Below are 576,716 nucleotides of genomic sequence, written 5' to 3'. Positions count from 1 at the left end.
TTAGCAGCCCCGGACTCGCACGCACTCAACTACAATGTACAAGTCCCAAGCCCTCCAACCACTCAGATTCCCACGCCGTCTCTGATCCATCCCGCATCGGTGCCCTTGAGGCCACCCTTGTCTGAGCTCTTCCACACCTGGCTCGCTCCCTTCCCCCAGGGTCATCACCTTCCAACACTCATCTTCCAGAAATGACTCTGTCTCCCATTTATTCTCTTTCCATCCTCTGACCTCAGTCCTCTTCTGTGTAAACCTCTCTTTCCATTTCCCTTTGAGTCTCAAAGGCTGAAAAGTACTCCCCCTTTATGGAGGCCATGGCTTTACGCAAAAGTTTTTCAGTAAATGGAATCCTTTTTTTTTTTTTTAAGCAGAATGTTCCACAGAGTCCAATTTGTGAAGCAGATTAAAGGAGACCTTCCTTGGCTTGGCCCCACCTTACATGGGCACCTCTTCTTTTTCCAAAATCTTGGGTCTCTTCCATGCCATTGCCTCTTTTCCATTATTTTTCAGCTTTTTTTTAACCTAAGTAAGAAAAAAATAGGTTCATCTTTGGCCCTACTGAGCATTGTAACTCCCATTCAATTTCTACCATTTCTTTCAATACATTTCTCAGGGAGGTCATTTGCACAGCCGGGCACCCTTTCCTCATGTGTACGCTACAGTGGCACAACTCAATGGCCTGTGGGTGGGGAAATATGGCCACAAGTTCCTCCCACCCTTATCTAAGTGCCTCTTTGCAGTGTGACTTTGCCATTCTTCCCATCAAGAGATGATCCCTTTTTTCACCCTTAAATCTAGGTGTGGCAATGTGGCTTTAGCCAATGGGATGCAAGCAAATGTGATGTGATACAAGCAGAAGCTTGGAAAGTGCTTGTGCACTGGGGCTTTTCCTGTCTTTTTGATAGAAACCCTCTCTCTCCACATGAAGAAGCTCAAGGAGACCTGAAGAATGATGAAAGGCATGGAGCCCAGTCACCCCAGTGACCTCAACTCGTACCAATGGACAGCCAGCCGCAATGGCCAGACATTCAAGTCAATAATCTTGGACGAAGCACCCAGTCAACCCCAGGGCTGACTGCAGACCTGCTCAGGGAACCCGCAGACTTGGGAGTAATAGTAAGAATGTTAAGTCCTTACATTTGGAAGTGACATGTTACACAGCAAAAACTAATTGATATAACATCCAATGACAGTTTATATCAATCTAGGGACATTTATCAGTCCTTATTTGCCTCACTGTCTCTGTCCCATTTGAGGTCACCTGGTTTGCTGAAAGTCTTTGAAATGGACGCATGTGGGTTGTTCAGGTATCATCTTGCTTCAAGCAAGATTTATGGGAAGGGCTTCCCTGGTGGCACAGTTGTTGAGAATCTGCCTGCCAATGCAGGGGACATTGGTTCGAGCCCTGGTCTGGGAAGATCCCACACGCCGTGGAGCAACTAGGCCCGTGAGCCGCAACTACTGAGCCTGCGCGTCTGGAGCCCGTGCTCCGCAACAAGAGAGGCTGCGATAGTGAGAGGCCCGCGCACCGCGATGAAGAGCGGCCCCTGCTTGTTGCAATTAGAGAAAGCCCTCGCGGAGAAACGAAGAACCAACACAGCAAAAATAAAATACATAAATTAATTAATTTTAAAAAAGAGTTATGGTAAGTCTCTCCTGGGAGATCTTAATTTACCTACGCATCTCTGTTGATATGGCAGTAAAGGAACTGTGTCTGTAATTCAGGAAAATGGTCTTAGAATAGGATTTCAGCTATCTAGCCAAACCTTGAAATCAGCAGTGACCCAGTAGTGGGCAATAAGCCCAGCCCAATTAATGGTTTATAAATGTGAAGTACACCCTACCTATGTGTACTAGTCAGGGTTCTACAGAGAAACAGAACCAATAAGGAGTGTGTGTGTGTGTGTGTGTGTGTGTGTGTGTGTGTGTGTGTGTGTAGAAAGAGCATTGCTTATTTTAAGGGAACGTCTCATACAATTGTGAGGACTGATGTGTCCAAAATCTGCAGGGCAGGTGGGCAGGCTAGAGACCCAGGGAAGAGATGACGTTGCAGTTCATGTCCAAAGGCCATCTGGAGGCACGATTCCTTGTCTTCACTGCACCTCAGTCCTTTTTCTATCAAGGCTTCAACTGATTGGGTGAGGCTCACCACATTGTGGAAGGCAATCTGCTCTACTCAGAGTCTACTGATTTAAATGTTCATCTCATCTAAAAAAGATACCTTCACAGAAACATCTTCAATAGTGTTTGACCAAATATCTGGTTACTGTGGTGCAGCCAGGTTCACACATAAAATTAGCCACCACGTTACCCCAGACAAAGTCATTATTCCTGAGAAAGTCACTGTTGTTCTTCACCACATAGAATTGCCTAGACAAACAGGCTGGATATAGAAGATTTCCAAATGGTTATGTGTACATTGCTTCTGACTAATAGGTCATGCCAAAAAGTTCCTCTGTTTGCTTCCCTCCTTAATTCTCACTGATGAACCTTGTGGGTGGGAGAAGTTTGACTCTCAGAGAAGTCATCTAAATCAATAGAAATTTAGGGAAATCAAAATATATAGAATTCCATTTTGATAGAATAGCGTTATGATTGGCAGGGATGGGGACTCCAGTTCTTTTATTAAATATGGTTGGAATTAGAGTGATGTGACGAAGCAGGAGTAAATGTGTCAGAGATAGAAAATGTGATTTCACAGTCCTTTGTTTACAGGCTTTAAAAGTCTTTGTCCGTTATGCCAAAAGCTTCTAAAAGTAGAAGGATTAAAGACATGGGATATAAAGGCTGGAGCAAAACAAACGGATGTGGTGAATAACGGATACGTGGGCTCTCAAGGATATTAACATAATTAAAAATTCATCATGAGGAATAATTACATCCCCCATTGTGGCCCACCCTCTAATTCTCTTGGGCAGTGAAAAATAATGGGAAGGCTAACCGATTTCTCACATTTCTAAGCATGTTATTATTTCTTGCTTACACAAAAATTACATAAAAGCAATCGTTTGGAATCTGAGAGTAGATGACATCTACTAGACTCAGATAAAAGCTTAACCAAAATAGAAAAGCAATCTGGTATTGCTGACAATATTGTCACAAAAAGATTACATTTTATGAGGGGAATTTCTCAGAATTCAATAACAACATGTTTAGCAGCTAAATTGAGTCATTTGCATATAGTAGCAAAGCAAAAATACAATAATCTCATTTTTGCTGCCTAATAGGATTTCCAATGCGGGGGCTGCATTGCTGGGGACATACTCATCTCCTTGCTTTCTGCCCAACATTTCCTTCCCTTGATGTTTTTTTCTTCTCTGTCAAGCCTTTTCTCATCAAGCCTTTTCTCCCCTTTTGCTCCTTCTCCCCTTTTGCTCTATTTTTGCTCTATTTTCATTATGCTTCCCCACCCCACTCTCTCTTTGTTTCTCCTTTTTCTATCAGTTTCTTATTCTAAAAGTGACTCCCACTGACTGCTATTAACCCATTCCTGGGTATGAGCAGAGAAAATGAACCATCATTTCTCATCTTTTTTCTTATTTGACCTTCTTTTCCCGCCAAGTTTGGCATTATTATTATTGTTGTTGTTATTGTTTCTATCCTGGCTACTTTTTCTAGGTCAGGTCAAAGGAATTGTTGGACTTCGCTGTTCACTAGGAGGTACAGATAAAATCCCACCAAATCCAGAAAAAGAGAATTATACTGAAGGTGTGCCTGTGTTCACATGTGTGTGTGTGTGCATGTACACACATTCACATGTGTCTTGGTTATTTCTTTCTGTTCTGTCTAAATTATTTGGATAATCACTTTAAATCATCAGGACCAGAAGGGCCTGGTGATTAAGAGGGAGGGCTCTGACATTAAATTCAGACTCACATATGTGGGGTTTTGCACTTCAGGTGACCCCTGGTCATTGTCATCTGCTCACCCAAGTTCCTGCTGGGGTGTCCTTTGTCCCTCCCATCATAGGCTCTTCCAATCAAGTGCCTCTTTGGACATGGAACTTAGGGAGAACCTGGGAGCTACTGTGCCTGTGACCTCATGTTTGCCCCTTCCTTCTGAGAGTTTGTCATGTCCCTCCCACACCACTGGGAGGCAGTGTGGCCGCCCATTGCTCCATCATGCACCCACTTCTCCTCTCCAAGTCCTGGGAAATGTCCCTCTCTCTCTCTTTTCTTTTACATCAAGTGCCTCTTTGCCAGTGACTTCTTCCAAGCCCCTCTGCTTCTTTCAACCAAGCCCTGGCTCTCTTCTACTGCCTCTGTTAATCCTCTTTCTCCTCTGAGCCCAGACTATTGGAAACAAACCCAAGACATCTTTCAGGCACATCTCCCCTGAAGCAATGAAGAACGGGCCTTTCTACTGCTTGAATGGCTTGGGGAGGGGAGCAGTCACGTTACAATGGGGAGAAAAAGAGAAAATATAGGGGAAGGAACCTACGAATTAATTTCAAAATGTTATCCAGCTATGTAAACATTAACCAAACATTAGTATTTATTTTTGCTGAAACTGAAACACTTCTTGCTGAAAACTGAACACTTCTTAATACCTTTTCCTGGCCCTATGTTACGTGCTTTCATTCTTGAGACGCCTCACCTGTGACTCGGCCGTCTCCTAGTTTCCTCATACTTCTCTTTTAAGACCTTTCTCACTTACCTTAGTCCATTTGAGCTGCTAAAACAGAACACCGTAGACCAGGTGGCTTATAAGCAACAGAAATGTATTTCTCACAGTTCTGGAAGCTGAGAAGTCCAAGGTCAAAGTGCTGGCAGACCCAGTGTCTGGTGAGAAAGCACTTCCTTGTTCATGGACAGCCAGCTTCTCGCTGTGCCCTCACATGGCCAAGAGCAGAGAGAGCTACCTCTCGTGTCTCTTCTGATAAGGGCACTAATCCCATTTCTGAGGGCTCTGCCCTTACGACCTAATCATTTCCAGAGGGCCCACCTCCTAAGTTTATCATATGGGGGGTTAGGATTATTTTTTTATTGCAGTGTAGTTGTTTTACTATGTTGTGTTAATTTCTGCTCTACAGCAAAGCTATTCAGTTATACATATACATATATATACATTCTTTTTTATATTCTTTTCCACTGTGGTTTATCATAGGGTATTGAATATAGTTCCCTGGGGGTTAGGATTTAATATATGAATTTTGAGGGGTCCAAAAGTTTCAGCCAAGAGCATCACTTTTTATCTCTTTGGTTACTTTTTATGTAATAAATATTGATTGTGTGATTACCATGTGTCAGCACTGGGTCTACAGTGGTAAAATGAAGCTATCCCTACAGCCTCCTGGATCACCCCCCTCTCTAAATGTCGTTCACCACAGACTGCCCTGTGTTATAATAATTTCTACAGCCAATAATTGTAGATTCAAATTACAAGCTTAGCAAACTCTCCCAGTACACTGGGTCTGAAGCTGATCTTTGTATTTCCCAGAGCACACAGAAGGTATACAATAAATATTTGATGAATTAATAAATAGTAATAGTAATGCTAGAAAACATTCAAATAGATTTGAAGTGATAGAATTTTATTACAATGATTACTAAAAACACTATTTTCGCTGTGAAGACTTAGGGATAAAATAGAACTCAAGGTCTCTACAGTTAATTGGCAAGTGAACTAGTCCAAATTTCATTAGAGGAAGGAGACAGGTATGGATGACACACAGCACAGACCTTGCCCTAATTTTCCTCCTGAAAATTCATTTTGTTTATAGTGATTTGTTTTGGTGGAAGTTTTAACCCTCCTGCCCTAAAGTTCTATGTGGTGTGCTTTGAGGGGTGCACACTGATGTCCGTCAACTCCTTATCTACCCACGGGCTGATGTTTGAAATTTCATTGTCAGAAAGGACTTCATCCTCTAAGGCTTTGATCTCTGTGAAATGACCATACACATGGGGTGGGCACAAGGTGAGAATGAGGGCTTAGGAGGGAGAAGGCTTTGAAGAGAACATTCAAGTTTATAGTTAAATACTTTGGGGGTTTAAGTGAGTCTTCCTCAGATGGCTGAGATGTTTGGAGGAGAGATGGTTTACCAAAAAAGCCATTTCTAACTGAACTTAACTGGACTTTAAAATGCTCAGTTTTCAATTTGTGTCTGTGGATATCGTTCTAAAAAAACATGTTCTAAAAATTGGAGAGCTCGGAAAAGTTACAACGGCCAGCTTCTGTTTTTAGAATTGAATTTTACTGCAGGTCTCCTCTTTCTGGCATAATACGCTTTGGCTTATTAAACTCAAGTTGCTCTGCATCTCCCTCCATGAGATTCTCCCTTCCTGGCATTCTGTGTGATGAGGAGACTTTCAGGGCTGCTGTTCCTTTGACATGTATGGATAGGAGGGCAATTAAAAGAAAACTGATGGGCTTTTCTTACACCTCATCTTTGACTTGCTTGCTCCTGTTTCCCATTCCATTTATTATGGATAAGAGTGCTTATTTTCAGAGCTTCTGTGCATTTTATAAAACCGATCCACAGTTCTTGCTCCTGGAAGGGAGGAGGGCGGAAGTTGCTATTAAACCAGTGGCCCCTGACTTTTCAGCTGCTGCCGCAGCCCGCATACCCTTGGTATCTCTGGGATACGGGGTGGGGGTGGTCTCCTGGGGGAGCAGGTTAGTGGGTGGTCTCCAGTCATTCAAGGTGACACGCCAACCACAAGAGTAGTGCTATTTCCAGGGTCACAACTCACCCTGGTTGACTTGGGGGGGATTCAGTCACATCTCCTGGGAACCCTCGCTTTGCAAGCTTTTTTGTTTCCTAGCAGAAAGGTCTGGCAGCTCGCCCTCTCTAGGCACAGGAAAACTGGAAATAAGTTTCTATTTTCCTCTAAGTGGGTAATGAATAAAGAGGAACAAAGTCACTCACTGGGAACAGCCAGACATCCCAAACCATCCACGTCTACACACTTTCAGTCAAGCCTGCTGTCTCCACCCGCATGGCTGCCTTCCCAACAATTAGTGAGGGTGACAGCCCGAGAGGCCAAAGGCACAAGGGTGCCACTTTGCCCCTGGCTCTGTGTCCCCAGTTATCTGGAGCGACCACGGGCTCAGGCCCACTTCCTCATGGACGGGATATCCAGGGGTCTCCCTGGGAGCCTCAGCGGCCGGGAACCTCCCACCTCCCTCTGGTCAGAGGTCAAAGCCACTCCCGCCCCATTCCCCCAGCTGCCTCGCCCTCGGGACCCCGACGTCCACACAGATCGTCCTCCCTCTGGCAGGCTCTCCCAGCGGTAGGAGACTGCTTTCCTCAGGCTGGCCGCCAAATGGCCCACTGGACCCGCCTGGCCGCCAAGTGGGAGCAAACACAGCCTGTTGTTTTTGTTCTCAGAAGACCAAGTTCACAGCCACAGCCAACAGTGTGGGAGGGGAAGGAGGGGGCCCTTCTCTGGGCATCAAAAGTCTGCCCCGTGGGAGTACCATTTCCCTAGTAGGAGTCAGTGGATTGGGCCTGGGCCCTGGGGTCCTACTGGGTCCTGTAAAGGAGAGGACCTGCCCTGGGAGGGTGGCAGACGTTAGGCAAGCGCGTGTTTGGTTCAGGGAGATGCTGAGGCCCTACAGCTCAGGCCTGGGCCCCTCAGTGTGAGGTGGGTGACACCCCAGTGCCCCAAGGCTGGCAAATCCCCAGCAACATACACGTGCACACGGTAAATAAAGTTCCCATCGGCAGCCAGCTCGATTAGAGACGCAACGCTCCTGGGGGTGATTTTTCAAGGCAACTGCTGAAAGAGAAGGTCAAGGAAGCTTCTAGAACTTTAAGGGGTCAGAGGGAGAATCAGTCCAGCTGAAGACTTTTACTCAATATTCTAGGATTTATTTTTGAGCCTATTTGACTTCTTCTGGAAGCAGCCAGCAAGTTGGGGAGGTGGGTACAGGCCTTGGGGGCTGCCAGCCTCCCCGCCCTCTCCAGCTGCGGGACTGTGAGAAAGTCAGCTTCATCCTGCATTCAACAAGTATGTGTTGAGCACCTCTGTGTGCTGGGCTCACAGAGAGAATGAAAAGATGAAAGGGGGTAGGATCCCAAGTCCACAGGGCTTACACTCTGGGGGAGGGCAGGCAATAAATAGGTAATAAATAAACAAGAAAAGCAAGGAGCGTCCTGAGGAGCTTAAAGAGAGCAGGTCGTGGGGCAGAGCCATCTGGAGGCGGCCTCTGAGCACACCCAGGCGATGACATGAAGTTGCCAGGTACACACGGGGCTGAGGAAGAATGCCAGGAAAAGGGAGTAACAAGTTCAAAGGCCCAGGTGGGCACTGAGGGGTCTCAGACCAAGCCCCCTCTCCTCGCCTGCATGGTGGCCTCACAGAGCATCAAAGAAAGAGCCATGCACATTGTGAGCTGTCAGGACTGAGTCCACAAACCTGGCCGACAGCACAGCCGCTGCATGGACCTAAACTCTGGTGGCCCTCGACTTCCATAACACCGACCCCCATTCCAGTCCAGTTCCCCAGGAGCCACTCCTGCACAGGTCCTCCTGTGCCGTCTTCTCACCCCCTCATTAGCTTAAGAGACCCCATCAGGACCTGCCTTCATGAAGCTCCCTGAACACAGCAAGTGAAGGGAAGGGGTGTGTGTGTGTGTGTGTGTGTGTGTGTGTGTGTGTGTGTGTGTGTGTTCACCCAGGTTTACTTTCTGTTCTGAGCATATATTAATGCACAGAACATCTTTGGGATTCTGACCTCTACAAAGCCATGGAATCATGAACTGAAGAAATCCTCAGAAGTCCTTTGGCCCCGGCCCCTGTTTTGTAGCAGATCACCCCCTAAGCATGAGTGTCATCCCTGCATTTAAATGTCTCCGTGGACGGCATCCCAGGACCCCCGGATTGCTGTCCTTCTAGTATCCATTCACCTTCCAGGCAGGAAACTCTTCCTTTCATTGATGCCCCCTCCTCCTGCAACTCATCCCCACATCCCTATTTTGGTCCCTGTGGAGGTGGAGGACGGCTGGGGATGACCATAGCTAGGCTGCCCTGAGATGCTGAACTACCCCAACGTCCTGCCTCTTCCCTGGGGGGAGGTGTCCGCAGCACCAGCAGGCAGAGCTGCAGAGCCGGCCCACGTCCCACCGGCATCTCCTTGGGCCACGCGGGCTCAGCCCCTATAAACAACCCCAGTCAGAACAGCAGGTGATGCCTGTCCAACTGTGGCTCTGGGCTGGGCTCTTGACAAGTGTTATTTCATGTCCATTGTCACAGCTTATGTGCAGTGGGCACTGCGGTTCCCACTCAGCTGATGAGGGAGCTGACACTGGGAGAGGCTTAAATGACTTTCCCAGGACACATCGTGGAGCTGAAATTTGAACTCAGCTTGGATGCCAAAGTCAGTCGCTACCACTGAACATTTTAAAGCAATGACGAGCTATTCAGAAACAGCTTCGCCACCACTGCTCCCCCTTACCCCAGATCCTGCATATTGAGCAACCTTTGATAAGGAAGAAAGTATCAATACTAGAAACTTAAGTGTAAAAAGAAAGAGCTCCAGGATAAGGATATTGCTGCCATTGATGGAGAATCTCTTTAGGGTCAAGAACTTGACATTCTCTCACTTATACTCATAATGTCCCTGCAAGGTAGACATTGCTGTCCCCATTGTAACGACAAGGAAACCAAGGATCCTGCTGGTTTAGTAACTTGCCAAGTTGAAGAAGGGTGGCCGTGCCAACTCTGGAGGGTCTGCCTTCAAAGCTCTTCGTCTCGACACGTACTGACTCTGAAGGTCCATTCAGGTGGAAATGCGGGGTCCGGTCCCATTTCGTCATCACAGACCAAATGTCACGCGCCCAGTTGATGAAGGCTTGCTCGCCATGTATCATGTACATAAAGGGGAAAAAGGTCAGGAACTGACAGAGCTATAGCTACAAAGAAAAGGAACAAGAGTGCCCACCTTCTTCAACCTCCACCCCCTCCTTGCTAGTTAAGATACAAGGTTTGTAGTCAAGCCAGGAAACTTGTTATCTGACCTTGGCGTCATGCACTGCAGCAAAACCTACCAGACAGGGAGCCGAAGACCTGGCTTGAATCCTGGTTCTGACATTGACTGTGTGAACAAGGGCAAGTCGTGTCACTTCACTGAACTCTGGTTTCCTCTTGGATAAGATCGACGTCATATTAATATTCTGCCACCCTGTTAAGTGTGTCATATTGTTGCATAATGATAACATATAAAGGTGTCTGCCTTGGCTGTTTCACAGGTTATTATGAAGATCGGGTGAAGTCATGTATGTGAAAGCATGTTAAGAGCAGAGGTAAGACGTATGACCACGAGGATGCTGATGGCAGCCGTTTGGAGACTTGTCACAGCTGTTGTCCCAACATCGTCACTCCCAGCTGACGGCTCTGAAAGAAAGCCCCAGACAGCAACCATCTTCAAGAGTGGGGCCTCTGGGGCTTCCCTGGTGGCGCAGAGGTTAAGAATCCACCTGCCGATGCAGGGGACACGGGTTCGAGCCCTGGTCCGGGAAGATCCCACATGCTGCGGAGCAACTAAGCCTGTGCGCCACAACTACTGAGCCTGTGCTCTGGAGCCCGTGAGCCACAACTACTGAACCTGCGTGCCACAACTACTGAAGCCTGCGCACCACAACTACGGAAGTCTGCGCACCTAGAGCCTGTGCTCCGCAACAAGAGAAGCCACCGCAATGAGAAGCCCGAGCACCGCAACGAAGAGTAGCCCCCGCTCGCCGCAACTAGAGAAAGCCTGTGCACAGCAACAAAGACCCAACGCAGACAAAAATTTAAAATAAAATAAGATTAAAAAAAAAAAAAACAGTAGGGCTTCAAACAGGCCCCGTGGGTTGCATGACACGGAGCAGTTCTAAATCGACGGCCCTTTGAAGTTAAGTGCATCTTCTTGTCGTATATTTACTGTGTGGGCATTTTGGATGGTCTCTAATGCATCTGCCCTCAGTCAAAATCAAAAGCTAATAAAATAGTTTGCCTCACTGCGGCGTGGCCTTCCTGTTGCTTCTCCTGTGCCCGCCTTCCCGCCTCCACCGCGCTTTTCCTTCCACGTTGGTCCGTGTGTTCAGGCAGGCTGTGCCTGGCCGGCGGGGGTGTGTTCATGTCAGCTGTCTGGCACACGCGCCTGGAGCCATGAGAGAAGGTGAAAGCAATCGGGCCCAGGATATACTGCAGGGATCGCCAGTGACACCACAGCCATATCTTACATCGTTAGCCAGTCGTATGCGATGTCGCGCTTTGCAGACTGGGCGTAGATGGGCGTCTGAGTGTGTACACGCACATTCCTGCTACCGGGAGCATTCATAGTCTTAGAGCTGCAGAGACCGGGGTACGGTCCTGTCCATTACAAACCAGATGTGTGGGTTACTTATTGGACTTCCTTCTCTCTGGATGAGGAAACCAGGCTCGTCCCATTGAGCAGGGAAGGGAGTGAGATCTGAAATGCACAGAGCCTGGTAGCTGTTGGTCCGCATGGACACTTGTCACCTCTAAACCCAACCAAGAACGCTGTCCTTGGACTGTCTGGGTGGACGGTCTGCTGTTCTACTCTTCTGAGGAGGTCGGGCATGACTGGTCACCCTCCTGGGTCTCAGCGTATCCGCCACCATGAGGACACGTGGCAGGGCCTGGAGGGAGGCATCAGCGGAGACGTGCGTGGCAGGCGTTAGCTTGGAGGGAGATCTGAAGAGGTTTTCCCGTTTTCCCACAAACCTCCTCCGTGACTAATGTGGAGGAGTACACCTTGTGGCCAGGGCTTGGCAGCCGTGCAAGGACAGCTCTCGGAGGGCGCGCGAGGCTGGCTGGGAACCAGGGTGTGGGTGGAGCGTGAGCAGTGGTGCGCCTGGCAGAGATCACCACATCAAACGTGGGAGGAGGGGTGGGTCCCGTGCTCCCAGCTCTAGTTACCAGCAAGGGCTTTGCAGAATGCGTGGGTCAGATCATCATCGCCGCTAGTTTTTACTTAATCCACGCTTACTGATGCAATAACTCAAGCTTGTTGGGAGGGCAGTTTGAGGTTTTCTTTTTCTTTTTAAGAAGAGAACTTTTGCTTTGATCCCTCTTAGGCACATTCCTGCCTTACTCCCTGGATGCCCCAGCCCCAGGGGAGTAATTTAATCCCAGGCATTAGCACCAGCCAGTCTGGGTGGTGGGCACCTTCCCTGCCTGACACTTTGATCTGGGGATTGCAGGAGGGCAACCTGCTGCAGCTTCATTTTCTTCCTTGATTCTTTTCCAGGGCAAGGTTTTCTGTCCACCCCCGGTTTAATCTCGCCCCGTGGTGCCTCATGGCCACCAATCCCTGCATTCAGGGCATCCTCCCTGGGGGAAGCACAGAGCTAGGAAGCGGACAGTCCTGGAAGGACTCGGTTCCCTCTCCTTGATCACCAGTGTCTTCTTTCTGAAACTCAGCCACAGCCAGCACTGTGTGACCGTCCTACGAGCTGCGGTTCTGCTCTGCTTGACCCCTGAGGATATCACCCCCACTGCCAAGGATGGCAGAAGAAAAACACCCGTGAGAGTACAGAGATCACTCAATCGTCTCTAATATGATCATTTTCCCTCATTACTGAGTCAGCCAAATTATCCTTTTGGCTAAAAGAAAAAAAGTGTCGCTGTGTTTTGTTGACTGATTTACACTGACCTAAGGGACTAGTCTGAGGAAGAGACAGACGGTATTTTGTAGTCTCTCTGGGAAGACGGTGGCCGGACTTTCATTTTAGAATGGTAATTCTGGCTGCACAGCAGAGAGTGAGATGGAAAGGGACAAGACAAGGGACATCAAGACCCTTTAGAGACTGTGGCAGTAACTCAGGCTAGAAATCATGGTGCCTGAACTAAAGAACCCAGAGTGAGGAAAGGGATAAATGGCTGGATCAGAGAGATATTTAGGAGGTAGGACCACATAGTTCTGTGGCTGAAAGGCAGTGGGAGGTGAAAGCTATGTGTAAGGGCGGTGATGCCTTTTTGAGATATAGAACATTCAAGAGAGATGGTTCGTTTGGGGATCTGTTTCGTCTGAGATGGCTATGAGACACCTAAGTGGAGATGTGAAGTACATGGTTGGTAGACAGTCTTGAAAACCCCAGAGAAGTTTGAGCTAAAGATTTGGGAGACCTTCTCACAAAGATAGTGAGTAAGTGGTAGTAGTTAAAACCACCCGGAGGAATGTGCAATCTGCGAGTTGGGAGGAGAGGAGAGGGAGATGAGATGAAGAAAGAGGAGCACTGAGACCAGAAATAGAAGCAATAAGTGATGAAATAACTATTGATAGATATACAGCAGAAAAAGATGGAAGTAAATTCAGAGTTTTGGTAAGTAATAATTTGTGCCTAGGAAGAGTTTGCGAAGTAAACATAGTTTCTCTATAACCAGCTTTACGATGATCTCTTATATTCATATTGGTAACAATCATCGGAGTTTTCTTTATTTCATGTGGATATTTTAATAGGGTGACATTTGAGAAATTCACATGATGCTGGGTGAATGGCTTCTACGTCAGATATGCAGACTCTAAGTCTGCAACAATGCAGATGCTCTCACCCTCCCTGGAGGCCACAGGTGTCCCGGGAAGAGCCTAGGTAGGCTTGGGAAACGTGTCTAGAAAAATCTGCCTTCTCTCAGGGACTCCGCAACAAAAGAAGCCACCTCCCTGCCTCTCTCCTCTCTCACTACCTCCACTCCTGTGTCTCTGGGTCTGTAAATGCTTGACCTCTGTGGACAACACCTGACACATACAGGTGTACTGGAAGAGCTTACAAGTGATCAGGCTTGGCAGGAGCACAGGTGTGTGTGGGAAAGTGACTCAGTGAGGATGAAATGGTATCGGAAGCTGGGACTTAATAGGTTACCAACAAAGTGCTTTATGTACTAGAGACACATGACTTAGATTTGCGCTTCGAAAGATCTCTCAGGTCGTAGAGTGGAGGATGAATTGACGGGATGTGAGACGGAGGGAGGGACGCTAAGCAGAAAGATGTTTAGCAATCCAGTACGAGACAATGACAGCCCATGTGAGAGCGGGGACAGCAGTAAGGATACGGGAGTGTGGGTTCCAGACACAGAGGAGGTTGAGTGACGGAACTGGTGCCTGACTGACTTGAGTGATGAGGATAACAGAATTGACGGAGACTGTTTCTGCTCAAGCCATTCATTGAGTGTAACACCCTTACCTAAAACATGGAAGAGTCATAACTATAATTTCTAACATTCATGCATACTCTTAGAAAGGATTTTCCTCTGTTATGTGGCCTTGCTTTACTCCGACCCTCTATGGAAGTTGCCATCACCGTAGGCTACTTTTGCAGCTGCAGCCCAGCCACGGCACAGCTCCCATTCCATCCCAGGTAGCCCCAGCCATGGGTCTTAGACTCCTGATTTTGAGAAGATTCACGCATACTTTATTGGAGGTAATGAGGCCAATATGACAGAAAGCCAACAGAGTGCTTCCCAGTTTCTACAATTCTTTTTTAAAAAAAAGTCCAGTGAGTTCCTGCTGCTTGAATGCAACAGTGAGATACTTCTTGACCGATAGCCTCATCAAACCCCCTGCCACAGGTGCTCCGGATGACATTCTGGTCTTAACACCCAAAGGCCATTCCAAAATTCATGTTTTATTGCCTCTTCTTTGTCTAGGGTAACATTCAAATAGATGCACACATATCATTTTCTTTTCTCTTCCAAACAATCCTCAAGGTTAGGTAGGGCAAGTTATTACGATTCTTCCCATTATCCCTCTGAATGAAAACTGAGGCCCAAGGTCAAACAAATGCACTAGTACTAGGAATAGATTGGGGGTTGGGCAGAAAAGTTTGGTCCTTGACATACGGAGTTTGAGGTGCCTTTCCAGACGAAGACAACAGGTAGGCAACTAAATGTTGGTGCTAAAGCTCAGGACAGAGACTGGGATTGAGGATACAGATTCAGGAACTATCAGTTTATGAGGGTAGTTAAGCAGAAAGACAACAGCAAGCAACTTTGAAATGAGGTGATGTACCAAACTTGGGTTTTCCTCTAAAGTAGAGGGAGAAAACAGGTGGCCTATGGGCTCAATTCACCGTATAGACATGGTTTTAGGGATGGAATTAGAACAATGTTGTAAAAATTGAGAATCAGCACATAGACACTGGATTTCCAGCATTTCCTTTAAAAGCAGAAGCTATGGCATCCCAGGGTCCAGGGTCTCACAATTCGTTGATTTTGAGGAGTTGAGTTTCCTTCACTCCCTTTAGACAGAACATTCTTTCCTGTTTTGCCACAGGCCTCACTACTCCTAATTGTACTCCTGGCTTGCATCATCTATTTACCTTTCTCCCCTGCAAGGTTTCGCGTTTGTGACCATCACCTAGGGCCCCATTTGGTCAGATTGGCCCACTTCTGGCTCTTTAAGTTCCTTCTTAAGATACATGCCAAGACCAGGCAGCTCCAGAGACCCCTCTCCAGCGGTAGAACCTTCAGAAATGATGCCGACCCTTCAGTATTTTCATCTGGTCATTAGGAATACTGCCTTAGTAACTCAATGATCTTATTTGTGAAGCCTGTCTCTCTGACTGGGCTCAAAGCTCTCTGAGAGTAGCACCACACTGATTGCTTGTTGGTGTGTCCAGTATAAGCATCGTGCCCCACATAGAATGGACACACAAAAAATGCTGATTTGGTGTATAGTCAAAGTGTCTGCAATTCACAATTGACAAACTCACCTACGCTCATTTCACCTCAAAGAGCCCTAGATGACCCAACGCCTAATCATAAAACCAGCACTCCAGCCAAGTGTGTGAAGTCCCATGGGAGTCCTTGCAACCTTCAGGCTTGCTCTGTGGAGCCCCCAGAAGTGTGACAGTCACTCATGGGCCACAGCAGACTTGAAGGTAGAAGACTCTGCCTGCTGGGTACCAGGATAACCTCAGGATAAATTGATTGAAGGTGTCAGAGATCACTTCTGATTCCTCTGAGAAAGGAGACAATTCAATTCAACAAACATTTACTGGCTGCAGACCAGGTGCTGGAGACTATAGCCCTACGGTTATGACAGTGCAGAAACAGAATACAGAGTCCCGGGAAAAAGTAACTTCAGTATCAGGAATGTTGCCAAGCAAACACATGGAGAAAGGACATTTGTTGTAGTGGTAAGACCCCTCCCCACCCCACCCCAGGAAGTCCCCTTAGAAGAACTGATGCTTAATTTAAAGGTGAATAGAAGTTGGCTAGTGAAGGGTATGGAGGATGTGGAAGAAAAGTATTCCTGGCAGAGGGAGCAGCACGTGCAAATGCCTCACATCAGGGACATATTATTGGAGGAACTGAAAGAATCTGATGATGATGACAGTAAAAAAATGTGAGAACGAGAGGGAGGCAGAAGCCATGTCACGTGATTGTGCAAACTATGGTGAACTTCCTGGATTTCATTATGAGAACGCTGGATTCTGAAAGGGTATTAAGCAAAGGCGGAGGAGGGCACAGTCAGATTTTAATCTTTGAAATAGCACTTTGATTGCTGTGAGAAAAATAGAGTGGGGAATCATGGGCTCCCAGGTTGTCCAGATCAACCCTCCCACTTAAAGCACTCAAAAATGTTAGCTAAACATAAACAGATCTCCTTGAAAGGGATCAAAGATTTGACAAGATAATAAGGACATATCAAGCCAGACTTTGAGAGAAAGCAAGATAAACAGGGCGCTAAACCACTTTTGCTCTGAGGCAATTTACCAACCCAGGGGAGCTTGATTTGATGCCCTCATAGGGCAGAGTAGATAGAATTTAAAACCCAGAACTTCACAGTATAGGAGGTTGTCTCAGACAGGCTTCTCTAGAAGGCAGAGCCAGAGGCAGCACTAAGGCGATTTGAGAGATGCAGGCCCAGGGCAGTGAAAGTGAAGGAAGTGAGAAAAGAAAAAATGCCATACGTGTAATGCCATACATTCCATGCTGGCTACTGCCTCATGACCAGCTAGAACTAGACATAGCTGGTTACTCAGAGGATGTATTTAGGTAGCATGTGGGACTCCAAGGAAAGGAATATAAAAACGGCCCACACCTTGGCATTGTCCAAGTAAGAGAGGAACTTACCTGTGTGGCTTCCTCCCATTTCCATTTCCCATGGGTCAGGTTTCATCCCACCAGGAGTTAACATCCTACATGTCTGTGTTGCATCATCTGGACCCTCAGAGACCAACGAGGAAACAGATCCTACACCTTTCCATGTGGTGGTCATCTAAATTCAATAGAGAGGACAGCCCAGCCTGGACAGAGTGCCAACCAAGAGAGAAGGGAAAGGAGGTGAGATTATAAGACAGTGCATTAAGTTGCTGTCCAGTGCTGGAGTCTAATAGAAGATCCTCTTCCCATAAAACCAAGAATGCAAAATGCTACATAATTAAGATCAGAGTGAGCCAGCATTTCCCATTCTACTCCAGCCTGCCCATCCCCAAAGGCTGAAGGAAAGGATCCTTGGCACTGAGCAAAGCAGGGCTCAAAAAAATAAGTCCCTGAGAAGTTGCAGCTACAAGCAGTCCTTCTCATGTATTCTCAAGCCCAAATCTTATCATATGTGTTATCTCCAAACCCTTGGGCTATGATTTTAATTTAAAATATTTTTAGACTAATAAAGCCTCTTGGTATCTGGCAAAGAAAATGCAAATCCCTCTTGAAGAAGGTGCCTTTATTCTAAGTCACCAAGGATTTCCAACATAATTTTCCATAAAACCAAGCAGCTTACAATAACGAGTGACCATTATCTTGAGAGAGAATCAGCAGAAACAGATGCATGAAGATTTCATATATTGGAATTATTACATACAAACTACAGAAACTCTAAAACGACCACATTTAACACAATGAAAGATATGCTTTAAAATATATGTAAGGGGGGCTTCCCTGATGGTGCAGTGGTTAAGAATCCGCCTACCAATGCAGGGGACACAGGTTCGAGCCCTGGTCCAGGAAGACCCCACATGCCGCAGAGCAACTAAGCCTGTGCACCACAACTACTGAGCCTACGCTCTAGAGCACACAAGCCACAACTACTGAACCCACATGCCACAACTACTGAAGCCTGTGCACCTAGAGCCCATGCTCCACAACAGAGAAGCCACCACAATGAGAAGCCTGCGCACAGCAACAAAGAGTAGCGCCCGCTCTCCACAACTAGAGAAAACCCACACAGCAACGAAGACCCAACGCAGCCAAAAATAAATAAATTAAATAAATAAATTAAAATATATGTAGGGAATAGGGAAAATTTTTTAAAGACTTAGCAGGACTAAAAAGATAGAACTTTCAGAAAAATCTTAATACTTGAAAGTTTAAAAATAATGGATGTGTATAAAAACATATTAAACCCAGATAAAGAGATGACTGATATACTGAAAGACAGCTAGAATAAATTAATTAAAATGCAGCACACATACAAAAAACATAAGATATTTTAAAAATGAGAAACTAAGAGATATGGAGAAAAGAATGAGAACGTCTAATATACATCAAATCAGACTACCAGAAGGAGAGGTGAGAGAAAATGGGACAAAAAGCAATATTTATGAAAATTATGTCTTAGGATTTCTCAGAACTGATTAAAGACACCAGTCCACAGATTCAAGTACCCCAATTAATTCCCAGAATAACAAATAAAAAGAAAGACAATCTTAGACACATTTTCATGAACGTGCAGAATCCCCAAATATAGAGGATCTTAAAATGAGCCAGAAAAATGTATTTTCAAAGGAATGATAATAAATCATATTTATACCTGATTCATTAATGACTTCTCAACAATTATAATGAAAGCCAGAAAACTATGGAATTATATCTTCAACGTGCTGAGAGAAGCCCCTCGTAATTCTATACGATAATATATTTTGTTAAACACAAGAGCAAAGTAAAGACAGATAAGCAGAAATTGAGTTTGCCACCTATGGACACTCACTAAAGAAAATTCTAAAAGATTCATCCCAGTTAGAAGGTCTGAAATAGAAGAGAGAATGATAAGCAAATAAAATGGTAAATATGTAGGTAACCACAAAAGGTTGAGGAGGGGAGAAGGCAGGAAGGGAAAGAGTCACTGGGGAACCAATGGTGATTCTTAGAATAGGAAGATGGCAGAGTCTTTTTATTTGGTTATAGGTCATGGAGGCGGGCTTTACAGGTGGCAATTGGTAAACTGACCTAAGCAAACCCTAAGGAAGAAGGAAGGTAACCAATCAACTGAAAAGAGGAAGTTATCTTTCAAGTGAGTTTTTTTTTTTTTTTAGATAGATTCCTGCCCACATTTTTTTTCAATAATTTTGTCACACTTTATAGACTCTGTCTAGCCATTCTACTTTGGAGATGATGGGTCAACATCTTGGATGTGGGATGTGAGAGGAAAATTTGGCTGAAATATCTGCAAAATTGGCTTAGGTTCCTCCTTCCTTTTACCAGAGGAAAAAAAAAATCATGTGTTTCTTAGGTGCCACAGCCCACAGCTGGAGGCCCGGTGACCGAGGACTGGCCGAAACTCACAAGCAGTCTGTACCCCAACGAGGAGGGCGGGAGGAAGACATTAGGAGCGCTGGCCTTATGTTGCAGTGGTTTTTGTTGGCAGCATCCCAGCGCTGTACCCAAATTTCATGTGTTTCAGCTCATACTTGGGAGGTCACTGAAGAGCAAAAGGAAGGTGAAGGATTTGTATCTACTGAACAAACCTTCAGCTTGTGTTTGGATCAACTGCTAGCTATTTCTCTCTGGGTGAAGTTGAATTATTAGAAGACATTCAGCTCTGCTCCAGTGGGTCCTCCAGAAACCCTGAGAGGGGATGGCTCTATTCCAGACTTCTGTGGTGCTTTGGTTTTAATGATGCTGTCTCCAATTCACGGATCTCTTAAATATGCTAGAAAAAGTGGCTCCTTGTAAATTTTTTTTTTTTTTTCAGTGACAGGGAAGATAAAGAGTGATGAAGCACAGAAGGGAGGGGTTAGGGAGTAGACATGTGAATAACTACGGGAGAACAGAGCTGAGGCTGCCTTCAAGAGAAGCTTAGGTTAAATAGGAACGCCAGAGGGGAGCATTGGAGGGTGCAGGAAATAACTCTGTTTGGGAAGCGAGAAGAAGAAAGGGCAGCAAGCTTGGGGAGGTAAAGGAGTTAGTTCCTCCCAAACTGGGTATTTGCCAGTAGCCTTAAGCCGACTGTCAGACAGAGGCAGCTTTGGGTAGGAGATGGGCAAACTGGGTGAAGGGGGACAAAAGGCATAAACGTCCAGTTATAAAATGAGTAGGTCCTGGCAGTGTAATGTACAGCACAGCAACTGTATTTAATAATACTATATTGCACATTTGAGAGTTACTAAGAGGAAAGATCTGAAAAGTTATCATCACAAGAAAAAAATGCTTTGAAACTGTTGTGTGGTGATGGCTGTTAACCAGACACTGTGAAAATTTCACAATATATACAAATATAAATCATTCTGTTGTACATCTGAAACTAATACAATGTCACATGTCAATTATATCTCAATAAGAAAAGAAAAAAAATAAGAATACAGTTCTTTTTAAAATTAACATGTGGGCTTCCCTGGTGGCGCAGTGGTTGAGAGTCCGCCTGCCGATGCAGGTGACACGGGTTCGTGCCCCGGTCCGGGAGGCTCCCACATGCCGCGGAGCTGCTGGGCCCGTGAGCCATGGCCGCTGAGCCTGCGCGTCCGGAGCCTGTGCTCCGCCACGGGAGAGGCCACAGCAGTGAGAGGCCCGCGTACCGCCAAAAAAAAACCCCAAACATTAACATGCATGGGCAAAATTTATCAAAATAATTTTGTCTATAACCATTTTGCCCACCGAAGGGATTATCTCTTAACACACACACACGGAACAATAAACATTTGTGTTACATATTCTACATACTAGGGCTGCAATATAAATTATGTATATAAATTTACAAAAACCGTGATGAAGTTCAATTTTGGGGGCAGAAAGTATCCCCAAAGTGAGTAAAGAAGGTACAGCAGTGATTCAGTAGGATTTCATAAAACATACCATTTCTTAATTAAGTGATCAAAAATTAAGTGACTCACAAAGATGCAAATGCAAACCAAAATTATTTGTGCACATAAACTGCAACTGTAACCAAAGTTTGGAAATAAACTTAAAAGAGAGACAACCTCTCACCTTCCCCTTAGAGCCGAAGAGTGCTTTGCTTTAGTGGCAGGGGCACTTGTAAGTTCATTTAATTTGTCTTCTTCCACCAGCTGCCTCAGCTCATATATTGCAACCTCCATAAAGTCTTCCAGAAGCTCTTAAAGTACTTGAGCTCCCGACCATGGGACGTGCTCATACATTCAAATTTGTTTTAAGACACTTTCCTAAGGCATCCTGAAGGAAGAGCTTTAAGGTAAGAGAAAGCAATGAACCAAAATCTGTTTTTATTTATTTATTTATTTTGTATGGTTGAGGAGGACTTATTTATTTTAGAAGCAAAAGCATTTGGGTACCTTAAAGAAAAATGGTGGATAGGATAAGATTGACCTTTCTCTGAAAGCCTGGTTGATGGAATTTGAGCTAACAGATTTACCCTAAAACCAAACTTCTCCAAATTTTGAAGACTACCTGTGAGCTTGACTATCGGGACCATAATGTAAGTTAAAAGAAAATGAGTTCATATTTCTTTGGCTTTTCTCCAATAAAACTACCCTCACTTTGAAGGAGAAGGCTGTAAGGGGAAAAGGTGTTGGTTGAGTTGGCAGTGCACCAGGATACATGGCCAGGGTGCACTGAACATTGATGTTAAGACACAAAGAACAGCAGAAAGACAATGGGCTGAATTTAAACTGAGAGTAAATCATTCTCTAATTTGCTTCTCTTGGAACAATGTTAGATGTTATTATGCCTGTTCACCTTGTGGTTAGGTCAAATGAGTTCCGAACTCAATAAAAAGGACAAGACTCCGAGCTTCCTTGAGATATTTCTTGAGTCTTTTTTTTCTTTCAGTTTTATCGAGATAGAATCCACATACAGCATTACGTAAGTTTAAGGTGTACAGCAGAATGACCTGACTCGCCTATATAGTGAAATGATCGCCACAATGAGTTTAGTTAACATCCATTTCTCATGTACATACAAAAAAAAGAGAGAAAAGAATAAGGACTTTATAGTGTATCTTAAAATCAGGAGGTGTGATGTCTCCTGCTTTTTCCTTCTTCCTCAGGACTGCTTTGACTTTTCAAAGCTTTTTTTTTGGTTCAGTACAAATTTTAAGATTGTTTTTCTACTTCTGTAAAAAATGTCACTGGAACCTTGATAGGGATTGTATTGAATCTATAGATGGCTTTGGGTCGTATGGCCATTCTAACAATATTAACCCTTCCAACCCATAAACGCGGTAGGTATATCGTTCCATTTATTTGTGTCTTCTATTCTTTTCATTAATGTCTTGTAGTTTTCAGTATGAAGATCTTTCCCCTCCTTGTTTAAGTTTGTTCCTAAATATTTTATTGTTTCTGATACTCTTGTAAATGGGATCGTTTATTTCTACTTCAGATAATTCATTATTGGTGTACAGAAATGCTACTAAGTTTTATATGCTAATTTTGTGTCATGCAACTTTACTGAATTTGTTGATTAGATCTGACAGTTAGTTAATGGAGTCTTTCAGGATTTTCTATATATATAAAATCATGTCATTGGCAAATAGAGACAATTTTATTTCTTCCTTTCTAATTTTGATGCCTTTTATTTCTTTTTCTTGACTGATTGCTCTGGCTAGAACTTCCAGTACTATGTTGAATAATAGTGGTGAGCCTGGGCAGCCTTGTCTTATTCCTGATCTTAGAGGAAATGTTTCAACCTTTCACCTTTGAGTATGATGTTAGCTGTGGTCTTGTCATATATGGCCTTTATTATTTTGACATACATTCTTTCTATACCTAATTTGCTGTAAGTTTTTATGATGAATGGATGTGAAATTTTGTTAAGTGCATTTTCTTCATCTATTGAGATAATCCTATGATTTTTACTTTCATTCTATTAATGTTATATATCACATTTATTGACTTGTTTATGTTGAACCATCCTTGCATCCCAGGGATAAATTCCACTTGATCATGGTGAATGATCCTTTTAATGTGCTGTTGAATTTGGTTTGCTAGTATTTTATTGAGATTTTTTGCATCTATGTTCCTCAGGAATATTGGTCTGTAGGTTCCTTCTCCTTTAGTGTCCTTACTTGGCTTTGGTATCAGGGTAATGCTGGCTTTGTAAAATGAGTTTGGGAGTGTTTCTTGAGTCATTTTGAAGTCCATATGTGAGATAGGAGTGAGTTTTGCATCCTCAGATCTCAGATCTCTGAACTTAGCGGCAGTGGTCGTGCATGATTCCTGCCTAAGTGTGTAAACTTCTGTGAGCTCCCAGCCCTTCTACATCTGCTTTCTTCTCTGCTCTGCTTTGCTCCCAGAAGAGCCCATGGCCCACAAATGCCACTGGCAACATGAGGATGCTGAGTGACACTGACCAGTGACAACTCTGCCATCTTTGTTGGCAGGTGACGTGTCCCCAGGCTTTGTTTCACTCCAACACAGCTTTGGTTACTGGCTTCCGACTTTGTTAATGACCACTAAATAGCCATTGAAAACCAGATCAAATTGGGCAAGCTCTTATATACCATCAATTATATCAGATAGGAAATAGAATTCAGATTTCAAGTCATATCTATTTAAAAAATTTTTATACACGTTTGTTTTTATTTCTTACTAGGCACTGTATTGGGTACTGGAACTCCTATCTAGACTATTGTTTATTTATTAATTCAATCAACATTTATTAAACACCTACTATGTGCAGATATTATTTTAGACACTGGAGATAGAGAACAAATGTTTAAAAACCTCAGCAGATGTCCTTGTCCTCAAGGAGCATATATTTGAGAGGATAAGATAAACAACAAATGAATATTTAATATGCTAGGTGGAAATGAATGATATGAAGAAAAATACAGATATTTCTCAACTTATGATGAGGTTATGTCCTGATAAACCCATCATAAGTTGAGAACACTGGAAGCTGAAAATGCATTTAATACACCTAACCCACCAAACATCATAGCTTAGTCTCACCTACCTTAAATGTGCTTATAACACATTAGCCTACGGTTGGGCAAAATCATTAACACAAAGTCAACTTTATAATAATGTGTTGAATATCTCATGTAATTGAATAGTGTACTGAAAGTGAAAAACAGAGTGGTTGTCTGGGTAGAGAGTGGTTGTCATTGTATCAGTAGTTTCTGCTTGTGATGGCGGGGCTGACTGGGAGCTGCAACTCACTGCCCAGCATGACGAGACAGGATAGGAATACATATAGCTCCCTGGGAGAGATCTGAGTTCAAAATATAACTTACAGTTTCTACTGAATGTGGATGGCTTTTGCACCGTCGTAAAGTCGAAATATCGTTAAGTCGAACCCTTGTAAGTTGTGGTCCGTCTGTAATGGATGAGGGGACAGAGAGTCATGACAGTTTAAGAGAGGCCTCTCGGAGAGAGAAAAACTTGAGAAAGGACAGCTGAGCAGAGACCTGAAGGAGGTGAAGGGATAGGTGGCACAGACATTTGTGGGAGGAGCATTCGAGGCAGAGCAGCAGGAAGTGAAAACTGAAGAAGGTGGGATCTAGATTGCCAGGTCTGATGATGCCCAGGGAAGTGGGCGTGGCTGGGGCAGAGGGAGCTGAAGCTAAACCCAGGGAGGGGCCTGTGTCGGGTTTGGGAGGCCTGGCAGGGCCCAGTGGGGATGCTGGCTGTGTGCAGAGGGTCAGAGGGGCTGCTGTGTGCAGGACGGAGCCCAGATGGCATTGCTTGCCTGTTGCAAGGCCACTGCCTCATCTGCTTGTCCCATATGAAAAATGCGACAGCAATCAGGTAGGAAGCGTGGGACTAACAGAGCACAAGGCGGGACGCCTGAGTCTGCCTTCTGCTTTCTCCCACTTACCTGGGGAGTGACTTACACTTCTCTGAGCCTAGTTTTCACACACAGACAGAACAACCTAGTGATTAGGGACACAGGCTTTGGGTCTAACGGAGCTGGTTTCAGTTCCAGTTACAATACCCAGTAGCCAAGTGACCTGGGATGAGTTTTTAGACCAAGTCTCAGTTTCCAGTTCTGTAAAATGGGGGTTAGGGTAGTGTGTAGGGGCTGTTGTCGGGGATCAAATGCCGTCACACACGAGCAGAGCTTTACCAGAACGGCTGGCGCTGCAGAGTGGAGAATAACGAAAAGCAGAGCACAGGAGCTCACTCTGCAAAATGGAGTCATAGTGCAAAGGTTAGTGTTTGTTCTACAGAATTTGCACATGCGTGTGCTAAACTTGACAACACGTGCTATGAGAGGCGTGGGAGTCCATTCTGAAGAGGGGGTTTGGGAGAAACCTTCGTGCATATCGTGGAGCCAGGGCCCACGTGGCACAGTCCTTTTCAACTAGACAACTGGCCAGGGGCCAATCAACTGGGTGTGACATTTGGCCTTGACCTTTAAAGGATGGACCTGGCCACTGACCTTGCCCAGAGCTTGGGTGGGGCCGGGGTCTGTGGACACATTCCACCCTCCTTTGGAAGAAGAGGGCTTGTTTTCCCAACAGAAGGTGTGCGCTCCCTGCACCCACTCGTGTGCCCTTCCCAGTCTGGATGGGGCCAGCCTTATGCGATTGGAATTCCAAAGACTGAAGCCTTTAAAGGTTGCATCTTATGATTTAAAAGTCTGTGGCACTGAGAGCATTCTCTCACTCAATCATTCTCACACCGCAGAGATGCCGAATAAGATGATTATAGAAATGTTTTCCCAGTTGAATTGGATTTGAGGCTCCATGGGACTCTTTCACCAAGTGCGGACCGCCCTCTTTTTCAACGCCCACAGTCTCTAGCCATTCTCAGCAATTTAAGTAAACACCAAAGTGTCATCCTAAAGAGACTGTGCTCAAAAAGTTTTATTAGGTTGGATGAATTCTTCCTTTCTTACTTTTTTTGGTTTTGGTTTAGTTGTTAAAACTTTAACACATATTTTCTGTCCTCGTTTCGTCTTTTTATTTTCCACTGGGCAACAAAAGAGAACAGCTTGCAATGTATACTTTGTTTGAAAGATCTAGTTTCCAATGATTTAAACACTAGATTGTCAGAAGTCTGAGGTCCATTGACTCTGCAGTTAGTTTATCAGGCCAGCTGGATCAGTCACCTTGGGTCTCTGGGCCTCAGTTTCTGGATCTATAAGATGGAATCAGAATTATATCCTCCTGCTTTCACTTCTACAGCAAGTGTAAAACAGGGATTTAAAAATTCTCTTTCATGAGGTGTTTGGATGCCTTGGGACTGCAGAAGTGCAATCGATTATTATTATTTCTTCTGAGGAATTCAGTTTTGAAGACCTTCTTGACCAATGCCTACAAGGCATATAAACAAGAGTGTTGCCCAGGGACAGAACACCGGCTTGATCTTTATTTTGCGATATAGGAAGAGGCTCATGCCACACGAGAAAGAGGTAGGCATTTGTGACTGCAACGTCCTGTAGCTCCTCCTGAAACTTGAGGAAAGCTAGGTGGAGACAGCGCTGTGCTAATGCTGGAATGACCCTGATTGTTCCATGACTGTTTATCCTGGGGACTCAGTTTTCTTTCTTGTCAATCTCCTGTTGGTTCTTTTCTTCCTCCATGGACTAGCTTTTCAGTCTCCTTCCTGGGATTGCCTTCCTCACAGTTCTGACTCTTTAGATATTCACTTAGCTGGTACCTCAAGGGTTAATGAAACCTTGTCTTGTACAAAGATGAAGGGAAATTGAATATGGTGTTAAAACACACAATTGAGATAGATTCATAGACTATTAGAGATGAAGGGGCCAGCAGACCAATTTAAGACGCTGGGTCACACAAATAGTTAGAGGTAGCTCTCAGGCCAGACTGTGGTTTGGGGGGTCCAACTTGCTTCTCTTGCTTCCATCTGCTTTGATCAGAAGTGACATCCACGTTGCTGATTATGTGGTCCCAAATCTGACATCCGGAGGGGTGCTGGGATGGAGTTGCTCGTTGGGTGTTGAGAACTGAAAGAGTGACAAGGGAAGAGCAGGGTACGTTCCAGTACGAGTGACAGCGACACCTGAACCAGGCAGGTCGTGAGTGCCTGACGGGGGTCCACACCACCTTAACCAGCTGGGGTGGGGTGTTGGCCCTGGGCTCGCCACCCCAGCAAAGTGCAGACACTTCAGAATGATGTCCAAGGGGCAACATTCACTAATCGGTGGTCATATCCTTCAACCGTGTTAGCAAGAGGAAATTCCTGCAAAGTTGAAGATGGATGGAACACATCCTCACTTTCGTCCTTCACACACAGAGATCCTCTCCCTCCTGGCTTTCATCTCCATTAGTTACACTACATGCACACTTCAAAGCTCGCTCAATTCCATCCCTTTACGCAGCTCTGCCATTTACCTGGTCCAATTCCTTGCCCTTGTCATCTGTACTTGGATTTGTATCTTTTTTTTTAATTATTATTATTTTATTTATTTTTGGCTGTGTTGGGTCTTCGTTTCTGTGCGAGGGCTCTCTCTAGTTGTGGCAAGCGGGGGCCACTCTTCATCGTGGTGCGTGGGCCTCTCACTATTGCGGCCTCTCTTGTTGCGGAGCACAGGCTCCAGACACGCAGGCTCAGTAGTTGTGGCTCACGGGCCCAGTTGCTCCGCGGCATGTGGGATCTTCCCAGACCAGGGCTCGAACCCATGTCCCCTGCACTAGCAGGCAGATTCTCAACCACCGCACCACCAGGGAAGCCCTGGATTTGTATCTTTTAAAACTTTTCGGTATTTGGAACACTTCTATTATATATACTCCTGGTATAAGCTATGTCCCCTTGAACTTGCATGATAGTTTTTTACGTACGTGTCTGCCTGCTGCTCTGGACTGTGAGAGCTGACTGAGGGTAGACACCCTGTAGAAAAATACAGGTTTGGGGTCAGTTTGAATTGGGGCACTGCCACCCTCTCCCCGAGTGAGCTTGTACAAGGCGCTTCCCTCTCTGAGCAGTTTCCTTATCCATAAAGTGAGGATAATAATACGTACGGCGGAGGATGGAGAAGGGGCCTGGCACAGGCTGGGCTCCTCCGGGGGAAGCTCTGGTGGGTCATGCTGGTCCCCCTATAGCACCCCTCCTGGGGCCCCTCACGCGGGAAGAGCTCAGGCCGTGCTGTCCGGTTGCGTAGACGCACCCTGGGAATCGCGTCTGCACCCCATGGGCAGCACGGGGATGGTGACGCCTTGCGGGGTGTAGACAACCAAGTCCCAGACCAACAAAGCAGGGCTTCCTCCTGATCCAAGTTCCTGGAGCTGCCTGTGTGACACCAAGCAGCTGTGGCCATGCAGGGGGCAGTTCCCGCTCGCAGACCAGTGGAGCTGAACTCCTAACAGTGGCATGAAGGAAGGGGGGTGGCTCAGAGTGACAGAGAAATGAGACCCACTAGAAACAGGGTTCTTCTCTGGGACCTTCTGATAGAGCGATGCCTGGAGAAGGGGCAGGGACCCCTTTGGCCCAACGAGAGGCTGGTGGTTCGTCTGACAGTGTCTGTGGGCGAAGACTGGACGAAGCCTTTGGCAGTATGACGCGTCCCAGCACAAAACCCAGCCTCGTGACCTACCAGCCATCAGAGGGCCAGGCCGAGGCCCATCAGATAGTCTAGTAACTCAGGTTCCTTCAGACCAAAAGTCTTAAATCTAAATACAGACTCAGATATACAGTCACCACTCAGTATCTGCAGGGGATCGCTTCCAGGGCCTCCGCAGATACCAAAACAACAGATGCTCTAGTCCCTTATATAAAATGGTATAGTATTTGCATATAACCTACATACATCCTCCATATACTTTAAATCTTCTCTAGATTACTTATACTACCCAATACAATGTGTTATGTAAATAGTTGCAAATGTAATGTAAATGCAATGTAAATAGTGGCCGGCATACAGCAAATCGGAGTTTCGCTGTATGGAAATTTCTGGAATTTTTTTCCTAAGACTTTCAATCCATGGTTGGTTGAATCTGGGATGTAGGACCCGCGGACGTGGAGGACCCACAGTATGTGCAGCGTCTGTATCCTCCTATCATGCTTTGCTTGGTCTAATGAGAACATCACTTCGAGTCCCTGCACCAGCTGAGCAGCGGTAGGGGAAACGGCCAGTTGTGTTTGGGACAATGGTCCAGAAATAAAAAATCCAAAATGGGCAACGTGAAGAGTGGGGGATTTATGTGAAACTAATTAAAGTGATCAGCTTATGTTCTGAATGCAGGTTCTGTAAAATTCTTGGGGGAAATGAAAGCCGTCTAAGCCACCCTTAAGGCAGAGAGAAACATAGGCTCATAAGAAACATAAGAAACATAGGCTTTCTAGAGGTTTCCAAGTGATCCTTTGACGTTTGTGTGTGGCTCCGAGGGTTTACATAAGCGTGAAGATGATAAAGGTGGCGTCCATCTCCACCCTCACTCGCGCCTCAATGTTTCCATGGATGAGGTATGACCGAGGAGCACAGCAGCAAGGGAAGCCACGTGCAAGTATGAAGAGGTTTTGTAAATTCCTGGTGTCTGGTCCTTGGCCACGTGTACGATCACCCATTCCTGTCTTGGAAGGCTATAAAGTGCCTTGCACAGAGCTCAGACTAACAAAATTAAGGCAGATCTGATGGAAAACAAAACAGGTTGAAACTAGGGAGGCAAAGTGACCTTGGGGAAATTTTACTTGACTCCTGCCCCACATCTGTTTGGGACCCTCTCTTCCAGATGCAGCCCCGTCTGATGCCGCCATAGTGCAGGGGGCATCCCTCCGGGCCACAGGTGAAGCCGTTAGCAAAGGCCAAGCAAGGACCCTATCTATCCATTCAGGTTGGATTGGGAGTTAGTGCCACGCCTTTTTAATAATCCTGGTGTTCACCCCCTTGGGTCCAATCTGGTCCCCACTCAGGCTCCGTCGTCCCCCTCATACTGGGGCAGCTCACACCCCACAGAGCACATGCTTATGGTGTTAACGCCACGCGTGTCCGCCTCCCTCCCCGAAAACCCCCCCAGGTGATGACACGGGTTCATTTTGGGCATGATATCGGCTACCTTCCCGTACGGTGCAGTGATTGCTAACAAGGAGACTCACCAGGATCTGATTAGGGAGATGCTTTCATGGGAAACCAAGATGTCCACCTTGCTCGTCCTGAAGTAACTGGTCCTTCCAGTGGCCAGTTTGCCCCTCCTTTCTACCCAGGGAGATGTATTGATATTTACAGAAACCTTTGTTGGTCTTTCTTCTGACGAGTGGCATTGTGTTAACAATCTTCTCTTTTGCTTCCATTTCACAAACGTGCTCTGGGACTGGAGAGAGAAGTAGGTGAGGGAAGGTGTAAGAGGGAAAATGACATGAGATAGTACTTCTGCAGGGGAACTAGACTCTCAACATTAGTGACACAGGACATCAGAACTCCAGGATCTGTATCTGTTCAACATCTATTCTCAGCATCTAAAATAGTGCCTGGGACAGAGAATGCCTTCAGTATAGACCTACTGACTGAACAAATGATTACCCAGTTACTACGGATTCAGTCAAACCAACCCAGCATGGAGCAAATCCTGTTGCCCGAGACGGTTCATCCGTGGTCATCAAGCCTGGTGAACCACCGGCATCCCCGGGAGCCTTACGAAAATACAGATTTGCCATCACGCCCCTACCCATCTAACCAGAGTCCAGGTTGGTGCCCAGGAATCTGCATTCTTATAAAGCCCCACTCAGGATTCTTAGGCCAGTAGGGCATGGACTAGCTTTTAGGAACCACCAATGTAAGTCCTAACATTAAACAATAGCCCCTGGGCTCTTCCTTCTTCCCACTATCAAGGATACACATACACGTGTGCCTACACTGAAGAACCCAAGAGACCAACAGATGGCTGTACAGACAGAGTTCTGCACTGTAGTAAGTATGTTACAGTGTGGGGTGGAACAAATCCGAATGTGTTTGTGACCAGACTCACAGGGGCACAAGCTGACTTGCTGGTTTGAGAAGAAATGATATCTCAAGGTAGTCATTTAAAAAAGCACGAACTACACTGAATAATTGAGAGGAAGCCATCTTAGCAAAAGGGACTAAAGGATTCCACCAACCCACGCCTTCATGTGGAGCCCAGGATCTGCTGTCTGGGCGGTCACCCACATGAAAGATGCTCCGTCCTCACACAGGACATTGGGACCCCCGCTGAAACAAACATGCCAGGGGCTGGTGTGCCCACCGAGGAGGTTACACAACCAGGAGGAAGCATCCCTGCCCTATCACAGCAGGCAGAGTGAATCTGTGAACGAATCATAGAAACGATTCCAATTCCGGGAGAACCGGCCAGACGGTGTGGCCTGGAGCAGACCGAGGGCACGAGGCAGTCTCTCAGCAGCTCTGACTGTAACTACTGCAGAGACTGGGGTAAACCCCAGGCTGACAAAGCACCTGGGCGTCTCGAATTCTCGACATAGCTCCGTCTCAGGGCTGAGCGTTTCCAAGAGCCGTAAACCACCCTGGAAATTAAAAGTACCCAGATCTTTCCCCAAAACAAAAATGAAAGCCTGGCTCTTAATCATTCTCCCCTTGCAGGAAAATGTTTCTTTTCAAGATTTCCTTTTATTTCTGATTTCTCATCATCATGACAGAACGAAGGGGCTCTCCTCCAGCCAACAGAGACAAATTCACTTTCCTTCCCTCTTTCCATCACGTCCTCTGTTCACTCCAATACCTTTGGTCCTACTTCTCAGGCCTTGGTTCATTTTTCCATTTTTAAAATGGTCTCCCCCAAGGAGGTTCCTTTTATTTCTTCCCTTAGATGGGAACTGGGGAATCCTTAGAGGGTCACTGCGGTGTAGATGGCAGGAAGTGGCCCCCATCGCGCTTGGTGACTGTCACCTCCCTTTTGTCCTGCTTTTCTCGTAAAACCAAGTGATGAATAATGGATGCAGTGGCTGAGCCTGCATTTCAGGCTCATTAGCAGGTACCTTGTCAGAAATTGCTTTTCCCGCTTTGCCCGCTCTGCTCTCCCAGGTGTGCTAGGGTGGGGTGACGTCTCTTTGTGTCCCCTTGTCACCTCCCATTGTTGCTGCCGGGCCTCATTCTGGTGTCACTTCCTCTGGGGAACCTTTCCTTTTGTCTACGTTCCCCTCCTCCCCCCTGCTGTTCTCGTTGTTGTCTTTCTTTTTAAATTAATTAATTAATTAGTTAATTATTTTTGGCTGCGTTGGGTCTTCGTGGCTGCGCTCGGGCTTTCTCTACTTGCGGTGAGCGGGGGCTTCTCTTCGTTGCGGTGCACAGGCTTCTCATTGCGGTGGCTTCTCTTGTTGCGGAGCCGGGCTCTGGGCACACGGGCTTCAGTAGTTGTGGCGCGTAGGCTCAGTAGTTGTGGCTCACGGGCTCTAGAGCACAGGCTCAGTAGTTGTGGCAAATGGGTTTCGTTGCTCCGCAGCATGTGGGATCTTCCCGGACCAGGGCTCGAACCCGTGTCCCCTGTAGTGTCAGGCAGATTCTTAACCACTGTGCCACCAGGGAAGTCCGTCATTGTTATCTTTTGAGGGATTTGAATCCGCCCTGGTGATGTAGAACCTTTTTTTTCCTTCAGAAAATATTTAATGATGCAAATTCCTAAGACCTTTCCTGTCCTGTTTTTTGTTTGGTTGTTTTCTTTCTTCCGAATTCTTTTTTCTTTCTTTGTGAACTTTTCCTGCTGGGGTTTTGGAGACACCTAGAGTCACCTTTCTGTTCACAGTGGTTTTCATTAGTCACCTGGTTTCTATCAATAAATCCTCTTTTGCCAGAAGACATTATGCCTTATCCAGACTTGAAGGAAATGTCCAAATCTGAGTGTAAAGTACAATCTTGCAATTTAATGTAACTAAGACGTTTCACAGGCTGCCGTCTAAACAGGCTGCCATCTAACCTCCAGTGTTTAGAAGAACTGGCTTCTAATTAGCTATGTCACCAGGTGAAAAGAAATCAGACCTTCCAAGTCTCAGTTTTCTTATCTGTGAAATGACAGGGGCTGGATAAAATAATTGCTAAGCTCCCTTACTATTTAAAACTGCTAAAATTCTTTTTTTTTCTTTTTTTACTTCTTGGTATTATACTACTTTTTTAAAAAAATTATTTTTTATTGAAGTATAGTTGATTTACAATGTTGTGTTAATTTCTGCTGAACAGCACAGTGATTCTATTATACATAGATGTACATTGTTTTTCAAACTCTTTTCCATTATGGTTTATCACAGGATATTGAATATAGTTCCCTGTGCTCTACAGTAGGACCTTGTTGTTTATCATTTTATATATAGTAAAAAATGTGGAAATTCTTACGTTTCATTCTTGCTGTAAGAATATCAGCATTTTTCTGGATAACCCTCTGGTGTTAGATGCATTCTTTCCTTTCCATCTGTAGGCAGCTCAAAAACTCATCCTGTGATCCCATGCCTGTATGGGATTCCAGTTCTGCCTTTGTCTCTGTTGCATTACCAGCACGATCTTTCTTCTCATACATACGTTAACAGGTAACACACATGCACACGTGTACACACAGTGTTTATGTTCATGCTGACTCCGATGAGGAAGAACAAACACGCAGAAGCCACTAAAAGGTGCCTTACGGGATGCGCAGGCTTTGAGGAGTTGCTGAGATGGCCTTCCCAAGTAAAGTTTTGTAGAATTCTTGCTTGTGTAGGCATTTGTTTACTCAACTCTGCTCAAACCAAACAGGGAAATATTTGCAGTGCTCTCAGCAAATTGTGTGGGGCAACAGCCCTAAAGAGTACCTTAAGCCAGATTAATCAAAAATGAACCACTCCAGCAACCAGTCTGATGATTCCCGTACTCATTTCACAAATAGGGACACTTGAAATATCCCACTTACCATGTTTCCTGGGATTTAGTCATCATGATGGTCGTATGGGGGAACTTGGGCAAGGATGTTCCTCCCCACTTGACAGAGGAAGAAACGAGAGCTCAGAGAGGGTCCGGGACCTGCACAAGTGCCCCTCTACAGTAGGATGGAGAAGCTCCTGGCTAACGGGGAGCTGCCGCTGAACACGGCAGCCTTTGGGTTTTCTAACCTGCCCAAGTAAACCCAGGCCCTGCCTCTCCTCCCCTCACAGAATATAAACATGCAGCTCACTACCTGATGTGGCAGGGAAGACACCTCGTCTTCCCTCGGCTCTGAAGCCTGCAGAGGCATCGTCACAGCGGGCCTCCTGTCAGCAGGCTCTGAGGACAGTGCGCTAGAGACAGTAGGTCACACCTATTCCCAGCCTCTGCTGTCCCGGCCACGAAGGGCCAGGCGCAGGGTAGGGGCGAGGCCAGGGGCGTGCAGGGACCCTGAGCTGGGTGCCTCACTCCTCCACCCCTGTCCCCTCTTCCCCTACCCCCAGCTCCTTCCACTGAGAGATAGTAGAGCTCATACAGGAGAACACATGACTTTCTCATTATCCTAACTTTTCTTTGCTGAGTATGAGCCTCCACCCACCAGGTTTTACCCCAGGAACATGGACCCTCTGATCTGTTTCCCTTAACCTCCTTTCGCAGTTGTAGACCTCTCAGAACCTTGTAACAGACAGGGTCCTGGCTAACCTTTATTCGATCCAAAAATATATGGGCCTAGACACAAGTCTTTGGAGGTACTTTATACATAATAATCCCAAACTAGAAATTACCCAAATGTCCATCAAAAGGAGAATGGATGGATGAACTGTAACCTATTCATCCAATGGAGTACCTTAGAATTAGAAAGCAAGAAACTGTGGATACAAACAATGACATGAACAGATCTCAAAAACATCCTGAGTTGAAACAATGAGCCCCTACTATGTGATTCCTCTTGGCTGCATCCCATTTATAGGAAGTTTCAGGACAGGCAAAATGAACCTGTGGTGATAGCAATGAGAACTGGGGTGGGGAAGGGGGGTGGGGTGAAGGGAGGGGAGCAGATTGGTTAGGACAGAAGCATGGGGGTCTTTCCAAGGGTCATGAAAATGTTCTCTGTCTTGACTGGGGTGGTAGTCACACGGCCATATGTAATTATTGAAACTCACCGATCTAGCCAATTCAGATCTGTGTGTAAATTATATTTATTGTGTTTAAATTATCCTTCAATTTGAAGTACAGATAGTCTTTTAAAGAATGAGTATCTGCTCAAACCTTTGCATAAATACCACAAATGTCTCTTCAACCAGGCCTCTGTCACCCTGACGTAGCTAAACGCCCCCCTCTTCTGGGCTCCCATTTATATCATTACTATATTTGCAGGCAGTGTTGAAATTTGTCTCCCTGCAAATCTGAGCTTTTTGTGAGCATAGGGTCTAGGCCTGGCATAGTGTCTGGCCAGGCTGGCATCTGTCAGATCCAAAAAGCCCCAGGAATTCTCATCTCACCTGAGGGACACGTGGAAGAAGTAGCCACCGAGGATTCCGTGGAGAAGCTGATGTCCATGTGGCTGAAAAGTAAGGTGAGGCTCTTACTGTGGGTGTGAGGCTTCCCCAGAGGGGGAGGGGGAGGGGCTTTTCCACCCTGGGGGACATTTAAAGGGATTGAGGACTGTGTTCAGCGTTTGCTACCCCTGCAGAGTATGAAACCAGAGCAGGCGGCCTCAGGAGGGACGGAGTGAGGAGAACATCACTCCTTAGATCAGCAAAATGAGGAAGAACTGCTGAAAACTCTGCCTCACTCCCCAGAAAAAGAAAAAGAGAAGGAACAAAAATGTTCAGAAGAATTTGGGGGCTGAAGGAATGTACTTCTGCGTGTACACTGGTCTGAATGAGCTGCTGAATAAGTCAAGGTGTGTGCCTATTATCTACTCAAATGGAAGGCACTGGGCCAGGTCTGGGTCGGGCCAGGGGTCAGGTGGGCTCCAGCACAGCAGGACATGGTACCAAAGTCCAGCTTTGATGTGGCCAGCAGTGCTGGTTTTTTGGAGCCGTTGGAGGAAGAACAAAAGGCAGGCAGTCCACTCGGGAGACCCAGAGTTTCTAAGCTGGAGGAGAAGGCGAATCAAGAGGAAACCGTAGACCAGATACTAAAAAGGGGGCGGGCGCTCAGGCAGCAGGTGGCCCAGGTGAATTTCCCCAGCAGGAGTGGGCGTGGCTAGTTCTGCCCTGGCTTCCACTGGGCAGGGCAGCGCAGGGCTTGGGGGGAAAGGGAATGGATGGCAAGAAAAGTTCCTTCCTTCGTGGAACTTACAATCTGGTTGTAAAGACAAGACAAATAAGATGAGATTGAAATTGATTCAAGAGAGGAACAGAAGTCGTAAAGGGATGTAGGATTCATTGGTAAGTGATGGACGAGCCTATGAGGGCGAGAGTCAAGTCAGTGCAGCCCATAATCACGAGCTGGAATGCCTGCAGGGAGTGGACAGATAACGTAAACGAGGGGCTCAAGCCGAGCTGCGTTCCTTCATCACAGCAGAGTGCGTACAGACTAAGTAGCCAGGAGGACTCAGCACTTCCCCAAAAAACTATGCCTTCTCCCAGCTTCTCAGTCAATCTGTTTTCTTACTTGTGATGGAGACACGGATCCCGAGGAAGTATCCCTCACAACAAAGAAAACTACAGCTGCGCTCATCCTCCTGCAGGGGAGACCACAGGGATGGGCGGGGGGGGGGGGGTGCCACCTGCAAGGGGCGTGCCCAGGGGAAGGGGCGGCCCCTGGGGAGCACCCGCTAATTTTGGCACCGTGGCCATGTGTTCCCACTTTTCAAGAGATGCCGAATAGAGAACAGACTTGTGGTTGCCAAGGCAGAGAGGGAGTTGGGAGGGATGGACTGGGAGTTTGGGATTAGCAGATGCAAACTTTACCTAGAGAATGGATAGACAACAAGGTCTTACTGCATAGCACAAGGAACTACATTCAATATCCTGTGATAAACCATAATGAAAAAGAATACAAAGAAGAATGTATATGTACGTATAACTGAGTCACTTTGCTGTACAGCAGAGACTAACACAACATAGTAAACCGACTATACTTCAATAAAATAAATTTTCTTAAAAAAGAGATGTCTAAAATCCAGATTCCAGGGGAAACCTCTGAATTTTTTAATGTGGGCCTTCATTATTTTTTACACCGTAAGCCGAATAGAACATGTTATTAGCCACCACCTTGACCTCTTTTTGAGAGAGTCAATCTAATTTGAGGTAAGAGATAAAATCTCTATTCCAATCACAGTGTTGGCTTGGGAAGATGGAATGGATAATGTGGCTGAGTACCAGCCAGGCTGTCCTGCTCTTTGGAGTCTAAGTGTAGAGACACAGACTCTACAATTCGGTGTCCCGGAGAATTCCAGCACCTCCCTAAGATGTCTGCATATTCCTGGCGTAGGAAGGAGGAGGTGTCTTCTCCACATGATCAATAAATACTGGACAAATGAATGAACACATCAACCCAAAGGGAAGCCCAGTCTCCACAGCAACAACAGCAAATGCGTCACGTCCTCCAGGGATTCAAACTCAGTAGAATTTCTAGAATGTTTTGAGGGAATAGGAACATCATTCTGATTCACGCCAAGTCCTCCACTGTTCTTTCTCCCCCATCCTCATGGTCCTTAGCACCTCTCCCACCTGTGTAGCCTGGGGACTCTAAAATCTTCACCATTTTTCATGCAAAGCAACTCAACTCTCCTGACGGCAGGCTTGGTACCTACCAGCATGCAGCCCCAAAGGAATCTAAGAAGGCTTACCAAGGAATTTTCTCAGGGAAAGACAGTTTCCTTCCCAAGAGGAATTCCGGGGCCAACTATTTAGATAGTAATATGTTGCCAACTCATTACATGACAGTAGCCACTAACGTTGTTTGCAGCTCTTGTTTTTTCCCAATTTGATCCTTTTCTCAGTGAAGTAGGTTGATAAAACAAATGAGAAGAGCTCCAGACAGAAGACCTCAGTAATCAGACAACTTATGGGAATTCTAACCTAATTTGTAGGTTAGAGAGCTGAGCCTCAGGCACAGGTCTCTGTTTCTGTACTGCAGTTAAAGCAAGACCATCAAAGCAATTGCTGTAAATGATCTCCTCTGGCTTCATCCTGATTCTCTCTAAGTTAGACTCTGACTTTTTGTGTAGGTCAAGAGTTGGCAAGCTTTCAAGGGGAAGGCTTTAGGCAACGATCACAAGTAAAGCTGATCTGGACCCCAGAAGTCTGTGTTGGGGAGCCCGCAATGAGAGTTGACCCTGGGTCATCAGATAGTTGTCTCCAAGGTGCAAGAGAGCTTGACAATGGCCCTTTGCTAAAGAGATTCTTTGCCTTCCTTGGCATTGGAGGTTGGATGTTAATCATAGATATTAATCTTTTGCATGGGCTCTATGTCTACTTATCCCGCCAGTGTATAATTTTCCTAGGGCTGCCGTAACAAAAAACCACACATGAGGGATTTCAACACATTAGAAGTTTATTCTCTCATAATTCTAGAGACTAGAACTCTGAAATCAAGGTGTCGGCAGGGCCGCGCCCCTTCTGAAGGCTCTAGGGGAGAATCCTTCCTTGCCTTTCCCTCGTTTCTGATGGTTGCTAGCATCCTTGCTATTCCTTGGCATTGGTGATCACTGTCTCCATCATCTCATGGCCTTCTTCCTTCTGTCTCTCTGTGTCTCCAAATCTCCCTCTCTTTATAAGGACACCAGCCATTGGATTTAGAGCCCACCTTAATCCAGAATGACCTCTTCTTAGACGATTACAACTGCAAAGACTGTATTCCCAAACAAGGTCACCTTCTGAGGTTCCCTGGTGGACATTTTGAGGACACTGTCCAACCCAGTAGAGTGGGTATTTATCTGCTTAGGTATATCTGCTAACAATATCAAAAGCAAATTCAGAAGTCTCTGGATTCTGAGTTTTAGTGAGGAACTCTTGTCTTGGGACTGGTTTTCCTAAATAGCATGTAAGGACCCAAGTCTACTGACTCTCTGGGCATCAAGCCAGACTTATCTTGTTAGGGCTTGATTTTGGCTTGAATTATTAGCTCCAAACATTTACATTTGGCTTAGGAAAGAAATATTTCTTACTCAGCAATACCGAGACAAGGTTACTAACCTCAGCATTAGATTTACATTTTACCCGGCTTCCAAAGTACTTCTGGAGGGCTGGAAGGCAACCCTCCATCTTTCTCCGATCAAATACCCACAAGGACTCTGCTTACATTTAATTTTTATTCTAAAGGCAGAAACAGTGAAACAATGTATGCTAACCACATGTTACTAGCCACAGTCAATAAAAAGCTTTTATTCCGTGAGACTTAAGCTCTGTGAACATATGTCATGTCATGAAGTGATCGCGAGAAAAATGTTTACAAATAAGCAATAGCCAAACCTCCTTCCTCCGAGTGTATAAACCAAAATCATGATTGAAATCTGAAAGGCAGAGAGACTTGACCGGAGAACTTACCATCCTCAGTGGCTCCCATGCACTGCCTCTCCTTAGCCTTCCATGGGTGACTCTGCTTTCCCTTTTCCCCTTTACTCTTGCATTTCTTCTCCCTCCATTGCTACCCCTGTGAGAGTTTAAAGACATGAGGAGGAGAAGCTGTCTTTAACGAACCTCGAGTGTTCCGTCCTCTCCTGAGAAACTTGTAGCCAGATAGAAGGTTCCAGATGTTGGGCTAAGCACAGGCTGTAACTTCCATTCCTCCCCAACACATATAAAAAATATTTTAAAATATATTTATGAGCACATGCACAGAAACAAGAAAAGACAAGAAACAGAGCAGTCACCCCAAACGAGAGAGGCAGAAGGAAGCCCACGACTGTAAGTGTGGGCTGCCCCATATTCCTACAAGGGACCAGGTCTAGAGAAAGGCAAACACTCAGGGAAGGGGATGGGGTCTCCGTCTCTCCGTTGGTGGGGGGTGGGGCCTGGGGGTGAGAACTACACTGCCCACCCCGCACTGGGCCTGGCAGCAAAACTCTCACATGTGTCTGGGCTGAAGCCTGGCTGCCACATGGTGTGGGAGCCCAAACTCCCATCCCTGCCAGCGCCCAGGCTGAAGTCACAATGAGATCATCTCTCCAGAAACCCTCAGACCCCGCATAAGTAAGGGAGAGGCCCCCAGTGAAAGTCCAGCAGCGTTAAGGACAGGCGGCCCACACCAACGAGGACCAGCTTACAACTGAGGGAAGTACATATCCTCAGGGAACAGAGGAGGAAACAGCTCCATCAGGAATGGGTGACTGTAGAAAAAATAAGTTAGAAAGTCTGGAAATGAGGAACAGAGTTACTGAAACAAAAACTCAAGAGATGAGTAGAATCTGAGTACAGTTTGAGAGTGAATTCATGAAATAAAGATGAAACTGAAGGAATCTTCCCGAATGGATCACACAGAAACAAAGAACAAGAAAATATGGAAGAAAAGCTAAGGAATGTGGAGGGTTAATCTAGAAGTTCCAAAATTTATCTGCTGAGTTCTAGGATCCTTGAGGGACGGTGTTTGAAAAGTGATGCCTGAGAGTTTTCCAGAAGAAAAGACAGAGGCCTGAGGCCTTAGAGAAAATGCCTCACAGCGTGCCAAGCAGAATACATGTTTTTAAAAAGCCACACTTGGATACGTTTTGATAAAAGTTTGAGACATAAAAGGGTAAAGAGAAAAATCTTAAAATCTATGAGAGCAAGAGGGAGACAGGGACGCGCACACACACACACACACACAGACCTCATAAAATTTCCTCTAGATGTGCAAATTTAGAGAGTAAAAAATTCCTTTGTCTCAAAGTCGGATCTTCCAGGGAAACATTTTGCAGTGTTAACTACCATCTCTCTTAGTTTCTGGATCTCAGTGGGAACAAGGGGCCAGCAGCCATTCTAGGACTCAGCTTCTCTGTGAATCGCCCGCTTGTGTGTTAAAACTCCTGCGGCCCTTTTCCCACCAGCCTCAGGAGACAGCACGTTGCTCTCCTCACTAAGTCCTAGAAGACACCTTTTGAAACTGGGCAAATAAATAAATCAATATTCCTTGAGTTGCTACTTTATTAAAAACAACTTTTTCCTCCCCAAATTCCCAAGACATTTCTCTTCACTTTTCTACCTTCTGCAGACCCTTGAGCATATTTCTAAAGAAAATCTTCCCCCAAGTAATATTTTTAGAAAGGTTTCCTCTTATTTTCTCTTGCTGTTTTTTTTTCTATAGCAGAGTGTAGCACAGGTTCTCTAAACAGCTCAAGCAAATGTAAATTTAAGTAGAGATTTAAAATCGTTTTCTTCTTTGATTCTATGAACTTTTGTCCTAATCATTTATATCTAAAATGATGTATCATTAGTGAAATAAAGAAAGTTTTCAAAGAGTGAAACAGACCTAAGATTTTACGTACAGTACTGAGGGGTGTTGTACAATATTTAGAGAAATTTTCAAGGAGATGAGCTTTGTAATGAGACCGCTGGGTATATTTTGTTTCATCTTCCAACGATGGAGTAGGCAGAAAGAAGGTTCAGGAAGGCGGTATTATAGTGAGTCAGCAAAAGCAATGACTTCCTAAGTTCAGCTCTCCAGAGATTCCCCTCCTTATCTGTATCACCCTTTTTGGAATCTACTGGATGGCTCATCGTGGTTGAGTGATCGTGGTCTGGGGGAGGTCACTCTGGGGGGAACCAGGACCCAGCATTCACAAAATCCATCCCCAACCTCCATGCACTCCTCCTGGCTGATGTCCAGGTGACACTCGTCGTCCCCGCAGCTTGCAGGCAGGTCTGGCAGACTTGCTGGGCAGCCCTGCAGAACATTTGCATGGTGACTGGAGGGACTCATTCATGCCCAGCGGGGCGTCCTTCAGCAGGAAGAGAGCCTCCGGACACAAACTTGACAAGGTGACAATTGTCATTTGTCAGAATAAGCAGATGGTTTTAGGTGTAGCCTCACACCCGCCCTACGTTAGGTGCCTTACATAGACTTGTGGAATCGGTTCTTTAATTAGTGAATTTGGGGCAAGTACCGAGGAGTGGAACCTCCAAGCTGTCAACTGAAAAGAAGTGCACAACTTGAGAGTTGTGAGTTAAGTTTTATTTGGGGCAAAATGGGGACCGTAGCCCGGGAGACAGCATCTCAGATAGTTCTGAGGAACTGCTCCAAAGAGATGGGGGAAGGTCAGTATTTTATATGATTTTAGTGAAGGGGGGACGTGCAGTCAAGCACACATTTTGGCAGAAGCTTGCCTGCTAGCCCTGAGGAGCAGATGTCATTGTTAACGATTTGGTGCTTTTCTAGATATGAGGAGATGCAAGAATTGGGCTCATGAAATCTGCTACTGAAAATATCTAACTGTCTAAGGACCTGTTCTGCCAGTTTTCCCCAGAGCACAGAGTGCCTCATTCCTGACCTCCACCCTGAACTCCTTTCCAGGGTTGTTGAAGGTCAGCACCTTAGCAGCTCAGGATTTCATCCTTGTAGAGGTGGATGGCAAGTACCAGTTTGTAGCTGGCAAAGTCAAACTGAAGGGCATATTTGTGCAATTGTCTCTGAGTCATTGGAGGAATACAACAGGTATAGCAAAGCGATACCGGGGTGGGGAAGAGATTCTCCTTCTTTTGCCAGAAGTTACCACCGTGCCACCATATTGAAGTACCAAAGGATGGACGGTCCCTGCAGAGGAGTTTCAGCCAAGCATCCATTAGTGGTGGACCTGCGGTGGCCTTCAGCTACCAACAGCAGCGGAAGCGGCAAAAGGTCTTCATGGGCATCAGATGTCTTACCAGTAGGGGTCATTACAAACATCAGGAGGAGGAGAAAGTTTGGCAACTATGACCACCGTCACCTGGGAGGTGGGATGGCTGGGACTACAGGCAGACATGACGTACTGAGAGGGACTCCCATATCTGGATGGCGCTGGGGGGAAGGGTGTATGTCAGTCGGTGTTCAGGTGCATGAAACTGAACATACCCTAAGCTGTTTTCAACAAAAAGAGGACTCAGGACCAGGAATTAGGAATGTACAGAATCCTTGGGAGATCTGGGAAGCAGAATAGAGCCCTGAACAACACCAAACTGGCCCACTGGAAAGAATCACTACCTCTGCTAGGGAGGTGGTGGTCAAGAGACCGCCACCAAAGCGGCAGAGTTCAAAAACACATCACCGAGTGCTGTCCATCGGTCGGGAAACACAGTGGCTTCTCTGCACCCCTGCAAGTGGTGGCGGTACCCTGATGCTGAGTCAGGCAGCCCAGCATCACCAGCACTGTAGCTCCCAGGGGCTGCAGCCAAGACCACAGGCTCAGCTTTCTTGCTGTTTTGGGGTTCGTTATGCCTCTAGACGGTGTGGGCTATGAAATGTGGACACTACCTGCTTTACAAGATTGTCTTGAAGATTTATTAAAATAAATTAAGATGAAGTAAGTGAAAAGTTCAGCTGTTATGCAAGGACAGTCATTCTAGGTGAAAAAAAACCTTCTTTCCTCCAATGAGTCAGAAATAAATCCTTTGAGCAAACTTTAGACGGGACCCTCTTAGAGAAAGTTTAGTAACAGTGAGTACTTGGCGTTTATGATGATAAACATACCTAGTGAAATGTGAGTCCTTTCCTCCAACGGCCACCATCCCGGGGAGATTTAATTAACTTTTAGCAATATCTCTGACTTACAGCCCCAATGTGCTCTTTCGTCTGAGAGCTGGCATCGTCCCCTGCCATGACCTGGAGAAAGGAATCATGTACCCCTAGATCACCCCCCAGTGGAGAGTCTGTTCCGGGCGTGTCCCCTGAGAACCAGCCCTCCTCCAAATCCATCCCCATCCAAACAACTCCCACTTCTGAGGGTGCTGCCCGTCCCACCCCCATCCTCAACCCAAAGCAGCTTCCAGGTGTTGAATTAGTCTCACAGTTTCTGCCGAAAGAAGTGCTTAATTATGTTAATATACGAATATAATGACTTACTCTCTCGGCTTTAGGAAACCTATTAGAACAGACCTGAAAACCGACCTTAGAATTCATCTCTAACAGGATTTTATATATTAACCAGTGTGGTTAAAGAAAGGGAGAAAGGGAGGAAGAGGGGAGAGAAGGAGAGAGGAAGGAAGACAAAAGAGGAAAGAGCTCTATGCAGATCTGTGCTTTCTATTTAAAGACATGTCAGCCCAGAGTGAGAAACAGAGCAAACCTGTCTGGACAGATTTAGTCTAGATTTACCACAGGGAGCTGGCTCTCCCTGACACGTCTTGGCTCAAAGCCAGCTTCTCTGCCATCAGTCACAGCTCGGGCTCCCCTCAGCTTCCTCGGATGAACCTGGAGAACCGTCCACTGCTCTGATCACACGGGATCAGTAAGAACAACAGAGTGAAGATACGTCCCCGCTGAGCCCAGGACTGGGGCTGCTGGGGTCTCCACCCCAAGCAGTTCTCATTATACAACGCAGTCCCCCGCAGTCCTATTTCTTAAACTATCCCAGGGCGTTTATACAAACAATCTGATTGGCTAGTGGGGGAGAACATCCCAGAGGCTGATCTGTGTGTGGAAGAGGCTCTGGAGGGATGTGACGGCCACCTCCTCCCACAAACACTGGAGATAGGACTGGGTTTAGCGCTGCGTGCAGCGGGGCTGAGGCTCTGCCCTGGGTAAGTTTGAAGGCACTTTCCCGGGTGTGGAACAGTCGGGCTGACCTGACCACTTCCCTAACGACAGCATTAGGCACTTCAGTGGCGCTTTGTGGTGCAGTGTTTTCCCCTACTTCCATTGTACTCTCCAGCGCGCGGATCTGGAGAGACGGTAAGCCGTTGGACAGAAGTCCTGCCACCAGTCGGCGGCTGAGTGCAGTTCTTCTGTCCAGTGACTCAATCATGCAACAAACCCGGAGAAGCGGGATGAGCTGAGAGCGCGAGGCCGGGGAAAGAGTCAAACCCAAGGCAGGTGCTCCTCAGGAGGAAGAAAAACGCTTTCTCGTCTGTTTTGCCAGACGTGGCAGACTTTAGCACTTTTGAATGCTTTCCGTTATCCTCCACGGAAGGTTTTCCAGGTCTTTACTATAGCAGAGACGAAACTGTGCTTAATCCCATCACAAAACCGAGGCTGGCGTGATGGTCTGCAGAGTCAACATCATTTAGGACCTCACAGGGGCTGGTCACACGCAAACGCCAGCTGCAACCCATCTTTTTCCTGCAAGATGTGGAGAGGTAGTTTCCCCTCCCCGAGCCCCGGTTTCCTCATCTGCAAAGTAAGAAAGTTAGCACTACTCTCACACAGGGTTATAAAGCAGTGGAATAACATTTAGGAAGTATCTTAAACAGTAAAGCTCTATCCATAGTTATTATTCTTAAACTGGTTCAGAAAAAGAGCAGAAGTCCCCCAAATAGACATTTCAGTGACTGCGAAAATGCAAGACCAACTCATTAAATTTTCTCCTAATAATACCACTGAACTTTAAGGAAATTGTAAAGGTAACATCGTGGCATTAAAAGGAGCATGTTACAGACTCAGACAACAGGCCCTTCCCCCCACTTCACTGTTTAACTCTGAGCACATCCTGCCTGTGAAACGCCCATAGTTGTCACACAGTTTTATTCTGCAGGGATCTGCACTTTGTGTTGTAGGTGCGTTCAAGAAACCTCGTTCTAAAGGTCAGCGATGCCATTGGGAAGCTCCACTTGCTTGTTTCCTGGTTCCTCTTTGCTTTGACACCTAAGCCCTGCATTCAGTTTCCTTGGTGTTTCCCTCCCTGGGACTGGCTGGTGTGTTCGGCTGCTTCCAGTTTGAGGCTCTCATCCCCTGGGTCCCATCTGCCAGGATCAATGCGACCCTAGTTATCTTGATAAAAGCATCCAGGGGCTCTTCCTCTGCAGCCTGCAAACTCAACCCCTGGCTTTGCCAACATCGCGGTCACGGAGATTCTTCTAGTTCTCTGCAACTTCTCTCCAAGCAGAGCAAAGGAGTATCCGATAAGAAGCAGGGAAGGCAGGCCTCTGATGGATGAGGCTGGAAAACTTGCACTCACGTGCAAGCTGCCCAGCCCATCCGAGTGCCCCGACCACAGCTTTCCTGGAGGTGGTGAGTGTTACCCAAGCTCAGAGGTCATCGCCTGGCCAGCTAAGCGAATACGATTTATAATATGAGCATCTCCTGCCTCAGCTCTGCGGGAGACTTTTCTGTTTTATTTTATTTTCTTCTGGAGATAAACTGCAAAACGCACAAGTCGTTCAGGCAAATAAAGGACCCGGTTTCAGCATCCATCGTGCTAAATTCTTTCCCTAATTCCTGTAGTCGGATCAAATGTTAGAGACCACTTCCACTTCTATGGGAGCGATTCTGTCTCCCCGCATCCTGAGCCATGCTCAGTCTGGAACAGTGCCCCTTCCAGGAGCCCATGCATTTCACTGACAGGTACTTACCGGACAGTGCTTCTAGCCTCTGCCTCGAAGACAGAGAAGGACTACTTACCCTAAAGGATACCCGACTTAGGCAAGAGCTGTGAGCACCACTGAACATTCGTCTGAATTGCACCAAATCTAGTTTTAAAACCAGAGAATAAGAAGACTCTCAATCAGACTGTATGGTCATCATTACCTATGAAATGTCTCTCTATATATAGGCTAGGTCCTGCAGGGGCTGTCGAGAAGATGAAATAGTGTCCTTCAAGGATTTACCAGCTTGTTAAAGAATCAGCACGGTCATGCTCATCAAATCCTCTTGTATTAATCAGGGTTGCAAGAATGGAACCCATTCTAGGTAGGTTAAGCAAAAAAGGAACTGATGAACAGATATCAAAGCACTCACAGAACCTCCCAAGATTCGACCTTGGAGTTTTCACAGCCAGGAAGAGCACATAGGCACTCTTCCCAGCAGATTACTCCAACAGAGACCCTGGGTAGCCTCCTCTGGACGCAGATCACGATCACCCTGTGGACCCACTAGGACCTCTGCCCTACAGCCTCTGAAATCATGGGACCACTCTGCTACTGTCTGCACCCTTGCCAGCAAATGACATGCTTCTTCTCTTTTAAATGGGTGCCCGATTCGCTGAGTGTAAGTCAGGTGGCTGGACCTCAGGTGCCAGGGAGACGGGAAAGATTTCACTATCATTAAAGATTTGGGAGTTTGGGGTTAGCAGATGCCAACTATTATCTATAGGATGGTTAATCAACAAGGTCCTACCGTAGAGCACAGGGAACTATATTCAATATCCTGTGATAAACCATAATGGAAAAGAATATGAAAAAGAATATATATACGTATAACTGAGTCACTTTGCTGTACAGCAGAAATTAACACAACATTGTAAATGAACTATGCTTCAACAACAGAGAAAGGATTTGGCTTCTACCAAGGGAAGGCTGGATTCATGCCTAAGTTCCCCCATAAAGATTCTAACATCCACAGAGACAAGTCTTCACCAGTGGAATCATGCTAGCTGGTACCTCCTCATTTCATGGCTAGTTTGTGTGTAGCCTTCTAATGTGCTTCCCTTCCTTCCTGGCTCTTCTTTCCCCACTCCTGACTCTATGCAATTTCTAGGTTCATTTTTCTAAAATGGAGCTCCAGTTCATCAATGACCCCTCCCCACTAAAATGTCAGTATTATCGGCAGGGGCTCAGCGTTAAGCAATTAATACCAGTTTAGTCTGTGATTAATCAGGAGAACAGGCACCACTCCGAGAAGATGGAACACAGCATCAAGTCAATTTCACGAGGGATGGAAAAAGCCCCAGAGGACGGTGGAAGCCCTGAAGCAGGGGACCAAGGTGACAGAGAGGGTGGAATGGGAGAAGACAGCTCTAAGCTAGCAGGTATTTGTCATTCTGCATGTCATTCTGCAGATGAATGAGACACAGTCTAGCCAGGAACCAAGAGCCTGGAGGGGTCAATCCCAGTGCAGGGCAAGCCTCCACCACTGAGTGGTTGACCTAGAACTTAGCCATGTGCTTCTGCCACTGTCCCTCAGCCCCCAGACCATAGCTGTGCTTGACTTGAACTGGTCCATTCTCAGCACAGCAGAGTCCAGGAAGGAAAATCCTACTTACCATCCAGAAGAAGAAGGGCCTGGGTATAAAGAGGGAGCTTCGTCTTGCGGGGAGGCCATGCACTGTTACTTTCTTAGTCCAATTTTCAACTGTTTAGGTCAAACACATTTTTTTCAAAGACGGAGGGAAAATGGGCAGAGAGACACAGCACGGGCTGTCCCTGAGTGAGGCAGTTCTGTGCTTCCTTTGTTTTGTTTGCGGTACGCGGGCCTCTCACTGTTGTGGCCCCTCCCGCCGCGGAGCACAGGCTCCGGATGCGCAGGCTCAGTGGCCATGGCTCACGGGCCCCGCCGCTCCGCAGCATGTGGGATCTTCCCGGACCGGGGCACGAACCCGCGTCCCCCGCATCGGCAGGCGGACTCTCAACCACTGAGCCACCAGGGAAGCCCCTGCCCTTCCTTTGAATGACCATTCAAGAGCTCAGGAATAACCTGAAAGCCTCTTCAATTGATTTCATTCATCTTTTTTTCTGACATTTGCCAGCACAGGAGCGGTAGCTTATAATCACTCAGCCTTTACGTGGCTTCATTTCTTCTGTCTGACATTGAGGCCAGAGTATGTTTTTTACTTCCCATCCACTTTCCTGGCCCTTCCAGTTCTGCTCTCTGAGGCCGGAAAGCCCAACTCTCTGAGGGGCACAAGAATATTCATGCTGTGCTTCTCCCATAAGACCAGGAAAGAGCAAACCCGGTGATTCTATAAGAAGCAGAGCTGGACTAATGGCCAGGCCCTGAGCCTCTAGGGCACCTCTCGGCCTTGGCAGTCAGCACAGCTGCTCTCCTGCAAAGGCAAGTGAGAAGATGCCTCTTCATCCTGGGCTGGTCAGCCATGTCCTGCTCGGCTGCTTCTTCGCTAGGAGCAGGCTGGGATGAGAAGAATGTTCTGGAAGCTCATGCTCTCATCCTCATTTGGGGATTCATCCATTCATCTATTCCCTACATGCCAGGTGCTGCGATAAGTAAGGGACATGCCAGGATGCTGGAGCTCATGGAAGGAGGAGAGGAGGTCGACCCGTGGGCACGGTGCTTGGTGGTGCTCAAAGGGCCAAGTTATCCCAGACTTCCAGGTAAAAAAACAAAATAGAGAAGAACAGAAGAACCCCGGACAGAAACCTCTTCCCTTCCTCCAAACAATTCCCATCATTCTCCTTCAGATGCCCACCCCTCACTAATACACACACTCTCCCAGTCTCTTGCACGTACCTCCTGTCTGCCATCGGGCTCAGGATTTGGGAGGGGCACGGATGGGGGAAGGGAAGGGGGAAGAAGAAGAGGAGAAGGAGACAAAGGCCCTCCTCAGCTTAGTTTGGGCTCAAAATCCAGAAGGAGGGGAAACACCACTGCATGCCTCCCACCCCACCCCCCTTCTGGTTTCTCCTTTCTCACGCTCAGAAGTTGCTTCCGACCTGGACAGAGCCGCAGACCTCCCGCCTTCTCCTCAGGCTACATGAGACCCTGTCACACGCCCCACTGCAGGCTGCTGGCAGGTAAGTGTGTTGATCTTCTCCTGCTGCCCTACAGCTGGAGCTTCCTTGGCGTGTGTGAGTGGCTATGGGAGAGTGACTCATATATTCGACGTGCTGTCCTTGCCTCTTCATAACTCCCCTTTGGGGACGTGCTAGCCCATCTGAGATTAAATTAAAAGAACAAGCCAGGAGAGAACATGGACAGGGACGTCTTCAGTCACACAGGAAGGCTCGCCAGTGTCCCCTCAAATTGTCCTCAGTTCAGCGCACATGAATTCAGGGATCTCCACCGAGGTTTGTAATGCAGGCCTGCCCCAAACCCTGGAGTCCACAGGGGCGCTCCTGAGGGAACCCGAGCAGGCCTTTCAGCTGCCGTGTGCCTGATTCTCACGGGCACGCAGCCTGGCCATGAGGGAGAAATGAAGATTGGGCACGTCTAGTTAGTATACAGTGCCCCCATTTCCTGATTCTAGACCTTTCCCACTCTTGCCCCTTTTACAGTCAAGAAGTCAACTTCTTTCCTGTCTCATCCTGACTGCTAGAGATCATCTGAGATCATCTACCTGCTGGGTCTTTTCTCCCAGACCTTGGTCTCTGGGCAGGTGAAGCTGGTGTGCTCTGTCTCAGCTCTAAGCCCCTTTGGAGCAGACAAGAGGCAGAGGTTCTTTGGGGTAGACAAGAGGTATGGGTTGTTGTTTGGTGTAGACAAGAAGTACAGGTGTTTGGGGGAAGTAGGCGGGGAGAAGGAAGGGAGCAGAGGTGCACTCTACATGTGGGCTACAGTCCAATCCAAGAAAGAAGCCCCTTGCCTTATGTGTCAGGGTGAAATTGCAACAAAATTGTTGTGCATCTAATGTACTCAGTTCTCCTTCACACCTCTCCTGGACACATGTCCCTGCGATTTCCAATATGTCATTTTGTGGATTTGAAAGAGATACTTTTTATAGTTCAAAATCCTAATTACGCATAGATTTCATCTTATATTTTCCCTCCCAGACTTGAAGTAAAATTTCATAGCATTAATTTCTGTATTATGTAGAAAAAAATCTGTCCCATAAAAGCAATATCAGGCTACCATTTTAAAAATAAACATGTATCGGGCTTCCCTGGTGGCGCAGTGGTTGAGAGTCCGCCTGCCGATGCAGGGGACACCGGTTCGTGCCCCGGTCCGGGAAGATCCCACGTGCCGCGGGGCGGCTGGGCCCGTGAGCCACGGCCGCTGAGCCTGCGCGTCCGGAGCCTGTGCTCCGCAACGGGAGAGGCCACAACAGTGAGAGAGGCCCGCGTACCGCAAAATAAATAAATAAATAAATAAAAATAAACATGTATCCCTTACTCCAAAATCAATACACATTTTTTGGAAGCACTTAAATTTAGGAGATATCTTAAGCTTTCCTTCATTGTCTTAAACATCTGTTTGGTTGTCTCCCTGCAGACATCCGCTAAATAAGATGATTTGTTTTGGGTAACCGATTTTAGGAAACTTTATCATATATCCACCAAAAGGCATTTTTAATCACATCTTCTTTTCAACTTTAAAAAACCAAATGATTTCCTTATCTTGACATGATTTATCATTTGAGCGTGAACCAGAGACCTTGGAGGAGATTATCTATGGCTCCTTCACATGAAGGGCTCTTATCAAGCAAGCAAAGTTTACAATCACAGCAAGAGCATAGAAGGAAACCAAATGGTATGGTCAATAGTTCTCCATGTGAGACTGTTTCAAGGGATCTTATCTAGTAAACCTCTCCCCAAAAAGTTCACAGAGGATGTAATTTTTCATGAACTGCACAGCTGTGGTAAGTGTGGTGAGTGAGGGCTGTAACGTTTTCAATGTTTTTCTCTTTTCACTGGATCATCAGCTAAGTCTATTTTATTTCTTTTTGGACATCAGTTGAATTTTTCTCCCATGACCTCAAAGCCTTTGTTGCTAAAGATTTTCTCTCATTACTGATGGTTTTGATCAGAAACTTAAAAACTACGATGCAAAGGTCACCTCTCTATCTTTTTTTTCTGCTGCCCTGGAATTTGGTGACCGGCCAAAGGGGTGTCCCAGGGCAACTACCATCCCACCCTCACTTCACTCCCAAATCCCCAGTGCCTCCTGCCCCAATCTAATTGCCAGTTGACCTTGTTTCCTACTTTCCTGAGGGTGAAAACTGTCTTGGTTTGCCCAGGACTAAGTGTTTCCTGGGACACAGGACTCATATTGCTGGGAAAGTCCCAGGTATACCAAGATGGTGAGTCACTCTAAAATTCCATGCCTTCTTAACCTTTCAAGGATATGATTCTAGCAAAACTCCTCCCTCTATGCTAAATCATCCATCTTCCCCTTGGTAGCACATCCTTATTTTTAGCATATACCTCATATTTCTCAACTCCAAAAGCAATAATAAAACAACAAATCTCAGTTCTCTGATCAGCCACTCCCCAGTCCTATACTCCCCTTTGAGCAGAACAGCCCGACAGAGCTGAGTGTTTTCACTGTCCACAGTTCCTCTCCTGTTACTGTATCTTTCTTTTTTTAATTTGAATTTCTTTTTAAAAATTAATTTATTTATTTTTGGCTGCCTTGGATTTTCGTTGCTGCATGCGGGCTTTCTCTAGTTGCGGCGAGCGGGGGCTATTCTTTGTTGCAGTGCGCGGGCTTCTCATTGTGGTGGCTTCTCTTGTTGCGGACCGCGGACTCTAGGTGCACGGGTTTCAGTAGTTGTGGCACGCGGGCTCAGTAGTTGTGGCACATGGGCTTAGTTGCTCTGCAGTATGTGGGATCTTCCCAGACCAGGGCTTGAACCCGTGTTCCCTGAATTGGCAGGCAGATTCTTAACCACTGCACCACCAGAGAAGTCCCTGTTACTGTGTCTTAAACCCACTCTAGTCAACCCTCACCCTGACCGTGTCCCCTGGCCGTCAAACACCACATGCAACTAAATCCAGCGTTCTCAGTCTTCCTCCTGCTTGGCCAGCAGCAGTTTTGACCAGGTTGGCCACCGGATCCTTGGTATGCTACCTCAGTTGGCTTTCAAGACACCACGCTCTAGTTCCTTGGCCGTGCCTTGGTCGTACCTTCTCAGTGTGCTTCCTTATCCCTCTTCATCTCCTTGATGCATAATATTGGAGGGTCTCAGGGCTCCACCCTGGGTCTCCACCAACAATATCAACGCCGTGGCCCGGGCCACCATCGTGTCTGAATTATCATAATAATGATCCTCCCTGGTCGCCCTGCTCTCAGCCTTCCCCCTGCCTACACTGCCGGCGCTCTGCTCAGGTCAGCTCATGTTGATGGCTCAGGTAAGATCCCTGAGAACAGAAACAGTCACAGCCTCTGGTTTAAATGAGCTCACAGTTTAGATGAGTGATGAGTAACGCTCTTATGAAAAGGGTAAATAACAATTCAAGGCGATATATGATTAAATGCCAAAGTGTGTGGTAAGAACAATTTGTGCTATGTTCTTCACAGCTTATACCTGTGTCACATGTGGGTTTTCTACCTGTCCGTGTACAAGTCACTCTAAAGTGATAAAGGATAGCTCACGGATAGGCCAAGGCTGAATTACAGAATATTTTCAAAGGAATGTCATTGCATTATTTTCAACGTATGAATTCTGACACTGCAGAAAGCTAAGCGGTGGGCTCCGTGGAAGAAACATGACCCCGTCTGCAATAGCTCTGATAGAGGGCGTTATAAATCACCTCAGGTGGGTGCATTTAACAAAGCCAAGGCAGAGATGGGCTTGAAGTAGGCAATTGTGACATATCTGTGAATTCTCAGGCTGCTAGGAAAAGAAAGAGTGAAGCCTCCTCTCTTGCCATTTCCCAAGCTTCTTCTCACTGTGATGTATGCTTTATAACAAGAGAGTTGTCAAGGAACCCGTCTTCACACTGTTGATATTTCCCTAGTTTAAGCCATTTCCCTACCTCTCCACATTGATGTTGGAGCCCAGGTCTACCTATGTACGTACTTCAAATGGCAGTTTTGTTTTTTCAAAAATTTATTTACTCATTCAACAAATGTTTGCTGAGCACCTTATTTGTTCTAGAAATTGGTATGAGTACTAGATACACAATAATGAACTAAGCAGACACAATCTTTTCCCCATGGAGCTGACATGGTCGCATTATGTAAAGATTCCCTTTAGCGGAGGCATATCATTGCCCAGAAGAAAGGCTGGCAGTACATAGCTCAGAATACGTTGCCCAGAATTAAAGGGAGCTTTAGAAAATCTACAGCCTCTTCCCAGGAACTGTATTAAAACACAAAAACCCACCTGCACTGTTTGTAAGAGACACAATTTAAATATAAAGATACTGAAAGTTTAAAAATAAAAGGACGAAAAAAGGTATATAATTCAAACACTAATCCAAAGAAAGCTGGGTTTTGAATATTGAATTAGTCTGGAAACCCAGAGGTAAAATCCAAGTTGTCATGATGCATTTTCGTTTTACAAATTGATGTATTCAATTCACTAAAATTTTGTTAAAGTTTTTTTGCCTCTGTGTTTATGAGGGATATTTGTCTCTAGTTTTCTTTTCTAGTAATTAGTTTGTTAGGTTTTAGTATCAGGACAACACTGACCTTATAGAATAACATAGAAAGTGTTTTTTCCTCTTTAATTTTTGGAAGATTTTGTGATAAATTAGTATTATTACTTCCTTAAATATTTGGTAAAAGACATGAAAGCAATCTAAATGTTCATGGATGGATGAATGGATAAAGACAATGTGGTGTGTATATATATATATATATATATATATATATATATATATATATATATATATATATAAAATGGAATACTACTCAGCCATAACAGAGAATGAAATCTTGCCACTTGTGACATGGATGGACTTTGAGGTCATTATGCTAGGTGAAATAAGTCAGACAGAGAAACACCGTATGATCTCATATATATGTGGAATCTTAAAACAAAACAAAACAGAACAGAAAAACTGAGCTCACAGATACAGAGAACAGATTGGTGGTTGCCACAGGTGGGGAATAAGGGGTGGGGGAAATGGGTGAAGGTGGTCAAAAGATACAAACTTCCAGTTATAAAATAAATACCTTGAAGATGTAATGGACAGGATGGTGACTATAGTTAATAATACTGTGTTGTATATTTGAAAGTTGCTAAGAGGGTACAGGCATATCTTGTTTTATTGCAGTTCCCTTTATTGTGCTTCACAGATATTGCGTTTTTTACACATTAAAATTTTGTGGCAACCTTGCGTCAAGTAAGTCTATCAGTGCCATTTTCCCAACAGTATTTTCTCACTGTGTGTCTGTGTCACATTTTGGTGATAACTCTTTAAAAGATAACATTCCTTCTTGATCTTGTAAGGGGCCACATGACCCACCAACTTTGTACTTGCAGATCTGCATGGTGTAAACTGTCAATAATACATCATTTAATGTGCAGCCCTCTGTCTTGAAAACTTACATAACTGTGCTTTGACCCCTAACTGGCAGAACAGTTCTCGGAGCTTTCTGAGAGGCTGTTCCCAGGTTATACTCCTCAATTTGGCTTGAACAATATTTTCCATTTCTCTCTTAGATTGACTGGTTAATTTTCCATCAACAATAGCTAGAGAGGAGAAGTCAACACTTGGCTTCAAAGCTTCAAAGGACAGGCGGACTCTCTTGCTAGGGACTAATGCAGCTGGTTCCTTTAAGTAGAAGCCAATGCTCATTTACCAGTCTAAAAATCCTAGGGCCCTTAAGAATTATGCTAAGTCTACTCTGCCTGTGCACTATACATGGAACAACAAAGCCTGGATGACAGCACATCTGTTTACAACATGGTTTACTGAATATTTTAAGCCCCGTGCTGAGACCTACTGCTCAGATAAAAAGATTCCTTTCAAAATATTTCTGCTCATTGACAATGCACCTGGTCACCCAAGAGCTTTAATGGAGGTGTACAATGAGATTCATGTGTTCGGCCCCGGGCGTCCCCGGGAGTCCCGACCAGCAGGACAAATCCTTGTGAGTCCGAGGAGGAACCTGTGGGGGTTGAAAAAAGGGGGAAGGGCAGGAGACGCGAAAGAATGGAGGCAAGACAGAATCCTGATCAAGCCTCAAACTTTTATTGCTGCGGTAGCTGTATTTATACACTGCAGAGAAAGGGGGGCGGGATTCAGAATGAGGGAAGTACTTGGCTAATCATCATTGGTGCTGCGTGCGCGGGCTTTCATTTTAGGCGCGAACTTCTATCTCATAAATCAGGAAGAGAAGCAGGGTGTCGGCCATCTTCTAATGGCGAAAACTTCTTGGCTCCCAACAGATTCATGTCGTTTTCATGCCTGCTAACACAACATCCATGCTGCAACCCATGGATCAAGGACTAATTTCGACTTTCAAATCTTTTATTTAAGAAATATGTTTCATGAGGCTAAACCTGCCATAGGTAGTGATTCTTCTGATGGATCTGGGCAAAGTAAATCGAAAATCTTCTGGAAAGGATTTGCCATTCTATATGTCATTGAGAACATTCTCGATTCATAGGAAGAGGTCAAAATGTCAACTCTAACTGGAGTCTGGCAGAAGTTGATTCCAACCCTCATGGATGACTTTGAGGGGTTCAAGACCTCAGTGGAGGAAGTAACCGCAGATGTGGTGGAAATAGCAAGAGAAATTAGAAGAGGAGCCTGAAGATGGGACTGAAGTGTTGCAATCTCAGGATACAACTCGAATGGATGAGGACTTAGTTCTTATGAGTGAGCCAAGAAAGAGGTTTCTTGAGATGGAATCTACTCCTGGTGAAGATGCTATGAAGATTGTTGAAATGACAGCAAAGGGTTTAGAATATGATATAAACTTGGTTGATAAAGCAGTGGCAGGGTTTGAGAGGATTGACTCCAGTTTTGAAAGAAGTTCTGTGGGTAAAATGCTATCAAAAAGCATTGCCTGCTACAGAGAAATTGTTTGTGAAAAGGAGGTCAATAGATGTAGCAAGCTTTACTGTTGTCTTATTATAAGAAATTGTCATGGCCACCCCGATCTTCAGCAAACACCACCCTGATTAGTCAGCAGCCATCAACACTGAGGCAAGACCTTCCATCAGCAAAAAGACTACAACTCACTGAAGGCTCAGTTGATGGTTAGCTTTTCTGTTGTTAGCAATAAAGTATTTTTTAAATTAAGGTATGTACATTGTTTTTGGACATAATGCCATCGCACACTTAATAGACTACAGTATAGTGTAAGCACAACTTTTACATGCACTGGGAAACCCAAAAAATCCATGTGACTCATTTTATAACAATGTTCACTTTCTTTCCATGGTCTGGAACCAAACCCACAACATCTCCAAGAGATGCTTGCAGACCTGAAAAGTTTCATCACAAGAAAAAAAATTGTAACTGTGTGTGGCAATGGGTGTTAACTAGACTTGCGGTGATCACTTCCCAGTACATGCAAATATCGAACCATGATGTACACCTGCAACTAATATTATGTTGTATGACAACTATACCTCAATTTAGAAAATAGTTCTTCTTCTCTCTTCTATAAACATATCAGTCTTTCCCCTTCTCTCAGAGATATCACTGCTTTTTCTTTTTTATTCTTCACCTGCTAACCACCAGATGCTATTTCTGGATAAAGTATCTTGGCATGTCTTCTTTTTCAAACTGTGTAAAAATAATCCTCAAATCAATTTTAACAAATTGTTGAAAATCTGTAAATATAAATCTACAAATAAAATAGTACATTTTCTATTCTCCAACTTTCTCCATGGGCTGTAATATAGATATTATATATATAGTATTATATGTAATATAATATGTATTATCTTGTATGTATGTATATATATAATCAACTTTGGAATACGTATTTTTGGTAAATAAGAATATAGCTACAGTCTTTAATTTGTTTGTTTTTCAGTTTCCAAGTATTAGTGGGTCCAGGACAGAAGATGGAAGATATCTTAGTTATTTATTGTAATTTTACCTACTGTTTGTTATCTTATATTTTCTTTATACCTGGACGAATATGTGGCCTGAAAATCTTAAGTTGAAGAGGATAGTCTGATTTCTATGCATTTGGGGGATTTAAAATGCCTATCCCCACATGAACATTTGGAAGAGTCCTCTCGATTGTTTTTCTTTGTTGAATATTTATGATAGATGGTCTTTCCCTGTGTCAAGACTTGCCTGGGGAAATGGGACTTAGAGGGAGGAAGAGGAAGAGCGTCTCCTAGGAATGTAGAAGCAGCATGAAATCCAGGGATTTCATCTCTTAAGCTACCAAATACATTCTCAGTTCCTAAGACAATTCCGTAAGCCTTTTAGCTCTCAACACAGCCTGATGTTGCCTTGTCTGGGCTCTGGTCTATACTAACCCCTGTCATCACCGCTCTCCCATAGGCAATTCTGTTAAGGGCCCTGGGCCATCTTCGCCTCTTGGCCACAAGAAGGACACTGTCCTAAGCCTCTGAGGCTGGCTGGTCAAACCCGAGAACCACAGAGATTCAGTCTCTCCTCCAGAGAAGAGGTTTCTCATTATGTCAGGCGCAATTTCCTCCCAGAAGCCCTTGTAAACAGTCAAACCATTTTGTAATATCAGTTCTGCCACAGTGCTTAAGACGTGCTGTGGGTACAATCACACCTGACAGAATATAGCTGCTAGAACACTTGGTCTGACAGTTTTAAGAGGGGACTTTTCTGATTAAAACATTCCTTCTCCAGACAGCATCTGAGGTACCACCTACATGCTTTGCCTGAGGGAGTCCCTGAGGGTCTATTCATCCTCCTTTTCCCTTCCTTTGTTAACTCTGTGAAGAAAGGGCTAAGAGGAGTGAGTCAGACGTAGAGAGACATGACCACAGATATCAGCATGTGTTCCCTTCTGAGAATAAACGTAAGAAAAATTAACCTGTTGTTTGGCTATGCAAGTTATATTATTAATCATCTCCCTACAATGTGTTTTTGCTAAAAAGTAATAACTCATCATCAGGGCACTACCCGAGGGTATTAAGCTACCATGGAAACAGCCTGTAATAAGAGACAATCTTTCATTTTCCCTCCGAGGTAGCACTACATCAGATGTCTTAACAGAACATTCAACGTTTGGACACAAAAAGAAATATGTCTTTGCATCTATACTTACATGTATGGGTCTGTATATATACTGTCGGGGGGATACCTGTATCTATATATCTATATGTCTATATATCTATATCTGTATCTATATGGCATAGTTAACAAGCTGTCTCTAATAAAGCATTTGCCCATCAGACGCCGTTCTCCAGACAAGCTCCTCTGGCTCTTGTCTCACAGCTGCAAAAGGACCATCCTCAAAGGCCTCGCCAAACACTCTAGTAAAATGATTAAGACTGGCTCCACACCCAGGAAGCCAACAGATGGAGGCTCTCTCTCACTTAAAGTGGAAGGGAATGCAGGAGATGTGGGTCCCTCCAGTCTCTGATGCCCTGACATCCAGCAGCAGGAACCCCAGATGGCGCCTGCGGGCGAGGTGTGCGCAGTGCGGTATGAGCCGTGCAGCCTCTCGCTCAGAGTCAGAGAAAGGAGAGCAGGACAGGGAGGTGGGGCCGATGGAAGCCCCATGATTCCCCGCGGGGATTCCTTACACGAATTCGGGCTCTCCTTCAAGATGTTACCTTCTTGATCCTTTCCCGGTCAAGAGAACAAAAATTGGATTTGCTAACCTATTTCGCAAAAGCCAGCCCCGAGAAATTCTAGGCATGGTAACAGTAAAACCAAAATTGTCAGACTTCCAATAGCTAGCTGGCAGAGTAGGAAAAAGTTTGCCCTTCTCTCTAACAGTGCTTTCATCTATCAAACCTTGAGCTTGAAACAGACGAATTTAAAATCTTCAGTCAAACAATCATAAATGGTTCTTTATGTGTGTGATGATACCCCGAGGGGTTGATGTGACCACCCTCATCACAGTAGCTGAAGTGACCCCATTTGTCAGGCGGGGACCTCAGAACAAAATGTCTGGAGATTTCATTCCAACGCAATTAATTTTCCACGGAAGAAGGACAGATGCGTGTTCATGTCTCAAGGTTTTAGCTTTCATGTAGCTCAGTGAAGGTGTTTTTTAAGCTGTCCAAGCCCAGAGCCCTTTTTCCCTTTCTTTGAAGCCCCATGGTATTTCTGGTCACTAGTATTCACTGGGCATTTATCAGATGTGGCATCATTGATTACCTTTTCCTCTGTGTGTTCTGTTTTTCCTTCCTAGACAGCAAATTCCTTAAGGGCAGGCATAGTAGATAGCACAGCACTTTGTGCCGGGTACTGTTCTACTCTGTTCTAAGTGCTTACATTCATTCACTTACTCTTTTCTTTTTAAACTTTTTATTTTATATTGGAGTATAATTGATTAACAATGTTGTGTTAGTTTCAGATGTACAGCAAAGTGATGCAGTTATACATATACATGTATCTATTCTTTTTCAAATTCTTTTCCCATTTAGGTTGTTACATAATGTTGAGCAGAGTTCCCTGTGCTATAACATTCACTTACTGTTTGTTTTTTTTTTAACATCTTTATTGGAGTATAACTGCTTTACAATGTTGTGTTAGTTTCTGCTGTATAACAAAGTGAATCAGCCATATGTATATGTATAGTCCCATATCCCCTCCCTCTTGTGTCTCCCTGCCTCCCTCCCTATCCCACCCCTCTAGGTGGTCACAAAGCACCGAGCTTTTCTCCCTGTGCCATGTGGCTGCTTCCCACTAGCTATCTATTTTACATTTGGTAGTGTATATATGTCCATGCCACTCTCTCACTTGGTCCCAGCTTCCCCTTCCCCTTCCCCATGTCCTCAATTCCATTCTCTACGCTTGTGTCTTTATTCCTGTCCTGCCCCTATGTTCATCAGAACCTTTTTTTTTTTTTAGATTCCATATATATGTGTTAGCATAAGGTATTTGTTTCTCTCTTTCTGACTTACTTCACTCTGTATGAAAGGCTCTAGGTCCATCCACCTCACTACAAATAACTCAATTTCGTTTCCTTTTATGGCTGAGTAATATTCCATTGTACATATGTGCCACATCTTCCTTATCCACTCATCTGTCGATGGACACTTAGGTTGCTTCCATGTCCTGGTTATTGTAAATAGTGCTGCAGTGAACATTGTGGTACATGTGGTACATGACTCTTTTTGAATTATGGTTTCCTCAGGGTACACGCCCAGTAAGGAGATTGCTGGGTCATATACAACACCCTTCAGAGGCTAGGTGCTATTATTAATTTACATCTTATAGATGAGGATACTAAGGCAGAGGACGGCTTGGGAGCATGCCCAAAGTCACAGCTTATGAGTGGAGGAGTCATGACTCAACCCAGGTCATCTGCAACAGGAGTCTTTGCTCTTTCCCACTGCACTATCTTGCCTCCCAGGGGTCAAGGAGCACACAGCCATACCATAACTAGTAAGGGTCCCACCTGCCAATCAGTCACTGGCCACCGGTCAGAAGGAGAAATGAGACTGAGGGAACTAGTAAAGATAAGCTCAGACTAGTCACCACAGCAGGAAACTATTCAAAGCACATGCTTCATTGTTGGTGAGTACGTAGCATCATTTGAATACCTGAATATTAAACATTGATTTCTATTATTTTCAGTCACTTTAAGAACCATTCTTAGAATATTTTCTCAGGGGCTCTCAAAGGGGAATGTTATCATTATTTAATAATTCTATTATTCTAATAGAATTCTAACAATTCTACTATTATCTAAGAATTATCATTTAAAATCACATGGTACTGGGATACAGTTGGCCAGATGGGTGGACTTAGCAAGGCCTAAGTTTCCAGAGGCTTGGACGAAAAACACTTAGTAAGACCAGCACACTCTTTGGTGGCATCATGAGGGCAAGGCTGGTTTAACTCCATGCTTGTGTTGCTATTTGCAGATGTCCCAGTTCAACAGGTATCTACTGAGTATGTGCTTTGTGTAGGCACTGTTTCACGTTCTGGGGCTTCAAGGTGAGCAAAACAAATGAAGTCCTTGCCCTCCATGATCTTATATTTCAATTGAGAGAAACAGGTATTAAATCAGTAAATGATTGTTTAAAAAGATAATTTCTGAAGGCATTATGCGTGATGAAGGAATGAAAGAGGTAAAGAGAGTGTCGTGACAGAGAGCTGGAGGTGGGGGTGGTGAGATTGGGCGGTCAGAGAAAATCACTCTAAAGATATGCTTTTTCCGAGCAGAGCCTGAAGGAAGAGAGTCAGCAACTCAAAAATTATATCAGGAAGATGTTCTCAGTGGAGTGAGCAGAAAGGGCAAAGGTTTTGAGGGGGGAATAATCTCAGTTTCCCAGGAAACAAAGACAGTCAATATGGCTAAAGGGAGGTAAGTGAGGGAAAGAGAGAAGTCATGGGGTCTGCTTATAGGGCCCTGGCATCTACCATCAATGGCTTGCGTTTGTTCTAAATGGAAACAATTGGAGAATATTAAGAAAGAGAAAGACTGATCTGATTTACTTTTCCAAAAGGCCTCATTGCATGCCGGAAGTGACCTGTGCTCGGGACTCAGTACCATCCTCTCTTGGCATCCTTACACGTTTCCTCTGCTCCTTAACTCCTGGCCATGCCAAGTGGTCAGCACATCCTAGGAACCAAATACAGAAACCAAAGTCAATTTTAGAATTAAAAAGTGCCCCTTCTATCCATGGTTTGTTAGGTTGCCAAAATAACGAAGCAGCAATACATAAATATGTATCTTACAAAAGAATCCTACCTCAGCCTTTCTTTTTTTAACTTTGTTTTCTTTATTTTACACTTAAGAAACATTTATGTTACAATTACCCATGCTTTTTTTTTTTTATCATTGTGCACTTTTTAATTAAGAAAGTATATCAAACATAAAAAGACGTTGGGTCAGAACATGCAAGCCATCTGAGCTTACTTGGAATGGAAACAATTTTGATTGATGCTATTTGCAGCCATTTAAACATTTCACATTTGGTTATTAACACTGCAGGGAGAGAGCGGGTCATCCCTCTGATAGACCAACAGAAAGGGAAATGCTCCTTTTGTAATTTTCACTTGCTCAAGTGTAATTGGCTTGGAGTTCACTGGGGGTTGTCTAGGTCAGTGAACACTGCATCTTCCAAGGACAGAAGAAAAAAAAAGTGATATTTCATATTTAAGCCCAGCTGTTAACATCAGGAAGGAGGTAGAGCTTTGTTAAGGTAAGGCTGCTTCTCCCTTAATACTGTATGAAAAATCTTTCCAAAAGAGTCCTGAAGTCTAGTGCTTGGTTTTCATGATGCCCACTGTAGGAGATGCGTGTGAACACACTCAATCAGCTGTTTAATTAGAGGACCCCAGCCAGCACAGAGAGGGCTTGTTGAGCTAAGCATTTTCTGATTTCATTTTCTTGTTTCCAGCTCACAGTGGACTCTGTGGTGCCTTCTGATTTGCATCTATCTAAATTCTGCCTTTGGGGAATGAAAGAGAAAGGTAGAAGAGGAATAAAGGAGGAAGGATAAAAATGAATTGCTTTTTCACCTGTTGACATCCACCATGGCTGATTTTCTTTTTTAATATTTCAGACAAGAAGAGGAGAGATTCTGGTTCAATATTGGGAAGAACTTCCCGAGAGCTAAGGTTATCTGTCTGCCACGAACAGTCCAGAGGGATGTGGGGTTTTCCTGGGTAATCCTGGCAATGCCTCTGTCCCCCTCTCTCTGCATGGAAAAGTCAAAGATCATGAAGGTGGACAGAAGACCATTCACACTCTTTCTATAGGAATTTTTTTAAAAAAAAACATCTCGTAGAAAAAAAATCTGCCAGGCTTGCAAAAGTTGCTTGAGCCCCATGTCCATTTACCTTTTCTAACAGCCCCTTTCTCACTAGGAGAAAACATATGCAGGTGCCTGGAGCAGAAGCAGACAGAGCTTCCCTACAAACACAGATCCTCAGCAAAGCAGGAATGAAACGGAGGACACAGTGGGTGATGCTGCATTTTTCATTAGAACCGGTGAAGATAAGTGCTTTTGTTTCATGGTTGTCCTGGTCGTTGGATCCTCAGAGATCTAACATCTAGTTAGTTTTAGCCCCATCTGGTCAGGACAGAGAGAAGCTCCCAGCACAACGGGGACAGGAGGGGATATGAAATAATAGAAGGCATGCTGAGTATGTATTTTCTTATTTTATCCTCATGCATTGCCTGCGACATTGCCTCCACCTCCTACAGACGAGGAGAAGCAGGAGCAGAGGGTTTAACCCTCCCAAGGTCATATGGTTTTGATGTATCAGAGGTGATGCAAACCTGGGTCTACCTGATCATCACTCAAGTTCATAACCACTGCTGCCTTTGAGTCATTGAGCTACACACCTGATGGGTCGGAATAGAGGAAGGTGACCTCTGAGGGAGTCCACGGTCAGGCCAGAGCTATGGCTGGAGGGTTCTGCAAGCTTGCATCAGTCAGGACAGGTTATGATATTCCTTGGTAACAAAGTCTCAACAGCTAAGGTTTATTTTTGGTTCGTGCAAAGTTAGATGCAAGCCAGGTGACTCTCCAGGGTATCCGTCCGTGGTGATCTATCTGGTAGCTGTGCCCTCAGCCTGCAGCCTCCTACGTCACTGAGATGGGAAAGAGAAGGGACATAGGAAACTCACACCCACTCTCAACTCTCGCCAACTGGAAGTGACTTGCTTCACTTCTCAGAGTCCACGGGCCTGACTAATCACATGGGCCCAACGCAGCCTTCCGATGTGCCCAGGAAGGTGAGGAGAGCAGGGCAGGGCGAGCACTAGCGAGCCTGTTTCCTTCCTGCTCAGCCCGGAGTGACCTGCGGGCTGGGAGACACTGGGGCTGCTTCCTTTCTTCCCTTTTCTGGGTCACGGCTACACTCAGTTACTGTTGCCAGAAAGTACGCTTGCTCTCTGCGTCTGATGGATACCAGCCAAGTGAAATTGGGAGTTGACCTAATAATCTAAATAATAAAGACCAAGGATTTTATTTATTTTGTTTGTTTGTGTTTTATAAATTTATTTATTTATTTTTGGCTGTGTTTGGTCTTCGTTGCTGCACGCAGGCTTTCTCTAGTTGTGGCGAGCGTGGGCTACTCTTCGTTGCGGTGCGCGGGCTTCTCATTGCGGTGGCTTCTCTTGTTGTGGAGCACGGGCTCTGGGCACACGGGCTTCAGTAGTTGTGGCGCGTGGGCTCAGCAGTTGTGACTTGCGGTCTCTAGAGCTCAGGCTCGGTCGTTGTGGCACACGGGCTTAGTTGCTCCGCGGCATGTGGGATCTTCCCAGACCAGGGCTCGAACCCATGTCCCCTGCATTGGCAGGCGGATTCTTACCACTGCGCCACCAGGGAAGTCCCAAGACCAATAATTTTATACTTTCTGAAACAGTCAGAGAATCGAGGCAAAGTAGCAAGCATTCAGTTCCCTGGACTACTATTTAAATTAGACACTTCTCTTTACTAGTGTAGTCTGACCTCCCCATCAGCCAGATGATAAGTCACCTCTTCAGTCAGCCCTCCTGGACCACCGGCTCCTGTGCTAGATGCTGGGACAAAAAGCCGGATCGGATGTGGATGCTGTGCTCCTGGCCCCTGCTGTCCAGCGGAGAAGATACGAGGAATACACAAAGAGCTACCAACGAGGAGACCGTGAGAGGTGCCAGGAGGCCAAACTGTAACAAGACTACTGTCCTGGACATGCTGGTCTAGACGGCAGGCCCACAGCTGATTGGACCAGGAGTGGAGGCCGGTCCCAAAGACTGCAAGTGCCGTGAGTGAGTTACAGCCTGGCTAGAAGAGAGGAGCAGGGCCAGGGAAAAGGTGACCTTGGCAGTTCGGAACTCAAAAACTCAGGGGTGAGCTGACAGGAGGGTGCGCCTGGTGGAGCTGGAGTCGCCACTGCGGTCTGCAGGCCAGTGGAAGTTAGAAGCCTGGAGCAAAGGGCAGAGGCTGAGAGAGAAGCAGATACTACAAGAGAGACCTGCTTCCCCCTGCAATCCAGCAAACACCCCCTGGCTTCTGTTCCCAAGGGGCCAGACATCCTGCTGTTCGCATTCCTAGAAGAACATGACACGCAAGTCATGAGCCCAGGTCATGACAGACCCAAGTTCATATCTTAGCCTGGTGCAGTGCTGGCTGTGATTTTGCACGCACCTGACCTGTCTATGCCTCTGGCTTCTCATCTGTACAGTGGAGGCGAGAATTTGCAGGTCGTGTGAAGATTAAGCAAAGTAATATATGGCATATAGAGCACGATACTGGGCTGTTACCAGCATCACTGTCATTTGCATGAACTTTCCCATCATCCCACTTGTGTCTTTGTAATAACCTCCCCTATTTCTCTTCCAGAGGGAACTGAATGAGTCTTTGTTTCTCGTGGCCCAGAGATCCCAGAGCAGCCCTTCGGTTTGGGTTTAAAGGATTTCTGAGGTGGGATTGGAGGCAGATCTGGGTTTCACATTCAGGTCCTTGCTCTTACTGGTTGTGAGAATTTTTTAAGTTCCTTAAACTTTGCATAAGTTAGAGCGCGGGGTGAATAGATGATCTGAAAGATTTCTTCCAGGCTTTGCATTCTATGATACTAAACAAACTTTCGTTAGTGTTATCTCTGTTACGTACTAAGAAAAGACCTCTTCCAGGGACATTGTGAAGATCCAGCAATGTGCGGAGTGACAAGGCCATTACAGAGCCCTTGATAGTTTACAAATTCTGTTCTTAGATATGTTTTACTGCCTTGAACTGAGGTTCAACCACTCTACAAAGTGAGCGTTACGGAGTCCAAGCTCACTCTGCTCGCCGCACGACAGGCCGATAGATCGGAGACGAGGTGCTGAGGCAGGGAATACGACCTTATTCGGAAAGCCAGCAGACCGAGAAGATGGTGGACTAGTGTCTCTGAAAAACCATCTTATCGGGGTCTGGATGCCAGTTTCTTTTAGAGCACAGAGAGGGGGAGGGGGTGAGGAAGTAAAGTAAAAAGGCCGTAAGTTTTGCCAGTATCCCCTGGAATGGCCAGCCTCGGGCAGGGGGTGTGTTAATTTCTTCTTTCTTGCAGCCATGCACAGGTGGACAGGGGCCGGAGGTTGCCCTGAACAAAGGCACTTTGGTTTAACCTTCAGGCAGAGGGGCAGGGTTCCCTGAGGCGGGCCATTGTGTACAGACAGGATCCTTTCAGTGAACCAAAGCAGCGGAAAGCAAAGGTTAAAGTAACAGAATCAGATCCAACATGGAGTCCGATTTAGCTCTTCTCAGTTACATAAGGAACAGAAGGAAGGAAGATACTCTTCTCACCCCTATTCTTCTGATGAAAAAAATAAGGGTTCACACAATGTCTGTGACTTTTCAAGAGCTGCAGGCTAAAAAGTGACAAACGATTGGCTCAAAATCCCAGTTTTCTGATTCTGAGCACAGGTCACACGGCTCACCACCCAGATGCCACCGACCCACAGGGCAGGGACAACAGCGAAATGAGGAAAAGAAGAATTTTGAGCATTTCACTTTACCTTTCAATATATTTGATTAATTATAAGTTTGCGGGATTCCATCTTTAATCATGGCCGTGCTGGACCACAGGCTCACAAAATCCCTGAAAATTTAAGGATCACCTCTCGTGATCCTTAAAGCTGGTGGTGAAAGCCATCCCCAGCCCAGCAGCGGGGTGGAGTAGTGTGTCTCCATCCCCACGGTGACAGGCACACAGTCAGTCCACGCCTCTTCCTGTCCAGCCAGGGGGGTGAGATCAATGAAGCAGCAGTGACAGAGAGGTGACCACCACCCGCCCATCGCCCCTCCACCCTCCTGAGTTGTCACAGAAAGGGGAGGGCAGTTTTCCACTGAACTTTGCCTTAGCCAGGGCAGCCTCCAAGACCCTGCGTGGAGTTCAGCTTCCCTAACCACTGATACTGTGTTTATTCTGATACCTGGAATAGAAGGCAGCTTCTAATAGGTGCTGGATGCTGGGAATACACTTTCAGTCTTGCCTGGTTGGAACAGTGCAGACCTCGTGAATATAGGCTTATAAATTTTACAACACCCATGAAATATTGTTCTTGGAATAGGAACATTACAGAGATGGTTAAACCAGACCCTTAATTCCCTCGAGCACTATTTGTATAGCTATGACTCTCTGTATCAGGCACAATTTATAGCCGTAATAGCTATCTCTTTGCCGCTATATGCATCCTTAAACAAAACCAGCATAAAAGAGAAGGTATTTAGACACAATTAAAGCGACCGATTCCTATACACACTTATGATACAAAACATAGATGACTCACTTCTCTCAAAAATTATTATCTTTTGTATAGTTTTTACTTCACTAAATTTTGGAAAGAGTATTTTGAAAGGAGCAATCACAAATTCCCTGAAGGGAAAAGCATCAGGATGGAGAAGATGAGTATTCTGAGAAGCCCTTTTAAATGCCAGAAGGTACAGCCCACCAGAATCGTCCGCGGAGCCTTGGGGAGTTTATGTAGGCTGCTAAATAAAACATAAAATGTTACAGTGTGTATGTTCTACTTTCTACATTGTTTCCTCCATATAAAAGTTTATTGGTACTTTCAGGGAGTCAGACACATGTTTCAAAAGCTCACATTCCACTGTCTGTGCTGGAAATCAGCTATATTTGAAAGTTCCTAATGTTTGCAGTGTTTGTTTATTGGGTCATAAGTTCTTCTATTTCTATTTGGGGACGTATGAATAATTTCACAAGCTTATATTTGAGTCAGGTTATAGTGACACCATCATTTTAAAAAAAACTGAGATGCAGCGGTGCCTAGCACTGGCCTTTCAAATAGCAATTCTCCAATAAGTGTTAGCAAGAGGGGGCGGGGGAGGGAGGGAGGAGGGGCAGAGGGACCACAGGAGCCCTAGAGAAGACTGGTTTGTTGGGGTTCTTGGCTTCCCCTCTACTCATCGCTCAGAGTCTGAGCCCCGAGGTCGTTTTCTGTCCAATCTGATTTCCAATGTGACAGTCAAGGTCGCAGCCCACAGAAGCTGAGTCTGTGCATGGATTCCTTCTGGAACCATATGTCACTCCCAGAAGAAAACCAGACTTTCCATTGTGGCCATGCTTGGGCTGTCTTATATTTTGATTTGGAACCAGTGAGCTGAGCAGGAGAAAGCTTCCATCTCCAGGCCATCTGTTTGTCCCGTGGCAATACAAACTGGAGGGTAGGTATTTATTATAGAAGCCGCAGCCCCTTCTTTCAAAACAGCACGGGTCTCCCCTCCTGCTCGTCTCTGAGACTTCTCTCTCTCTGAAACCCCACAAGGCTCTGTCATTAAGATGCCCTAACTAGTGATTGATTTCACAAAGCTGTGTATCATTCTATTGTCTGTTAGTGGCAGCTCTGCCGCTCACCAGCTGTGTGATTTTGAACTAGTTTCTTAACCTCTCTGAGCCTTGTTTTCACTATAAAATAGGGCTCAGAAGCCACCTTCAAGGAGTTTTGTGAGGAGTAAAGGAGACAATGTGTATAAAGTGCTTAACACAGTGCCTGGTACATGGTTGCCTTTTTTGTTTTGTTTTGCTTCTGTGTTTTATTTGTTTGTTTTGTTTTTGCTTTTTGTTTGTTTTTAAATCTTGATGCTTTTATTCATTTATTTTACTATTTATTTATTTATTTGGCTGTGCTGGGTCTTAGCTGCAGCCTGCGGGATCATTAGTTGTGGCATGCAAACTCTTACTTGTGGCATGCTGGATCTAGTTCCCTGACTAGGGATGGAACCCAGGCCCCCTGCACTGGGAGCATGGAGTCTTAGCCACTGGACCACCAGGGAAGTCCCCATGGTTGCCTTTTAATAAAAGTCAGCTGTTATTATGACTGCTGTAATTTAAAAAAAAAAATTAAATATACTCACAGAAAAGTGAGTGTAGCTATGAAATCAGTGCCCAGATTAAGAAACATATTACTAACACCCCAGGCCCCCCTTCCCTTCCCAGTCACCACCTACCCGTCTCCCAAGGGAAATCATTATTTTTCCATTCAATATCATGGATTAATTTTTGAACTTTATGAAAATGGAATCAAACCATATGTTCTCTTTTTTTTACTCAGCACTGTTTGTAAGACCCACCCACATGGATACATGCAGTTGTAGTTTGTTCATTCTTGTTACCATGTACTATTTTATGGTATGATCTACAATGATTTATTTATCCTTCCTACTCTGTGGACACATGGATTGCTTTCAGTTTGGGAATATTCCTTTGTTCTGCCATGAATATTCTTGTACATGCATCTTAGTGAACACATGTAGAGCATGTAATGAGAGGAGGAATTCCTGGGCCACTGGGCCATTAAACGCTGTGAACGGCCATCATTAAGAAGTCTACAAAAAACAAATGCTGGAGAGGGTGGAGAAGAGGGAACCCTCCTACACTGTTGGTGGGAATGTAAATTGGTACAGCCACTATGGAGAACAGTATGGAGGTTCCTCAAAAAACTAAAAATAGAGTTACCTTATGACCCAGCAATTCCACTCCTGGGCATATACCTAGATAAAACTATAATTCCAAAAGATACATGCACCCCAATGTTCACAGCAGCACTATTTACAAGAGCTAAGACATGGAAGCAACCTAAATGTCCATTGACAGATGAATGGATAAAGAAGATGTGGTACATATGTACAATGGAATATTACTCAGCCGTAAAAAGGAACGACATAATGCCATTTGCAGCAACATGACGGACCTAGAGATTATCTTACTGAGTGAAGTAAGTCAGAAAGAGAAAGACAAACACCATATGATATCACTTATATGTGGAATCTAAAAAAATGATACAAATGAACTTGTTTACAAAGCAGAAACAGACTCACAGGAAACAAATTTATGGCTACCAAAGGGGAAAGGGTGGGGGAGGGATGGATTGGGAGTTTGGGATTAACAGATACAAACGACTACATATAGAATAAATAACAGCAAGGTCCTGTTGTGTAGCACAGGGAACTATATTCAGTATCCTGTAATAAACCATAATGGAAGAGAATATGTATATATGTATAAAACATACATATATATATATATATATATATATATAACTGAATCACTTTGCTGTACACCAGAAACTAACATAACATTGTAAATCAACTGCACTTCAATAAAAAATATAAAATAAAAATAAATTCACTGTTAATATTTGCAGGCAGAAAACATGTTCCATTTCTCATGCAGCCATCGCTCCCACCAAGGACATTGAACAATTATTTATAAATTGATCCAGATACCAGACAAAATGTCTATTTCAGGAGTAAGGGGAGAAGCATTTCAAAACGGTTTGACTAGAAAATAAACCTTGTTCTTAATCATAAAATCCATGTTTTGCTCTGAAGCCACGTCAGATGATGTCGTAGGGAAGGGCAAACTAAGACCCCTGAGCCCCATGCAACATGCTGGTTTCTTTGTAAATAAAGTTTACTGGAACACAGCCACACCCCGTTCTTCTGAGTCTACAGCCGCTTTTGTGATGCAGCCATGAGCTGAGTATTGTAATGGAGATCATGCAACCCTCAAAGCCTAAATTATTTACTATCCGGTTATTTAAAGAAAAAGTTTGCTGAAGCCTGAAGGAAAGAATAGTTAAAGGTAGGAGGAAGATAATCTCGAGCTCTTCCGATGCCCTGGGCAACGTCCTCAATTCTATCCACACTCATTTTTCCTCGCTGCAAGGCACGTACTCCCTGCTGCCATCGCTCAGAGGTGATCTCTAGACGGTGGAGAGCCTTTGCTTTGTCCGAAGGTCTCATCATGACCGTATGTCTCTGACAGAAAAAAAAAGTTACACAGGATCAAAATATTGTTCTAGAAAAGAATGCATAAAATATGGCAGTTAGAATAAAGGGAGCTGGCCAGTCAAGGAAGTGCAGGGAAACAAGATTGAGACATCCCCACTGGCGAGGAGAGGGTGGCCGGATCCAGGAACACAGGTGGGCCCTCTGCAGGCGGCCTGCCCATGGGGGAGAGGGTCTGGCGGCCCCAGGTCTGTGACCTCAGCATTTCAAGTAGTCCAAAACCCCCCTGCTCTTCAGAGTCTACACTCACAAAGAAAAATTCTGATTTTAATTTGATTTCCCGGTTAGTTTGCCTAGAGGGATAGAATAAACCAAACAGCGAACAGGAGTCTCCAATCTGCTTGACGCTTTTATTTGTCATTACGCATGAGTAAATGGATGCTATGTTTTCTACAAAGTTATTGCATATTTTAATGAGTGCTTTTGTCCTGTTTAAGTTCAGTGGGACCCAAGCAACACACACTCGCTTTTTTCTGGCCTAACCTAACGTCATTTATTTATATGTATGTGTGTATGTTTTTTGTTTTTGCTGTATGCAGGCCTCTCACTGTCGTGGCCTCTCCCGTTGCGGAGCACAGGCTCCGGACGCGCAGGTTCAGCGGCCATGGCTCACGGGCCCAGCCGCTCCGCGGCATGTGGGATCTTCCCGGACCGGGGCACGAACCCGTGTCCCCTGCATCGGCAGGCGGACTCTCAACCACTGCGCCACCAGGGAAGCCCAATGTGTGGATGATTGTATGCACGCTTAAGAAATGAGGCTCCGTTATTGTTATCATAACCTTATATTGAAACCGCTTCTACGCCATCACGCTCTTTTTCCTCTAGTGAATTTAAATCTTAAACAATCACGTTATAAAAAAATGTACATTTCTAAATTGTATTGTAGCCAGAATAGATGCTCACTGCCTTGACCACTGCCATTTCGACTAACTCAGCGGAAGGACAGCCTCTATTTTGTAATTAGGTTTGTGTTCCAGATCTAGGCTGCGGTGATATTGTTACTGAATTGATGGACTGGACCCACGCCGAGGTCCTAAGCCCAGGCCGAAACCCCTTGTCTCCACCAGAAAGGTTCTTTTTCTGATCAGATTCCTGCAGCCAATAATGAAACCAATGCTGAGACAGGTGCAGCACAAGATTTATTCAACGGCCAAAGAATAGAGAAGTGGGAACCTAGTTCGCAAATCAACTTCTCAACCCAATTCGGGCAGAGATATAAAATATATAGGAGGGTCAAGGTAAAATGGAGGGAATTAGAAAGAGTGGGAGGAATATTCATGACGTATCTGAGAACAGGGGTGTGGTTTGGGCCCGGAACTGATTCAGTTCGTCTATTCAGTCCTTGTATGGGTTTTCCCGGTTGTTGTCATGGCAACTGTCAACTGTCCTGGCACTGGTGGCTGTGTTATTTAGCATGCTAATGTATTACAATGAATATATAATGAGGCTCAAAGGTCTACCGGAAGTCTCTCTTCCGCCATCTTGGACCTAGTTGGATCTGGCCAGTTCTTGTTTCTTTTTCTTCACAGCTTCTTCCTGAGACTTAGACAAGAGTAATTGGTTTCCATTCGAGGGAGGGGCAGCAGTATGATTCCGCAGCGACAGCCTTGGGAACAATGTCACATAGCACTTTTTATGTTTGGAATATATCTTGGATATCAATTATGCACAGGAAAGAAAAAAACAAAACGTATTGTTTCTGAAAGCTTTTTAGGTGAAAATACCTTGTATACTTTTCTAAGGAGGGTCACCTGAGTCTAGGTGTTGGCATATAACCCCTTGTTCATGCAAATAATTCAGGCCCTTCAGCCTGAGCAGGGATTCAGGCGCCTGTGACTTACTGAGTCTGTGCTGTCTGGGGACCATGGAGGAAGCACCATAGGCAAAGGACGACGCTAAGCAAGGACTTGGTCTCAGCTGGAGTCTGTCACCAGCCTGATCCCATGAGGAGCTCTGGAGCAGGAATTGCACCATAAAACTGGTCCCACCATGAGCAAGGGGCTTGGCCTTCTGTGCCCAGCACCTCCATTGGCCCATCATCACCTGTGGGATGGGAGCAGGGTGTCATTTCCTGGGCTGGGGCTCCCTTTTGTCCGAGGGCCATTTTTTGGAGAAGGGGCAGTTTTGAGCTCTTAGCAGGCAACGGTCAGAGTGGATGTGGGATGAACGCAGCCAACAAAGTGATCCGGCTGCGGCAGAAAGAGCCTCGCCTGCAGAGGGCAGCCGTAATCTACCCGAGCGAATGTGGGCCAGAGCTTCTCTGATAATATTTTGGAGGTCATACTTTTACACACTATCCTGGACTACAAAATAAAGAACACCACCAACAAAAGCACATTATCTGTGAGAGGCTTTGCTTTCTTTGTTTGTTTGTTGTTTTTGATTGAAGTATAGTTGATTTACAATGTTACATTAATTTCTGCTGTACAGCAAAGTGATTCAGTTATACACACACACACATATATATATATACATTCTTTTTTAAAATATTCTTTTCCATTATGGTTTATAATAGGATATTGAGTATAGTTTTCTGTGCTATAGAGTAGGACCTTGTTGTTTATCCACTCTATATGTAAAAGCTTGTTTTGAGAAAAACTGAGAACTAATCGGCCACAGTCTGGATTGTATGTTCCAGAATGGAAGGAGATGTCTTTCAGGAAAGCAACATATATGTACGTATATATACGTGTGTGTGTGCAAAGCAAAATCAAAAACAGAAAAAAAATCTCTCCTCTGCTATATTTAAATTTGCCAAAATAAATGTCCCTCTTTTTTCATAAAATGTGCCCCTTGTAGATGTGAGAATTGTAGACAGCTAAAATACTGTACTGAAAAGGAATTAGGCAAAATTAAACTAAACTTTGATTTTAGTATTCCATATCAGGAGACATTATTAAAAGCACGGAACAGTTATAAACCTGGTTCAAAGCCTACCCTTATTATAGTCAAGGGACTAATTTCTCTCTGCAAAGGTCCTTGAGAATCATTTATAGAAGAGGCTTTTGAGATGCTTTAAAAAATCAGAAGAAAACTTATCCAAAAATGAGTCAGCTCAGGAGTGCCAGTTAGTCCTGCATGGAATCTGTATCAAATGACAAGGATTTCCTCCTACAGAATTGCACAGCCCACCACCCCTCCGCACAAGGTGAGCAACCTCCCAGCCTCCAGCCTCCCAGCCTCCCACCCTCCAGCCTCCTAGCCTCCCAGCCTCCCAGCCTCCCAGCCTCCAGCCTGAAGGCTGTCTCCACCTCCCCAGGAAGGGCTTAGGTTCCACGCCTGGGTTCTGCCTCCTTTGACTGAAAACTCATTAAGGGCCATTTCCTTCACTCTGAAAGGCCCTGCGGTGTAAACTCAATAGGAGAAGAGAAAAAGGCAAGTTCCCCAGTGCTACCTTTCTGAAGGTTGGCCAGGAATTGAAAAGCTGAGATTAAAAGAAGCGAGCAAACTTCTCTTGGGATACCGGTAAAGCTCAGGAAATATCCTTTCTTAGCAAAATGGCAAACACAGAACGTACTCCTTGTGGGGCAATTCCAGTAATCTTCTTGTTTTATTTCTTTTTAGTATATTAATCTGGGTTTGCCCAGACAGCTGCCTTGGCCCCCAATTCTAAATGAAGAAATTCACCCATGGAGTCCACCAACCCACACCTACCCCATCCCACCCAGGACACCTCAAAGAGAAAAGACAGTTACAGTCATCAAATTCTGATCGTTTATCTTAAAAATGTATACAGTACCGGAGGATAAGATGACAAATTTGAATATGTATATATATTTAAATTTGGTCAGTGGGTGGAGCTGTTTTTAGCTCTCATGGGCAGTGATTTCCTTTGAGAGGCAGAAAACCCACATTTGGGGTTTCTGGTAGAGACAGCAGTCACTCCCTCTCCAAAGTGGGTCCCTAAAGGAGGAGGACCCAGCATCACCCCGATTCCTACCCCCCAGCCCCCCTACCAAAGCTAAGCCTGACCAGCAGGTACACAGAGGTTCCCAGGCTGCCGCTGCTGTGGCTGCTTGAAAGCACAAAACAGCATCAGTCACAGATGTGTGACAGCTTTGCAGAGGAGAGTGGTTTCTGCCCACCTGCTGTGCTTCATTTCAGACCCGGGCCTTTCACTGAAAAGACAAAGCCTGATTAGCTTTTCATCTGTGAACCTTACTGCATCAAATGCCGCCCAGATTGCAAGTGTTTCCGCTGAGCCGGGTGCGGAACCAGGGAAGGATACTCCTGTCCCCTTCCCCATCCCGAGGGGAGGGAGGTCACCGGCTGGGGCCGTTCAGAATGTCAGGGTGGCCAGGTCAGGAGGGCAGGTTCCTGAAGTGGCTGCAGACCCCAGGCTCCCAGCAAAACCTCTGCTCAAGGGCCCCAGAGCCATCATCCCGCTTCAGCCCTGGGACAAATGACTCAATAAGGAATTCAACCTCTTAGGAGATCAGTTGGGCTTCAATGAAAATTCAAATGAGAGAAATGGAGGCAGGGATGTTAAAAACGTTTTTTAATGTGAAAAAGCTAACAGGAACCCAGCCACTGAAATGACGGGCACCAGGCTCACGGAGAAGCCGCCTCCAGCTGAGCGTGTGGGAATGTGGAATTGCAGGACTGGGAACGTGGGGTTTATAGGGATCTACTGGTTGATGGAATTGGCTGCAGAGAGTCAAAAGAAAAGGACCGGACACTCGGAGCAACTGTAGCCCTTGCTTTCTCACTTCACTGTGGCCACCTGAGTTGCCAACACTCTCTCTCATATTAATTATTAAAATTGCCTATAGATGGATTTCCCTGCCTTTAATCTGCCTCACTTCCTCCTTTCCTTCTCCGTCCTTCCTTCTGTCTACTCACTCATGAGTCATTCAACATGTATTATTGAGCTACTACGTATCAGGCATTACATCTACTCAACATCAGGCATTATATCTACCGTATATCAGGCATTATTCTAGGTCCTGGGAAATAACTTTGATTGAAACTCATGGGACCAACATTTTAGTCAGGGAGAGAGATTATAAATAAGGTAAAGAAAAAAGATATAGACCATGTAGGATGATGATAAGTAAAAAAAACAAGGGGGGTATAGTGCAGGATGAAGTCAAATTAATTATGCAGATTAGTAGAGGTACAGTGTCTAGATCCTGGACAGATGTCCTTTGTGTGAGGACACAGCTCAGCCTGTGTGCCCATCTCAGCTCCCTCCGTCTGGGGATGCGACCCACGGCCTGGGGCCTGGCAATGGGGGTAGGCACTGGGTTTCAAAAACTGCCTGCCCCTCCCTCTCCACCATAGGCAGCGCAGTTACGAGATGGGGGTGCATGAGGGCACGGGTGTGTGCACAGGCTTGTGTGAGGCTGTGCAGCAAGGTGGGCAGGTGACACTTGAGTGGTGACCTGAAGGAGTGAGGAGATGGGAAGAGCAGGAAGCGGGGGTACAGGACCTGAGTGGGGAGCCTGCTGGGAGGGGTCCAGCTTCCCGTTCAGTGTCACAGCCTGGGCCCTTCCCTCCCACCTCAGCTCCATCCTGGACCCCAACTCTCCCCAAGCTCTAGCTCAAAGTTCTCAGATGGATGGCCTAAAGGCCACCTCTGGACTGCAGACCTGTCTGCCTGACGTCTCAGGTGACAGGTCAGGTTCAACAGATGTAGTGCCTGGGACCCAGCTTGGATGGTTTCAGGAAACACTTGTGATGGAGAAAGAAAGGCAGGTTGCAAAGGGGGGAAGGCAGGATGCAGGGGTGACGGGGAGAGGCGGGTTGGGGACAGAGAGAGCGGGCCAACATTGAGAGTAGCTGAGGGGTATGAGGCTGTAGGCGGGCACGCAGCATCCAGTACAGTTGGCCCGAATAGTTTTTTTTTAATTGGTTACCAACAATTAAAATTCAGGAAATTTGTTAAAAATCTGCCTCCCTGACATCTTTCGGAAGCTCAGAGACGAGCTCACTGGGGGCCTGCTTTCCTGTACGGTGACACTTAGCTGTCCCCTCCTCACAGGCCTTTCCTTGGAAGTTTCCTCTCTGGCCTGTTTCGCTCCCTCACACCTGCCAGACGCACATACACCCACCATCGCCCAGTCCTGTGTGTTCATTCCTGTCTTGCGCCTTTGCAACCTCTGCCCCAGCCTTCGTGGAATGCACCTGGGGCTCCCCACCCGGCGCTGTGGTCTGACTGTGTGTCCCCCATCCCCACGCCCCAAGTTCCTATTCCTATGCATGAAATCTTCATGCCGGTGCTGAGGTCCTGAGGGTGGAGCCCTCGTGAATGGGATTAGTGTCTTATAAAAGAGGCCCCCAGAGCTCCCAGCCCCTTCTGCCATGTGAGGATGCAGAGAGGATGAAGTGGCTGGGCCTTGGAAGAGGGCCCCCATGCAGCCATGCTGGGGCCTTGATCTTGGACTTCCAGCCTCCAGAGCTGTGAGGCATAAATTTCTGTAGTTTATAAGCCACGAAGTCTGCGGTACAGTAGTTATAACTGTTGGAAGGGACTAAGATACCTGGCAAAGTATATATCCTTTAAGACCCTGCTCCAAAACCTCCTCCCTGGCGGGGCCCCCTGGGACACCTCCAGGGAACGGACTCTTCCCCTTGAAGCCCTTCTGCAGGGCTGTGAGCGCTCAGGGGCACAGCTGTGTCTTATCTCCATTTGTGTGTCCAGGTCCTAGCACAGCATGTGACTATTCGTTTACATGAAATTGACATAAATTAGGTGAATAAAAACCTTCCAGACTTACAAAATCTGGACTGTCTCATTGGAAAGAGACTCAAATTGCTAGACAGTTTCAAGGTTTAGAAATAACAGAATTCAGCCTGCATCCATCGTCCTGGTTTTCCCCCCAAGGTGAGATGGTGGCCCCTGTCATGCAGCAGATGTGGAAGCAGAGGAATTCAGCCAGCACGTGGCACACACAGGTGACTTGCAAACATTCCCGGATTTGAACAGTTTTGATCAATGTGTGCACTTGTTTTTGCTACAACTCAGTACACGCACCATTTCTATAAATTCTGTCCCGGGAGCTTTGAGGAAACCGACGTAGAGTGGAGAGATGGACTGGACAGGAGGTGACCTAGCGGGAGAGAAGTAAAGAGTCACCCACCTCAGCCAGGGACACAACCAGACGACGCTTCTGCTTCGGGGAGTGACTGCATGGCCTCGAGGCTGTAGATGAGGGTGCTCAGAGCGGCAAAAGGTGCAACTCAGAGAGGAAAGGGGAGGCTGACCCAGCTAACAGCCAGACCATTCATGCCTTACAGACTGTGAGATGCTGTCAGCTGTACAGTGACTGATCTGGGATCACCACTGATTGCTTCAGTATTGTTTTAGCCTTTAATCCCTTAAGTGGGTCCACATTTTTCATATTCAAAGGCGAACTACAAACAGGGAGCAGTTGAAAACGAATGTATTGGAGGATCTCAGCACTACTGTGATCACCACGTACTGTAGTATGCATTTATAGTTTGCCATTTGCAAATGCTCTCTGTGTACATTAATTTGTCACCACGACAGCCCCCTGCTTAGAGCAGGAGAGGTAATGTAATTTGCTCAGGGTCCCATGAGTAAGATGTTGCTGGTTTCAACTCCTGTCTTATGACCCCAGGACTGGCTCTCCTTTGGTGGTGTTCACCAAGCTGACCAGGGCACGTCTGAGGCGGTCAGGCAGGGCATCCGGAGTTGCTGAGGCAGTCACCATCCTTCCTGTCTGCTCTGTGCTCCTTGGCACATGGCTAGAGCCAGCTGGTGGGCCCTTCGTCCAGCTCCGCCATCTGGCATGATGCCCTTCCTGCTCACCAGCCTCTCTTCTGCCTGGGTGACTCTGCCTGCTGCTCCTGTCTGGCAGGACCTGAGTGGCAGAGGGTTGGCTGCGAGGTCCTGGGCATTGGCTTCCGGTGAGGCTGCGGTGATTCAGTCCTCCTGGAAGTCTGTCCTCCTCAGCCTTTGGCCCAAGGCTCCCAACAGGCTCCCTCCTGTTGCCGACTCCTGCCACCATTGATGAAATGAGCTCCTGCTACCCAGAGAGGAAAAGTCGGGGACTCCAGGCCCCGCTGGGTCAGCATCCTGCCCTGGAAACACTGATTGGTCCATACCCTGTGCTATTCTGCAGTTCATTCTTTAAAGCGGGGCTGTGCTAGCAGAGAGGTCTTTCCTGGGCATGCACACAGCACTACACGTGTACATGGCCTTCTAGATCCCAAGGACTCTGCCTGAACTCTCCAAAACCCCTGTGAACATCTCATTCCCCAGATTTTCTTTTTAGCTTTTTGGTTAACCAATTGTTTGCCCCGACTGTTATCCACTGCCTCAGGCAGCCAAGATACTAAAAAATTGCCTCTGATGGTTTTCAACAAATGCTCCCACCCTCATTCCCACCCTGGGAAAAAGTTTGCACTAGGCCAACTGTGAGTCAGGTCAAATAAAAACAGCCTTCCAGGGAACTACAAGACAGGTCAAATAATGACAATTATCTGGGAATGAAGCTTTAAGCTTTGCAGGATTCTTCATTACTTTCAGGATAAAATGCAAATTCAATAATAGGGTATGTAAATCCTTTTAGAATTTGGTCTCTGCCCAGATCTCCAGCCACAACCGCTAACAAGCTGCTTAATCTCTAAACTTCTCTCCCCAGTGGCTGTCAGTTTGCTGGTTTTCACCTAGTTGTGGCTTTTGATTTCAAGACTATTGTGGAGCTGGGCAGGGGAGATGGGATTAGGGCAAGTTAAAGTGTCACAAAGCTCTCTGTTCTTACTGAGATCCCTCAGTTTTCCCTGAAAAAATGCTCCCTGGATTGTTGCACGTGTTTGGGTAAGTTCCAGACTTCTGAAAATGGTCATTCTTAACATTTTTGCAAGTTTTCTCATTATCTTTATGAAGAAGAGAATTTTCAGAGGACCCTACTCTGCCATTTTCACTGATATCTAAACTAAGTTTGTACGAGTGAACAGAGGAGGTAGGTATTATTGAGATGACAGCTTGGGCAAAGAAAAAAGATGGGAGTAGCAGTTGACACATTGCAGGGGAATTGCAAGTGGAACATAAAGTTGCAAGGAAAGAGTGGAAGGAAAAAGGCTGAGGAAGTAGGCAGTGGCTTGTGTGCAACATTAAAAGATATTTAAACTCTTCCTCCCCCACCCCACCCCGTCAGCCACCTTCCTCCCAGGGCCAACTTCAAATCTCAGCTATTTCAGGAACACTGACGTAGCCACTCAGGCCCACAAGTTCTGAATTCGCCCCCACCAACCAAACATTGCTTTCCTGCTGTCAATACTTCTATTTAATTATCTTTTATATTTTCCAAGTGCCTTCTTAGCTGATCCTAGCTAGCAATCTTCATTGCAGTTCTTCTTCACCTTGTAATTGCAAGAGTTTATACAGTATCTGGAACATAACAGGAGCTCAGTACATAGTGGATAAAGGAATAAAGAGAATGAACTTTTTAAGAGGAAGCAATCCTGTCCTGAGAGATTTTTGCTTGTTTTAAACTGGGTGCCTTGGAAAAACAAACTCTGACTAGGTATTTGCATAAAGGAAGTTTACTAGGGAGTGCCCTTCACTTGAGTGGATATGGGGGAATGAAGCAAACAAAATTTTGGAGAGGGGGGAGTTGATCCCCAATGCAGTCACGACAAAGGCCCCAGCCGATCCTTGGAGAGCCTTTCAGAGTTGTCCTGCCTTAGGGTCCAGTCCTGTTTCCCCTCCTGATCAAGCAGTGCCTTGGGAGAAGGCATGACCTTGACAAAGCGTCCAACCGTCCAGCAGCTCAGGAAGTGAATGGGTATGAAGCCGAATCTGGCCTCTGTACCCCGACACCAAGTTAAATCTTACACACAGAGTTTTGGGTGAAGCAGAAAAGAACAGCTTTATTCCTTTGCCAGGCAAAGGGGGCCACAGCGGGCTAATGCCCTCAGAACTGTGTGTCCCTCCTTGGAGGGGGTAGTGAGGAGTTATATAGCAATGGTTCAAAGTGGAGGGCATGATCAGCTCGTGGACCTTCTTCTGATTGGTTGGTGGTGAGGTAATCGGGAGTCGGCATCATCAACCTTGGGTTCCAACTGGTCTGGGCTCTGTGTGCTTGTGGGCCGCATACCCTCATTCATCTTAACTTCTCCCCCCTGGAGGGGGTTTCAGCATCTGCAAAACAGCTCAAAGATATTGTTGTGTGTATCCCTTGATGGGGAACCAGGACCCTGCCCCAAGGCTGCGCTATTGTTTCTCTTGACTGTTTCTCCCTGGTCTCGCGTCCCCTCCCTTCCCTAATTAACAACTTACTGAATCTGCCGCTGGAACTCAAGGAAAGTTATGGGGGCTGAATGAAGCCTATTTCCTGTACTCAGAGAAATAGGGGACACAGAAAGTCTTTGTGCCCAGGAGCCCCCATAGGGCCCTGCTCAGTATCAGGTGCCTCAGTCCTGAAGAGAGAGCTGGGCACCATAGCACTTACTACACTGCTCGGTTCCGACATGGTTTGGCCCATTGTGCTGACTCGGTGCTGGCTCCCCTGAGGGAGGTGTGATGCGACACAAAGCGTGGGGTCAGACCATCTGATTTCCACCCTGAGGTTTCTTCCTGCTAACTGCATTGCTTGGATCAGAGTTTATCTTCCCCTAACCTATTTATCCTTCATTGGCAAGTGGGTGTTCCTACTTCAACACTGGACAAGTGACAGCGTGGGAATGGGGTCAGAATTGAATGCACTACGGCCGGAAGGAAATCCGTACCTATGACTGCCTGGAAGTCCAGCTACGCTGCACTCCCTCCACCTGACCCACCCAGGATCTCCCACATTTCTGCTGGAAAAGTACAAAAGAGGTCTAGTTGCCTCTCTGGGGTACTGAGAAATTGATCAACTATGTTTTGAGATAGTTGGATGCTGATAAGGATTTTGCACGAGGTAGACATTTTTGTTCTTCTTCCTGACAGTGATCAATGAGAAATCATAGTGGAAGGAGATGATGTCATTCCTCATCCTATATCAACTCATATATGGGTTAGTGACTTGTTGGAAAGAAAAAGATGAGTCCATAATGTAGTAAATTACTATGAGCGCCACAGAGAAATCTGATAGAGTTGTAAAGGAGCTTGAGTGATAGGATTCCAACCTCGACATTCAAGCAAATGGCTTCTCAGAGAGGGGCCTGGAGGGGGAAACGTCTCAGAATCATGGGGGAAACGTGAGGCTTAGGTAGTCTGAAAAAAGCATACTGTGCTTTGTTCCCATAAGAAGGTTTTGTACAAAATTCTTGTCTGTTGCACATACGCAGAAAATAGCTTGAGGGAGTGCTTTAGGGGGGCAAACGTTGAAAAAAAACAGATGAGAAGTAGCTTTGGGAACAAAATGGCGGCCTGATGTCAAAATTACTTATCAGAAGTTTTTATCTCTAGCAACTATATTTGGCTTAAAATTACATCCTTTTTTCTTTTCTTTTCTTTCTTTTTTTTTTTTTTTACAAAGCCTTAAGTTAAAGAATGCAGTTACCTCCTGCTAGAAATGAGCATTCCAACCACTGATAAGGAGCCTTTCAAAACTAAGGATGACAAAATGACAACAGGCTCTGAAAAATGTTTGAAGTTTGCCCTCAAGTTAGAATCACCTGGATTTTTTTGAGAACTCTCATTGGATATGGACCTGTCACTGAAGGAGATGAATACTTGTCATGTCTGGGACTCCAGCGATGCCCAAGCTTTTCTTTCAAGCCTGGAGTAAGGAACTGAACAAACAACTCCTTTCAGAAGGACAGGTTCCCCCCCAGGTAGGTAAAGAGATAGCATCAGCATCCTTTCTAAAACCATTATCAGATGTTTCTGTGCCTCCGTTTTTTCACCCAGAATATCAGTTGCTGTGACTGACAGCCCTCAACATGCCTGTGAGCTGCGCGGTGAAAGGAATCTGCAGATGAAAGCAAATTTACTCAAGTTTCCATCAGCAGCATTTCTCAAGGCTTGTCAGCTTAGAATATGAATACAGTCTATTTCCGTGGGGTCAGCAGCAGAAAGGAGTGTAGATTTCAGGAGGCATTAATGGACTACAGGTTAACTCTTTACTTACAGAAAAGGAACACTAAAATAACTTCCAATATTGTCTATTTATTCAATGTATATGAATATAATATACATATAATATATATAAATTACATATATTAAATGTATATAAATTTTATACATATATGTAAAATCTCTTAGTGAAATATTTCTCCACGTACGAAATGTTTCTTGTTAATTTTTGGAAAAACTACCCAAGTGGATTTCATGCTACCAAATGCACATTAAGATATTTATAACCAAGTTTAATATCTTAGTTTTTCTTTCCAAAAGCTGAGCTAATATTTACCAGGCTCGTGTCATGGGCTAGAACAGGGGTCAGCATTTATAGCCTGCAGCCCCTCACCTGTTCTTGCATAGCCTATGAACATTGTGAAATGGTTGAAGAAAAATCAAAGAAGAATAATAGCTCATGACATGTGACAATTGTATGAAATGCAAATTTCAGCTTCCATACATACAGTTTTATTGGACACAGTTACACCATTCCTTTACAGATTATCTATGGCTGCTTTCCTGTTAAAAGGACAGAGCTGAGTAGCTGTAACACAGACCATATAGCCCATAGAGCCAAAATAATTAACTCTTTGACTCTTTACAGAAAAAGTTTGTCAACCCCTGGCCTAGAACACTTCTCTATTTGTTGCTAATTGTTTTAGGGACTGGTTAGGCTACTGCTCTGCTAAAGATTAGAGCACTGCAAGGACTTCCCTGGTGGCACAGTGGTTAAGAATACTCCTGCCAATGCAGGGGACACAGTTTCGATCCCTGGCCCGGGAAGATCCCACATGCCGCGGAACAACTAAGCCCGTGCGCCACAACTACTGAGCCTGTGAGCCACAACTACTGAAGTCCCCGTGTCTAGAGCCCGTGCTCTGCAGCAAGGGAAGCCACTGCAGTGAGAAGCCCACGTACCCCAAAGAAGAGTAGCCCCCGCTCACCGCACTAGAGGAAGCCCGTGCGCAGCAACGAAGACCCAAAGCAGCCAAAAATAAATAAATACATTAATTAATTAATTTTAAAGAAAAGATTAGAGCATTGCAGTTGTAGAGACCTTACAGAGCGGTCCCTGGAGTATACCTCTCTTAATATAACCCAGGTCTACTTAACTTCCCATAACACTCATCTATGGGTAAATAGCACTTTGTTAATCACATTTGACCACACTCTTTACAACAAAAACTGTTGAATTCTATTGGGAAGAATCCTCACCACCTAATTTCTTTTTTAGGACAATCAGATTTGTATATAACAGGTTTGTTTAAGATAAGATTATAACTAAAAGCCCACCCTGCAGATCCCACTCCAGGGAAATGTAGGAGGGTAGAGAAGGCTGCTTCGGTGATCAGAGGACCTCTCACTGCATAGCCAACCTCCACCCGGGAAAAGAACTTTGACGCCAGTTGTGTTGCAGTCGTGAGAAGAGCAGCTCCATCCGTGGCAGGGTCGCTGGCATGGACCATGATGGGGGCGCGATTCCTCCAGGACTGGATCCTCTTACTGGGTTTCTGGGAAAGCCTGCATTCTGGGGAATCACTCCTGATGGTAGAGACACCAGTGAGAATAAAGGGTGTGGGCTGAGATCGTGTGTTGGGATGGCCTGGAATGCTGAGATGCTAGGAAAGAAAGTCAGTTGTGTGTAACATTGACTCGGAAGCACAGAGGAAAGGTGGTGAAAGAAATGAGATTTGGGTCAACAGGGCTGGCAGCTGACAGCTCCCTCCACTGCTTCCCTGGGATCTCTCGTAACTTTCTCTCTATGGGATTCTAATTACTGCGGGGACCAGTAGCTGGAGGAGTGGTTACGACAAAGCTTACCAGGACAGGAAGAGTCCCGAGGAGACCAAGGTTTGAAATGATGTTAATACATCGGCTAAAGTGTAAGGAGCTCTAAATGCCAATCCCAATTCTAAGGGCTTTACCTGTGTTACCGCTTCAAGCTTCACATATGCTACAAGGCATGGTACCATGATTAAGTCCCTTTTACAGATGGGGACATGAGGTAAAAAGAGGTTAAGAACTCACTGATGTTTACAAGGTAAGTAAATAGCAGAATCCGTCTGTCTGTCGGTCCGCCTGTCTGTCTCCAGAAACTGTGCTATTTTCTTATACTGCTGGGGGAAGAGGTGGGTGGCACAGAAGGATGGAGACGTGGAGAAACCTAAGCTGCCTTAGGACAGGCTTGTTCCGATACCGCCTTTGGGCAGTATCTTGGTGTGGCGTCCTCCAAAAAGGCTTTTCAGGACCTTTTATTGACAAAAGGAGCACCTTACCTGCTTGAGGTTCAAACACCCACAGCCCGACCTGGCCCAGATGTAGGCGCATCCCTTCAGGGCAGGGAGCTACCCTGTAGCTAGCTGGGTGGGTGGTCCAGGGTCCTGGGGTGCCAGGGCAGGCATCGTACCAGGGCCCATTCACTTGTCTTGCTGACTCAAAACATACCCGTACTGTTTGCTTTGAGCTACCTCGGCAGCTTGCCCCGTGGCTTTTGTGCCCTTAAAACTTCTTTATTGGTAATATCAGGATTGACTGCAAGAATAATACTGTTTATTTCTGCCACGTCTCAGGCCATCCAAGGAGGTACCTGGATGGTCAAAGGGCTTCTTATGAGCTCTCTCCTTTGCCCTTTTAAAATCACTGAATTTTGTTTTCTTTTTTTCTTTTTTTTTTTTTTTTGCGGTACGCGGGCCTCTCACTGTTGTGGCCTCTCCCGTTGCGGAGCACAGGCTCCGGACGCGCAGGCTCAGCGGCCATGGCTCACGGGCCCAGCCGCTCCGCGGCACGTGGGATCTTCCCGGACCGGGGCACGAACCCACGTCCCCTGCATCGGCAGGCGGACTCTCAACCACTGCGCCACCAGGGAAGCCCAAAATCACTGAATATTCTTGATTGTTTAATGCAAAAGGAAACAATATCAGACCCTTTGGGCCCAGGCAGTTTGGGAGGAGGGCTGGTGACAGCCTGGACCACAAATCTGAGGCCTCATAACTGTGGGATCGTATTCCCAGCTCACCCTCACCCCGCCCATCCTTACCTGCCCGCCACCACCCAGCTACAGGGTCCCACTTTCTCCGGGGCCACTCCACCTGCACACCTCCACCCCCATCTTCTCTCTGTGTCTCTGTCTGAAAACTGAGTGTCCTCATTCCTCTGTGTGCGGATCAGACACGGCTGCCCCAGCCTCAGTGTTTAATCACTTCATATTTCAAGACCCCAGAAGGAATTCTGAAAGTCCTCTGGTCCTGATCCCAAATCCTAAGAAAGAAGATGCAGGGTTTCCCTGGTGGCACAGTGGTTAAGAATCCGCCTGCCAATGCAAGGGACACGGTTTTGAACCCTGGTGCGGGAAGATCCCACATGCCGCAGAGCAACTAAGCCCATGCGCCACAACTACTGAGCCTGCGCTCTAGAGCCCGCAAGCCACAACTACTGAGCCTGCGTGCCACAACTACTGAAGCCCGCGTGCCGAGAGCCCGTGCTCTGCAACAAGAGAAGGCACCACAATGAGAAGCCCGTGCACCACAACCAAGAGTAGCCCCTGCTTGCCGCAACTAGAGAAAGCCCGCGCACAGCAATGAAGACCCAACACAGGCAAAAATGAAAACAAATAAATTAATTAATTAAAAAAGAGAAAAAAAAGAAGATGCAATAGGCTGATTTTAGCGGGGGTGAGGGAGTGCAACGTCCACCCCGGGTCCGACCAGCAGGCTAGAGGCGGATTCCCTTTTTCCTCTGTCCACCCAGCTGGGGTGCAAAAGGCTCCCTGAACAGGGCTGCAGGGGTTTCTGTAGGAAGGAGCGCATCAGTCAGAGGTGGCCGCCTGCCTGAGAAAGGGGGCACTGTCTCTCCACCACGCCCGTAAGGAAGTGACTCTCAATGGAGCCTGCTCTGGCCCTGGCCGTCCCCGCACACTCCACAGCGGAGAGGGACTGGGGTCTTCTCTGCAGGCCTCACAGATGTTGGGACGTGTGTCGCCCGTGCAACGCAATGTCTTATCCCATCCCTCTTTCCTACATCCTGGCCCTCCCCCGTAGGACTGATCTGCTACCCTGAAGTCCTGGGCGTGGTCAGAAGGAAGGTCTGCACCTTTTTTTTTTGTGCCCAGTGCTTTTTCAGAGTTCATAGAAAACAGCTCTAGGCCAAAGAACAACTCTAGGAAAAGGAAATTCTATCCTTGGCCGAGATCTCATGTTCTATATATACTGTTTCCTTATTTTTTTTTTTTTTGCGGTACGTGGGCCTCTCACTGCTGTGGCCTCTCCCGTTGCGGAGCACAGGCTCCGGACGCGCAGGCTCAGCGGCCATGGCTCACGGGCCCAGCCGCTCCGCGGCATGTGGGATCCTCCTAGACCGGGGCACGAACCCGCGTCCCCTGCATCGGCAGGCGGACTCTCAACCACCGCGCCACCAGGGAAGCCCCTTTTTCCTTTTTTTAAAACAAAAAACTGGAACGTTTTAAAAACACATGTGGTACCCTTACAAAGTGACCATCCACAGCCCGTGAGTGCTTGCTTCTGCTCATTCCAGAACCTTCGGGCCGGCTCTCCTGGCCTGAGTCCACACCACGAGACCCCAGGAGGTGCCGCGGGGCCTGAGCCAGGCACGAGTCAGGAATGAATGGGCGCCGGGGTCACACTCCCCTACACGTAACCTGCCACCGCCATTTGGCCTGTGCCCTGCACCCTTGGTGTCTCGATATTTTATGAATGACACCGGCCAAGATTGGCTGGTCCAGGCTGGGACGCCTGCCACGCGGGCATCCTGACACGTCCTTGGGAAGAGGCGGTGCCGGCCAAGAAGGTCCAGAGGGCACAGGCTGTCATGCACCAGCACCCGCTCCTTGCCAGGCTAGGCAAGTGCAGGTTCTTGACCTCACGGAAGTGGGGTGATGGGGGAATTTTTTCTCCCTGTGGAGTATTTACCTGCCCCCCAGCTGGGTCAGCAGCACACCCAGCTGACAGAGCGCTCACCAGAGCTCCTGGGGTCCCCAGGCCTTTATCGCGCCCTCCACCTCTCAGCCCGGTCTGGACCTTGCTGCAGAAAAAGCGTGCCTTCTAGTGGTCTGAATCCCACAGAGCTTTTGAAACCACAGACCTCGCAGTCCCTCGTGATGAAGACGGACGAAGTCTGCATCAGAGCTTCCCCACCTTCCCCTTTGCCCCCGAGGTCACTCCTGGAGCCCATCAGGGAAAAGGACCCTGTCACTGAATCACGTCTGGCCCAGCATCTGCACGCAATCTACAGCGTGATCCAGACCATGTCTCCACAAGGCGCGTGCCCACCCTCGGGGGGACCCGGCAGTCCGTCGAGGGAGGGAAGAAATAGAGAAATCATTCATTTTTCCCATCTCAAGAGATAGAAAATAAATCATGCTTTACTGATACTGATGTACACAGTGACCATAGTGGACATACATACACCACCAAATGTAAAACAGATAGCTAGTGGGAAGCAGCCGCATAGCACAGGGAGATCAGCTCAGTGCTTTGTGACCACCTAGAGGGGTGGGATAGGGAGGGTGGGAGGGAGGGAGACGCAAGAGGGAAGAGATATGGGAACATATGTATATGTATAACTGATTCACTTTGTTATACAGCAGCAACTAACACACCATTGTAAAGCAATTATACTCCAATAAAGATGTTAAAAAAATGTATTTAAAAACTGACTTTTTTTTTTCTTCTGATGGCGTACCCAATCCAAAACACCTGGACACCAGTGATTCAGAGCAGGGATCTGGGTCGGAGAGGTACTGGGAGTACTGGGAGTACTGTCTCTGCTGTTTTTGGCTTGTGTGACGCTGGGCGGTGCTCGAGCCTCTCAACACCCCCGTTTCCTCATTTACGGAATGAACTTGACAGAAGACTCGTAAGACTGAGGATGAAATTAGACCACGCAGCGCAAGCACTGTGCCTGGAACACAGGGATCCCTGGATAAGCATCATTTATCGTTATCACTCACTGTTCACGTCTGTCCTCAGCCAACGGCAAAAGCGGAAGCCCCCAGATGGCTCAAGTACAGCTGAGCCTGCAGCCCCAGGGGGGACCGCACAGACTCAGGAGTTAACCTGCATCCATTCAGCCACATCTGCCCTGTCATGAATATAAGCACTTGATGTGGAGACAGACGCAGAGCCTGGGTGGGCAGAGGGAGCTAGAGCCATAGATGGGACCTATGTCGAAAGGAAGTACGCCTGAGTGGTCCAGGCGTTCCTGTATCGCCAGTCTCCCCACTCCCTGGCTGTGTGACCTTGGCTAAGTTACTCCCCTTCTCTGTTCTAGTTGGAATGATGCTAGCTGCCGTGTAACATACAAGCCTCGAAATTGTAGGAGCTCGGCGTGGTAGAAGTTCACTCTTCACTGCCATCTGCACCCCACTGCGGGTGATCTTGGCTGGAGCACAGCTTCCCTCCACAGCCTGATTTGGGGACCCCTTATCACTCTGTCTTGCAGCCCCATGGTCCCCTCAGAGTTGTCAGCGTCCAGCAAACATGGGGCGAGAGAGTGGAGAAGGTGCCTTTTGATGCAAGGAGGGCTGGGAAATGTCATCCCTGGCTGGGCAGACACTTCTCAGAAACCACTGAGAAGGTGACAATGGAAGGTGGGGAAAAGCTTGGGTGGGCAGTTCCCTGTCTGCCACACGCTCTGGGCCACCGTTTCCTTCTCTGTGAATGGGGATGAGAATAGTAATACCTGGCTTGTGTGGTTGGCGGGAAGGTTAAATGTTAATCACGCAATAATCATCAGTTGTTCTCATTACTGCTAGGAACTAGACCTTGCTATCATTTACCAAAGATGAAAAGCTGCACCTTGAAAATGAATCCAGATACCTGTGAGGTCTGAGCTCCGGGGGTTTAAGAAGCTATTCAGGCACAAAGCCCCATGCAGAGAAGTTATATCTGAATGTAGGTCCTTCACCTGGCTGTCCTGCGCCTCTGCCGTTTTTCACCCGCGTGTGCCTTGTGTGTTTGGCATGTCCGCTGTCCCCGTGGCCGCCCCCTCCCCATGCAACCCCTTGCCTCGCCTCACCTCTGTCCGCTCTGTCTTTCCAGCCCGCAGGTCTGCCCTCTGGTTTCTGGCTGTGTGTCTGCTGCTCTGGGCTCCCAGCCTTCCCAGCTTTACCTCTAATTCCACCCAGACAGAGAGAGCATTACCCACCCCCAGGGCTAGACCCTCCGTGACATGGGTAGCTGATTTATTGAATTGTCTGAATCCAGTATGAATTCAAATAGGAAGTGATTTTTATGTTGTTGTTGTTGTTGTTTTAAATCACTCCCTGCAACTACACCCTTTCCCATCCCTTAATGACATTGGGGGCAGATTCCATAACATTCCAGGCACTTTCAGTAACCAAAACAGTGCGGCCCGGTTTCACATGTCAATTTCACAGACAGTTTAATGATGAATTCCTTCCTCCTGTCCAGTCCACAGCCACACTCCATCTGGGGACCTGGACTGGGGAGGGAACCCGTCTGCTCGCCCTTCCTCCTCTGTCTCCCCTGCAGAATTCATTCATTCAGGAAGGACTGGGAAAAGGACCAGGGTCCCTTAGCTGTCGGGCAGGTGCTGGCTGTCTTGTGGAGCCTGGGGAGTGGACCAAACCAGTGACCTTCTGCAGCCTCGGGGCCCAAGGGGCCCTCACACTCTCTGCCATGCCCGTCTGTGCGGGCACTGACTGCCCCATCCTCTCTGCCCCGCCCTCTGGGCCCCGTCTCCTCTACACCTGCTCACCTAGCAAATCTGCTGCCTACGCAGATACTCGCCTGGCTGAGGAAACGTCGGTCTCCGCTTCTGCCATCCCCACCTCCCCTGTGTGCCCCTCCCTTGCTGGGGACTCAGCTTCACAAAGGACAAGTTTAGATTAGCTCCCTGGCGCTGGGCTACCTGGGGACACCTGGAGCTGTCCTGAAAAAGCGACAGAGCTGATGAAAGTGCGTCTTGGCACCCAGGCCTTCTTGGAATAGGCTTAGCTGTTGCCCGGCCCCCAGCTTGGCCCTACGCTGACTTTTTCTGACCTTCCCTCTGCCCTCCCAGCCAGATCTGCCATGCTAGCTCCAGTTCCTATCTGAAACTAGGGCCAGACAGGCATGTGGACACCCTAGGCAGCCTCGTAACTTGGCCCACTTTCAAGATAAAGCACTTTAACTATTTGTTCAATAAAAATTTAGTAGGGCCAAGGAGAAACCGATTTTCTGATGATGATTATAGAAAAACAGATTTCCTTTATCATTTGTTTCTCCTGGCCAAAGAATTGATGTTCTGAAAACTAAAAAGCCAAATATCTGGTGAAACATGTCTCACTGTTTTCCGTTCATTCTCCTCTCTCCAGTCTTTCCAGTAGTTTCTGAAAGGAGGTAGCTTCTTAGGAGGCATAAACAAGAGCTTGAAATTTAAATAACAGAATGGAACTCATTCTTAATACACAGCACTACACTATGCTTCATTCATTCTCACAGTTCAAACTGACTGTCAGCTTCTAGCTGCCATGAATACACAAGAATATGATGAACCCACAGAGGACGGGCATCTGCCTGGGTGAGAAATGTGTTTACTTCCTTCTTTCTCTTTCTTGCATCTTTCATCTTTTTCTGGTTGTTGCTTTGCTTGTTTATTTTCAAGGTCCACTCCAGCTTCACCCACTATGTCAGAGTGGGAACCGTTTATGCCCACGGTTAGGTGCAGCCGGCGTGGGGACCAGGGTCAGCCAGTTTGATTCTGGGGATGGTTTTGTGCCCTCGGGTGCTACCCAGCGGGGGCATCTCTGCTCTGGATCCTTTACAGGGACGCCCCACCTCTGCTCCAACGAGCACCTCCACCTCTCACTCTCCCAGGCCACCCTGCACCTAGGTCTCTGCTTCCTCCCTCCAGTTCTTGGGCAACTGTGTGGTCTTCGCATGTTTCCTATGGTCAGTTCTGAAGAGCTGAATCCTGCCACTTTAATAGCTAAAGCAGGCGGGAAAATGTTGTTCACCTCTTCAGACTTGCCTGGCTCGAATCCAGGCCCAGTCCCTTACTAGCTGTGTGGCTTTGGCAAGAAATTCAGCCTCTCTGAACCTAAGCTTAGTCAGCTGTAGGATGGGGTGATGGTCCCGGCCTAGCCAAACAATCGAGAGGATTCCAGTTAGCATATGCAGTGAAGCCCTGGGAGGCCCACGGCACGGGCATAATACCCCTGTTAGGGTTACTAGCTCGGGGGCTGATTTGCTTGAAAGTGAGATCAGAGTTCCCCAGTTTTCACGTAAAGATCTCAAGCTGGTAACTTATGTCTATGATTAGAAGGCCACCCAGACATCAGTTCTCATCTCCCCTTTTGAGGTCTCGATCCCTTTAGGTGGAATTGGTACTAAATGGCTTCTAGTCAGTGTGGAATTGTTGATGGGGACCCAATCCTATGTACACCAGCCAGACCCCCATCTCCTGCCCACGGTGACATCACACCAAAACGCGCCAAAGGAGAGAGACCATAGATGATCACCGTGCCAAATCTTGGACACATGCATTCCTGAGTCCTAAGCGAGCAATGGCTTAACGACTCTCACCAGCTGGTCGATTTGGGCAAACCAGAAGAGTGCATCTTCATCACGGGGTTTTTTGAGGACTGAGTCAGGTGATGGGTCTGGAGTTCTCAGCACGTGTCCAGCAGGAATAATTACTCTCCTTTGTTTTCTCCCGCCCAATCTGGCCTGTTGCTGATGCCTGATTTGTTTCTTTGAACTTACTCTGCTAAGTAAATGAAGAGTCCGCTATCTGACTACAGTATTCCAGGGAGGGGGGCTCAGTACACCATGGTTCCCCCAAGAAGCATTTAAGGAGGCTGAGGGCCATCAGGCAGCATCACCGTGGGCTTGTCAATCTCTCCTGAGAGGCCGCTCAGCTCATCTCCCTCTGCCACCTCCAAGCAGTGATGGTGACAGAGCAGAGACGGCGTCTGAGGGTATGCACTCCTGGGAGGGCAGACCTGGGCATGATGTGCTCATGGAAAGTCGCAAGGCACTAGGGGACCAGACTGAGATGCTGGACCCCTGTGAACGGGAGATGATCCAAGAGGAAAAGAGAGTCTGGCGGTCGAGTCTGTCTACCCCTCTCTCAGTTTTGCCTTAAGGACACTCAAAGTGAAATTGGATCCTCTTAACCAGTCGTGGGTCAGAGGACACAGCAGACAAGTCTCCCACTTCCCAGGCCTTGTCTATCCTAGAGTTGGAAGGAAGAGTTTCCGTAATGACCTTCAGGTCAATGTTGCCCCCTCACCAATACTAAGCAGGGCTGGCTGCCCGAGCACGGGGGGCCCGGGGCAGACCTGCAGGCTCAGCTCCCTCCCGACAGACACCGATCAGAAGCGGGCACGTATGCAGCACATTTCAAACAAGCAAAGAAACAACCCACGCCTGTCAGAGAAGACCAAACTGTCTATTAGAATAATGAAGTGTCAAAAAAAGCACAATTCCACCAAGGAGAGAAAACATAAAGAACCTTGAAAGACCTGCTGTGATTTGGAGAATGATTCTGTACAGATTTCCTGGTCGGGGAAAGCCATGCTGAGAATTAGAGGGAGAGAAAAGAAAGATGATCAGAATAATATCATGTGTGACTTGCAAGGAAGTTGTAAAGATAATGCTAGTAGAAAGGGTTAAAGGAATAGGAGGGCTTTTTTTTTTTTTTTCCCAATGCATCAGGGGAAAAGAGATACTGAAGTTAAAATAGGTCTGCTAATAAATCAGGCTGGGCATGAAATTAATGTTGGGTCTGAAATGGCCAAGATATTGAACTCATTCTTCAAAACTGTCTTTAGCAATAGAAATAAAAAGGAAAATACAGACAATGATGGGGTAACAGAAATCTTTTGAAAATAACTACCGGCAGAAGCAGATATGGGACTCTTGGAACATCTGAGGACCACACTGAAAAAGAGTAAATATGCTTCTTGGGGATTGTGGGAAATTGATCAGTATGTACTGGATCATGCAAAACGGTGCCTTAAAATGGCTTTGTAGGGCTTCCCTGGTGGCGCAGTGGTTGAGAGTCTGCCTGCCGATGCAGGAGACATGGGTTTGTGCCCCGATCCGGGAGGATCCCACATGCCTCTGGGCCCGTGAGCCACGGCCGCTGAGCCTGCGCGTCCGGAGCCTGTGCTCAGCAACGGGAGAGGCCACAACAGTGAGAGGTCCGCGTACCGCAAAAAAAAAAAAAAAAAAAAAAAAAGTCATTGTCATAATATTGTTATTCAAAATAAATAAAGTTAGAGGAGATTCTGAAAGAAGATGTCCAACATTCTGGGTAAAAACATTAAAAGGAGGGAGTCCAAAGGACCTGTGATCCTGTTTGGCAAATCTGATGGTAATTACCGGGAAAATTGACACCATGTTGAGGACCAGCTAAAAGCTCAAAAGGCTAAATAACCCTAACATTTATTTGAATCAAGTTGTGTTTAAAAAAGTGGTTTCATGCCCCTCTTTCCCAGCCCACAGGCCAAACTGGCGAAGAAAAGGCTGCTAACTGGGTCTATTTGTATCAATATTTTCAGTGTCTCTGTATCGGCACAGTTCACAGGACGACAGCAGTAGGAGAATATACCAGAAGGGCCCGTGCACAGGAAATCCAGGAGAGGACCGCCCCCCCCGCCCCCCCCCCCCCCCCCCCCCCCCCCCGTCGACGGCCCTACCATTGCGACGGCCACTCCCAGGTCCTGGAAGGCAGGGCTGTACAGAGCTTTTTGTCACCTCCTCGTGGCCCCCTCCCTCCCTCTCCGCCATGTGCGGGCACATCATTGCTCCCCGCTGCGCCCCCTGCAGGTTCCCACACCATTGACATTCTCAGGGCTCTCTTCACACCGCTGCCTGACACTGCAGGCTGGGCCTTTCCCCGGCCTTATCCTCTTAGGGCCTCACTTGCTATGGGGTGACAAACTAAATTACGCTAAATACTGAGGGGGACAATGTGCCATTGTTTTCAGGCCCTTTAATTGCTAAAGTGTTGCTCCAGAGAAATAGCTCATGGCGGTGATTCAGGCTCTGTGGTGAGGCTGTTAGTGGTCTTTTGACTCATTTTCGAGACAGGTGCACCTGAGTAGGGTTGACCCTACTCTGATGACAGGTGTTACTTATGATGGACCCAGGGCCAGGGATGTGGCCCCTTAGTCAGGGGCCACACATAGGTATGCTGGGGACACAAAGAGGAGGCTAACTCAAGGTCTATTAAGTCCTACCTAGTATCTCAATTAACTCGCTACTGATCTTTCAGAGAAAGAAGCGGCAATGAAATAATCTCATTTGTGTGAATCCCTACATATCACCACCAAAAAGGATTATGTTAGATAATACATTTATTTGGCCGAAACTTATGGAATTAATTGAGCTAAAACATAATGAGGTGTGCACGTAAAATCTATACACACCCTAGAGCTACGTACTGATGAAAATTATTATAGGTAACAGATGTAGTCTTGAAAAGTCGTATGTAAATATAAATGTGCACCATTTTCAAATGCGCTAAGGGAAGGGATCCTGCTACTTAAAGAAAGCCTGTAAGGATACCTATTTAAAAAACAGTCCTTTATAAAATGATCCATCACCTCTAAACTTAGAATCTTTAGGCTGCTATTTATAGTACATTCTACTTGAACGTGCACTTATATACCACAACTGTATACATATGTGTGCATATGTGGGCGTATGCAATATGTATTAGGGGCATATATTTAAACCAGTGGTAAATTTCTTGCCCAGGTCTTGCATTTCTTTTTTTGGTTTCTGCCCTAATCTGCAGCCATGAACAATTCAGATCCTACTAAAAGCCAGTGGAGTTGTCCCTGCAACTTCCATAGGAAAGATGCCCCCTGGGGGCCCAGCCACGCAAACACATCCACATTGCTCCCCATGGTGGGTAATTATTAAAAAAAAAAAAATAGGACCTTCTATTTCCAAGAAAGACTCAGCAAACTCTTTTTGTTATAGCGTTTCCTTTCCTGCAAACTGTTTTTCTTATTTTGCTTCTGATTTTGCCTGGGACCGGGGAGACCTGAGTGGACCATTTCAGATGGAAATGTTGCTGGTTCAGCTTGGTTGGGAAAAGGGAGACCGTAACCTTATAGATTTGACTGCAATTTTCTGAACAGGGGCTTTCCTTTAGCCCTGTTATTTATTATCTGGGCTTACTGGTTTTGTAGGTCACTGACTGTTAACTTTATTCTATTGCTGTTTTAATGAACAAGTCCAAAAGCTTCCAGTCTTAAAAATGTGAAACGATTACATTTGTGATTTCTGGGCTCGCTGTAACTGCCATATAAGAATATGTTTTAGGAACATGCTTCACATAGAATTATGATGTTTAATTCACAGCAAATACTATGTGACACTGAAGCGGTCAGCAGAGGAAGGGAGAGAAATGGCTGGTTCCTTTCTTAGACACTTCATTTTATTTCTTTTTTGACTTCATAGTAACATCACGGGTAGGGGGTCTCCAGGCCGTTGAAAGATAATCTCTTCCCACTAAATTAAGTAACTTCTCTGCATGTTATTTCTCATTGAATACCCCAAAAGGTCATCCTCGATGGTCAGCCATCTCCCCAAATGTCTTCTAGCTCTTTCTCCGCCCATCTACATATGCCCCCATATTGGTCATCACAGCTTCTAACAGCCCACTTCTCATGCCAATGGTGTAAAACCTAGGAAGCTCTTGTACTGTATACCCTGATTCAAGGTTTGGAAAATACAATCACAGTATTTATCAGCTAAGAAGCTCAGAGTTACAAGGGGAGTGGGAGAGGCAGAGGCCCAGGCAGGGAAGAGATGAGTAGCTACACGGAATGATGTGGAAGGGTGTCGACTTGCTCTGCACCTTTATCTGTGCAGGATAGAGAAGGGCCAGCACTGGCCAGCTCCAACTGACCCTCTGAAACCATCACGAGGAACAGCCTGGGGTCCTATAGTCTCCAGAGCAGGAAGGGACACATTTCACCTTATCCCTCGCGCATCCAGAAAGATTCCCCGAGGGCTTCTACTGTAATGTTCTGAATATGAGGGTAGAAAAGCTAATCAGATTTTTGTTCATAAATTGCTGAGTTGGTGCCTTTATTTGTAGAATAGAGTTAAAATGTTAATGGTATTCAAAATGGATGGCATGTAATTAATTTATAAATCACCTCATCTATATTTCATAGGCATTGAATTTGGTCCTTCCTTGCCAACTGTCTCTCCTCGATCTAAAAGAGCTAAGATGTAATAACAGTGGAGAATCCTACCACCACCGTCGCAGCTTCCTTTTTTAGGTACGTGTATTGATTAGACTCTAATGCGTGTTGCCTCCTTTATAATATGGGTGATTCTAATGAAGTACGGGCACTGGGCCATAACAGTGGCACTCAGATGTTAGCATAGCATCTCCTGCTGGATCAGCTAGGTTTTTGTACCAGAAACGACAGAGACTCAGAAAGAAAACTGAATTAAGGGGCCAGAGTCCCAGGTTTAAATCCTGGCCCTACCGTTAAGTTGCTGTGTGATTCTGGACAAAGTCATCTCAGTTTCCTCGTTTGGCAAATGAGGGGATAGCACCCTATTGGGTCTCCAAGACCCTTTACAGCTCTACCATTTTATGGGCCTGTGACGTGGAAGTTCTAATAGTCAGGGAAATGGAGAAATCAGTGGTGGCCAATGGCACTGAATTCCTTGTGTGCGATCAGGAGAGCTAAGTAAGAGAGCCATCTAGCCACAGCGGGAGCATCTTGGGGACACGCTAAATCAGGAAGACTCACAAATAGGGGAAAACTAGAATATTTTCAAGGGGAGCCAAGGTTCTGATGAGGAAATTGGCACTCAGCAGCAAACAAAAACTTGTGGTTCAAGGGCAAACAAGGGCAAACAAGGGCCATCGGTCAGTAGGTGGGAGACTCCGAGCAGATGACTTCAGGCTTGAGAAATGACCCAGGAGTACAGATCAGAACCGAGACCACAGGGGGTAGGTGTCTCCTGGGCCCCCCTTTAAGCCATTCCAGGCATTGCTTTTTATTAGAATTGCAGATGCTGTACAGTAATATCTTATTTTTTGAAATCCAAATGACAAAGCCAACCAGAGATTTTGAGGACTATTTTCAGAGCGGTATTTCAGCATCAGTGGCTCACGGAATCAGCCTCTTCATGTCACCCTGTTCTCCGTGAGGAAGGACACACACAACAGCTAGTCTTTTGAGGGAAAGATGGATTTTTCACTAAATGACGTTAAGATTTGGGAGAGAAAAAGCCAAGCATTTAGATAAAAGATTAGATTCCCTACTTTATATCCCATGCCAAAATAAATTCCAAAAGCATTAAATACTTCAGTGAAAAAAATGGCAAACTGGAAAAAAAACTTTTGAGTTATTTCTGGAGGCAAAGTTGAACATCTTTAATATACAAATCCTGCTTATAAATAAATTAATAAAAGAAGAATTTCTAATGAAAAAAAAGAAATGAAGAACAGAAGACAACTCATAAATTGAGACATAAAATTGACCAGTAACCTGATGAAAACATGTTCAACCTCATAAAGAAATCAAAGAAAATGAACGTTAAGACATTTGAAATACAAGTTTAGCCCATCAAAGACTTTACTTTAAATGGTATTCGGTGTCAGTGTAGATTTGAGGGAAGCGTGAACCCGCTCTCTATGGGTTGCAGATTTCCTGCTGGGTGTCAGGGCCCCTGGGTTGAGTTCACGTGGATTATACTGGTACCCTGACATGGCGACTAGCCAACGGCTTGCCAAACCCATTTTTCTTTCTTCTGGGCTTACAGCTGGACTACATTTCCCAGCCTACCTTGAAGAGAGGTGAGGCCACGCAACAACATTTTGGCCAAAGGCATGTGAGCGGCAGTGAGGTCCACAACTTCTGGGCCTGCATAGATGCCAGGCAGGTAACCCTTTTTGCTGCCTTCCCCTGTCTGCTGACCAGAGGCAGAGGACTCAGGAGAGGACCCCAAGGCCCTAGGAAGCCACCAGTTAGAAAAAGCCAGAGCAGAGCAAGCCCCTGCTCATCAACCAGCCGCCATTTTGTTCTTCATGGACAAGGAATAAACTTCTTTTGTGTTAAACCACTGAGGATAGAGGTCCATTGTAATATCAGCTAATGAGCATTGCTGTCAGAGACTTTTTAACAATGATGACTCAAAGTCAGCTGCTATAATGAAAAACTTTAATGTGTGACAATGGCTTAGTGATTGAGTGACAGGTGGAGAAGGAAATTGATGGAGTAGGCTGGATGGTTAGCAAGTCATGTAACTATGGCAACCCTTTGGTAAATCTGTTGCCTATCATGTCTTGGAAGGGCAACCTCAGGTCTAACGAGCCACAGCTCTGGGCAGAGTAGTGATAGGAGTTAAGGTGACCTGCTAAATCTGTCACTGGATGCCTTAGTTAAGGTGCTACAAGAAAGAGATGACCTATAGCAATAACTGATTGGTTTTCCAGCAGAGATCAAAGGAATGAAAGTCCACAAATAAAAGACCCTAAAGGTAGAAAGGTCAATTGCTTCGGGACCCCAAATAATAAGAGATAAGACTGGAAAGTCTAGTCAACGTTCTCAGTCAAACAGAAAATTGGCTGGTGGCAATGATCCAATTACCCAAGGCTGTTTTAAAAAATTACATCCAGGCAATCACCCTGAACTTGAGAGGGGGAGGCTTGGTGAGGATGAACCGAGCAAAGGCTGAATTGAGGATGCTTCTGGGAAAGTCCCTCAGTGAGGCTGCCAGCCCAGGGCACTGACTGAAAGAGACAAGAAGCTACTGAATATTGAATACCATCCTGCCATGAAAACCAGAAGAACAGACCATAAAAGTCTTTCATTTGTTGAGACTAAATCACTTAGGTCTTGAGCAGGAAGGGGATTATAATATTGATAGATGGAAAGTCTCCTGTATTAACTACATCTGTGATTGGCTGTATTCTGAGGCTTTGACACATGCAGACTAGCTGGCTCCGGAAGGACTTCCCCTCCCAGGATCTGTCAGTTCCTAGAGATAGCAAACAGTGCTGAAGCCCCAAGGATTGCAAATGCAAACTGACCAATCCAGATCCCCCATCCCCACAACCTCTTCAGTCAGGTTTTAACTCTCTAGGCCATTACCCCCAGGGCCAGGTACCAGACAACTAGGGAAGCCCCTAAGCCCCAGAGCCCTGAAATGATTCAAACCAGCCAATCCTAGCCTGCTGACCCTGCCTCACTGGTTCCTTCCCCCAGAAATCACAGTAAAGGCTCCTGCCCACGTTTACCCTCTCCCTCTGCCCTCTGCTGACCCTGGTGCTTTCCTGTGTGGCCCCAATACAGCACAGTGTGCCCTCTCCTCTTGGAAGCTGTAAGTAACAACCTTTTCAATGGCAGTCATCTTCTGATCTGTTAGCCTTACTATATTTCACATTTTCTATTAATACACTCTATTTTAAAATAGCCCCAGGTAAGGCAAACTCCTTAATCCCATTTTACATGTTACGATGAAGAAAACTTGATGAATAAATTCCTTCCAGTGAACAGAATCACATCTAATTGAAGAACCTCTCTATCCCTAGGGTAGGGAGCCTTTATTATGCCTGCCTGGCAGGATTTCAAAATTGCTATGGACAAGTGGCTGCTCTGTGTTTTCTGTTCTTCCCTCCTCTAAATGGGAGTTTTACTGTGTTATCCTGTCCCTGGTTCACAATCTTGTATTGGGTATAAGGAGGGGTAAATGAGTCTTTTGAATTTATAGGTTGCTGGGTCCTTAGGAGCTGCCTAGGGTCCTGAGAGAGAGGAGGGCTCATTACCCAGAGATCCTGGAATTCGGGGATGGGTGGGTCTTTGGGTTGTTCTCCATGGGGAGGTTAAGTTTGTTCCATGTGGAAAAGAAAAAGGAAAGGGAAAATAAACCATTGGTGATCAGAAAGGTAGACCATGGCCTAGATGACTAAGTTCCTCACAAGATTCTTCCTGTTTCCTGGGTTCACGGCTGATGTACATTTCTCAATCTCCACTGGCAACAAACATGACGACATGTCTGATTTTAAGCAAGGGGATGGGGTTGAAAAGATGAATACAATTTCCAGCCCTAGCTTGGCCTCCTTACTCTCTTTTCCCAAAGAAGTAAGAACATGTAAAGAATCCAGTATGGGAATCTAAGGCCCTGGAGACATAGATCCGGGATAGAAGGAGCCTGGGTCCCTGAATGACTGCCTGGAGCAGACCCTCCTGGCTGCCAGGTGGACTTTATGTGAATGAAAACATTGTCTGCCTGGAGAGTTGTGTCACCTGGCAGTCCTGGCAGGGACAACCTGGAAATACACCGCAAGCCTTACCGCCTGTTATACCCTCTGATCCACTGTGGAGTAGTTAAGAGCATGAGACCCAAAGCCACATGTCCTGCCACATACCAGCTGTGTGACCTTGAGCAAGGTACTCTATTACTTTGTGCCTCTGTTTTCTCACCCATGCACTAGGTATTCTAATAGCATCTAATTCAAAGGTTGTGGGGAAGATTAAGTGAATTGATATTTGTATAGATTTTAGAATATCTAAGCTTCAGGGTACTCTAGAAGTTAACTTTTATTTGAATTTGCAATTTCACTTCTAGTGTTACTCTAAGGTCGAAATCATAGCTTTCATTTACTTATTCAGCAAACACTTAGGGACCTCTGACCATCTGCCGGACACTCTGATAGGCACTAAGTAAAACAGTAGTGAAAAACTGATGTGACCAAGGATTTGTAAACAAGCCTTTCATTGCTATATTGTTTGTGCCAAGAAAAATCTGAGAACAACTTGGATGTCCCCAAATAAGAGATTATTAAATAAATGATGCTATATCCATGCAGGGGAACAAAATGTTGACACTCATGGATCAAGTAGAAAAGCTTCTAAATACATAAAAATATTAAAAGATATCCACAATGTAAGTGCCTGCCCCAGGGCCTTTGTACATGCTCTTCTTTCTGCTTAGAAAACCTGAAACATAGAAATTGCTCAGTAAATAATTGTGAATGAATGAATAAAGTGAAAAAGACAAATTGTAAGCAATGCATACTATATAGTTGTATTTTCTAAATACATACTTTAGAAAGACTTCAGAGTTTATACGAGAATATGATGACTGTTGTAGATTGATGGGACTGTGGGTGATTTTGACTATTCTTTTTGCCTATCTATATTTTCATAATTTTCTCCAAACAACCATGTATTTTTTTAATTTAAAAGGACAATTTATTTTTAAAAAGGAGTCTAAGTATGAAGGATCAAATGCAGTTCACTTTCTGAGTAAAAATAATAATAGTAATAATACAAACCCCAGGGACTTCCCTGGTTACGCAGTGGTTAAAAGTCCGCCTGCCAATTCAGGGGACATGGGTTCGAGCCCTCGTCCGGGAAGATCCCACATGCCGCAGAGCAACTAAGCCCGTGCGTCATAGCTACTGAGTCTGCGCTCTAGAGCCCGCGAGCCACCAGTACTGAGTCCACGCGCCGCAACTACTGAAGCCCACGCGCCTAGAGCCCATGCTCTGCAACAAGAGAAGCCACCGCAAAGAGAAGCCCGTGCACTGCAGCAAAGAGTAACCCCCGCTCGCCGCAACTAGAGAAAGCCCGCGTGCAGCAACGAAGACCCAACGCAGCCATAAATAAATAAATAAATAAATAAAATAATAATAATACAAACCCCAGAACACTAATAGGAGCTAATTTTATCAAATACTGACAACGTACCAACCAGTGTGCTGTTGCCTCACATGCATCGTCCCCTTTGTGCATCACCACAGTTTCACGGGGTGGGTACGACTATTATCCATCAGTGTCTGACAGCAACCGTCCAAAGATTCCTATGCCTGGAACAACCTATTCTCCCCAGAACTGCACTGATTTGTTCCTAGTTCACGACCCAGCAATATTTTGACATTTCTTTTTTTACTGTGGCAAAACATATATAACATGAAATCTACCGTTTAACCATTTTGAAGTTTAAGGTTCAGTGGTGTTAAGTACGTTCATATTTTTGTCCAAGCATCACCACCATCCATCCCCAGAACTTTTTTATCTTCCAGTCAGAAACTCTGTCCCGCAATAAACCCTAACTCCCCATTTCCCCCTCCCCTGTCCCTGGCACCCATCATTCTACTTTGTCTCCATGAATCTGTCTACTGTAGGTACCTCATATAAGTGGAATCGTCCTTTTGCGTCTGGCTTATTTAACTTAGCACAACGTCTTCAAGTTTCATTCATGTGTCAGAATTTCTTTCCTTTTTAGAGAGGAATAATAGTTCACGGTGCGTCTATACCGCATTATGTGTGTCCATCCATCTGTCGATGGACACTTGGGTTGTTTTCACCTCTTGGCTATTGTGAATAATGCTGCTGTGGACACGGATGTGACGCGTAAGTTTGAGTCCCTGCTTTCAATTCTTTTGAGAATATATGCAGAAGTGGAATTGCTGCGTTATTGGTAATGCTATGCTTAACTTTCTGAGGAACAGCCATACTGTTTTCCATAGCGGTTGCACCGAAGTCCCGGAACCCAGAGGAAGCCAGTCTGGTGCCACGTTCCTCGGTGTTTCTTCTTTCTTCCTTGGTCTCTCAGTACTCCTTGTCTTACTCTTTAGCAGCCCACTGCTCTCCTTTGCCCTTCGAGAGGACCACAGAGGAGAAAACATTAAGTAGTTGCAACAACTCAATGCCAAATTCAAGGTGAGATGCTTTTGCCATCACCTGCTTCCTGCACAGGAGGGTAAGACTCCGTGGGTCCTTGAGTTGTGTGAAGATGGCAGTTAGGATTCTAGCCCTGACTTCACAGATTACTAGCTGGATAGCACCCCTGGGAAAAGTCAGGAGCTCAGTTTTCTTATCTATAAAATGCCTTTTCGGGGCTTCCCTGGTGGTGCAGTGGTTAAAAATCTGCCTGCCAATGCAGGGGACACGGGTTTGAGCCCTGGTCCAGGAAGATCCCACACGTCACAGAGCAACTAAGCCCGTGAGCCACAACTACTGAGTCTGTGCGCCACAACTACAGAGCCCGAGTGCCACAACTACTGAAGCCTGCACGCCTAGGGCCTGTGCTCCACAACAGAGAGAAGCCACCACAATGAGAAGCCGTGCACCACAACGAAGAGTAGCCCCCGCTCGCCGCAACTAGGGAAAGCCCGCGTGCAGCAACAAAGACCCAACACAGCCAAAAATAAAAATAAATAAATAAAATAAATTTATTTAAAAAAAAAAAAGCCTTTTCTTTCTGGTTCTCAGAACCGGGCTCCAGGTTGATGACTCTAGACATATGCATGCTTAGACAAGAACAAAATGTTATGCAAAAATATTTCAGTTTTGAGGAAACACTATTCTGAGCAAGGAATATCGTCTCACTGTTGGGAGAATAGTCCTGACCACAGATTGTATCCATCAGGGAACAACTCAGGTAATGCCACACCTGGCCCTTCCATCCTGCCCCATGCACAAGGGATACAGTGCACCACGAATGCCTTCTCTTCCTGCTGCAGATGGCTGTCTCTCTCTACTGCACATCACCAGAGTTTTTATGTTCAAAAGATTAAATCTTAGAGGTGACACTTGCAAAATAGCTGAATCAGAAAAACAGCAACAGCAACAATAGCAAAGGCCCTGGGAACCAGAAGGAAAACGCTGTCGCTTTTGCATCTGATGGGAAGCAGGGTTCTTTGATGGTCCCTGTATCTCTTCTCTTTCCCTCGCTTCTCCTAAGAGATGAGGTTCCACTCCATCACCCAGGGACTCACCATATCAGTCACGTGAGCATCCAGGCAGCCTTTCTGGCACCTTCCATCGCAGGGGATTGATGAATTTGCATGAGGTTAGGGGAGGGGCACCCCAAATAACCTCAAAAGATGGACCCAGGGGCTTCCCTGGTGGCGCAGTGGTTGAGAGTCCGCCTGCCGATGCAGGGGACGCGGGTTCATGCCCCGGTCCGGGAAGATCCCACATGCCGCGGAGCGGCTGGGCCCGTGAGCCATGGCCACTGAGCCTGCGCGTCCAGAGCCTGTGCTCCGCAACGGGAGAGGCCACAGCAGTGAGAGGCCCGCGTACCGCAAAAAAAAAAAAAAAAAAAGATGGACCCAGGAGATTTCCCACAGACCACCCCAAGTCCGATCCTGAAGGGATACAGCTTGGTTTATGATTTCTCGCACAGATGTTTATTTTTCAGATTTACTCAAATTGACCTTTGGAATGTGCAGCTGCCTGAGCTGTGCACACCTTCAAAGCTGGATGTAAACCAGACAACCTGCCCAATCCATCACCTCAGATCTACACTAACAAACAGACAAGCCCAGAAGCAGAAGCAGCGACTCTGTCCCACAACCTTCTGTGTCATTGTTATGATTTTACGCCTTTGCAATAAATTACAGGGCCACGCTTCCCCACCCCCAAGCAGCCTTCTGTCTGCTCCAGGAACAGAGAAAGAGAGAATCTTGCGGTAGATGGAAGCTGGTGACCTATAAACCAGGCATTTCTTGTTACCTGCCTTTAAAACTTGACTCCGTTTCGAAAAATGCTCACTGAGTCCCGATTTTCATAGGTGATAATGTCCTAATGACTGAGCTTGGTCTTGAGGCATTGTTGCATCTTGATCTTCATTTACATTTTTAGCATCTCCTTACCCTGCCCTGGTGTTACTTGACCGTGATGCTCTCCAGTGGAGGGAAGTCCTCTTCCTCATCTTTGCAGCATATAATAGATGCCAGGCAAATGGTTGTTGAGAAGAGAAACGAAGCCCCCCATAACCTCAAATTCAGTGCACAGTGGCTTTTGGAAAGGGCATGGCAGTCCACCGTCCTTGGAATGGCGAGCGGGCACTTAAGAATTCTGAGGATCCACCCTGCTGACCTGGAGTTCCCCCCAGTCCTAGTGTCTGGAAGGGAAGCCCATGCTCTCAGGCAGGGTATCCTCACGTTAGCCGAGGAGAGGAGAGGGTCTGGCTTACGCCTGTTGGTGCGTTCTCCCACAAGTTCAGAAGACCTTGCCAATCTTTTTTTAACATCTTTATTGGAGTATAATTGCTTTACAGTATTTTGTCAGTTTCTGCTTTATAACAAAGTGAATCAGCTATACGTATACATATATCTCCATATCCCCTCCCTCTTGCGTCTCCCTCCCACCCTCCCTATCCCACCCCTCTAGGTGGTCACAAAGCACCGAGCTGATCTCCCTGTGCTCTGCATTGACATCCATACACTGCCCTTGCCAATCTTACCAAAGTCAGCCTCGAGCCTCACAGTAAGGAGGGTTCCCAGTTTGGGCAGGTGGTCTTGCGGCAGACAAGCCTGTGCACTGAAATCCCATCTCGCTGTCTCTACCTCCCAAGCTCAAGAAAATGCCACTAACATCCTTGCTTTCTGTGCTTTCTAATGCTAATGCCACCGTGTGTCATACACCTCGTAAAACAAATGCGCTTACCTGTGATAATGCATGCGGTTAATTTAGATGTTAAATACAAAATGAGTAACGTGATAAACATAGTGCTGACTGATTAAAATGAACCCTACATTTCTTGCAATTGTTCAAGAAGGAAATTGCAGGAAGGTGTTAATGCTTTTTATAATGATAACTTCACTAGGGGCAAGCAGAAAGCCACTATTTTCTCCTGGGATCTCATTTGTCCCAATTCAATACAATGAATTCAATTAGAGGCCCTAGTGCCATTTTAAAAGGCATTCTTCTACCCAATTTTAGCACACAGACAGTATCTTTAAGCTTTCACGTGGATTCATGGAATTTTAGATCTAGAATTAACCATTGAAGCCATATAGTCCAATATTTATTACAGACAGGGAAACAGAAGCCCCATCCGTTAATGACCTTGTCCGTGGTCTCATAGGTAACAATGGCAGAGCAACATAATGGCACATTTTAGGGAAAAATATTTGGAGAATAGATTTTCTCCACCGAAGCCTATGTCATTGCAAGGTCTTGGCCATCATAAAAGCTATGTTTTCTCTAGGTTAATTCATTTTTAGCCAAATGAATTCCTTCAATATGGTGCTACGTGCAGTGCTTCTTTCTTACTTGCCTCTCCCAGGCTCACTTCTCCACACAAGGCTACAAGATCTTTGACACCAACCAAGAGTGGAGAACTAAGTGTGGGCTTGCAGACTTCAAGGAGAGGGTCCATCAGGGGAGGAGATCAGCAGGTCCCTGGGGGAGTGCTTCCCGGCTGCTTTCATGTCACGTGCCGCGCAGACTGCGTTCTATGAGGCTGATGAGAATGCTTCTGGCTGGGGCAGCTGATTCTGGGGATCCAGCTGCCCCAGGGTCCACCTGGCAGCCCCGAGGGCTCAGAGATCGATCCCTCAGCTCACCCGCACCCGTCCCTGAAACACAATTTGGAGAGCTGTGGTCTATGGGAGGTCCAGCCAATAACTGCATCCCAACTCCTGAGGCCCGGTTCTGAGGGGTCACCAAGCCCCAGCTCCTGGAGGCTTACGTGGTAGGAACTTATTTCCTGTTCCCTCTGCGTTCACCTTGAGCGATCAGAAATTGGATTCAGGCTTCGGTGCGATCTTTACTTAACCAGAGCCAAGCAGCTGAACGCCCCGTCACGTCATGTACAGGACACCATTCTGAGGCTGAGTGGACCTAAATATTTTATTATTCACAGTGACCTTGGGCACCTCGAAATGATAGCTAGATGGGAGCACAGAAAATTAACCCTGCTGGAGAGGACCTGGACGAGGGGCTACCTTTCGGCGGTAGCTCCTCCAACTCTCTCTGTTGCTCTCCTGGCTCCTTTGGTGAGATATATCTTTAAGCACTTTCATAGCTGAGTCTAACCAAAAAAAGGCCAGTGAAGTATTGGGGATTTCGTCTGCCCTGTCCTAAGAGAGACAGCATATGTGAAACAGCCAGCATGACGCATGGCCCCTAACCGGCACTCTCTAAATGGAGCCTTCCCACCTTCCTTTCTGTCTGCCTCTTTAGATAGTTTTTGGTTTTTTCAGAAAAATGCAACTTTTGTCTTAATGTCCTTGGTGATATGAGAAAGTGAGTCGCAGTGAAACAGGTCAGGTCAGCCAAGTAGGAAAAAAAAAATACATTAAAAAATCTTAGAAAAAATTAAAAAAATTAATGAGAAAGAAAAAAAGGGCTTCCCTGGTGGCGCAGTGGTTGAGAGTCCGCCTGCCGATGCAGGGGACGCGGGTTCGTGCCCTGGTCCGGGAAGATCCCACATGCTGTGGAGCGGCTGGGCCCGTGAGCCATGGCCGCTGAGCCTGCGCGTCCGGAGCCTGTGCTCCGCAACGGGAGAGGCCACAATGGTAAGAGGCCCGCGTACTGCAAAAAAAGAAAAAAAAAAAAAAAAAAGACCAAAAAATGGAAAAAATATCTTAGAACTTCTAGAGGACTTGCTACATGCTAGCTACCCTTCTAGGTACTGAACATATTGCTGCAAACATTGAAAATATGTATACTCAATCCCTTCCAGCTTTGCTCTGTATGATAGAGGCTGGGAGATAAACTCTGTATTTGCCAGATTCCTTGCAGGTAGGGTGCTACGTGTGACCTGGGTTCTAATTAGCAGATGCACCATCTCCCAGGCTTACCAGGTGCATACTAATTAGACGGGTGGCTGTGAGTCTCTTTTCCCAGCCACTCTCATGCTAGCTCCATGGGTTCACAAACAAAGGAGCCAACAGTGGCAGGGGCAGGGGACTACACAGGCTCTAAAACTAAACTTAGCTTCACCAAGGCTTTGCTAGCTACTATCCAACTGCAACAAAATTCAGCCCCCAGTACAACACCATACCTCATGGGAACCTAGCTGACCCAGAGGCAGGTCTTTATTTTTAGCCCCTCCTATCACTGAGGGAGAAGCGATTCGTTCTCATGAAAAGGACAAACATTCTAGATTTAAATTCATGCTGTCTGTCTGCCATGCTTCTGCAAGGAAAACAATCCCTGAAGTTATCATTTACCATGACAGTATCTTACACAATATTGCTTCTGTTCAAGGAACTGACATTACAGTGAGCAAATTAAGGCAATGAACTGCTATGGGAGGTGTTTTAAAATATAGGCATGGTGAGGCCAATAGATCAGGAGACAATTGCCATTGAAAAGACAGCTTATTACTCACAGCTCCAAGGAGGAGGGGGTATGCCTCATACCAGGAGGGTATGCCCCCTCCTGGGGGGCACAGGAGGAAGCACCAGAGTCAGTCAGGGAGCAAAGGGAGAGAGGAAACATGGCTGAGAGCCTTTACTATGACTTCTGCAGGGGGATAAGAAAGGTGGGTAAACAGGCTGGTCTAAGTAATTGCAGGGCTCTGAGGCATAGGGGCTGCCCCTAGCTGTCAGGAACCTGGTTCTGTGGTGATTAGGACAGGGAGATAGTGGCCTGGAGTATAAAAGCCAGATAGCAGAGAGGGTGGGAGTGTGGCTTTGGATTGGTTCATTTGCATATGAAATGTATACTCACACGCCAGTCTCTTACTATCTCCAGGGACTGGTTATGCTCGGAGGATACCTTTAGGGTCAGCAAGGCCTCAGATATCCAAGCACCAGCATACAGAAAATAAAAAGGTATGATTGATACAGGTAGGGTTCTCTGCTTTAGCATGTATCCCTTCACCCAGGAAGCCGTAGAGAACATGAAAATCAATGTATTAAAGACTTGGGAGTTACACTACCTCAGAGACATCTCATGAAGTTGGAGTGGTGTCATGATGCAGTAGAGGCTCTTCGTTGCTATTTCTTTCACAGTCAGAATTCAAGAGCTGGGAAACCAAGAGGTGGAAGCGGGAATGTCTTTTGGCACTATTACAATTAGTGACCCACTTGCAAAATATTCACTTCCTACCCCCAGGACTGTAGGCACTCCTGGATTAGAGTAAGACTCATAATCTAGGGTCATAATGTTGGTTCTGCTCGTCTGGGGCTTGAGAATCCCTAGACCTTTCTCGTGCCGTGGAATGAAAAGCAATAAAGGATAGGCTGATGGACCCTTATGATCAAAAGAAAATGAGGTTGCTGCTATGACAGCAGCAACTGGTCTAGAGCATAGCCTTACCTTCAATAAGCTCTTAATTTCAGATGAGTACAACTAATCATTTAAACGTGGTGTTGTGAAAAGTATATAGGGTTTGAATCCATACATTTGTGTTTGAACCTAGTATCTATCGCTTACAGGTTTGGCTATGGAAAAATTATTTAAACTCTCCAAGCATCTGTTTTTTCATCTGTTTCTCCTACCCCCCTCTTCTTCTCTTTCATCCTCTTCTCCTGGTCTGCTAGATTCATGGGGGTAACATAATATAAAGGACAATAGTATGGGCTTTGGAATTAAACTACCTAAATTCAAATCCTGCCTTCCTGCTTACTAGCTTGGGGTTCCTGAGCCACTCTTCGTTTCCATTTCTTCATCTGTAAAATAACATCAATGATAATAGAATCTTCCTCATAGAATCACTATGTAGATCAGTTTGAGTGTAATGGGACTCTTAGTTGCAGAAAAATACATATTCTAACTAGTTTTAGCATAAAATGGTTTATTAAAAGCTATTACTTTTCCTCTAGAATTTCTCAGAGAGCCCTTCAGGGAACCAGGCTTAGAGAGATCTTTCTTACTTTCCAGGAAGGAAGACGTTCCAGGCTTCTCTGGTACTTTGCCTCGCCCTGACCTGGAATCAGAATGGGATAGAAGTTTTAGATACCAGATGAGTTTATTGGTATCAGATGCCATTGCTTCTAGCCCCTCTCAGTGAATGGAACTGGGAACATATCCACAATTCCATACTGATAGAAATATGTAATTGAAAAAAGAAATCAAGGGAGAAGGGGGAGCTCTTTGCTCAGTAGGAGATATGAAGAAATAGAAAATCACCATTTGGCAAATACCACAGATGTAATTATCCCAAACAAGGATCATGAATGGAAGCTAAAATTAAGGGGCAAAAGTATGATGGGAAACAGGGCACTTACATCATCTCGAGGTACCCCACCCACAAGACACTTATTACTTACAAAGAGAAAAGTAATCAATTTACAGACACACAAAGTACAGACAAAGTACAGACACACAACTTAGCCAAGAGATCAGAGTTACCATCACCAGCAGTGGGACAGGCAAGTTGAGACTGTGTGATCCTTTGTGAGAGGCACTGAGAAGCACACAAGACTTCCATGCCCAAGGTTCATAATCTGAATCTAATCACGAGGACACAGCAGGCAAACCCAAATTGAGGAACGTTATCCAAATTAATTGGCCAGTATTCTTGAAAAGTGTCAAGATCATAAAGGGCAAAAGAAAGACTAAAAGATGATTCCAGAGTAACGGTGACAGGAAACATGATGACTAAAGGCAACACGTGATCCTGAATTGGATCCTGAATTAGAAAAATCTCATAGGAAAACTGGTGAAATTTGAATAAGATCTGTAGACTAGGTACCTGCCCTTCCAGAAGACCAGGTAGGGGAAGATTCTTACCTACCCCATGGGTACCCTAGGGGATATTTATGTGAGAAAAGACAATACTTTTTTGTTTGAAATGTATTTTTTAGTTTCATACTTAAAAATTTTAATATGATCTCCAGCTCCCAGAAGCCCACTCTTGACATTATATATTTTGAGGTTATATTGAAATGCACAATCAATGCAGCTATTTTGATGAGCTATCAGTTGTTCATTTTTATATTTTGCAACTTGACTACTATGGTCCAAAGAGTTGGTAATATCCAGAGTAAGGGATATTTAGAAATCTGCCATAGCTTAGATTTACATTATGAAGAATAAGCACTTTTTTTTGCAGCATGAGAAAATGTTTTCTGACTTCAAGCACTTGTAATAAAATGCAAAATTAGTGAAGTGGTAATATTTTTATCCTCTCCCTGAGGGAAGAGACTTTAATGGCATACTTTGTCCACGATATCTTGTATAGCACTCAACTCAAAATAGGTTCTCAAACAGATTTTGAAATGATTTAATATTTGTTGACCCTCACACCTCATCTGTTTTGGAATATTTGCCTACACATTGACTTTTTAAATTTGTTTTGTCTTACATCTGCCCTGGTTTGTATTGTCCCTATTGGAACAAATGTCTGATCATCAGTAGAAGTTCGTCTTCTTTGAAAACTAGCTTCTTCTTGAATTTAAGAGTCCAACGGTCTTGTTTTTCTCTTTTGGTAGTTTTCAGTTCCTGCAGCCTCCAGGGCGGGGTGGGTACCTCTGAGGAGCTCTTGCCTCCCTGGCCTTTCCCTGAACTTTCCTGACGGGGCCAGTGCTGTAGACCCTCTTCTTTCTCCAGTATGTCTAAACATCCTTACACTATCATTTTTTACCTTGTAAAAAGGAGCCCTCTACCACACTGAGTACACTTAACAAGGCCTGCAAGCCAACTGTTAATCTGTAGGCTATACACAGGAAGTTTAAGATATTTAAGTATATTATAAACCATATAGTTGACACACCACATGCATTGACTCACGTATATGTATACTGTGTACACAATTCTGGGTGTTTATACACATGCAACCAGGAATAAAGTGGCTGAAGCTTGCATAGATGAACCAGACACTTTGCTGAAATCATAGTGTCTTGGATAATAATATGAGTAGGAAAATCCCCAACGCTCACAAAAGCTTCAATGAGAACAAATATGTATAATATATTTAAGTGACTGATACATTTTAAGTGTTGGAGATTAGTGCTGTGGAACAGTGGAGGGAATATTGGACTTGAATTAAAATATACACATTCTAATCCTAACTCTACTGCTTTTTAAAGCACCATCTGACTTGTCTGAGTCTCAGCTTGCTTTATTTATCAAATGTTGTAACTATGCCCATCTTCCAAGTTTGAGTGGTTTAAATAGGAAATGAATGTAGTCACTCTTTGTAAATATTAAGCAGCTTTGTTCAGGCATTCCTCAGATAAGTCCTGAATGCCTCTGCCTTACATTCTAGGGACACAGCCCTGAATAGGTGGAAGTTATCCTGCCCGGATGGACTATACCTTTGGTGGAAATGAACATTAATAATAATAATAAGCTTTTGACAAGAGGACTTAAACAGACCGGGTCTGGGGAGTCAGAGAAAGCTTTCTTGGGTGGGTACGTGCTGAGCTGACTGGGAATTAAAGCTGGAAGTGGGAGGAGGGAAGAGAGCATTCCAGGCAAAGGAAGTAGCATGTCCAAGGCCCAGAGCCTCGCCCTCCTTGGTAATGACGATGATGCATTTATCCCCAATGCAGTGGGAGGACATCCAGAGTTGTTGTCATTGTCATTGTCTTAATAGATTTATTTTTTAGGGCAGTTTTAGGTTCACAGCAAATTTGGGCAGAAAGTACAGAGTTTCATATACCCTCCACGACATACATGCTCAGACTCTCCCACTATTGACATCTCCCACCAGAGGGGTCCGTTTGTTACAAAGGATGAACTTACAGTGATACATCGTCATCACCCAGAGTCCAGAGTTTACACTGGGGCTCACTCTTGGGCTTGAACATTCTATGAATTTTGACAAAGGTAGGACACGTGTCCATCATTATAGTATCACGCAAAGTATTGTCACTGTCCTAAGAGGTTTTTTTAATTTTTAAGAGTGTACAATTTAATGGTTTGTAGTTTATTCATAAAGGTGTGCAACCAACACTACAATCAATCTTATTTTATTTTTTGGCTGCATTGGGTCTTCGTTGCTGCACGAGGGCTTTCTCTAGCTGCAGTGAGCAGGGGCTACTCTTCGTTGCGGTGCACGGGCTTCTCATTGCGGTGGCTTCTTTTGTTGCAGAGCACGGGCTCTCAGTAGTTGTGGCTCACGGGCTCCAGAGCGCAGGCTCAGTAGTTGTGGCGCATGGGCTTAGTTGCTCCGCGGCATGTGGGATCTTCCCAAACCAGGGATCTAACCCCTGTCCCCTGCGTTGGCAGGTGGATTCTCAACCACTGCGCCAACAGGGAGGTTACTGAAATCAATTTTAGAACATTTTCATCTCCCTGAAAAGAAATCTTGTAACCCCATTTCTTGTTATTCCCCATTTCTCCCAACCTCCTCTCCCAGTCCTACACAGCCACGACAGCTGCTTTCTGTCTCTGTAGATTTGTTTATTCTGGACATTTCATATAAATGGAATCATACAATATGTGGTTTTTGTGATCGATTTCACTCGTTTAGTACAGGGTTTTCAAGGTTCATCCATGTTGTAGCCTGTATCCGTGTGTTGTTCCTTTTCATGGCTGAATACTATTCCACTGTGTGGATAAACCCTTTTTGTTTATCCATTCATCCATCAGTAGACATTCAGGTTGTTTCCACTTTTCAGCTCTTGTGAATAATACTGCTGTGAACATTTGTGTGTAAGTTTTTGTGTAGATGTATATTTTCATTTCTCTTAGGAATGTATCTAGGAGCGGATTTCCTGGGTCACATGGTCATTGTATGCTTAACATTTTTAAGAACTGCTAAACTGTTTTTCAAAGTGGATGCATCATTTTACATTTCCACCAGCAATGTACAAGATTTCCAATTTTTCCACATCTGTGCTAACACTTGTTATGGTCTTTTTGATTATAGCTGTCCTACTGGATGTGAATTGGTACTTCACTGTGGTTTTATTTGCATTTCCCTGATAGCTGATGATGTTAAACGTCTTTTCATGCACTTGTTGTATATCATCTTTGGAGAGATGTTTATTCAGATCCCTGGCTCTTTTTTAAAGGTGGTTCCGTGGAGCAATGGATAGCACAGAGTGGTTTTGGTAAGCGGAGACACATGTTCAAAACTGCATTTAACAAGATCTCTGATGGCAGTGTGGAGAATGGATTGAAGATAGCCAAGAGTCGGTGTAGGAAGACAAATGAGAGAGAGTAAGACAGGGATAGAGCCCAGTATAGGGTAGCAGGAAGTGAGCCAGAGCAGGGAGGCAAGCAGGGGCTCCCCGAGGAGACCCTGTGTTAGATTCACCGCAGGCAGACTAAACAAGGTTTGTACCAAATCAGAGACACCAAAAAAAGCGAGTCAATATTTTTGGAATAAAATTTGATATAGGATATTGGAAAAAAAACCCTCAAAGTCTTCAAGTACTCAGCACTGTGTTCTTACACTGTGTTTTAATTACACCTTGAGGGATAGGGTGGGTTCCACCTTATTTTCTGTGTGTGGAACCTACAGAGACTTAACTTGGCTCTAAGGAGAGTGAAAAGAATGCCAGACAGAGCAAATGATGGCCAAGTTGGATCCTCTAAAGGCTTGACATCTAGACAAGATGACCCCATCCTTCCCTCGTAGGCCCCAGGAAGCTGCTCTTCCACCCAGAGGTGTATGACAGGTGGGCCGTTCCTTCCTTTCCCTGCCCTCACCCAGGGGTGAGTGTATTTCAAGGCACACAGTCTAAAGCAACGGACTCCTGACTTTTCTGATTGTGAAGCCCTATTAGTGAAAACTGTTTGACCATGGGCTTCCTAGGTATTATCACAAATATAAACAAATATATTCCATTATGTACACTTGCTCAAATGTAGAAAATATAACAGAATGGGAAAAGATAAAATGAACCATTGTAACTTCCTTGCCTTCTAGGTTATGTTCCCCGGGTACAGGCAGAGACTATGGAGGCCGTAGGTTTGGGGAGAGCCATTGGGCTGGACTTGGGCTCTGCTGGGGCTCCCAAGTGCTGGGTGAGGCTGTCTGAAGCCTGTCACTTGGCCCCTGGGGTAGGAGGGACAGCAGGCAGGTTGGGAACGAGGGCAGGTAGCTGCCAGGGCCCTCCACAGAGCTGGGCCAAGATGAAGGGCTGAGGCATTGAACTGGGTCTGGTGTCAACACAGATAATGAGGTTTTGGAGGTAAAGAAACATAAGTTTTGGAAAAATAAATAACAGTATCATTGGAAATATTTGCAAACTGCTCTCTCCACACCATGAGATGCTCCTGAGAAGCCTTCCCCTTCTCATTGGCAACTTGTCGCCTCTGTGCTGTGTGTGGTTTTGTGCTCCGCCTGGACGTGCACGTTCTGTCTGGTCTTCAAAAACATCCTACTCACAACGATGTCATCACCAAGTAGTCTCCAAATTCGGAACATTTGTTTTTTTGTAACTGAAAAACGTCTGATTCGTCTTTAAACTTTACAACTCAGATTTATTTGCCCTGAGATTCTCTATGAACCTCTAAGAGGTATAAATTATTTTCGTGGTCGTTCCCTCATATTATTACAAAATATCACAATGACTCCCTCTTCTGAGATACCATCTGTAGGACTATCGACAAAATTTCCCTCCTTGCCTAAGCGCTAGCCAGGCTCTCCTGAGCTCGATTCTCAATCAGACCTACAGAGACTTGAAGAAACACTAACACACTTTCTAACAGCTCAGGCCACATCCATAGGATGACCCTTGCTGCCCTTAAAGGGCTTGTCTGAGAAAACTCAAGGCTGCAAAAGAATTTACTGTTTGTTCCAGCCCAAACCTGAAGACAGGGCTCCTGTCTTCCAGCTCTGTGGGAGGGTAGGAGCATAACTTGCTAAGTGCCATTTAGCAAACCCAGATTTCATACCGACCTACCCTCTCCTTCCGATGCTTTGTAACTTTCCCTTCCCTGACTACAGCCGTTCCCTCATTTTCCCTTTAGCATGCCCAGTCACATCTGTGCAAATCAAAGTTGAATTCCATTTCCTATTACAATAGTATATTACTGATTAAAATCTCTCCTTACCACTTTAGTGTCCAGCTTTGTTCATATTTGACACGATTTAAGCCCAAAATAGGTTAACTGCAGTAGATCACAGCATAGCGAAAATAAACGGACACGGGACATTGCTGCCACAAACCCCAAGGCCATGTGGAATTTCCAGGGAAGGGCAATTGCTTGATACAGACTTCATCAAGATGCCAGTGTCAATCTACATATTAAATATCAATAGAGCTGAAATTTTTTCTTATTTTCATTAGACCAAAAAGCAAATGTCAGTTGACCTGCTAGTATCTTCCTTCTGCATTCCAGTGAACCATCTTGTCCACGCCCCGATGCACACACCATACTTTCAGGACTCCTGATCTGTGGAGCAAACTTCTGTGCAGGGAAGCCGAGTTAAAGTTCACACCCCACAGTCCTTACCCCATAGGAGATGGATTCTGGACGGGGTGACTCAGGCTTTCCCCCAGTTACTCCAGCCCAGAAATGCCAGGCTCTCTCCCGGCCTTGGCAACCCGGGCACACATGGTATTCCCATCTGACAAGGAGGGCTTTCTTGGACCCACTGGCACTACGCCCAGGAGATGAAAAATGCAAGCAGGACAGATTTGAGCCACTCTTGTCTTCTTAAAATAAGCAATTCAGTTTGTAGGGAGTGAGAGTTATTTTTAATAGCATGAGTTACTTGGTAACTGTTCCCAAAAGGGCTTCCACAATTCTGTGGCCTGGCAGGGTCCTGGGTGCATGGAGATTCCAGGGGGAGCTGTAAATGTCACCTTTCGTGCTCAGAGTTCACAAAGCCCTCTGTAAGGCCAAGGGCCAGGGTCGGCAAATTCCCGGACAATGGCAAACAAGAGCCAGTATTCAGTTGTTTGTTGCTCAGACACTCTTGTGTTTCCCAGAATCCTGTCGGAATCACAGACACTAGCGACAGGAAACCACTGAGGTCTTTGAGTCTGTTCCCTGGGTGCCTGGAAGGAATCACTTCCTCACGGGCTGTTTTCTGGTACCTGCTTGTCCTCACGTTTGCTTGTATTACTTTCTGCTTTCAGTTCTATTATGTAAATACGTTTCAGAAAATAAAAAAAGGCTGTGTAAATTTATTTTGGTTTTTGAATGTTTCAATTGGTTTTATTTGCTCTTCGTACTTGGTATAAAAAATTTTAAGCAAGACGAAAGCATGGAAAATGAAAAGTAAAAGTCTCCCAGCCAACAACCCTTTCCTCACTCACATTTTTCAGAGTTAATCACTGTTTGAGTTTGTCTTATTTCCCTTTTTACATATTTTATGTAAATTAAAAATTATGAGTTTATTATGCAATATTTAAGACAGATGAGGTAACCACTATTACCATTTGGTTAGATATGCTTTGAGAGAGTTTCCAAGCATACACATACCTACACATATGTTTACATATTTATTATATTTATTTTTGTTTTTCTGTTTTTAATGGGGTCACACTATGTTCACTGATCTGCATTCTCTATTTTGCCGTTTAACTTTGCATTTCTTTCCACACGGACACAATTGCCCTTATAATGGTTGCACAACATTTCTTTTATAGAAGCACTATAATTTATTTAATTGCCTTGTATTAATGGAAATTCGAGTTGCTGCAGGTTTTTACTATGACAATGTGCTGCAGTAGACATCCACACACTTAGCAGTCTTAGCAAATTGGTAAATTTCTAACCGTGGGATCATTAATATGCAAATTGTAAATTGACTAAACATCTCCCAAATGCATTTGGAGAAAATTTCACCTTAAGAGACCCACCAATCTTCATCCCTGTCAGCACTGAAAATTATGTTTAATGTACTTCAAAGTTTTCTGAATTGTGGTTAAATAAACATAAAATTTACCACCTTAATCGTTTTTATATGTACTGTTCAGTGGCATTAAGTACATTCATATTGTTGAGCTACCATCACCACCATCCATCCACAGAACTCTTTGCATCTTGTAAAACTCAAACCGTACCTATTAAATAATAACTCCCCATTCCCCCTTCCCACAGCCCCTAGCATCGACCATTCTACTTGCTGTCTCTATGAATTTAATTCCTCTAGGTACATCATATGAGTGGAATCATACAGTATTTGTTCTTTTGCGACTGGCTTATTTCACTTAGCATCATGTCCTCAAGGTTCATCCATGCTGGAGCAGGTGTCAGAGTTTACTTCCTTTTGAAGGCTGAGTAATATTCCACTGTATGACTATGCCACATTTTGTGTATCCATTCATCCACCCATGGACACTTGTTTAAGGTATTTTAATACCCACTCCATTGCAAATTCCCTGATACTTCAATAGTCTAATTTCAAATGGAGAAATTTAAGAAAACATATATAATGTAATCGTAGGTCTACAGCCCCCTGACTCCCCTCATAGATGAGAGGGTAGCTATGCTTTGCCCTTTTTCTATACAAGCATCTTTGGAAAATTCCTTCAGAGGGGAGATGCCATCACCACCCTTCTCACTGAACCAGGGGACTCTGCCTTCACCCAGGGCCCCCGTGGCGGGCACAGCCCCTGTCACCCAGTCAGAGGAATGCATGGGGGGAATTGCTAACACTCAGAAGAGATCACTGAATGGCACGATTCTTCTGGTATTGTATTTTTGTACATTTCTTTCTCATTTTCCATGAAACTTGGCAGAGAAATTTAAGAACTGTAGTCAAAGTATCTGCAATTGAATTTTGAGCCCACTGCCTGTATTCAGAGAGATGCTGTGGGCTTAACCTACCCCATGAGTTTGTCAGGTTAGATTTTGGGAACTCATTTTGCCAGAATTCCAATAGGATTTTTATCTGAATAACTTGTATTGATTTTTAAAAAATAAAAGTCTCCCTCCCAACTCATTATAGAACACAAAATCTTGATTCCTTCCTACTTACTGCCCCCAAACTCCCAACTCCACCTCATGGTCAGACTAATAAATGGCAAAAATGAGATGGAAAACAAATTGCATATGCACTCCAGCTGCTGCTTGATGGAAAGCAATAAATCTAATTTTCAAATAAAGCAAAGAAAAATATTTTTAGCAATAACTGAATAGAACTAGTGTACTATTGACGTTATTATTGTTGTCCTTAAATCTCAAGCTTTTCTACAGGTATTGCCTTGTAAGTCTTTTTAAAGGCACCCGGAAATAGAGAAGGTACATTAGGCTGAGTGAACAATTGAGGCTTTGAGCCGCACCTGGCGTAGAGCGTGCACCAGATAACCCTCTGCTGAAGAAAAGGATGAAAAGTGTAACAAGTCATGTTACAAACCACAAAGTTATTTATTCTGACACTGGGTAAGAATCTCCATGTTTAAAGCCACCGGCTTCCCTGCATACACCTTCTGCCAAAACAGAACACTTCGAAGGAGTTACACTATTTTATTAAAACCAATCTATAAAGGATGTTTAGAGAAAAGAGCCTCCCAGCACATTACTTGTAGTTCACATACAACATTTTTCTGAGAAACGTATCTAGTGCCAAACACGTATACAATTACACCGCATTTCCTCACAGATGGTTTCCTGTTCTTTAGAAAAATTTTTTCCTAGTTATTATTTTAATCTCTTATTATAAAGCTTTCTTAGAAGAGATGATGGCCATTCTTCCAGGGAAATGAACAAACTATAACTTTTTTTTTTTTTTTTTTTTGTGGTACGTGGGCCTCTCACCATTGTGGCCTCTCCCGTTGCAGAGCACAGGCTCCGGACGCACAGGCTCAGCGGCCATGGCTCATGGGCCCAGCCGCTCCACGGCATGTGGGATCTGCCCAGACTGGGGCACGAACCCGTGTCCCCTGCATCGGCAGGTGGACTCAACCACTGCGCCACCAGGGAAGCCCTATAACTTTTTTTAAGGGCATAGTTTAAAGGAAATTAAGAACTTCCTGGGTGAAATTAGATTTTTTTCCTTAGAAATATGATTTTTTAAAATTTATTTATTTTATTTATTTATTTTTGGCTGCATTGGGTCTTCGTTGCTGCTCGGGCTTTCTCTAGTTGCGGCGAGTGGGGGCTACTCTTCGTTACAGTGCGCGGGCTTCTCATTGCGGTGGCTTCTCTTGTTGTGGAGCATGGGCTCTAGGTGCACGGGCTTCAGTAGCTGTGGCACGGGGGCTCAGTAGTTGTGGCTCGCGGGCTCTAGAGCTCAGGCTCAGTAGTTGTGGCACACGGGCTTAGTTGCTCCGCGCCATGTGGGATCTTCCCAGACCAGGGCTCAAACCCATGTCCCCTGCATTGGCAGGCGGATTCTTAACCGCTGTGCCACTAGGGAAGTCCTAGAAGTTTTTATTTAGAACATCGACAGAAAAAATATCTAGGAAATATGAAGAAAGTGGTTTTCAAGGTCCACGGGCATTCTGAGGTTGCCAAACTTGTGTTAGGCAAAAAGCAGACAAAACTGCTGGCTGTGAATTGGCCAAATGCCACAAATAAAAAGACATCAGCAGACCCCCCCTCCCCCTCAGCCAGGTCTGTGCAGGTGCACACACTCCCTCTGTGACTTCGATACTGGGGAAGATCTCGCAAAGTAGTCAAGACAGTGGCCCTTGCATCACCGAACAGAGGCAGGAGAAGAAGCAGGCTGGGATGCAGGGAGCGGCGCCCAGGATTCTGTGGAATTGCGCCTGCAAGCTGGGTGCCGTAAACCGAACTTGGAGGGCAACCCACTCTGTAGACTGTCCACCCAGCTGACTTTGGATGGCAGCCAGCTCGTCCCCACAGCAGTGACACGAAAGAGAAATAGGAAAGGCGCTGGCAACTTCTGTACCCATCTCTCTTTGCTCCATTTTAGAGCAACTAACGTTTTCCCAAGTAAGAGTTAAAGGCAATTAGGAAAAGTTGACTTGTAGGTTATTTCTTTAGTACATCACAGACAGATCACGGCATTATTTAAGACAAAAAGGAAGAAGAAATTAAATGAAATGTAATGAAAAAGAAATTAATTTAAAGAAATTAATGCAATGTAATTAATGCAATTACATGAAATGAAACAGGCAGGTCTTCTTTCATCTCTATAGCGGCAATTTAGGGAAGCCATAATCCACAAAGAAACATGTAATATCTACTGAAAGCCTGGGCAGAAGGGCTGTGAGTGGTCACCCGTGTCCACTGCAGGTCAAACAGTGCGTGTTAAATTTCTCTTGTCCCACTTTATGGACCCTTCACGGTCGTAGTTTGAACCTTACACTCTCTCTCCCGCTCTTCCAATGGGAGGACTTCCGCTACATCGCAGCAAGAAGGAAGAAGTGTTTGTTTTCTCAGACCCTCCTGCGTCCTGCCCCTGCTTATGCTTGGACGTGGGTTCTGCCTCCCTTTTTTCATCACTGGACTTTGCTTAGGATTTATACCCACCAGGAGACGGAGGGACAACGGAACCGAACAAAAGGCCTCTCCACTTCAGGTCGGCGTGAGGAAAAATAAACAGGGCGGCGCTTCTGTGCAGCCCGCGATCCAAGCACAATGATTATGCTTTGCTCTCAATGGCAATAGCCGAAAATAGCAGGTTTGGGAGGCAAGAGCCCAACGAGAGGGAGAGAGGTGGGCCTGAGTGTGCAGCTCGGCCCCCCAGGGACAGTAATTACGGAGGGGGTCCTTGGAGGGAGAGTGTGACTAATGAAGGTTGCGGGCACAGCAAGCCATCCGCCGGCCTTCCCATCCTCCACTTTCTCCCAAGATAATGGAAAGTGACTTCGTTCCATGCTGGTAACGTAGCCTAGCGCTGGGCCTCCACATACACACAGACGCTTGCCAGCCACTGGGACTCGGGTTTGGCTGACTTGGCCGTGGTGGGCATTTCATCTCCCGAGAGGTCACCTCCCACTGCAGGACTGCAGCCTGCAGGCCCTCCTGGGCTGACGGACACTGTGGGCGATGGGACCCCGGGTCCCAGAACGTGGCTCCACGTGGAGATGCCAAGCCAGGTAACAGAGACCTTCTTGACGGTGCTTGTGTTTCCTTAAGCTGTCCTTGCAGGATTTTATTTGCATCTTGGAAAAATATTGTATTAGCCATTTTTAATTTTTTTTTATGATTTTTTTTTGATGGGAACCATTTTAAAAGTCTTTATTGAATTTGTTACAATATTGCTTCTCTTTTATGTTTTGGTTTTTTGGCCGCAAGGCATGTGGGATCTTAGCTCCCCGACCAGGGATCGAACCTGCACCCCCTGCATCGGAAGGCAAAGCCTTAACCACTGGACCACCAGGGAAGTCCCACCATGTTTTACATTCTGATGATTTGACACCTGGGGCCTTATTGACCCTGTCGGGACTGCCCGTCCCAGGGTTAGTCAGTTCCTGGAGAAGGTAAGCAACTGGCTTGGGAGTGCACCATCCCACAGTCCATACCCTGACCACCTCCTCCATGGGGGGGCCTCTCACACTCTGGGCCACTCTTCCCCCCACCCTAGTCACCCCAGGGCAAGTACCAGACAACCAAGGACAGCCCTTACACCCAGAGTCCACTGAAATGATTCAAATGGGCCAATCCTGAGGCTGCCGACCCTGCCTCACCAGTTCCTTCTCATGGAAAGCACAGTAAAGGTCCTATAGTCCACATTTCCCCCTCCCTCTGCCTCCTGACAGACCCTGGTGCTTCCCCCTGTGGCTCTGCATAGCATGGTGCCCCCCCCTTGGAAGCTGTGAGTAACAGACTCTCTTTTCAATGGCAGTCATCTTTTGATCTGTTGGCCTCACCATACCTCAAATTTTTTATCAATAAACTCTAGTTTATTTGGTTTTTTTGTTGTTGTTGTTTTTCTTTGCAGTATGTGGGCCTCTCACTGCTGTGGCCTCTCCCCTTGCGGAGCACAGGCTCCAGACGCGCAGGCTCAGCGGCCATGGCTCACGGGCGCAGCCGCTCTGCGGCATGTGGGATCTTCCCGGACTGGGGCACGAACCTATGTCCCCGGCATCGGCAGGCGGACTCTCAACCACCGCGCCACCAGGGAAGCCCTGCAGCCTGTTCTTGATGGCCCTGGGCTCCCAAGCAAAATGACCCCAGGCTTCCAAGTGAAATATTCTAAAAGGCTTTTATGGTTATTAATAAAAAGGCTTGTTATTTTTATTTTTAAATTTATTTATGTGAATTTGTTGTTTGGTCCATTACTGTTGATTTGAGTGTTTCTAAGTAAAGTTGGTCACCCCTGTGATGTTTGCCATGGCCTCCTTCATTTGACCTTCAGATTTACAAAAACAGCTCTATAGAGGTTATCTTCTTTCCTCCCTCCTTCCTTTACCTTTTCTTCTTTCTAATGTTTTTTAATTTTGAAAACTTTAAAAATTTTTAGAAAAGTAGTGAAAATCCTGAAATAAACATACGTGTGTCTCCTTCCCAGACTAGCAATCATTATTTATAATGTTTGTTTTGTCTTTTTTTTTAAGTAAATGAAATGAAACATTTACAAGTAAAACTACAGATTCCTTTGTCTTCTATTCCAGGCCTGTCACCTCCCTTCTTCCTAAAACTAACTACTGTTATCAATTTGGTGTATGTTTTTCTACCTGCTTTTTATAACGTTACATTGCATATACATGAGTCCCTGAGCAAGAAAAACATTGTGCTTTAAACTTTTGCATAAGTGGTTTCATGCTGTAAGCAGTATTCTGCAACTTGTTGAGTTTTTAAAGCCTTACCTGTCTATATCATCTCTTTCAGTAGTTTTTTAATGATTGTATTGTATTCCATCATATGAATTGCCACATTTATTCAGACAATCCCCAACTGATTCTGCAATGAAAATTCTTCTGTGTGTCTCTCAGGCAGACATGCCAGGCTTCTCTTGGTAGAGTCATAAAACAAGAGCTTGCTGGGTCTGAAATTATGCACATTTAAAATTTACAGGGACTTCCCTGGCGGTCCAGTGGTTAAGACTCCACGCTTCCAGTGCAAGGGGCGAAGGTTTGATCCCTGGTCAGGGAACTAAGATCCCACAAGCTGCATGCAGAGTGCGGCCGAAAAAAAAAAAATTATGTAGGTACTGTTAAATTTCTCTCCAGAGGAGTGGTGCTGGTCACTTCTTTCTCTATGAAATTGCTGCAAGGTCAATGCTAGGCCTCCAAAATATTTGGAAAAGTAAGAGAGAAATGCAAATGAGTTTGTGAAACTCCAAAGTTCTACTAAATAATGACAGGAAACATGAACAAGCTATTACTACTACCTTTTATTATATAAACTTATGTCCAGATGCATACCCATACATTTGAAAGTGAATAAACACTTGGGGCCCTTGCTGTTGCCTCTAACTCTTACCCACAACCGTGTCATGAATGCTTGTCTTTCCATTCTCTCTGCTTTAAGGACAAATTCTTACCTTTCCATTCTCTCTGTCACATTGAGCACTTGCAGGACCTAGGTCTTATAACTATGCACAGCTCTTCAGAGAATCACTTCTGGAACTTCTGCCAACACCTCATTCCATAGCTGTAGCCATGCTGTCCCCTGGGGTTTGAGACACTGCGTCTTCACAAGCTCTCAAACTTGCATGGCTTCTTTCATGCCTCATCCTTGCCCCTAAATTGCCCTTTGAGACATTCTAGTTTATTCTTATCCTCATGGTTAAGGCTAATTTGAAGGAAAAGTATCTTTAGCTTTTTTAAAAAAAAAATTATATTAATCCCTAAGATACTCTCTTTTCAATGAGAAAAACAAACAAACAAAACACTTAATGGGACTCTTAACTGCTGATCACTCACTCACCTCTAACTGTAACAAGAAGATAAGGATATTAGAAAATAATAAATATGCATGGCTTACTTTTTTTTACATGTATTCACCATATACATGGTAAATATACATGGTAAACATTTTAAAATTTTAACTGCTTTTTTTACATAGCTTTTCTCACTCTTAAGTTGGATGTTCCTCATTATAGTTGAAAATTTTTTAATTTATTTGAATTAAAATATATACATTTTAAAAACAGTTTTTAGGGACTTCCCTGGTAGTGCAGTGGTTAAGAATCACCTGCCAGGCTTCCCTGGTGGCGCAGTGGTTGAGAGTCTGCCTGCCGATTCAGGCGACACGGGTTCGTGCCCCGGTCCGGGAGGATCCCACATGCCACGGAGTGGCTAGGCCCGTGAGACATGGCCGCTGAGCCTGCATGTCCGGAGCCTGTGCTCTGCAATGGGAGAGGCCACAACAGTGAGAGGCCCGCGTCCCAAAAAAAAAAAAAAAAAAGAATCACCTGCCAATGCAGGGGACACGTGTTCGATCCCTCTTCTGGGAAGATCCCACATGCCGCAGAACAACTAAGCCCATGAGGCACAATTACAGAGCCTGTGCTCTAGAGCCCGCGAGCCACAACTAGAGAAAGCCCACGTGCAGCAACAAAGACCCAACACAGCCAAAAATAAATAAATAAATAAATTTATTAAAGATAAGTAAATAAATAAATTGATCTTTAAAAAAATGTTTTTAAGATTTTTCTTAAATTTTCTTAGCACATCATAATTGACACAGTTTTAAGCTTAATTTGTAGTTTTTTCATTAAAAGATCAATGAGGATCTTAGAAAAAAAGAAAGCCTGAGAAAAAACGAATTGGTTTGAAATTCTTCAAGTCCTTACATGTATTATATAGAAAATCCACTAAGCATTCTAACATGTATACTTTGCACAGCAGGCTCAAATGTGTGTTGAAAAATGCTGCAGTTATAATACACCATGACCGAGAAAGGGCATCCCCAAGGCAATAGTATTGGTTATTTTAGTTCCTGGCCACTCAAGAAAATAAGTATAATATTTGGAGTGACTCAGACTCCAACTGATATGTCTACATTAATTAGATCCAGCCAGAAAGCTTTTATTAAAAAGCAGGAACTTCATAGGTAGGGTCAGAAGTCTTTGATCTATAGATCTCTATCTCTCTTTTTAATATTTTTCTTTTAATATCTTGACAAACAGGGTGACCAGCTTTCCTGGCTTGCCTGGAACTGAAGAGGTCCCCAGGACACAGGATTTCCAGTTTTAAAACTGTGAAACTTCCAGGGAAATCAGAATGAGTTGCTTACTCTATATTTATGATTACAAATACAATTGTTTGACTGCTGCCAAGATCAGAGAAAGCTCAAACAGGTGAAGGTGGAAGAGAGTAGCTGGTTTGGGGGATCTCATGGGTACACTTAGCTGATGAGTGATGTCAGTAGTCTGGCTATACGGTCTAAAGCAAGATCAGAAAGTTTGGGACATGATTAGTCAAGATGGAGAGGGAATGAGAGTCAAGATCAGCCATGAGCCAGGTGTGCCCAAGATGTCAGAGTCCCAGCAGTCAAAGACAGCATCAAACACTTCCACATCAAGGCTTCTCATTTGCTTTTCCTTCTTTCTTTCTTCCCTTGCTTATGGACATGCTATCGAACAGCCTGAATGGGTAAGCCAGGTGGGCTTACATGGCAAAGAAGGTTGCTGGGCCATTCTGTACTAGAACTAGGTTGATATGGTACATTATATAGATTCATTCTTGGAAAATGAGAACTTATTTCTTGTTGTTTTTTATAAGACTCTCCCCAGTCTTTCAAGATCTCAGACTTACTGTGGTTGGGATAGTCAAGGGTTTTCACAAAAGTTGGTAGTATCTTACCTTTGCTTAATAGTTTTAACTTCTCAAGGTACTTTACATCTCTTTTCTTTTATTATTTGTTCTATAGATCCAGGAAGTACATAGAGAATTATTATTACCTCCTTTATGTAAGTGAAGAAAATTAAAATTCCAGGGCTATAAACAGAAGAGCCAGCCTAGAATCTATGTATTTGAATTTCTAATCCTCTCCTAAATTAGTCTATGCACTTGATAGAGTACAGAAAAGGTTTTTTATCTGAAAAAATCCTAGAGATTATCTAATTCAGTGGTTTCAAATTTTTAATGTTGAAGAATCATATTGTCAGATAAAATCTTACATGGAACTCAAATAAATAAAACATAAGTGGAGCATCTCAGATTGGCATAAGGAGCCTGGAAATCCTCCAATCCCACCTTTTTACTCTGTGAACTTCTTCCAACCTCCTTGGAACTCAGTTTGGAAACAAATGGTGAGGTCCATCCCATTCATTTGCCAGGAGGGGACAAGCCAGAGAGAGCCCAAATTCAAAACTATTCATCATTGCTTGAGTTTTTCATAGTTTTCCACACCCAAACCACTATCATAAGCTGTGTTCTTGTATAAATTCTTTTGCTCTCATGACTTCATTTGTGATCGCTAATTTATTTATTTATTTATTTGTAAAGCAAAGTTGAAATTGTAAATAAGCAAATTGCTTCACACTTGACTCCTTTAGTTTGTTTTTAATTCAGTGGAATTTTTTTCAAGCATTTAAGCAATCACATGGTTAAGTTACCATAGACAATACAAAATATTATACTTGGCAATCTCAGCCTATCAGTGTCAACACATAGAGCAGAGAGAAAAATTTATCAAGAAAAAATTACAGTGATATCAGCAAAACGGGAGAGTAGGGAGCTCCAAGCTTGCATCCCTGACATCAGCAACATGGAGAGTAATTAGCTCCGAGCTTGCATCCCTCCACAGAAACATTAAGAAACAAGCTGAACTGCCAGAACCAACATTGACAGAACTCTGGAAGACAGTCAAAGATTTACAGAATCAAGTAAATGCTGACTCAAGAAAAGTCAAGTTAAAAATGGTAGGAAAGCTTTGTGGTATTTTTATTTGCCCTTGCTCCACCAGTTCAGTAGAGGTCTTGAGAATGGCAGCCTGCATTCCCAGTGTGGGAACCTAGTTTCTGGCTCTGGAGATAACAGAGCAGACTTTTTTTTTTTTAATCATTGTGTTTGTCTCTTCTACTCTGTCTGGAGGCTACCTGAAGAACTGATACAAGCTGTACATGTCCTATTTGCCTGTCTCTGTTTTGGAACTCACTCAGGGCTGAAAAGCAGCAGGCATTGCTCAAAGATAGTGTAAAGTGAATGAAAAACTTGTAGCTGCAAAAGATTATAATTGAGACAAAAAATAGAACACCTAAATTTTGGAAGGAAAAGCTGGGGATAGCGTTTCTTTTAGGATATAGGCCATTCAAAAACACCTATGTACACTGAGAAATCTAGAAAGCCATATGCATGCCCAAGGAAGAACATATGTTCAGAAAAGACTTGAGACGATCCTAAACTTTCAACTTCAGTTTATTTTTAGGCTCATTGGAGCCAGGAAATGAAGGCTGAGGCAGAGTTATAAGAGCCTGGCTAAGTGTTGAAGAAGTGGATCAGCACAGAGCCATCTACAAGACAAGGAGAGGTGGGCTTGAGGGTTTTGTCTTGGTTTTTGTTTTGTTTAGTTGTTTTTTGTTTTTAGCTCTTAGTATTCAAGAAAGTTTTTGCCAAAACCTTAGCTGGACTCAAGCTAGAGGAAAAGAAATTTCAGTGACCACACACAACATAGAATATAGTTGGTAAAAACAGCTTGCATGAGTCACTAAAGAAACAAATGTCTGTAGCCTCCAATAATCAAAAAGAGTAAGTCTTGGAGAAGAGAAAGAATCTGATTTTAAGGGTTACAATATTATAGTATTCAAATGTTCAGGTTTTCAACAAAAAATTACAAAGCATACAAAGAAACAGGAAAGTCTGGCTCATTTAGAAAAAAATATGGACAGAAACAATCCCTGAGGAAGAGGAAGCTCAGTCATTGGACTTAGTACACAAAGACTTTAAGTCTTTGTGTCTTGATTATTTTCAAAGAGCTATAGGAAATCATGGACTGAGAATTAAAGGAGACCAGGAAAACTGAGAAGTCCCACAACCTGCTGTATACAGGCTGGAGACTTAGAAAAATTGGTGATATAGTTTGAAATCCTGAGAGCTAAAGAGTTGATGGCATAGATTCCAGTCTGAAGGCCTAAGAATTAGGAGCACAATGGGCAGGAGAAGATTGATGTCTCAGCTCAACAGTAAGATAGAGAGGAAATTCAACTTTTTCTCCTTCTTGTTCTACCCAGGCTTTTAATAGATTGGTTGATGCCCATCCACATTGAGGAGAACCATCTGCTTTATTCAGTTCACCAATTCAAATGCTAATCTCTTCCAGACACACTCTCACAGATATATCCAGAAATAATGTCTGACTGAATATCTGGGCATATCTTGGCCCGGTCAAGTTGAGATATGAAATTAACCATCACAGATATCAAGAGCAAATTAGAGCAGGCAGAAGAAAGACTCAGCAAACTTGAAGATGGGGCAATCAAAATTATCCAGTGCAGTGGCAGAAAGAATAAAGAGTGAAGAAAAGAGAGCAGAACATAAGACCTGTGAGACACCATCAAGTGAATCCACTATGTATTATGGGAGTCCCAGAAAGAGAAAAAGAAAGAAAGGGGCAGAAAGAACACTTGAGAAAAAAATGATTGAAATATTGCCCAATTTGATGAAACACATGGATTTACCTACAGATACAAGAAACACAAGAAATTCTAAATAATAAAAACTTAATGAGAACTTCACCAAGATACATTATAATCAGAATAATTGAATCTAAACACAAGAGAGAATTTTGAAGCAAGAGAGAAGTGATTCATCGTGTACAGGGCTCATCAGTAAGATTGACAGGTGATTTCTCATCAGTAGTCCAGGAGACCAGAAGGCAGTGGAATGACTTACTTAAAGTGCTGAAAGGGAAAAAAAAATCTGCCAATTAAGAATTTTACATGCAGCAAAACTACGTTTCAAAAAATGAAGGAGAAATTAAGGTATATGCAGATAAACAAAACCTGAGGGAGTTTGTTGCCGGTAGATGTCCTACAAGAAATGCTAAGGGGGGTTCCTTCAGGTTGAAACAGAAGGACACCAGACAGTATCTCAAACCCATATAAAGAAATAAGTATCTACTGTAGTAGTTACTACATAGGTAAACATAAAAACCAGTAGTATTACATTTTTTTTTCAGCTCTACTTTTGATTTCCTAAATGATTTAAAAGACAATTACATAAATACAATTATAAATCTATGTTGTTTGGCATGCTATATATAAAGGTGTAATCTGTGGCAACAACATAAGGGGAGATGGAGGTGCATGGGAATAGTTTTTGTTTGATACTGAAGCTCAGTATCAATTTAAACTAGATTGCCATAAATTTAGGATGTGAAATGTAATCCATGGTGAACACTAGGTACAACTTTTTAAAAAATACACAAAAGGAAATGAGAAAGGAATCAAAGCAGTATACTGCAAAAAAAATCAGATAAACACTAAAAGGGCAATAATGGAAAAAATGAGGGACATACAAACTATAAGACATACAGAAAACAAATATCAAAATGACACAAATAATTTATGTCTTATTAGTAATTACCTAAAATGTAAATGGATCAAACTCCTCAATCAAAAGTCAGAAATTGAAAGAATGGATTTTTTTTTTAAATCATGATCCAACTATATGTTCTGTCTACAAGAGACTCATTTTAGATCCAAGGACACAAATAAGTTGAAATTGAAAGGGTGGGAAAATAAATTCCATGAAAATAGTAACCAAAAGTGATGTGAGGTAGCTATTCAGATATCAGATAAAATAGACTTTAGTCAAAACCTGTCACAAAAGACAAAAAAAGGACATTATATATCAATAAAAGACTTAATTCACAAAAATATTTTAACATTTATAAACACGTATGCACCAGTAGAATCCTAAAACATATGAAGAAAATACTGACAAGATTGAAGGGAGGAATACAGAGTTTTACAATAATTGCTGGAGACTTCAGTATACCATTTCAATAATGGGTAGAGCATCTAGACAGAAGATAATAAGGAAAAAAGGCACTTTTAAAACACTCTAAGCCAACTACAGCTAACAGATACATATAGAACACTATATCCAACAGCAGCAGAGGACACATTCTTCTAAAGTAGAAATGGGAAATTATCCAAGATAGAACATTTATTATGCACAAAACAATTCTCAAGAAATTAATATAACTGAAATTATGCAAAGTATCTTCTCTGACCACAATAAAATGAAGCTAGAAATCAATAACAGAAAGTAAACTAGAAAATTTATAAATATATATCAATTAAATAACACATTTTTAAACAAGTAAATAGTAGAAGAAATCACAAGGAAAATTAGAAAATACTTAGAAACAAATGAAAAGGAAAACAGTGCACCAAAACTTATGAGATGTAGTAAAGGTAGTGTTCAGAGAGAAATTTAAAGTAAGTAAACATTAAAAAAGATAGAATATGTCAACTCAATAAACTAAATTTATAACTTAAGGAACTAGAAAAAGAAGAATAAACTAAACATAAGGTGAGAAGAAGGAAGAAAATAATAAGAATTAAAGTGAGAATAGAAAATCAATAGAGCAAATCAATGAAACTAATAGTTCATCTTTGAAAAGATCTACACAATTGATTTAGCTAGACTGACAGATTAAAAGAGAAAAGATGCAAATAACTAAAATCAGAAACGAAAGTGGGGATATTACTACTGAACTTACAGAAATAAAAAGGATTTAAATGAATGCTATGGAAAGTTATATCCCAGTAAATTAGATGAAGTGGACAAATTTTTAGAAACACACAATACATCAAAACTGACTCAAGAAAAAAATTATCAGGTCAATAATAAATAAAGATATTGAATCAGTAAAACAAAAAAAAACCTCCCAGCAAAGATAAGTCCAGGACCAGATGGCTTCACTGGTAAATTTTGCCAAATATTCAAAGAAGAATTAACACCAAACCTTCTCAAACTCTTCCAAAAAGTAGAAGATGAGGGAACATTTCCTGGCTCATTCTATGAGGCCAGCATTAACCTGACACCACAGCCAGACAAACAAATCACAAAAAAAATCACAGACCATTGTCCGTTGTGAATAAAGAAACAAAAATCCTCAACAGAATACTAACAAAGCAGATACAACAGTATATTTAAAGGATGATTCACCATGACCAAATGGAATTTATTCCAGAAATGTAAGGGCAGTTCAACATAAGAAAACTAATCAATGTTATACATCATATTAGTAGAATGAAGGGGAGAAAAAGCACATGATCCTCTCAACTGATACAGAAAAAAGCATTTGATAAATCTAACCCATTTCATCATAAAAACACTTAGAAAAATAAGAATAGAAGGAAACTTTCTCTACATGATAAATGACATTTATGACAAACCTACAACTAACATCATGCTCAATGGTTTCCCCCTAAGATCAGGAATAAGACATGTATGTCTGCTTTCACCACTTCAATTCAACTTTGTACTGGAAGCTCTAGCCAGAGTAATTAGGCAAGAAAAAATAAATAAAGGGCATCCAAATTGGAAATAAAAAAAATAAAACTACCTCTATTTACAAACGACATGATGCTTTATATAGACATTCTCAAAGAATCCACAAAAAAATGACTGGGACTAATAAATGAAACAAAGTTAACAAAGTTTCAGGGCAAAACATCAACACAATAATCAACTGCATTTCTGTATAACTGCAATAAATAATCTAAGAGGGAAATTAAGGAAAAATTCTATTTATAATAACATCAAAAAGAATATATACTAGGAATAATTTAAATCAAATAGTTGAAATATATATACTAAAAACTACAAAATATTGTTGAAACTTAAGAAAACATAAATAAAAGGAAAGACATCCTGTGTTCACAGAAAACTTAATATTCTTAAAAAGCCATTATTACCTAAAGCAATCTATGCAGTCAATGCAATCCTATCAAAACTACAACTGCATTTTTCACAGAAATGGAAAGATGATCTTCAATTTCATATGGAAATGCAAGAGACTTGGAATAATCAAAACAATCTTCAAAAAGAAAGACAAAATTGAAGGATTTACATTTGCTGGTTCCCAAACTTACTGAAAATCTACAGTAATCAAAAGAGTGTGGCAATAGTGTAAGGATAGAAATATAGACCAATTAAATAGAATTGAGAGCCAGAAATAACCCATGCATCTATGACCATTTGATTTTCAACCAGTGTGGCAAAACCATTCAATGGGGAAAGGATAGTCTCTTTAACAAATGATGCTTGGACAACTTCTTATCCACGCGTAAGGGAGTGAATTTGAACTTCTGCCTCTGGCCATATACAAATTTTAACTCAAAATGGGTCAATGACCTAAACACAAGAGCTCTTAGGATAAAACATAAGGTTAAGTATTCATGATCTTGGATTTGGCAATGGAGTCTTAAGTATGACACCCAAAGCACAAGCTATGAAAGAAAAACTAGATACATTGGACTTCGTCAAAATAAAAATCTTCTGTAACATCAAGAAAGTGAAAAGACAACTTACAAAAGAGGACAAAATACTTGCAGATCACATATCTGGTGTGTTTAATATCCAGAACGTCTAAAGAACTACAACTCAACAGCAAAAAGACAACCTCATTGAAAGATGGGCAATAGATTTCTCCATAGAAGATATACAAATGGAAAATAAGTGCACACAAAAGATGCTCAACATCCTTAGTTGGATATGCAACTCAAAACCCCAGTGAGGTACCACTTCACACCAACTAGGATGGTTATAATAAATCTAAAGAGAGAGAGAGAGAGAAAGAGAGGGAAAGTGTTGGCAAGGACGTGGAGAAATGGAACGCTAATACATTGCTGATGGGAACGTAAAGTAAGTGCAGCTACTGTGGAAAACAGTCTATAAAAATAAATCAATGATTTCACATTAAGCTGGCTAATGTCAACTGTTTTGTGGTTCCTCAAAAAGTTAAACATAGAGTTATCGTATGATTCCAGTCTTCCACTCCTATGTATATACTCCAAAGAATTGAAAATGAGCCAGTGAGGACATTATCTGGTTATTTGGGGAATGTATTTTTCCTGATGTTATTTGAAACCCTAGTTAATAATTTTGATTAACCAGTTAACCCTAGCATTAGCCAAATCTTACCATTAATCAAGCATTCCCATATGTAATGGGTTTTGCTGAATCTTACAGTGGTTTCACAATGTTATTTAGACAGGAGCTACCCCATCATGTCCTTTGTTTATTTCATAATCCAGTAGGTTTGGGTCAGGCACAGAATAAGCATAATCTGTAACTCAAAATAATTATCCAAAACTAAGCAAATGCACTAACCACGTGCCCTTTCATTTCTGCTGAAGTCTTTTGTGAATTCAGCTATTGTCTCCATCTTCCTGTATGTCGTCTCTAGACTTTATGGTATTAACATACATGTTTGTTACGTATTATCAACAGAGAGAGGTATGAACTTTACTGTAACTGGTATGACACAAAGTAGAATAACCTATGAGGGGAGACCTTGACATACTCAAATGGATACTCAAATCTCTGGCATCTTGCCATCTCATCCTGAACCTACTCTGCTGTGTATTGAGGGCTGAATTAACACTGTTACCAAGCAAGGCATGCATTCGATCTTTATAAGGGATAACTTTTTAATCTCTTTATAAAACTAATCTCCTCTAATTGTTTCCCTATTAAATGTCATAATCAAATTCAAGATGCTGGAAAAAAGAATTGACTTGGTAGCCAAGATGCTAAGTCCAAACTGTGTTATTTATGGACTGCAAGTATTACATCAAGAGTCAAAAGAGGGGCTTCCTTGGCGGCGCAGTGGTTGAGAGTCCGCCTGCCGATGCAGGGGATGTGGGTTCGTGCCCCGGTCCGGGAGGATCCCACATGCCGCGGAGCGGCTGGGCCCGTGAGCCATGACCGCTGAGCCTGCGCGTCCGGAGCCTGTGCTCCGCAACGGGAGAGGCCACAACAGTGAGAGGCCCGTGTAATGCAAAAAAAAAAAAAGAGTCAAAAGAGATTACTCAGAAGATGGTGATGAATAAAAGTGCTTAGCAAATTGCCTGGTCTCATCACCTTGGGTTAGAATACCTACTGGTAGATAATAATAACAATAATGACCACTTATTAAAATCTTACTATGTGCTAGACCCTGGGCTAAATGATTTATTCTACATAATTCCATCTTACAAAGAAAGAAACAGAACGGTTAAATATTTTACTTTTATGTGGCAGATCCAGGATCTAAACCCAGGTTGGCGTGACTCCATAGTCTGACTGCTTAACTCTCACCATTTTATAGAGCCTTTCACGCCGTGATGTTTCTCTTAACCCCGGAGAAGACACGCACAAAATCATGTGAGATTTTCTCCTTGGCCAATTTCAATTTGATTTAATGAAAGATTGTTAGGAACTAAAAGGGTACTTTGTGCAACTGGGTAGAACTTTTAAAATATCTCTAAGATTCCTCACCAAGATCCTGACAAGGTGTGTATAAAGGGAAAAACAACGTCTTTAACATATACTATTGATTGAGTCTCACATTTATCAAGGGTTTGGATTTGAAATGTCCACGGGCTTTATTTGCAGTCACTTTTGAACCACCACCTGCCAGTTTGGGATCTATGGCCTTATGTTGGTCAAAAGGAGAGAGAGGTTCACTTGAGTTTGAGGTTTCAGGTACAGCCTGAAGGAATCTCACTCCCTGGCCTAACTCAGGCCAGGTAAAGAACAATTTCATCATCAACATATCACGCTAGCATTTCTTTTATGGAAGCCACTGAAAAGGGGGATCTAATCCTCAATTCAATTCAACTCCATTCTAATCCAATCCAATTCAGTAAACATTCACTGTGTGCCTTTGACACCACGTGGGACACAGACATAAGGAAAAGGTCCCTGCACCCAAAGAACTCATAGGCCTGTCCAAGACAGGGAGTTAATTCCACTCTGGGAGACAGTCTGAGGCTGTTGATTCAACCAGGACAAAAAGAGGGATTCCCAGAGAAGGCCCTCACCGAACTGAGTTTTGTGGGATAAATCAGACTTCATGGATGGACGAGGAAACAACGGTCATCAGAGGGAATGGAAGGGCATAGTGCAAAAACAGAGCAGGGCTGTTCAGGAGACTGTAAGTCGTGCTGGCAAGGGTGGTCCTATCCACTTGTTCCTCACCCATCGATTTTCATCTACCCTCTGCCGCATCTGTGTCTCCGCCTATCCACAGTCCCTCCTTGGCAACTTAACCACGGCCAGTCGTACCCACTCATGGTTTAGGAGTAGACTAGTAAACACCCAGGGCTCCCAACATGGGGCTGGAGAGACTGGGAAAAGCTTTACGTTCTATTTTTTCTGACTAAGCTAAGATAAAAAGTCTTTCCCAGCAAGATACTATTATTATTCTTGAATACTTCTCTATTTTTGAAATTTGGGCCAGATCATGCCTATCGTTTTGGAGTTGGGTCAACTGAGATCATTCCACTTCCCAGCCCACTTTATTTTTAAAATTACCGTCTGTATTGAATTTGAACTTGAGCAGGATCTGTTTCTGAGATTATCTTGTCACAGCTGACAGTGCTCTGGTGCCCTCTTGCTTTATATGGGTTGGCTTATAGGGCTTACTGGCTGGTCTAAAGTCAACTTTCGGGACTTTTCATCTTCCCATGTTCTTGTAAGAGAAACTCAGAGCAAAGAGGAGGTTGAAGAAGGCGGGAGTCCTGGAGAGGAAAAAAAAAAATGAATAGGATATTCTTTCAATATGCTTAGCCTCATATACATAATTTGGGGGAAGGGGAAGAATTGCACTGTAAACAGAAATATCTCAGCCATCTGTACAAAGCTCTTCCAGCATAATTACATCACACTGCAGCTGATGGCTGGTTGTTAATCCAAATATTTGGCAGAGAGGGTGATACCCTCCTGGGATGTCACAGCCATCACAGCTTCCTGGCTCATTACCATTTAACCAGTTTTATATTGACGATTAGGATTAATAGAGAGTCCAAAGATTTTACTGCGATAAAAAGTCTCCGACTTGGTAAGTTAAATTAGCAACTGAGGATGTCTGAGATTAACAGCCTGCATGGTTTCAAGATTTCTTTCTTAAGGTAATGAGAAACAAATTCAACCTGAAAAAAAAATGCCCAGGAAAAATTCAGAAACATCTTTCATGATCATCAGTCTTCAGACTCAAGTGTTTGCACGCGGCAGCCTCAGTCAGCCTCCTTATTTTGTTAACAATTAAAGGTCCTTTCTGATTCTTTTCCATTATAGGTTATTACAAGATACTGAATATCGTTCCCGGTGCTATACAGTAGGTCCTTGTTGTTTATCTATTTTATATATAGTGGTTTGTATCTGTGAATCCCATACTCCTAATTTATCCCTCCCCCAACTTTCCCCTTCGGCAACCAGAAGTTTGTCTTCTATGTCTGAGAGTCTGTTTCTGTTGTGTAAATAAGATCATTTGTACGATTTTTTAGATATAAGTGATATCATATGATATTTGCCTTTTTCTGTCTGACTTCATTTAGAGGTACTGTATATAAAATACAGATACACATACATATACATAACAGAATTGCTTTGCTGTATACCTGAAACTAACACAATATTGTAAACAAACTATTATTAAAAATAAAAAATATATATATTTTAGAGTTCTTTCCCTCCAGTCTGCCTGGAAGAAGGAGTTTGAGTTTTTTGTTTGTTTTGTTTGTTTTTTCTTGTTTGTTTGTTTGTTTGTTTTTTTGTGGTACGCGGGCCTCTCACTGTTGTGGCCTCTCCCGTTGCGGAGCACAGGCTCCGGACGCGCAGGCTCAGCGGCCATGGCTCACGGGCCCAGCCGCTCCGCGGCATGTGGGATCCTCCCGGACCGGGGCACAAACCCGCGTCCCCTGCATTGGCAGGCGGACTCTCAACCACTGCGCCACCAGGGAAGCCCTGAGTTTGAGTTTTTTTTTTTTTTTTTTTTTTTTTTCAGTACGCGGGCCTCTCACCGTTGTGGCCTCTACCGCTGCGGAGCACAGGCTCCGGACGCGCAGGCCCAGCGGCCATGGCTCACGGGCCCAGCCGCTCCGCGTCATGCGGCATCCTCCCGGACCGGGGCACGAACCCGTGTCCCCTGCATCGGCAGGCGGACTCTCAACCACTGCGCCACCAGGAAAGCCCTGAGTTTCAGTTTTAATTGTGTGAATTTAAATCAAAGTTAAGACAGGAAGAGGGCCCTCCTTTTATCATGTTCCCCTTGGAAGTGAAGTCCACCTTTTCTAATCACCATCCAGAATCTGATGATTCTTACTACCTCTGGATAGTCTACTTGGCTAAACGTCCCCCCAGAAACGTGACAACAAGCAAGTCAGACCTTAAGACCCGCCCCCCCCCCCCCCCCCCCGATTCCTTTGCCTCCATAATTATCACTCAATCTGGCCTGACCTAGCAGGACAGTTGAGTTTACTTATTTGATCATCTTCACCTCACAATTGCTAGCTGAACCTATCCGAAGTGTTTCTCCTTGGTCAAATTTCTTGCACTGGGTCAACAAAAGGCGTGGGGTGGAATTTCATCCCCTTCGAAAGCCCTACAGCTCAAATCATTAGGTCACCCTGGGCACTGTTGCTTATTTCACCCCCTTTTATAAACACAGACACAGCGTGGTGTGCAGTTGATGACAGTATCTTTCCGTTTTCACCGCTCTGCCAGGTTTCTGGCTTTGTATCCACAGCATTCCAGAGCAGACGGGAGTGATTCACAGATGGGGGCTGCAGTTACAAATTGCTCAGCTGGCCAGGAGGTGAAAGGTCATGGCAGCGTCTGGGCGGGGTTCCCAGAGGTCCACTTCCCATGCCCCTCCCCCTGCTCCACCTCTCTGAGGTCTCGTGTCAACACTGGACCCCCCTGGTGATTGTGGGAGACCAGAGGCAACGCTCACGGCAGATGGGTGACCACACTGACCGCCTGGTCGGAGGTTCAGTTGTAAGAGGGTGGCTGGTTGTTGGTGGTAAAGCGTATTGGCATTCTCACCTTTGGAGGGGAGAGGGGATGGCCTTGACACCCGAGGGAAGATGTCACAGCTGTGGGTCCGATTCCACTACTCAAGCTAAGTTGATGGTTTGGGGGCTTATTCAGTCCTGGGGCCAAGTTCTTTCCTTTTTAGTTGCATTTCATGCTGCTAGACCTGCACTGTGGGTGCCATTATTTCATCCCATACGGGGTCCAGATGTATATGGCAGAAGGGAATTTCTTTTTTTCTAGAGACTTTGGGTGTATAGAAAAATGCCTTCAGATTCCAGTGTGTTATTTACATGCATTCTATAGCACTCTGTGCTCACGTGAAAGGTGCTCTGGGAGTTGGGAATAGAGTTCATAAAGGTGTTGAGGTTACTCAAGTCAAACAGCGAAGAAAAAAGAAAAAGGTTGAAGGAAATTCCAAGGGCTTGACACAGGGTAGACAAAGAGAAGTAGGGAAGAACTGAGGGCTGGATTTGCTAAGACCCTTGGGTTGGTCGATTGCTTGTATGATCAACTCAATAAGAAGTTGGGAAGAAAAATAATTTTAATTGACTTGAGAGAAATCAATCCCTCTGTACGCATGACCATCAAATCAGTCATCTTCTTTCCTCTTTGGACAATGGCAACACAGTAACCTAAGAGTTACAGTAATAATTTTAATTTTCTTAGAACTCCTACTTTCAAGGCCTTTTCTCCTTGATTCTATAGACTTTCGTATACACTATCTCATTTATCATCTTCAGTCCTCCATTCCACCCCAGGGCTCAGAAATATCCTGGGCTCATAGGAAAGGCACAGAAGGCAAGGGCTGAGAATCAGACAGACCTTGCTCCAGATCTCCAGTTTGTCACTTGCTACCCATGTGATTTAGGGCAGATTGCTTAATCCTGACTATCCTCAGTCATCTCATCTGTGAAATGGGGGAAAACAATGTGCACCCCACATTTTTGTTTGAGGGCTTAAAAGAGGCATGAGTTAACACTAAACCAATGGTACCTATTAGTTTCTAACCCTATTTTATGCACAAGGAAGTTTATCTAACATCACTTACAACCCTGTGCTCCAAGCTGAACTTTTTTATTGAGATCTGTGGTCCCCAAGCCTGCAAATTAAAACAACATGTGCTCAAAGAAACATTGAAATACAGTAGAATGCATGATGGCATGGAATGAAGAGACCCTGGTTTGTCCTAGCTCTTCAAGGGTTTAAAGAATTGAGAGAATTCACATAAAGTACTAAAAACCGTGTCTACCACATCAAATACAGTCTCTAAGTGTTCTTTCCTCTTGCTCCACACTCAGCTGGATAGAAATCCTGTTGGCTCTAATACACACACACACACACACACACACACACACACACACACACACACACACACACACACACACACACACACTAACTCCTTCTCACCACTTCCACTGCTACTGACTGATCTGAGATGCACCATCTCTGGCCTGGATTGCTGACCGTAGCCTCCTAACCAGGCTTCCTGTTTTGTTCCCTGACCTCCTACTGTCTATACGTAACATAGCAGCCAGCATAACACTTAATTCAAACCATGCCATGCCTCTGCCTAGAGCACTCCAAAGGCTCCCAACTTCATGCAGAGGAAAAACAAATATCCTTGAGATGGTCTAAGAGGTCCAGCCTAATCCACCCCCTGCCTTCCCCTTCCTCCCCAACCCCTTCCCTTCCTTCCCCACCCTCCCTACCTCTCTGATCTCTGACTGCACCTCTCACTACCCTCTCTCTACTCACTCTGCCAGGGACCCTGGGATTCCGGGCTATTCCCCAGGCCTGTCCCACAGCAAGACTCAGCACTGGCTGGCCCCTCTCCCTGGATCACCTCCCACCATACCTGCATGACTCACTTCCATACCCCCTTCACACCCTTGTTCAAATATAACTTTGTCAGGAGACCTACCAGGCCACCTTCTATAAACCTGGACCGGCCCCAGCTTGCAGCTCTCCTGACTGCCCTTACCCTACTCCCCTTTCCCTGCAGTGCTCACCACTAACTTACCATGTAAGTGACTTATTGATTCACATAGTCTGTCTCCCTCGATAAAATGTCAGCTCTATGAGAGCAGAGACTTTTGTTGTCTGTTGTGTTCACCACTATATCTTAAGCAACTAAAATGGTGTCACCATACTGTAGGGACTCAATAAATACCTGCTGGATAAATTGATAAGTGGTCGTCTTTTGAAAGTCTCAACCTTTCAGAGTTTGTAGTTCTCCTTTTTTACAAATGTGATTGGCTGTAGGGGTAAAATAGATGGCCTTAAAAATGTCTTTTAGCTCTGGAAGTCAATTAGAATTCATTCATGCATTCATTCATTCATTTGTTAAAGAAACATTTATTGAGCATTTACTAAATGCTGGGAATGCAAAAAAAATGTAAGTGCCATAGATTCTCTAATTTCAAGAAATTCCTAGTTGAACGAATGAAACACATTTGTAAACCAGTAAGTGAAGGACACTGGGGTGGGTGTTATAGAGAGAGGTGTATGTGGATTCAGAGAAATGCATCATTAACTCTTTTGGAGCGAGGTGAGGGAGCTGGAAGGTTGGGAATGGGTGTAGAGAGAAGATCAATCTGAGAAGACTTCATGGAGGAAATTTGCCAGCTGAGATGGAAAGATGGATACAAATCCATAAGTTGACAAAGAAGGATGACCTTCTAGGCAAAGGCATAGAACTCAGTGGGGGATGGGAAAGGGCAGGCACGAGGCAGAGAAGGAGCTAAGGCCACTCATGGGAGCCCCAATCTGATTTTTAAGCTGTGCAGTAATGTGATCATACTTAAACTTCCAATAGACTGCTATGTCAAGAGAAGTTGGAGGTGGGAGAATGAAGATGGAAGCTATTGCAATGGTATTGCCCTTGTATGTAAGGGTCGAGAACCTAGTGGTCAAGAATCAAATGTTTCGTAGAGGTCACATTCAAATGCATTATTTTGTAACCTGCTTTTATTTCAGTTAGTATATTATAAACCTTTTTTTGTCGATCAATATAGATAAACCCCATCCTCACCCTTAATGACTGCATTATTCCATTCTCTGGTGTACCTAATATATTTAACAGGTCTCCTAAATCATATTAAGATATCATAATTCTTTTTAATAAACTTATTTATTTAATTTATTTATTTTTGGCTGCATTGGGTCTTTGTTGCTGCACACGGGCTTTCTCTAGTTGTGGCGAGTGGGGGCTACTCTTCGTTGAGGTGCGTGGGCTTCTCAGCACGGTGGCTTCTCTTGTTGCAGAGCACGGGCTCTAGGCACGCGGGCTTCAGTAGTTGTGGCACGCAGGCTCAGTAGTTGTGGCATGTGGGCTCTAGAGCACAGGCTCAGTAGTTGTGGCGCATGGGCTCAGTTGCTCTGCAGAATGTGGGATCTTCCCGGACCAGGGATCGAACCTGTGTCCCCTGCATTGGCAGGTAGATTCTTAACCACTGCACCACCAGGGAAGTCCCAAGGTATCATGATTTTTTAAAGCATTTATACCTATATTTATCATTTTGACTATAATTGTATTAGATCGCAGTCTGAGATAGCCTTAACTAATTTTAACATATAGCAACTTGACAATAACTCCTGGTGGTAGATACCCTTATTTTATTTAATAGATGTGGAGACTAAGGTTTCGTGGAATAATCCCCTTGCTTAAAGCCACAGAGCTACAAATGACCAAACAGATTCCAATCCAACCTATGTATGACCTTTCATACTCAGCCCATTGCATTAATAATTTGCATAAATACTCATGGAATCCTATAGCTGGAAAATAATTTACACTCATATAATTCATTCTCACCCCAAAGTTCTATCAGGTGGTCAAGGCTCTTTATAAGTAAGGATTCAAACTTCTTGTATCTTGCCCTCCTTTTAGAGCAATTTTACCCTAAATTAATCAGCTGGTGACCAGCCGAGAGCCCAGCCTCTCCTCTATCAGTTGGAGCTCCAACCTGCAAAGGCTTTGTAAACCTCACAAATTCCCTCCAGAGTTTTGGGGTTTTTTTTGCGGTACGCGGGCCTCTCACTGTTGTGGCCTCTCCCGTTGCAGAGCACAGGCTCCGGACGCGCAGGCTCAGTGGCCATGGCTCACGGGCCCAGCCGCTCCGCGGCATGTGGGATCTTCCCGGACCGGGGCACGAACCCGCGTCCCCTGCATCGGCAGGCGGACTCTCAACCACTGCGCCACCAGGGAAACCCCCCTCCAGAGTTTTTCCCATGGTTTTGCCTGCTACACAGATATGTGCCTAAAAGTAGTTCAGACTAGCTGTCTGGAGCAGAAACCAAAAACTGGAAGCTATATTTAGAAGGAAACATGCTTTATTAGCAGCTGGACCTCTGAGACCATGATCCTCTGGCTTTGGATGATGTGTACAGGGTGGGCTCTTAGCAAGCACACTTGCTCAGCTGGACCATTTCCTCAGAGCATCTTCTCCATGGCGCCTGGTACACAGGACTATACGCTCTGCTTGTCCCACCTCCCTTACGACCCAGAACGTGCCCTCAGATGAGTTACTCCGTCTGATCTTAACCAAAATCATGGATTTGAAAACTGTAGCTAGATGACATCATCACTTGAAATAGGGGAGGGAAAAGGACAAATTTCATCTACTCAGTGTCAAGCAACCAGCTTGACTGATCGTTTTTAGCGACTAGACCAGATCAGTAGGTTGTTCAGTCAACACGTTGACATTGATTAAATCAATGCAGTTTGATTTGGAGGGAAGAAGGCATATCTTTGCAGCCAACACTTAAGCAGAGAGCATCTGGGCGCCTGTTGTGTGTCCTGGGGTCCTTGTGTGCCCTCAGATCCCTCCAGTGCTCATCCTAACCCTGTGAGGTCAGCACTCTGATTATCCCCATCTTACACGTGAGGAAACTGAGCTTGCCCAAGGTCATCCAGGTGGTGACAGGGCCAGAATCTGAGCCTAGTGTGTGACTGCTTTACCTTCTATCGCGAATTGCTTGACCAATGCTGCAGCACGTAGATCTTGCTGGAGGTTCATGGCTCCATCGCCCTACCTGCCCTCCAGGTGAAGGGCGGAGAAGGGGCCAGAGCCCTTCCCCGGACCCCTGTCAACAGTCAGCACATCCTTCCTTAGTCCGCCTTTGCTGTGCTATCACAGTGCTTTCCTCTGTTACCTAGTGACAAAAGCGTGCTCTGGAAGTCACACACAAAGCTAGAGTGAGTGTATTTATTTGGGTTTTCATGGTTCAATGCCTTGAGGTTGGAGGTGAGGAATAGAAAACTTAGGCCTCGGAAAACTCGCGCTGCTGGGCACCTCACGTGCCCAGCTCTGCCCAACATGTGTGTTTGTAGATATTTACTTCCCTGCCTGTGTCAGCATCACTTGAGCCCCTGTGCTTTCTACTTGAAAGGATCTTCAAAGGGCGCCATCCTCTCAGATGTCTGGACTTCAAGCTTCTCTTCGCCTGCTTTTTCTGTGGTTATTTAAGATCACAGAGGGTTTAGGTGGGTTATCTTTTCTCTCCCTGATTGTGGCCTAACTGTTCTTGCAGCCCCAGAGAGACTTGGTATTCAGCACCTGCCCCAGGCCAAACTGTCCCTGTGGCCAGTGGACTTCAGCAGAAGGAAAGAAAAACAGTGCTCAAAATTTCCAGCCATTTAAAAACTTGTGTTTACCCCTTTTTTGTTCATTGTTTTTATTTCGACTGGCAGAGGTATAATAATACTGTCAAGAAGCAGGTTCCTCAGGGTTTCTGATGCCCCCACGATACTTGTCTCTCTTCCATACCCCACAAAGTTATATTTCAGGAGGAGAGAGAGGGAACAAGCATAAAGAAAAATTTTTCCAATAAAAATGGAGTTCTAATGCTCTTTCTGCTGATTAGGATGTTCAGTGACAGAGGCCCACAACATTTTACAAAAGGAGAGTCATCTGAAGCCTGGGGGACTGCCTGGAGGAAGCCTGCTTTGCATTATCGTGATGGAGGAAGGAAAGGCAACCCAGCCATCTTTGCAGGAAACTTCACAATAGGTTACAAAGAACCTCGACCATAAATACTGAAGGGTATTATTATTATTATATTTGCTATGGTAATCTGTGATCAACGACCTTGGATGTTACTGTTGTGATTGTTTTGACAATTTTTAGCTATAAAATATTTTCTTTCTTGAAACATTTTTTAATTACTTTTTATTGGAGTATAGCTGCTTTACAATGTTGTGTTAGAGACACAACGTGAGCAAATGCAGTTGGAAAACGGTGCTGATAGATTTGCTTGACGCTGGGTTGCCACAAAACTTCAATTTGTATAAAATTGTATAAATTTGTGAATTGTATAAAATTGTGAACTGCAGTAAAGCTAAGCAAAATAAAATGAGGTATGCCTTAAAAAAATAATGAAGGGTATGCCAGTCGCGGAGGGCGGGAGGTGGTGGATTGCAATAGGACCAACAGGCAAAAGAACTGGATTTGAATTGACTTCAGCAGTCCCTGGGTTGGCTAAATACATCTGCAGAGCTAGATCGCTCAAAGGATGTTAAGAGTCTGACAGCTGAAATCTCAAAAAATAAAAGAAAGTTAACACCAGGGAAAACATATAAAAATCGCATTGCACTTCTTCATACTCATTTTATGGTTGTGCATTGCATTGGCATTTATCTGTGCTCTGGGGAGTAGAGTGCTGGGAAGTGACACTCAAACTTTTTGATGCCCGGGACATCTAAAGGTCCATCTTTCTCAGACTTTCTCCTGGTATCTGCCACCATCTGTGTGACTCTGGGCAAGTCCATCCATCTCTTTGAGTCTCGGTTTTCTTCTTTGCTGTTGGGCAAGGTTTGCTGGGGTCAGGGGGATGAGGTAAGGGCGGATAAGCTTTAGACTTAAAAAGTCTGGGATTCCAATTAATGTTGATGCTATCTGCTTCCTCCAAGAAAAAATGGTTTCTTTTACTTAGTTTTTAAATTTCATATTGGAGTATGGTTGCTTTACAATGTTGTGTTAGTTTCGGGTGTACAGCAAAGTGATTCAGTTATACATATACAGATATCCATTCTTTTTCAGATTCTTTCCCATAGAGGTTATTACAGAATAGTGAGTAGAGTTCCATGTGCTATACAGCAGGTCCTTCTTGTTTATCTATGTTATATATAGTAGTGTGTATATGTTAATCCCAAACTCCTAATTTATCTCCCCCTCTCCCCCTTTGGTAACTATAAATTTGTTTTCAAAGTCTGTGAGTCTGTTTCTGTTTTGTATATAAGTTCATCCGTAACATTTTTTTTAAAGAAAGATTGTTGATACAAACTATAGACTGGTTGAAAGAAGAGCCACATTCCAGGGCACCTGCTGATTGAAAACGTTTTCTTCTGAAAGCAGTGAACCATCATAGCTTTGGATGAAGGGCTCTGTTGGAATTTGGAGTCTACCAAGGCACCAAAGGGAGCAGAGTGGCTCTAACTCCCAGAAATCTCTTAACATGTGTTAGAGATGTGAGAATGATACTTAAACATTTCCAGTGGCGACTTCATTGTAATTTCAGGTCTAGAAAACAAAAGAACACTTGAAAAGAAAACACAGACCCACGGTTGATTTTCGCAAGCATCGCCGTCTTGGACAAGCGATGACTCAGAGGGGCCGGCTCTCCTGCTTCAACCACCAGACAGGAGGGCCTCCCAGTTACACATCGGACAACCGGTCCACAGCCACGTCCCAGAAGAGCGCTCTCCTCCTCATATAACTTATGTTGAAGACTTAACTCTGCATTCCTTTAATATATAATTTCCAGTATTTTACACACAAGAGAAAGAAGTTTATGCCAACCCATTTCTGCCGGGATATTTAACCTTCGGGAAAAGTCACCTCACCTACCCGCATCTCTCAAACTAGCCAACAACAGTCAAGAACTCACCAAAGACGCGGTGGTAAATGTTGGCTTTCCTTTTATTAATATTTAAAAAGCTAACTGAAAGCAAGCAAAGTGATAACAGTTGCCACCACTTGACATAAAATACCCTTTACTGAACTCACACCACGCCTTTCTAGACGTCCTGTCTTTACTTACTATCTTTCTCCAAACTGAATGCCCCACCTTGAACCGTTTGTTTACCTACTTCGTAAGAGTAAATGTCAAAGTCCCAAAGGCATGATTACTTTCTGATTGCAGGAAGCGAGTCTTGTGTTTGTTTAGATGGCCTCAAAAAAACGTGTAGGATGTTTGGTGCATAACAAATACCAGCTGAGACGAAGACATCATTTAGAGCTGGTGATAAAAGACAGTCTTTTTTTTAAATTTTTATTTTATATTGGACTATAGTTGATTTACAATGTTGTGTTAGTTTCAGGTGTACAGCAAAGTGATTCTTTTTTTTTTTTTTTTTTAGCGGTACGCGGGCCTCTCACTGCTGTGGCCTCTCCCGTTGCGGAGCACAGGCTCCGGACGCGCAGGCTCAGCGGCCATGGCTCACGGGCCCAGCCGCTCCGCGGCATGTGGGATCCTCCCGGACTGGGGCACGAACCCGTGTCCCCGCATCGGCAGGCGGACTCTCAACCACTGTGCCACCAGGGAAGCCCCGCAAAGCGATTCTTAACGGAGCTCATGGTGAATAATTCTGGCAAATGCCACCAAAGCTAATTAGCCCTTAGATGCAGTACCACATTATTTAAAAATCGTGTCATGCATTTGATCTCATCTTCCTTACTGGTTTGTAAGTTCCATGACGGTAGACAGTCTTCCTACTGTTTTAGGTCTACTTTTCTAGGTCTCTTCTACATATACATAAGTACCTAATAAATACTTAAGAAGAAAGTCCTTTATCCCAATATCCTAGACTTACCATGGAAATGGTAAATTATGTCCTGGTAACTTAGAAAAGAGCTCTGTGAATTTACCAGCTCATTGAAAATGCAACTGGCCTCTTCTTTCAAATACAGATCAAAAGTCTGCCACTAACCCATCACCACTCGGCGTCTCTGTACCTCGACAGCTGCGTTTCCCTTTGGGCCCTACTTTAGTCACAGCTCTGTTTGGAGTAATTGTGGGTGTACATGGCACATATCCAGCGAAGGAAGTGATAAGTGAGAGAAATCAGAATTTGAGGACGTAAACACATGCCACTGTCCTCTTTGCAACGCGCTTGGCTTTATAGCTACAGTCTGAACAGAAGACCAGGGGACCAGTTCTCTTCTACAGTGAAACCTTCATTCCCAGGTCCCAGGCAAGAGGCTGACGTCCACTCTGGGACTCTCCCCTGCCTGAACAATACTGTGTAGAAGAGTTGGTGTCTCTGCATTTCCAGAATATTTACTACTGTGCCACTCCATTCTTAAGCAGTGTGTTTTGATCGTTTCATGTGCCACAAAGTAGGTATTATTTGTCCATTCTCTAGTTCACACGGAAGTGTAGGATGCTGCTTAACTTACTCGAGGTCACAGGGCTTGTACGTGGAGGAAGCTTTGTCTCTGCACTTCCAGTGCTCTTTCCAAAATCCTTTCTGCCTGCTTCTGGGTTACCCTCTCTCACTGATCAGGCATCCACCAGGGAGCTTTATAAAGGGAGGTAGAAGGAGGCACAGCCCAATGTACAATCCGATATCACACAGTAGGGAACGCAGACACTGACTTAAACACACAGCAACACATGACTTGGGATAACGGCAGGGTTGTAATTTATAGGTGAGGGACAAAATTTTCAGTAAAGGTGCTGTGTCAATTGATTATCCATGTGGACTGAAATAAATTTAGATTTCCTATCTCACACCATGCAATTCTAGATATATTAAAGACCAAATATGAAACATGGAACTTGAAACTTTTGAAGAAAAGAGATTGGATTACAAAAGGGAGATGTTTTGTTCTTTTCCAGGTGTGGTGGTACAGATTCTGGAAAGGCCAACACCACCGAGAATGCCGCCAGGGGGCCTGAGCAGACACCTCAAGGAAGGCAGGAGACACCTCTGTTAGGGACCCTTCTTGACCTTGTTCTGTTGAAGTTTGGCGGGATCGATGACGGGGGGGTTGGCTCCCTCGCAGTCACTCCTCCGGGATGTAGAAGGACGGAGGGCGCTGAGCTCTCAAGATCACTGCCACATGGCCAAGCTCCTAATCCAGAGCTGTCTTCTTGATGCCCCTGCAGGCTTACAATGTATTCTCGGGTCTTCAATATAAAAGTCAACGGGGGGCGGCTTCCCTGGTGGCGCAGCGGTTTAGAGTCCGCCTGCTGATGCAGGGGACGCGGGTTCGTGCCCCGGTCCGGGAAGATCCCACATGCCGCGGAGCCTGCGCGTCCGGAGCCTGTGCTCCGCAACGGGAGAGGCCACGACAGTGAGAGGCCCGAGTACCGCAAAATAAATAAATAAATAAAATTTTAAAAAAGATAAAAAAAATAGGGTCATCTCACTGTCACCTAATCGGATCCCAGTACTCCTGCTCGTATCTTATCTCCAAGTATCAGCAGGAGACCAGCTGCAGCTGCGCAGCCTGGGGCTTATCTCCTACCTCACGTCCGCTAGGCATCTTTGCAGCTCAGACTTGGAACCTCAGCTCCTGCGCCATTGCCACAAGCAAGGCTTTTCCCCAACACGCCCAGGTGTGGGTGGAGCCGCTGAGGTTTGGGAGGAAGAGAGGTTGACAGCCCAGCAATGACCTTTCGGGGGAAATAGTTCTCTGCGCCATGGACCATCCATCACTGGGCAGCTTCACCCGTTCTCATGCAGTCTCCATCTCCACCTGTCTTGCAAGCTTCTCTCTTCCCATCCCCCCTTCTCTCCTCCATTCAGTTTGTTTATTTATTTACTTATTTTAAAAGGAGGTTTTTTTTTTAAGCAGATTTAGATTCACAGCAAAATTGAGCAGCAAGTCCTGAGATTTCCCACGTACCTTCTACCCTGCCACACGCAAAGCCTCCCCCTGGTTCAACACCTCCCCACTGCAGAGGTACACCTTTTACAATTGATGAATCTTCACTGAGGCACCAGCATTATTATCACCCAACGTGCATAGTTCATCTTAGGGGTCCCTTTGGGGGTTGTACATCCTATGGGTTTGGACAAATGTATAATGACGTGTATCTAACATCATAGTCTCCAACAGAATAGTTTCACTGCCCTAGAAATCCTCTGTGCTCGCTTCTTCATCCCTCCTTCCCCTCTAACCCCTGGAAACCACTGATCTCAAGACAGTCTCCACTGTCTTGCCTTTTCCAAAGTATTATAAAGTTGCAGTCATAACAGTATGCAGCCTTTTCAGATAGGCTGCTTTCACTTAGCAATATGCATTTAAGCTTCCTCCGTGACTTTTCATGGCTTGACAGCTCATGTCTTTTTAGCACTGAATAAGATCCCATTGTCTGGATGTACCACAATTTATTTACCCATTCACCTGCTAACAGACATCTTGGTTGCTTCCAGGTTCCAGCGATTATGAATAAAAGCTGCTATAAACATCCTTGCTATTCTGTTCCTCTGCAGTAGAAAAATAGCCAGTAATGCCCCTTTCCCATGCAGAGCCCTCTAGTGGTTCGGAGCCCCCGCTGTCCTCAGGGTCTAATCCCTCCCCTCCCACTTGGACTCCTCAGCAAGTGCTCTCAAACATGCTCTCCCCCAAAGAGGATGCTAAAGCCAACTGTTCAGATAATTCTCTCGTCTCACTATGAGACACAAGTGAATGAAACTAACCTTTATAATAGCATCCTCATGCCTGACTTAGCCGCGAGTGAACGGACACTCAGGGAGCTTGAGAAGAGACCATCACAGCATCCTCAAAAGAAAAGTCTGGGCAGGGACACTCTGGGTGCTTTCTCTGCCAGGTGCCCTCAGACCCTTCTCACAGCTGTGTGCCCCCAAACCCCAACTTCTGCCTGTAACTTCATAGGGTCCTGTCAGGCACGGGGGGCAGCCTTGCCCTTCAGAGGCCTGGAAGTGCCTGGGATATCTCCCCTCCCTTCCCCAGGGAACTCCATCCATGGTGACGGTATGGGGAGCACCTTGATGAGGGACAAACTCAGGTGGCATCTTCTCACTGGGGCTCCCCAGGGGCTCATGCAGAGCTTGGGGCTTCACCTGAAAACCACCTCTGCTTGGCCTCTCCCTCCTCTCCATACCCTGCTCCCCCCGCTCCCCTGCAGGTTCCCCCTGGGAGTACTTTCTTTATAAAGTGTTGCATCATCACAAGTTCTTCCCTTGAGTCTGCATCCAGGAAGGATCCAGTCTAAGAGGGAAGGAAAGGAAGGAAGGCCTGACTGCGGTCCCCTCTCCAAGGCCCTGCCGAGGGAGCAGCCCTGGGCATTCAGGCATTCGGTCTCTGAGCTTGTGGTACACTGACCGGGCTGCCACGTTCGCAGAGCCCCTAGTCATCATGTCTCTTCCTAAACCCTAACCCTGAAGTCTTGAGAAGGACAGAAATACCAGATGACTTAGGATCACAAGGTAGTCAAGGAAAGCCTGGATGACAAGAGGATCAAAAGAACCAAATAAACAAACAATAACAACAAAAACCTGACCTTGGAAGAAATGAGCTAATGTAGAGAACAAAAAATAACTTCAAAATAAATGTAATTCCTGGAGATTCAATAAGTTACTGCATCCATAAAATGAGGGGGAAAAAGGGAACCAGAGAATTAGAAAGAGGTCTTAACATTTAACAAAAATTGATTGCTGGGCTTCCCTGGTGGCGCAGTGCTTGAGAGTCCGCCTGCCGATGCGGGGGACACGGGTTCGTGCCCCGGTCCGGGAAGATCCCACACGCCGCGGAGCGGCTGGGCCCGTGAGCCATGGCCGCTGAGCCTGCGCGTCCAGAGCCTGTGCTCCGCAACGGGAGAGGCCACAACAGTGAGAGGCCCGCGTACCGCAAAAAAAAAAAAAAAAAAAAATTGATTGCTAAAATAAGAGAAGGTCAGTACACAGTTTGGAAGATAAAGTCAAAGTAATCTCCCAGGATGCAGACCCAAATATCAAGAGATAAGACAAATAAGAGAAAAGATTAAGAGATTTGGAGATTGTCCAACATCCACTACTAATAACAGTTCCAGGAGGAGATAACAAAGAAAACAGATACATTATCAGGAAAATAACACAAGAAAAGTCCCTAGGCAGAAGAGAGACAAATATTTCCCAAATGAAAGTCATATAAGCAAAAAAGACCCACGTCTAGAAACATCATTGTGAAATCCCAGGGCACAAAGGATAAAGATAAGATCATAAAAGCCTTGAGAAAGAGAGGAGAAAAAAATAGATCTGCACTTACAGAGAAACGAGAATCAAGTTGACATTTGCTAAAAGAAATTGGACAGAATCAGCTTGGCATCAAAAACTACAGGAAAACAATGATAACCAACTGTATAAGAAAGATATGGCCCAAACATGGCATAATTTTCAGCAAATCGTGAATAGTAGCGAAGGAAGCTTCTTTTAAACATTGTTGACATTGGAAAGGAGGAGATGTGCATGTAAAACTGTGCAAACTATTTCACAAAGCAAGTGCCACTCAGAAGCCCAGACCAAGGTTCCAGGGGAAAGTCTTCTGTCACGAGAGGACTCAAGGAGGAGGGAGAGTTGCGGGCTGTCACTGCAAGTCACTCCTTACACTACGGTTCCCTTCTACAGGCACCAGGTAAGGGTTAAACTCTACTGGTAGCCGTACTGGAGGGAATTAAGTGTCGTATGTATCTCACCCTAGCGCTAAGTGCTAACACAGGGGCAGCTTTCTCCTCCTCTGGGTTCAGCTACTTGGGAAGATGTTAACGTTGGAGTCCTGTCCTCCCTGAGACCATCAGGATGGTGAAAGGGGTAATAAGTGAGAGGTCAGAAGGGGAAAGTGCATCTCAGGCTAGAAAGAACGGCATAATCCACCTGCCCCTCCCCACACGGACATTCTCTCTCCATTGTCCATCACGAGAGTATAGGTTTTCACGGTTTTTAATTCATTGATCCAACCAACATTTATTGAGGAGCTACCAGGTACCAGCACTGTTAACAAGCGCCGGATGGTGAACAAGACCGAATCCCTACTCTAGTGGATTGAAGGAGACAAACAATATCATTATCTCAAGAATATGAGATAAAATTCAAAATTCATTCATCATAAAATTTCTTTGTAAGCTAAAAGTGGAAGAGACCTGTCTTACTATGATAAATTATTTCTATCAGAAATCTATATAAACATCATGTGGACTGTTGGGCTTTAGAGACCGAGAAGACAAAGACCGCTTCTAACTCTCCGTGGAGTTCCGATGGATACAATTAGAAAAATAAAAGAAATAGGAAGCAATCATTGGAAAGAAAAACAAAGATACCATTTTTATTTCCAGCTACAATGTCCTCATACATAACCTAATAAGAGTCCAGTAACATAGTGAGATACAGATACTCCAGTGTTACACAGTACGGGACCCAGAAACTGATCTAAATATATGTTGAAACATGTTGTAAGATAAAAGTAACATTATAATCTACAGGTAAAAAGTGAGTTTTTCAGGAAAGGTGCTGTGACAATTGATTATGTGGACTAAAATAAATTTAGATTTCCTATCTCACAACATGCAATTCTAAATATATTGAAGACCAAGTATGAAACATATAACTTTAAACTTTTGAGGAAAACATAGGGGAATGTTTTTGCCACTTCTGAGTAGGGAAATGTTTCTTAAATCAAAATTTTAGAAGATATTTGATTCCTTTAAGGAGTTTAAATTTATTGACATTAAAAAGCTTCATAATTAAAGGGAAAAGATAGCCAAAGTCTGTAAAAAGATACTGCAAGTCATCCAACTGGCAAAGGATTAGTATTTAAGTACATACACATACATATACAGGTATATACGTACATATATAACAAGATAGATAGAAATCAAGATATATAAAGTACAGAAGTAAAGAATTTGAGACATGTATGAAATTAGCTTAAGATACATGTAGGTATGTGTATGTATAATAAGATATAAACAAACTTATTTTTTTAAAAAGGATAAAACAAATATTTCACAGAGATGGAGGCCTAAATGCCAGCGAGGATGTAGAAAGATAAGAATTCTAGTACAGATAGACCTGAAAATTTGTAGAATCTTACTTCGGAGAGTAATTTGGCAATATCTAGTGCATTAGTCTGGGATCTCCAGAGAAACAGAACCAATAAGATACATATACATGGAGAGAGACAGAGACTTACTATAAGCAACTGGTTCATGTGATTGTGGAGAAGAGAAATCCAAGAACTGCAATTGACTTGTGCTTCAGATAAACACAATAACAAGGTCATAATTCCCCCTCATGTGATACAAGTATCCTAGTACAACTGGAAACACACTAACTTCCTTCCCCAGAGAGGAGGTAAAGTCCTTGAGTGACGTTTACTTTTCTCCTAGAAATTCCTTAACTTGAATACTATGATATAAAGTGAATTTTTCTTGTGTTACATGATAAGGAAATAAGAGAAGGAAGAAAACAAAAATTATATATGTAACACATAATACATACACACAAACATATTCATAACAAAATAACCCTACAGTTCCATTTCTGTTAATGACTAAAGTAAATGTTTGCACACATATGCAAGGAGACATGCACAAAACTGTTTACTGCAGCATTGTTTCTAGTAGAAAAACAACCTAAATATCTGCCTTCTATAGATTGCATAAATAACTTATCATATATGCAGATGATGGCATACTACCCAGCAATGAAAATTAATAAACAGGAGCTAAAGATGTAAACATGGGTTAACTCCAAAAAGATGATGTTGAGTGTTAAAAGCTAGTAACAAAATGTCAAACACTGTATGATACCATTTAGATAAAGTTTAAAATAAAGCAAAATTTTCAAAAGCAAATTATTTTTGACAATTTTGTATGTAATAATAATATAAAAACTGAATGGAAATGACAAATATAAAATTCTATCCCCTCTGAGGATAAAGATAGGACATGGGATCTGTAACTATGTTTATAATATTTTATTACTGAAAAAAAACCCTAAAGTAAATATGGCAGATAAAGTTGGATGCTGGGTATAGGGTTTTCATTACATTATTTTCTATAGATTTCTATAGCTTTTAACTTTTTGCAATAAGACCAATTCTCTACACTCTCACACAATAATGTCAGTGTCCCTGTTACTATTGCTGCTCCAAAAATCATTTTATTATGATCACAGATTTTGTGGGTCAAAAATACAGACAAGGCACAGCAAAGATGTCTTGTCTCGGCACCGTGATGTCTGGGATCTCAATATGGAAGACTGGAAGGCTAGGGTTGCCCCAGTGCCTGGGGCTGGAATCCATAGGAGGTATCTTTACTCACATGTCTGTGGCTTGGGCTTCTGCACAGCGTGATGTTCTCAGGTTAGTCAGACTCCTTGCATGGTGGCTCAAGGTTCCAAAAGTGTGTGTCTAAAGAGAAGCACACAGAAGCGTCATGGCTTCTTCAAACCTAGTCTCGGTTTTGTAGAATCACTTAACATGGTGTCCCCTTGGTGCCAACTAGTTCAGCCCAGATTTAAGGAAAAGGGACATAGATCCCTCCTCAGTTGCAGGGGGGCAGTGGCAAAAAATTTGGAAATATGCAAACCAGCAAAGTCCACTCTCTGGACAGTAATTATATACATTCCTCCCATGTGCAAAAGACACGTCCTCTTTCCAAAACCTTCCAGAAGGCCTCATCTATTTGGCGCCAGGTTGAGGTCCTGTTCCTTTCACAAACGAGATTCCCCTAGGTGCATTTCCTTCAGTTGAACTGCCTGAGTCGGGTTTCCCTCAATTTGAAGACCTGTGATCTAGAGACAAGCCGTCGGTCTGCACACACCTGACGTAAAATGACTGGACAGACAGAGGATAACCATTTGATACCCTTGTTCAAAAACATGGGAAAAGGGAAGGACACAGGGGTCACTGGCCCATAGCAATTCTGAAACCTGCTGGATTCAGTTGCCAGTTCCTTGATTAAAATTCAGTCTTTCTCCCCGGACCTAGTCTCTGTGGCTCTTCCCTCTAGTCTCTGAGCTCTTGGTTCAGCCCCTCTGATTATCTTCTTTCTCCATAAGAAGAGTGAGTATGTAGCCAAGTGGCCTTCTCAGCCTGTTTCATGCCTTTTGGACTTTGTGTCCCTTTTAGCTCAAGCTGGCACTGTTTCTGTGAGAAAAATTCTCTTAAATTGTCTTCAAAGACTTTGGAGGCTCACTCATTAGACAAATTTTATCAGCATAAGCTCTTCACTATCTTGGGCTACCTGTGAGGCTTCCCTTGAGACAACTCCCTTAAGCTTCTTCAGAGCCCAATTGTTTAATGGAGAAGCTTTGCAATGTACACCATGATGGTCCTAGAAGGCCTTTTGATTGACTGAAAAGGTCTATGTTTCTTTTCCTTTATACTTCCTGTGGTGCTTACGAAGTATCATATATCAATAGTACCGTTCTGGATTTGGTCTTTCACCTGGAGACTTTTCTTAATTTGCAAATTCTGCTGGCTTAAAAGACTGATCTGGGCTTTTATATAGTCTCTCAAAATTTCATTAAAAAACGGATTGATTCCTCCTTTAGTTCATCTCTCTCATCTCTCATTTTATTATAGGCAGCTAGAAGAAGCTGGCTGTTGGCAGTGTTGGTTCCTTTTGAGGGCTGTGAGGAGGAATCTATTCCACGTCTCTGCCCTAGCTTCTGGTGGTTTGCTGGTAATCTCTGATGTTCCTTAGATTGTAGACATACCACCCCCAGCTCTGTCATCATGTTCACATAGCATGCCTGTGTCCAACTGTCCCTTTTTTATAAGAACACGAGTCACATTGGATTAGGGGCATGCTCCACTCATATGACCTCATCTTAATGAATTACTTCTGCAACAACCTTAGTTCCAAAAGGTCACATTCTGAGGTATTGGGGGTTAGAACATCAGTAAATGAATTGCGGGGGAGAGTGCAGGGGTGCAGGGGGAGTAACTTAACTCCTAGCAGATCCCTAGGTGAAATTATCAGAGGTGTGTGGATAGGGAACACAACTGGATGGAGTTTGTCTCTTTAGTCCCAGCTCACTCACTCAGTGTGCAGCCAGACATGAAAAGAGTCAGCATCCGGCCTCAAGGATTCCTCCAAAGCACCTTCCATGCTCTCAATCTGGTCGACTCTGATGTTGTCTCAACCTACCTTGCTCTCTGAGTCTTGTGGCTAAATCCATATCCCAGACTCCCACACACACTTTGCTCTGGAGATCCTTTTTTGACATGTGTCTCTGGTTGTGATCCTGAACATTGCCCCTTGGACCTGATTTAGTGGTTTGCTGCTGTTCCCAACTCAGCCATTTGAGAATAGAGATGCTCTTCTCTTCGACCTGGACCCTGGGACTCATGCCAGCCAGCACAGACCCAGCAGGCAACAACAAGCAGACTCAGGACTCTGTCTACCCCTGCCATCTTCAACAGGTAGTGTAGACTAAACCGTGGAATGTGATGGCTTGATGAGTCATCCCGAGTGAACCAGAGAGCATCCGGGTTAGAAAAGGTAGCAAGGCAGGCCAAATCCACGCGACCACTGACCCCATGCAAGAGGAGCAGAGAATGCACACAAAGCTGCTGCAATGCTAGTTTACTTTCAAATTTCCAGAAATATAAATCTGTAATTGCACTCGGCATCCACCTCCAGTCAGGAAAGCCCTCGTAGCCAGGAAAGCCATGGAATACTTCAACCCTGGACAAACAGCTCTTGGTCATCCTCCTGTCATCTCCGGCTCTGGCTCCAACTCCCACTTCAGAAGTGTTCTAGGGCTGCCATCACAAAGCTCCACAGACAGAGGGGGCTTAAACAGCAGACATTTATGTACTCAAAGTTCTGGAGGCTGGGAGTCCAAGATCAAGGTGTCAGCAGAGTTAGTTCCTTCTGTGGCTTCTCTCCTTGGCTTATAGATGACAGTCTTCTCCCTATGTCCTCACATGGGCCTCCCCTGTGTGTGTCTGTTTCCTAATCTCCTCTTCTCATAAGGAGATCAGTCAGATTGGAGTAGGGCCCTCCTGATGACCTCATTTTTACTTACCCCTTTAAAAATACTGTCTCCAAATATGGTCGCATCCTAGAATGCTGGGGGTTAGGACACCAACATGAATTCAGAGGGACACAATTCAGACCATTCTCCCTCGGCTGTGAACTCCTCAAAGATGAATAATGAATCTAATTCACTGGCCTTGCACAGACTGAACTCATGGTAGATGCTCAGTAAATATTTGTTGAATTGAAACCCATCATTAAGATATTTCAAATGCTTTCTCTTTGGACAAAGTGACACTACTTCTTTTATTCTTTTCTACTGAGTTTACCTTTAACCATTTGGTTTCTCTGATCAAAATCTTACTAGTCATTACTTTGAGGGATTAGATGGCAAAGCAGCAAACTAACACAGCAAAAATCCAAAAATGTGTACTACTTTAAAGGAATATTACATAGCTAAAACACTAAATTGTAAAGAATTTTGCATAGTTTAACTTATATCTTTTTTCAATAATAATTATAACTCAGCTATAAATTGCTGTAAGACCTTTGAGAACTTTGCTCTAATGAAAATAAGAATACAAGATAATTAGCCCATCTCTGGTTCGTACAGGGTTTTTTAAAATTTTGATCTCCTAATGGTTAGGTATTTTTCTTACACTTGTAAATACTATGGGCTTAACAAAGCTTTGCTTTTGTTATCCTTACAGTTATAACTAGGATTTTGCTAGAACTATTTCCTTTCTAGACATAACAACTAGTGTGGAACCACTGCAATGCAATGTCCTACAATAGAAATAAAGTTGACTATTAAAATGTGACACTATTCCATTATTTCAAATCTACTTGCTCTGAGATCAAGCAATGCTAGATACTTACTGGAAGTCTAAGGTTTGTATAGAGGATGAAAACAAAAGGAGGGATGGCAAATATGAAGGGAATTGGAAATAGGATTAAATGCAAGAATGGAGGAAAAGAGAATTAGAGAGGAGAAATAGAATAAAAGGAAAGAATGGTGAGAGGAGAGAAGAAAGAGGGAGGCAGAAGCAGATAATTGAAAAATTATGATAAAGGTGTCAAACTGTCTCTGGCGTTAGGGTCTTGATCTGTCTCCATGTGACAAAATTCACTTTACAGAATGTCCTTTGTATTAAAATTAAAACATGACACATGTCGCTGTGATGCCCCATCAAAAATATTCTTTGGAGATAACAGTTTATTGGACTAGAGAATTCCACTAATCCCCTCACATCCACAAAGCATCTGGTGGAAAATAGCCTCCAAAGACAGTCCACATCTGATATTTCTATATTAGCTCCATGAAAAGAGAGTCTTTCAATTAGTGACAGGAATTACACGTGTGTTACCGCGGGTCGTGTTCACAGGATGGAAGTGATTACAATGCAGTTTACGTCCCTTAAAGCTAAATGATCTGCTCTTTCTAGTTGCTGGTATCAGAAAAAATAGCAAAACGGTCCAACAGATAACCCCCGAATCATGACAAGTAATACATCTGCCTGCTGAAACATCTTTAAGAAAACTTCCTCTGAGGAAAGGGAAGACGTAGGAGGTAAAACCACATGTGCAGAGTTGCTGATATCAAAATTGCAATATTGCTCCCAGATCAAATTTCCTATTTTATCCTGTTACAATACGAGACAGGACAATGCTGTGAAGCCCTCTTTGTGGAACCTGAATTTTTAATGCAGTGTGGCCTGTGAACCAGACTGAAAGAAAACAGCTGGAAACCAGTACATTTCTGGCAACTGTTATTTTTGAAAACTAGTGGAAGGAATAAGACATCAAAATGGTCTTTTAAATTTTGTCTTCAGCATGAAGCTTCTACCCTGGAGTGGGGAAATGTAAAACTCCAACTGACTTTGTTGATTAATGGAAATTTACAATCATACAATGTCACCCCGAGGAAGAATGGGCACCATTTTGCAGATGGCGAAAATGGAAGCTCAGGAACCAGACAGAGGCGGCGTCCTGGTACTTACCTCTGGGGAGGTCACATGATGGGGGGGCCGGGGGGTGCTGGTTTATGGATACAAAACATGAATGCCCACCCTTCTGTGATTCCACCTCCTGACACACGTTTGTGGATAGGGAAAATGGAAGAAGGCACTGGAGTTTATTTGATCTTTCTAGATCTACTCATGAAGCAGTGTGTACTGTGAGATCCTACAGGTAATTATTATGTTTCCCCTTCTTAAATAGTGCTTACTTTCCTAAATGTACTTAGAATGAGTCTACAATTCAAGCCACAAAATCGGCAAATCTCAGACTTCAAAGAAAAAAACCTCAAACTATATTGTCTGTCATTTAAACCCTAACCGTAACGCTCACCATCACCACCAACCCCACAACCTCTCTTTTTTTTTAAAACATAGTTCTTTTTTTTAAAAAATTTATTTTATTTATTTATTTTTGGCTGCATTGGGTCTTCATTGCTGCACACGGGCTTTTCTCTAGTTGCAGCAAGCGGGGGCTACTCTTTGTTGCGGTGCGCGGGCTTCTCATTGCTGTGGCTTCTCTTGTTGCAGAGCATGGGCTCTAGGCACGCGAACTTCAGTAGTTGTGGCGTGCAGGCTCAGTAGTTGTGGCTCGCGGGCTCAGTAGCTGTGGCTCACAGGCTCTAGAGCGCAGGCTCAGTAGCTGTGGCGCACGGGCTTAGTTGCTCCGCGGCATGTGGGATCTTCCCGGACCAGGGCTCAAACCCGTGTCCCCTGCATTGGCAGGCAGATTCTTAACCACTGAGCCACCAGGGAAGTCCTCCCCACAACCTCTCTTAAATGCCAAAAACCTGGAGGTTCTCTTTAAGCCTTCTCCTCAACTTTTATACCATAAACCTCCTCACTGGTGGTGGCCTGAAAAGGCACCTGCCACATCTTTGCTATGTTTTGTGTTTGCACAAAATTAAAACCATCCCTTCATTCTTTAAGCAAAATGGAACCCCCAGAAGGATGTTAACTGTATCCAACCTGCTAATTTGATTTACCCAGACACACCATCAAGTCTCCATACTACAGTTTGAAAAATGCTGCTAAAAGAGAACTAGACCAAGATCCTTAACTATCAAAATTTCTCTGAATCTTCTGTAAAATTCAGGTAAATAGACATTCCTTAAGAGAGTTACATGAGACTCTGCAGAGTTTATAAATATTTCCAAGAATGGCAGTGGGTCCAGACTCATCCTGGCAAACTCTCACTGTGAACCCCAGACATACAGGTCTCAGGGGTGAGGCATACTCCTCACTGCAGGAAAACAGGAGGAAGGAATTGCTTTTATTTTTATTTTATAATGTTCACTCACTCAGTAATATCTATTGAACCTCTATTATTTGCCAGGCAAAAAGGTTTCTGTTTTTCCAAGAAATATTACAAGCATTTTCTTATTTACTGAGAAGAAATTCTTGCAAATGTATATGAATTTGCCGATTATTTTTATACACAACGTGAAGGCGGTGTGGAAATTAAATCCATGCAGATGCACTGACGTACCCCACTTCCCCTGCACACACTCACATACACACACACATCCATTCTCTTGTATTATTCTTTTTTATGGGAAAAAACAGGGAGGATCAGATCCTTAACAACAGCATGTAGATGTCAGAGATCCAGAGATATGAAAGTGGTCTCTGTTAGGAAACGGCCATGGAGCACTTGCCCTGGGGAGAGAGGGAAAGGCGTGCCCACACCAGGGAGGTGGCAGGAAGCCCCACACCTTCCATTCCTTTGCTCTCAGAACGTGTCCCATGTGGTCTGGCATGCTGACCCTGAGTCAGTGTGGGCACTGCAGGGCTTGCTTGGGTGGGAGAGTTGGTGACACTGAGAGTCTTTGGTGCCCAGCTAAGCAAAGCAGGATAGGCCCTCTCGGAAGCCACAGCCTGCTGTGTCCAGCATTCGGGTTCAGGGAGAAATGAAGAAGCTCTGGTCACCCAGTGCCACTGTGGCTCTACTGCTTTGGCACAGTACTTGCCTCCCTACAGGATTCCCCGTGGGGCTGGGCATGCTCACCAGAGCTTGCCTAAAGATGGGTCAGCTGAAGCTGAAGGATCTGAGTTAGGAATTGAAAAGAGCTTCCTGGTTGAAAAGGTGAAAAGACATTAAAAGTTCCGGAGTAAAGGGACTCTTCCTGCACCGTTGGTGGGAATGTAAATTGGTGTAGCCACTATAGAGAACAGTATGGAGGTTCCTTAAAAAGCTAAAAACAGAGCTACCATATGATCCAGCAATCCCACTCCTGGGCATATATCTGGAGATAACCCTAATTCGAAAAGGTACATGCACCCCAGTGTTCACTGCAGCACTATTTACAATAGCCAGGACATGGAAGCAACCTTAATGTCCACTGACAGATGAATGGATAAAGAAGATGTGGCACATATATACAATGGAATATTACTCAGCCACAAAAAAAGAATGAAGTAATGCCATTTGCAGCAATGTGGATGGACCTAGAGATTATCATACTAAGTGAACTCAGTCAGAAAGACAAATACCATATGATATCGCTTATACATGGAATCTAAAGTATGATACAAATGAACTTATTTACAAAACAGAAACAGAATCACAGACTTAGGGAACAGACTTATGGTTACCAGAGGGGAAGGGGGGAGGGGTAAATTAGGAATTTGGGAGTAACATATAAATACTACTGTATATAAAATAGATAAACAACAAAGACCTACTGTATAGCACAGGGAACTATGCTCAATATTTTGTAATAACCTATATGGGAAAAGAATCTGAAAAAGAGATATATATATACATATATATATACATATATGTGTGTGTGTGTGTGTGTGTGTGTGTGTATAAAACAAAGAGGGCCGTCAGGAGATACAAGTCCAGGGGGTTATGATTGGTTTGGACCAGCATGGCCACCAGGAGATGGAGAGAAGAGGCTGGATTTGAGATGAGCATTTATGAGCAGCTGATGGACCAGGTATGGGAAGTGAGGGGAAAAAGGAATCAGGGGTGGCCCTGGGGTCTTGATAAAGCATCAGTGTGGCTGTCAGGCCATTTATTACGACAGGGAAGACAGAGGGAAGAATAGGCTTGCTCTGCGCACGTGTGCGCATGTGTATCGTGGTTGGATTGACAAATCCAAGGAGATGTCAAGTCTGAACTGTATTTTCTGACCTGAAGCTAAGGGAGAAATTTGGATTAGAGCCAAAGATGAGGGTACCTTCGGCTTATTTTCATAGCTGAAACCTAAGGAGTTGATGAAGTTGTCCAAACAGAGGCTGAGGAGTGAGAAAAGAATTGATGGGGTGGGGGGAGTTGATCAGAATAGTAAGGGAACCATATAAAGGATGGCAGAAGAATGGAAGACCCCATGTGATGCTAAGCAGAGGCCAGAGTAGGAGGAAGAAAACCAAGAGAATAGGGTATCCTGTGGGCAAGGCAGGAGAGAGTTGAGAAGGAGAAATGATCGGGTGTGAGGACGTTGGGAAGAGGTAAGCAGGATAAGCCCAGAGGAGTGATCATGAACTTGGTGAGAGCAGCTTCAGAGAAATATGGCGGGGAAGCTGGGCTGCACGGGGAGGGTAGGTCAAGGCCACTTGGAAAGGGCGTTGGTTATGAAAGGGCAGAGACGGGGCCCGCTGGGGGCGGGGGTTAGAAGTGTCACCTGCACACCTGCACACAGTCAAGGAGAAAAAAGTGTGAGCCGAGGCATTGGATAAGTTTCCCTCTAAGAAGCACAGCCAGAGCTGGGCCTTGAGCGATGGCTAGGATTAAACCAGCTGGAGGAGGGGGAGAGATTTTTTCCCATGAGGAATGAGCCTGAACAAAGGCCCAGACCTACGCTGCACAATGTGGTAGCTACAAGCCATATGGCAGTTACAGAAGGCTATTGGGCTCTTGATATGTGCCTAGTTCAAACGGAGATGCACCCAAAGTGCAAAATACACGCTGAGTTTCAAAGCAAGAAGAATGTGAAAAATCTAATAATTTTATATGATTACATCTTGAAAAGATAATATATTGGATATAACAGGCTAAATAAAATAGATTCTTACGATTACTTTCACCCATATCTTTTTTTGTCCAGTTTCATCGATACAATTGACTTACAATATTGTATACATTTAAGGTGTACAGCATAACCATTTGACTTACATACGTCATCCTTTTTTTTTACTTTCTTTAAATGTGGCTTTGAACATTTTTAAATTACGGCTTGCTGCCTGTTCTATCAGCAGTGCTGGCCTAGAGATGAGACGAGAATGCAGGATGCAGGGACCGCTAGGGGACAGGGGGGTGTTCCAGTGGGAAAAGAGGTGAGTTTGGATAACTTCAGTGGCGTCTAAGTGAAAGGAACTTCCACATGCAAACAGAGATGTGCCGGTACAGAGCTATGGAATTTCCTGAGCAGGAGAAGAACGCTGGTCTATAAGGAAATTCAAACACGGGGCAGTTTGTGTCTTCAACTTGATAGAAAACTAACCCCTTAATCACTAACCAAAGAAGGGCAAGTCATTTGTGAAGGGTGACAGGATGGGAGAGGAAAAGCCAGTGGTCCCACGAAACCTCCTTCCTCTGTTTCCTGTCCCTCCAAGCACCTCAATCAGCAGACAATCCATCCAAAGCATATGGTCCCGACGTCAGAAGCCAGAGCTTGGCTTTGAACGGTGAGTGCACTGGAAGGGAAAGGGGTGCTCAGTCTGTTGGTCCCTCCTGTGCATGTGCCTTGCCCTGTGTGAGGTGTCTTATCTCCCTGAGAGCATGGACTTGGGAGGCAAGCAGCCTGGGGGGAAACCCCATCTGCCCCTCTTACCTGCTGTGGCTTCTCTGGGCTCAGTTTTCTCTTTTGTTCAAGGGCTTGGATATAGTACCTGCTGCATGTAGGGTTGTAGCGAATTCTAATAAGGTCATGTACGTATGTAAAGCACAAAGCAGGAGCCGGGAACACTATGAATTCTGGTTAATACTGGTTATCGTTGACGTTTAATCCCTTTAACAGCTCCGCACCGTGGGGATTAGGACTCCCCATTTCATAGATGAAGGTGCTGGACAAGAGCTATAGCCAGAGAATCTGGGTTGAAGTCTTCTCTCCACACCACCTTGGACAGATCACAGGTTAATGGGAAACTTAGCCAGTGCTAACAAACTTGCCATCCACATTTCCTGGAAGCTATTAGAATTTGCACAAGTTGGAAGACACTCAAGACTTCATTGAGTACTCTGAACTTTCAGCAGAGACCCCGTGGCAAGCAAGACCATGCCATAAGAGTAGGATAATCTAACCCCAGAGAAAAATTATTTTAGGCCCATCCAAACAAAACTTTAAAAATACTCCTTAATAGCATGAAGCTTGTTTGAGAATAAATTAACCTTTCAGAACAAAAATTGACCTGCAATTAAGGAAGAAAAAAACCCCAAACAACTAAACACCAAGCAACACAGCATTGATGATGCCCAGAACATAACAACAACAACAAAATACAGATAAATGTTCAAAATAACCAGGAAAAAAATCTGATAATGAAAATTATCTTGAAATGACAGAGATGATGTAATTAATAGACACACACTTTAAAAATGTTATCAAAAATATGGTAAGGAATTTAGATAAAAACATGAATATAATGAAGAAACAAATAAGGACTTTCAATAGAGAAATAGGACCTATAAAACTCGAAATTTTAGGAGTAAATAATGTGTTATTTAAAATAAAAAAATTACTTCATGGGCCTAACAGCTGAGTAGACACAGAAAGGAAGAGTGAATCTGAATTCAGGGCTAAGGAAATTATCCAAACTAAAGCACAGAGTGGGAAAAAAATGCTGGAGAAAAAAATAACGAGTGCCTCACTAATCTGTAAGGTAATGGCAATCAGGTTAAAATATACATAATTACAGGGCTACCCTGGTGGCGCAGTGGTTGAGAGTCCGCCTGCCAATGCAGGGGACACAGGTTCGTGCCCCGGTCCGGGAAGATCCCACACGCCGCGGAGCGGCTGGGCCCGTGAGCCATGGCCGCTGAGCCTACGCGTCCAGAGCCTGTGCTCCGCAACGGGAGAGGCCACAACAGTGAGAGGTCCGCGTACCGCAAAAAAAAAAAAAAATATATGTATATATATATATATATATATATATATATACATAATTACAGTACAGAAGTAGAGGAGAGAGATGTGGGAGAGAAAAACTATTTGAAAACATAATAATTCTATATTTTCCAATTTTGATGAAATATTCAAGATCAAAAAAACTCAAGTAAAATAAGCTTAAATAAAACCACACTAAAGTACATCATAACCAAACTACTGAAAACCAATAATAAAAATAAAGTATTAAAAGCAACCAGAAGACAAAAAGGCACATTACATATATTTGAGAAACAGTAAGAATGATTCCTGACTTTTCCTCAGAAACAGGACAATTCAGGAAACAATGGAATGAGATATTTCCATTGTAAGAAAAGGTGTTTGCATTGCCAACCTAGAAGTCCAGCAAAAACATTCTTCAAAAATGAAGGTAGGGACTTCCCTGGTGGTCCAGTGGCTGGGACCCTGAGTTCCCAATGCAGGGGGCCTGGGTTTGATTCCTGGTGGGGGAACTAGATCCCACATACATGTTGCAACTAAGACCTGGTGCAGCCAAATAAATAAATAGACAAAATATTTTTTAAAAATGAAGGTAACTAGACAAAAATGTAATAGGTGCACTTCTTCCTACTCCTCCTCCTAAGGTATGGTAAAAAAAAAACCCTGAATATTATACATAAAACAAATATAAAAAGACTATGGAAGATGGAGAGAAGAAAACAGATCCAAAGAATTACATGTGGTGAGTTCTTGGATTTTCTTTTAGCCTTTTATATACCAGTCTGGGTGCTGCAGAAATAGGTAATGGGGAAGTAGGAAGTAAAAAACACTAAACAAGAAAAGACAAAAAGAGCCCAAAGAAAAGATTCTCTCTCTAGTCAAAGGACCAAGAAAGGGAGAAACATGCAAGAAAGAAAACTTTTAGACAAAATTCCTTAGACTAGTCTCCTACCCCTGCTCGTGTGGTCTCAGAGCTGGTAGTGTGGGGAGCTGGTAGTTTCACTCCTACCTGGCAGTAATGATACATCACATGGTATCAGTAGAGATAATGTGAGGATACTGGACCCTCATTTAGTAGCTCCATCCTCACCATCCCTACCTGGACTAGTGTCAGAGGAGGCCAGATGGGAAACCAGGCCTTTCACAACCATCCAGAACAATTACTGAACAACCAACTGTACCTGATTGATACTTAAGAAACACTACATCCAGCAACTGTAGAAAACACATTCTTTTCAAGTGCACATGGACCAAACACCAAGACAGACCATATGTTGGGCCATAAAACCAGTCTGAACAAACCTAAAAGGATTGAAACTAGGCAGAATATATTTTTGAACCAGAAGGAAATTAAATAAAAAGTCATTAATAATAAGCAGCCCAGAAAATCCTCAGATGTTAGAAAATTAAACAACACACTTCTAAATAACTAATGTCAAAGAAAAAAATTACAAGGGAATTAGAAAGTATTTCCAACTTAACAAAGGTATCACATATCAAAACTTGCAGGGTGCAGCTAGAGGGAAATTTATAGCTCTAAATGCTTGTATTAGAAAGAGGAAAGACTTAAAATAAAAGCTTTAAAAATCTATCTTTAGAGGCAAGGAGAAGAGCAAATTAAACCAAGCTAAGGGAAAAAAGGAAATTTGAAACAGAAGAAATCAATGAAATAGAAAACACAGATAAAAAAGTAACAAGTTTGTTCTCTGAAATTATTAATAAAGTGACTGATAACTTCTTAGCTAGAATGGACAAGAAAAAAAGAAATAAAAGAATATCAGAATGAAGGAGGGGAAATCACTACAGATCCCACAGATATTGTAAACAACTCTGTGATATAAATTTTAAAAAGTAAAAAATAGAAAATCTGAGTAGCCCTATACCTATTCAAGAAATTAAATTTATAGTTTAAAGTCTTCCCACAAAGAAGATTCTAGGTCCAGATGAACTCACTAAGGAATTCCATCCATCATTTTTTTTTTTTTTTTTTTGCGGCACGCGGGCCTCTCACTGTTGTGCCCTCTCCCGTTGCAGAGCACAGGCTCCGGACGCACAGGCTCAGAGGCCACGGCTCACGGGCCCAGCCGCTCTGCGGCATGAGGAATCCTCCCGGACCAGGGCACAAACCCGCGTTCCCCGCATCGGCAGGCGGACTCCCAACCACTGCACCACCAGGGAAGCCCCCATCAATCCTTTTTTAATTCTATTAATCATTTAAGGAAGAAATAATAATACCAAAATAATTTCCCAAATAAATCTATGTATCAAATCATTTTAAGTCAAATTCCAGCAGTCTGTTTTGCAGAAACTGACAAGCCTCTTTTAAAATTTATGTACATGAAAAGGGCTTCAAATAGAATAAACAATCTTGAAAAAGAAGAAGAAAATTGAAGTACTTATACTACCTGTTTTGAAGACATAAATTTATGTTAATGAGGTAAATGTTTTAATGGCATGAAATTGGGTAAATGGTATCTATCTGAAATAGATACACATTTATACAGTCAATTGATTTTAGGGCAAGCTACCAAAACAGTTCCATGGGGAAAGGATTTTCAGCAAATGATTCTGAAACAACTGGTCATCTCTTTGAAAGAAAAAAATCTCAACTCACACCTCACTCCATATAGATGTTAATTTATAATGGATCACTGACTTAAACATAAAAGCTAAAACTATAAAGCTTTAGAAAATACATATTAGAATATCTTCACAACATGAGGATAAGAAAAGATTTCTTAGATTTCAGAAAGAAGAAACTACTGAAAATGAGTTTATCAAATTAAATAATTTTACTCATGAACGTTTACTAAAAAATGAATAAGCAAGCCATAGATCAGGAGATAATGTTCGCAATACATTTATCTGATAAAGGGCTTGCATCCAGAATACATTAATTACTCCTGTGACTCAATCATAAAAAGACAAATACTCAATTTAAAATTTTTTTCAAAAGCCTTTAAAAATCAATTCACAAAGACAGATATACCGATGGCTACTATAAATATGAAAAAACTGCTCAACATCATCTTTCAACAGGAAAATGCAAATTAAAACCATCGTAAAATATCACTGGACACCCCTTAGATTTGCTAAACAACCACTAAATGTTGGCCGAGGCATGCAACTGCTAGAAGTTTCATAATTTGTTGGTGGAGAAGTGAAGCACTTTGACCACTATGGAAACTGTTGTGCAATTTCGCCAAAGTTGTGTATACTTACCTTGTGATTCATCTGTTCCACTTCTAGGTATCTACCTAAGATAAATGAAAACACGTATTCATGTGTTTCATACCTATAATTTTCGTAATGTATATGTATTCATACCATAGTCAGTTCTTGTTACTTATGGTAGTTCTGTTCTATAAAGCCACTATGAACACTGAATTAGCAAATACTGAACTGTTACTCCCAGGGAGAATAAAGGGTTAGGTCCCTGAGAGCCTCTGGTTACAACATTTTCATCAATCTATCAATACATAACCTTGTTTTACGTGTGTTTCTGTCTAAAGGCACCTTTGTTAATATATATGGTTGATCTGTTAGCATTGAACTCATGGCCAACAGCACTGTAATCCATGAAACAAGCTCATCTAACACACGTACTTTCTCCATAGGGCACATCACAGCCTTTTCGCACTGCGAAACACTAGACAGCACTTCAGCACTATGCTTGGGGGTTATTTTAAACAACAAAATCACAAATGCAAAGCACAAAGGGAAAAATTACACGTAGGACACTTGCAGTGTGAGAGCTGAAGCAAGAAGGTGAGCATTGCTTTGTTCTGTCCCAGCTGTGAACATGCACATTAGCTCAACTCACATTTTTGGCTGCTCTGCCCATGTCGATGAAGGACCACAAAAACACCACAAGAACTGCAGTATTTGGGGGGTTACAAATAAATTTTGTACAGTAGACAAATTCACAAATACAGAATCCATGGAAAAGGAGGAGCAGGTATAGTGATTCTATATATGTAGTGTTCTAGGACAGGCAAAGCTAATCGACAGTGAAATAACTGGAACAGAGGTTGCTTCTGGAGGGATGGGGACCAGAGATTGCTAGGAAGTGTCATGAAGGATTTTTTTGGTATGATGTAAATGTTTTATATCTTGACGGGCTGTGTGATACAGGGGAGGGTGTGGTTTGTCAGAAATCATTAACCATTACATATATGTCATCATGTGTAATTAAACCCCAGTAAAATAATAAAACTACACAAAAGGAAATTCAACACTCTCTACACTAAAAGCAAACAACAAAATAATGATGTATCAAAATTAAACAGCGAAAGCAAACCCAAAGAAAAAATGATTAAAAGATATGAGAAATCAGTTCACAAAAGGAGAAATACAATATTTCTACGGTGAAGTGACTGTCTCGAAGCATTTAGTGGCAGAACAAGGGCTTAAGTTTAGATCTCCTGATTTCTTTTCTATTATATCAAGGGAGTGGTGACTGATGTCAGCAAATGTGGAAACCATTTAAGGGCAGGAGACATAATAGTAACAACTGTCTCCAAATGAATCACACGGTTACGTAATATCAGTAGAATTCTCTTCTTGCATCACAAACAGGTTAATTCTGAATTTTATCAGAACAATCAATATGAACGAATATAGAGACGATTCCGGGAGAAAATTTTTAAAACTGACAAAATGACAGCGAGTTACAAATTATTACCGTGTAGCTATAATTAAAATGTATTGGAGTAAGAAAATAGAAGTAAGTTATTGGAACATTATATACACCTCCTTTGTATACAGAATTATTAAAAGGAGGGAGACTATTAGTATATTGCACTGGGATAACAAGTAAGTCATCTGGGGGAAAGGTATTAGTAGGTTCTCACTACACCATACTATTCCTATACTACAGAACAAGAGGCGGTTTCTGCCAGGTAAAAGATTATTTTTAAATAAGATTTTAATCTTAATTGAAGTGTAATATTTAAACAGAGAGGTGCACAAGTCATCAGTGTGCAGTCATTAACCTCTACTTAAAGGTAACCTACATTCCAACTTCTAATACCGTAGATTAGGTTCGACTACTTTTGAACTCTACATACATGGAATCATATGGTGTATGTTATTTTGTGAATGACTTATTTCAGTCAACATTATGTTTGTGAAATTCCTCCACGTTCTTGGCTATAGCAGTAGTTCATTCATTTCCATGGCTGTAGAGTATTCATTCTACTATTTGCAATTTTGATGTATTAAAATAATGCTGCTATAAACATTGTCAGACATGCCTTTTGGTGCAGGTATGCGTTCATTTCTGCTGGCATATATCTAAGGTAGAATTGCTGGTTTATAGGAATATATACGATCTTAGGTATATTCACCAAACAGGAGATCAGAGTCTCCATTGTTACATATTGTGTACTTGGTATTTCTGTCACCTTTTTTAGCTCTTCAAGGATGGGAGGTGGGGAGGGAATCAGGGGTGTTGTAATACCTTGTGTTTTTATTTTCTATTTCCTCAGTTAATAATGATGTTGAGGTACTTGATATCATCTTTTATGAAATATCCATTGAACTTTTTGGCCCATTTTTTAATTGTTTGTCTCTCTTTTTCTTAATGATTCTTAGGAGCTTTAAAAAATATTCTGGATTGAGTCCTTTGTCACTTACTTATATTGTAAATATCTTCTTTCAGTAGATTTCCCTTTTCACTCTCTTATTCGTATCTTTTGATCAACAAATGTTCTAAATTTTAATGAGGTCCAAGTTATCAGTCTTTCATGCTGTTTTTGTATGTGTGTCCTTTTAAGAAAGTCTTTGCTTTTCAGGGTCATGAAGCTATTCTCCTATGTTGTCTTCTAGAAATGTACTGTTTTACCTTCCACATTTAGATGTACAGTCCACCTGGAATTTCATTTTGTGTGTGGTGTGAGGTTGGATTTGTTTGTTTGTTTTTTTAATGCAGATATTCATTTAACATTCCCCCGACACACACACACATATACACATTTATTGAAAACATCATCCTTTCCCCTTACGTTGCAGGCGCATCTTTGTCGTAAATCAAGTGTCCAGGTTTGCTGCGGTTGACTCAGTCTATCTGTTTAGAGTTGAAGATTTAACCAACAAGCTGGGTTTGTTGTTGTTGTTGTTGTTTCTTATTTTTTAGAAAATTGCAAATAAAAAGTTTAATTTCAGAAACTGAGTTCACCATTTATAAATACACTAAAACATAGTCAATGCAAATTCAGATTAATAATAGGTACAGTATTTTAACAAAACGACAACTTTTCTAAAAGGTCATAGGCAAATCAGTGACATGTTTCACCCAGAATATTTAAATGAGTTTAGGGGACTATTATTAGATGCCATTTGCTCAGGTTCTATTTATGTTTACATTTGAATGAAAATTTTTTTTTTAATTTTATTTATTTATTTATTTTTTTACATCTTTATTGGGGTATAATTGCTTTACAATGGTGTGTTAGTTTCTGCTTTATAACAAAGTGAATCAGTCATACATAAACATATGTTCCCATATGTTGAATGAAAATTTTGTCAAAGGTTGAAAGTTCCAAAGTCCTAGCGTCGTCCATTATTTCTGTTTCCCTGAAATATAAATTAATCACCTGGTTGGAAAAAAGGATCACTAAAGAAGGACTACTTTTGTTGATGGGGGTAATAAAATGAGGGGTGGGGGAGAGGAGAATAATTTGGAATTTAAGAATTGTAAGCGTCTAGATACAGTTAGAATAATAACTTGATAAAAATGTAACTTTGAATTTTCAAGTTATTTAGAATTGGAAGTGACTTTTTGTGCCGGCTATATATGGTCAATAAATGTTTCATTCCCAGAGAGTTAAAAAGTATTTTGAAATCCCTATTTATACCACGCACTTGAGATCCAGCCATTGGTACTTATTTAGCATCTAACATGATCACTTTTATTTCTTTCCTTCCCAACTGATCATGCTGTTGACTTCCTTAATTCCAATAACTATCTTGCTAAGGCTGAAGATTTGATACTTCGGACCCATCTAAATGGTCTTTGTATCAATTCAATTAATCTTCTTATCATTGGAACACCACTACTTTTTTGTGTTCATTTCCTCCTCATTTTATAAATAAAAAAATGCAAAATAAATAAATAAATAATTGCATGAGCCAAGACCGAGGAACAAAGACGGCAAAGTTGCCCAAATGGAGCCATGGATGGGCAGATACCACGCTCACAACACCACACCTGGAGAGGTCCCGTTTCCTGCCGATGTGACCTGGGACAGAGGGGGAGATTGTTGAGAAGTTGACTGTGCAATATTTGAAGTCCCTGTGTAATTACAAGCTGCTCCTGAAACATTTCCATCTTCATTTGGAGTACATACAAATAGGAGAGGCATGGGAAGCCAAAACATCACGCCCAGGTTAAAAAAGAAATAATCAGTAGGAAGGAATATCTTGAGATGAAGAGGTAGGGCAAAGAATGGGCTGGTAAACTGATCTTAAGGTTGCCTGGAGGAAGGAGGCTTTTAGCTCTAATTTAAAAGTTGGGAAGATTTTGGTTTTAGCAAACCGTGTCTATATAGTTGTACATAGATATATGTACATATGAATAAAAGTTTGTGTATATGTTTATGTGTGTGTGTATATATGACAGAGAGAGAAAGAGAAACTATTTAGTTTCTCCATAGCTTCTTTTTTTGGACTATACTTGCTAGTATGTAAATAATAGTAAGATTGTACCTGTATGGTACCATCTTTTTTATTTTTAATTGAAGTATAGTTGATTTACAATGCTGTGTTAGTTTCAGGTCTACAGCAAAGTGATTCCGTTTTTTATATATATATATATGTATATATATATATATTCTTTTTCAAATTCTTTCCCATTATAGGTTATTACAAGATATGAATATAGTTTCCTGTGCTATACAGCAGGTCCCTGTTGTTTATCTATTTTATATATAGTAATGTGTGTGTGTTAATCTCAAACTTCTAATTTATCCCTCTGCCCCCTTTCCCCTTTGGTAACCATAAGTTTGCTTTCAATGTCTGTGACTCTATTTCTGTTTTGTAAATAAGGTCCTTTGTATCATTTTTTTAGATCCCACATGTAAGTAATATATAATATTTGTCTTTCTTTGCCTGATTTACCTAGTATGATAATCTCTAGGCCCATCCATGTTGCTGCAAATGGCATCATTTCATTCTTTTTTCTCCATAGCTTCTTTATATGTCTGTGTATCAAAACATTAACAATATCCCTGAATAATAGGAATTCAGGAATGGAGTCTTTTTTCTGAATTTTCTAACTTATGTACAATGAACACCTATTACTTTAATAAGAAGAATATATATATTGAATTTAAAACTATTGAATGGAAAAATACATCCTCAGGGGGTGTTGTATTTTCCAGTAGGAAGACTGTGTTAGGAGTGAAAAGACTTTCTCTTTGCTGGTAGAGACCCCAGAGGGATGTCTCTGGGGAAAAGAGATCTCTACAGGGAAAAGGCTCTCCAAGGAAAAGCTTGGCTATCACAAAGTCCCAAGAGCCCCGTGTCAGCACATCATTTAATTTTTTTCATTTCGAATCAGATTATATCTGGCTCTAAGCCTTCGATGTGTCAACATTGGTAAAAAACTCATTCTCGGCCATTTTCAGGGACCCCCCCTTCTTTCACCTTCTTGGGGTTTTATAAAAGTCTCATGGCTAATGCAGCCCACGACATTGGAGAAGGCCTTCTGGGTTTCAGTCTTTGGAGACTGCACCCCAGGACTCTGGCTACTGGCCAACGTGGGGCTGGAAGGGAGATGCCTGTTAGTCCCCTCTTCCTGCCATCAGACCCTCCCATGGGGACCTTTGCTGTCTCCTGCTATCTACAGCGACCATCCACTCACCTGGAAGATCTCCAACTTGGGAGATCTCCCAGTGTTTCCAAGAGAAGCCAGAAATCTATGGGAAATTTATGGGAAAATCTCCTCAATATTCTAAGGTTGGCAACAAAGTAAACTTTTTATGTTCATTAGAGCTGTCCACTTGCCCAAGGGGTGGATTGGCCAGAACCCAGATCCCAGTGGCCTAGCAATCTCTCCTATGAGGGTGCAGTAAGCAATTCAATGTTCTCTCTGTCTCTTTTTTTTTTTTTTTTTTTTTTTTTGCGGTACGCGGGTCTCTCACTGCTGTGGCCTCTCCTGTTGCGGAGCACAGGCTCCGGACGCGCAGGCTCAGCGGCCATGGCTCACAGGCCCAGCCGCTCCGCGGCATGTGGGATCCTCCCGGACTGGGGCACGAACCCGCGTCCCCTGCATCGGCAGGCGGACTCTCAACCACTGCGCCAACAGGGAAGCCCCAATGTTCTCTCTTTTTTGCTGGTAAGTCAAAAGATCAAAAATGACAGCCCTAAAAAGGAACGAAACTGAGTTATTTGTAGTGAGGTGGATGGACCTAGAGACTGTCATACAGAGTGAAGTAATTCAGAAAGAGAAAAGCAAATACTGTATGCTAACACATATATATGGAATCGAAAAAAAAGAAAAAAAAGAAAATTGTCAGAAGCACCTGGGGCAAGACGGGAATAAAGATGCAGACCTACTAGAGAAGGGACTTGAGGACACAGGGAGGGGGAAGGGTAAGCTGGGACAAAGTGAGAGAGAGGCATGGACATATATACACTACCAAACGTAAGGTAGATAGGTAGTGGGAAGCAGCCGCATAGCACAGGGAGATCAGTTCGGTGCTTTGTGACCACCTAGAGGGGTGGGATAGGGAGGGTGGGAGGGAGGGAGACGCAAGAGGGAAGAGATATGGAAACATATGTATATGTATAACTGATTCTCTTTGTTATAAAGCAGAAACTAACACACCATTGTAAAGCAATTATACTCCAATAAAGATGTTAAAAAAAAGAAAAATGACAGCCCTACTATTAATTTTTCCGTAACTCACCCTGCCATAAAAGGGAGTGTAAGAGCTGGTCGTTATGTTTGAGGTGCCAGGGAACACCAATATTATTGTCTCTAAGACGGGACTCATAAAGCCCTTGCCTGCCAGACTTTAGAAGGTTGCTGTGAAGATCAAATGAGTTAAGAGATGCTAAAGAGCTCTCCATACGTAAACACAGTGCACACGTTGGGGCAGTGCCTGGTGGAAGAAGAGAACAGACAGGGGCTGGAAACAGCTGGTGGGTGCTTTCCTGGCCGGGCTGCAAGCGCTGTCGTGGTCAGAGTCTCTCTTATTGTCTTCATATTTAAAATAACTGCTTGTGACAGTGCACATCAGCAGCCCACATACTGGGCAGGAAAAGGACAGTCCCCCTACCATGTCAAGTAGCTCTGGAAGAGTTGAAAGAATTTCGAAGGATTGCACATTAATGGACGTAGAGCACAGGTTGCGTTACGCAGAAAGAACAAAACAGCGATACCCAGCAGCGTCGTTCTTTACGGATGAGGACATGATCATAGCTAATATCCTTGTCTCCCTATTGGAAGGTCAGCCAGCCAGGGTGTGTCTGTTCTAGGGCATGGAGAGGGGTGACCTCATATCCATCACCTAACCCTCTGGTCCTTGGAGGGGTAAATGGAATGGAACTGTAGCAACTAGGAAAAGAGGTTCTGAGTATCATAAACACAGACACTTTGTGTTTTCCAACTCTTCCTTCTTGCTCTGCTAGTATTATTTATTCGTGATAACACGTAATTAGATGGTGTCTTTCAGGGCCGGATCAACAGATGAGGAAAATGTGACTGGGTATGTGTGTGTGAGTGTGTGTGTGAGTGTGTGTGTAAATGTACACGAAATATGAATGGGGGTCTGTAAAGGCTTCACAAATCACACCACGTATATTTTATATGTTTTACAAAGCTTTAAAATTTTCAAAGCACTTTCTTCTGGGTTCTTGCATAAATGATACATCTTGATGAACATCAAAAGTCTGTGAGAATGGACTGGGGGACACAGGTATCTGAGGTCTAGGTCACAACCACTGGCAAAAGGAGTCAAGTCTCTCCTGAAATGGCCATCAGACCTGAGGGCTCTGTCCTCCTCATGCTGCACCTTCCACCAATTCATCACAACCTATACCTTCCCGCTCTCTGGGAAGGGCTGCTAGGGACAGGACAGCATTTCATAGGGTGCAGGGGGAGCAGGGCCATCCAGAAGAGGCCGCTGACATCAGAAGAGGCACAAAGAGGGATGCATGGAACAAGTGCCCAGGCGGTGCCGGCAGCAGGGCCCTCCCCGGCCTCCTGCAAGAAATGATGTGAATGGTAGTGGTTGGAAATGTACCAATTGTGTACAAACATGCTTCATGCAAACAAGGTCAGCTGGAGTCCACTTACACCCTCCTCTTCGCCTCATCCCCTTCCACAAACATGCCCAGACTCACTCACAGATACACACATGCAAACACTTTCAGGCCCTGTGTCCTCCCAAAGATTCACCTGGTGTGGACAGCTGGCTAGCTCTCAGGAGGGAGAGTTAGAATAGAACCGAGCAGATGCCAGCCACAGGAAAACGCTGAAGGAGAAACACAGAAGGGCATGCTGAGCCGGAGATGGAGGACGAAGATGCTTTAGAAACCGCGGTAGCAATCATGAGGTGGTACCTGAATCCGGGTTACACACCAGCTCCTAGCCAGAGACCTGAGGGCTTGGCTAGCATCCCTGGAGAGGGGCTGTCACTTCCATTTTGGCCGAGGAAATGCATAAGGGAGAAGAACCAGATGCACCTGACCAAGGGCAATGAGTCATTCTGATGGGGAAAGCGCCCAGGGTCCTTGCTTTGCACCCTCTCCATTAGATTGGTTCAAATAGCTGGGAGTCCAGCCTGCGCGGTAACGCCAAGCGTCCCTACCCTGGACACCCCCAGTGACTGAAGATTGTAAGCCTTTCTCTCCCATTTATCATGAATCCCATGCCACAGGAAGGGAGGTCTCTAGTCAAGGGCTCTATCTTCAGCCCCACCCTGCTAAACATTTCTAACAAGTTTTGTAAAACCAAAGACCAACCTGATTACTAAATTTGCAGCTGCCCAAAGCTTGGGGAGACGGCTCTTTTCTTGGATGACAGAATTGCACTGTGAAAAAGTTTTTTTTTTTTAAGCTGGAATGATGGACCCTAAAACTAACATCATAAAATTTAAAAGGAATCAATGTGAAGTTCTTAAGTCAGGTTCAGAATGTCAACCTCACTGGTACATGACAGAAGACACTAATGATAGCAATCTCTATGACAAAAGCCTTGAGCGGAAATTAACACAACATTGTAAATCAACTATACAGCAGTAAAAAAAAAAAAAAAAGGACGTTGAGTGTTTAGTTGGCTCCAGTGTTTATAGAAAAACTTCCAAGAAAGCTAATTCAACCAGTCAAGTTCATGGGTGTATATGGTGACGTAGTCACAGAAAAGCATTACCGTAGGTGACATTAGAGGTCATTGACCCACCTTCTTCATTACATGAAGTCTTTAGAAGTTACATAGACTGGTAGGTAGAAGGGACATGAGATGGGTTCCACCTTGGGTACCAACTCTAATTGATGGGGAGTCACTGCTAGGAGAGCTGATTTTGAGAAGGATGCTGACTCCTTGCCTGATGGTGCCCCGCACTGCACCCCTACCCCCAAGCCCCATGGAGCTCACCACTCCAGCGTGCACTGCAGCGTGTCCTGCTGCAAGCACCTGCAGTCTCTGCCCAGGCACTTCCTGCCAGCCTGCCCCTGGAGCCCATGGATTAAATCCCTCTGATGGACGAGAGCTGGAGGATAAGTATCCTTAACTTCCACACCCTTGGAGGGCAATATTCAGAAGTGTGCTCGATGCTCTCCCAGAATTGGCTCAATAACCTGCCCAGAGTGTATCCTTGACTGGCGTTCTTCCTTGTCTGTCTCACTTCCACACAACGTACAGGGGCTTCCTGGAATCAGCTCCCCAGTAAACCACGTGTACTCAAATCCTCTCTCAGGATCTGCTTCCGAGGGGGCTGACCTAAGTCAGCTACATAGTTGCCATCCCAGCAGAACAAAGGAAATGGTAATCACCCAGAGCTAGCCAGGTGACTCAGCAGTGTGTTGAGCACCAGATCATCGTAGGACCAGGATAAACCTAAGGACAAAGAGTAGGACCGCGAAGGGGTCAGTGGCTCTCAGGCAACAGGGCAGGGCTCAGATGCAAAAGGGCATTGTGTCTGGAAAATGGAGAGGGTGGATTTTCAATGAGATAGTTTAGCCCCGGCTTTGGTTCCACCCTCCTTAGTATACAGGTCAGATCTGCCACCTACTAGATGTGTGGTCTTGGATAAGTTTTTTAATTTTTTTAAACTTCTCTAAACCTCTATTCATGATAGAGGAATTAATAACATCTACGTCTTCAGGTGACTTTGTGAATTAAATATGATAAATGCATGACCCAAAGTAAGCACAAAATTAGCACTAGTTATATATCAGAGAAATAAGACATCTCTTCCTGGCTCTTGAATATGCTACCAGAGCAGTGTTTTCATATGACGGGCAGTCAGAAGCAGGTGTGATCATCGTATTTAAATGATACTAGTAGTGTTGTGTCGTCTGGTGACGAGACTGGCTTCCTTATGATTGTCCAGGATGGATGACCTCTATTGGCCAAGATCTATCTGCTCCTCTGCCTGTCTCCAGCCCCTTCTGCCAGCTTTCTTCCTATGTCCCATCCAAGGCCCCTGACTGTTTAAAACCCCCAGGGCCTCCTTTGTTTTCTCTCTTTCTAAGCATGTCCCCTGCCAGGCCGATCTCAAGAGGCTATTTGGTACCATATGGAAACAGCACATCCAGCCTCCCGGCACTGCACTTCAGAGACGCGCTTGCAAGGAACCTCAAGGCAAGTCGTCGGCAGCACGCTTTCAGGGGAACATATGGAAAAGGGAAGCCACCCACAGGGATGCTGGAGCTGGAAGGGGACCTCCTTTCTGCACTGACCTGGGCCGTGAACAAAAGTTTCGTGCGGGGCCCTGAACAAAACCAGTGTCAGTCCCCAGCCGGGAGCGGAATCCAGCCCTCCGGGACTGAGCCCCTCCGACTGGCTGGACCATAATAGCAACAAGAGGTTGCTTCCCTTCCTTACCCTCCGTGAAGCCTACCTTCCTTGCCTCTCCACATCCCACACTGTATCCTTAGACTCTTCAGAGGGAATACACACACACAGAACTGGTACACTATTAAAATACCTGAAACATGAGAAAAAGTTGGCTCCAGGTCACACACAAACACTCCCAATCATATCAGAATTAACAAAGGATTATTCATATGTTCATTATTCATATGTCCACCCATTACATATTTAAGTCACTACTCATAAAAATATACCGTATTTGAAAATGATTTGAGTTAGAATTAGAATTCTAATAATTAGCATTTCCAGTTCACAGGTTTCTGCGCAAGCTCACGGTACCGGATAAAACACAGCCAACTGTAAACTAAAGGCCCTACCTACAATCATCATTTTATTCTGCAAGGATTGATTGATCGTCTTCATGCTGTTTGAGGTGCTGGAGATCCAACCGTGAATGAGAAAGATAAAGTCCTTGCCCCTAGGGAGAGAGTCTTTCGAACATGAAATACCGCCCGGGGTGGGGTGCAATTACCTAATGATGTGGGGTGGAGCTTTCAAAGTTGGAGCGCCCGGGTCCACAGAAGTCTAGACCCGCCAACGCCCACTGCTGCCTTGACCACCTTGTACATTGTTAATTCACAGCTACAGAATATAATGAAGCAGGAAGGGAGTGTCTCGTGGTGTGGAGATGTGTTTCTTTTCACACGAGGCCACCTAGAGAAAAGAGTATAGACCATCAAGCCACAATTCCATGGGCCCCCAAAATTTTTAATAATTTTTATATCTCTAGCACTTAGCACATCATAAGAGCTCAATAAATGGTTGTTAAACTGAAAAACCTAAAAGATAAGGCTGGTATTACAGCTACTCTTTTTTATCCTTAGGACTTTACGGTTGAATGTGGTTTAATTTACTGGTCCGCACACATTCCGTGATTGTGATTACACAGGAGCTATTCCCACACACAGTGAGGCATTTCTCACTTCTGTAGCTTAATCAGTCCTCATTTTACCTTTTTAAAACTCAGGTTTAATTGCAAGAGAAGCAGAATCTACTGTGAAAAATACCAACAAAAAAAGAAAAGAAAAAATGTTATTTTTCCTGCCACCCAGTAATAACCAGTATAAACATTTTGGCGAATCTACTTCTATATCTTTTGTGATGTGTAACTCGAGGATCAAAAAGTCCCTGACTCAGGCTAAAGGGGCTAAAGATATATAGAGACATATAGATATAGATGAGATGGATAGAGATATATAGAGATATCTCCCTTACCAGGAATAAGGGACTCTGTATCTGTATGCTGGTTATTCAAGCATTAATCCAGCCCAAGGTCATTGCAAAGTTTAGCCCTATCTTTGTGTGGCCCCAGCATTAACCACTGGAGGGAGATGGCTCTGTTGTTAGAAAAGGCATCACATTGGATGCTGTTGCTTGTGCACCAGGAGAGCTCCGGCAGAGTCAGTGCAGGAGGCTGAACAAGGTAGAACTACATTCCTCTGAGGAACATTATCTCCGGTGCGGGCAAGGCAACTTTTGGAGATTTTGTTGCATTGAAGAAATCGTGTCTCTTCCTTTCTTTGGATTTAAATCGTGGACTCTGAGATGCAAGCCTGTACGTTTCATCCAGCAGGTGATCCCTGGAGGGTCCCAGGAAGAATGTGGTGTGTGTCTACCTCACAGCAGATGACAGACCTCATTGGGAGGCAGTGCTGGACTTGAGGTAACAAAACCCAAGTGTTTTCTCAAAAGTCTTGCCATCTCTACTCACTTCCCAGGGTAGTAGCTTCCCTGACTAGTTCAGAATTTGGGAGTAGAGTCTGTTATTGCCCCGATGGTAGAAGACAGTAGGATTCTAATCCTGTGAGAAGGTAGTGGGATTTTTCCAAAAGAAGGACGTAGCATGCATCACTTAAGATAGAGGTCAGTGGATCTCCTTCCAAGAAGAGAGAGGGCAGATTTCAATACAGGGGGCAACCCCATAAAAATGTTATTTAGCATCCAGGATCACTTTTAGCTCTCAGCCCCATCCGTTATGCCTAACCCTACACTTACACCTGTGCAGACTTGCACAGGTGAAGTCATAGGACCTGGTGAAGGGCGGTAAAGGAAAATGTGTCCACCCTCATCTCCACTCCCAGAACGCTGGTGATGTTGAGTCTTTCTATCCAAGAACATGGGATGCCTTTCCATTTGTTCAATTCTACCTTCCTGTCTTTCAGGAGTGTTTCCAAGTTTTCTTCACATTTTAAGATATACCTAAGCATTTTATATGCCTCATCATTATTGTAGATGAAATCTTTGATGTCATCTTCTAATTGGTGACCTACTCTTTTCAGCTCTATTCTATTCTATGTCTCTGTGTAGAGACTATTAGATGTATGTACGTTAAATTTTTGGCTAATATTTCAAAACCAATGCAAAATAGTAGTGACTTTACTGCTCCTGGCTTGAGCAGGAATGTCAGTGTTTCCTCATCAAATAAGATGCTAGGCTGGGGGCTGAGATAGATATTGAGATACTTGTATAGTTTTTATGTTTAGGAAATATATATTTTTTCATGGTTCTTATTCATAAATGGGTGTAATTATCCTTGTGTTCCTGGAATTAATCCCACTTGCTCATAATGCACTACTACATATTCTTGGAACTATTCTATCATTATATGTTTTCTGGGAACAAACATTAAGTAAGGTTTTGCTATGTGAATTTATCCATAATACTAAAATAAATAAAAGGAAAAATTAATTAACTGATAATGCACGATATTTTTCTCTCTTTATGTGATAGTCCTTTATAATTTTCTAAAGATTACTCCTAGTGGCCGTCAAATAACTTCAGCCAGCCCCTGAGCAACTTAGGATATAAATTATAGGGTTTTTCAGATTTGGACATATTCCATTAATCTGAGTAATGTTAACTATATTTTCTCTTATTCAGTGTGTATGGTAGCAACACAGTTGTTTTTGACACAGATTAGGTCCAAATTATATGATATTCCAGGAGGTCTTTGGAAACATCTGTATTTTCAGTCACAAAATTATTTCTTTCCTTTTTAGTTAAGAGAAGCCTTTCCTTTTAATCTTGTCATGAGTCTCGTACATGGACCAATATATTTCTATTTCCTCGTATGACTCTTGAAAAATGCACGTTACTTTTCAATTTTGTTGTTATTTTTTTTTTACATCTTTATTGGAGTATAATTGCTTTACAATGGTGTGTTAGTTTCTGCTTTATAACAAAGTGAATCAGTTATACATATACATATGTTCCCATATCTCTTCCCTCTTGCATCTCCCTCCCTCCCACCCTCCCTATCCCACCCCTCCAGGCGGTCACAAAGCACCGAGCTGATCTCCCTGTGCTAATTTTGTTGTTATTATGTTGGTTCTTTGGCTAGTTTGTTTCCTTCCCCGCTTCTTCCTTTTTCATAAGCTGTTATGGTAGATTATTCTCTTTTTCCCGACATTTACTTCCCCCTGTGCTGCATTGCCCACAGCTATGGGACTTGCATGCCTCCAGTGAGAGGAATCTCCATCCCACCCCACTTGAACTGTGATGTCGGACTTGGCCCTGCAATGTGCTTTGATCAATAGAAAGTAAGTAGAGGTGACACATGCCATGTTTGAGCAGAAACTTTGAGAGTCTTTGCAAGTTTCATAATTTATACAACCACCAAAATGCTGTTGACTCTTTGGGAAGCTTTGTATTTTTTCTTGTGCTACTGTTAGAATGCAAAACATCTTTGAAACTTCTCTTTTGGAATTGGCTTGAGAGTCATTTTTGGAAATCTTTAAGGGTGTCAGATCTTCATTTTTGGAGGCATGTTTACTCATTGTAAAGAACTAAAGTCAATCACAGCCAAGTACATTGTAACGGTTAACAGCATGAGCTTAGATTGGGGTAAACCTATATTCAAATGCCCTTTAGTTTACTCAGGGTAACCATCTACAAATGGGAGCAGTCATCGTGCTGGATGGTTTTGGTAACCAGCATCCTTTCTCACTCGCTTCTCATCTCTTCACTCTGTCCCAGGAAAGATTCCCAGGCTATCTTGCCTCTGACCACCTGAATGGAATGAGATCATCCCATGTGGAATTGGGACGTGGAGGCCGAATGCACATCACTTCTCTGGCCAAGGGTGATCGTGCACAGACGTGTGTACCCGGGTGTGGTGGGGTTCTGCAGTGGCCTCCAGACGTTCCCTCTGCATTCACTCACCTTTGCGCTGTAGGTTGACTAAGACATTGGCGGAGGTTTCTTGTAGTATACCATAACCGAAACCATAACCATAAACAAACATTAGTGGTGACCTTGCATAACTTGTTCTCCTTTAGTTCTCCTAATGACTGATTCCTTACCTTAAATCCCAAACTGCTTAGAACACTTAGCAAGGTTCTGGTTCTTTTCTAAGAAACTGTATTTAAAATGCTTAAGATGTTGCCCCCAAATATGCCATAGGTGTTATTACTATTAGGAAGGTGATCAAAATGGGTAATATGCCCTTAAGTCAAAAAAGAGGTGTGACTATCTAGGTGAGATTGGTATTCACAAATGGTGTAGAAGCTGGACCTGAAGACAATCCCAGAAGAGGAATCAGACTCACTAAAGTAAGACTCTCATCTCCTGGAAACCTTACCTTTTAAACAACAGTCACTTGCATCGATAAACTTTGATCTATTGGCTGTTAAATACTTCGTTAATTTTTAATTGTGCTTTGGAGTATTCTGCTCCGATCTCTCTTCTATGTTAGGGAACATTAGGGCTGTGAATCAGAGGAAGAAAAAATATCTCCTACCACCACCATTTCTACTTTTTCTCCTCCTTCTCAAACCCCAAGAATAGGGAAGAATTGAATTGACCAGCATCTTCTTATATTTTCCATGACTGTTGCCCTGAGACTCAGTAATACCAGACAAAAATCCAACCATCACTTGCACCTTGGGAAGGGATTTACCTTCTTCACATTTGATGTGGGTGTCCAGGTTTCCCAGACAACAAGGAAAGGAGGGGGGGCAGAGATGGCCTCATGAAGGGCAGATTACTCTGTCATGTATCTATAAATCTGGAACACCAGAGAAGTCCCGTTGTAGCGAAGGGCCGAGTACCTGGGCTGAGGCACTGAAGTTCCTGAAAGGAGAGAAAATGATGTAGGAAGAAGAAGTAGGACCCTAAATATAAACTTTAAGTTGTAATCTTATTGAAAACGGGCTCTGCTGCTGAGTACCAATTAAACAATTTACCAATTAACAGTGAGTGCTCATCAGCTCCCACTGCTTCAAGAGTTGCCTAAGATAAACTGGTCACGTACATCACAAGCTGCTGATGTATTAGTTCTGTGTCTACCTAGATACTGTATAATATGCAGTAAGAAGAGAAACAGATTTGCGTGTGCATTAGCTAAAGACCCTCTATTTTCATCATAAAATACCATGAAAATGGAAGCAAGGTGTTTTTATTTCCTGGTAACATGGCTTTTTTTGGATATCCGGACGGATGGAATCCAATATACATCCTCCTTATAGGTAGTGGTCCATAAGTTTAAGTTTCCTTATCCGTAGAAGAGGGATAATAGCAACTACCTTGCGGGGTTGTTGTTAGGATTAAGATTATTTATGCAAATCTCTTGGAAGTTCCCTGCTGTCTACAGCACCACATCTCTGCTGTTCTTCACATCACAACTCCTCCCGAGCGTTTTGTTAATTCTTATAATCCCCCGTGACTCTGTCTCCTTTTCTGCTCTTGGACTTCTCTCTCTCTCTTCAATATTCCTCTCTCCCTACTTGTTCTTACAGGGTTCTATGGCTTTAACTACCATCTATGTGACATGACGCTCCCATCCAAATTAAACACATACTGCCTATTCCACATCCCTTCTGGCAAGTCTAATAAACACTTCAACTCAACATGGCAAAACTACTGATACCTTTTCCCCTTCCCTGCACCCTTCCCCCAACGCGCGTGCTCTCACACACACACACACACACATCCTCTCTTCCTCAAGGCCCTCTCTGCCTCCGTAATCGATACTGCCATTTACCCACTTGCTCACACCCCAAACCCGGGGCTTGTATTCGATTGCTCTTCTTCCCTCACACTCTGAACAAACGAGCGTGAGATACCTGAAGACCAGGATTCAAGGCTGAGAGCACAGCCATGAGAAAGGCCCACGTGGAGGTACATGAGGAGCTGAGGAACGGTGAGTAACCCAGAGCAACTGGAAGGATAGTTTGGTTACAGACAATGATCGGCCTTGAATAAAAACTTTGTTCTTTGGGCAATAGGAAATCATTAAAAGATTCTGAGCTTGGGGCTTCCCTGGTGACGCAGTGGTTGAGAGTCCGCCTGTCGATGCAGGGGACACGGGTTCGTGCCCCGGTCCGGGAAGATCCCACATGCCGCGGAGTGGCTGGGCCCGTGAGCCATGGCCGCTGAGCCTGCGCGTCCGGAGCCTGTGCTCCGCAGCGGGAGAGGCCACAGCAGTGAGAGGCCCGTGTAACGCAAAAAAAAAAAAAAAAAAAAAAAAATTCTGAGCTTGATCTGACCATTGGTTTAGGTAGGTAACTTTGACCAAGAATTTAAATTATGAAAAATGAGACACAGAGGAACAAATTAGAAACCTATAGCAATAGTTCAAGGAAGTATGATGAGAATCTGGACTAGACAGTAAATAGAGGGAACGTGAGACATATAAAAACTTGAAATGACAAAAGCATTAAGACTTGCCTGCTTGGATGTGGGACAGGAAAGAGAAGGAGCATAAAGTAATTGTGAGGGCTCCTGTCAGTTTTTCCCGGAAGATGGACGCTTCAGGAACTGCAGTCAAAGACAGCTGAAGGGTAGGCAGATTTTTAGAAGGAAAAACAAAATGAGGTTGGCTTTAGACACGTTGAATTTGAGATTCCTGTCATGTAGCGATGGGAATGTCCAACAGAATCTAAAACTCAGAAAAGAGGACAAAATCCGAGAATGACTGGAGGGTCTCGAACCATACACAACTTTCAGTTAGGTACCCAGTACCTAACGTATGGTGGACACTCAATAAATACTGTCAATTGAATCTTATACCTTTGGGAATAATCACTATGAAGGTGATGTTAAAATTGTTGAAGCAGATGAAATTGCCCAGTAAGAAAAGAGATCTGAGGATAGAGCTTTGGGGTATCCACCTTTTAAGCACAAGAAAGAGCAATCCTGCAGGAACACTGATGTAGGATGAGACCTCGGGTAATGTAGTATCCTGGAACCCCCTAGAGGAGGGAGACTCAAGAAGGAAGAGGTTTGTTTCAATACTGGACATTGCTCCCAAAATGTAGAGTAGAATGAGGGCAGAGAAAATGCTGTGGGATTTGGCAGGTCACGTGCAAGAAGAGTTAATGAAGTGGGGGAATAGGAGCCACATCCCAGGGGCTGCAGAGTGGATGTGCGCTATGAGAGAGAGCACAGTGACGCAGAAGTAACTCCTAGGGCTGAATCTTTATCCCAGATGTTTCCATGGTCAAGTTTCACAGTTCTCTGGTAGTTGTGTGGGCATAAATGAATTTTTTAGCCCTTCCATCCATACGTGTAACCATTTCTTTGAGCATAGGAAGTATGCCCATTTTGACAGTTCTATTCAACTTTCCATCATGGTTCAAAACCAAAGTACAAGTCTGATCACAACAACACCATCTGGCTGACATGTGGGAATCATGTGTCTGTCCCCGGAAATATCTGGGGAATAAAAGCTTTCATTCTGTGTGCCTTTATAAATGTTTTCTTCCTAATTGGGGAAGTCTTTCAGTAGTTCAAGAAAATCCTTCACTTCCTCTACCGGAGAAAGGCATCTCTTTATGATTGAGTAATAACAGTACAGCAGAGTGAGTCATAGTCTCTTTTCTTTTTCTTTTTTTCTTCTTAGCTATCCATTTTATACACATCAGTGTATACATGTCAATCCCAATCTCCCAATTCATCCCACCACCACCCCTCCCCCTGCCGCTTCCCCCCCCCACTTGGTGTCCATAGTCTCTTGATAGCATAACAAAGGGAAAAATAAGAACTAGGCGATTTGAGAGAGATTATTGCAATCTTCTTAGCGCTTATGAGTTCAGATTTGCTGTAACTACCACAAATGAATAGATGATTTAACGAGAAAGAGGTTTAACGAGAGAAAGGGAGAAGGGGGCAGGCTGGGGTGGGGAGAGCAAGGAAGTGATTCAGTGTTGGTCCCCAACCTCCCCACCTGAGTCACTCTCAGTTCCTCACGTGGCTGCACTGGTGTCGCCCCCGAGGACACTTGTTCTGGGTGAATCTTCCACTGGCCTGTGCCCTGACTGCCTTTGAAATTCCACCCTGGGCTCCTGACAGAGCACAGACTCCCAGGGCAAGGACCAGATCTGATGCCCATACACCACGCTGCCCCTCAAGTACTGCTTGCTCATGGGACAGAAACACGGAACCGAAGAAACCCTTTCACTGTGACTTTGCAGCCGAGAATCTTCCTCACAGCCGAGACCTACCGTGGTGCATCTGTCTCACGATGGGAAAGGACTCGGGATCTTCCCAGCACAAAATACCCAGACGCCTTTGCTTACTTCAGCACCGCTCAAGGTTAAGCATCTCCCTGGTGACTGCCAGCTCCTCAGGCCTGGAAGAGATGCTTTTCTGCACTTGTCCTTAAAAGTCAAAACCCCACTTAGCAAGATTCTGCTTGGCCCGTGCCTTCTGCGTGTCTGATTTTCCTTGTGTGGAAAAGTAATGAATCAGAGATTGTTTTCTGTGCTTTGTGTGGGACCTGCCATTGCACAAAAGTCTTTTACTTCCCCCCTCCCCACCCCCTGTAGGCTACGACACATCATTTTCCTCCCTCTGGCCTCATGACTATTTTCTTATCTTCTCCCATCTTTTGTAAGAGTGCATTGTTTTATTGTCATCTTCATTTTTCTCCCACATTATAGATCTTTATTCCCTATATAAACATCTTTTTTATTATTATTATTTTTGTCTGCATTGGGTCTTTGTTGCTGTGCATGGGCTTTCTCTAGTTGCGGCGAGCGGGGGCTACTCTTTTTTTTTAACATCTTTATTGGAGTATAATTGCTTTACAATGGTGTGTTAGTTTCTGCTGTATAACAAAGTGAACCCGCTATACGTATACATGCATCCCCATATCTCCTCCCTCTTGTGTCTCCCTCCCACCCTCCCTATCCCACCCTCTAGGTGGTCACAAAGCAGGAGCTGGTCTCCCTGTGCTATGCGGCTGCTTCCCACTAGCCATGCGACCCAGCAATCCCACTACTGGGCATCTTCATTTTTTAAAACAACCTCCAGCAGCGTCTTTGCACACAGCGTGTATTATCAAGGTCTCTCCGGGTCCCCTCGTGTTCCTGTCAAGAAGGACTTACTCATTCTACTTGTAAAGGAAGGAACTCTGGGCAGACACAAAGCATCAGACACTTCCATCCCGGTGAAGAAAGACTTGGCGCGGGGTTTGTATTTACAGAGGCTCCTGGGGAAGCAGTCTCCATTCCCAGCGTCTGTGGCTGTGTGGTTTTTACAGATGTTGTTGTCCTGCTGAGAGCAGAAGTACCCTCTGAAGACGAGATAAATGCCACAGCCCCAGCCAGAGTCCCTTCAAGGTTAGCAAATGAGGAGGGTGCTTTCGAATCACTGAGTTCGCCCTGGAGCTCTCAAGTCATCAGGAACTGCCGCTTTTTCTTTCCCCTCTAAAGAGGAAATGCAAATAAAGTAGGTAAGAAAAAGACATCTAAATCCTCAAAGCCCCAAGGGGGGAAGTATTAGTAAAAGTTAGGGAAATGTGTGGTTGAGGTGGGGTGGAGATAAAAAGCATGGCAAATCAAGGGGACAGGTATGGAAATGCATCTTTGGAAGGAGACTGAGAGCTGGGGTATCTCACAGGTGCCTGGAATCTGCATTCCCACATGGCTCTGGGGCCGAGGATGTGAAATGGGTGGGCGTCAGGCAGGGAGAGTGCTCTGGCTCTGGGCATGCAAAGCCAAGGTCAGGTTCGTGTACAAATCTGCACTGGGGAGGATGATTTAGAAAGACCCTTGGGTGTTTATGAGAATTTACCCCTCAGCTAGGCTGGGCCGCGTAGATTAAATAGAAGTTCTCCAAAGCACTTTCTATTTCAACCTTTCACGTTCTCCTGAGCGTCTGAGACCACCTTGGGAGTTGGAGCAGGACGCGGCACACGAAGCCACCAACTTGAAACACCACTTTTTATACTAACAACAAGAGTCACCTGAGTGGCCACGTACACCTCAGGAGTTATCCCTTTTGCGGGGGACACAGTAATCTTGACTGGGTTGCCTTCCCACTTAGATTGATTTTGTCCACTCCCTACACTAGAAATTTTCCTCATTTTAAAATGCCTGTGTATGTTGCCTTATTTTTAAAGTCCTTCATATACATTGACTTCTTTGCGTTTTTTTTCCCACAACCCTGAACGGCAGGATTTACTATTATCAACTTCATTTTGCAGATGTTCAAACAAAGGATCAAGAAGACCACTGGCAAGTAGGAAAGGACTTCAGTTCAGACCTTTGGTCTTTAAATCCTGGGTTTTTGCAGGACCCTACTTACTATATCTGGAGACAGAAGAGCGTGGGCACAGACCAACGAGAGCAGCATCGGAGATCAGTGAAATGCAGCTGCGGAGTCGATGCTGTTCATTTTCGTGGTAGAAACGGCCCAACTGTGATTTGCCTGATGTGGCGATTGTGGATATATTCACGACAAGAGGAAACACCATGAAATCAATGAAACCAATCAATACCTGGTTGGGGATCCCCCCAGCAGAGGAGGGGCTGCTTGCAGGGCTGGCTGTTATCTTCCATTTGTTCACTAATGCAAGTTTCATTTTAAATGTGGCACTTTTTCTTACCTTTTATTCCAGTATTCTCACTCCTGGGAATTTCTCCTAGGGACATAACTCAAAGGAAAGAAAAAGCTATATGCATGAAGATGTCATTGCAGCTTTATCTATAACAGCAAAGTACTGGAGAGATTTAATGCCCAATGACATAGGAATATCTAAGTTATAGCAGATCAATTTGATAGAATATTATGCACCAACAAATACAATGAGTATAACGATTATGTAGCAAAATGGAAAATACCATCATCTTAAACGTAAAAAGCAGAATAAAAAACAGACCAGCTACAGTTCGGTGAAAATATGTTTTTGTGTAAAGACTGGAAAAATGAACATATTGGTTTATACATGAACCTTTTTAAACAAGTTCTTTTAAATGCTGTTCCTAACAAATAAAAATAATATAAGAAAAATAAAATAATATAGGAAAAATAAAATAATGAGTAACTGTTGCTTAATACTAACGAACTGCTATTGGGTGTCTGTGTGTGTGTGTTTCTGTGTGTGGGCATAATCTAATTAAATTTTTCATGTAGATTTAAAATGAAGGGCTTCCCTGGTGGTGCAGTGGTTGAAAGTCTGCCTGCCGATGCAGGGGACACGGGGTCGTGCCCCGGTCCGGGAAGATCCCACATGCCGCGGAGCGGCTGGGCCCGTGAGCCATGGCCGCTGAGCCTGCGCGTCCGGAGCCTGTGCTCCGCAACGGGAGAGCCCACAACAGTGAGGGGCCCGCGTACCGCAAAAAATAAATAAATAAAATGAAGAGTCCTGAGAAACAACACACAACATTTTCATTACTGGCTGCATGATTTTCACTAAGCTTTTAACCTCTGTAGTCATAAATTCATTCATCATAGAAGAACAATTTTTATAAAAAGAGTTCAATAAATGTTTCTGGAGCAAATGAATAGACAATGGGAAGAGATCAAATTCCTCTGATGAGACTGAGCTTAGTTTCTAGTAGATGCTTTTCCAACTCTTGAGAAGGAAAGGACAAAATCAAGAAGTTCTTTTGTGTTATTGTAATAATGAGGAGAGGTAAACATATTTTCTAGACTGTCCTTCACTCTAACGTCTGTCATAACCTCCTTTCTCTAGTGTGAAAGTGTGTGTGCTAGGTATATTTAAAAGCATACCTATTTGAATAAAACACTGACTGCACAAGTAGCTCTTGAGGAGCGATGGGGGACAGATGTAACTCCATTCCCCCAGCCCTCATCTGCCCTCACACCCAACCCACAGCCCTCTTTCGTCTTGTGTTTGAAGGAATGAGGCTTTGCCCAGCTCCCTAAGCCAGCACCAGAACTGAGATTACAGAAGGGACTGACTTTCTGGTACTTTACCACTGGACATCCTTGTTCAAGTGTCTAAAGAAAATTCATTCCTTGTCTTTAAAATGGTAATATTTATAATATTAATTACTTCCTTTAGATTTTTTGATCATAATATGTCACAGTTGTCTTTTTATCACCAGTACGTGGCACTCTCCCCAGTGTGGTGCTGGGCACATAGGGCGTGCTGATCAGGTGGTGAACCCTGCAGCAGCGTGGTGGGGGCATGCCTGGGCTGGTGTGCCTGCCCTACCCAAGGGCCCACTCCCAGGCTCCAAGATCACGTTTTTTTTTTTTTTTTAAGTTTTATTCTTTATTAAGCAAATAAGAATTTGGTGATCACTGTTACTGATGTATTTATCTCTTTACTGGATTAAAAGTTGTGAAATAGTAGTCCCATTTCCCACCCACTCTTTTTTTTTTTAGTTTATTTTTTACACAGCAGGTTCTTATTAGTTATCCACTTTATACATATTAGTGTATATATGTCAATCCCAATCTCCCAATTCATCCCACCACCACCCCATGCCCCACGCACTTCCCCCTTTTGGTGTGCCCATACGTTTGTTCTCTACATCGGTGTCTCTATTTCTGCCTTGCAGACCAGTTCATCTGTACCATTTTTCTAGATTCCACATACATGCATTAATATACGGTATTTGTTTTTCTCTTTCTGACTTACTTCACTCTGTTTGACAGCCTCTAGATCCATCCACATCTCTACAAATGACCCAGTTTCGTTTCTTTTTATGGCTGAGTAATATTCCATTGTATATATGTACCACATCTTCTTTATCCATTCGTCTGTCGATGGGCATTTAGGTTGCTTCTATGTCCTGGCTATTGTAAACAGTACTGCAATGAACACTGGGGTGCATGTGTCTTTTTAAATTATGGTTTTCTCAGGATATATGCCTAGTAGTGGGATTGCTGGGTCATATGGTAGTTCTATTTTTAGTTTTCTAAGGAACCTCCATACTGTTCTCCATAGTGGCTGTATCAATTTACATTCCCACCAACAATGCAAGAGGGTTCACTTTTCTCCACACCCTCTCCAGCATTTGTTGTTTGTAGATTTTCTGCTGATGCCCATTCTAACTGGTGTGAGGTGATACCTCACTGTAGTTTTGATTTGCATTTCTCTAATAATTAGTGATGTGGAGTAGCTTTTCATGTGCTTCTTGGTCATCTGTATGTCTTCTTTGGAGAAATGTCTATTTAGGTCTTCTGCCCATTTTTTGATTGGGTTGTTTTTTTAATATTGACCTGCATGAGCTATTTATATATTTTGGAGATTAATCCTTTGTCCATTGATTTGTTTGCAAATATTTTCTCCTATTCTGAGGGTTATCTTTTCATTTTGTTTATAGTTTCCTTTGTTGTGCAAAAGCTTTTGTTTCATTAGGTCCCATTTTTTGTTTGTTTGTTTGTTTTGCGGTACGCGGGCCTCTCCCGCTGCGGAGCACAGGCTCCGGACGCACAGGCTCAGCGGCCATGGCTCACGGGCCTAGCAGCTCCGCGGCATGTGGGATCTTCCCAGACCGGGGCACGAGCCCGTGTCCCCTGCATCGGCAGGTGGACTCTCAACCAGTGCACCACCAGGGAAGCCCTATTTCTGTTTTTATTTCCATTACTCTAGGTGGTGGGTCAAAAATGATCTTGCTGTGATTTATGTCAAAATGTGTTCTTCCTATGTTTTCCTCTAAGAGTTTTATAGTGTCTGGCCTTACATTTAGGTCTTTAATCCATTTTAAGTTTATTTTTGTGTATGGTGTTAGGGAGTGTTCTAATTTCATTCTTTTACATGTAGCTGTTCAGTTTTCCCAGAACCACTTATTGAAGAGACTGTCTTTTCTCCATTGTGTATCCTTGCCTCCTTTGTCATATGTGCGTGGGTTTATCTCTGGGCTTTCTATCCTGTCCCATTGATCTATATCTGTTTTTGTGCCAGTACCATACTGTCTTGATTACTGTAGCTTTGTAGCATAGTCTGAAGTCAGGGAGTCTAATTTCTCCAGCTCTGTTTTTTTCCCTCAAGGCTGCTTTGGCTATTCAGGGTCCTTTTTGTCTCCATACAAACTTTAAGGTTTTTTGTTCTAGTTCTGTAAAAAATGCCACTGGTAATTTGATAGGGATTGCATTGAATCTGTAGATTGCTTTGGGTAGTATAGTCATTTTCACAATATTGATTCTTCCAATCCAAGAACATGGTATATCTCTCCATCTGTTTGTGTCATCTTTGATTTCTTTCATCAGTGTCTTATAGTTTTCTGAGTACAGGTCTTTTACCTCCTGAGGTAGGTTTATTCCTAGGTATTTTATTCTTTTTGTTGCAGTGGTGAATGGGATTGTTTCCTTAATTTCTCTTTCTGATCTTTTATTGTTAGTGTATAGGAATGCAAGAGATTTCTGTGCATTAATTTTGTATCCTGCAACTTTACCAAATTCATTGATTAGCTCTAGCCGTTTTCTGGTGGCATCTTTAGGATTCTCTATGTATAGTATCATGTCATCTGCAAATAGTGAGAGATTTACTTCTTTGTTTCCAATTTGGATGTCTTTTATTTCTTTTTCTTCTCTGATTGCCGTGGCTAAGACTTCTAAAACTATGTTGAATAACAGTGGTGAGAGTGGACATCCTTGTCTTGTTCCTGATCTTAGAGGAAATGCTTTCAGTTTTTCACCATTGAGAATGATGTTTGCTGTGGGTTTGTCATATATGGCCTTTATTATGTTGAGGTTGGTTCCCTTTATGTCCAGTTTCTGGAGAGTTTTTATCATAAATGGGTGTTGAGTTTTGGCAAAAGCTTTTTCTGCATCTGTTGAGATGATCATATGGTTTTTATTCTTTAATTTGTTAATATGGTGTATCACATTGATTGATTTGCGTATACTGAAGAATCCTTGCCTCCCTGGGATAAATCCCACTTGATCATGGTGTATGATCCTTTTAATGTGTTGTTGGATTCTGTTTGCTAGTAGTTTGTTGAGGATTTTTGCATCTATATTCATCAGTGATATTGGTCTGTAATTTCCTTTTTTGTAGTGTCTCTGTCTGGTTTTGGTATCAGGGTGATGGTGGCCTCGTAGAATGAGTTTGGGAGTGTTCCTTCCTCTGAAGTTTTTTGGAAGAGTTTGAGAAGGATGGGTATTAGCTCTTCTCTAAATGTTTGATAGAATTCATCTGTGAAGCCATCTGGTCCTGGACTTTCGTTTGTTGGAAGATTCTTAATCACAGTTTTAATTTCATTACTTGTGATTGGTCTGTTCATATTTTCTATTTCTTCCTGGGTCAGTCTTGGAAGGCTATACCTTTCTAAGAATTTGTCCATTTCTTCCAGGTTGTCCATTTTATTAGAATAGAGTTGCTTGTAGTAGTCTCTTAGAATGCTTTGTATTTCTGCAGTGTCTGTTGTAACTTCTTTGTCATTTCTAATTTTATTGATTTGACTCCTCTCCCTCTTTTTCTTGATGAGTCTGGCTAAAGGTTTATCAATTTTGTTTATCTTCCCAAAGAACCAGCTTTTAGTTTTATTGATCTTTGCTATTGTTTTCTTTGTTTCTATTTCATTTATTTCTGCTCTGATCTTTATGATTTCTCTCCTTCTACTAACTTTGGGTTTTGTTTGTTCTTTCTCTAGTTCCTTTAGGTGTAAGGTTAGATTGTTTATTTGAGATTTTTCTTGTTTCTTGAGGTAGGCTTGTATTGCTATAAACTTCCCTCTGAGAACTGCTTTTACTGCATCCCATAGGTTTTGGATCATAGTGTTTTCGTTGTCATTTGTCTCTAGGTATTTTTTGATTTCCTCAGTGATCTCTTGGTTATTTAGCAACATATTCTTTAGCCTCCATGTGTTTGTGTTTTTTATGGGTTTTTTCCCTGTAATTTATTTCTAATCTCATAACATTGTGTTCAGAAAAGAGGCTTGATATGATTTCAATTTTCTTAAATTTACCAAGGCTTGATTTGTGACCCAAGGTGTGATCTATCCTGGAGAATGTTCCATGTGCACTTGAGAGGAGAGTGTAATCTGCTGTTTTTGGACAGAATGTCTTATAAATATCAACTAAATGTACCTGCTCTGTTGTGTCATTTAAAGCTTGTGTTTCCTTATTAATTTTCTGTCTGGATGATCTGTCCATTGGTGTAAGTGAGGTGTTAAAGTTCCCCACTATTACTGTGTTATTGTCGATTTCCTCTTTTATAGCTGTTAGCATTTACATTATGTATTGAGGTGTTCCTATATATATATTTATAATTGTTATATCTTCTTCTTGGATTGATCCCTCGATCATTATGTAGTGTCCTTCCTTGTCTCTTGTAACATTCTTTATTTTAAAGTCTATTTTATCTGATATGAGTATTGCTATTCCAGCTTTCTTTTGATTTCCATTTGCATGGAATATCTTTTTCCATCCCCTCACTTTCAGTCTGTATGTGTCCCTAGGTCTGAAGTGGGTCTCTTGTAGACAGCATATATATGGGTCTTGTTGTATCCATTCAGCGAGCCTGTGTCTTTTGGTTGGAGCATTTAATCCATTCACATTTAAGGTAATTATCAATATGTATGTTCCTATTATCATTTTCTTAATTTTGGGGGGTTTGTTTGTGTAGGTCCTTTTCTTCTCTTGTGTTTCCCACTTAGAGAAGTTCCTTTAGCATTTGTTGTAGAGCTGGTTTTTTGGTGCTGATTGCTCTTAGCTTTTGCTTGTCTGTAAAGCTTTTGATTTCTCTGTCGAACCTGAATGAGATCCTTGCCAGGTAGAGTAATCTTGGTTGTAGGTTCTTCCCTTTCATCACTTTAAATATATCGTGTCACTACCTTCTTGCTTGTAGAGTTTCGGCTGAGAAATCAGCTGTTAACCTTATGGGAGTTCCCTTGTATGTTATTTGTCCTTTTTCCCTTGTTGCTTTCAATGATTTTTGTCTTTAATTTTTGTCAATTTGAGTACTATGTGTCTCAGCGTGTTTCCCCTTGGGTTTATCTTGTATGGGACTCTCTGCACTTCCTGGACTTGAGTGGCTATTTCCTTTCCCACGTTGGGGAAGTTTTTGACTATAATCTCTTCAAATATTGTCTCGGGTCCTTCCTCTCTCTCTTCTCCTTCTCGGACCCCTATAATGCAAATGTTGTTGTGTTTAATGTTGTCCCAGAGGTCTCTTAGGCTGTCTTCATTTCTTTTCATTCTTTCTCTTTATTCTGTTCTGTGGCAGTGAATTCCACCATTCTGTCTTCCAGGTCACTTATCCATTCTTCTGACTCAGTTATTCTGCTATTGATTCCCTCTAGCGTATTTTTTATTTCACTTATTGTATTGTTCATACCTGTTTGTTTGTTCTTTAATTCTTCTAGGTGTTTTTTCTTTAATTCTTCTAGGTCTTTATTAAACATTTCTTGCATTTTCTTGATCTTTGCCTCCATTCTTTTTCCGACGTCCTGCATCATCTTCACTATCTTTATTCTGAATTATTTTTCTGGAAGGTTGCCTATCTCCACTTCATTTCATTGTTTTTCTGGGGTTTTATCTTGTTCCTTCATCTGGTACGTAGTCCTCTGCCTTTTCATTTTGTCTATCTTTATGTGACCGTGGTTTTCATTCCACAGCCTGCAGAATTGTACTTCTTCTTCACAGTTTTTTTTTAAAGAACTTATTTTTTGTGGGAGTAAACATAAGCACTTGGTACAAATTTTTAAAAGAAGAACAGGATACAGGAAGAGTAAGTCTCCTTCCATCCCTCTTCCCTAAGTCACATGGGCCCATTTGGAGTGATATTTCTGCAAATGCAAACAGACGTGTGTAGGAAGATCTTTTAGCAACTCCAAAGCATTCCATAGCGTCACTGTACCATGATTTATTCAAAAATAGTTTACCACTGATGAAAATTTAGGTCGTTTCCCATTTTTGCTCTTACCAACAATGGTGTTGTTACAAAATATACTGAGGCACGTTATACATTTTAAGAGGTTTTTTTAGCAAAAATCCATCTGAATCAGGAAGTGCCACACCGGAAGTGGTTGGGAGGCACCACCGACAGGAGCAGGAAAAACTTTTACAGAGAAAAGCTGGAAGCAAAGAAAAGGGAGTATTGACTGGCTACAGTTCAAGGCCTAATTGTCCGTTTATGATCAGTCATCCTCAGGTTTCAATTTCATAACCTTGAGGCATTTACAGGCTTAGCTGTGGGTTTGCTGGTGTAGGCTCCAGGGCTTTAGAGCCCCCTCGGGCTAATGGCCTCCTTGTTTAACTGCTTTAACAGTATAAATGCACGTGGCAACTCTGCAAGTGTGTAAGTACATCTGTAGTTCAAGTACGTGGATGAAGAATTGCTTGAAAGGATGAAGCAGAGAATGGATACTGGGAATAGCTAGACATTTGTGACTCAGGATCAGGTAATATTTATGAATTAATTTACAGATTTGACAATTTATGATGACTTCTTACTCAAAAGTTTCACGTGTCTTCCTCTTTATTCTTTTCTTGTGTTCGTCATCTTAAAATTTCCTTCATCTAAGACTTAGACGTTTCTTATTTAAATTTGTTCCTAGCTGTTTTTTCTTTTTTGCTGCTATTGAAAGTCAGATCTTTCCTTATACTTTATTTTCTGATTATTGTTTGGATATGTAAAGCCTATTGATTTTGGTAAGTTGATTGTGCTGTTATTTGTATAAATAAATTTTGTGTTTGTGTTTTTGTTAATTTTCTTTGGTTGTCTGTCTTACAGCAACATCATCTGTCATTGTTAATGTTGTATCTCCTCCTTTCCAGATTGTAACTCTCATTTATTTTTCTTGCATAACTGAATTAGCCAGTATCTCCAGTAAAATATTTCCACTAGTGTTAGTGGGCACCCTGTCCTGTTCCCCACTTAGTGGTGATGTTATTTTCAATTTCCTCAAAGGGTCTGGAATAGAAAATTCCATCGTTTTCTGACTGGTTAATATCTGAAAGTAAACACATACACAACTTCAAAGCATTGATTTATTAGAAACATTTGGTGCAATGTAAGTAACCATACAATGAATCATCCTGTAACAGAAAGATGAGATGAGGAAAACAGATACATTTTTCTGTCATCCACACTCCAGAAGATAAAAAAATGTTAAAGGTGCACCATGGCTTGGATAACAGTTTTAATTTCACATATGAAAAGTACGTTTCATGAAGTAATAAATTACTGACAAAATTCAAAGATTAAGTAAGGTGAGGGTATTCAAAATAAGAGCATCGAATCATTTCTCAAGAAGGCATTGAACAATGAGTGCAATGTTGCTATCTTGACTGTTTTCTGAAAAATACCGATTAGATGGGGGTTTTCCAGAAAATCTGCCTGCTGTCAGGCAGTAAGTGGTTGTTCCTGGCATGGCTTTTGAGGTGGATGGGGAATGAATGGCTGGTTAGGACAGTGGTGGGTGGTAGGTCTGTTGAAGGCTGTCTGAGCCTAGACTTCATGGTCACAGAGCAGCGGGGCTCACCTGGGGGTGTGGGAAGCCAGGGTTTCCCCAGGCTCAGTTTCTCTGATTCTCCAGTCAGGACTCCCACGGTGACCATGAGTTCTTAAGGGAACAAATAAGTTCCTTGGGTCACAGTCCCAGAAAGACATTAAAGGCACTTTAGGAAGAGCACAGTTAAGAGCAGTCTACCTGTCTCTAATGGCTGCGGCTGGCCCCCCGCTCAGCAGCTCTGTGCCATGGGGAAAGTTCATTGGTCTCCTAAGGCTCGAGTTCATCACGTGCAAACACCTACCCTATAAGGTCGGAATAAGAAGTCAGATGATAATGATTATAAAGGTCTTGGGACAGTCCCAGCACACACGTGTGAGCCCTTCTGTGCTCCTGGGGTGGGGAAACCAGCCTTACTGCACAGAAAGCTAAGTGTCCAATACGATACCCATCAGAGATCCCCAACCCCTGGGCAGTGGACCGGGACTGGTCCATGGCCTGTTAGGAGCTGGGCCGCACAGCAGGAGGGGAGCAGCAGGTGAGTGAGCGAGGCTTCATCTGCTGCGCCCCAGCCCTCACATCGCCACCCGAACCATTCCCCCACCTCCAGGCTGTGGAAAAATTGTCTTCCACAAAGCCCGTCCCTGGTGCCCGAAAGGTTGGGGACCACTGATATACATGCTCACCTGATTTGAGGAAGATCATTTTGATGTTGAAATTTCAGGAAGTTGCAAGGAACCGGGAGTGTCACTGACCGAGAACATGCTCGGGCTGGTGGAAGATAAGTGGGTGGCATTTGGATGCTAGCATCTCAGCGTGGAGGACCGTGTAATCTATCGTGGATTCTCTCGCATGGTGCCACAGTGAAATCAGACCCAAAGGCAGCATTTTCCACCTGCACTTGTGCTTGTGGTCTTCACTGTCTCCATAAAAGCTTGGATTTTTATTGCTATTGCTTTGTGGCTTTTATGTTCAAGCCCTGATCTCTTCTTATGTTGCCCTGATAGAAACTGCCCTATATAATGATCTGGGATACACAGTCCTGGGTCTTCTGGGGTCACAGTGGCAGAAGAGGGGCTTGTCCTGAGAAGGTCATGTGGCCAGAGGAATCACCCTGGCCTTGTACAGGCTTCCTGGTTGCCTCTGACACCAGCACAGACCACAGATGAGCTGTAGCGTCATTCACCTGCCTTGATCTGGCATCTCAACAAGGAGATGGACATGTTGCCCACTGGGGCCACCAGAGAACCCTTATTTGGGGCACACTCAGACAGTCATTAGCTTCCAGAGTTTTCAAATACATCATAACCTCACAGAATTATTCATGATGGTGTCTGAGTAAATACAAAACACTTGGGTTAGTGACTGTTAAGATGCCTTGTGGGGCTTTTTAAAATGACACTTCTCAAAGTAGGGATTCATTAGAGACAATCCTGACTCTTTCCAAGTTTTGCTTCACTGGAATTAATTCAAGGATTCAAGAATTCCATGTGCCATGTGACTAGTACATAATTATTTTTTAGACATGACAAATAATTCAGGAATTTGCTCCAGCATTGCAAAACCAAGCATTCCTGGAACAAACTAATTATACCTATTATTAAAATATGTATAGTATATATTTTTAAATGCTCAACAGAAAATTGCAGGAAATACAATCAGAAAATTCACAGTGTTGTGCTTCTGCTTTGTTCTCTGGACTATGGCCACTTGCTGGCTTAAGCAGGGCCATCTCCTGATGGAAGCACAGCACAGCACGGAAGGCTGAGCAAAGCACCAGCTGCCTTCCGGAAACGGCAGCATGACTTCAGGAAATGACAAAGACTGTCTAGTGTCCATGGATCCTGATGGAGGCAGGAGCATCTCACTCCTGTATCAATGAGACAGAAGCACAAAAAGACCAGTTAGTCAATTACACTTACAAACTGCGGCAAGTCATTATTAACTCAACACTGCAAAAGTTTTGAGTTTCATCTCTAATGCATACATAAGTGATGTAAATCAGCGTTCGGATCACGACACTCCTGGAGAATGCAGTGCTGCACAGCACTAGACTGATGGAATATTAATAGAATTTAAATTTAAAAAACCCTATGATCCATTAAACGTGGGAGTTCGGAGTTAGACAAAAACAAGAGGGTTTCCTCATTCCAAGCATTATCACAGGCTGATATGCTCATTGCACCGTGGTCTCCAAGCGGGTGATGGCATGGCACACTTCTCAAATGGACTCACGCCAAAGGAGAGCCGTACGACTGTGGAGCATCTCTCCAGGCTGCCTTCCTCAGCGCACCTTGAGGAGCGCTGCCTGCTGAGCTCAGCCTGTTTTACAGCTGCCTCAGCAGGGAAGGGCCTGCAGTGCCCCACGTTGCTGAGTACAACACTGATGAACTGAGTATAGCACCGCCTCACTGAGTACAGCACTGATTCACTGAGTACAGTACTGATTCACTGAGTACAGCACTGATTAACTGAGTACAGCACTGCCTCACTGAGTACAGTACTGATGAACTGAGTTCAGCACTGCCTCACTGAGTACTGCACTGCCTCACTGAGTACAGCACTGATGAACTGAGTACGGCACTGCCTCACTGAGTACAGCCCTGATGAACTGAGTACTGCACTGCCTCACTGAATACTCTTCTGCATTGAAGGTTTCTACATCCATGTCCTGCCTGACACTAAGTGAAACAGGTTCAAGGGAAAATAGGAGAGGATTAAACGTTTAAACACATCCCCTGACCAATTCATGCCCCTCACTCCCTTCCAGCTCTCGTTTTGGGTGAATTTCAGAATGTCCTGATGAAACATCAGGGACACATCCTGGAGAGACAGGCAGTGCCAGACAGGACAACCAGAGGGCTACACGTGATAGTCTGTCTCTTTAAAAAATATATATCGTTTGGAATTTTTCATCTTAATTCTTGTGAGATCATAGAGAATCACAGGGGAAATTAAGGTGAAAAGCTGTTAATTCCAGATTCTGGGGTTAATTAGCTCCCTTATATCACGTGCCTGTAGGAAGGTGTAATGGGTATGATAAGAGAGACATGTATGGTTTCTTTTTTATAAGTTCTTAAATCAGGAGATATTTTAATTGCATCAGGAAGCAAGATGGTACAGGAAAAGAGACGTCTTTCTAGCAGAAATCACCCCAACTTCTGTCTAATGGGGGCTGAAATGGAAAGATTTTTCAAGTCCTGTGCAAGATGTTCCTGTTAATGACAGTAAAGGTGCCTCGGACCAACATTTATAAGGAAATCGGCAGTTCACTCCCCCTGCCTATTCCAATCTGCAGACCCCCTGATCTCAGGATCGGGAGAGCGGACCACTCTTCTGCTGGGCGACATCCATCTCCGTAATTGTTTTGGGCACATTGGTTATGCAGAGGAGGTGGGAGAGGCCCCGGAGCACCCACGGTGATGACGCAGTCACTCACCCTCCTTCCCCCATCCTGTGACGCCTCAGGCCGGTGCTTCCCGGACACCAGCTGTCCCACAGGAAGCTGCAGCCTCCCTCTCTCCCGCCTCCTTTGCTGGCTGGAGCTGCAGGATCATGGCCTGCAGAGTTTCCTTCACCATCTGGAGCTCCCTCTTGAGAGACTGTGCGCACGTTGTTAAGGAACACAGGCGAAGGTGACAGGCGGCCCTCTGCAGCCTCTCGGGGATCTGGTAAGAGCCACATGCCTGCTGGAAGCAGATGGGCACTCCCCTCTAACTGCGGTTTCAAGTTCCTCCAAAGTGTAGGCATTAAATATTAATACCAATGCTACGCTTCTTTTAAGAGCAATTGCAATTTCTATGAGGCCTGAGGTCATTCACTATCTCAAGTAAGGTTTCCAAAAGGAAAAGGAAGAGTCAGCTCTTAGACGGAGACAGATGGCAAACTGGGACGCTCCACGGAATATGGTCAGTGTGACTGTATCCCTGCTCAGCCCCAGGCTGGGGGAGGGCAACTGTCACATCCAAATGCTCTGACAGTGGAAAGGGCAGAAGGCTGGAACTCAGAGCTCCAGGGTTGGGGGCCACCATACAACCAGACTCCGCGCGATGAGCTACAGTCCCTATTGGTCATCCGCCAGCCTTGTCACCTTGTGCAAATCACTTTGAACCTCAGTTTTCACATGAAACAGTGACTTCTAAACCCCGTTAGGGTCTAATCTGCTGTCACGTGTTATTATACTCCCAGGTGCTTGTAAAATAGCCATTCGGGGCCTTGGAGATTTGACGGAGTGCAGGGAGCTTGCCTTTTCTGGGTTGGTTGGTTGGTTTTTCTTTAAATGGTTGGGTTTTTAGTTTCATAACCTGTAAAGTTGTTTCTCATATAAATAAAACAATCATAGAGAACTCAGTGAATAATTATATGGAATAAATAATATGCCCGCCATTCTCTTAAAAGATGAGCTCTCTTCTAGGGGCTTAAGCTGGGGAACATTTAACCAGCAGTGATTTTCCTGTCTGTCCACAGTCAGGCCCCTCTGTTCTTTCCCTTTTGTACCAGAACAATCCTAAGATAAATACAGGATGAGTGATGGACTGAATTCTTTTAACTTAATAAGCAAACTAATTTAACTTCATCTAACAGGAACTAAGAGGAAACACAGAAATATGTTCACACCGCTTAGATGCTGTTAAATCGTCACAAGAGGTCCGACCACTTAAATATTACTAGATCAGATGTGGAGCAAACAGAAAGCTTCGGGAAAAGTAGTTTGCAGAAATCTTCCCACTCGCAGACTGTCCACACCTACTACAATGTGGTTTTACTTAAGTACAATGTCAATGCAATGTCAAGAGAAAGAGATACCTTTAGGTTATGACTATGGAAAGCTTTCTTTTTTCCTGTTTAAATAAGGAACTCCAAAGGATCCTGGGAATTATGCAAATGAACCTCACCTAAGCAAAAATGCTGAGCCATCCCGACAAGCCTCTGGCAGCTTTTCATCCTCTTGAATCCCCACCAGACTTCATCATTCATGTAATTTACATACACCTCCTGTGATGATTCACTCCTTGCACTTGAACTTGAGGGGAATGAGGATGGGGTTGAGGAGATGGGCAAGAGGTGGGGCAAGAACCCAATACTTGTGTTTTCTTTTTTCTTTTTTAAAAGACTTCATTTTCCTGCATTTCTCTGAACAGCTCTACTCATCTTTAGTGAAAACACATATGACTTTATACAAGCGAGAGCGTAAGTGGTCCCAGACAGAACAAGCTGCAAAGGAATCACAAAGTTATGCTACATTTATAAAGAATAAGCGTGGAGCTTAAGCAGTTTATGAATCTCGACAAACTCCCGAGACTTCATTACCTTTGATATGCAGCCTGGGACTACAGGCCCCGCTTTGTAATATGCTGAATGACGACCAAGGTTTTTAGAGAGAGAAACTGAACCAGACTGAACTGCTTCTTAAAGAACTCGTAAAATTTCTAGCACTGGCAGAACACACTGAAAACGTTTTTAAAAAGAGAGTGAGAGAAGCCACAAAAGAAAAAGACTAAGTTATATAACACATCAGCCCCTCAGACAACAGACAACAGTCTCCAGGGACACAGGGAGGAGTGACAAGCAGAGGGATCTGAGGATGTGACCACCAGCTCTGGAACCTGGCAAACCATAGAATGCTTTCATTGTCTCACTCATAAAATGCAGATTCCCGTACCGTCTTCACAGGGCTAGGGTTAAAAGAAATATTTTTTTCTTGTGAGAGTATAGCGCCTTTTGTGAGATGAGATTTAAGGTTTATTTACTAAAATAGCAGAGGTTGTTCTGTCTAAGTAGGGCCAGACCTCAGAAATCCTGGGAACCTCCTTTAGAACCTATGGGGTAATAATCATCAAAATGATTAAAATCATGTTTTATTTACGAAATACTTCCCTCTAACCAACCTGCTTGTATGATTCCATACTACATGTGAGTTCCAAAACATTTTGAATGTGCTTATATGAAAGAGAGTCCAGGATAAAATGTGGAGTGAGGGGGGGAAAAGCAAGTTGTAGAACAATGTGTATGGAATGATCCTAATTTTGCAAAAACAAAGAGGACAATAGGGATAAGCCATGTCTAGCTGGAAAAGCACCTTAGGAGGACACAGGGGTGGACTTCTCCTAGACATTGGTACTGGGAGGGGGATGGAGCCTTTTTTTTTTCATACTTCTGTAATACTCACAATGGACATGCATCCTTTCATAGTTCAATCAATGTGTTTGTTCAAAAAGATACATGCATCCCAATGTTCATAGCAGCACCTTTCACAATAGCCAAGACATGAAAGCAACCTAAATGTCCATCCACAGAGGAATGGATAAAGAAGATGTGGTGCATATATACAATGGAATATTACTCAGCCATAAAAAAGAACGAAGTAATGCCATTTGCAGCAACGTGGATGGCCCTAGAGATGATCATACTAAGTGAAGTAAGTCAGACAGAGAAACAGTGATATCATATGATATCACTTACATGTTGAATCTAAAAAAAATGATACAGATGAACTTCTTTATAAACCAGAAACAGACTCACAGACATAGAAAACAAACTTATGGTTACCAAAGGGGAAGGGGGTGGGGGAGAGATAAATTAGGAATTTGGGAGTAATGTATACACACTACTATATATAAAATAGATTATCAGCAAGGACCTACTGTATAGCACAGGGAACTCTACTCAATATCTTGTAATAACCTACATGGGAAAAGAATCTGAAAAAGAATGTATATATATATATATCTATATCTGAATATATATACCTATGAATATATATCTGAATATATATATACGAATATATATCTGACTATATATATGAATCACTTTGCTGTACACCTGAAACTAACACATTGTAAATAAACTATACTTCATAAAAAGATAAATTAAAATTTTAAAAATAAAAAAGCAGAATAAGCATTTAGTGAAAATAATTTAGAAATATCTTAAGAGAAGTATCTTTTTATCACAACTCTTAAATATTAGGATAGGCTTAATTTAATCTATTATTCTGATTCAGCAATTTTAAAAAGTTAAAAAAAAAAAGAAAAGAAAAAACACTGGAAACATTTTCCCATCTAGCAGTTGGGAAAACAATCACGTAGATAGAGATCCTCACTCTTTCCTTCATTCGATCAAATACTCAAACATTTCACAGCTCCTACTGTGTGCTAAGAAATGTTCTAGACATGGGAAGTAGGGGAGTGAACAAAGCCACTGCCATCATGGGGCTTATGTGCCACTGAGTGAGAAGAAAATAAACACACAAGGGCATGCAGATAGATCGTGAGATGGAGTCATGGCAGGGTTTGGAGCCGGGGAGAGACATGATCTCCCTGGCTGCTTTAATCGTTAGTAGATTAAAGGATGCGAGGGCAGAAGCCTGGAGACAAGAGGAGGATTTTGCAATAATTCGGGCCATAACCAGGTGGTGGCAGTGGAGGTGGTGAGAGATGGTCAGATTCTGGATGTTTTAAAGATGGCGCCAATGGCATATGTGACGGACTGGAGGTGAGATGTAAAGGAAGGAAAAGGCAGCAAGAATGACTCCCAGATTTTTTATCTAAGCAACGAACTGGAAAAATAGACTTGCAACCGATCAAGAAGGAGAAGACTGGGAATGAGTCAGGGTTTTGGGGGTGGGAGTGGGGAGGAACTGGAGTTTGGACGTGAAGTTGGAAAAGGCTATTTGTCAGCCAAGTGGAGATGCTGAGGAGGAAACAGACGTGAGTCTGAGGTTCAGAGAGAGGTCCAGGCTGCAGATGTGCACTTGGAGGTTATACTGAAAAAGATATCCTTACAAACATTTTTGCAACATTTTCTCATGATTTATAGAAAGATAAACTAACCCACTGGATACATCTAACCAAAATCTTTTTTTTTTTTTTTTTTTTTTTTTTTTGTGGTACGCGGGCCTCTCACTGTTGTGGCCTCTCCCGTTGTGGAGCACAGGCTGCGGACACTCAGGCTCAGCGGCCATGGCTCACGGGCCCAGCCGCTCCGCGGCATGTGGGATCTTCCCGGACCGGGGCACGAACCCGCGTCGCCCGCATCGGCAGGCGGACTCTCAACCACTGCAGCACCAGGGAAGCCCCCAACCAAAATCTTAAGACTACTAGAGTTGGATTTTCTGATTGCTCCTCCAATAAGCTCATTGATTTTTGTCCAAGTGCTGAGGAAATAAAGTAAAACTCCAGTACTGGAAGTTATGGGTATAAGAGGTGCTCACTCCATCTAAGTGCGAGAATAGGTCTCAAAAGAGTTAAATGATTCTTCGAACGCCTGCGCCCTAGAAACCTCTCTAGCTAAGTATGTGTATCATTCCTCTGTAACAGATATGCCACCAAACATCTGTGGCACCTAAGAAAATTGCACATTAATTACAACAGTGGCACAAGGATTAACATGCCAACATCTTTAAAAACACCTTTGAACCCAAGACCACCTTGGGATAGACTACACCTGAATTAGGCAAGAACATTACTTCTTTTTTTTATCTCTTTTTTAAAAAAATTAATTTTTATTGGAGTATAGTTGCTTTACAATGTTGTGTTAGTTTCTGCTGTACAGCAAAGTGCATCAGCCATAAATATATCCCCACTTTCTTGGGTTTCCTTCCCATTTAGGTCACCACAGAGCCTTGAGTTCCCTGTGCTATACAATAGGTTCTTACTAGTTATCTATCTGATACATAGTGTCTATGGTGTATATATGTCAATCCCAATCTCCCAGTTCATCCCACCCCTCGTCCCTTTGCCACCTTGGTAGCCATACGTTTGTTCTCTACGTCTGTGTCTCTATTTCTGCTTTGCAAATAAGATCATACTCTTGATAGTAAAATTGTGCAGACCGTGTTTGCAACGAGCAAGGAATAAGACAGCAAGGCATATTTCACAGATGTCTTGCAGTGGTTACACAATACTGTCTTTTAGGGCAGCCATGTGCAAAGATCCTCAAATTCTCTAAAAGGGGTCTTTTGTTTATATATAGAAACAACTGAGTGATTTACTGCCAGTTGAGATGCCAAGCGATCATTTTAGTAGCTGGGTCAAAAGTAGGTTCTTCAGTTCACCTGCCCTGAACTAGTTTGCTTCCAAAAGAAACAACAGTATGTCCTTTGCAACAGCTACTCATTTGCTGAATTATTTCTTCATATCAGCAGTGATTCCTCAGTCCTGGGAATTTTCTTTCCTTCCCAAAGCCAAAGGTGAGGGACACAGTTGTTGAAGAGCAAAGAGGAAAGCCCTGCCTACATGCGACCTGCTTCAGTGGATGTGATGCTTGGACAGGGGCCCTCCCTGTGGTGCCCACCTAGGGCTAAGCCAGCAGCGCCAGCCCGGTGCCCACACCCTCTCCTGGGCTCCCTCCTCTCCCCCCTGTGAGGCTCCAAGTCCTGCTCTTGCCATCCCACTCCCTTTGGTGGGAGCCAAAGGGAAGAGCACCGCCCGCCATAGGCATATCAGCCCAGGGTACGCAGTGTTCAAACAGCAGCCTCTGAGGGTCTCAGTTTTCTCATCTGTGAAACTGTGGAGCTCCACGATGGTCACAATCCCTCTCGCAGCTCTTTAGCCCTAGAAGCAGACAGCATTTCCAAGGAGGCAGAGCAAGCCCCTCAAACTCCCCTTCCCTTTGTCTGTTGCAGCTGCACATTTGAAAGCTGAACCAGGCAAGGGCTCCTAAGGGGATGTGGTGTTTGTGCAAGTGCCTGGATGCATTTAGAGTATTTGCACGCCATCAAGCGCCACCAAAACTAATCGATTAGGTACCACGTGTTCCAAATAAACAGAAAGAAGGGAATTCCAGGAGAGCTTCCTGGATGTGAATGCAAATAGAAACACAAACAGAATAAGTCTGTCCCTGTCTTATCTACGACTCAGAGGCGAGCAGCGCTGCCCTGGGGGCTCCGAAAGTTGCCCAGAGTCCAGATCCCAGGTGTCCTTCTTTCCTTTTGAAAGTATGTAGTAGAAGCTGAAAGAGAAAGGAAAAACTCCCTGCTAAAAAAATCCACTTAACCTAGATGGTTTTCAGTTCAAGCATTATAAACAGGGAGGAACCATTCCATACACTCAAAATGTTTTTCAACACCCAACTGCTAATTAGGATCCCAAATGACTGAAATTATACTAGAGAGTCAGACTAATGCCCCTGAAAATGCCGGCTTGAGTGGCAGTGAAGTCACACCTCCCATCCTCGCCTCAGACACCAGGCGTGAGTCACCTCTGCGACGCCAGCTCTTCCAATTAATGGTGCAGACGCTTCTCACATGCTCGCCCCCAGGTGGCTGACGGGCTGGGGGTGTTATTTGGCTACTTGTAATTCAGTGAGCCTGTCAGGATGATGAAGAGACACGGCCTGTCTTCTCCCCCTCCTCCGATCTGTCAATCCAGTGTCTTCTTCATAAAAGCGAGAGACTCCCAGCCAGTTGCCCGTGGCCTTGATGTTAAGTCAGGATACCCAGAGGATCTGTTGGGAAACTCGACCCCACTGCTGGCGACTGGTCCACCCTCTGCTGATGCCACACCACCAGGGCCTTATCACACGAAACGGTTTCTGCAAAGCTCTGTGCCTTCCACTCGGCGAATGAACATCTGGAGTGTCCAAGGCTTGAATCTTCTGGACACAGACACTGACGTGGACGCACAGGAATCATGTTCACTCCGCAGCTTTTGAACAGGAGGCTCTGGCGGAGCCCTTAATGGAATCAGACAAAAATATTACACTTGCTGGGAAATTCTTTCCTGTTGCTGACGGCAAGCTGTTTCTTTCAACTGCACTCAGCTTTGTCTCTTTGATCAAGAATGAAAACACAAACCAGTCGGAGTTTGGCCAGAGGATTTCAGCAGCCTCTTGGAATCTCTAGATAAGTTCTCATTGGAAACAAGGGCTTTGGTTTGTGTAAGAAGCCTCCGCAGAACCTTGTAAATATGTCTTTCTAACTTAGGGCACCGAGTTCCACTTGAAACTAAGTGCTGCTTTGTCAGAATTCAAAGATACCTTCTGTGTATTTACTGTCAATCCGTGACACAGAACGAAGCCACGGTTTCAGAGGAAAGTCTGGGTCGAAATCCGTATTGTGGTGTAGAGGTTATTTTTGCTGGGGGAATGATTTCAGTACCTAAAGCAGTGCTTCCCAGCCCTGGTTTGACATGTCCCCTCTATATCCTCACTTATCTCAGCAAGGATCAGCAAAATTCTCAATAAACGTAACTTCACTAAACAACTTTTGTTATAGCTTAATATTTTTATAGTAACTGTATGTTCCACAGAACAGGCCTGTCCAGCTACTTACAGGCATAGCTGCCTCCTGATTGGCCGTGAAGGACCATGGGGCTTGTGGCCGGATGCTTCTGCCCCCTCATCAGAAACGACCTTGGACCAGCCACGCAATTTCCAAGACTCAGTTTTCTCAACTATCAAGTAGGAAGAATAATCCCTGTCTACGGCAGTTTTATTAGAATTAAATGACCATATAAGTCACTGTGTAGTTACCAATTAATTCTTTCAAGGATTTATTACAAAATGATTGAATCAACTTACCTTGAAACCTCATCTATAAACGGGATGTCTGAGCTTGTGACAGACACTGAGAATGGTTTTCTACCTAAAACCAAACACTTTACCATGTGTAAGAACTATATTAAACATATTTTCTGCATATAACCTCATTTAGCCCAAATGAAAACCTAGAGGTACATGTTATTATCTGACTTTACAGATGCTTCAAGAGGCTTTATCCACTCTCTGTGATTCCCACCGCTCCTGAATCTGGCTTGGACTGGCTGTGGGAAAACCAAAAGCATTTTTTTTTAAACATCTTTATTGGAGTATAATTGCTTTACAATGGTGTGTTAGTTTCTGCTTTATAACAAAGTGAATCATTTATACATATACATATATCCCCATAACTCTTCCCTCTTGCGTCTCCCTCCCTCCCTATCCCACCCCTCTAGGTGGTCACAAAGCACCGAGCTGAGCACCCTGTGCTAAAAGTATCTTATTTATACACAGCTCTGTCTCTTCTCAGCCTCTTCCCTACCACCCAACCCTGTTCAGGAGAAAACCCCATTCCCTAGAATCAAACTAACCTTCTGGAAAATTTCTAAACAAGAGACTAACACAGACCCTGATTGCAGCTCTCAGAACTGCTACCTGAGCCCACCACAAGCTGGAGGGATTTCCCACTGAGGAACAAGCCCACCTGCTAGACTGCAGCCAGGAACCCCTCTGTATGCACTGGCCGTCCGCAGGGCTTTGCTCCCAGGTACTCACAGCCGGTTACTTGCCCATCTGCTGGAGGCCGTGCCACCTTACAACTGCTCAATTCTGCGTGATCCATGGACGTGGAATAAACAAAAGTGCAGAACAAAAATGCTTCTACTGTTTCTTTGGCCAACTTTTTAATAAGAGCTTACACACCAGTTTGTAAGGGGCAGGGAGTTACCAAAAACAGAATGTCTGCTTTTAAAAATCCACCTTGAGCCATGTGAAAATAATCACGGATTAAGTTGAAAAAATCTCCTGCTAAGTTTAACAAGCAAGGCAAAAGATTGAAGTTTGTAAGGAGGAAGGAAACGCAACATTGAATCTGTCACTAAACCGTGGATCTGAATACTTGTGATTAAGATTAATCCTTGACCATCCAAAGCTCCTTAAACGTACACATACATTCACACACACACACACACACACAGACTCCCGATAAAGCATGGTAAGAACGAGGATTCTGAAGAGTAAGACAGCGACGAGAAGCAAAGTCCAAAATAGCTACATTTCTCACAAATACATCTAATAAAAGTCACACTACTGAACAGAAAGGATGAATGAATAGAGAAGTACTTTCATCTAGAGGAGTGTCAGCTTACGATTAAGTAACCGAAAAGATACAGAATGGGGCTGTATATGCCTTCATACGTCTTGCACCCACCCATCTACCCTCGAAAGAACTAGGCAGGGACACACGGAACGCACGCACATATCTACATGTGATTCAGTGCTCCACCGGCTTGCACACCTAAGCCAGGAGATTCTGGTGCATCTCGGTCACTGGCAACTGGTTTTGATGAAGGTTATTTGCAGATGTGACAGGAAATGCACTGAATCTTGTACAAAGGAGTGATCCAAAGTCCTGTTACTTGTGACACTCTCCTGCCCGTTATACGGCAGAATTGTATGGAAGAGAAAACCAAAGATGGATTTGGGTTTCTCGGTATTCAGAAGGCCCCTGGAACACTGAGGCAGGCAGACCCATAACCATCTGAGCCCCACAAACCCAGCTTCACAGCCCCTGAAACTCCATTTTTCTTTGGCCTCGTCATGTGCTTGTCTGAACTGCACTGCTAATTTTTAGCCGTCAGGTTTAATAATCAGAAATGCTGACTTACCAAAAACTAGAGAGAAACATCGCATACTGAATAATCTCAGGGATCTGAGGTGTGTTGAACTCTGAATACCAGGAGTATCTATTTGTTTGCATCTGCTGAGGCATGGGGAAACGGTATAATTTTTAAGACTTTCTCTTACAAAGTAACCTAACAGGTGCTTAATCTGCAGGAAAAAAAAAAGGATATGAATGAGATCTTCATCGTGACTGTGGATCGCAGTGTGAAGTTGATCTTCTAAGTATAATAATTTCTTGCCAATGGCTTCACATTTTTCTCCAAGTTCTGCCGAAAGGACGTAAGATTCCTGGCCAGAGAAAAAGAAAAAGATCACTCATAAACTACAGAGTTTTTCAGGGCTGCGAACACATCTGTGATTTATCCAATGGTCCACAAAGGGAAGACTCCCCTACAGAGCTGCACCAGCTCCTGCAGCCCATTAGAAACATGCCGGAACCTCTGTCTCCCCTGGAGGTCATTCTTGAGAATGACAATTTCAGGTTATTACCGAATGATCAGCTGTGTCTACATAGCTCCACCGTTGACCTCCCTCATCCGGTCATTTCAAAGACCTATTTCCAGTACATCAACCCCTAAAGTGGATTTATCAAAGGGGAAGCCTGGGTCTTCAAGCCGCATCCATGGGCAAACTCACACTAAAATAGGAATGCTAACCAAAGAGGGACTGGGCAAGTCACGAGAGCAACTGAGCTGACCTGTGAGAACAAAGAGACGTTCCTCTAGGGGTACAGGAATCTAATAGGACACTGAACGTTGTTCGCATGCTGTCACAGTCCCTGAAAGCTAGAATATTGAGGAGACTTTAAATGCCACGAGGCGTGTGTTATATGTACAGCTGCTGCCATTGCCAGCGCAGGTATTGATTTTCCCTCTCCCTCACCAGAGCGTAAGCCCCATAAAAGCAGGAAGAATGAATGTCAAGCCCCGTAAGAGCCCAGGCAATGATGTCTTGCTAGCTGCTGGGTCCAGAGCTCCTGGCACGGTGTCAGACACATGGTAGGCACATGGCATTCATTTGTTCCATGAATGAGTAGCCAAGTCTGGGAGCTCCCTCCTTCTCAAGTGTTTCCCCTTCATACTTGTATTCTACACATGAACCAGCAGAGAGCCCTCTTTATGTCACTTTCCTGTACAAAACCACCACATGGAGAACAGTAGAGAGGTTCCTTTAAAAACTAAAAATAGAGTTACTGTATGATCCAGCAATCCCACTCCCGGGTACATATCGAAAACTCTAATTCGAAAAGAAACACACACCCCAATGTTCACAGCAGCACCTTTCACAATAGCCAAGACATGGAAGCAACCTAAATGTCCATCCACAGAGGAATGGATAAAGATGTGGTACATATATACAATAGAACCTTACTCAGCCATAAAAAAAGAATGAAATAATGCCGTTTGCAGCTACATGGATGGACCTAGAGATGATCACACGAAGTGAAGCAAGTCAGACAGAGAAAGATAAATATCACAAGATATCACTTATATGTGGAATCTAAAATATGACATGAACTTATCTATGAAACAGAAACAGACTCATAGACATAGAAAACAAACATGGTTCCCAAAGGGGAAAGGGAGGGGGAGATAAATTAGGAGTGTGCGATTAACATATACACACTACTATGTATAAAATACACAACAAGGACCTACTGTATAGCACAGGGAACTATATTCAATGTCTTATAATAACCTATAATGGAAAATAATCTGAAAAAGAATATATATATGTGTGTGTGTATATATATATATATCTGAATCACTTTGCTGCACACCTGAAACTAACACAACATTGTAAATTAACTATATTTCAATTTAGAAAAGCCACCACAGAGCAGAGTCGGAACCCTGCCCTCCTACAACCTGGCGCTAGGCCCACACTTCATTCCGTGCCCTCTGTTCTCTTATGTACCACCAAACCTGTGCCACCTGGAACTGACCCCACTGCCTTCCGTCACATGAGTCTTCCTGCCTGTGCCCGCTCCTCCAACTGTGTCTGAACCCCAGCGGTTCCTTCAAGGCCCCAAACAGTGCTTCCACCTATAGCACAGATTCTGACATGCGTCAGTTTCTCACAAGTGATTGTAAACTCCCTGTGGGCAGGGCCTCAGGGTAATGCCTGGCATCTAGAGGGCCATGGATTTTTAAAAGAAAAGAATAAACAATGTCAAGAGAATAAGGAAAGAAAAGAGAGAATCGTAGAATAAAGGCAAAGGAAAAAAGCAGCACTGTGCTTGGCGAGATAAGCCAGACAGAGAAAGACAAATATTGTATGATGTCACTTTTATGTGGAATCTAAAAAAACTGAACTTGTAGAAACAGAGAGTAGAGCAGTGGTCGCCAGGGCCTGGGGGTAGGGGAGTTGGAGAAAGGATGTTAAGAGTATGAACTTGCAGTTAGAAGATGAATAAATTCTGGAGATCTAACGCACAGCAGAGTGATTATAGTCAACAATACTGAATTACATACTTAAAAAATGCTAAGAGGGCTTCCCTGGTGGCGCAGTGGTTGAGAGTCCACCTGCCGATGCAGGGGACACGGGTTCGTGCCCCGGTCCGGGAAGATCCCACATGCCGCGGAGCGGCTGGGCCCGTGAGCCATGGCTGCTGAGCCTGCGCGTCCGGAGCCTGTGCTCCACAACGGGAGAGGCCACAACAGTGAGAGGCCCGCGTACCGCAAAAAAAAAAAAAAAAAAAAAAAAAAAAGCTAAGAGACTAGATTTTTTTTTAATTGGAGTATAATTGCTTTACAGTGTTGTGTTAGTTTCTGCCACACAGTGAAGTGAATCAGCCATACGCATACACACATCCCCTCCCTCTTGGACCTCCTTCCCCCCACCATCCCACCCAACTAGGTCATCACAGAGCACCAAGCTGAGCTCCCTGTGCTACACAGCAGGTTCCTACTAGCTATCTATTTTCCACATGGTAGCGTATTTATGTCAAACCTAATGTTCTCACCACAAAAAAGAAATGATAAGTATGTGTCGTGACAGAGGTGTTAGCTAAAGCTACAGTGGTCATCAATTGCAATATATAAATGTATCAAATCAACACGATGTACACCTTAACTTACACAGTGTTATATGTCAATTATATCTCAATAAAAATATAATAAATAAACATGCAGCAAAAAGTGAGCTCAGAATTGAAAAGTAACCAAATGTAAAAGTAATATTTTCCCATCTAATGGTGAAAGTCTTAGAAGGCATACTAAAAAGAATTTTGCATAGGAAAAACAATTAAGATAGATATTCAGATTAAACTGCAGAGTTACTACAAAAACTGCAATTAATGCCCAGCAAAAGCAACAAAATCCCCAGGTGTGGTGATATTTAAAAAGTCCTTAGAGGCCGTGAGTTATATAATATTATAATTGGAGTCCAAGAATAACCATTTAACCCAGATATGTGATTTAACATTCACTATACCAACTCCAGAATGCCCTAAAGTTTATATCCCAAATGGTCAACTACATCAGAAGAAAACAGCGCTGATTGGAACTACCCATAACTACCGTAAATATTCAAGAAGTCTAATAAGCTACAAAAAAATGTATGTACAAAAGAATTCTAGTGACAACAACATAAGATTTTGCAGACAAATGGACACAATTACACAAGAAGGCATGTGAAGCATACTTGAAGGTTTGTTCAGAACTGACCATAGCAGTGATGATGAGAAAACAGCAAATACATAAAAATCACATATACATATATATTTTACTGATCCTAAAAGTAGTAACATTATCATTCAAAGATGCAGAATTATGGAGTAGACAAATTACATGGAAGTTAAGACAATGGGCAATGAGTAACGCCACAGTCACGCATGAACTAAATGAGACATGAAGAAAGAGAACATCTGGAGAAAAATGATTGACAGCAGTGAAACCACAAGTCATACACGAAGGAAAAAAATACAGTGTTCGTGGGAAAATATATATGACTGAGAATACACTTAAAAGAGACAAAAAAGCATAGAAACAGAACGTGGAACCGAGGAATGTAAAACACTCTTCGATGGAATCAAATGATTCAATCCTGCTCTTAAGTCTAAAACAAATAGAAATCTAAGCTGAATTAAATCCATTTAAAATATGTCTTTACATCTTCCTCCAAACACATAATTCCCACCTATTTTCCTTTTAAAATTATGTACAAATTGATAGTGATTGTATGAATTCGGGAAAGTAATTTAAGACCATGTAGCAAAACTTTAACTTTATACTCTATGATCCAATATTCCCCTTTCTGGAATCTATCAAAAAGAAAATTTATATATTTAAATTTAAATAATTTTTATTAATCATTTTAAATAAATATAGAAAAATGTCTATCGTATATGTTAAATAATAATTTATTATTTTAGTAATGCAAAAGTAACTGCATTGAGTACAAGAAAGAGGAAATAACATAAATGTCCAACGATAAAGGGGACAGTTAAAATAGGTCCTGGTATATTCAATTTGTATTTAGCCATTAAAACCATTTTAATACAAGAATATTTAATGATGAGGAAATACTCAAACAGGCAAAGCACTAAAATATTCACAATTATTTGAAGGGGCAGCATTATAGCACATTTTTCTTTTCTTTTCTATACGTTGTTGTATTTTCCACATCTCTGAAAAATAATAAAGAAAAAATTACTAAGAACACTAACTCAAGCCATAATGGAAAAGTATGGAAGAAATACAACTGAATATTTTTAAAAAACAATTTTGAAGATTAAAAAGCACAAGACATAGAAAACAAACCTATGGTTACCAAAGGAGAAGGGGGGATAAATTAGGAGTATGCAATTAACAGATACAAACTACTCTACATAAAACAGATAACCAACAAGGACCTATTGTAGAGCACAGGGAACTCTGCTGAATATCTTATAATAACCTATAATGGAAAATGTTTTATATATAACTGAATCATTTTGCTGTATACCTGAAACTAACACAACACTGTAAATCAACTATACCTCAACAAAAAAATAAAGACTAAAAAGCGCAAAGAGGCATAAGGAAACAAACTCGGCGAGATCAAGGTTCTCTGACAGTAACAGAAGATCTGCTTGGCATTCTCTCGTAGGGCTGCTCCTCCAGGTTGCAGAATCCCCATCAAGTTCCTGCACAAACCACTACGGACAGATCCTGATGCTGTATTGAAAGGACACCGAGTGTGACCTGGGTGAGTATTATTTGAGTGGTTTATGGCTTTACCATAATGCTCTCACAGGGAATCTTGGGAATGACATTAGTTTAAGACCTAAACTGAGAAGTGACAGCCGATGAGAGGGCAGATTTACATATTTTATCAATCTGATGAAAAATTCCACTCCATCCAAAGAAATCCCATCTGTCCACAGAGGGCAGGACTGGACCAGAGTCACGAGCATCAGGCAGACAAAGTTGTAGAGGTCCTGCCTGTGAACCCTACCCTGGAGCGGCCGGGCAGAGCTTCATTGTCCTTTCCATGCTGTGCCCAGGCATGACGGAGTGTGTGTCCAGCCACAGCAGTATGGCCTTCAGAACCTTTCCTCTCTGCTGTCAAGAGACAGTTTATTACTTCTCCCCCTTGAACATGGCTGGGCCTTTAAGGATCCTCCGATGAAAAGAACACGGTAGAGGTGACATGCCTGACTTCCAAGGCTAGATCATAATAGTTGATATGTCTCTCAGATCACTTGCCCTGGAACCCAGTCTCCATGTTGTGAGGAAGCCCAAGGAAGCCCAAGCCACCTGGACAGGCCAGGTGTAGGCATCTGGTTGAGAGCTCCAACTAAGGACCCAGCCAACAGCCACGTACGGGAGGAACTGAGCCTTCAGACAATTCCAGGCTCCACCTTCAAGCTATCCAGCGAACACTCAGACATTACGGGGCAGACAGCCCTCCCCACGGATTCATGCCTATAATAAATGTTTTTTTTAAGTCACTGAGTTGGGGGTGATTTGTTATGCAGCCATAGTAGCTAAAACAGCAGGATACATGGGTATACCCCACACAGGAGCCTGCCTGGATGGACAGGACCTTTGCAAACGCTAGCAGGAAGTACTCCCTCACCAGTCCCTAGACCAACCGGATCTTGAAGTTCACTAAAGTGCTAATGCTCTGACTTGTCTCGGGGTGGGCAGCCAGCTGAGAACTGTGGCTATGAGGCCGAGAAGTGCGAGAAAGAGATTTCAATGAGTGGCCAGCGCTGTTGGTCACTGGTCCCCAGATCCCTGGCTCCTGGTCCAATGTGCAGGAGCAGATTCTGAACACCATATTTGCTTACCATGTAACCAAGGGGACCTTGCTTCCTTCTAGCTCTGGGGAAAATGACTCTTTAGTGGACACGGCACAGCAAAATGCTTCCATCACAAGAGGCAGAAGGGTAAGAAACGAGTGAATTCCTGTCTCGGGATCTCACACCCCCCTTGGGGGCACACTCACTGCCTGGGATGAAGGACGAAATCACCGCCCTATTTAAATGATTGCATCCTCCTGGGAATATGAGTGTGTGTGTGTGTGTGTGTGTGTGTGTGTGTGTGTGTGTGTGTGTGCGCGCGCTACAGTCACCCGGGATGGCAGGTCTCTTCAGGAAGCATAAAGCCTGTTACCACTGGTTTCTCTCTTGCTGTGAGAACACTTTTCTCAAGTGTGTCCTTTTAAGCCAGTGGGTTTTAGGCTCACTCTGCAGAGAACCCCCTGGCAGGAAAGCAGGGGCTTTACTGTCAATTCTACCCCAGTCTCTCATTTTATCCATATTATTTGTCTAAGCCAGAGTGGAAAGTTAAAAATAAAAAGGGAAATAGGAGCTATTGAAGGGCTTTTGTTTGCTTGTTTAACAGAAAGGAAACTTCTTTTCAAAAAACTTGTCCTTCAATAGATCTTCAGAAACAGTGGCATTTCTCTTTAAGCCAAAACAGTGACCTGTAAGTCAGGTGCACTGCTCTGGAGGCCCCAGCTTGGGATGTAACTGCAAGAAAGTGGAGCCCCTCATTTTCGCTCCCATCTGTTTCCCAGGACGTCAAATGCCAGCATTTACAAAGGGCCACCTCAGTCAGGGCTGCTAAGAATGTCACGAGCCCACCCCTGAACACCTTCACACCTAGAAGCAGAGGGAATTGGAGCTGGCGGGGGGCTAGGAACCTCAGCCCCATCTAGTTGAGTTCCCCCTTATACACACATTGAAGGCGTCTCCAAGAGTCCTGTGACTTGCTGAAGGTCACACAAGGGGACAGTGGTGGGCTGGGGTCCAAGATGCAGGTCTCCCCACATCTAGCCAGCTCTTTCTTCTGGATCTGACTTAGGGGGGAAACACAGAAAGGGATCTGCGTTGGGCTGGCCCAGGGTGGGAATGAGGGGGCTACAAAGTGATGACAGAAAGAAATCAGAGAAGCAAACGGCGCCTGAAGATGTCTCTTCTCCTCCCTTTCCTCCCTCAGAACTCTGCAAAGTCTGCTCTGATTCCCAGAAGGCTCACCCTCACCCAGTTAGGTGGTCCCTCCACGACTTGGATACACATCACCTAGAAGTGGCGATTATGGTAACCAGGACAACGCGGGATGCAGTGATGAGCGAGGGACCTTTGGTCCCCATGCCCATGAAACACAAGGCTGGAAGCAGAAGACAGCAGGGGAGTGTCACTTGGGAAGGACGTGAGTTTCTTCTTTCTGAATAAGAATATGACAGCTTTGACTGCCCCTCGTTCGCATTGCCTTGCTAGATTCCCAATGAACATTCTCTGAACCACATCCAGTAGCTCTTCATGCACGCGGCTCTTCTCAGTGTGAAATTGGTAACGTTTGCTTTCACTTTATTACTTAATTAAATGTGGCAAAAAAAAAAAAAACAACCCTACATCACTACATGACGGATACTCGAAAATTAAAATATCACCCACTACAAAGTCATTGGTATTCATAGCTGAAATGGAGTTTTGTAGGATTTGCAAGACTGAATGGACAAAGTACAGGTTGTTCGGCATTTCAAAGTGGCTTTGAAAACCCTCCAGTCATTTGTCCCATCAGGCAGTCTTTGCAGCCATTCAAATTATTATTTTTTCTTTCTATACATCCATTCCATCGTTTAGCCCTAGGAGTAACTATTTTCCCCGTGCCCCAGAATGAAAGAAGCAGTACCGGGAAAAAGGCCTCTTAAGGAGCCTTTCTTCCCTCCTCGGCCTGGCTAAGCTCCCTCTCTCTTCCCTCCAGGCAGGCTCCTGGATCCCTGAATCTCCTACCACCTCAACTCTGCTAGGAGTGTTCCTCCAGCACCACGAACAGAACTTCTTCCGCACGTATATACCTGCCTGTCTCCCCAGCTACACGGTAGCAGAATGCGGTCCTGCCATCCCTGGAGCTCCAGTGCCACCTGCCTAGTTCTCAAAAGATGCTCAGGACACATTTGTCAAAGCAAGGAACGGAGAATTCTTTTTCGCCACGTCTCGAGGAAGCGATGCTGTTTCTCAGCCTGCCTTAGCCAAGGCCGCCTCTCACCAAGTGTGAAGAGCCTGGCAGAGACAGTAAGACCTCTCTGAACAGTTCCTTTCTCTGGATGCAGCCAAGAGCAGCCTCGCCTGGGATAATTCCTTGCCTCTAGGGCAGCCGGCAGGTCCCAGGCGCCTGCCCCAGCCCTTCCGCACAAACACGCCTTTTATCGGCCTCAGGAAGAGCCCTAAATCTTCCATACCGTCCCTTCACACATGTCTGATTTGGTAGCCCTAACTCGGTCAGACAATATTTCAAAGAGAATTTGCTTAACTCACCTCATGTTCAGAACCCGTAGACTTTTGAGCGTTTGGGCAGAAATTTTCAGCTGTGTTGAATTAGACCTGATGTCAAATTTCTGTCCTGCTCACCAAACTCGGGAAGCGTGATTTAAAAGAGAAAATAGGATTTCCTTTGTTGGGCAGGATTTTCTCATTAAAATGACTTTCTAAAAACATTTATCTAGAAAAGTCTATACTCAGATCCAAAAATGCATTCAGTTGCTACCCTGAGCAGATGCCTGCACACACTGGTGAAAACCACAGTCACAGACTCTGGGGCCAGGCTCAGCAAGGAGTTTTTTACTTAGTGATTTTCCCATAAACAAGACTAGGCCCTTGCCTATGAAATTTGGAAAATATCAACATTGAAAGTTTTAAAACTGGAGGACATATTGAAGCTCCCTACCAAGGGTAGGGAATATATTATATTATAATAATAATTGTTTTGATAAGAACGAGTATCTGGTGAAAACATCTCACCTAGTTACATCCAGAGTGATAAGGAAATTATATATATATATAATTTTTTTTTCCCAAATAGAAAATGTATTTGGAATAGAAACTGTTTGGGTTAAACTGCTAGTCAGGCAGGTACTGCTGTAGCTACCAACTTTACTTATGAAAGGCTACCACACCTAACAAAGCAACACTTTCAGAAATGTTATTCGTCAGCGGTGACCTGCCACACATTTGAGCAGACTGGCTCCACCTTGGGTTAAGTCATTGGATCAAGAACACTGAAGTGGCTCGTGTTTTAAAATGTTGTCAAAAGTAGTTCTAAAGGCAGAGGCAGTACGATGTCTGGAATGACATCAAGTAGTAGAATGAGAAAAGCCTGATAACTGAAGTAAGAAGTCTTGCTATGATTTAAAAATTAATCTGAGGAAATCAACAAGTACCCTTCAGGTCTATATATCATGTGGGAAATGCACTGTGCTGGGTGCTGTGCTTAAGGAACCCGTCAGTACAGACGAATGGATAAACAAGATGTGGTACATACATACAATGGAGTATTACTCAGCCATGAAAAAGAATGAAATAAGGCCATTTGCAGCAACATGGATGGACCTAGAGACTGTCACACTAAGTAAAGTCAGATAGAGAAAGACAAATACCATGTGATATCACTTATATGTGGAATCTAAAAAAATGATACAAATGAACTTATTTACAAGACAGAAACAGACTCACAGACATAGAGAAAAAACTTATAGTTATCAAAGGGGAAGGAGGGGAGGACGGATAAATTATGAGTTTGGGATTAACATATATACACTACTATATAAAGCGAGAGAGAGGCATGGACATATATACACTACCAAACATAAGGTAGATAGCTAGTGGGAAGCAGCCGCATAGCACAGGGAGATCAGCTTGGTGCTTTGTGACTGCCTGGAGGGGTGGGATAGGGAGGGTGGGAGGGAGGGAGACGCAAGAGGGAAGAGATACGGGAACATATGTATATGTATAACTGATTCTCTTTGTTATAAACTAACACACCATTGTAAAGCAATTATACCCCAATAAAGATGTTAAAAAAATAAATAAAATAAAATAAAATAGATAAACAACAAGGACCTACTGTATAGCACAGGGAACTCTACTCAATATCTTATAATAACCTATAATGGAAAAGAATCTGAAAAAATATATATATATATATAACTGAATCACTGTGTTGTATACCTGAAACATTGTAAATCACCTATTCTTCAATTTAAAAAAAAAGAAAAAAAGAACTTGTCAATAGTTCCCATGCTTGCCAGGACCTGTGGTGTAAGGGAAGGTCCCCACCTTGGACATCCCACTCTGTGTCCAACTACCCTGCTCGGATCCTTATTTTCCTTGGTCATGTAATAAGGAATCAGCAATAGTTGCCTATCCCTAAAAATGTCTAATTCCTGCAATGAAATTCACAGGCTACGTCATAAAGAAAGGACAGGTGACAGAGCAGTCTGCATTTACAGACTGCTGAGCCACAGAAATACTTAAGTTTAAAAGTCAATTAAAATCCCTGCATGCGCACATACATCCTTACCCACCAAAGACGCGGCTTGAGCCTCGAGATGTTTGTTCTGTTGTTAAGGTTCATTCCCTCTCCTATAGCTTGAGGTAAACCAGATGTGATTACCACCATCCGTGAGCTTAGCTGATGCATTAAAGCATTTCCTTAGCTCGGTATTAAAATCATAGCCTTAAATATGTTTCTCTGGGCTGTTTTCCAAAATATTTGCTTGGCAAATACATTCCAGAAATGTTATATGGTTTTCCCTTTTTTTAATTGCCCACATAAAGAATATTTACCTCAAACTCCTGTCCAATACCACAAAGAATATCTTTCACATCTATTTGAAATAGCTTTTGTAAGTATGTGTGTTTTCACATAAATGCTGAGTTCTGCAGTCATAATGTAATGCCAATAAGACACTAACGGTACATCATTACTACTCCATATAATACAAGTATTCATCCAACTATTCAAATTATATGGTTACACCCTCAGTAAGTGGGTATTTTTTTTAAAGGCATCCAGATGTTGTCAGTGGTAAGGAAAGCATCTGAAATATTTAGATGTCTTTAGATCAGAACGAGCAATGAATTATCTTCAAGTATCTGCACGCTTATTACAAAGAAAAGTTCTGAAGCATTAACAGAACCAAGGATATGGATGAAAGAAGAAATGGCCTGATAATTCATGTATGCTCATTGGCCTGTGGTTTCTAGTTCACGTGAAGGGCGAGCTTCAGAAAGCTGTATTTCCTATTCCATGATCACGTGAGAGAATTTGGTCTGCTTCCGTTTTACACTAATGTTGTGTAAGGCCAAACTCTGTTAGAATCTTCGGAGGAAAAATCTATTTGTAAATGAGATTCACAGCATCAGCAAATACCTAAACAGTCTCTATTTAGCACAAGGGTTCGGATTCTGGGGATAGTGACATCAAACCCTAAGACCTTTTTGTATGAGGAAATGAAGACAGAACACCTTTGGGGGCACTGCATTTCAGGGGATGTGCCCTGCCAACGGCCTGTTGCTCAGAAATACTGAACTACAAGGAGGACAGAATCAAATACCAACTTTCATCTGTGTTCATCTTAGATTAAAATTTTTTTGAATTTCTAAATGCTTTTTGTGAACTATGCAACTATGAGATGACTAGAATGACTGCTTTTAACAGACTGTTAGTTCACTTTCCAGAAAAGCCTGGATTAAACATCTCTCAGCTACTCAAAGGAAAACACTGCATATTCGTTAGACCAGCCGCCTGTGCTGTAAGTACCATAACTCAATCCTCACCAGCCAGCCGGTGACCAGCCTCTATCCACCCCTCAGTGTTCATCAATGAGTGACAAGGAATTTCCAAGGTGAAGGAGGCTCCGAGGGCCCCGAGGCTGTCTTCTTCAGAAGCACAGAACTATTTTTAATTAGTGGAAGAAGTCACAGTTAGGCCCTGGAGCAAAGAAAGTGGTTTCGTAATTTTCCAAAAGCAGGGAAAGCAGCGGATCCGAGGCACCCATTTAGTCTCCTTGGGCAGGAGGCTGGCAAGCTAACATTAATTAACTGAGAGAACCGGCATGAACCAGTTAACTGAAGGCCCAGAAGCCTCTTCTTCCCACCTGCCAGGTGTCCTGGGCTCTGCTCCGCCGCCCCCCCCATCAAAGGCAGGGGCCAAGGCCAGGGCCGGGACGTAGCCTGTGAGCCTGCCAACTTCCGATCCTATTGGTGGAGCTGTTTCTAAACCTATTGATGCCCAGTCGCACTTAAATAAATTACATAATTAAAATAAATACTATGTAAAGCAATGAAATGTTAGTGGGAAAAGAAGGGGAGTTCTAGTCTCTATATAAACCAAGTTGAAAACCTTGGGAAAACTCAACAATATTTAAGAGAGGGAGAGAGAGGGGGAAACTGAGGACTGTTCTGCAAGTGTTCTTGAAATTTCCAGTCCTCTTTAAAGAAATGCAAACTGGTAGTTGTAGATGGTGCATTATTGGTGAGGGTTCTGCAAGAATGGCCACGGGAAAAGCCATTCAGGAAGACCTATACAAACAAAAAGCCTTGGTCTTACAGCAAACTTAAAAAAAAAAAGTTTAAAATGCACATGTATCATTTTTTATGATTCTCTGGCTTTTTCATTAATCAACCAATTACCAATCCTGATGGCAGCCTGATTGCTTCTACTGCTCTACTCTTGGGCTAAGGAGGATGGGTTTGCAACACGAAATACTAAATTGTAGAGAAGGTGGAATTTCTCTTCACACCCATGCTTTTTGCTTTCTCCCAGAGACAAAAAGAGTAAAAGCAGCTGATGAGCGAGTGAGCAGTCCTCCCCACCCCCGGGCGTTGTCTCATAAGTTCCAAGGTGTAAGAACGATCAAGACGTGTAGTTCAGGACCTGCTCTTTCAACCCCGCTTCGCTGGGGAGGCTGCTGCCCCTCTGAGAGCTCAAGGGAGCCGGGAAGTGAGAGCAAAGAGAGAGAATCAGGTCTGCATCTGTCAGGACCAAAGATGAAGCCCTTTGACCACTTCAGGTGTTTCTAGAATTAGAAACCAGTTTAAGATGGTGAGGACACACATCTTCACCCCAGATCCATTTTCCCAGCTTTCTTTTTTTGTGAAATGGAGTAAAAAGGAATTGGGAGACATCAACAATCATTTCTGGAGACCCATGTAATAAATAAAACTGGAAATCAACTAGACTTCCATAAAAAAATAAAAATGAAAAACATAAAGCTACCCTGTGTCTTATTGCTAAATCCTTTCACCGCAGACATCTTAACCCTGGCTACTCAAATCCTGCACGAGATGGCTCAAAGCTGCTGGATCTTTTTTTGGCCTCTTTGAGCCTCTTTGGTGGCAGCTACTGGCTGGGAAAGGAAGCAGCTGGAGGCTGGGAGGGTGACGCTGTCCGGGGGAACTCTGCGGGAGGGGAGCCCACTCTGTAGTAAAAACAGAAAGCACCCCAGCAGCGCAGGCTGCAGACAGGAAAGAGACAATTACGCAGGTATAATGGCCAGTACAGCGAGTACAAAAGAGCAACTTCAGAGCAGAGGAAGCTAGCTCACTGATTTCCCCAGCTCCTGTCTGGCCCCCATGCAATTTCTGTAATGTCTATAAAGCAGAGGCAAGGGCACCTGATCACGTTTCCAGGGTCCGAGAAAAGGCTTGCAGGAGAGCTGTAATGAAACTGAAAAAGAAGAGGGCTCTCACCATTGGGGAAGCGCAAGAGAAAACTGGCCCTTCGCCCTGTGGCTGACTTCCTCGGTAACAAAGCTCACAGCAAATTACTATGCCTTAATGGGCCCAGCTGTAAAATGGGGAAAATGGTGCTGAGAAGCCCGGTGGGACCCTAAACACAGCAAAATCTTTCATTAATGACAAAGCACTTGTTATAACCAGCGCAATCAAAATGCACGCACCCACGTGGGGCAGACGCGCACAGGGAAGGCTTTGAAAATCCATCTCCCTGTGGACCTTCCTAAGAAGTAAGCAATTTTTCATGGAAGATTCGGGTTAAAAAGAAATTGACTGCCTTCGGGGCATCATATGCTTCAGTAGAGAAACCCGGGCAGGGTGGCCAGACCCAGCAGGGAGTTCCACAGCCAAACCAGCTCACAGCTGCAAAGCAAACAGACACTGTAGCCAGGGGATAAATACACAAGGACCCAGCCTTCAATGACTCCCTAGAAACCGAGGCAGGAAAACAAAAACACCTTCCAAATGAGACCCTTGGTTACAGTTTGCTCCTTCAGTAGCCTGAGATCGGCCATCCAAATACAAACACGACTTTTCCTTTATTAAGCCTTTCTTTTCTTGAATATCTTCCACTGATTCATTGCTCAGCTCTGCTTCTTAATAAAGGAAGCAAGGTATATTATTTTTAAAAGGTCTTAGAGATTCTTGTGACTGCCGGAAAGAGTGATAAACACACACACAAAACACTATTTAAGCCTCTACTATGTATGTATCGCTCACTTTTTTTTCAAATTGGGATATAGTTGCTTTACAATGTTGTGTTAGTTTCTGCTGTACAATGAAGCGAATCAGCTGTACTGATACATATATCCCCTCCCTCTTGGACCTCCCTCCCTCCCACCCCACGCCCACCATCTCGGTCATCACAGAGCACCGAGCTGAACTCCCCGAGCTATACAGCAGGTTCCCACTAGCTATCTGTTTTACACATGGTGGTGTATTTATGTCAATCTCAATCTCCCAATTCGTCCCACCATCCCCTTCCCCGCCGTGTCCACATGTCCGTTCTCAACGTCTGTGTCTCTATTCCTGCCCTGCAAGTAAGCTCATCTGTACCATTTTTCTAGGTTCTATATATATGCGTTCATATCCCTTTAGATGCTATTTTATTTAAATCTTCACAGCCGCCTCATGAGATAGTTTTCATTATCCTCATTTTTTGCTTTGTTTGTTTTTTTTAGCAGATAAGGGAATGCAGCTTGTACACAGCCCGGCAGCCTCAGCTCTGCTCATTCTGCTGTACCGTCTTCCTATAGCCCTAAGACAAGGGCAGCCAATTCAAACATCTGTAGCCTCACTTTTAAATAGGGAGATGTTATTTTTTAAAATTATAGTCACTTTTGTAACATTACATGCAGTAGAGTTTGGGGTGTAAAGTTACAGATTTAGACATACGCACACAGTTATGCAGCCGTTACCACATTCAAGATACAGAACAGTGCTGTTACATACTGCCCCCCACCCCAGTTCCTTCATGCAGCCCTTTGTGATCGGTCCCTTCCCCCCAATCCCAATTCCTGGCAACAACTGATCTGTTTTCTGTTTCCACCATTTTGCCCTTTCCAGAAAATACCTACCATCTTAACATTCCTGCCACTCCCGAGTTCAGAAGATGCCCGCCTCCCTCTGTGAATATAAACCCAGAAAAGCAATGCAGGGACAGCACATGGGACGGGAAAGACACAGGATGGGAGATGGCACTGAGCTGGCAGGAGCTTTCAAGTCCCCTCATCTCTCTCCCACCACCAAAACTACAGAACATCCTCAGCGCTTCAGCTGGTGGAGCAGAGCTGGGGGCTCAGTCCTGGAGCTTGAAGAGGCAGCCACTGTGCTCTTCTGCTCTCTCAGTCACAGCCCGCACCTCCTTCCCACAGAAACTTGAAGAATCATTCTGTGATAAAGCTCTACGCCATTCATCCTTGACTCTGATTTTCCTACTTTTAAGCAAACAAGCTGTTTTCCTATAGCCAGATGGGCAGGTGCTTACAATCTTATAGAGGAGGAATAATCCTCCTATACTTAGGAGAGTCATCCCCCAGAGAGCCTGGAGGGACACATGGGCACAGCGATGAGGGAAGGAGGGAAGGAAGGGAGGGAGGGAAAGAAAGAAGGAAGGAAGGAGGAGGGAGGGAGGGAGTGAGAGAGGGAGGGAGAGAGGGAGAGAGGGAGGGAGGGAGGGAAGGAGGGAGGGAGGGAGGGAGGGAGGGAGGGAGAGAGGGAGGGAGGAGACTCCGCCTACAAGGTCCGATCTGCTGAAACAGGCATGACCTCCAGAGGTGTTCACTGCCCCAGCAAACCCCACCATGTACCTGGCTTGGCTCCTGTCCTGGCACTGAGCTCCCGGGAGCCCCCTTTGGAGAGCCAGCCCTACCTTCAAAGACTCAGCCCCAGGGTCTGCAGTTTCTTCCACCCAGGGCTCCCTTCCACTCACTCAGGCAGTGTGTCCCTCGCACCAGAATATTCTTTGAAGCTGGCCAACTGCAACTGGCCACAAGTTTTCAACAACTGTAAGCATGAGCTCGGGCAACCAGGCTTTGTAGAGGATTCCACCTGAAGGGCCTCAGCTAACAAAGGAGTTGAGATCATTGACAGCTCAGTGTAGAGCCTAATTTTATGAGGGCAGCAGGATTCCAGAGAGTGACAACCGCCTGCTTTCTCATCAGGTTGTTCAATTCAAATATACGATCAAGTACCCATTTTCCCAGCAGTCCAGAAGACGGTGACTGTAGGCACACATTGTCAGCAAGTGTGTGCTCTGTAAAGACCATGGTCCTGCACACAGGACGGTGGGGAGGCACCCAAATGGGGTGCGTTCCCTGGTGAGTCGTGGCAGAGACCCAGGGAGGGGGCACAACTAATGGCAAATGTGAGATGTGAACGTGAAATGACACGTTCCTCCAGTTTCGCCAAGGTTTTACTTTCTTTTAATATTCAGAACACCCAGGAATCTGGCCAGAAAAGCTCTCTAAAACCTCCTGTCATAGCATTAAAACTGGAAAAAAATTCCTGGAGCCCTTTCATGAAAGAATCTTATTAGGGTTAGAGGGGAAAGTGGGAGAGGGGAGGGGAGAGAGGAGAGATGAACCAGGGAGAGGAGGGGTGGGGAACTCTTCTCTGTTGATCTAGGTCAGCCTTGGGGTAAAATGCTGAATAAATCTACACTTTAATTTTTAATGCACATATCACAGGCCAAGTATTAGGTTGTTTTAAATGAAAAGAGCAAATTCTAACATCCATTATGATCTTGCTTTGGCAAAAACAGTTACTGGAATATATACGTATATTTGTTTGATTCTAATGAATCGATATTGTAAGATATGGATTCTAAATACAAAATTAAATATCATACATGACATATATAATATATAGGACATACAGTAGCTATATCTTATATATGACATACACAGTGTGGGCCATATATATGGTAATTATATATTAGATTGTATATTCTAACTATAGCCATGAAATTAGAATAAAAATAGAACTAATTCTTTCCCTTCTCCTATATTTTAAACAACTTCTATAAAAATTCTACATCATTTTGTAATCATATTCAGGAGTTGTTAAATCTTTAAAGAGGCTGGGTGGTTCAGTGGGAAGCCTGCCCAGTATTTACTGCTCTCACTTGAAGTGCGGTCCCAAATCATCCCTCAGAGTAAGGCCCCTATTGAGGCTATGAGGATGGACAGACCTCTTTCTGTTCGCTGCCAGCACAGGGAGGAGAAGGGGTCAGGTGCACCTTCCACTCTTCAAATGCTTGCAAAGGGGTCTTCCTCTCATCTTCAGAGTGGGGCCTCGGGGGGATGGCCAGAGCTGTTATACAAGCACTTCCCCCTAAGTCATCCATCTGTCTCTCATCTTCTGCCAACAGGCTGCCCCTGGCCTCCTGGAGCTGCAGGCTCTGGATAAGCAACCGACAAGCTTCCAAGTCAGCTTCCCACACTTTTCCAAGCAGTGGACACTTGCAGCTAAGGCGGAGAAGAAACAAAGGCATAAAAATTAATTCAGTGATGTTTCATCATACCAAACCAATAGCTTGTCTACCTGGCTAAAAGTTAGAGTTAACAAGTTAAGTTTACATAGCGATGGATTATTTCAACCAGAAGATTCAGAGGGGCCAAATCTGTTTACCGTGAAATAAGTATAGTCCTTCTTAGCTACTTGGTCTGTAAGGCTATCCAAGATCCTAAATATTTTTCCAGACTCAGTGGCCCAATACAACATCCCCACTCATGTCTGTGCTCTAGTCCTGCTGCCTTAATTTGAGTCCCCAGACCTGCCCAACTCCCCCAGGGTAAGTACTTTTCCATGTGCTATTTCATCTGCCTAGATTGTCCCTTCTCCACCATTTTCCCTTACTAAACTCACCCAGGTAACACCAATGAGTGAAGCAGTGCAGAGGTAATATAAACCATAACAACTGATATTCAGCCTCAGTGGCAGAAAGCAATAGAGAGAAGTGAACTCTTGCTAGTAGAAAGGACATATCCCTGCACAGAGAGTCCTTCCTCAGCTCAGGGCAACTAAAGCTATGAGGAATGTAGACTCAATGTTCACAAACAATTCTGACTTTCATGGAAAGCCAAAAACCTGAAATTTTAAATGAAAGTATGTATTTTTCATCCATTCATTCAGCTTCAGGCTGGATATTTTCTATACACCTATCTTCCATTTAATAATCCTTCCTTCTACTGTGTCTAATCTGCTATTCAATTTATCTCTGTGTTCTAAATTTTAGTTGATGTATTTTTCAGTTCTATAATTTCTATTTGATTTTTAAAATATATTTCAGTTCTCTGCTGAAATTATCTATCATGTCCTCTATCTTCCTCAACATATGAATCATCATTATTTTAAAGCCTGTATCTATAAATGATGAAGCCAGAAGTAAAAAAGAAAGAATGAGACAGAAGCAATATTAAAAGAGCTAGTGTTGAGAATTTTCAAATAATTGACAAGAGACATCAAATTACACATTCGGGTAGCACTACAATCTCAAAGCAGGGAAAATCAAACTAAAAAATACACCTAGGTTCATCTTAGTGAAACTGCTGGACAACAAAGACAGATCGCAACTCTTGAAAACAGCTAGTGGGAAAAAAAGACATTCACTTCAAGGAAGTATATCGGTGACAGAAATGGTGGATGCCAGGAGGTAACAAAGCAACATCTTAAAAATCGTGGGAAAAAACCTAACAATCTATAAATTACACAATTATTTTTAATTTCCTTCAAAAATAAAAGTAAAAGAAAGATACCTTCAAATAAATAAAACTGAAAGAATTCCTTGGCAGTATATCCATAATAAAGGAAATGATTCCAGCTGGAAGCAAGGACATGCATAAAGGAATGAAAAACAATGGGAAGAGTAAATGTGTGGGTAAATTTAAGTGGCTGTTGATATAAAAAACAGTAATAATAATTTCTTTTGTGATCTAAAATATATGAAGAATTAAAATACATGATAGCCAGCACAAAGAGAAGGAGGGAGTGAAAGGAATTAAAATAGTTTCAGTTCCTTGTGTTGTCCAGAAAGTAGTAAAGTGCTCATTTGTATTACACTTTAAAAAGTCATGGATTCGGGCTTCTCTGGTGGTGCAGTGGTTGAGAGTCCGCCTGCTGATGCAGGGGATACGGGTTCGTGCCCTGGTCCGGGAAGATCCGACATGCCGCGGAGCGGCTGGGCCCGTGAGCCATGGCCACTGAGCCTGCGCGTCTGGAGCCTGTGCTCCGCAACGGGAGGGGCCACAACAGTGAGAGGCCTGCGTACTCCCCCCCCCAAAAAAGTCATGGATTCATATTGAACCCCTTATGGTAGTCATAAAACAGAGAAATTAAAAGAATGTATAACTAACAAGCTTGGGAGAAATGTTTTTAAATTAAAAAATACTTAAGTATTGGTTTAGTGAAAGCAATAAAGAAGACAGGAATGAATGTGGTACAGATAGGGAAAATGGCAAAATAGAACTATTTCTTCCCTAATATATTAGGAATTACATTAAATATAAATAGATAAATACTGTATTTAAAAGTCAAAGATTTTAGACTAGAATAAAAAATTCAAAATCTAATTACATGTTGCTTACAAGAGACATACATAAATATAAGGATACAAACAGGCTGCAGACCAAAGGATGGAGATATGTCATGAAAGCATTAGTGATAAAGTGTACTGGGGAAAGGACAGTCTTCTAAACATATGCACTACGTCAGCTGGATATCACTATAGGAAAAAGAATCAAATTCATGATTACTGGCTTATACCATGCAAACATCAATTTCAGGTGGATTGTAGATCAAAGTGTGAAAAATAAAGGAATAAAACTTCTAGAAAATAATTCAGGCATATCTTGCTTCATTTTATTGCACTTCACAAATAGTGAATTTTTCTCTTTGCAATTGGAAGGTTTGTGGCAACCCTGCATCGAGTAAGTCTATCAGCACCATTATTTTAACAGCACTTTCTTATTCCATGTCTCTGTGTCACATTTTAGTAATTCTTGCAATATTTCAAACCCTCCACCAGCAAAAAGAGTTTCAGCAAACTCGCTGAAGTCTCAGGTGATGGTTAGCATTTTTAGCAATAAAGTATTTTTTAATGAAGGTATGTATATACATTGTTTTTTAGACATAATGCTATTGTGCACTTAATAGACTACAGTATAGTGTAAAAACTGAGAAAACAAAATATTCATGTGACTTGCCTATTGCAATATTTGCTTTATTGTCATGGTCTGGAACCAAACCTGCAATATCTCTGAGGTATGCCTGTGTAGGATAATATCTTTATGACTTTATAGTAAACAAAGATCTCTCAAACAGGATATAAAAGTACTAACTATAAAGAAAACAAATGATAAATTTGACTATTAATATGAAGAACTTATATTCATCAAAAAAAACCCACTGAGAAAATGAAATGGTAAGCCACAAAGTGGGAGAAGCTATTTGTAATACATATAACCAGTGAAGGACTGCTTCTGGAATATAAACAGGAGTCCTACAGAACAATAAGAAAGAGACAGACAACCCAATTTTTTAAAGGGCAAAGACCTGAACAGACACTTCACAAAAGAGGGCATCTAAATGGTCAATAAATACCTTATGAAAAGATGCACCATGCCATCAACTGTCAGGAAAATGCACATTAAACTACAGTGTGATGTATTGCACATCATCAAGATGGCTAAAATCTAAAAGCCTGACAATACCAAGTGTCAGAGAAGGTAAAGAATGATTAGTCCTCTCCTATACTGCTGATGGGACTGTACATGAACACAGTGTCTTTGAAATCTCTTTGACAGATGTACTAATGTTAAAAATGTCGATCACATGACCCGGCACCACGACTCCTAGGTTTATACTCATGAAACGCACATATTCTCAATGTTCGCAGTAGTCACGGTCTGTAGTCACCATGAGCACTGAATGAGCAGACACTGAACCACTGCTCTCAGGGGAAATGGAGGGTTAGCTTCCCGTGAGCCTTTGATTACAACATTATCATTAACTGATCCGTATATAACCTTGTTTTATGTGCGTTCCTGTTTAAAAACACCTTATTTAATATATATTGTTGATTCACTGACACTGGACTCATGGTCAGAGCACTGTAACTCAGGCCTGAACAAAGCTTACGAAACACACAGGTTCTCCATACGACACATCACAGCCTTCCTGCCCTCAGGAACACCAGACAGCACTTCAGCACTGTGCTGGGGAGGGGGCCATTTGAACAGCAAAATCACCAAGAAAAAAGCACAAAGATGTGAAAAACACGGCATTAACCAGACAGCAAAAAGGGCACTTGTCTACAGTATGGAAACTATAATGAGGAAACAAAGCACTGCCTTGTTCGACCTCAGCTGGGATCGTGCACATCAGGTGACTCAAATTTTTGGCCACTCTGGGCACGTCCATGAATGACAGGGAAAGCTCTGCAGGTACTGATTTGGGAGTTACAAATAAATCTTAGTAAGTAGACAAACTCGCAAACACAAAATCCACAAATAATGAAGTTCAACTGCATATATGTATGACTGGACAACATTATGTGTAACAGCCAAAACCTGGGAGGGAAAACAAATGGCCATAAATAGAAGAGTGGATAAATTGTGGAATGTCCATTCATTGGAATTTTTGCAAAGAAGGTGAACAAATTAGTACAATCTGCAACAATATGGCTGAATCTCAAAAACAAAACATAAGGTTAGACAAAGAGGAGGCACGATGATTCCATTTATTTTATGTTTTTAAATATGCAAAACTAATATATGTATGACTGGACAACATTATGTGTAACAGCCAAAACCTGGGAGGGAAAACAAATGGCCATAAATAGAAGAGTGGATAAATTGTGGAATGTCCATTCATTGGAATTTTTGCAAAGAAGATGAACAAATTAGTACAATCTGCAACAATATGGCTGAATCTCAAAAACATAAGGTTAGACAAAGAGGAGGCACGATGATTCCATTTATTTTATGTTTTTAAATATGCAAAACTAATTCATGGTGTTAGATATCAGGATAGTGGCTTCCCTGGGGAGAAGAGGGGTAATGACAGGAAGAGGGGGCTGCTGGCGTAACTAGAAGTGCTTTATTTTTCTATGGTGGTAGTGATGAGTATGGTCATTTTGTGAAAATTCACCAAGCAGTATATTCACAACGTGTGCACTTTCTGATCGTGTTATATGCCAATCTAAAATTTAAAAAAGAGGGGAATTCCCTGGAGGTCCAGTGGTTAGGGATCCGCACTTCCACTTAGGGGGCACGGGTTCAATCCCTGGTCGGGGAACTAAGATCCTACATGCCACGCAGCGCAGCCAAAAACAAACAAACAAAAAACCCAACAACAATAACAGCAAAAAAACTCCTAAAGTAATAAAAAGAGAGAAAGAGAACACAGATATCTGAGCCATGTCCTGGAGCAAGAGAGCAGGAATGGGGTCTGGTACACATGAGAAGAGACCATCCTTATTAGAAAAACTGGACTCTATCGTCCAGTTTCCTAATTGTAGCCAATCTGATACGTGACAAGTGGCATCTTGTTTGAAGTTGTGTTTCTCCACTGCAATCGCTTCACAGCCACTCAGATCTCGTCCTGTGAATTGTCTTTACCTCTCCATTGCCAGTTTATTCCTTGGGTTCCCCATCCTTTTCCTAAGGCTTTTGCTGAAGAAAGCATTTTATTGCCAGTTCAATATCTTTAATTTTTAGTCTACTGATTTTCTGTTTCTTCTTGTATCCAGTTTAACAATTTATATCTGTTATAGAAATCAATCCATTTTCTCACGGGTTTCATATGTATTGTAATGTTTGTTCATAAATTAAAAAATTTTTTTAATTAATTAATTAATTACTTTTTGGCTGTGTTGGGTCTTCGTTGCTGCGCGCGGGCTTTCTCTAGTTGCGGCGAGCGGGGGCTACTCTTCGTTGCGGTGCACGGACTTCACATTGCGGTGGCTTCTCTTGTTGCAGAGCACGGGCTCTAGGTGCACGGGCTTCAGTAGTTGTGGCAGGTGGGCTCAATAGTTGTGGCTCGTGGGCTCTAGAGCACAGGCTCAGTAGTTGTGGTGCACGGGCTTAGCTGCTACGCGGCATGCGGGATCTTCCCAGACCAGGGCTCGAACCCGTGTCCCCTGCACTGGCTGGCAGATTCTTAACCACTGCACCACCAGGGAAGCCCTAAAAATTATTCTTAAAATCACTTGTCTCCATAGACATTTCTCCTTTTCATTCTGTACTTTATTTAAATATTTATTTACCTCTTTTCTGATTTATCTTGTTCAGTCTTATCAGAGGCTTGCTAGCTTATTAATCTTTTCAAAGAACAACCTTTTGCCTTGTTAATCTGTTATTGATTTTTGTTCTCTCTTTCCTTGATTTCTGATCTTATCTTTATATTTACTTTTTTGTCATTCTTCAGATTTATTATCTTTTTATTAGCTTCTGCTGTTAAATGCTTGTTAGTTTTCTTTCTTTGATTTTCCTCTCTTACTACTTAATTTTTAGCTAATGTATTTAAAGCTCTAAATTTTCATCTGAGTAATACTTTAATCATCTCCAATATTTTTGTCTCTTATTACAAAATTTTTTTTAGTTTTAAAAGTATTAAAATATTTTAAATATACAGAAAAATATGGAAAACAATTTAACAAACACTTGTATACCTACCATCAAACTTATTCATTTTCATATTTTTCTGTAATTGAATTCCAGAATTGGCAACATTATTGTCCCCCAAATTTTACACATAGTGCTAGCTTGTCTGACATTATAATTGTTACCCCAATATTCTTTTAGTTCCACTTTTCCTGGCTTATATTTTTACCACACTTTATGTTCAACTTTATTTTTACTTTTTTTTTTTCAGAAATGAATGCAATACAAAACATTTGGCTGAGTTTTATAAAAATCCATTCTGGAATTTAACCTTTGGGATTACTGGCTTTAACAAGGGTGTTGTAATTACTGTTTAATTGTTGCTGTTTTTGTGATATATTACAACTAAGATTTCTAATTTTAAAAAGTTGTATATGTCTTTGTTTCTTTTTTCCTACCTTCCTTTTTCTTTTTATTAATTCACATAAAATTGTGAGAAAGAATACAGAGAGATCCATGTATCCTTTACCCAGTTTCCCACAATGGTAACATCTTGTAAAAATATAGTACAATATCACAACCAGGGAATTGGCATTGGTGCAATCCACTGATCTTATTCAGTTGTCCTCTCTTGTGTGTGTGTGCATGTGTATGTCTATAGTCCTGTATGATTTTATCCCTTGTATAACCTCCTGTATCCACCACCACATTCAAGGTACAGAACAACTCCACCACCACGAGCATCCCCATATGCCGTGTTATAACCACATCACTGCTTCCCACCCTGACCCCCATCCCAAGTGTCTGGAAACCACTACAACTGTTCTCCATTTCTAAAATTTTGCCATTTCAAAAATGTTACATAAATAGAATCATAAATAATGCACCTTTTGGAATTGGCTTTTTTCATTCTACACATTTCCCTGGAGATTCACATACCAATAGTTTGTTCATTTCTATTACTGAGTAGTGTGCCATGCTCTGTCTGGACCACAGTTTATTCAACCATTCACCCACTGAAGGACATCTGTGATGTTCCCAGCTTGGGAATATTATACATAAAGTTGCTATGAACATTTGTGTACAGGCTTTTACGTGAAATTAAATTTTCATTTGTCCTCTGAGGGACTTGCAGTAGATCAGGGGAGGAATGAGGCTACCTGGGCTGCACCTTAGCAAACGTTCACCACCCCCTCATTCTATCCCCATCCCATCTGCAAGGTGATACATTTGTATGTATCTCGAGGCCATATTTTAGTTCTAAATTTTTACTAAGATACATTTTTGTTTTATTGTAAGCTCTCTATTTCCTCAACAGTAAAATTTATAAAGTTTTTTTTATGTACTCTCTCACATACTCACACTGCCCTCCTGAACTTATTTTTCATTTAAAACGTTTATGTTTTTTAGTGGTTTGAGAGACGGCCTATTTATTTATTTATGGCCAGGTTGGGTCTTCGTTGCTGTGCACAGGCTTTCTCTAGTTGCAGCGAGCGGGGGCTACTCTTCGTTGTGGCGCACAGGCTTCTCCTTGAGGTGGCTTCTCTTCTTGTGGAGCACGGTCTCTAGGTGCATGGGCTTCAGTAGTTGTGGCATGCCGGCTCAGAAGTTGTGGCGCACGGGCTTAGCTGCTCCGCGGCATGTGGGATCTTCCCCGACCAGGGCTCGAACCCGTGTCCCCTGCACTGGCAGGCGGATTCTTAACCACTGTACCACCAGGGAAGCCCTGTAAATCTTAAGAACTTACAGGTCAGAGAACATCTTTATTTCACACTCCAACTCTAAATAATGCTTTGGCTTAATATTCTGCCTTCTCGCCTTCTATGTTGTTATTGAAAAGTCTGAGATCTAATTCTTATCCCTTTCTAGATGATCTGCCCTTAGAAACTTCTTTTATCTTTGTTATATATAAAGTTTAATTACAACCTATTGACCACCCCACCCTTTTCTATTCTGTTAGAGTTATTAAGCCCATCGGTAAAAGGTCTTATAGCTTTTCCTTTTTTCTGGGCAACTTTCAGTCATTAGTCCTTCAAATATTTCCTCTCTTGCCTCTATTAATTGTTTTCTTTTCTTCTGGCATTTTTTTCATATGAACTTTGATCAAATAACCCTATTCTGTACGTTACTTTTGTTTTTTTTTCCTTCTCTCTGTTTCTCAGGCCCTCAGAGTTTTTGAATGTTCGTCTGGCTCACTAGTTAGTTCTTCAACAAAATCCACCTAGCTGTTCAACCCATTTACTGAGACTTTTTTCAATTTTTACATTCTGCCTTCTCTGAATTTCCATTTGGGTTTCTTTGTGACTTCCTGTCTTACTTCCTGTCTCCAATATCCTCCCTTATTTTATTTATTTATTTATTTTTTGCGGTACGCGGGCCTCTCACTGCTGTGGCCTCTCCCGTTGCGGAGCACAGGCTCCGGACGCGCAGGCTCAGCGGCCATGGCTCACGGGCCCAGCCGCTCCACGGCATGTGGGATCTTCCCAGACCGGGGCACGAACCCGTGTCCCCTGCATCGGCAGGCGGACTCCCAACCACTGCGCTACCAGGGAAACCCTATCCTCCCTTATCTTTGGGAAATACGTGATACATCTATTGAACACCTTGTGTCTAATTACACTTCATCAGGTAACGGTCCTTCCATTGTTGTTGTTCCTTTACAGCAGTTGCCCTCCTAAGAAGTCTTGTGTATTTTCCATGTGAGTTCATGTTTCCCTGCATATTAACCACTTTGGCTGGGGATGGGTCTTTGGAGAAGGGGATGATGCCAAGGCCCTAACTTGTGCCCAACCTAGTAGGTTTATGTGGTGGGAGGGTGGGACATCGTCTCAGGGAAAAGAACCTCTGATGGAATAATCTGTACGTCTGTGCTTGAAGAAAAACACAGATTCCCTCAGTTGTAATTATCTACCCCTCATGGAACTGGGAGGGCTGGAGGAACGCTCGAGATTCAAGCCCTCCCATGGTGGCTCCTCTGAGGCTGGTCTTCTGGTCCTACCTCCCCTGATTCACCGGCCAGCAGGCGCTTGTGTCTTTCCAGAAGCAACGCAGTGGGCACTGGCCTTCCCAGGCAACGTGGGAGAAAGAAAGGGGCGTGCCGATAAGCCTCTCTTCCACTTTATCATCTGTTTCTTCCCCACTTGGAGACCAAATCATTTTCAGTTGCCCTGGGGGTTCTCGGATAGTTTTTATTATTAACTTGTCAGATCCATCAGCATCTCTCTGATTTCTCATGGCGTGTGCAGGGCTGGATTGAAGGGAAAGAGCCAGCAGCCGACCTCTCATAAATTTCCTAAGGGAAAAGAGTTTGCTCATTTTGTAAATAATTTTCTACATTACAGTGATTTGAATACTAGAACTCTGTGTTCATTTTCTTTTTGATGAGATATAGTATGTGTGGTCTTTGAGTGAAAGTGAAAGCTATTTATCCTGAAATATCTCTTAGAATGCATATGTCAAAGTTTGGAAACCAATTTTAGAGACACATACTGAATGGTGAGTAAATCACTGTAGATATAAAATTGCAGTGCTTCGTTATAGCCCATGTAATAATTTCATGAAGCTTTAGATTTTTAAAATATCTTCTTACTGAATCCATTTGTAATAAAGAGAGTAGTGGCTCATTTCAGAGTCTTGCAATGTTTTGCTATTCCTGTACAGAAGAAGAATTAGGTCTTTAGTAATAATCCCTTAAATGAATGACTTACAGCTATTTGAGCTATGTGAGATCTTTGGTGATGTTTTCACAACTAATAATGAGGCAATCTGAAGATACAATTTCAGTGTTTGAGAGAAAGTTCTTGAATAGAGAATTGAGATTCATCATTTCTGTTATTCCTCCCAGTTAAAAGTTAAATGTGGTCCAAGAGAGATCATCTGATTGTGGCTTGAATCCTCATGGAACTGAGGCATGAGTGTGTTATTTACAGAGAATGATGTTAATAGAGGGGGTAGGCAGGAAATTTGTGGGCAAGCTTCTACCCATTTTAGAAATGGAAATACTGAATTCTAACACAGACACCTACAATTTCAGTTCTTCTTACCAAACTCTCTTTCCTGACTTATTAATATTTTCACTTAAAGAGTATTAGCATTTGGGGACTTCCCTGGTGGTGCAGTGGTTAAGAATCTGCCTGCCAATGCAGGGGACAAGGGTTCGAGCCCTGGTCCGGGAAGATCCCACATGCCGCGGAGCAACTAAGCCCACGAGCCACAACTACTGAGCCCGCGTGCCACAACTACTGAAGCCCACGCGCCTAGAGCCCGTGCTCCGTAACAAGAGAAGCCACCACAATAAGAAGCCCACGCACCGCAACGAAGAGTAGCCCTTGCTCGCCATAGCTAGAGAAAGCCCATGCGCAGCAACGAAGACCCAATGCAGCCAAATTAATTAATTAATTACTTAATTAAAAAAAGAGTATTAGCATTTTACCTCATTCTTTAGAAACTTTGAAAATAACCAGGTCTTTTTCTATAACTACGATGGAGGAAACTATCAAACCGATATGTGAATGCCCAATGGTACTGAACTTTCAACTGCAAATTGCTTAAACACTACTAGTCCTCATGTGTCTAAAATCTTTCCATTCCTTGGGCAACAAAGATTTAATCTCCAATTTTTAAAAACTGTTTTTCTTAGAAATATTTAAATTTTATTCCTTTGTCTTTTATTTTCCAAGAAAGAAGATTAACACAATTCTCCCCTGAACAAAGACTTTTGGGTATTTTAGCCCACTTCCCAGAATGCCATCTGATAGTATGACAAGAGGAAATGTAGTATATGAAAAAGTGTTTGTCTAGGAAACTGTAGTGGGCACTGTTGTTTTCTGAGCCAATGCCCCTTCTTCTTTTTACCCTTCCTAACAGAACTAGGGGAGTATTCAGGTAACCAATCCTCCCTCCTTGGGACTTACTGGATAGTAACCCCACCCTAGCTCCTCAGCTAGACTGTGATTTGATGAAAATAGTTGACCTATGATATTCTACTGGACAAGCCTTTATGGTCCAGGGGTTGGCAATCCCAGATAGCTGAACTTAGCTCAATCAGACCACGTTCTGTGGCCCATGCTGGGGTGCTGGTGGGTGGGGAATAGTTTTTACGGTCTCTCCCCAAACAGCAATGAACAAAGAAACCACTGTATCTATCTTGTGACCCTAATGGAAGCAGCCTACAAGCAAAGCTGACGCATTGTGAATGGAAATGGCTGAAAAAAAGAAATGGAAAGAATCTGGGTGTTTGAGGACAAGTCTTAGTTGCTGAAGCAACCAATGCAGGTGTCCATTCCTGCTTTTGTTTAAGCCATTTAGAGCTGGTGTGCCTATTATTTGTGGCTGAACAGAGCTGATTCAGCCAAAATCAGATGACTTTGATGGGAGTTTAGCCTCTGCTACAAAGTTGGTGACCTTTGAGAAGTACTTTCTCTCCGTTTGAGTTTCTATATTTGTAAAATAATATCTCATGTCTATCTCAGAGGATGGAGTATAAAAAGGAAGATATGAAATGATATATACAATATATAAAAGAGCTACAGTAGTAGAAAAAGTATATAAGTTCTCAAATCTTAAACAGTAGTAGGCACTAATAAAATGAAAATCAGTCTTAAATGTGCATGTATGGTGGCCAAGGTTTGACCACTGTGGTCCATATTTATTTATTATTCTATTATTATGTAAGAAATATAGATTGGGTGAGACCAGCAATTAATTCCATCCAAGAGTAAACGTTCCAACAATGATAAAATATATTTTGCAGAAGGGTAGTGCAGTCCCTCACCCCCATCACCCCCATCATCTCCACCACCCCCATCATCCCCATCACTACCATCATCATCACTACTGTTAATTAACAGTGATGGGTCAGGAGCTGTTCTTAAAGTTGTTAATCCTCAAAATAACCTTATGAAGCAGATAGTATTGCAACACTGTGGCAGCTTAAAATCACAATTGAAATTCTTTGACATTCCTACAATCGAGAGGTGGAGTCTCAGTCCTCTCCTCTCGATTCTGAGCTGCCCTTAGTGACTTTCTTGTAAGCAACGGATTCTAGAAAAGGTCACGCATCTTCCACCAACTCTTCTGGGACACCTGCCCTGAGGGAAGCCAGCTGCCGGGCAAGAATTCCATCTATCCTGAGATCCATGCTGAGGAGACTACATGCAGTTGCTCGGTCAATGGCACCAGCTACAATCTCAGCTGCCAGTCCTGTGAGTGAGGCATCTTCCTGTCCAGCTGAGCTGACATGACTGCAACCTCAGTTTCAGGACCACAACCCCTAGTGAGAACTGCCCAGCCATGCCTTTCCCAAGTGATGACCTACAAAATTGTAAGCAAAGTAAAACGACTGTACTGGGACAGACCTCCATTTTACAGGGGAGAAAATTAAGGCATCCTCAAAAGCCAAAGATATATTCTGACCATGGGTCTGCTCAGTTCCCTTTCCTTTGTGGATAAGCCAATCAGCCACGAATTTTAGAAGGCTTTTCCAACTTTGCAGCCTGTTTAAAACTCTAAGCAACAAGTTACCTTTCTTCCCCCCTACATCACTCAGTTGTAAACACCCAGATAAAGAAGGAAAGAGGGCTTCCCTGGTGGCGCAGTGGTTGAGAATCCGCCTGCCAATGCAGGGGACACAGGTTCGAGCCCTGGTCTGGGAAGACCCCACATGCCGCAGAGCAACTAGGCCCGTGAGCCACAACTACTGAGCCTGCGCGTCCGGAGCCTGTGCTCCGCAACAAGAGAGGCCGCAATAGTGAGAGGCCCACGCACCGCGATGAAGAGTGGCCCCCGCTTGCCACAACTGGAGAAAGCCCTCGCACAGAAACGAAGACCCAACACGGCCATAAATAATAAAAAAATATTTAAACGAAAAAAAAAGAAGGAAAGAGAATACTATTAGAAACAACTAGGTATATAATTATCTGGAACAATTGAACACTCAGTTTTAGAACATGAAGTCAAAGTCATCAGGTATCGCCATCAACCCAGCTCCTCCCCTTAATTTCTCTATTTATATTCATGGTCTCTTATTCCTGCCTTATCCTGGCTTATGTGCTGCTCTTGCACCATTAGAATTCAATCCTTTGAGAGCAGCAGTCTTGTCTACCGTGCTGACTGCTCTGTTCCCAGCGCCCAGCACATTGACAGGTACTAGGACTCAACACGTGCTAAGAGTAAGTTGACTGTGTACATGTCAATCTCAATTGACATGTACACAGTGCTATATTTAAAATGGATAACCAACAAGGACCTACTGCATAGCACAGGGAACTCTGCTCAATGTTATGTAACAACTTAAATGGGAAAAGAATTTGAAAAAGAATAGATTCATGTGTATGTATAACTGAACCACTTTGCTGTGCACCTGAGACTATCACAACATTGTTAATCAACTATACTCCATTATAAAATACAAAGTTAAAAAAAGTAAATCAATTAATACAACACTGTAAATCAATTATGCTTCAATTTTTTTTAAAAAAAAGAGTGAATTGAATGAAGGTCAGAAATCATGGTCATTTTCAACATTTTTCTTTCCCTCCATCAAACTGTAGATCATAAATGGAGAACATTGTTCAGGTCTGTTCTTCCCCTTGTTGACTCTACCCCAAATTAAGCAATTCATTTCTTCACCCCTGCAGTTAACGATGAGGCGTTCTGCCTTCAGACATTTCACGCTTCCAATCTATCCCGTCCATTATTGCTCTAAAAACGTTAGTGGCTTTCACCGCTTGCCAGATGGAAAGCCAAGTCCCTCAAGGTCTTTCACCAGTCGACCTCAGCTCTGCTCCGGATGCCTCCCCACGGCTCTCCTGTGTGGTGCTAGATGACACCCAAGCGGACCACTTGCTCTTCCCAGGACAAATGGACAAGTTTCTAATTTCAGACTACTACTTCCCTGACTTTTCTTTTCCAAAATCCCCACCCATTAAAAAGCCAACCAATTCATCAAGGCCCATCTCAAACGTCACTTTAGTAAAGAACTCTTCCCTGATCCCCACACCCTATATAGTCTCCATTCTCTGAACTCCTATGACATTTTATAGTACTTTTAAGACAGTTATTATATTCCTCCTTGATGTCTGGGCTTTATGTACGTATACCTTCTACTGTAGGTACTTAATGAGGTTTGAGAATAGGTCATACTCATTTTTTTTAGTCCTAAGAATCATATGGTCTAGCAAGGTATTAAGCATGATAGAACTCAGTAAGTATTTAATTAACTGAATGAACTTTCAGGGAAGTTACACTTAAAGGACTCCTCCAATTTGAAGCAGATAAAACAATTAAGTTAAAAAAAAATCCATCCTAATAAAGGTTAATAGGGGAAAAGCTTTCCTGATAAGTGATCCCAGTAGACTGACTACATGAAAAATTAAAGTCAGAGTAAAATCTCAACACGCCACTCAACTGTGCCTCTGCTGCATTGTTTTCTAAGCTGTGCAACGACTCAATGGAAATTTTAAATCATTTGACTACAGTTTTAAAGTGGGGAAGACACAAAAACCTGGAAGTCAAAAAGGAAAAAAATGGACAGATCTGGATACATATAAATTGCAACTTCTACACAGTAAAAAATGCCATAAATGAAAATCAAAATACAAATGACCTATTAGGAAAAACTATTTCTAATATATAGCATAGTCCAAGGGTCAAATTCCTTAACTTTCAAGGAAAATCATTAAGAAGAAAAACAAACATCCCAAGAGAAAATAGGCAGAAGAAGCAGCAGAAGAAATACAAATGGCCAAAACATATATAAAAACATGATCAGCCACCTCCAAGGTAAAGATGCACAAATAAATCATTACCCTTTTTTAGGAAAGTCATTTGGCAATGCTTGTTAACGTTAAAAAAGCACATGGTCTTTGAGCTAGCTATTCCACTTTGAAGCATGTACCCTACAGATATATTCAGACAAGAAAAAAGAGCTGTGTGAAAACGTACAGTAATTGCATCGCAAGAAACAACTGGAAACAACCAAAGGGAGAAAACAAATCAACCAAAGGTATGGTTACACACCGTGCAACCATTCACAATAGAAGGCTAAGCTAAGCCCCTTAAAATGGAAAGGCTTCCAAGAAAAAGTAAACGAAAATAGGTGAAGCACAGAACAAACAATATTCTGTTAAGATCTCATTTGAGTTTTTTTTTTTTAATATAAATTTATTATTTATTTATTTTTGGCTGTGTTGGGTCTTTGTTGCTGCGCGCGGGCTTTCTCTAGTTGCGGTGAGCGGGAGCTACGCTTCGTGGTGGTGCGCAGGCTTCTCATTGCGGTGGCTTCTCTCGTTGTGGACCATGGGCTCTAGGCGCTCAGGCTTCGGTAGTTGTGGCTCGCGGGCTCTAGAGTGTAGCCTCAGTAGTTGTGGCGCACGGGCTTAGTTGCTCCGCGGCATGTGGGATCTTCCCAGACCAGGGCTCGAACCCGTGTTCCCTGCATTGGCAGGCGGATTCTTAACCACCGCGCCACCAGGGAAGCCCTCATTTGAGTTTTTAAAAATAACAAAAGGGCAGGCATGTACATCCATATATGCCTATGAATGAGTGAAATATTTCTGGAAGGATATACTCAAAACTGTTCCCTCAGCTGGGGGAGGAACAGGGGATTTTCTTTATATTTTACCTTTCTTTTTCTTTCTTTCTTCCTTCCTTCCTTCCTTTCTTTCCTTTCTTTTCTTTCTTTCTTTCCTTCCTTCTTTCTTTCTTTCTCTTTCTCTTTCTTCCTTCCTTTCTTTTTCTTTCTTTCCTTCCTTTCTCTCTTTCTTTCTTTCCTTCCTTCCTTCCTTCTTTCTTTCTTTCTTTTTCTTTCTTCTTTCCTTTCAAATAAACCACATGCATACTTTACTTTTATAACAAGAAAGAAATTTAAACTATTTTTGAATTTGTCCACTTCTTTTCCTTTGGCCTTTTTGCCAAAATCTGTAGCCTTACCTTTGGCGCTAAACGTCCTGCTTTGCAGAGTCCCTGTCATGGTTTGTGGGGACATGTTTGATCAGTGGCAGTTGTGGAAAGGGCTTCTAAATCAGAGCTCTTCAGAAGTAGGAGAGCTACACTGAGTCCTGAGAGCCACAGGATACATGTAAACACATGCCCACACCGAGGGCAGACAAGGAATTTTAAAGGGAAGCAGGAGCCAGACGGGGAGAGAGAGTGTCTGGTACATCGCATCCCAGCTTATCTCCTGGGCACTTCCAGTAGCTCCACTTGAAAAGAGAAGGAGCCAGACCGCACCCTGTAGGTGAAAGCTATTATTCTTCCCGCCTCTCAGAAGAGGCGCCTTTCCAAAGACAGCTCAGGGGTGGGATGGAAGAGGGACCTGCCAAAGAGCTCCCACCTGAACATTTTATGGGACAAATGTGCAGCCAGACAGTCAAGGAGGCAGGGCACCCACGCAGCTCTGCAGACACGTGCAACTGGCCGTGCAGAAAAGAAAACAGAGAAATGTCCCCAAACTGTGTTCTATCAAGAACAGTAAAAGCTCCTTGGGAATGAGCGACGCCGTGATGCCGCGAGGACCAGCCTGGTGATGCTGTCGGCTCAGCGTGAGAACCGTGGGGACACAGCAGGGCTGCAGCCGCAGAAGCTGTCAGCTCATCCTGTCATCGTGAATGCCTTAGGTGGGCTTTCCCTGGTGTCGGTATTCTCTGTCCACAAACCACAGGAGGTGTAACGTGAGCTCCAGACAGACAATGGTCACGGCTCCTGAGACAGCGAGCAGCACACTTGCCAGGGACGGAGGCTTTGTATCTAACTTTGAAAAGGGAGCCCAGCCGGCCAGCTGCAGCCTCATCAGGGTGGCCACAGGCTGAGCCGCAGTCCCCAAAACAAAAGGCGTGATCAGTGTCTACCTCCAGCCAAAGGAGCTCAAACGAGACTTCTTCACAGATGACAGGCCACACGGGCGAGAAGGAAAGGGCAGAGGGAGACACCTGCACGGTCCGACAGCACCGGGGAGGTGATGCACGGAGGGGACGGGACGACAGTACTGGGAACGGCCGGTATACGCCACGCTCATCCTCCATGCGTGGTCCCGCAGCATTTTGCCCACACCTCTGTTTCGACGTATATCCTAGATTGTAATCATCCACATACATTTGCTCCCTCCCAAAGCGAGGACGCCTTCAAGGTCAGAGCGTGCCCTTGATAAGTCAGTGAGTGAACAGACTTCTCCCAGGGTGAGCTGCAATCCGCCTTGTGCTTTCCTCAGGCCACCATCGAGGCTGGAAGAAATCAAAGCCCAGAGCTCCCAGCGGGGCCTGCAGAACGGACGCCGCCAGCAGAAAGAGTAAGAAGACCTAAGAAGCCTTCCTCTCCTCTCAGGAGCCCACGCGCGTGCGCAGGGGCCCTGGTACCGATACCTCTCAGCCGCTCCCACCGCAGGTTATTCTGAACCCGCTGACACCCTGGCCCTACACTGAGGAAGGAGAAAGCCAGAGAGCAGAGCGGTCCCACGAGGAGCAGGACAGCAAGGGCTGGTAAACGAGAGCTGCAGGGGTGAAGGGGCTGGAGAGATGACAAGTGTCTACCTTAGATGTACGAGATCAGGCATCAGAGTGAAGGCTAGTCCATAGGACGACCAAGCAGCAACACGGGTCAGCAAGGCGGGGGGGCCCATGGCCTCAGGGATCCACCAGGCACACCCCCAGATCCCCAGAGAGGGGTCTTACTGAAGTTCAGGGAACTGCACTCACTGAAATGCCCTGCACAATCTTGTGTGTGGGTGCATTTGCATGGAAATAGGGTCCACAGATTTCATGAGATTCTAAAAAAGCCTTGTGATTTTAAAAAAGAAAAAAAGGGATTAATGTGCATATGAATCACTTGGAGATCCTGTTAAAATGAAGTTGTGGTTCGCACGCCGGGGTGGGCCTGAGACTCTGCCCTCCAAGCAAATCTGGATGACTCTGATGTTACCGGTTCACAGCCCGCACCTTGAGTAGCAGGCACCTGACTGGGGGCCCTACCTGCTGAAACCTAAAGCCTCCGGATGGCCACGCCGCCGGCACCCACAGGATTCAGTGTGACACTGACGGATCTGGATTTTAGCACATGCGACAAGAAACACCCGACACGAGACAAGCGCAGACAGGTATTCCTGGCGCGTCCTAAATGCCTCTGGAGTTTAGGACCAGCTCATCGTTAATCTGGAAGACCTAGAAGACTGCCTTCCATCACTGCTGAAAAAAGATAGCCTGGAGTCCCAGGTGTCTAGGCCCTTCTTGTTAGTTCAGAAGGAAATCCAGCAAAGAGAGAGTTTTCCCTCATTCTGGCTCTCACCAACCACCTCCGGGAAGCTGACAAGAAAAGCAAGGATGGTCAAGTGACCTCGTTTTGTTTATAGAGAACGTGCTGAATATCTATGCCTATGAAAGATCAGATTAAACCTTCCCAGGCAAACTGAAGCCCGGCGGGCAGCAAGTTCCACTGGCAAACACTGGCTGTACAGAGCGCGTCTTAGCCCTCTCGGCCTGGCTGGGCTTTCGGCCACCAAGCAGGGCACTGACGGCTGAGCCGTGCTGAGACCCCGTCCTGAGACAGGAAGTCTGCCGGGGCAAGTAGAAAGCCCGGGATCTGACAGCCAAATTGGGCATCAGCAGCTCCATCCCCAGTACACAAAGTATCCTAAAGGCTGAAATCCAAATTGGTCTAAAACTAGCACAATGAGAATATTTCCTTCCTTCCCTCCGCCGGAGAGCAAAGCAGCTGACATCAATATCCTCCGGGCACGACTGACTTCTCCGAGTTTACATGGAAAGAACGATTACACAACTGCCCTTTCTCACCATCAGACCTACCGTCCCAGGAAAGAAGGAAGGGGAAGCAATTACACTGTTGCTGAAAACCCATAATGGATATGTGATTCCGATTATTAATGTGGAAAGAAAGAGACAGACTGCTGAGCTGCGAGCAACCACTAAGTGAATCTGCACGAGATTCCAAGAGGGGGATTAAGTTTTTGTTTTCTTTTCATCTCTCAGCCAGTCATTGGAATGTGACCCCAAACTTTAAGCATGGCCTGTCACATCCTTATCAGTATTCACTGCCACTGCACTGTGGTCACATTATCTCCCCTGGATTCCCAAGTGACAGGTTCCTTGCCGTAGGGGATTGTTTTCTCTTTGCCTCCAAAGGGGAGGCGGTGTGGCAGGGAACTGACTTGTCAGGTGCAGGAAATTAACTAATTTTCAAGACAACAGAAAGACATTTTGTAGCAAATATTTACTTCTCTGTTTCTTTCCTACTGATATCGAAGGTACATTATCTAATCTGAAGGATGCCGGATTTACAATCCCTCTGAACAAAGGGATGTTATGGCTCATTCTAAAGAAATAATGCGGTCAATTCCTTCAGCCCCTGGTGAGAACACTACTGCCGCAGGAAGTACATTTGTCATAAAAGAATAGAATGGACACTGAGAGGTGCCGCAGGAAGTACATTTGTCATAAAAGAATAGAATGGACACTGAGAGGTGCAGGTAGAGAGGAGAGTGTGAGATTCCTCTGACTTTATATGACACCCTGAAAGCCCGTTCCCCTATACCACTTACCTATCCATCGAATTTCCAATTACTATCTGGCTCAAGGTCCGTATAAACATGGCAGCTTCATCCAAAGTGGGCCATTAGAACTGGAGATCCCCAAGGGGGAAGGCTGGGAACAGGGATGCTGCGTGAGGAGGAGACCTGTCTGTATCACCCTCTCTGTGCCTGGTGGGGCTCTAGGCAGTTTTCACGCATTATTTCATTCTGTTGTACAATTTCACCATGAGGTGAGTATTACTACGATGATGCTCTCAACTTTACAGATCGGCACAGAGACTCGAGCTTCTGCTGTTTGCTCAGTCGCCCGGCTAGCTAGTTGGAGGAGCAGAGACTGAATGTCATCCCGAGGACAAAACCCACGACCTGATGGCGCAGAGTCTCACTCATTTTATGAGAAATATTTAGTCTCCCTCCTCCACCTGGGAAACGCGATTTCCTATCCTATACCGAAACCAAACAAAACACACGGGGACTCATTTGACTACTCTCAAGTACACTGCCTAAGACCCACAAAGCCACTCTTACTCTTAGGTCATTTTTTGGTGGTAGATCTTTGCCCATTTTTTGCGCAGATCTAGGAACATTATCCTTGAGATGACAAGAATAATCGTAGTTGTTGTAAATGGTGACAACATGGGCATTCATTATCATGGGCAAAACTGAGCATTTCCCTAGGCTGCCTGTCACAAAAACAAAGGTTTCAACTGAAAACTAGTTAAAAATTCTATATACATACACACACATGCACATATGTGTCATGAAACACTTTTTTATCGAATCCTTATTATTCTTTCCCGGACTCTAATATCCAGCCTTTTTCAATAATAATAGCAATGATAATTATAATTATTATTATGTTATAAATAATATTATTATTGCAAATAGTAATAATAATGGCAACAAGCATTTACTGAGCACGTGCCATCACCGGTGAAAACAGGCTTCACGTATCTCATTTAATCTGTGCAACAGCTCTGTGAGGAACATTTCTATTATATTTCTTTGTAGAAACAAGAAAACTGAAACTTAGATTAAATAATTTCCCAAGGTCACTAAAGTAGAAAGGATAGAGGAGGCCTGGATTAGATATGTGACCCAGAACCATCTTCTTGGCCGCGTATCGTCCTTCTTCCCAAACCCCCATCGGTCCGGGTCCTGGCCAGACACTGGCCCTGAACCGACAGCGTCTTCCAGCTCTTCATCCAGCTCACGTGCTACCTTTTCTTGCCACCTTCCCTTGACCCCCTCCACGTGCAGAACCAGCGGGCACTACCACGCTGCCTTAGACCTCAAGAAGCAGCCGTGTCTCAGCCACAAGACAGGGCAGGTCTCCCTTCCCTGCCCACCCAGCCCGGTGTCGGGTGCCCCGTGAATGCTACACATTCCCATCCCACAAGCCCATCCACGGGGACCATGGCTCTGTCCCCTCCCCACCCAACAGTGATGAGAGAAACATTGTCAAGATCTTCTGAGTGACATTTCTTCACACCCATAACAGTAATTTTGCACTTTCCCCGTTTTCTCTGGTTTTGTTATGCTCAAGGAGCCCCCAATCCATCAAACCACACTCAAAATGCTATTTTCTAGTATTTTAATCACATCACCCGATTTCTTCACCTTCCCCGCACATCCTGTTCTATGTGCCCTGGTACATGTGTAACTTACTTTAGAAGTAATTAAAATGACAGCATTTATACAATATATAAAATAGAGGTGGCTGGTTTAATCACAGAAGGGTTGACTGCAAAGTTCTTTTAAGTACTTATCTCTCCTGACAGATTTATCTGTTTGTTCAAAGATCAGTAATGACTCGAGTCTGTCAGGCAGACTCGGGGTCAGGCTGCTCAGGTTTGAATCCTGGCCCCGCCCCTCACGAGCATGTGACTGTGGGCAAGTGACTTCACCTCTCTATGCCTCAGTCACCCCGTCTGTAAAGCGGGGATAATGACAGCATCTGCCTCACTGGATTGTGAAGATAAAATGAGTTAAAATACATAAAGCGCTAAGAACAATGCCTGGGCGTGATGGGTACAACTACCAATACTTCTGCTGTCATCACCGCCGTCACCTGCATTACAAGGCCCTCCGGGATCAGGGCTCTGTGTGCCAGGTATGAGTTCACTGCCTCTCAGCTCCAAATCCATGCCTCACTGCCTGCTTGGCAAACATTTAGCTGGGCCCTTTAAAAAATTCTCCTTTGTCGGCAGAGGGAGGGGGGGAGACTTTCTAAGAGGAGGCAGTTTCCTTCCTTGTTCCAGTGTGCTCTCAGCAGGCTCCTAAGGGGATGGCTTGCCTAGACCCTGCCCCCAGCGCACACACAGCTGCTGCAGTGCCCAGCTCCCGGAGCACCTGTGGTTTCCCAATTCCCAGCTCTTGCCGTGGGGCTGGTGTCCCCAGCGCTCGGCTTCCGTGGCTTCTGCTGAACCAGGATGCTTCACACACAGCTTCCCCCGCGTCTGGCTCCTGCCGTGTGGACGGCTTCTCCTGCACAAGCCTCTGCCGCACGCACAGCTGCTCCGGCACCTGCGTGTCAGCGGCTCCCAGGAGCCAACCGTTTCCCTGCAAATTCCTTCAAGCCCTTCGTTAGCAGATTGCCTCTGGTGAGACAACTCCCCATGAATAATCTTCTTTGGAACCCTGGAAGGTGGGTCCCAGAAAGTTCCAGGTAGACGCCTGCCGGCAGGTGCACTGGTGCAGGACTCGGCACTCCAGACAGCATCGTCACGCCCTCTTTAAGGAGGTCTGCATCTTAGCCTGGGGGCAGGGGGTTTCCGATCTTAGCCCTGTGGGGGGTGGCTAAGTTCTCTTTACTTCTTCCTGGTGGATCCTCCATTACTCCAATCGTTTGTTGTAATGAATAATTCTTTGCATTATGCTATCCGTGTTCAAGTTACTTGTTTGGGTTCTGTCTCCTGATTAGACCCTGACTGAAACATTCTCTGTCCTCATCTCCTTGCCCTTACTGGGAACCATCTGGTACCCTCAGCCTTCTTTTTGTTTCATGCTCTCCAAGTCGGTTCTTGTCTTAAGATTTTTTTTCATTTTCCAGAATGTCCTGAAATGCCACCAAGCCTTCACATGGCTGCTTCCTCTGAGTCACTTTCCAGAGTTTGCAACCTGCAGTTTTCCAACTCAGGCCCTACAAACCTCAGTCACCATCCAGCACATGGGCCTGTTTCACTTTCTTCACAGCACTTATCACTGCATGAATTATCTTATTCTTTCTTCCGCCTCCTTCCCTAATTAAATGCAAGTTCTGTGACAGCAAAGACTGTGCTTGTATTGTTTACTACTAGAGCCCCAGGGAACAGTTGTCAGATATGAAAGCACTTGATAGAGAGTTGTATTAAAAAGATGAGAAGGAAGAATAAGAAAGGTTTAAAAAAAAAAAAGGAGGAACCTGGTTCCCAGCCATAATGAATTGCCCCTGATCTAATGAATTGCTTCCATCACCCATTCTCCCAGTCACTGCTGCCTCAAGTCCTGGAAGCACCACTGTCTGTTACTTCCCACACTCACAGATTATTTTCTTTAAATTTGTCCTTCCTTCTACTCTCTCTTCTCCCGTAGTTTCATCATTCTCCGTACATCAGTCCTGTCTCTATGAACTCAGGACTTTATTAGCTCCATCGCCTCTTTACTGGCCTCTCTAATTCCAAGTTCCTTCTCTTTTTCAATCTATTCTGAATAGCGTTGACAGCCAGTTTTTCTAAAACACTGCTTTTCATTGAGTCCTTCCCCTCTTCTTTACAGACCAGTCGTTACTTGTTTTATCCATCCTAAACGTATTTGTCTCCCTTCTAAGGCCCCCCTATGCTGGCTCTGTGCTGCGTGACAAGCTGCACTGCCCATCTAGGCACAGCAACCCTTCTGCCTGTTCACACTGGTTCTCCCTGGCCCCATGAATAAGCCAGGCCACCCCCGTCCCGGAGCCCATTCACAGGGGCTCTCCCCGCTGAGATTCTGGAAGGGGGCAGCTCAAACTCTCCGCCCTACATTGGCAACCATGGGATCACTTGATAATCTCCTTCTCTCACCTCCTCTACTCCAGAAAACATCTGAAACTTTTTAATATAAACCTATGCTGTCTTTTCCTCATCTTATCAAAAGAAACGCATAAGCTCCTCAGTTCTCTGAGGCTTCAGGTAAGGTATTGAACAAGTATGGGGAACGATAAATGATGAACAACTGATAGCCTCCTGGTTGAAGATCGATGTGAGTTCTCGGACCTGGAAAACCTGCCTTGGGGTAGTCTAAGATCCTGTCCCGCTAGCAGGCTCTAAGAGACTCATCTGACCCAAGTCACAGTCTTTATCATCATTCACGTATTCAATCTAATATGACACATTTTGCATGTACCTTGTATAAAAATTTTTCTTTGGAAAAAAAACAGAAGTGAGAATTTTTCACAAAGGTTTTTGTTCTGTTTAAAGGTCCTCCTCCTGTCTATTTTCATCCTGTGTATGTTTTGTATTTTCCTTCTTTCGAAAGTGTTAAGAAAAAAGACTTTCTTTGGGAAGAGCTACATCGTTCCACACACTTCCACCCCTGGAAACAAGGACCCGAGGAAAGAACACAGGTGCCTGTTAGGTAAGGGTGTCAGTCCCATCAGTTCAATAATTCAAGGCTCTTGAGCAAAGAGAAATTAATTTTTAAATTTGCCATATAACAAAAACAGGTGGAAAACAACAAAATGCCCTTCAATGAAATAGGGTTAAGCAAATTGTAATATGTGTGCTTATTGAATGTTAATTACTATTAAAACCGTGGTTAGAATTGTCATGTAGTAACATAGAAAAATACTTTTGACAAGCCACCTGGTTAAAAAAAAAATGGTATTTCCAGAATCAGTATTTGCAATTAATTATAACTGTTGTCAGTCCTGGGAGATCTTGGGGGTGGTACAAGCTAAGTACAAGGAAGAAAATAAAAATGTCAGCACAGAATGGGTCTCAAACAGATCTGTGCAAAGTTGAAATCTAGAGGAGTCTGGCTCCCAGCCCTTTAGGGCTTGACCCCTTTCTGATTAAATGGGCTGCTGGCTTAACACTACAATATGTGGGTTCTATTTCCTATTCTCAGGGAATTTTACATTCACAAGTCATCTTGGCAGGTGTAGAACAGCGTGTGTAGTACTGCACCTTTCGTCTAAGAGAGGATATAAATATATATGGCTATGTCGTTAAAAAGCAGTGGAAGGATAAAGCAAAATTGAATTAAAATGGTTTCCTGTAGGAGAAAGTCAGGAAAAGGCTGAAGAGAGGGAAAGACAGCTATACTTTTCTGATTGCACCTTGTTTTGTACATTGAACTTTGAACCATAAAGTTTGTGTTATATATTTGTTTGTGTTGCTAAAAGAAGTAACCACTCACTTTGTTATACAGCAGAAACGAACACACCATTGTAAAGCAATTATACCCCAATAAAGATGCTAAAAAAAAAAGAAGAAGCAACCAGTAAAATAAAAGGCAAAATAATAGAGGTGAGCCTACTGTGCATTGAGCGAACTATGCATTGAGCTGATGGTTGAACTACACCCAGGGGAGTTAATTAAAGTGACTTTAAACCTCTGTAATTTAACTGTGCATCCCCGGTGGGATATATCCTAAGAACAAAAAGAACTGCAAAGAAGTCTTAGGTTGTTTTCAGTTACCATATTATTAATAAAAATGTCAGTATTATTATTCTGAAACCATACACAAAATGGATATACCAAATATAATATATATACACGTATATATAGTCAGATATACTACGTACATGTAATCAAATATATTTCATAATAGAGATAGATAAATATATAGATAGGTATAGAATTCTTTTAACGATATAAGGAATAAAATTTTTCAGCATAAGGGAAAAGAAATACCCGTATAAAATCAAAGAAGTAAAACTATGTAACCCTGAATTTGAACTGGAAATAACAGTGTGAATCTGTGATATAATTTGCCTGAAAAAAAAAAATCCTAGCTCTGTCTACTGAAAAGTTCAAAAATAATGATAATCCAGTAGCTGTGAGCACCCCCAGGGCCCAGTCTGTGGTCTCTAAGTATCATTTCCTACTAAAAATAATAAGAGCTCCTTGCAGAAAATGCTGATTCTAGATCTGGGCCATGAAATGTGCAAGATGAGCCTGAAACATCTTGTTCAATCAGAAAACAAGGAAGTATTTAGGTTGATGTTAAAAGATTCAGGGGCCAATTTGAAAGGGATCTCTGCCAAAGATGGGAAAATTTGAAAAAGGACACTTTCTGCAAAGAATTGAAACATAGCAAAATGTTAAAAATCCATGACTTCATAATGCTACACGCACACACACACACACACACTCTTTCTGTTCACCTTTAGAGGATTCTAGAAAACCAATTATTATTCTGAAACAGGTGCATAAAGAGAAAGAATCAAACATTTCTTTCTTTTGTAGATCATAACTCAGGACAATTAAATAGATGTTGAAGGAAACTTTGTTTTTAAACTCTGAGACATTTACTTACTTTCTCACATCACGAATCATGGATTATTATGAGTGAAACTGAGTGTCTGTATCTTTCATCTCTTCAGGAAAGCAGCACTACTGAGTGCCTGTGACATCCTATGGAGAATTTTAATCTTTGGTCATAGCATTAAGAGCTCCCTGTCTCACAAACCCACAGACCCTCTTTGAAATAACCTGAAGAAATTTCTTTTCTTATAGAAGAATTTTATGTAAAAAAATGATGACTGTGATGGAATTAGAATATGACTATTTCACAATCCACTAATGAAATAATAAGTCAAGTCAATAATCACCAATTTAGGTATAAAAAGCTGATGGAAAATCTGATACAAAGAGGGCAGGGCTCCCAGTCTTGAACCCAACAACCAATCTCAACACCACAGGAGAGAAAGAACAGATAATATTGGCTTCCTTATGTAGAAAGTAACAACGCTATCAGTGAAGCACTGTGACAATAAAATCAAACCTCAGTGTAATCAAACCTATAGCTCTAACTACCAGTTTATAGGAAATCCATGGGAAAAAGAAACATGTCGATGAGCACAAGGACACAAGTAGCCAAACTCTGTAGGACAAAAATACTGGTTAATTCAACAACAAGAAAGTGAAGTAAAAGGAGTAGGAACCCGTAGGTTAAAGAGCCCTGACACATTTCTTGATGTGAATAAGCCACGTGTCAACATAAAATTATGAGACAGTTTGGGAAAATTGGATATCTGATGATAGGAAGAAAGTCTTGTTAATGTTTTTAGGTGTGATAATGGTATGACGGTTATTTTTTTTAAGTCTTTATCTTTTTGAAGATATGTGTTGACATATTCATGAGTTAAATAAAACGAGATTCACTTCAAAATATTCCTGTGGGGGGCAGGGTGGATGTGGTAGGCTGAATAACGGCTCCCCAAAGATGTCCATGCCTTAATCTTCAGGACCCATGAATGTTACCTTATATGGCAAAGGGGACTTTACAGATATAATTAAGTTCAGGATTTGGGGATGGGGAGATTACCCTGGATTTTCTGGTCCGCGCAATGACGTCATCCAATGGTCCTTGTGAGAGGGAGGGAGCAGGGTCAGAGTCAGAGGAGAAGGTGATGCAGAAGCAGAGACTGGAGTGATGTGCTCTGAAGATGAAGAAAGAGGCCACGAGCCAAGGGTCACAGCTGGCCAGTAGCAGCTGAAGAAGCTCATGAAGCAGATCCTGCCCTGGAGCCTCCAGAAGGAAGCAGCCCTGCCAACACCTTGACTGTAGCCCAGCGAGACCCCCATCAGACCTCTGGACTCCAGAACTGGAAGACAGTAGATCTGTGTTGTTTCAAGTTGTTCACGGCTCTCTGTCTCAGCAGTGATAGGAAACTAGTACAGTGGGGGAGTGGAGGGGAGTACAGCTGAAATCAGTCCAGCCATGTACTGAAAATCGTTGAATTGGTGAGATGTGCACATGGGGGTTCGTTATAAGTTCTCTAGTTTTGCACGTGTTTGAAAATTTCCACAATAATTTGGATTTTTTAAAATAACGTCTTACTAAGGGAATTTAAATCAAAAAGTTCATTCTTAAGACACAGTTTTCAAGTTTTGTACCTCTGTCCCACACCCAACTCCAGAACGTTGTGGTAACGTTAGTCTTGGAGAACGCGGCGCTGAGGGGGTTTGAGACAGACAGATTACACACCCACACAGTAGTCCCTGGGGCACCTGAGGGAAGGTGCTTGATCTCTGCCAGCCTCAGCCCCCTTATATATTCAGATAATCACAGAGCCTGAGGTTGGGAGGCTTCAGTGAAATAATCCATCTAAAGTGTTTCGTGGATTACCTGCATACAATATCTCTTAATAAGGGTCAGCTACTGATATATATCAGCATTGCATGTCATTCCTACAAACATTTGAAGAACGTCTCCAGTCAGTCTCAATCCTAATTATCACAATCCTCTAAAATGTATCTGTGAGAAAAGACACACGCACCCCAATATTCATTGCAGCACTATTCACAATAGCCAAGACGTGGAAGCAACCTAAATGTCCATCGATAGATGAATGGATAAAGAAGATGTGGTATACATACACAATGGAATATTACTCAGCCATTAAAAAGAAGGAAATAATGCCATTTGCAGCAACATGGATGGACCTAGAGATGACCCTACTAAGCGAAGTAAATCAGAAAGAGAAAGACAAATATCATACGATATCAGTTATATGTGGGATCTAAAATATGACACAAATGAACGTATCTATGAAACAGAAACAGACTCACAGACATTGAGAACAGACTTGTGGTTGCCAAGGGGGAGGAGAGGTTGGGGGAGGGAAGGATGGGGAGGTTGGGGTTCGCAAATGCAAACTATTATATATAAGATGGATAAACAACAAGGTCCTACTGTAGAGCACAGGGAACTATATTCAATACCCTGTGATAAACCATAATGGAAAAGAATATGAAAAAAGAATATATATATATATGTATAACTGAGTCACTTTGCCGTACAGCAGAAATTAACACAACATTGTAAATCACCTATACTTCAATAAAATTTAAAAAACAAAAAAGAAGCACCCCTAAAAGGCCCTGTTGGGTGATGAATGAGAGCTACAAAATTATCTTTTGAGGCTTAGCATAGAATGCAATCACAGAAAATTCTTCCAGCTCAAGAAATGGCATCTTTACATTAGCAGCCACAGAAGGAAAACACTGCTTTCCTCCCTGAGGTGTTTGTGATCAGGGATTTAGAACCTACCCTGGGGTGAGCTCCCTGATAGAAGGGGACATAGCACAGCACAGAGAGCGTCTGCAACTCAGTGCTTGCCGCTTTGCAGCTAATGTTTGCACAGCTGTTGTACGACTCAGGGTGCTGGGAGGGAGGGATGCGGGGTCGGGGAGTGAGGAGGAGAAAAGGAGCAAAAATGAGTCGCAGACAATGTTGTGTGTAATATTTCGTCTAACCTACATTTGCCAAGGATGCTGCAGACCTGTCACCTCACTTTACGTGAGCTAAGAGCACTGAGCAGAGTCTTAAAAATGACTGCACACTGAAAGTGAGCATCGCAGAAATTCCAGGAGGAGCTCTACTTCTATTAATCATGCGTCTGAAGCTAACAGGTTCATCCCATGTTAGCAAATTAAACTATCACACAATCTTGACAACGCTTCCTTAAATCGTTAAACGTCTTCTCATTTTAATTAATGACAAATTGGATGTCTACCTGCTGGGGTTTCCATTGATACAGCAATTAATTTTTCCTTAAGATTTCTCAACTCCCTGCCAAAATGCATCAAAAACACTCAAGCTATATGGTTTCCCTTGAGCTTGTAAAAATCATCTTAGGGCTTTCCTGGTGGCCCAGTGGTTGAGAGTCCGCCTGCCGATGCAGGGGACACGGGTTCGTGCCCCGGTCTGGGAGGATCCCACATGCCGTGGAGCGGCTGGGCCCGTGAGCCATGGCCGCTGAGCCTGCGCGTCTGGAGCCTGTGCTCCGCAACGGGAGAGGCCACAATGGTGAGAGGCCCGCGTAACGCAAAAAAATAATAATAATAAAAAAAATCGTCTTCGTTTGGACATTCCGTATTGATTAGTCATAATCGCCTTTTTAAGAATGTGACAGGCCCCTTGAAACAGGCACATCGTGAAGCACACTGGCATATCTGGGGGACAAGGGCACACGGGCCCCCAGAGCACAGTGGACAGAACGTCCGTCCACTCGACGGCCTCCCCAAGTTCAGGTTTACATAGTAATTGCAATGGAATGGCTTTCCACCACCTAAACCAAACGGAGTAAAGAAAGAGGAATCCCTGGGCATCTTGCCAGGCCTCAGGCCTCCTTAAATACTGGTTGATTTCTTAATTGATCTCAGTGGGCAGAATGATCATATCATTGCTTTAAAACACACGCTTTGGGAGGAACTGGACAAACCACGGGGGAGTCTGTTAGCAGAGCCTTCTGTTTTAATAGTCAATCTCCTATTTGCTATTAGACAAGATCACGGCCATCTTTTCTATTTTTCAGGCCATCTTTTCAGAACAGCCCCACGTCCGATGAAGGGTTGAAATATCAGTGACAGAAAATGATGCCAGATGACCAAGACCTTTGGTCCACACTTTTAGTTCTGATGCTGCAGTCAAAAATCTGTCTTCTCACATACAGATGGCCAACAGGCACATAAAGAGATGCGCAATACCACAAATTATTGGAGAAACGCAAATCAAAACTGCAGTGAGGTGTCACCTCTCACTGGTCAGAAAGTCTACAAATAATAAATGCTGGTGAGGGTGTGGAGAAAAGGGAGCCCTCCTACACTGTTGGTGGGAATGTAAATTGGTACAGTCACTATGGAGAACAGTATGGAGGTTCCTTACTAGAGTTACCATATGACCCAGCAAAACAGAGTTACCACATGACCCAGCAATCCCACTCCTGGGCATATATCTGGACAAAATTATAATTCAAAAAGGTACCTACACCCCTATGTTCATAGCAGCACTATTTACAATAGCCAAGACATAGAAGCAACCTAAATGCCCATTGACAGATGAGTGGATAAAGGAGATGTGGTACGGATATGCGATGGAATCCTACTCAGCCATAAAAAAGATTGAAATCATGCTATTTGCAGCAACATGGATGGACCTAGAGATTATCATATTAAGTGAAGTCAGACAGAGAAAGAAAAATATCATATGATATCACTTTATGTGGAATCTAAAAAAAAAGGATACAAATGCACTTATTTACAAAACAGAAATAGACTAACACACATAGAAAACAAACATATAGTTACCAAAGGGGAAAGTGGGGGAGGGATAAATCAGGAACTTGGGATTAACAGATACACACTACTATATATAAAATAGATAACCAATAAGGACCTACTGTACAGCACAGGGAACTATAGTCAATATCTTGTAATAATATATAATGGAAAAGAATCTGAAAATGAATATATATATATATATATATAACTGAATCAATTTGCTATACACCTGAAACTAACACATTGTAAATCAACTATGTTTCAGTTTTAAAATAAATAAATAAATACTTTAAATTTTTTCTAAAAAATCTGTCTTCTCCTGTGCCAACCACATGGCTCACGCTACCTGAATTCTTCCCATCACACGTCAGGAAGACCTCTCCCCTCTCTGAAGCCCCTCACCAGGCAAACCCAAAGGGTTTCTGACTAATCCTTCCTCTTCTTTCCTTCTGCCACCCTCTTCTCTAGAGCAACATTTTTACTCTCTCAAAGGAAAACTGCAGAGGGAGAGAAGCAAATATATTGGAGTTACTTTCTCCCCAAAATGCTCTCTCTCTCTCTGAGCTCCAGTGACGGTCAAGATGAAGGGCTTTGAAGCCCCATGAATCGCAGAAGAGATGATAAATTCCTCCCAGCACCTGAGCTCTGGAGCCTGGAGCCCAGAACTTTCTTGGTCTCAAACACCCCCAAAACCAGCCAGGTTGCTTCTAAAGGCAGAAGAGTGGTGGAAGGATCCTAGCCCTTTGGTCACAGAAATCGTGGGAAGCTCTAACCGTCAGCCATTCACAAGAACTCAATTTCCTCACCTCTCTCCCTTTCCAGCCTCTGCAGGAGGTGCTAACAGCTGGTCAAAGGGCAGGCAGAGGAGAAAGCTAAGAGCTTAGATAATCAACCAGGTTTCGCAGCCCTTCAGTGGAGGCTCCAAGCTCCAAGCAAACGTCTCTTCTCTCCCCATACTTTCACCAGGAGGATAAGAGATTCTCTTCTGGTTTTATAAAATAAGGATTTTTTGAAATGTAGATATTTTGATTTCATCATTTTCATGATGCCATAGCTGCTACTAAGGTAATAATAGCTAGCATTTATTAAGTTCTTTTTGTATACGGGAAACATTCTTTATCCTTGCTCTATTATTGGTCTATTTTAATTGGCCACACATGAATCCAGGCAACTTGATTCCAGAGCCTGCACTTTATCTAAATGTCTCAGGTTCTCCACCTTCATCAGGAAAGAGATTATTTGTTTGTTTGAGGTTTTGTTTTTTTTTTTAATGCTAAAAACTTAGGAGGCGGGAGACCCTTCATCTTAATTCCCCTGTCTGGGCCCTGCTGCACAGCATCCCTGGAAAGGAACAGCGGACTCCAAGCCCTCTTTGTGGACCGGACATAAAGGCCGGGTGGGATTCAGCAGGCAACGGCTTCTTTTCTTGCCCTGAAGCAAAGACTTGCCTAGTTGGGGCAGTTGCAGGGGTTCTAGAGGCAAGAGCTCGACTCTCTCTTTCTGAAAAACTACATGGAGGCTTCTCTAAATGGACTGAAGTGTTCCGGAAACTATACTCATCATGAACTGAACATTTCAGGGGAAAAAGTTATTTCTGAGTAAAAATTCATTACTAGAGTTCTTAGAGAATGGAAAGTATTGTAGTGAACGGTAGCGCAAATGCAGACCTCCAAAGTTTATTATAAATTCTACCATTCACATAAAAATTTTCAAACATTACTTAGTTTTATATACATATCAGTCATACTTAATGTCTAGAATAGAAAACGGCTGTGGTGGTGACTCTAATCCCTATACAAATGTTACCAATATTTTCCCTACCCTTGTTTTTCCTTCTTTTTTTCCTACTTTCTAAATTCATGCCATCTTCTTGTATTTTATGTATTATTTTTCTGTAAGTATGTATTTTTATATGTTTAACCATTATTATTTTAAGTATACTGAAGGATTTTCCGTTATAAGATGAAATAAGATTAAAAATGAAATGTGAACAATCAATGGTTACATATTAAATTAATGGTTATGTAGACCTTTGTAGAATTAACTGCTTTACGATTTCTTATCAGTTTGAATTTCAAAATAGTATGGTATTTTAGATCCTTGTTTCCCCTGGAAAATTAGACAGTATAGCCAAATTGCTTCAATATTCAAAAGTGGGAAAATCTAACAACGAATATTTTCACAAAGGCTTTTGTGTACATGATGTGTAGGATCAATTTATCCAGTTTTAGAAGGAAGTGTGGACTTGCGGCGAAGGACCAACAATGGATGAAGCCACAGTATCTCCTGGGTGGAAGGACTGAGCCCTGAGTGGGCAATTGAGGTGAGAAGGCAGAACAGGGACATAAAAGGAAAATTCATGTCCCAAGACAGTGCGATCAAAGGGCAGGCGAGAAGCAGATGGGAGACAGGACAGGAGCCAGAGGACAGAAAAGTCCCTGTGGGCTATATCTCCTCAACAGAGTCTGAAAGGACAGACAGGAGTCAACCCAGTAGAGAGATGGCTTATCGGGAGGGGATGAAAAGGGCTGATGTACTTCCAGCGTCTGCATCCTAAACGTCTCCTTCTGCTAATGAGACAGAGACAGAGAGAGATAGAGAGACAGAGAGACAGAAAGAGAGAGATAGAGACAGAGAGAGACAGAGAGACAGAAAGACAGAGAGAGATAGAAAGACAGGGATAGAGACAGAGAGACAGAGTGACAGAGACTGAGAGACACACACACAGAGAGACAGAGAGAGAGACAGGGAGAAAGAGAGACAGAGAGAGCCGGCACAAATACAAATAGCTCCCAGCTGAGAACAGAGGTGAACGCAGGAGGGTCACGCCAAACAGAGGAGGGAAAAGAAAGAAGCTGAGAATCTGCCTTTTTGAGACGCAGAGGAAGAAAAAACGGGGCTGAGGCTGTGAAGACGGGGTGAGAGAGGCTCTGGGCTCCCAGAGAAGCAGCGGGGTCTGGGGAGGTACTAACGTGTCTGGCTCGTGCCTCCTAAGAGGGGAGAAGGAACGCCTGGGTCAGCAGCAAAACAATACAATAAAAATGCGAAAAACAGAAGCAGGTGTCCGCCCGCGCTTGGTCGCTTATCTCCTGGCCGCCATTTCTTATAGTCACTTCCCCCGGCAGCTTTCGAAATAAGGTCAATGTGGGTTGTTCCAGGTGCACCGAAACGTCGAAATCGCCTTGCATAATTCGGAATAAAGAACATTCTATATGGGATCCCAAAGAATTCTAGTCATTGTTAAACTCCTGTTGGGGTGCTGGCGAGCAGCGTCCAGGCTGCCGGGAAGCACAGCTCGGTCAAGTTTGGAATGTACCCCTGGGAGAAGCAGCCTCCCGGGCTTTCAGCTGTTATGCTTTTAAGGGCCGCACACCTGAACAAGGCTCGTGAATTCTGGCCTGAAGTTACCAATAGCTCCACGCTGTAAACTCCCTCTCCCCCGTGCCTTTTGTAACTCTGCCCATTCCCTCTTCATGTCTCTGCCTCTTTCATCTTCTTTGTGCACGAGTGCCAACTCTTCTGTTAGACAATGAACTCCTTTTTTTCCTCTGTGGACGTGAAGACAAAGACAGCTGCTGCATAGGCTGGTCACACGCTGAACGTGACATCTGATTCAGTCATCGGAAAATAAGCGAGTGTTAATGTCAGCACTGTCTCATCAGTGAGAAAATTACAGCCATGCGCTCTGATTTTTGTTTCACAAATTGTATGCATGTACTACTACACACATATATAAACAGGTTCAAGGACAAACCTTACATGAGTGAAATGAAAAAGTAAAGCAGAAATTCTAAAATGTTCTTCCCACATCCTAGTGGACCGCCTCGTAAGCAGCTGCCTTGGAAACTAGTGTTCCAGGGACCCCATCTTCAGCCCTCATTCCCATCTTCCTGAGATCGTGGGCAGTTGGTCATCAACACTTGCTTTTAGTCATGACTGACCGGCTCCAGGTGCCTTCGGTGAGGGGACAGACCTTGACCTCTGAGGCACACTCTGGGCAGCGCACTGCTCCCACTCTAGACGGCACGTCCTCTGGGCAGAGAAAACGGTGCCTTAGTTTCTTGATGTCATCCATATGGTACACTGTGCCGACTTAGACAGAAGGTCAGGACAGCACTGCCCAACAAGTACTCTCAACTCCAGGAAGCTGTGTGCCTCTCAGGCCTCGCTGGCTTCTGGGCTGAAGGCAAAGCCGTCCAGACAGACCAGCTGGGAAGGTGATGGTGCCCAGGCAGCAGCCATCACGGCTCTCCCTCCCTGCTTACACCCTGCTGGTCACTGAGCAGTGAGTCCCCTGAGCTACCATTTCCTGGCAGGCTGTCCATATTGAAACTGCAAGATAATGAGAAACTAAACATTAATTAAAAAAAAAAAGAACAAAATCACCTTTAGAAAAATATATGTCTAAGTAAATTTCATGTAAGACCAATGAGTTTGTAATAGTTTCCTCTAAAGCTAAGAAGACCTCTGAGAAAGTCTCTATTTCTATAGTCAAAACAGACTTTAATGATTTTTCTGTTTTCTTTTCTGATTAGGAAAGTATGATGCACATTCCAAAACAAAAAAAAAACTCGCTTGAGAAATACAGAAGAGCACAAAGAAACAGAAATCACCTATAATCCACTAAACTGTGCCTATAGTTTGTGGCAGTTTCTATGTTTAACCTTAGAAAAAATGCTAGGAAAAAAAAAGAGAAATTTTCCCATCAGTCATGCATACAAGAGACTCTGTGAGTTTAAATGGAGCTGTAGGGTGGAGGGCTTGGTGCCCACAAGCCAGAGATGTGAGCTGGCCATTAGACAGTAATAAATTTCTCCGGTACAATGGTTAGATACAAGATATAACATAGGATCAGTAAACAGTGTAACCCATCTACAAGCCTTTTGCATATTCCTTTTACCTCTTTGAGAAAAGTGGCTACCAGAGGATACGAATACTTGAGAAAATAAATACCACATCTTCTATATACAACGGAATATTACTCAGCCATAAAAAAGAATGCAATTCTGCCGTTTGCAAAATGTATAGACCTGGGGGGTATTATGCTTAGTGATTTAAGTCAGACAGAGAAAGATAAATACCATATGTTTTCACTTTTATGTGGAATCTAAAAAATAAAACAACTGAACAAATATAACCAAAAAATAATAATAATTGAAAAAACAGAAATTCAAGCAAGGTTCAGCTGTAAGGAAAAATGAGCAGGGCCAAAATATCAGGCTTAAGTACTACCTCCAGAAACAATAAACCTCGGGGGTAAGAAGAAGTGGAGAAAGCTCTTTAAGAGTAGATTTTTTTTCCCCTTTTCTATTATATCCCACTGAGATCTGATGTCAAGACAAATGGATTTCTGGAGCATTACATCTTCTTAGGCTGCCTTGACTTTTTGAATCAAACAGTTGAAAATAACATTTCAAGACACAATGGCTATTTATCCATTCATTCTTTTGTTTTTTTTGCGGTACGCGGGCCTCTCACTGCTGTGGCCTCTCCCGCTGCGGAGCACAGGCTCCGGACGCGCAGGCTCAGCGGCCATGGCTCACGGGTCCAGCCGCTCCGCGGCACGTGGGATCTTCCCGGACCGGGGCACGAACCCGCGTCCCCTGCATCGGCAGGCGGACTCGCAACCACTGCGCCACCAGGGGAGCCCCACCCATTCATTCTTGCATTAAATATAATTTTATTGAGATTGTGCCAGCCACTTGGAACACAGAGCAGGTGAGCATCCTCAAGGATCTCGCAGTCCAACGGAAGCAGACAGAAGTCAGTGCAACAGACTGTTGTCAGTGGCTCCTACTGTGAGAACCAAGAAGGAAGCAGGAGGAAGCCAGAGAGGCTTTGTAGAGAAGATACGGTGCTGAGCCGTGAGGTGAGCGTGCACCCAGGAGCTGGGAAGGGGAGGGCTCCCCAAAGGAGCTGCTGGGGGCGTGAATTAAGGAACTGAAAGCACAGGCTAGTCTGGGGCGCCGGGCACCCAGTGAGGGTGGGGACCCCAGAGACGAGGTGGCAGTAGGCTGGAGCCCCTTCACGGGGAGCCTGGGGGCCTGATGAGGACTGTGGGGTTTATGGTGGACGCAAAGGAGCCTAGAAGGATTGTAAGCAGGACAGTAACGAAGTCGTCCTGGCTGCAGGGGAACAGTGCGCTGAAACCGTGTGAGCCCAGAAGGAGGGAGGCTGTAAGATGCTTTACTGACTCAAGTCAAAGGCAGCAGCGGTGGGAATGGAAAGGAAAGCAGCGAGGGAGTGGGTCTGTGGAATGATCACGACCCTGTAAATGACCGCAGCCACCCTCCGGGCTCTCTGGCTGTAGATAAGGGGAAGGCGGGACATCCCTGAAACAGGGGGGGAAAACATCCACAAATCCCAACTCCTCTGTAGAAACGAGGAGAAGCAACGTACATGCATCTAACTTACAACTTGGATTATTTTTTCCATCGGTTCATTTTCTTCTTGAGAACAAGGTGTATTTGCCAGAGGTCTGTTGCTTCTCTGCCCCTCACTGATAGAGAGATAATAAGCCAGCTTCTCCCCAGCCTCTAAGTCACTCCCTGATCGTAAGGCTGGATGTAAAGGAGAGAATGTCACCTCCTCCCGATCCATGAATTCAATGCCTTGTTACTGAAGGGGAATTTTCCATTGGGACCGACACATATACACTATTGATAGTATGTATAAAATAGACAACTAGGGGCTTCCCTGGTGGCGCGGTGGTTGAGCGTCCGCCTGCCGATGCAGGGGACACGGGTTCGTGCCCCGGTCCGGGAAGATCCCACGTGCCGCGGAGCGGCTGGGCCCGTGAGCCATGGCCGCTGAGCCTGCGCGTCCGGAGCCTGTGCTCTGCAACGGGAGAGGCCACAACAGTGAGAGGCCCGTGTACCAAAAAAATAAATAAATAAAATAAAATAGACAACTAACGAAACATACTGTAGAGCACAGGGAACTCTACTCCGTGCTCTGTGGTGACCTAAATGGGAAGGAAACCTGAGAAAGAGGGGATATGTGTATACGTATAGCTGATTCACTTTGCCGTACAACAGAAACTAACACAACATGGTAAAGCAGCTCTACTCCAACAAAAATTAATTTTAAAAAGGGGAATTTTCAAAATAAATAGAGTAACTGTGAATGTTTATTTTTCAATTGCAAGTTTGTGTGTTTATACATGTGGAAGTGGATGTATACATGCATAGGTGTATATATGTCTATATTTATTCTCCTGTATAAGAAATAAAGAGTTTATGGGTGTAATTTACAAGTAACAATTTTACTATTGATCTATTTACAATTATACTTGACTGAATAGATACCCTGAGTACATAAAATAACATAATTGAGATACTTTTAAGTACATCAAATATTTGGCAGCCTTAACATTGTTTGATAGCAAATAAAATCATGGTTTTAAAAATCAGGTTTTATAAAAACCTTTTTGACGAACATTCAAACTTAGAGGGAAATTTCCTTTTTTATATAACTCAGATTATTAAAAGGCAAATCTTTGTTTACTATATACTAGAAGCCCCTATTTAATATCTGCCCACTTTTTTGTTCCGTACCGTGCAGGAGATCCTTCTGAGCTGCTGATAGCATCAGTTACTTCCTAATTTCTAATTCATTTGACTTTTTTGATAGAGAGGGAGACACTGAACCCACCCCAGTTTGTCTCAGTACTTGAGTCTCCAGGTCTCAACAAAGATATTGTTGTCATTTAGATTTGTCTCCAAAATCATGACTGGCCAGATCTAAAGCTCGCCGTGGCACTGATGATCAAGTGTGTCCTCAACAACTTTCTAACGGGAAATAAGCATTCTAGTCAATTCTCAGCAACTCTCTTTCTAAACCCCGGTAAGGCCCAGAGATGCTCCAGACAGTGCAAATAAATAACAAAGATTTTCATCGGCATCTATCACCTTGCTTTCGTCAACATCTCGCAATATTAATTGAGCAGCTACCATGATGCCAACCACCAAGGGCTAAAGACTGGTTTTGTGTTTTAAGATGTTGATCCTCTTGAAAAGAAACATGACTGAGGCAGCATCGTGCCACCGTCACGCCTCAGGCCTGCTGGGGAGGGCAGTTCTGTCCCAGGAAGGAGAGCCCGACACTCACCACACTTCCGCCGCCTCCAGGCTGGCCTCCCGCTCCAAGGCAGCAATAACCCCCCTGTGCACACCTCAGGGCGCAGCAGTTCCCAGCCTCTGTCTGCCCTTCTACCCACGGCCCAGGGGTTACAGAGCCTGCTGCCTTATCTCCTCTCTTATTTGGGTGGTTTCAGCACAGCAGTTCAAACAAATCTGGGCCAGACCTCCTCACAGCTTGAAACAGCAATGGAAAGAGCCCTCAGGAAGTAGCCTGGAGGATGGGCCAGCCACCATCCTGGTCCCCGGAGACTGTTGACGGATCCCAAGTAACGAACATACGTGAGTCATGCAACCACACTGGCTGGAGAGGTGATGGAAATGAGACCGGGCTGTCTACAGATGGGCTGCATTCATTCAGTCATCTATTCAATCATTCATTCAGCAAATATTGTTTGTCACCTACCCTGTTCAGACCTATCAAATCACTGAGGATACATCCTGAACAAGACAGACATAATCTTCCACACCTGACGTGAAGCACTTTGAAAGCAAGAAGAATAATTCAGTGCAAGCACATGACTCAGTCTTGGGGAGTCATGGAAGGCTTCAAAGAGGAGACGTCTAAAACTTAAAGGATGCACGAGGCTTAGACACATGGAGGGCTGGTCAGGGCTGAGCTGGGAGAGGCCCCCAGGGGCACATGCCAAGGGAGAGGTGAAAGCCCGCACATCCATGCACGGGCCAGCGCGCCGTGGGGAAGGACACTGGCCCGTCTCAGGCCGTAGCATCGGACCTACTGAAGATTACTCCAGATCGCTAAATATTGGGTTGCACCGTAAACGAGTGCCATCTTTCTAGGTCGAAATGGTCTGATATCAGTAATTTCACATGGTTCAACCTAATACTTCCCAGAACAATAATCCCTTGACCATTTTCCCTTCTAAATGAGTTTCTCTCTCGAAAAAAGCCACAGTGGCATTGAGAAACATACGAGAATCAGTAGGACTGGAGTAGGGCAGTGACGGGTGGTGATGGTTGATTCCGAAGGACCCACAGAGGCCACGTGGAAGAACGCATGAGCTGCAGTGGGACATTTAGGCTTTATCCTTCAGGGGATGGGGATGCACAATGACCAGATTTGCACTTTAAGATGCTCACTGGAGATCACCTGGAGAATGGAATGGAAAGGGCAACACTGTACGGAGAAAAATGGAGAAAGCAGCCCTCACAGTCATTCAGTGAGAGAAGACAGACCCGCCCTAGCGTGGTGAACGCAGGTGGGCTGGAGGATGCTTCCAGGGGCCTAAGTGGCAGGACTACAGACTGACTCCAAGGGGGAGATGAGGGAAAGCGCGGTGAACCTGAGTCCTGGTTCCACACAGGAACCAGGTGGGAGGGTCTCAACAGGTGGGGGGTGGGGGCGTTCCCTGGACTGCATACACAGCACAGGGGCCTGGCTTGGAGGGAAAAGGATGAGTTCTGGGCATGACTGTTCAGCCAGCTCTGACGATCAGGACAGCAAAGATCAGAAGCAGCAGGAGGGGAAGGGGACGAAGGTTTGCTGACAGCTGACTATGAGGGTGCTTTATAGACAGCGGATAATAAAAGGCACACACCTGGAAGGGAGGTACCCACCCTTCTGTTTTACAGATCAAGAAATTGAAGGTGAATGCTTACCTGAGGTTAGGTAGCTGATAAGTGATAGAGCTGCTATTTAAAGGGGAACTTCTCTACCTATACGCACGTCTCACAGCTCCAACCTGCCACCCACTCACCTAACAGAACGCAGGGCGTGTGGGATGCTTACGGCTAAAAAACGGTAAGCAGAGTTAAGATCAAGAGGGATGTGCAGAAACCTGCCCCGGCAGAACACGCGGTAGAGGAGGACACCAGCCTCAGGGCAGTGCACCTGACCCAGCTGAGTGCCCTACTTTCTAAGGAGGAGAGACATTTCCTTAGAGGATACCTCTTACCTGCAAGCCCTCTCACCCCATACCTGCTCCAGGCCACCTTCGTTGAGGTTCCTCCCCACATCTAGGGCACAGGGCTCAGGGCAATACCAGTCAGTGGTTGGAAGAACTTGCTTTCCAAGCATTAGAATCAACCCTGCAGCACCTCACCTGCCCCGTAGAGCAGAGCTCAGGTAGGCAGCTGAGGGAGAAGCGGTATTTTAGCCGATGGCGTTACCCTGGCAGACAAAGGTTTAAGGCATAGCCTGTTTAAAGAGTTATTTAACAATTTCCAAAGTAGTAGCAAAACATTTTCCGTAGAGCTAAACGCGTCCCAGGGAGCAAAGCACATAGTACATTTTCCTACTTTCCTTAATTAGGAACAGATCCTGGTGGCTGGGATTTATTTTCACGAGTACACATCCACAAAAACCAGAAACACCTTGACGGGATGCAGCATCCCTAATGTTTCTCAAACCTGAATTCCTAATTGGGTTTAAAAAAAAAAGGCACAAGAATTTTTCACCCTTGTTTTGATTCAGGATTCAAAACAGAATCTAAGATGTGCATTCTTATACTGTTCTAAAACGTAGATAAGCTGGGTCAAAACCCATGACATCCACTTCAGACATTTCAAAGAAGAGAAAGACAGACCAAGGCATGAATTTGGAATTTAACATACCAAGGAAGATTCTTCTTCTTCTTAGGAAACATGAAAACAATCTTGTGATCTCCCCGGACACTTTTCAACATCTTAATCTACTTACTTTTTATAAAAAGAGAAAAGCTCTGGGAGATGTCTGTACGGCACCTGCTTCTTCTGTTACAGGGTTCAGAGGACTCCTTTTTTGTGTTTTTCTTTGTTAATTTATTGTAGAAATTGGCTAGCCTTTTTCTTTGCTTTCACCAAATTCTGATATAATAAAGAATCCAGACGTGCCATGGAGTCTGTAATGAAGAAGTTACCATCCCTACCTGTGCAGTTTATCCTCAAGCATTTCCATGTACTTCATAGTATTCACCTTCACACTGGTTTCTGCAAAACAAAAATCCAAAATTGATGCAACTGGAGTCAGAGATTGAACAAAACCCAGAACTGCTCAACTAAAAGCCCAAACCCGAAGGATCACAGTTGAGCCGCTAGTAATGATAACATCCTATGTTTGGAAAACACTCGAATCCATTGGACGGCTTGCCTGGAGGGATGCGTTGGAAGGGGTCTGAGGCCTCCAGGCACTGCCAGAGTTGGAGCCGGGGATCGAGGGTATGATGCCTTTCACTACGTGTTTTCAAAGGCAGCTTAACCGGTGCCTGGCGTGGATCCCGTTGTGCTCTGTGCCCCTCACCTTTCCCACCTGGTAGCCAAAGGCTTGGGAGTTTGGGAGTTTGGGAAAGAGTGAGAGAGAGAAGAACACCCCATCCTGTGGTTTAACCAGAGAACCTCACCAATGCTAGCTGAGGATTACAGACCCTTCCGTTGAAAAACAAACAGGAACCGGATGCAGCCAGTGAGCTGACATCAACTACTCAGCTCCCAAAGCTGTGAGATCAGCTTCCGCTAGAGGTAAACCCAGTGCCTCATAACCACCGAACACTGAAGGAATAGATGACTCTTATGGCCCAATGGGTCAAAGAGGCACTTTGCTAATGTAAAAGAGATCTGGTACCTTTGGGACAAGCTCTGACACCCTCTGTTTCCCCCTCCTGTGAGGGGTGAAAGTGCCTTGGTCTACAGGTGATCCCCGAACGAGATGTGACTTCCAGCCCCAGAAGAGCGGCCGGCAGAGATGCCTCTGGAGGATGGTGGCGGTAACCTATTGATGTTGTTCCCTTTCTGTCCTCACCGGTATTACGGCCATTGTGATATTTACCATTCTTTTTATTCCAACCTTCATTCTCAAAGGTAATTTGTGCTGAAGGGCTCATGGACACCCAAAAGTTGGGGTACATGGAAAGCATGCTGCCTGGCTCTCAGCCCTGAGTGTCCGCCTGGGGGACACTCAGGACCCCACGTTGGTCAACATGTATGCGTGGGGTGAGGGACAGGGGCTGTATTGGAAACTGGAAAAAGTACCTTGAAATTCTTCATCAAGAAACCAAATATTCCCAGGAACTACAGTACTTCATTGATCCCATTTTGGGAAACACTGCTCTAAGAATACAAAAGCCAAACGGATGACCTTTCCGATGGGGGAAAACACACCTTATCAATGAATCAGTAAGACTATTATTAAAAGGCTATGATTAAACTGATTATTCTGCTTCAGTTGGAGTCACATGAAGTTATTTAATAAGGCATTGTACTTAATTTTCAAGAATAATTAAGCTACTCTTAATCCACACTCTCAGACCACTCTGTTTTGTTTTCATCAAAACATTTACCACTACCTGTTTTTTGTTTGTTTGTTTATATGCTTTTTATTGTCTATTTATTCCCACTACAAGGTAAGCTCCGTAAGAACTGGGATGCTGTCGGTCTTACTCAATGCTGTACCTCCAGTACTTTGAATAGCATTTGTCTGTACTAGTTTCTCAACAAGTGTTGACAGAATACTTGAATAAATCTAGTACTTTTCTCTTTGTTAAAAAAAAAAGAAAGAAAAGAAAAGAAACCAAATATTTAGATGGAAATGACAACAAAAGTTCTGGTTAATTCATTGATGATAGTTAAAACAGAGATACATACAGTGAAAGGAACTGTTGAAGTTGATTTCTTATTGATCTGTGCTTGCCTAAGCTACAAGTTAAGGTGTGCTAAGTTTCTTCTCCAAATAAATCAGTTAAGTATGTGTTGTCAGCTCCTACTATGAGTCAGGTCGTGTGCCGGCATGGGGGTTTAGTCATGGGGATGTGGTCCTTCAGAGCAGAGATCTCACTGGTTCACCTGGAATAAGTACTGCAAACTCAGAATATCCCAACCAGACATGCTGTTTCACAACATCAAGAGAAGGGGGTCAGAGTGGGGCTGCAGAGTGCTCAGGGCAGGCTTCGTTGAGAAGGTGACATTGAGTAAAAGCATGGAGACGGCGGGGAGAGCATGTAAGCAGCACGCCGGGAAGGGCAGAGACGCAGACCGGCCAGCCAGGGCAGGAGTCTGCCTGAGTGTCTCACCAACATGTGGCCAGAGCAGAACGTTCCCTGGGGAGAAGCGATGAGGGCAGAGAAACAGCTCAGGTCCAATCACGCAGGCCACTGCAGCAGACTCTATTTCCAAACACGGCCACAGTAATATTGCTGGCCCCATACGCTCTTCCAGAACTTGGCCACTGTCCATCAAACAGGGAAACCTATTTCCCTCCCCTTGAATCTGAACAGGCTAGGACTGTTCCCCCAGCTGCGCATAGCAGGAAGGACGCTGTTTAACTTCTGAGGCTAGGGTCCAGCTCCTGCCTGGCTCCTCCTCCCGGGAACCCAGCCGCCATGCCGTGGGGAAGCCCAAGCCACACGAGAGGCTGTGTGGAGCTGTTCTGGCTCCCGGCCGCCGGGGCAAGGGGCTCAGCCTACAGCCCGCATTTTTTTTTTTTTTTTTTGGCCGCAACGTTTTATTCAGTTAAGCAGGCTCACAGAGCAGGAGAGAAACGCCAGCTGCAGAGGGAAGGTCCTGCAGATCCATGCCCTGCATCCCCTCAGAGAAGGAGGTGGGGTCCTGGGGACAGCTCCCTCCGTCCATCTGTCCCTCTGTCCAGAGTCCCAGGGACTGGGTGCCCCTGGGCAGAGAGTAGTTACTGGGAGGTAGGGTAGGAAGAGGGTGGCTGGCTCCCTGCCGCTCCCAGCAGAGTCAATCCTGCCATGGCTGCTGCTGGGCCTCCACTGGACCCCGGGCGGGGCTGTGGACCCAGAAGCCCAGCACGCGGCTGGGGACAGGTGGGAGGCAGTGTTGGGAGCACACGCCACCAGGAATTGCTTTTTTAAAAGTATAAAGTGTTTTGGAAAAAAAAAAAGGAAAAACATCTATATAAAAATTTCTTCACATATAAAATCCTGAAGAAGGTACAAGGTAAGACCCAGTGCTAGGGGCGTGCTCAGATATGCAGAGTGAGTGTGTGTGTGTGTGTGTGTGTGTGTGTGCAGACGTGTGAGTGAGCGAGCTTTCAGATGATTTGGGCCTTTCAGTCTGAGGGACCCGGACATCATGGAAGGGAGACAAGCCATCCCTGCTACTCTCTGTCGAAACCCCTGACTCACAGAATTTGTGCACATAATAAATGGTTGTAAGTCATTAAGTTGTGGGGGTAAGTAGTTCTATAGCTGTAGTAACTGGAAAGCCATCTCGGGATTTGGGGTGTTCTGAGTGAAATGGGAAAGCACTGCATAAGAATGGCAAGCAATTGGCTCATGGCTGCTGTGTTGAGACCAGACTGTAGGAGGAGGTGAGGTGATGGGGACTGAGACCAGGGCGTCAGCAGAGGCGGCGATATGAGGCAGATTTTAGGTACACGTTAAACAATAGAAACAACAGGAGTTCCTGACGGATTGCATGTGCATGTGTGAAAAAGAGCCACGTCGAGAATGACCACAAGGTTTTTGCCCTGAAATAAAAACAGAGTCGCCATCAACCGAGAAGGGAAGATGGCGGCGAAACCCGTTTGGGGAGACAAGCAGGACTTTAATTTTGGATTGAAATTTGCTAAGAAAGTAGAACTCTGATGTCCCCCCCGCCAAAAAAAAAAAAAAAAAAAAAAGATAAATACGTGAAGTGATGGATGTGTTAATTAACCTGATGAGGGGAAACTCTTTCACCATGTATATCACACATCACGATCACGTTGTACACTTTATCTCACAACGCTATTTGTCAATTATACCTCAATAAAGCTGGAGAAAATAAAAGCAATCGAAAAACTTAAAAAGAGTCCAATTTTGGATACGATAAATTTAGGTTTATTAGACATCCAGCAGGACTGGCAAGTATAGAGTTGGATATATGAGTCTAGAGAAGCTCTGGACTGCAGACGGACACTCAGAAGACCCTGGCGACTGAAGCAAGGAGACGAGATGTCATCACGCAGGGAGTGAGAGTAACTTAAGAAGCCCTTGGTGATCCCATATAACTATGATTATATTGTGATAGCACTTTTCATGCAAGGGACAAAAATTCACAGCACCTCCCTTGAGGACAAGACAGCCATATTCTCGTGTTTAAAATAATCCAGAGGTACACCCTATGAATGATTTTGTTAAGAAATCGGACACCAAGTACTTGAGTCATCTAAGCACTTGACGCTCCAGTTAGTAACCTGCTAGACCCACAAGGAACATCTTGCCCACTGGCCCGGAGGCTGCCATCTGCAGAGGATGCTGTGTTGATTGCCTTCGCTGGATCCTGACTCATCTCCCAGGCCAGTCTTTGCTCACATATTCCTGGGTTGACTCATAACCTTCCAGAGAGACCCAGACCATAGATGGGGAGTTTAGGTTTTTAACTTCCTAAGAGCTATGCAACTTCCTAAGAGATACGCCCACAGAGGAGACACTGACTGAGAACAGAGCTCATCCTTTCTTCCCTTACCACCAGCCCTCTTCTTCCCTCCTTTCTCCAGCATCTTAGAGCAGGGACCCAGGGAATGGCAGTGGTGGTGAGGCAAGATTCCAAGAACCAAGGATGGTACCGAGGGAAGCTGAGTACAAAAGGGAAAAGGAGACCAGGGGTCACCGGGCATCTTGATGTGGAAAAGGCAGGAACACTTCCCCTCCTCCCCACATGCTAAGAGAATCTGATATCCAGAATCGGGCCAAAATATCAGAATGGACTTCATATAGTTTTATGAATCCAATTAAACAAGAACTGATTGATCATTAAACACAGCAAAACTACGAAAACATTTATGGGAGTGCATGGCACAGACACAAATCAACGTTACAGGAATGGAACCTGGGTCCCACTTCATGCGAGACACTACGCTAGGCACTATTTAAGTATAATAGAGATACGGCCTCAAGGAGCCCAGAGAGCGCTGTAGGGCCAGATGCTAACATTGATTTCTCCTGGGAGTGCACAGCAACATTTTCCGTAAGTCTTCATCATAAGTGATGATCCAAAAGTAACCCTATGAGTCTAATGAGAAAAAAAAATTACCAAGCTACCCAGCAATAGCCTTTTCAGGATAAACTAGGAAGGTAGGAGAATGTTAAGTAGAAGCAGGTCTAACTAGGTTTCATTGCATGAGCTCCTTTGTTTGCATAATAAAAGGACAGCAGTATTTGTCATGATAATAGTACAGGGAATGAGTGACACCCAGGCAGCCTTGCCTTCGGATTGAATGAAGCAGTGATTCCAAAGAAGTTCAGCCCCGCCTCAATTAACAAGGCAGCGTCATGAGATCGGTACAGTAGGATCTCAAATTTGAAAATGGAAGCTGAAGGGACCTCATCAGTTTAGCATCAATCACAAATTTTGTCTAACGTTAGCCATTTTATTGACGTTTTTCTAAGATAACCTCAGTACCAAGTGAGGTCTGACCTCGTTTTATGAAAATAAGTCAGCAGATTTCAAAGGTAGATTTAGACAAGATGAACACCCATTAGTGAAATCTTCCAGAAGGAAGACGTGAAAGACAAAGGAGAAATTTTAGAATTCTGAGAAACGTTTGAACATCTGAAGTATTATTCTTCCGCTTGAGTTAACGGAAGGACTTCTGTTTACCTGGGTAATTAAACCACACAAGGAGATGAAGTAGTAAAGCAGCACTAACGAAGAGCCAGGTAGGCCAACAACATGGAAAAAATGGACTTGCAGTTGCATTGTCTTAGTAGGTGGGATGGAACAAAATTGTGTGACCTTGAAGTCCGGCAGAATCTGTTACAGGAGGTGCTACACAACTCAAATCTTACACTGAAGATGGAAATACCAGCCTGAACCCTTGCTGCTACCAAAGGGATCTTGACTGTCACACTGGAAACCCAATATGCAGAAATACTTGATATCAAGTTAATGACATCAATCTAGTTAACATTTGATTGAGCACTTCCTACGCGTCAGGTACTGTTCAAAACATCTGCTCTAAATGCCACACAATAATAGTACGTATGAAGCAGTTATTATCATCCCCATTTTGCAGTTAGAAAAACAAAGGGGCAGTGAGGATCATTATAGCTCACACAGCTAGTGAGGGACAGTCCCAGGGCCCCCACTGTTAGAGAACACAACCTCAATTTTAAATAACAGGAGTGAGGAAATGCACACTGAACAAACACGTGTGAAATTTCAGCCGCCAGCAAAATGAAGCAGGTGTTCAAAGAGAATCAATTCAGGAGAGGCCAAAGACTGCTGTAAAAAGTCAAAGTTACAAGGAGCACCGGCCATTACAAAACAGCCACCAACAAATGGAAACCTAACAGCATGTAAACTGTGGGGAAGAATACCGCTAACATAGCAGCATAAAATACATTACCATTGTGTGATATATTTATATCATGTATCTGCTGACATATCAGCATAAGATACATTACCATTGTATAATATATTTATATCATATATCTGCTGACATATCAGCATAAGATACATTACCATTGTGTAATATATTTATATCATCTATCTGCTGACATATCAGCATAAGATACATTACCATTGTGTAATATATTTGTGTCATATATCACATATATACGTGTGTACATATACGTATACGTGTGTGTGTATCTATATATATATTGTATAGGCCAAGGTGATTTCAAAGTAGTTTGCAATGAGAAAATAATTACTAATTTTCCCAGGCTTACATTCAGGTTGGGTCGTTCCTCCCAATAATAAGATGTCAAATTCATGTGGTTTTACAAGATTTTTGTTTGCCTCTAGAGTTGTTTACAGCATTTTTCTGCCATCACTATGTGTAGCGGTCATTTACATAGAACTCTCGAGAGAGATCCTGAATTAAACAGGATATAACCCTTCCTGGGCTTTAGACTTGTCACTGCACATCCGCTGGGGTTGGAACCAAATGAACACACCATCACTAGATTAGCAACGGACTCACTTCTCATCGGCAGGACATCATTCCGTGTGGTGTTGTCAGTTCTCTCTGATGTTGGTAAAAGATTTGCAGAGAGAAGAAGAATGATCAGATATGGGTCCTACAGAGCTAATAAACACTAACGAAGAGCAGGCTTCTCTTTGGGGTTGTATCTGACTCTCATTCTTACATCTATCTAATGTTTCTGAAATGCCCACCATGTGCTAGGCTCTGCATTAGGTCCTGCGGCTTCAGACATGAACGTGATGCTGCCCTTAGCCTGGAGAAAACCAGGTTTGGTGACAGTCACACAAATAGGTAGCTAATAAAAGCAATGAGTTTGTCCAATGCTAGAAACGTAAAGCAGCGGTCACTCTGGGAGCATCGCGGAAGGAGATTCAGCCCAGCTTGAGGGGATAAAGCATGAGTCCCAGCGGAAGTGACTGAGCAGAGATCTTAAAGGATTTTCCACGCTGGCTGAAGCTGGAAGAGGCGTGCGTAATCCAAAACATCAATGGCACATAAAACAAGATTTGCGTTTTAGAATATCAGGCATTTAACGCCATATCATTCTACCTTCCCAATAATTTCTGAATCATTTTTCCCTAAGCTTACACGTAGATTACTCGCTGTAGCACATGATTCCACACCAAGGGAAGATGAGGTGGGCTATAGGAGACGGGCAGGTCCAAACGTCCCAAGGCACGGGCTCTAAGCCTCCATCACCACTGTCACGGCGACTCTCGGAAGTGGAAGTAGAGATTCACAATTCGTCCAGATTTTCTCCTCTGGGCAAGGTGAGTGGGGCTGTCCCGTTACGGTAACTTCAAAGGCAGAGAGTGGGAAAGCCTTTTCAGAAGTGGAGCATATCCTAACATGATTCAGTTGTCCGTGAAGAAAGTAAAAGCAATTATTCTTGGCTGTGTTGATGTTTATGCTACTGCTTCCTACCGTTTTGTGCTGTGTGACAGTGTCTGGCCGCAGCTGCCCCGCGAGAAGCCCTGCCCTGTCGCCCTTGAACCCAGAGTGCATCTCAGGGACTTAGCCCGGACACTCATGTCAGTAGAAACCATGCCTGCTTAGATGGGAAGAAATCGTGGGCAGGAGGAAAGGGAGGAGAGTGAGGAAGGAAGCTCCCCGAGGTTTAAAAACATTAACTAGATAGTGAGCGCTTGCTCTACGTAACAGATATAGCTCCACTTCCAATTTGACCTGCTGTGCTTATCACCAGTTAATTGGGTATCATCTGATACAGTAATTCTCACTTTCCCTGTTCAAACCTGCCTCTACATGCAATCTCCCCGTGCCCTTGAAGCACACAGCCTATAAATCAGCACCATTCAATGACAAAAAGAAAACCAAGGGCACACGGTATGGAAAGCTGGGCGGAAAAAAGCTAACACTGTCAGTTCCGCGCAGCCTCCCTCCACAGCTCCCCTCACTCACACACCCTCACCAGCTACGCGCTCCCACTGACTTCCCAGCTTTCCCTGCTGACGGCAGGCCTTCGGTCTGCTTTCTTGCTTCCTAGCACGTAGCCTTGAAAGAGCTGTGACCTGGAGACCCGTTTACAATATGTTGTAAGTTGCTTAAAATGTCTGTTCGCTAGTTTTGCCTGGGATTGTCCATTTGAGACTATACACTCACGTTCTGTGATTCTCTCTCCTCCCTTCCCTCAAAGACACGCACACCTCACACATGCCCACGTGATTTACTTCTCTTCGTCCTTTTCAAAAGGCAGACAAGGAATAGAATTGGGGACTTTATTTTTAAAGTGGAACACTATTTTCTTAAACAACTAGTATTAAAAATAGTTTAAGCCCAAATCCACACTTGATCTTTTTTTTAATTTTTATTTTATATTGGAGTATGGTTGATTTATGATGTTGTGTTAGTTTCAGGTGCACAGCAAAGTGATTTCAGTTATACTTTCTCAGATTCTTTTCCCATTTAGGTTATGACAGAATACTGAGCAGAGTTCCCTGTGCTCTATGGTAGGTCCTTGTTGATTATCTAGTTTATATATAGTTGTGTGTATAGGCCAATCCCAAACTCCCAATTTATCCCTCGCCCCGACCTGGATCTTCTAAAGCTAAGGAGAGTGAGCTCACACTGGCTGCCGGTGTGATGCTTTCAGTTGTGTACGTTATTATGAGAATTATCTCTAATTCTCATGGTAACTCCCTAAGTCCCTTTTGAGGATAAGGAGACAGGCTGAAGGAAGTTCATTCCAGGAGTAAATAAAAAATAAAGGCTCATTCGGTTTTATTCCAGAGTCTATGTTTTTTCAAATGTGCAATACTGCTGCCCAATTGTTAGGGAACATACCTTATGAATTTCACTGAAGGAAATCCACATTTCACAGAAGGGAAGAATTTACTTTTGCCTCTAAAGCAGAGGCTTTACATCCATTAAAGGCCTGAAACTGGAATCTCTCTATCTGACACAAAACCATCCTAGTCTGACGGTCTGTCTGAGCTATTGCCCTTGGAAGAGGGAAACTCAGATTGTGCTCCAGGGCAAGGACTGGCCTGTGTTAAGCTGATCAGATCCCGACAACACGGTGTATCCCAGGTTGATGCCCTGCTGCACCGTCTTGGGACATAACTTGCGCCTGGCAGGTTGTGGCAGGGTGGCGCCGGGGAGGGAGAGGGGAAGATTTTAACATCAACCTCTCCACTTACGTGAATCACACCCACGTCCCCCTCCTCCGGCACAGGGGCTCCCTGCCCGACACCCTTCCCTCTGGGGGCCCATCGTCCTCAACCCAGCCCCCTGCTAGCAGGTCCTTGCCCTCACCCGCTTCTCAGCAGTCTGCCCTCTACTGAGGGCACACGGATGGGAACAGTCAAGCTCCCTGTCCCGGAGTTTCCAACGCTGCACTGAGTGAAGAGGCCCTTCCCGTTCCAGGGCCCAGAATAAGGGCTGCAGCCATCGCAGCCAGGCTTCTGTCGCAGCGGGAGGATGAAGGTGACACTCAGAGGTCAGCAGAGGAGGGACAAAGGGGAGGGAGTCCTGACAGCTCCTGAGGCCCCCTCCACCTCCAGGAGGGTGACCTGGGCCAATACAGACCCTCCTACTGTTCCTGGAATATCCTCCTCACATGTTTCTACCTTTCTGCCCACCGAGACGCTCCCTGCTTCCCACGTGTTCTCTCCCTTTCCGGACTCCTACACACATTTCCCACCTTCCTATAGCCTTCAAGCTCATTTCGGGCACGGCTGTCCTCTCTGCCGGAATCATGGACGTTATGTCCTTTGAACCCTTAGCGCCCGGCATGATCGTGGGCCCAGAGAAGGTGCCCAGCGCCTCAGGCACCAGGTCCCAGGGGCCAGGGCTGCGCCAGCCTTGACGGAAGCCACAGGGAGGAAGACACGTGTATGTTCTCAAGGAGTCGACAGCCTGATGAGACAGAAATCAGAACAGATTCTCAGAATGCCGAGTAACTGAGGTCATCAAGCAGGGAATTACCGGAGAGTGGAGGACACACGAATGCAACCCAGCCTGAAAAGGAGAGAGGGGCCACTTGGGCTCCCTGGAGCTGAGAAGGATGTGAATACAGGGCTATACTTCAGTCTCTAGTACAAACAAAGCAACGCATGTGGAAGAGGAGAGGGGGCGTGTGATAGGGATAAAATAAAGAGGGAAGATTCCCAAACTCCCGTCTTTGGCACTAAGCCATTCACAAGGCCACCAGCATCACAGACCGTCGGCATCCTGCCCATCCCTGCTGCAGGTACTGACCTGCTGGGCACCCAAACAGGGCAAATCCAGATGAAATCCATTTACACATGGACTACACAGACGTTCCCAACCTCTTACAGGCTGGGACAAAGTCCAAAAGTGAACTGGCTTTTTTTTTTCCTAGATAAGGGCCAGACAGGGGTCAGCACTACACCTGAGGTGGAAAACTTGGAATCTGGTTCCACGTGAGGCTCCCAGCGCGGAGTGTGCCCATCCAATCAGTGCGTGTCACTCAGCCCCAGGCATGAGCACAGCTAACCCAGCCCCAGGGTCCAGCTCCCAGCCTCCCAGCCTCTCCCCGTGAGGGCAGGTGGACCCAGGCATATCAGTAAGACACCCCAAGAAGACCAGGTACCTGTGACTTTAAACTCTAAGATGCAGTGAAAGGTAATGATTATTCTGATAAGTCTTCTACGTGTGCTTTGGAAAGACTCTACCTACAGTTTGTTTATTGCCTTATTTTCTCAAGCCTTTTGCAGAAGAAGTGGGTTTTCAGTTGGCTCTGAGATTCCACCCCGAACACACGTGCACAGGGTGCCCACGTCCAGGACAATGGGGCCACACGTGGCTGGGCACATCTTGCTTACAGGCCAAGTTTTGTCAGAGGCCAAACGCCAAACCCACGTGCCTGTCCTCTCCTTCCACACTCAGACGATGCATAGGTGACAAAACAAATAGGTTTTAAAAATCAACAGAGAGGGCTTCCCTGGTGGCGCAGTGGTTGAGAGTCCGCCTGCCGATGCAGGGGACACGGGTTTGTGCCCCGGTCCGGCAAGATCCCACATGCTGCGGAGCGGCTGGGCCCGTGAGCCATGGCCGCTGAGCCTGCGCGTCCGGAGCCTGTGCTCCGCAATGGGAGAGGCCACAGCAGTGAGAGGCCCGCGTAACGCAAAAAAAAAAAAAAAAAAAAAAAAATCAACAGAGAAAAAATATGAATCTTTGCATACCTGCTTCATCAGGACAAACACATGCCAGGTGAGAAAGGACCAGGCAATATGAAATCTCACAGGAAAACAGCCTGTGTGAAGCCTCTTACTTCTGCCTGAAGCAACTCATCCTCCCAAACTCTTGAATCCAAGATTGTATCATGACGCATGCAAGAGCGCCACCTGCATGTTCCCACAACATGCCCAGCGTCTGGAGGAGGCCGCCTCTCCTTCCAGGAGGGAGGTCAGGGCAGTGCAGGCGAGCCTCACCACAGAGGAGTGGCCAGAGCTAGGACACGCAAGCTGGGCTGTCCACACGCTTGTATGCGAGGAGCTCATGGGAGCAGATGACAGAGGTGGGCAAAGACGGGGGGGCTGGGGGCTGTGGCCAACTCTCCCTCCCCTCTGCTTTCCAGCACGGGATTCAAGGGATCCGAGAATTCCAAACTCCCACCTGGTCTCCTAGCCATCAGAGTTATATCTGTCAAGTGTATTAATCATATTTTTTATTTTCTGCATTTTAAGATGCTTTGACACCTGAGCCTTGCTGACACTGGAGGGACTGCCCCTCCCAGGGCTGGCCAGTTCCTAGAGACAGAAAACAACTCACCTGAGAGCGAGCCTCTTATATGCAAACCAGACACGCCCAACTATCTCTTCTGTCACTCTCCAGGCCACTCTCCCCCTGCCCTAATCACCCAGGGCCAGGTACCAGACAGCTAGGAACAGCCCCGATGCCCCAGAGCCCTGAAATGATTCGAACCAGCCAGTCTGACTGACCCTGCCCATCCCTTCTCAGGGAAACCACAGTAAAGGCTATTGTCCGCATCTCCCCCTCCCTCTGCCTCCCAACAGACCCTGGTGCTTCCCCCTGTGGCCCTCCCGTGACATGGTGTGCCCCCTTCTCTTGGGAGCTGTCTTCTCCATAGCAGAGGTCTCCTGATCTGCTGGCCTCACCACACCTGAATAATAATAAAACCTACCTTTTAAACCTCAAGTTAAGACAATAGAACACGCTGTGTTTAGCCATTCACCAGACTGACTCACAACTTAAACATCTAGATCTACAGTATCTGCGGCCCCGCGCTGTGTCTCTGCCCCAGCCCCGCATGTATTAGCGATAAGCCTGCTCTCACCAACATTGCAGTTAATTCTGTAACGGACAAGGGGAAAGAAAGAGATAGGCTTATCAGCCACAAACACAACATTGTGAAAGAGCTGGATTTCAGCCTTATCAGGACAGCCGACGGGGAATGCAGTCCTTGATCGCCCAGAGCCTGGGCAAGAACGTGTGTTATGAGACGCCCAGCCGGCACCTTCCTGGGGGCAGCATCTGCACAGAGACAGTGCAGGGGGCTCAGCACAGGGGTAGTGAGTTGGGGGCTGGGAACGCCCACCCTGGCTGTGCCTCTGTGGCCCCAACATGGTGCCCCGAACCAAGGTTTGGCACATCTGGCTACTGCATTTTCCATGTCCATGCAGTAGAGCTGGAAGGCAGAGGAGGCTGAGTGCAGAACTCAGATGGAGACCACGCATTCTCCCTCCTCCAGGCCACTGCACTGGGCCCCAGCTCCCCCTCTTCACACGGGCCCTTCTCACTGGAGAGAGAGCCCACAAAAAGCGGCTTAACACGTTGCGTTGGCTTCTCTTTGCCCTTGCAACAAAACACAAACCCTCCGCGGCGCCTGCAAACCCTCCGGATAGCGCTCTATCCGCATCGTGTCCACTCACCCCCTCCACCCACGTCTGGCCTCACCAGCACACCGGGCTCTTTCCTCGTCCTCGCCTGGCGTGCTCGTCCCCTGTACTCCCTGCAGGGGTGGTTTTCTTTTCCTTTAAGCCTCAGTCTAAATGTCACTGCTCCCCCTACAGCCATGGGCTATCTTCCCCCTGGGTTTTTTTCCTTCTGATCCCAGACTATCGCCTCTGTAGGCCTTAGAGCTTCTCTCTTGTAATTATTTTATTTATGGGTTCATTCACATGTTGTTTTCCATTTTCTGTCCCTCCCATTAGAATTCAAGTTCAGGAGGACAGCACCCCACAGTGGGTTCCCGCTACGTGTTTGTTTTTGGGTTTTGGTGTTTTTGGCTGTGTTGGGTCTTGCTTGTTGCTCACGGGCTTTTCTCTAGTTGCTGCATGAAGGGGCTACTCTTCGTCGTGGTGCGCGGGCTTCTCGTTGTCATGGCTTCTCTTGTTGCAGAGCACGGGCTCTAGGCAGCCAGGCTTCAGTAGTTGTGGCACGCGGGCTCAGTAGTTGCAGCACGCGGGCTCTAGAGCACAGACTCAGCAGCTGTGGCACATGGGCTTACTTGCTCCGTGACATGTGGGATCTTCCCAGACGAGGGCTCGAACCCGTGTCCCCTGCACTGGCAGGCGGATTCTTAACCACTGCGCCACCAGGGAAGTCCGCTGTGTGTTTGTTAGTTAGATTATGTATTCACTCTATTACAAAGTGTGTCTGATTTCATGTTCCTGGCCTTGCTGCTGAGTCCCACTCTTGCCCTGTAAAGCCGAGAAGGACACGTGGGGAAACATCCTGGTTATGAGCACAGGCGCTGGGCGTTCGGCATCCCTGGGGAAAGCTGGAAAGCCGGCTGTGTGCCGGGCGTTAGCAGACACTGGTGCCTTACACACTGGACTTGAGTGTCAACATGCAGCACCGCCCGGCTGCAAGGAATCTCTAACTCACACCCCAGGTGTGCAGAGCGGCCGCAGCTAGAAATCTACGTGAAATCGGAAGGTTTGGTACCAACTCCTAACCCGAGAGCAGGGATTCAGGACTGTGGGTGAAGAAGGGCCCCCCAACCACCAACCTGTTCACAAGGATGCCTAAGAGAGCAGCGTTTGTAAACCGGGGCCACAGGCCCCCTGCTAATGCTCTCATCTTCATCTGCTCCCACCCGCTGTCTGCAGTGGGCACAGTGGAAACGGGAGCGTGTTGGCTGGGAAGCAGAAGACAGAAGGTCAAAACTCCTTCCAGGACTCAGGGTCCAAGCCCGCCACGGCCCCTTGTCACAGTTGAGAACGTAATACAGCAAATGTTGAGACTGACTCTGATTTTCAGTCTTTGTATTTGGGGCAAAACTAAGTGTGAAAATGAAAGGTACTAAAACAAAGTGCAACAACACCTCTAACAGCTTCTGAGGGCCTCCCTCCCACGCACACCCTGAAGAGCACAAGATCCATGAGAATTTAAAAATAGCCTAACATGGGTTTCAAATAGAGTAAACGAAATGAGTCCAATTTTCTATGCCTTTCATTTTAAATTATGCGCCGTCTAGAAGCAGACGATGCGAGTGAGGCGGATGGGACATTCAAAATCTAATTTTCAAAAACTGAGTCCTAAGGCAGAACGGTGAAAATGCATTTACACCTAGAATTGCGCCTGCAAGTCAATCCCAGCTGAGCGAGTGGCCCTTTGGCTGGCGAGGGCGCCTGGCCTGGGCTCACGCAGCCTCAAGAAGCCAATTCACAGGCTCGCGGGTACCTAGTGAGCCCCTGCTGGGTACCAGCTGGTGTGCTAGGTGCTGAAGGAGACCCCGCTCTCCAGCCCAGTGCCTCAAGAACGTGGTGAACTAGCAAGAGGGTCGCACAGGTAAAGGGCTCTTTACAGCACATGGGGAGAGGCCGGGACAGACTAGCTGGTGAGCGAAAGGCAAGCACTTCACGTGGTGGAGACGGATGGAGACCACGGAGGTGTCACGGGGAGGGGCGTAGCCAAGTAGAAATAGGAGGGATGGGCAGGGAGCAGGGCGGGTAGCAAGGAGTGAGCTGGGCAAGGAGCCAGATGCCAAGGCTTGGAAGTAAGCAGAGAAAGGGCATAGTTGGGAAACTGGATGTTGGGGCCACTGAAGACCGAAGTGTAAGGAAGGAGGGGAGGGTGAGAAATGAAGATGGAGAAAGCATGTCAAGAAAGGCCGTTCGAGCGTCTACCAAGAAGCATCGTGGGCCCGGGCTCCTGGTCCATTACATTGCCTGCAATGCACAGAGTGGATTGTAGGTGGGTGGGATTAGATGTAAGAGGACCAATGGAATAGTGCTGCTGAGATGCAAGAGGCTGGGAACCAGAAAGTGCTTGTGGGATGGATAAAGGCGGGCTGATATCAAAGATACTAAGAAAATAGAATTGACAGGACTTAGTGTTCGGTTGAATCCATTCATTCATTCATTCACTCAGCTACCGCACACCAAGCAGGCACTCGGTGCTAGGCACTACCATCAAAGCTAGAAACACCACAGTGAAAACGTAGTGTGAAATAAGTGGGTATTTGTAAAAATGCTTAAAGCAGTGCCCGCTATTTGGGAACTATTGGGTTATTGCTTAAATAGAATGAATAAAATAGAACAGACGTGGAGCTTATGTTCCAAGTGGGGAGAGAAGCAAAGAAGTAAGTATGATACAGCAGCTGCTGATAAGGAAAAAGGGACCACACGTGTATCAGGCAAGGGCTGCCATCGTAAATAGGGTGGTCAGGGGAGACCTCCTTGAGACGGTGACAGTACAGCAAAGACCCGGCAGAGGTGAGACTACACGAATCGTAAAACCAGAGAAAAGGACCAGCCTGATGCCAGGGCTCTGGCTTGGCCAACTGGCAATGGACAACACCAGAAAAAAAGATTTGGGAGGACGGAAAATTAAGTTCACTTTCCAACATGTAGAGCTGGATCTGTGCTTAAGATATCCAAGTGGAGTTGCCCGACAGAAGGTGGTCGTGAGGGGCAGGAATTCACGAGGCGGAGGACAGAGATCCAGCCAGGAGTGGGGCTCAGCTTCTAGAGGCTGCCCACGTTCCCCAGCTCATGACCCCCTCCTTCCAGCCTCAAAGCCAGCAGTCCCACGTCAGGTCATTTCCTGCCTCAGGTTTCTCCACCTCCCCTTCTGCCTCATCTCTCCTCTGCTTCCAGCCGAGAGAGTCTCTGCTTTCAAAGGAGCTTATGATTAGATTGGGCCCCTCTTTATAATCCAGGACACTCTCCTTCCTCAAGATCCTTAACCTCAATCATGTGTGCAAAGCCCTTTGTAACATCACATATTCACAGATTCTGGGGACCAGGGTGTGGCTATCTTTGGGGCCATCATTCTACCTAGTATGCCAGCCATGTAGCATGACAAGAAAAGGTAGCTGGGGACAGAATCCCAAAAGGAACAAAACCTTAAAACGATGGGCAGAGAAGGAGAAACTGGGAAATATGACAAAGATGGAGTGGCCAGAGAAGCAGCAGGACCCCCGGAAGGGCAGGGTCTACGGAAGCAAATGAAGGATGAAGTGTCCCTAAGTGTCACCAGGACTAGACATTGCCAAGAAGGCTGGAAAGGATCGCCTGGCACAATAAAAGGATTACTGGGGATCCACAACTGCCTTCACACACACACACACACACACACACACACACACACACTCTCTCTCTCTCTCTCTCTCTCTCTCTCTCTCTCTCAGAAACCCCTCTTTCACATGGCTTCCTACCAGGCTGCTGTGCCCCAGGCTGCTGCCCACCTAGCCCCGCCCAGCACTGGCCAGCAGAGCTGCGTGGAGGGGACAGGGCTTCAATGGCGTCACACAGGCTGGGTGCCAGGACCTCACCCAATAGACATGAGCCTGGTTTTGCAATAATCAGCCTGACTTGCATCCCACACGCTCACTCTCCCTTCTGGGGAACAAAATGAAGTCTCCACGTGAGAAGTAGGAAAGGATGGAGCCCCTGGCTACTAAATCTGCTGAGATTGACCCCCCCGATACGGAAAACACTAAATGCCGATGGAAAATCTATTCTCCCATCCCCATAGTTTCCTGGCATTTGTTTTAGGTATTTAAAATGCATTTGCTTTGACTCTAGAATGGTTAATAAGTTAATGTCCTAGATATTAAGGAAGAGGTAGGTATAAAATCATTGGCTTAAAATGATCCCAGTGAAACCATTTCTTCTGACAAGATCATAAAATGCACTTTCCCAGTGAGCCACCATACATAACCAGCTCAACTCTGTACTAAGGCGGGGCTGCGGGTTTAACGGAAGACAGAACCGGTTCCACCACAGATTAAAGTGCAATTTTCCTCTGCATTGCCTTGTGGTTGAGGGATTGTAGTGCCTTTTTTCTGATACTCTTTCTGTCATCGGACCCAGAGATAAGTGAGCAGTTTCTCCTTATCACGGGGCCACGTTATAAATATGTGAGTTGGATGGTGACCGCTTTGACCAAAATGAAAAAGAAAAGATAGGAAGTGTCAGCCATGTTTTTGACTTTACAGACAATACCAGAAAGGCCCTGTTACCATCCCAGGTTCTAACAGGGAGTTAGTTTTAAGGGTTATGAAAGTAGATCTGTTTTGTTTAAATATCAGGAAATAGAGTTTCCCTAGTGGTGCAGTGGTTAAGAATCTGCCTTCCAATGCAGGGGACATGGGTTCGAGCCCTGGTCCAGGAAGATCTCACATGCCATGGAGCAACAAAGCCCGCATGCCACAACTACTGAAGCCCGTGCACCTAGAGCCCATGCTCCACAACAAGAGAAGCCACCACAATGAGAAGCCTGCGCATTGCAACCAAGAGTAGCCCCTGCTCGCCGCAACTAGAGAAAGCCCGCACGCAGCAATGAAGACCCAACGCAGCCAAAAATAAATAAATAAAATAAATTTATTTTTTAAAATATCAGGAAATAACATGGGTGAAACTCCTATGGACTTATTCTTTTCTTTTTAAATTTATTGAAATATAGTTGCTTTCATATATTGTGTTAGTTTCAGGTGTACAGCACAGTGATTTGGTTATACATATACATGTATCTACCTACATTCTTTTTTTTCTGATTCTTTTCTGTTATAGCTTATTACAAGGTATTGAATATAGTTCCCTGTTGGGTTTGTTCTTTTTTCAAAAAAAGAAAATTTATTTATTTTGGCTGCGTTGGGTCTTCATTGCTGTGCACGGGCTTTCTCTAGTTGTGGCGAGCGGGGGCTACACTTTGTTGCGGCGCGTGGGCGTCTCATTGAAGTGGCGTCTCTTGTTGCGGAGCACAGGCTCTAGGCACGAGGGCTTCAGCAGTTGTGGCACGTGGGCTCAGTAGTTGTGGCTCGCGGGCTCTAGAGCGCAGGCTCAGTAGTTATGGCACACGGGCTTAGTTGTGGGGTCTTCCCGGACCAGGGCTCAAACCTGTGTCCGCTGCATTGGCAGGTGGTTTCTTAATCACTGTGCCACCAGGGAAGCCCTGGGTTTGTTCTGAATTACAGGTGTTGGGATCCAGGGACATTAAGGAAAGCGGCCTCGGCCTCTGGTGTGACAGTGGCCATTTTGACGGTTGAGTATTTTGAGACAGGTTTGTCTGCCTTTTCGTAAACCCAGCCCTGCCAGTTTCACACCTATACCATTTTAATTATGTGATTCTTTTTGTCATCTACCTTCCACCAATAAAAACCTTTAAAAACTCACTTAAAACAAAGACTATAATGTTGTCACTGCTTTCCCTGGTGTGGGCGGAGGGCCTGCAGAGGGACAAGATCTACCCCATATAATTGCACGTGGCCACCTGGTGCCCAGAAATGCATCGCTGACTCCTGGACAGAGCGTATTGCTTTGTCCTCTGTGACATGCCCACCTCTATCCCTGCTTGGGTGGAGAGTGACAACAGTGCCCAAGTGTCTGTCCTGAGGAGTTGCAGAACTATGAACTGGGGCCAGGAGGGGCTGGATACTGGGCGAGCACAGGCAGGATGCAAACAGCCGGTCTGTGTGGGAGATAGCAGAGGGTGGCTGAGCTGGGTGCAAGGTGCTACGGGTAAGTTCCATACATTCAACTAGGTGAGTTTTCAGTCATGCACCAAAAATATGGGAAAATCATATTTTGCATGCATTTTCCATTAAATGTTGTGCATTGTACATTTATATATACTCAAATCAGGCAGTATATATATATATATATATATATATATATATATATATATATACACACACACACACACACACACACACATATATATAACTTTATAACATTATCTATTTTATTTCATGGGCAGCTTAAGAGATTTTCAAGGGCAATTTTAAATGTGCTTAATTTTTTTTCCCGCGTGTCTCGCGGGATCTTAGTTCCCCGACCAGGGATTGAACCCGAGCTACGGCAGTGAAAGCACCAAGTCCTAACCACTGGACTGCCAGGGAACTCCCTAAATGTGCTTACTTTTTGCCTTAAGTGTTACCTTTAGAACCCAACCCCTGCACAAGGTGAATGTCCCTCTACCAACTGACCTGGCTTTATAAGGCTGACCAGTTAACACCAGGATTGGACAGGGATGCAAAGTAGTTGAAAGGTGTTGTCCCGGCTTTCCTGGTAAAAGGCTTTACGCAGGTGTGTTCCCTGAAGTCAGCTCTCTCTCGTTGAGCAATACTGTGAAGGACATGTGCAATTCGGGAGGTCTTCCCGACCTTCAATCTAACTCTTCCTGCTTTGGAAAACTCAGGATCTGAAGTTGGAAAACCACTTTAATAAAATGTAGCACTTTCTCCCCACCCTTTTGTGGATTTATTTCCCTTGTATTCATAAGATCGTTGAAAAAAAGAATCTGTGTTTAAAAAAAAAGGAAGGACCCACCCACCATTGTTCCCAAGTGTCTTGACTTCCCTAGTCTTCTGTCACTTGCATATTATACTGTGGGGATGTGCTCCAGTCCCTGGAGGCTCAGTTCAGCGCTCCCCATAAAGCCCAGAGAACAGATGGGATCATCCTGCTATATTAAGATGTCCTGAACTCTCTTGACCACAATCCCGCCTTGTCCCATTTTGGCAAGAGCTCTCTCTGAATGTGAGCACACAAGGCCTGTGTCATTTATCTCTCTGGCTCAGACCCAACCAGGAGTTAATCCCTGCAGGCTACACAAACAGGAGGAGGCTCAGAGCTAAACCCCTTCCTCGGTGCACCAAACCTCTCTCTAAATCAACCCCAGTGCAAGTTACATGTCCAGAGTAAGCTCTGTCCTCCAGTGGGGGGAGCGTGGACACCCCCTTCACTGCCTGGAAGCTTCAGATCACCTCCTCGGAAATGGAACTCAAGCTTTGATTGTGAAATTTAACCATTTCCCATCCAATGAAAATAAGAATATATATATATATTTCTAACGGAGTCGCTCTGCTGTATAGCAGAAATTAACAAAACACTGTAAACCACATATACTTCAATTAAATGTTTCAGAAATTTAAAAAATAAGGAACTACACATTTTCTATCATTTCATCAAATCATTCACCTAAGACACCTAAGAATAATTGATTTAACTATTTTTTATCCAATTAAGTGGCAATATATAAAATACACATCTTTCAACTCCAAAGGACTGTATATTTAAGAAAAACTAACACAAAAAAGATTTCACCTTCTAAGTTTAATATTTCTATTGGGATTTTTGTTGCTTAAAAAAAATCATTCCCTTTTTCTTTCATTTATCTGTACAGCGTGGTGTCCATGCACACCCAGCACATATACTCTAAGAGTCCCCGTCCTTGACCGCAGGTACTGTTTCCCTGAGCATGGCTGTCAGGCAGTGGATCTATGCTGAGGCTGAAAACTACTCCCATAAAACCAAAAGAAGAAGAAGAAGATGGGGGTGGAAGCAGTGTCCCTAGACCAGAGGCTGTGCCTACCTGCGACTGGGTGGCACTTACAACCACTGCTACACAGGGTTTCTCCACCTTTGCTCCTCCTTCTTCTCCCTCTCCCACTCCCTTTGCTGTCTCTTTCCTCCGTCTTTCCTTCCAAAGACATAATGGGATAAGTCTCGGCTGTGCTGAAGGTTGTAAACATAAGTTAACATTGGCTTCCTCCTTCTGCCTCCTCTTCGAGTCTCCTTTTCACAAGTAGAATTTTGCGGGCTCCAAGAAGGAAAGCCTGTAGAAGGAGTGAAGAGCGGCTCTTCCATGTGCCAGGGAAGGTTCTCGGTGACCCACACGCACGCGGATTTGGGGAGGGTGGGAGGCCCGGCCAAGGAGAGGACTCTGGCCAGTGAAGGAACTGCTTGATTTTGTCCCAAACTTTTGGGCTGTAAGTATATCCCTACTGAATTTAGGACACCAAGCCTTCCCCACTGTCTTGGTCCACTCAGGCTGCAATAACAAAAAAAAAAACACATAGACTGGGTAGCTTATAAACAACAAAAATATATTTCTCATGGTCTGGAGGCTGGGAAGTCCAAGATCAAGATAATGCCAGGTCTGGTGTCTGATTAGAGTGATACTTTTCTGGTCATTTCACTGTGTCCTCACATGTTAGGAGGGGCAAGCGACTTCTCTGGGGTCTCTTTTATGAGGGCACTAATCCCGTTCTTGAGGGATTCCCCCTCATGACTTAATCACATCTCGAAGATGCCCCCTCCACGTACCATCACATTGGGCATTAAGATTTAACATATGGAAACTTGCTAAAGCCCCTTAGATAGCCTCATCCACCAGAGGGCAGACAGCAGAAGCAAGAAGAACTACAATCCTGCAGCCTGTGGAACAAGAACCACATTCACAGAAAGACAGACAAGATGAAAAGGCAGAGAACTATGTACCAGATGAAGGAACAAGATAAAACCCCAGAAAAAAAACTAAACGAAGTGGAGATAGGCAACCTTCCAGAAAAAGAATTCAGAATAATGATAATGAAGATGATCCAGGACCTCGGAAAAAGAATGGAGGCAAAGATCAAGAAGATGCAAGAAATGTTTAACAAAGACCTAGAAGCATTAAAGAACAAACAAACAGAGATGAGCAATACAATAACTGAAAACTACACTAGAAGGAATCAATAGCAGAATAACTGAGGCAGAAGGACGGATAAGTGACCTGGAAGACAGAATGGTAGAATTCACTGCTGTGGAACAGAATAAAGAAAAAAAATGAAAAGAAATTAAGACAGCCTGAGAGACCTCTGGGACAACATGAAATGCACCAACATTCGCATTATAGGGGTCCCAGAAGGAGAAGAGAGAGACAAAGGACCCGAGAAAACATTTTAAGAGATTAGAGTTGAAAACTTCCCTAACATGGGAAAGGAAATAGCCACCCAAGTCCAGGAAGCGCAGAGAATCCCATACAGGATAAACCGAAGGAGAAACACACTGAGACACACAGTAATCAAATTGGCAAAAATTAAAGACAAAGAAAAATTATTGAAAGCAGCAAGGGAAAAACAACAAATAACATACAAGGGAACTCCCATAAGGTTAACAGCTGATTTTTCAGCAGAAACTCTACAAGCCAGAAGAGAGTGGCATGATACGCTTAAAGTGATGAAAGGGAAGAATCTACAACCAAGATTACTCTACCCAGCAAGGATCTCATTCAGGTTACACAGAGAAATCAAAAGCATTACAGACAAGCTAAGAGAATTCAGCACCACCAAACCAGCTCTACAACAAATGCTAAAGGAACTTCTCTAAGTGGGAAACACAAGAGAAGAAAAGGACCTACAGGGCTTCCCTGGTGGCGCAGTGGTTGAGAATCTGCCTGTCAATGCACGGAACACGGGTTTGAGCCCTGGTCTGGGAAGATCCCACATGCTGCGGAGCAACTAGGCCCGTGAGCCACTATTACTGAGCCTGTGCGTCTGGAGCCTGTGCTCCGCAACAAGAGAGGCCGCGATAGTGACAGGCCCACGCACCACGATGAAGAGTGGCCCCCGCTTGCCGCAACTAGAGAAAGCCCTCGCACAGAAACAAAGACCCAACACAGCCATAAATAAATAAATAAATAAATAAATAAATATTTTAAAAGATTGAACATTATATATATATATAAAGAAAAGGACCTACAAAAACAAATGCAAAACAATTCAGAAAATGGTACCAGGAACATACATATCAGTAATTACCTTAAACGTGAATGGATTAAATGCTCCAACCAAAAGACACAGGCTCACTGAATGGATACAAAAACAAGACCCATATATATGCTGTCTACAAGAGACCCACTTCAGACCTAGGGACACAAACAGACTGAAAGTGAGGGGATGGGAAAAGATATTCCATGCAAATGGAAATCAAAAGAAAGCTGGGTAGCAATATTCATATCAGATAAAATAGAATTTAAAATGAAGAATGTTACAAGAGACAAGGAAGGACACTACATAATGATGAAGGGATCAATCCAAGAAGAAGGTGCAACAATTATAAACATATATGCTCCCAACTTAGGAGCACCTCAATACATAAGGCAACTGCTAACAGCTATAAAAGAGGAAATCACAGTAACACAATAATAGTGGGGGACTTTAACACCTCACTTACACCAATGGACAGATCATCCAAACAGAAAATTACTAAGGAAACACAAGCTTTAAATGACACAATAGACCAGAGAGATTTAATTGATATTTATAGGACATTCCATCCAACAACAGCAGATTACACTTTCTCCTCAAGTGCACACGGAACATTCTCCAGGATAGATCACATCTTGGGTCACAAATCAACCCTCAGGAAATTTAAGAAAATTGAAATCATATCAAGAATCTTTTCAGACCACAACGCTCTGAGATTCTAAATCAATTACAAGGAAAAAAACGTAAAAAACACAAACACATGGAAGCTAAACAATACATTACTAAATAACAGAGAGATCACTGAAGAAATCAAAGAGGAAATCAAAAAATACCTAGGGACAAATGAAAATGAAAACACGACAATCCAAAACCTATGGGATGCAGCAAAAGCAGTTCTAAGAGGGAAGTTTATAACAATACAAGCCTACCTCAAGAAACAAGAAAAATCTCAAATAAACAATCTAACCTTACATCTAAAGGAACTAGAGAAAGAAGAACAAACAAAACCCAAAGTTAGTAGAAGAAAAGAAATCATAAAGATCAGAGCAGAAATAAATGAAATAGAAACAAAGAAAACAATAGCAAAGATCAATAAAACTAAAAGCTGGTTCTTTGAGAAGATAAATAAAATTGATAAACCATTAGCCAGACTCATCAAGAAAAAGAGGGAGAGGACTCAAATCAATAAAATTAGAAATGAAAAAGGACAAGTTACAATAGACACCACAGAAATACAAAGCATCCTAAGAGACTACTACAAGCAGCTTTATGCCAATAAAATGGACAACCTGGAATAAATGGACAGATTCTTAGAAAGGTATAACCTTCCAAGACTGAACCAGGAAGAAATAGAAAATATGAACAGACCAATCACAAGTAATGAAATTGAAACTGTGATTAAAAATATTCCAACAAACAGAAGTCCAGGACCAGATCGCTTCACAAACATTTAGAGAAGACCTAACACCCATCCTTCTCAAACTCTTCCAACAAATTGCAGAGGAAGGAACACTCCCAAACTCATTCTATGAGGCCACCATCACCCTGATACCAAAACCAGACAAAGATACTACAAAAAAAGAAAAATACAGACCAATATCACTGCTGAACATAGATGGAAAAATCCTCAACAAAATACTAGCAAACAGAATCCAACAACACATGAAAAGGATCATACACCATGATCAAGTGGGATTTATCCCAGGGATGCAAGGATTCTTCAGTATATGCAAATCAATCAATGTGATACACCATATTAACAAACTGAAGAAGAAAAACCATATGGTCATCTCAATAGATGCAGAAAAAGCTTTTGACAAAATTCAATACCCATTTATGACAAAAACTCTCCAGAAAGTGGGCATAGAGGGAACCTACCTCAACATAATAAAGGCCATATACAACAAACCCACAGCAAACATCATTCTCAATGGTGAAAAACTGAAAGCATTTTCTCTAAGATCAGGAAAAAGACAAGGATGTCCACTCTCACCCCTATTCTTCAACACAGTTTTGGAAGTCCTAGCCACGGCAGTCAGAGAAGAAAAGGAATCCAAATTGAAAAAGAAGTAAAACTGTCACTGTTTGCAGATGACATGATACTATACATAGAGAATCCTAAAGATTCCACCAGAATACTACTAGAGCTCATCAATGAATTTGGTAAAGTTGCAGGATACAAAATTAATGCACAGAAAATCTTGCATCCCTATACACTAATGATGAAAAATCTAAAAGAGAAATTACAGAAACACTCCCATTTACCATTGCAACAAAAAGAATAAAATACCTAGGAATAAACCTACTTAGGGAGACAAAAAGACCCGTATGCAGAAAACTAATGAGACACTGCTGAAAGAAAATAAGATGATACAAACAGATGGAGAGATATACCATGTTCTTGGATTGGAAGAATCAATATTGTGAAAATGACTCTACTACCCAAAGCAATCTACAGATTCAATGCAATCCCTATCAAATTACCAATGGCATTTTTTACAGAACTAGAATAAAAAATCTTAAAATTTGCATGGAGACACAAAAGACCCCGAATAGCCAAAGCAGTCTTGAGGGAAAAAAACGGAGCTGGAGGAATCAGACTCCCTGACTTCAGACTATACTACAAAGCTACAGTAATCAAGACAGTATGGTACTGGCACAAAAACAGAAATATAGATCAATGGAACAGGATAGAAAGCTCAGAGATAAACCCGTGCACCTATGGTCAACTAATCTATGACAAAGGAGGCAAGGATATACAATGGAGAAAAGACAGTCTCTTCAATAAGTGGTGCTGGGAAAACTGGACAGCTACATGTAAAAGAATGAAATTAACACCATACACAAAAATAAACTCAAAATGGATTAGAGACCTAAATGTAAGACCGGGCACTATAAAACTCTTAGAGGAAAACATAGGAAGAACACTCTTTGACATAAATCACAGCAAGATCTTTTTTGATCCACCTCCTAGAGTAATGGGAATAAAAACAAAAAGAAACAAATGGGACTTAAAAGCTTTTGCACAGCAAAGGAAACTACAAAGAAAACGAAAAGACAACCCTCAGAATGGGAGAAAATATTTGCAAACGAATCAACAGACAAAGGACTAATCTCCAAAATATATAAACAGCTCACGCAGCTCAATACTGAAAAAACAACCCAATCCAAAAATAGGCAAAAGACCTAAGTAGACATTTCTCCAAAGAAGACATACAGATGGCCAAGAAGCACATGAAAATCTGCTCAACATCACTAATTACTAGAGAAATGCAAATCAAAACTACAATGAGGTATCACCTCACACCAGTTAGAATGGGCATCATCAGAAAATCTACAAACAACAAATGCTGGAGAGTGTGTGTAGAAAAGGGAACCCACTTGCACTTTTGGTGGGAATGTAAATTGATACAGCCACTATGGATACAATATGGAGGTTCCTTAAAAAGCTAAAAATAAAATTACCACATGATCCAGCAATCCCACTACTGGGCATATACCCAGAGAAAACCATAATTCAAAAAGACACATGCAGGCTTCCCTGGTGGTGCAGTGGTTGAGAGTCCGCCTGCCGATGCAGGGGACACAGGTTTGTGCCCCAGTCCGGGAAGATTCCACATGCCACGGAGCGGCTGGGCCCGTGAGCCATGGCTGCTGAGCCTGTGCGTCCGGAGCCTGTGCTCTGCAACGGGAGAGGCCACAACAGTGAGAGGCCTGCGTACCTCAAAGAAAAAAAAAAAAAAAGACACATCCACCCCAATGTTTACTGCAGCACTATTTACAATAGCCAGCTCATGGAAGCAACCTAAATGCCCATCGACAGATGAATGGATAAAGAAGATGTGGTACATATATACAATGGAATATTAGCCATAAAAAGGAACGAAATTGGGTCATTTGTAGAGACCTGGATGAATCTAGAGACTGTCATACAGAGTGAAGTAAGTCAGAAAGAGAAAAACAAATATCGTATATTAACGCATATATGTGGAACCTGAAAAATAGTACAGATGAACAAGTTTGCAGGGCAGAAATAGAGACACAGATGTAGAGGACAAATGTATGGACACCAAGGGGGGAATGCAGTGGGGGAGGAGGGGGTGGTGGTGGTGGTGGGATGAATTGGGAGATTGGGATTGACATATATACACTAATATGTATAAAATGGATAACTAATAAGAACCTGCTGTATAAAGAAAATAAAAAAAAATAAAATTCAAAAAAAAAAGATTTAACATATGAATTGCAGGGGCGAACACAAACATTCGGTCTACAGCACCCATAGGTATGCTTAATGAAATATATTTCATTTTGAAAGAAGCCAGGTTAAAATGAGCTTTGAGTATTTTTTTCCAGAAATTCACAAATTCAGATACCATGAAATATCGCAAAACTAGGGATAAGAATAAATGCTTTAAGAAGACGTAGCTGATGCTTTATAATCAAAAGGACAGATGCTTTACCCAGAATTGCTTTAGAGGTGGCAATAGATGGCTGAATAATTTATTTTTTGCAGGGTCATTTTTAGGCTCATTATTATAGTACTTACTTGTTTTTGCTTTCAAAGCAAGAGTCTGAAGCTCTTCTTGTAATTGGGAGACTGTATAGTATAAGTTGTTAAGAGTAAGGCCTTGCACTCAGGCTAACCTGGGTTAGCTCTGACACTTATCAGCTCAGTCAAGTTGGGCAAGCACGTTATTTCCTCTGAAAATCAGGTCAATACTTGTACTTCCCTCATAAAGTGGCTGTAAGGCGTCAAGGAAATAATGGGTACTCAGTAACTGTTAACTTTTATCATCTCCCGCTATTTTCATTATCATCAATTTCACTGTCATCATCATGACAGTGACCATCAGCAGGTGGCCCAGGGACATTAGATAGCCTCCATTTCACATATCATTACATTGGGTTTTTCTAACATGAGTATAAATTGGGCTTAATTTGTAAAGGAGCTTCACAACTTGATTGGAGCTCTCCAGGGTTGAGAATCAGAGGCATGATATGATTTTTCACAGGTTGCACGAAAAATAGAAGTTTTTAATTACAGTATATTAATACTAGATAAATATTAAATACATCTAGTATAAGATATATTATTATGAATTTTAGGATTATTTCATAGCCTCAGTCGCTCATTGAACCTAGAATACTGAACAGACTTAAGAAATCAGCTCCTGAAGGGGCAGACAGGTGAGGTAGAAAGAGGACAGCTACAATTTGCACAACTCCAGAAGTACTGTGCACATGACCTCTAATGTGGATGGTGCCCCTGGAGTTGGGTGGTGCCACTGAGGCTCAGAGAAAGAACATAGGCAAAATGTGATCCAAACCCAGCCCCTGCCATTGGCTCAGGCATGTCACCAAACCTTACATTCACTTCCTAACATGTAAAATGAGAAAAATTATTCCTATGTGTTAGGTTACTGTCAGAATCAGAAATTTAATTCAGACCATTTAATCAGATGGTCCTAATTATGCACCCCTAAGAGAAGACAAGAGACTCATGGTAATGTTGGTAGATTATTTTGCAAGGTTACATCTTCCTAGGTAGGGCTACCACTCTGCATAACTCCAAGGGCACCATTCTCAGGAATACCATGCTTTGACACTGCCACTGATTTAACAGGCACTTTGCTTGCAATTAAGGACACTGACACTAGGTGTCAGTGCCGAGCTATAACCACATGGTACAAATAGTCTGGCTCCCCACTGGCAGCAGCAACACACAGGTCAATGCTGACACTGAGCTATATAGCAAGTAGATTAATTGTGTCTCAGAACAGTGCAGACTTCCTATTGCTCTAGAAACACTTCTCAGCCTACTTTGGTTCACTCAGTCACTCAATGAATCAACAAACATTTATGGACCCTGCTGGGAACTGCTGAGTCAGGTCAAAGGTTTGTAAGTGAACCCTCTCCTGGTCACTACGTCATAAGCAAGTCCCTAAGGCATCTTCTGTAGATCCACATGCCTACAAATGCATAATAACAAGAGGAGCTGTGTGGAGTTGAACACTCCTCTGTCTGAGATTAGCGTGATTCCTAACAGGGGCTCTGAACATCTTGAGTCCAGGCTGCTTCTGGCTTCTTTCATGCAAGGGACCACCAGGAAATCAGGACCACCTTAAAGAGGGCAGGGGTGGTCTGGCTCCACTCTGGGCAACTGAGAGTGAACTCAATCTCCTGGGATTCCTCCCAGGATAGAACATGACCCCAGGACTCAGCCAAAGTGGGTCTCTGAAGCATAGTCTAGTTTGGGAATCGATATTCTGAAGTAGACCAAAAGCAGAAGGACCCAAAGGGAAGCAAATTGCCCCACCTTGAGTTTGTTGGGTGAGATACAGGAAGCGCGATGCTGGCTACTCAAGCAGCGTTTGGGGAAGTGACAGTAAATCTGAGTGGTTTCTGGGCCTCCATCCAGACCTCTGCTCACCTGGGGGCTCCTGAAACTAGACTTGCATCAGGCTGGCAATCTCCACTCAGTCCCCAAGCCATCAGCGCTTCCTACGACATCATTCTGCTTTCTTTCTGCCCAACAGCTGCAGCAAACAGCCCTGAGTTCCCGGGTCCCCTGGTGCCCATCTGTGCTGATGGGTCCTTTCTCTCTTAGGACCCAGAACACATGTTTCCCCAGGGATGGTATGTTATAAGTGGTGGTTAGGATCTCAGACCAGCCACCAAAAGGCTGAGCGCGCCACGTGGGGTAGCGACCAGGGCACAGCTCCCAGGGCCCACCACCCAGCTGGAATCCCACTGTCACTTCCCAGCCATGGAACTCTGGTTGACAGACTCTCTCAGGCTCATTGGGTAAAAGTGGATCAAGAGGACGGCAGCAACCTCACACCATTACGGTGAAGACTCAACCTGTTTAACGTGCAAATCACTTAGAGGGATGCTGGGTGAAAAGAACACTGGACCAGCAGCTGCAAGACCCACACGTGGCCACGGGCTCCCCGTGAACTTGAGCCTCTGAAGCTGCCACTACACTTGTGTGACCTCACGTGCCTGATCTGTAAGTTGCAAGGGTTAAAATACCTGCTCTCTGAGGTCCTTCCAGTTCAAAACCCAAAGGAAAATGTTAATGGGAACATTCTCTCAATTTGTTTTCTGAAATTCCCCATTTAACTTTTTTCTTTTCTTTTCCAGTGATGTTGATAGTGAGTGCCTGCTTGATCTCAAATCCCCTGCCTTGTAACGGGTCCCAGAGCTTTTGGGTGACCTCTCACTCCAGGCTGGAGGTCTACAGCCTGTGGCCAGCTCCACGGACCCCTCTGCCACTGAGACCCATATTGCAGTCAGGTTTGAGCAGTCACTGCCCCTGCCACGCCCCCATCAAATGCCCCTGAAATACAAGACCTGAGGAAAGTCAGGAGGAGTTGCCCCTCAAGGAAAAGGAAAATCTGGAATGCCCTCTTTCAAAGCACCTTCCCCTCGCAGCCTCCAGAGAAAACCAGGCTTCCCCTGCATTTGTTTCTTTCTTCCCATCTGATTTTTAAAGCCACCAAAAGCCCCTCTTCTGCCCCCCTGAACTCCTGAGCCACACTGGGCTTCCTGACCCAGATCCACTGCAAACAGTCTGCAAAAAGCATCTGCTGGCGGGTCCTGAGCTTGGCGGTCCTGAGCACCTTCCCTTGGCTGTTCCGAGTAGGCCGATGACTTGCACTTGGATGAGCCGTCCCGTCTGTGCCCGGAGCCGGCCACATGCTCTGGGCAGCGGGGCTGCAAGGCTGCTTATTACTCCTGGGAAAAATAACAAGCCGGCGGCAGACTACTAGACGACAGCAGGAATGATTTAAGCCATTTTCGAAGTCTCCGGGTTAAAAATACATTCTTTTGGCTGTGTGATGGTGTATTGTGATCACCACTACTTGGGGACAGGATTTCCATATTTTGTCAGGAGTTGGGGAGGCGAGCAGGAGAGGAAGGATGGCGAGAACAATAGCGTGGCTCCGTGGACGGCTCGCACAGTGCAAGCACAGGAGGGCACGGCCTTCCCACCAAGGACACCCGGGCAGAAAGTAAGCAGAGGGCATCTCCACATGCCACTCCGATGTTCACAGCAGCATTATTTACAACAGCCAGGATATGGAAGCAACCTAAGGGTCCATCAATAGAGAAACGGTAAAGAAGATGAGTTACGCATATATATATATATATACATATTCTATATAGAGAGTCCATATATATATATATAATGGAATACTGCTCAGCCATAACAAAGAATGCAACGACTTGAATGGACCTAGAAAGTTTTATGCTGAGTGAAATAAGTCAGACAGAGAAAGACAAATACTCTGTGTTATCACTTATATGTGAAATCTAAAAAACAAAACAAACAAATGTATATAACAAAACAGACTCAGATGCGGAGAACAAACTCTCCACTGGTTACCAGTGGGGAGAGGGAAGTGGGGGGGGACAAGATAGGAGGAGGGGATTAAGAGATACAAACTACTACGTATAAAATAGATAAGCAACAAGGATACAGCACAGAGAAACACAGGCATCGTTTTGTAATAACTTCAGGTGGAGTATAATCTATACAAATATGGAATCACTGTGTGGGACACTTGAAACTAATGCAACATTGTAAATCAACTCTACTTCCATAAAAATAAATAAGTAAAAAATTAATCAATAACCTGATGATCATGTCTCAATGTTCCTAATCTTGAAGTGTGCATATATGCCTCATGCTTTGGAGCAACATTGGTCTTGGAATTATAGGCCAATAATGGGCTATCAGTGGAGATCCTGTGACCCAGCTGCAATAGGGTGGAAATCCAGACAGGGAAGGAGAATGCTGAGGCTTCCCATCCTTTGTCTCAGAGAAAAGGGGATTCTCTTTGCAGTGAGACAGTGTTGAGTTGGAAGGACAATCCCTGGTGCTATCGCTGTTCCCAAAGGCTTTACGATTGGGCTACAGAAACACACTGCAGCAAACACATGTGCCATCCACGGTGTGGGAGACAACCATGGTTCTTAAAACACTACTGCTGGACTATCTGGAATTCTAAGTAAAAATTCCAGGAAACCAATGGATTTCTGAGAAACGTACATGAAGTGATAAAGACAATGTATCATACCCCTTGGGAAAGTCTCATTTTTCAAAGCCAGCTTTTCTTAAAGGAGGTCACGAAGGGAGCATGAGAGTTGAATTCACATTTGAACCCTCTCTCCATCCAGGCTCTCAGTCCTTAGATTTGGTGGAAGATAAATCTCTGCCCCTGTCTTTCAATCCAAGGAGCTTCCTCTCTCTTTGTTCCCCTTGGCTTTCCTCCTACTGTGTGTAAAAGTGTTATTACCTGCCCTCCCCCAGCTCTCCTTCAGCCTGATCTCTTGACATTCAGACTCAAAGGCAGCCACTGAAACTGGGTCAGGTACAGATATGAAAGCCTGAGACCGATCACCAAGTTTATAAAAGTCACAACCGCTAAATCCCCAGATCCCGCTGTCCTGGGCCAGGAGGATAGACGGCTGTTGGAATGTGTAGGTAAGACGGTCATCCAGGAAGAGCTCTCTCCCCGCCATAACTGATGTTGTAACGCTGGATCTGGCATTCGGACTTTTACTACCCTGAACTTTATATGCTATACTTCATGGAGATAACACACTAGTGCTTTTTATATAAACCTACTTTTGATATGGGTTTGGATTGTAGCAACATTCTATTGATTAATACCAATAATAATTCTATTGATTATTCCTAAACAAGCACCCTTGTTCTCTGAAGTCTATCCACAAAGAAGAAATAAAAGTCGAAGAACTTTTCCTTTCAGTAGGTCAGCTGACAACAACATTCTGGGGCCCGGAAGGTTCTCGGAAGTGGAATAACTAATTCTCTGCAAGAACACCTCGTCCTCCTGGGGCTAGCAGTCACCGTAGCGGCAGTCTTCGCAGCTAGCATTCATGGGGTGCTTCTTATGAGTCAGGTGTTGAATTCGTTTCCTGAAACGGCTGTAACAACGTACCACAAACTGGGTGGCTGAAAATAACAGAAATTTATTGTCTCACAGTTCCACCAACCAGAGGTCCAAGATCATGGTGTGATGGGGCTGGTTCCTTCCAGAGCCTCTGAGGAGAATCAGTCCCAGGTCTCTCTCCCAGTCCCTGGTGGTGGCCACTAAACCCTCGGCATCCTTGGTCGCAGACGCCTTCACCTCCACATGGCTTTCCCCTCTGTGGTCTCTGTGCCTCAAACCTCCCTCTCCTTTCTCTTGAAAGAGGACCAGTTGTGGGATTCAAGGCCCACTCTAACTCCAGGATAATTCCATCTCAAGAAGCTAAAATTAATTATCTCTTCAAAGACCCTATTTCCAAGTAAATTCACATTCACGGGTACCAAAGGTTAGAACTTGGACATATCTTTTTTGCATGGGGACACAATTCACCCCATGACAGGTATAATCGGGGGGACTTTGTATGTATTATCTCACTGGTGGAGGAAATCTCTGAGGTCATCTTGTCCCCTCCTCCATGACTGTGAAATTCTCTGCTATGATCCCTGACAGCAGCCAATCAGCTGCAGCTTGAACAGCCCAGTACCAGGGAATTCTCGACTATGACGGAAAGCTTGACTGCTCCACACGGCTCTGCTATTTCTAAACATCTCCCTGGGTGCACAACTTCATCACGGAGGTGCTAATCCTATTATCACCAACGTTTTAGATAAAGACCAGAGGCCAGAGCAGTCTCCCGTAGGAAGAATGCAGGGGGACCGGCAAAGTTTCCAGACAAGTTCTCAGGTCCCTCCGTAGCACCATCAGGATGAACCTCCAGCTGCCCCCAGAATTATCTTGCCATGTATGAGGCCACCCCAACTTCACCTTGTCCGTAAGACAGACAAATGCTGAGCTGACGGACACAGGGCAGCAAGAGAATCATTAAAAAAAAAAAAAAAAAAAAAGGTGCAAGCGTCCTTCCATTGTCTCAACAGAGCAGTTGCTTCCCTCTTCTGCTTGGCCGGGGAATACCATGCGTCTCTCTAAGGAGAATTAGGGTTCCCAGGACCGCCCCTCTTCCTCTTCTGCATCATTCATGTGGCCAGTTAGCCTCATGTCGCCCACACAGATGTAGTCACACCCGCCCCAAACACTCTCTGCTGAACATCACACTGAAAGTGTTTCATTAGATTTTCCAGGAGAATCGTTTTGCCCCGTAGGTAACTCTGGTGCTCAAATGTGGTCTCCTTTGACATAATGCTCCTTCCTTCCCGGTTCCAACACGTGAACAGACTCACAGCCTCCCCTGCAGGTGCAGCTGTGTGTGCTCAGCCTGAAGGCTCCGGGGGCACAGGTGTGGGCTGTCCCCCCAGTGCGGGGGGACAGTGAGGGGGACAGACCTTTCCTTGGCCCTTTCTTCTGCTGCTTTCCTTGGATTGACGGTCACCCTTACTCACTGGGGGAAAACGTTCATCTTTTTCCCTTTACATGTATTTATATAACAAGCTCCTTAAATTCTGTCATTAAATCGTTACTGAGCTTTCGGGGAAAGTAAAGAGACATTGAAATGAGCCACCCTTAAGCCGTAATACAGAAAAGAACAAATAAAGGGACACAGCAGGACTTGTCCAATGAACCCAAACGAGAGCTCGGTTTTATGACTTCAGAAACCAAACACACACCCCTGAGCCCCTGCCAGGCCTCCTCTTGTGAAAACAGTGCTCCGGCCAGAAGACGAAGCTGTTCAGAGCAGAATTCCTGCTTCTGGGTCTCAGGAGGCTCTGGTTCTCACCATCTGACGCCCTACGTAAAGTCGTCACTGGAGGATCTCGAAAGCCACAGAGCTAACTGCCGACACCCTTCCTGCATGATGTAACACACGTGGACCAAATCCACACCCAGAAGCCATGCTTTCTTGGGCAGAAACCCCAAGAAGTAGCCTGTACGTGCACCCCACAGGTGCGTCTGAAAGTGTGCACGTGGGTGTAAAGTTTTCCAGTGAAGAAAACCAGCCCAGGTGAGGTGAGGTCTGCCCGCAGCAGTCAGTGAGGGAAGGTTCCTTCCCAGGCCCCAAAACATCGCAGAAGAAAGAAAGGCCACACTTCCCATCAAAAGTTTAAACTGTTAACACCTTGGAACACCTGGTGAGTGGGTGGGTTGGGAAGCAGGGTCCGTAGGAGAGCAAGTGTGCTGAGCCCCGGGAGCCCAAGGCCATGGTTTCCCACCTGCAGGAGAGCTAAGTGGTAACTGCCTGACTTCCTATTTGAGTCAGTGTAGGAAAATTAAAACCATTTTGGTTTTTGTGAAAAATCAGTCTCGCATTTTCTCAAGCTGGGGATTGGTGGCGTGAGTCCTGACTGCTGTGACATTTTGCCAGGTCGGGGCCGGGGGGAGGAGGGCGAGAGGTTCTGAGTAGGTTGGAAACACAAAAGGTGTTCTAGAAGGAGCATCCTTCCTGGGGCTGGGCTTGAGGGGCTGCAAAGGCCCCTCTCCTGGAGCCTGAAGGGAGGGACCTCCCGCCTCAGTGATCCCCACGTGCGTCATTTCCACTCCCTGTGTAGACGGCAGTGTAGCTGAGTGGTTAGGACGACTATTCAGTCTGGAATCAGGATGCCCCAAGGCCAACCCCAGCTCCACCACTCACTTCCGGTAACGTAAACTTCTCCGTGCCCCAGTTCTCTATCTGTGAAAGGGGATTATAATGGTCGAAACCTCACGAGCTCAATGATCCTCTCGGGATCAAAAGCAACAATCCATGTAAAGACTTCAGGCGGGTACACAGTAAGCATTTAATAAACATTAGCAATTACTGCTACCTTTCTGCCACCAAAACCTCACCCCAGCTCAAAGCTGAGTCGCGTTGAGCACCTGCGTGTACCTGATATTCCCACAGCCCGAGCTGTATCCGAATGACCTCCTTTACCCTCCTGGGGACCCCACTGAGGAAGGCATTCATGTCATTTTTTTATCCTGATGAGGAAACCGAGGCTGGCGGTGCAGAGCCAGGATTCACCCAAGTCCCTGTGCCTCGGAGGCAATGCTCTAGGCGGCCACACGTGACTGTCCTCAACCAGGTAGAAATAATCTATTACGTGGCTTCTCTGGGTGGTAGAAAAAGCAAAATGGAAAAAGAGAAACAATTCGAAATGGAGACAAGTAGCCAGTGAGGGTCCCACCTTGTTTCTTTAAGTCGACTTTTTGAAGAAGCTGATCATGATACTATTTCTCTACAGTCACCTTAATACACGTTAATTTACCAGAACCACTGTGGGTGCAAAACAGAGCGAAAACAGTAGGTCGATACCTCCATCACTTTTCCCAAATTGAGAGCAAATTGCTGTTGATTCACGAAGTTTAAGGAAAGTAGACGTTAATGGTGTCCACATTGTTCTGCGTGAGCTTCTCTGGGCTGGGGGGTCTTGGAATCGCCCAGATTTTACCTGCAAGTCATATGTGACAATCCCAGGGATGACAGCTGTCCTTGCAGCCCCGCGCCAGGGCCCAAGGAAGGAGGGCAGCGCCTAGGGCCATGGGTCTCCACTCAGTAGGATTACTGACCGGATGAAATCAAATACAACAGCTTGATGATGCCCAGATGCCCAGTTAATGTGAGTATCAGATAAACAAGGCCTATTTTTAACATATAAGTATATTCTGAAATTGCGTGGGACATACTTTACTAAGAAATCATTCATAAGCGCTAACGTTCATAGCGGACTATTCACACTAGCTGAAATGTGGAAACAACCCAAATGTCCGTCAACAGACCAATGGATAAATAAACTGTGGTACAGTTGTACATAGGAATATCATTCAGGCTTAAAAAGAAAGGAAATTCTGATGTGTGCTACGGTATGAATGAAGCTTGAGGACATTCTGCTAAGGGAAATAAGACAAATGCTAAAGGACAAATACCACACGATTCCACTTACATGAGGTACCTAGACTAGTCAAATCCACAGAGATAGAAAGTAGAACGGTGGTTGCCAGGGGCTGGTCGGGGGAGGCGCTGTAAGAGGAGGGGAGAGGGAGTTAGTGTTTAGTAGGGACAGAATTTCAGTTTGGGACGATGAAAAGAGTCCTGGAGATGGATGGTGGTAAAGGCTGCACAATAAAGGAATGTACTTAATGCCACTGAACTTTATACTTAAAAATGCTTTAAATGGTCATTTTTATGCTGTGTATATTTAATCACAATAAAAAAGTGTTTACAGTTTATCTGAAACCCAAATTTAACTGGGTGTCCTGTGTTTTTATTTGCTAATTCCGGCAGCCCTAAGCCCAAGGGACATTTGGCAAAATCTGGAGACGTTTTTGATTGTCACGACTGGGGAGAGGGCACTATTGACATCGAATAGGCAGAGGCCAGAGATGCTGCTACACATCCTTCAATGCACTCACTGGACAGCCTCTATAACAAGAGTTATATGGTCCAAAACGTCGACAGTACCAAGGTGGAGAATCCCTGCTCCAGAGGGAGGCAGGGAAACCCTCACAAGATGTTGCCTGGGGCCTGGAAAGCTGAACTTCAGCCACTGATCACAAACAATAAGTTGCCACAGGAAAATAAAAGTACACTAATCCTAGTTGTATCAAAGGACACCTAAACATTGTTTTGAAACACTTCTCACGTTATTTTTATATTCAAAATTCTGTTTGTGAGAGAGACCGCAATAGCTCTTACTTATAGCCAAAAACAGACGTCCTAACGGGACTCATTCCAATTAAGATTAAGAACTAATCAGAAAAGGTCTTTATATCCAATCTCAGCAGCAATATGCCTGGTAAGGCACTTCAGCCACAAAAACAAAACATAGGAAATTAGCTAAGGATGGATTAGCTAATCCCCACAGCAAAGTTCCAGGCAGCAGACACGCACTTCCGCCACTGTGACAAACACACCCCAGGGGCAAGCCAGGGAGAAGTTTAGCTGTCCCCAGGCGACCTTCCATTCACTCGCTAAACCTTTTAAGCATAACAAGAAAAGAAAATCCACGAAGAACCTGAGAACAGCAGCACCGCGAAGTCTGAAACACATTCCTCACTGTTCCGGATGATAACAGAAATGGATGTTTTATTAATGCTGAATTCAGAATCAAAGACAAAGGAGCGGCTTATTGTCAAAGCTGTCCTAACAACAACAACAAAACAAGACCAGTGTCACTGAACTGTGTATACATTACACAGATGATCCATCCAGAAAATCAGTCAGTGAGGAGAGAAAATGGTATTTCCTGCTTCTTCAAAACCATCAAGATGCATTCATCCACAAAGACTTTTTAGTGCAACCGGAAGGGTAAAGTCCGAAAGAAACAGACATTGGGTAAGTTAAGCGCTAAAGGCTGGAAAATCACAATTTTTTTTAAATTGTGGGGCTTTATAGAATGTTATACCAGGAAAAACCTCTACGGAGAAGGGGATGTAGACAACATATAAATAAGAAAGGAAGTCTATAGTCAAAATTAGGTCACAATGGGACAGCTGCTACTGAGGTTTCAGAAGCAGGTGCAGGTGTACAAGTGCACGCTACCTCACAGGTGTGGAACTTTGCCTGTTTCCTCGGCCTGCTCCCATCTCTTTCCTTCCTTCCCCAGCTGTCCCTTCCTTCCTGCTGGCCTAGGGTCTCACAGCCCCTGTAAGCATTCAAAGAGCCATTGAAAAATCTCAAGGAACCCTCAGAGCAAGAGAGATCTATTTCTCCTAAACGGGGGCCCTACGGGATCATTGCAGGTGAAATGCAAACTTTAAAACCATCCTGAGATTTTACGAATGTCCTATTCCCAGATAACACCAGCTCGGTACCAGTTACCTACAGTCACACGTGTAACACACGAGAGCGCAGAGGCAGGGTGAGGGCTATGACCTGACTCGACTGGAATGCAACATCACAGGCTCCGTGCCTGGAACACAGCCCAGAACGAGGCATCAAATCTGAACACTCACCCAGGAGCCTACAGGGAGGTCACAGGGTTTGTGAAGCGCTCAGTTCAGGCTCTGTCTCTAGTCAATTCCATTAACACTTAGAGTTCTAAGTGGTCTTGGTTCTCTCATTTCTGAGGAGCCATCAGATGAAAACAAACAAATTAAATAGGAAAGAGCTGAAATAGACAGGAACATCGATCGCGCAAATATAGGTCACAGCCTGGATGGGGGGAAAGGGAAGAAAATGGAAAATGACGAAGGAGATCACAACTTGAAACACAGCAGCCCCGCGGCCTTATGTGAAGGGGCCCAGGCCACACACTGCTCCACAGACCCTGAGGGTATCACCCTGCAGACAAAGTCATGAACTTGGAGTCAGATGTTCCGGTTCCAGTTCTAATTTTCGCTGTTACAAGCACAAGTAATTTAGCTTCTTGGAATCTCAGCTTCTTTCAATCATAAAGTGGAGATGACCACATTGCCTCTCCTGGTCGTCATGTTTCGCATGAAAATGGTCTTAGAGATAAAGTGTGATCGGGCTTCCCTGGTGGCGCAGTGGTTGAGAGTCCACCTGCCGATGCAGGGGACACGGGTTCGTGCCCCGGTCCGGGAAGATCCCACATGCCGCGGAGCGGCTGGGCCCGTGAGCCATGGCCGCTGAGCCTGTGCATCCGGAGCCTGTGCTCCGCAACGGGAGAGGCCACAACAGTGAGAGGCCCGCGTACCGCAAAAAAAAAAAAAGAAAGAAAGAAAGAAAGTGTGATCATATGAACAGTCAAAGAATACTACTTAACTAATAATTAGTATTCATAATATTAACCCTAATTCATCAAGAAGAGGTGAAAGTCTGTGTCTGGAAAGCAAATACCCTATTTTCTTATAACCATGCAGGAAGGGTGAAGGGTAGGCTCTGTAGGGGTGCAAAATTGGCCATCCCCAAATGTGCCACTATGGTATGAGGATTACTTGGAACTGAAAACAGTCAAGGCCCAAAAGACTAAGGCAGAAATTTTAACCTCCCCCTCACTGACTAAAAGAATTTGGAGAGCTGACCTGTCCCAGGAAGGGAGCGTTCAGATCCATCAGTATAGTATGAATTAGGTGGGAGACAGGGAGGAATCTAGCAAAGCCTGTTTGTTTGTTTTCAACATCTTTATTGGAGTATAATTGCTTTACAATGGTGTGCTAGTTTCTGCTGTATAACAAAGTGAATCAGATATACATATGCATATGTTTCCATAGCTCTTCCCTCTTGCGTCTCCCTCCCTCCCACCCCTCTAGGTGGTCACAAACCACCGAGCCTCTTTGTTAAAGTTCCTCTCTGTGTCCCATTGTTTCTTTCGGTCCAGCAAACAACTGTTTAACAAACACGTGCTTTTCCGTCTTCCTGTGAATTGTCTTCCCCAACATCCCCACCGTCCCCTTAGCTCAGAATAGCACAGCCTCCATTGCCTGACTGTCCTCATATTCTCATGGAGCCCCTGTAGGTAAGTAAATTTGTTTGTCCTCCTGTTAATCTGTCTCTAGTTAATTTAATTATTAAGCCAGCCAGAAGAACCTAGAAAGGTAGAGGAAAATTGTCCCTCCCAAATGGCTCGTCTCTCTGAGGCCAGCCACCGTGCTCCCCAAGCCCCACCCCGCCGTCTCCCAGCCCTACTCCTGACCCATCCTGGCTTCCTCTGGCTTGCAGCATCTAGAGGAGAAAGACACAGGAAGAGGAGACATGCTCGTCCCTGCGTAACCTCAGGAAAGCAAACAGAGCTCTTACCCTGAATTTTCCTCATTATAAAAATGCCTGCCTATGTGATTCTTAACTGTACATTATCCTATCTGGAGCCCCCAGTATTACAAAAAGCATCTTGGAAACCCTAACACACTCCCCAAATGCAAGAGATCACTGTGATTCACATTACCCGACGCATCAGGCAGTAACACACACCTGTATTTTCTTTACGGAAAGTGAGATGTATTCGTTCAGTGAGGATGAAATACACTCCTCCTCAAGTTTGATTTCTCCTCAGTAGAACAGAAGACTTTCAAACAACTAGCTCTGTCCAGTAAAGCCGCAGGAAAAAGATGGAATGATCCTTTATCGAGCATATTCGAGACAGGTAGCCTTCATTATGTGAAAGGATCGTGTGAACGCTGCTATTTCCAACTCTTGGAGTTTTCTTAATCTTTGTTCTTAATGATTAAATGACGAAGTATTTGCGTTTTAATAGTATGATGATTCCCTGCAGCTTTTCCATTTCCATTTCTATGTCACACCCCAAGAGCGGGTGTGGATGACCCAACTAGCCACTGAGAAGAGGCATTCCTGGCACAATGGAATCCATATAAAAAAGCAAATCCTGAGGAGATGTCAGTGGGGTTTATGACCCTTGTGGAGAGCAGGTGCACAGAAGCCCACCTACCGGTCCAAGTTCTCACCTGCTAGGCATCCCCTGGTAGTCAACTCATCCGACCATGCTCGGCCACTAGAGCCAAACTGAATTCACCTTCTCAAGGAGGATAAATTCTTTGTCTACAGTATCTGCATCATCAACAAGAGCAGTGGATTAAATACAGCTCTAGCAGCTTTTCTAGACCAAAAAGAAATGTCCGAAGAAAAGAAAGATGGAGCATCAAATAAGAGGTCTCAGGTCAAACGAAATGTGCCTCTGTGGGTCACAGGAGGCAATGCTGTGCTGTGCAAATCCTACGCGGGAGAAAGGGCAGAGATTTGAGATCCAAGAACTCTGAATCCTTCTAAAAAATTTCAACCTATGCAGTTTGATGCTATGGTGCCTCCTTGGAGAATTCAGTTAGGTGACTTCCACGGGATAACTTTCTACTACTCTTTTCTATCGCAGCTAAAAATGAGTGAAACTTCTTTTTTTATTTTATTGAAGTACAGATGATTTACAATGTTGTGTTAATTTCTGCTGGACAGCAAAATGATTCGCATATATATATATACACACACATATATACATTCTTTTTCATATTCTTTTCCATTATGGTTTATCACAAAATATAGTTCCCTGTGCTATACAGTAGGACCTCGTTGTTTATCCATTCTCTATATAATAGTTTGCATCTGCTAACCTCAAACTCCCAATCCTTCCCTCCCCCATCCCCCCTCCCCCTTGGCAACCACAAGTCTGTTCTCTATGTCTGTGAGTCTGTTTCTGTTTTGCAGATATGTCCATTCGTGTCATATTTTAGATTCCACATATAAATGATATCATATGGTATTTGTCTTTCCTTATCTGACTGACTTCACTTAGTATGATAATCCCTAGGTCCATCCACGTTGCTGCAAATGGCATTATTTTATTCTTTTATATGGCTGAGTAATATTCCATTATATATACATGTACCACATCTTCTTTATCCATTCATCTGGACATTTAGGTTGTTTCCATGTCTTGGCTATTGTGAATATTGCTGCTATGAACACAGGGGTGCATGTATCTTTTCTATGGTTTTGTCCAGATATATGCCCAGGAGTGGGATGCAGAACGTCCTGTGCTGCCAGGATTCTACATTGTTCTGTGGAGAAGAGCTATTCTTTATAATCCTGTAAAAGCTGCTACTGACACTCCCCAGGCTGTTTTCAGAGGTACGATCCACCCTTGTAGGAAATGCCCATGGGCTGCTGGGAGGAACAAGTACAGATTCATGCCGCCCAGGTCCCCTGGGAGCCACGGCTGGGGGATGCCTACACTGACCTTCAGACAGAGCGGCTAACAAGAGTCTGTGCCTCCCAGTATCCAATCTCCTGCCCACCCGCAGAATACAGCTGGCAGCTGGGTCCCTCAGAATACATTTCTTGGCCTCCTTGGGAGGGAGGCCGTGAAGGAGGAAAGGTGTCCACACACTAGGAGCCCCTTCGCGGGCGGAGACTTTGGGTGGAGGAGGGGGGAAGCTTTGGAGCCGCGGAGGAGAGCACAGCAACAGGGGTGCGGGGGGCAAAGCGGAGAGATTCCCGCACAGAGGATCGGTGCCGACCGGCACTCACCAGCCCGAGAGGCTTGTCTGCTCACCCGCCGGGGCGGACGGGGGCTGGGAGCTGAGGCTCAGGCTTCGGTCGGAGCTCAGGGAGAGGACTGGGGTTGGCGGCGTGAACACAGCCTGCAGGGCGTTAGTGCACCGCGGCTAGCCGGGAGGGAGTCCGGGGAAAAGTCTGGGCCTGCCGAAGAGGCAAGAGACTTTTCCTTCCCCCTTTGTTTCCTGGTGCACGAGGAGAGGGGATTCAGAGTGCTGCTTAAAGGAGCTCCAGAGACGGGCGCGAGCCACGGCTAAAAGTGCGGACCCCAGAGACAGACATGAGACGCTAAGGCCGCTGCTGCCGCCAACAAGAAGCCTGTGTGCGAACACAGGTCACTATCCACACCCCACTTGCGGGGAGCCTGTGCAGCCCGCCACTGCCAGGGTCCCGGGATCCAGGGACAACTCCCCCGGGAGAACGCATGGCGCGCCTCAGGCTGGCGCAACGTCACGCCGGCCTCTGCCGCCGCAGGCCCGCCCCGCACTCCGTGACCCTCCCTACCCCCCGGCCTGAGTGAGCCAGAGCCTCCGAATCAGCGGCTCCTTTAACCCCGTCCTGTCTGAGCGAAGAACAGACGCCCTCCGGCAACCTACACGCACAGGCGGGGCCAAATCCAAAGCTGAGCCCCGGGAGCTGTGCCAACAAAGAAGAGAAAGGGAAACCTCTCCCAGCAGCCTCAGAAGCAGCAGATTAAAGCTCCACAATCAAATTGATGTACCCTGCATCTGTGGATTACATGAATAGACAACGAATCATCCCAAATTAAGGAGCGGTGTGTATGAAAGGCTCTTGGTGCTGCAGCCAGGAGTTAGTACTGTGCCTCTGAGGTGGCAGAGCCAACTTCAGGACACTGGTCCACAAGAGGCCTCCCAGCTGCACATAATATCAAACGGCGAAAATCTCGCAGAGATCTCCATCTCAACGCCAGCACCCAGCTTCACTCAACGACCAGCAAGCTACAGTGCGGACACCCTATGCCAAACAACTAGCAAGACAGGAACACAACCCCACCCATTAGCAGAGAGGCTGCCCAAAATCATAATAAGTCTACAGACACCCCAAAACACACCACCAGACGTGGACCTGCCCACCAGAAAGACAAGATCCAGCCTGTGTTCCACCAGAACACAGGCACTAGTCCCCTCCACCAGGAAGCCTACACAACCCACTGAACCAACCTTAGCCACTGGGGACAGACACTAAAAACAACAGGAACTACGAACCTTCAGCCTGCAAAAAGGAGACCCCAAACACAGTAAGATAAGCAAAATGAAAAGACAGAAAAACACACAGCAGATGAAGGAGCAAGATAAAAACCCACCAGACCTAACAAATGAAGAGGAAATAGGCAGTCTACCTGAAAAAGAATTCAGAATAATGATAGTAAAGATGATCCAAAATCTTGGAAATAGAATAGCCAAATACAAGAAACATTTAACAAGGACCTAGAAATGTTTGACAAGGACCTAGAAGAAATAAAGATGAAACAAACAATGATGAACAACACAATAAATGAAATGAAAAATACTCTAGATGGGATCAATAGCAGAATAACTGAGGCAGAAGAACGGATAAGTGACCTGGAAGATAAAACAGTGGAAATAACTAATGCAGAGCAGAATAAAGAAAAAAGAATGAAAAGAACTGAGGACAGTCTCAGAGACCTCTGGGACAACATTAAACGCACCAACATTCGAATTATAGGGGTTCCAGAAGAAGAAGAGAAAAAGAAAGGGACTGAGAAAATATTTGAAGAGATTATAGTTGAAAACTTCCCTAATATGGGAAAGGAAATAGTTAATCAAGTCCAGGAAGCACAGAGAGTCCCATACAGGATAAATCCAAGGAGAAATACGCCAAGACACATATTAATCAAACTGTCAAAAATTAAATACAAAGAAAGCATATTAAAAGCAGCAAGGGAAAAACAACAAATGACACACAAGGGAATCCCCATAAGGTTAACAGCTGATCTTTCAGCAGAAACTCTGCAAGCCAGAAGGGAGTGCCAGGACATATTGAAAGTGATGAAGGAGAAAAACCTGCAACCAAGATTACTCTACCCAGCAAGGATCTCATTCAGATTTGATGGAGAAATTAAAACCTTTACAGACAAGCAAAAGCTGAGAGAGTTCAGCACCACCAAACCAGCTCTACAACAACTGCTAAAGGAACTTCTCTAGGCAAGAAACACAAAAGAAGGAAGAGACCTACAATAACAAACCCAAAACAATTAAGAAAATGGGAATGGGAACATACATATCGATAATTACCTTAAATGTAAATGGACTAAATGCTCCCACCAAAAGACACAGATTGGCTGAATGGATACAAAAATGAGATGCATATATTTGCTGTCTACAAGAGACCCACTTCAGACCTAGAGACACATACCGACTGAAAGTAAGGGGATGGAAAAAGGTATTTCATACAAATGGAAACCAAAAGAAAGCTGGAGTAGCAATTCCCATATCAGACAAAATAGACTTTAAAATAAAGACTATTAGAAGAGACAAAGAAGGACACTACATAATGATCAAGGGATCGATCCAAGAAGAAGATATAACAATTGTAAATATTTATGCACCCAACATAGGAGCACCTCAATACATAAGGCAAATACTAACAGCCATAAAAGGGGCAATCGACAGTAACACATTCATAGTAGGGGACTTTAACAACCCACTTTCACCAATGGACAGATCATCCAAAATGAAAATAAATAAGGAAACACAAGCTTTAAATGATACATTAAACAAGATGGACTTAATTGATATTTACAGGACATTCCATCCAAAAACAACAGAATACACATTTTTCTCAAGTGCTCATGGAACATTCTCCAGGATAGATCATATCTTGGGTCACAAATCAAGCCTTGGTAAATTTAAGAAAATTGAAATTGTATCAAGTTATCTTTTCCGACCACAACGCTATGAGACTAGATATCAATTACAGGAAAAGATCTGTAAAAAATACAAACACATGAAGGCTAAACAATACACTACTTAATAACGAAGTGATCACTGAAGAAATCAAAGACGAAATCAAAAAATACCTAGAAACAAATGACAATGGAGACATGACGACTCAAAATCTATGGGATGCAGCAAAAGCAGTTCTAAGAGGGAAGTTTATAGCAATACAATCCTACCTTAAGAAACAGGACACATCTCGAATAAACAACCTAACCTTGCACCTAAAGCAATTAGAGAAAGAAGAACAAAAAAAACCCAAAGTTAGCAGAAGGAAAGAAATCATAAAAATCAGATCAGAAATAAAAGAAAAAGAAATGAAGGAAACAATAGCAAAGATCAATAAAACTAAAAGCTGGTTCTTTGAAAGGATAAACAAAATTGATAAACCATTAGCCAGACTCATCAAGAAAAAAAGGGAGAAGACTCAAATCAATAGAATTGGAAATGAAAAAGGAGAAGTAAAAACTGACACTGCAGAAATACAAAAGATCATGAGAGATTACTACAAGCAACTCTATGCCAATAAAATGGACAACCTGGAAGAAATGGACAAATTCTTAGAAAGGCACAACCTGCCAAGACTGAATCAGGAAGAAACAGAAAATATGAACAGACCAATCACAAGCACTGAAATTGAAACTGTGATTAAAAATCCTCCAACAAGCAAAAGCCCAGGACCAGATGGCTTCACAGGCGAATTCTATCAAACATTTAGAGAAGAGCTAACACCTATCCTTCTCAAACTCTTCCAAAATATAGCAGAGGGAGGAACACTCCCCAACTCATTCTACGAGGCCACCATCACCCTGATACCAAAACCAGACAAGGTTGTCACAAAGAAAGAAAACTACAGGCCAATATCACTGATGAACATAGATGCAAAAATCCTCAACAAAATACTAGCAAACAGAATCCAACAGCACATTAAACGGATCATACACCATGATCAAGTGGGGTTTATTCCAGGAATGCAAGGATTCTTCAATATACGCAAATCAATCAACGTGATACATCATATTAACAAATTGAAGGAGAAAAGCCATATGATCATCTCAATAGATGCAGAGAAAGCTTTTGACAAAATTCAACACCCATTTATGATAAAAACCCTGCAGAAAGTAGGCATAGAGGGAACTTTCCTCAACATAATAAAGGCCATATATGACAAACCCACAGCCAACATCGTCCTCAATGGTGAAAAACTGAAAGCATTTCCACTAAGATCAGGAAGAAGATAAGGTTGCCCACTCTCACCACTCTTATTCAACATAGTTTTGGAAGTTTTAGCCACAGCAATCAGAGAAGAAAAGGAAATAAAAGGAATCCAAATCGGAAAGGAAGTAAAGCTGTCCCTCTTTGCAGATAACATGATACTATACACAGAGAATCCTAAAGATGCTACCAGAAAACTACTAGAGCTAATCAATGAATTTGGTAAAGTAGCAGGATACAAAATTAATGCACAGAAATCTCTGGCATTCCTATACACTAAGGATGAAAAATCTGAAAGTGAAATCAAGAAAACACTCCCATTTACCATTGCAACAAAAAGAATAAAGTATCTAGGAATAAACCTACCTAAGGAGACAAAAGACCTGTATGCAGAAAATTGTAAGACCCTGATGAAAGAAATTAAAGATGATACAAACAGATGGAGAGATATACCATGTTCTTGGATTGGAAGAATCAACATTGTGAAAATGACTCTACTACCCAAAGCAATCTACAGATTCAATGCAATCCCTATCAAACTACCACTGGCATTTTTCACAGAATTAGAACAAAAAATTTCACAATTTGTATGGAAACACAAAAGACCCCGAATAGCCAAAGCAATCTTGAGAACGAAAAACGGAGCTGGAGGAATCAGGCTTCCTGACTTCAGACTATACTACAAAGCTACAGTTATCAAGACAGTATGGTACTGGCACAAAAACAGAAATATAGATCAATGGAACAGGATAGAAAGCCCATATGGTCACCTTATCTTTGATAAAGGAGGCAGGAATGTACAGTGGAGAAAGGACAGCCTCTTCAATAAGTGGTGCTGGGAAAACTGGACAGCTACATGTAAAAGTATGAGATTAGATCACTCCCTAACACCATACACAAAAATAAGCTCAAAATGGATTAAAGACCTAAATGTAAGGCCAGAAACTATCAAACTCTTAGAGGAAAACATAGGCAGGACACTCTAGGACATAAATCACAGCAAGGTCCTTTTTGACCCACCTCCTAGAGAAATGGAAATAAAAACAAAAATAAACAAATGGGACCTAATGAAACTTAAAAGCTTTGGCGCAGCAAAGGAAACCATAAACAGAATGAAAAGACAACCCTCAGAATGGGAGAAAATATTTGCAAATGAAGCAACAGACAAAGGATTAATCTCCCAAATTTATAAGCAGCTCATGCAGCTTAATAACAAAAAAACAAACAACCCAATACAAAAATGGGCAGAAGGCCTAAACAGACATTTCTCCAAAGAAGATATACAGACTGCCAACAAACACATGAAAGAATGCTCAACATCACTAATCATCAGAGAAATGCAAATCAAAACTACAATGAGATATCATCTCACACCAGTCAGAATGGCCATCATCAAAAAATCTAGAAACAATAAATGCTGGAGAGGGTGTGGAGAAAAGGGAACCCTCTTACACTGTTGGTGGGAATGTAAATTGATACAGCCACTGTAGAGAACAGTATGGAGGTTCCTTAAAAAACTACAAATAGAACTACCATATGACCCAGCAATCCCACTACTGGGCATATACCCTGAGAAAACCATAATTCAAAAAGAGTCATGTACCACAATGTTCATTGCAGCTCTATTTACAATAGCCCAGAGATGGAAACAACCTAAGTGTCCATCATCGGATGAATGGATAAAGAAGATGTGGCACATATATACAATGGAATATTACTCAGCCATAAAAGGAAACGAAATTGAGATATTTGTAATGAGGTGGATAGACCTAGAGTGTGTCATACAGAGGGAAGTACGTCAGAAAGAGAGAGACAAATACCGTATGCTAACACATATATATGGAATTTAAGAAAAAAAATGTCATGAAAAACTAGGGGTGAAACAGGAATTAAGATGCAGACTTACTAGAGAATGGACTTGAGGCTATGGGGAGGGGGAAGGGTAAACTGTGACAAAGCGAGAGAGAGGCATGGACATATATACACTACCAAACGTAAGGTAGATACCTAGTGGGAAGCAGCCGCATAGCACAGGGAGATCAGCTCGGCGCTTTGTGACCGCCTGGAGGGGTGGGATAGGGAGGGTAGGAGGGAGGGAGACGCAAGAGGGAAGAGATATGGGAATATATGTATATATATAACTGATTCATTTTGTTGTGAAGCTGAAACTAACATGCCATTGTAAACCAATTATACTCCAATAAAGATGTTAAAATGGAAAAAAAAAAAAACAGTAACGAGATTTCAGCTTCCCTTGCAGACAGGTTTGCTGGAGGACACAACAGTGACCAAGGGGACAAAGCATGAGCTCCTGGCTGCGCTTGTGAGAAACTACTTACTACAGAGGTAGACTCCTCTGGCATGCACCTTTTGCCCATTGTCTTCTCTCTGACTGGAATGCAGATGCAATGCTGGAGAAGGGGCAGCCATATTGTGAACACAAGGCGACAAGCAATGCTAAGGATGGTTCAGTGGGAAGACAGAAGGATCCTGGGTCTCAGGAAGTCACCACGCCAGCCCTGGACTGCCTACCTCCAGGTTTCTCATTGCAAGAGAAAAGCAAATTCATTTGAGGCACTGTGTGGAGGCTTCTGTCACTGACAGCTGTATAAAATTCCTCAGTGATACAGAATTTCTTACCTGGAAGTAGGATGCTACAAGAAACAGAACCAAAATGAGGCCTTGGCCGAGTAGAGAAAACAGAGCTTTGGGTATGTGGCTGGAAACTTGGTATCTCGTGTGATGGCAAAAATGTGATGAAACTGTCACCTACTATACCCTGGAAATGCTACTTGTCAAAAGAGGTTATGATATCGGGGAGCATGGTGGGAAAAATTCCGAGCATTGGCATCTCCTGGCTGCTTCTTGACACACAAAAGAGAGATGCACCCAGATGGTCGTGGGCCAGGCTGCAGGACCAGGACCAGGACGAGGCAGTGAGGTGCCTACGACACATTTAAGAAGGCGCCCACCCTGCCCTTGCACAACCCTAAGAGTTGAATTCTACGTCCTGGGGCTTCCGTGTCCACCCCGCCACCCACCCCCCGCCCCGTCCCAGCCCTGCCCTGCTGCAAGCACAGAGGAAACAAAGGAAATGCAGCCTTTCTAGAAGAGGCCTCTGACTGAAGCTTCCGAGACAAGCTGACTGAGAATGCCATCATTTGAAGACTTTCGTGGCTGAAAAGGCCAATTTCTTTTCTACCCCAGAGTGAAGCATTGCTAAGCGTTCGCCATAAAATGACAGCCTTAACAAGAGATAAAACTCGTGCCCCACCAGCCACGAGGGCAAGCTTGCTGGCAAAAATGGGATTACGGATATCCCCCTGGGGGAGGGACAAAGCACAGAAGTGAAAGACAGACGCGACTCTTCAGCTCACAAAACTGCATCCCGACAGAATGTCTGAATGCCGTCATTCACTCATGAGACTGACTGGAAGGAAACAAAATAGAATCCACTAATTTTTTTTCTTTTTATACTTCCTTCTATTTGTGTTTCTTCTCCAGTACATAGCCACTCATGTTTTGCCTTCAGATATAGTCAAGAAACATGACCACGATATCTGCCCAAAAGCACAGTCAAGGCACCTGAGCGGCCTTGGAGAACCGACATCATCAATTACAAAGCGTGGCGCAGCACAGCCAGCTCCGTGCGGAGCTCAGCCTGGCCATCGGAGGGACACGTCAGCACTTATTTTGTTTTGTTCTCATTTCCACACACCACTGTGCTATCCCGAGGAAGGGCCTGTATTCATCTTGGACTCACCCTACCTCCCACTTGCAGCAAGCACCAGGAATACTTTATGATCTCTAAACACATGGGAGAGAATTTTGTGGTTGTAGATTGCCAGCCTTCAGAAGGGGCCAAACAATCAGGCATTGTACCTCTGTCTCCACTGATTCGTGGATTAAAATGCCTGCCCTCAGTGAATTTACTGGAAACGATCACAAGGTTCAGAAAAGTTGCAAATACAATATGAGAAACTTTTTTTCCTGAACCTTTTGAGAGTTGACCCTACGCCCCTTCATTCCTGAATACTTCAGTATTTCCTACAAACAAGCACATAACCTACATAAGCACAAGAAACCACCGAAATCGGGAAATTAATACTAACAGATGACTATCATCAAATTCTCAGGTTTCATTTAAATTGTTTCAAATGTCCCAATAATATTTTATATAGTTTATCGCAAGATATTCAATATAGTTCCCTTGTGCTATATGGTAGGTCCTTGCTGTTTACCTATTTTATATATAGTAGTTTGTATCTGCTAGTCCCAAACTCCTAATTTATGCCTCTGCTACCCTCTTTCCCCTTTGGTAACCATAAGTCTGTTCTCTATGTCTGTGAGTCTGTCTGTGTTTTGTAAAGTTCACCTGTATCATATGTTAGATTCCACATATAAGTGATATCATATGATATTTGTTTTTCTGTCTGACTTACTTCACTTAGTATGGTAAACTCTAGGTCCATCCGTGATGCTGCAAATGGCATTATTTCATTCTTTTATATGATTGAGTAGCATTCCATTGTATATATGTACCACATCTTCTTTATCCATTCGTCTGTCAATGGACACTTAGGTTGCTTCCATGTCTTGGCTATTGTAAATAGTGCTGCTATGAACATTGGGGTGCATGGATCTTTTCAAATTAAAGTTTTCTCTGCATATGTGCCCATGAGTGGGATTGCTGGATCATATGGTAGCTCTATTTTTAGTTTTTTGAGGAACCTCCATACTGTTTTCCATAGTGGCTGTACCAACTTACATTCCCACCAACAGTGTAGGAGGGTTTCAGAACATCCCAGATTGAGGTCGTGTTCTTCTCATTGCTTCCCATCAAGTGGCACAGGACTTCGATCTGGGAGTTACTCATGTTAACTTTGATCACTTGATTAAGATGGGATCTGCTGGACTTCTCACTGTAAAGCTACTCTTTTTGTGTGTGTGTGTGGTACGCGGGCCTCTCACTGCTGTGGCCTCTCCCATTGCGGAGCACAGGCTCCGGACGCGCAGGCTTAGCGGCCGTGGCTCATGGGCCCAGCCGCTCGGCGGCTTGTGGGATCTTCCCGGACTGGGGCACGAACCCGTGTCCCCTGCATCGGCTGGCGGACTCTCAACCACTGCGCCATCAGGGAAGCCCTAAAGCTACTCTTTTCATCATTGTATTTAATAAACATTCAGAAGGAAGGTAAATTAAAACTAGGTAAATATCCCATTCCTCAAGAAACTTTAAGCGTATTTATTTGTATACACATGGGGGCAAAAGAAAGTTAAATCCCAAACACAGGCTGAACTATTCGGAAGAATGTGTCTTAAGTTAATGCTATAATAAATAACATAACTTTATTTGCATAGTTTCAGAAGCTTTTACTCTAGGAAGAAAATCTTTATCCTAGATACACTAAAATGACGTATGTACTTCTGTATAAGTCACGAAAATCCAATAAATCTAGTCTTATATGTCTATTTTGGGAAGCAGGGCAGGAGTAGGATGTGTAAAATAACATGGAATGAAAACTCTATTTTTGGTCACTGTAGACAAACCTATTCAGTACTATATGTACAAAAAGTGCTTTTCTCTTTTATTGGCAATTACTGGAACATATGACAACCTCAACAGAAAATAATCATCAAGTGCTTGTGCTTGTACTAAAACTACACTGGGGTGACTGAGATCTTTGCTGTCTCATTTCAGCATGAATGATAGTGATGATCCAAATATATGTATAAAGAAATCAAACCTCAGGCTTTGATAGGGAAAAGAGAATGCTCTAAATAAATACTTATTGCCGTAGGAGTAATTTCATCCACAAATTAATCCGACCATTCAAAACCAGATGCAGCATTTTTTTTTTGCGGTACGCGGGCCTCTCACTGCTGTGGCCTCTCCCGTTGCAGAGCACAGGCTCCAGACGCGCAGGCTCAGCGGCCATGGCTCACGGGCCCAGCCACTCCGCGGCATGTGGGATCCTCCCAGACCGGGGCACGAACCCGTGTCCCCTGCATCGGCAGGCGGACTCTCAACCACTGCGCCACCAGGGAAGCCCCAGATGCAGCATTTTAAGTAGATGAAACTTAGAGCCACTTTAAATAACAAAAGGAAAGGACTGGATTCAGTAGTAGACCAAGATCCTCTTCCATAGTTTGATTTTTTCCAAAGTGATCTCAGTGTTGATAAGAGCCCAGGGGCCAACACAAGAACTTGGTCATGGGTCCCACTGGCCCCAAAGGAGTGGTTCTCCAAGTGTGGTCCCTGGGATAGCAGCATCAGTATCTCCCGAGAATTTCTTAGAAATGCACATTCTCAGGACCTACCTGTGGAATCAGAAACTGTGTTTTAAACACGCCCACCAGGTGAATTGGATGCACACTATACAGTTTGAGAACCACTGCCCAAGAGATTTAGGTAGGGAGCGTAAGGTAGAATTCTATCCTTTTCCTGACTCCTTGGAAACTAATCTGAAAACCCTCAGGACAGACAATCAGTTTGTGGCTGACTGACTGGGGAAAACCTCACTGTGTTATGGGAATTTTCTGGTGTTATTTGTTGCTGTCTGGTCTAGTTAGATATTGATGGAAATTTATTGATGGAAATAGGCAGCAACTATCTTCAACTCTACTCGTTGACTTTCAACATCAATTCCCAAATTACATTGTGTTTTACGGTCTTCTATTGACTCTAGAACTTTCCACAGTGAAGGAATCAAAGTCCAGGTTTTTCTCCTCTTTGCCTCCCTTGCAATTCAGTTAAAGGAAACCTTTGTTCAGCCAAAATATCCTTCCCTCCACCCCCCTGCCCAGCACAGATCTCAGGCCCTCCTCGCGAGCACCCCTCGTCTTCTGGACGTCTGTCCACTTGAGCGGCCTGCAGTTCCCCTCAACACGAACACATGGAAAAACAAGAATATGTAATTCTTCCTTTCTAGAGTCAGTACGTTACTTTTTTAAGATCCTAAGTACATAGACAAGTACACGGTGGGATAATGATGTGTGGTTGTACGAAATCTTATCATTACCATTATTTAACATTTGCTGGAGGTCAAAGTCATGATGGAACTAAACCAAGGATATTTGGCTTTAGCCCTTTCTCTGTTCACACTCCTGTGTACATTTTATACTGCTTTAATTCACATGATTACATCTTGCTATTTTATCTAATACTCATACCTAATACTTAATATAATTCTCCATGATTCTAAGCTCCTTGATGGCCACAACCACATCTCCTTCGTCTCAGAAGTAGAAATGCTCTCGTAATGAGACTCCATATGTATTTTCTTGCATATGTTTAATCAAGTACCTTCTCCCCCTTGCCCCAGGAATGAGCCTCTAACATCCTCCTTTGGTGATTTACCACTTGAAACTAGATTTTCTCCGATTTTAAGAAAAAAGCAAACATTAAGACACCCCTGGCTTAAGATAACCTTAAAGGAAACACTGACAGAGAAAGCGCTGTCTGTTCCTCAATATGCCAGTGATCGGGTGTGAAATACACAGGGTGTTACAACGCGCCAAGGGGCCTGGTTGTGACATCAGCACGGGCAGACCAGCTCAGAATCAGCCACGTAACTTTGCTGTCAGCACTGACAGCAGCCCAAGGCGGCAGACTCCACAATCAATGACTGCAAAATGTCACTGCAAAGAAGGTTTTCAGACAGTACAAATAGGCTGAAGATTGTTGCAGAAAACGGAAAAGGAAGGGAATGGACAATTTAGTCAGCACTGTGTGTGAAAGAAATATTGTGGCCTTGTTCCATAAATGATAACTGAAATGCTATCTGGACCAGTCAGTTTATCAAGGGAAAATAAAGCAACCTGCCACTGTAACCCAGACAGGAGAAAAACGAGGATAAAAGATGAAAAATCTCCATTCATTTCAAAGAAAAGACACAGTGACAAAGCAACGACAGCAAGGTTGACTATTAATCCAAGACCTCCTATGATTCCGCAGCAGCACGCCCAAGGCGGTTCACCGAGGTCTGTCTGCAATCCGCCCTCCCTCTGTTCCAAGCGCGCTACCCACATCCTCTATCTGATGAAATTTCACTCTTCCGTCAAGATTTACCTCCAGTGCCGGGCTTCCCTAGTGGCGCAGTGGTTGAGAGTCCGCCTGCCGCTGCAGGGGACGTGGGTTCGTGCCCCGGTCCGGGAAGATCCCACATGCCACGGAGCGGCTGGGCCCGTGAGCCATGGCCGCTGAGCCTGCACGTCGGGAGCCTGTGCTCTGCAACGGGAGAGGCCACAACAGTGAGAGGCCCGCGTACCGCAAAAAAAAAAAAAAAGATTTACCTCCAGTGCCACTTCCTCTCTGAAGTCCTGCAAAACCCTGCCAAGCAAAATGAACCACCTGCCCTTTCCTGCTCCCAGCTTCCACTGCTCTGCTGATATAGACTTGGCCCTGTGACTTCACAGGCCTGCTCGTGTGTGATTCTCATCCCATGCCAATCAGTGATGCCGGAAGGGTGGGGGACCATTTCTCAATCACCCTTTTTTTTTGCCCATGGAACCTGACAAAAGGTCTGGTACCAGTAAGCGCTCAAAAAAATCTTCTACTAAATTGTTAAACTGAATTAAAGACAGTGCTTCAGTCCCCAGTGGTGGGAACTTTATTGGATGTACACTTTATGTACCACCTTCTTTAATTCCTCATGTCAATCCTATGAGGACACTGGTGCTCAAAGAAGTGAAGAAACCACAGCCCTGAGATCAAAACCAAGTCTGACCATAGGGTGTATTTCGTGTCCCTGCTCTGCTGCATGGTCACATGTGTCCCGGGGCCACTTACACAACTTCTGTTAGCCTCAACGTTCTCCTCAATAAAACTGGAATGATTATCTTTTAGTGCATTAGCCCACTTTCTACAAGGGCATCAGGAAGGTAAAGGAAATCCCACCATTTATTGATGAAGGGAAAACAGTGAAAAGCATAAACTAAAATGGAAAAAATGTTGCACTTGACATATTTCTTTGGGAAAAGTTTCAGAAATGGCACCTTGCCTGCATCTCTGGAAGGAATAGCTCTAAGTAGAAATTATACCTCAGAGGGTTGTCTCCACCTCTATGAAGAGGCAACATTTTTTGCACAGATTTTTATACCAATTATTTAAACACTATATCCTGCTGTAACAGTCTGCCCTGGACCCCAAATTCAGGGAAAATACAGAGAATGTCAAGTCACTGCATTTGCAATGCCATACCCGTGACCGTTCACTAAATGTTGCCCATCTATTCAGACTCCAGATCACACCACACAAGTAACTGCATGAAAAAGGATGGTGGGGCAGTAGCTGTTACCACCACCATTGGTACAACTGAAACTCCACATAAAGTGGGAATATGGATAGAAAAGCTGTTGTGACCCAATACTGGTCTTCTGGTCACATGACATCATTGCAGCTGATACGGTGGTAGAGAAACCCCAGAAAAAAAATAGTTACTGAGTTACTAAGATGAGCTCTGAACTGTTCAAGTCAAGGGATGTGTATTTTATTTTTTTTAATTTATTTTTAAACATTAGCTCAAATTCCTAATTTTTTTATTATAAATTTATTTATTTATTTTTGGCTGTGTTGGGTCTTCGTTTCTGTGTGAGGGCTTTCTCTAGTTGCGGCGAGCGGGGGCCACTCTTCATCGCGGTGCACGGGCCTCTCACTATCGCGGCCTCTCTTGTTGTGGAGCACAGGCTCCAGATGCGCGGGCTCAGTAGTTGTGGCTCACGGGCCCAGTTGCTCCGCGGCATGTGGGATCTTCCCGGACCAGGGCTCGAACCCGTGTCCCCTGCATCGGCAGGCAGATTCTCAACCACTGTGCCACCAGGGAAGCCCTATTTATTTATTTATTTTTAATTGGGGTATAGTTTCTTTACAATGTTGTGTTAGTTTCTGCTGTACAGCAAAGTGAATCAGCTATATGTATACATATATCCCCTCTTTTTGGGATTTCCTTCCCATTTAGGTCATCATGGAGCACTGAAAAGAGTGCCCTGTGCTCTACAGTAGGTTCTCATCAGTTATCTACTTTATACATAGTAGCATATATATATAATCCCAATCTCCCAATTCATCCCACTCCCCCTTTCCCCCTTTGGTGTCCATATGTTTGTTCTCTACATCTGTGGCTATTTCTGCTTTGCAAATAGGTTCATCTGTACCATTTTTCTAGATTCCACATATATGCGTTAATATACGATATTCGTTTTCCTCTGTCTGACTTACTTCACTCTGTATGACAGTCTCTAGGTCCATCCACGTCTCTACAAATGACCCAGTTTTGTTCCTTTTATGGTTGAGTAATATTCCATTGTATATATGTACCACATCTTCTTTATCCATTCATCTGTCGATGGATATTTAGGTTGCTTCCATGTCCTGGCTATTGTAAATAGTGTTAGAAGAATCACTGCATTGTGGGAAATAGTCTTGGGGGCAGAAGTGTGTGACAAGACAAGAGTGAATGGGTAAAGACGAGATCCCAGGCTGCTGCAGCAGCACAGGTGGAGGAGGATGGCGGCCAGGGAATATAAAATGATGGACAGTTTCCCAGTCATCTTACGAGACTGGTATAACCTCAATGCCAAGACTGGAAAAAGGTAGTGTAAAAAAACAAAATTATACTTAATTTAACTTATTAATATGAATGCAAAAATACTTTAAATTAGTAAAAATCCAGCACAGTATTAAAAATCACAGAGTTTATCCCAGGAAAAGGAACAATAATGTAATTTTGAAAGTCTTATTGATTTGTGTTTATATTATATATAGAAGTAAAAGAATGACAACAAAGAAGAGGAGGGGAAAATATAAATATACAGCTGTAAAATTCTTACTACATTTTATAAAAATATGTATTACTTTATTTAAATTAATTATATTTACAGTATATATGGTATAACATCGCCTGAATACAAATTGTGATAAATTGAAGGTGCATAACATAAACCGTAGGGCAACCACTGCAGAAAATAAAACAAAGTGCGATAGTAATACTCCAAGAGAAGTGATAAGGTATAATAGTGAAAGATACTCAACTGTAAATGAAGGCAGAAAAAGAAGAAAAAAGAAAAAATAAACATAGGAAAAACAGAAAGCTAACAGCAAAGCAGTAGACTTACACTCAAACATAGTAATCACATTAAATATAAATGGATTAAAGATAGCAGTTAAAGGAGAAACTTGCCAGTCTGGACAAAAAAGCAATATCAAACTATAGTATGTTTCCAAGAAATCCACTTTAAATATAAAGACACAGATAGGTTAAAAGTAAATGAATGGGGCTTCCCTGGTGGCACAGTGGTTAAGAATCTACCTGCCAAGGCACGGGACACGGGTTTGAACCCTGGTCTGGGAAGATCCCACATGCCACGGAGCAACTAAGCCCATGCACCACAATTCCTGAGCCTGCGCTCTAGAGCCTGCGAGCCACAACTACTGAGCCCTCGTGCCACAACTACTGAAGCCTGCGCACCTAGAGCCCATGCTCTGCAACAGAAGAAGCCACCACAATGAGAAGCCCGCGCACTGCAACTAAGAGTAGCCCCGCTTACTGCAACTAGAGAAAGCCCGCGTGCAGCAATGAAGACCCAATGCAGCCAAAAATAAATAAATAAAAATTTATTTTTTAAAAAAGTAAATGAATGGAGTATAAAATAGATAACTAATGAGAACCTACTGTATAGCACAGGAAACTCTACTCAGTGCTCTCTGGTGACCTAAATGGGAAGGAAATCCAAAAAGGAGGGGATATATGTATACGTATAGCTGATTCACTTTGCTGTACAGTAGAAACTAACACAACATTGTAAAGCAACTCTACTCCAATATTAAAAAAAAGAAGAAAGTGGGAAGGGTGGAGGATGTTGCTGTGTTACTTCTGTCAAACAACTAAAGGACTAGAAGAGAGATGGATGTTAAAGCAAAGAGTCCACAAGATGGAGAAAGGGTGCTATAGTGAGAACACACTACCTATGTGTGCATTTTTATGTAAAACCCTCAATCAAAGCCCATCTGTAAACTTTACAGTAAAGTCTATATTTGAAGTAAAAAAAAAAAAAAGTAAATGAATGGAAAAAGATACATCATGTTCATGCTAATCATCAGAAAGCTGAAATAACTGTATTCATACCAGACAAAGTAGACTTCAGGAAAAAGGAGTATTGACATAGATAAAGAACATTTCATAATGATAAAGTGGGCACTTTGTCAAGAATACTTAAAATTCCTAAATGTGTATGCTTTTAATAGAGCGTCAAAATACTTGAAGCATAAAATGCTTAAATAATACAGGGTTGAAATACATTATCTGATAGAATTAAAAGGAGAACAGACAGAATTATAGGTGGAGATTCCAACATACTCCTCCCAGTAGGTCAAGTAGACATTAAGTCAGTAAGAACAAAGAACATTTGAACACTATCAATCAACATAACTTAATCGACATTACAGAACATACACCCAATCATTGCAGAATTTACATTGTTTTCATGTGCACGTAGAACATCACCCAAGATAAACTATATGTTGACCCAATAAAACAAGTCTCAAAAATTTCAAAAAAGATTAAAATCATACCAAGAATGTTTTTTTGAACACAACATAATTTAATTAGAAAGCAATAACAAAAAGATACCTGGGAAGTCTCCAAATGTTTGGAAATTAGGCAATCTATTTTCAAACAATGTTATACCATATATACTGTAAATATAATTAGATGAAATAGAAAAGTTTCTCAAGAGTACAAATTACCAAAAAAAAAAAGACAAGAAATAGATAATCTGAAAACCTTATATCTATTTAAAGAAACTGCATTTGTAATCTGAAACCTTATTTAAATAATTCCAAAGTCAAGTAGTTTTACTGTTAGATATTATCAAACATTTAAGGGGGAAAAAAGACACTAATTTTATACAAACTTTCAGAAGGGAATACTTCTCAATTTTATAAGGGCAGCATAACACTGATCTAAAATACAGACGAATCATCTTCATAAACACAAGCATAAGAATCCTTAATCAAATAGTAGCAAATCAAATCCAACGATATGTAAAAAGCATAATATTTCATGACCAGGTAGGGTTTGTGCAGGAAATCCATTGTTTAGCATGTGAAAATCAATCAATGTAATTAGTCACATTAACATAATAGAGGTAGAAAACAGATAAAATAGACTTCCTGAAAATTAGAAATTTTTAGCCATCAAAAGATACCATTAAGAAATAAACAGGATAGACTTCCCTGGCGGTCCAGTGGTTAAGACTTCACCTTCCAATTCAGGGGGTGAGGGTTTGATCCCTGGTCAGGGAGCTAAGATCCCACATGCCTTGCGGCCAAAATAAAAACCAAAACATAAAACAGAAGCAATAGTGAAACAAATTCAATAAAGACTTTAAAAATGGTCCACATCAAAAAACCCTTTAAAAAAAAAAAAGGAAATAGACAGGAAAGTCCCCAGATTAGGAGAAAATAGCTGTAATCAATATACATGACAAAAGACTTGATACCAAAATATATAAATAGCTCCCTTCCAAGTTAATAATTCACAGAAAATCCAACAAAACTCCGGCAAAAGATGTGAATAGGCACTTCACACACACACACACACACACTATATGTGTGTGTGTATATATATATATATATATATATATAAATGATTAATAAACACATGAAAAATTGCTCAGTATCATCAGTCATCAGTACACAGCCACTAAAATGGCTAAAATGAAAAGGACAAATACCGTCTAATGTCGGTAATGATACAGAACAATTATAACTGTCCAACGTTGTTTATAGAAGTATAAAATGGCACAATTTTGGAAGTTTCTCATAAAATTAAACGTGTGCCTACACCCTGTGGCCCAGCAATTACACTTTTAGATATTTACTCAAGCAAATGAAAACAAGAAAAAAGTATACAAGAATGCCCACAGAAGCTTTAGGCGTATTGGACAAAAACCAGAAACAACCCCAATGTCCATTAAGAGGAAAATGAAAAAACAAATTACATGCATATAATGGAATTCAACTCGGAAACATTCCCAAAGGAAAAAATGGACCAAGAACTCCTTGTTTTGTGCTGATGGAATCAATCCTATTGAGGCATCGTTATGGGGGACGAGGCATCACTTCTGTGGAACCCACTTCTCGTTTCTGACATCCCCCTCCTCCACCTGAGGCATTCACACGCTCCACCTTTGGGTGGTCATTCCCAGGTGTGTAAATATGCTCTCAAGTGTCAGGGATTTTTGCTGTGTAGGGCAACTGAGCCCAGAAGAGGCTCCGAGGTGAGGGACCCCCTCTTGTGATGTGTGTGGAACCCCTAGCCTGAAACCTTTGTGGCATTAGGCCACACAACCCACCTGGGGCAGTCGACTCAGGGCAACGTGTCTGTGTTGAGCTGAGGCTGGAGTGTGCCTTGACCAAGGGGAGGCCATAGTTTACAGCCACTTCTCAAACACGGACGCTCAAGCCCACGTGGATCTGTGGTGCCGTAACACCCAGAGACGCTGCCTCTCTGCTGGGAATGACCCAGTTTTGAGGTCCCGGCTGGAGGCCGGCCAGTTCCCCTCTGAGCAGCCAAGTAAGTCCATACCTGCCACCACCTCCTCTATGGGGTGCACACTCTCCCCCCACCCTAGTCACCCAGGGCCAGGAGCCAGACACCTAGGGAAGCCCCTACACCCAGAGCCCTGAAGTGTTCCAAACCAGTCAGTCCTGAGCCTGCTGACCCTGCGTCACCTGTTCCTTCTCATGGAAACCACAGTAAAGGCTCTCACCACGTTTCCCCCCTCCCTCTGCCTCCTGACCGACCCCGGAGCTTCCCCACGTGGCCCTCCCATGGTATGACGCACTCCTCCTCTTGGGATCTGTGAGTAACAAACTACCTTTTCAATGGCAGTTGTCTACTGATCTGTTGCTCTAACTTTACCTCAAATTTTCTATTTAATACACTACACTTTAACACAGCGGAGGGCAGCTTTCCCCCGAGCCAGTGGGCAAGGAAGCAGCGGGTAAGATAACTCCATGTGAGTGACCCCACCCTTCCAATCCCCTAAGACTACTGTGCGTCTGTCAAACAGATGGTGAGAGACGAATGCCCCGATTCCCACTCTTTGTCATGGGGGGAAAATGAGAGCATGGCTTTAGCTATTAAAATAATCTAAAATGCTGAACAGGGCACCCAAAGGAAAAGAATCAAAAATGCGTTCAGTATGGAGAGAGAATACATTCTCAGGTGGGATTACCAGTAAATGGGAGATGTGTCTGAAATGATCAGGATAAAGTGTCTTTTAAAATTTTTTTATTGTGGTAAAATATACGTAACATAAAATGTACCATCATAGCCACTTTTAAGTGTATGATTCAGTAGCACTAAGTATACTCACACTGTTGGGCAACCATCACCACCGTCCATCCCCAGAACATTTTTTCATCTTCCCAAACTGAAACTCTGTGCCCATTAACACTAACTCCCCATTCCCCCTCCCCCATCCCCAGACAACCACCCTTCTACTTTCTGTCTGTATGAATTTGACAACTCTAGGTATCTTACATAAGTGGAATTACACAGAGCATCATTTTAAAGGAATTCCAAGTACTCTGTGATATTATTTTAAAAATAAAAATATATAGCAGATGCGCCTTCTCCTTTGACTCTCATTTTTGCTTTGTGAAGGTAAATTTGTGCTTGATGAATGCCGTATAGACAATTCCATATTTTGCGTATGCACAGCACATAATTTCATAGGGACCTTACTGAAAAAGAAATTCCCTTCCCTGTATCTCAGCAGTCACTATGTGTTTTGCTTACACAAGATCAGAGCCATCAAAGACACAGATGACGCCCATGGACAGAGTTAAAATATGCACAGTTTATATCAAAGCCCTGTGCAATTGAAGAGCAACTATACAACTTACGGCACACCTTGAAAAATCCATGAGAGGAAATCAAATTTTTAGCAAATCAAAGAGAAAAACACTCACTAAGCAAATTCTGGAGGCTAGGAGAAACAATTTCTCGTAACAACAGTTCCAAAGCCCAAAAAGTACTAGAACAACAAATGCGGAACAAACTACAGCTCCCTTTAGTGTTAACCGATTTCAGTCTTTTGAGCACAACCTGAATGACCGACTGCATGTGATAAGCAACGTTGTTCTTCTAAAAAGCTTTTGGAAAGGCAGTTCTCAAAGGGAGCAGCTTCTATTTCTCATAAGCGAAGCCGATGAGGTATTACCTCACACCAGTCAGAACGGCCACCATTAAAAAGTCTACAAACAATAAATGCTGGAGAGGGTGTGGAGGAAAGGGAACCCTCCTACACTGTTGGTGGGAATGTAAGTTGATTCAGCCACTATGGAGAACAGTATGGAGGTTCCTTAAAAAACTAAAAATAGAGTTGCCGTGTGATCCTGCAATCTCATTCCTGGGCATATTTGAGGACAAAACTATAATTCAAAAAGATACATGCACCCCAATGTTCATAGAAGCACAATTTATGATAGCCAGGTCATGGAAGCAACCTAAATGTCCATAGACAGATGAATGGATAAGGAAGATGTGGTACATATATACAATGGAATACTACTCAGCCATGAAAAGGAATGAAATAATGCCATTTACAGCAACATGGATGCAACTAGAGATTATCACATGAAGTGAAGTAAGTCAGACAGAGAAAGACAAATACCACGTGATATCACTTATATGTGGAATCTAAATATGATACAAATTTACAAAACAGAAATAGATTCATAAACATAGAAAACACACTCATGGTTACCAAAGGGGAAAGAGGGGAGGGGTAGATTAGGAATTTGGGATTAGCAGATAGAAACCACTACACAGAAAATAAAATTGATACAGCACAGGGAACTATATTCAATATCTTGTAATAAACCAGCACGGAAAAGAATCTGAAAAAGATTATACACACAGACACACATATAACTGAATCACTTTGCTGTACACCAGAAACGAACACACAATTGTAAATCAACTGTACTTCAATTTAAAAAAGAAAAATCTATTGTCTACATGGAAAAGAGGAAAAGTTGCACAGAAGGAAGCTCGTGTGCGTCTGGCGAGAGGAACTCTAAGCAGAGCGTCAGGAAGCCCATGTTTTAGGTGCAGTGCTGTCCCCTCCTCTGCTGGCCCAGCTACCTTCACCTCCCAGGGTAGGGCGCTCCCGCAGATCCCAGAAACAGGGTGGAATGCTCCGTATCGAAAAGGAAGACTCGCCATTCACTCGCCAAACACAATGCCCGGCCCTCTTTAATAAGCATTGAGTTTTGAGGTTTTACCACACTGACGACGATTAGAAAATGAAGCCCTACATACAAAATGTTTTGTTCTCCGGCTTCAGTTTCCCATCTCTCTTTCTTCCCCTCCACTGGATATGCTTCTCCGCATCCCTAAATGCTCTCAGTGCCACCCAGGCCTCGGCCTCCGTCTCGCGTTCCACACAGGATGGCTTGTCCTGCCGTGTCTCCAGGCCATCCCACCTCGCAGATGAGGATACTGAGTCTGGGAGAGGTAGACCCAGAACTCGGAGCCCCTGCCAGCAACTCAGGTGCTTTCCGGCTGGAGCCTGGAGGCCTCGACCTGCTGAAGGCCACAGAGTCTGCCATCTAACGGTGCCTCTTGCTGCAGGGAGAGTGGTCAGGCCACCAGGATCATGGCACTGGGGCCCTGAGACAGGGTGGAGACACTCCTCACTTTCAGCCTCCCCAGAGGATCCCACACAGGGCTGCAGCAAGGTGGTCCCAACCGGAATTCTGTTTTCTAATCCAAAGCTCGTCACCCAGTCAGTGCCTGCATCCCACAAACACATGCCTCTGTGCTTGACGAAGCAGCTGGAGAGAAGGGGGACGGGGCAGTCATTCCTCTGAGCCTCCAGAGAAAGATTTAAGGCTGGAGTTGGGAATCGTGAAACTAAACTTCTCGAACACACCATTAGCAGCAGATCTCTGGGATTCCCTTTTATTACCATACAGATGCATTAGAAAGGAAGACGGATCTTTCTAGATGCTAGAGGTTTTAAACAGGCCTTAGCATGCCTCTGTTGGGCACCTTCCAGAAAGTTAGAAACAGCAGCTCCTATGTCTATTGTGGTGACTTGAATGTCAGATTCAAGGGCCCCGCCTCAAAGAAAATTGGTTTTGACTTTTCATAAGCCAGGAGAAGCATGTGAGATGTTTATACAAATGTTAAAGAGCCTGTCTTTCTACCAAATGATAAACTAGAAAGAACCAAAAAGAAGAAAAAGAAGGGGAAGAGGGGAGGGGAGGGGGAGGGGAGGAAGGGAGGGAGGGGGAGGGGCGCAGTGGTTAAGAATCCGCCTGCCAGTGCAGGGGACACGGGTTCAAGCCCTGGACCAGGAAGATCCCGCATGCCACGTAGCAACTAAGCCCGTGCGCCACAACTACTGAGCCTGCGCTCTAGAGACCGTGAGCCACAACTACTGAGCCCGCGAGCCACAACTGCTGAGCCTGCGTGCCACAGTAGTGGCACAGGAGGGGAGGGGAGGAGGAGGGGACGGGGAGGCCCCTGTGACGGCAGCCCAGGGCCAGAGCACACGGCAGCTCAGAGGTTGGGACCCTGAGGAAGACACACTTCTCCAGGCCTCCTAGACCAAGGCAAGGCTGCCTCTGTGTGGATCGTCACCTCCCCACCACAGAGGGACTCGCTGGCATCTCTGGCCTCCTTCCTCCACCAGGAACCTGCCCCTCCCCCACGCTCTGCCTGCCTGGGAGCCTGGGGCTGGTGTGCCTTCCAGGTACCTGCACTTGTTCTTCTCGACTCTTAAATCCACGCTGTTCCTTCTCATACCTCACGCATTGCCCAGCTTTTCTCCTTTTCTTTATATGTGTTATGGGATACCGAAAATACACAAGCGATGAAGACTGTAAAACAAGTACAATGGGCCAACAGTCCAGTTTACAGAAGAAGATTTTACTGAAACCGGTGAAGGCCCCCCAGGCTGCTCTGTGCCGCACTGCCTGCCCCAGAGGCGACGGTTTTTAGGTATTTATCATTCCCACACATGGATTTATGTTCTACCTTCAAAAGTATGTATCCTTAAACATATAAAATGTTGTTTTGTGTATTTCTGAACAAAATAATTGTTACTGTACTGCATGTATTCTTCTGGAACTTGCTTTTCTCACTGAGATTACGTATACAGAATGTATCCATGTTGACATGTGTAGCTGTAGTCCATTCACTTTTATAACTGTACAGTATTTTGTTTACTTGTTCATAAAAGAAATACTCCAACTATAAAGCAAGGATTCTGGACAGCAAATCGATGTGAGGAAATACTGTAAAGGGTCCTAAAATTTGAAAGAAACAGATCGTAGTTGTCAATCCCTGCTTTATTTTCCTTACTTCCTCACATCGATTTGATATCCGTAATTAATTTAAATGCTAGGTTTGTTTCTAGAGTGATTACTTACAGATAATTCCATGTTTTAAAGAACAGAAATAGGTACTTGTAGCAGAACACAGAAAAACTGGACTAATGCTCAGGTAATAACTACCTGGTCCCGTAGATCTCATGGCATAACTTGCAACATACAAGTTTGAGAGAAAAGCCATGGGGAGAAGGATTACACGTCCATCTAAAGGATGCACCGGGGCTCAGATACTCCACAAAGGGAGTGAACTCTTACAGGAATGGAGCAAATCCATCCGCCAACGAATACAATAATCCCGTCTGGCACCTTATGTTCATCTTCCGAACATCAAATGAAAAATAAAAAGTCAACTCTAGACAACTGCTTGGTGCCAGGAGAACCGAGGCTGGCATGGGAAGAAGTTGGGGCAGTGAGCGGGTTGGGAAAACGGCGGCCACAGAAGCAGCCAACACTCTGAAGAAATGGTCGGTCCATCTGTCTTCACGAGTTGTTTCAAGAAGGAACCAGCTGTCTGATATTGGGGAAAGTGGAGTAATAAGTTGCATTTAAAATAAAATTATATTAGAAAGCAGACGGATCTGTTCTGTCTTACTTGTTTCCAAATCACACCCAATGTCTTCATCCCAGTTTATTGGCTTTTGGAGCTAAGCACTGGGTATTTTAAATCATTTTGCAAAATTTAGCTAAGGGGACTAAATTGCCAGGAAACTTGAGAAATCCATATTACTTGTATTCCACAAGACGCATATCTGGAAATACACATGCCAACTGGACTGACCCAGCTACAGCATTCAGCCCCAGGGGAAGGAAGGGGGAGACAAGGACATTTCGGTTGTCCTCAAGTTTGTGTCCTTTCCTTAAAAACTCAGACACACCTTTCCTTCATGAAAATTCTCTCCTCAGTAACCAAGCTCACTTGGAACTTTTAAACCACAGAAACTACCCGAGGGTTTTGAAGACATACCATAAGCAAACCACAAAGAAGGAGCCTTGCCAATACTGTTTAATAAGTAAAATCGCCACGAGGTTATTTCTCATTGCTCTGAGGGGTGTGACAGCTGAGAGAGAGTAATTTGACTTCATAATCTCAGTTCCTTGATTTTAGGTGCAAGCTCCCCACAGCTCTTTCCCTTGCTCTGTCCCCACTCCTCCTCCTCCCCCTCCCCTCCCCTTCCCCCTCCCTCCTCCCCCTCCCCTCCCCTTCCCCCTCCCTCCTCCCCCTTTCCTTCCCCTCCCCTCCCCTCCCTCTCCCTCCTCCTCCCTCCCCCTTCCCCTCCCCTCCCTCCTCCTCCCCCTCCCTCTCCCTCCTCCTCCCTCCCCCTTCCCCTCCCCTCCCTCCCCCTTCCCCTCCCCTCCCTCCTCCTCCCCCTCCCCTCCCTCCTCCTCCCCCTCCCCTTCCTCTTCCCCTCCCCTCCCCTTCCCCCTCCCTCCCCCTCCCCTCCCCCTCCTCCTTCCCCCTCCCTCCTCTTCTACTGCCACCACAGACAGGATTAGGGAGAAAATTCCTCAGAACCTCATTCATTCATAGAATGCATATCCACAGGATTGACACATAAACTTACGTTATGTGGAAAGATCCAGAAAATGGTGACACTGTCCACACACACAATCCCAGGCCAGCCACACACAGGAGCAGGAGAAGGCACTGTTTTAAGATTTTGAAAGAGGGGCACCTAGACTTCAGCCCGTGGTCTTCAGCTGAGGCTTCGCTTCCCCGCTGGGTTGCTGTGGACAGGCTAAACCAGGCTTGACTAGCCAGCTACGCACTTTCAGACAGACAATAATTATCAGAGGAGTGGGGGAATTACTCCCCCACCGCACGCCTTCCCTCCATCTTATCTCAATAGTTCAAAAATGCTAAAAATATAAACTATGATTCAGCTTTTAAAACTTCTGTGGTCCTGTCATAATAACAGCAGCTAGACGCCAGCAGGCAAGAAAGAAAATCCAATTACCCCTTCCCTGCTGGGCAAACCACCTTATCAAATATTTTCCTTCAGCCCCAGCAGTAGTTTTGCATGAAAGATCCCACCTGTCAGTTTTTCACATGTTGCAGTCCAAAAATCTCCGAGGCAGCATTTTTATTTTAAGTCAGAGGTAAGTTTTATTAAAAATGCCGGTTACAGCCAGCTGGTGTCAAACTGTTGGTCTGCTAACTAGGCAACAACTGAAGAGTCTGTTTCAGGAGGATGAGCACCACAAACTATAAACGACAACTTCTGAAGCAGGTCTGCCCTGAGCCGGGGGACCACAGAAGTGGGGAGATTCTGGAGGAGACAGGAGGATGGAGGAGAGGGGCATCTCCCTTTACACCCCCTTCAGGTCACATACTCCTGTCTTAAATTCATTCCTTCTCCCATCTTGGACTGATTCCTTCTGCAAAACCCGATCACACAAAGACACATCACAGAGTCACATCCCGAGTTTCCTGTTACCCTATATGTTGTATTAGCGTAACATATGATATCACATACCAACAACATACATGTCAGACACAAAACGCCCCAGAAAAGACTCAGAAAAGGTCCTTTCCTACGGGGAGGGTATTTTCACAAGCAGGTCCGCCACAGCCCAGAGAACTTACCCACCAGACATGGGCGGGCACTGGCTGAGCGGCCGGGATGGCAGATGCGGAGAGAGCATTTCTCACCTGCCGAACTCCGATAAGGAATCCAGACGTGCCCCTCAGCTGCTACCCTCCCTAGATCCCTAGACACGGGATCCCGAGAACCTCACGTTAGGACACTAGGAGTTGCCATCCACCTGGCTGACGCTCTGCCGTGGGCACTTCGAAGCTGCAGGAGGGCAGGAGCTGATATCACCTACCCTTCCCTCCTGGGGCTCAGGCAAACCCTGTTAACAAACCCGGCTCTTAGCGGAAGACCACTAGTCTGGAATCACTCACCCCAGGCTCGCACTCTGGTTCCCCATGCTCTGCTTTTTTTTTTTTTTTTTTTTTGCGGTACGTGGGCCTCTCACTGTTGTGGCCTCTCCCGTTGCGGAGCACAGGCTCCGGATGCACAGGCTCAGCGGCCATGGCCCACGGGCCCAGCCGCTCCGCGGCACGTGGGATCTTCCCGGACCGGGGCACGAACCCGTGTCCCCTGCATCGGCAGGCGGACTCTCAGCCACTGCGCCACCAGGGAAGCCCCATGCTCTGCTTTTTAACCAACGCCAGCCTTGGTTTCCTTTCCCCACAGTGGAGATATGAATAGTCCCTCATATGCCGAAGGCACTGATGTCTCTGAAGATTACGTATGGGGACCAAGTTTCCACAAACAGTAGTAAGAAGACCTTGTACTTCTGATGTGCTCTCAGGTCAAGCCTGCGGAATTTCAGAATTCACAAGCAAGATGGCCAGATATGCACTGGTCACAAGTCCTGAGACCTGACCCTTTTCATCTGTCCCAGCCCTCAGTGGCTGGCACCGTCACCTGGTGGAAAGCTGGAACTCTGGGGTCACCTGGAATCCGCACTCCTAACCTTCCCTGCGCCTCCCCACCACGGTATTGCTCATAAGAGCCAGATGCCCTCCTGCCCCAGCGTCCGTCGCGTGTGTCTACACGTGTGTCCCCTCCTAGGGTCAGGCCTCTGCCCAAGCCCTGCTCCTTCTACCCCGCACACTGCCGCCAAGTGCTCCAAGTCCAAAGGCGGGACCCCCACAGAAACCAGCAGGGCTCCTGGTGGCCTTTGGAAAACAGTTCCTGCTCCCTGGCTTGGCATACAGATGCCTCACTGGGGGCCTGGCAGTGGCCCTGCCTGCCTCCCTCTGACCAGCCCCAAATCCCCTGGGTTGTGCAAACCTCACTCTGAAGCCTGTGCTGTTCCTAGCCCCAGGCCCACCCTTCCCACCTGGCTGCCTGGCTACCCCGTACCTACAAGGACACGAGCTCCCTGAGGGCAGGATGGGCATGGCTTTGTTGTTCATTGCTCTATTTCCTGTACCTAGAACAACGGGTGGTACATGTGAGCAGGCATCTGATGAATACAGTTGAAAGACGAAAGGAATGTTCTTCAGGATTCAGAGTAAGCGTCATCTTCTCTTGGGAACACTTCTTGGTTCCTATGCTTAATCTCAACAACGACATTTGTGGTCCTCCACTTGTGTGTGTTTCTGCCCACATCCGCCTGCAGGTACCTGTCGTATAGCATCTGTTGCTCTGTGTTCTGACTGCTGAGTTTCCCACATGTCTTCAGCGCTACGCTATGTGCCTCTGAGAGCGGAAGCTGTCTTATGTCTGCTCTTGTGCTCTGTCTCTGCCTCTCTCTCCCTCTCCCCCTTTCTCTCTCTCACGCCATTCCCTCTTCTCCTGCGTATCATCTGATACAAACAAGTAGCTACTCAGCCGTGCACCCTGCGTGCTGTAAGCATCTCTGCGGGGCCCATCATTAAGCACAGTGATGAATACATCATGGGCTACTCATACATTTTAGGCCATTCCACATTCACACCCGGATAAGGAATCTCTTTTCCAAGCTAATTCACGGGCCTAATGTTTTCAAGGACACGTTCAAATACACATCAACCATTCAGTTCCATGATGCAAATCTGATGAGCGACAGCGATTGGAGCTTTCTCACCAGGAATGTAACACCACCTCATTGAACAGACAACGGATGGGGTACAAAGAACAATGCACGGGTACCGCAGTGAGACGGGACGAGATAAACATGACATTTCCTACTTAATACGCTTTGTTTATTCAAGCGATGCCTGAAGGCTTTGTGTAAGGAGAAAGTGAGCCAGACAGATGAGAAGAGTAGGAAATAAACTGTTCTGAGGTATGGAACAGAAAACTCAAACACTTTTCCTCCCAAAGATTTCCAAATCTAATTCCAGTCAGGTTCCTTTCTCTCTTTTTCATGAATGGATGAGACAGGATGTGGGGAATTCCGGAGATCACTCTGTTTGAGATGACGGGGAGTGTATGCCACCCTGAAAGATGCTTCTTTATCTGGTGTTTCTCATGGCTCTGGGAAGTATTTAAAGATGATCTCTTTCCCCAGCTGTAGGAGCCCTAAAAGCCCTGCAAATAAATCAGCCTGAGTTGGGGAGAACAGTACCTTCACCCAAAAGGTAACTACTAAAAATCACTGTGCCAATATTTGCTCTGTCTGGCTAAGTCGTGTTTGTGAAACCTAAGAGAGGAGCCAGGTCCCCGTGTGTCCCTCGTGGGCCCGAGGGGCCGGCCAGCGGGCCTGGGTGCAGACGCCACATCTCTACTGACCAAGCGTGTGAGCCGAGTCCCAGGTTGCTCATCAATTCCATGAGGTGGGAAATAATACCTCCTTCACGGGGCTGCCGGGAGGGCTACATGTGAATTTGCAAAGATACAAGTTAAAGAGCCTGGTACACACGAAAGGCCCGTGATCGTGATTATTATGGTTTTGCTTCAACATTTCTGGTTGGTTGGAGGCCTCGTATGTAAGAAAATTTTCACTGACTCCAGAAATTGTAACTGACTAGCTTGGTTGCCAAGGAGACACAAAGTGGGTACCAGGTAGAGTTCTCTGAATGCGGGGGGTGAAGGACGGGTGAGCTCTGGCCTGGAAGCAGGATGTTGGCTGAGAGGGTATCACAGGATAAACTATGTCCCCCTGGGAAAGAAACGTTGGAGTCCTTAACCCCCACGACCTCAGAATGACGTTACTAGGAGACAGCGTCCTGAAAGAGGAAATCAAGTCATCAGGCCCGGCCCTGATCCAATCTGACTGGTGTCCTTTGAAGAGGAGATTAGGACACAGACACAGACAGAGGGAGGATGGTGTGAGGACACAGGGAGAAGACGGCCATCAACAAGCCAACGAGAGAGGCTTCAGAAGGAACCAGCCCTGCCGACACCTTGATCTTGGACTTCCAGCCTCTAGAACTGTGAGGACATAAACCGTTGTTGACGCCCTCGGTGTGTGGTACTTTGTTAAGGCAGCCCCGGGAAATTAATACAGAGACACTCTGTCCTGGCCCCGTGATGTCCTGCAGCAAACACAAACACATTTCCCATTTCCTGGCCCACAACACGGCATCCCTGTTCCCACCACATAAACAATGGCCTAACGATCTTCAACCTGAAATAAAACGGAGAGAAAATTTTCCTTTAAAGTGTGTTCAAAAGTTTCATTAGAGGCTTTCCCTGGTGGCGCAGTGGTTGGGAGTCCGCCTGCTGATGCAGGGGACACGGGTTCGCACCCTGGTCCGGGAGGATCCCACATGCCGCGGAGCGGCTGGGCCCGTGAGCCATGGCCGCTGAGGCTGCACGTCCAGAGCCTGTGCTCCGCAACGGGAGAGGCCACAACAGTGAGAGGCCCGTGTACCGCAAAAAAAAAAAAAAGGTTCATTAGAAAAACTGCTCTGAAACTAAGAAATTATGGGACTGGATTGGCTCTGCTCTCCCGCCGCCCCCAGCCCTGGTGACCTCTACGCACCGGTGCTCCTGTGGTTCTCAATGTGCAGTAGTCCTCCCCTGAGTCAGGCCCCTCTGTCTAACTGCCTTCGTCTCTGAAGACCCTCAAATCAACGTGTCCAAAACTAGAATGAGGATCCACACCTCCCCACACCCGGTCCATCACCAGAATTCAGACAAACACCACCATCTAACCAGTCACGCACGGCAGCAGGAGGTGACGAGGTCTTCTTGTCACCTCTCCCGCTCCCCGACCCAGACCAGCCCCTGGGACCATCAGCATGGTCCCCACCAGTCTCTCCTGCAACTGTGCACTTCTCTCCACCCCAGCTGGCTTCACCCACCCCATCCCCACCCGCCCTCCCTGACCCACCGGGACAGCCCACCTGGGTCCCTCCAGGCGCGCCACCCTCTACAGTCCACTCTCCTCCTAAAGGCCCACGTGGTCTTGGAAAAGCACAGATCCGATCACGGCACTGTTTGCAGAAAAATCTATGAAAAACTTTCACACGTGGCTGACAGGGGAGCGAATCAGAACAGCCACCTTAGAAACCTGCTCGTCAGGATGCGTTACAGTTTAACACATGTTCAGACGGCCCAGAACTTAGGATGGCTGGATTTTTCAGCTTTCCGATGGTGCAAAAGCGATGTGCGTTCAGTAGAAACCTTACTCTGATTTCTGAATTGTGCTTTCTTCCCAGGCTTGTGATGTGTGCCGAGATCCTCTCTCGTGAGGCTGGGCAGTGAACAGCAGCTCCCAGTCAGCCCTGAGATCACGAAGGTAAACGACTGATACGCTTACAACCACGCTAGACCCAGATAACCATTGTTTTCCACTTTCGGTATGGTATTTAATCAATTATATAGACATTCAATACTTTATTATAAGAGAGGCTTGTGTTAGATGACTTTGCCCAACGGCAGGCTAAATGGAAGTGCTCTGAGCACGGTTAAGGTGGGCTGGGCTGAGCCGCGATGCTGGGGAGGTCAGGTGTATTCAATGCGTTTTCAGTTTACAGTATTTTCAACTTACAGTGGGCTCATGGGGAAGTGACCCCATCGCAAGTCAAGGAAGAGTTGTACACCTTAAATTCCAGAAATTCCAGTGTTAGAAAAACAGCCAATAGAAAAGTGAAATTGAATCCCCAAGTAGTTCACGGGCGCGCTATTCCAAATAGCCAAACCCAGGAAGTGACCCAAATGTCCATCAACAGTAGAACGGATAAATTATGTTATATTCACATAGTAATCTATTGCTACAGGCAGCAAATGGATGTGTCTCCTACTGTTGAGTGAGACCAGCGGAACCAAGAATACAGGGTATGCCTCCATTTACGTAAAGTTCAGAAATGGTCAAAATCAGTCTATGGCATTACGAGCTAGGAAAGGGTTACCTTGGGAGCATGCTAGTAACCAGGTAGGTTCTGGGGTGTTAATAATGTTCTGTTTATTGGCCTGGGTGCTGGCCACATGATGTGTGCACTGTGAAAGTTCATAAGCTGACCCGTACAGGCACTTTTCTGTAGGCGTGACTGTGGACTAAATGTCTGTGTCCCTCCCAAGTTCATATGTTGAAACTCTGCCCCCGAATGTGATGGTACTAGGAGGCGGGGCCTTTGCAGGGTGATCAGGATTAGATGAGGTCCCTGCATCACAGGAGGAATTAGTGCCCCTGTTAGAGTCGAGGGAGCCCTCGCTGCTCTCTGCTCCCCCACCAGGTGAGGACATGAGGAGAAGGTTCGTGTCTGCAACCCGGAAGCGCGTCCTCACCGAAACTCTACCATGCTGGCCCCCCGAGCTTGGCCTTTCAGCCTCAAGAACTGTGAGACATGAATTGATGTTGCTTATAAGGCAGCCAGTCTGTGCCATTCTTCATAGTAGGCCGAACAGACAAAGACAGCTTGTTATACTTCAGTTAAAAAAAAAAAAAAGACAAGATATGGGAACATATGTATATGTATAACTGACTCACTTTGTTATAAAGCAGAAACTAACACACAATTGTAAAGCAATTATACCCCAATAAAGATGTTAAAATACATAAATAAATAAACCTCCCATCATTACAAGATCCAAAGAAAGCTACTCTTAACCTTAAAAAAAAAAAAAAAGACAAAATAAACGACATTGATGACTTTCCATTGCTCTTTATATAAAGATCCAAGTCCTTAAAACTTGCTTCAGGAAACAACCTTCCTGGTTGGGTCCTTGGCTATATTTGAACCCAGGGCTCCCCACTCTCCTCTCCCTTTCTCTGGGCTCCAGGTGCACCGGCCTCGCTGTTCTCTCCGTGCCCTGAAGCCACAGCTCCCTTGGCCTGGGGTCCTCGCAAAGGCTGCCTCCTCAGCTGGCCTGGGCTACACATTCTGCTCCCTTCACCTGTTCCTTTCTATTCATCCTTCAGATCTCAACTCAACCTTGGAGAGATCTTCCTCTAGCCCCTGGCCCCAGACTGGGTGCCCATTTTACACTCTTGGACTGTCCTTCATGGCCCTTTTTCACAGTTTATAATTACCCGTTTGTGTCTTTGCCTAATATCTGTCTTCCCCACTAGACTTCAAAGCCATGTAGTCAGGGTGCGTATCTGTCTGTTCATCGCTGGATCTGTAACACCAAGCCCAGCGCCTGCCTTGTAGTATATATCACTCCAGAAAACCTTATGGGCTTAAAGAGTGAGACATCATATGACAGTAGCAGCGTTTCTTTGCATCAGACGTCTCAAAAGACCACCCTCTAAAGTTATGAAGTTTCCTTCTTAAGATCTAATTCCTTTCTGCTGCAATTTGAGTTCATTTATCCTCATCTTGCCCTCCGTGAATATGAATTGAGATACTTAGCATGGAATTTCCATTTTCCATACACTCTCTACAGCTTTGAAGTTAGCTATTAAGTCACTTTTGATTTTCCTCTGTTCAGCAGAAATAAGCTGATCCACGCAGCTCAGTCATTCATGCCTATTCTCTAATTGTGTTTTGTTTAAATGTAAACTCAGACATGCAGAGTTACGTGGAGGAGAAAAATGGATCTGAACATCTATGTTTCACCAGGGATGGTGGACAGCCGCTTCACACAGCCTCGTGGAGGGTACCTAAAATAATACTGACAGCCGACCTCCACTGAACACCCCCCCCAGACAAGGAACCATGAACTCAGAGCACTCCAGTACGTGTCGAATAACCCAGCTCCTAAGAACCCGAGACAGGACGAGGGCACGGCAGCCTCGAGTCAGCATCCAGACCTTTACCCAGACAGAACACAGAAAGACTTCTTACTTTCCCTCTGCCAGTAAATGAGCTACAAAAATAACAAAACGTTTTATTTATATTTCATCTTAATTCTTTTGATGTTGTAAATGTACTTTTTAGAAGATGGATTATTAGAATGTTTATGACACCTACCTTGTAAAAAACAAACTACAAAAAATACATTAGAATCACTAAATTGTGTCCCTGTGTTATCAAAAAACAAAAACAAAACAAAACTTTGGATGCCTATGTCTTGACTTTTCTTTAAACAGTAACGGATGGGACTTCCCTGGTGGCGCAGTGGTTAAGAATCCGCCTGCCAGTGCAGAAGACACGGGTTCGAGCACTGGTCCAGGAAGATCCCACATGCCGCAGAGCAACTAAGCCCGTGCACCACAACTACAGAGCATGTGCTCTAGAGACCGTGAGCCACAACTACTGAAGCCCACGTGCCTAGAGCCCGTGCTCCACAGCAAGAGAAGCCACCGCGATGAGAAGCCCGCGCACCACAACGAGGAGTAGCCCCTGCTCACTGCAACTAGAGAAAGCCCGTGCGCAGCAACGAAGACCCAATGCAGCCAAAAATTTAAAAAAATTAAAAAAAACCAGTAATGGAGATAAGGTTTAGTCCTAATGTACACTGAATTTAGCTACTAAATTCATGATGAGTAACTAAGTAGAACATGATCTTATCCCTTTAGTGTTCAGAGTCATAGCATAACTTGTCCATTGTCTAGATCAGATCAGGAATATTATAAATAAAAATGACATATGGGACCATCCAATTAATCCTTCTAGCTGTACAGGTTTGGGCTCTGCAGACAGACTCTTTTTAGCCATAGCCAGAATTGTGGGTGTCATAACACGTTATAGACCTCTTGATGGAGAAGGGCATCCTCATATTATGCTAAATGTCCCCCTTCTCATTTTCAGCCCATCACTGGTGGGGGAGATTTCCCTGTGACTGCTGACTTGGCCCTTTGATCACGGAGCCCCCAGTCTACTCTCCCTCCAGCGTGGCCCTTTAGCTGGGTATAAAATCAGCACCTGTTCTATGGCTCCCACTGGGACTGTTCTCCATCCAGATAGAACCGTCTCTCCTAAGCCGTGGGCATGCTGTACACACCCCACAATCCCCGAAGGCTCCTCACTTCACCACAAGCAATGGGGGGAACAAAGGGAGGTGGTGGGGGACAAGAGAGCGGAAGCGTACGGGTCCGTGGCCCAGGGGTTGGGGCCCCCTGCTCTATTGGAAAGATCTGATCGTGAGGTAGATTTTTCCTTTAACAGCTTGAAATTTATTATGTCAATGTTCCTTAATGGGTTTCCGAAGATGCTTTATCGTTGGTAAAACCCGCGCTTGTAATCCTAAACCCTTTCTACTCAGTCCCTTACCTGATGGCTCTGTTACGTTCTAGGAGTACTGCCTTCACTCCAGTTTTTACATCATTCATGGGCTGTTGCATAAGTCCTGCCACGATGGGGCACTGGACAGGGATGCTGGGTGGGCGCTTGGCCAAAGGTGCTGAGACACAGCCCTGGGACTGGTCACCAGGCTGACTTCTGCTTTGCTTCTGATGTGTCGCCCTACCAGAAATCCCTAACCTGTTCTCCGCTTTAGAATAACCAGGAACCCCTGTTGATCATTCTGCCCCCTCTCTCTTCCTCGTCTCTCATCAGGTCCTGATGAAGAAGGATGCCCAAATCTCTCGTGGTGACTCCACGTTAGATCATGAGGTTATCCTCCTCAGGGCTCCTTAAAATGGTGACGTATGCAGATCTTGTCAGGGTCTGGGCGAAGAGAGGACCCTTGTGGGGCTGGGCTCAGGTGTGGAGTCCCTTCCACAGTTGCACGGGAAGGGTGTCAGGGCCCCTCTAGTGATCTTCCACAACCGCCTCTGTGGGAAATAAACTGAAGCTCACGAGAGGATGCCTGGAATACATCTTTATACGTGGTGGCAGGAAATTACATGCAACAGGAGACTATTTTAGAACGTAAAAGGAAGTATTAACACTGAGAGCATATGTCAAAACCAATTGCTTAGACAATTGCTTCTCTGGGGTAAAGGAACCTGTCTCAGAAACATGCACTTACCTTGCAATATGCAGTAACCCCAATAATAGACTGTATATGGAAAATGAGTTAAGAAGGCGAGTAATTTAACGACAATATTCTTCTACTGGTTCCCAAAGCATTGTCAAGATTGTGTTCCTGTTACCTGGACTGGTTTAAAATAAAACTCACTTGCTTTGTTGTTCTTCTTTTTTTTAAGAACAGATGGAAAGAGGGACACAGAGGCGAACAGGAGGCAAACAACAGCCGAATTTCAGACATCGGTGGGTCAAGGAGTGGAACATAAACGTAAGTCTAGGAAATAGCTACAACTTCAGCCCTAGAAAGATATTCTCCAGCCTATTCCGCAGGCGCTTTCAAGATAAAGAATCTCTGTCGCTCTGTCTTCAGCCAACACGTCAGACCGTGGATCTGTTAGGGTCCCAGACACGGAGGGACCAGGAGACCAGAGTCGGATTGGAGGAGCTTTTCCAATAGCTAAATCAATCAAAGGGGCTGGCAGTAATAAGCAAGAGTTTTCAAGCGAATGGAGAGAAATGAAGCTTACAACAAGAACCAGTATGACACATATATTGTTTTTCATTACTAAGATGAGGAATTTTTGAAAAGAATGAAAGAAAGCCGATGTAAAATGCCTACATAATTGAACAGAGCAGACGATCAAGTACCAAGGCAAAATTCTCACTTCTGAGACATGGGGATTGATCTGCCCGGACAATTGCGTCCGCACAGACCGCATCAATCAGGCTGCCTGCGTGCTGCAGAGCAGGGGTGTGGAGCAGGCTCCCCACGCACCACCCACAGAACTGCCCGCCACACGGGCGAGGGTCTGGGCGCCGCACAACCGCAGAAAGACCGGAGGACGCCCAGGGCTCACCTGCGGGGGTGAGATGGGGTGTCTGGAACCTCCAAAAGTGAATCCAGTGCTCACAGGCAGGGGCTCCCCTTGCGGGTCATGTCAGGTGTGGAGAGGAGGGAGACGCCGGGAGCAGTGGCAGCCACCTGTGCCACCACGAGGCTCTGGGAGCAACTGCCAAGTGACCTCACTGCCCCGACTCCACACCCCCCACACCCACGACACACAACACACAACACACATACCCCGAATGTACTCTATCGTTCAACGCCAGCATCGACCTGGATTCTGTTCTTACAAGGGCAGGGCTGGCACCTTAGCACCGACGTGGCTCAGGGTAGCGGGGTCAGAGGTCACCTAGGTCTGAGCGAGTGCTACAGCAGAGGCTGGGGCGGGGGGTCGATCCCGGAGAAGTACATGGGGTTCTGGCAGGCAGATTAAGAATCAGCGCCCTGCCCCCGTCAGATTAGGGACCCGACGGCAGCGCCGGCTGGGCCGAGGCGGCCGCAAGGCAGGCCGCGGGCTGAGTTTACTTCTCTCCCTCTCCCTTGACAGTGACCGCCCAGCACCACGGGTGTGGCTTTCCTAGTTCAGGAGACGCAGCCTCAGCAGAGGGCTTGCCCACTCCCGGGGGGCACACAGCTGGGCCCCCGAAACAAGGGAAATGGATGGAAAAACATTCTACCGTGGTGAGAAGCTGTCAGTCAGTGCTGAGTTAGGCATTTTAGTTCCCCAAGCACATGACCCCAGAGATAAGACTATTTCCGATCCTACCCCAAAAGCAGAGGGAACGGCCAGGCCCATCTCACTGCCTCGGGGCCAGGCCGGAAGGAACCTGCAGTAGCTGCGGGCCACCTACGACGGACTGATCTTGCAGGGCACGCTCTCCCAGCATGACACTGAGTCTGAAGACTACTACGGGCTGTTTATCCAGATCAAAGTAATATTCCCTTCCAACGCGCCTGCAGAAAGCTGACGTCACGCGCTCCGCGCTCCAGGCAGGACACGACACACAAACATTTTCATCAGTTACTGAGTTAGTGTTCAACCCCAAGAACAAAGGACTCAGAAATGCAACCAGGAAATCAGGGCACCTGTGGGGAGACAGGCAGGAGGAGCAGGGGGCGGCCCTGGGGACGTGTCGATGAGGCATCTTGGTGTCACACTGCTGTACGAACCTTGGTGTGCAGCCATTCAACCCGGACTCAGAATGCTCTGTCTGGGTGACCTGAAAGCAAACTTGATCATTAAAAGGAAGAAAAACATGTAAGATGCAACCTTGATCACGTGGCTCCTACAATACACACAGCCCTACAGCCCAAAGCAAAAGCTAGTCCAGCGGAAGAAACCGTTAGCGTCAGGAATCCAAACGAGGGCTGGAGGTGAGGGATTATACTGGACGTGAGAAAAGCACGGAGGACACCTGAAAGCAAGTCCAACCCTGACAGCAGAGCCAGAGGCTGCTGGAATTAACCTCCCCCAGCAGACAGGTGTGCGCTGCAAAGGCCGCAGGTTCGGTTTTAAGACAGTAATGGGGCAGTTCACCAGGCAAAGAGGTGGCTACGAAGACAGGGTCGGCCCATCGTGGTAGAACCCACCAACGGGAAGGTACCACCAGCCACAGATGGTCTGAACGCAACTGTTCTCCTCCACCAATGGCGTGGTCCTGGCCAGAGAGCTGCCCCACACCCGTGGGCAGAAGGCTGAGTCACCACTGGCGGCGCCCTGACCAAATGCACCAAAGGGAACGCGGGGGTCTGTGCCCAGACAGCAACTGCTCCCACACCCTTCCCTCTGCCCAGCGGGGTCTCCTCTCCCTGCAAAGGCCCAGAACTTTCTATTCTTCTCTTACCCCTGCCCTCAGAACCCACCAAAACCCTGAGGAGACAATGCCAGCTAAAGGTTGCACAGCGTATAGAGCCCAATCCAGGGGGAACCTGTCACTCCAGGCTCCAGGCAGCAACCCAGCAAGAAGGGGAAGATGGCAGGTCCCTGGGCTGCTGCATCAGTGGGGGAGGCCGCACCGAAGGCCCTGGAAGGTCTCGGTGAGCCTGGTCCATGCCCACCCGGCCTCAGCCCATCCTCAACAGGAGCAGGCAGAAAAACGCTGGACGCGCACCCCGAAACGCGAGATGTGGCTTCATTCTCAGAGACTGGGTTCCTGGAGCAAAATTAAAGTCACGATATTCCATACAGAAGATCACTTTAAGAAAAATATTTATTCTTTAAAATATCCGAACCAATGTTTAAAATAAGCCATTTCACCGCTCACAAAGACCCCCAGGCATATCTCACTTTAGGAAGGCAGGACGATGGCACAATAAGGGAAAAAACAGGTTAACTGCTCACCTCTAAAAGCAGAGCTGTAGTACATTAGCATGCTAGCCATAGTGACAGTATGTCCACCATTCTTTTTTATAATGAATTTTTATTGGAGTAGAGTTGCTTTACAATGTTGTGTTCGTTTCCGCTGTACAGCAAAGTGACTCAGCCATACGTATACGTATATCCCCCATGTCCATCATTCTAGCTTGTCTTCATGAACAGGTTTTTGTGGCCTGTATAGGCTGCGGCCAACGGCCACTCCTCGTCAAGCCGGCCCCAGGCAGGGACAGAAGGAGCTACAGCCAGCCACGGCCCCTGGTCCAGTGGCCTTCATGGCACAGGCTCAGGGCGACACAGCAGAGAGCGCAGGCCCTGAGGGCAAGTCCCACGAGGCCTGCGCAGGCTGGCCACCTACTGAGCACACGCAGGTGAGACACAGCACCGCTCCACCCCCAACCCCCCCCCCCCCCCCGCCCCGAGATCATCTGACACGCTCAGGGGAAAGGAGAGAAGACGGGTATCAATAATTAGAACCTTCTGCCTCTCTGGTCTAAGAAAGAACACTAAAATCATAACAGTCTGTCCATGTTTTATTCTGAGCATTACACGGGATGCCCAAAGGAGCCCCATGTGCTCGCCGGGCTGGCTCCGGCCCCCGGGAGGAGGAGGGCCAGTCCTGCCCCGAGTGAATGGACTGGATGTCTTTGCCACCTTTGCCCCACCCTGGGAAGGATGCTCCCACAGCAAGAGCCCTCCCGGTGGTACCAGGCGTTCACACCTCACCTCGGTGCCTGCCTCACTCTCCCCTGGCTTCCCATCCCCTCAGAGACCCACCTGCGCCCAGGCTCTCAGGACCTCGGGCCCCGTACACCCAGCCCTTGTGGACTCCAGGAGCACCCCCTAGAGATGCTTCCTTTTCTAACGTCTTCCTTCTTGAAGTCCAGCCTCGGGCTAGGTTCCTCAGGTGCCAACTCTCCTCCAGGGACCAGGAACAATAAGAGCTTTCATCCAGAGAACACTGGTGACGACTGATGTAAGGCGAGACTCCTCCCAGGAACCCAGGCCCGAACCGTTTCATGTCAAGGTCTTCACGAGGAGCCTGTAACCCTGAAAACTTCCAGGCCGCGGGTGACATAATCCTTGCCAGGGCCGACGATCACTGTTGTGCTTCTGAGAGAAGCGTGGCTGGGAAAACTAGACACACTCCTCCCAGGGCCAACCATCTGCTTATTCCGCTGCCTGTCATCCCCCCTCCTCCCTCCCCCGCTCCAGCAGCCTGATGTTTCTGAGCATTTTCCCCCTAGACTGCGTCTCGTCAAGGTCAGCACTCTCTCTACTAAGCTGAAGAACCCCCCATTACAGGTCCAACAGTATCCCTTCCTCTTTCCACTCACGGAAGCGGGGGGTGGGGGGGGTGAAAGGCGCTACCTACCCGGGCGGGGCAGGGCGGGGGGGGGGAGGCGCTACCTACCCCAGTTCTCGTCCTAATTATTACCAGCTCTGTGGTAACAGTCAGATGACCTCCAGGGTGGTAGAGCGGTGCTGTGTACCAGCTCAGCACTTCCCATCACTAGTTCCAAAAACCATACAACCCCTGACCCTTTCTAAAGGCCCTGGACTGGATTCACCTCTCTGGCAAAGACAGCAACAAAATTAAAGTCTGTTTATGCTAACGGCTGCTTTGAGGATGCACGGCTGGAAGGGTCTAAAGCCGGCCCAGGAGCCAGTGCAGGCCTTGGGCCGGATCCTGCCCACCAGGCAACCACAACCAGAAGAAGGAGTAAAGAGAGAGAGGAGAAAGAAATAAAAGGAGGAGAAAAGGGATGGAAGGGGAGAAGAGGAATAAAGGAAGGAGTGGGAAAGGAGAGAGAGGAAACAGGTAAAAATGAGACAGAAAAGAGAGAGACACAGGAGGCAGGTCCACACAGGGAAGCGAGAAGGGTTTGGGGCCAGGTACGAATTCCAGCCACATGCACGTGGCTTGTTCAAAAGCAGAAATGACTATTTATTTTTATTCCCCCAGAGATGAGCGTCCTCTGAGGTTTGTTTTCTATGTGCGTTTTTTGTTTGCGTTTGGGGTTTTGCCGTGTCAGCTAAGCAGGACCTTTGACGTTCACGCAGCACCAAGATGCACTCCTTGCAAAGCAAATGGGGGTATCAGCAGAGGAATGCTAACGGTGGCGGGGGTGGACTTTCCTGTCCCTTTTCCCAGGAGTGGGGTTTCAAGTGTTCTGCTCACTTTCTAGAGATGATCTGAACCAAACGAATGATTCAAGGCTCAGTGGATTAAAAAGATGGTCCTTGTATTAAACCAAACACAGAGCTGTGATTGCCTCCTCACCAGGCTTTGCAGTGCTTCCGTCTAGAATCATTTACAAGGGCTTAACATCTTTTCCTAAGCAAATATAACTGTATGGGAGGACCTGTTTTACGCATAGACACAGTAGGAGAGGGAGCAGGACGATGACACCCGGGCCATGGGGCTGAACAATGAACCCCTCTTGTCCTGCACACTCAGGCGGGTTTATCAACATCCCAACTAATGAAACTCTACCTCACTGGACTCTCCCGTGGCTGAACAGGCACTGCTGTTTCTCCCAGGTACCTTGCGATTCCCTCTACTATTTTTTTTTTTTTTTTTTTTTGGTGGTACGCGGGCCTCTCACTGTTGTGGCCTCTCCCGTTGCGGAGCACAGGCTCCGGACGCGCAGGCTCAGCGGCCATGGCTCACGGGCCCAGCCGCTCCGCGGCATGTGGGATCTTCCCGGACCGGGGCACGAACCCGCGTCCCCCGCATCGGCAGGCGGACTCTCAACCACTGCGCCACCAGGGAAGCCCCCCCTCTACTATATTTTAAACACAGTTCCAAATGGCTCTAGGATCCAGGCACAGGGAGCCTTCCACGAGCCAGCCCCAGCTCTTTCGTGCTGCTTATTCTTGTCTGAAGCAAAATAGGTATATCCATTGAATATTAAACAATTGCTTTCTTCAAATCTGTCTCATTTCCCATCACATGGGATGGCAGTGTGATCGCGAAACGTACATGTGAATAAGTAATGAAAGATAAAGAGTGGATTTAAATAAAATATCCCTCATTATCAGGCTTAAGTCTCTCTGCTGCTAAAAAGACAGCCATCTGGGGCACTGCAGCAAGGTGGGCTGCAGGAAAACACGCAGAGCCAGGGAAGAAGGCTGTGACATTATCAAGGAAGAGTGTGATTGTGTTTATTTATCTGTTCGTTTTATTCTGAATTTTACAGGAATCATGACTGGTTGACCCATGTTGATACGTGGAGTCCTCGAAATGCCATGTACTTCTTTGGAAGTTGGTCCCAGGAACTTGTGCCCTCCTGAGGTAGAGGACGCGCGGACAGTAAGCTTTGCCAGGGAGCCCTCTAGTGTCCAGAGAGCCACAAGGATGCTATTCCCTAATTCCCCTCCCTGTCTATGAAACACTATTATTACTTTAATGACAGATTTAGTACACCCTTTCATCAAGGTTAGAAGAATCTATACAAAGCACGATGGCTAGAGGGTAGAAGATGTGCTTTTTGCTTCTTATTGTGACATCACAATAAGATGTGACGTGATTTCTTTTCAATGCTTTTTCAAGGTAGTGCTACTGTCGTTGAAAACTGGGCTCTGGAGTCAGACACTGCGTTCCAGGCACAGTTCCCTGGCTTTCAGGCTGCCCTTGGGCAACTTAGTAATTCTCTGTGTCCAGTACCTATTTCCTAAGGTAGCTGTAACAGTAAAGGCAAAGGACTTCGAAAGTGCCTGAAGCTTGTAACACATGTTAAAACGCTCGTCGTTATTGTAATTGTTTTAATAAATCAGAGAATTGTTACATTTGTGCTTGAAGTGACTTCGGCGATGTCCAGCCTCCTCGTATTACAGGTGAGAAATCTCCAGTTGGAAGGAGCAAAGTGACAGTCACCCAGCTATTCCACAGCAGAGCTGACACGACAAAGTGACAGTCACCCAGCTATTCCACAGGAGAGCTGACACAATTCTTCTGGCTGGACAAGCCCCAAGTCCTCCACTCTCGATGCTCTGAGTGCATAGGGTATGGACAGTTGGGGCAGGACCACAGGCCGCGAGGGATGCATGAGTGCCAAGCCTCATAATCAGAGGTCTGGGCTCCGGAGTAACAGTCATCCCTGTCTGCTTTTTATTAGGACAGTGTCAGGGCGATGACACCTATAACCCAAGACTGAGAACAGGACGCTGTGAACCACAGGCGACCTAGAAGGACTGGCCTCACACACTTTCAGGAAGCCTAAGGTGACCACACACAAACAAGTAACATCTAAGACGTGTAAATAAATGTGCTTGCAGACTACACTCCCAACCCTCCACATCTTCTGAGATGAGCTGATTCCAGCGGCCACGTTGTCTACGGAGCTGACTTCTCCCACGGAAAGGTTCTGTTCATTTTGCTTTCAAAGAAGATACTGTACCGCAAAAGGACAAGTGTGGTAGGATCCCAGTTACAGGGCGGGGTCCCTAAACTCGGCCAATTCGTAGAGACAGCAAGTAGAACAGAGGTTACCAGAGGCTGGGGCAGAGGAACGGGGCGTTACTGTTTTGTGGACCTGGCCTATATCGCCAAGGAAATAGATGCCAATCTGCAGATTAATTAGTTCTTACGCTTTTAAATCTCAACCTAATGTTTATTTTATTGGGCTAAAGAGTATTGTATCGTGGATTAAGACTCGTAATGCAACCATGACTTAATGAGGCAACACGTTACGTGAACCTCTTGAACCAACCTCTGGGATTTCTTAACCTCCTTTGATTTCCTGACAGCACCGAATACTGACCTATCAACAAACGGGTGTAAACACAATTACTGGCCAATGTATCTGGTGGTCTTGGGCACACGTGAAGAGTGGCCATGAATGAATGGTACAAGAAACTCCCTTCCAAAGCAGACACAGACACGTGGACTTCAAATATGAAATCAGCACATGGCAATTTACCAGACTCACCAAGTCAGCACGCTTGTATGACACCAGCTCCAGCACAGCACTGGGAAGATGGGTTCTCATCACAGCTCAACCACTCACGAGCTGTAGGACCCTGGCCAGGGGCATGACTGCTCGGGGCCTCAGCTTGAGCCTTTATACGGCAAACTCACTAGGGGATCTCTAAAGGCTGTCAATCATCTTTCTGTGATCTGAGCCGAAAACTGGTCATGGAGTAAGGTACTATCCCCAGCTGCAGAACTGAAAAACTTCCAAGAAAAGATTCAATTGTACTAAGGTTACAATATTATCCGCCCAATTTTTAAAATTCTCTCTTCCCTTTGTGGACTAATCTGCCAATGCGGAATGAAAAGCTGAACATGTCCGAACAAAAAGCAACATGGGAGAACAAGGTACAAGAATTTTGGGTAAGATGTTCTTCTTACCACCCATTCTTTTTAAACACGCATGCATGCAGTGCGGTCCTGAAAATAATGATGTCATATCCCTTCCTCAGATTTTCTGATGACAATCCCAATAGGTAGAAAATAGAGTCAACTCTGATGAGTCATATAAATGGAAGACCAAGCCTTTCTGGAAATCCAGACAAGATACATGCGAGCATGACATGGGGCAGGGGATGAAAACTTCTAAACTTTCTTCCTGCTTTCATCTGAAAATTTCCCCTCAGAAATGAGAGTAATGAAAACTTAGGAATATCACTGTATAAGTAGGATGAGTCTCGCATGTTTTATATTGTTAATCTTGCACGGCTAAAACTATGTTTAAGCTCAGATGCTTATATATTGCTAGCTGGCTGTACTCTGCAAAAGGATGTATGAAAAAGATCTTCATTAAAAAGTACCTATGGTGTCAGCCATTACAGTCATTTCATCTGAAAAGGCACTAAAACAGAATTCCCCTGTGCAAGACTTGCAAGGGGTATTTTTCTCTTTAGGGGCAGAGATTTCCCCAAGTAAGGGAAGAACCCAGTACCCTCTTTATTCTGAGTTTCCTCTTGTGGACTTCTGACCTAGCTGGTTCTATCCCTCCCCATCATGCCCCGGGGGACTGGGAATAAACTAGACACTGGCAGAGCTTCCTTTTCTTCTTACAGAGAGTAGAGACAAGGGACTCATTGCCCTACTTTCTGAAAAGTTCAGGACAAAGAAACAAATGACCTAGTCTAAAGATTCTGGTGTTGGAAAGAAGTTGTGATCTGTCTCTTGACAGTTTTACGACTTTAATCTACACAAACGATCGGAAAGAAACCACACTGTCTTATTAAAAGTAATCGTTCAAATTTATCTGAATTTGACATGAAACTATACTTTCATTAGAAGAACGTTTTATAAACGATGTCAATCATAACTGGATTCTTATTAACCCGACATTTTTCTGGCAATGAAGGCTGCAGGCCCCGAGGGGGCATCGTTATGAACTTTGTACCTGCTGCCCTTGGGGCTGATCCAGAAGCTGACGAGGGCACATTTGTTGTTTATTACCCCTTATCAAAATGGGGAGACCACTGATCACATGAAAACCAGAGCAAGCCTTTTGGAGTCAGGCAAAACTGGTTCAAATACCAGCTCTTGTCACTTATTTGCCATGTGAATGTGGGTAGGTTTTACCTACACAGCAAACTGAAAACATCAGCGTTTACCTTCAAGGTGACAAACTAAGTGAAGTCCATCCAGTCCTCCCAGCTGTGCCAGGCACCCCGGCAAACAGCAGTTGCTACCATCATCCTTCTGCACTGCAAGTCGTTTCGAGATGACCACGCTCATAATGTGAAAATACTGCTAAACAAAATGTTTTTCCAAATGCAACAAAGACGGTCAGAAGTCTCCCGGATCACTTGAAATGGCTTAGAGACATTTATTAAATCCTCCATAAGAAAAGAGGAACAAAGAAGTTCTTCTGGTTCTGCTTCTATAACATTACACAAGGGTTGCCTAAATACTGCTCTTAAGTGATAAAATATTACAAAGCAATCATACCCCAAACACTTTATCTGAAGATAGAAATGACACCCAGAGATCAGAGAGAAAAAATTCTCCAAGCCTTTTTATAAGCAGGATACTGAAGGATATCCTCGAATAATTCAACAGGAATGATCAACTAAAACAGGCGTTCCCAACCCCCGGGCCACGGACCAGTACCGGTCCATGGCCTGTTAGGAACCGGCAGGCTGCGCAGCAGGAGGGGAGCGGCGGGCAAGCGATCGCAGCTTCATCTGTATTCACAGCCGCTCCCCATCGTTTGTATTAGTGCCTGAGCTCCGCTTCCTGTCAGCGTTATGGTGAGTTGTATAATTATTTCATTATGTATTACAATGTAATAATAATAGAAATAAAGGGCACAATAAATGTAGTACGCTTGAATCATCCCAAAACAAGTCCCCTGCCCCGCCCCGGTCCGTGGAAAAACTGTCTTCCACGAAACCAGTCCCTGGTGCCAAAACGGTTGGGGACCGCTGTACTAAAACAACAGAAAACTAACCAGTCATTTCTTTTTTTTTTTAACATGATCAAAGTAGGTGCATTTTATTGTTAACCAGCTGTTTCTTGAGTCCACCTCTTTAGAGTTCCAATGTGACACCATTCAGGGAATCCTCCCAAAGGGCCCCAGCTGCCATGAGTGACAAGAGAATTCCCCCCGCCCCCCGCTCTGCCCAATAACAGTCGCCAGAGCTATTCCCAGTCCTTGAGATTCATCGGGAGCTCCACCATTCACACAAAGGGTTACTCTGTAAACCAGAAGTGAAATCATTAAAGCTTTTCATAATCTTTAAAGTAATACAGCTGCTGGCAGCTGTGGTGTTTGCAGCCAGCTCACACCCCTGGCAGAGGGCTGATGGGTAAATTTTCAAGACTTTTCAGAGATACCCGTTAAACCACTGGTAGCTGGAAATAAGCCATTTACACCACGGAAATGGTAGACCTTGCAACTCAATGCTTTTTTTTTTTTTCTGGAGAGCTTGTTACTCAGCATTTATCAGCACACCACTGGTTCTAGTCAATATTGTAAATATCTGTGACGTTTCCAAAGCCTACAGATGAGTGAACAAAAAGTTGAGGGAAAAGGAACCTATTGTGAGGTGATATATCTCAATTTGATTCTTAAAGAACATGGTATTCAGAGAGAATGAACATAGTGTAGCACATAAATGTGATCAATCAAAAGATAACAGAACAGCATTTGTCTTATTAATAATGCAAGTAACACGAGAATGTCCTAGGAGATGAAAATGGAGAGATAGTACGAGTTACTGAAATCTTTTGTACATCCTGTGACCTGAATTTGATCTTGAGTGACATCATCAAGATGCACAGTCATTAAAGAGCTACCAAGGGTGGAGGGGAGGGATCAATTAGGAGTCTGGGATTAACAGATACACACTACTGTATATAATATACAATAGATAACCAACGCGGACGTACTGTATAGCACGGGGAACTCTACTCAATATCTTGTAATAATCTATCACGGGAAAGAATCTGAAAAGAATAGATAGATGTATAATTGAATCACTTTGCTGTACACCTGAAGCTAATATAACATTGTAAATCAATAAACAAAATTTTTAAAAAGATCCACCGAAATGTAAAAACAAGTTAAAAGACAGGCAAACGTTACACAAGATAGAGAGGCTATCGTAGTGAAACCAAGAAAAGAAATACAAAGACGTAAATAACACTTAGGTTCTCAGCAAAATTCAATAGGTATGTCCTTTCTGAGAAAGACGTTTCCAAAGCAACAACCACCGAAAAAACCTTGTGGAAACAGAGACAGGAAAGATTCTCCAAAGGACCCCAAAACGGAAGGAACACACCACCTGAAGGAAATCTCACCCTGTATCGTGGCATCTTTGCTGGACACATAACCGGTCTCCCCCCGAAAGGATCCCCATTCGTATGGGGCTTCACCAGGGAGCCCGGAGAAAAGCCCTATTCCTGCTGCTGTTGCAGCTCAGGGCTCGCACGTGCCCACATGGGCAGGAACAAAGGGAAACAGAGGTGGAGACTTTCCTCCGATACAGAAAACAGGAAAAAGATGGTTCTTACTAATCTCATTCAAAGGCCGAAATGCTGTCTAAAAACGGCTGATGAGGCCAGAACCATTTTCAGATCTTGGTCCGAGAACACCATCTGGAATTCTGCCAGACTCCCCCGAATGCTGCGGACACCCTGGCTCCCCGGGTCCTCGCCTGGTACGGGTGAGCCCCCCGTCTGTGGCACAGGGTGGGAAACCGGCTACAACTGCAAAGGTCTGCCCAGAGTCAAGAAATGGACTTGAATTCCTTGGGAGCGATGAGAGGTAGAGAAATGAGTCTCCTTCAAGCCAAATTTCAGCTTTTATAGGTCCTTATAAGTTTCCTAAGGCACATAAAGGTAGCAAAAATGAGGAATGAGAGGAGTACAGAATGCCTGGTAGTGGTAGGTCTGAAGTAGACTGTCTTCAGTGGGCAAACTCCTCGCGACTTGGACCAAGGGCGGGAAGAAAGTCAGCCCTTGCTTTCTTCAGTTTTTTTCCTGAGAATGCGGACTTTTCACATCCGCTTGACTGAGGAGATTCCAAAGATGCCCCTACCTCTCTCTCTCTCCGTCTCACGTACACACACACACACCCCCCACAGAGACATTACCGATATATTATTATGCTGAATGTGTCTTTAGCTTAGAGTACTCAACCTTTCATAACCTAGAAAAATCAATCAGAGCCCAGATTCCTTAAAGACTTAGTAGCTTTCTAGATTAATTTATCATAAGTTTTCAACTATTTCAAATTAAGTTAGCTTGTAAATAGGAAATAGTCTGAAAATAAGAGACACCACTACCTATCTTAACGTCAGCACTTACATTTTAAGGTTCTTTAAGGAGCTTTCCTATCATCGTTTTTGACAATTTCTTAAAGACACCACTACATTTTGCCCTTGATTTCCAGATGTCTGTGGTTTAGATGTAAGACCTCCACCCAAAGGCGGGTTGAAGCGCTACATTTAGCCTCGGTCCTCACCAAGCCCTTTACAGGCCGTGAAAGCAGGCAGTCGTTTTGCCGTGTAACCCCACACGTGCTACGTACTGTCGAGGCAGCAGATGGGCAGAGGGAGGGAGGACCCCCCCCATAAGGGGCTCGGCCGGGCCCCCTCTGGATGCTCAGTCTTTGTCTAACTCAGAACTGGCGGGAGAGCCCCGGCTTCCTGACTTCCCAGTGCTCAGAGCACCCCATCTTCTGATGGAGCATCTTGTTTCCTTAAGAAGAAAAGAATTCAGTCAAAATGCAAAAGGAGAGAAAAGTGAGAGCTGCATAGAAATGTGCGCTCAAAAGGAGCCAAAGAGATTTTGATGCAACAAAAAATTTTGAAGTCAGCATAAAATGGAGATAAACAGAAAAGAAATACAGCAGGGTAGACAGACTTGGATAACGGATGAAGAAAGGGGCGAAAATGTGTCAGGTAGACATAGGGCACTTTGCAAAAATCTTGGAGGAAAAAAGCTGTAGAGGAAACAGAAGCTTCTTTTTTTTTTTTTTTTTGCGGTACACGGGCCTCTCACTGTTGCGGCCTCTCCCGTTGCGGAGCACAGGCTCCGGACGCGCAGGCTCAGCGGCCATGGCTCACGGGCCCAGCCGCTCCGCAGCAATGTGGGATCCTCCCGGACCGGGGCACGAACCCGTGTCCCCTGCATCGGCAGGCGGACTCCCAACCACTGCGCCACCAGGGAAGCCCAGAAGCTTCTTTTTAAGTTGGATTCTCAGAAGTATGCTGGTTCCCAAAATGTCCCAGGGAACGAGACCCAGCTCCCATAGATGAGACAGTGAGCTCAGGCCCCCTTCCCCCGGGCCACCGGATACTGAGTCAGGACTCAAGGGTTATTATAATAAGGAGGTGCTTCCAAATAGGTGGCATCTTTTGCATTCTGAAGGCTTTTCCTGGAAACCACTGACCGATCAATACCATTTATCAAGGTCACAGGCAACTCATCAGTGACTTACATCCAGGGCCCATTCTCTGACATTTCCACTTTCCCAGACACCCAGGATGAGGACATCCGAGCAGCCAAGCAGAGCTATCAAAATACCAACAAGGCCAGAAGCACGAGACCAAGGGGACCCTACGGCGCCCTGGAGGAAGAGAACACGAGGGGGAAACTTGGACCTCACGACAGCTTTCTGAAAATCAACAGAAAAGGGAAACCACAGGAATCCACTCCAAATTATGACCTGCAGTTGAACAACAACAAAAGTCATCTAGAATGGTGAGTGGGGGCGACAGTAACGGAGACAGGCAGGAAGGGACTGTCCCAGCCAGAGGCCAGCACAGCAGGAGGCTTCCATGCAAAAGAGGGCTCTGCCCTCTTTCAGAGAGTCCACAGGGAGTCAGCCAGTATCACCCATCTGAAGTCTGGTGATCAGTTATAATTATAAACTGAGTGAATATTAGAGTTACCTGGAGATCGGACATAAAGGCCACCCACCCCCGCCCCTGCCATTCTGAGTGCAGCCAGGGAGGAAAACCTGGCTACAAAGGGGCACCGACCTACTGCCTCTGAAAACACGGCCGTAAAGTCAGCTAGGCTCTATTTCACGGGCAACTGAATCACTGACTGAGTTAGTAAAATCGGTTTTACTTTTTTGTTGAAACAACTGAATTAGCATAGATGGTTGCTTGTTTTGACGTCCTGCGGGCTCAACCTAAAACCCGCCCTGAGCACCGCAGGCCCAGGGATGAACTCCCCCTGGGATGGGACCCGGGCGGACAGCTGAGCGGGGACACCCTCTCTCTGCTCAACGTGGGATTCGTGGGACTTCAGGGCCGGGTGGCAGCAGGTGCAGGGCAGGCGGTGTCTCTTCAGACAGGCTTAGAAGGTGCTCGGAAAATACAGCCACAGAGAGCAAGTGCCACTGGATGTGGGAAGCGAGCTCCCCTCCCCGCAGCCCTGCACCGGCGACGCCCGGGTGCCACACCCAGTTCTGACTATGGGAAACCACAGCTGCAGTGTGGCCAGAAGAAAGTAAACCGACTGCAGCTAACTTCAAGATTCTAGCCAACAGTGCTAGGTTACTGTTTGCCTGTGTTGGTTTTAAATTCACAGCCTCACAAAAGAAATACTGCAAGGCCCCTGCAGAGTATCTAGTACAAACCCTTACTTTGGCCACCAGGAAACCGAGGCCCTGGGTGCCTATGGCCCATGGCCAGCGCCATCAGCTGATGAGAGACCACGATTCCCAGGCCGGTGGCTTTCCCACACACCAGGAGAGCTGACACCTTGTGTTCCCCTTTCCCGCAAGTGGGTTCAGTGACAGTAATCCACGTAAGTTGAATATAAAAATTTTTAATCGGTTAAATAGATCAAAGCTTTCCCGTGCTCCATGGGCTATGCTATCCATGCTGGACTGGCTCCCTGCGTCCCGGCTACACGAGGACCCGCAGCCTGCGTGGGGCGAGGGCTTCAACCATAAGTCATGCTTCTGAGCACAGCACAATTCACCTGACCAGGAGCCGGGGAGGAAAGCAACGCACGGGCCTGCAGTAGCTAAAAAGGCATAGAAGCAAATTCATCTGTAAAACAATTAATTGTTTGAACAACTCTGATTTTGAAAGAGCTTTTGCATCATCCACCGCGTTGTAATCGGTAACCCCAAGAAGCGGAGAGAAACACAGCGTAGGGGAAGGGGACGTTTACTGTCCTAGAATCCCAGACTTGTCACCGTCTTCCTCTTCATCACGCTGGGTTTCTGCCCTTTACCATCCCACAGGTCACAGGATACAGTAAATTTCAATACACTGTGACACATAAATATACAATCCAGCTAAGGGCTCATAAAGGTCACCATCCAAATCGGGCGGCCCATCTTCCACCCAATAACTCCAGCAGCTAATGAACTGTTCAGCTCCCACAGCTTGACAAACATTCGTAGGAATTTATGTTCTCCAAAGCCATCAGGATGAGCACTAAGCCAGAAACAAAGCTGTGAGTACAGGGCCCTGAATCACAAGGAGAGTGACAGCCTAAGTTTCCCAGCCCTCACATTCTCAGGGCAATTTTAGGATTTGAATTTAAACAGTAGGGTGGCTGTTTGGTTTGCATATTTCATCAAACGGACCTCATGATGACAAGCTCTTTTAGACTACGCGTGTGAATATGGCCCGTGAAGACAGAGGTGTCCGGGCTTTTCAGGCTTTGAATCAAGTTCCAAACTGGAGGGCTCACTGTTGTGGATTGTGAAATGGGTCAACTGAAGAAAAAGAAGGAGGAGGGGCCCTTCCCTTTGGAAATAAGCGTCCATAAAATAATCTCACAGTTAGCAAAACAAATCATACTTAGGAAACAGAGAGCAGGCCAGAGTTTTGGTTTAAGGATATAAGTAATGTCCCAATTTTATTCCTCTCCCCAGTCCCTGCCCTGCAGTATGTGTGATTGGAGTTGTACATTATAAATACCAGAAGAGGGACTACCTTATGAAGAGAAGGCAAAAAAAAGAGTGGAATTTCAAGTTTTGGAGAGAAGACTGTTTGGATGAAAATCAAGTTTAATTGCTTGTATCATATGGGGAATTTTCATCACTGTGGGTGAGGTGACTAGACCATTTATAGAGAGGTATTATTTAAACATAAGACATTCTTATCTGATTCTTTATACTATAGTATACAATTAATGCCTAGAATGAGGCGTAAATTTTCAGAACTGTCATTTACAAATGTAATAATTTGTGGAGGAAAACTGCATGGACATTGAAAACCACAAGTGCTTCCATTTTAAAAACCTGCCCAATAAGCCTCTTTCCTTATCTAGAAAGTTTCCTGAGATCCTTATATCACCTCCCACCAAGTACATGGTAATCCACTAGGCAGCACATGGAATTACAGGGACAGCTTTGCAGTCTCAGACGCAAAGATGAACATTTTCAGTACATAACACATACAAGACACGCCTGCAAATGTTTACAAAAGGATGAAAAGCTAAAAGGAGCAGCAAGGGCACATGATAATTCGTAATTGCAGCCAGGTATTTGGTTAGAGGTTTTATACAGATTCCTCTGTATGTTACATAAGAGAATTAAACGTAGTAGCATACGTAATATACATATGTAATTTACATATTACATGTACGCTACATATAGGAGTAGTATATGTAATATAGATATTAGCAGGTGTATCTGCTAGGAGTTGTTCACACATTTGACAACTTAGGCACTTTACTAGAAGTTTTACACATTCTGTACCGTCACATCGATTATATTTTATATTATCAGATACGTTACCTCAGTCATCCCTCACGATGGCTGTAACACAATCAAACAACCAGTGAGAGGTTCATGAGGTTGAAACCCAAGCAACAAAGCCCATGCAAAAGGTGGTCTCATTTTGTGTGTTCATTTGTTAGTTTCTGGGTTGCTTTCAGCCCCAGGGTAAGGATCTCCCATGATGTCCTATGCCTTTGTGCCAGGCCCTGCCGCCCTAGGCCTGCTCTTTATCTGCAATGTTGCTACATTCATCCCAATCCTTTGCAGACAGCATGTCTATTTAGCTGTCAATTTAGCTGTCAAAGAGGTTAAAGGAGACCCACCAGGGCCACTAGGCTCCACAAGCTTCAAGGTCAACCACAAACTCAGAGATGCAGCCACGGAAGACGCAGGGCCAGCCCCGGGCTGTATCTTGGCCCTGGAAGCAGCCTGGAGCCCATCTGCAGCCCACGTTCCACCCACCAGCTCTCACCAGCTCTGTGAGCATCCCTCACCATGCAGCCACCTTTGAGAAAAGAGGCCGTACCTGTTCCCTCTGCGCCCTGTCAGTTCCGAAGCATTTCAAGACTAGGGTTTGATTATTTTGTCTCTGACAAACGTTTCTCTCTCCAGTCCTTTTTCCAAGGACGGCAGCATTTGACTAAAGAAGTCTAAACACCTCCAGAAAGAACACTAAAGGCAGAAATATCAGCAACGTCGTCTAGCACAGCTTCCGGGCATACATAAACGGCATCACTCCTAAAAGCAGAAAAGAGTGGAATTCATCTGGTTCTGCTGAAAGATCAAATCCAGAGGTAGTTCTCCAGCAAACGGCCATCTAACCTTGGAGAGCTGCTATATGGTCAAATACCGAGCCCAAGTCCAAAACCATCTGGCATAATCCCTTGTCCTTTGAAATGGGATTCGCATTGCAGAGAAATTGAAACTTAGTTACAATAAACTGAAACTTAGTTACAATTCTAAAACTTAGCTACAATTCTATTTCCCCTTCATGCTAGGGGAAATAAAGGCTCCGACTTCTTTCTATTCAGTATCATTGAGAGTCAGACAAGTGCCTTCTCCCCGATAATCTTCACTCCTGACTCATCCCACACGGGGACGGAATGGGTGGCCGTCCTCACTGTGACCAAGCTGACGGGCTAACGCAGCCCGTGATGCCGATGCCGGATTAAGCCGAGAGGAAGCCTAAACTGAAAAACAAATGTGACTGTTAAACCCGGAAGCTGAGGACGTAGAAGCAGCAGCCCCTCTTGCCAAACTGACCCCTGATTTAAACAAGATCACGAGCATATCGTTTCCCCAATGTCAGCATCTGAATGCTTACAAAATACTAGAAAAACTAGTCGTGATACTGACTGTCTTTTTTTGGTGAAAGCTGATGTGTGCAAGGAGGACGCATATAACAGCCGCATGTGTGTTTCTATCCTTGGAACCCTTGCTGTATTCATCTCTGCGCATACTTCTCCCACTTTCCTTTACTTCTGCAAAGAAGAGGGACACCAACCACAGCTTTCTAGAGCCTTCCAAATCCAAAACCTGAGATAAATAAAGCTCAGAGATAAAGATTCAGAATAACTGAAGAAATGATCAGTTCCAAATGCAACCTTCAGATGTCGTGACATGAGACAGCCCTAGTCCACTGCAGAAGAAAGGTAAGAAAAATTTTGAATTTTTAGGTCTGTCCTGTTTTGGAGGTTCCACCACTCACTAGCTGTCTGATCTTGAGCCAGTCACTGAACCTTTCTAAACCTCAGTTTTCACTACTGTAAAATAGGATTAGCAATCATCCTCCTTACTGTGCTCCTACCACACCCACAGAATGTTCCGGCCAGGCACACACCTTAGAGAAGAGATCTCCTGCTAAGCACCCTCTTCCATAAAGGAGAACATGTTGGCCTGGTGGTCCCTTCACCTTATTCTCCAAAGCTGCCCTTATTCATTCTTCTCCCAGGTTGACCCTTTGCTCCTCCCTCTTCAAATACAACGTCCCGATTTTATATTCTAAGCCTTTCATAAAATAGGGGATCAGAAGACTAGGGGGCTCCACTTTCCTCAAACGATGGTCTGAAGGTGAATGTGTTCCCCCTCCTGCCCCCAGCCTGCTTTCCACTCCACCTGCCTTTATCGCTCTGTTCTTCCATCATCTCCCTCGTCCCCATGTCCTTTTTTTTTTGGGGGGGGGGTACGTGGGCCTCTCACTGTTGTGGCCTCTCCTGTTGCGGAGCACAGGCTCCGGACGCGCAGGCTCAGCGGCCATGGCTCACGGGCCCAGCCGCTCCGCGGCATGTGGGATCTTCCCGGACCGGGGCACGAACCCGTGTCCCCTGCATCGGCAGGCGGACTCTCAGCCACTGCGCCACCAGGGAAGCCCCCCATGTCCTTTAAATCCTATAAGATGGGCATAACCGTGCTGGGGGAGACCCTCCTCTCCTTTCAGGTTTGCAGTTCCACTGGAGGCATAAAATGGTCACGTTTCCACCCACTTTGAACCAGCCGAGTTTTCTTCCCAGCTCCACCTCCTGTGAGAGGAGACTCAGTTGCCCAGGGGTGTCATCTCTGTGCTCACAGTTTCTCAAAAGCACAGAGTTGAGGAAAAGAAGTGAATTATCCACTCAGAAGACTTCTGGGTCTAAAGGTAGATACCAGTGTGTTCTTAGGCACTGAAAGTTGTCATAGACAAATACAGCTCAAAAATATACTCAGAGGTTCTTGTAATCCAAAATACCATCGACGTGTAAGGATACTTACAGTAACGACTACTAAGTGTATGTATTGAAATGTATGGAAGGTGCAGAAGAAGCAAGTCTCACCCTATGGAATGCAGGGCCCCTTGGAAAGTCAGGGGCCTCACCAGACGCAGACCTCACCCGACACGTGCTTCTGGGCACACTGTTGCCCTTGCTCTGACCTTCACATACTCCTGACGCCAGTCTCCCTCTAAGGGTGTCTGAGATGACTAGGTGACAGTGACAGCCTGCGGAAATCTAAAATTAAAACAATGAGCTATTTGTGGTCCCCACTCCTGCTGATGATTGGCTGAAATAGAGCAAAAAGCCAGAGCCTCAAATCTTCCCAAAAGGAAGAGATATCAGGACAATTCAAGATAAAGAATAGGGCTTCCCTGGTGGCGCAGTGGTTGAGAGTCTGCCTGCCGATGCAAGGGACACGGGTTCGCGCCCCGGTCCGGGAAGATCCCACATGCCGCGGAGCGGCTGGGCCCGTGAGCCATGGCCACTGGGCCTGTGCGTCCGGAGCCTGTGCTCTGCAACGGGAGAGGCCACACAGTGAGAGGCCCGCATAGAGCAAAAAAAAAAAAAAAAAAAAGATAAAAAATAAACCAAACAGGCTCCCTTTTAATAGACATTTCCCTACTTTACCATATTTCAAACAATTCTGATATATTACTCTTGTGCAACTTTATAAAAGACAGAGAAAACTTTTTTTCCTTTTTTTAGTGCATTTCTTAATAGAGTGACGATGTCCTTTGCATTCATCTAGTGCCAATATCTCTAGCGTTTGTTTTTTTTCAACCTGTCAGTATCCACACAGTTATTTCAGAATATACCCCATCAGGGTCAAAGGAGAGGTCCTATTTTGTGCTCTGTACAACTCTGGAAGATTTTCATCATCCCAGAGACATATGAGGGGCATTTCTGGTTTGCTGGAATTTTAAACAACTCAAGCCTGAGCTTGCTTGAGACATCGTTTCACAGACAGGCAAGTCTTTCAAAAGACACCAGATTTGCTTGATGGCAAACTCTGCCGTCATCCCTCCTTCCCTAAGGGCTGTCTGTCTTAGGATCATACCTTATGCCTCCGTCTGTCCCCTGATTTAGCCATCGATGATGCCAGCAGGGACGGAACAAACAGACCTGACGGGTATATTCCTGGATCCTGCCCCCCTAACCCTGCCTCCCTCTGTGCCCCGCCTGGAGCACAGAGCACGTGCCAACCCGGTCCTAGCTGACTCCGGCTCTTAGCAAGCCGCCCAAGCCCTCTCCCACACGCGGGCATTTCCTCTTCCACTACCAAACGTAAAATAGATAGCTAGTGGGAAGCAGCCGCATAGCACAGGGAGATCAGCTCGGTGCTTTGTGACCACCTAGAGGGGTGGGATAGGGAGGGTGGGAGGGAGGGAGACGCAAGAGGGAAGAGATATGGGAACATATATGTATATGTATAACTGATTCACTTTGTTATAAAGCAGAAACTAACATACCATTGTAAAGCAATTATACTCCAATAAAGATGTTAAAAAAAAGAAAGAAAATACCATAAGTCAAAATTAATCAAGAGAGAGAAACCTCAAGCACCCCCAGGTTTGCTGACCTTTTTGATACCATAGTGAGTGCTGGGAGAGGTCTTTTAGGGATAGAGCCGGCCCCGTGCTTCCCAAATCCTATTCAGCTCAAACCACACCAAAAATATAATGATTGGGAACTGGAGGGAATAAAGTAGGAAGCAAGACACAGTCCTGCTCTTAATAGTCTCCAACCTACAGAAGAAAACTGTGCATGTGCCCATGAGAGCACGAAATTAGTACCCCAGGACAAGATCAAAGGGCTATGGTGGTTAAAAGATAAATATCATACTGGAGATCAAAAAAGCATCTGGGGCTTCCCTGGTGGCGCAGTGGTTGGGGGTCCGCCTGCCGGTGCGGGGGGCTCGGGTTCGTGTCCCGGTCCGGGAGGATCCCGTGTGCCGCGGAGCTGCTGGGCCCGTGGGCCGTGGCCGCCGGGCCTGCGCGTCTGGAGCCTGTGCTCCGCGGCGGGAGGGGTCGCAGAGGTGAGAGGCCTGTGTACAAAAAAAAAAAAAAAAAAAAAAAAGCATCTGGACTCCTTTGCAAGCTCATAGTTACCTACAATCTTTGTCTTTAACTTAAAGGTACATACCTGCATAGAACCCAAATGATTATTTGACAAGCAAAGTGATATGAGATACACACACACACACACACACAGACACCCATCCTCAAAGCCCTGCAGGTTGCTGACCTGGGCACCTTGGGCATCGTGGGCATGTCGTTTAACCTCTCTGAGCATCAGTGTCCTCTTCTGTAAAATCAGGCTAATTCTGGAAACCTTGCAGGATTGTTGTGATAAGTAACATGTATCACAAGCCCCGCAAGCAGTATCTGCACAACAAGCAGTGTCTGTTGATACCCAGGTCAAGAAAGGTTAAGTAACCTGTTGAAAGTCGCATATCTCATTTTTGGACAAACGAGAATAAGAACCCAGGCCTTCCAACAACAAATCAGCTCACAAGACTGCCCCTGATCCTGCTGGCAGACATCCCAGCACATACACCAGAGCCCAGCTGGGCAGAGGAAGGCCTAGGCACCAGTGGCAGCAGAGCCTGGAGGCTGGTAGAAACGTAGACTTTCAGGCCCCTACGCCCTCCTGAATCAGAATTGGCATTTTAACCACTCAGGCATAAAAAAGAATGAAATCTTGCCATTTGCAGCAACATGGATGGACCAAGAGATGATCATACTGAGTGAAGTACGTCAGACAGAGAAAGACAAATACCATATGATATCACACATACGTGCGATCTAACCTAGGACACGAATGAACTTATCTACAAAACAGAAACAGACTCACAGACATAGAAAATAAACTGGTTACCAAAGGGAAAACGGGGGTGGGGGAAGGATAAATTTGGAGTTTGGGATTAACAGATACACACTACTATATATAAAATAGATAAACAACAAGGTCATACTGTATATCACAGGGAACTATATTTAATATCCTGTAATAACCTATAATGAGAAAGAAAAAAAATATATATATATGTATCACTGAACCACTTTGCTGTACACTAGAAACTAACACAACATTGTAAATCAACTATACTTCAATAAAAAAAAGTTTCAATTAAAAAAAAAGGAGTCAGCATTTTAACAAGCTCACCAGGTGATTCAGAGACACATTAAAGTTTGAGAAGTGCTGCCTTAGGAAACTTCAAAAGACTGTCAGCTCTTATCATTAAATACTTGCTCATTTAGTCACTGTTTCACTCTGCAAACATTTACGGTAGGCCTGCTGCACGCAACACACTGCAGGGGATGAGACAAGCATAATTCCTGCATCACAGAATATAGTCCAGTGGCCAGAGTTCGATGTTGCCCAAAACTTGCTCCAAGATATCACGTATGATATGCAAGGAAAAGGGAGAAACAGGGCATCTGTGCACGTCTCCAGGTCACACTGTGGACAAAAATGTCATCTGCTTGTGATAAGTAACATGTATCACGAGCCCCGCAAGCAGTATCTGCACAACAAGTAGTATCTGTTGATACCCAGGTCAAGAAAGGTTAAGTAACCTTTTCTTGTTAAAATAGTCCTGGTCACAGAAAGGCCAAGCGCCCAAGTCAGAACAGCCTGCTGCCGCCTCTCCCTAGCATGGGACCTTGGGCAAGTTGCCTCCCTGCAATGGGTCCCATTTGAAAAAAAGAGTCTTGGACTTTGGGAACTCTGTCTTCTTCTGACTTATCTAACTTTATTCATTCATTCAGCAAATATCTGAGTGGCACTATCCCCTGGGGACCACTTCGGTGGTGCTGGAAATGCATTGGTGACGGGCGAAAGGGAGCCCTGTAAGCCAGTGCAAAGAGCTCTGTGGAGAAGGGTGGTGCAGCGGGGCTCCAGTGGGATGGTCAGGGGGCTTGGTAGGGGGCAGGACTCAACTTGAGGCTGGAAGGGCAAAGAGACAGCACCGTGTACAACTGCAGGGAAGCATCCAGAATGTGGGGACAGACTCTGAAGGCGCCCAGCCTCGTGCAGCTAGATGAGTAAGATGGAAGGAGGGCTCGGGGCGTGTGGGAGAGAGGGGGTCTGACAGCGATGGAGGCCCAGCCCCGGAAGCCTGCCCAGCCAAGGGACGGGGCTGTGTTATTCCCTGCATGTGAGCAGAGGCCCCAGAGAGTGTTAGGCAATGACCTGATTTTAAGTTCCCTTACTATAAAATGTAGCACTGGGACTTCCCTGGTGGCGCAGTGGTTAAGAATCCACCTGCCAACACAGGGGACATGGGTTCCAGCCCTGGTCTGGGAAGATCCCACATGCCGCAGAGCAACCAAGCCCATGCGCCACGGCTACTGAGCCTGTGCTCTAGAGCCCGCGAGCCGCAACTACTGAGCCCACATGCCGCAACTACTGAGCCCACGCGTCTAGAGCCGGTGCTCCGCAACGGGAGAAGCCACTTCAGTGAGAAGCCCACACACCGCAACGGAGATTAGCCCCTGCTCGCCACAACTGGAGAAAGCCCGCACGCAGCAACAAAGACTCAACACAGACAAAAATAAATAAATTTATTTTAAAAAAAGAAATGTAGCATTGAGTGACCCGGTATGGCCTGAACTGTGCTCCCCCCAAATTCATATGTTGACGTCCCAACCCTTGTGCCTCAAAATGTGACTGCGGGGCTGCCCTGGTGGCGCAGTGGTTGGGAGTCCGCCTGCCGATGCAGGGGACGCGGGTTCGTGCCCCGGTCCGGGAGGATCCCACATGCCGCGGAGCGGCTGGGCCCGTGAGCCATGGCCGCTGAGCCTGCGCGTCCGGAGCCTGTGCTCCGCAACGGGCGAGGCCACAGCAGTGAGGGGCCCGTGTACCGCAAAACAAAAAAAAAACCTTATCCCATTTGTAAAATTTGAAACAGCAGGGTATACAGAGCACCAGACACTGACCGTCAGCTGGATAACTACTGTGTAGCCTGGCCGTGAGGCCAAGAAAAGCGGCTACTGCCCCTCTCCACCTCCCTGAGGGCCGGCATGCAATCCCTCAAGCCTAAAGAGGGATACAGACCTGGCTGGTGCCAGGCTCCGCCTTCTGGAAGGGATGTGACCTTGGGCCAAACCTCACGAAGCCTCAGCTTAGTCAATAACAATAATAGTAGTAGATAATACGATAATAAAGATAACAGCATCAACCTGTTGGAAGATTAAATGAGATAAAACAGGTAATGCATGCAGTTAATGAGCTATTCATTTTAGAGTTTTTAAAGATTTTTTATGTACAGTAAGATTTACTTCTTTGTGTGTGTGTGTGTACAGTTCTGTGGGTTTTAGCCCATGGATGGATTCCTGTAACCATCACTATAAACAGGTACAGGGCAATCCCAACATCCCCAAAGATTCCCTTGTTTTGCCTCTTTTCGGTCAAGACCTTCCTCAACCCCCTGACCTTGTCCCCGGAGGTCTGGGCTGTCCAGAGTGTCATATAAATAGAGTCGTGCAGGATAAAGCCTTTGGAGTCAGCTTCTCCGATGTGGCATAATGCATTTTAGATGCACCCAAGTGTTGTCCTATCAATAGTTGCTCCTTTCACTTGCTGAGTAGCATTCTACTGTGTGGATGGACCACAGTCTGTTCCTCCACTCATCCACTGAAGGACATCTTGCTGGTTTCCAATGACAGGCAATTGTAAATAATGCTGCTATAAACATTTGTTACACGGTTTTGCATGCACATAACTACTTATTCCTATAGGATAAATAAATATCTAGAAACTGAATTGTTGGGTCACCTGGCAAGTACAATGTTTAACTTTATAAGAAGCTGCAAAGCCATTTTCCAGAATGGCTCTACCCTTTTACATCCCACCAGCAACGTATGAGACATCGAGTCACTCCACGATATTGTCAGCACTTGGCATTGTCAGGACTTTTCATTTTAGCCATAACAGGTGTGTAATGTTAGTTATTTAAGATGGAAACATTTATATGTGACTGTACCTAATCATCTACTTTATAAGGTAACAATGTTCAGAAGCAGCTGAGGTCACAGAAATCAAGTTTCTTTAATGGCTAACCACCACCTTGGAAAAATCTAGAAATTTCCAGCACGGCTAAAAGGCATCTCATGGTCTGGCTCTTCCCCACTTCTTCAGCCTCATCTCCTGTCGTTCTCATTCTTGGACCCTTCAACCAGCTAGATCAATAATAACATTAAGTAAGATGGATTGAGTCCTTACTACGTGCAAGGGCACTAAGCCACATCCGTCACATGTATGATTTCATTTCCACCTCTCACTGCCCTGTAAGGCCCATATTAGCAGGAATCTTATTTCTGTATTACAGAGGAGGGCACTGATACTCAGAGAGATTGGGAAACTTGTCCAAAGATGCACAGCTGCTACATGGCAGGGCTGGGATTCGACCCCATCAAGCCCCAAACACGACGTGCTCCCCAGACCCCTGAGTCTGTGCTCTCCTCTTGCTGAGAGGCTCACGCTTTGCCTTCTCTGGGAAACTCTCTCTGGCTCTTGCAAGGCACGCGTAGCAGTCCTCATCTCAGCTCTCTCATCAGCCTCTGTTTCTTTACTTCATCCCTCTCCACTCGGTGTCCTGCTTGCCTCCGCCACCAATGGTCACAAGCATCTCGAGGCAGGAATCAGATCTTTTCACCCTTCCTTCCCCGGCGCCTGGCACCTACGAGGTCCTCAACCCCCTCTGTAGCTATCCAGCCGAATGAGGGACCAGGCAGGTCCTACAAGAAACCCTGTTGCACAGAAATTTTAAACATAAGCTGACAGTCCTTCAAAATACATCCATCTAAGACCATTACATACTGAGTAAAAACTTACAGTCAGAGAAAGGACATTACACAACCATACATATAACTCTTGAGACAGACTCAGAGCTCCATCCCTGTCAGCATCAGACAGAATTTGGGATATAATACAAGAGGACAACAGAGACATTCACCCAAGGTTAACAGCTTTAGGCCAAAGGGCAAAAAAGAGTGGGAGAAAGAAGGAAGGAGCCCTTTCTCACATTCATGCTATAATGGTTTGCCCTCTTGTTTACATGAGCACTGTGGGTTTTTTTTTTTTTCTCCATTTATGTGTAGCAGGGCTATTACGATGTTTTATTCCTCTCTTTCTATCACTCTCAATTTAGAAGGATCATTTTTGAGAGTAAATTAATTAAAAAGCAATTCATTAGCCCAGAAAGCACCTTGAGGGATGTGGACTCTTTGCCTCCGGAAAATCTGACTGCAAACCATTCCAGAAAGATGGTGACTCTGCCACTGGAGCACAGCTCACACCCAAGAAAGGTCTGGAAGAGGCAGCTCTCCACACTGTCTGGATTCCATGAATAAAGCTGAATGAACAGGTTAATTTTTTAAATTGAGGCATTAATGGTATCAAATGGCAATAATCAGATGTTTCAGGGGACACAGACTCTTCTCCACTGTTCTCCCACGTAAGGAATTTGAAAACTATGGAGACATATGTACAAACGAATGAATCCAAGGCTTTCTATCCAACTTTCCTATCTATTGATAAGTGTTTGCAAATTCTAAAGGCCTGAATACAGAAGTTTAGCCTCTCACAATTCAGAGCAAAGCAGCTTAGGGACAGAAAGAAGGAAAATGAGGGGCTGTTCGTCCGCAGAAATCTATTAACATTCCCACCATGGCAAACCTAATTTGCTGTTCCCAAGGCCCATGAAGAAGCATTTCCTCCAGCCTAAGCTCCCGTGACCCACTCCTCCAACTGCATTATCAGGTTCCCAAGAAATACCTGCTTTAGTTCTACGGTAGGTTTGTCCCTTCACAAGCTCCACAAAAGCCCCATCACCCGGACTCAGGGTCATCTCCTCACCTCATCCTGTCATCAAAGTTCATACGTGGAGAATTAAATACAATCTTGTTCCCGTACTTAAATGCAGATCATCTGTTTTTTAAAGTAAGGCAGAAAAAAAGATAACAAGCCAGTGTCTTGAAGTCCAATTTCTCTACACAAGGTTTTAGAGACCCCATCACTGTCATGCTTCAAGAAAGGAAAAATCACCTCATATAATTGAGTCACAAAGAACACAGAGGAGGATTTACTTCAGAAGTTTCCATCTCTGTGTCCACATAGTATCTAAGGCCAAACGATAGGCATGTTTCGTGTTTGTAGTCAGATGTAAACAGCTCTACTTTGGAATAAGAAGCATCATGTCTTCCCTGTATATATGTGCACACCAGCACCCTGGTGCATTTCACAATGACAGCCATGAGCTGGTTGATGTATCTAACACAGCCTGGCACGACAAGATGACCTTCCTAATTGTCACAATGAGAAGCACCATTGCAAGTGACTTTGAAACGTATGGTAAACTCCACTATGCTAAAATATAATAGCTTCTTCTGTGGGGCTCATGATGAATATTAATGTCAGGGCTCCTGAGGAAAATGTGCCCTAAATTTTATATTCTATAAAACCCCTTCAATACCAAAGAGAGCATTTATTTATTGTCTTCAGGCTTCTTCACAGATGCTGTTAAATATTCCATTAAACATGGCAAAATGGAATGAATAATCATGGAAACTGGAGAGGGTTGGGATAAAGATCCCCTTAACAGTATCAAGCCAAGCTCCAGGCAAGACAAGAACAAAATGTCTTGGACTAAAAATACAGGTTCAAGGAGGACACAGAGTATACAGAGAGGGGCCTCCCTGGTGGCGCAGTGGTTAAGAATCCAGCTGCCAATGCAGGGGTCACAGGTTCGAGCCCTGGTCCGGGAAGATCCCACATGCCGCGGAACAACTAAGCCCGTGTGCCACAGCTACTGAGCCTGCGTTCTAGGGCCCGCGAGCCACAACTACTGAGCCCACGAGCCACAACTACTGAAGCCCGCGTGCCTGGAGCCCGTGCTCCACAACGAGAGAAGCCACCGCGATGAGAAGCCCGCGCACCGCAACAAAGAGTAGCCCCCGCTCGCCGCAACTAGAGAAAGCCTGTGCGCAGCAACGAAGACCCAACGCAGCCAAAAATAAATTCAAAAGAAAAGAAGAGTATACAGAGAGGCAAGTCAGTGAGCTCTGCTGCTAGAGAGCGTCTTCACAGAGATCTCAGCGGAGCTGCTCCTGGTGAGATGAGGGAGCACTTCACACGCTGCATCCGAGCACGCGGAGACCGAGGGAAGTTGAGCAGGTCAGAGGAAGCGGTCAGGGTAACGCCCAGAAGGGATGTAGGGAGTGAGCACTTGGGTGGATGAGGGTGCAGGATATTCCAAAGGTAGAGGAAAGAAACCCACAGCCAAAAGGCATAGGAACAGGTGATTGGGGCGGTGGGAGAATCTGATACCCAAGAGCGGCAGTAGGCAAGGCGGTGCCTTCCTAAACCCCAATCGTAGTCATTTACGGTGATGACACATCGTCCGTGGAAAGGGATCTTTGACTTAACACCCAGAACCGCTTATTGTCTGTGGAGAGAAGGGGAGAGACATGCCGCAGACCCAACTGCTCTCCATGAAAAGCCAGTGACAGTTTCCAAGGTCACCCCATCCGTCTGGCCCTCACCACGCCAGGCCAGCCTCCATCACCAAGTCCTGGGACTCTCCCACAAACTGCAGCCTCAGCGGCCCTACACACCATCAGCAGACACGCTCCTTTAGTCCGTGAGATAACAGCATGCTTGGGAAGAAAAAAATTCCTATCGGCAGGAGCGGTTTTTCTAATGGATCTATTTAAGTAAATGGGAAATTTTTTTAAAAGGCCAAAATACAGTGAAGTACTCAATGTAAGATGCATCGTACAGAAAAAGTAAGGCAATGGACATGACACTGCACGTTTCTCTCAGCTTCTTTATTTTAATGGTCGTGAAAATGTAAAACGCTCCCTTCCACAGATTTCTTGTCAAAAGTGAGATTGGTCTATTATGGTCCCAACTGCAGCTGTTCCCTCTACATCACAGTTGTTTTAAAGGCCAGGGCCAGTAAATGTTAATACACCGGGTGGAAACAATGCCTCTACTCGGGAAAACCTACGTTGTTTGTTCAATGCTTTGCACCCTAAGCCTCAAGACGTTTCAGAATTCACTCTGTTACCTCAACATGTTATCATTGTTTATAAAGATTTCTCCTCTTGGTCCTTTATTAATCATGATACTGGGTTAATTTCACACACATACACACAACATACAAACAGGAAAAAACAATAATAACCATATTAGGTAAAGATTAGGAAACCATCAAGTTCCCCCCACCCCTCCCCCAAAAAAAGGACAAGAGTTATGGACAACACATAATGGAAAAAATCATAAAGGCACCAAAAAAGCAAGTTCAACCTCATTATTAGTCAAATATATGCCAAAATAAATCATGAATCAAATACCATTTCATTATTGTTATGATGCTACATAATTTTTTTAAGAAATAACCTTTAGTGTTGGAAAGGATGGACTGGGAGTATCAATTAAACTGGTATAATCTTTTGGAAAGTCTTTGCAGGATGTATCAAGTCATAAAATGATTGTGCTTTTTGGCCCAGAAATCCCATTCTCACTTTATCTTCAGAAAGGAATTCATAAACTGATCATTAACCAAATCAAAATAAGGAGAGAGTTAAGGAGGTCATGGTATATTGATTCTTAGAATGTTATACAGATTCTAAATACTAAACTGGAACGCTGTGTTACAACAAGGAAATGGAAATACGTGATGAGGAATCCAGCTCTGGAAACAGACAGGTCTGAGTCACGTTCCAGCTGTTCACTCCCATCCACAACGCTCCCAGCTCACTGAGCCTCCGTTTCAGCATCCGTAGAATTGGATGATTCATTTTTCTGAACGTACAGCCATAAGGATTGAATGATGTAATGCTTTCATTACTGTCACATAAGGCTAAGAAGGTACAGTTGTGCCCATACTCTGAGTACAAGTGCGAAAAATGCCTACATGTGGTCCAGGCACTGGAGGGGACAGCAAAAATGCACCCAGGGGCTCTGCTACAAAAGTTGGATGATGGACAGTTTTTGTTTGATTTTTCAAATGTGTTTTATTCTTATGATATTTTGTGAAATAAATTAAAAATTGAAAAGAAAAAAAAAAAACCCGCTAGAGCAACTCCAGGAATTTCATAAGCTTCAACATCAGAGGATTCTTGTGTAATCCGTCAGGAAAATTACTTCACCTCTGAAGGCTGCTGCATTCTCAGGATTCCAGACACTGGGGAATTTCAGTGTTGGGTGACCTTCTCAGGGCAGACCTGGAGTTTGGTATTCAGCCCCTACTGTTCCTCAGTCTCTGAAAAGAATACAGGGTTGGGTGAAGGGCAAAAAGACATTCGCCAAATGCTAATTTATGTGTCTTGCTGATACAATTGGGACACATGGACCAAAGTCAAACGCTGGATCAGATACAAAGTTAAAGAGGCTCAAGGACTTCCCTGGTGGCCCAGTGGTTAAGAATCCGCCTGCCAATGCGGGGGACACGGGTTGGATCCCTGGTCTGGGAAGATTCCACATGCCACGGAGCAACTAAACCCATGCTCCACAACTACTGAGCCTGCGCTTTAGAGCCCAAGAACCACAACTACTGAGCCCGCGTGCTACAACTACTGAAGCCCGCGCGCCTAGAGCCCGTGCTCTGCAACAAGAGAAGCCACCGCAGTGAGAGGCCCGCGCACCGCAACGAAGACCCAATGCAGCCAAAAATAAATAAATAAATTTATTTTTAAAAAAGAAAAAAAGAGACTCAAGACTCTGGGACTCAGTCACCTTGTCCCAGCAGGACCAGGCTTCCTTTCATTAATTATACCCTGAAGTCATAATATATTTGCATTAGACTCTTTCTTGGGAAAGGCAATATAATATTTAGAAATACATAAAGTGTAAAGCAGCTTTAGTAACACAGATGAAAAGAGAGCTGCTCAAAACAGCGTAAAATAACCAAAAGTTTAACATCATTTGGCAAATGAAAAGAAAAGAAGTCTGGTTATCATTAAATTTAAAAGCAAAGTATGCAATCAGTTGTTAATGAGTTATAAAAACTTCGGATAGTTTAATGTCAAAAGACAAATAAAATTACCTTCTATAACTATGTGAGCATGTGAGCTATCAGCATATCTGGTTTACACATTTTTGATGTCAAGTCAGTAGATCTTTAAGCAATTCCTGATTGTTTCTGCCATGCTATAAATATTAAATTGCAGTGTATTGGCTTAGAATTGTCCATCCCAACAGGGATCCAACCCTCCCCAATTACATAAAAATCTGGAAGGAAAGTGGATGAGGCAGGATGGCCCTCCCCAGAACTATGGTGGGACCTGGGCAGCAAAATTTGGTGCGACAAAATCATGAGGGCAGAAAACACTTACGAGCATACTCTCTCTCCTTTACAAGAGCTAGGAAAACCTGAAAAACCAAATTAGCAACAAAGGATCTCTCAAAAAGAATTGTCTCTCTTGGGTTGCAAAACATATGGCAGCTTCAAAGAAGAGGAAGTGCACAGCAAAAATGGCAGGAGGCCATAACTCATGGCAAAGCCAAAGAGGAAAACAAGACATTTCTTATAAAATTAAGCATTGAAAAGACTGTGAGAGTATAAAATAGGTCACAGCACCAATAAAATTGAATTCTGCAAAACCTCACAAAGTTGGACTCAGAAAAACAAAAAAAGAATCAGTCTTAATCTTGCAAAACCCTGAATTAAAGAATATAATAAATGTTGTTTATTTAAAGTTCAAAAACTCACTCGAGAGAAGCTTAGAATGGCCATCACATTTTGCAAGTTAATTCCTTGTAATTAATAGGGTGGCATATTGGTAAATTCTTACAGGCAAACAGGGCTTATCGTGGTTCTCCCCCAGAAACTCTGACTGGGGTATCAATATACTATTAATGCCTGAACTTATAGGAATACAAAGGAAAACACTGACATTTAAGCATTTGTGAACAGGAAGTTGAACTAATCATAGTTCTTTGAAAAAAATATCAAAAAGTGATTTGAAGTTACCAAATATGTATCCAGTTGAATTGCTATAGCTCAACTTTTTTCTCATTTGTGGTAGTATGCTAAGTCCCTGTTAGTCATCCTTCCAAAATAAAGAACTTGGGTTTTAATACAAAATATGTGAGTATCATAGGGGTGATAACCTATAGAACCTCCTAGCAATTTAAATGATCCATCAGGTGTAGGAAAACTGCAGGCAGCAGATCATCATTTCAGGCATGAAATATAGAGCGTGTACTCAGAAATTTCAAAAATGAAAACAGCCTCTCTTTTCAGGACACTCAAGAGCATCAAGAGATCCTGTTAGTAGACTTTTGTTTCATAGTCATGACTCTGAGTGTGGTACTGAGGTAGGGGGTGGTGAGGGTGAGGGAGGGTGGAAAAACCTCATGTTTGGGAATCAGGTTCATGAAGAACATAAAAAGTGAAATCGCAGGAAAAGGGGATTCAAATCCTGGCCCCGACCCCTCATGTCTGTGTGACTTCGGACAAGGCACCCAGTCTCCCTAAGCCTCAGCGTCTTCATCTGTGAAACAGAGATGGTGCTGGGTTAGCCACACAAAGTGTCCAGATGATCAGATGAAATGCACGTGCAGCCTTGGCGTAAAAAGGAGAGAAACCAACACTTGTTACTGAAGAGAAAGGGACAACATACAGGGGATCATTCCTTCCTTTCAAAGAACATATCAAATCCATAAAAGCTAGAGCGAATCTGCACACCTGGTCAAGGGATCTAATAAATATACGCTAAATATATACAATAAAGATCAAAGGAATAAGAAATCCCAACAGCACTCACTTTTAAAACCATAAGGATTTATATGAGGATAATATGAATAAGAGAATTAAGTTCCACTAATTCCAATTCAGTTCTAATAATCATAACAATAACATGCTATTTTCAGATCATAACATAATGCTGAAGTTGTTCAGGTAACTGAGGGTAGTACAACTCCCACCCAGGGACGTTTGAACACAGGTGTGGAAAGATATAAATGGAAAAATAAAACAATGAGGCTAATGGAAGAAGAAGCAGGAGAATGTCTTTGTGACTTAGGATGGGGAAAGGTTTCTTAAACAAGACCCAGATATACAAAACTTCAATCACTAAGATGTATACTTTAAATATCTTACAATTTTGTTTGTCAATTATACCTCAATAAAGCAGAGATTTTCTTAAAAATGAAGAAAAAAAAAACAGGTGTGGGAGGTACAGGGGCACAAAAGACAATGCTGATGGATGTGAAACATTCTACAATACAGGATACAGGCCCACACCACAAACAACCCCCTCACCCGCCCCCCACGGCCAAGGGCACTCCTCCAGGAATCTTGGCATCCCACTTACCACTATGCTTAGCTTAATCTTCAGGAAAGAGTGTATGAGTGTGCACAAGTGTGCACACACCAAAGTCTTCAAAAGCCCTGAGTCCAAATGATGAAATGTAGCAAGGGACTAGGACAGGCACTGACTGTCCTGTCAAACACCTGTCAAATACCTAAGATTCACATGTACCCACCTTATAATACAGAAGCAAGTCCCTGCTCCAACAAATCAGCATGTCAGAAAACTGCCTGTTGCAATTCGGTCTGAAATACCGTTGACGTTGTCATTGTATTCCCACCTAGGGGCTCTGTTAAGGGAGTATTGTTACGGGAGTATAAAAAGCAAATGGAGAGACAGGTAGAAAAGGAAGTAGCATCAGTAAGGATTTCTAAAAAATAACTGCATGGATAAAAATAGGAGAAGGAAATCAGAAATAGTTGAAAGCAAGAAAAAAAGGGAACAATGCTGGAGAGAATCATGGGAATTCAAGACCAGTAGGGACTACAGTAACTGGAGTAACATGGAGACTTCCTCTCTGGCAGGGACTGTCTGATTCATTCTGGAACACAAAGGTGAGCACGGTGCCTGGCATATTGTAAGTGCTCGATAAATGCTTATTAAAATGATGGATGCACGCAACAGATGAATGGATAAAGAAGATGTGGTACATGTATACGATGGAATACTACTCAGCCATGAAAAAGAATGAAATAATGCCATTTGCAGCAACATGGATGGACCAGAGAGATTACAATACTCAGTGAAGTAAGTCAGAAAAAGAAAGACAAATACCATCTGGTATCGTTTGTACATGGAATCTAAAATATGACACAAATGAACCTATTTACGAAACAGAAACAGACTCACAGACATAGAGAACAGAGCTGTGGTTGCCAGCGGGGAGGGGGTGGGGGGAGGGTCGGAGTGGGAGGTTGGGATTAGCAGATGTAAGCTTTTATATATAGGATGGATAAACAACAAGGTCCTACTGTATAGCTCAGGGAATTATATTCAATATCTTATGATAAACCATAATGGAAAAGAACATAAAAAAATGTACATATATATATAACTGAATCACCTGCTGTACAGCGGAAATGAACACAACACTGTAAACCAACTATACTTCAATAAAAAAATTAAAATGATGAATGCATGGGTGGCAATGAAACTTAGAGATCGGTTCTCCTGTGTCATACATCAAGCACCTGGGAAGCAGAAAGAATTTCATCCATCAAACCTCACACCGTGATGCTATACGTGCCAGGTGTGACGCGGGTGATGGGAACCAATAGAACAGAAACTAAACTGAGGCCTCCTATGAACTAATACAGGCTTTTTGCACTGCTGTGGGGATGCCTCCCAAAGGCATTATCACCATTGTTTAATAAAAGAGGAAGGAAGTTAATTACGAATTTCAAGCTTAGAAATTCACAGGCAAAAGTGGCTGAAGAGAAATAACCATACTCAGAGAGAGGCAAGAATAAACTAGAAAGAAGAAGATCTTGGAGAGAAACAAAAAATGCAAATGCATGTTTAACTGGGATCCTGATAACATAATTAATAAGATGAATCAAAGATAAATGATTAGAGATGTGAAGGCTCAGCTCACAGAAAAACCTGAGAAAAAGATTTTGTGATTTTAGGAAGAAGTTTCCCTTCAAAAGGTTCATATTATACATACATTCAATCTAAACAAACAAAAATTTCCACTCAGAGAGGCAGACACAATTAAGATATTTCCCATATAACAATCTAAGTTCCTTCACGTACAGAACCTGCAAGGGTCACCTGGTTCCCAAACAAATAGCTCGGGTCTCATTTACCGAAAACTCTTATCACGATTCTGGCCCCAAGACAGCCAAGTTGTCCACCAAGCAAATTTTAGTCAAAGCTCAGGGGAAGAAGAGACATTTGGTGTGTCTACGGAATGGGATCTCTAACCATCCCTTTAGGTTCTAGGGACCTAGGACCGGTGATGTCGGGTCACTGGAAGATTCCATATTTAAACTCAATTAGCCCAAGCCCTTCCTAATTCACTTCCATGGCATTATACGTTAACATAAGGTTTCTTAACATTTGGAGGAACTTAGAAAGACTCCTTCAAAAATCTGCTGAGTAACTGGATCTTTGTGTGGAAAAAATGTACAAAATCACAGATATGAAATCTGTGTACAGTTTCACAGTCTACCCATGAACTCCTGCTTTCATCCGCTAACTTTTTTTCTCAAAGGTGGTTGGTAACAGCCATGTGTGCTTTTGCATTTGCTATAAATCTATTCATGAGGACTTCCCATTACACTCTCAAAAAAATCATCTTTAAGAATTTAACACCACTCCACATTCCTGAAAACTTCAGGCTTTAAGCTACTTTTGAGGAAAACAGACGACGCTTCACCTATCTTTTTTGCTCTGGCTTCTAGGAAGTTCATGATCACATCATATTCTCAACCAAAATAATTAACACTCATCATTAGCATTTTCTTGTCTCGACTTTTCCATTGTATCTGTTAATTTTGTTGTTTCCATCTTTGATATATACTTATATATATTCCAGGCCTCCATTTCTTCCCCCCCTCCAAAAATAAGGCAGATTTTATTCCCCTGTTCTAATTTTTCTTGAAAATTTTATCTAAATATAGCTAATAAATGTGGAAAGGGAGTGACTGCCTATATATGCAGAACCTGTAAGGCACACAATCTCTTAACCAAAAGCTTCTCCTTAAAGTGACTTATGAAAGATGTTTCACCAGTGGACTTAAGAGTTAAAAAAACGAATACCTCACTAAGGGGCATCATACTTCCTTTTATTAGCTATCAGGAGGTAGTCCAAAGATAAGGGCAGGATTGTGTGGGTGTGGCCTTTCTAACCTGAAGCAAAAGGTAGGTACTAGCCCCAAACCATAACTGAAAAGTTACGCCACTTCAACTTTATCACCCTTAAAAACTGTCCCTTGGGACTTCCCTGGCGGCCCAGTGGTTGGGACTTCGCCTTCCAACGCAGGGGGTTCGGGTTCGATCCCTGGTCCGGGAGCTAAGCTCCCACATGCCTCTTGGCCAAAAAACCAGAACATAAAACAGAAGCAGTACAAATTCCATAAAGACTTAAAAAAAACAAACCTGCCCCTTATCTGCCTTCCACTTCCTCCTTACTCAATGAAAGGCAAATAAATGAGTTTAAGCTGGACACAGACAGCCATCACTCCCAGAAAAAAACAGCATTTGACACCCACACTGAGAATCTCTTTACGCATTTCACAGACCCTACACAGATTCCTGACAGCTCACTGGGCCACAGGCCCCGCCAGATTTTTGAGCTACATCTGCAGTATCTTTTCTACTTGGGCAGCTCGCGTAAACTGGGAAAATTCATTAACATGCTAATGATACTCTATTTAAAATTCCAGCCCTGATTATTCTGTGATTAAATCTCTCCCCTTGACGTCTGCTTCCTTTATATCTGAGTTATAGTACGAAATCAACAATATTAATAAAGTACAATACACATTACCAACTTATCCACAAGGGATGGAAAAACAGTTATGTAAATCTCGGGGTTGTCTTTTTTTTCTGAAAAGCAGATGTAGCAAACTGTAAAACAAGTTACTGGTTTTTTTTCATCCCACTAGTTCTGTCTGCTGCCACCCCAATCTGAATATCCAACTCAAGCATCTTCCATGAAAGACAATCAAACTTATCACTGCTCTCATTAAATTGGAAAATGAATTTTAAACTTTTTTTTTTTTTTTTTAAAGAAGATCCAAGGTCTGGGTCTGTGATTCAAACTAAGGGAAGAAAGGACTAATGTTTCATTTTAACATCTGGCCCCAGTAAATGAACAAATATTTGTGGTCTATTTAACTATTTTTAATGACATCGTGCCGGGTACTGCCAACGACGCAAATGAAACCTAAAGACAGTGTTTTCACCTCGATGGACTTACAGTCAGGCCAGAGACACAGGATGTAATGACATGGTAAGTGATCGGCAGAGCAAGTTCATCTGTGATGAGGCATTACACATAGTCTTCCCATCATTAAGAATCCTCTGAATGAGACAGACTGTACCCTAAGACTGCAAATCTCCCCTCCCGCTGTAGAGACAGAACCCTTGTACACACACAAGGCTGGGCCAGCCAACTTGGAGCCAGTGTCACAGAGCCTGGGTCCCTGACCGTCATGGAGTGACTTGTTCATCCCTGAATTGCCTTTTGCTCCCAAATGCCGCATTCTGCAATCACTGCTGGAAGTCAAAATCTGTTTTTGCGAACACTACACAGCGCTCATTTTTTGAATAGTCTTATTTTAAAACGTTTTATCTAAGATTAAAAAGAGTCAGCTCACGGTAATACATGCAGAAGCGTACTACGTCTTTGTATTTGCTCTATGTTTAAACTTGAGCACAGAGCTCCCTCCAGATTTTTAACTCTCAAAATGCAACAAATGAGAGAATATGGTCTTTGGTCTAGTCTGATTACTATCGATGGGTAAAAGCTTCATGTTACCAAGGAATTCTTTCTCTCTTTCTTTCTTTGTCTCTCACACTATCTCCAACCCAAGATTATTAATTTGGTTCACCCAAAGCCAAGTCACCTCAGACTGCTTAAAAATTAGCTTCGGCCTAAAGCAGAGGGAAAAGGGTAGCTGATCCAGCAAAATCCAAGTACAAAACATAAAGAACGCCTTCACCACAGTAATGAGCCATCTGCAATTTAGACTCATCCATGGTAACAATCTCTCGTTCCATTTGTTTATGTTTTATTCATCATTTTGAAAATACTTAGTGAAGTGACAATGATGAGATTCAAAAAATACTTTACAGCTCTTTTTTTTCAAAAAAGAGATATTAATGGCTTTCAAGAGCTCAACTGTTCAAATGAAAATATTGCTGCATCCTATTATATATAGGATGGATAAAAGAAGGTTCTACGGTATAGCACAGGGAACTATATTAAATATCCTGTGACAAACCATAATGGAAAAGAATATGAAAAAGAACATATATATATATATATATATATATATATATATATAACTGAGTCACTGCTGTACAGCAAAAATTAACACAACATTGTAAGTCAACTATACTTCCATAAAATTTTTTAAAAAAAGAAAATATTGCTGAACTAAATTTGTCCAAACTGGTTCATATCTTTATTCTTAGATATAAATTTCCCATTTTGCACCAAAAGACTTGGGATGACAACGTGAGACACTTCATAGTTATCATTTTCTATTATTTTAAAAATTTATAGCAAAAATTCATTTAAAATATACAAGGTTAGTCCTATAATAATGTAATAAACTGCACCGTCACATCTTAGAGGAATGTGTTGTCATTTCTCAGGACTATAGTTATATATTAAGCCTCAAATGCAGTCTCTAGTTACATATTTGGCAAAAACAAAGCTTTGACCTACAAAAGTGAAAAAAAGATAAGGCGTTCTGAGTTGTTGAACCAACTTGAGGGTGTCCACGGCTAAGAAGACACGATAATGCTTGACCATCCCATCTTTCATTCAAATAACTGTGAAGAAACCTCTCTCTACAAAATTTAGTAAGTCTTTAAAACTAAATTTATTCATAGTGAAATGACACACCTATTTCCGCTAGCTGATTTCATATTTATTTATTTGGTTTTAAATACTAATCTTCATTTACTTCAATTTGTGGAATCTTTTCAAATAGCCCTATTTCAAATCTGGCTAACTAACATCTCTATTCTTTTCTTATTTCTTTTTAAACAAGCCTACTTTGTAAATACAGTCCTTTATTTGTATATATGCCTTTCACTTTCCTAGTAAATACTTATTTAGGGAAATGATTTACTATGCATGAACTTCGCCTTCCAACAACCTCTAGTTCCCAGGGGACGTGCAAGGGTGTGTGCGCATGCACACACACACACACAATCTCAGGATCTTGATAAATTACCTCACTTAATTTGTACCACTTAACCAGCCTATGAGATGGAAAATACTCTTCCCATTTTACTGATGAAGAAACAGGTTCCAGCATCTAACATACTTTAAATCTAAATTTTCTTCCTATGATTTCATTCTGTATATTAGAAATTGAATCATCAGAAATTCTTCACTGTGTGTGTGTTTTGGGGGTTTTTTTTTAAGAAATAGGTTTGGCTTTATCAATTTGGACTGACCCAACATCTTCTGAAAGTATTCCTCAGAGTGAAGCCTCAAGGTGACCTCCTCTACAGTTAACAATGGGACAGGAAAAGACCACACGAATACTTTAACTCCCCCAACAAACAGACACTTTGGCCAAGACAGCACCGGTATCTTCGGCATCATTCTTCCTGGGGAAAGCAGCTCTCGGAAAAGCCCACACAGAGAAGAGGCACTTCCTGGTCTTTTCTCAGTTTTCCCAGAGCCAGCCTGCTTTCATCTGCGACCGTGCAAACCAGAAGGCCGAGGCAAGGAACAAAAGGGAGATAATTGTCAAACAGAGAAAATTCTCAAGAACTGTGCCAAGGGGGAGATGGCTCTGAACGATCACAAGGCCATTAGCAAGTCCAGGGTAGAGGAGGGGGGAAAGACAGAAAATGAAAAGGCATCTCATGCGATAGCCAAACAAAAGCTGACAAGAAATTCTGCCGCATTGGCCGAGGCTCCTGCCAAAACTGTCCTCCAGGAAAAGCGCTGTGTGTTTCCAGGACACCCTTCCCAGTGACGCTCACATGAAGCAGTACAATAAATAGCACACAGACACGAGACACCCGTGTGACCACTCACCATAGGCAGTTCTCCCCTGATCCAGTTCTCTCCTGAGGCTGCTATAATCTTCTTTAACACTTGCCAATTTCTGGACGTTCCTGGAACTCAGCACCAACAGTTTGTGGAGAAGTCCCTCCAGCCCTTCCCTCTCGGACGTTAATGATCTAATCTCCTCCGTGAGCTCCTTGGCTGTACAGAAATGGTTTCCTGCGGAAAAGGAGGGAAAACAAGCGTTGCCGCATCCCTACCTGTGGAAGGTGCCGTGAGCGTGCACTAACGGTGTGGGGAAAGGGGGATGAACTTTGCAGCTACATCCAACTGCATTCACAGTCTTCTGTGGAGGAATCTGGAAACACACTGACTGTCCTCCTTAAGCTGAAAAAACCACCAGTCCCTTTAGCAACTTATTATATTCTGTTTTAGGGGGTTGCATTGGCTAATTCACGTCCTTCTGAAACATGATGACACAAAAATATCACAGTGAAACCCAGGGCAGCCACATGGCATCATTCCATACAAACATCCCAATGTCAAAGAGGTGAAAGATTCCAGTAGGGTGGAAAGGGACCGGGCCTCGGAGTCAAACTAGACCTAAATTCAAATCCCCAGTTCAAATCCCGGTTACACAAACTGCATGACCTTGAGCAAAGAAATCAGCATATGGGATTTCAGGACAAACTTCTTATAAAATATGATTGTGCATTACAGGTGGCTACAAGAATAAATGTGAAATTCTATAAAGCTCTGAGCATTGAATTTATTAGCAGGGTTGCAAGAATCAAGGTCAATATACAGAAATCAACTGTATTTCTAAGTATCAGCAGCAAATAATTGGAAGGTGAATATTTTTTAATATCATGTATAAGATATTTTAAAACTCAAAATACTTAGGGGTAAATTTAAAGAAATATGTGCAACACCTCTACACAGAAAACCATTTTAAAACTTCTGAGAGAAACTAAAGGAGACTTAAATAATTAGAAAGATATACTGTATACACATACATTGGAAAACTGAATACTGTTAAGGTTTTCATTTTCCTCAAAATGACCTATTGATTCAATACAATTCTAATCAAAACCTCATGTGGGTCTTTTGTAGAAACTGACAAGCTTATTCTAAAATGGTAAAAGAAAATGCAAAGGCCTAGCTAAAGCAAAACAATCCTTAAAAGGTAGAACAGAGTTAGAGGACATTTGCTACTTGATTTCAAACTAACACTGAAGCTACAGTGAATGCAGACAGAATGGCACTGGTGTACAAACAGACAAACAGATCAATGGAAGAGAACAGACAGTTCAGAAGTAGACCCACCCTCACACAGTTAAGTAATTTTCAACCAAAGTGCCCAAGCGAGTCAATGAGGAAAACAAAAGACTTTCAACAGATGGTACGGGAACAACTAGCTACCTATATGGGGGAAACATTAACCTTGATACATGCCTCAAATCATACACAGAATTTAATTAGAGATGGATCACAGACCTAAACGTAGAAGTGAAAACTATAAAGCTTCTAGAAGAACATATAGGAGAATATCTTTCTAACTTTGGAGTCAGAAAAACTTTAGATAAGACACAGAATATACTAATTACAAGAGAAAAAATGAATAAATGGGCTTCATCAAAATTATAAACATCTACTCCTCAAAAAATACCATTAAGAAAATGGATAGGCAAGCCACAGACTGGGAGAAAATATTTACAATGCATACATCTGATGAAGGACTTGAGTCCTGCAACTCAACAGTTAAAACACAAATAACCCTATGGAAAAGTAGGCAAATGACACCACAGGCACATTACAAAGATATATAACTGGGGCCGAAAAGCGTATGAAAAATGTTGATGATCATTAGTCGCCAGAAAAATGCACATTAAAGCCGTAGGGATTCCACTACAAAACCATTCAAGTGGCTCAGATTAACTGGACTGAAACTGCCTGGTTGACAAGCACGAGGAGTTACCAGAACTCTCCCGTGTGACGGGAGCATGAAATGTACAAGCACTTTGAGACAGGTTCTGTCAATTTCTCATAAAGTTAACATACACCTATCCTTTGATTCAACAATTCCACTGCTAGGTATTTACCCAAGAGAAATTGTTGCAGGAAGAGGAACCCCTTCCAGTGCCCGAGAGTGGCCTTTTGTCTAACACTCAGAAATGAATTGTCCGAGAAGACACACGTGCTGACAAAGCAGGAGACTTTATTGGGAAGGGGCGCCCGGGCGCAGAGCAGCGGCGCAAGGGAACCCAGGAGGACTGCTCTGCCACGTGGCTCGCAGTCTCGGGCTTTACGGTGATGGGGTTAGTTTCCGGGTTGCCTCTGGTCCATCATCTTTATTGGCCCACATCTGGTCTGACTCGGGGTCCTTCCTCGTGACGCGCGCATCTCTCAGCCAAGATGGATACCGGCACAAAGGGTTCTGGGAGGTTGGCGGGACATATGGGCTGGTGTCTCCTCCCTCCTTTTGGCCCCTCCCGAATTCTTCTGGTCAGTTTTCAACGGCAGTCCCTTATCGGGAACTCGTACTGTGAGACAACTCACAGTATTATTATCGTGCCTGGCCGAGACAGGCAGTTTCGGTCAACAGTTCCCTAATAAAAATGAAACATGCAGTCAACAAATAACTTGACTCAAATGTTCACAGTTGCTTTACTCATTGTCCCAAACTGGAAACAACCTAAATGTCCATCTAGAGGAGAAGGTAGAAACAGTGGTACGGCGGAACTACCCAGCAAGGAAAAGGCACAAACTCTACATACACGCAGTGACGTGGGAGTATCTCAAGAAAAAGACACAAAAGAAGGCATACGACGGGATTCCGTTGATATTAACTTCTGGAACAGGCAAAACTAATCCATGGTAGAAGACGTCAGAACAGAGGCCATCTGGGCAAAGGGGAATGATGACTGGGAACGGGTACAAGCGTGATGTTTCTGGGGTGATGGTAACAGGTGTCAAAATTCATGGAACTGTACCCTTAACATCTGTGCATTTCACTGAATGTAAATCATACCTCAATAAAAAAGGAAACCTATATTAGGGAATATTTAAGTATGAAAATGATACCATAATTAATAAACATATCCCGTTAATAAGCACTCCATAAACAACAGTTATTGTTATTAGAGGGCTCCATTATATTTCCTAAGAGTTTATTATACCCATAATCATGATAACAGCTACTACCTTTCTCTCCTTCAAATCTCACCACAACCCTTGGTGATAATACACTCTATGTTATCTATTCCAAGATGCACTTTTTTTACATTTTAACATCTCTGAAATGGATGTGTCTTACAATTACTATTATCTAGGAGGTGGTCTGGATGAAGTTGCTATTACGTGATTGTCATTCTTGGTGGCCTGACTGAGCATCTATATCCCCCTGCTGTTTCAACGTACAAACCATTTAAGGACACTTTGAGTCCTGTTACCTTCTGTTGAGATGGATTTGTAAGATTAGGAAAGCACCAGCATTTAAAACTTGAAGAATGGTGTTAGCAGCTTGGCAGAAAATCCTACAGAAAACAGTAGTTCGTTCTTGGAGAAAAAGAAAAAAAGTTGCATCACCAGTCGCCTCACTGATGCAGAGGATGATACTGTGTGGAGAAACAGGAGGCTTGACTTGAGTCAAACTGTGTTTTAGGCCAGACTAAGTATGAAACATCTTAGGGAAACCTTAATCCATTCATTTTCCTTTTTAAAAGACTGATATGTGATTTTTTCAAAAGCTTAACTACATCTAAAAGAGCTATTTCAGTAAGTATAAAATAAAAACTCTAAGCCACAGAAAGCACTGTATCATTGTTTAATTGACAGCAATGTTTCCTTCTTAGTAGTATATAAAATAATGGCTCATTTTATGGTCACTAAAATACACATTGTTATCTCTACGGTGGAGAAAACTGAAATCTAGAGAATTACATATCTTGCTGAAGCTTCCATAGCAATAAAAGGCAGGGCAACTTTCCAACTCAAACATAGCTCCAAAATCCCTCCTCTTAAGTATTAAACTGTGCTGTTTATTTCTTTATTCTTATTATTTCATAGGCAGATTTCAATACGGTATCAGTGTGGGAAAGGTTACACAATTTTGTCCCACTTTAAGGGCATTCTGCACACCCAGCCCATGCCATTTCTGTTACTGAAATCCATAGTTTCAGATTCCATGATTGCATAAATATCTTTTGAGACTATTTATTGCCTCTCACTATGTGGGCACATACGGAAAGGGACAAGGCACTGGCCCTGCTCTCCAGGAAGTTACATTGAATAAAGGGGATAAGATGTACAGTAAAAAAAAAAAAAAGGCAAATATGCTCTAGGAGGGCTCAGAGAAGAGTGATCATTCCAGAAGGGGAGACAGAGGCAGGTTCACCAGCAAAGAACATAAGGTTCCCAAAAGGCGAAACGGGAACCTTGTTAAGCAAAGGGCATTGTCTTGCGGGGGTGGCGCTAGCAGAAGAGAGGCACGTGACCAAAGACGGGCCAAGACGTTGACAAGAGGGCTCCAAATGCCAAGGCGATGGGTTTGGACCCATTTAGGAGAAACGAAGTCCTGATAAGGAGAGCAGACTGGATGCCACAAACTTTGAGCTGTAAATGGAAACACAACGGAAACGTTTCTGGATCCGCGATTCCTACGTGAACAATGACCGGTGGGGGCCGTTGCGAGTGGAGCCCCCTATGAAGGGCCACAGAGAAGCCAAGGGACCTGCCACGCCGTGGGGAGACCGCGGGAGGAGCCCGCAGCCCCAGAAGTGTGACGGCCTCTGGACAGAACTGCGTGAGCACCCGCGGGGCCTTCAAGTTCCCTTCTCGGCCTGGGCTGAGGGAGCTCCCACCTTTCTGCTGGGCCATCTTTTCAAGCCAGAGGGTTAGCAACATGGTGGGGTGAGCACCGAGACTGCCCCAGAGACAGCAGGCAGGAGATGCCAAGTGTGCAACTTCCTCTTGAGAACAATTCAGAGAGAAAAGACCTCCCAAAACAAACAGGAAGACGCTCCAGAGACGGAGTGAGTCCCAGCATGGAAGGTTTCCTGGAAATACATCCTCAGGCCCTCCTGCGACTCATCACCGGCTCTAGAGGCCAGAGCCTTCATGAAACATGAGAGAGATCACTCCTTAGGGTCCTTGATCCGAAGGGGTGTGGCTTGGGAAAATGCAGCGTGCTGTGCACGTTTCCCATACACAGAATGAGTGTGAATTCCCGGAGAGACAGATAATATCAAAAGTCATGCCACGACAAAACGCTACGCTGTCCTCGGTTAATATTTCATAAGCATTTTGGCCTCAGATCCAAGCCCATGGGGCGAATCTTGCCTGACGCAGCCCTCCCCGACTGCTGCAACTGACCAGAGCTCCGTGATGAAAACGGAGAAAAGGAAACGCTGATCCCTGTAGGAAGTCCCATCAGTGACCCGGGGACCCCAATCTCCATCACCCCGATGGGCCTTCCCTAAAGCCAAGGGGGAATCTGTGTACGGATGCACATCCGCCTTTGCATCGAGCGGCGCATATGCCTGCCTGCTCTGCGGCAAGCGAACCGCACTTGGGCCCTCATGGAGGTTTTCTAGAGCACCTGTCAAAATATTTTATGCTACAAGTAACACAATTAAAACCCTCTGGGTGCCTGCCAAAGCTGAAACTGATTTTACTCAACCTGCTGTTTCTAAGTACATCCTCAGGGTCTCTGAATTTTAAATCGTTACCCTCCTCTACTTCATGCTATCTGGGGGTTATTTTTTGAAATCATTATCTGAGTCTCATTTTATAGATGACAGGGCTCTTGTTGTGAATTCTCGTTTAGTCTTCCCAGCAATCCAGGAAGGAGGTCTTGTAATGACTGCCCTTGGCTTCCAGTTGAAGAAACTGAGACCCAGAGAGTGACCTTCGTAAGGTCACAATGTTTCGGAGTTCTACGATCACACATGAGATTACTGAACTTGAACCTGGTTCTTCCAATCTCATGTTAGGTGCTTATTCCATCAAATACAGCTCAGTAAGGGACTTGGTCAAAACACGGCCACGAATCATCCGTAAAGGGAGGGAGAACAGAGATGGCTGAGGTTAAATCCTGTGCTCAGACGGGCTGTCTCACCCAGTCAGTCCACGGGCCTCACTATTACCTTCACCGGGGGACGTGCCCACGCACGGTACTCGCTGGGCCACAGACAGTTCCATCTGTGACGATCCTCCTAAAGTTATCCTCTTCTACCTACCCGAATTTGAGCTATACTACTTTTCGAGGGAAAAAGAAATAAAGCCAGTGTTGAACATCATCAAACCCCCAAATCATAGAGTGCTACGCCTCTTCTCTGGCATGACACCAGATCTTTCGAGGAATTCCAAGCTCAAGTCCACACCCGCTGGTTGGGCAGGACCACACCCTCTGCCTTCCAAGCCTCACGCTCAGCGATGTCAAGGCCACGATCACCAACCAACTGCTCCCCGAACCCCTTCTGCATGGAAGCTCCTTTGGCTGGAATTTGCCATTTTCCACTCGTTTTGTTTCTTTCTTCCAGTTACCATGATTTCCTGAGATACCGAAAAGCATTTTGTGTGAGCAGAGCCCCGGTTTTGCACATCAAACATTTTAGAAATGGTCACATTTGATAGAGAAGACAAGGGGAAGAGAACGCCGGAACACGGGACTTTACATGAAACACAGACTGCTTCAAATAGCTTGAGAAAGCGCGGTGCCCGGCGAGAGACAAAATATACAAACAGACGATGGTCAGATCATAACTAGAACAGAAGCCCAGCCTGCAGCAGCCTGCCCGGGAAACCCACCCCTGTGTACAGTGACCAGCCCAGGAGGCCAGCTTGTAGGACGTCAGATGCCATCTCTAGTCACAATCCAGGAAGCTGAACAATAACTTCTGTAACAATTCGCCCCAAATGGCCAGGACTTGATTAATGACAGCTTCCCTAATTTTTGTCCCTGCTTCCAGCTTAGGACCAACCAGAGTAAGTCAAATATGCTCCCCTTACCAGTCACATTGGATGCTCTAGTTAACCCACCCCCAGCTTCTCCAGGCCAACAGCCTCCAATCACACGTGGAACCTTCCTTTGTTCCACCACGAAGCTTTCCCTCTCCTCTGCCTGCCTTAGAGTCTCTGCTGAAACACAAGCGCTGGTGGCTGCCTGCCTTGCTCTGGTAAGCTCTGAACAATACCCTTTCCTTCTTCTCACGTGGTGGGTCTCTATTTCCACCCTGGATAAACATCATCTTTGAAAAATCTTTACCGAGCCTATCAGCTCCCCCAGCCATTGATCTAAACCATGAACTTTTTTAGAGAGAAGGAAACATTTTGCACTTATCTAGAAAATCTAGTGTTATTTCTAAGAATGTTCCTATTTCCCTCCAAATCATAAACTAAGAAAAAGAAGAATTCAGGTAATTCCCTAGTGGTCCAGTGGTTAGGACTCCAGGCTTCCATTACAGGGGGCACGGGTTCCAACCCTGGTCAGGGAACTAAGATCCTGCATGCTGCAGGGCACAGCCAAAAAAGAAAAAAAGAGAGAAAGATTTCAGGCTGCCATTTGGACACATTTGTCTCTAACTAATGCATTTTAAGTAGAGAGAATTTTTATTCTCTATAAAGGAAAAGTCAAATCAGATAGAACCATCTTTAGAAAACAAATGGCTTGGAGTACCAGAGATATCTGGATATGCTATTTAAGAATAAATGAGGGCTTCCCTGGTGGCACAGTGGTTGAGAATCTGCCTGCCAATGCAGGGGACACAGGTTCGAGCCCTGGTCTGGGAGGATCCCACATGCCGCGGAGCAACTAGGTCCGTGAGCCACAACTACTGAGCCTGCGCGTCTGGAGCCTGTGCTCCGCAACAAGAGAGGCCGCGATGGTGAGAGGCCCGCGCACCGCGATGAAGAGTGGCCCCCGCTTGCCACAACTAGAGAAAGCCCTCGCAGAGAAACGAAGACCCAACACAGCAAAAATAAATAAATAAATTACTAAACCCCTACCCCCAACATCTTCTTTTTAAAAAAAAGGTTGAAGGTGTGTGCGTCCTCCTGACTGCTTATAGTAAAGTGTGAAAGAAGAGCCATGAATTGAAGAAGGAATAGTTAAGTAAAATGGAACCAGAACATGAAGATTGGGAAAATTCTCAGCCTATCCATACTGCAAAAAAAAAAAAAGAATAAATGATTATTTGAACTGTTTGTTCTTTGGAAACAGACAATCGGAGGCAGATGAGAAGGAAAATACACCACAAACTGAGGGGAGATCCTGAGGTGTGGAGACAACAGATTCTGGGGATCAGAAATCAACAAATGAGGGTTCCATTTTTTCAAACAATTACTCTCATCGACTGTCTCCTGAGTGCCAGACATTAGGCAAAGCCCAGGAAAAAATAACAGCAAAGGTGACTCAACACGTGGACCAGAACAATAAGGGGGCTGCTTCAACAGGGAAAGGATGGAGCCGGAAACTCACGCAGGATGTCAATATAAGCAAAGCTTCAGAGCCCGGGCATCAGAGAGCTGGGCCTTGATGCTGGGGGCAGGGAAACGGTCAGAGCACAGCCGGCCCCGTGCAAGATGACCATGGGACACCAGTCAGGTTACAGAGCATGACGGAAGCAGAGCCCAGTTACAGGACCCGGAGCCCAAGACGGAAGGCCGGGGACAGCCGGGAAGGATGCCTGTCGTGGAGACACGGACGCGGGTTCCCGCCACTGAAACATCTTCTGTTTCTGGGAACAGAAGAAGGGTAAGGAGGCCACAGCTGTGAAAGGAAGGAACGGCAGGCAGAGAGGGAACGGAGCTAAGCTCAAGACAGGAGTGTTCATCACCAGAGGTCAAAGGCTGGGCAAGGCCCGGCCCGGTTCTAGAAAAGGAGACAGGCCATTGACATCCTGACCACAGAGCCTGAGGCAGGCACACCCATCGCACCCTCCTTGGGGCACCGAGACCACCCCCTCGCTCTCCCCGCAGCCTCTGCCCAGCCTAGGGAGAGGCCAACGCAGTCGAGTTTCACGTGAAGCGGGCAGTTTGGGCAGCACAGCCTCATGGAGCCCTGGTCTGGGCGGGTTCCCTTTGGTGAAGCACCCTCCTGAGATCTTTGCTCTCACGTGCTGTCCAGCCCGCCAGTCGGCAAGGTGGGCCTGAGGCTGCCTCTTGCGGAGAATGGCCTCTCGCGCTCCACCCAGAAAAGCCTCAGTGAGGCCCGGGGGCACGGGGCCTGGAGTGGGCAGTCAGACCAGACCTGCTCCGGGCCTCAGGGAGATGCCCCGAGCCCAGGAGCTTGGGATCCAGCCGTGACATTGACCAGGCCTCCAGGGCTAAGGTTAATTTCCTGGCCTGGGGAGGGGACGAGCAGGGCTCTGGGCTTCTGAACTCAGTGCTGGAAACCAAAGGGACAAACTGAAGGCTGGCCATCAACGAGCGGCCCCACCTAGTTCAGTGGGCAGGAGGCTGTGCAGGCCTTTGGGGCCGAAGCCACTTTGCAAGAAGGGACGTAGGTGCCGCCACAAGCCCTTCCGCTGCAGGTACACGAGCCAGTCACCTCCTGACGAAACCTCCTCCCACTTGGACGCTAGTTAAGCATCTATTGCCTCTGCACACGGAGCTCACACACATTTATTCTCCAGGTATCGGTGTACTGGTGCGCCGTATTAGTCTAATTCACCCCCTCATCTAATTCTTACAGCACGCTAAGGTAAGAGTGTGACTGTTATCCTCCTTTTCTAGATGAAGAAGCAAGATTTTAAAAGATGAAATAATTGGCCCAAGGGCACCCAGCCAAGTGCCGATTAAGCTGGGCTTGAACACAGACCTCTCAGATTCCGAAGCCAAAGCTTCTATCTGCTACGCAGGGTGGCCTCTGCTCTCAAGAAGCAAGAGATCCGTCAGCCCCGGTCAGCTCCCCATTCTAAGCCACTACGCACAGACATGGGGGGATGACCTTCTCCAGGATGGACTTGACAACAGTACCTACCTGTCCACAGGGATGAAAGACGGGTGTGTGCTTTCAACCAAGCTATTCTCTGCCAGACATCACACGAGTTAAGGCAGAAACAGAGAAGGGAAAGAAAAGAGAGGAATAAGATACAGTTTAGTCAAGAGTTGTGTAGGTGAATGAAGACCGGGAAGAAATCTAGGTTCCTTGGAGTTTTTGAAAGCCACAGGAGCGGCAGCGAAGAAGTAGGCTGAGTTCCGTGGAGAATCCACTGTATATCGTGAAATAAAATCTAGATGATTGTTGCGTTTGATGTATTACCGTGGTCTCTGTTCTTATCTCATGTGACCTACACTTAAAAAGACATGATAAGCTTTCTAGGTTTTCTTAATGTATATGAAACCACATTCAATGGGCTATATTAATGCCACCATAGCTCTTCTAAGCATCTGTATAAGATTTCATACACTAGGCTTCTTTTCTCCCTTTTTCAATGATAGCATCTTAGTTAAGTCAGTGAGTTCCAGCCCCAGACATTCCCACCTCTATCCCACCGTGTACCCCACTGCAGACCGGGCTTCCTAAAGTCTGGCTTTGATCATGTCCTTGCCTTGCTTAAAAATAAATTATCGTTGCTCCTAGATACGTCTACCCTTAGCCTGCTGTACAGAGCCCTGGACAGCCAGGTCCTAACCAATGATGACTAGTTTATTCCTACCACAGTACTGACCCTACACCGGAGTCAATCTCAACAGCTCCTCCCACTCCAAACACAGCCATGTTTTTCCACCACATCCAGTCCAGGCATATCTCGCTCCACGCTACTGCATAATTCTTACAAAGGAAGGGTTCTTGTCCTGTCCACTGCTGCACCCTCAGTGCCTACAGCCAGGCCTGGCACTCAGGTGCCTGACGCCATTACCTGTGGCTGAAAACCTGTCCACATCTTTAGTTCACGGGCTCCTACGGGCTCTTAAGTCACTGTGGCACACTGTAAAACATGGCCCCCAAACTCTCTGCACCCCTCCCGCTGACAGCTGTCCCCTGTGTCCCTTCCTCTTGAACCAGGGCCCCAGGACTGCTCCAGCAATAAAATAAAATGGCTGCTGTGGTGGTTTTAAAATGTGCCCATCAGATTCTTCAATGCTCCTCCCTTGGGGTGGCACCTGTCTCCCCTCCCCTTGAGTGTGGGCTGGACTTAGCAATTCCCTTCTAGTCGCTAAAGCAGAGATGACTGTGCGAGTTTGGAAACTAAGGTCCAACAGGCACTGTGTCTTCTGTCCTGTTTGCTTTCACTCTCAGATCACTTGCTCTGGGGGAAATCAGTGACCGCGTCATGAGCGCCCTACGGCGTGGCCCACGTGGCAACGAACCAAGACCGTGTGCCGACAGCCAAGTGAATGAGCTTGGAAGCAGATCTTTCAGGCCCCATCAAGCCTTCAGAGAACTTCAGTCCCACCCCGTTATCTGGACAGCAACCTCGTGAGAGATCCTGAGCTAGGATCACCCAGCTAAGCTGCTTCTAGATTCCTAACCCTCAGAAACCGTGGGATATGATAAATGGTTGTTGTTCAAGCTACGAAGTTTTGGGGTAATTCATCACCTGTTAATAGAGACGCATGCCAGTTTCTGAGTCCAGGCCTTAAGAAATAAGAAACTTCCATGTCGTATCTCTTGGGACACTCACTGTTAGAACCCGGCAGCCACGTTGTGATGAAGCCAAGCTGGCGATAGCGAGGTTACCAACACACGTGGTAGAACCAACGTGGAAGAACCAACAGCCAGACAGACAGACCAACCTGCTAGTCCCAGGAGTCCTGGAAGGGGACCCTCCAGCCCCAGCTGCCACCCCCTAGCTGACCCTCCCACCCCCTGCCCAAAGAGCAGGTTCACGAGCAAAATAAGTGATTGGTGACGTTTTAAGCCACTAAGTCTTGAAGTAGTTCATTACGCAGCAATCACTAACGAGGACAGATGTTGGCAACTGAAAGGAGAACACGGCTGCTACAAATCCTACAGCCTGAGGCGCTGACTTTGGGACCAGGTGGCAGGCCTCAGTGAAGCCTGAAAGGAAAGTAAGAAAAGTATTACTGGAAGCCAGAGAAAAAGGGACCCCTATAAGATAGTGACAGAAAGTCTGGTAACATTATCAGCGAGGCAATATAGAAAACAATTCCTAGTGAAGTTAACCACACGGCCAAAGAGATTTCCAGGCAGGATACAGAAGTGGCTTCTGGTCGCTGCCTGTGATCAGGTGCAAGAAAAGGGAGATGAGTTAGAGCACATACATTTAAATACAAAGGAGCCAGGACTTCATATTTAAAATAAAAATAAAGTTTTGAAACAAAACTGTTTCTTATTCCCCGTCTCTGCAGAGAGCAGATGATTCTCAAATGAAGAAAAGACCTCAGTCCATAGATCAAATCCAGGATGGGAGATCTAGAAACTTTCAGACAGATGAAAGGCCCTCTAAGAACCTAAGGGTATCCCATTAGATCCTCTCCATTCAATAGGGCTTCTGAGAATCTCAACAGCATTGTCCCAGCATCTACACAGAGAACCCAAAATAGGCCTCACTTGGAGAGGTTTGTGGTCGTGGCTTTTGTCTAGTGGAGTGAGGGTCCAAAACATCGGCACCACCAGCACCCTAAGGGAGGCACCTTCTCCCTCCTCGGGCCTTCCCTGCTGTGGAGCATAGCTCGAGAGGAAACAGAAATCGCATTATGTGTGGAAGTTAACGATGATCAGCCTGCCGCTAGCCCAACCCATGCAGCAGCCCGTTGACTGAAAGTCCTGTTCTCCAAGGGGCTCAAGAGTGACCAGGAAATAGGGGGGTCGGGAGGTGAGTTCCCACCCCAGTTAACTCCCTCATCCGATTAGGCCTCACCAATTTCTCAGCTGATCTAAGAGCTACACAGAAAACCCAGGCCCCGTATGCAAGATACCATGCTAAGAATTTTCCCTGGGATCCTAACAGGAAATCATGCACATGTGAGAGCGGGTTCCCCTTCTGCTCCAATGATGCATCTCCGCTCTTGGGCTTAACACAGACACATCCACCTGTATTCCCGGGAAAGATACATTGATTAAGAAAGGCAAAAACCCTAACTCAGAAGCAAGGCTGCATTCAGTCTTCTTTTTCCCTCTTAGCAAGTGGGGCTGTAATTTCAAGTACGTGGCACGTGAAGCTGTTAACAGCCAAGTCCCACATTCACATGCGCGTGTTCTGCGGGTTGTAAATAACACGCGTGACTACGCCGGGCACCAAACTGCTCGTTAGCTGCCGACATTCGTTGTTTAATGATCTGAAAAGCAGAAGCTGCCGATTATTGTATTCCTTCTTAAAATGCCACTTAAAACCCACACATGTAATTATTATACCTTTTCATTAAATTTTTATGCTTCTTCCGAAGCTGATGAGCTGTGGATTCATTCAACCTATACAGCTCAGAATCCTTGGAGGCTGTCATTACGTAACTGGGTTAAGAATCCATCTCTCACACCTGGACTCTAGCCTCCAACCTATCACCATTTAGCTGATGGAGTGAACTTCCCCAGAGGACACATCCCAGGGCCTCAATCTCCCCCTCTGTTCCTCAGCATTGCAGGATCTCTCCCTCCTACTTGATAGAGCTGACGTGAAAATAAAATAAAATAACCGATGCAGAGGAATGTTCAAAAACACTGTTCAGGTGATGGAGTGAGATCCTATTTTCAGAGGCTTGTGTCTTCAGCCGACCGATTAACGGGAAAAGATATCCCTTAGTAACTACCGGCTTAGGGAAGGAGAATAATCCACTAAGTACCCTCCAAGAATCTACAATCTATGACTAGATTGTTACGCTGAGTACCTCAGTTTATCTCCTCTTACCACTCCTTCCGCAGAGGAAGGGGCTGATCGCACCCGATAACTCTCACTGAGCTTCTCCAGATACACATGAAGCTGTAGAAACATCGGCTAGAATTGTATGGCATCCAGAGTATCTAGTGTCTAAACTCTTAAAGCAACAGGAACTGCAAGCCCAGACTACGGCACCTACACGAGTAACTATTTTATATGACGTGTGCATGTGTATTTTTAGGAGTCTCATCCCTCCCTTATAGGGAAAGCACGCTGCCCATCTATCCCATGGGTTGTAGTGAAACTCCCCAGAAAGGCTTTGAGCTGTTGAGTATGACATCAGTTACAGGGAGAATGTTAATCCAAGACAAGATACGGATGCGGCGGTTGTCATCACTCGCTCCAACTGCCTCCCATGGTCCCTCTGCCCCCAGGTACCTGAGATGGCAAGCGCTTTGGCTTCCAGCAACGCCGGCAGTTGGGTTTCAATATCGTTAACTTTCTTCCTCAGGGCACTGCAGAGTCTTTCGCTCATACACACCTAGAGGGAGAGAGACAGCCATGAGTCATCATGTATTTACGTAAAAGTCAGAGGGCAACAGAGCGCCAGACAGATTCCTGAGTTTATGAGTAATAAAGGGGGTGATAAAGAGTAACTGGGGACCTCCCTGGTGGCACAGTGGTTAAGAATCTGCCTGCCAATGCAGGGGACACGGGTTCGAGCCCTGGTCCGGGAAGATCCCACATGCCATGGAGCAACGAAGCCCACAAGCCACAACTACTGAGCCCACATGCCACAACTACTGAAGCCCGTGCGCCTAGAGCCCGTGCTCCACAACAAGAGAAGCCACCGCAATGAGAAGCCCGCGCACCACAACGAAGAGTAGCCCCCGCTCGCCACAACGAGAGAAAGCCTACCCGCAGCAACGAAGACCCAACACAGCCATACATAAATAAATAAATAAATTTATATTAAAAAAAGAGTAACCGCAGGAGAGTTCTTAAAAAGCAAGCAATGCATAAAGGAAGGAAGGAAGGATGGAAGAAGGGAAGGGAGGGAGGAAGGGCTAAATAAAGCAGGCACTGGCATATTCCCAGCATAGATCCTACAGCTCTCACACACCTGAACACAAAACTGAGAGGCCCTCACACAACAGAGCACAACCACAAACTAAAAGAACTCAAGCCCTCTGCCTGCTCCCTCCCAGGGCCTCTGCGTTCTTACTCCTTCCTTCTGAGTAGCTCAGCTTGGCCCTGGTGACCCAGTTCACTCACAGCCCTCAGGGCTCTGCCCTGGGAAGAAGGGCCTTGCCGGCTACCCACAAAAAAACAGCAAGCCCTCGGCCCTCCCTCCCCTTCCACCTGTCCCCTGCGGGATGTTCATCCACAGCGCTCTCTCCAGCTGACACACTGTCTGTCTTCCCTTGTTTTTTTATTGCCTTTCTGGGTAGGATACGTGCTATGGGAGCAGGGATTTTGATCTGTGTCTAGCACGTAGTAGGCAGGCAAAAATGGTACACAGATGTTACAATCAAGAGCAGAGCGTTCCCAGTCGACGTTGTCTGATAATACTCGAGGGCAGCTACTTGCTGGGATGTCAGATTTGCAAAAAGAGACAAGTAGATCTCAAGGAGGTTTGCAGGTTTTATCATTTCACTTCCTACATGTTTCTTGTTTTTAAAAAAAAAAACCAAAAATCTTAAATCTCAGTTTCTTTTTCTCGGTTTCTTTTTAGGCCATTTTGTATCTGTTCGAAGCTAAACTATCACAATTTTTTTCTTTTATTTAAAGCAGAAACCTCATATTCAATTGCTATCTGTACTCAGGTTAATGAGCTACCTAAAAAAACCTCCAGTGCAGCAGAAGCACAGAGCACAGTTGAGTAACAATGAACACATATGTGGAGACATTTGGGGGGAGCCCCCAAAGGACGTTACCTAGAAGCATCCCTCTTTTCTTGCTAACAACCTTAAATTCCATTCCGACACTAAAATTAACCCAGTTGGGTTCACAGAGCCCAGAGAAAATGTAAAACGTCATCTCCCCAGAAGTTTCCAGATCTTGCTAGATACCATCAACTTGAAACGCTTTGTGTACCGCAGACTGAAACGGAGATTGTTTCTAGAAGCAACGCAGACCTCACCCCCCCCCCCCCCCCGCCTAAAGTGTGACACCATTTCCCCCATGGCCTTCAACATGTTCTTTTCCATTAAGCGGCTGTAATTTCCCACATCTCTTTATAAAACTTACTTGCTGGGTGAAGGAGACGGCGTGGAGGCCTCTACCCCAAAGCTCGTACCAGGAGAGCTGGGCAACCATCACCCGAGGCCATTCATCTGGAGACCGCCTCTCAACAGTCCTGAGGTTTGTCAGGGTGTGTCAGGACACCCTCCCCGGCACCAAGTCTCACGGGCTCAAGGCCAGGGACGGGCACGGCCCCTCCCGTTGGTCTAAGCCTGTCACCAGAAGTCCCAGGACATTTCTGTCAACTCCGTAACACCAGCCACAATTGTGCCTCATCCAAGTCCATCCAGTATTGCTGGTTTTAGCTCGCAGTCTCTCTTCATCATAACTGGGTCCGTTTCTCTTTTGTTGAGCAATCTGTCACTATTCATATGAAACCACCTCTAAATCTTCTTATTAAATTGCAATGCACATTCTTTCAGGCACGGCTGGATGTAATCTAATATCTACCAACCTCCGGATACCCCATTTATTTCCAATGCTTTCTTCCATCTCATTTATCCCCAATTACCTTTGGTTTGGGGAACCCGTAAGAGTTGAAAAAATGTAATGAGTGGAAGGCAGGTGCAGCTCTCTTTGAGGAAGGATTTGAAAGAATATCAGATTACTCTGTCAAGTCACTGAAGAAAGAAAACTGGGCCAAACTGCGACTTTTACCTCAAGGTCACCAGTCCAGAGGGGAGAGAGAGTTGTTGCGTGTGACTGGGCGGTTTTGTTCTAATTCTCTGTAGACTAACATATGTCCCCCCCCATACACACACGCATTCATGTATGTGCACGTGTACACACCCACCTATATATACACATGCGCGCGCGCACGTGTGCCCCAGAAAATCTGCATCTCCTTTCTAATTCCAAATTAAATTGGACCCTGAGGAACTCATTATGAAGTGGAGCTTTTAAGTTTACACTTTAAAATCTTAGGCATGCATTCCTTAATTTTATGGAAAAGCAAGGGAATTGTAAGTTTTTGTAAACGTATTAGAGAAAGGGTGCAAACGAAACAAACCACTTCTGGCATCTGAGCCACAGTAGCTGGAGACGATCAACAAATCCCAAGGTCGTGTGCATATGCCTGCGGGTGTGTGTACACAATATAAAATGTCATAGAAAGTACACACAGATAAACACCATCTGTGTTACATATTATGCACACCTGCACCCTCACTGCTGGGATAGAGACTCATTTGTGTTACACACACACAGTAGGGTCTGATGCTCAGTAAACCCAAACCCAAGAGTCCTTCCACATATGAATACTACACAGAAATTAGGACACACCTGATAAATGGCACAGTTTACAGTAGGAAATTCAGGAGGACACCGCCACCACCGCCCCCATCCCAGAAGCTTTGGTCTTGCCTCACCTCCCCACTGGCTCCACCTCGAGGTCACAGTGGCAGCTAGGGCACGAATGCCAGTGGGCGACATCACCGTCACTTATAAGGCAGAAATTCAGGCCTGCTCTCCAGCATCCCCTCCTGCCTCGTATAATAAAACTGGTGGGGCTTCCCTGGTGGCGCAGTGGTTAAGAATCCGCCTGCCGACGCAGGGGACACGGGTTCGAGCCCTGGTCCGGGAAGATACCACATGCCGCGGAGCAACTAAGCCCACGAGCCACAACTACTGAGCCTGCGTGCCACAACTACTGAAGCCCACGCGCCTAGAGCCCGTGCTCCGCAACAAGAGAAGCCACCGCAATGAGAAGCCCGCGTGCCGCAACGAAGAGTAGCCCCCGCTCGCTGCAACTAGAGAAAGCCCGCACGCAGCAATGAAGACCCAACACAGCCAAAAATAAAATAAACTTAAGAAAAAAAAAGTTTAAACAAAACTGGTGAACCAAGCCAGTCGTCCTTGACCTGCAGCTGGGCAGGGGGCAAGGTCTCAGCCGCGCTCAGTCTGGGAGTCTGAGATAAAGCCCTTTCCCGAGTTCTGCCTGCGGATTCAGGTCCCCGCACGGCCTTGAGTCTCGTCCTGCCCTTCCTCTCTGGGTAAGCACCCCTGGGCGGTTCTCTGGTTCTCCAGGAAGGCAGGGCGGGCTTCAAGCATTCCGCGGTTCCAGGGCCCAATGCCGTCCAACTAACCGGCAAGACAGTCCTCACAGGAAGCTCTCCTTCCGTGCAGGGCAGAACTGCCCATCAAACTGCTGCTGTGTGATTTTCAGCAAAATCATTTAATGTTTTTTTCAGAAACAAATTAGACACAAACACTGGGAAAAGGACCAGAGCCGCTGTGCACATTTTTGCCAACAACACATCCCCCATCTCGGCTCAGCCAGGGTTTCCAAGACCCCAGAAGGTCTTCCTGCTCGTTCCCCGGGGAACCGAGAACAAGAAAAGCTTCCTTCCAGGCCAGCAGACTCTTGTCTGCTTTGCTCTCTGCTCAGAAACCTGTTCTTTTCACATTTCAACTATCTTATAACCGCCCTGGTTCCCAAACCTAACACAAATCATTAATGATTAAGACCTAGCTCTCAGCCTCACCTCTACTAATAAGTCACAGGGTAATTGACCCTACTTCACAGTTTGGCAATAAGTCGGGTGGGGTCTAAGTATCTCTGCAAGGAAGGGTTTTGTTTTGCAAACTGTGGTTTTCCTAACTAACCAGACACAGACTATTTAAGTGAATTGACGACGTTATTCTCCCAGGGAATAACGAAGGAGGCCTCTATCACTACACAAACCAAGGTCTGAAATGAAGTACAGATAGCAGATAAAATAGGCAAAATGATTTTGAAGTCCATTTAACTTTGAAAAACAAAAGATAATCATCTACTATACCACTTCCAGTCTGTTTGTGAGAAACCTGAACCCTGCCCTTCCGAGGGAAATGTAATTAACTGCTCAGTTCAAAGGCCAAAGCCGTCAGTCCCCAGGGCCCGCAGTCAGGCCCTCCACCACGGGAGCAGCCCTCGGCCCTGGCTCTCTTGGCTGGCTCATCGCTCGGGCCTGTAGAATGGCTTTGCCAAGTCTGTTATTTTGTCCAGAGCGCAGGTGTTCTGTGACATGAAATTAAGTCAAAAGGAAACTGCAGAGACTCCTTTAGAAAGTGGGCATGGAAAGGTACTTACCTTAGCAGTGATCTCCTTAAGTGACAAGTTGAGGGATTTTATCCTTTCCTGGAGGCTAGAAGAATTAGAAAGAGGACATTGGTCTTCTTGGTAACAGTTCAGTCCCACCACATGTAGGAACACTGAGAAACAGTGAACCTTGCATCAGCCTAATGGCTGAAGAAGTACAGTAGCAAAGACAATGCCAAATTGGTTCCATTTGACTGTAATTAATAGGTTACTAAGAAGCAGATTTTTCCCTCCCTAATTATTCTCTACTTAGGCTGGTATTAAAATCTGTTATCGTTTCTATAGTGCACTTCTACCTGACAGAATGAACAACCCAGACGTGCTCCTGGCAGCAAAGGATTAAATTCCATTCCTACAACTACCTTCCAAGAAGGATGGTCTACACAGGGTACTGTTTCACAGGCAGGTAATCCAGGATTATCTATTTGGGTTCACTGTGCAATTCAACCAATATGTTTTCTCCTGCTTCTTTTTTTCTCCTTAGCACTATGCATCTTAACATATTTATTTACTCTTGGAATTTCTCTCTTCCCCCTTTGGAATAAGAGCTCCACAATCGCGGCAACTGCCCACATCCCCTTGTGTCCGCTCCTGTATCCTCAGCGCTTAAAATAATTCCTGGAGCTTATAGATGGGCGCTCAGTCAACATCTGCAGAGTGAACGAATGAACAAATGAATGAATGAAACTAACACTCAGACTTTATTCCCAGCGTTGTTCTCTAAAGGAGAAGTATACGTGATCATCTATAACATAAGCTAGATGGAAAAGTTACGATAAGGGGAATAGAAACCCAATACTAGAATCAAACTGCTACATTAGAACTGTCACAGGCGGCATACAGTCCCCAAGTGAGCAATAGGACAATAACTTCTGTAGCGATTTAGAAAACTAGGGGATCGACGGGAAAGCTCCCTGGAAGAGGTGGAAAGTGAACTGGGCCTCAAAGGTAAAGGAGGGAGAGGGAAATTTCAGGAAGAGGAATCCAACTGGCCAGAGGTTCACAAGGGTGAATTGTGAGAGATAAAGGTAAAAAGGGGAGTGATGGGGGCAGGGACAGGAACAGGAGGTCTACCTGCATCTGTGATGTTTGTTTATTTCTTTATTTAGGAAAATAAGTGGGGGAAATGCTAGTATTTGTTTAATCTCCATGGTAGTTAAATGAGTATCTGTCATATTTTTCAAAGTGTCTGGGATATTTACAACTCAAATAATTTTTAAAGGAATATAAAGGACTATCCATCGTCAGTATTGAATGCCAGGCTAAGGAGTTCTGAGCTTCAGCCCACAGCCAATGGGAAGCCATACCATTTCTGAGCAGGAGAGCAACAGGAAAGAAACGGGGGTTTGTTCTGGAAAAGTAATGGCATTTTGATCAGCGAAATGCTGTACACCTGAAACGAACACACTGTAAATCAACTATACTTCAATTTTAAAAGTAAATTAATTTAAAAAATAATAACGATAGTATCTCATAAATAGGCTTTCCCAGGCACGCACAAAGACTGGCTCATGTGTCAATAATTAAGACAAAATTAATGGCAACGTTGTTCCAAGCAACAATGTGAGAAGGGATTCAGAGGAAGAAACACTGAGTGCGACAAACCAGGCAGGCACCTTGGGCAAAATTTGTGAGGTCTAAGGGCTGCACAGAGTGACAGAAGTCAACAAGGAAAGGAAAAGCAGTGAGGGCATCTGATCTAGAGCTGTGCACTCATCCATTCCTTCACGAACGCATTAACTCTCCCCTTATCTATAGGGCACCTTGTAAGTCAGAAACTTAGAGCATGAAGACAAGGCTCTTGCCCTCAACTCCTCAATGCTGCTAGACGGGAGCCCCCCTTCAAAACAAAAGTCACAGGTACGAGAAGGGAAGTGGTCACTTAGTTAACCTGTGAGCTGCAAAAGGGGAAGGTCAGGTTTTCTGGGGTCTTGGGGGGTGTCAGGAAAAGCTCCTATGCAGGGGTTGCAAAGTATCGGAGCTAGGTTGCCAATTTACTGATGGCTGCCAATTTCTTCCACTCTAAGAACTGGTTTTGAATGTCATCACCTCCACCAATCTGTGATTTCTGAGCACAGGCAAGCTCATTTCATTTGCAAATGCCCTGAAACTGGTGCAGGTACATTCTGAGCAAAGTCATCCCCACTTTAGACCTACATTCAGCAGAGGAGGGTGTCCCAGGGACGCTGAGGTCAGCCCAGATGACAAACCGCAGGGCACATGGCAGCAGATTTTTCTGAATTCAGGAGTCGCGGTATGACGAAAATCAGCGTGATCGATGGGAACAGTGGGATCCCGCCTGGAGAATTCTAGACACTGGCTGCGTGGAGATTGGGTCTTTTGAAGGGAGGTAGGTCTGAAGGGCAGGCTAACGTCTAGAGCGGGGAGCTGACCAAGACGCTGGAACTGCTGGGGAGAGATGGGCAAAGGATACCCGAGATGGGCCCCTATTGATTCTAGTGGCAGCACCACTCTGTGCTGGTGCTGTCAGGTCTCCAAACTTGGGCAGAAATGCACAGCCTTTGTCAAGCTCATGGGAGTTCATTCAACTAATACCTTCTCAATAAACGGTTTTCCACAAAATTGATCCTATATTTAATAGTATCTTTTTTTTAATGTAGAATCTAAAAAAAAAAAGATACAAATGAACTTATTTACAAACCAGCAACAGACTCACAGACTTAGAAAACAAACTTATGGTTACCAAAGGGGAAAGTTGGGGGAGAGGGATAAATTAGCAATTTGGGATTAACACATAAACACGACTATATATAAAATAGATAAACAGCAAGAACCTACTGCATAGCACAGGGAACTCTACTCAGTATCTTGTAATAACCTATATGGGAAAAGAGTTTGAAACAGAATGTATTGATATATATGTATAACTGAATCACTTTGCTGTACACCTGAAACTAACACAACATTGTAAATCAGCTATACTTCAATAAAAAAATCAATTAATTTAAAATAATAAGAATAATAGTATCTTACAAATAGGTTCTCCCAGCCTCACACATAGAGACACGTGGAGAAGACGGTCATTTACGAGCCAAAGAGAGACGCCTGGAGCCGATCCTTCCCTCACGGCCTCGGAAGGAACCAACGTTGCCCACGCTTTGATCTTGGACTTCCAGCCTCCAGAACTGTGTTTAAGCTCCACAGTCTGTGGTCCTCGTCATGGCAGCCCTAGCAAACTAATACATGTGGGATTTTCCATTTTCAATAGTACGGTTAATCACATGTGTTATTAAGATTCTACACGCTGGTGCTCCAGGGTCCAAAGAAAAAAAGTATACACTGTGTGGCAGCCACCGGACGACAGGAAACAAGATGCCTCTTCTGTTTGCTTCAGACTAATAGATGGTTTCATTTTCAACCCACCCAAGTGGGAGACTGAGAGCCCCTCCAACCACAGAGTGTAAATATTCTTGTCTTATAGTGTAGGCGCTAAAGACTTCACAGGTGGCTATAGGAAAGTTGTATGTGAGAATGTCTTTGAGTTTTTAAGAAATGATTATGGGGCCATTGGGTTACTACAGAAGCTCACAAATGCCTTAGCTTCAGGTTAGGTGTGCAAAGGGGCTCCCATAAATCCTCCTGCAATATCACAAGAAAAACACTCCCATGGATGTCGAAAATATCAATAATAAAACATTCGATATGGGGAGGGACAGACTGCTTTCCAGCAATCATGAGAAGGTAAGTGGAACTGAAGTCAGTCATAGTAACTAATCTAAAGACTTGGCCAAGGGCCAGAATGAGACATTTATAAGGAAGCGTATCAGCCAGACGATTTGGGTTCAATGACTCAGGGTGAGACACAGTTCTGAGGAAGAAAGGTCCAACCAGAGGAGCACCTCTGCTGCTGCCATGCTGGCCCAAGCCATGGACACCCTCCTCTGAAATGCCGCAGTGGCCTCTGAACTGGTCCCCTGCTTTTGCCCTCACCCCTCTACAGTTTATTCTTAGGCCTGTAGCCAGAGCGAGACTTCTCAAGCAAATCCCTTCTCTAATGCACCCAGGTAAAGCCACACCCAACGAGGACCACCACGGCCCATCTCCCATCACCTCTCTGACCTCGTCTCCTACGACAACCTCCCTTGCTCGCTCTGCCCGGCCACAGAGGCCTCCTGACGTGCCTCGAATCCACCTTGGCTGGCGCAGACCCCTCTGCCTGGACGCTCGGCTGCCCCCCACCTAGACACACGCCAGGCCAACTCCCTCCTACCTCCCAGTCCTTACTCTACTCTAACCCCTCAGGGAGCCCAGGCTGACGACTTAAGTGCATCTAAATCCCATCTCCTAGAAGTCCTGCCCACTTTGACTTATCTGTTTTGGATGGTTTCTTTTCATAGACTGTGTATGGGTTGAATTGCGTTGAAGTCCTATGTTAAAGAGCTAACCCCCCATATCTCAGAATGTCACCTTACTTGGAAACAGGGTCACTGCAAATGTAACTAGTTGAGACGAGTTGCTAGGGTGGGTCCCGCGCCCATATGACTGGCGGAGAATCTGGATTCAGAAGCACACGTGGAGGAAAGACAGTGTGAAAAGACACAGGGAGAAGATGGTCATCTACAAGCCGAGGAGAGACTTGGGACAGATCCTTCGCTCAAAGCCCTCGCCCACCGTCACCTTGATCTTGGACATCTAACCACAATAAACGTCTGTGTTTAAGCCACCCACCTGCAGTACTTTGTTATGGCATCGCTAACAAATTACTACAGACTGGCGAGGGAGGGGAGACACGTGGAGAGCCAGAGGCTGGAAGTAAGGTCCACGGCTGTGCAGAGGGCAGCCGGAGGTCTCAGCCTGGAGCCCACCTCCAGCCGATGCTAAGTGAGCCCTCACTGCTGATACACTGCTGAGACCAGAGGGTCACGCTACAAAATTCAGTGACGGTGCTTAGAGCACCCTGCTCATCTTCCTCAAAAGCCTATAGCTGCATTGGGCAACTATTCGGTTACAGAATCCCATGTCCTAGTCTAAGAGGGACTAACTCTTTACTCCCTGTTTCTCCAGATGCTGTCACTTAGGGAAGCATAACTCAAAGGCTCATAAGACACTTGAACCCGTACTCTCTCGCAGTAATACTTTCAACACCTCTCATAGATCCAGGCAACAGAGGCCTCTGCCTGATCTCCTTAATCCTGGAGTGAAGCAACCCCAGGGTCAAAGGTACACACCCACCCGGAGCTGCTCCAGGCAGCCGAGACCAGAAGTGCCTCCCCAAGAGCTGCGGGCCTGCTTCCCGCCAGGGCCTCTTCTCAAGGCCTTGCTCCCAAGCGTGGCCCACACTGCAGGGGTCGAGCACTGGCTACCTGGAAGGTGTGGACAATTCTTGGACATGCAGGCCAGGGGTCCCATCACGGTGCGGGACAGACCTCACGATGGGAAGACAAGTCAGGAGTTCCACTGCTCTGGGCCGCGATGTCGGGGGCCTGGAGGACTCCTCTGTGTTCACGTCCTCGAGAAAGCGCCCGTGTGCTCTTCCCCAATTTGTCATGCTTGTTCCCACCCCCGGGAAGCCAGCCACCACCGCCCTCAGCAGCAGCCTCGGCCACCAGCATTAAACCCACAGCCAGGACGCCAACCACACACGCACCCCAGACAAGCCTTTGCAGGATGAACCCTATTGCTGCTCTTGTCCAACCTCTGATGCAAAAGAACAGTAATGGCGCACAGAGAACTCCACTATCATCCCGCTCGCTTTCTGCAGAACCTCCTCACCTGCAAAGCGAGGAAGCTGGAGCAGGTGACTTCTGAGAACGTCCCAGTCCTACCATCCAGTATTCCTTCACTGTTCTACCACTCAAGATTCTTCTGCTAATGTTATGTTATTTGTAGACATCTGGAGAATCTAAAAAACACACAGGTCATGCAAACTGCCAGACAACGTTAGCGACAGAGGCAGAACTATAGGCCATTTTTACTGTCATTTTTACTAAGCGAGACACGATTGTTTCAGCCCTCAGAACAGAGTTGTGCAGGAAGTCTGCTGTCTGCTGGCCGCTGCCCGTCCATCTTCCTGTGGGTGTATACCTGGCCGTGCGCTGAAGTCCCGTTTTAGCAAAAAGCTACAGGAGGAGGAATGTCAGTTTCATTTCCAGTCTTCTCCCTGTCCCCTGTCCTCGTCCCCAGTTCCATCCCCTGTGCCTTGTTTACTAAAAATAAGTTTAAGAATGAGAGATTGTCACCGAAGCAAACTAGAAAGACATAAAGGGCAAATGACAGCCGCCCTGGCACCCGCGCTACCTGGGTCTCGAATTAAAATACATACACATATACAGGGATCCTTGACATTAACAACGTTGCCAATTATTACTCAGGCCTCTAACCTTCTATCGGGGCAAGTGGTTAAGAAAACGACAGCGGGAAGATCCCACATGCCGCGGAGCGGTTAAGCCCGTGAGCCATGGCCGCTGAGCCTGCGCGTCCGCAGCCTGTGCTCCGCAGCGGGAGAGGCCCGAGGCCCGCGTACCGCAAAAAGAAAAAAAAAAAAGTATAAGAAAATGACAGCAAAAACGGCTCTAGGAAATGCAGGATTTTATCTGCTTGGCTTTTTCCTTCCTTCGACCCTTCTCTCCTCACAGCTGATAACGTCACATGTCACCAGTGGGGCATAGATGGGGCACAGACAACAAAAAGGCCAAGAACTTCTCCAAGCTTCAGATGATCTCATAAAGGCACGATGGGACACATGTAGTCGTCAGAAGCAAGCCATTCTCTGTGGCTGTCAATGCTACCAAGCTGGCCGTCTGAGACACCTACTCTTGGGAAAGGCTGCATGCAGTGGAGAGAGATTTGTACCAAGGGCTGGCAGCCCTGTGGACCGTCTTTGTCACCTTGGGTACAGCACGGAATCTCTGTGCAGTTCAGTAGGGGGGACGGGAGCCACACACTGGACAGACCGATTCACGCTCGTCAAACAGCTAGCTAATGTTTTGGGGACCTTGGGCGGAATGAAGTACAGAAACACTTTTTAATAAATCATTTCTACAAATAGCCAAACCTATATTAGACTAATAAATATTTCTGAGTAATCTGACAAAAATCAGCCCATGAATTTTTAACTAATATATTGGAGGTTTTCCTCTCTGGCCCAAGCTGGGGAGATAAAATGAAAGAACCAGAGCAAAACTGGCCAGAGAAATACTTGCACTTTTAGCCTTTTGATCCTTCCTCTGAATCTGGATCGCATTAGTGACTCATAGCCTTACAGAACATTTCTCCGAATTTCAGGGATCCTGGGTCTCAACTTGAACGAGGATACTTCACTCCGCTGCTTTTGAGTCTCTGTGGTAAAGTCCAAATTCTCCAACTGACTCAGCAAACCGACACTGAGATGTCACATGTGATTAGGTCATAAACTCTTTTTAATAAAATACATCTATGTAGCTCCTATAAGCACTCCTAGAAGGGATAGCTGGGAGAGAGAGATGAAATGCAGGGATTTCCAATTTCTTAAAAAAGACTTCCTGGGGTCAAGGTGTGACGTGAAGATACAGCAGAGGAAAGAGCCCCAATACTGAATTTGCAGAATTTCCCAAATTAGCTGAGAGGAATGAAACAGTGCACACAGGCATGCACGCGTGCACACACACACACACACACACACACACCCTGGTCCCAGGCCATCTCTTGTCAATTCCCATCTCCACTGAGAAACTCTGCCCGACTTTACAGAGTCACAGCTTGCATCTAAGTCCAGTTCCATCAAGAATCACAGCTTTATTCTGAGCTGATGAATCTGGTATTTGGCTTATCCAAATATTCCAAGCGTTAACTCAACCAGCTCTTTCTCACCTCCTCTCAAACAATTTTATTCCAAACTGAAACTAGAATGCATAGGCCAAAATCATTTTGACTTACAGACATTTGTCTGAAATAGCTTTTAGCTGTCCAATAAATAAAAATAACAGGAGACAAAAATAGAGAACAGCCTTATGTTTAGATCATAACTACTCTCCTTTCTACTCCTTCCTCCCAAGTTGTTTAAAGATAACTTTTTACACACAATCAGAAAATAAAACACTGGCCTCTTATTTTCTGAAGACTGGTAACCAAGATGGTACCAGATTTTCAACTACTGTCATAACCCAAATGTATTTGAAGATTCAAAATGATTTCAATTCTTGGGCCTCTAGAGCTCTTCTCCGCACAACTCCTGTTGAGTTCAATCCTTCAAACACTACAATTTGATCCAGGGGGAATACGATCCTGCCTCTGGGTTTATTCTGTTAAGCGATCCAAAGGCAACATCAGATTTCCATTTCAACCACTGTCCCCCTAATTCTGCCTACTTCATAACCAATATCCCATCTTTCCCAGGGTTTTTAAAAGAAATGCTTACATTTCCATTTAATCCTAATTTTTTTTTAATATATGTTGTTTCTTCTACATTTCTAAACACGTATACTTTCCCTAATTCTGAAGTTTACCCAAAAGGTTTTACTTTCTGCTCTGTGTCCATGGTGATTTTCTGAGTCATCTTTAATTACCTGCTAAGGACAAGCATATTCACGTAAAGCTGCAGACACAGTTTACACCTTACGTTTCTCTCAGGCTCTTCCGAAATCCGCTTACAAAGCTAAAACAGACTGCTGATGAACAAAATGAATAGACAGCAAGAGAAAACATCCACTTGACTCAACAAGTAACTGAATAAGGAATCAAACACCAATACCAGTACCGCTCAAAGAGGAAGCTGAGGAAATCTGCCCAAAAGGATGTACAAAGTAGTTACGACAGTGGTGGCCAGGATGAGCACAGTAACAAAAACGACCCTCACGTATAAGGCACAGGGGCCCCCTGCACGGAGCTAAAGGAAACCTAGAGGTTTTGGGTTGGGTCCTCCCCAGCAGCACAGGGAAGATCAATCAGCCCTTCAGCAGTTTGGAAAAGATGTGCTAATGACTGACTGAAGTCCAGCCAGCAATGAGCGGGCGTTCCCAACCTGGGGGTATTCGCTACAGTCACTGGGAAAGGGTCTCTCTGAGCAAAACTGAATTACTTCTGCTGGAAGAGCTTAAATCCTTCAGCTCAAGGTCTGAAAAGCAGTTTAGTTTGGTGTATTCCTTTAACATCTGAAAAGTTAAAGCAGGGACTAAAAACATATGACCTGCAGACAGGAAAACACTCTTGGGATATGTCAGGAATAAGAAAGTCTGGTGAAAGGGAATAGAGGATTGCAGAAGACACCCAAACTACACAGAAATTAAGCGCAGGACAGTTCTCAAGTTGACAATAATGAAAAATAAAAATTGAAATTGACCAGAAGAAAAGCTCTTAAAATAGGCCGCAGGCATTCACATAGGCCGAGAGCTAACCCAGAGTCACAGCACTAGAACCAGGTACAGTCATTTCAATCTTTGAGAATCCATGAGGCTCCAGTTGAAAATAATTTATCAGATACCTAAGATATAAAAGAGGAGTGGGGCTTCCCTGGTGGTGCAGTGGTTGAGAGTCCTCCTGCCGATGCAGGGGACACGGGTTCGTGCCCCGGTCCAGAAGGATCCCACATGCCGCGGAGCGGCTGGGCCTGTGAGCCATGGCCGCTGAGCCTGCGCGTCCGGAGCCTGTGCTCCGCAACGGGAGAGGCCACAACAGTGAGAGGCCCGCGTACCGCAAAAAAAAAAAAAAAAAAAAAAAAGAGGAGTGGATGACTCTACATATTACAAGCTTCCCAAATGAACTACCTAAATAATAATAAATGTTGTAAATTCCTTGAAGAAAATAAAGCACAGGGAATTCGTAAAATATTAAAATGCAATATTTAAAAATATATAGGCATTTTTCACCCTCCTTTGGTCTATGTTTGTTTTAAATCTTAATAAATTTACTCCAGCACAAAATAAAGGTTTTTTTTAAAATCTGTACCTGAGATGAGACTCCTGCTTTGAATTCCCCAAACACACCCAACAAAACACAGAAGTCAGGGTCCTGTTCTGCAGGGTGAGTGGCATCTGGACCCACCCAGATAGGTGGTAGTTTCAAGTCTCTTCCTTCTTTTCCAACCCTTTCCATCTTTTCTAAGTTGTGCCTTGATTAATATTTCCCATTGCCTGTGACAATGACTTTCCAAAGAAAATGGGAGGACACAATGGTGAGTTCCCAATTCTGAACAGCGGCCGCACGGCGATTTCAGCTCCATCCATGTCTAGTGCCTGCTCGTCATAAGCATTAGAAAAGAAAGAACCTGAGCACCGCAGCGGGGATGGTCATGGGCTGCCCAGGGAAGGTTGCAGGGGAACTTACTTGGGGGCTAGGAGGAACAGAATTACTGTTTTTTTAAAAAGCAATTTATTTTAACCTATTTCACAAAATCTGAAAGTGCAAAGTGTTCTAGTGATAAATGCAGAAGGGACCTCCAGCATCACCTAGTTCACACCTTCATTTATAAGCAAGACTTCCTGTTCCTCAGGCGATGGCTGGTCCTCTCCTCTGGCAGTTCCTCTTCTGCTCTCCTGTCTTTGGAACTGCTACCCACCTCTCTGACCCAAGCCAGTTGCCTGGTGGTCTCCCGGGGTTGCCCATGTTTAGAGACCCATTTGCTCCGATCCCTTTCAGGGGCCACCAGGTGATCCGTGGGGCATAGAGAGAACTCACTGGCCTGGAATGGCAGTGTTCTCTTTTGCTTGGACCCATGACCCATGCTCTGCCCAGCTGCACACCTTTCCATTGCCTTTCCATTGCTTGCATGGGCACTTGACTCCAAGCCCTGCTCTCTCCCAAGCCATCCGTGTTAACCTTTTCTCTCCCTGTCCTATTTCCAAAAGTGGTCAAAGACGTCAGGACACTACTGCCGTGTGAATCTGGACCCTCGGCAGCCTCCTCCGCAAAATATACTGCAAAAGGACACAAAATTAATGCACAGAAGTCTCTTGCATTCCTATACACTAATGATGAAAAATCTGAAAGAGAGATTAAGGAAACACTCCCATTTACCATTGCAACAAAAAGAATAAAATACCTAGGAATAAACCTACCTGAGGAGACAAAAGACCTGTTTGCAGAAAACTATAAGATACTGATGAAAGAAATCAAAGATGATACAAACAGATGGAGAGATATACCATGCTCTTGGATTGGAAGAATCAACACTGTGAAAATGACTGTACTACCCAAAGCAATCTACAGATTCAATGCAATCCCTATCAAACTACCAATGGCATTTTTCACAGAACTAGTACAAAAAATTTCACAATTTGTATGGAAACACAAAAGACCCCGAATAGCCAAAGCAATCTTGAGAAAGAAAAACAGAGCTGGAGGAATCAGGCTCCCTGACTCCAGACTATACTACAAAGCTACAGTAATCAAGGCAGTATGGTACTGGCACAAAAACAGAAACATAGATCAATGGAACAGGATAGAAAGCCCAGAGATAAACCCACGCACATATGGTCACCTTATCTTTGATAAAGGAGGCAAGAATACACAATGGAGAAAAGACAGCCTCTTCAATAAGTAGTGCTGGGAAAACTGGACAGCTATATGTAAAAGAATGAAATTAGAACACTCCCTAACACCATACACAAAAATAAACTCAAAATGTATTAAAGACCTAAAGTAAGGCCAGACACTACAAAACTCTTAGAGGAAAACATAGGCAGAACACTCTATGACATAAGTCACAGCAAGATCCTTTTGACCCACCTCCTAGAGAAATGGAAATAAAAAAAACAAAAAACAAATGGGACCTAACGAAACTTAACAGCTTTTGCACAGCAAAGGAAACCATAAACAGAATGAAAAGACAACCCTCAGAATGGGAGAAAATATTTGCAAATGAAGCAACAGACAAAGGATTAACCTCCAAAATATACAAGCAGCTCATGCAGCTCAATATCAAATAAACAAACAACCCAATCCAAAATGGGCAGAAGACCTAAATAGACATTTCTCCAAAGAAGATATACAGAGTGCCAAAAAACACATGAAAGAATGCTCAACATCATTAATCATTAGAGAAATGCAAATCAAAAAATCATTAGAGAAATGCAAATCACACCAGTAAGAATGGCCATCATCAAAAAAGCTAGAAACAATACTTGCTGGAGAGGGTGTGGAGAAAAGGGAACACGCTTGCACTGCTGGTGGGAATGTGAATTGGTACAGCCACTATGGAGAACAGTATGGAGGTTCCTTAAAAAACTACAAATAGAACTACCATGTGACCCAGCAATTCCACTACTGGGCATATACCCTGAGAAAACCATAACTCAAAAAGAGTCATGTACCACAATGTTCACTGCAGCACTATTTACAATAGCCAGGACATGGAAGCAACCTAAGTGTCCATCGACAGATGAATGGATAAAGAAGATGTGGCACATATATACAATGGAGTATTACTCAGCCATAAAAAGAAACGAAATTGAGCTATTTGTAGTGAGGTGGACGGACCTAGAATCTGTCATACAGAGTGAAGTGAGTCAGAGAGAGAAAAACAAATACTGTATGCTAACACATATATATGGACTCAAAAAAAAAATTGGTTCTGAAGAAACTAGGGGCAGGACAGGAATAAAGACGCAGACATAGAGAATGGACTTGAGGACACAGGGAGGGGAAAGGGTAAGCTGGGATGAAGTGAGAGAGTGGCATGGACATATATACACTACCAAACGTAAAATAGCTAGTGGGAAGCAGCCACATAGTACAGGGAGATCAGCTCGGTGCTTTGTGACCACCTAGAGGGGTGGGATAGGGAGGGTCGGAGGGAGAAGCAAGAGGGAGGGGCTATGAGGATATAAGTATACGTATAGCTGATTCACTTTTTTATACAGCAGAAACTAACAAACCATTGTAAAGCAATTATACTCCAATAAAGATGTTAAAAAATATATATTATAAAAACCAATATACTGCCCAATATACCTTACAGGGTTGTGAGCAAAAATGAGCATTTTGTAAACAATGGTGACATTTAAATTAATGTGTTATTATTATTACCAATCAAAATAAGAAAGACGACATGATAAATATGAGAGTTGTCCCAAACGCTGAGGTTGCTGTCTAATCAAGGAAGACTTCCTGCAAGAAACGTCAGTCTCACACTCCTTATATACTCCAAACTCACTGCATTGACTCTCTGGGCAAAGATCTGTCTGCCTCAGGAATTCCTGGGAAAAGCAAAGTATCTGCTTTAAAAATAAAGAGAAGTCAGAATCTCATCTAGCACTTTAGCAGCACAAAGCAGTCCTTCTCCTCCAGATGAGCCCTCACGCTCTCTGTCTCATGGAGCCATTGTTCCTGACAAACCAACCAGGTGAAGAAGGACAAAGGCAGAGAAGGAAGAAAAGCAAAGACCAGAAGCAGAGACTGAAGAACAGAATCACAGCAAGTGGAGAAGCAGCCTGGAAACCGCGGGCATTTCTTCGGAAATCTCTAAATTGTCCCAGTTTGGCACCATCCCCCGGGCGCATCACTGGGACACACACAGCTGTCCCCCTGCACACACCCACTGAGAATCTGCCTCGCTCCTCCCAGGTCCCGGAGTCTGTTTTCCGATTCAGGCCTTGCTGTTTCACTGTCTTTTCACTCTAATAAGATACGTATCTGAGGGGAAAGTGGGACGATTGATTTTTTTTTCCAGTCAGTTGTGAACTGCTGAATTTCATTATTTTAAATCTCACTTGAAAAGAGCCGTGACATCAGCCTGGCTGCTCATCGTGGGCTCAGGGCAGGTGTCATGGGGAGGCCGGAGCACCTCCAAGAGTCGGCCAGCCTCGCCGGGGGGCCCTGAGCGGTTAAGCAACGGGGACCAGGGAGCAAGCCCGGCTCTCCACCACCACCCTTCCCCAGCTCAGATGCGCCCACCGAGGTCCGGCCAGCCTGGCCGTAACCAGGGCTTCAGTTTGTTTTGCAGTTTGTGCCAACGGCTTGTAAAAAGATGTGACATGTTTCTTCCAAATGTACAACGAGAGACAATCCATCCATGAGCTGCCACAACACATTTCAGGCAAAGCATGAAAAATTCCAGGAGCTGAGGAATGAACTCAACCACAGACTGATACAAACCAGCCAAGCATCTCTGAAGAATGTTGGAAAGTAGCGTCCACAGCCCTCACTCAGCTCTGTCGTTGCTACTCTGATTACTCCTACCTGGCTTTACGGTCAGCCAGGGTCACAGCTGTCCCCGCTGATGTTCAAGGCACTCAGACCAACAAGAGGGGCAGAGCTGATGGCCCTCGAGGCAGATGAGCTGCAAATCACGACCCCCCTCCACTTACAGAAATAAACAGACGGACACTCACACCCCGAATGCAGGCACGCCGTCCAGGAAAACAGCAGAAACTGTCACCTCCTTCCTCCCTGTGTCCCCATCCTTCCCCTCCCCTACCCCACACCCCAATCCCACTACAGAGAGGGGGAAGGATGGGTTTCCGTAGGGGAGGATCAGGTTCACTAGAGAAACCCATCCTTCTAGACCTCTCCCATCAGAGGAAGACTTGCAGGAGGAAACAAGGAGTTTGTTCTAAAGCTGAGGGATTGGAATCCCAGGGATGAAGGCAAGTCCAACTAACGTACAACATACATCTTTTGAGTGGCTTTTGTCTTTCACGTGTCCCTGCCCTGTAAGCTTCCATACTGCAGAGTTCCTGATACCCCTGATACTTAAGAAAGTTCTCCTCTTATTCATTGGAAGACAACCATTCTCTCTGGCTCTATCAAAAGGCAGCTCTGATGTCTGGGAAGGCAGCTCGTTCATTCCATCCTGCTAAGACATTTGATCCAAAACACAGACGTCAGAAAATTCAACCTGCTGCTTTGATTTCTATTAAAATATCCAAATAAAAAGCCGTCGGTTCTCCGGTCCCCAGCAGGTGCCCTTCTACTTCCAGTCCTTCTTGAACAGCAGCGGCCCAAGGATTCCCCACAAGCTACAGTCCAAAAGGAAGGTGCCCACACAAGCAGTCTCCACCAGTGAGTCACTCACAAACGCCAAGTGCCCTTAGGAAGCTCCTTCTCAAGCACAATGTGTGGCTTATCCAGGGAAAGCAGCACAGCCTCCCTGTGGAACTTGAACACTGTGGAATCAGTCAGAATCAGCTCCTCCCCAGACAGCATCGTGAGTTTCTAGCTGGCCTCTCTTCATAAGACCAAGATTTTCCTATTTCACAATCTGTCTGGATCTCTTCATCTGGCCTGAGAAGAAACTACAGTTGACCCTTGAACGACACAGGTCTGAACTGCAAGAATCCACTTATACACAGATATTTTTCAATAGCGAATACCACACGGTCAGTGGTTGGTTGAATTCCGATATGCACAGGAACCACGGATTCAGAGTGCCGGCTCTGAATTACACGGGGATTAATCCCCACATTATTCAGGGGTCCACTGTACTCTCACAACAAACAAAGACAGCTATTGATGCAGATAAGATGCGTTCTTCTAGCTGGGGCACCTATGGGATATCGTTCTAAAAGAAAACCAGTCCCTCATAGCAAACACTGTGATACAATTAGTTAAGGTACTAGGCCAGCAATCTCTGATCTGTTGGCCAATAAAACCACATCGGCTCTTTCAAATGCTCCATTTCTAGGAGCAGCCTGTCAGCTTGGCAAAAGCGTGCCTTCCTTCTTATGGAAAGCACACATAACAATGATGGTTTTTCCATCTGATATCTATGGCGAGGAACAGCACGATGCCACCCTCCTCCAGGTGGAAGAGAGGAAGCTGACCAGACGGAACCTGCACCTGGGAGGCGCCCCCTGTGCCACCAAGTAAGTAAAGGAGATGCCAAGGGTCAGCTCCTGCAGGGTCCCCCAGATGACGAGAATGCCTCAGGGTGGTCCCTCTCCAGCAACACGGAACCCCACTCACTGCTGGCGGTGCTCTCACAGCGAGGGTCCTCAGCACAGGTGGGAGGTCACACTATGAACTAGCCATTGAATTGCCCGTGTTGCTTTTTGTTTGCAGTCACTCTGGGACTTTCCCTCCCACCCTTGCCATGCAACCGTTAGTCCTTCTATTCCTAAGACTCCCTCCTACACTGAGCCCTCGTGGGTTCAGGTCATTGAGATGCCCAGGTGTTCCTGCAGGCAGATCAGCACAAAAAGTGAGAGCCTGGGGCTTCCCTGGTGGCGCAGTGGTTGAGAGTCCGCCTGCCGGTGCGGGGGACGCGGGTTCGTGGCCCGGTCCGGGAGGATCCCACATGCCGCGGAGTGGCTGGCCCCGTGAGCCATGGCCGCTGAGCCTGCACGTCCGGAGCCTGTGCTCCGCAACGGGAGAGGCCACAGCAGTGAGAGGCCCACGTACCGCAATTAAAAAAAAAAAAAGTGAGAGCCTGCTCCTGACCTGAACCCTGTAACCTCCGTGGGCACAGGTGGATTCGGGGATGATGGGTCCTCCCCGAGGAGCCCCCAGACGGCACTGCAGCACGTTCAAGAGCCATCCTTACATCGGATTTCCCTAACAGCGTCATAGAATCAGATTGCCACAAACCTTGAAAGGTCTTTCAAGAGTCTGTTCAGTTGATTAGAGCACTGGATGACTCGGCTAAAGTCACACCTTTATTTCGTCTGCATCTCATCCTGGTGAAAAGGCAGGCTGGAGCACATGGGCAGAATAACAGACTAGACATGGTAAGATCTGAGTTCAGGGGCCCAGCTCCATGAGCTGCCACACTCTGGAGCTCTTTGCTTTAGACTAAGAGCTCTCTAAGTGGAAACTATCTAAGTTAGGTCTCTTACTAGCTGCATCCCCAGGAAATTTTCTGAGTTCTTATTTCCTCAACTGTTAAATGAGAATAACGAGGACAGCCTGCCCACCACGCCGGGCTGCTCTGCCTGCCATGAGTCAGCAAGTGAGAAAGCAGGCGCCCTGCCTCCTGTGTGTCTCTGTATGGGGACAGGGCACACCTGCAGGGACGCTGCCCGGGAGTTCAGCTCAAAACACAGAGGCTTTGTGAAACACTGCAGTGGGCTCTAAGCTAAGCATGTCCTCCTTCTTCCCCTCGAAGTGCTTGTGCGAGAGATGAGAGGAGTGAGACTAACCTCTGCGCTGTTCAAAGCAAAAGGAGAAATAAGTAGGACACATCTGGATGGCGGGACCAAAAAAGGCTCACTTTAAGCTTCATGTGTAAATGTGTGCTTTTATACACGTAAAAATAAATGCACATGTGTATTTCATCTTGTATATTACACACACTCCATATATACATCTGTCTAATATAATGCATACGTCACACGTATAATTACATGATACGTAATGTGTATTATCGTGTGTGTGCACGTGTATATGTGTGTGCATTTGTATATGTGTGCATGTGTGTGCATGTGTGTGTATGTGTGTGCATGTGTGTATTGTGTGCGTCTGTGTGTGTAGCATGACTTCCATAGAAGGGACAAGGGAAGCAGGAGCAGGAAAGATCCCTAGAGGCCAAGGCTATACCGTAAGGACGCAGGCGAAAGTGAAGCAGAAAGAGCGCAGGCAGACTTGATGGTGAGTTTCTTCTGGCTGATATCTGGCAACAACACACATCTCTTCCCCCTCTCCACAGGCACGAGCCCGGGGTTAGAGTTCTGCAGGGAAATACCAGGGCTGGGAGGGGAGGGGAGGACACCATGGGCAGCTCCCTGGACAAGCGTCCAGCTTCGATGGGCTGGATCAGGTGTGGGACACGTGTGAGAGGGGACAGGTACTCGCTGACTAGTCTAAAACACACTTGGAAGGCAGTTAGAAGGCTTCAGAAGACTGAAATCCCCGTGATGAAAACGACAGGCAGTAAGCATGGTAAAGCACTTGCCACCACCCAGGCACCGTTATGCGAGCTTTATATGTGTTAACTCAGTGCATCCTCCGAACAGCCCGTCCCTCCCCCAATAATAAGTGGTTCCAGCTAATAAGCGGTTGAGTGAGGTAATCAGATGGTAGAGTCCATATTCTCAACTGCTACAGGGGGTGACGTTTTCTTAAGTATTTTCTGCAGCGTAATAACCAGGCAGAACTTCCATCCCCCTCACTGCTCTACACCCGCCGCACCTGCAGGCCTCACCACACCTGCGTGTTCATCCAGGCACGGCTCACTTTCTGTCTAACATGAGTGAGGGTGGGTTCTGCCTTTCGCCATATAAGGTTATGACCTCCCCAAAGGCAGGAGGTCCATGTGTATCTCTTAGGTCTCCCAAGACGCAGAACACAAGGAAAGTTCTCCCTCTATAGCAAGTGGATAAGAAACTAGGCTATGAGAGGGAGGGAGACGCATGAGGGAAGAGATATGGGAACATATGTATACGTATAACTGATTCACTTTGTTATAAAGCAGAAACTAACACACCATTGTAAAGCAATTATGCTCCAATAAAGATATTAAAAAAAAGAAATTAGAAAGTGAAAAGGAAAACTAAAAAAGAAAAGAAACTAGGCTTTGACGTAATGAACAGGAATTTAAGTATCAGTTTTGCTCTTATTAATTGGGACTTTGGGCAAATTATTTGACCTTCTTAAACTCTCTTGTCCTCCTCTGTGAAATGGGTATAATAATAGAAGCAACTCAGAGTAAAGCTTAGCACAGTGCCTGGCACATAGTAAGATTCAGTAAATGTTAGTGCCATGAATAATGACTCATTCTTCCAGGCCACTGATGGGGCCTCCTCCCTCCAGCTCACCAGCCTCTCCTGTCTCCAGCTGGTCACCCTCAGCAAAGGCTGGCATCCAAATCTCCAACCAACTGAGCCCCAGCAGATCTCAAAAGGGAAGGAAGGCACCCCTGGGGCGTTTGGACACGGGAAAGGTCCATATCAGAATGGAGAGGAATCGTGGTATTTAGCGGGTATGTAGCCAGGGTGTAAAATACCCTGCGACGTGCAGGACTGCCCCACACCGTGAAGAATTTTGCCACTCAAAATATCAACAGTGCTTCCCTTGAAAAAACAAAGCGCTGCTTGGAAAATAATTTATATATGCGGGCCAGCAGACAAAATCAATCCCATAAACAGATGAACGAGATGAGCGATCCAAAATCAGTTAGGAAATCACCAGTACCTCCTGATGGTTTCGGGCGGCTCTGCACGGACGGGAATCTGCTCGGCCAAGGCCAGGGTGTCCTGCAAGGTCTTGCTGACCTCCTGCAACTCGCCCAGGGACAGCCCTCCCATGAGGTCGCAGCCCTGCAACGGGAGGACCCACTCCTGGTCTTCTAGTTCCCTTCTCAGCTGTTGATCTTTTGCGTCCAGCACAGACATCCTGGCTTGGAGGGCTTCGATTTCTTTCTGTAGAGAATAGAGAGAGATTTTGTAAATTCACCCTGCTCGCGGCAGACTGCGCTGCTGAAAATGAGTCCTTTCCATGAGAGTCCGCCATATGCATGAGAGCCGTGAAGTTGCCCTTCTGAAGCAGGCAGATTTTTGGAGGTTTGCTGAACTGGAAAAATCACGCCAGCTTTGTATTTCTGATTAGTTGGCATAAGGAGAAACATTCCCTCCCAAGCATGAAATAACTCCGGGTGGCGAGCCAAGAATTTGACTTGGAAGAAGCCAGCAAATATATAAACGACTTACTTCACTTCAGGTGACAGAGCTAGAACACAGGGCGGCAAACTTCATGGACTTGAGACACCGGTAAGCAGGAAACACAACCCACAGACCAAAAAAGAAAAGCAAACGAGGCTTGGCTGGTCTGTCCCCAAACATGCAAATTTACCATGTAGAGAAAGATTAGAAATAATAGCCTCTTAAGTCTACAGGATTGCGAGAAAAACGACATGCCACAGAGAGCACTCTCCTGTCTCGGTTCATAAAAATAGTAAATCAATTTAACTTCCACTAATACAACAAACCAAAATCCAAAGAATCAGGTATTGTCCAATCTTGAGGTCAATGGATAAAACAAGCAGCAGGTAACTGAATGCCCGCTGTGCGTAAAGTGTTACGGCAGCTAATCATCTCACTGACCGTAGGATTCTGAATCTAAAACGAGACTCTTTGAATTAACATACTCCCAGGTTCCATGCGCTGGTTTCCAGCTGATAAGAGCATAGCTCTAACCCTGGCTGTCCCCCCATCTCTCACCCACGTCCTCTCAGCCTCAAGGTACAGATCACCCACTGACCCCTCTTCCAGTAGGGGAGGAAGGACACACAGCAGGAGGTACTGAGGATCCACCCAAGACACCCTAAGAAAACAACAGCGTGTATCCCACTGGTCCAAGATTATGGTATTACTGACACGGTCTCCCATCTCACCTCCCTACTTCCAACCTTTGAACTCCCATCCCCTATTCTTTTCTTTTCTGTTTGTTTTGGGTTTTTTTAACTGTGGAAAAATACAGGTAACATAAAATGTACCATCTTAACCATTTTTAAGTGTAATTCAGGGGCATTAAGTATATTCATATTGTTGTACAACCACCACCACCATCCGTCTCCAGAGCTCTTTGCATCCCGCAAAACTGAAATTCTGTCCCCATTAAACACTGACCCCACCATTCCCCCTGCCTCCAGGCTTGGTGGTCATCATTCTGCTTTCTGTCTCTAGAATCTAACTCTTCTGGGGACTTCGTATACGTGGAATTATACAATATTTGTCTTTTTGAGGCTGGCTCATTTCACTTAGTATAATGTCCTCCAGTTTCATCCATGCTGTAGCACGTTTCAGAATTTTCTTACTTTGAAAGGCTGCACTGTACGTATACACCACATTTTGTTTATCCATGCATCGGTCGATGGACCCGTGGGTTGCGTCCACCTTTTGACTGTTGTGAATAATGCTGCTATGGAGATGTCTTTGGGCCTCTGCTTTCAGTTCTTTTGGGGCTTATACCCAGAAGAGAAATTGCTGAATCACATGGTAATGTTACTTTTAATTTTTTAAAGAACCACCATCCTGTTTTCCACAGAGGCCCTCCACCCTATTCTCACACAGATGTCAAAGTGACTCTTTAAATTTCGGTCAATTACATAACTTCACTGCTTAAAAACCCCCCATGGCTTCCAATCCAGTCAGAGAAGAGCCCAAGACCTCACAAGGCCCTGCAAAGGCCCTCTCATCACTGACCTTCTCCTCTGCTGTTCTCCGCAATCCTGGCCTCCTGGCTACCCTTTGAAGGCATGGGGCACACTCCCACTGCAGCCTTCGAGTGACTGTCCCCTCCATGGGGAACGCTCTTACTGGAGATTTCTGCAAGGCCCCCCTCCCTCTTCCATCAAGCGTTCGCTTCAGTCTCCCTTCTCAGTGAGTAGACTCCCCTACCCCAACACTCTGGTCCATACACTGTAGCTCTTACCACCCTACAACATTCTAGGCATAGAATTTAGGCTTTTATCACGTCTGCCATTTCTTGTCTATCTCCGCACTCCCACCCCCACTAGGACATAAACTCCACAGGAACCCTGAGCATGGCAGACAGCAGAAGCAAGAAGAACTACAGTCCTGCAGCCTGTGGAACAAAACCCACATGCACAGAAAGACAGACAAGATGAAAAGGCAGAGGACTACGTACCAGATGAAGGAACAAGATAAAACCCCAGAAAAACAACTAAATGAAGTGGAGATAGGCAACCTTCCAGAAGAAGAATTCAGAATAATGATAGTGAAGATGATCCAGGACCTCGGAAAAACAATGGAGGCAAAGATCGAGAAGATGCAAGAAATGTTTAACAAAGAACTAGAAGAATGAAAGAACAAACACCCAGAAGAATTAAAGAACAAACAAACAGAGATGAACAATACAATAACTGAAATGAAAAATACACTAGAAGGAATCAATAGCAGAATAACTGAGGCAGAAGGACGGATAAGTGACCTGGAAGACAGAATGGTGGAATTCATTGCTGCGGAACAGACTAAAGAAAAAAGAATGAAAAGAAATGAAGACAGCCTAAGAGACCTCTGGGACAACATGAAATGCACCAACATTCGCATTATAGGGGTCCCAGAAGGAGAAGAGAGAGACAAAGGACCCAAGAAAACATTTTAAGAGATTATAGTCGAAAACTTCCCTAACATGGAAAGGAAATAGCCACCCAAGTCCAGGAAGCACAGAGAGTCCCAGGCAGGATAAACCCAAGGAGAAACACGCTGAGACACATAGTACTCAAAGTGGTAAAAATTAAAGACAAAGAAAAATTATTGAAAGCAGCAGGGAAAAACAACGAATAACAGACAAGGGAACTCCCATAAGGTTAACAGCTGATTTCTCAGCAGAAACTCTACAAGCCAGAAGGGAGTGGCATGATATATTTAAAGTGATGAAAGGGAAGAACCTACAACCAAGATTACTCTACCCGGCAAGGATCTCATTCAGATTCGAAAGAGAAATCAAAAGCTTTATAGACAAGCAAAAGCTAAGAGAAATCAGCACCACCAAACCAGCTCTACAGCAAATGACAAAGGAACTTCTCTAAGTGCGAAACACAAGAGAAGAAAAGAACCTACAAAAACAAACACAAAACAATTAAGAAAATGGTAATAGGAACATACATATCGATAATTACCTTAAATATGAATGGATTAAATGCTCCAACCAAAAGACACAGGCTTACTGAATGGATACAAAAACAAGACCCATATATACGCTGTCTACAAGAGACCCACTTCAGACCTAGGGAAACATACAGATTGAAAGTGAGGGGATGGAAAAAGATATTCCACGCAAATGGAAATCAAAAGAAAGCTGGAATAGCAATACTCATATCAGATAAAATAGACTTTAAAATAAAGAATGTTACAAGAGACAAGGAAGGACATTACATAATGATCGAGGGATCAATCCAAGAAGAAGATATAACAATTATATATATGCACCCAACACAGGAGCACCTCAATACATAATGCAAATGCTAACAGCTATAAAAACAGGAAATCAACAGTAACACAATAATAGTGGGGAACTTTAACACCTCACTTACACCAATGGACAGATCATCCAGACTGCAAATTAATAAGGAAACACAAGCTTTAAGTGACACAATAGACCAGATAGATTTACTTGATATTTATAAGACATTCCATCCGAAAACAGCAGTTTACACTTCCTTCTCATGTGTACATGGAACATTCTCCAGGTTAGATTACATCTTGGGTTACAAATCAAGCCTTGGTAAATTTAAGAAAATTGAAATCATATCAAGCATCTATTCTGACGACAATGCTATGAGATTAGGAACCAATTACGGGGGGGAAGAAACCCGAAATAAACACAAACACATGGAGGCTAAACAATACGTTACTAAATAACCAAGAGATCACTGAAGAAATCAAAGAGGAAATCAAAAAATACCTAGAGACAAATGACAAGAACATGTAGATCCAAAACCTATGGGATGCAGCAAAAGCAGTTCTAAGAGGGACGTTTGTAGCAATACAATCCTACCTCAAGAAATAAGAAAAATCTCAAATAAGCAATCTAACCTTACATCTAAAGGAACTAGAGAGAGAAGAACAAACAAAGCCCAAAGTTAGTAGAAGGAAAGAAATCATAAAGATCAGAGCAGAAATAAATGGAATAGAAACAAAGAAAACAATAGCAAAGATCAATAAAACTAAAAGCTGGTTCTTTGGGAAGATAAACAAAATTGATAAACCTTTAGCCAGACTCATCAAGAAAAAAACGAGATGACTCAAATCAACAGAATCAGAAATGAAAAAGGAGAAGTTACAATGGACAACGCAGAAATACAAAGCATCATAAGGGACTACTACAAGCAACTCTTTGCCAATAAAATAGACAACCTGGAAAAACTGGACAAATTCTCAGAAAGGTATAACCTTCCAAAACTGAACCAGGAAGAAACAGAAAATATGAACAGACCAATCACAAGTAATGTAATTGAATCTGTGATTAAAAATCTTCCAAAAAACATAGGCAGAACACTCTATGACATAAATCACAGCAAGATCCTTTTTGACCCACCTCCTAGAGAAATGGAAACAAAAACAAAAACAAACAACTGGGACCTAATGAAACTTCAAATCTTTTGCACAGCAAAGGAAACCATAAACAAGACAAAGACAACCCTCAGAATGGGAGAAAATATTTGCAAATGAAGCAACAGACAAAGGATTAATCTCCAAAATTTACAAGCAGCTCATGCAGCTCAATATCAAAAGAACAAACAACCTAACCCAAAAATGGGCAGGAGACCTAAATAGACATTTCTCCAAAGAAGATATACAGAGTGCCAACAAACACATAAAAGGACGCTCAACATCATTAATCATTAGAGAAATGCAAATCAAAACTACAATGAGGTATCACCTCACACCAGTCAGAATGGCCATCATCAAAAAAATCTACCAAAAATAAATGCTGGAGAGGGTGTGGAGAAAAGGGAACCCTCTTGCACTGCTGGTGAGAATGTAAATTGATACAGCCACTATGGAGAACAGTATGGAGGTTCCTTAAAGAACTGAAAATAGAACTACCATATGACCCAGCAATCCCACTACTGGTCATATACCCTGAGGAAACCATAACTCAAAAAGAGTCATGTACCACAATGTTCATTGCAGTTCTATTTACAATAGCCAGGACATGGAAGCAACCTAAGTGTCCATCGACAGATGAATGGATAAAGAAGATGTGGCACATATATACAATGGAATATTACTCAGCCATAAAAAGAAACGAAATTGAGTTATTTGTAAGTGAGGTGGATAGACTAGAGACTGTCATATGGACTGAAGTAAGTCAGAAAGAGAAAAACAAGTACTGTATGCTAACACATACATATGGAATAAAAAAAATGGTTCTGAAGAACCTAGGGGCAGGACAGGAATAAAGACGCAGACGTAAAGAATGGACTTGAGGACTCAGGGATGGAGAAGGGTATGCTGGGACTAAGTGAGAGAGTGGCATGGACATACATACACTACCAAATGTAAAACAGATAGCTAGTGGGAAGCAGCCACATAGCACAGGGAGATCAGCTCGGTGCTTTGTGACCACCTAGAGGGGTGGGAGGGAGATGCAAGAGGGAGGGGATATGGGGGTATATGTATCTGTATAGCTGATTCACTTTGTTATAGAGCAGAAACTAACACACCATTGTAAAGCAATTATACTCCAATAGAGACGTTAAAAAAAAAATCTACCAACAAAGAAAAGTCCAGGACCAGAGGGCTTCACAGGTGAATTCTATCAAACATTTAGAGAAGAGCTAACACCCATCCTTCTCAAACTCTTCCAAAAAACTGCAGAGGAAGGAACAGTCCCAAACTAATCCTACAAGGCCACTATCAACCTGATACCAAAGCCAGACAAAGATACTACAAAAAAAGAAAATTACAGGCCAATATCACTGATGAATATAGATGCAAAAATCCTCAAAAAATACTAGCAAACAGAATCCAACAACACATTAAAAGGATCATACACCACGGTCAAGTGGGATTTATCTCAGGGATGCAAGGATTCTTTGATATATGCAAATCAGTCAGTGTGATACACCATGTTAACAGATTGAGGAATAAAAACCATATAATCATCTCATTCGATGCAGAAAAAGCTTTTGATAAAACTCAACACCTATTTACGATAAAAACTCTCCAGAACTAGGCATAGAGGGAACTTACCTCAACATGATAAAGGCCATATATGACAAACCCACAGCCAACATCGTTCTCAATGCTGAAAAACTGAAAGCATTTCCTCTAAGATCAGGAACAAGACAAGGATGTCCACTCTCACCACTGTTATTCAACATAGTTTTGGAATTCCTAGCCATGGCAATCAGAGAAGAAAAAGAAATAAAAGGAATACAAATTGGAAAAGAAGAAGTAAAACTGTCACTGTTTGCAGATGACATGATACTATACATAGAGAATTCTAAAGATGCCACCAGAAAACTACTAGAGCTCATCAAAGAATTTGGTAAAGTTGCAGGATACAAAATTAATACACAGAAATCTCTTGCATTCCTATACACTAACAATGAAAGATCACAAAGAGAAATTAAGGAAACAATCCCATTCACCATTGTCACAAAAAGAATAAAATACCTAGGAATAAACCTACCTAAGGAGGTAAAAGACCTGTACACAGAAAACTATAAGACACTGATGAAAGAAATCAAAGATGACACAAACAGACGGAGAGATATACCATGTTCTTGGATTGGAAGAACCAATATTGTGAAAATGACTCTACTACCCAAAGCAATCTAAAGATTCAATGCAATCCCTATCAAACTATCAATGGCATTTTTTACAGAACTAGAAAAAAAATCTTAAAGTTTGTATGGAAACACAAGAGACCTTGAATAGCCAAAGCAATCTTGAGGGAAACAAATGGAGCTGGAGGAATCAGACTCCCTGACTTCAGACTATACTACAAAGCTACGGTAATCAAGACAATATGGTACTGGCAGAAGAACAGTAATACAGACCAATGGAACAGGACAGAAGGCCCAGAGATAAACCCACGCACCTATGGTCAACTAATCTACGACAAAGGGGGCAAGGATGTACAGTGGAGAAAAGACAGTCTCTTCAATTAAAAAAAAAGTGCCAGTTTATTGGAGAATATTTTCAAATAGCAACAATGTTTGCTTCCCTTTGCCACCTTGCTATTGTATGGACTTGGATGGGCAAACTCAGATAACAAGAACACTCTGCTTGAGGTGGGGGCAGCGGGAGGGCTTCCAGTAACATGTCTGAGCCCCATTAACTCGTCTAAGGTCATTCAGCTGTTTGGAGCCTAAGCCAGCTCTTGGACTCAGTGTTAAAGCCCTCTGCTCTTTCCAGACGTCAATGCTCCCCATTCCTGCCTCAAGGCCTCCAGGCTCAGGCAAGTGTGGACAGAGTTGCAGGGCTCCTTGTCTCTGGGGGACACTGTCGACTTCCAGAGCTCCTGGTTGCCTCCTGGCTGGAACTCAGGGCTGCACCAAGATTTCTAGCCCCTGATAATTCTCGGCCAACTTGCATCCACTGCTCTGGGCCTACCTGGAGCTCCCACGATGCCCCAGTCATTCCCAGTCTTTCCCAGTCCCACCCACTTTGCCCAGTCCACACTTACAGCTCTGCCTCCTGACAGGTGCTACTCAGAGTCCAAGCTGACGGCAGTTGCCATAAAGCACGGCCACAGCTCAGATTTTTTTTCTGCCTCTAAAAGAACCTTCTTCAGGGCAAAACGAGAAGAGGTGACAGACTGGCCTGGCAGACAAGGAAAGCAATTCAACAGGTAATGAGGAATAGCAAAAACAGGCACACACACCACCAAGCTTTCAACCCCTCGTTGGTAATGAGACTCCCGACAGGCCCCCTAGTCACCACCCTCCACCCTGTGCTTCCAGGTGGACAGCCAACGCTCTAATTGCTTCACTCAAGCAAAGCAAAGACCCACTTTGCTACCTCTGGCTCAAATGGATAAGAAAAATGATGTCTTGTTTCTTGAAGATTCTTCACCCGCTTACCTGTAACTGCTGCTTTTCTTGGAGAAGCCAGTCTCGCCTGGTGATGGACACAAGCAGGTTGTCCTGAGCGGTGGGTTCCAACATCTTCGGCTCCGTTCTGAGCTGGGCTTGGGTGTCGTCACTCCCAGCTCTTAAAACAAAACATACATATTGGTACAGATATGGATGAGCTGAAATCCTCAGATCTACAAGAATGTTAATGGAAAGAAGGTCCACAAAGTGGCCCCCAGCGGCTCTCATCCTTAGGAGGGTCATAGGGATGAGGCCCCTAATGTAACTTTTTGTTTCAATGACAATCTGTCGGGGCTTTGGCTGTTTCCCAGAGCCACCTTGCTTAACTGGACTGGGCACTGTCCAGCACCGTAGCTACACGTGTGGCTATCTGCGCTGAAAGTGTAAAATGCACACCAGATTTTAAAGACTTAGTATGAAACGAAGAGTGTAAAATAGCTCATTAATGATATTTATGTTCATTACCTGTTGGGATGACAATGTTTTTGACATACTGGGTTAATTAAGTATATTTTAAAAATGAATTTTACTTGTTTTTTTCTTACTTTTTAGAAATGTGGCTACTAGAGCATTTAAAATCATGTATGTGGTTTGCATTATACATCATTGGACAGCTCTGCCTGGGCCATCCAGAGCAAACTTCCAGGGCTGATCTTGGCTGTGGAGATGACAAGGAGGGTTGACTGATGCCTGGGTCAGAGATTCTCAGAAAAGGTTTGCTAAAAGACTGTCAAAACCCACTAAAAGTCTCTTTCTCCCATGCTCGCAAGAGTTGGCATATTTGGTTGAAGCAACGCTGGTGAAGATGTGGCCCAGGCTGCCACCTTATGCTGGTGAGTTGCCGTTGCAGGAGCCTTGCAGGTGTTTCTCATCAAAGGATGACAAATCAATTTATAAGCGGTTACAGCTGTAAACAAGACTTGTCCCCTGCGCAGAGCAGAGGCGATGGGTAAACCAAGGCCACGGACAAATGCTCCCCCCAGGGCTCAGACTTACTCACTGTAGGAGTGGAAAGGTAGACGCCCTGCTCCCATTTCCTACATCTTAACATGGCCCTTACGTTAACAAGGGGGCCTACCAAGCAGCACAGTGAAACAGCCCTAATATTCTTAGAAACAGTGATAGAAAATATGTCACCTCCGCTTTTCTAAGTTAGAAAACAGTGGCCACAGAAAAGGGAGCCTTGATTGACTCTCTGGGCCAGACACAGAGTCAGACTCAATAATCTCGAAAGCTGCTTACTTAATATAACATACCACGCAATTTAGAAGCTTATTTTAAGACCCGTTACTCTCTGTAACAAGTCTCTGTGTGCGTAAAGGCAAATCACAAGAGTAGTAGTAGTAATAAAAAAAAATTTAACTGGTAATGACAAAATAATCCGGTATAATTGAGAATTTGCTGTACGCCGGGTGTTATCAGTGTTGCCAACGAAGAAACAGAGCATCAGGGAGATCTGAGCAACTTGCTCTGGTGTAACCAAGCAGGACCCTATGGGGCCTTCCCAGAGCAAGACTCCCCCTCCAGGTCCTCCGCCTGCCTTTCGTCTGTAGAAAAACTTTAGTCAAAGAATAAATTTAACTGGAGAAAAGAAAATGCAGAAAGAAAGGAAACTTTCAAGCAAGACAAAATAATAATGGTTTAGCCATTAAACAAAGAAGTCAAAAACCTTTTGTTCCTCCCCAAGGGCTATAGATAACATTCTGAGCCATGTCCTTAGAGCTGTTTTACAGAGACTGAAACGCTCACCAGGTAGAAGTTAACTGTATGCTGCCCACAAGCACACAGACCCCAAGCCAGTTGGAACCAGAAAGTTGATGATGTTGACTCCCAGTTACCTCACCACCAACCAATCAGAAGAAGGTCCACGAGCTGATCACACACCCCACAACCCCCCTCCCTCATCCCGTCTTTATAAACTTTTCCCTGAAAACCATCAGGGAGTTTGGGCCTTCTGAGCACTAGCTGTCTGGACTCCTTGCTTGGCGCCTTCAATAAACACTGCACTTCTCTTCACCACCACCGGGTGTCAGTAGATTGGCTTTCCTGGGTGTGGGCAAGCAGACACAAGTTTGGCTCCACAACACTGGGTCACACAGAGAGCAAGAAGTAGAGGTGAGGAGTCCATCAAAGGGCCGTGAGGCTGGTTGCCACTTTCCAGCCCTTCCCTGGACAAGATATACCAGTCAGGCTTCAGCAAGATTATAAACTCCTGTTTCTTCCTGGCTTCTAGCCACATGCCACCCACACCTGCTGGCTAAGTCCCCTTGCCCATGATTCAACACAGTCAGCTGAGAGTGACAGCTTCAGGGAGGTAGATGAGCACGGTTTGAGCCCTAACTCCACCTTTTTCTAGCTATGTGTCCTTGGACTTACCAAACCTCTCTGAACCTCACCTCCCTCATTTTTAAAATGAGAATGATGGTGATGGTGATGCCTTCGCTATACGGCTCCATATGGCCGATTACGGGATCAAATGTATTCAACGAATGGCCACTGAGTGCCTGCCCTGTGCAGGTCCCACTCTCACCCTGGGGCCATAAGGGGACTCTGTCCTCGGGGAGCTGGCCGCTTCCCCCCAACCTCACCGTTGGCATCAGGAGACTGGACGGTGTGTCATGTCCGCTGGACACACCGTCCTTTGTAATGAAGAGTAAAGATGAGATGTTTCCGAGGACCTTTCCATGTATCGGAAGGGGGAGGGGGTCCCTGGAAGGAAACCACCATCAGCTATTGTGGGAATGGAACCCACCTCCTCCCCTGGGCCCCCAAGTCTCAGCCTGTCCGCCCAGCCTCTCGCTCTGGACGGCGAACCTCAGCCCATCTCGTGCTGCTGTCCCCAGGGCCCTGCACTGAGCAGGGCTTAGCAAATATTTACCGAGTGACTTCATGAGTCCACGGCCTAGAAAAATCCAGAAGCTGTTTATATTCAGCTTTCGATTGCATTAGATCATTTCTTCACACTAATTTATTTCCCAATTTGCTCTGCTTATGCAAATATTAAGAGTTTCCTGAATTTCCTAAATAGATACCATCTGGGTCGGGATGGGAGTTAGTGAAGGGAATCAACACAGAATTGAAAATGAGCTGCAGGGGAACTACAGGTGGGTAACTGGGAATTCTCCTTATTATCGTTAATCACATTCATTACTTAATCCATAAAAAAAGCCCCTGTGATTCACCGAAACTCCTGTGTCTCTCAGACTTTAACTCTGGGTAGAGAAAGCCGTGCACAGATGGCTGAGTGGTGGCCCCAGGACAAAAGACAGCTCAGGAATGAAGCCGGGGACCGGTTTCCATCTCAGCTGATCAGCCCTCAGAGCCACGCTCCCTCTGCCTCCTACAATGTTGTTCCCTTTATTTTAATAAACCCTAATGTGTAAACCCAAATGTCAGTGCAAATTAGCCTTGCTATAAACTAATCAGTACGGAAAACGAGCAAATCCCTCAGGGGCAAGAATTAAAAACACGTGGCTTGGAATGTCAGCACAGCACTCGGTGCCCACGGGGACTCGGGGTGTCTAGGACCACACTCTCAGCCCCGGGTTTCACGCAGGTCCCCATCTGCCCAGTGCTGGAAAAATCCTGGCCTTTCTACCTTTGTCTTTTCCACCAATCACTTAAAGAAGGATAAAACCCATCTGTAAAATAAGATCCTACACCACTGAAAACAGTATAGATCCAAACTGCACAGGACAGCATACCGCATCCCGGGGATAACATGGACCGCGTGACTTCTGTGAGTACAGAGTTCAGTAACATTGAGAAAAGAATGAATTCCACCTGGGGGGAGGTGTCTCCTGAGAGTGTGCACCTGTGATGAACCCACCCGGTCACCTCCCCTGCAGCTGGCTTGCTGGGCCCGGAGCCCTCCAGTGCGCTGCCTTTGCGCGGAGGGTCGCCTTCGGGAACGTCTAGAGTGAGACAGGGCAGAGGGGAGCCCAGACATTCCACCGGCTGGGACATCCCGTGCCGGAACGGCTCCTGACAATTGCTGTGGCTTATACAGTTGTACGTATAACACAGAGGGTCCCTTTCCAGACAGGAGTGACGGACGGTCATCACGATGCCAGAAAAATTGCTCTGTGGTGCCACTGCTGGAATCGTAGAGTTTTAATTGAGGAAAGAACCAAAACGGATGCTCTCATTTTCATAGTGAGGAAAACCTCAGCTCAGATGACCACTTCCGGCAACAAGACTTGAGGAGGACCTTCCGAATACCTTTGCCAACTGCTGCTCCATATCGAGGGCTATCCTATCAAATTTATGTCATCCGACGAATGTGTTTCCATCTCTCCCTCGGTGGGATGATGGTGATATGGAAGCGGTTTGGGCCAGTTATGCAATCAACGAAGTGTGCGTTAAATCTGGAAATAGCTTTCTTAGCCAACAAACAATGTCATAAATGACTGAGGCCACTCTGATGGCACAACTGAACATTGTAAACTTGCCAGGGACAATGTAGGTAACTTTACAGTTCTTCCTTATATATCTGACTTGGGTCTAAAAGTAAGGAGAGTGGAGTAAAAGTCATACACCTTAGAAAAGTGGACATCACTGGTTTCTACAATCTTATCCCACATATAGAGGTGACAGCCTTGCAGGAGGGGCACGTGGACATTTACTTGGGTTTATAATATCCATGCCCAATACAACAGGCTTCAGACGGACTTCAGCTGAATTTGAGCAAAGAGGATGACCCAGGAGACCTTTATTTGGAAGTTTTATCTATAATCCACTGATTTTAAAACAAATTCCGATGAGTCTTCTGTGACTCCCTTCAACTGGTTTTTCTCCTCTTTTCCTTCCTCCCTTACTTCTCAAGGTGATGACAAGGGATCAGAGGTGGGTCTCCTGGGAGAGACACAGGCCGTGCTAGTCCCCATTTGGCTCGAGCTGTGATTAGGGGTTCAGAAACGTCTCCTGCCACGTTGGTAACCGGGATCATTTTTATGCCACCTCATTTTACATCTCTGGTAAAATGTGTCTGTAACAGTTATTTTCTTCTGCCGTGTGTCTCCATTCCAGCCTGTGAACTTAGAGCTGATCATCGTTGAATTCTGTGGTGTGATGGTCCTGACATGACAATTAAATGGAAATAGAGAATCACATGTTTCAAAGGGAAGAGAGGAAGAGCGGGTCAGAGGAGAAATGACTCAGTCCAGAAGCACCGTGAGCTACACAACATTCATCTGTTCCAATCAGAAAGGAAGTAGGTGAGCAGGAAGTATCCGGACAGGCAAACCAGAGCCCTGCCCTGATAACCACATTGGAAAACCATCGTATAGCTTTGTTTTTAAACTCTGTTGTACTTTGTTTACTTGTGTTTTAAGTTATCTATTGGGAAAAGGTCTTTGATAAAGGACACTTTGCATACACACACACACACGTGCACACACACAACTGAAGATGTAAATATGACCCGTTTTCATGTACACGGTGGTGAAGGTCCAGTGGGAAAACACACAGGATGTACAGTCAGAGAAAAGCAAAGTATTCCTGAGAAAATTATCAGTCATATGTGCACAGTAGACCAAACCTCTCTCTTAGGAGAAAGGAAAAAATAACTTTCTTTGGACTGGGTGAAAGATACAGCAAAAGTAGATTCCCGATCATTGACTGCTGTGCTAGGATGTTGAGGTGGAATCTTCCAGTTGCTCCAGAATCAGACGCAAACGCTGAAGGACACAGGCCTAAATGCCCTCCACCCCAAATCGGGAGCAGTGAGGGAGGTGTCCACCCAGGGCTGCACAAGTTGCAAACCACCAGCACCCTCACTCGCCACCGTGTTGACCGTGCAGGAAACGGAGTCTTCATGAGAGATGCTTCCCTGCCCAAGCCCCCAGCCCCGCACGGGGGCAAACAGGGAGTAAGCTCTCCCACCCAAACCAAATGAAGGAAAAGCAAGTCCACTAGACCCCCTCTTCCAGCCAGGGGGTGTCCTGCAAGGAAGGCTGACGTCTGGTTCTCCCATATGAACCTCTATCTGCGTCTGGTTCTCCCATATGAACCTCTATCTGCGTCTGGTTCTCTTTGGAGCAAAATCTGAGACAAGGAGCTGAGTTCGGGCTGCTTTTTGGCGAAGTGATTCCCAAGAAACCAGAGTGGGTGGTAGGAAGGAGGAAACGTCAATAAACCGTGTGCTATTGAGCTGATCACCACAGAGGCAACTGGGGCGCCAATCAACTGGGAAAGGTCCTGGGAGAAAATGTGTGCAACACTCCTCGAAGCTGTCCCCCTGGACGTGGGGAGGCTGGAGCATTAATCTGCCCTCAGGGGCATCACTCACTCCCCTTCCTCACAAGAGGCAGGGAAAGCCCCGTGGCAGAGAAGACTGTCGGGTGCAAAGCTGTCAGTGGGCACAAAAGCGTCCACAGCTGGAGAGGGAATCAGAGGGAGGCCAAGGGGTTGGGACGCGGGGCATCAGGTCTCTGCGGCAATCCCCGCCCACACACCGACTTTGTGATGCACCGCTGCCCGTCGAGCAGGGATGAAGGATCGGGAGAGCCACAGCAGGGCAGACGGCCTGGAACCGGCGACCCGCATGCCCACCGTTCAGTGCGGCAAAGATACGTGAGCTTCCTGTGAACCAAGTGAACACAACAAAAGGGATCCTCCCAACAAGGGCGCCCACTGGCCAAGGAGACCCAGAGAAAGAGGTTGGTTGACACGTGAAAAACGGTGGTTGCCCCTGTGGGGTGGAGAGATTCTGTTCACGTCAGGATCAGGGAGGTGCTGCAGTGGCCTCTGGGGACCCTGCACCTGAGTCCCACAAGAGAGGGAATGTGTCAGCACATATTCACAGGGGTATCAGCACCTCTGTTGGCCGGGGGGCAGCGATGGCCCACAAGGAGAGGATTACAAACACTGGACGGGGAAAGATTTGAGTTGGACGTACGAATGATGCTTCAAACTAGACTCACTGGATGAGCAACGGTACCTGAAAATGCCCCAGACATCTGTATTTTCTGCCCAAGATACCACAGAGACAAACCACGATGCCTTTGTACCCTGCTGAGCAGAGATACCCCAGTGACCCAGTTATATTACAGAGCAGTGCGGTACCAGAGACAGAGAGAGACGGATACCAAACCATTTGAGTAGCAGTAATCTGCTTTAGAGGAGCCCAGTTAACCCCTGGGGTGACAGCTAACGCTCCCTGGGCTGCTGGAAGGACCTGGACAAATCGAGCACGATTCAGGGTGACACACAGAGAATTAAACAGTGCTTTTTAGAACGATGCATTCAACGGGGATTCTTAGGAACAAAATGACAGTGAAACTACAAATGAAGTACCTGATTGTACTTGGGAGTTTACATTTCCTCAGATCTTATTCTAAACCAAATTTTCTTAACTTGAGAGCCAAAGGCCCCCTAGAGAGGGAATCAGTAAGCTCAGAAGATCTGCATGCAAGCGTTTGTATGCAGTTGTCCGTATGTTTGTACATACGTGGTTCTGTGATGGAAGAAATCTATAGCTTTCATTAGATCCTCTAGGAAACGCTTGATCCCAACAAGGCGAAGAGGTACTTATTTGTGCTGTTATTAATCAGTATTGAAAATGTGCCATATGCCGATGCAACTTTTTTATTTCTACAGGATAAGCACCATCATTGGGAAGCATTCTGTTTCTCCCTGGACTCGGAAAGCCCCTGGCCTGGGAGAAACCTTGCCATCCAGGCGCTGGCTGCCTGAGCTCGGGCCAGACACCCCGTCCCCCTGGTGGCCACTGTGAGAACTGCAGTCAAAGCCCCTGGTTCGGGGGAAACCTGTGAGTCCACATAGTCCTGCTGATGACGAACGTCACAGGCTGCCTGGGCAGTCGGCACGGTGAGAGGCAATTCTTTAAATTATTAATGACTATGCAATTATGTTAACACGCAGCAGAAAAGCGTAAGAAAGGAACTAATTTTGAGGCATTGTTCTCTAATTGTGTTAATCATGGGACAGATGGCGTTGGCACGAGAAAAGCCAAGATAATGCTTAAATAACTGAAGTGTGGAAAAGAGCGATCTAATTCAACCCCCTCCTTTTCTCATGAGGGGAGTGAAGTGTGGAGAAGGTAGGAAACTATGTCAGGTCACACAGAGCTGGGTAGCGCAAGAGACAGGACCAAATCCAGGTTTCCTGGAGCTCCAATCGGGGGTTCTTCAAGATACTGTGGGGACTTCCCTGGTGGCTCAGTGGTTGAGAATCCGCCTGCCAATGCAGGGGACATGGGTTCGAGCCCTGGTCCGGGAAGATCCCACATGACGCAGAGCAACCAAGCCACAGCTACTGAGCCCATGCACCACAACTACTGAAGCCCGCACACTCTAGAGCCCATGCTCCACAACGAGAAGCCACCGCAATGAGAAGCCCGTGCACCACAACTCTGCCCCCGCTCGCCACAACTAGGGAAAGCCTGCATGCGGCAATGAAGACCCAAGGCAGTCAAAAATAAATAAATGAATTAATTAATTTTTTTAAAAGAAGATACTGTGAACCTCCTCCTTGCTGGGTGTGTCAAAAGCAAGGCTGAAGGAGTGTTTTCTCCAGGGCAACTGAACCACGTTAGAGTGAAGGTTCTTCCTCTCTCCCTCTCTATACACATGCATCTTGGTGAACCTACATGTAGATACACATATGTATCACATTCATTCATTCAGTGAATATTTACGGAATACTTATCATAGGTCAGCCACTGCTCTAGTGTCTAGGAATAAAAAGATAAACACAATACAGTCTTGTCCTCGAGGAGCTCACCGTCTGTCAGAGTAGACAGATGTTCAAGGAAACAGATTAATTTGAGAGCCAAGGCAGGGGTGAGGTCATTCAAGGGGCTCCAGTAATTCAAGGGGTAGATGCTGTGACTGACACGGGCAAGGCTTCACAAGGATGGGAGCTCAGCTGAGTCGTGAAGAATGAGCAACAGTTAGGTGACAACTTCTACCACTTCCGCGTGTGTCAACGGCAGGGGCTGGTGGCGCCTAGTGAAATTCCGGCTGCTGGAAAGCTAGGCAAGAGCTGCACTGGAAAAGCTTTGAGTGTCATGCTAAGCAGCACAGACCTTATCCCAAGGACCATGAGGGCCGCCGTGCATGACACGACGTTTCCACCTGAGGCATCGCGGAAGGTGAATGAGAGGGAGTAATACTGGGGTCGGGAACACCAGGAGACCACTGCAAGAATCCGGATTACAATTATTAAATCAGAACTGAAGCCCTGACGTGAGGATGGGCGAGGGGAGCAGGGATGCAGTAAAAGACAGCGGAGTCCACAGGACGTGGTCCCCAGTTAGACTGGGGAGTAAGGCCTAAGGGGAGGAGCCAAGGCTGAACCCGAGTTCTTACTTGGGTCACTGGGGAGATGGCGGCATAAGTCACTGAGACTGGGGGTGCAGGAGCAGGGACTGACCGGGGACAAAGAGAGTGAATTTAATAACTAGATAGTTTTAAAAGACAGTCAATTTAGGGCTTCCCTGGTGTCGCAGTGGTTGAGAGTCCACCTGCCAATGCAGGGGACACGGGTTTGTGCCCCAGTCCGGGAGGATCCCATGTGCCACGGAGCGGCTAGGCCCGTGAGCCATGGCCGCTGAGCCTGCGCGTCCGGAGCCTGTGCTCTGCAATGGAAGAGGCCACAACAGTGAGAGGCCCACGTACCGCAAAAAAAAAAAAAAAAAAAAAAAAAAAAAAGATAGTCAATTTAGTAAAGGCAAGAATAAAACAACAGTAAATTTTTAAGGTAGTACACTTAGTAAGGCTCAGGGAGTTGTTCAAAAGAAAGCCGAGTTGTGGGCTGGAATTTTAGAGAGAGACCAGGGGTAGGGATAGAAATTTGAGGGAAATTAGGAACTTCCCTGGTGGTCCAGTGGTTAAGACTCCACGCTGCCAGTGCAGGGGGCCCGGGTTCAATCCCTGGTCGGGGAACTAAGATCCCACATGCTGCATGGCATGGCCAAAATAATTTTTAAAAAAGAAAAAGAAATTTGAGGGAAATTAGTCCATTAGTGGTACCTGAAGCACAGGAGTATCTGAGATCCCCCAGAGAGAGTATATAAAGTGGGAGGAGAGGATGGAGAAGAGAAGACAGGGGAGCATCAGTATGAAGGGGTTGGGAGAGAAACAGGAGCTCTTCAGAGATGGAAAGGAATGGCCAGCAGGGCAGCAAGAGCAGGAAAGAGTGATTTGAGAAGTCCACGGTGAGAGAGTTTCAGGGATGAATCCGATTGATCAAAAGTTCTAGACGGTGCCGTGACAACGCACAGAAGAAGCATTTTAAGATGTCTTTTCAGTTGAGCAACTAGAAAATCATTACCAATTCTGGTAGCGGCCGAGATAGAAATCAGAGCCCGGTGGGCTCAAAAAGTGAATGGGAACTAAAAACAGCATCCAGGTGACTCCTGTGAGGAAAGGAGGCAGGTGAACAAGGTGCGCCACGGGTTTATATGGGCTTCATAAATGATTAATAATATACTTCTGTGGGGAGCGTATTCGGCAGAGCGACGGGAACATGCTACCTTTGCGGGTCACAGTCAAATACGAGAAAGGGCAGGGGATGTAACCTGAGTGAGAGAGCAGGACATTGCCTTCATTTTAGTTCACCGTGTTCTACGAGACACTCAGCAGAGACCATAACAAAGCATCGCTCTCCAACCACAACACGTGTAGCTAGAGACATGATCATTGGAGAGCAGGGGCCAGCTTGGACTCAGAGGGAGAGCGCGGGAAGCTAGTTCCAAACTGGGACTCAAGCCAGACGCGAGGTTTGTGCCCAGGCTCAGTACCCACCCACTGGAGGCCTGCACAAGTCCCTGAAGCCTTCCTGGGCCTCGTTCCCTCATCTCTAAATACAGATAGGGAAGCAGATGATGATGAGGTAATCTCCACAGAGATACATATATCAACATACAAAATCTACAACCCCCGGAACTGTCTTGAGGATTCAGCGAATTACTTCTTATTCATCAGAAGAAGAACAGATAAGCAAAATGTGGTACATAATACAACGGAACGTGATTCAGCCTTCAAAAGGAAGGAAATTCTGACACGTCACAACAGAGACGAACCTTGGCTCAGTGAAAGAAGCTAGTCACAAATGGACAAATACCATATGATCCCACTAAGGTGAGGTACTCAGACTAGTCAAATTCATAGAGACAGAAAGTAGAAATGGTGGTTGCCAGGGGCTGGGAAGGGGGGACAAGGAAGTTAATGGGGTTTTTTTTTTTTGGTTTTTTTTTGCGGTACGCGGGCCTCTCACTGCTGTGGTCTCTCCCGTTGCGGAGCACAGGCCCTGGACATGCAGGCTCAGCGGCCGTGGCTCACGGGCCCAGCTGCTCCGCGGCATGTGGGATCCTCCCGGACCGGGGCACAAACCCATGTCCCCTGCATCGGCAGGCAGACTCTCAATCACTGCGCCACCAGGGAAGCCCAATGGGGTTTTTTTAATTGAAGTATAGTTGATTTACAATGCTCTGTTAGTTTCTGGTATACAGCAAAGTGATTCAGATACATAAATATATATATATATTCTTCCTCATATTCTTTCCATCATAGCTTATTACAAAATACTGAATACAGTTCCCTGTGCTATACAGTAGGACCTTGCTGTTTAGCTATTCTATGTAGAGTAGTGTGTATCTGCTAATCCCAAACTCCTAATTTATCCCTCTCCCCCCCCTTTCCCCCTTTGGTAACCATAAGTTTGTTTTCTATGTCTGTGAGTCTGTTTCTGTTTTGGAAATAAGATCAATTGTATGATATTTCAGACTCCACATATAAATGTTATCATATGGTATTTGTCTTTCTCTGCCTTTGTCTGACTTACTTCACTTAGTATGATAATCTCTAGGCCCATCCATGTTGCTGCAAATGGCATTATTTCATTCTTTTTTATGGCTGAGTAATATTCCATTGTATATATGTGCCACATCTTCTTTATCCATTCATCTGTCGATGGACACTTCGGTTGCTTCCATGTCTTGGCTATTGTAACTAGTGCTTCTATGAACACAGAGGGGCATGTATCTTATTGAATTAGAGTTTCCTCTGGATATTTGCCCAGGAGTGGGATTGCACGATCATACCATTGCTCTATTTTCAGTTTTTTAAGGAACCTCCATACTGTCTTCCATAGTGGCCGCACCAATTTATATTCCCACTGACAATGTAGGAGAGTAGGGAGTTAGTGTTTAATGGGGACAGTTTCACTTTTGGAAGATGACAAAGTTCTGGAGATGGCTGGTGCTGACGGCTGCACAACAATGTGAATGTACTTAATGCCACTGAACTGTACACTTACAAATGGTTGAAATAGTAAATTTTATGTTATGTATATTTTATCACAATGAAAATTTTTTAAAAATGAGTTACTTCTTAAAGCACTCAGTAATTCTTATGCAAGTAAGAGTGTTACGCAAGTGTTTGTTAAATTAATAGAAACACAATACACTGGCAGATGCCAAAAACGGCCTGAGACTGGGGTGGAGGACCAGAAACACCCCCAAAGATCAAAAGAAAGAAAGAGGGCTTCCCTGGTGGCACGGTGGTTGAGAGTCAGCCTGCCGATGCAGGGGACACAGGTTCGTGCCCCAGTCCAGGAAGATCCCACGTGCCGCGGAGCGGCTGGGCCCGTGAGCCATGGCCGCTGAGCCTGCGCGTCCGGAGCCTGTGCTCCGCAACGGGAGAGGCCGCAACAGTGAGAGGCCCGCGTACCGCAAAAAAAAAAAAAAAAAAAAGAAAGAAAGAAAGAAAGAATTAAGTAGAACGTCAAGCTGGGAAGGGCCTGTGTGAGAAGGGGACAGGAAACAAGGTGATACTTCAATGTCAGATGAAAAAAGAATAGAAATGGGATGTGAGATTCACCTGTTCTTTAAGAGAATCATGTAAAAGTTCACTCAACCAACACTTGTAAGGAAGCACCTACCAGGCGCCAGGCACTCTGCTACGTGATTCCTGCAAAACTGCAGGACAGGCACGTGAGAAAACCACCAGCCTCGCTGTCAAGACGGGTTCTGCGGAGCTGCCAAGATCAACCGAATGTAAAGTGAGGACTGGGCCAGACAGGCCTGTGATTGTCAGAGCCAAGTGGAAGTTGGAAGTGCAGTGTAATTGCTGTGGCCGTGTTTACACCCAAGTAGAAGCAGACCCGCGCTCTGATTAGCCTAATCGCATTCATCACTACCGCTTCCCCCGCAGGCCTTTACCCAAGGAGAGAGGTCACCAGCAGACAGAGGAGAACAATGGTTCACAGACTTTTCCAACAGGCCAGCACCTGGGACCCGGCGCCAGGCAGCCTGACTTAGCTGGTCTGGGGAAGAAGCTGGACGTTGAAAAACTCTCCAGGTGATTCAAACGTGCAGCCAGGATTGAGAGCCACCGAATTAGAAGTAGCTTCTGGCCTCCACCCAGTCCCGGTCCTGGGAGACCCTTGGGTAGCCGCAAGAGCAGAAGATGCTCCGGAGGAAGAGTCAGGAGGAGGATGTGTTTCCATCCCTCGGTCAGAGGGGACCATGGATGGATCTTACAGGATGACAGGAGACCCAGCTGCCCTCGGCAAGAGGAAATCCGCCTCCACCTTCTCAGCGGGTGGGCTTCCCGGGGGAGCTTAGCACCCAGCCGTGCCCGTGCTTGTCGACGGGCCCTTCTGGCACTTAGCAGAAGGGCTTCTTAGGGCGTGTGACCCACCCGGTCCCTGCCCCTGGAAGGAGCCCCCACCTGTCCAACCGGCAGAAGGGTGCTTCCCGGGAAAACGCAGCGAAGGGTCTCCCGGGCTCTTCGCCACTCAGGAGCGGGGAGAGGGAAGAGGGCCCCCAGCGGAGAGCACGTACCTCTGGGCCGCCCGGTGCAGGGTGGCCTGGGCCTGTGCCCTCAGGTGGCCCAGGAGGCCACTGACGGCCGGCTGCTGTGAAGGGAGCTCAAAGTGCAGGCTGCCTCTCTCTTTCTCCAGGGCTTCTAATCTTTGTTGGATCATCTCAGCTGGAAAACAAAAAAGATGAGAGGGGAATAAAGGACCATAAAACTCAAAATAGACAACCCAGTGTCCCTGGGCTCCAACCCCAGCCAACGGTCACCTCAATGACATAATACAAAGGTCACCTGTTTCTAGGTCAGCACTTTCATCTCTTGGTTCATGCTTTTAAGAAGCTTCCATCTTTTTATTGAAAACACAGCCCCGCTAGCTTTCATTCTTCGAACTGTCGGAGGTTACAGTCTATGTATTTATATGGTGATCATAATTATGACCATCACATAGGAGGATACATCATACTAATTATTTTTAAAACCATGATGGCTATTTGGGAGAAAACCTGCTAATTTTGATGAGTCCGTATAACCGGTTGAAAAGTATCAGCGCTCATGGGGCTCCCCTGGTGGCGCAGTGGTTGAGAGTCCGCCTGCCGATGCAGGGGACACGGGCTCGTGCCCCGGTCCGGGAGGATCCCACGTGCCGCGGAGCGGCTGGGCCCGTGAGCCATGGCCGCTGAGCCTGCGCGTCCGGAGCCTGTGCTCCGCCACGGGAGAGGCCGCAGCGGTGAGAGGCCCGCGTACCGAAAAAAAAAAAAAGAAAACTATCAGTGCCCAAATGTTGATTTTTGAGAATGTTTCCTTAGAAACTGTCCATCAGCAGAGAACCAGTCACAATTACTGAAGCCACAGAAGTGATGTTCAAACTGTCATGCTACAGCTGACCAGAGACCTGCTGCAGCTTGGGTGGAGGGGAAGCGGGCTCAGGTGTCGTGTGCGGCAACCCTGAGTCTCTGGGGATGCCAACTGCAAGACCTCCCCGTCAATTTGCCGTATGCCTTGTGACCAGTAGCCAGAAACTTGCTCAGAGAATTTGCCAAGGATTCATTCTAGCAATACCAGAAAGGGTCGTCTACTTCCTGTTCAAGACCAAGTGACAGCTACTGCCAGGGCTCTCCGTCTGTGCCACCTGCTTCAAAGAGACAGCGCAGCTGATTCAGATGCTACACTTAAAACACACGGTGGCGTCTGGCCTGACAGGTCTGCTAGGATAACGCCGAAAGGTACCAGCCCCGTCCTCTAACACCAAGCTTCGTACTTTTAAAATATTTTAATTAATTTTTACATTTTTGTTAATTTATTTACTGTAGTATTCAGTTATTTCTTGCTGTATAACATCAAAACTTCAGTGAAAAGCGATCAAGTTCTTACCTTGTATGCTTTAAAATAACATACCGAGGCAGTCCTGAAGCAGTAGTAAAGATGTGTTAAGATACTATTACGTAGGGATTAGGAGAAAACTGAGTTTGCACCTCAACTCTGACATTTCTAGCCGTCTGACCTTCAAGTGACTTAACCTTTCTAAGCTTCAATTTCCTAATCTGCAGAAACAGGCCTAATAATAGTCTGCACATCATAAGATCTTCGGAGGATTAAATGAGATAATACACACAAAGCATTTAGCACCACGCCTGGCACCCAGCACGCGTCCAAAAGGAGTGGCTATTATTAGTGGTACCAGCAAGTCCTGGCCTTCAAGTGTCCACAAGGAAGCCAGAAACCCAGGCTGGGCTCCCTCTGCCGGCCACCACATTGTAAACTGCACCCGCCCACCGCCAGGTGAAAAGTCCGCAGAGAACACAAGCTGATCCAGCAAAAGCAAACACTGCAGATGGGAAGGCGACCGCTACAGATCGCACTCACAATGAATGGCAAAGGAAAATATGAATTATCCCAGGAGACAGCTGTGATTAGGTATGTTCCGTGCTGTCATTCATCTGCGGAAGTGTGGATATCTTAAGTTATTTCTATTTTATGATTTTTAAAAGTGCACTAGATCACTCCACAGCAGTCAGAATGGCCATCATGGAAAAGTCTACAAACAATAAATGCTGGAGAGGGTGTGGAGAAAAGGGAACCCTCTTGCACTGCTGGTGGGAATGTAAATTGATACAGCCACTATGGAGAACAGTATGGAGGTTCCTTAAAAAACTACAAATAGAGCTACCATACGATCCTGTGAGCCCACTCCTGGGCATATATCCAGAGGAAACCATAATTCGAAAAGATACATGCACCTCAGTGTTCACTGCAGCGCTATTCACCATAGCCAAGACATGGAAGCAACCTAAATGTCCATCGACAGAAGAATGGATAAAGAAGATGTGGTACATATATACAATGCGACATTACTCAGCCATAAAAAAGAATGAAATAATGCCATCTGCAGCAACATGGATGGGCCTACAGATTATCATACTAAGTGAAGTAAGTCAGAAACAGAAAGACAAATACCCTATGATATCACTTACATGTGGAATCTTTTTAAAAATGACACAAATGAACTTATTTACAAGACAGAAGCAGACTCAGGGACTTCAAGAACTAATTTATGGTCACCAAAGTGGAAACGTGGTGGGGAGGGATAAATTAGGAGTCTGAGATTAACATATACACACAACTGTGTATAAAGTAGATAATCAACAAGGACCTACTGTAGAGCACAGGGAACTCTACTCAATATTCTGTAGTAACCTACATGGGAAAAGAATCTGAAAAAGAATAGATATGTAAATACGTATAAATGAATCCCTTTGCCGTACACCTGAAACTAACACAACATTGTAAATCAACTATACTCTAACATAAAATTTTCAAAAAAAGAAAAAGTGCACTAGGATGGTCATCACCGACTTTATAGCATACCATTGTCTCTCATTTCTAACTTATCACCCACTCCATCCTCCCAATGGCTATCCCATTTCGCACAACTAAATGCTGTATTTGTGACTTCACGTCATTTGTGTGAATCCTGCTGTTTCTCTAAGAAAATCTCTCCCATCATGCTCTCTATTTGGCCAGTGGTTGGAGGCAACATAACTTCACTGTCTCTGGCTTTTCTTTCTTGTAAACGTCTGCAAGATTTCTGCAGACACTGTTCATCTGATTTCAGTTTGTAGCTCAACATCAAAAGCCAGAATTGCAGAGAATGCTGCACATGGCAGGTGCTGAATAAATGGGGTTGACTAACCGTCTGACTGATAGAACACCAACAATTTAGAATTTGGGGCACATTTATAAACAACGCTGAACAGTAAAAACAAAGTTAACCATGAAAGACATTACCAAGCGCTAAGCAAAATGATGCATGGAATAATGTGTTCTTAATGACACTGCAAGTTTACTTTATGATTCTAACACACTTTACTTGTAGGACCTCAGCAAAGAAAATGCTAACCAACCTCTCCTTCCATTTTGGATCAAGCAAATGCATTTTTTGATGCTGCTACAGCGTACTTATTGATGTTTAATTTAGGGGCAGTGCTCATCTGTTATATACTTATTAATGTTTAATTTAGGGGCAGTGCTCATCTGTTATTCACCGGCACCTCAGTCCTAAGTGCCTGTTCCTTGGGCGACAGTATGGAAACAGAATGAAAGAAAAGCACTTTCTACGTCTATGCATAAATGAGCAAATAGGCATTTACAGAGCATCCTGCTAAACAGATTCAATTCCCACTGCCTTGTTCTGTCTGTGGGATGACAATATATGGTGTAAACCATTTTCTTCGCTGTGCAGCCATTCTACAGTCTAAGGAGGCCCTTTAAAGTTAAGAAGCAATCAATGTCTTCCTAAGTCATTTTCCCTTGGTTTGTAAGGGAAATGCTATTCATTGAGAGCAGAATATTGTAACAATTCCACATCACCATACACATCGTGCGAGATGACCAGTTTACAAAGAACAAGACTGTGATAAAAGGGCTTCCCTGGTGGCGCAGTGGTTAAGAATCCGCCTGCCAATGCAGGGGACACGGGTTCGATCCCTGGTCTGGGAAGATCCCACATGCCGCAGAGCAACTAAGCCCGTGCGCCACAACTACTGAAGCCCGCGCACCTAGATCCCGTGCTTCGCAACGAGAAAAGCCACCGCAATGAGAAGCCCTCACGCTGCAACGAAGAGTAGCCCCCAATTGACAAAACTGGAGAAAAGCCCACACACAGCAACAGAGACCTAACGCAGCCAAAGATAAAATAAATACATTTAATAGGAAGAAAAAGACTGTGATATAATGTATTTCACACTAATCCAAGCCAGCCTCTGACATTTCAGTGTGTTGGAATTTGCTGGACTCATTATCATAAAAATCAGCCACTATTGGGGCACTAAAGCCTTCAGGCATAATCATCATTTCTGAGCAACTATTACACGTCTGGCACCATATATACATTATTTCTGAGCTTCACAGAAACTTGTAGAGCAGGAATACGAATGCAGAACCTAAAATGCAGAGAATTTAAGTAATGTGCCCAAGGCCTCAGAATGAGTAAGGAGCAAAGTCAGAATCTGAACCTTGACTCTTCTGGTGCCAATCCCTGGGGTTTTTCTATTATACTTCCCAGGAGCCACGCCTGAAGCCATGCCTGCTCCTATAGTTTCCCCATCACACAGGGATGCTGTCTGTCTATTCATCTGTCTGGCGCCCTGGAGACTGGGATCCACTGGGCAGGGCCGAGCCTCAGTCACCTCTGCCAATATCCAGTTCAGCGCTAGGCACACAACAGGTACTGGGTAAATAAATAAATGAATAAATAGGTACTGGCTGAATAAATAACTGAATGTCTACATTTGTATGAAGAGCCCTGTAGACACAGGAAAATAACAACCATTCTACCTTGCTATCTATCAGTCATGTTATCCTCACAATGACCTCGTGAGGGAAACACGCTTGTTCCCACTTTGCAGATTGAAACACTGAGGCTCATGGAAAGTTTAAGAGATTTTTCTGGGTTAGTCGCACCGCTATGTGGATTCAGAAATAAAGCCAAGGTCTGTCTGACTCCAAAATCTGTGTGCTTCACACTGTGTTCTACAGGGACGATCCCACCCCACAGTGTACACCATAACCTGAAATACATACCCGGATGCGTCAGGCACATGCAAACTATCAACTCATCTTTCACCTGACCCACCTTTCTCACAGAAAGCAGTCCGAAGCCAAAACAAACAAACTGGCAATAGTGAAACAGCCTCAGATCCAATTCTAGGGGAATGGTTAAATAAACTATGGTATAGCCACTCATATGGAATGGTATGTAGCAAGTCAAAAAACAATTAGAAAAACTGTGAGGGAATATTTTAATTTACAAGAGAAAAACAGGATACAAAATTATATGCACATAGGATCTGTATTGTAAGATATAGATATGGTTTTATAGCTAGTGGGAAGAAGCCGCATAGCACAGGGAGATCAACTCGGTGCTTTGTGACTACCTAGAGGGGTGGGTTACGGAGGGTGGGAGGGAGGGAGACGCAAGAGGGAAGAGATATGGGAACATATGTGTATATGTATAACTGATTCACTTTGTTATAAAGCAGAAACTAACACACCACTGTAAAGCAATTATACTCCAATAAAGATGTAAAAAAAATAAAAAATAGATTTTAAAAAAAGAAAGGAAAAAAAAAAAACCCCGGGAGGAACTAAGAGTTTTGGCAATCATTCGTGCGACTGTAGGTGATTTTATCCTCAATTTCACTGCTTATCAAATCAGCTGTAAAATCTTGAGCTGTTTCGTATTTAGAAAAGTATTCTATTTTTTTAAAGTCTACTGGTTACTTATACTGCTCTTTGATTTCTGCATTAAAAACGGAGATTTGATTTCCTCAAATTCTTAATGCTAAACTGCTTAGAGTAAGCTTGGTCTGCCTGGGTCACAGAGCTTTTCAGTGTATCCCAAAGAGGATTGCCAGAAATGTTATATTTTAAGCTCACCGATGTGTGGAAAGAAGACTAAGAAATCACTGTGGTTGTGGCATAAAAGGAAAAACAAACATTTGGGGGAGATACAAAAATTCCAGGAGACAAGCAATAATTTAACCGTGATACTTGCCCACTCAGCAGTTAGCCTGTCACCTTGTTCTTAGTACATACGTGTTGATTCACTCTGAAGTATTTCCACAGAATATCGGGTTTGAAGCATCTGTTCTTCCTCAGTAAGACTCTACCAGGCAAAATGAATTGTGAGTGATCAAAATAACAAAAGTAATGACACGTCCGGGTTCTTCCCCAGGTCTTAGGTGTGTCATAAGACTAGCAGGCACTGTGTGTGAGCGTGTGTGTGTGTGAGTGTGTGAAGGGTGTACACACAAATGCTGTCACTTGGCTTGCTTCAAGGAGCAGTATTCAGACACATCAGAAAACACCCAGAATTCCTCAGGATCATGAGCTTTTCACAGGAAGGCATGGTGACGGGTCCCTCCAAAATACTCTTCGCCTCAACTCTTAAAACTAAATTCATAAGAAGATGTTTCTTTCACCAAATGTCAATCACCAAATGTCTTAGGGAAGTAACCGACCAACTGAATTTTGGTTACTTTTTATAAAAGCCTCAGATTTTCGGAACCCTAAAAATCGTATCTAAAGTATGTTTTCACAGATGCCGTGGAAAACTGGATCACTGCATCTGTGAGCTCTGTGTTCATCATTCAGAATCTGCGGAGGCTGAATTTCCACTGGCAGCTCAGTTGTCCGTGTATTTCTAAGAGCCACGGAAGGGGGCCCCCCAGCAGTCCAGCCGCTTCCGACACCACTGTTATCACCACTTCCACTCCCACCATCACCACCAGCCCTGCCGCCACTGCCTCGTTCTACTGAATACATTAGGAAGAGAGACCCATCCAGCTCTCCAGCTGTTTACTGGGAGACATGAGTTGAAAGCACTTACAAGACGGAGGAACATTCATTTCCAAATAGCTGCAAAGTAGAGAACCCAAAAGAGGACAAGGGAGGAAAAGCCACTTAGCAGCACAATGAAAAAAGTTCAAAGGAACACACCCCAGGGCTTCCCTGGTGGCACAGTGGTTAAGAATCCACCTGCCAGTGCAAGGGACACAGGTTCAAGCCCTGGTCCGTGAAGATCCCACATGCCGCAGAGCAACTAAGCCTGTGCGCCACAACTACTGAGCCTGCGCTCTAGAGCCCGCGAGCCACAACTACTGAGCCCGTGTGCCACAACCACTGAAGCCCACATGCCTAGAGCCCGTGCTCCACAACAAGAGAAGCCACAGCAATGAGAAGCCCACGCACCGCAGTGAAGAGTAGCCCCCCATCACCGCAACTAGAGAGAGCCCGTGCGCAGCAACGGAGACCCAACACGGCCAAAAATAAAATAATTAATTAATTTAAAAAGACACACACCCCAAAATATTAACAGTGGCTATCTCAAATAAAGGTGATTTTTTATTTGTATTTCTGAACTTTCCAGATGTTTTTACTATGATCATGTATTGCTTAAAATTCCACTTTTATATAAAATCATCTAAACACCTCAGTTAAAAGGTAGAGATAGTCAGATTGGGTAGAAAACCAAGACTCAGTTATATGCTGCCTAAAAGAAGCCAGTCCAGCTTTGTTTGGACTAGCATTAGGATGATATCTCTCTTTTCATGGTATTACTTTAAACCTTTTTATGTTTTTACATTTAAAATGTGTTCCTTAAAAAGGACCTATGGTATATCACAGGGAACTATACGCAATACTTTGTAATACCTATAAGGGAAAAGAATCTGGAAAAGAATATTTTATATACACACACACACACACACACACACACACACACACACATATATAACTGAATCACTTTCCTGTGCACCTGAAACTGACACAACATTGTAAACCAACTATACTTCAATTAATTAATTAACTAATAAAAATGAATTTTGATAGATTAAAAAATTCCATTTTTAGAAATAAAAGGCAATTATCAGCTGCTTCATTCAGGCAACGGCAAGCAGAGTTCCTACCTGGAGTCAACTAGCATAGATTATGAAGTAAACACAGCTGGGTGTGATTTTTTTTTTCAGCCGTTTAAAAATGTGTAAACTGTGAAAGAGAAACCCTTGTTTAAAATGTAACGGCAGATCCTCCTCCATGACACAATTTTTATGCCATGTTCTTAATTTTAATTGAATTTAGATATATGATCAGTCATTACCCAAATGGCTCAATCACTGCGGCAATTACTAACTCACTCAGCAATCTAGGTGCACGGCTGATAAATGGAACACCTCTGTGTCCTGAACATTGAAGTTTATTGGTATGAAAAGAGCAATGCTTTATAGCAGACTGACCACACCAACAAGGCTGTGGGACATTTCTGGAAAGCAACAGCGCAACTTAAGGATTCGGCCATTGATTCCTGGGCCTCCTATAGACTGACACTACTGCAAATCCAAGCGGCCAGTTTTGAGCCTCTCCTTCACGGGCTCCTTTATCTTTCTCCACCTCTGTTAAAGGGTTTGGGACCATTTCATAGCTGACACGCCTCTCAGTCCTCCGAACCTTCTACTGGCACCGAGGTTATTTTTAGAAATCATCCAAATGTAAAAAGTTCAAATGCCTGTTCATTCTCTCTGTCCACTGGTTTGGGCTACACTCCCACTTTCACTATCAAACTGGACATGGCGTTCAATTAGTTCCTATGAACAGATTTCTCATGAGTAATTTGCTCTGCTGGTATTTTCAGACAAAATTAGCTGGACACATCTGCTTGTCACCACTCAAAAACCACAGGCTCCCCCAACCCTTTTCATAGTAATCGCTGCAACCTGTAATCTTTTCAGACTTAATTGTTCTTTTGTAGAACATCTTTGAAACATAGTCATCTCTAATGGCATTCGGGATATTAGGAGTGCACTGTTGACCAACTGCTGTCATTATTTTAAAACTATAATGCAAATCACGTTGATGTGTCTGTCCCTTTCGACAGTGGACAAATGGAACACACCAGTGTGATACTCGGTGCCCAGAGGATTCTACTCAATTGATCTCTGGCTAATGACACGGCAACACGAACAGCTTAAATTCTTTGAGTGGCATAAAGGGATCGAGGCAAAATGGCATATTCCAACAAATAAAACCGTGACCTTCAATTCAAAGGCGACGCTAATGGAGAGAAATCACAAACCAGCAGCCAGCGACCAGAATTACTAACGAAGAGCAACCGTTTCAGCGTGCTGTGAACCTGCAAATGTACTGGTTTCAAGCGATGCCTCTATAAAGGGTGAGGAGAAGCTATAGGACGCAGAAGGCTCTCTAGTTTTAGAAGCATCTTCCTGGAGTCCTTAGGCACCTTGAAGATTTTAGAAATAAAACTGGAGTTGGTAGGAACATTCTCCCGGAGCAGGAAGGCGATAGTAACAAAAAGCAGATACAAGAAACACCTTGAATCCTTTGTGGAATGAACTAAAAATCCCCACATGGTCCCAGGTGGCAGGCGGTCATGGTCCCTGGCCGTTAGGCCCTTCAATACTTAAGTATAACTCCAAGGGCAGAGCTTCCAAACCCCTGAGCTACAAAAATAAGAGTGGTTGGCGGATCAGTGACCCTTACTTGATAAAGAAGTCCAACTCCTGGACCCAGAGGGGGACTCCCGGCCGGTGCGGACCCGGGGCAGGAGGACCGAGCTCCTGAAGGCGGAAGATGATGTCGCCTTGTTGATGGCTGTCTCCCGCCACCTACCACAGTCAATATTTATGGACTTAGTCAATATTTATGGAGTGAGTGGGGAAGGCTATGTGCACAGTCTCAGGACAAACCTTGGCTTTCAATTCCTGAAAACTAGAATCTTAAAGATAAACGTCACAGATTGTATGTTACCCTAAAGATAGTATCTAAGGATGTATAAAATGATCAGGTAAACAGTTTAAAGGGGAGTGGTGTGATTCCTCTCTCTGTGTATAAGAGCCTCTAGTATGAGAAGAAAATCAAACATGTTTAATGATTTCTTTGCTTAAGGATCAGAACCCCCAGATTTTAGTCCCAGATCCACTGGGCCCAACTTTGTAATCTTGGGATTATTTAATTTCTCTAAGACACAGTGCCTCATCTGAGGATATCTGAAGAATCATATTAATCAACGTGTGCCACTGGCTTACTGTGAAATGGCAAGGAAAAAACACCTGTGAATGGTTTTGAAAAATACAAGTGGCAGAGTTGTTACAAAAAGTAAAAATGATTCGGAGAACTGCTGTGATGGCCCAACTTGTTGATTCAGATTTAATTCAACTCAAATGACATCGCTTTAGAATGCAGCATACATTCCGTGTGGCCCAGCACCTGGAGGGCTGTCAGCTATGGAGGAGTTTATGCCAGGTCTTGCTGTGTGCATCCTTTAGCGTAACGTAAACCGTACATTAGCTTCCTGGCTCCCTGCCCATCCTCCGTTCACACACGTAGGCAGCACAAGCTTTAGCTTCTAGGGTACCAATGGTTCTGAGCCACCCAGACGTCAGGAAGCCCCTGGAGGAACATCATGACACACTGATAGACTAGGAACTCACAGAAACATCCATAGGTTTGCCAGATAAAATTACAGCAAGCGGCTTCCCTGGTGGCGCAGTGGTTGAGAGTCCGCCTGCCGATGCAGGGGACACAGGTTCATGCCCCGGTCCGGGAAGATCCCACGTGGAGTGGCTGGGCCCGTGAGCCATGGCCGCTGAGCCTGTGCGTCCGGAGCCTGTGCTCCGCAACGGGAAAGGCCACAGCAGTGAGAGGCCCGCGTGCCGCAAAAAAAAAAAAAAAAAAAAAAAAAAGACTGGCAACAACTTGGGTAGAGGGCCTGGAGCGAAAACAGGCCATTAGGGACCCAGCTCACTGCTTCTAGAAACAGACAGGGACCCCACAGGCAATGGAGAACCCGTCCATGGTGAAGGGGACAATAAAGAACAGGAGTGGACAGGAACCCAAGCCTGTAGAGAAAAGCACGTACCTGGTCAAACGGCAGTGGCATGTTGTTTGTAAGAACAAAGCTGTGCTGGGCACTTGGTCCTCAGGGTCACCTGGATGACTAGCCTCACCGGACAGAGTAAGACTCAAGACGGCAAACTAACCACCGCGAACCTCTCCTTCCTAGGGAGAGGTGGAATCGTTCAGAGGAATGTCGGGATTACAGTGGACACGGGCCACAGTTCAGAACAGAAGGTAACGAGGCGGCCCATCCATAAGGCCAGACTCTGGAGCCAGCTCTCCGCCCACAGACCGCGGAGAAGGAGTTCCAGGACACGTCTGCCCTGTGTCCACACACAGGAGCCAAAGAGGAGAAGCAGGGAGAAAAGGCTGTTTGGGAGGACGGGGTAGAAACAGAGCCCACAGCACTGCACAGTCCTGCAGGGCAGGGGTTACTGCACACTGTTTCTCTCCCCGAGGTCAAGGACCTCAGAAAAGCCACCTTGAAGCTGGGGGGTGTCTGAAAGAAGGGTAGCTGCATCTCACTTGGGGCTAAATGTTTGCCAAGTTCAGAACCCACAGGCCACTCTGGTGCTACCTTCAAACATGGTAAGAAGTCCTCGGGGAGAAAGCAGAGTGGGGGAAATGGCAAAAGTCTCTCCTGGAGCCCTGCTGTTTCCTGAAGAGCCAGGGATTTCCAGGCTTCCTGAAGACCCAGGCAAGCAAGCAGGGGCCCCTGGTGTCCCCAGAGACAGCCCAGAGGAGCATCACTGCCCCAGCCCCATGCAGGGCGTGTGGCTGAGCATTCAGTCATCTGAGGAACAGAACTGTGCTTTACGAAATGCTGGCCCAGCCCGTTAGTGGGTGGTCATATCAATTTAAAGGATGGAGACCGACATTCACTTCTCCTGAACTAGAATAGAACAAATGCCGTGTCGAGTGGGCTGTGTTTTCGTCTGTGCATGTATACGGTCAGGGTGTATTTCTTCCTGTAGGCCGCTGCCAAAAACCACAAAGTTCACTGACCTGGGCAATGAATTGTCCAGACAGCAGCACGCTTGCCACCAAACACGTGAGGTTCCTCAGGTGAGTGTATGAAGCCTTTCCACAACCCCCAAGAGAGTGAAGAGGAAGGGTGGGAGAGGATGAACCTCTGTTCCGGGCCCTCCTCATCCCAGTGGGTCCTGGAGGCTGCAGAGGCTGATGTGCAGGGGAGGAGGGGGCGGAGGCTGGAAGGCTGAGTTTGAGGATAACATTGAGTAGTAAGCCAATCGATGAGACAAAAGTCTCCAGAGCAGACTGTATAAGTTATAAACCAGAAAAGGACCCATATTTTAAAATGTCTGCTAGGGGCTGACTGTCAGAGAAGTCTGATGTGGTCATTGTGTTATAAGAAATCTAACCGTTGATGGAAGTGTGAGAAGGAAGGACTCCCACTTCATCTGGACCAGAAATAAGTTCCATGAAAAGAGTAAGTCCATAGCCAGTGCATCTGACCTCATGGCAACATTTCTGGAGGAGAGGGGTGACCGTCATCACCTGACAGACCTGAGTCTGCAGGGCAAGCGACTTCCTGCCCAGGCACTCTGCCTGCAATTAGTACATGTTGCCACCAGGGGGGAGAAGGAGTGCTCAGTTATGGTCCTGGAGGCCCCAAAAGCTAAGTTCCCATAATTCACATTAATCGCTGCATATTTTTCTTTTCACTTTTGGGTGGGACTTTTTCCCTATAAAAATCTAATTGCAGCACTGTGTACAATAGCTAGGACATGGAAGCAACCTAAATGTCCATCGACAGATGAATGGAAAAAGAAGATGTGGCACATATATACAATGGAATATTAGCCATAAAAAGGAACAAAACTGTTATTTGTAATGAGGTGGATGGACCTAGAGTCTGTCATACAGAATGAAGTAAGTCAGAAAGAGAAAAACAAATACCGTATGCTAACGCATATATATGGAATCTAAAAAAGTGGTACTGACGAACCTAGTGGCAGGGCAGGAATAAAGACACAGACGTAGAGAACGGACTTGAGGACACGGCGGGAAGGGGAAGCTGGGATGAAGTGAGAGAGTAGCATTGACATATATACACTACCAAACATAAGGTAGATAGCTAGTGGGAAGCAGCCGCACAGCACAGGGAGATCAGCTGGATGCTTTGTGATGACCTAGAGGGGTGGGATAGGGAGGGTGGGAGGGAGAAGCAAGAGGGAGGGGATATGAGGATATAAGTATACGTATAGCTGATTCACTTTGTTGTACAGCAGAAACTAACACAACATTGTAAAGCAATTATACTCCAATAAAGATGAAAAATATTCAAAACAAAAATCCAATTATCCAAACAGATGTTGAACAATAGTGGTTTTTCACACCATAATAGGGGACTGGGACATTAGTGGGGAAAGTCTTAGGGTGGGAAGAAATGCCCAGTTGACTTTTCTCAGGCCCATGGCCAGTATCCAAACAACTGCTATCCTGAAAGAAAGAGAGACACAGAGAGAGAGAGAAGAGGGGCAGGATGCCTCCCTGATCTGGAATGAGCATATCCTTCCATCCAACTCCTCTTTTCCTTTTGTCTACAGAAGTAATGGTTGGCTCTCTGTGTATCTGTTTGTTTTGTCTCATTTAAATTTTGGAAGTTTCATTAATAGGAGCTTGGTTTAGGATGTCGAGGTCTCCCTGGTGGATCCAAAGCAATTGGTTCCACTGCCAAAAAGAAAATACATCCCTCTAAGTGGTACGGACACAGAATAACATCACTGACCGAGACGAACAGCGCTGGAAGCGCCTGCTGTTTATGCTGGAAAGCCGCACTTGTATGAGCTCATCGGACGCACCCGTGCTATGTGGGTAGCTAGAAGGATTTGTTTCATAGCAAACCACGCTCGCCAATCCTGTCCTTACTGGTCAGGACCAAGTTAGACTCAAGTTCCATTGTCCTTCCAGGCTGAGCCCTTCCAGCATCCTGTGTGCCTTTGGACACTCACAGGTCAAGCTTCCGTTACATATGAAAAAGAAGCCTGGATGTTGAAGGGCTCTCTTCCTTCCTCTCATCCAAGTTTCAGAGTTTCTGAGGCATCATCTTTAAGTCCTTATCATGGTGCTTTTCAACTATTTTTGTTTACTTCTTGGTCTCTCGTTTTGTTTTGTTTTGCTTTGCTTTTTGAGCAGTGGAACACTTTTTGCGATGAAATCTCAGAGGAGTCCTAAGAACAGAGAAAGCCAAGGCACTCTGGTGCTCCGGACGGTCCCCCAAGGCAACGCTGGGACCCCTCAGAACACAGCTTGAAAATCACAGCCTTTCTGCGTTCTGAAGAAACTACATAGATTCAGAAGTGTTAAGGAGGTACCAGTCCCGAGTTGCCAAGCGTTGGTTGCTGCCCCAACTTCATACGATGTAAGTGAGCATTTCACTGTATGAGGTCTTTAAGAACAACAAAAGGTTTACATCTTCATCCACTGTTTTGATAGAGACTCTTATTTCAAAGATGTGGGTGAATTTCTGATTCCACAGATATGCATAAAATATTAATCTCAGCAAGATTCACTTACTTGAAACATGAGGCTAAGTCCCCAGCTGTGGCACTGAGGGCTTTATCAGATTTCTAACTTTCCAAAGCATGTTTTTAATATTTTCTTTTCCCTCTTAAAAACTTTTTTCTCTTTCTGTTTTCTTTTTTTTCTTTTTTTTTAATTTCTAGAGACCACTCTCCATGGCTCCCCAGAGACAGGTCCAGCCAACATTTTGGCCAAGTTCTTTCAATCAACCCACTTTCTGTATCCATTATTGCCTTTGTCTCCCACACGGGTTCAGAGAGGGGGACAGGGCAGATGCAATTGTACCCATTTAGCAGATGACGACGTGATTTCTCACATCAAGCAGCTCTGGCTCTGGAAAAAGTTCCAGAATGACACACTCATTTTCCATTTTTAATTTTCATGATTGGGACCACCCGTTGCCCTCCACTCCAAACAAAAATGTCATCCTTCCAGGGGTTTCCTAAAGCGATGAAGTTGATCACCTGCAGTCATCCATGCAGTTGGTACCAGAACTAGGGTGACAACCTAAGTGGACTGGTGCTCAGCAGCATGTCCCTCCACCAAACCCACCAGGCTGAACCTCAGCATACGTCTTCCCGCTTCCCAGAGCCACTCCTGCCCCACCGCTGTCTGGGGATGGAGCAAACGTGCGAAGGTCACTGGCCAGCCCTCCCGGGGAAATCACTCCATGGTAGAAAACTAAAGGGAAGTATAAAGTGTAGAGAAAGGCAAAAATGAAGCTACAGAAACAGTGGGGAGACAACATCCTGTGACGTTTTGGCAAAGAGAGGAAGAGAGCTAACAAAGACAGAAAGTCACAAGAATACAGAGGGATCAAGTCCACGGCAATAAAGATTCATTATGAACAAACCTCAGTGAAAAACAAACTCCCAGAGGAGCTAATTACACAAGATGCTCTGGCAGTGACTCAGGCAGCAGGCATTCTAAGCCACCCCCAGGGACAGGCGAGTCACCGCATCCCACAGCTAACGGGCTGCCTCAGCGACTATCTCCTTGCAAACAATAAGCTTCTGTCAGGTTAGCGTTCTCTCAAGCCTGTCAATTGTAACCCAGTTTGTGTTAGGAGACAGGCTGGCACTTGTATAAAGGTCAAGTGGAAAACTGTCCCTTCTGCTACATCACTGTCATCAGCTGATAAAGGTCATCCCACCCAATACACTGCCGTGACGGAAAATAACATAGTTTGTCTACTGTAAAATAGTCAAGAGTCCCGCTGCTATGGGCCTTCTGGTCTCTCTCTGCTCTCGGAAGGCATTAAACTGGGCACTCCAAGGTATTCCAGCTGCTACTATGACAACAACTTGTTTGCAAACCAATTTGAACAGAAAAACACAAAGACATCAAGTTTAAAACACTATATAGACTCATACTATGTAAACATTTTAATGCTGATTATAATTGTAGTAACTGACGTTCATTCAGCATTATATATAACCCAAATATTTAGCATACACCATCTCATTTAGTTCTCAGAACAACTCTATTATCCCGTTTTACAGACGGGAAAACTGCAGCTTGGAAGGATTAGGTAATTTGTCCAAGCTCACACAGCTACAAATTGTCAGGTTTTTAACGAGGCTGACCTGAAAGGCACTAATACTTTATGATTCAATTGTTAGAATTATCAACTATTAATAACACGGTAACTAACACTGCTCATCATCGTTCATAGATAAGATGTATCTTAAACGTTCGTTTGTTCATCCAACAACCATTTCTTGAGAGTCTACTTTGACCAGGCACGATGCTAGGTGCTGGGGATAAAGGCTAAAATGAGAGAGGGTCTCTGTCTCTCCCCGCAGGCAGCCTACAGTTCAGGCAAGGGCACAGCCAACAGCTACATTAAAACATAATATGGGACTTCCGTTGTGGTCCAGTGGGTAAGTCTCCGTGCTCCCAATGCAGGGGGCCCGGGTTCGATCCCTGGTCAGGGAACTAGATCCCACATGGCACAACTAAAGATCCTGCATGCCGCAGCAAAGATCCCAAACACCACAACTAAGCCCCGGTGCTGCCAAATAAATTAAAATGAATAAATTTAATGTATACGAGGCTAGGGAAATGTGCAGAGCACCCAGAAGAAGGGACCCTGAAACCAAGTCCTGATGGCCTAGTAGGATCTAAGATGGAGAAGGGAGTAGCAGGTGCAGGCAGAGGTGAAAAACCATACGGGAAAAGGCACCCGCCTCCCGTACGGGAGTTAGGCTGGGTGGAAAAGGAGTGGTGAGAAATGAAATAGTAGGCCAGGCAGTGGCCAGAGCGAGAAGGTGTTACCCGAGGCCGAGTTTAACATTCATCTTGAGAACATTAGTCATGGACAGAGGTGAAAGGGAAAGTGGTCCTCTAGGCACTGGAGAAGGACGGCTGGCTGCAGTGAAAGCCAAATTGGAGAAGGGTGGGGAGGGAAGCAGGGACCCTGGAGAGACTAGTGTGTGAGTCCAGGCAAAAACTGATGGATCTAAGGACAGAAGGGAGAGACCTTCAGGAGATGAAACCCAAGAGATGGAGTGGCTCAACGTCCAAGGAAACGTGAGAATCCGGCACGGCTCCCAGTTTTTCTTGCTTGAGCTGCCATTCACTGCAGGAGGAAATTCAGCAAGAAGAGCTGGGCTGAGACCTAACGGAGTTCAGGACTTTACACAGGGAGGGGTGGCAGGGAAAATGTAGTCTTTGGATCTCAGGTTGGACATTTTATACAATCGTATTGGAGGGGGAAGTGATGCCACAAATTCACGTCCAGTTTCTTATTATTTAGAGACATTTGACCATCAGAAAACAGATGTACAATGAAAACCATTCTCAGGAGGCAACTGACGTTAGGAGGCGACAGAACGGTCTGATGAACGTGCTGATAGAACACACAACGGAAAGGTGTTCAGTTCGTGGGTTTGGAGACTGATGGCTGAGGTCGTCTCTCTCTTCGCTGCTTTATTTTATGACCCCATTCAGTCCCTGCTCCGAATACATGCCTTGCCACCTCGACCCACTTGGTCTTCCTTTCCTCCTTGACAAACAAGACCAAAAGGGCAATGACCCAGTGGCCAATGACCCAATGGCCAATGACCCTTTGGCCACTGGACACACACTAATGTGAGGCTCAGTGAGGCAGAGGCAGCGGGCGAACTGGTTCCAAACGGTGTCAAGACTCTGGGTTGTGCCGCCCAGCAGCCAGCACCTGAGCAGAGATGAATAACTCCTCCTACACCTTTCCACCCACAAGCCAAGAGACGTCCTTTCCTTCTGCAGAGTGTCCGACTCCTTCCAACTGAAGACCTTGGTAAACCTTCCACTATTTATATACCATAAAGGTTTTTGTTTCCATGTCTTATAGAAAACTTATTCAAATTTCCCTAGATAACTTTTTTTTTAAGTGGGTCACAATTAATCTCCCAAAGACAGGCCTCCAGAGCCGCTGATGCCTTCACACCGTGCTCTCAGTCTTCATGGATGTGGGAGCAGTAGCAAAGAGAGCAGCAGAAGGTGGGCTGCAGAGCTTGTGAAATCGGGAGGGAATACCCACTTGTTTTCTTCTGGTGTGTCTCTGTCACCCACCATGCGTTCGTAGTATATTTGCTGTCAATTTTTTATTAGAGGGAATGCAAGATTTAATTAAGTGCCTGGGCAGTTTATTAAAAAAAAAAAAAGTATCTGTCCAATGATGCATCACCCCGTGCAAGAAGCCATGAAGAAGCAGGGGCACCATATCATTGCCGTTATGCAGAGGAAATGGACACCGTGTTTACAAATGACCGTGTTAAATGGATTAAATCATTGTCTGGGACCTGCACCTTCACCCTCTCTGCCCATGAGGGTACAGGTCACAAAACAGCAGAAAAAGGACCAGAACAGAGAACCAACCTTTCGTCAATCTCTTCGTCTTCACCCTTGTCTTTAGCCCTCCACGTATGTCTCATTTTCTTCCTTTTCCATTTTTTTCCATCCACACTCAAAACCAGGAAAAGCAATTCTTTCAAAGCCCAAGCAGACATTCAATTTCGTTTTCTCAGTGTCATCCAGTGTCATGCAACAGAGAATGAGGCAGAGAACGAGAGACTCGAGATCACGAAATTCAGACTGCAGGGAAGAAAAGCAGTTTGCCACAGGAAGACGTGAAGAGTAGTCAGGCTCTAATCCCTCATTAGAATTTGCAAGTTTTATTATATATTGCTTTACCTCATTTCCGAATTTTTTTTGGCAGCTTGAAAGAAATCAGGCTCTATGCGAATAAGCTGCTAATTGCCAAACAGAAAATAAGCCACATCATTCTATCTTATTTTCTGCGTGCTACTGATGCTAACTGCTGGCAGAGACGTTATTCAGAAGCAACCACACTCTACACCGCAGTTTCCAACACGTGGTACCCAGGTACGCGGGATGAGGGTGAAGGGTGGGCAAAGAAAGAAAAGGGAACGAGCAATCCATCAATACCTGTGTACCAGGCACCCCACATACCCACATTCACCATGATCGTGGTTAACCTTCCACCCACACAGCAGCACAGGGTAATCCCTGTGCTATTCCTAGTTTATCCAGGAGCAAGCTGGTGCCTAAGGACAGATGACAGGACGAAAGGGCACCACCACACTGACCCTGGGTCTCCTCGCCCACTTCCAGGACTCTCCATTCTGCCTGCTGAGCTGGTGAGTAAACACTTCACAGCTAACTGTAAGTAAATTACACCTCAACTAAAAATAGACAGAATTGAAACTAAATATGTAAATAAACACTCGATAAATTTTTCACAGCTCCCTAAGGTGTTTTTAACTACTGACTCTCCCAGGTTGAGTAAGAGTAAATTATTTCTATACAGCAGAAACTAACACAACATCGTAAAGCAATTATACTCCAATAAAGATGTTAAAAAAAAGAGTAAATTATTTCTAATTGTCACTTCATGTAGAAATAGAAGAGTTGATCCTGCCAATTGAATTCACCCATCTATCAATTCAGTGACAGGATGTGAGCCAATCAGTCCCACATTATACATATATATATAAAGTAACCTGCTGATGGACTGAACTGGTCCCGAGCCAAACACACAAAGCCCCCCTAGATGCTGCCACAGTCAGAGACAAATCAAAGGTTACCTTGCTTCCCTGGGAGGATTAGGACAAAAGTCTCCGGAAAATCTCTAATAAGAGGCAATCTGTGAGAGCAGGTTTGTGGAAGGACTGTGTGTAATCCAACCCACTCCCCACCATCCAGCACTGCTGGGAAAAGGTGGGCATCCAATCGACGCTTCCTGACGAAATGAACGAACTCTGGTGAGTGTTTTCATCGTAATCGTCTTGCATGTTGTTAACATCCCTCATTTTGAAATTCACGTTGCTCTCAATCATTCTTTTTATTTAATTATTTATTTGTTTGTTTATTTTATTTATTTATTTTAGGCTGCACTGGGTCTTCATTGCTGCGCGCGGGCTTTCTCTAGTTGCGGCAAGCGGGGGTTACTCTTCACTGCGGCGCACAGGCTTCTCATTCCGGTGGTTCCTCTTGTCGCAGATACCGGGCTCTAGGCATGCGGGCTTCAGTAGTTGCGGCGCATGGGCTCAGTAGCTGTGGCTCGCGTGCTCTAGAGCGCAGGCTCTGTAGTTGTGGCACATGGCTTAGCGGCTCTGTGGCATGTGGGATCTTCCGGGATCTTCCGGGATCAGGGCGTGAACCCATTTCCCCTGCATTGGCAGGTGGATTCTTATCCACTGCGCCACCAGGGAAGCCCCGCAATCATTCTTAGTTACCTTCGTGTGTGTGCGTTTCACTCAGCATTAAGTGTCCTGGATCCTATTTTTATCTGCTCGGCAACCTCATCTTCTTGTAACAGATGAGCCCCACCTCATCACAGACACAGACAGGTAAACATGCTTGGCTAACGGTGGTACCTACCACTTTAGCTGCAGTAAGTGGTCCAAAAGAAGTTGGCACCGAACCCAAGCTCTCCCTGAAAGTTTTTGTACTGGATCCAAGGAGGGAGGTTCCCATCCTCCTCTAGTCATGGTCCTGTTAGCACAAAAGCTTTGAATTGCCACATGGAATGAAGTGGTGTGATCATTTCAAAACATACCTCCAACAAAAAGTGGTCTACTTCCTCTCCCCTTGAAGGTGAGCTAACTTTGGTCACTTGCTTCAAATGAATAGGATGTAGCAGAATTGACACCACATAATTTTTTAGATGAGGTCATAAGAGATGATAGAATCTCTAGGTCCATCCCTGTTGCTGCAAATGGCATTATTTCATCCCTTTTCATGGCTGAGTAATCTTCCATTGTCTGTATATATGTGTGTGTGTGTGTCTACACACACACGCGCACACACACTACATCTTCTTTATCCATTCCTCTGTTGATGGACACTTAGGTTGCCTCTATATGTTGGCTATTGTAACTAGTGCTGCTATGAACATTGGGGTGCATGTATCTTTTTGAATCTCTGGGTATATGCCCAGGAGGGAGACTGCTGGATCATATGGTAACTCTATTTTTAGTTTTTTAAGGAAACTCCATACTGTTTTCCATAGTGGCTACACCAATTTACATTCCCACCAACAGTGTAGGGGGTTCCCTTTTCTCCACACGCTCTCCAGCATTTATTATTTGTAGACTTTTTAACCGGTGTGAGGTGATACCTCATTGTAAATGATCTGATTCAGAAACAGACTCACAGACATAGAAAACAATCCTATGGTTATCAAAGGGGAAAGGAGGGGGGAGGGATAAATTAGGAGTTTGGGATTAAGATACTCACTGTTATATATAAAATAGATAAACAACAAGAACCTACTGTATAGCACAGGGAACTGTATCCAATATCTTGTAGTAACCCATAAAGGAAAAAATCTAAAAAAGAATACGTATATACACACACACATATATACGTACATATATACATATAACTGAATCACTTTGCTGTACACCTGAAAGTAACACAGCATTATAAATCAACTATATTGATACTTCAATTAAAAAAAAACTTTTTCAAGATGACAGAGCTTCGTTCAGCTGCCTCTCTTTCTCTCTCTCTCTGTCTCTCCCTACATTCACCATCACGTCGTGAGAAAGCCAAGCAGCCCCCATGAGCCGCAGCCCCTGCTGAGCCCCAGTTCAGAGCCAGCACCAACGGCCAGACTTGAAATCGAGCTTTCACGTGATCACAGGCCCCACTTCATGCCAAACGGAGCAAAGAAGGGCTATCTCGACAGAGGTCCCCAGATTATAGATTTTTTGAGCACAATATATGTGGTCGTTTTGATAAGCCCCTAAGCTTGGGGGCAGTCCGTTACACAGCAACAGATAACGGGAAAAGGATTTTGGCTCCACATCGGTGCTGCTGTAACAAAGAACCAAACACGTGGCAATAGGTTTGGGGCTGGGGAGCTGCGTGGAAGTTGGAAGGGCCTTGAAGAGACGGTTAGGAGAAGCATGAAGGATCTCGAGGAGGCTACTGATGAGGAAGGAAAGGAAAGGAAGGAAAATGTTATTGGAAACCGGAAAGTGCCTTGTTTAGCGGCTTTTTTATTTGAAAACTTTTAAGTTCTAGATTTATTTTGTAACCAACTTCCAAGGGACCACCTGGCTGCTTCTCACTCCCCATAGTATAACGTAAGAAGAGAGAAATAAGCCAAAGAAATAACTGTTACCATAAAGGAGCCAGAACTTACAGGGCTTGAAATTCAAATTATTTCTGATTCCCAGCCTTTCTGGATGACAAATGATGCTAAGATTAAGAAACAGCTTCCAGGCAAAGATCAAATCCAGACTGCTGTCAGGAAAATATGGTCAAAAGATGAGGCCAAGGACATAAAGTGTAAAACCCTTTTTAAGACCACAGAAAGGTTTAAGGTAGCGCATCACAGACCTTTTCAAATAGTCGAACAGCCAATTAAGACTTCTGAGGAGCATTACCCTCTCCCCCTCCAAGCCTTAAAGGAAGCCTGAAAAAAGAGACTTATCTTGAAGATATTTGTGGGTATAGTTTCTGTCTGATGGAGATTATAAATGGATTCATATAAAACCCAAAACGGGGACTTCCCTGGTGGCCCAGTGGTCAAGAATCCACCTGCCAGTGCAGGGGACACGAGTTCGAGCCCTGGTCCAGGAAGATCCCACATGCCGTAGAGCAACTAAGCCCATGCACCACAACTACTGAGCCTGCACTCTAGAGCCTGCGAGCCACAACTACTGAGCCCACATGCTACAACTACAGAAGTCCGCGTGCCTAGAGCCCCAGGCTCCGCAACAAGAGAACCCACGTTGATGAGAAGGCTGCGCACCACAAAAAAGTGTAGCCCCGGCTCACTGCAACTAGGAAAAGCCCACACGCAGCAACAAAGACCCAAAAGCACCCAAAAATAAATAAATTTTTAAAAGAAAATTTTTAAAGAATTATGCAAGTTGGAAAAGAACAGAGAAAGTACAAAATGAAAAACAAAAAAGGCACTTGGACCCCCAAACCTGTATGAGTGGCAAGCAGGCTACTTTTATGGAAAAGGAAGCATGACTCAGAGTATAGAAAACCAAGAGCCCGGAGGTCAGAGCCTGGAAAATCATTTCCAGGCAGGAGACCTAAACCCTAATCAAGGAACTGACCACAGGTGGATTTCAGAATTGCTATGCACCAGCGGCTGCTGGGTGCCCCCACTTGCCCCGTTGTGAACAAGTGTCTTTAGCAGTTATCCTATGCCGGTCCCACCATCGTAGGTTGGGATCATGGGGGCTGACAGCCTATCTTGTTAGTGCACAGGTGTTCAGATCATCCAGAGAAACTGAACTCAAGAAGCCATGCTCAAGGAATCACACCTAAGGAGCCTCACCTGCACCTGTACCTGAGTTAGACCTGTACTCATCAAGCCTGAGCCTGATGCCTTCATACATGAGAACTCTGAGGGGTCTTGAGAGGGAATGAGTATATTTTGCACATGGAAAGAATGTCAAAGCATCTGAGAATAGAGGGCAGTCTGTGGTGGTTTAAAAAGATGCCCACAAATTTACAAGAGCCAGGATGTGGAAGCAACCTAAATGTCCATCAACAGAGGAATGGATAAAGAAGATGTGGTACATATATACAATGGAATATTACTCGGCCATAATAAGGAACGAAATTGGGTCATTTGTAGAGACATGCATGGATGGACCTAGAGACAGTCATACAGAGTGAAGTAAGTCAGAAAGAGAAAAACAAATATTGTACATTAACGCATATATGTGGAATCTGAAAAAATTGGTAGAGACGATCTTATTTACACAGCAGAAACAGAGACACAGACGTAGAGAACAAACGTATGGACCCCATGGGGGAAGCAAGGAGTGGGATGAATTGGGACATTGGGATTGACATATATAAACTATTGATACTATGTATAAAATAGATAACTAGTGAGAACCTACTGTATAGCACAGGCAACTCTACCCAATGCCCTGTGGTGACCTAAATGAGAAGGAAATCAAAAAGAGTGGATATAGGTATATGTATAGCTGATTCACTTTGCTGTACAGTATAAACTAACACAATATTGTAAAGCAACTATACTCCAATAAAAATTTTAAAATAAAATATTAACTAATTAAAGATGCCCACAAATTCTTTAGACCCTCCTCCCATCAACAGATGGAGTCTAATGACCCTGTGCTTGAGTATGGGTCACCCTTAGTGACTCACTTCTAAGGAATAGAATGCAACAGTAGTAACACTACCCGACTTCCAAGGTTGTCCACAATAAGTGATAGTTTTTGCCTAGATCTCTCTCTCTCAGGATGCCATCACTATGCTGTAAGAAAGCCAAGCAGCTACATGGAAAGGCTACAGGTAAATGATCCAGCCATGGTCCCAGCCAGGTACCAGTAGACAGTCAGCATCAACCACCAGTGGCATACTGAAGTCTCCAACGGTTGGAGAACCATTTCTCCCTTCAATTCTGTCAATATTTGCTTCATATGTTTTGGGGCTCTATTGTTTGGGGTATATATGTTGAAATTTGTTAGAGTTTCTTGAGAAATTAATAGTTTATCAATATATGATGCTTCATTTATCGCTTGTAACAGTATTTTACTTAAAGCTATTTTGTGTGATAGTATAGACATTCCGGCTCTCTTTTGGCTACTATTTGCATGGAATATTCTTTTCCATTTTTTCACTTCAATCTATTTGTGTCTTTGGGTCATTTGGGTCTAAAGTGAGTCTCTTTTAGACAGCATGTAGGTGGATCATTTTTTTAGTATCCATTCTGCCAGTCTCTGCCTTCTTATTAGAAAGTTTATTCCATTTACATTTAATGTAATTATTGATAAAGAAGAACTTACTTCTGCCATTGTTGTTTATTTTCTGTATATCTTCTTTTTGTCCCTCATTGCCTCCATTACTGTATTCTTTTATGTTTAGGTGATTTTTTAGTACTGAACTGTTTTGATTTCTTTATCATTTTCTTTTGTGTATATTTTGTTGATAGTCCTTTGTGGTTGCCATGTGGATTGCATTTACTATCCTAAAGTTACAACAATCTGATTCAAATTGATACCAACTTAACTTCAGTAGCTTACAAAAACTTTGCTCCTATACGGTTCCATGCTCCCCCTTTGCATTATTATTGTCACAAATTACATCCTTTTAAATAGATTTATAATTTTATAATAACATAATTTAGAATTTTATAAATTATAGATGTTATGCATTGTCTTTTAAATCATGTAGAAAATAAAAAGTGGAGTTATAAACCAATAATACTAGTTTTTATATTTGCCCATGTATTTGCCATGATTGTATTCTTTATTTCTTCATATGGCTTTAAGTTACTGTCTAGTGTCCTTTTACTGCAACCTGAAGGATTCACATTAGCATTTCTTGCAGGGCAGGTCTAGTGGTAAAGAACCCCTTTAGCTTTTAATATCTGGGAATGTCTTAATATCTCCCTCATTTTTTTAAAGAACAGTTTTGCTGGATATAGAATTGCTGATTGACAAATTTTTTTCTTTCCACATGTTAAATGTATCTTCCCACTGCCTTCTGGTTTCCATGGTTTCTGATGAGAAAATTGCTGTCAGTCTTATGGAGGATCACTTATATGTGATGAGTTGCTTCTCTCTTGCTGCTTTCAAGATTCTGTTTTTGGCTTTTGACAATTTGATTATAATGTGTTCCCATGTGGGTCTCTTTGAGTTTATCTTACTTGTAATTCATTTAGTTCTTGAATTTTTAGATTCATGTCTTTCATCAAATTTAGGAAGTGTGCAGCCATTATCTTTTCAAATATTCTTCTGCTCTTTTCTCTCTTCTTCTTCTGGGACTCCCATAGGTATATGTTGCTCTGCTTGATGATGTCACAGAAGTCTCTTGGGCTACCTTCAATTTTTTCCATTCTTTCTTCTTCCCACTCCTCAGACTTAAAAATTTCAATCGTTGTATCTTCAAGTTTGCTGATTCATTCTTCTGCCTGGTCAACTCTTCTGCTGAACCTATAGAGTGAATATCCATTTTATTATACTCTTCCGCTCCAGAATTTATTTCATTCCTTGTCGTAATATCTACCTCTTTACTGATATCCTCATTTTGTTTGTACATCATTTTTCTGATTTCCTTTAGTTCTATGTCCATGTTTCCTTTAGCTCTTTGGACATCATTACGATAACTGCTTTAAATTTCTACCTAACAAATCCAATGCCTGGGCTTCCTCAGGAATGGTTTCTGTCCATTTATTTTATCTCTTTCAATGGGCCATGTATTCCTATTTCTTTGTATGCCTTTTGATATTTTGTTGAAAATTAGACATTTAAATATTTGGTAACATATTAAATAATGTGGTAACTCTAGAAATTAGCTTCTCCTCCTTCCCCATGGTTTTCTGGGTTTGCGGGGCTTTTTTATGGTTGAAAGCTGTAGTGGTCCATCTGTTTAGGTACTTTTTCAAATTATTTTTGCCTCTTCCAACTTCCAGCAGCAGCCAGCATTCCCTGGCTTGTGGTCACATCACCTCCTCATCTTCTGTTTGTCTAATCTCCCTCTGCCTCACTCTCATTAGGACACATGTTATGGCATTTAAGGCCCACCCAAATAATCCAGGATAATCTCCTCATCTCAAGATCCTTAACTTAATCATATCTGCAAAAACCCTTTTCCAAATAAGGTAATACCTACAAATTCCAGGGACTAAGATGTGGCTGTCTTTTAGAGGGGTCCATGTTTCAGCCTACCACATGAAGCAACAGATAAGTGAAACAAGTGTTTTGAGAGAATAAGTCAAACAACAGAGAGAAAAGTGAGGGTCCTAACACCCTTGATCCCCTGACCCCAGTCATCCCATCCTCTTTTCTTCTGGCACTAGTTTAAATTGGGTCTCTTTCTCTTGAAAGCAGAGGTCCTCATGCAAAAACAAAACAAAACAAAAAAAAAACAATTATGTTAACTGAACTTTCACATATTTATATACATATTGTTTATCCCAACTAAGCTAACATTCCTTGAGGGGAGGTCATCTCTTACACACGTGTTGGTTCACCACAGCCTGGAAAACCTGGCAAATCTTCAGTAAATAGTTGTTCATGTGAAAGAGTGATGTACATGAAGTACTGGCTTAAGAGCCAGGCTCTGCTCTTAACTTGCTGTGGAGTTTTGGACAAAACAAGATGCCAGTAACAGCCAGGCTCCTTTGTGCGCAGGGAAAGGAAGAGTCAACCCACTTACTCAAGTCACAGAATTTCCCCTTTTTTTAAACTTTTCTATCAAATGTCTACATGTGACCACAGAGTGGTCAAACCAAAGTATTCAAACGTTTGTAGAAATACCTGTGTGTGTTTAGTATTTAACTCTGCCCTAAGTCCATTATGCCTCTCATTATGGGCTTAATTGTGTGCTCCCAAAATTTATATTCTGAAATCCTAACCTCCAAGACCTCAGAATGTGGCTGTATTTAGAGACAGGGTCTTACATAAAATGAAGTCATTAGGGTGGGCCTTACTCTAATAGGACTGGTGTCCTTATAAGAGGAAGAGATTAGGACAGAGACACATACAAAGGGAAGACCATGTGAGGACACAGGCAGAAGACGGCCATCTACACACCAAGGAGAGAGGCCTCAGAAGGAACCAACCCTGCCCGCACCTTGATCTTGGACTTCCAGCCTCTAGAACTGTGAGAAGTAAATGTCTGTCGTTTAAGCCGCCCAGTCTTGTGGTGCTTCCTTATGGCAGCCCAAGCAACTAGCACATTCCTCCTGCTAAAGGAAAGTCAACCATCTGTACTGAAAACAGAGTTTGGACCTGAAATCATTGTAGTGGGAAGATTCAGTCCTGTTTAGGCTTTGGCCCCAATCACAGACACATCCCTTCCAGGTGTGTTGGCTACTTCACAGTTGGCAGACAGAAGGGAAATGCTGCTTGAAAACAGCTGAAGTTTCAATTTCACCTGAAACAGTGAAATTGTTGACATTTCTACAGTCCTGAACGCCCTTACAGGAGTGGTGATCACTGTACCCCAGTGAGCTGGCCCCAGATAATCTAAGTCACTGCCTTGTCCTGTATGGCCACCTGTAGAGCAGCTGAGCTCCTTGGACCCAGATGGAGCATTCCCGCAGGCGAGCCTGTTGTCCTGGGATCCCAGCCAGCCTGTCAGCCACTCTAGGAGAGAGGCAGGAACACAGAAAACCTGCGGGAGCAGCTTCAGCACAGGAGGAACTTCCTGCCTGCCGTCCTGCTGCGTCACAGACTCTCCAGCTTGAGAGACTGGTGTCACCTGCAGAGCCTCAGGCATGTACACAGAGAGAGAGGAAGACGTGTCCACTATCAACACAACCACCTACTAACACCAGTTTAAAAAGTGCTGCAGTTCAGCCCGCAAGAAAGTGTGTCCAAGTTCCAACTAATTAGACAGAGGAAGTGGAAAAAGAGCGGTTTTTTTTGTCTTGGTGTTTGGTATTCAGCAGCACGTCTAACCTTGGCGCTGTCAGGTTTCATCACGAATAATGACCGTGACCACACCCCACGTGACCCTCGCAGGGCAGACCAATTTCCTCACGACTGGGGAAGCAAAGCAGAGGCCAACCAGAGACCTGTGATGCGGTCACGAAGAGGGACATCCGCTCCCCTGTGCTTCTACCCCCAGAGCACCAGGGGGTCTAACATCTCACACTTAACACCAACGCAGAAAGAGCGGGGTGTGCACCCAGCTGAAACACGGGGAAGAAACGGCATCACGCTGAAATCATGCTTTAATCTGCTACAAATGAAAGGGATAGATACCATATGTAGAGAAGCCCTCTGGGTTTATCCAGCTCCAATCCCAAGTAGGTGTTTCATGACTGCGCACCCTTAGCACGCGTGAAAAATGCCAGCACACAAACCTGCACACACAGTGATGCTAAAAGCCACCATTGGCTGAGATCTCCGCCCTTAGCTCACAGAATCAGAGATTCTCCTGTAAAGAGGAAAAGACCCAAAGACAATGCAACCAAGGGACGTAAATGGCATACTGTACATATGCTCGTTCTGCGGCGTTTGTTTTTACGTTTCGCCTGTCTCCCAACTTTTCAATTTTTACCTAAAATAGGAGGCAGACACACAAGCTTTCATTCTTGTGAGAATGATGCTAGAGATCAGCACTGAGTTAACGCGAGTGCTCAGCTCCTAATAACCTAATGGTTTTAGAGAAAATCACGGACCGTTTTCCTGATGCATCCCCAGCGTGGAGCCCTCATCCGTCCCTTCCCTGGTGGTCACATAAATAAGAGTTTCCAGAATCCAAAACCTTCCTAGCTAGGTTTTATCCCCACAGCTCCTACAAAGCTGTTTTCCACATTGGGATGCAAGAGGCTTTAGACCCAGCGAGGCCGGAGGCCAAGCAGAAGGACGGCCGGAGCACACGCTGGTCCTCTCTGAGCAGCTCCCATGGCCTCGCCTGACAGCGAGGGTGGTGACACCTCCTCCCGGGAACTGGCCAAGGTCTCAGTTGATGGTGACTTGGATGTTTCTTGTGGCATTTTTCACAAGTGATAAGGGTGCAATCAGTTGAGTAACACCTACTTGAGATTTGAGCTTCTGTTTGTGTGTTTAATGGAAGCCCTGGCATCCCAGGACAAGGGGAGACATTACAAGCACCCCTCAGAGCAACGGAGGGTAAGCCCTGTGGATAACGTGCTAGAAGGATGATGTTTCCAGACCCTGGGAGGTGGGGAGAGGAGGGAACGGTGTGGGCAGGAGGCTGCGGACAGACGCTGCACCCACATTCACATCGGAGTTCAGGGCAGCTCTTTTCAAGTCAGAACACAAAAAACAGTACAGGCTGCCGAGAGTCACATTTCTGCTCTGGGGACCCCAGCATGGTACCCGCCTCCCACTGACTCTGCTGGCCTGCGGGTATAAAAATGACCAGATTCTACTCAAGCTTGTTTTCTGCTTCCTAGGCTCGGATGAAATGCAGTGAAAAGGAATCCGGGGGTTTTCGCTGTGCTCAGTCACGTCTGAGTTCTGAGACGAGAAGGCATTAAACTTCAGGAAGCCCCGGGAGGACATTCAGAGTGGGGTCCCCATGAAAGAAGGGCTGTTGGCTTCGATAATCTGCACACTCACCAAAGAGCCACTGTGGATAGAGAAATCTTGCTAAAGAAAGAATTCAGAAAAAAAAAGAAAATGATGGCAACTTAGACAAGAACCGGCCGCTTTCTAGCAGTTTCATGCTTGGCCTCTGCTGTGATCATTTTTCTCTCAATGCCTCACATTTTTATTGTGCTAGAATTCTGTCACGATGACTATTGGTTGAGACAAGGAGAGAGAAAGGAAGTCAGTGCTGGCCATTCTCCACTCCAAGAAGGAAAGTCTAGACAAGCAGGAAGGCCAGCTCTGCGCCGCGGGTAGCGGACACGGTCACTGGGGGACACGGGAGGCCAGGGCGTGTGAGAGGCCACAGATCCACGCAGGAACAGCTAGGACAGTAACCATATTGAAATCCGTGGTCCATCACAGACTTAGAGAATGAATTTACGGCAACCAGCAGGGAAGGGTGGAGGGAAGGGATAGTTAGGGAGTTTGGGATTGACATGCACATACTGCTATATTTATTCAATAAAATGGATAACCAACAAGGACCTACTGTATAGCAGAGGGAACTCTGCTCAATGTTATGTGGCAGCCTGGATGGGAGGGCAGTTTGGAGGAAACTAGATACACGTTTGTGTATGCTGAGTCACTTTGCTGTGCACCTGAGACTATCAAAACATTGTTAATCGGCTCTACTCCAACATAAAATTAAAAGTTTAAAAAAAAAGATTAAAAAAAAATTTTTAAGGTGAAAGAAAGGAAGGGAGGGAGGGAGGGAAAGAAAGAAAGAAAATCATGGTCCACGCTCTGCTTTTCTCCCTCCCAGCACATCACAGACCCTGGTCGCTCCTCCCCCATCTCTGGACAGCAGTGTCTCCCACTGTGGGACTCTGAGGTCTCATCCTTGCCCCCCAGTGGACATGGGATAAGCAGTAATGCGCTGAAACCGATGAGCATTTTGAGCCTCTAGGAGAAAGACCCTAAGCACATACCAAATAGCAACATTCTTTTTCTCCCAAGCCCTCCCAGCTTTATGCAAGAATATAAGGAAATATTAATCTTCCTTCCCTAGTGAGGGAGAGATGTAATTAGAGGCCTGAGAAGGTTTCCCCACAAGGCATCAGCGGGTAACTCTGCCAGCCCTTTAATGAGATAAAACACGGAACTTCCTATTCTGGGCTTATGGCTCCTTGCTCCGGAACACAAAGTCATTTTTATGAGTGAATCTAGAAAGAAAGAGAGAAAAGCAAAAAAAAAAACCAAGGGGATAAGGTCACCCTCTAGATGCTACTGGCTAACCTCATGGACACCGGCAGACGCCGTCCCCAGAGACAGAGCACAGCAGCACAGCTGCTGCTAACAGAAAAAGAAGGGAGCCCACACGAAGACTAAATGCTGAGTGGCAAGAAATTCTCAGCAACTCTGAAAATGTTTATTAGTAACCCTGCATAAACTAGAGGAGAAAGGAAATTGTATTCAAATCCTATCTCAACAAATCTCATGACAACAAGCTCTCCACCTCAACGCTGTCCAAGCTTCCCTAATGCCATAGCGATCAGTTTACGAGAATTTATTGATCACCTACTATGTGCTAGTCCATGCCCATGCACTGGGCCCTGCAGCGATCCGTTTCAGACAATAGCCCGTTTCAAATCTCCTTTCAAGGCAAGCAGACTTTGGGATGGGGGCTTAGAGCAGTGGTGGCTCTTCCAGCTCCTGGCCCTTCTGTAAAATGCCCTTCCAGCTTATCCTACTCACCCCTTAGGGCCTAGATACACTGCCACCTCCACCAGGAGGGACAAGGCCCATGGACTGAACCCCACCTGCCGGACTCAGCTGGCCACTGTACCACAGGCCTGATTCTCCATGGAGGAAAGTCCTACACCAGCATTTGCCCAAATGTCAACATGCACCCCAATCACCTGGAAGGCTTGGGAAAGTACAGAATGCTGGGCCTACCCCAAAACTTTTCCTTCGGTACACAGTGACATACAAGCAAGGAAAAAAGATAGGCAGAAACACTGGACAAAGGTGCCTTTATTCTTTTAGCTTCCCTGTGAGGTGTGTCCCGTTCAACCTCGTCCCCTGAGGTGTTTCAGAGACATTTGGAGAAAAGACTAAAGAAGTGAGGCCTTCATTTCATGAAGCCCGTCGAGAGAACCACGTCCAGAATGTCCAAGTTTTTCTTGATCAGAAAAAGAGGGCGTGGTTTTCCACCTGTGTCAGAAGCTTTGTGTGTTACAGAGAGAGCCGTGTTGTTAAAGGAACCAAGACTCAGCCCGTGGAAGAGAAAATAAACGTGTGCCACAGTTGGGAGCCTCAAAACCTAGGTGTAATTGTCTTCCGGAGACAGAAGCCCCCAGGGGCCCCCTGGTCCAGGAACAGCTCATCTGCTCTTGGTCTACAGCTGGGCGGGGGGAACGGGCTACTTCCCCAAGCCTCGGACCTGCTTCCTCTCCCGCACCCCTCACCCTCCATCTGGCCTCATTCTGAAATCGAAACGGCCTGTCAAAGAGAAGTGGCAGAGTTTACAGAGTTCCGCCTCCATCCCCAAATTCCTCTCCTTCCTCCCACCCCCATCACTCTCTACGCCCCACCCCAATGGTGTATGAGGACTCCAGACAGCAAGAGCTCCGGATGTCTCCTAGAATAGGATTTGCACCCTCCTTGTGGAAGTCGCTCACCCCATTCCTGTAGCGCCCCATTTCCTAATGGTCTGTGACAAATCCCCTGGGAAACCAGAATATGGGCCCATGAGGTTGAAGACCAAGCCTCAAGGCTACCCCGCTTCCTGGGGACCCTTAGATCTACAGCATTTCCAGACCAAACGTCGGTGTGCTAAGCTTGGTTATCACCGGCAGTCTACCTCAAGTTCATGAGTGGCTGGGGGAAGCTGGGAGTCCTTTTAGGCCCTCTCTTTTCCCCTGACCCAGCAGACATGGGTGTGAGATATTGCAGTCGGCACCTGCGTCCTTAAGATCCTTCCCAAGCCAACCATACCTGCGACCTTCCCTTGAGCACAGCACACCCTGTGTCCCCTCGGCTGCCATGACTGCCCTCGTCTGCTATGACCCAACTCCTGTTTGGGTGTCTCGTTCTGTTTTTTCGGGCTTCTGACCAGCTCTTCCGTCGTCATGTTATGACTTCTCCTGTCCAGCTTGGCTACTTCAGGCCATCCACACGGGCATTTGGATACATTCGTGCCCACTGACACAGCCTGGCATCATCTCTTGAGCTCATCCCATCTCCTACACCTGGTCCCCGAGACCATGAAGTCAGAAAGCTCCACGAGGGCTCATACCCACAGGCATCCCGAGGTCAGATACTGTATCCACCTCACTCTCCTATTCCTTCCACAGTGCCGAGCACACAGTAGGTGCTCAACAAACATTTTCTGATGCGTGAATAACGTTTAGGTGTATCACACCTTAGGCAGATAGATGATGAGTTAATATAACTTATATTGGCCAGTACTCAGAGTGTTTCTGGACAATCAATAAAGTTATACTTAGGACCCAAAGGATTATTGCTCATCAAGTGCTTCGAAATCCACAAAATAACAGTGTTGTAAAATAGTCAACTGTTACTGAGTGGAGGTGATCAAAGGAACAGAGTACGTGATTCATCTGGGGTGTGGAGGATAGGGGTAAGTAAGGAGGGAAAGAGAAATTGGACATTATGGAAAAAAGGAAGAAAGAATCAATAAGCAAAGTAAAACTCACCCTTATCATAATCATCTTCCTCAACCGCTTTTTCTTGAAGTTTCTGAAGTTTTAATCTTAAGGATTTTACCTATGTTGGTTTGAAGGGGGAAAAAATGAAAACCAAATTACAATCGCATTCACGCAAACTTATGTTGCTAAAGCTAAGAACACTTAGAAACTATTTTGAAGCTGAACCACTTTATTCTCCTTTAAAAAAAGAACCACAAATGTACGTTTTTTCGATGCCAGATGCATTTGTTTCTCCAAAAAAAGTTATACAGAGAAAAAGTGTAATTGGAGCATAAAATCCACAAAAAGAGGTAGAATGTTATTTTAAACAAAAACATCACGCTGTGCCCTTACCTGTGTGAAAAATGCATAACAAAAAGGAATACTAATTTCCTGACCTGACCAAATGGTTCCTGTTCAAAACACCACATTAAAATTATGGAAGTAAACACACCAACGTTAGAAGAGAGACCAAGAGAAGAAAAGCATGAACTTCAACTCGACAGCGTGTCCTGAGGGCGTGGCAAGAATGAAAAGAAGGACTTTACCAAAGACGTCCTACGGTTCACACCCCTTCCACTACAGAAAAGGGCAGTGTCTTACTTAACACGCATGTGGACTCAACGATCCCATCACTTGTCTGAGAATCACCAACGTGTTCATTTGTAATTATTTCTCTTCTCAACAGGAGGCCCTGGGATTTTCTGCAGGGAGATTCTTAGCCTATGGATGAGTGGATTTAAGCTTGCTCCCTGAAAACCTGCTTCCTCCCATCCTTTGCCAGCTCACACCTACCTCTCCTTCCATACCTGGCTCAGGTGTCACCCCCACCAGTCCATGTGTAAAGTTCTTCCTCTCTCTGGCTGTCGTCACCTGTACTTGTACTTATGCACAAGATCCGAGCCATTGAACAAATATTTACTCTAAGTGTCAGGCATTGTTTGAGGGCTTGCAGCTAACGGCAGGAAATTCTTAGCCCTCTAGCTTTACAGTTTCGTGTAGGAAGGCAAAAATATAAACATAATAAGTAAGTTTTATGGAGCCTTAGAAATGGATTAGCGTTATGAAAGAAGGAAAAAGTCGAAACACGTCGGGGGGTCAGGAATGCTGGCAGACGGTGGGGTTGCGATTGTCAGTAAAATCTCATTGAGAAGGTGACATCTGAGCAAAGATGCATATACGTGGTTAGGGAGTGACCCGTGAGGCTCTCCGGGAGAAACACGTTCCGAGAGAGAGGGGTAATGAGGAATGTGGGACGAAGAAACATGAAGTTTAAACATTTAAAAGGTCTGATTTCGGGGCTTCCCTGGTGGTGCAGTGGTTAAGAATCCGCCTGCCGATGCAGGGGACACGGGTTCGTGCCCCGGTCCGGGAGGATCCCACATGCCGCGGAGCAGCTGGGCCCGTGAGCCATGGCCGCTGAGCCTGCGCGTCCGGAGCCTGTGCTCCGCAGCGGGAGAGGCCACAGCAGTGAGAGGCCCGCGTACCGCAAAAAAAAAACAAAAAAAGAAAAAACCGGAATCACTTCGCTGCTCACCTGAAACTAACACGAAATTGTAAATCAACTAGACTCCAATAAAAACAATTTTTTTAAAAAAACTTTTTACCAAATGTGAAAAACAAAAGGCCATCAGAGAAAAGGGAACCCTCCTGCACTGTTGGTGAGAATGTAAACTGATACAGCCACTATGGAGAACAGTATAGAGGTTCCTTAAAAAACTAAAAATAGAAGAAAAAAGAAAAACTAAAAATAGAACTACCATACGACCCAGCAATCCCACTACTGGGCATATACCCAGAGAAAACCATAATTCAAAAAGAGTCATGTACCACAATGTTCATTGCACCACGATTTACAATAGCCAGGACATGGAAGCAACCTAAATGTCCATTGACAGATGACTGGATAAAGAAGATGTGGCACGTATACGCAATGGAATATTACTCAGCCAAAAAAGGAAAGAAATTGAGTTATTTGTAGTGAAGTGGATGGACGTAAAGTCTGTCATACAGAGTGAAGTTAACTCAGAAAGAGAAAAAACAAATACCGTATGCTAACGCATATATACGGAATCTAAAAAAGCGGTACTGATGAACCTAGTGGCAGGACAGGAATACAGACGCAGACATAGAGAAGGGACTTGAGGACACGAGGAGGGGGAAGGGTAAGCTGGGACAAAGTGAGAGAGTAGCATGGACATATATACACTACCAAACGTAAAATAGCTAGCTAGCGGGAAGCAGCCGCATAGCACAGGGGCATCAGCTCGGTGCTCTGTGACCACCTAGAGGGGTGGGATAGGGAGGGTGGGAGGGAGACGCAAGAGGGAGGAGATATGGGGATATATGTATACGTATAGCTGATTCGCTTTGTTGTACAGCAGAAACTAACACACCACTGTAATGCAACTGTACTCCAATAAAGATGTGAAAAAAAAATAGTCCAAACGGACACTAGCTTACAGTCTGAGCTGAAACAAGACCTCAACTAGAAACTGCATGTCGGGTGGCTCAAATTTTTAGCCATTCTGTCCATGTCCACAAACGACCAGCAAAGCACAGTGAGCACTGACTTTGGTCTTCGATAAATCTGAGCAAGTAAGTGAATTCTCAAATACAGAATCCGCGAATACGGAGGATGGACTGTATTTAAAAGGAGTTAAACTCAAATTCCTGAGATTTGCATTTTTACTTAAGGAGAGGGGAAAGGGGGTGAAGGGAGTAGAATATAATATCTGAAAGGTGCCGGAACACTAGAATCCCCATCTTTCAAGGGATCTTTTGGAAGAGCCCAACCCTCTCCCCAGTCCTGTAGCCCAAATGAGCAATCTGGGGTCTCCGCACAAACATGATGGAAAAAGCAAGGTCTCCCTCATCACACACAACTCCACCTCTTCCTCCACCTGAAGCAAAATCTGCCTTCCTGTTAGTCCTACACCCTGGCCCGAGTCCCTTCTGTCACTCCCACTGCCCTGAAGCAAGGTCATCCCTCTTCCACACATCAGACATTCAAATCACTGGAAAGAACATCATGCTTCTCGCCGTCCAGGTGCTGGATGACCATAAACAAAGATACTTAAACAACAGATAAACTGTGTCCAGAGCCTACCATTCGAGACAAGATACGAGTTTAATTTGAACTGTGGGGAGACGACTGAATTCTTTTTTGAATTCAAATTCTCCTAATTTGAATTAGGAGAATTCAAATTTGCATTAATTCAAATTAGAATTCAAATTCTCCTAAGCTGAGCTATTTCTCTAATGTTAATAATGAGCAATATTCTGGTTTCTTGCTAGGTACCAGAACCGGTCTGAAGCCCTGCACGTGGACAGGCACTTTAATCCTCACGACGATCTAATGAGGTAGGGGCTGTGGTTGCCTCCACCCTCTACAAGAGCGTCCTGAGGCACAGAACAGTGAAGCAAATGACCTCAGGTCACACAGCAAGGAAAGGAAAGCGCCGGGCTCCCACCCAGGCAGTCCCACCAGCCTGCCAGGAGTGCGAGCCCACGGGTGACCCAGCAGTAACCAAGACCCCACAAAATAACTCTGCAGTGGGTTATGACCAATTATTCATTTTGAAAAGCTGCATGTGGGCTATCAAGGAGAAAAGAAGAGCTATATCGAGGGTGGGTTTTATTTCTTTTTAAAACTAAAAATCATGAAATCCAAAAGGTGAGTCAAGGTGGTTCTCCCCAGCCACAGACCCTGGAATTCCAGCTCCCGGGCCCCCCAGTGTCTCGGTAGTGCAGAGACTGGCATGGTGAACCCGTGGCACAGCTGGGCCCCCAGAGAGCACATCTACTCAGGGTTTCACAGACTCCAATTTACCAAAACTCCTAGGTTCACAGGAGGACACGATCTACATCTGGGTAAGAAGAGTTAAAAGGAAGGGAAAAACTATTGGCACCGCCAAAACCCAGGGGGCCGGATCTCGTGAACTGACGGCAGCGGACCCATTGCCAGGCAAGTTTCTGTTTGTTTAGTTATTTGGGAGGTAGGGAAGCTAGTCTTTATAACCGCATTCTACTTTTGCTTGACTTGGGTCAAAACTTGGATTTTTGAAACAGAGAAATGCAGATATGTTGCCGAGATTTTTTTTTTAAAGCTCACAGAACTGAAGTGTTGGAAACTGGCATTTAGAGTCTGAAAAGCACAATGGTGCAAACCTCCACTGAGTGTCTGGATCCTTTTATGTGCAGCTCTCAGCATCCCTCCTTATGCCTCTGACAGTCAATCCAAGAAATCTATCAATTAGATACCTGTGTCCCATCTTAGCAAGATAAATTATTTCACTAAAACTAAAAGTTAATCAAGCACCAGGCAGTATGTGAGGCATCAGGCATCCAAAAATGTCTCAGCAAAGTGACCTGTAGCCAAGGAGCTCGTGGTCAAGTGAGGAACTTGGACGCCAAACAAAGGATTATTGACGTGACGAGTGCTGTAATGGGGCACGTGCAAAGGGCTGTGGGAACGGAAGAGAATGGAGGGAATCATTTGGTCTCGGGCGGTAAGACAGGTCTCACGTGGAAGTGGCTTTGAAGTCACACCAGAAGGGAAAAGGAGAGCTGGGCAGGTGGCACAGTGCAGGAAGGTCGTTCCGGGCAGAGGCCAGAGGCACGGGAACAGGAAGCAGCCCCCCGTGGCTGAGCCGGCAGCAGTAAGGCATCTGGATAGCCAGGCAGCTGGAGCAGGTCGGGAAAGGTCTCAACTGTGAGGATGAGGAATTTGGAGACCGTCCGAGAGAAGCAACCAACCACCCAAGGCTTTAAGCCAAAGAATGACGCCATCCCAGCAGTGTTCCTGAAGATAACGCTGCTGGCCACGCGGAGGATGAACGGGAGAAGAGAGACACTGGAGGAAGGTAACTACATCAGGAACCTGTTGCAGGACCCAAGAGCAAGATAAGGCTTTGAACCAGGCAGGGGCCGTGGCCGTGACCGCGAGAGCGGGTTAGCTTGGAGGTGGAGCAGAGGTGGGCAGCAAGGTGGAGGGAGGTGTCGAAGAGGCTGCAGCTCCTCTCAGGAGCTGGATGGATTGTATTAACTCAAATCGACAATTACAGATCGACAGCGAGGCCCGTTAGAACGGGTTTGGTGGGGAAGACAGTGGCATCAGTTCGGAACCCATCTGGCTCAAAGATTCCACGCATCACCTGGGAACAGAGACCCCCACGCTGGCCCAGCTGCACTGTCTCCCTGGGTGACAAATCGATGGCTGGACTGGGACAGGACAAACAGGGACGGGGCCAGGAACATCAGGCCACAGGTAAGGGATCGAGGGTGAATGAGATCAGCTGCTGGGAATGAACCTGAGCCTCCCATTTTCAGGTACTCCTTCCAAATCCTGACGAGATGGGCTCTACTTCCCTGCTTACGTGTACACATGCCACACACACGCACGCGCATACACATGCACGCATATACATGCACACACATACTCATGCACACACCCCAGAAGGGAAACAGTCTTTCAACAGGACGAGCCAATGGGTCCCCACAAAGCATCTCCGCCCGGGTTTCTCTGGGAACCCTTCGGCGTAGAACACCCCGCCTACTCCCAGGTGTACCCACCCCTCAGATAACTGGGTGGACGGCAACATCATGATGCTAGCACCGACATCTCTACATCCTGTCCCAATTTCCAAAGCACTTACATTCCCACTTGAACCACAGAACAATCCCGTGTGGTGTTATCAGCTCTAAATAAGGAAACTGAGGGGCTGAGAGGTTTAGCAACCAGAAACAAAGTGTCCCGGCTCTACGTCAGGAGCTCCCACGGCTACAGCACAACGTGAGTGCTGTAAACGCAGAAGCAGCTCTGGTTCGCCGCCAGTTCAGAGCAACACTGTGTTTATATCCCTCTACCCTGTCCACACACCAGCCAGCTGCATCTCCCCTGTTCCCTGGCCCCAACCCCCTGTTTCAAAGCAAAGCTCAGCTGAGCTAACCCTGCATCGCTCAGGCTAGGTACTGCAGAGGGCCTGCAGCCCAAAGGCAACGAACCTAAGCATCTAAGGGACAGAGAAAATGAGAACAGATTCGAGTTCAAGTTGAAAGAGAAGGGACAGCAGGGAGGCAACATCTTTTTGCAGCCAGCCGCCAGAGGAGCTGCCAGCAGGGAGCTGGGCAAGCCCAGAAGTGCTGTTTCCTGCCCTCTGTCCAGAACTAATCTGAGCCGTGACCACCACCAGCCCACAGGCCGGGGAGACACCCACCTCCAGCCGCCTCTGCTGGCCCTGCAGGCAGTGCCACAGTGCTAGCTTGCATTTGCTAAGCAGAGGGTCCCAACGGAGAGCATCCCCCGAGCTGCCGCCCTCCAACCACGAGGGGTCCGGGGCGCGGGAGGAGGTGGCATCCGTGTCCAACAAGGGAAGCGTCTCACACTCCAGCCTGGGGCCGCCCCCCGAGGTCTGCGCAGCGTCTGCCAGGCCCGGAGGGGCCTTGAGAGCGAAGGGGGAGGAGAGGACCCGCGGGTGCTCGCGGGCTCCGTCCAAGCTGGCAGCCTTGGCCTCCGTCTCCTCGGGGCTCCGACGCGGGGCCTCGGCCTCTCTGGATGGCGGGCAGCCTTCTGCTTCTCCCCGTTCCCCAGCGGAACCCAGGGAGAGGCGAATGAAACTAAAGCTGGAGGTGAAGACATCCTGAGAGCCGGCGGCGGGGGAGGGGGCCTCGGGGCCACTTCCGAGGCCGCAGCTGATGCCCCTCACCTCCTCCGGGGACAGACAGCCTTTGGTCCAGACTGCTTCCTGGCGAGGGCTTGGGGCCTCGTGACTGTCCATGGATGGCAGCTCCCCCGGACACCCGGCGTCCCCGGGGCGCCTCTTGGGCAGCGTGGTACCAGCCCTGGGCTGAGTCCCACGGAGCCCTGGGCTTCCTCTCACGGCCACCAGAGCCAGGCCTCGGCGGCCCACGGAGGTCAGAGCTAAGGCTGCTGTGCTCCTGGGAACGGGGCTCCCAACCGAGGGACCTCGCCACTGGCCTCCACACGGCTCGGCCCTGGACTCAGCGTGGTGGGACTCCTCACCGCGCGCCCCTCCCTGGGCCCGGAACAGGGCGCCCACTGGCGGGGAGAGGAACCCGATCCAGGGCCCAGCTGCGCTTCTCATGTAGCCCGGCCTCCATGCCAGCCGCCTCCTCCGAAAAGACGCTGCCGGTCGTAAGCGATCTTCACTGCCTGGGAAGAAAGAGAAAACAGCACCGTAAACACGCACATCTCCCTGGTTCAGCTGGAACTGCACCTGGAGAACATCCCCGGGTTCAGAGGTCATCCCTCGGGGCATCCGTCAGAGACGCTGGCTCAGTGGTCCCCGGGCCAACCTGGAATGAAAACTCTGATTATCCTTGGAAAGCGTCCGCCTAGCATGTGCAGACACAGCACAGCATCCCAGCTCCTCTGCTGAGCTGAACGGCTGGCCCTGCTGTGAGTTGTGCCGACACGTCAGCGGGCACATTGCAGGCACAACGCCGGCAGCTCCTCTGAGCCTCCAGCATTCCTGCCCGGTGGTCTCTTAGGAGTATCAGCACCTTCACCCTGGAGAGGTCTGGAAGGCAAACGATCTGCAGCCGAATGCCAGCGCGCTCCCCCAAATGCGATCCAGTCACCTAACACGGCTCCTCTTAACACGTACGTGTGGTTTCATCATCTGAGTTACCCACGTCCCTGCACACCTGCGGACCGTGGAAAGCTGGCAGGGACACAATCTATGCCCATCTATTCACCTCACAGGGAATTACAGGAGGCCCTGCTCGCTGTGCTCTCCAGACCAGGGGCTGTGTTCCCTTCCCAGCTATGCGAGAGGGACAGAAACAGTGAAGATGGCTGATACCTGTCAGAGGCATGATGCTACAGCAGTTGGAGGGCGCAGGCTCTGGCAACTCATTGCCCGGTGCAAACCTGGTTGTGCCACTGCTGGCTGTGTGACCTTCCACAAGTTATTTAGCCTCTCTGTGCCTCAGCTGGCTTATCAGTAAAGTGGAAATATCCACAGTACCTCTCTCCTAGGGCGGTTGTGAGCATAAAACTACACGAGTTACTAGAGGCGGGCAGCTCAGAACAGTGCCTGGCACTCATAAGTGCGATGAAAGCGTCAGTTACTATTTCAACATTTTAAAGCACCCCGTTACTCATGATGTGTCTTCATCCGCATTAATTTCCTTTGCTCCCTACCAAAGTCATGTGAATCAAGCAGACCGGGAATTATAACTTCCCTTTCGTCACTAAGGAAACGGAGGCTCAGAGACATTAAAGCTGCAAGTGGCCGAGCGACCAGGGCCAAAGTCTCCTGACTCAGCCCACGCAGTGCTCTCACTTTGGGGCCCTGCCGCACCTCAAATGAGACTGGATGGGGAGGGTAAAAGCGGGAGCAGACAGCACGAAGCACAGCCGTACATACACACAGTCTGTGGCAGGAAGCGGAGTACAGCTCCCCGGCGGGTCCACGCATCTCTCCCCACCTCCCAGAACACAGATGCTCCCAGCATCCTCGTCATGGTAAACAGACAGCACTGGGCATCTAGGGTACCACTGTGTTATGATCGTGCCCTGCATTTAAGTTGCTCGATAAATGGTGAATGAATGAATGGCTGCATGGATAGATGGAGGGAAGGGAGAATAGATGGATGGATGGATGGATGGATGGATGCATGGACGGACGGACAGACTGGGGCCCATCTGAGCCCCAAACACACGCTCTTTCTGTACCCTTTGCCTCAAAGTATATCACTTAGGATGAACTTGAAATGACAAAAAGTCAGAAGAAAGAATTTTCTTTTTTCTTCATTTATTTTTGTTTTCTTCCATGCAAAGTTGGAATCAGTAGGAAAGGACATATGGAAAATGTATAGAAAATGTACAGAGGGATCATTAATAGGCCAAATTGGACCACTCACTAGGATGGCTACTAGCTACTACTAAACACACACACACACACACACACACACACACACACACACACAGAGAAAATAACAAGTGTTGATAAGGATGTGGAAAAATTGAAACCAGTGCGCACTATAGGTGGGAATATAAAATGATACAGCTGAAAAGAGCATGAAAATTCCTCAAAAAATTAAAAATAGAATTACTACACGGCCCGGCAATTCCACTGCTTGGTATATACCCAAAAGAATTGAAATCACGTCTCAAAGAGATATTTGTACACCCGTGTTCATTAGTGGCATTATTCACTGTAGACAAATATGGAAGCAACCCAAGTAGCCCTCAATGAATGGATGGAGAAAGCATGGTCTATCCATAGTAGGAAATTACTCAGCCTTACAAAGGAAGGAAATTCTGAGACCGGCTACAACATGGGTGAACCTCAATCCTGAGGACAAGATGCTAAGTGAAATAAGCCTGTCACAAAACGACAAATATAGCTTGATTCCGCTTATCTGAGGTCCCTAGAGGAGTCAAATTCATAGACAGAAAGTAGAAGGACGGTTGCCAGGGGCCAGAGGCAGGCAGTGGGCTGGGGGGGCAGGGGGAGTTAGTGTTCAGTGGGGACAGAGCTTCAGTTCGGGGATATGAGAAGGTTCTGTGGATGGATGGTGGTGACAGCTACACAACGGTGTGAATGTGCTGAATGCCACTGAACTGTACACTTACAAACGGCTAAGAGGGTAATTCTATGTTATACGTACTTTACCGCAAAAAAAAAAAAAAATTAAATAGACCAAGTGGCGTCACCATACTCTCTGGTCCCAAGGAGACCCGTCCTTTCCCTCAGGGCTCTCGCGCCTGCACCAATGGGGCAGTCAGCACAGAGCTGCAGGGGCTCGGGACAGGGCGAAGGGAGGCCTAGAAGGATGAACTCTCCTCTGCCTGGAGAACCGGCAAAACAGTTTTTCAAGAACAAGGAATCCAAAAGAAAGTAGAGAACACTGAATTCTGGCTTCAGTTACCAAAGGCAAACGATCCAGCAATTTCATATCCTGAGAACGAAGTCCTGTGACATCTATATTGTCTTTTGGCTTAAAGAGACTTTTAACTAATTTTTTTATACAAGTCCAATCACCCAAATAACCCTTCTGAAGTTAAAAAGCAATGCTACGTGGAAAATAATTTGCTTGAAATTTCATTTCTTTTCAAATGCCTCTGGGCCCTTGGGTCTGAGTAGCCCTTCGTAAAGCCACTCAACTAAGGGTCCGAAGTCCCCCCCAGGCCAGGTCCAGCTGCCGTGCCAAGCAGTTCCCCGAGGGGAGCCTGTGTTCCTGGGGGTGGGAGGAGTTTCTGGTAAGATGCTGTCAGGCCACAGCGAGAGGCAGCGGTCGGGAATGGGGGTGGCCCAGCCTCTGAACCCACCTGTGCTCCAGACATGCCCCACTCCGGGTGTGAGCCTCCAAGAAGGTGACCTCAGAAACAAAGACTGTCACACACTATCAATCCTCACCCTCCAGAGAGGGCGGAGGAGCTGAGAGTCGGATCCGGAGGGCACCTCTGGAATGAGCTAGAACGATCAGAAGAAACCCAGATGGGGCACACAGCTGCTCTGAAATCTCTAGGGAAAACCCCGGTTCCCCATAACCAAAGTCCCCCTTTCCACTTTTTTTTAATTTTTATTTTTTGAGGAACTTTATGATGTCTCTCTGGCCAGAAACCAATTATTACTTATATATCCTGCCTGCAATCTGACCTGAAATCCAAGCCCTGCCTACACACCCGGCATTTGAGAAAGGGTTATGACGCATTCAGCGCTTGAGAGGAAGATTCCTTCCTGACACCTTGCTGCAGTCAGCTCTGGGAACAGAGATTCGAGGGTACAGGAAGTCAATCATGGCAACACGAGGGAAGGCCTGGAAACCAGCCGTGCCCTTTGCTCTCTGTAAAACCCAGAGATGGCTCCATTCTGCCCATCTGGCCCCAGAAAGCCTGGGGTGGAGACAAAGCTTCAGGCAACCTTCTCCATCCCGTGCAGCCCACGCTCCATAACAGGTTCTAGGGAGGGGAGCGCAGGTGTCTTACTTCCTTCCCATGGCGCAGACCTGCAGGTCCCTGTTTATGTGGGATCCCCACTCCACCCCCATCCAGCCCAGAGAGCTCTGAGACTGAAGGGAAGTGAAAGACAGGGGCTTTGAGTAAACCCAGATGTCAAAGAGCTTCCATATACCGTCTGGATAAGGGACCCAGGAACGCCTACTTACATAACTTATGGGAAAAATTCGAGAAAGCCGATGTTACCAGCCAGGTCAGCAAGAATCCTGTCTGCCCTGCCTCTAACGCTCTCCCTCCATCTCCAGATCCCCCCCCATCCTCCAGCCCCTTCCCCATCAACTACTTCGTCCAGATCACCCAGCTCCCAGGCCTTCACCACGAGGCCACACCACTCCTCTCCCCGATTTATTAAAACCCAGCACTGTCAGTTATCTTCTTTGCTGTATATAAATTGTCCCCAACTTACGCTACTTAGAAGCTTCCTGAAGTCCTTACAATTCCCCCCGAAACTCCTAGTATACAGAGGAGGCATCAATATACGTCGGTCAGATCATACTCATTTTTGAATAGGAAATCTCAAATACGCAATTAAAAAAAATGATACTCGTGAATTTACTCAGAAGATCTTAAAACCAAGCCCCAAAGTTAAAATCTACACAAAATGCTCAGGTGGGCTTGGGCAAGACCCTCAGTGACTCTAAGGCCCCGTGGGGAAAGCACGTCTGCCTCGGGAAGTGTAAACACAGGGGCTCAGAGGCCGCTGCTGAGGACGCAAAAAACAGAGAAAAGCAAACACACAAACACTTTATGAAATGTGACCTGGGTATAAATGCACAGTGGAAACATGAATGAATTTATGGTTTGCATGGAAGGAATTTTAATCCTGTTTGTCATGGTCGGGGCATACACTTTTATAAAACGTTCAGATGAACCAAAGGTTCTGAGTCATAAAGAAACCACACATCCCTGTGGATTAACTTGTTTTCCAAGAACCAGAACCCAATCAGATACACTAAGCACAAACACCTGCCTGAGCGACTGAGCAACTGAGCGCAAGTTCGCCTTTCCCGGATAGCTCAGAGAGCACCTGGGGATTCGGAAGTACCTTCAGGTCACTGTAATAAGCACCTCGTGAGCAGGACAAGTGCAGGTGCGAAATAAATCAAGTTTCACCACGTTTCCCTTTTAACTGTGCGATCCACGTCAACAAAACCGGTCCTGGTTGAACATGGGATGCTGGGTGGGGGTGCAGACAAGGGCAGGACACCGACCCCGCCCCCAGATTTCTTATGATCCAGCAGGGGATGTAAGTCATGCACAAAACTTGTCGCAGATGGAATGGCTACTCAACCACAGAGGAAGGAGAATTCCATTGGAAGTTAAATGAGTGGCTCCCCTGGTTGGCTCAGTCGATTAACCTGACGTTTCTCTGACCTTCAGCAAAGCAGAGGACTCCCTGAGCCCCAGAGTGTTCCCCAATGTATGTGCCACCCCCAAACTCACCTCCTGGGGTGGAAGGGAAGGATGGGGTGAATGCGGACCAGGCCCGGGGGGTTCAGGATGACTCTGACAACCAACTTGGGCCCGAGAGCTCCCCGTCAGCCGGACCAGAACTTTCTTGCTTGTGAGACCTCCTTCCTTCCATCCCAGGGTCCTTGGCAGGCTCTCCTGCCCCCTCCCTTATCCTTCAGCGGCATCTCCCTCAACCTCTCCCAGGTCTCTGGGACTTCCCTGGCGGTCCAGTGGTTGAGACTCTGTGCTTTCACTGCAGGGCGCACGGGTTCGATCCCAGGGCAGGGAACTAAGATCCCACATGCCTCGGGCAAGCACAGCCAAAAACAATTAATTAATTAATTAGATAAAAACAAAAAACCTCTCCCACGTCTCGCCCCCTCTCGGCATCTGCCTCTCGGAGGACCCAAACCCTGTCCTAGAGGAAGCACGGTGAGTGATCACAGGGGCCCCGCCCTCCTGGGGTTGGCCATCCTGGGGGCAGGGCAGGGGGCAGGTGGCAACCACGCAACCACACGGATGAACGCGGACGGGGAGAATGACGGACAGATCGGTGGTGGCCAGCCACAGGGGACAGGGCCCCTGGCTTTGTCAAGCGGGGTCTTGGAGTGGCATTTGGCTGCGACCTGACAGGTGAGTGGGAGGTATAGGGAGGTCCCGGGGGAGGCTGCTGGGAACAGTCTGAGAGAGGAAGGAACGGGGCTGGGGGGGCCGGTGGGCGACACTGGTGACAGGCAGGGGACGGGACGGAGCCAGACACTGCAGTGCCTGTGGGCTGCATCGGGACTGGGTCTTCGCCCCAAGAGCAATGGGAGGCCTTTGGAGAGAGACAGGATCCCACGTGCAAATTTTAAGAGATCCCTCTGTGGAGAACAGACCAGACAGGAGCAAGAAAGGACACAAGGAGACCAAACCGAGGGCAAAACCAAGCCCGCGGCACACAGAGGAAAGGGGCCCTCTGCTCCACACGCCACATCCATCCCAGGTCCCTTATGTGACAACAAGCAAGGAGCCCACTGTCCTCTGAGCGTCATAGGCACCCCTCCCCCGACAAACATTTAGACACAGAAATACTTCAGGGCCAAATGCATGATAATATCAATCTTTCTGCAAAGAACCCCTTCCAGAAGCATCCTAACTACTTACCCAGATGCCTACATTTTTGAAAACATCCCTTAGGTCTGCAATGTCTTTCTCTTTCCTTGTCATCTTCCACTATTACGCTCATATCCATGTTAAACATCCCCATACCCAACAGAAGCCAGCCCCATCCTCAAGGACCTAAGCCTCCGTCGGGGCTAAAACTAGAAGTCCAACAGGAAGTATGTTTTCAACAGCACCGTCTATGGGCAGGTAGGACCAGGGTGTGTGGTGTGTGTGTGTGTGTGTGCGTGTGCTCGTGGGTGCACACGTGCCTGAGTGTAATAAAAAGACACGTGCAAGTGTGTGCATACATACACAAATATTTATAGGAATACAGATGTATAGACAGAGACAGGGAATGTCACACAAGGGAGGAGTCCTCCCCGGCCCCTCCCTTCCAAACCAGCCGGTAACCGCCACAGAATCGTGCATCGGGCTTGCCGACATCTCGAATTCACAAGCTGACACTCTCCATCCCCTTGAAAGGCAGGCTGTTCCCCAGACATGATCACTCATCAGCCGCCCTGGGCGAGCAGAGCCCCCCTACCCTGATCTAGCATCACCGTCATCTTCCAAGCCGCGTGCGCCGCAGGTACACATGCCAACAGGTGCGCAGGCTCGGGGCCCCTGTAAGAGCAAAGCTCTGTCTGTTCTCCCGTCAGCCTCCTGGTCACCCAAAGACCAGGAGCTTTGACTCCGGGGCTGCTGACATCACTTATAACAGTCTTGCCGTTGGAAGTGCTGAACTGCGATTTAATTGGCTGCAATGTCAGCCCTGAGTCAATGAAACTGAACAGACTCTTCTGCTTGGAACATAGGACACAACAATGTGCTAAAAGTATGAAGAAAAGCAAAAGTATGATAAACAACAGCATAAACTGGTCGGGGGAGGGGGACAGGATGCAGGAGGGATTTCAAGGGTAATATTCCACTTCTCAAGCTGGGTGGTGGTTACATGGGTGCTGACTGTGTTACCATTCTCCAACGGTATATGCAATTATACATATGTAATGTATAATTATACAGCAGACACATATATATAAGTTTTATAACTGTGAGATATTCTATGCTAGTTTTTCAAAGCTGCGGTCCCTGCACGAAGGCAGAAATACCCAGAAGCAGACACAGACCAGGCTGTGAGCAACCCCACACGGGAGGCGGGGGAAGGCTCAGGGAGGAGGTGCCCCTGGAGGTGAACCGAAACGAACAGCAAGTACTCAGGAACGAAGGTATGACAGCATGAAGAAGGAGGTCACGACGGCTGGGAGCAGGCAGGGCGAGGCCACTGGGGAAGAGGGACCAGAAGGTTGTGTGCAGGCCCGGAGGGCTTCCAGGTGGAGGCGGGACGAGGCAGGGCCCTGCGCTAGAGAGAAGAGGGTTGGAAGCTCACCGTGTGTGAGCAGAATAGGCAGGAGAGTAGACAATGCCATCTAGGGAGGAATTCTGGAAGAAGAGGAGGGCTCGGGAAAGAAAGAACCAGAAGGGACCCAAGGAAGCCACTGGTGATTCCAGGAGGTGTTGGGTGAGGGACATGCAGCCCCTGTGTCCAGCCCCGCTCACGGTCACCACCATCCTCGGCTCTGGCTCTGCAGCTGAAACGCTGAAACTTTGGATCCATGGTTCCCAAACAAGGCTGCACATTAGAGTCACTTTGAAATGTCATCTTTTAAACGTTCCACAGTCCAGGCCACACCCCAGGTGGATGACGTCACACAGGTGGGGAGGGAGACTCAGACCTGGGTCCTGGGGACGCTCCCCTGATGACTCCACGGGCAGCAGGGCTGGGAGCGTCTGCTTGAGGGGGAGTCCTGTGTAACCTCCCAGCACACTTGGAGTTCAAGCCCATCATAAACTTAACATTCACAGCACTGCAGACCGTGTCTCTCTGCAGAATCTTCCTCTCTTGTTTCTTCAAATGCTACGCGTGGACGAAGTCGGCTCTGTATGTAAAACTTGTCCCCATACGTCTGTCCTAAATCTTCTCCCCACACAGGGTTTCCGCTTTCGATCAGACAATGGGAGCCCTGGGTCCCACGACGTGACCGCCCATGCCAAAGAGGCGTGAGGCCGGCGGGCCAATGTCTCACTTCCCCAGCCTGCAGTCTCCTGACTCAGGGCCCAAACGTGGCCCAACATTCAGCCCACTTTGGTGTTTAAGGGTCACAACCCACACATGCAACATACAGTGTGGGATCCTGGATTGGATACAGGAACAACAAAAGGAGATTGGTGGGTGAAACTCGAACAAAATCTGTAGTTTAGTTCATTGTACCAATGTTAAGTTTTTAGTTTGAATGACCCTACCATGACCCTACCATGATTTTATATATATATAAAGCTTTTAGCATGGGGAAGCTGGATGAAGGGAACTCTGTATTATCTTTACAACTTTTCTATAAATCTATAAGTATTCCAAAATAAAAAGTTTATTTAAAAAGCACACACACACACACACACACACAGGATTCATGGACCTGTATTTTGCAGTAGGAAACGGTATGGGCTCTGGAGACATTACCTGAGTGTAAGATTTAGCTCTGCCACTTCTGAGTGAGTGCTGTTGGGTTACTTGCCTCTCTGCTGCTCGCATTGTCTCGTCTGTCACCTGGGACTCCACCTCATGGCATTGCTGGGAGGGTAGAGCAGGTTATGAATTTGTCTACCGTGCCTGGCACAGAGCAACCATTCAAAAACTATCTTTATTTGCAATTCAGGCATAGAGCAAAGACAAGAATATCACCCTAAAACCAAGGCACCTGGACATGGCCACCTGTAGGCGGAGTTCAAGGCAAAGCCAAACCCGAGCGGCCTCAGCTCTGACTGTAAGCTGAGGAGGCTGCTGGGGGCCAACGTGCCCACACACACACACACACACACACACACACACACACACATACACACACACACACACACGGCATACACACACACATGGCATACACACACACGGCACACACACACACGGCATACACACACACACGGCATACACACACACGGCATACACACACACGGCATACACACACACACACACACACACACACACACAGCATCCAGTGTGGTGTCTCTGGACACTCAACCCATGCTCTGTTGTTGGCCAATACCTGCCCAACTCTCTGATCCAGTTTCCTGAGTTGTTTTCTTTCCTGTTTACCCCCGGATCTCCTTCCTCCACTTGAAACAGGTAGTTGAGGAATTTAGCAGTTAGAGACTCATAAGCCCCGTGAAAGGGCTGCTCTGAAATCACTGAGCAGCCTCTCGCCACGGCGCTATTAATTCTCATAAACGATTGTCTTTTTCTTCCCATGTAAAGTGCTACTCAAAATCTGATCAGCCGCTGAACTCCCTCAAGAGCGCTGTTAACTGCAGATGGGTGTCTCTAATGAATTTTTTAACTGCTGCCCTAATAAAATATGGATGAACCAGAAGGAGCCCTCTCTGTAGCTGTTATTTCAAAACAACTTAAGTTTCTGCTCTTATTTTTGCAGCAAAGAGCTGCAAGCTCTCACATCCACCCTAACAAAAGAGAGCTTTGCTCAGGCTAGTCATCTCTAAAGTTCACAGTTACCTTCTTAATGCCGTATATTTTATGCATGGGCTTATTTTCAAAGCCTTCTACATGCCCCGCTTTGCATGCCAAATTTGAGATGTGTTTATTAAAAGATGATCTTAAGTTGTCAGTACTTCACACATAAGTAGTGCCCTAGGGACTAGACTGTCTTTCAAGGAAGTCCCTGCTTGGCACTAAATTTTTATAATACTCAGAATTTAAGCCCACATCAAAGGTTTGTGCCACTTTAAATGCCTGCCCTTAAAAATGATACAATTATCGCATCGCAAATGTCTGCTCTATGATCCTACTAGAAAACAAGAGGAAATTTGGGGGTTTTTTTTCTACATTCCAATATCGGACCTTGGAGCACTGGTGCGAAGAAATAAGACAGAAACTGGCATTAAATAATTCCTAGGTTATAAAGATGCTCTAAACAGCTATGAGCACGGGGGTGGGTACTGAGGGTGACCTGTCACTTAACTGGTCTCAGATGTAAGGAAACATTTTATAACAGAATATGATTGTCTTTTGTCTACACTTGAGGATTCTTCCTTCATAAAACTTTTCTGGTCTCACTTCAGATTGAGATACTATATATAGCTTCCAAGTTTTAAGAGGTCATCTCTCCATCCAGAAAGCTCAAATCTTTCCGATTGATTCAAACACCATTAGTGTTTTGAGTTGATGAAAACTAGGCATAGGCTGGACTGGAGTTAACCTTTGCACCACCTACAAAGAAGGGGTTTGTTGAAACAGTCCTGCTTTCTGGAAGATGACAGTGGGGGAATACTTAGGATGTTTAAGAGAGCAAACTGTTTTCAAGTACCCATCTCCATTCATCCAGCGCAAACTAATTATACAGAAATCTTGTCTCTTCTTGCCTTTATAGTGCCTCTTCGCTCTGGAATCATCTTGAACAAAGCAATACATCTTACTGTGAAGAATAATTCTCCACGGATGCTTTGATGCTTAAATATCTGAAGTGCACTTTGGTTATATCAATATGCTTCCACACTGTGGAAAGCAACTAAACACCCTCACTGGATGCCTTTTGAAAGCTTTTGTTCTCAAAGTGGCATATTTAGTGATTTTTTTTTTTATGAAGATGAGACGCTAGTGTCTTCACCAGCCACTACTCTCAGAAGGGTATCACATAAACTCTCAGATAGGACCATCTGCCAGAGGAGGCAAAGAGCTAGAGGTGCTGGCCGCTCCCCTGAGGGCTGGCATTCACAGTACGGTGATGACACACTCAGATATCACAGCCGGGCCCAGGCCAGCACTGAGCTAGGTCACCAGGCGAAATCAGTCCTGCAGTCCAGGCTTCCCAGGGAGGTGCGTGTGCGTCGAGGGATGCAACGTCCCGGCGGGCGCACGTGGGAATTCAAGCCACCCACAGAGACCATCAACCATCTCTAGAAAATAAACTAAGGCTCAGCATCCCAGGGGGGACAGGACTTGAAGGAAGCAGAATGACCTTCTCGATAGAGTCTGAACCTACCTCTGCCCCTCAGAGCTCCTTGGCTTGCCAAAGTAAACCTTCTCCGAGCTCGGTTTTCTCCCCTGGGGAGTGTTAACAATCTCCTCCTTGCAAGGGGGGAGCCCTAGCATCTTTCTTCAGGTTAGACCCATACAGTGTGTGAGATGTCAGTTTTGTATTCCAGTCCTGCCTTCCTGAGACTGTAGTCAAGTCACGTTGAGGGCACAGCGTCTACAGACAAGCCCTGCGTTACCTCCAGAGATGACTCCTCTCATCTGTCAGATACGAGATCACCAGTTCAAGACTCAGAGAGAGGGTCTGGCACCACAAACAAGAGCTGGATTCTGTTGGCTCCCATCTGAGGGATCCAAGAAAGTTACTTAGCCCTTCTGTGCCTCAGTTTACTTGTGTATAAAATGGGCATAACCCCCATACCTTGAAGGGCTGTTCTAAAGATACGATAAAATCACTAACGGGGATTTTCAAAAGCCCATCAGAGCTTATGATAAGCGGTGATATGGGCTCAGAAAATTAGCTTCTTTCCCCAAGTTCTGCTGGGCACCTAAGTCATCACTGTATTCTAATAACATCTTACAGTTTTCCTGGATAGTGTTATTCAATGTTATCCAACCGTCTGCTTCAGAGTTAGTCTTGTGTCAGGTTTTTTTTTTTTTCCTCTTCCTATCTTCCTAATAGGGTCTACCCTATTAGGAAAGAGAAAATAAGTGGGTGACCATAAAAGCACAGAAGTCCATGGAGATTTCCAAACTATCAGAAAAATACCAGACAAACTGCAAGCAATTTCTGACACACAGAAGAAACTCCTGAAGATTTTAGTTGATCTATATTTTCTCCTAGAGCTACAGAAATCCTTGCCACGTACATGCCTCAACCAGCCATTGCTTTTAAAATCTGCTCATTTTCCTTAAGGGAAGGGTTAAGGGAAAGAATGACATTTCACGCTTTTTGCTGAACACTCAGAATCAAGTGTTTTGTCTCCCTCTCTCTCTTTATTTACCTTTTTTGGTCTTTAGGCTATCTTTCTCAACTTTCAGCAATATTAAAAGGCCGATTCTTTTTTCAAAAAACATGTTTAATAGCGAAAACAAACTAGATGAGTCTGTTTTTCTCTAGAATGGGTTTTAAAACTTGAGTTAACTCTCGCTAAGGGAATAGAGTTTCCTCTGTACACAGCCTATTTTGAAACAAATGAGGCAAACCTGGGTAATAAATTGGATTTAATTCACTTATTATACTAAAGGAACGTGAAAAGGAGATCGGGCAATGGCTGAGGTGTTCTTTGAGAACAGGAGAAGGTCGACAGACTGGAAACACACAAGCATCCTGCCGGGTTCTAAAAAGGGAAACAGATCATTCCTGCAAACTGAAGCCCGGCGATTTCAGATCAATGAGCAGGACACAGACACCGGATGAGCTGCCGAAGATCAGTAACAGGGTTGTTTGTAAGCACTTACTAACGGAGAGAGCCTACGTGGGTTTATTAACAGTAAATCATGTCCAGGACTTCCCTGGTAGCACAGTGGTTAAGGATCCGCCTGCCAATGTAGGGGACATGGGTTCGAGCCCTGGTCCAGGAAGATCCCACATGCCACGGAGCAACTAAGCCCGTGCACCACAACTACTGAGCCTGCACTCTAGAGCCCGCGAGCCACAACTACTGAGCCCACGTGCCACAACTACTGAAGCCACACACCTAGAGCTCGTGCTCTGCAACAAGAGAAGCCGCTGCAATGAGAAGCCCGCGCACCGCAACGAAGAGTAGCCCCCGCTCGCCGCAACTGAAGAAAGCCCGCGCACAGCAACGAAGACCCAACGCGGCCAAAAATAAATGAATAAAATAAATTTCTTTTTAAAAAAAGACAGTAGAGAGAGATCAGCCAAGATGGCGAAGTAGAAGGACCCTGAGCTCACCTTCTCTCACGGGCACACCAAAATCACAGCTACTTACAGGACAACCATCGATGAAAAAGACCAGAACCTACCAGAAAAGCTCTTCCACAACTAAGGACGTAAAGAAGGAACCACGACAAGACAGCTGTGGAAGGGCGGACTCGCGATACAGTCAGGTTCCCCCCGGGTGGGAGACACAGAAGCTGGAGAATCATTACAACTGCAGAGGTTCTCCCAAAGGAGTGAGGGGTCTGAGCCCCACATCAGGCTCCCAAGCCCAAGGGTCCTGCACCAGGAAGATGAGCCCCCAGAGCATTTGGCTTTGAGAGCCCAGCAGGGCATGCTTTCCGGAGTCCCAGAGGGCTGAGGGAATAGAGACTCCGCTCTTAAAGGGTTCACACAAAATCTCGCATGCTCCGAGTCCCAGGGAAGAAAGCCATGAATTGAGGGGAGCCTGGGTCAGACCTACCTGCTGATCTCGGAGCGTCTCCTGGAGAGGCAGGAGACAACTGCAGCTCACCCTGGGGACACAGACACCGCTGGCAGGTGTTGGGGGAGCTCATTCTACCACGTGGACACTGGGCTGGCAAGGGCCACTGTGGAATCCTCCCTCCAGCTATTAGCCCCAGGACCCAGCCCTGCCCTGGCCCAATAGCCTCTAGGGGCCAGTGCTGGGGTACCTCAGGTCAAGCAACTAACTGGGTGGGGACACAGCCCTGCTTACCAGCAGACAGGCTGCCTTAAGACTCCCTGAGCCCACAGACCCCTCTGGACATGGCCCTGTCCACCAGAAGGCCCAGGACCCAGCCCCACCCACCAGTGAGCAGGCAGCCACCAGCCCCAGGGAGCCTGCTCTAGCCTCCAGAGCAGCCTTACCCACCAGGGGCAGACACCAGACGCAGGAAAACCCCAGCCCCAGAGCCTGCGGAAACAGCCCGCCCACCGGCAGGCCAGATCCTACACAGGGACAGGCTGGGCCCTGGCCCTGCCCACTAGCATGACACCCCAGACCCTGCACCCAACTGTGCAGTAACTGGCCCCCAAACACCAGCAATCCAACACCACCTCAGGGACCCCTGGGCCCTGCAATCAGACTCAAGACTAGCTCTGCCTACCAGCAGACCAGCACCAACCCCAGGACCTGGCTTCACCCACCAATGAAGGGACAACAGCCCCGGAGTCTCCAGGACCCTGACTCTGCCCATCAGTGAGCCAGCACTGGCCCTGGGCCCCCAGGGTTTGGCAGTCAGCCACCCCATGACCGGCCCCTGCCAACCAGTGGCCAGCCACCTCCACACAAGGCAGGGCCTAGCAACCAACCAGACTGGGGGCCAACCAAGCCTGCTAGACCACCCACATAGCTCCCCACAACAGAAGGACCCAAGCAGCCCTCATACAGGGAACCCCTAGAGCATACAGCTTGGGTGACAAAAGGGGAGTGTGCTGCTGGGACACATGGGGTACCTCCTACAGCAGGCCACTTCTCCAAGGTTGGGAAACATAACCAACCTACCAGATACGCAGAAATGAAAACAGCAAGTTAGGGAAAATGAGGCAATAGAGGAACATGTTCCACAAAAGATAAATGCCCAAAAGAAGCATGAAGTGAAGCGGAGATAGGCAATCTACCCAGGAGTTCAGGGTAATGATCGTAAAGATGATCAAAGAACTTGGGAGAAGAACGGATTCACAGAGTGAGAAGTTAGAAGTTTTTAACAGAGTCAAAGTATAAAGAACAACCAAGCATAAATGAAGAATACAATAACCGAAATGAAAAATACGCTAGAAGGAATCAACAGTATACTAAAAGATACAGAAGAACGGATCAGTGAGCTGGAAGACAGAGTAGTGGGAATTACTGAGGCTGAACAGAAAAAAAGAAAAAAGAACAAAAAGAAATGAGGACAGTTTAAGAGAACTCTGGGACAACATCAAGCACACTAACATTCACATTATAGACGTCCCAGAAGGAGAAGAGAGAGAGAAAGGACCTGAGAAAATATTTGAAGACATAATAACTGAAAACTTCCCTAACCTGGGAAAAGAAAAAGTCACCCAAGTCCAGGAAGCACAGAGACTTCCATTCAGGATGAACCCCAAAGAGGAACACACCAAGACACACTGTACTTTAAATGGCAAAAATTAAACATAAAGAGAGAATATTAAAAGCAGCAAGGGAAAACCAACAAATAATATACAAGGGAACTCCCATAAAGCTACCAGCTGATTTTTCAGCAGAAACTCTACAGACCAGAAGGAAGTGGCATGATATATTTAAAGTGATGAAAGGGAAAAATCTACAACCCAAAATACTCTCTACCCAGCAAGGAAGGCTCTCATTCAGATCCGATGGAGAGATCAAAAGCTTTACAGACAAGCAAACGCTAAAACACTTCAGCACCACCAAACCAGCTTTACAAGAAATGTTAAAGGAACTTCTCTAAGTTAAAAAGAAAAGGTCACAACTAGAAACATGAACATTACAAAAGGAAAAAGCTCATCAGGAAAGGCAAACATACAGTAAAGGTATGAAATCATTCACGCACAAAGCTAGTAGGAAGGTGAAAAGACAAAAGTAGTAAAACCATCCACATCCACAATAAGGGATATGTTAAGGGATACAAAAAACTATTCAATGTAAAACATGATATTAAAAACAGTAACCTTAGCAGAAACTAACACACTATCACAAAGCAATTATACTCCAATAAAGATGTATAAAAAAAAGAAAAATGTAACCATGATGGGAGGAGAGTACAAATGCAAAGTTCTTAGAAAGCATTTGAAATTAAGAGATCAGGAACTTAAAACAATTTTATATATATATATATAATTATATATACGTATAATATAAAAATCATGGTAACCACAAACCAAAAATCTATAATAAATACATACACAAAGAAGAAAGAGGAATACAAACATAACACTAAAGATAGCTATCAAAAATCATAAGAGAACAAAAGAAGAAGAAAGGAGCAAAAAATATCTACAAAAACAACCCCATACATATCAATAATTACCTTCAATGTAAATGGGCTAAATGCTGCAATCAAAAGACATAGAGTTGCTGAATGGATACAAAAGCAAGAGTTGAATGTATGCTGCCTACAAGACACTCACTTCAGATCTAAAGACACACACAGACACATAGTGAAGGAATGGAAATGAAATGAAAATTTCATGCAAATAGAAATGAAAAGAAAGCCAGGGTAGCAATACTTATGTCAGACAAAATAGACTTTAGAATAAAGACTGTTACAAGAGACAAAGAAAGACATTACATAATGATCAAGGGATCAATCCAAGAAGATATAACAATTGTAAATATACATGTACATAGGAGCATCTAAATACATGAAGCAAATATTAATGGACATACAGGGAGAAATCAACAGTAACAGACTAGTAGTAGGAGACTTTAACATCCCACTTACATGAATGGTCAGATAATCCAGACAGAAAATCAATAAGGAAACACCAGCCTTAAAACACACATTAGACCAGATGGACTTAAATATATAGAAAACATTCCATCCAAAAGCAGCAGAATACACATTCTTTTCAAGTGCACATGGAATATTCCCCAGGGTAGATCACATGCTGGTCACAAAACAAGCCTTGGTAAATATAAGAAAACTGAAGTCACATCAAGCATCTTTTCCAACCACAATGTTATGAGACTAGAAATCAACTACAAGAAAAAAAACTGCAAAAAACACAAACACATGGAGGCTAAACAATATGTTACTAAACATATCACAGGAATGCAAGGATTCTTCAATATATGCAAAGCAATCAATGGGATACACCATATTAACAAACTGAAGGGTAAAAACCATATGATAATCTCAATAGATGCAGTAAAATCTTTCAACACTCAATTATGATAAAACTCTCCAGAAAGTAGGCATAGAGGGAAACTACCTCAACATAATAAAGGCCATATATGACAAACCCACAGCCAACATCATTCTCAACGGTGAAAAACTGAATGCATTTCCTCTAAGATCAGACACAAGACAAGGTTGCCCACTTTCACACTATTATTCAACATAGTTTTGGAAGTTTTAGCCATGGCAATCAGAGAAGAAAAATAAATAAAAGGAATACAAATTGGAAAAGAAGAAGCAAAACTGTCACTGTTTGCAGATGACATGATACTATACACAGAGAATCCTAAAGATGCTACCGGAAAACTACTAGAGCTAATCAATTAATTTGGTAAAGCAGCAGGATACAAAATTAATGCACAGAAATCTCTTGCATTCCTATACACTAACGATGAAAAATCTGAAAGAGAAATTAAGGAAACACTCCCATTTACGATTGCAACAAAAAGAATAGAATACCTAGGAATAAACCTACCTAAGGAGACAAAAGACCTGCATGCAGAAAACTATAAAACACTGATGAAAGAAATTAAAGACAATACAAACAGACAGAGAGATATACCATGCTCTTGGATTGGAAGAATCAACATTGTGAAAATGACTATACTACCCAAAGCAATCTACAGATTCAATGCAATCCCTATCAAACTACCAATGGCAATTTTCACAGAACTAGAACAAAAAACTTCACACTTTGTATAGAAACACAAAAGACTATACTACAAAGCTACAGTAATCAGGACAGTATGGTACTGGCACAAAAAAAGAAATATAGATAAATGGAACAGGATAGAAAGCCCAGAGATAAACCCACGCACATATGGTCACCTTATCTTTGATAAAGGAGGCAAGAACATACAATGGAGAAAAGACAGCCCTGGGCAGATACATGAAAAAGAATGAAATTAGAACACTTCCTAACAGCATACACAAAAATAAACTCAAAATGGATTAAAGACCTAAATGTAAGGCCAGACACTATCAAACTCTTAGAGGAAAACATAGGCAGAACACTCGATGACATAAATCACAGCAAGATCCTTTTTGGTCCACCTCCTAGAGAAATGGAAATAAAAGCAAAAATAAACAAATGGGACCTAATGAAACTTAAAGCCTTTTGCACGCAAAGGAAACCATAAACAAGACCAAAAGACAACCCTCAGATTGGGAGAAAATATTTGCTAACAAAGCAACAGACAAAGGATTAATCTCCAATATATACAAGCAGCTCATGCAGCTCAGTATCAAAAAACAAATAACCCAATCTAAAAATGGGCAGAAGACCTAAATAGACATTTCTCCAAAGAAGATATACAGATTGCCAACAAACACATGAAAGGATGCTCAACATCACTAATCATTAGAGAAATGCAAATCAAAACTCCAATTAGGGGCTTCCCTGGTGGCGCAGTGGTTGAGAGTCCGCCTGCCGATGCAGGGGACACAGGTTCGTGCCCCGGTCTGGGAAGATCCCACATGCCGCCGAGCGGCTGGGCCCGTGAGCCATGGCCACTGAGCCTGTGCGTCCGGAACCTGTGCTCTGCAACGGGAGAGGCCACAACAGTGAGAGGCCCACGTACCCCAAAAAAAAAAAAAAAAAAACTCCAATTAGGTATCACCTCACATCGGTCAGAATGGCGATCATCAAAAAATCTACAAACAATAAATGCTGGAGAGGGTGTGGAGAAAAGGGAACCCCCTTGCACTGTTGGTGGGAATGTAAATTGATACATCCACTATGGAGAACATTATGGAGGTTCCTTAAAAAACTAAAAATAGAACTACCATATGACCCAGCAATCCCAGTACTGGGCATATACCCTGAGAAAACTATAATTCAAAAAGACACATGTACCACAATATTCATTTTAGCACTATTTACAATATCCAGGACATGGAAGCAACCTAACTGTCCATCGACAGATGAATGGAAAGATGATGTGGCAGATATATACAATGGAATATTACTCAGCCATAAAAAGAAACAAAATTGAGCTATTTGTAGTGAGGTGCATGGAACTAGAGTCTGTCATACAGAGTGAAGTAAGTCAGAAAGAAAAACAAATACCGTATGCTAACACATATATATGGAATCTAAAAAAAAAAAAAAAAAGGTTCTGATGAACCTAAGGGCAGGACAGGAATAAAGAGGTAGACATAGAGAAGGGACTTGAGGACATGGGGAGGGGGAAGGGTAAGCTGGGACAAAGTGAGAGAGTAGCATTGACATATATGCACTACCAAATGTAAAATAGCTAGTGGGAAGCAGCTGCATAGCACAGGGAGATCAGCTCGGTGCTTTGTGACCTCCTAGAGGGGTGGGATAGGGAGGGTAGGAGGGAGAAGCAAGAGCGAGGGGATATGGGGATATATGTATACATGTAGCTGATTCACTCTGTTATATAGCAGAAACTAACACACCATTGTAAAGCAATTATACTCCAATAAAGATGTTAAAAATAAATTAATTAAAAGCAAAAAACAAAGTCATTGATTAAAAAACAACTCTTCTGAAAAAAAAGAATTTTTTCTTTTTGCTGCATTTCTGTATAGTAACAATGAACTATCAGAAAGAGAAATTAAGGAGTCAATCCCATTTATAATAACATCAAAAAGAATAAAATACCTGGGGACAAACCTACCTAAGGAGGTAAAAGACCTGTACTTGGAAAACTATAGAACAGTGATGAAAGAAATTGAGGATGACACAAACAAATGGAAAGATATATCGTGTTCATGTATTGGAAGAATTAATATTGTTAAAATGACCATAATACCAAGGCAATCTACAGATTCATTGCAATCCCTAGCAAAATACTAAGGGCATTTTTCACAGAACTAGAACAAATAATTTTAAAATTTGTATGGAGACACAGAAGACCAAATAGCTAAAACAACCTTTGAAAATTAGAATAGAGCTGGAGGAATGAGGCTCCCTGACTTCAAACTATACTACAAAGCTACAGTAATCAAAACAGTATGGTACTGGCCTAAAACCAGACCCATAGATCAATGGAACAGAATAGAGAGCCCAGATATAAACTCAAATATCTATGGTCAAGACAAAAGAGGCAAGGGTATACAATGGATATGGTGCTGAGAAAACTGGACAGCTACATGTAATAGAATAAAATGAGAACATTCTCTAACACCATATACAAAAATAAACATAAAATGGATTAAAGAGCTAAATGTAAGACCAGAAACCATAAAACTCCTAGAAGAAAATATAGGCAGAACACTCTTTGACAAAAATAATAGCAGTATTTTTTTGTATCTGTCCCCTAAAGCAAGGAAATAAAAGCAAAAATAAACAAACGGAACCTAATTAAACTTAAAAGTTTTTGCACAGCAAAGGAAACCAACAATGATATGAAAAGACAACATACTGAATGGGAGAAGATATTTGCAAATGATATGACTGATAAGGAGTTAATATCGAAAATATATAAACAGTTCATGCAACTCAACATCAAAAAAATAAAAAATCCAATTAAAAAACAGGCATAAGACCTGAATAGACATTTTTTCCAAAGAAGACATACAGATGGTCAACAGGCACATGAAAAGATGCTCAACACTGTTAATCATCAGAGAAATGCTAATTAAAACCACAATGAGACCTCACCTTACACCTATTAGAATGGTTATCATCAAAAAGAACACAAATAACAAATGCTGGAGAGGATGTGGAGAAAAGGGAACCCTCAAACACTGTTGGTGGGAATGTGAATTGGTTCAGCCACTATGGAAAACAGTATAGAGCCTTCTCAAAGAACTAAAAATAGAACTACCATATGACCCAGCAATTCCCATACTGGGTATCTATCTGAAAAAAACAAGAACGTTAATTTGAAAAGATACAGGCACCCCAGTGTTCACAGCAGCATTGTTTACAGTTTCCAAGATGTGGAAGCAACCTAAGTATCCATCAACAGACTAATGGATAAAGACGATGTGTACCTATAGACGATGGAATCCTATTCAGCCATAAAAAAGAATGAAATTTTGCCACTTACAACAACATGGATGAACTTGGGGGGTATTATGCTAAGTGAAATAAGTCAGAGAAAGACAAATACTATGTATAATTTATACATGGAATCTAAAAAAATAAAACAAACTAGTGAATATAACAAAAAAGAAACACAGATACAGAGAACAAACTAGTGGTCACTAGTGGGAGAGGGAGGAAGGAGGGGCAAGACAGGGGTAGGAGTTTAAGAGGTACAAACTACTATATAAAATAAATAAGCTACAAGAATACACACAACACAGGGAAGACAACCAATCCTTATAATAACTTTAAATGGAGTAAAACCGTTGAAAATTGTGAGTCACTATGTTGTACACCTGAAACTTACATAATAAGTTGTACATCAATTATACCTCAATTTTTTTAATGTTTAAAAAAAAGAAAAAGACAGTAGCATTTATTGAGAACTCTACTATATGTCAGGTATGGTAAATCAGGGGAAAGGTGGTAGACGTAAATATCTGGATTTGACCGAAAAGATCTGAAAAGACCTCTCCCGATTTTGCGGTTTACAAGTAGAGTCTGGAGACAGGACAGGTAGAAGAGGCAAGTGGGTTCATAGCTGGTGATTAACAGTTCCAGGCCAACGGATGGATGGCTCACTAGAGGGAGGGTCCCAGCTCCCTGACGCAGGGGTCCTTCCTTTGCCCTATCCTATTCAACATGATAGGTAAGAGCGTTAAGATTGAAAAATGTTTCCAAAGGGATGAGACTCATATAACTGTTATATGCTGTGACAAAGAAAAATAATTCAACTAAACAACGGGAAGAAAAGGGAGAGGACTATAATATACCTGCCGTACACTCACAACTACAAGTGTAACTGAGCAGGACCCTGTGCAGCCCTCCCAGGACGAACCCCTCCCCCATAGCCTCTGCTGTAGCTCCTCTCTGAAGTACCCAGATAACAGTACCTCATGCATATTTCCTGAATTGTTTAGATGCTAAAACCACCACCAAATGGAAGAAATTAACTACTTGATGATGATGATGAGCACACAGTCCCTAGACCTTCTGGTACCTAAGGATCGATCACCATCAACCGATCAGAGAACTGCGCACAAGCGGATCACATATCCCGGGATGCCCCTCCCTCGCCTTGCCTTTAAAAGTGTTCTGCAGAAACCCTTCGGGAGTTCAGGGTTTTAGAGCACAAGCTACCCATCCTTACAATAAACTACACTTTCCTTCACCCCAAGCCGGTGTCAGGAGATTGGCTTTACTGCGTGCCAGTGAGTAAACCCAATTTTGGTTCGGTAACACCAGGACCAGGGAAATCCAGCTCATGGGGAAAAGATGTCACACAGGGGGGCAACGGAACAAGGAAGGACCCTTAAGGATGGAAGGATGGAAGACAAGACAAGGACAAGCCCTCCACCAGAGAGCCTCTGAAGGAGGCACAGCAATGGTGCACACGGGCCTCTACCATTCTCCATCACGGTAGCATCTCTAAGGATGCAGGCAATGCCACACAGGTCCTTCGAGGAACCCTCAGCCACCTCGAGAGACCTACTAGCTGAGGAAACTTTGACAGTAAACGTGTGTATGAAGGCAAAGTTTATAAAATTATATATATATATATATAATTATAAAATGAACTATTTTCTTGGAATCAAAAATCAACCTACAACTGTTTTCACATGAAATCTTCCTTCTTACCAGGATTCCTATCTCTGAGAATTAACATTAACAACCAGAGAGGCCCCAGCGCAAGGCCACTCTGAGAAGTGTGCTAGGGTGGGGTTGTGGGCACAGGCAGGGAGAGGAACCCCAGGGCCCAGCAATCAGCCAAAGGGAAAACAGATGTGTCATTTCTGCAAAACACAAGACAGTGCCACACTCTGGGGCCAGGAGGAGCGCAGTGACCCGCGGGCAGGATACACAGAGACGCGTGTGAATCAACGCGGAGTCCACACAAGCCGCGTGCAGAGTATCAAGGTCCTCAGCTTTTCATTATCAATAACATATTTTAGGAACAGGATAGAAAGCCCAGAGATAAACCCACGCACATATGGTCACCTTATCTTTGATAAAGGAGGCAGGAATGCACAGTGGAGAAAGGACAGCCTCTTCAATAAGTGGTGCTGGGAAAACTGGACAGGTACATGTAAAAGTATGAGATTAGATCACTCCCTAACACCATACACAAAAATAAGCTCAAAATGGATTAAAGACCTAAATGTAAGGCCAGAAACTATCAAACTCTTAGAGGAAAACATAGGCAGGACACTCTATGACATAAATCACAGCAAGATCCTTTTTGACCCACTTCCTAGAGAAATGGAAATAAAAACAAAAATAAACAAATGAGACATAATGAAACTTCAAAGCTTTTGCACAGCAAAGGGAAACATAAACAAGACCTAAAGACAACCCTCAGAATGGGAGAAAATATTTGCAAATGAAGCAACTGACAAAGGATTAATCTCCAAAATTTATAAGCAGCTCATGCAGCTCAATAACAAAAAAACAAAAAACCCAATCCAAAAATGGGCAGAAGGCCTAAATAGACATTTCTCCAAAGAAGATACACAGATTGCCAACGAACACATGAAAGAATGCTCAACATCATTAATCATTAGAGAAATGCAAATCAAAACTACAATGAGGTATCACCTCACACCAGTCAGAATGGCCATCATCAAAAAATCTACCAACAATAAATGCTGGAGAGGGTGTGGAGAAAAGGGAACCCTCTTGCACTGTTTGTGAGAATGTAAATTGATACAGCCACTATGGAGAACAGTATGGAGGTTCCTTAAAACACTACAAATAGAACTACCATATGACCCAGCAATCCCACTACTGGGCATATACCCTGAGAAAACCATAATTCAAAAAGAGTCATGTACCACAATGTTCATTGCAGCTCTATTTACAATAGCCAGGACATGGAAGCAACCTAAGTGTCCATCATCGGATGAATGGATAAAGAAGATGTGGCACATATATACAATGGAATATTACTCAGCCATAAAAAGAAATGAAATTGAGCTATTTGTATGAGGTGGATAGACCTAGAGTCTGTCATACAGAGTGAAGTAAGTCAGAAAGAAAAAGACAAATACCGTATGCTAACACATATATATGGAATTTAAGAAAAAAAAATGTCATGAAGAACCTAGGGGTAAGGCAGGAATAAAGACGCAGACCTCCTAGAGAACGGACTTGAGGTTATGGGGAGGGGGAAGGGTGAGCTGTGACAGGGCGAGAGAGAGTCATGGACATATACACGCTAACAAACGTAGTAAGGTAGATAGCTAGTGGGAAGCAGCCGCATGGCACAGGGATATTGGCTCGGTGCTTTGTGACAGCCTGGAGGGGTGGGATAGGGAGGGTGGGAGGGAGGGAGACGCAAGCGGGAAGAGATGTGGGAACGTATGTATATGTATAGCTGATTCACTTTGTTGTAGAGCAGAAACTAACACACCATTGTAAAGCAACTGTACCCCAATAAAGATGTTAAAAAAAAAAAAGTAAAAATAAATAAATGAAAGAAAAAAAAAAAGAAGATGTGGCAAATATATACAATGGAATATTACTCAGCCATAAAAAGAAACGAAATTGAGCTATTTGTATGAGGTGAATAGACCTAGAGTCTGTCATACAGAGTGAAGTAAGTCAGAAAGAGAAAGACAAATACCGTATGCTAACATATATATATGGAATTTAAGAAAAAATATGTCAGGAAGAACCTAGGGGTAAGACAGGAATAAAGACACAGACCTACTAGAGAATGGACTTGAGGACACAGGGAGGGGGAAGGGTAAGCTGTGACAAAGCGAGAGAGTGGCATGGACATATATACACTACCAAACGTAAGGTAGAGAGCTAGTGGGAAGCAGCCGCATAGCACAGGGAGATCAGCTCGGTGCTTTGTGACTGCCTGGAAGGGTGGGATAGGGAGGGTGGGAGGGAGGGAGACGCAAGAGGGAAGAGATATGGGGACATATGTATATGTATAACTGATTCACTTTGTTATAAAGCAGAAACTAACACACCATTGTAAAGCAATTATACTCCAATAAAGATGTAAAAAAAAGTAACATATTTTAAAGAGAGATATTCTTTCCATACACTTACAGTTGGAACGCTCTAATCGGCTTTGTTTGAAATCCACCAATCCGAGATTATGTTTGTGGGCACATTTTCAATTATACAACTAATCCTGGGAAAGGGCCAGATGGGGTTGAAATCAGGGGTGAGTCTGGATGGGGGTAGAGGTGGGGTGGAAACAAAGGGACGTCGGGGACACCACACAAATCCTCACTCCATGTAGGAGGTGAGTTTCAAGGTTATTTTTGGCATGTTTTCTGTCATCAGGTTTTGTCATTACATTGGCTCTAAGTCCATTTAAAGATGCTCTTAAGCGGAAGCATATATACACAGCTGCAAAGATACAAAGCTATTTTTCTCATAACACCCTTCGGTGCTTAGCATAGTTCTGGGTGCTCTACACACCCCACAAGCGCTCCAATAAGCCACGAAGAGCAGTTCTGACGACATCTCAGCTCTGAAACTGCACACCTGGGTCAGACCCAGCCTGATGATGGGACATAAAGAAAACCCGTTTTTCCCTACACTTCAGTTTTTCTTTTTGTTTAAATAAGATAGGACATGAGAAAACACATGTAAACTGTAAAGTGTTTTGAAACACTTTAGAAATGAAAGTGTTTCATTTCATTTAGAAATGAAAAGTTTCCCTAATGCTATTTTCTAGGGTTGATAACCCAGTCTTATCCCAATAGCTTATGGATCACACGTTATTATCGTAACAGCCTGGTTACTGCCCACGATATTCCATCCCCGCGACCACCTTCTCCCCACCCAAATTATCAGACTTTATGGTACACACAACAGATGCGGTCTAGAAAGCAACTCAGAATGCAAGACACATGAAAATGACATCAAAAACCAGCTTGATGAATTCCACGTCATCTGATCCAATATTCACTGAGCACCTGCTAAGTGCCAGGCACATGCTAAATTCTTCACATATTTCATGTCATTTAATCCTCACCAAAACCTAATAAGGACAGGATTATTATCACCCCATTTTATTTTTTTTATAAATTTTGTTTTTATTTTTGGCTGTGCATGGCTTTCTCTAGTTGCAGTGAGCGGGGGCTACTCTTCGTTGCGTTGCACGGGCTTCTCGTTGCGGTGGCTTCTCTTGTTGTGGGGCACAGGCTCTAGGCCTGCAGGCTTCAGTAGTTGTGGCACGTGGGCTCAGTAGTTGTGGCTCGCGGGCTCTAGAGCGCAGGCTCAGTAGTTGTGGCGCACGGGCTTAGTTGCTCCGTGGCATGTGGGATCTTCCGGGCCAGGGCTCGAACCCGTGTCCCCTGCATTGGCAGGTGGATTCTTAACCACTGTGCCACCAGGGAAGTCCTATCACCCCATTTTAAAAATAAGATCACTTATGGAAGAGAAGAAATTTGTTCAAAGTCACACGGCTGGTTAATGTTGAAGCCAGGACTGGGAAGTCTGGCTTCCACTCAACCTCAATGCCACCCTGCAGGCCACAGGCCCTGACTCTGGAATCAGAGTCTGAGGTACGAACAGACCTCTGAGAGCTGGGACTGGACCCCAAGGAGTGTATACGGCCTGTTTCACATTTGCTAACGCTCAGGTGTGATCCCCAAAGTGGAAGTGCTCAATGATATTCACTTATTGCATGTAAAATACTCCAGAATAAGGAGATTGCTAAGAGCTCTAAGAGAAACAGCAGTCAGCAATAATGTCCCAATGTAAGTACCTTGCAGGACTTACAAAGTCCTTTACACGAAAGTTTCCAGCCTGAAAACATGCCAGAGTCAATCTGGTTTAAAGCAGAGGCTCCCAAGGAAAGGTCCTCCCCAGGGGACAGCGTCAGGTTTCACCTGCCGGCCACACGAAATCTATCAGTTACACAAAAGGGAAGGCAACCTCTGGAGACAGTGACCAGGTCAAGCTGGAGTTAGAAACTGCCCCAAAAGGGGCTGCTGGGTGAGTCGAGCTCCCACAATAAGGTAACAGCACACCAGAGATGGGTCGGGAGTAGTGAGGCACTAAAGCTGTGTGTTATTTAATTTGTTATAATTACAACATACTTAAGTCCATATTACTCTCACTCACATTCAGTTTTTTTTTTTTTTTTTTTTTTTTTTCGGTACGCGGACGTCTCACTGTCATGGCCTCTCCCATTGCGGAGCACAGGCCCTGGACATGCAGGCTCAGCGGCCATGGCTCACGGGCCCAGCCGCTCCGTGGCATGTGGGATCTTCCCGGACCGGGTCACGAACCCGTGTGCCCTGCATCGGCAGGCGGACTCTCAACCACTGCGCCACCAGGGAAGCCCTCATTTATCCTTCTTGAATGGGAAAGGAAGGGACAGAATTAAAGCTGGTGAAATGGTCAGGAACGGGTGGCTGACCCTGGGGTCAGCCCCCCGGAGAAGCCCGCCCATGAGCCACCCTCGCTCATGGCTTGAGGGAGGAAAGAGACTGGGTGCTTCTGCTCCAAAGTAGCTGGGTTTGAGTGTGTCCTGGGAATCACTTGCATCAAATCACCCAGAAGAGCTGTGAAAATGCAGGAAACACTTCAGAGCCTTTCCACAGCCCTCCTGAACCGGAATCCCTGGGGCAGGAAATCTAGTTGTGCTTTTCACAAGTGCCCAAGGCACGCACTTAGCACAATAACCCCAAGGTAGCATCTATAAGAACTTCTGAGATGGAAGGGAAGCTTTCCAAGAGGTAGAAATTTTCAAAGGGCAAAAATAAACAGATGGGAAATAACTTGGAATAAGTACAAAGGGATCATGAAGCAATAAGAAAAATGTCAAAAGACTAAAAGCCAGAAGGAGTTACACCTTCTGTAAAGATGCTAAGAACAGCAAAAAAAGGTGTGCTTCAAATAAACCAACCAGTCATCCAACAAACAAACCAGGACAAGAAAGTCAAACCGACAGGGACCAGCCCACTAGTTAGGGGACAAGGGTAACAGATAAGAGAGAAGACAGGGTAGGATTACACAGCTCCAAGTTTCGGCCTCATCTCTGTTCAAGAAAATGATCTTCAGAGTGGAAAGGATAGCGGTAGCATGATTCAGGAAGCTCAAGAGAGGAGAAAAGATAGAAAGAGAACACCTACCCCTTCAAGTGAGTTCACGTCCCCAAATGAGGTCAGATAAATTAGGATCCAGCACTAAAGGGACTCACGGGCGTGACCACAGAAATGGACTCATGGGCTTTGAGAAATCCCGGGCCTACCAAGGACAAGTGTTCTGCTTCCAAGAAGGAAAAAAGTCGAATCTAAGAGCCATAGATTGGTCAGCCAGATACGTATCCTGTAATAGATACAATTCTAAATGAATGCCTAAACAAACATGCTATGAGCAAAGAAATCCAGCAACCTCAGGGGCAAGAGAAGGGAACAAAGACAAGTTAATTGCATTTCTGTGAAGCCCACTGAAATAAACAAAGAATAAGATGTTGGGGAGAAAACTTTATTGACAACGCATGATCACGTGCCATGTCCATTTAAGATGCCCTTATAAGGTGCCTGTTTATTATTTGTGCCACAGGCGTTGTTATCATCCCTTTACAAATATTAATTCATTTCATTCTCATAACAGCCCTATTACTAGCCTCTTTCTACAGATGAGGAAAACTGGGAAATCAAGAGGTTAAGTACCTTGCCCAAACTCACACAGCTGGTAGCCGGCAAAGCAGGAATGAAAACACAGGCAGTGCGCTCCAGAGCCATGCTGCTTCTCAAAACCGTGAGGAGTATTCTCCTAACACTGTGAAATGTGGATGAAATTAATAGCAGACACCCAACCCAATGCATTCCTCGCCAGTTCTTGAGAAGGAAAGAAGTGTATTTCCAAGGTGTTTCACTCAGAAGAATGAAGAGGGCAGCCATGAGATGGGAAGAAGGAAGCTTGGGGCCCGCTGTTAACTTGAGAAACAGTAACATTACAATTTTTAGAAAACAATACCTAGGATTTACCATAGGCCAGTGAATGCCCGCCTGGGTGTTCTGTTCAGTTCAGTTATAAAACGAAGCCATCTTGAGGTAGGAGGTAGACGGGCCCCCGGGCTGGGCAGCTGGAGCTCGGCAAGCAGAGGAAAGCGAAGCTTTGTGTTCCGTCGACACTCCCAGGGCCAAGTTAATGGCAGGAGCTGAGCTCTGCCGGAGCAAAGAGATAAGACGACCACATCTACCACTCCTGAGGTCAGGGAAACCTCCCCAACTGCACATGCGCAGGAAGGCTCCTCGGGGGTTAAAAAGGAGGGAGTGCCACCCCATAATAGGTGATGTCAAACCTCCCACAGGCCTCTGCACTGGCATCCATCTTGGCAAAAAGATGCGCATGCATACTGGGCAAGGTTCTAGGGCAGGTCAGATGTGGGAAAAGAAGTGAGATAATTGGCCAAAGGAGAACAAAGACCTGGAAGAACTGCTCTATATAAGTGACTTAACCACCCCTTTACTGCACTTCTCCTCATTAGGGAGAACGCCCATACCCTTTCTCTCCAGGTGTGTTATTTCTGCCTTGCTTCTGTCTTAAATAAACAAACTGTTTCTCTGTGTGTTGTGCTGTGTCTCTAATAATAAACTTTATACCTGTTTTTACAGTTTTTGTCTCCTTGAAACATTCTTGCTTTCAAATGGGGCAAGAGCCAGGGTAACTTTGCTTCTAACCTTTATCCCCTGATGGAGTACCAGCTAGGACGCCTGGTTTTCATCCAGGCTACTCAGGTTCAATTCCTGGGCAGGAAAATAAGATCCTGCCTCCAGACCGTTCACTGTTGTCTCTCCAAGAACAATCTCAGAAGCAGCAAGAAGTATAGTTTCAGCTGAAAATAGAGTCACTAACTTGGAATGTCAGCTTAAGAAAACGACAAAATGCAAGAGAAAAGGTAAAGAAAAAAATAATTAAAGAGAAGATGATATACATACAGGGTAACAAACATGGATGATAGATGTCCCTCAAGAAGAAAAAAGACATAGGGAACCAAAGATGTAATAGAAGAAAACATCTACGGAATTAAAAAATCTAAATCTATAGATAAAAGGTATACACAGTATCCAGGAACAAATATGCAAATATTATGACCAACACCAGGATATCTAGTAAAATCACTTAACTGCAAAGAAAAAGTATGAATCCTATGTAAATCTCAGAGAAAACTCAAGTCACATATATAAAGGGCAAAATTCAAGCTGGCTTCCAAGGTAACATTCAATGCCAAGTGACACTGTCAATACAGTTTGGGGGTTGGGGTGGGGACACTCAAGAATTTTATACCCAGCCAAGTTGCCAAACATTATAAAGAGAACAAAAAGTCGTCATTCAATACGCATGGATGTTGGACAGTGTAACAGCCATGGAACTTCTCGATAAAAACCTCTGGATGGTGAAATCCAGACAGCCAAGAGATAAACCAAGGTACAGGACTCAGAAATGGTAAGATCCTTTCATGAAAGGACTACCAGGGAGCACCAGGTCCTTTTAAATAAAGCACTAAGGCTAGACAACTATGAAAAGTATTGATATAGAATAGAATGTAAATGTTGTAATGGGGACAATATAAAGTAATAATACAACCGATGAAAGAACAATCATTTTTGACATTTATATAGCACACCCCGACCAACCAAAGCATTTTCCACGCAATCCCTCATTTAATCGACCAAACAATCTTAGCGATGACAAATCTTTAATAAAGTTCAGAGAAGCAAGCCACAAAGACATTCTCACAGACTTTCCAAGCTGAATCTCAAAGAGTTTCCAAATTCTCTGCCTGATGTGCATATTCCAATTTCATTTTGCTTACAGCCTCTATTTTGTGCATCTATATAAAGCCATTTGAGGACATAAATATCACTCCTGAATCTGTACCCAACTGTTCCTCCTGACAAGCCCCAGGCAACCTCCCTGCTGTGATTCTTCGTTCCATGTCATCCCTATTGGTCCCTAATTTCCCTTTCTCATCTGATTGGAGGAACTGCTCCCTGATATCAGAACAAGGACTGCCACTATACACACGATGAAAAGCGAGATTCCCCGAGAGAGAAACTGATAGACTCACACACACCCAGGGCAGGGGCAACACAACAGCACATGGGGAGAATGGGAAGGGTGAGGCAGAATGAAAGAAAGGCCCAAGGGGAACATGAGTACCGTCTTCAAATATTTAAAAGACTGCCATGGGAAACAGAGTCAGTCGTGTTTTTTCTGTTATAAAGGACAGCACTCTGATCAATGGCCCACCCCTCAAGGCCAACGGAGAGCCACGTGTCCAACCAACCTCACGGTGCTTGCTACAGCAGAACGCCACCTGTATCAATATTTTTCTTTATACTTTCGCTTAAATTGGCTCATTCCTTTTGCTCAAATAAATACATTTTAAAGAATACTTCACAGTATTACTACCACAAATGGGATATGACAACCACTTGCCGGATTTAGAAGTCAGCCATACAAATAAAGACAATGAAAACAAACTAGCATTTTGCGGGAAGCCTGCTCGGCTCCTTCTTTATTACAAAGGGAAATTAGTTTTAAAGAAGGTTAAGGGCACACTAGCAGCAAATTGAGACCTTCTCCTTGGCAGCAAGAAAATATAAGAAGGTGAGCCAATGGCGTTCCATGTCACATCCTGGGACTCTAAAAAGCATCTCTTGTACCCCTGGGGACACATCCCTCACCTGTATAGGAATGAGTGTGTGAGGGGGAAAATGTTACTAAATAATTTATAAACTTATTTTACGTTATATTCACAACAAGCCAAATAGGAGTTCAACATGAAAATGCAGGTTATAAGGAAAGCTGGCAACGATGGAAAAGGCCGTCTTTACAAATGCTAATAATAGTTAATATTTGTTGATCAACTATACTTCGATTAAAAAAATAGTTACACCTGTTGAATGCGCTACAGTTTACAAAGCATTTTCATTTACCTCGTTACGCGTAATCTATTTTAAGTAGTGACTATTCTGCCCCCAGAAGAATTCGACAAAGCACCCCTCAGGACAGATGACAGCTAAGGCCCCTACCAACAGCAACAGTCTCAGGATCTGAGCTGCCTCACCAACCTTGCGAAATCTGAATTGCTAATTTTTAAAAGAAATGGAATTTTAAATTAAAACTTTAACCCATGGTCAGTTAGAAATCTGAATTGGATTTACCAAAGTAGAAAGCAATTTAACTCAGCGAGGATGAAGCACATCCCGGGGACGTTAAAATGGCAATCACTCTGTGTGTGTTAACACAACACAGATCATACGAGCAAGAGAACTTCCCCGTAGTGATCAGGGATGGAGAGCTGAGGAAAGGTCACTGAAGGTGAGAACGCATTGAAGCCCTGCTTCTGCCACTAGGTAACCTCCAAACGGATCAGACAGACGACAAAGCTGAAGTGTGCAAATTAAAATTTTCTTCCTATATCCCCTTGGCAACCTTTGGACTGCCCCAGATTCATCCAAACCAGACCCCCGTGGTCCTCTCGGGTAACTTAAAGCTAATGGAGGTCATCTGACCAATTGCTTTCCTCCTTCTTTTAGGGGCACTAACTCCTAGTTGTTCTGCAAGGACTTGCTTTGGGACACGCGTTCCTGCCCTGCCTTCCCTCTACCAAGTGTGCAAGGTGATCTCAGCCAGGAGCCAACTGGTTTAGCCGCTTCGGAGGTACAGCATCTTAGCTGCATTGTTTGAAACGTTTTCCTGGGAATGCATAAACATTGAAATACAAAATTCTAGGAAGCCCAGAGGGTTCAGGGCTCAGCCGTTTTGAATTTTTTTTTTTCTATTTAGTCATCCAATTTTTTTTTAAACATCTTTATTGGAGTATAACTGCTTTACAATGGTGTGTTAGTTTCTGCTCTACAACAAAGTGAACACACATATACATATGTTCCCATATCTCTTCCCTCTTGCAGAGAGAACTATTGAGAATTCTCGATAATCTCACCAACCTCCTTCTCTGATGCTAGCCCTGAACTCTCCTCTCCACATTCTCAGGTTTCCAGTCATCCTCTGAGCCCCTAATGCCTGGGAGGATGAAAGCCTTTTCTTCTCCCTGACAGCATTTTACCCTACTCTTCAACCTGGCAGCGTCACAGATGTGTCACGGATGGAAATGGCTGGGAGATCGATGCCCTCTGAACAGTGGCACTGGAACAGCAGGAGGGGGTGGCATAGAGGATGGGCAAGGACCTAGCCTGGGTCTCCCCGCTTCCCTCAGCTTCTTTTGTATCATACCAGTATTTGTTTAAAAATAACCTTTCTGGGCTTCCCTGGTGGCTCAGTGATTGAGGGTCTGCCTGCCGATGCAGGGGACACGGGTTCGTGCCCCGGTCCGGGAAGATCCCACATGCCGCGGAGCGGCTGGGCCCGTGAGCCATGGCCGCTGAGCCTGCGCGTCAGGAGCCTGTGCTCCGCAACAGGAGAGGCCACAACAGTGAGAGGCCCGCGTACCGCAAAATAAAATAAAATAAAATAACCTTTCTATGTCATGCTGAAAAAAATAATGAGATTGGATATTTGCTGAGGGTTTCTTAGCTGACACTGATTGTCATGTTTTATATATGCACCAATGAAAAGTTCTCATAGCCCTTTAATTAGATTAGCTCTAGAATTTGCCATCTTCCTCTCAGCATTCAATCTGTCTCTCCTTATTAGCCTGGTCTTTAAATCTTTCCCTGGAGAGATTAAATCAGTACATTTTTTCCCCTTTGAGCCCAAAGCTACATGACCCAAGATGGCAGACATTCTACAAGATACAAGAACAATTCATAAGGCCTCTTGCTTTAATATGATATGAAAAGCTTAGGGGTTGCAGTTCATAAACTCAACCTGAGTGGCCAGTGTGATGTGATGTAGGCACCAATATTAAGCATGATCTTGGCTTGCACTGGAGAGCCTTAACCACATTTGGACCATTCTTTTCCTTTCTTGACACCACCTTAAAAGAGAAAACAGCCAGGAAGGTAATCCGCACGGCGTGGCCTTAAGCAGAAGCGAGAACTTTTCCGCACCCACGGGAAGTGAAGACCCAGCTGGTGAAGTAGGGCGCCGGAACACCACTTGGAAGGGGGACAGAGGGAGGGAAAGACGTGAAGGAAAGGACGGCAAGGAAAGCAAAAACACCACTGTGTTAGCTTCCTAATCGCTGCCATAACAAATCACTGCAAACTTAATAGTTTAAAGGAACGCCAATTATTACCTCACAGCTCTGGAGGTCAGAAATCCAAAATGGTTATCACTGGGCTAAACTCGAGGTACCAGCAGGAGGCTCTAAGGGAGAATCTGGTTTCTTGACTTTTCCAGCTTTTAGAAGCTGCCTGAATTCCTTGGTTTGGGGCTCCATCCTCCATCTTCAAAACCAGCAGCAGAGGGGCTTCCCTGGTGGCGCAGTGGTTAAGAATCCACCTGCCAACGCAGGGGACACGGGTTCGAGCCCTGGGCCGGGAAGATCCCCCGTGCCGCTGAGCAACTAAGCCCGGGCACCACAGCTACTGAGCCTGTGATCTAGAGCCCGTGAGCCACAGCTACTGAGACCACGAGCCACAACTACTGCAGCCCACGTGCCTAGAGCCCGTGCTCCACAACCAGAGAAGCCACCGCAGTGAGAAGCCCGCGCACCACCACGAAGAGCAGGCCCCGCTCGCCGCAACTAGAGAAAGCCCGTGCAGCAACGAAGACCCAACGCAGTCAAAAATAAATAAATGAAATAAATAAAAATTTTTTTAAATCTCTAATAAAAACCAGCAGCAGAGCATCTTCTAATCTGTCTCTTTGACTCCTGCCTTCCCTGTCCCCCTCTAAGGAGCCTGTGAGCACGTCGGGTGCACCAGGATAATCCATGATGGTCTCCTCATCTCGAGTCTTAACGTAATCACATCTACAAAGTCCCACTGGCCACGTAAGGCAACATATTCCCAGGTTCTAGGGATTCGGATGAACACATCTTTGAAGGGGCATCGTTCTGCCCACCAGAGCTACCACTGGGGGAGGGGGAGAACTAACGGAGGGCTTCAACTTAGATCACAGACAAGCTTAAGAAGTTGAAGGATTGAACAGTAGGTATTTGTGGATCTTTAAAATAAAAATAAGCCAAGGAGTTGGGGGACCTGGGTTCAAATTCTAGCTCTTCCATTTATGAGTTGGGTAACTTTGGCAAGTTACTTAACGTCTCTGGGTCTCAGTTCTCTCATCAGAAAAAAGGGGATGAGAATGGTACCCCACTCCTTAGGTTGTCATGACGCTTAAGCGAGAGCATTAGCATATGGCCTGATACATAGCAGAGGCACAAAAAATGGACCTCCAGATCCAAAAATAAGGAAACCGAGGCTCACAAAATTAAGTAGCTTAACTCTGTCTGTCCAACTTCAAATCTGTGATGCTCCCATTAGCTAATCCTTAGGGTTAAGATCAGTGTTTGGGCCTAATTTTTTTTTAAGATTTTTTTTTTTATGTGGGCCATTTTTAAAGTCTTTATTGAATTTGTTACAATATTGCTTCTGTTTTTTATATTTGGTTTTTTTGGCCGCGAGGCATGTGGGATCTTAGCTCCCCGGCCAGGGATTAAACCCACACTCGCTGCATTGGAAGGCGAAGTCTTAACCACTGGACCACCAGGGAAGTCCCTAGGCCTAATTTTTAAAAAACATCTATTGATTCAACAGAAAAATAAGATTCTACATTCAGGTTACAGTGCTGAGTGCCAGTGACAAAGAAGCATTCACTCCCAAGGAACTCAAGACCTATCAAACAAATAGACAAAATAGAAATACATGGCTGGCAGACTGGGATTGATATATACATACTACTATATGTACGGGTAGATAACTGATAGGGACCTGCTGTGTAGCTCGGGGAGCTCTTCTCAATACTCTATAATGACCTGTATGGGAGGGGAATGTAAAGAAGAGTGGATATATGTGTATGTCTGGCCAATTCACTTTACTATACAGTAGAAACTAACACAACACTGTAGATGAACTATACTCCAATAAAAATTTAAAAAAAAAGAAACCTGACTAATACAATGGCATATAAAATCATCAATTCTAGAACTTGGAATCTCAGATCATTCTGATCTTAACCCAGTGTCTTTCCAAACTGAATATTGGCTAAGACTGGGCCATACTAATGAGGAACACTTTCTCCTTATCTAGAAGTGAGTCGTAAGGACCAGTGCAATCGTGCTGTTCCACCCACGTGCATGCTTATCCCACAGTTCCCGCATATTTTTTTTTCAAAAGACATGGAAAATGTTGTAGTATAGAGAAAATAAATAGAGCATTCTTTTTTTTTTTTTTTTTTTTTTTGCGGTACGCGGGCCTCTCACTGTTGTGGCCTCTCCCGTTGCGGAACACAGGCTCCGGACGCGCAGGCTCAGCGGCCATGGCTCACAGGCCCAGCCGCTCCGTGGCATGTGGGATCCTCCCGGACCGGGGCACGAACCCGCACCGGCAGGCGGACTCTCAACCACTGCGCCACCAGGAAAGCCCAATAGAGCATTCTTAAGTGACCATTTTATTCATTTTAGGAGAGGGTATGTATCATGAAATGCATTTTTGCTCAGAGATGAAAAGGGTCAACTCTGCTATTGTCAAACTTGTTTTTATAAACTCTATTTTATATTTCATTTTGGTGTATCAATCTTGAGTACTTTATTGTCAGATCTTCATTTGTAAACCTCTTCCCTATGACAGTACAGTGTGCACTCAATTTTGGAGCATGGAAAATACATGTACTTGTTTTGTACCTGTAGTTTGGATATATACTTGACATCTTTGTGCTTTGGTGTTTCAAAAATTTTAAGGCTGTAATGAGGAGTCATATTTACAATCATCAGTATATTCTCTACAATGAATATGCTCCCTTAATTAAATCATGATGCTGGAAAAACACACACACGCAAATTAAACTAAATTAAATTTTAAAAAGAAAGAAATACACGTGTCAGATAAACGCAAACATGATTTGGTAAATGAGAGGTACAGACAATCTGTGCCCCAGGCTAGGGGTGAGTGATGTAAGTCATTAATTTGGGCTCATAAAAACCTCCCTAGAGGGGATGGAGTTTGGAGGAAAGAGAGGCCTTTCAGGCAGCAGGGTGGGAGGGGACACAACCAAGGTGGGAATATGCTGATCACCAAGTAGGAGGGACAGGGTAGCCAAGGTCAGAATTCACGTGCAGCACAGGGACTCAAACGCCAGCAGGCAGCAGGGAGCTCCTAGAGACCCAGGTGCCCCCATCGAGGGGAGTGGGGAACGTGAGGGAGGCTGGCCTGCCTGCTGCACTGCACAGGCGCGGTACCCTAGAGCTATTCCTCCCTTCAGTTCTGTCAATGTTGGCATCATACCTTTTGGAGCTCTGACATTTGGTACATATATGCTTATAATTATCATACCTTCTTGGTGAATTGACCCTTTCGTCAATATAGAATGTCCTTCTTTGTTTCTTGTAACAGCTTCTCGCTTAAAGTCTATTCTGTCTGATATTACTAGTACTGATACCCCAGCTCCCTTTTGCTTACTATTTGCAGGGGATTTCTTTCTCCACCTTTTCAATTTCACTCTCTGTGTGTCCTTAGACCTAAAGGAAGTCTCTTATAGACAGCATGTAACCGGATCATGGTTTTTTTATCCATTCTGCCAATCTATGCCTTTTGACTGAGGAGTTTAACCTATTTACGTTTAAGGTAATTACTGATCAGGAAGGAATTACTTCTGCGGTTTTGCTATTTGTTTTCTGCATGTCTGACAGCTTTTTTGCCCTTCATCTCCTCCTTTATTGCCTTCCTTTGTGTCTAGTGCCACATTTTGATTCCCTTCTCATTTCCTTTTATGTGTATTTTATAGATATTTTCTTTGTGGCTACCAGGAGGATTACGTATAAAATCTAAAGTTATAATAATCTAATTTGAATTGATACCGACTTAACTTCTATAGGGAACACAAACTCTACTTCCACACAGCTCCATCCCCCTCTCTGCATTCCTGATGTCACAGATTGCATCTTTATACACTGTGTGCTCATTCAAATAGATTTATAGTTATTCCTTATGCATTTATCATTTAAATTCTGTAGAACCTACCATTTTGAAGGTGGCTCTTTGTTCTCTGGGCATTTACTTAGTTGCTGTAGTCCTCTATTTTCCAGAGCTGCTGTAAAGTTGTCTGAGCTGGTCTCTAACTGTTATTTGTTGTTTGTTTGTTTTTAAACTTCCCATGGAGGAACAAGGGCCTGGCGCTTCCTACTCCCCCATTTTGCTGACATCACTCCACTCAGGCACTGTAGGGTCTGTAAAGGAGGGGAGATCCCAGGTCCCCCTCTACCCCTCGGCTCCCAGCCCTGAGAATGTCTACTGGGGACCCCTAATCACAGGTGTTGGTTCAGATTGGAGCACTCTGAGAGCAGGATTTACACTGCTACTTATTGTACCTGTTTCTGTGAATTTCTTTTTAAAATCCCAATTGTCTTCTAAAGAGTGTGTCATTTTTCTATTATTTTAGTTTCATTTATCATTTTTGGTTTAACTTTCTTCTTATTTTGCCTACAGGCAACTTCTATTTTCATTGTTTTGAACCTTAGCTGTATTGTGTCTCACTAAATGAGTCCTGAGTTTGCCTTTCTTCATATTTTGAGTTTCACTTATTTAACTCTTACTTTCTCTTATTTAATATTTTTATTCTTTTGTATTATTTCACTATTTTCTCACTTCATCTTTGGGCTTTTTTTCAGTTTCCAGTTACTTTATAAGTATTTTTTCCCCTAATTTCCACTTTCTTTCATCTTTATCCATTGTGTTTCATTTACCACATTTTACCCTCATTTACACTGAAGGCTGTGTATCATTCTTTTAAGCTTGTATTCTTTTGCTTCTCAATTATAGTTATTTCTCTTTATTTTATGTAATTTTTAAATGTATCACTTCTAATTCTCACTTTTTAACCTTTAAATCTGTGATCTTTTTATCATTTTTTACATTTAACTTTTAAGTTTTAACAATATTCTGCGTTATCAGTATAGAGTAGTGAATAGGGCCAGACAAGGTAGTCTGGATTCAAATCCTGTCTCCACCACTGGTTAGCTGTGTGACCTTTGGGGAGCTATTTAACCTCCCAGTGCCTCAATTTCCCATCTGTAAAATGAGGATATCAACAGTTTCTATCTCACAGAATTAAAGAAGTTCATATATATAAGGTCTTTAAAAGAGTCTCTGCTACATAGGCATCCAAGCAGAAACTGATAGCTATTCACCAGCCCATTTCCCTTTTCTCTGAGACACACAGTTGAACACGTTTCCCAGCTTCCCTTGAAATTATGTGCAGCCAGGTAACTGAGTTCTGGTCAATGAAATTGTGGACAGAAATCATGGCCACCCCTTCCAGGCCTAGCTAATAAAAACCTCCTTTGTAGTCATCTCACAGTCCTTCTTCCTCTATCGATTAAATGTCAATGCTCTAAGGAGACTTTGGAAGCCGCAGGTTGAAATGGACGTGCACCGGTCCACCTGACTCCCTGAATGCCCTCCCCTCCCAAACCCCATCACCAACAGCCTTGCCTCAAAATGTAATTTATATCAGCAAGAAACGAACTTTGAAAGTGCTACGCTGCTGAGAATTTAGTTTTTCTATTACAATAGCAGGGGTTAACTCGTACAAAAACTGGTGCCTTAAAGTAGGCACCAATAAAATAAGCGGTACTGGCTTAACAACCAAGCAGTGGACAGCAAGGAAACTGATATCAGAGGCTGGAAAAATGGAGATCCAAGTTATGCAATGGCAAAATGTTTGGTAAAACCTGCAGTCACTAAGAAAGACCCAGTGTCTACCAAGCTGGCGGCTCCAGTGGGGGAAATGGGAAAGTAGAGAATTAGTAATAAAATAAAAGCAATAGTAAAGATGATATTAAAGTAATTTTAAAGAAAAAGATATGATCGGTCAAGAATTTGTTGGTTTGCAGGCGTAAATGAAAGAGGATAGAATCCATCAATTTGTGTGCCTGAAGGGTTGGAAAACCTGACTGTCTCAAACGCTAAGAAATGAGATTGAAAAAGCTTGTAAGTGACAAAGGCCCAAAGTCCCAGCCCTGTGGCAAAGAACTGATCAAGAGTGATGCCTTCCCATCTGAATCCGAGGGCCTCAAGGTAACCACCATTCAGTTGAGAAGGAAGGGTATGGGGTGATACAGTTCTAGAATAAATCAAGCCTGACAATAACGTCTAAGAAAAAACTTTGGGATTAGCCATTGGTATAACGAACTTAATGGAAGAAAACAGAAGAGAATCCTACTAAGTTGTTGACAGAAATGGACGGCCTAAGACATCATGAGCCTGGACTTTGAATAAAGAGTCCATACGAGCCTTTAAAAACCTCAGGCCACTAAACGGACGGCGGAAAAAGCTGTGCACGCCCTCGCCCTCGTAAAGATGGCCGACTCCCCAGCAACGCTTCAAATGTTGCCATGGAGACTGAAGGACAGGATGACCCCGGCAGCACAGAGCCAGGGGCCATGCAGACAATTAACAAAAGACTCCCTCTCAGAGAGCAAAATCAAGGCCCCGTGGAGAAAGTTCTCCCACTCCCTGGCAGGGGGCCTTCACCTTGCCTACCCACTGGCTTCCAGGATTGCTTTGAACCTGGAGATGCACGTGACTATGGTCAATCTCCTATTTCACCCTGTTCAAAGGGGAGTTTTTAGTCTTGTGTCATCCTGTCTCTGCTCCATCACTGAAAATTGGGAGGGGCTCAGGAGGAGGTAAATAACTTATTCCTTTTTAGTTCATAAGTCACAGAAGCTCATTTAGTAAGGCTCGTTAAGCCGGGATCCTCATTTAGACACAAAGGAGAAAAGCCATCTGCAATGACTGCAAGGGCCGCATGGTATCTCCTTGCTGGGAGGCGGGTGGGGGGGGGGGCGGGGGCGGCGGCGGGGCGGGCGTGGCTGTTTCCAGATGTGAGAGGAAAAGAGAACAAGGATTTGGAGACCACTAGGGGGAGCTCTAGTAGAGACTGGTTGCTGTTCACCAAACGGAGGTCTTTTCCTCCCTCATACCCAGCTAAGAGAATTTCCCAGCCTCCCTTGCAGCTTCCTGTGGCCATGTGACTCAACCCTGGCGGATGGGATGTGGGCAGAAGCAGGGTCAGCCACTTCCAGGTCTGATCCTTGAACAGACCCTAGGAAGTCTTCTGCTCTCTCTTTTCCACTATCCGCTGGCTGGGTGGCAAAGGCCAGGGCACCCTTGGAAGCCACATGCTAAAGGTGGCAGGGCCTTTGTCAGCCTGAGTCCCTGGACGGCAGTGTCAGGCAGAGCATCCCCTCCATCCGAGCGGTGCCTTAGGGTGGCCAGCAGTAAACTGAGGGAGAAGTGAACTTCCCCCAGCAGGGAACCACACTTCTGATGTTCTAAGCACTGATATCTCAGAATACCTTAGATTCCCAGCATCACCGTAAACACAGGAACTTAATAAAAGCTAGCATGTTCTAAGGGGGCACGACCGTAAACATTCCAGTTTAATGTGGCTGGGTGAGTAATCAACAGGGCAAACATGGGATATTGTGTAGCCATTAGTAATAATAAAGTAAAGCAATGTTTACTGACATGAAAACGTTTCTGTGCTGTACTAATAAATGGGAAAAAATAGATTAGAAAACAAGGGGACATAATCCCACCTCTGTAGAACTGCATGTGTGTATAACACAGGCCTGAAAACCCTCCAGAAGGATGCTCACTAAAGCACTCAGTGAGGAAGGTGAGGCTTCAGTGATCACTTCTTGTACCGTGTATTTTTCAGGCTTGCTTGATGTTTTATAATGCCCTATGTTTTGTCTTTTACATAAAAACAATAAAGCTACGTTTGAACATTAACCATAATATTTTTCCTCCAGTTGACCTTATAACGTCCCCTTTCACTTCCATTAAGAGATTCTTCCCACCCCCTCCGCTCTGGAATTTCCTAAAAACATTACTTCAAAGAAGTCAGAAAATTTATGGGGGTGAGAAACCTCCCGTCCCAAGACAATGACAATCTCATCTAGGCTCACAGCTCATCTGCACTTTTCACCGTAATCTATTTCCATCAGTTTATAAGAAGTGACACGGTTTAAGCTTCCTGGACTCCACCTCCCTAATCCCGGGACATCGGGCCGACCTTGTACACTGACTGCTGTCCTCCAGGAGAGGAAGAGGGGCCAGTGCAACCTAAGACCCTGTCCTAAAGGCCCCGGCCTGGCTTGAACAGGAACCGGTGAGGGGAGGGAAGGAGATGCAGCACAAGCCACCAGCAGGCTCTGCAACCTTGCTCACAGTCACACGACTATGGGTGCGTCCGCCACTGAGCCAACTGCCTGCCCCCGAGCCAGGGCGAAAGAACGACCCTCGGAGTATACGGACCTGTACACAGTCTGTTGTTAAGACTGTGGAGACAGTGCCATGTTATGACGCTCACCAATGGGGTTTAGGTCATAGGTGACTAGACCCTTACCAAACGGCTGTAAAGGCAGGGTTTTTTGTTTTGGTTTGGTTTTTATTGCGGTACGCGGGCCTCTCACTGTTGTGGCCTCTCCCGTGGCGGAGCACAGGCTCCGGACGCGCAGGCTCAGCGGCCATGATGACTCACGGGCCCAGCCGCTCCGCGGCATGTGCGATCCTCCCGGACCGGGGCACGAACCTGTGTCCCCTGCATCGGCAGGCGGACTCTCAACCACTGCGCCACCAGGGAAGCCCAAAGGCAGGGTTTTGAGCAGAGGTGTGAGCTGGGTGAACTAGAGTTTTAGGAAAATTAATCTGACTATAATGACACCATGATTAGAAAGAGGCTGAAGGCTGAAAACCTCTTGTAAAGGCTACGGCAGTAATGCTGACACGTGTGAAGACGGAAACAGGAAGGAAGAGATCCTGGGGAGTGGACCCAGCCCTAAGCACCCAACAGATCCACAGAGACCACACACAATGTGCAGGAAACTGAGACCACTCCGGGTATGCCAAACAGAGGACGTTTAATACAGGGAGTTGGTCACAAAGGTATGGAAAGAACTGGAAAAGCACAAAGAAGAAGGAGAGCTAGAAGGGATAATAGCTAGAGGTCAGACACTGGAGCTCCGGGCTGCATCCCTGAGGCTGCTCAGTCGGCTGGACTGTTGCAGAGCCCGTGCCCATCGGTTCTGGAGCCTGGGGAAAGGGCTGACCTGTCAGGGCTGCTGGAGCCCAAATCACCCATCCTTGCCTGCAACTGCCCCACTGTAAAACCCGAACCAGGAAGGCTTCTCTCCCTCCTGCCTCTGGTCTCCCACCACTACCTCCAGCTGGCAGAATTTAACAGGAAGGGAGCCGGCAATGGAGCCAGGGATGTGTCTGACTCCCAGCCCCAGCAGTAAAGTGCAACGCACCGAAGGATGGGTGAGAGGCCGAGAGTCAATAACCAGCACCCAGCTGACACTCTTACCCATTCTTTTCCAACCTGTGTTAACAAATGTGCATTCCAAAGACAACAGACATAGAGAATGGACTTGAGGACACGGGGAGGGGGAAGGGTAAGCTGGGACGAACTGAGAGAGTGGCATGGACATATATACACTACCCAATGTAAAACAGATAGCTAGTGGGAAGCAACCGCATAGCACAGGGAGATCAGCTCGGTGCTTTGTGACCACCTAGAGGGGTGGGATAGGGAGGGTGGGACGGAGACGCAAGAGGGAGGAGATATGGGGATATATGTATATGTACAGCTGATTCAGTTTGTTATACAGCAGAAACTAACACATCATTGTAAAGCAATTATACTCCAATAAAGATGTTTAAAATAAATGTGCATTCCAGAGGACAGGTGAAAGGCAGTGGTGACGAGGGGGCCTTGGAAGGCAGGAAATTATAGCCCTTGGCCTCAAGGAAAATTCTAGAGAAAATTTAGAATTGAGGAAATAGCAAAATTGCTCCTCTGACTATGGTAATCATATCCCTGAAATAAAAGTGAAATGACCAAGCTGGAGCCAGGTAAAGCATGCGATACACGCTCTCCCTCCGGAAGGGCCTGTGTGCTGCACTAATAATAGCATCTTGCTTTTGTCCACAGGGCTGCGGCTACCACACACGGTGCCACTGTGCAAATTTTTTAAAAGGCGCCCGCTCTGGGGTGATGAACTATAAAAAGATGTTCCCTCTGGGAGGATAAATTAGAAAAAGGTGGCCCCTCTGAGCTGATGGGTTGGAAGAAGGCACCCCTTCCTCAGCACCAGGGCCCAGGCCGGGGGTCAGCCCCACTACCCCCTGGGCCCTCACGTGTACTCCTGGCTGGACATGGCCCGCACAGCTCTAGGCCGCAGCCCACCTGTTCTAATCAGCTAGTATTTTCTAAGCCCTTTGTGTGCATCTCATTATCCTCACAATGGTTCTATGAAATAAGCACTAGTATTGCCCAGTTTACAGCCGAAGAGAAATTAAATGGCCTGCTCCTGGTCACATACCTGGTAAGTGACAGAACTGCTGGTAGAAATTTGAAATCGAACGTTAGCCCCTTTGAGGGCCGACGACGGGGCAGAGGCCGGGCTCAGATCTTTCCTCACATGACCACAGTTGATTCTCAGAATGTCACCGAGTCCAAGCTCGCTCTGTTCACCGCACGACAGGCCAATAAATCGGGAGACGAGGCGTTGAGGCAGGGAATACGACCTTATTCGGGAAGCCAGCAGACCGAGAAGACGGCAGACTAGTGTCTCTGAAAAACCATCTTATCGGGGTCTGGATGCCAGTTTGTTTTATAGCACAGAGAGGGGGAGGGGGTGAGGAAGTAAAGTTTAAAAGGCCATACGTTTTGTAAACATCCCCTGGAACGGCCAGCCTCGGGCAGAGGGTGTGTTAACTTCTTCTTTCTTGCAGCCATGCACAGGTGGACAGGGGCCGGAGGTTGCCCTGAACAAAGGCACTTTGGTTTAACCTTCAGGCAGAGGGGCAGGGTTCCCTGAGGCGGGCCATTGTGTACAGACAGGATCGTTTTAGTGAACCAAAGCAGCGGAAAGCAAAGGTTAAAGAAAAAAAATCAGATCCAACATGGAGTCAGGTTTGGCTCTTCTCTGTTACAAAAACAGCATGAAGTGGCCATGACTACGTTCGCTTCACCAGTCGAGCCCTCTCTGCAGGGGGAACCTGGGCCCCAGGCCTGGAGGAAGGGCCCAGCCTGCATGCTTGTGGGCCCAACACGTGTGCACCACCCCGGCCACGGAGAACGGCATCCTTCCATTTATTTATTTTCTGTTCAAGTTACTGCCTCCCTCAAGGGAGGCCGGAGCACAGTCAGCTCTGATGGGCGATGAGGCTGCAGAGGAGTATCGGAAGCTGAGACTTCCTGTGGGCTTTTCTCCTGGGGAAACAAAAAGCCCCTTTGACTCTGGCTCCTTTGGGGTTCCAGGGAACAATCTGGCATTCTCTTTGCACTGAAGCGCCTTCGACTCCTACAGTCCCTGCAGACAATGCTGAAAGGACACCCAGAGGATTTGCCAACTAGACTGCCAAGTCCCCAGCCTCACAGTGGTTCTCCCTCAGCGAAAACAGCTCCCAAGTGACAGCTCCAGAAATGTACAGGGAGCTGGTGAGGTTTGGCGGCAGAGCAAGCAGCTGGGTCCCCCTCTGTCCCCGCCAGCACTCAGGTTGGGTTCACTTCCATAACGGTCTTATTAAATAAGCGTGGACTGTGCCGATTTCTTCCCTGCAGCCAGAACACCTGAGAAGCCAAGGGAGAGGCCAAACTCTATGCTTAGAGAGAAAGGCATGGCAGGCGCGCTGCTGAGCTGAGCCTCTTCTGAGGTTAGAATGCCCTCTTTGGGTGTGAGATGATACCAGCAAGAGCTGGGAATTTTCTGCAACAGGAGAGGCAAACTATCAGAGGGGATTCCAAGAAGCCAAATTCCAACCAGTGGAGCATCTTGCAGAGAGAACGGAGAATGTACATTTCATGTAGATGAAAATTTTATAAAGACAAACCCAAAATTAAATTACACCTGGAAAAGGCAAAGAGCGACTGGCTCTAGGACCAGAATTCCAGAATTCCCTTCCCAGAGCCAACCCTCAAGTGCTCTGTTACACCACCTTCACTCTCCGCAATCATTTGCTATCCACCAGCCATGCGAAGCTTCCTCGTCACCAGCAGCCCCCTCGAGCGCTCACAGCCCAAGACAGCAACATAGGAGCCAAAGGCATCGCCCACCCCGGCTGCCGGCGGGGGTGGACATTTACGGGGGCACCTGGACAGTTCCAACCCCTCTTCCTTCCAGCTCATCAATGACAGCAGTTGTCTACGGCTCCCTCCAAGACAAGCAGGGGCTCGGGAGCCCGGGAGGATTAGAGGGTGGGGCATCGTTTGCCCTCGGGCTGCAAAATGTGGCCCCCAAGGATTGATCCAAGAGGCAGCAGCATCAAGAACAGAGTCAGGGCTTCCCTGGTGGCGCAGTGGTTGAGAGTCCGCCTGCCAATGCAGGGAACACGGGTTCGGGCCCCGGTCCGGGAAGATCCCACATGCCGCGGAGCGGCTGGGCCCGTGAACCATGGCCGCTGTTGGGCCCGTGAACCATGGCCGCTGAGCCTGCGCGTCCGGAGCCTGTGCTCCGCCACGGGAGAGGCCACAACAGTGAGAGGCCCGCGTACCGCAAAAAAAAAAAAAAAAAAAAAAAAAAAAGAGCAGAGTCAAAGCCAGTGCAAGGCAGACTACACAGCCCGGCCCTCCCAAAGGGCGAGGCAAAGCCCGAGAACCCAGGTGTCAGACCAAGGACCAAACACCAGCGAGGCCTGGTGGGCACACCGTCTTGGAAGCCGAGCACGGGAGCCCCCGGACCCCGCAGAGCAGACCGCCTGCCAGCGCTGCCTTGTAGAAGAGCCAGTCTGCACTCCTGCGTGCTGAAGCTCTCCCTCCCCTGCAACGCCGCCTCCGTCCCTGGGCTCACCCCTTATGCAGGCTGGGCTTGTGTCTCACAACAAAGGCAGCATATCGGGGGGCCCATCTCGGGGAGAGCAGAGATAATACAACAGCCACTGAGGCTAAGAATTGGAAATGCAGCAGGAGAAAATGAGGGGAAGGGGAGGAGAAGAAGCAAAACGAGTACAACAACGATTAAGTACAAGCTCGGGATGCATCATGGAGAACCGCGAGCTTCCCCTCATGCATCCTGCAGGAGTCTGCAAGCCCTCGTGTGCACAGATGTAAGGCGCTGGAGAGTCTATCCAGCCCACTGAGTTAAGGGCACGAGCATCTATCTTGCTGCAGAAACACTAATGCGATTCAGTTAAAGGATCAGGGACCTGGATTAGGGTGTGAGGGACAAGCTATAAGGCAAACTGAGATCACAGGCAGGATTGATGTTAGAGGCGATATTAGCGAGTTTACCATCAAGACAATGCTTTACACGTAAACAGTACAGATTATGATGCGCTCATATAAATGATCGGATTAGACCTTTACCACAATTCTACACTGAGGGCTGACCAGGAAGGACACTAAGATTCAGAGAGATTAAAGGACTTGCCCAGGGTCCTGACTCTCAGTCCTATCCATCCGGCCACTCGGCCAGTCACAGTTAACCATCGCTTACCCACATCAATAATGAGTAATTGATCACAATTTAAAAGAAATCTGCCACCCACCTCCGCACTTCCATTAAAAGGTGCATTGGTCCATGTTTCAAAATTCACAGTACATCTTGATACCTGATGAACATCCTGGGTGATAGGCTCTGGAGGGGCAGGGGCAGTGCCAAACGTCAGCTTGGGGTGCTGCAGTCCCCACATGCTTCCTGCGTCCTCTAAAGCCACTCCCCACTAAAATCATCAGGGTGCACTTTGATATGGGCAGCTGAGGTTTTTCTCTTATGCAACGTGTGAATGGCAGAGCCTTTAGAAATTTTCACCACTTGTATCGATCTTGAACATGCAGCGTGTTCAAGACTGTGTTCGCGTGCAAAAGCAACTTGAAGACACGGGCCCTACCCTGCCTTTCCAAACCCAGCTGCTGCCCGAGCCTCCCATGCCACATTTCAGGAGCCACCACCGGTTGGGAAGCAATTCCCCTGCGCGCCGTGGTGGTCAAATTACAATGTTAGTTTAAACCCATGCAATTCGGGAAGTCTCTATTCCTACTACGGGTCTAACACAAATGATAAGAAGATAAATAAGACAAGAAATTCAGTCCAGACTAATGCAAAGGCATATTCTCTCCACTAAATTTCTGGGTGACTCACCCCTTCCTGGCTCAGTAATGATGAAGAATTATTCATTGTACTGGGAAAGGCGGTCTCCTAATTTGGATAGGATACTGTTTTTTTTAAAGGGTCTTATGCTCCTTAAAAATAATTTTAAAAGCAGAGTCAATAAAAATGTACCCCAAGATCAGCCTAAGGTAAATAATCCCTTTGGGATATCTCATTTTATTTTCACTGAGCCCTACTCCACCTCAGCAAACTGGGAAAAACAGGTGTAATATCAATACCTTTCCTTATATATCACCTTATGCTTTTCAAAAAAGTTTCAAAAACATTCCAGTATTTATTGGAATGAATGTACTTAGATAATCCCAAATCCTAAAGTCAAGAAAATGTAACAGTTGCATTAAAATGACAGAATTTGTCCATTTTTCCGTTCAAACGACTATTTGAGTCAAGCAGAGGAGGACACACAAAAGCTGCCCTGTTGGGAAATAGTTCAGAACTCATCCTACAATCCCCAAAGCCAATGAGGCGGCTGGGTGGAGGATGAGGTCGTGAGTGTGGGATCAGCGTGAACGCTCCCCTTCACTCCACCCCCACCAGCTGCGGGCCTCCCAGCTGCTGGATTGACTAAATGGTAACACCACGGCCAGGAAATTAACACAGAGTGTCTAGAGATGGACTAGTCTCTCTCTTCCTAGATGAAAAGCAGCACACTTTATATACAAGTGTGGAAATCAATACTTGCCTAAGTTGTCTTCAAAAAACTTCCCTGGTGGCGCAGTGGTTGAGAGTCCACCTGCCGAAGCAGGGGACACGGGTTCGTGCCCCGGTCCGGGAGGATCCCACATGCCGCGGAGCGGCTGGGCCCGTGAGCCATGGCCGCTGAGCCTGTGCGTCCGGAGCCTGTGCTCCGCAACGGGAGGGGCCACAACAGTGAGAGGCCCACATAGCGCAAAAAAAAAAAAAAAAATTGTTATACCCAGCAGTAAACATTCCAATTGATAAATTCTAAATTAAAGAATTCCTTCTTTCTTCCTCCACTCACCTGCCTATCTATCCATCCATCCTATATTCACTGGGTACCTACCAGGGGCTGCTTACTTCTTGATAATGTTGGTGTATCCCAATTGCCATTCTGATGAAACAGCATCCAGAAACTTCAAAAAATTACTTCTCTTTTTTCCCCTGGACCATGGCTTCTCAAGGGTACGGACAACAATCTACACATTTTTTTAAAATCTCAACAGCCACCACGGTGTGCGGCAATGTGATTTGTGCATTTCAATAAACTTCTGAACTGAGAGGAACTTCTGGAACTCTTGGTTGGTTTCGAAAGACATAAAAATAACAAGACGGGGTTAATCCACACACGGGATTGCTCAATCTAAAATATAATAAATCGTTTAATTCAACTCAGTCAGAGTGGAATAAACCATGAATGGGCTACATACAGGAGGGGAAAGGTGATAAACCAGAGAGCTTCCTTGAGTCGAAGGGGTTTACACTGGAGTTGGGAAGGAGGGTTAAATACACAACAAACTGTAACCGAAGAAGTGGAAAAGAGTAGATGATCCCAGAGGACCAGAGAAGGCTGGGAAGTATTACTGGCAAGATGTGTAGAGACTAGGGGCAAAGAGGACAGATTCCATCATGTTCTTGGTGGACAGAATAAAGTGTGCAGGAAAAGGGCCAGAGTAGAGTATCCATTTTAGGGATTTAGTGGCCTGTTTACGGAAGGCCTGGAAAGGAATGCTAAGAATTTGCTTGCAGGACCATACTGAGTCTTTGCACGGGGAACAGGGACCTAATCAGATCTCTGCTTTAGGAAGATTATCCTGGCAGCAGTGTGCAGGCCCGACTGGCAGGAGGTACTGAGCAGAGAAATACTGACACAATTGTCGGGACTGGGAAGACACAGGAAGGACTGAGATGCCTTTGGAAGAAGCGTCCTAACGGTGGCTGCGAAAATCTGAGGGTTGCCTTAAATCACCCGGAAAGAGTACCAGGCTTCGTTAGATCTCCCCTTTCGACTGGATGGTCCTTGTGGACAATCTGATACATCTTTAAACACCCTGCTGGGTACACCACAGTGCCATGCATACAGTAGGTGCCAAATAAATGTTCCTGGACGGATAAATACAACGGAATGAATAAATGGATAAATTAGTGTCTCTTCTACGAGAGAATTCCATAACCAGAGGAAAACAAAAGCACTGATAAGAGTCAGATCTACTATTTGAATTGAATGCAGATTATCTATACCCAAGGTCAGCTGTCTCACATTCCACTATGCCCGGCTCGTGGCTATAATGAAAGCATCAAGGAAATAGTAATAAATTGTACGGAGTTGAGACCTTACAACTTCTCATCACCAGAAAAAAAAAAAACAACAACTTTGTAACTTTCTAAGGTGAGGAATGTTAACTAGACTTACTGTGATGATCACTGCACAATGTATACAAATACCTGTCCTGCACCTGAAACTAATATAATGTTAGTGTCAATTACACCCTAATTAAAAAAAAGAATTGTACTGAGATACACAAACTTTTTTTCAGCAGAGGATCTGTAATCACAAAACAGCTTTCACAAGTCTATGCTTCCAGTGTATGAGAAACAGAGCCCCCATTTATCTTCTCTTTACTTTTTTTCTTATTCCACCGCTGTGAAATTGTCCTCCTTTGCCTATCACTATTTTAGTAAGATGAGATATGCTTTCATTTATAAATGCAAAACACATACATTCTCCTTGTCAAAAATAGAGCCTAGGGGGGCTTCCCTGGTGGCGCAGTGGTTCAGAGTCCGTCTGCCGATGCAGGGGACACAGGTTCGTGCCCCGGTCCGGGAAGATCCCACATGCCGCGGAGCGGCTGGGCCCGTGAGCCATGGCCGCTGAGCCTGTGCATCCGGAGCTTGTGCTCCGCAACGGGAGAGAACACAACGGTGAGAGGCCCGCGTACCGAAAAAATAAAACAAAAAAAACAGAGCCTAGGGCTTCCCTGGTGGCGCAGTGGCTGAAAGTCCACCTGCCGATGCAGGGGACGTGGGTTCGAGCCCTGGTCCGGGAAGATCCCACATGCCGCGGAGCAACTAAGCCCGTGCGCCACAACTACTGAGCCCGCGTGCCTAGAGCCCGTGCTCCGGAACAACAGAAGCCACCACAACGAAGAGTAACCCCCGCTCACCGCAAATAGAGAAAGCCCACGCACAGCAATGAAGACCCAATGCAGCCAAAGATAAATAAATGAATAAGATTTAAGAAAAAAAAAAAGAATCTAGGTCTATTGATTTCAATTACCTCATTTAAGATCAGGCCCCCTACACCTATGGTTACCATTATAAGGACCAAATATATATTTCTCAGCAGCTGCACTTGGTAAATGCACTTGTCCGTGCCTCACCGGCCAGAGCTCAACAGATTTGACCACCTGATCGTTTGAAGCTTCTTCCAGCAATAAATTCTGTGATTCTGTTTTACAACACCCGAAGACCAAGAAGCGACCCTAGTGATCTCAGGAAGCCTATCTCTACATCCACTTATGAGCCATGACAGGAGGCAAGTGGCCAAAAGGAAGGAGGGCCGGATAAAAGGAAGCAGACAGAAAACCGATGGTCATGTCGGCAGCTAAGCACACCATGTGGGCCCGACTGCCTTCCAAAGCCAAATAGAAATACCATGTCACTCACTGGTCAGCCACAGTTCTCCTCTCCCGCTACCACTTGGTATGAAAAAATGGGAAGCTGATGGTGAAGTCTGTGCTCAAAGAAGCAGCTGGTAAACTCTGATTTCAAGAGGAAATGGATTTGGAATGGTCAAAGCATCTGTGGCAAGTATTTTTTAAATTGCATGACTGTTGCACGAAAGATACTTGCTACGGAATTTTCACCACAGACATTAAAATCGAGAACAAGAGAAGATTCCCAAGGGCTAAAAGGCTTACATTACTAAATGGTGCTGGCTGGAAAGTGGCACAGCTATGCCAGAGGGGACCCGCCCCAGCCCCAGGGTGGCCGCCCAGGGCATCTCTGGAAGCACTGGTCTCTGCTGGCTTTGCACGAGAACCTGGCATATAAGCTGAATTAGTATCATCATTGTCAAAAAGATTATTCTAATTCTGGTCGAATGATCCTAATCTAAAAATTTTATACTCAGAAACTTTGTTCTGTGCTGGTCTTTAGATCTTATTATTTAAAGGTCACCCCTGTATCCTCTCTTCACTCTGAAGATCTTTCATCAAACTCTGATCAAAATCACAATAAAATCCACACATTAACCATTTAATCGCTAATCCTTCTTCGACCACAATTTTAAGAATTTTTTTCAAAGGAAAAGTTTCAATGAACATAATAAATGTGGGCTTTTTTTCCCTAATGTTTGAGCAATGAGCTACTGTTATTTTTGTCATCTAATGAAACAATAATAGTTTGCATGCAGTGTTTCGGAAGTAGATAGAAATTGATGAACATGGCACAGGAATGGCTTACAAGAAAAGAGACACCAAACTACTGGTCTGCTTTGCTGGGATTATGGTGGTTTTCAGTGTTCTTTTTCTTGTTTGTAGTTTTCCGTGCTTCCTGTAACGAGCACCCACTACTTTTGGAAAAAGAAAAAAGAATAAAAGAGGAAGAAAAGAATAAGGGAAACAGCTGAATTAGGGATTGTTCCTGCAACACAGAAACCCGGCACACACTCTCCCTCAGGTGCACAGACTTTGCCTGACGGTCCATTTCTGGGGGCATCTCAGGTGAACAGTGAGGTCCTTGCAGAAATGTCCTGGGTCCCAGCCCTGCCAGGTAACCATGACACCAAAAGCCTCAATCCCAGTTTACCCCTCTTGTGCCATCCTAAGGGTCCTGGCAAATTTATGTTAAAATAAAATATTCACGCAAACTCTATTTAGTTTTGAGATCTCTGATGAGTTCTTTCTTTTTCCTTTTTCTCAAAGTGTTTATTCAATACTCTATTATTTTAGGGGATTTCTGATGAGTTCTTGTGATACGTTCTTTGAAGGTTTTAGTACGTTTTTTCTCGGCAAATTTTCACTGCTTATTTTTACAAGAAGACAGCTTAAAATGGGATTTCTTTTTACACAGGGATGAAAACAATTAAGATTATTTCAAAGTCTCTTCTGCCAGGGCTAACAATTCATTCATATTTTAGAGTCTATACATATGCAGCGTATATTATTATCAACTGTTCTAACACAGGTCTGCTCTGAACTACAGTTCGTCTGCATAACGTCAGCTTGGCCAGTGGTTGAGAACACAGCTGTAAGAGGCACCCACACCAGGGTTCTAATCCTAGCTGTACCCTCAACAGCCACGTGACCTTTGGAAAGAAGCAGGGTGACGCTGCATCTCAGCTTTGTACAACAGTCTGGGGCAGATTTCATCAGAGCAATTCCTGACAGACTGCCTGGCACATACCGCAAGCGGTAAAAATAAATTGCAGACGTTCTTATCCCTCTGGGTGGCAGTGATGTCTTATATTCGAGCAGTGACTTGCATGCCTCAAGGAGCTCTCAGATCTTGTACCTCATTTGAGTCTCAGGCAGCTCTATCAGCCCAAAACGTTACTGTCCCCGTTTTATCTTTTTCGTAAACAGATGAGGAAACTGAGGCTCAGGGTCACAGAGCTTAGAGAGCAGCTCCCGGCCTCTTTTTGCTCAGGTCCCGACTGACCCTCAAAAGACTTCATATGCCTGAACTTAATAAGATTAAATTTCCTTAAAAAAAACTCCGCTATTCATACTTTAATCAAATCAAACTGGTTTTTCTACACCACTCCAAATTAATTAGGTTTTGCTTAGTGAAAAGAGCAACTGAGGTGATGATTTAGAGCTTACTGTGTATCTCAGCTCTGGGCTGGGGGTTCGAAATCGAGGCTCAGAGATGTTAAAGGACTTGTCAAAGTTGCCCGGCCCTCTTCTGACGCAGCAAGGACACATACTCCCTGACTCCAAACCTCATTCTCTTCCCAAGTCTCAAATTCCTTTGCATGTATTTTAAAAGTGAGGATGGTAGGAGACGTCCTGCCGTTCCTGAAGAGCAACTGTGCACTTAATGGCCTAAGTGTCAACCCTGAGTGTTGACAGCGTGACCCGTGCTCGGGGCGGTGGAAGCGGAGGGATCGCTCCGAGCCGGGCGTGGGCGTCACTACTGCCAAGGAAACGCGAGGTGAAACTGCTCGCCGAGCAGCCACTTGGGGCGGTACCAGCACCAAGTTCCTCAACCCACCCCAACCTCCAGGTCCCCGATGCGGTGGAAGCCGAGACTCGGCCCGGGGTCGGGCCGCGGGCTCGGCACCGGGCTCCCGGGCGTCCCCTGTCCCGCGATTGCGCGGGTGAGGGCGCACGGCGACCCGAGGTTCGGGCGGCGCAGTCCCCGGGCTCACCCAAACCCGAGCGCGCCCCGGCCGCCTTCCTCGGCCACCGGGACCCGCCCGGGCGGGTCCGACCGGCGCTGCTGCCAAAACTGCGGCTCCCGGGATCTCAGCACGGTCTTCGGGGAGGACCCGGCGCGACGTCGACCCCAGCGCGGCGCGCCACGCGGTCCTGCTTCAGTTTCCCTCACCTCACAAGGATGCATAAACCCAAAATGTTAACAGCGGCGCAGCCCGGACCTGCACGATTTCCAGACGTTACAGCGCACCCTCCCCGCCGGACCCCCGCCCCGACCCGCCGGGCCGCCGTGACAGCACCCCTACCTGCGCGGTGGCCCCCGCCGCCACCGGCCGGGGCGCCCTGGGGACCCCCGCCCAGCATGCGCCCCGCCGGTTCCTCACGCTCCGCCTCCTCCGCCTCCAGCTCCGCGGCGGCCGGCGGGCTCCGTGCGCCCCGAGGCCCGCGGCGGGGGAAGCGAGCGGCCGCGCCGGACGGGAAGTGGGGAGGGGGGTGGCGAGGAAGGGGAGGCTCCTTCCTCCTCACGGCCCGCGCGGGCGGTTTCCTCCCCAGCCTCGGCCCCGGCACGCGCGCGCGCACACACACACGCACACACACATACGCACACAGCACGCGCACACACGCACGCACACACACATACGCACACAGCACGCGCACACACGCACGCACACACACATACGCACACAAGCGCACACACGCACACGCGAGAGGTTGGGGCGGGCGGGGCCGGCGGGCCCACAGCCTGCGTCCCGGACCTCGGGAAGTTTGCTTTTCGCTCTCGCCCGTTTGCTGGACGAAAGCGAGAGGGGAAGTGCGGTGGGGAGAACGGGTGGTTCGGAGAAGGAGAAACTGGGAGGCCTTCCTGGGGCGGGGGGCGGGGCGGGTCTACGAGGGTGCTTCGCAGACACTAATTAGGGAAGTGACCAAAGGGTTGATGGAAGAGATGGAGGGGAGGAGAGGGGCGGGAGGAGGAGAACGAGGGGAGACGACAGACCACACTGGGAAAGAGGGGGGCGAGCAGTTCAACATGAAATGAGGGTCCAACTATTTGAATCTTCTGGCAGCACTGGACTGGTCCCAGATCCCCCTCTCCACTTGGGGCAGCCATCCCAGGACACAGCTGCGATCCGTGCCGAGCTCGAGTCCCTTCACGCTTCGGTTCCTTCAAGGGGGATCCTGGAGCATCGCTGAGGCCGCACCTGTCAGACACGGTTCTTGCCCTTAAGGGGCTCCCCTCCAGCAGGGAAGAGAAATATGTGCGTATAAAACTAAATAACAGCATGCAGTGGAATATGCCACGAGCCAGAGGTTTGGCACAAAACATTGCAGAAGATGGGGGTAAGAGGGAGTGTCGTGAAGAAGGATTGGAAAGGCTGTCTGGAGGAAGGGAAAGGATCCTGCTAGAACTACAGGAGGGTCAAGGTCCTTCACGAAATAAGAACCGTGTGAGTGAAAACACCCGGACGTGCTTAGGAGTCGGAGAGTTGTGGGATGGAATGAATATGAGCGTGGATGTGAAGCATGTGGGGAGATGGTGGAAGGAACAAAGAAGTTGGATCAAGCTGAATTTAACGGTGTAGACCACGAAGCAGAGATCTGGACTCAGTGCTGTGGTTTGAGAGATTAGAAAAAAGCTGTTTGTTTAGCTAGTTGACAGAAACATGGGGCAAGAGGTGACCTACACTAAATGAAGTGGAAATGCCAGAACTGCCCTGGTATACTGGAAAGGCATTATCTAAAGGCTTAGGGAGGTTGCAGTATTAGAGTGGATTTATCACATATGACCTGCTTACTCACTCCGAGAGGGTCCACAGGGCACACCGTTCACCGTGACCCTGAAAAATAACTGTGACCCAGCATCGTTGGTCAGCTCTTCTCTGTAGGTCAGAAATTATAGTGGGAACTATGCCACTGCAGTGTGGGTCCTTAAATGCAGTGAGGATAATTGGACCCCAGGGTAGCTGGGGCCACATGGTGGCAATGAATCACCAGAGGCAGGGTGGGCATGGTTTCTGTAACGGACAGCAGAGTCAAAGCAGCAACTGGAATACTCTGACCGCCGCAAACCTATGGCATTGGCCAGTTAATCATGGGGTTCTTCGATGAGAATGCTACTAAGTTCTTATTTGATCTATATGAGCAGAAAAGTTCTAGGTCAAGGGAACAAAAGCCGAATTTTAATTATCAAAACAGAGAGACTCCATCAATTCCCAGACTTGCATCAGTTTGCAGACCCAAAACTCCTTGAACGAAAGAGATGTCTGTCTCTTCCAGGAAAGACCTCGCAACACTGCCAAAAATAAATTTACTGTTAATCTTTCTTCAGCCTTCCCCAAAGGGACATAGGGCCTTTTACTCGGGTGACTGTGCACTGGGAGAAAGGAAGTAATCAGACTTTTCAGGAATTAACTGGACACTGGCTCTGAACTGACCCTGAGTCCAGGAGACGCAGAACATCATTGCAGTCCACTAGTCCAAGTAGGGGCTTACGGAGGTCAATGGAGTTTTGGCTCAGGTCCATCTCCTGGTGGGTCTCTGCACTCATCCTGGGGTTATTTCTCCAGTTTTGGAAGGCATCATTAGAATGATACTCAGCAACTGGCAGGATCCCCACGATGGCTCTGGGGCCTGTGGAGTGAGGGCTGTTTTGGTAGGAAAGGCCAAGTGGAAGCCACTACAACCTGCCTCCGCCTTCGAAAAGAGTTAACCAAAGGCGAGACTGCGTTCGTGGAAAGATCGCCGAGATCAGTACCTCCATCAAGGACTCGAAAGATGCAGGGGTGGTGATTCCCGGCACCTCTCCATTCAACGTGCCCATGTGGCCTGTGCACAAGACGGATGGGTCTTGGAGAATGACAGTGGATTATCATAGATTTAAGCCCATGCTGACTCCCCGTGCAGCTGCTGTACCGGCTGTAACATCGCTGTTTAAGCAAATTCGTACATCGGCTAGTATCTGGTATGCAGCTATTGGCCTGGGAAACGTTTTTTCTCCATACCTGTTAGTAAAGACCACCAGGGCAGCGTTCTTTCAGCTGGCAAAACCAGCGGTGCAGCGAAGACTGCCCTACCTCCGGGATAGATCAGTTCTCCAGCCCTACATCATCATTTGGTCAAGCAGGCACCCTATCGCCTTTCTCTTCCAGAAGACTTCACACTGGTCAATTCCATTGATGATGTTACACCGGTTGGACCTAGTGAGTGGGAAAGACTAGCTATTCTAGGCTTATCGGTGAGACATTTGTACGCCAGAGCGTGGAAGATAAATCTGACAGAAATTCTAGAGCCTTCCATCTCAGTGGGATTTCTAGAGGTCCGGTGGTATAGGTGAAGGATAAGTTGTTGTATTTGGCCCTGCCTATGACCGGAAAAGAGACACAACACCCAATGGTCCTCGTCGGGTTTGGGAAGCAACATATTCCTTATTTGGGGGTACTACTCAAGTCCATTTACCAAGTGACCTGAAAAGCTCCAGTTTTGAGTGGAGCCCAGAACAGAAGAAGACTCTGCACCACGTCCGGGCTGCCCTGTGAGCTGCCCTCTGCCATCCGAGCCACATGATCCCACAGATCCAGGGGTCAGTGGTGGTAGCTTCTGGTGGAGGCTGGGTCAGACCCCTATGGGAGGGTCACATCACAGACCCTGAAGGTTACAGAGCAAAGCCCTGCCATCTTCTGTGGATAAGTATTCTCATTTTGAGAAACAGCCTTTTACTTACGGCTGGGCCTTAGTACTAACTGAACGTTTAACCGTGGGCCACCACATCGCCGTGCAAGCTGAGCTGCCCTCCGTGAACTGGGTGCCGTCTGACCCACAGGCACGATTCTGGGCACGCACAGCAGCATTCCATCATCAGATGGAAGTGGTACACGTGAGATGCGGCTCAAGCAGACCTGGAAGGCACAAGTAAGTTACATGAGGAAGCGGCCCAAATGCCCAACGTCCCCACACCTGCTACGCTACCTGCTCTCTCACAGCCTGCACCCGCGGCCTCATGGCCAGTTCCCTAGGATCAGCTGACTGAGGAAGAGAAAGCTTGGGCCTACTTTGCAGGTGGTCCTGCATAGTATTCAGGTACCACCCAAAAGTAGACAGCAGCTGTAGCACAGCCCCTTCTGGGATATTCCCGAAGGACAGTGGTGAAGGAAAATCCACCCAGTGGGCAGACCTTTGAGCAGTGAACCTTGTTGTTCAGTTTGCTTGAAAGGAGAAATGGCCAGAGAAACAAGTATATGCCAATTCAGGGACTGTGGCCAATGGTTTGGCTGGATGGTCAGGGATTTGAAAGGAACATGATTGGAAAATTGGTGACAAGGAGCTCTGAGGAAGAGGTATACAGATAGACCTCTCCGAATGGGCAAGAAACTCAAAGATACTGTGTCACAAATAGATGCCCTGGTCTCAACAGAGGACGATTGTAATCCTCAAGTGGATGGGATGACGCCGTTCTGTGGGTACCAGTCAGCCTCCTTCTCCAGCTACGCTTGACATTGTCTAATAGGCTGGTGAGCAAAGCGGTCATGGTGGCAGGGCTGGAAGTTATCCGTGAGCTCAGCCATACAGACTTCCACTCACCAAGGCCAACCTGACCACGGCCACCGCTGAGGGTCCAAGCTGCCAGCATCAGGACCGACAACATGGCAGCCTTCCCCAGGGTGATCAGCCCGTTTGCTACTTGGTGGCAGGTTGATTACGTTAGACCGCTTGCATCATGGGAGGGGCGGCATTTTGTTCTTACTGGAGTAGATAATTACACCGAATACAGATTTCCTTTTCCTGAACACAATGCTTCTGCTGAAACTACCATCCGTGGACTCATAAAGTGCCTTATCCACACAGCATGGCTTCTGATCAAGGAACTCACTTCACAGCAAATGAAGTGCGGCAGTGGACCCACACTCACAGAATTCACTAGTCTAGCCGTGTTCCCTATCATCCTGACGCAGCTGGCTTGACAGAGCAATGGAACGGCCTTTTGAAGACTCAGTTACAGCACCACTAGGTAGCAGTACCTTGCAGATGTGAGCAAGGTTCTCCAGGAAGCTCTCTGTGGATGCTCTAAATCAGTGTCCAATATATGGTGCTGTTTCTCCCGTGGCCAGATTCACGGGTCCAAAGAATCAAGGGATGGAAATGGGAGTGGCATCTCTCACTATTAGCCTTAGTGATCCACTAGCAAAAGTTTTGCCTTCTACTCCCACAACCTTATGTTCAGCTGGCCTAGAGGTGTTAGTTCCGAAGGGGGGAATGGTTTCACCAAGAAAAGCAACAATTATGCCATTTAACTGGAAGTTAAGATTGCCACCTGATCTGCAGCGACATGGAAGGACATAGAGAATATTATGCTTAGTGAAATAAGTCAGAGACAGACAAATACTGTATGATATCACTTATTTGTGGAATCTAAAAAATAAATGAATGTAGATAGCAAAAAAGAAATATGGCATTAAGAGATACAAACTACTATGTTTAAATTAGATGAGCAAGGGCTTCCCTGGTGGCGCAGTGGTTGGGAGTCCGCCTGCCGATGCAGGGGATGCGGGTTTGTGCCCCGGTCCGGGAAGATCCCACTTGCCATGAAGCGGCTGGGCCCGTGAGCCATGGCCGCTGAGCCTGCACATCCGGAGCCTGTGCTCCGCAACGGGAGAGGCCACAGCAGTGAGAGGTCCGCGTACCACAAAAAAAAAAAAAAAAAAAAAAAAAAAAAGATAAGCAACAAGGATATATTGTACAGCACAGGGAATTATAGCCATTATTTTGTAATAACTTTTAATGGAGTATAATGTATAAAAATACTGAATCACTGTGCTGTAAACTTGAAACTAATATAATATTGTAAATCAATTATACTTCAATTTAAAAAAAAAAAAAAAAGATTGCCACCTGGCAGCTTTGGGCGCCTTGTGTCTCTGAATCAACAGGCAAAGGAGGGACTTACGGTGTTGACTGCAGTGATTAATCTTCACTACCAAGGGGACATTGGAATGCCGTGCCACAGTGCAGGTAAGGAAGCGTATGTCTGGAATATAGGAGATCCCTCGGGGCACCTCTTAGTATTTCCATGCCCTCTGACTAAAGTCCATGGGAAACTATGACAACCTAGTTCAGGGAGGACTACTAATGGCCCAGTCCCTTCCACAATGAGGGTTGGGGTCACCCCAGCAGGTAAATAACCAGGACCAGCTGAGGTGCTTCCTGAAAGCAAAGGGAATGATTCGTTGAAGGAGGTAGTTACACATACCAGCTCCAACCAGGTGACCAGTTACATACCTGAAAACTGTAATTGACGTGAGAATCTCTTCCTTACTTTGTTATGACTCTGTTTATACATGGATAAGAAAGGGAGAAGATAAAGACGCGTGATGTATTATTTTATATTTTATCTTTGTTTTCTTCTCTTCCTTATCCACTTACATAACATCAGAGGTACTAATAATAATTAAATTTACAACATAGTATTTAAGTCCGAGGACGTGAAGGGGAAGACTGAACATCACCTAAGGACCATGCGTCTTCCTCTGGGGAGAAGGTTAGTGCGTTTAGGGTTATAGTCAGGGCAGTTGCGTCATGTTAAGCGGAAGTACTTTGCTGCTGTCTTTATTTGGAGGCTATGAGTGGCTTAAGGAGGTGTGTACGGATGCCAGGTCAAGGAGAGTTGGACTGTGACGTAGGCCTTATGTGTCAGCTGGGCCAGGCTATTAAATCAACCGAGCCATTTAATCACACTCTGATCTAGGTGTTCCTGTGGAGGTGCTTTTGTAGATGTGGTTATATCTACAATCAGCTGACTTGAAGTAAAGGAGATGACCCTTCATAATGTGGGTGTGTCTCATCCAATCAGCTGAAGTCCCTAAGAGTAATTCTGAGGTTTCCTGAAGAAGAAAAAAATTCTCCCTCAGGACGGAAGCCTCAAATGCTGAGTTTCCAGCCTGCCCACCTGCCCTACAGATTTCAGAATTGCCAGCCCTGACAAGTGCATGTGCCAATCCCTTACAATAAGTCTCTGTCTTCTGTCTGTTATCTGTCTAGCCATCCAGCCATCCACCCCTGTGGTCCTCCCTTGTCTGCTCCCCCTCTTTGGGTCTTCCTTTGGTTTCTCCTTTCTCCCCATCCCTTCTTTTTTTTTTTTTTTTTTTTTTTTGCGGTATGCGGGCCTCTCACTGTTATGGCCTCTCCCGTTGCGGAGCACAGGCTCCAGACGTGCAGGCTCAGTGGCCGTGGCTCACGGGCCCAGCCGCTCCGCAGCATGTGGGATCTTCCCGGACCGGGGCACGAACCCGCGTCCCCTGAATCAGCAGGCGGACTCTCAACCACTGTGCCACCAGGGAAGCCCCCCATCCCTTCTTTGAATCTTCCCCAGCATCGCGCCCTTGGCCTTCCTCTTTTGTTGAGCATCCCTCATCCTCCACCTGACTATCGTAACCACTTCCACGGTTTCAACTACTCTGATACCACCTCGACTGGCATCTTTCACAGCAACCTCTCTCCCAAACTCGATTCGTATATCCAACCTAGTGGCTCTGCTGGTCTCCCAAATGTAGTAACTCCAAAAGGACTCTCACTGCCCTCTCCTGCCCATTCCCCAAACTGCTGCTTTCCCAGCATTAACTGTTTTCCGAAGGTAGATTTACTCTTCCCTTGACCCCTCCTCTCAGACTGGAAACCCGGGAGACAATGCTACAGACTCCTCCACCTCGTCCTTGGTGCTCACTGCATCCTGTCCCTTCTACCCCAGAGCTGTCCTTTGTGTCCATCTGCTGCTCTCCACCCCTGCCACCCCTAATTGTATTTTCAACGGCTGCCTGAACGTCACCGCTTGGATGTCTAAGAAGCCATTCAAGCCACCCAAGTTCAGAGCTGTTCTCATCAGCTCCCCATCAACCCTACACTTCCAACTGTTCTCCCCACCTCACTTCACCTGCTGGCCCTACCATCCCTCTAATCAGCCCAGGAGCACAGTTTGGAAGGCATTCTACACGTGGTTAGGAGCACAGGCTCTGCCCTCAGATAAATGCGTTCACATCTAAGCCCCACTACTTCTTAGTCTTAAACCTTGGTAAGTTATTTAACTTTGCTAATCTTCAATTTGCTCATCTACAAAACTGAATTAATGATAGGATGTACCACATCAGGTGGTTGTGAAAGGGTCTGATGTATGGTCTGGGGTGGGGAGTAAACACTGGGTTTTTTTTTAAGTCCCCGAGGTGATGCTAAAGTCCAGTCAGGGACTTCCCTGGTGGCGCAGTGGTTACGAATCCGCCTGCCAATGCAGGGGACACGGGTTCGAGCCCTGGTCCGGGAAGATCCCACGTGCCCCGGAGCAACTAAGCCCGCGAGCCACAACTACTGAGCCCGCGTGCCGCAACTACTGAAGCCCTCCCGCCTAGAGCCTGTGCTCCGCAACAAGAGAAGCCACCGCAGTGAGAAGCCCGCGCACCGCAATGAAGAGTAGCCCCCGCTCGCCGCAACTAGAGAAAGCCTGCGCACGCAGCAATGAAGACCCAACGCAGCCAAAAAATAAATAAATAAGAAAAAAAAATTTAAGTGCAGTCAGGGTTAAGACCACTGATGTAATGGTAGTATGGATGGGTCTGTGGAAGATGCAGAAAGACCAGTTAGGAAAGAGACAACAGTCCAGGTAAGAGATCGTGAACATTTGCAACAAGAATAGAGAAGAGAGACCACGTGCAAGAAGCAAAAGTTTGTAAAACTTGGTAACTGGATGCTGGGGGTAGCTGACAGGAAGGCATCTAAGATGACTCCAGTTTTTAACTCAGTTGACCGGGCTGAGCAGATGGTGGTACCATAAGTCTGTGGTTCCTAAATATGTTTGTTCACTATAATCACTTAGGAAATTTTAATATTTTTTCCTAGTCTTATATCTTACCTACTGTGCAGGATTGTATATTCCTAGTCTATCAAAGACTTGTGTACAGGAGTGTTCTGTCGTCAACTCGATCATTCTGGGAGCTCTGTTCTGCACATGCCTTTCCCTGGATAGTTACCCGTTATCCTTGGCCAAAAGTGTGATACCTGGGAAGAGGCAGTGAAGCAGCAGCCATCTGACTTGAAAGGTCATTGTTGGTCAGCTGCAGCAGAGACAGAGGCAGGGGTGCTGGCCAGTTCTGGCTTGTCCCTTCTCTTCCCCATCTAATGCCTGGGTATCCTTCCCAACTACTAATCCTGCCAGCCAACAGAATCCCCAGGCTCGTCACCGGATACTTCTCTGTGCACTCATGGACACAAAATGGCATCGACCTTCCATATCAAGCCCTTCACAGCCCTGTTCTAACAGCCGGACACGCACAGCTCCCCGGTTTCCTGCACACGCCAACCCCTTCACCCATGCCACAGCTTCACCCTTTCTCCAACAGCTGTGTGAGCTCTGGTTCCTATAATGTATTCCCTGTTCCACAGCACTCACGGAGGTTCTGCGTCTCCAAGTAAACCCTCACTTACAAGCCTACTGATTTCAAATCTCTGGCACAGATATTGCAGAAATCTTCCTTTAGTGTTCTCATTCCCACACGATGCTGAATTAGTTAGGGCTCTTTGATTACAACTAACCAAAACCAATATACCCTAACTTTAGTACAAAGAAAGTTGGGGGACTTCCCTGGCTGTCCAGTGGTTAGGGCTCCGCGCTTCTGCTGCAGGGGGCCCAGTGTTCGATCACTGGTCAGGGAACTAAGATCCTGCAAGCCGGCCACGTGGAAAGCCTGACCCTCGTGGAGCCAGTTCTGAATCTCTACAACTGAGATCCTGAATAGGTCAGGAGCCCCGTCACTGCCATCAAGAGTAGCCAAGGGCCCACACACGAGCATAGTCCCTGGAAAGCACCTCTGAACACAGGGGAAGGGACAGGGTGGGGACCACTGTGAGATGGACAGCCACCCCAAAATGTGTCTCCTTCAAATGAGGCTCAGGCCAAGGATGCCGCTGCGTATGAGCAAACAAGTGACCCCTTTAGTTTCCCTTTGCTTTTAATGTTGTGTCTCCATCGTGGCTATTCCCTAGCAGTGTTTACCATGGATGTCGGTTCTGGATACTGAGATAGGTAAAGGGCGTCTTACAGGAAGAATAACTGAGAGCAAAGGATGACTGGATAATTGGGCTAGGAATATTTTTTAATTTAAATTTTTGGAAAGTTTTTCCTCGTAAATACTACCAGACTCTTCAGCAGAGCAGAAATGGAGTAGCTTCATTGATGCCAATGCAATCTGAGGCTGTAGCCCGAGAGTCCCGGCTCCGCTTAAGAGAATCATCAGTACTTCTGCTATATTGAAATTACACATACCTACAGATTGCACTGACATAGACAACGAACATTAAATGCTGCAGGTGTAAATGTATAGCAAAAAGCTAGGGCCTCAGAGGAAAAAAACTGTACGGCTCTTTTGCCAAAGCAGTGAAATTCAAAAATTGTGTTTAAGAATACGGGAGTCTCTTAGAAGTTTACTAATAATAGCTACTGTTTATTGGGCACTTACCACCAGCCAGACACTGTTCGACGCAATTTAAACTTGTTAACCTTATGTCACCTTTGCAACAGCCCAATTATCACACCCATTTTCAGACTGGATAACTGAGGCACAGAGAGTTTAGAACTTGCCCCAAATCACAAACATAGTGAGTGGCCGCGGAGGGATTTGAACCAGGCAACCTCAATGGACAGTCCACATTCCTAACCACGATGATATACTGTCTCTCACTAGACAAAAATGACATTTTCTGAGGCCTCAGAACAAACAACCACTCTCCTTTCATACAGTGAGACATACTTAGGTAGTAAGTCTTCATACGGTTGCATTTTCATACATAATTTTCCCTCATCCCACCCTTCCCTTGGTTTCATTCCCAGAAGTGGGTCAGAGGAGAGAAGTTAGGACATGACAGTCTCCTATGTAATTAATGTCCCTTTGCATCTCCCCTTCTAGATCGTAAGCTCTTTGAGGGCAAATGTCATCCTTGTTCATCCTTGCATCCTCTGGCCAGAAACTTATTAGACTGAATGTTCTAAACTGGGATTCTGACACTGGACAGGCTAGTGGATTTATTTCTCCCGTCTCCTGCGAAGTATCTGAGCATGGCAGTGACAGAGAGTCACGAGAATTCCCATCAGGTGACATAGCTGGAGTTAAATAGGAAATATTCTCATTGAGAACAAAAACAATGCTTAAACAATTCCGGGAAAGTTAATTGTCTAAAGGAGATCTTTTCTTTAAAAAAAAATAAACTTGAATGCATTGGAGAAAATAAATCTATCTTCAGCTCAGGAAATAACATTAGACAACATGAAGCCCCTCATTTGTTAATGCCTGGAAGCAGGAAGTTGGTTCAGTTTCAAATACCATCAGATAAAGGCCATGCCAAAGGATGTTATCATAGTTTTAGGCTAAATATATAATATAAATAACCTTCCTTTTGCAATGCACATTGTCTGAAAGCTCTCATAGTGAGATAATACATGGGAAGTGTGGGAGCTCGTTCTAGACGTGCCGTCCTGAGACACCCCTAGCTGAGGCACATCGTCATCTGCAGTGATCTGTGCCCACTGGAGAGCTGGCATTCAGAATGGGCTTGTATGTCAAACGGCTAAAGCCATTCAGGAAGGCTGCCTAATTTTATGCTGCATTAACATCCACCTCTCGGTGTCTCTCTAACCTGTTCTGGCCTCAGTTTCCCACACGCACAATGTAGGAAGAGCTAACACCACTGACAAGAATCTCTCCACTCAGACATTCGTTCACAGGTAAATTCTTCATTGAGGCGTGGTCTTCCCCTTGCTGCTTTCTGCCTTGAATAAATAGACATTGTTCTCCATCAGAAATTCAGTATCTACACGGATTCCAACTTCCTCCGGGAAAGAGACACCTGCCCCCCGGCCCTCACTGCCTCTCACTAGATCAGTAGTCTCCTGGCTCAGCCTCGTCACCTGCTACACTGAAAAGCTCAGCCACCCCAAGGCTTCTTTTTTCTGACTTTTAATCTTCCCTCCCCGTGATGAGGAGAACTTTGCTGGCCGTCTCCGTGGCAAAACTGGTCTAATTCTCTCACGGCTGATTTCCATGTTGTCTGAGCAGAATCCATTCCTGGCTCACCTTTTCCTAATGGGAGAAAGGCAACCACCCCCCAAAACGGATACACGCCAAAGCCTTCAGGAGCTTGTAACCCCCCATCGACAAGGCACATTCGTAGAGAACGCAGCTCAGCAAATCCCAGGACGTCACTCAGCAGTTCCAAAGTGGACGGCAAGGGTCCAAAGTGACAAGGCAGCCTCATTCATAAAGTGCCCAAAGTTAGCCACCCCTAGAATGCTTTCCTAGATAACGCTTTGCCTGCATGTGTTTCATGATGAGTTCAGTAAATGTGTTCTTTAAACTTCTCTGGCAAACAGCATCAATGGTCACGTCTCTATAAGGCTGTTCCTGGGAAAGAAAGGCGCACATCATTTAGCTAATCTGAAATTTGAATCCAAGCATCGATAGAGGATTCTTTCTCCAATTAAATGTGTGTTTTGGGGACGCAAATCGTTTTATTTCCTAGTTTCCTTCTTTGCAAACAAGAAGGAAACCAGATGAGTGGCTATCAGATAGTCAGAGTTTGCAAATGATGGGTAAAAAGTTAAGAAAAAATAAGATGGTCAGATATATAATATTACTGACATTTTATTTTAAGGAAGTTTATTTTTCAAAAAACTTTTGCCAACTTCCCTCACCATTATTTCATAAAGAAAAGCCTTTTTAGCCTCAAAAAAAAAATAAAGACATGATATCAGAATACAGGGCACTCCCTTAAATGGAATGAATTTTTGCTTTTGGAAAAATTCATTACTTTATCCTGGTTTTTTTGTTCTCATTTCGCCTTGACCCAGTGAAACTTCCATGGTAGGTAGGACCAGCCTCCAAGTGGTCTCTTAGGGGTCAAGTAATGAGACTAATGTCTGAGCTCAGAGCCCAGAGAGCCTCTCTTTTACGTGTGATGCACAATTTACAACATTAAGTCCATGAATATATCAATAATTAGGCTTCATGTGATGAAACTGTTTGCCTATTTTTCAGGTACAAAACTGTTCATAAAGGTTTTTTTTGTTTGTTTGTTTTTAATTAATTTATTTATTTTTGCTGTGTCGGGTCTTCGTTTCTGTGCGAGGGCTTTCTCTAGTTGTGGCGAGCGGGGGCCCCGCGGTACGCGGGGCTCTCACTGTTGTGGCCTCTCCCATTGCGGAGCACAGGCTCCGGACGCGCAGGCTCAGCGGCCATGGCTCACGGGCCCAGCCGCTCCGCGGCATGAGGGATCCTCCCGGACCGGGGCACGAACCCGCGTCCCCCGCATCGGCAGGCGGACTCTCAACCACGGCGCCACCAGGGACGCCCTGTTCAGAAAGTTTTGAACTTCAGGTTTGGACTTTCGGAGGACAAAACTGGTACGTAGCTGGGAGTAGAATTAAGCTACTAGTACTCGCGGTGGCATTCCCCAAATGGTGCTGAGCTGCCTTCCGGGCACCCAGTGGGAGTCCCTTCCCAGCCCCTTGGAAGCCAGTGTGGCCAAGTGACTTGTTTGGTCAATGGAATGTTGAGCAGAGGTGCCACGTGTCGCATCTGGGTAGAAGCAGTCAAAACCAGTGGCCTCTTGTCTGGGGTAGCACCCTGGATAATGGGAGCCTGTCTTGAAGTGAAGCTTCTGTTAGCCTCGGTCCCAAGGTGACTCCATTACAAGAGTCCCCCCTGTAGACCCCATAGAACAGGTAGCATGAACAAGGAAAAACACTTACACTGAATTAAGCTCTTTGGATTTGGGCGTCATTTGTTGCCACAGGACAGCCTAGCACACCAAAGACCATTACCTGGATGGCGACGTGATGTCTCAGATGATGATTCTGGAGCTGGGAGCCACCTTCAGACTGTCACCAACAATACTCACCTTCTTCAATAGTGCGGAGTCCCCCAAATTCTAACTAAATGTGTTCTAGTATTTAGCAAGGCATTCCTCCAGGAATGAAGGCGCAGTCTTGGCCATAGCAAAAGCACACCAGAACAGTCTCCTGGCAGCACTGGTGGAGGAAGTTTCGCAGGTAGAGCCTCCCTCGGAGGACTCCTTGCTCTGGGTTGGAATGAGAAGGTTAAAACAGCTTCCAGTCTGGTCTTGCAGTGCTTTATGGGACTTCAAGCAGATTTTCTTGAAAGGAAAGGGAAGAGCCTTCTTCCTTTCATCCACCCTGCATCCTGAATTGTGGAGACGATGGCTGGAGCTCTGGAAGCCATTCTGGACCAAGCAAACAAGAGCCACAGCCTAGGAATGGCAAAGCAGAGAAATGGAATTAGTCTGGTTCCTTGACAACCTTGTGGAATTGCCAGACCACCCCTGGACTGCCTTCCTTTATGTGACAGAGGAAAAACTGTTATGTTGTTTGTGCTACTATCAGTTTACCTTTTTCTTATATGAAGCCAAATCTCGATCTATTATATAAGTTTTTTAAATTATTTTTTTAAATACTATGTATCTCATTCTTTTTTAATTTCTGTTTTAGGGGTTTTATAGTTTTAAAATATTGTATATAACAGATTTTGAAAGAAATATGAATCCATGGAGGAGATGTATTTTTTTTATTAATGGATAAACCGTTAGCCCACTGATGTGGAACACAGAGCATGAGGTGTCACCTGGGTTCCAGACTGTTCTTCAGGTGTCTGAGTCTCAGCTACCCTGCCCAGGGCCAGGGGAGGATGGCTAAGAAACTGTTGCTTTGATCATCCTGGTGGGATTTTGAGGACTTTTGTTACCCAACGCTCTCTTCTCAATAGGTTGGCATCTCAAAGTCTCTGGCATGAAACCTCTGAGGATATGATTCCCATTTCCCTTCCCCCAGAGCAGAAAAGAGAAAAAAAGCCACCTCTGCTTCTCTTGCTTTGACTCCAACTAGCTTTCTGTGCTTTCTCCAAGACCAAATAGTCATTAATGTTCACCTGGCCTTCTAGAAACCCAGAAGTGTGAAGTCTGAACCAAAGTGTGTATAGTATGCATATGTTGTACGTAGGGAAATGTAGAGGTCCGATAACATCCCGTGTGAAATTAATAGAACCTTGAGGCAATATTAAGCAACTTCCTGTTTTACTCTCTTAGGACCTGTTTAGTGTCTAGGCTCTTAACCCTTCAGTATATGATTTGATTGAGAACTATACCTGCCCAAGGACCACAGTGGTGAGGCGCCTCTACAAGGATTTCCCTGGGGAGAGGATGAGAAGAGGGACAGACTCAGGCCGTGTCACAGTGTGATAGTCCTGGCTGCCTGCAGTGTAGACAAGGTTCCCAGGAGGAGGAGGGCTACGGAGCTGGTGGTGATCGCTTGGGAATAGTTTCCAGTTTCACCAAGGATTTTCCCTGCTCCTTGGCTACCCACGCCCTCCCACCCCCTGGGGTTTGCTTAGAGATCGACAGCAGCTTTATGACCATCCTGGTTCACGTGGAATAGATAAATCTGCAGCTGCCTACCTTCTATGCAAGCAACTAACTGTGAATGCTACAACCAAGTAGACATTTTGGAAATTATCTGTGTGAAAGACTCCTCCCATTCATGCATATTTACAAGAACGGACTCTAAGGAAATAACTTATTTGAAGTGGGTGGCACGTAATAGGGGTCGATCATTCTACCTTCCCTTCGCCTATTCTGCTGTTACTCATTTCACTACCCCAACTGAGAAATGAGATCGTCCAGTAGAAGTTCACATGAAGCATCTTAAGGAGACTTGACTGTCTTATTAGCAAGACATCTCCATCCATTCATTCTTCAAAGGAAGTCATCCCCCCAAATCAAACTCGTCTATCGTCTTTACCTGCCGTTCCAGGAAATGACCCGGAGTGAGCTAGTGGTCCGGGGGCACTGGTGCTGAATTTCACTGCTGCTTTCGAAAGAGGCTTCACTTCACTCCTGTCACATCTGCCAGGAGCCACCCGAGGGCCCTGGGCACCTGCCAGAGCCCGCGCTGAAACACGGGCAGCTTGTTGACAATCCAGCTCCTCCTCTGGCCCAGGGCCAATGCCAGGAGCTCCTCTGACTGGTTTTTTCCATGGGCCCTTTAAACAGCACACCGAGCTCAGACCACAGCCCTTCCCTAAAGATGCTGACTGAAGCACCTTCTCCATCAAGAAGATTTTGTCCTAATCCAGTGGCTTCCCACCTTCCTGCTCATGAAAAGCTGAGACCATCCCATGATTTGCTAGAGACTGTGGTCCCAGAAGCAGTGCCTGTGCACACAAGAGTGTGTACTGATAGCCACACAGACACTCAATCCGCGGTTTACTGTTGCCGCTAACCAGCCAATGTGGGTGTAATTAGCACCTCCTGGGTACACAGCCCAGTGCTGGGCCCTGTAGAGGACAGAAAATTTCACAGGCAGCCTGGGGATGGGGGAAGGGGGAGAGGGATGGATAGATGGAGCACGAGGGGATTTTAGGGCAGTGAAACTACTCTGCATGACACTGTAGTGGTGGATACATGTCACTACGCATTTGGCAAAACGCATAAGATATACAGTACGAAGAATGAACCCTGGGACTTCCTTGGTGGTCCAGTGGGTAAGACTCCGAGCTCCCAATGCAGGGGGCCTGGGTTTGATCCCTGGCCGGGGAGCTAGATCCCACGTGCGTGCCGCAACTAAGAGTTCACATGCCACAACTAAAAAAGGAAAGAAAGAAAAAGATCCCGCGTGCCGCAACTAAGACCCAGCACAGCCAAAATAAATAAATAAACTTTTTTTTAAAAAAAGAGTGAACCTTAATATAAACTATGGATTTGGGCTAATAATAATGTAGGAATACTGGCTCACCAATTGTAACAAATGCAAGATGTTTAATAAGAGGGGGAAGTGTTGTGTGAGGGCGGGGGTCGGGGAGGAGTATATAAGAACTCTATACTTTCAACTCAATTTTTCTGCAAACCTGAAACTGCTCTTTAAAAAAATGAAGTCCATCAATTAAAAATTTGTCAACAGGTTGCTGAATAGACAAGATTGGCCCACGCAAAACAAACAGGGCATGCAATGAGGCAGCAGGTAAGTAGGCCTGCAGCCATGCGGTTCAGGCACCACGTGCAATCATTCCTTCCACCTCTTCTAATTCTCTGCATTTGAAATTCTAGGACCACGAGAGTTCCTTCAGTGAGGACCGACGAAGAATAACTCTGTAAACTTGGCTCGAGAGCTGTCAAGCACTGCACGTATCTAAATAAAGTTAAACCAGTGTGTCGTTTTTAATCCTAACGCGGGGGAAATGGAGAGGAGGAAACGAGGGCCAAAGAGGGAGGCGAGAAGACCAGCTGACTGCCAGTCTGAGAAAAGACAACAGCGACCATTTGGTGGTGGTGGCACGTGGAGTGAGCAGAGGTGGAATTCCCGCATCCCGCTGGTCCAGTGGTGATGGAGGATGCGTGAGTGTCAGGGCCACACCGGGAGGAGAACGTCCTGTTTCATCGTCCTCAGGATGCCTGAGAGCCTGAGGTTCACGCCTGCGTCAGAGGTGTGCTGTCAGCTTGGAATCTGAGCCGCCTCCCAGAGCAGGAGCCAGACGCCTTGACAGATGGCTGGAATCTGCTGCTCCCGGGGCCCCGTCATCTGAGCAGCGTGGCAGAGGAGCTGCCTCCCTGTGCCCAGCTGGTGATCTTCTTACGTCCTGGGGCTTGAGGAGCCACCGTCCTTGGCAATTGTTCTTTTCAAGCAACACTCAAAGACGCACAGTATGATTTAGACCCGAATGTTTATAGCAAGAAAGAGACATGGACAGGGCCTTCCCTGGTGGCACAGTGGCTAAGAATCTGCCTGCCGGTGCAGGGGACATGGGTTTGAGCCCTGGTCCGGGAGGATCCCACATGCCATGGAGCAACTAAGCCCGTGCGCCACAACTACTGAGCCTGCGCTCTAGAGCGCATGAGCCACAACTACTGAGCCTGCAATCTAGAGCCCATGTGCCACAACTACTGAGCCTGTGCTCTAGAGCCCGCGAGCCACAACTACTGAGCCCATGAGCCACAACTACTGAAGCCCGAACAAGCATGAGGACGGGAGAGAAGATGGCTTGGGGGAGCACTTCTTGGAGATCCTGGTGCAGGAAACAAAAGCCAGATGTACAGCCTCCTCTTTGCAGAAGTGTTGCAGAGAAGGGAGGGAACGTTTAGGGAAGGAAACTTCAGTGGGAAGCAGGAAAAAGAGAAGGTTCTTTCAGGATAGAGTAAACATGTTTATAAACAGGCAGAGAGGGGACTTCCCTGGTGGGGCAGTGGTTAAGAATCCGCCTGCCAGTGTAGGGGTCACGGGTTCGAGCCCTGGTCTGGGAAGATCCCACATGACGCGGAGCATCTAAGCCCGTGCACCATAACTACTGAGCCTGAGCTCTAGAGCCCGCGAGCCACAACTACTGAAGCCCGCGCGCCCGAAACCCGCTCATCTAGAGCCTGTGCTCCAAATCAAGAGAAGCCACCGCGATGAGAAGCCTGTGCACCGCAACGAAGAGTAGCCCCCGCTCGCCGCAACTAGAGAAAGCCTGTGCACAGCAACGAAGACCCAACACAGCCATAAATAAGTAAATAATTTAAATTTTTTAAAAAACGGCAGAGAGGAAAGAGATAAAACAAAGAGCCATTAAAGAGAGGAAAAGAAAGATGATGGGATTGCTGGGATGAGGCATAGGAGAGGAGAGACGAGGTGAGAAAGCCCAGCAAGCCCAGGAGACAGGGAAAGGCGTGCAGGCTGGGTTCCTCCCACACTGGATGGGGGCTGGAGCAGGTGTCCTTTCCCATCAATACCACAGGGGAGCCCATTAACTGCAATAGTCTAGACGGGCCAACTGAGAAGATGCTCCTCTTATAACTAGACACCTGGAGAGCAACGGGTATAGGGAGGCAAACAGAAAGAATAAGAGGCACTTCCCTGGTGGCCCAGTGGCTAAGACCCCGTGCTCCCAGCGCAGGGGGCCCGGGTTCCATCCCTGGTCGGGGAGCTAGATCCCGCATGCATGCCGCAACTAAGAGTCCGCGTGCCGCAACTAAGACCCTGCACAACCAAAATAAAATAAATAAATAAATATTTTAAAAGGGAAAAAAAAAGAATAAGAAAAGCTGACAGAAATGAAGAGCTTACCTAAATGGCTTCTTGCCGTTATGCTAAGGGCTTTATTTTGGCATTTTATTTGGTTCTCACAACACACCTGCAGATTACGTACAGTACTACCCCCATTTTACAGAGGCTGAATGCCACGCCCACACACAGGATGTAAGCAATGGAGATGGACACCGTGGGACTCCAGAACCCATGCTGGCTTACTGCCTCGGGGGAACTGGAGGGACCAGAGGAACTGGAACCAGAAAGATCAGTCAGGGAGCATTCCCCAAAGTGGCGGGTTTAGTGCATGCAGTGTTTTGGTGTGAAAGGTGAAGCAGGACGGATACCAGGAAAGAGGCTATCAGAGGGTATCGCGTGAAAGGGGGGTTATGTGTGCAGTGTGTAAGCAGTATGATCATGCAAGAGCCTAACTGAATGAATGGCATTCTGACCCGATATCGAAAACCCCAGATTCTGTCATAGGTGCCTCTCGCTTTAAGAAAATCTGACATTCCGTATCCAGACTTAAGAAGTAGAAGCAACAGCTCGCTCACTGAGCGTCTACTGTGTGGTGTGCCGGGGGTGTGCCCGGCATCGCACCGGGAGCTTTCTAAACGTGACCTCACAGCCGCACGACGCTGCAGGGCGGGAATCCCCAGCTACGCTCCCGAACCAGGTGTCATAGGCTGAGCTGTGTCCCCCAACCAAAATTTGTATGCTGAAGTTCTAACCACAGAATGTGACTGTATTTGGAGAAGGGACCTTTAAGAGGTAATTAAGGTAAAATGAGGTCATTCGGGTAGGCCCTAATCCAACATGACTGGTGTCCCTGTTAGAGGAGATTTGGACACGGATGCACACAGAAAGAAGGGGATGTGAAGAGACACAAGGAGAAGACAGTCATCTGCAAGCCAAGGAGAAGAAGCCTCAGAAGAAAGCAACCCTGCCGACACCTTGGTCTTGGACTTCCAAACCTGCACCCTGTGAGGAAATAAATGTCTGCTGTTTAAGCTACCCAGTCTGTGGAACTTGTTATGGCAGCCCTAGCAGACTAACCCACCAAGAAATCGGGGCTGAGGGGCCTATTTCTGGTCCTAGATCACAAAGATGGAGTCACAGCCAAGACGAGAACTCAGCTGGTGAGACACCAGAACCTGCGCAACAGAAAGACCCTCTGTTGAACCAGGAGGTTTGCTCCAGGCTTCCTCTGTGTTTCAGAAATACAATATTCATTTTACAAAAACAACCTGCTCTTTTAGCAACAGGTATTTCAAGCAAAGAAAATTCTACTGATTTCACTAACGTTCTGTTTATAAATGGTGATGTTTCTATGATGATGAGTTGTGCGACTCTGACCCCACATCGGAAAATTCAGATTCTTTTTATTTATTTACTTACTTATTTTATTTATTTATTTTTGGCTGCGTTGGGTCTTCGTTCTTGCGTGCGGGCTTTCTCTAGTTGTGGCGAGCAGGGGCTACTCTTCATTGCGGTGCACGGGCTTCTCATTGCTGTGGCTTCTCTTGTTGCAGAGCACAGGCTCTAGGCCTGCGGGCTTCATTAGTTGTGGCGTGCGGGCTTCAGTAGTTGTGGTTCGCAGGCTCAGTAGTTGTGGCTCGCAGGCTTAGTTGCTCCGCGGCATGTGGGATCTCTCTGGACCAGGGCTCGAACCCGTGACCCCTGCATTGGCAGGCGTATTGTTAACCACTGCACCACCAGGGAAGCCCTGAATTTTTAAGTAATGTTTATTTTTCATGTTATACGAAGGTTATCTGAAAAATAATCAGTTTAAATGTTTTTCTTTTTAACCGTTTTCCACATTCATATTTAATACTCCTTTTGCCCTAATTGCCAAACTTTATTCTTCCTCAAAATGTCCCCTATTTATATATATTTTTTAACTGTATTTTTTTCAGGGCAATTTTAGGTTCACAGCAGTTCCCATATACCCCTCCCCACACGCATGCACAGCTTCCGCCAGTATCAACACCCCCCCACCAGAGTGTTACATTTCTTATAATCAGTGAACCTACACTGATACATCATAATCACTCAGAGTGCGTGGTTTACGTTAGGATTCACTCTTGGTGTTGTACAATGTATGGGTTTGGACAAATGTATCCATCATCACAGTATCATACAGAACAGCTTCACTGCCCTAAAAATCCTCTGTGCTCTTCCTATGCATCTCCACTGGCAACAACTGATCTTTTTACTGTCTCCATAGTTTTGCCTTTTCCAGAATGTCATAGAGTTGGAATCTATGCTACACAGTATGTATAAATAGCATTTTCAGATTAACTTCTCTCATTTAGTAATACTCATTGTAGGTTCCTCCATGTCTTTTCATGACTCTTGCCTTTTTATCATGATAATGATAATATTGAATAATGATAATAGTGAATAATATTCCATTCTCTGGATGTACCAGTTTCTTAATCCATTCACCTACTGAAGGACATCCTTGTTGCTTCCAACTTTTTGGTAATTAAAAGTAATTAATGGAGGGCTTCCCTGGTGGCACAGTGGTTGAGAGTCCACCTGCCGATGCAGGGGACATGGGTTCGTGCTCCGGTCAGGGAAGATCCCACATGCCGCAGAACAGTTGGGCCCGTGAGCCATGGCCGCTGGGCCTACGCGTCCGGAGCCTGTGCTCCGCAACGGGAGAGGCCACAACAGTGAGAGGCCCGCATACCACACACACACACAAAAAAAAGTAATTAATGAGACTTCCCTGGTGGTGCAGTGGTTAAGAATCCGCCTGCCAATGCAGGGGACACGGGTTCGATCCCTGGTCCGGGAAGATCCCACATGCCGCGGAGCAACTAAGCCTGCGCGCCACAACTACTGAGCCCGCATGCCACAACTACTGAAGCCCATGTGCCTAGAGCCCGTGCTCCACAACAAGAGACGCCACCGCAATGAGAAGCCCGCGCACTGCAGCGAAGAGTAGCCCCCGCTCACCGCAACTAGAGAAAGCCCGCGTGCAGCTTCGAAGACCCAACACAGCCAAAAATGAAATAAATAAAATAGATAAATTAAAATAAATAAAAGTAATTAATAAGGCTGCTATATACATCCATAAGCAGGTTTTTATGTGAACATAGTTTTCAACTCCTTGGTATTTAACCAAGGAACAAATGCAAGTGCTGGATCATATGGTAAGACTATATTTAGTTTTATAAGAAATCACTGAACTGTCTTCCAAAGTGCCTACACCATTTTGCGTTACCATAACAATGAAAGAGGTTTCCTTTTGCTCCACATTCTCTCCAGCATTTGGTGTTGTCACAGTGTTAAATTTTCACCATTCTAATAGGTATGTAGTAGTACCTCATCTTAATTTGCATTTTCCCCATATTATGGGGAGCATCTTTTGTATGCTTGTTTGCCATCTTTGGTGAAGCGGCTGTTAAGGTCTTTGGCCCATTTATAAATTGGGCTGTTTGTTTTCTTTTTGTTGAGCTTTCCCATTTATATTTTGACCAAAAGTTTTTTCAATTTAAAAACTTAAATCGCATATGATAAAAGTATCATACACACATGACAGTAAAAATCCAAATATTGTAGTATAGAAAGGACAGACTAAAACACGTGTGCCTGCCCCGAGAACCCTCTCAGAGCACCTCTGAGTGTTAGGGCTTGTGATGGTTACTTCCCTTTGTGGTACTGTGTTATTTTGCTCTTAACATTATTAAAGAAAACATGGATGGAGAGATACGAATGTCTTGGCATACATCAAAACTTTTTAAAATAAATAAAGGGGAAAAGAGCTTCTCAGAAATGAGCACTAGGTGGTGGAAGTCGACCGAAAATGCATACGACGTACTGCCCTCACGATTGCTCCTTTAAGAAGCCCATGTGAGAAAGAATTTTTCCAGCGTCCTCTCCTGATATATCCAACTTCCCCTCCTCCAGACCCCTTGCTTTAGGTTGTCCCGGGGCCATTTCAGACTTTGCACAAATGGAGATGAGAGAACCTACATCTCACCTGCCCTGAGAGCCCGACAAGGCTGTGAAGGCAGATCTTTCAACGTGAAAGGATGAGACAGGCACGCTCTATCACGTGCAGCATGTCCAGATGTTGGTATGGCTCTGTACAGATGATGGCCTGCATGCCCCCGCCCCTATCCTACCAAAGTGAAGGTGCCACTCGTAAGAGACTAGCTCTCAGTGCAGGGCCACCTCTGGCCCAGGAGGAAGGAAACTTCCAAACAACAGCCTCTGGACTAGTGGAGAAAGTGAGTTAATTCAAGTCAAAGTTTCCAGAATCTCTTTTGCACATTGGTCTGTGTTCACTGTACATAGTAAATGCTCAATAAAGACCTGTTGCTTTGACTTGATCTCAAAACCACATTCCTAAAGCACTGAAGGAGTAATTTTCCATTCATTAGATGTTCCTTAAGCTAACACAGTGCCTAAACAAACAGGGAAAGAGGTCTCAAAGATAAACGAAATGAGAACATTCTGTATACATTTCTTTATAACCCAAATATTTCATGATTCTAAAAAAATATTGGGAACAAAAACAGTCAAGCAAGTAAAAGAGAAAAAAATGCTTAAAGAAGAAAAATAAATAAATATGAACAAGTCTTTAACCCAAGAATCTTACTTCCCAAAATTTATTGCAAGAAAATATTTCAGTAGAGGTAAAATATTATAAAAGGAAAAGGAAGCCGTGGAAATACATAAATATCCAATGATTAATAGTTAATTATTACATATTAATTTCTTAGATTATTATCTATAGTGAAAGTGATTTTGAAGACATGAAAAATGATAAATAATGCATTGTAGGTTCACAAATTTTTTAGGCATGAATATAATTAAGCTCACTAAAAGGCAAAGCAAAATAAGCAAGATAATGTTTCTCCATAACAGTATGCCAATCGTAAGACCCAGAAGTTGAGCGAAGCCCTGTGTTTTCCTAACAATCACTAAGAATTCAACCTCTCAACCCCAATCTCATGTCAGGTACAAACGACGTGATATAGTGTCACACTACGGTTATCTTTTATTTGTTGTCTTTCTGTTTTATCGTTGCTATAGCAGTAAAACTTATTTTAACAGAATTATTACATTTTCCTTTACTAATTAAAGTATATTTTATTTATTTTGAAACCATAGTAATATAAATTTGCTCTCAACTCTGCCACCACAGTGTTTACTTAAAATTTTTCAATCTGTAATAAAATGTTTATAAATATACAAATGTCCTTCCTGGGCAAGGTAAGGAGCTGGGTTACCCACGGAAGGGTCCGGGCTCTCATGGCAGTCAGAGGCTAGAGCACGCTCCCCCAAGGTGAAAATAAGTCACTTATGCCAATGTTTGTATGGGAGGATGAGTCACACTCAAATTCATACTTTAGAAAAAAAAGGAAAAGTGGTCCACTTCTAGTTGTTATTTGCATGTATTTTGGCAAGGAAACTGAGCTTCCCAGGACTAGCTCCAGACCTGCAATCCCAGGACCTCCACAAAGACCAAGGGGCAGCAGAGGCTGAAAAAGCCCAACAGAGAGATCTGTTTCCTGGCTGGTGCCCAGACACAGGCTTCTGACCCTACAGAATCTCACAGTGTGCAGAAGGTAGGAGAAGTGGCAAATTTCACTGTTTAGAAGGAACTGATAATGACCAGGGTTCCTGGCCTCCCCCAGTCGATAGAAATTAACTAGAGGCCAGACAAGAAATTCAGGCGAGGCTTTACTGGGGCCCCTGCAGCGCACCTAACGGGGGGGGGGGGGGTGGGGGGGGGTTCCCTGGTGGCTCAGTGGTTAAGGAAGCCGCCTGCCAATGCAGGGGACATGGGTTCGAGCCCTGGTCCGGGAAGATCCCACATGCCGCGGAGCAACTAAGCCCGTGCGCCACAACTACTGAGCCTGCACTCTAGAGCCCGCGAGCCACAACTACTGAGCCTGTGCTCTAGAGCCCACGAGCCACAGCTACTGAAGCCCATGCACTTAGAGCCCGTGCTGCGCAACAAGAGAAGCCACTTCAGTGAGAAGTCCGCGCACCGCAACAAAGACACAACTCAGCCAAAAATTAAAAAATAAAAAAAACAAAGAAAACTGGGTGGGCTTCTGAGTCTTTCCCCCAGAGAATGTGACTTACATATCGTGGAGTTATCTAAAACAGAGAGGTTTAAAAAAAATTTTTTTGGTCCAGTTTTATGTCTTCTCATGGGAATGTATCTAAAGTTCCAAAATGTACAAGGTCTGCAAAAATTAAAATGAGTCTGCTCAGCAGGCATCCATTGTCCTCTTAGTCGTCAGGGGAGAGATTCTAGAATTTCCTTCTGGAGTTTCTCAAAATGCTGCAGAATGCTCACAGGCCATTCATCCTTGAGCAAGGACTCAGATTATAACTCACCCGAATACTAAATTTCTGGCCTATTGTCCTGAATTCAGGAAAGATCGAGAAATTGTAATACCTTTTTTGCTTTTGCTATTATGGAAGTTTATTCACAAAGCCCACGTATAGGGGGTGGTGGGGTTTTGGTGGATAAGCAGGAAGCCTTCACTGGAGCCTCATTTCCAAGCAGCCAATTGGCGATGTTCCTTTAGAGTGGACCCAGCACACGATGAACTTTTTTTTTTTTAACATTCTGGTGCATTTATGCTGAAAGCTTTATTTTTTTTAAAGTCTTCATTGAATTTGTTACAATATGTCTTCTGTTTTATATTTTGGTTTTTTGGCCGAGAAGCATGTGGGATCTTAGTTCCCCGACCAGGGATCGAACTCGCACCCCCTGCATTGGAAGGCGAAGCTTAACCACTGGACTGCCAGGGAAGTCCCAATGATGACCCTTCTCTGGCGCGTCCCCACCAGCCCACAGCTGAGCTCCTGGCGGCCCTGCCTGTGTTAAGGAACCTCCCTCCCTGACACCAGTTCTTTCCTTGGGAATCTGGAATTGTGATTCTCTGTGTGTGGCTGGCACTAAAAGATGAAGCCGGCAAGGTCTGGGAGCCCCCGATGTCCTCCTGTTCTCCAGGTCTCAGTGCCGGGAACCCAGCTGTCCTTCCCCAGCCTTCTACACTTCCCTTTCTTGATTAAAATACGTCCAAATGGTTTTTGCTGTTTGAACCTTGACTAAGAAAGGCTACGTTTGTGCCAAAATATTAAGTGATCCATTTTTTCGGGACTATATTATGTACAAAGCAAATAAAGAAAGGAAAGGCAGCTCAACCATTAAGAAATGTACTTTAACAATTTTTAGAAGTATAAACATGGACTTTATTCCCTCTACCTCCCCCCAAAACAGCCCTCTGCTGTTTATATTATTTAATCTTTATAATCGTCTTGTGACATGGCAAGCAGTGTATTGTTATTCCTTTTTGTCCCCCCAACGAGAAGACTGAGCCTGTGAGACAGACGATTTCTGACTCTCACTCCAGATTACTTCCCATACACAAGTGAAAGCACGTGCACGACTGTAATGTAAGTCTTGATAGAGGCTTTGCAGTGAATGCTCTTATGTAGAAAATAGATATGAAGATATATTTGGAGGAAAATTTACAAGCAGCTCATGCAGCTCAATATCCAAAAAACAAACAACCCAATCCAAAAATGGGCAGAAGACCTAAATAGACATTGCTCCAAAGAAGATATAAAGAGTGCCAACAGATACATGAAAGAATGCTCAACATCATTAATCATTAGAGAAATGCAAATCAAAACTACAATGAGAGATCATCTCACACCAGTCAGAATGGCCATCATCAAAAAATCTACAAACAATAAATGCTGGAGAGGGTGTGGAGAAAAGGGAACCCTCCTAAACTGCTGGCGGGAATGTAAATTGATACAGCCACTGTGGAGAACAGTATGGAGGTTCCTTAGAAAACTAAAAATAGAACTACCATATGATCCAGCAATCCCACTACTGGGCATATACCCTGAGAAAACCATAATTCAGAAAGAGTCATGTACCACCATGTTCATTGCAGCTCTATTTACAATAGCCAGGACATGGAAGCAACCTAAATGTCCATTGACAGGTGAATGGATAAAGAAGATGTGGCACATATGTACAATGGAATATTACTCAGCCATAAAAAGAAACAATATTGAGTTTTTGTAGTGAGGTGGGTGGACCTAGAGTCTGTCATACAGAGTGAAGTAAGTCAGAAAGAGAAAAACAAATAACGTATGCTAACACATATATATGGAATCTAAAAAAAAAAAAATCGTTCTGAAGAACCTAGGGGCAGGACAGGAATAAAGATGCAGATGTAGAGAATGGACTTGAGGACACGGGGAGGGGGAAAGGTAAGCTGAGATGAAGTGAGAGAGTGGCATGGACATATATACACTACCAAATGTAAAATAGAT

At 45.0% G+C, this 576,716-nt stretch overlaps 1 protein-coding gene, 1 non-coding gene and 1 pseudogene across 3 annotated transcripts; 1 reads left to right on the top strand and 2 right to left on the bottom strand.

The window, feature by feature from the left end:
* Positions 1-199,890: 199,890 nt before the first annotated feature.
* On the bottom strand, positions 199,891-549,702 carry DISC1 (DISC1 scaffold protein). 2 transcript variants are annotated; one of them, XM_060126363.1, is made up of 14 exons: positions 549,601-549,702; positions 493,471-494,426; positions 487,262-487,331; positions 453,594-453,741; positions 439,772-439,901; positions 431,407-431,633; positions 412,399-412,453; positions 407,523-407,625; positions 393,331-393,519; positions 273,492-273,552; positions 231,289-231,565; positions 213,757-213,874; positions 203,646-203,810; positions 199,891-202,076 (listed from the first exon to the last, which is right to left on the bottom strand). In XM_060126363.1, exons 1-13 carry the CDS (start codon positions 549,656-549,658, stop codon positions 203,671-203,673), a joined length of 2,532 nt encoding a protein of 843 aa, XP_059982346.1. In that variant the 5' UTR covers positions 549,659-549,702; the 3' UTR covers positions 199,891-202,076; positions 203,646-203,670. The 2 variants fall into 2 exon arrangements, with proteins under 2 accessions (XP_059982346.1, XP_059982345.1); XM_060126362.1 differs by lacking the exons at positions 199,891-202,076; positions 203,646-203,810 and having other exon boundaries at positions 212,028-213,874; positions 493,960-494,426.
* LOC132507695 (small nucleolar RNA SNORA25) lies at positions 257,787-257,913 on the bottom strand. The gene has a single exon (XR_009536268.1). It is a non-coding gene; the product is annotated as a small nucleolar RNA SNORA25 (small nucleolar RNA).
* LOC132507229 (uncharacterized) lies at positions 541,829-554,660 on the top strand (annotated as a pseudogene).
* The last annotated feature ends 22,056 nt before the right edge of the window (positions 554,661-576,716 follow it).

This window comes from Lagenorhynchus albirostris, chromosome 16 (assembly GCF_949774975.1).
Source record: "Lagenorhynchus albirostris chromosome 16, mLagAlb1.1, whole genome shotgun sequence".
Taxonomy (NCBI): domain Eukaryota; kingdom Metazoa; phylum Chordata; class Mammalia; order Artiodactyla; family Delphinidae; genus Lagenorhynchus; species Lagenorhynchus albirostris.
This window is presented reverse-complemented; position numbering and strand designations above follow the sequence as displayed.

What these genes read in the sequence shown, in the direction of transcription:
- DISC1 (XM_060126363.1), bottom strand. Translation starts at nt 549,658, where the DNA reads ATGCTGGGCGGGGGTCCCCAGGGCGCCCCGGCCGGTGGCGGCGGGGGC. An exon ending in GCCAGCAGAGGCGGCTGGAG is followed by an intron (nt 487,332 to 493,470) that starts GTGGGTGTCTCC and finishes AAACCAACATAG; the next exon opens with GTAAAATCCTTAAGATTAAA. An exon ending in CAAAGCGCTTGCCATCTCAG is followed by an intron (nt 393,520 to 407,522) that starts GTACCTGGGGGC and finishes CCTTTTCCGCAG; the next exon opens with GAAACCATTTCTGTACAGCC.